We start from the raw sequence: 563,380 nt of genomic DNA, 5'->3' as shown, positions 1-563,380 counted from the left end.
GGAAAACAGCAGCGCCTCACACTGCTGTTATTAGGTAGAAATAGTGTGGTGTGGCGGTGTTGCCGCCGGAGTCGAACCACAAAGGGTTCTACCACCTTCAAAAGATGCTTAACGCTTCTATTTTTTATTTATCTATCTTCTATACATACAATAGCTAAAAATTAATTGAATAATAAACAAAGCCAAACCCGCCGAGTTGATGTTGTCAGTCGTATTTTGATCTGGTGGTGGACAGTATAAGAAAATCTGTTGTAAGTTCCAATTTTGTGCCCTCGTCGACCTATATCCGTACATTCCGAATGTCACAGAAACTATGCATACACACAACTACGTAAAATATAGATGTACGGTCAACCCAAATTAGGAGAAGAGTGCTACTAAGAACTAAGTTGGAACGCCTCAGTTTATTACAACTGTCATACCACGCCCTTTGGACTAAAGCATTGTAATTTTACAATGCTGTTATAAGACAAGAATAAAATGTTTTAATTGTGGTTGATTATACATTTCCATAGGTGGCAATAATTACTTTATATTAATTGAGCTAAATAAAATATACTAGAATCCCCTTTATCAAGTCTGCCACAAAAAGACGAAAACAGAAACGAATACCAGCCGGGGATCGAACTCAGAACCCACTGCACGTCAAAGTGGTACGGCAACCACTCTGGCACGCGGGTCGTCGTTGTTTTTTTTTTTTAATAAAAATAGCAAAGGATTTTTCAGTCAAAATAATCAGTGTCGCTTATGGATCTCTGTTATAAACCTCAGATAGTATTTTATTCCTAACTAAGGTCGGCCGCAGCTGCGTTGCTTCTACTCAAAACTAAGTTGGAATGCCGCCTGTAAGCGTCTCTCTCTTATCACATTCATATTATAACAGTGCTTAAAACTGCTGTTATTCGGCAAAAATATATGTGATCGTGCAACTGAAGTCTACGATTGTTTCTTACACTAAAATTGATACAACTAATTCATTTTGCAACTCACAACTATTTGAGACGTGAGTTTGTTAATAACGAGACAATTTGGGACATCTTAATCCACTATTTGAAATCTGAAACACTTAACAAGTTTAGCATATATGTAACATTAATTGGATAGGCCCTTTGTTTGTACGAGGAAGTTAATAATAATAGTTACAAAGTTAGCATAGGTCTGTGAGACATATTGAATAGCTAAGTTATCTCACATTGATTTATTTGAGACATATGTAGGTAGTTATTTTGGCTTAGCTTATTTGCTTTTAGAAATTCATTTTATTTATTTGTTTATTATTTATGAACATTACAAAAATGTAAAGGTACAAATTGTGAGCTACCGATTATTTAACCGAATTCTCAAAACAAAGAGCTTTTTTTATTCGCCGCTTTTTTTTAATAAGTGCTTGTACAGCATTAGTTAGCAAAATTATTTAATAATGTATGAATGTATGTATATATGTGCATATGTACATAATTAATAAATGCGCATAGTATATTAACTTAAAATGTCTATTAGTGGCTTTTAAGTGGCATGTAGTGTCGGTCCACTCCAGCTCCACTCATTCTTCCGGAAGATATAATAGAGCTAACAACACTCAATTCATGGCAGCATTGGCAGTACCTCTTTGCAAAGTTGTTTCTATTGTTGTCGTCAACACGCATAGTTAGGCGCGGTGAGTGTGACAAAAGCCCCTTTTGAATTTGTATTTTTGTTGAGACGGACCCGATATTAGAATAATCGATGTTGGACACAATTTGTCCATTGTAGATACTCATGAAACAGGAAACCTTAAGGCTATGAAAGTATAAAGCGATTTCAGTTTTAATTTTTTTATGTAACATCATCACGAATTTAATACATTTTAATTTCATTTGCCCCTTCAATTTATACCTGTACATATTTTTCGTCCATTTACCTTTATCTGCCGATAACAAACTTCGAAAATTTCTGAAGCGAAATTCTAAAACAACAAACATTATAAAAACTAAACTACAACGCTTCATTTATAATAGTTCCCATTAGTTCCATAACAAAACAGTGTACAGTGAAACTATAGGGCCGATATTAATTTATTACGTTCGTATTACCTATCAAATTTGTTGCATAAATAACAAGCTTCATTCATTGATGTTATCCTAATTCCCATTTAAATGGAGCGGAATTTACGTATCACGCAAATTTGTTTTAACTCAAATGTTATTGGCTTTGAATATGCCAATAAATAAATTTTGTTTGTAATTTCAAAGTAATTACCATTTGTATTTTATGCTCATATTGTCGTAATATGCTCATAGTGTCAACAATGCCGTAACTATACCTACAGTAAGAGACCCGTTTCAAATTCATTGCATGGGGCCCTAAGACATTTTCGCTCCCGAATACGTGCCTACCTTAGTGATTGTTTGATCCTCTTTTTTTTCGCTGATTTATACATATTTTTTTGGTCACTTAAGAGCTTGTCTCTCGGGCCGGGGGCCCCGTCAGGCTGAGGGCCCGTGGCATTTTGCCAGTCCTACTATAAGTAACTAGACCACAATATACGAGTAATTATCTTACACTCTACACTATAGGTACAAAAAGCAACAAAAGTATCTAACTGACTATTGGTCGCATATTATACAACTTAACATTGCTTTATTCTGATTCGAAGGGTATGCTGTAACAGAGATTCTCTACACGGTGATGTAAAATTACTTTCCTAATTTAAATACACACACGTCAATGGACATAATTTACTATCTAATGTTAGGTTAGGTTAGTGGATTTTCCTTCATATCATATAGAGCATCCTAACTTGGAGTAGAGTGTATAAAGGGTTTATCACTATAATAAGAATAATACATACTTTGCATAATTAATTAGATTCTACCTTAATAACCGGTGAACATTACCTTTTATGTTAAACACATTTAAACCTTTTATCTTATAGCCAAATGCAATCAAATAAAATCCAATCAGATTGAAAGGATCATTCCTTGAAGTGTATGTGTTACTTACATTGAGGTTTTCATTTTCTATTTACGTGAGTGTAATGAACTAAGGTAATGAAGGAAGGATATGTGAAAGAATTAAACTAAAGTGTAAGTATCTACATTGTTCAAACATGTTATAAGTAAGTATATAAAATCTTAGCCGGGTTTTTGAGGTTTCTTCTTTTTATGTTGTTAAAAAGATTATAATCGTTTTTTTAGAGTGACAGCAGTGTTAAGCTATGCTGTGTTCTGGTTTAAAAGCTGTGGTCTTAGTCTTAGTGGCTGACCTCAGTTAGGAAAATCTTATCTGATATTGATTACAGATGTCCATGGATGGCAGTAGCCTCTTACCATCAAGTAGCCTGCATGCCCGTCTGCTACTCCTATGTTATAAAAATTAGCGATAGCCTCGTGAAACCTTCTAAGCAAGCGCTTCTGATTTTGAAGTTTTGTGCAAATCAAAAACATTGGAAGGAAGCCAAAGTGTGCGAAATCTAGTGCACTTGTTCAGCATACCAGACTATTACCCGTGTGGATCTTCAACCAATTATTGTCCCATCGCTGGGCACGGATCTCCTCTAAGAGCGGGTATAAGTTTACCTATAGTAGGTAAACCGCGTTGGCCAAGCACGAATAGATAGACTTCACAAACGTATTAAATCTTTTTTAAACTTTCAAGTGTACACGACGTTTCCCAGCTAAGTATGTCCGTAGAATGTTATTATTCACTGTTTTAAGCAAATGATGATTCATTTCAATTTGCATATGACTTTGAAAAATCTAAAGTGATCACCGGGCTTCGAACCTCGGATGCCTAATTAAGAGGCGAATTTTCCAATAACTAAGCTATGTAATGCATATCTATTTAGTGTGTGTCACATATTATCACATACTATCACACACTCTACATGTCAATCAACAACTTCTAATCCAAAACAGTATTCAAATCATGTCACATTTTATCATAATGATTAATAATAGAACCTCGTTAACATGAAGGTTGATTTCCGAAATCTCTACATTATGCAGAAGCATAACACTGTGACGTCAAACCCTCGAATGAAAATTAGAACAGCTTATCAAACCTATCAGTGCTTATCGAATCTCGACGGCGATAAAGAACAGATAGTTCCGCATACTGGACCTTAGTCGTGATCAATAACGACGGCATGTCAATGAAATGTTGTGTAATCTCTTAAGATCAGATACAGTTAAGACTCTTGCTTTGCCTACCAAAAATTGAGTTTGACATTTCTTAGGTAATCCATTACTGTACCACTGCTGAGCACGGGTCGCCTTTCTTAATGAGAATTAGGCTACCGCGTGCCAAATGCGCATTGGTAGACTTCACATACCTTTGAGATTTTTTATATGAATCTCTCAGGATAGCAGGATTCCTCATAATGCTTTTTTCACCATTAAAGCAAGTGATAATCAATTTCTGTTAGGCATATAAATTTGAAAAATTAGAGCTTGCCTGGGATTTGAACCCCAGACCCCACGAGCGAAAGGCCAACTCTCATCCACTAGGTTATCACTGGCTTTTAACAATAGGTATAAGGTAAGATAACGTACATAACGTAGATTTTCGCCCTTGTAGATAAAAAATCTGCATCTGTATTTTTTGTAATCTATGACGCACTTTTTAAGTAAAAATGTAATCAATAATGTGAGTGCTTTTTCCTGTTCAAAAACTAATAATGTTCGTGATGATAAAGAATTATGGTATTACTAATTGTTTACGTCAAACATGCGTCAATGAACCTCAGTTAATTTGAATAAAATGATTCGAGCTGCGCCCGTGAACTGATAGTTCTGTGGACTTACACTTCAGTTTTAGTACGAACTCTTGTTCTTCCACGGACGGATGGTCTTCCATCCTGGAGGTGCTTAAAAAGCTGTGATAGCGTAGTGATTTCAATCGAGAGTACTCTCCTCAGATTTTCTAAATATTCTAAGCTATATGCGTTTTTGAAAACTTATTATCACTTAAATCCCAAAGACTTATAATAGTTTTGTTTTTGTTAATCTCTTAAACTGATTTCATGATTTCAAATAATGTAATATTACGGGGTTTACTTTTACTACTTATTTCTATTAGTAAAAAGAGTACTTACATTATAATTTTTTCCAAAAAAAAATAGTTACAAATAAATGAGTAATTATTTTTAAATATAATAAAACTGGATTAACATTGAAGCACAGTGCTTATGATAGCTCCATCTAGTGAACATATTTTGCATTTTCATTCGGCATTGCAACCATTGGTATAAATTTTATAGCGATATATTAAACAGCGCCAAAATTTGACACAGTTGTTACAATATTAATATTTACGATTGTGACGATTATTTTAAAAGAATATATTTCATTCCTGGACGAAAGCATTGTGACATCTTTCATGTAAAAAGTTTACAACTGACAATGACAGTGACGTTACGTGCCTAAAATTTAAATTGTTGGTGTGTCGTTCGCAACGGATTCGAATTTTAATTTTGTTTTCTTCTTTTATGTTACACTTAACAAGTTTACAATGAATAATCTATACCAACCAGTTTCAGATAGTTTCCCTAAATATGTTTTCGAAAAACTATCAAGTCCCAGCTATGTAGAAATGTTTACGAAAAATGATAAAGATATTGTTCTTGTGTACTTAAAGGTATTTATTAATATGGAACTTTAACTATATTTCTAAAGGAGGACGTGTAAAAAAGTTAAACTTTTTTGTTTTTAAAGAAATTCTTAGTTGTGTATTAACGTGATTGTTTTTATTACAGCCGAAACAATTGAATTCTGCGTCAGATAATTATGGAAAGAATAAAAGTAGAGAAGCAGGTAAGGTCACACTATTCTGTTCAAAATAATACTAAGTAAGTATAAACAAATTTATTAAAATGTTTTCGTCAAATGTTTATCAACCAATTATACTCTCACTACTGGGTACCACATCGCATGAGTTTCTCAAAGTTCGAGGTATGTAAAGCGAACGAAAGTGTGAACTTTGGCCTGAAATTTTCTGGCTGTTATAATAATACCCACACTCATGCATCTGGGATAATAATGAGCTTAATTTATAACTTTTAAGCCTTGCCACAGTAATTTTATTATACTATTGAAGTATCAAAGATCATGCAGTTCATCCGATAAAAATAAAGACATTCGTAATCAACCTTACATAAGATTGGTGTCCTACCTGAGGTATGCCACAGGTGCGCCGCTACCCCTAGGGACTATGTTAGAATGTCTTGATTAAGTCTCCCTTACCTTACCCTTCCTATGTGAACACCAATGCCACACTTTTTATAAACAACATTGTTTTTCTTGTATTTCAGAGGAATTGGAATTAACAGGATCTCCATTAAAACTAGATTTAAGTCTACACACAATTCTTGATGACACAATGATCCCTGATGAGCCACAAATATGGCGGAAGGAAGAGGCCTGCCATGGTCCCATACAGGTGGACAAAGCAAGGTATTTTCCTATTCCTAGCATTTCAAAATTGTAATAAAAGTCTGTAGATGCCGCTCATGTCTTATTATTATTTTTGGTTTAGAGATTTCTCACTACATTTTACATTATCAATTTTCAATATAAAATTGTAGTAAAAGATAAGGATGCATGATGATAAATAAGCTTTGCCACCCACGGGTATATTTAATGAAAACCAAATAAAATTGAATAAGGTTAGTCACAGACATACCAAAACTATGTTAATACTTTCATGTACTTATCTTCCTTACCACACCCTTCAATCTAGAACACAGCAGCAATTAACAAAAAATGAACATTAATAAAATATAAGAACTACTTAGGGTTTGTTTTAAATAAATAAGAATACAGTTTAGCTCATCGACATGAACAAATAAATATCTGATAGTCACAAATAAGATTCATATTAAGTTAGTATGTAGGTGTCTCTGCATCATTTGATATACATTACCAAGAATCACTTGACAATTTCAGGGAAATAGCGAATCTCTACAACAGAAACTTGTCCAACATTCCATCCGAGGATTCATTACCAATGTGGCTTCTATGTAACCCATCAGATGAAGGTATGCCCTTGCTTCTAACTGTGCAACCAGATGAGAAGCATTTTGCTAGAGGAATCGTCAGTTATGGAGGGTCTTCTACTTTGGAGGAAGTGGATGTAGAAAATCTGATGACAGAATATGCTGCACTGGAGAAGATTGAGGAAGATATGGTAAGATTTACTTAGATTCTTACTTACTTTATTGGTGCAGTGACTGAAAGTGAGTCTTAGCCTATGACACGAGATTTCGCAACTTGTCTCTGATTGGTGTGGTCCACCTACTGAATTCAGTTTGAATGGCTTCTAACACACCAGTAGTCAAGCATATTTGTTTTGCCTTTATAAGGCCATTTGTATTTGAGTCAGTTGTGTGATTAAAATGGTGTAGTACATGTTTTAATACAAGTAGGATTCCTGGATTAGTTGGGGCTTAGTACAGCTTTGAATAACCACTTAATATCAGGAGGCCTACATGCTTCTTTGCTGCTTCAAATATATAAAAAAAAATCGGTTGTTTGTAAAGTCGGTTTACTGACGATAGTTGAAATTGACAGCGTCCTAAGAAAATACTGCTGGAATGGTTGCATTTTTCAAAAGAAAATTTTAATTATATTATAATTTAATTTTATTTGTTCGATAGATATTTTGTATGAATATAGAGTAGGAGGTAAATACGCGGAGGCCGATTGTGCCTCTTTGTCGCTCGTTCCGCGCTCTCGCTTGCACTTCAATGTAACGCCTCAGAGCGAGGTAACGCCGCATGAGTCATGTTTTTTAGTTCGTCCAGCCGGCTCCATCGAATTATAACACATTGTCACGTCAAAAATCTGTCTTAAAGCAGAAATTATAATTAAACATTGTTCTATTATAATATAGGAATTTTTGCAAATATTGGTATCATATTCAACAGCAACAACTGCTAGTTTATGTAAAGTTTATGTTTATTTTTAGGTGGATTTATTAATAGATTGCAAATACGTCCTCTCCGGTATAACCTATGGAGCTCTAAGCACTGATGAGTTGTTAAACGCTCCGCACGGCGGCGCCACTGAGCTGCACTGCGAATGGTCCTCCAAAACGTTGATAACTCCATACATTAGCTGCAAAGTTAATTTTGTAAGTAATTTTCATTTTAGTTTTCCAGGTTGATATGGCTATTTAGTGTCCTATAGTTATTGATATTGTATTTAGAATCCTACTTGTTTAATTCTTAATAGATAAACGATAAAGAAATTTTGGCAAAATTTACAATAGAAAAATTATAAGCTTTTACCAATATTTTATAAGTTTCATTTGAGTTAAATTGGGAGATGAACTAGAATGAAAACAGATTTTTCTGATTTATCATCTAAATTAGTAGTAGTTTAGTAAATAGTTGATGTTGTAAGTAGTTACAATTCTTTATTAGTCATTGAGATTATTAATTTAGTTAATTGTGTAAATAAATATTGTTTTATAACTACCAAATAAACAATTTCCCTTCATTTATCTTCGAATATATATTATTTGTACCATCATTCTAGAGCCAAGAAGTCATCATAGGTCATCTTGCAAGTCTATGCAACCCTATCTGGAAGTCAGTGAGCTCACTCCACAACATCAATCAACTGTTAGTGGACATGACCGCGGCTGGCCATAGCTCTGTTAACTTGGGCACTGCTGTTATAAGGTAAATTTGGATTGTATATTATTTTTTATTTCATAGATAGTAGAAAGAAATTTTAAGACACATTATTAATACAGAGAATGAAAGTAATGTTATGTAGTCTATCCACACATCTAAGATCATTGGTTATCTAGATTGTACCAAAATTATAAAGATCGAGTCATTATGATAAAATTTAAATTTATCACACATTTTAATTTACCAACAAATAATTCTATGTATTTGATTACAATACTTCCCTTGTACTTTACAGAAACATTGTAACAGGCATGAAGAAACTCAATAATTCGAAGCGTCTTACGGAACTGTTGAATGAGACCGAGAACTATACGTACACAGCAGAATGTCCTGTGGGAGGGTTCCTCGCTATCACGGAAGACACAAGCACCTTGAAGCAGTGTTTGACAGGATTATGTACATCTGGATCTAGTAACGATTTCACATATAAACTGTGGGATGTTTTAAGAGGTATGTGTTGATCTTAACATGGTATTATAATATTAGTATGGTCCATGATTTTAATTCTTCCAGCAGTGTCTGTGATGTGTATTTAGTTCGTAAAATGCATCCATGTTTTTTATGCCTATCCACATATTTTTATTTTGTGCAAATGTGCCCCATGGTACCTTTATAATGGAATAGGTTTAATCCTTAAATGATAAATATTAAAATTAAATAACGTTTATTGATCATCATACCCATTTTCCATACAAGGGGTAATATGTCTGCCAACCACATAACATTTAAATCATACATGTGGTGTATATTAAAATTTGGTACATTTTAATATATGATTTCAGATTGTGAAACAGCTGAAGAACTAATCACATTATTGATTCAAGCTTTGAAATTTGTTGCAACTGGAAAAATTAGACCATTTGTAAGTACACGTAAAAAATAATAAATTTACAATAGAGAACATGAGGAAAACTTAAATATCTATCAACCTCCATTCAGCTAGTGTGATAGACTATGGCCACAGTAGAAATATTGATTGATCATAATAGCACAGTAAATGCTAAAATAGAAAAAAAAAACACTATTATTAAAAAATATTATAGTGACAACCTTATTCTTCAATGGAGTGTAGGTAATTATTTTAGCAACTAGGCTTAGTTTCCATACTGGTCCATATTTGTACTGTGCTATGCCTTTAAACCCTACTCACTCTGCACTCTAAGCGGAGACTTTACAATGGGACAAAGATGGCAAAATAATATCACATTTATATTTGGAAACAAAATTTATTTCTATATACTTACAGATTGACGTAAACAACAAAACATACCTATCAAAGTTGGTACTGAAGCTCTCTAGAGGTCACTCGCAAGCGGCGAAAGTGCTTAAGAACCTCCGCAGCAGTCCGCCACAAGCACTGTCGTTAGTAGCACAGGTAATAAAAATATCATTATATATTAAATATTATGTATTATAGTAAAAACAAGTGGAAGAAAAATAATCACTAAAGATTGAATCCTGTTACCTTTTTAAAAACATTATGAATCTCTCATTTTTGTTTCCTAACATTGCTGGTAGATGGAGTTGCTTGCATCAAATTTAAAATGTCTTACCACTGATTTACGGTGGATTTAAGATATTTAAGATTTCATTTACACAAAACATATTGATATAATTAACTTTTATCTTACAGGTGGGTGTAGAGAAATGTGTGTGGGAATACACACGTATTATGTCACTGTTGGAACATTCATTCTTCATTGCCGGTATCTGGAATACTGATGCTAGGTGAGCGTTCATACACCATTTATTTAAAAAAAAATAAAGTAGTTAATAACTTTATAAAGGACTTAGTGCTAAGTGATAACTATTATCTATCGATATTCACTGAATTATAAATCAACTTTAAATACATTTGTCTTATCCTGTTGGTCAAAGTTTTAATAAAAACTTTAAAAAAAGATATGGCCATGGCGAAGCAGGCAAACAAAGTAAAGGATAAAAAATGTTTCTTATCGTTAAAATAGCTGAAGTTAGTTATTATTTAAATCTTAATTATATTATTTTATTATCGTTTACTTTTTCTAACGCTGTCGCATGGAATATGAAAAGATATTATACAGTTAAGAAAAAGACTTTCTGACTAGGATAGTCTCCTGATAAAAAAGGGTAATACATACTCACCATTATTTTACAGGTCACACGAGTCAATAGAACAAATAAACCAGACTATCCACGACATGAGTATGGGCGGTGATTTCACTCTGAACCCTTTCGAATCGCTCTCTACCGCCGAGAATTCTATACGATTGGACACCGAATCCTTCTGTATAGAAGACCCCAATGAATTAACAGTTGATGACTTCGCGTCGTTGAAGAAACATGGTTTGGTTGCTGAGAAGAAAGATGTTAATGAGGTAGGTTTGTATTTTTGAATTGGGAGTGTCTATATCGGATGCGGTAGAGGGCGCCACTGGTAGGGTGGTCTCAGATTTTTTTTCATTCACAAAAAGGTGAATTTTTTGGGCGAAGGAAATAAAAATTCTGTTTTTTCTAAATTACGTATGAAAGGAGACAATATATTAGAAGGTGCAGATTTAGGCCCGATTGTTCAAGGTGGTTTTTAACAGTTTTTCTTTGTTTAATCTGAATATAAAATAGGTGCCATTTTGGAATCAAAAGTTAATAACTATGTTTTTATGTATAATTTAGTAAAGTTATTACGTTACTTATTATATTTACAATTTGCTACATTTTCCGCCACGTTGGTACGTAATAATTATTATTATGATATGTGATAATTTATTCATACATTTAATTTGTACAGGTACCGCTAATAGCTGATGAAATCGATATAAGCCCTTGGAAGAATCTCCTGATGAAATTCGCTCAAGTCCATGTTTGCTTAGAACATTTGTATCGTGCAGAAACTTGTTTGAGAGCTGATTTTAGTAAGTAGCAGGTTATAATTAAATACTTTTACAAAAAAAATACAAATACATAATCTTTGCTGAAATACAGTGGAACGTTGACTCTTTTTTTATTTTTGTATCTAACGATAAGGCAGGCAGGCTATCTGATAGTATGAAGTCACCTTTGCCTATGAACATACCTGGCCTATGCATTGCCGGCTTTGAATAACAACTCTTTTTGCACCTTACTTGAAGAGCCCCCAGAGATTTACAATATTACGTAATACAGAAAAACAAGTTTGTAAATAAATTTTAGTATTAGAGGAAGTAAACAGTTTTTATTTTATTTTATTTTTTAAGGCTTCACCTATTTCATCTATTTTTTATTATTACATTTGTAACATGGTTTATCATTATTGACAGCGCAACTAAAACCAATGGCCTCCCGCTTATTAGAAATTTATGTATCAGAAAAGTCGCCTATTAAAACAGTGGGGCAACTAATGAGCGATCCAGTGCAGAAAATATGTATCCCCATTGCGAACAACGTCGTCCAAGACCATTTGAAGTAAGTGGCCCGAATGAATAAGAGATGGCGCTGTATGTATATACAATGTGAGACATTTGGCGCCATCTGTTGGTGTTGAAATTTTCTATACTGTTACAAAGACCGTAGCGGGTGTTTAGAGCAAAAATTGCATACGTTGTTAGATTAGCCTTTCTAGTTTCGGCTGAGTTTGTAATTGTGTACCTGCCTACTGGGTTCAGAGGTGGCGCCACTTGTCTCTAAAAATAAACTAGTTCCTGTTTTACAGCTCTACCTGTTACGATATAAACTTTTTTACGTAGCCAAATAAGGATTTAAAAAGATATTGCACCGCAAATCGCAAATTTACCAAATTTCTAATAAAAAGACAGACAATCGATTTCAATTTACTTTCACATTGTCCACGCGGATTTTGCTTTCATTTAATGAATAAAACTTAAAAAAATTCGTGCAATTTGTGTCTCATTGTTTTTGAAAGTTGTTCTTTTTTTTACAGAAAACCCGCTTTCTGGTATCGAATGGAGTTATCGAGAAAGGAAAATGCCAAAGAAGTTGGGTTAAGGAGAGATTCCAAAGTCGTTTATGTGTTCTCGCAACAACCGGTGTTTCCACCTCCGGTTTGGCAAAACTTAGGTAAGATTAAGTTATACGAACAATACATAATATATGTGTTATCCTCCCTTTCGTTAGGTTTCTTTATAATACAGGAGTAGCAGACGAGCATGCAGTCCACCTGATGGTAAGTGGCTCCTGCCGCCCATGGACATCTGTAATCAACCCCAGATAGGATTAGATATTCCTACCTGAGGTCGGCCACCGATGCGCCGCTACCCCTGAGGACTAAGCTGGAACGCCTCGAAAAAGTATGTCTCCCTTACCACACCTTTAACACACACAGCAGCGTTTAACATTACTGTTATTAGGTAGAAATAGTTGTATCGGTGGTGCCGCGGGAGTCAAACCATATTTTCCAAGATGATAAATAAAAAGCACATTCTTCACTCATAACCATACGTTATGATTGTCGTGATACACAAATACAGATGTCTTGACTTATAAAGACAAAGACACGAACCTAGGATATAAGAAACATCTTTTAATTATTTGCCTGGTCTGGAGTAAAACCTGCAACCCGGTATTAGAGGCAATACTTACATTGTTTAATATTTTCAGAGCCGTCAACAGAAGACGTAGCCGAGGTCACTACGATTGGAGGAGTCAAATATCACACAACAATATATACATACATAAGCAATAAAATTAAAAGGAAACTAGCCATTTAATGATATAAAATTAGAGCTTATTCAAGCTCAAGAAATAATTATTTGTACCGAAAAAGCGACACTATTTTTTTAATTTAAATATTATAGTTCTTGTAATATAAAGTAATGGAAAATGTAAATAACGAATATGCTAAATATTAATCAGGTAGTGATATGGTTTCTTTTTAAAATCATACAGATATTTTATATTTTGTGTGGAGTTTTGTAATTCATTATCGCTGCTAAAATTTTATAATTAAATGTATATTAACATTAATAATGGATTTAACTGACACTTTATTTATTGAGATAACACATAATTTTTTAGATTTTGTAAAACTTATATATATGTATAAACAACATTCTAAACTAAACTATATAATTTAACCTTCGATCATTAGCTTTTATTAGTGATCGAAGAATTTAACTGCTAATTATAATTCTGCATCTGGTGAAAAAATAATAATTATAATTTTTGAACAAGTTTATTAAACATTATTTCGCATTCATTGGTAAGGTAACTTGGTTCATATTCTCCGCACCTACAAATAACCTAGACCGAATATTGATTCTGTCTCGTCAAGGTAATGACCCATAAAGACAGCTACACTGGGAATTCAAGTTCAGGAGTACTCCACCCAATCAAAGTCAAGGACTCTGCATAATTAGTGCCGAGATCAGATCTCGAATGGGCTCTAGTGCCTAGGAACCACTATTGCCAGAATGAGCCCTTATTTTATCTTGATACTGTAATGAATGATAATATGATACGGTGATGTCGTCATTCGAGAAATTGTGAATGTTTTGGTGGCCAACGTGTTTTAAGATAATGTTAAAATAAATGTTATATAGCCATTAAAACTTGATGATATTTTACTCGTAATTCAAGAAGTTATAGAAAATGTATTTTCAATTTTGATTAGTGATTTCAGTGTCAAATTACACAACTTAAGTACCCTAAGGGTGGGTTGCATCATGTAACTTTAACAATTACAGAAGCATAGTAGTTGCACCATTTTAGTTGAGGTTGAAATTACGTCATAACTAATACTTAACTTTAACCGGTCAAGTTCGATCGGTTAAAGTTACAGTATTTGTCAACTTCCTATCTGTCAATTTCGAATAAAAATTGCGGTGACAGCGACAGAAATGACGTTAATGACAAATCAATTGGTGCAACACAGAATTCTTACATTCCATCGCTACCGTCAAACTACTGTTATATTTAACTGTAACGGAAACTTTAACCGGGTTTCCGATGCAACCCACCCTAAGAATCTATCTGTCTGAAATAAATGACAACATGATATCTTCGCTTAAAAAATTGGAGAACAAAGCTATTGCAAATATCCTAAAACGATGAGTAGGTATTATTGCACGAAAACGCTGCTGATCAATTTTATTATGATTAATTCTACATCCAAAAAAGATGTATTTTCTATATATGACATGAATATTTAGTTTTCAGGCGTTTTATAACAATGACGGAGCAACCAAGCATATAGTCCAGTTCATGGTAGGTAATGCCGCCCATCGAGATCTCAAATAAGATTAGATTCCTCCCAGAGATTGGCCACAGATGCGACATTACCCCAGAGGGCTAGTTTAAACGCCTCGAATAAGTATGTCTTCCTTACACGATCCTTCAAAGCGAAATACAACAGCATTTAGCACTGCTATTAGGCAAAAATAGGTGTGATGGTGGTGCATCCAGAGCCGAATCACTAAAGATTCTACCATCTTGATGGGCTATTAGTTCAATGGATCCCCTAAAAAACAGTGAAACTATCGATTCTTGGTATACCTATTTAACAGTACACATTTTCTCTACAATTATAGACTGTTAAAAATTTCAAACGTGAACAACAACGTAAGTTTACACAATGAGATTTAAGTCAATCGGTACGCACATCATTTGAAGTTAAAACTGAATTGATATGGTGTATTAACCTCGAGATCAAAGCGGTCTCGTTCACCATTTTATTGCGTGTTTACGATCGATTCACTGTCGGTTTGGTTGTATTGGTTTATCTATATCTAAGAAGAAAAGTAGCTGCTTTAAAGGAACCATTGACCTATTAACAAACCACGTCGGGTCCAGTGCAAATTTACAAAAAAAGGTGGCGTTCAAATCTTATTAGGCATCACGATTATGTTATTTACATTCAAACATTTATATTTCAAATTTATTGCTATTAGTTATATCAATTTTGACCAATTTTTGTCTATAATCCCTAGAGGCAAATTTTTCGCATTTAGGTAGTCCCAATTTTTTGCGGTGGGAGAGACGACAGGTCACTTTTTGGTGATATTAAAAATGTAACACGGAATCACTGACAAGAGTTCCAAGTTGTCTTTTTGGGACAAACACACGGTGAAGTTTTTTGTAGGATGTGGGATTTTCACTGCAGCCTTGTAGACCTCCAATCCTATCGCACCAATTTCCAATTGCTTTTTCGCTGCCCAATTCTGTTGTCGATCGTAATGTAGACCTTTGGGTATCAATACCCTCATACACCAAAACTCCTTATAAGTAAATTCATATCAAAATCCAATTATATTTTATGTATATGTATAATGTTCTTTTGAGTTTGAAAAAGTACATACAAAAATTATTATGTACGATGGCACGTAGCTGTGCCGACACCCAATAAACTCGAGGCCAGATTTAGCCAAAGTTCTATTTATTACCTGTAGAAAACAAAATAGCTTCACTTCGTTTCCGTCAACAACTCTTCTATTTTATCTTAGCTTAACTTCCAGTACGGTTTCCTGTTCGTGTGTTCGCTAGTAGAAAAATAACATTCCGATTTCTTTGTGACGATAACAAGGAAAAGGGTTCATGTAGGTATTCGCTACGTTGCAAGTCTTAAATACCACTGCTGGGCATGGTCCTCCTCACAACTGAGAAGGCCTGCAGCACACACCACTGCTGCTCCAACACGGAATCAGAGGATTAATTTTGTCGTCACCATATTACGGTCCCACTGCTGGGCACGAACCGTCTCTCAATGTGAGATAATTTTAGGCCATGCCTATTCTAACGCGCTCTGAGAAGTGTCTGTTTTTTTTTAATCGCCCTTGTTAGATATCTCTAAACCACTCATCCAAGTTTTATAAGGGAAGTTTTTTACTGCAGCTATCCAAAGTGTTAACTTTCCAGGATCGTGAGCTTAATGTGCCTCTCCAAGTATGGAATTGCAAGAAATCTGACAACGGTGGATCGATAATAGTGGGTGAATCGATATAACTTCTGACCTAAACTAAACTGCAGATAGGTTAGGAGCTACACAAGCACACACAGGCAGTGCTTCTGCTTTTTGCTTCTATTCATAAAAAGCACTCTATCCACGACCACAGCGTAACCCAGTGGATTGTCTAAACAATCCGCGAATAGCGCAATATGATTGAGTAATAAGGGGCTAATTAGCGCACGTGGCCCCAAAGGTAAACAGTCGGGAGCGAGTGTAAACATCTGATACAGGCGAGCGCGTAAATTCTTTACGGGTTTCAGATTGTTTGGCGTTCGATTGAATTGGTCGATGCATTTCCGCATGTTTCTACTATCCAATATAGTGGTATTTTGGCTTCCTATGTTCAACTTGTGAGGTAGGGAATTGTGAAGATGGATTGGAGTTTTTACACAGCTTGACTTACGAATTAATTTCTACTGTACGTATTATAATGACTGTATTGAAAGTCAAGTGCATATAGGTAGGTACAATTAGAGCAATAAGCATATAACCATAGAACCGTGTCAGACCAGTATGATGAACATTTCCTTTAGGACTAATTTAAATTATCCCACAAATGCCTAGCTAACGGTAATTAATAAATTCCACATCGTGGCTTGGTGTGGTGGCGTGGTTTCATTTCTCTATTGTTGAGATAGGTCCATATAAGGAGATTTGGCTGTGGGACTTAAAAGTGTTGGTGCGAAATACTGTGACAATTACAAAATAATTTTAAAACTAAACAAACACCACAATTTAGTCACTAAATTTCAATCCCAACTTTATAAACTCTAGGTAAATCGAGTCTAAAATAATCCACCATTTACAACAAGTGCAAAGTGTAGACCAAAACAAAAAGAGAACGCAACGCAGCGCTTCCATTGAAAAAACAAATCCTTCAACCTCTGTGGAATTGTTCGCGGATGTAATTCTAAGCGAAAACAGCTTTTTGATTTCAAAAGCAACAGATTTAAGTTTTTTATTTGATAGTACCGGCACCCGACGCCACGGGAGTGACGCCGGGTTATGTGGGATTTTTACCGCACTAAAACCCCCTGTGACTGTCCTAGGCGTTAGGTGGAGAACACCGGGATCTCCAACGGAACACAACCGGAGTCCACCTAACGAGATGCCCTTCCATCGGGCTCTGCCCTGGGGGGCGCATTAATGCTCCTCTCACATACCCTGGGGATTACAGCGATATGCGACCAAACAAAACCGCTGTCCTTCCCGGGGTCGCTTGCTGGAGCTGGTTTGAGCTTCCACTCTTGCCGCCCGCAACCCCGGAAGCCACTTTTCGCCTCTTACGACAGGCAGGAGAATACCGTACCGGTCCCGGGACCACAGGGACAATATTAGGGCATACCTACAACATGGAAAAGGTCCTTAACAGGTCTAACAAACAGGCTGAAAATGAGACGTGCCCATCTTAATTATTATCAAAGATGTTATCCTTAGGTGTCTAATTTGTAATACCTATTATTTACTACTTTACAACGCCCTTTAAACCAGAACACAGCCCTTTTAATGGTTACTAGACATTGCATTGATTCTTGCATCGTGCTGCGAATGGGTGCAGTCACTGCGACTAACATCTTCCCGATAAGTCCATGTGATAAGCAAGCGATATCACTGGACAGGACACAACATTAAAAGTAAAATTTTGATCGATCACTTGAAAATTTTAATATTCCCCTTCATTCCACTTGTGAACAATAAAGAACACACGCCAGTGTTACATCTCACAGGTAACAACGAATAGTTATAGCGTTTTAGTAAAATAATTCACCACTAGCCACATGCTAGCGCTTAACACGGAGTTCTGCGAACAAAGTTCAGACGCGCATACAACCAGACCAGGAACAAACATTGTTTTACACATGCATATTTACATTACAGCTGCGCAGAATCAAAACGAATTTGTTTTGGCGTTCTACTGTGGCACTTTAACTACTGTGCAATGTGTCGATAGTAGAATAAAGTACACTATTTGCAACAAACAAACAGCCTGTAGTAGTATTAAATGCATGTATTAGTTTGTCATATATCATTACTTCTCAGATTTTGATCCTTATATGCGACACTATCCGATGGTGGAATAATACAAGGCGTTTTTCATTTTATCAAAATGAACTTGTTCGACCTGGCTAAGGATTTTTTTTTCAAAAATCAAAGATGCAGTTATTGTTTTTTTTTTCAAAATCGGCCTCGTAACTCCTTTCAGCATTTTTCACTACACTTGGGATAAGGGAAACACCTATCAATAGTGTTTCGCCAAAAATGGAACTTGAATGACTACGAGCACTACATCAATGTTAATTAGTAAGAATTAAAAATAAAAAGCTTTTCAAAAGTGATTTAACTTTTTTCATTCATCATTTTTTTAGCGACTGTACAATTATGATGTAAAAGCGTTCGACAGTTATTATACCTGCTCGTAACCAAAGATTGAGATTAAGAGGACGAGGGAAGCATTAACTTATTTATAAGGCCGCCTGTTGATAAATTACGCGTTTTTGCAATCTCTACCTTCAACAGTACATTAATTATGTTAGTACGTATTTGTTATGTGGAAAAGTTGTGTTCTCTCTATAAATTATCGCCTGATGATTTAAACAAGGTTGCTATGCGATGCTGCGTGGAGGAAAACAACCTACAACCTTGAGAATATTATTTAAAGCTTTAAGAAACCTAGTTTTCCTACACTACACTGTTTTCTTTCAAAGTTAAAGGAAGTGATATTTGACATTTAAAATTTTCTTGATTAAGTAACTTCCAAAAAAAGAAGAGGATCTGGAACTCGAACCAGTGGTTTCATTACCCAAGACAAAGTTTAAAGCCGAATCTTGTCATAAACCAAATGCCGACTAGTATAATATTTCAATAACTGTATCATTCGTTGCATCGTTTGGTTAACAGATTTTAATTAAAATACAATGTTTATTACTAATTGTTCTTCTTTACAACTAACTTCATAATTATATTACTCGTATTTGCCTAAAAGTATCTGACTTTCTAATTTACGTTCATACGAGTACAATATACCTACTAACGCTTAACGCTTTCTACACTCACAGCCCCACACTAGGATTCCCTGTATCGTGGGTGCTATGGACACACACAGAGACAAATACACAAACACCCAGACCCAGAAACAGAAATCTAAATTCATCATTTAGAAATTTGTCTGGCCGGGGATCGAACCCGGGACCCTCTGCGCGTCAGACCGGCATGGTGACCGCTCCGCCACGCGGGTCGTCTTACTCTCACTCTCTTACTCTTACTCTACTCTCTCTCTCTTAGTTAACCATAAGCAAGCAATAACAAAACGAGTCTAATATAAATTATACTACTTGTAATAAACTGCTACGAACGAAACTAATATGGATATAAACTGCTATATCGTTACGACTCATCCGAAGCCATACCACGGTCACGACCGGGTGACATGGCGACCTCACGATTAATCACCAGTTAGTTGATCTGGGTCGGAATTAGAAACAAATGCAATAATAGAATTAACTATATAATGAGATAAGATTAAAGTATTACGTACTGCACTGTGGATAAATGAGATTTTTTTCTATTAGGTACATAGGTACGTAATGTCCTTAGATCATAAATGTGGTAGAACTCTTCATAGTGCGGAGACGTCATCTATTGCATCACAGTCATGGCTTATAACAGCAGTGGCTCTCTTAAAGGTGTGGTTATGGAAATTTAAACGTAGGGTCTCAACTTTGATGTACCACGTGGCGACGCGGTCACCATACCCGTCTCTCGCGTATAAGGTCCTTGGTTCGATCCCCGGCCAGACATACCTAATTGATAGATTTAGATGTTTGGGTCTGGGTGTCTGTGTGTTGTGTGCCCATGGACCCCGTGCCATCATTCACGATACAGGGAATCTTCTGTAAGGTTGTGAGTGTAGTCACAAAGAGTCACTAATTTCACTAATGTTAAACGTAGCATTGTTTTTGAACTCGAAACCTACTTGGGGTTAATTAAATACGTCCATGTCTTTCAGTGCAATGAAATGAAATTATTTACTTATATTTATTTTTTTGTATAGGCCAACGGCGGCACTTACAAATTGTCAGTTCCAATATTTTCTTAAACTACTACCGGATCGGAAACGACTTGCTACGTGTTATAGAGGAGTTTTAGGCAAGTATTTTACCTTGCGATGATGTTATCCATTACCGTTGAAGCAAAATAATTTGTTATAAGCAAAATAATGTGTTGTTATTTGTTAAGTTACAAACTGATTCAAACCCATTTAATTCAAACCGCTCTTCCAGAAATTCGTACCAGTAAAAATATTTCTCATTTTATTTTATGGACAGCCCCTATTTATGTCGAAATATACTCATATCCTAACGTACACCTAAGTGTACTTTAATGTAAGGTCATAGAACAAAAACAACTATAACTTTTCGTAATGGCCCATTATCTCAAGCTGAAATTTAGACCATTTACTGCTTTCTAGTAGGTACATTATTGTTTTTTCGTTATAAAAGTAACTTTGCCAAAAGTTCTAAAGTTGCTAAAGAAAGCTATTCTATTCGACATAAAGTATAATTGTGTTACTACTCGTGAGGAAATTTTAAAATTAGGACGTCTATAGATACTATACCTATATTCAGCAAAGACAGTTTCTGACCAATCCGAAAGTTCTACGCTTCTAACTTCAAGTTTTATTTCGCACATGAAACAACTAACAAATACAGTATTTTAGCCATAAAGATTACGGTTTAACTGTCAAATAACTAACTAACGTAATAAAGTAGGTATCTTATCATTCAGCTTGAATTCCGCCAAAAATAAACGTAAACAAATGTAAACCCTGTAAGTTAACCTATATGTAAACCTTATCAAATATGACTCATGGACAAGTCTTCTTCCACCAAAAAAGATCTCCTAACCAAATGTGAAATGATATTTAGTAAATGAAACACAGGCACAGTTTAAACGATGTAGAATTTTTGAACAGCTCAAAAGTTCTCAAATGTTTAATTATGATCGCCATCAAATAAAACCTAAGAACTTCGACTGATATGATAAGGTATCCATCTTAATTAAATAAAAGCAGTCAGAATTAGAACCGTAAATTTCGTTTCCTGCAAAATTCACTACCGTCTAATTATTCATGAGTGGATAATGGCGTAATGCAATCAAGGATCGGGCGCCAGCTGACTAATCTAATGACTGTTAGTCACTGCGACGTCTCCTTATTAGAGTCCTTTCTGTCCAGTCTAAAAGATATTTATTGTGTTGTGCTAACGCCCGTTATTGATAAACAATCTATCCTTTGTTTTGCCTACCAAGTATCTATATTGGACAATTGGGTACTTTTTACCAGAAACTATAAAATTTCGATCTTTTTGTTTGGGGTATGGATTGATCATCGATAATCGGCGTATAAAGTCAATAGAATCACATTCTATCTTTCCCTCCTACCGCGGATTTTTAAAGTACCTAATTAAAGCACAACATCGAAGACATAAGTACTACAAAAACATTCCTCCCTTCTTTTGAGGAAGACTTTCATCAATCAATTGTATGGCTTTAGACCACTGTGTAATACTAAAAATTCATTCGCCTGCACCATCTAAATATATATTTAGATGGTGGTACGTGGCTATTTTACGAAGCTTCAAAAAAGCTTAAAAATCGTTCACATTTCAAAGTATCCACTTGCTAAAAATAATAAACACCCCAAAATGTCAAGAGGAAATTATCTTTAATCTTTCTAAATTAAATACAAGTGGAACGAGTCACAAGAGCGGTGAAGGCATAAAAAGATGAAATGAATTCAGCAAAAAAGATTGAATGAATTTTGTAAAAGATATTAAAAGATTGAACATGCTTTGTGGTTTTGTTTCGTTTCAACGTCAATGCAAAAAAGGAAAGGACATGTATATTTAGATACTTTTAAATAATTTCAAAATTCATGTTTTTGTTATTTAGGTACATAATGTTCAACAAAGTTGCAGAATCAATCGAGCAGGTGGTCCGTCAAATTATGAATGGTCAGTGCCACACGGATATGTGCAAGCCTAAATAATATGAGTCGTATCTGTACCTAAATCTAGCTGTGGTGATACCAGTGACACCACTGATCACTAAGTACCTATAAATGCCTTGTAATGTAAGTGTCTAGTCTATCCCTTACACTCCTAAAACCAGAAGGCAGCAACTTTTAACACTGCTATTATTTTAAATAGAAATATCAGTGACATCATGAGTGTCGCACCACGAAAACATTTCACTATCCACTTTTGTCAAACACTTGCCCTACAATGTCTTTGATGTCCACACAACCTTGACTCCGATGTTCCTTCAACCTTCCATTTCACTAATACCATGATTGACAACATTACGAAGCCGTAGAATGTAGACGCGTCTGTTAAGTAACTCGTCTACTGTAGCTTAAGTAAACCTCCTAATAACCTTTTTTACGCTCCACTGTACCTGAAAGGCACCTTTAGGTGTGAAATCCATTTATAAGTAGGTAAATAAATATTTATCTGTACCTATGTGATTTTAAATCATCTGCAATTTTGTAAGGTAATCGCTTATTTTCATAGTTTACGGACATCGAGATCCAGAACTAAGTATACAATTCATAATTTAGATAATATTGTAAGGTGGAAATTGACCAGAGCCTTACGCCGCGCAAGTCATTGCAATACTAAGTATCCTTTCGAAATAATAGCAATCATGCAGTTCATCTTATGGTAAGTGTAAATTTCTTACTAATTCTATATAGGACAGAATTTCTAACTGAAGCCAATCACAGATACGTTGCCACTCTTGATTACCAAGGTGGCCGTCTCATATGTAACTCGGCTTCCACACTCGCACACCGAAATGCAAGAATGCTGTGGAACTAAAGTATCATATCATCTTCTTTACTTTATCTTGGCCTTACCACACCCCTCAAAATAGAACACAACAGCGCTTAAATAAGTCAAAATGAGTGTCGCAAAGCCACGAAGGGTTCTACCATAATTCAGGGAAACTGTCCCTTTTTTTTTTTTTTTTTTTTTTTTTTTTCTTCTCGAGGGGGAAACCTTCAAAAGGTACCCGGTGCCGTGGGAGCGACACGGGGTTATGTGGGATTTTTACCGCACTAAAACCCCCCCGGTGGCCGTCCTCAGCGCTGCGTAGAGGACTCCGGGATCTCCAAAGGAACGCAACCGGAGTCCTCTCAGCGCACTGCCCCGTCGGGCTCCGCCCAAGTGAGATTGAATCACCCCACCGCCCGATGTACACGACGGTATGCGACCACACATACCGCCGTCCTTCCCGGGGTCGTTGGCCGGACGGTTCGAGCTCCCACTCTTACCATCCGTAACCCCGAAAGCCCCTTTTAGTCGCCTCTTACGACAAGCAGGAGATACTGTAGCCCTATTCTGGTCCCGGAACTACAGGGACAAGGGAAACTGTCCCTGGAATCTTGCCAATATTCGTCGAAAATTAATAATGTCGAAGCAAATATTGACATTAAGTTTGTAAACATTAATTCCTTCTAGCAAATCAATCTAGCAAACATTTGTGGTATCAGATTCCCTTCAGATATTCTATTACTTCACTACGAAACTTCGGCGCAAACAAACGCCAAATTGAAAAGTCCGAATTTTCCACACCAAAAGAACAAAAGACGAAATAACAATAGGCTACTCAAAATGAAAGATACTTAGGGGTACTTTCGACCGCTTTTATATTGATTCTCAAAGAATTAATGCTAAATCGGGTTTGCCCCGCTTCTGAGCACATGTCTGGCTTCTTCGCCGAACTACGAGTAATATATTCGCTTGGGAAGGGCAACGACGGGGGTGTACGGAGGTTAAGGAGAACTATAGTTACTAATTGTAGTAATATTAGATCTTCATGAAATTCTTTTAGCGATTACCACACATGAATGCTAAATAGTATTATTGTGATCATGAACTGAAGCGCCGACTCAATGAACGTAGCGTGTATGGTTGCATACATCACTGTAGCGTGGGTTCGCACAAATAATGAGTTCGCGTGAAAATGCCACGTCCCGTACGAAAAGATTGGCAACCTGGATAATTATTCTAACAACAAAAACTCCGAAATGAAAGTATACCCTATGTCACTTCCAAAATGTAGACGAAGCCAACGACACCTCATTTATTGAAATCCGCCAAGCCATTTGGGATGCAGGGCGTGTTAAAGAATGAGACCTACTTACCATACATTTCGTACCTACATACGCACGTTCGAAAAACCTCACCCTGCGCTGTTAGGTACAAAAAGGAAAGTCAGGAATAAATGGTCCTTAAAATTTCTAGGCGAAAAAATTCTGTTACTACTTTACCACCCTAATTAAATGTGCTACACTGGGCGGAGTTCAGTTTGAAAGGTCTTCCTATAGGAAATACACATAATATATATTTTTTAAGTTTTTGGCCCCCTAAAAAGTGTTACGAGAAGCAGATCGCCTGCGGCACGCTACGCTTCTGCACTGATGTCCATCATTTTCATAACTACCTATATATAATATACACCACTTTCTTATTTCCATAACAAAAGTGAGTGTCTTAATAACAAAGCACATCCACAAGTGAACCCAAGACCGCGAAGCTCATTAGTTAGTTCCTACACGTCTGAAATATTTCTTTAATAACTGAGAATTGTATGCAAATGCACGGAGTTCGAAGAAAAACGGGTAGCATCAAAAGCTTTGAGGTTCCATATCTTGTTGCACCGCATTTTATATGAAAACTAGCATCTTCACGCGGTTTCACCAACGTTTACTTCAACACTTCAATAATTTACTCAGAAACCCTAAATCTTTTCATCTCTACATCTTTTCAGTCAAAGACATTTAAGTATATTCAGGTATAAAGTAGTACCTACCTACAAGAGCGGACATAGGGAGTCATTTGATAATAAGTGGTTCTGAAATATGTCAAACGTCAGTCAATCCCAGATGGATCCAAGATGAAGTGTGAAAAAGCGTGATAGTTTTTCTTTCAAAATTTTGATTATTTAGAGGACAGTTTCACTGACCCAAGGTCCTATAAATTTGATCTATTTGTACCTTTTTTTTCGAGGGGAAACCTTTAAAAGGCGGGAGCTCAAATGTGGGAGCGACGCCGGGTTATGTGGGATTTTTACCGCACTAAAACCCCCCCGGTGGCCGTCCTCAGCGCTTGTTGGAGAACTCCGGGATCTCCGACGGAACACAGCCGGAGTCCTCCAAGCGCGATGCCCCGATCGGGTTCTGCGCTGGGGGAGCGTTCGCTCCTCCCACAACATCTGGTAACCGACTGTATGCGACCACACATACCGCCGTCCTTTCCGGGGAAATTACTGGATGGTTCGAGCTTCCACTCTTGCCGCCAGCGACCCCGGAAGCCCCCTTTTAGTCGCCTCTTACGTCAGGCAGGGGATATTGTAGCCCTATTCTAGTCCCGCAACCAGAGGTACAGATCTATTTGTACCTAGTAGAAGATTTGTATAACTCCAAATTGGTTCAGGTATGGTAATTTCGCCATTTAACATGAGATTGTATAATTATACTTTTATTCAAAATACAGACAGACACAAAAATATTACTTATATATACAGATTCCATGTTAAAGTTAAAGTTGAAAATATTCTCGCAAAGTGACTAGCAAAGAGGTTCTCGTTTTCTTCGTTTTGCAACTTTTTGCAAAAACTTGCAGCTTTGTACAGGCGACTGATTAGTACATAGTCATACTCATATTTGTACGTTAAAATTCTATGTTACTTACTTATGAACTTACTTACGGCTGAACCAACGTCAAGTTTTTCTTTTTCTATAGAAGCAAACGAATGTCCAGTCTGCCTGATGGTAAATTGCTACTGCCGTCTTTGGGCATCTTTAGTCAACTACAGACAATATTAATCTTACTAAAGGTGCTAAGTCTAACAAGATATACGTTAAAACGCTTCGGATAAGTATGTCTGCTAATTGGTGTGGCGGTAGTGCCACCAGAGACGAATCACAATGGGCTCTACCACCTTCAAGTAAGACGCGGAAGTATGGGACGCGGATGGCACCACCGCAAACAATCAAGATTTGGGCCACCAGACATACCAGTTTGATAGTAAAACATGTCCTTAGAAGTTATTTTCAAAGTAGAATCCATTTAGAAAGACTTAGCTATTATACAATGTATAGTAGATACTCGTAATTCTTCTAGATAGAGTCATAAATAAATCTCGTTAGAATCTACAATTACCTACTTACTTTCTTAAGTTATCGGTTATGATCCCATAATAATATTACCGTGTAAACAAGTGCATCTTGTAAGTAATAAGCTTTGTTGAAGATGTATCGGTTTAGTATAAGTAGGCACCTGCTTTGTTACTACTTTTATTACATAAATCTTATTTAACGAGGATACATAAATTAAAAGATAATAAATTAGTTTAAGATTTCCGAACCAACCAACGAACATGTTGCAGTAGAACAAACGCAATACTTAAGACTATTAATTCAATACTAATTCTATATAATGAATTAATTAAATTCAGGTGTGTGTATGTCCAAAAATATCCACAATGTACCGATATACAATACCTATGTATTATGTCCATAAATATCAAATGCAGAATTAGCAAACAACTGCAAATTGGAATTCAAACAATGATTCCAAAGTTTCAAATGTAGTTACGGTTTAGTATTTATAAAAAGCGTGTTAAAAATAAACAACAACAATAAAAACTAAAACTTGCAAACTGAGCGCTGCAGTCCTCTGGGACGGTGGTGGACAGACGCATTCAACTGCCGCTTAATTAAAGCTATTCAAGCTATTCAAAGTTACCACAGCAGCTATTCATAATAAATCTAGGAGTTGTGCAGCATAATTTTATAAATGAAGTTTTCCAGTTTCCAGATCCGGCCGTGGAATTCAGAAAGTATTTTACGAAGTCGTGTGAACCTTTGTGTATTAGTAATTTATGTTTTTAATACGGTAAAAAGAACCCAACCGCTTATCAAAATTTTGTCAATTGCAGCCCATACCACTCCCACAATTGAGACGAATCAATAGACACATTATATTATATTAAAATTTGCCAAGTCACCAAGCTGTAGAGCGTACCAAAGAATGAGATACACACACATAGGTACATTCAAAATCATTACCCTCTGCATACCGGTAAAAAAAACATATAATGTTTACATCCATATTAAAGTAACGGTAAAATAAAAGGATAAATGTTTGTGATTTAATACGTAACTAGCTAATAAGTACAAAAGAACGCTATAAAGACTAAATAAATACATTAAAACAAACCAAATTCTACGAACACAACACGTTTCTCTGAAATGGGTTCTTCAACTTCTATAAAAAGCTATTCAAAGCTATTCAACTATTTAATTGGAACTATTCATGGTTCGCTCTTCCGAAAACAAATGTCACGATGCGCATCCGAGGATTTATTTCTCTAACTGAAGAGGAAAACTTAGTCAGTGAGCGAAGTAATTGCAAGTTAAGGAAAGTTTCTCTTTATTTCACCGAGAAAGATTCCAACTTTATTCCAGAATTATTTTGAGTCTCATTCTGTTGGAGTTCGTTCCACATATGAGTAGCAATGCCTAAATTATCAGATGGACTACGTACTAGTTTATCAGCTCTATAATTATATGAACAGTCTTGTCGGTTTGATAGAGTTATATTTAGGTTTTTGATATCTATTTTGTTAGCATCATGGCTTATGGTGTGTTTTTAACACATACAAAACCGACCTTGAATCTTTGAGCATACAAAGCGATTGAAGGTGGTAAAATCCTTCATAGTTCGACTGTAGTGGAACCTTTTAACTTAGTTACTCGAAAATGCCAACGAATATCGATTTCAGATGAGACTCCATACCTATTTGTGGTTAATTACAATTACCTGTAAGTAAGTAATGATAGCTAAATCCGAGGCTCGTATTTCGGCTCTCACCTCTGATTTTCGGTGTTATGTGAATAATATAAATTAATTACTACTTGCTTAAACTGCGTAGAAAAACATTGCACGAAGATCGACTTGCTCGGGAAATCTTAAAAAAAGTATATAAAGGTGTGTAATATGGCCTAAATCTATCTCACTCTGAGAGGAGACCCATGGCCAGTAATGGGAGAATAAGGGGTATTGTTTTGCTACGAATTATAAAGACTTTCTCAGCGCAAAAACCTACTTCTTTTTATGCTCACGTTGGTTACGTCATAACAATGTTTAGTGGATATAACCGGAATATTCCTATTAATGTATGAGCCGGGAGGTTGTTTATGTCCTTTGTAACTTTGTCAACAGCCACAAATACCAAATTGTGACATATCGAAACGATAGCGTTTATTTAATCCTTGAGAAAAAAACGTGTACCTATTAGATGTTATGGTATTATTAAAAGAATTATCATTTTGTAAAGAAATTGTATGATTTTTTTTAAATATCCACTCCACTTTATCATTTAATCTCTGTTTTATTAATTTAATTTGTTTTAAAACTTTGTATTATAAAATCCGAGTTGCACACGAGCCCGCAGTCCACCTGCTGGTGACTGGTCAATACCGCCCATACACATCTAAATCAGGTTCTACTTGAAGAGCTGCTGCTCCTAACTCAGATGGCCTCAAATGTAAGTCAGTCACACCCTTCCATCGAAACGCAGAACTTAACACTAACATGGATGTGACGGTGTTAGGTACATCCATGGTTAAACCATTCTGGTCCATGGTCCTATCAGCATTTAAAACATGTTTTCCATAAAGGAGAGGCGTATTCCACCACGATGCTCCAATGCGCATCGGAGTATATTACACTTCATGCCATATTCCTAAAAAATATGTAAAACGAGTATAAAATAACAAAAAAAAACGTTTGTTAATATTAGAATGTATTAAGCAACTATACTAATCAAATACTTTGTTTAAAACGAAAAAATAAAAAAGTATTTCGAAAAAAAGTGTTGACGATGATCAACTCCTCGGCGGGGAATCGAACCCCGGTCTCCCGCGTGACAGGCGAGCATACTGACCACTATACTACCGAGGATACGAAAAGTGATGCAAAATTTGCAATTACTTGTTGGAGTAAAGTGTAAAACCGTATATAATAATCATTTGCTTTCATCCAGATTATGAAATGTAAAAATGTATTCTTTATTTAAATATAAATTGTAAGATTATCTGAGGATTTTTTTATTAATTTAGCGTATCCGTATGATTTTCAAAGTTAATAATTCTCCAGTTTTCGTTAAAATTAACAGCGTATAATTATTTAATGAAGCTTCAGTATTATATGCCTACTAAGCAAAACATTAAACATTAAAGCCTTACTTTTTATATATAAAGATTGCCCCAGGGATTACTTAATAATTTACCTGAAATTATTACGGAATTAATCTTTAATCTAAATCTATTTCATAATAATAATATTCACTGACTGAATAACGTGGTTTTATATTATCATTTTTACATGACTGCGGAAGGACAAAGGACATACGGTATACATACGATATGCCTTTTTTTCGAGGTGGAAAACTTAAAAAGTTACCCGGTGCCGTGGTAGCAACACGGGGATATGTCGGACTTTTACCGCACTAAATCCCCTCCGATGACCGTCCTCGGCGCTGCGTAGAGGACTCCGGGATATCCATAGGAACGCGACGGGAGTCCTCTCAGCGCACTGCCCCGTCGGACTCCGCCCAGGTGAGTTTGTATCACCACACCGTCTGGTGTATACGACGGAATGCGACCACACATACCGCCGTCCTTCCCGGGGTCACTAGCCGGGCGCTTCGAGCTCCCACTCTTGGCGCCCGCAACCCCGAAAGCCCCTTTTAGTCGCCTCTTACGACAGGCAGGGGATACCGTAGCCCATTTCTGATCCCGAAACTACAGGGACAACATACGGTATACCTATATACGGTACGGCTTGACGGATTTTAATATATGAGGCGTCATTGGATTCGTCTAAATTGTGAGAATGGCATAGGCTACATTACTTAACTTTTTATTGAATTAATTTTTTTTACGCAGTCGGGTTTTTGTTTTAATAAGCATTACTAAGTAACAAATATAATAGGCAATTGTTTGTCACATAAAAAAATAGATCCTATTGAAAAAGAAAACAAATATTATTCTTAAAAGCGAACAAAATCTAACTAATAATTAATAGATGTTGCAGCTCAAGTTTAATTAAATCTGAACCGGTCTCAGGTTGAACTGAAACGGATAGCATAAGTTAACACAAACAAGTTAGTACCCTGGTTCAAGTTGGGAGCTTGTAAGCTTGTATGTCGTTTATGTTGCGCCTTTGAGCAAGCTCTTTTTGAGTAAACGATCACGACTTATCGTGTCGTCGGTAATATATCGATACCGATTTGCAAGATTATATCTTTAATATTTTTTAATGAACGATACGGTATTCGAACTCTTTTATATTTAACGACATAACATCAATATGGATGGTAATAAAATGGATTTATCACGTATAAAATCATACTTCCCTTGCAAAATCAAACATCAAATTGAAGGCAAATTAAAAAAAAACATTGTTGCAAGTTACTGCGAAGCTGAGCGCAGAATTCTTAGACTTCATTACACTTACTTCAAAAGAGCTCCAATATTCATTTATTTGAAAATTACATTACGTTATATTTCATGTTAATATTTTACACTTCACAGTAGGCACAATCGATAAATTACTAGCCGGCTGAGCACTCAGCACTTCTCAATGATTTAACGTCAGTTAGTGTCGCACACGATGTCTTGATCGTGTCGTCTAATGAAAACAGCCCAATTTGTAAAGCGCATACTATTCCAATTTATGCTGTTTCGCCTCGAAACTATTAAATAATAGTTAAAATGAAACTAATAAACTACAGCGTATTGGGTTCATATTTGGTTCAGCCTTTGTTGTTGCCTTTGTGAGGCTCTATACGCACTACCATACAATGTATTTCATAGAAAAGGTACTATTTAATATCATACTTTGCTAGCATAAAATGTTACATTATTTATTCATGTTATGCCATGATATGAAAAAAGTAGATATTTTTTACAAAAACGGAAAACTGTTATTGGAATACTCCAAGCGCATGGGTGTTTACAGCTAAATGTTTGTTTAGTTCTAATTCAATGTAGACTGTAGAAGTATTTCTTTTCCATCATATACAATAGGGCATTACAATTATACATACAATACATTATACATTACTTTAGGGCCTAAAAGGTAAGTTTCCAAACAAATTCCCGTTTCCAAGAAGACTAAGAAGGCAAGATAAGTAAACATTTTAGGTGCATTGTGCTACGTTATACAGATCATGGCTTTTGGCACAATTGGCGTTCGCGATGGTCGAGGTTACTGGGTGACCTTCTTGACTAATTTTTAGGTCGTTGAGATAGACAATTGACTGGAAAATGTGAGAAGTGATCCAGTTGGGCAGAAAGGCTGCAAAAAGATGAAAAAAGAAAATTGTCTAGCACTGCGGCATACCATTTTTATAATATAGGAGTAGCAGACATAGTTTTCCGATGCGTTCCAACTAGTCTTCAAGGCTAGCGGCGCATTTATGGCCGACCACAGGTAGGAATATCTAATCCTATCTGGGGTTGATTACAGATGTCCATGGGCGGCAGTAGCCACTTACCATCAGGTGGACTGCGTGCTCGTCTGCTACTCCAATAAATATATACTCTTTGAAATATAATATGTACCTATGTAATATAATTTTAGTAACAATAATTATTTGACTAATCTTGCAGGTATCTGTAGGTTACTCAGACCTGTGTACTACATATAACATTTCATAATCCGTAATTACATGTGAACGTATAGATCTTATAACTGACACGTGACTGCCCTAAGTGCCCTACACGTGGGAAGCTTAGTGTAAGCAGATTAGCTTTGCTTTCAGCTGACTATTGAACCGTAATATCATAACAAAGTTATCGGGAACTATTTATGTACCTATTCTATATTTAAGCCCGTTATTAAAACTCAATCTATCCTAATTTTACGTACCAAAGATCGACATGTATCAGGTTTTTGGAGAGGCTGTTACCTGTTACCCTGGGACCTCTACAAGTGAAATAGAGAAAGAAAATCCAAATTTCGTCGGTCACCAATCTTTACGATTTTTTCAAATAGTATTTTTTAGAATTTTACTGATAATACTCGCACAATACTTATTTATACATTCTATACTACTATACATTCTTTGTTGAAATATTTTTATTTATTGTGCAATTTTAATAAGTTTTTTCCTTTCATTAAGAAAAGAATTAGGGTCCTTCTCTATTTCGTTGGCCCAGGGCCCTCAGACCTCCAAATCTGGCTCTGTTTATACTTTTTATCGTTGCAATCAGATTTTCGATACTGTGTCAACGTGGATAACCCTAAAATACAGCAAATTCCAAGACAAACATTTGTCCAAACCTTTGACATTTACATCAAATAAAGCCCAATACCGTTTAAGGTCTTGAATATCGAATTTTCACTAAGTTGGGCAAATAATTTGAGAGTAAATTGTATTAAGCTATGTTTCGCTTCGACAGTTTTCCGATACGAAGCTGTTGAAGCAGTTCAGCTGCTAGTGACGGCTAATCTTTTGCCAAGTCCACGGCAGTTGGCCTGGATTTGGCTAACGAATTAACAAATTCAACTTCGAGGGGTTTTTATTTACCTTTCAGGGCTATTATATTTTTTTTAGATACAATAACTTGGTATATTTGGAATAAAGATACACTTTATTCACTTATTTGTAAATAAATTATCAGTATGCCACGTATTATAACTCTTGTTAAGATCTGGCCATGGTTTAGGTATATGTTTCACGCAATCTAATTTTCCAAACATAACTAGAACATAACGAGTACCAAGACAAACATTTGTCCCAACCTTTGACATTTACATCAAATAAACGCCAATACCGTTTAATGCCTTGAATATCGAATTTTCACTAAGTTGGGCAAATAATTCAACGGTGAATTGTATTAAGCTAAGTTTGGCTTCGACAGTTTTCCGATACGAAGCTGTTGAAGCAGTTCAGCTGCTAGTGACGGCTGATCTCTTGCCAAATCCACGGCAGTTGGCCTGGATTTGGCTAACGTGAAATTAGGGTTTAAAGGACGGAAAGTTAACGAATTAACACGTCAACTTCAAGGGATTTTTTTTTACTTTCAGGGCTCTTATATATATTTTTTAATTTTTAGACAAAAACTTAGTATATTTGGGATGGAAAGTACCCTTACTTATTTATATAATACCAGTACCTACACTAATTCCTATAAGTCATATTTAGATATTTGACGTTTGTTAAGATAGAAAATTTCATCTAATAAAAGTTATATTATTTATTTCCTAAGGGATAATTGATACTGTACATTGATACAGATAAACGATCAAAAAACGTTCAAAATAATGTGTTACTTTCAATTGATTGGTTGCATTTGAGTACCAAGATAAAATACCACGAAAGGTTTAACATTGAAACCGCTACAGGCAAGCTTCAACAAGTTAAATATGTCTAAAAAATACGCACATATAGTTTTGTACCCGTTTAAATATAAATTGTTAAATAGAGGACCAAACAACATATGTCTACGTATCCAGTGAAGCCTTACGATTGTGTTCGCAGGAAGCTTGCAAATCGAGTTAGTAGAAGCCACATTTATGTAACAGGAGTTAGACGGAAGTGTCATGATACCATTCTGTTATTTTAGGGGTGATAGCCCTTATAACTTTGGCACGGGCGAATTGCAACCTGCTGAGTTAGGCGAAATGTTTGGGCAACGTATACAATAATAATTACATATTTTTTATAGATATATGAAGACTAAATGGCGACTTGATGGTAAGGTTACCCTTCTGCGGCTGAGGTGGTAGTCTGTCAGACACTGCTAACCAAAAAAACGTTACCGCAAACCGTTTGGGCTATGTATAGAATAATAATAACATTTTTTATAGATATTTGAAGACTAAATGGCGACTTGATAGTAAGGTTATGGACACCTGCAAACAGCTCCAAATAGCATAAAAGTACTGCCTAAATTCAGTCACAGCTCCGCTTTTACCTTTAAAGACTAGGTTAGTAAGTTTGTGACTCTTTTTCATCTTTTAAACTACAAAATCGGCTTAATACTTTTTAAATAAGTCATAAATAGGGATGTATTTCGCATACCGTTGTGCACACCAGACTGTGTGGCGAGCGCCAAGCTCACCTGGACGGAGCCCGATGAGGCAACGCGCCAAGAGGACTCCGGTTGCGTTCCGTTGGAGATCCCGGAGTCCTCCACGCAGCGCCGAGGACGGCCAGCGGGGGGGTTTTAGTGCGGTAAAAATCCCACATAATCCCGTGTGGTTCCCACGGCACCGGGTAACTTTTGAAGGTTTCCCCCTCGTAAAAAATAAAGGGATTCATTCAACATTCGGATGATGATAGCAGAAGAACAGTCATCTCAAAAAGGATTCTTCTACCTTTTAGCATACCTTGATATTTTTAAAGTATCCACAATACAAGCGATACTTCATTAAATAAACAAATAATTTGGTAATAAACATGAAAAGTTGTGAAAATACTGTAAGAAGGTCGAAATATAATTATGATAAAACCTTTATCTTTGTGCCTCTTGTCTAATAAAAGGTTACATTTATTTATTAGGGTAACTTTCCTCATGCGACGAATATATTACGAGTATATGCGAACAAGGGCGTTTATACATTTTGGAGACATCGTTGTAACATACGCTCGCAGTGAGACAATATCTAATACAATACAATTCCTTAATAGTAGACCGTCTTAGCCTTTTGCAAATGCGTGATATTTTGAATATGTAAATAGTGGTATACATTGAAGAAACGCATACATACGCGATAGTTCGGAAAGTCTAATCCGCCCGGCCTCAAGTTTGACATAGAAAATAGAATCCGCAATTCGCGCACCGTGAGAATCCACCTTAACACCCTGTCAACTACAAATGCCAATATAAATATATGAAACAACAGCGTAAAGGTTACATCTCAAATTAAAACCCGTACACATATAAGAAAATGTCAACTTAAAAGAAAATTAATGTCTCTAACATGCGATCAAAATTAATAGCTAATATTTAAGAAGTAAGAATGAATTTAGACCACGCTAGCCAACCTTTTATGGCATTTTGTTGTAAATTACTTTGTATAACAAAATGTATATAGGATTATTACTTTATTTATGAGTGCGTTAAGTACGGGTCAAATCCAGGAATACGTAGTAGATTTAATACAAGAATAAAACTGTCTTAAGGTTTACTATTAATACCTATTTGAATTACAAAAGAACCGGTTAAAATGTAAATCGAAAACATATTATTTTAAAATGACGCAAGTTATTATGATATCATTAATTATAATCTAATGAATAATAATTACCAAGTTATTATTATTAAAAAAACACTCGGATAAGCTTTAAGTTTTTTCTTTAAAATACATAAATTGGAAATAAATACTAGGTATCTTAATTGAAAACTTGGTCCAATTGAGTAATAAATTTTTATTCGAAAGGGTGGGTTTACCTCGATAATACAGTTTCACCCCTTCTACGTCGTCGTGAAAGTGAATAGTCGCTATAAGGGGTTAAGAAAATGACCAGGAAAATTCCCGTCGAACGATTTTCCGCTTTAAATTGAGATAACTTTACCTTCTTGGTAGAGGTAATAGAGACAGTATGTGTTTAAAATGCTCTAACTTTTGATATCTATATTGAGGACAGAAAGAGGCAAAAAACGCGTTTATTTGCAGCATGTGGAGTTATGAGTCTCAGTCCCTTTAATCATAACTCCCCAGTTTATTTAACCGCTTGATTGATCAATAAAATCAAAATTGGAAATCCGAATGTTTGCAAAAACAAAATAAATCCGCACGCATCGGTTCGTAATAAAATTAAGATGGACGTACGCAACGCAATTGATAAACAAATTGGTGACTTAATGAGTTTTATTCGTTGGCATTGAGGTCCAAATTCCGGTAACCCAGTTCGGAGCCCAGTTCACTCAGCCACCGTTGCGTCGGGAAGGGTACCTTGGGGTGATAATAATAGAGTGGAACGTGCAATAGCGTTGATCTTAGCTGGAAGACGTTAGCTTTGCGAATGCGAGGACGCTCGGAGGGTGCGAGGGGAGCTCGGGGTGTCGCCAGGCTCCAGGGCCGCGGCTTACATAACGAGAAAAGCGGATGTACAGCGCCGTGCGACGCCATCTCGCTCGCTCTTTGTAAAGGCACACGCACGGTTGAGGGGTTTTCTACGCAACTTTGCGTTCGCTGTTTTAAAAGGGTATTACTAGTACTGCATATAGTTGCATTTTTACCAAGCAAACCTAATAAATAAATTATTAAAACTTAATATTTAATCATTTTTGGCCACCGCGTATCATACTATATTATAATAAAATTATTATCATTGTTATAATTATTTTCTTTATTATTTATTAGAAGAAGTGAAATTATAAGTTCCATTTTATAAAAAAAAAATAAACTACTTACTTTATTATAGCTGATTTCTTTTTTCAAAATATTACAAATTTTTATAATCAACACGTCTAGTCTTTACAGTTTAATTTGATTCAGGTTTCTCAAGTGATTGTTTATAATATTAAACATGAAAATATTATTTATTATACTATCTTTAATCCTTGTCAACTTAAAGGTGGCTAGATGTCAAAATTCCATCACAGTTGTCTTTCAATGTCGCTTCTTCTGACCAGTCGTCATCTTGCGCCTAGCAAGATCTTACAAACGTTCTGTATGTGCCCTCTCCCTTTTGTTTTTGACGTGGACTAGCCGTGCTACCGTGCATTGTGAAGTGCAAAGAGACTACTCCATAGGAGGCCGTGCCTACTTTTTCGACTTCTGTGACAGTGCGGTGCGTATTATCCCTGATACCATTCCAGTCTGCAAATCGGCTTGTAAGGTAAGTTTGGTGGTTTTATCTATTCATTTGCTGGGACGAGGATTGTATTATACCTCTTACAATTCCATACATAATACTTCATATACTACTTAACCATATTTGAAACATTTATAGTTTACTAGCTGACTGGCAAACGTTGTGTTGCCATATAAATAAAAAAATGTTAAGGGTGAACAACTCTTATCACTTAGGGGTATGAAAATAGATAGTAGCCGATTCTCAGATCTATTAAATATGCATATAAAATTTGATGAAAATCGGTAAAGCCGTTTCGGAGGAGTACGGTAACTAACATTGTGACACGAGAATTTTATATATAAGATAATTAAACATATACCTACCATTTAGGGCCTAAGCACAAAAAGGGGGGAAAATATCCACACTCCAATGACCGCTAATTTAATAACAACTGCTAATTAAACAATAATTGCTGAAAACGCAGTATCCATGTATACAGACCAATGTCATTTAATTTATTATTTTTAAACACCTACTTAAGCATAAAGAAATATGCTTTGTTCGAGAATTTCGTTATATTTATTTTAGATTTGACAAAGAAAACTTAGCTCCAACTTGTCTACATTGCCTTTACTCTGTCGCACGAGCCAGTCGCAAGGAAAACCCCTCCACTGTGCCGCCGCCCTAACCCCGGCCCGCACATGTGCCTAGCGCGCTGACATTTACGTAGTGAGCACCGCAGCGCCGCGAAGACGCGCGTACCCCACGCTCGCGTCGAAACGATAAAACGAAAACTCACGTTCAAAAAACGAAAACAGTGTTTGTTCTTCAATTAACAGTGCTGGACGAAACGGAGAATATTCGTTTTTATTTATTTTTATTTTATTAATTTAAATGTGATTCGAGGGTAGCTTCCCCGGGAGTATTGCCATAGTAACGAATGACGTCAAGTTCAGGGGCGGCTAGTGCATAATAGCCACCTTTGTTTTCAGTTTTTCGCGAATTTAAGGTGAGGCTCCACATTTTTCTATTGATGATTCATTTTATGTAAGTACATAAGTTTAAACCTGTATGGTTGACGTGCTTAGTCATAAGTGATTTATTGTCGTTTGATTTGTAATTGCGTTTGCAATTATTTGTCATTAAACCTTAATTATATCTGCGATAAAATGCCTACATTTTCATATCTGAATCGAAGCTAGCGGATTTGTTTAATTTTATATTATGTTATTTCTAGAATTGTATGTTGTCATATTGTATTGTTAAAAGCTTTGTCTAATCGTATAATTATTTCTATTTATAATAAATGTTAGAACGTATTATTTGTGCCGAATATTAATTTATCTATGTATAATGACCTAATCAGACTTACTCGTAATTATCTAATTAAGGTCGATGATAAGTTGCTACTCAGCCTGTTTGGCAACCCACAGTCCACCATGCTGGTCAAGTGTGATTCAGTAGATTTAAATACCTTTGAGAGAATAAAATTGGTAATTTTTGAAGAGTATTTTCGTCACGCTATATTTATTACTATCAGGTAATATTAATAAAAACCAAATAATTATTACCTACTACTGATTTGAAAAATAATTTGATTTAATAATAAAATGCATTATTATTAATACTTATTATAAATGTGATAACAACTGTTCTAGTAATCAAATTATAATTTGTTAATACTTAAGTGTAATGTTATATATATTAAGCCGTCATAATACGGAATATTAATCCCAGATTATGGGAGCTGAAAGACACAGATTCTAATTAATATCACATACCTATGATCAGAATAATATACGCAGCAGCAGCAGAAAAGAATTATCGCTAGCTAACTATCAAGGAAAACATCGTGAGGAAACCTACATACGTGAGACAACTCTGTAACGTTCTCCAAGGTGTTTGAATTCTACTAACAAGTATTTGTTCCAAACATTTCCGTAACCAACTGTACCTTACCGTACCGTATCGAAACCCCGTAAACTTTTCGGATACTCTAAAATGAATTTGAAACACATGTGTGTACATGTTCACATGTACTTAAGAAGTAATACTTATTTGACATACTCGTAAAATGTGTACATGCGTAAGTGAAACTATTACAAAACAAAAAAAATACAAAATTATACAATACGACACGACGTATCGCATCATCGTCTCGTATTGTATCGCTACTATATCATACCTTAAAAATATGCAAAACTTTTAATACTTTCTAGCTAACTTTATAGTGTCGATATTAAATATGTATTTAAAATAATCACTTTCATCGTTTTCTCAAACGCCCAAAAAGAAAGAAAACTGCAAAAACATTAAAGTTACCTATTCTGCAGGTCGTGAGACACTCATCCGTCATGATATCGAACGGTACGCGCTATTGTATTCTCCCATCAATGTCAATATTGTTCGAGAGTTTTGTTGCGAATACAATGCAAATTAAGTTGCTCCAATCCGATTATGATAGTGGAACTACGCCATTCGGATTTCAAACATCTACACGTACGTGCATACCAATCAATGTATAAATCTCATTATATAACTCCAGTGCAATCGTAATTTAATTATATTGAAATTCTGTGAATCTTCGCGTAGTTATTTATTCGCGTAGTATTTTTCCATGAATTGTAAATGTTTTTGGAGTAAAAATATTGTATTACTCGTATGTCTGTTGTTTCGTGAAACTCGGCACGATCAGTTCGGTAATTTGTTTAATTAAAGTAATTTCCACGTATCGTACAGATCATATTAAGCGTATGATAATTAATTTTCAATAATTTCAAAAATCAGCGGTGCGTCCCTTGGATATATACCCAAGCCCACTGAAACGAGACACCGAAGTTCGTACCACTGGGCATCAACCATTTGTTATCTTACATACACATAAAAAACTAATCTCTACAATTATATTTATTACTTACTATACATTTATCCTTACTTAGTTTTCAATTAAGTATTTATTAGTATAAAGTATTGATTTTTCATTAATTATCGAGATACAATAAAATACTTATTGCGAATTGAGAAGTAATGAAAAATGAATTTTCTGAAAGCTCTATTGTTCATAAATTAGTTGCAATGGTGTTGTATAATATTGAGGAAAATATTTCCAATTTATTATTGTTTTTCCTATTCTTTATATCTCGTTTTTCCGGTTATGACTAGATGTTTTTACGGAATAATGTTTTTATGATTACGCGTTATCGTATAATATTTATTTGAATAGAGGATACATTTTTAATATAAAAATATAGTTTTATAGGTTTACCGTAATCTTTATGCATTTATTAAGTGGACATAAAAATTGTTTTATGATCACATTTTTGGCATATATTTTAGGACTAAAACATTTCAAAATTTCACGACGTTAAAATTGGTCTTAGTATTAGGACAAAAAGAATATTAATAATATGTATGTAATGTATGTAATAATGGAATGTATATTAATGTTATATTATTGTGTTCTCTGACCACAAGCGTGATTTTTTGGCTTAGTAACCTCAACCGACCGTCTATTAAATCTGTAACACGATTGGCTTATATTTCGAAGGTGGCAGTACCAATATAGGTTTACCGGGGACATACCATCGCCACACCTTTTTGAAGCGTGAAGCAGTCCTTTCGTTTCGGTGGTAGGGTGTTGGTGCCGGCTGACTTACATATGAGGCGACTACCTTCCTCAGGAACGCAACGTATCTATGACTCACTTGACAATTGACAACAAACTCTTTTCTATGTGAAGTGGGTTACATTATGTCTGGGCGGTAGTGACCACTTACTATCTGGTGAACTCCCTTACTACTCCACTACTTATAAAATATACAGGATATTTGGTGATTGGTGTCGGAGCCTTTCAATGTCCATACGCCATATATATTATACTACATATTAAAGTACAATAATAATGCTCTTCCGACAGCCTTTACCTCGAAAATATATCCGGGTAAAGAGGGTATACTCGAGACACGGATAATCTCTACACCCTATATATGCTGACTGCTATAGGATATGAAGGTGTGAGGAAAGGAAATCTTCGTTATTATCAATATTATATGCGCACTCGACTAAGTACGAATATACAAAAAAAAGATTAATATATTAATTTCTATTATGATAAATATTGTTCGCTTATTTTTGTCTCACTGTTTACATTGAATTTTCTATTAGAATGAGAGGGCCTTAAATAATCGCCTGATCACGACAGGTATGCTGATAGATAGAATTCACATAGGTCCCTGTAAATATCATAAACAGTTTGTAGTGTGTTAAGTAGAAGCCTAATTCTGCCTGACAACAGCATTCATTGTTCTGCTGTGTTTTGATCTGAAGGTTGTATTAAGGCAGTGTACTAATGTGTTCAGCTTAGTCCTTAGGGGATAGTCGTGTTGACTATAATCAATTATCAGAGACACGTTTACCCTCTGGGAATTGAACCTTGGTCCTATAATTAGCTGGTGGTCATGACAATCATACTAATACGACTAATTATGTCACAATATTGATTTTTGTGACCCAAAAACCAAAAGTTACTGGGTTCAATAAATAAGTTTGGTAATATAGCGAGGTAATGACTAGTGTCTTGGGTACACTTCCTCGGAGCAGCGATTCGGTTCATTTATTAGATTTATGGTTTTAGTTTACGTTGTAATAAGTTTGTTTTAATATCTACTTGAAGTGGAGTACTCATAGCCCAGGTTATGTAGATTTTAACCGTCTCTACAAATTTCATGTTGCATGCTTCAGAAGCTAAACTCAGCCAGATTATCACTGGAGTCATTAATATATCCGAAACGGATTGACAACTAACCGATACCTTCTTTCACCAATCCCCATTGAGCAGCTATTTACTTACCACCAGCCTTTGACAGTCTGCCACTGGACATCTGCCTCTATTTTGCGATACACTAGCCTGTCCTGCCCTCTTTCTTCTTCTAGTCATCAATCCGCCTGGTCAGGGGGCGATCAGTACTTTAACACAGACATATTTTCATTCCAGACTTTTGCTTCCCTACTGGTTATCTATCCTGCGACATAGCCTACAACTTAATCCAGACTTCCCCGTGCCTAAAGAGACAAAAAAATATTTCTCAATAAATAATAACAATCCACTAATAATATACCCTTAGGTTTCAGCCTCATTACACAATAACGGCTTGATAATTGCTTGGTCTATATTTTTAACCCATTTCATCTCTAAACTGGTATTCTTTGCGGCGCAGAGGCTGCACCCGCGACACAATACTTTGTTAACGATGTCAGTCGGCCGCCGGATAATGGGTCACACTGACTCAGACGTATCATTTATAGGGTTAGATTTGAAATGTTATTTTAATGAAATTAAAGCAAAAATCGGGCAAACAGTTCTGCCGCAATGAATCATGCTGAACACGTATGTATTTAAGGTTATTATTTTGTACTAAAATATGACCGTGCCGTGCTGTTCTATGATAATGGGTCACATTGAGCACAGACGTATAATTTATAGGGTTAGATTTGAAAAGTTATTTTAATAAAATTAAAGCAACAAAAGTGCAGTTCTACGGCAATGAATCATGCTGAACACGTATGTATTGAAGGGGTTAGATTTTAAATTATATTATTTTGCACTAAAATGTAACCGTGCCGTGCTGTCCTATGATAATGGGTTAAACTGAATACAGACGTGCCATTTAAGGGGTTAGATTTGTAATGTTATTTTACTACAATTGAATTAGCAAATAAGCATGCAGTCCTACAAAAATGAGTGACATGAAGCATAAATGTATCATTTAAAGTATTTGAAATATATGTTTAATTAAATTGACGCAGCTTGCAGTCCTGCAGTAATAAGTTACACTGAGCACAGACGTATCATTTATAGGCTTAGATTTGAAATGTTATTTTAAAGGAAGTAAGTAAAGCAGCGGGCAGCCATACGGTAATGGATCACAATGTGCATGCATGTATTTAAAGGGTTAGATTTAAAAAGATATTATTTTGCTTTAAATTGTGACCATGCTGTGCTATGATAGTGGGTCATAGCAGTGGTCTGAGCATAGATATACGAGTATCGTGTTGGGGCTAGATTTTAAACGTGTTTTTAATACAAGCAGCAAACGAAGATAAATATTTTAATAATTAAGATTTCCGCCGGTAACACGTAGCATTCCAGTCCTTAAGAAATGCAAGTAGCAAATAAGCATGCAATGCTGTCCTATTATAATGGGTCACATTAAACAGGAATAGATACAGGGTAAAATTTGAAATGTACTTTTTTAATATAATGAAAGTAGCAAATAAACATGTAGTCCTATGAAAATGGGTGACATTAAGTGTAGACTGTACACATATCATTTAAAGCGTTCAAAATGTATTTTAATTAAATTGAAGTACTTAGCGTGCAGTTGCGGTAATGGGTCATGTGTTTAAAGGATTACTTTCGAAATGTAATTTTAATCAAATTGAAATAGCAGGTGAGTTCGTATTCGTGGGGTAATGGTCATACTGAGTAATCCGTATCATTTGAAGGGTTAAGGGTTAAATTAAAAGCGCAGACGACTATGTGATGACTGTAATAGATATGTAAAATTAATCACAAATAGGATTCCGACCTATGGTCATTTTGTTTCCTCTAAGGGCTTAGTTGGAGTCCCTCGCGATTCTAGTCCTGCGTAAGGTCAGCCTTCCATGTGATTAAAACCTACCTAACTCAACCGGATTGCTACCCCTACGGACTAAGTTGGAATCCCTCCTGTTAATATCAAAATAGAAAACAACAGCATTATAATTCTGACACGACAGAGAAAAAGGTAAGATAATAGTGTTTTCGGAATTCACCAGCAACCCATACCACACACACATTCATGCGTCTATCACTTACAATCTGATACATTGTCTTATTAATATTATGCAAAAAATAATATTAAAAAGATTAAAATGATGCAAAACTTATTATGATGCAACTCTAAATTGAAAGTTAGAGGCTGCGTATTCCACGTTGACTACCAAACTAAAAAAAATAGTATCCTGCATTATACTTTCACTTTAAAATAAAATAAAAACAAAACACACTTTGAAAACGTAGGTACTCTTGACAATGAGGGTCCTTGTGTGAAAAATGGTGAAATGGTGAAAAATAGGCTTACAAATTCCATGACATTTGGCATTGTTACCCTTACAATGGATAAGTACGAAATATATTTTGCATTACTTTTGTTACATACGGTATTTAAGTGAATCAAAAACCCGAAGGTAGAATTGCCATAATTTGTCGCGATTCTTATTTCCCCTGTTTCCCCTTGCTATGCTTCTTGCTATATCATTGCTATGTTTCCCCTCACCATGGCAAATGTTAAGGTCAAGTCTTATTGATTATGACCTTTAAGAACATTAGTATTGAGTTCCATACGTACCTAATTCTCTGCCATATGCAGCAACCATAAACCTCTACACTGTTTCCTGCATTGTTGTTTTTTTGTGTGCCATAGGCCATCTCTGCCATATAAAGCAACTATATAGATATGTCTTTACACTGTTTTCTTCATTGTTGTTTTTTTCGTTTGTCATTTGTCTAATAAATAAAGGTATCCACTACTACTGACTTTTATATTATGCTAAATATTAGTATGTGAACCCGTAAGCATACAAATACATAAAAATAAACTTCTATAACAATATTTATACATATGCGATGAAGCTTGTGTACTTACAACACACGCTATGTTACTTGTTAATTCCCTATGAAGTGTCATCATACATTTCTTCTCTTAGAGATTCCACGAATTAACATATAACTACTTATATTTTTTAAATAATTTATTTAAATAGCCAAAACTTCGAAACAAACACAAAACTATAGCCAAGTAACCAACGTAACATGATTCTATAACCAAAACATAAAAATCGTTTTCTCATACAAATGAAGGATGTTGTAATGGTACTCGTATATTAACGCTAATGGTAGAGCCTAACAAAATTAGCCTTTAAACATTTGGGTGTAGAGTCTTTATTGCATAGTAGAGGCTTTAATTTGCCAAGCGAAATTAGTGTCTATGTCACAGATAATAAGAGGGGCGAATAAGTGCATTGAGATTTACGCGAGGTCTCGTTGCGTAACTAATGTTGACATCGACCTAGCCGATGGTATGAGTGGGCGTGGTCCTACCATTTGTTCTCGAAGATAAGTCACTTTTTATAAAGTATAGAACCTACTTATATTTAAGTGGAGCGTACTCTAACCTAGTTTGTAGACTATACAGATGACGACCCCAATTTATTGAGGTCGAAAATAGCGAAGAAACGATTTATGAGAGAATGTGTTTTCTTCTTTACAAAAATTCGGGCTGATGTAACAAAAAATTGAAGGGATAGAGAAGATTAAAGAAAAAAGTTAAATAATGGTATGGAAAGCGTTCGATTTATTTATTTTATTTATGAGTTACGTATTTCTTTCAAATAAATAAACATAAGTAGGTAAGATAATTTATCTAGCAATATATTCGAAATATCATCGTTTGATAAATGAGATACAATAGTAACTCTTAAATATTTGTTGACCCAAAATATGTACCTGCGAGCAATCGAAAGTGTTAGAGGCCTAAGACGCAAAAAACTTGTTTTATTTGAGTACACCTTTTGTGGATTTAGTCGCCATCTCCGGAGTTTTGGAGACGAAAAGTGGGTTTTAAGCTCATCTGGAATTTAAGTATTCTATTTATGATATGTTATGGGGTCTGATCTACTCTTAAGTGGTCGTTCATGGGATAATCAATACTAGTATAAAGGAGTCTTAGTAGTTGCTGTCCTTGAAAACTTAAGTTGCAACGCCTTCTAAAACTCTCGATCTTAACGCTACTCTACATGGTATGTTAGGACGAAACAGGTGAAAGTTTAGTTGGCACAGCTGTTTAATATGTACGAACATACTCGTAAGTATCGCTTCCGTAACTTATGAGTACGATTTCTGAGTACAACTTAATTCATTTGAATCATCATAGGTAGGTATCATCCTATTTCAAAAACACATGAAATTGTAGGGTCTTCGTCTTTCTATAATGGTATACCATTTGTCTCTATAACTGCCTATAAATGGAACAAAAGCTCTACCTAGGATTGTATATAAGTTACTACTCATGATTACTTACATTTGCTATCATTTAATAGTCAGTAAAAAAATATTTATTATTACTAAATATGCAGTGCGGGGATTAGTATGTTTAGAAATGAACTAACTATATAAAAATCATTTACATATTTAATCATTAATTACCCTGCAGTCAATCATTTAATGACCGTTACCATGACCGCGCTCAGCGAATCAATTGTAATTCGTCATAAACATAGTTAAAAAAATATTAGTTCGAACAAATATGAAAGACACTGAGTATAAATAAAAATAAGGTATGAGTGAAACTCTAAGTGGAACATTGAATTAATTGAAACTTTCATAGGTTTTAACGGTACCAAAAATGAATTGCGAAAACCTATAAACTTGTTTTTGAAAGGTTTGCCATGTCTTTTACGGGGTAATATAAAACACATCTAAAATAACTTCAAAAGTATCAGAATATTGTTCACCCCGAATATATCTAGAGTAGGTATGAAATTTGAATCAGTTGATACTCATTAAAGAACATTATACTTACTTACCTAACAAGTATTTGCCTTCACCTACACAAAATATAAAAAACAATGCAATATAACTTATTACACGCTTTTTATTAGCTTCACCTGTATGTTTGTATGTTTGTTTGTATGTTTGTAACCGACTTCTTTGGGCGCGATTTTGACCCACTTTAAACGGCCAGATTTCGTTCAAACTTTGTAGATTTATTTCACAATTATACTATTTACTGTTCCTTAATTGATTCCTAGATTCATTTAGATTTTCTACTTTTTAGTTAATTTTATCATAAAAGCGTGTTTTTTAGTTTTTTGAACTATATTTATTTATATTAAATTGTTCTTCACTATACATACTACTTGTTTGTTCTTAACTTGTATACATATATGAATACTGTATATCAAATGTATAATCTCACTAAACATCCCTTTGTTCTAAGCCCCGACAGTCACATCACTGCAATTAATAATAATGTTTAATATAGTATATTACTGCAGTTTGGTCGTGTGTTCACGCTATTCTCGACCCTGTCGTTCCTTTTATTGTTCCACAACAGGGTGTACAATCGGTTGTAGGTTCCACCAGCTGTGCTCCTGGGTTAACTCGTCACCTGCTCCACTTCGCCCACGCTCTTCCGATTGAGAGTAATTAACTACGTGTTAGTTGATTAACGTTGAAGTCTAGATACGGAGCGATGGGGAAATGAGGAAGTCTTTAGAATTGATTGGATAGTTGACTTTTTTACAGCTTTTGACTGTTACGATAGTGTGAAGAAATTGGTGGGTTTATTTTTATTTGATGCACAAAAGTTTAGAGGAAAAGAAAGCTTGAAATAAGGAAAGATGTTTGATATTATAATAAAAGGTAAGGAATGTTTGTACTTTATAGAATCCTGTTTTAGTCACAGAGGCTCTTCTACTACACCTATTTCTGTTCTGTTTCATTATGGTAGTATGTAATGCTCATATATTCAGGTTTGTAGGGTTTACTAATCAACTTAATTTGCAAAGCCACGCACTAACATTACCTAAGTAGTATTTCAATCACACCAGAGGTTAATTAGGGATGTCCATTGGCGTTTTATCAGGCATACATAAAAGTATAAAACTAAAAGTAAAGAAAAAAATTCTAATAGAGGTAGGTATATGTAATTATTTTTTTCCTAATGTGTTATTTAGGAAATTCAAATTTGATGTGAATGTCTCAACTGTCACCCTTTGTTTACAGATTCATATGAAATGTTTACTACTTATTTATAAAACCTACTCTATTAGTTACACGAATTCGATGATCATAGCGCTTATATCAGTAATAACCCTATAGGTTACAGAAACAACCAATAGTACACAATAGTATATGTAACTTTATGCTTTACAACCATTAAGATTCAGTTTCACAAGCGGTTACAGTGAAACCGCGAATCAATACTGTATCAGTTTTCAGTTTGATATGCTTGCTGAAAAATAAATGGTTTTATACAATACCTACGTACAATTTACGATGCCAACGCGATGAATTTAAAGAGCTCAGGAATCTATGAAAGACTTCAGAAAGGAACAATTATATCTAGGAACTATTGTTCTGAATAATCTATATAGTATAAAACATGTTATCGTAAGTATAATTTGTCTCCAACTCATTATTTTCACACTGTAAGGCACCGTTCTCCTCTCACATTGAGAAGGGTGGGTCAAAGTATACCGCGCTGGACAAGTGCATATTGGTGGACTTCGCGCATTTTTAACCTGAACACTATTTTTTAAAGAATTGCTTCGAGGTTTCTTTACAATGTTTCACTGCTAAAGCTAGTAAATATAAATGTTTATACGCACATAACTTCTTCCTTTCATCATTCATCATCTTCATCTTTAGTATAGAATTGCATATAGTGTACTATAGTGATACCGCCTTGTTTTTAGTTTTGTCTTGTATTTATTCATCTGCAACGAACAAGTAAAACTAGTTTTCATCTGAAATTATGGACTTAGCCACAAATATGCAACATACCTAATTAGTACGCAAAACCAAATAGGACCACGTACGCAAGAATTTGACCGCAATCATGTTAGAAGTTCTAACATGTTCTACTCGCGTTGCAATAGCCTTTATATGAAATTAAAATATCAAACGAGTATCCAGTCCACCAGATTGAAAGTAGCTCCTATCGCCCATGAATATTTTTAATCAATCCTACATAAGTTTGGTCATATATGCGTTATTACTATGACTAAGTTGGAATGTCTCACTAGTACGTATAGAGATAATTTAAGAGACAGCCACACCCTTTTAACTAGTATATTTAACTATTATAGACGACCATGGACGGCAATAGTAACTTAGGTGAACTGCATGCTCGTCTGCTACTCCTATATTATAAAAAAGCGCTTGACACTGCTTTATAAAACAAACAGCACCTGAGTGGAACCACTTGCACTTGCACTTACTAAACGTCTTAAGTATACACATCCATATGAAATATTACAGGTATTAGTAATCACCGCACATACGAGCAACCACGTACGAGTACGTTTATCAATTGCAACCGCAGGAGACTCGACCACAAATCTACTGAGGTCGAACGGTGACTCAGCGTATTAAATGACTCAATGTAATAGGTGTAAAAGTAGTAAATGGTCGGATATAATAATTAAAATGTATGCAATTAAAAGGTTCTTTAGGACAAGTTTTAAAAATTTTAATACTCCGTGTGGTCGATAGATATTTACGAGTAAACATGTACTTATTCTGTGTTATCATAGCATTGAAAATTGGTATGTTTTGTTCGTCTGTTGTTTTAAAATATTATGCTTAGTAGGAATATGAGACGTTAAACATAGCCCTTAGTAATTTCTGGTTTCTTATGAAATTTGTATCATCATCAACCCTTTACTGCCCCACTGCTGAGCACGGATCTCCTCTCAGAAAGAGAAGGATTCGGCCTAGTGCGAATTGGTAGACTTCACATACCTTTGAAAACTTTTCTTTTTAATAATTCTCAGGTATGTAGGTTTCCTCACGATGTTTTCATTCATCGTTTACGCAAGTGATAATTAACTTCTAATACGCACATACCTTTGAAAAATCAGATGTACGTGCCGGGGATTTGAACCTCGGACCTCCCGATCAAGAGGCCGCGTTTCTTAACCTCCAGGCTATCACTGCTTGAAATTAAATGAAATGAATGAAATTTGTATATAGGTATCTATCTTTAGACCTAAGCTATTCATTGACAAGACTGTTTGATAGCAGTCTTTCACTTAATTAGTTGTTTTCATGTGTTATATTTTAAATAATATAGTATTTGATATTGAATACTGCTAGAAACTTTTTAAAAAGGTTTAACTAAATTTCCATAGAACAATACCAGTAAAGATTTCTTTTTTCTTAAAAATGTCTAATTCTTACGTTTAAATTGCAGAAAATAAGCAAAAATACAGCTTTGACTCTCAGCTCACTTAAGATTCAGCACCAAGACGTTTATAACAGCTTATTCTCGTTGGAGACTAGCTGGCAAAGCATGGTAATTGGCTCCAGAGGTGTTGCTTCCTGTTTGAGGCTAGCTCCGGACGCTTTAACGCTTAGCTCTCGTCATTAGGCTCACTTGTTATTCATGTTCTGGAGTCAACTGGGCTCAACGTTTAGTCTGTGATTCCTAAACTGTACCTTTGTTAACACTGTAAGTAGTTCTACGTGGATTGACTGTGGACTGCGGAGCTCATCTCTGTTTTATAGCGGCAAGTTATGGTACGTTCTTGATCGAAGAGTCTTAAGATGGACATTTCAATTTTTTTGTCAATGACCTGTGATAACACTCTTTTATTTAACTCTGTTTCCAATCAGTTCTGAAGATAACTAAGGCCGAACTCAATTAAGGTTTCTAGTCTATTTTCTTTTTAGTTAATTCAATGGCACAGCTTATTCAGCTCGCCTCTTGACTAACACGTTTAAGACCATGATGTTTATGTTTAACCCTTCAACTTTTTACTCTTTCATCTACATTGATGAATTCTTCAAAAGTTAGGGCAAATTGACAATTTGAAGGTGGTAGAAGCTTTTGAGGTTTGATTCCGGCAGCACCACCGCCACATCTATTTCTGCTTCATAACAGCAGTTATGTGGTAAGGGAAACATACTTTTCCCAGGCGTTCCAGCTTAGTCCTCTGGTGTAGTGGCGCATCCATGATTGACCTCAGTTAGGAATATTTAATTTGGGGCTCATTACGGATGTCCATGGGTCCACATATGCTTGTCCATGTCCACTAATTGCTTACCATTAGGTACAGTACATACTCGTCTGCTACTCCTATATTATAAAAAAAAAATATTTCTCATAATCTGCCTCATCTCGCATGTTCAACTAGAAAGGTCATTGCTATTGAATATTCCCAACAAATCCCAATAGACTAGTCTACTTTTAGAGTAACTATAGTCCGATTCATAATTAGGTGTCCAAAATGTAAACAACGGTGTTGACCTATCAAGAAAATACGTTTCAAATGGTAGTTTCTTATTTTTGACGATATTAAGGTAATAAAACGATAATAAAATAATAATCGAAATACATTTAGTTCAATTCACATTTTTCAATATTTATATTACCTCAATTTCGTCCCATAACCTAATAATAATAAAAACAAGTTTTATGGTAGAAAATTAAAATTTGATAATGGTAATACAATCGGGATCCAAAACATTTTTTATGCCGCCATTTTTAAGTTTCGTTTAAGTTTTTTGTTGAGTTTGTTAAAGTTTTTATTTCTTGTTATTTTGTTTGGGTTTACATTACCTGTAATCGTATTTTGACAATGACATTTCTTTGTTTACATTTTGGACACCTAATTATGAATCAGACTATAGTATAGTATTCTAAACCAGTTGCACTGCGTCAGGTCCGTACGATTGGCAACAAGTCAAACTAGAGCGATTTATAGGTCCCAATACGACAACCTAAACCCCGAATCCATTCCACTGGTTATAAATAAGGTAGTATTCAGTTTATTGTTTCTCAGCTGTAACGAGATTAGCAATATGATTCCATTTTTACGATGCTCACACAATTCGATTTTGGTCTCTCAATCTGGAGAATTGTAGAAATCTGAGACACGTTTCTGATATTTCACAGTTATTTTAAAGAATGATATTTTTATTTTGTGTAGGCGGAGGTACTTACATATTGTCAGTTACAATATTTAATATACTACTACCGAATCGGATATTGGTTGTCAACTATACGGGTAACTGGTCAAAACTTGAACAACAAGAATTGGTTAATGTCCCACTGCTTGGTGTGGCTCTCCTCTCAGGGTTAAGTTGATTGTTTACTAATCTGTTTAAATACCCTTTTTTCCTTTAAATAATTTCTCACCATGTCTCTACCTCTAACATGCTATAAATATACTCATATCCACAATTAGAAAACATATTTACTATCGATTTTGCACCTGAATTTAAAACTCAACAGCCCTTTGACGTACGTTTTAAGCCCTTGCCAAAATTTTTATGAAACATATCATAGATAAGTATAGACATCTACATAGCGACGACTACAAGTATAGACATTAAATGAATCAAACGGCTGACAATTCTGTAAGCCATTTAATGCTGTCATGGCGTTATTTACGCAGACCAATGCCGACATGTGCGGTTATGTGGTGCAAAAACACGAAATCGAAGAAAAAGTGCGAGAAATATTGTTTCATTCGTAAATAATCTAAAAGCTACATTTTTTTTTCATATTTTTCAAACACGAAAATAGATGACAGTGACAATTTCAACTGGTGACATTTTCTTGTTAGGAGTGAGTAATCTTTACTAATCTATGAAAAATATTAAAAGCATGCCCATAAAGTTAAAAAGAATATTCTGGCATACTAGAATCAACTACTTTTATACTGTTGTTAATTCTTGTATTCCGTGACTGCGTGCTTAACTGTCATTACATAATTGCTGTAATTTGGGTGTTAATTACCATCATTGAATACTTGTAGCTAAAGAGAAGGTAGTTTACAACTTGTTGTGGCACGACATAAAATTAATGTTTGTAAGTTTATGTGACAATTTTCTAGTAATATGGAAGCAGCAAACTAGAATGCAAATTGGCCGAGTTTCTTAACCATTAGGCTATCCTAATGGTTAAGAAACTCGGCCTCTCAAACGAGGGATCCGACGTTCAAAAGTTTTTCCTAAGTTATGTGCGTATTACAAATTGATTATCACATGCTTAAAACCGTGAAGGAAAACATCGTGAGAAAACCTGCATATCTAAGAGAATTTATTAAAAAAAATCTCAAAGGTATGTGATGTATACCAACACGCACTTGGCCAGCGCGGTGGACTAATCCTTGTCATACTGAGAGGAGACCCATGTCCAGCAGTGAGACAATAATGGGTTGAAGACGAAACCAGAATATAGTGTACATAATGGTAAGATGGTATGGCTACTGCCAGCCATGATTGGTAATCAAACCTAGATATGATCGTAGTCCTTTCTGAGTTGATGAGTTCATTGCAACACGCGTCGCTATTCCTGCCTCCTTAATATAATATTTTATTTCTAAGTGTCACATAAATATAAAACATTATATTTTGAATATATAAGCTTCTGACTTTTGAAATACAAATCAAAGGAGAAATCTAAATTTATAGCAGTGAAATCCTTGCAATCTGCCAAAAAGCTCCGACATAATCCTGCCTTAAGCAAGGATCGCGAAAAGTGAAATAAGACGAAAACGTGGATATTACTGGGAACAAAGATAGAAACCATCTCCTAATGAAACTGGAAAAAATAACATCGCTGTAAATAATAAGTGTAATAACTTTAATTGTTAAAAGTTTGAGTGGCTCGTTTAATTAATTACTCTGCTGACTGCAATACTTTCTTTTGTGTATAATTGATTGCATCCCCTTTGTCTGTTTTAAATTAAAAATACGTTTACTCATTTCAAAAATAAACAATTAATAATCTTTCTATAATTATCATCAATAATTGCCCCACTGCTGGGTGCGGGTTTCTGCTTAGGATGACTGCGGATAATGATTTAAGTGTTGCCCATCTCAACGAATATGTGAAACTTGGTTTACTTTACTCGCATCTTTGAACGATACATAATTCCATTAATTATTAATAAAGGTCTAATTTGTGAAGGATAATGTTTGTTGCCATTAAATAATAGTTATCATCTTAAACATGATTACACTCAAATGTACACATTACTAAATAATTATAAAAATAGTAACATTTCATTAAAATAAATGTTATCAGCATGTGTATTTTCACACATTTCCTCCCACCGCCAAAATCGCGAGCCAAAAGGCAAATATTTTCTCAGAGAAAAAAAAACAGAATGGTAATGTAACTGGAAAGCTTGTTACAATAAAAATAAAGCAACGCTGAAACGGCCACTCTCGGTGGCTTCTTCTAAAAAATTCATGGCACATCCGAGGAAATATTTTAAATCTTGCCGCCTCCTGAGCACAGCTGCTTACTGCATACAGAATTGAGTTAAGTAGTAATCTCTGGTCTGTGCTCACGTGGTATGTGCAGTTTGATTTCCTTTTAAATTTAGACCAAATTTGAGATGACAGACCTCTACAGAATTCCACGCTTGTGCACTTAACGTTGAAATTATTTCTGAGGTAGATGTTCTAACTGAATAGGATAAGATTGCTGTTCCATCTTTACAACACGCAATCTGCATGTACGTAACAAACTAAAAAAATAAACGAAAGAACTACAATACCTTCTATCCCAAATGAAACACATTTGCGTTGCTACACCTAATGGCTAAGATGAAAAGTTTAGAAAAACTGAAAATGTCTCACCATATCCCTCAAACAAAATTACAGAAGAATTGAACTATTGGTCAGAAAAGGTGTGGCAGAAATACCGCTCTAAGATCAGTAAGATGACAACCCGCGTGGCGGAGCGGTCACTATATCGGTCTGAAGCACAGAGGGTCCCGGGCTCGAACCCCGGCCAGACAGATTTCTAAATGATGAATTTAGATTTCTGTCTCTGGGTCTTTGTGTTTGTGTATTTGTCTCTTAGTGTATCCATAGCACCCAACATACAGGAAATCCTAGTGTGGGGCAGTGGGTGTAGAAAGCGAAAGATACCATTTGCCTCATTTTATCGTGAAAAAGTTTTTTCGAAAACTCATAGGTATATCAGTACCATAAATGCTTACGTTTGGTAGTTGGAACAGAACACTTCACATCATATTCGTATATGGAACATCGAAATGCAGGCACAATTTTATCTAAAGCACTAACGTGTGTAGTCGTTAGTACTAGAACCATTTCACAGAGGAAGTTTGTTCTGATATTTCTCGAAGCATAAACTTCTCTTGATGTACCCGTACCGTTCTAATTGTTTTAAGTTTGCTACCAAAGGCACCTTTAGCAAACTATCGAACAATTTCTCAGTTAATGGACATATAGTTACATGTAACACAAGTTTCTACTTGTCTGTCTTTTTGTCGAATTTGTAACTAAAGAAAGTTGATTGTTATAGTGATCCTAATAAAACAACAGTACCCTTAGTATGAGTTTCTACGTTTTTACAAAAATTACTGTTTTTGTATTTGTTTACGTATTTCCCATAAATTTCCAATCTGTTCTGATATAGTCCGCTAGGGGCGCTGATTGGAAATGTATGGGCAAATACGTAAACAAATACAAAAACACATTTTTTTGTAAAAACTTATACTAAGGGTACCTACACAGTACCTAATTCTCGTTATTTGCAATATGTTGTCCAAAATACATAGTATGAACTGGGTTACTCGCCGTCAACCTATTCCTCCAGTGGGACCGCTTGGCATGAGCTCTCAAGGCGAGAAGGACTAGACCATAGCCCACCATACCATTAAAGCAAGTGATCATTAATCTATACGCATAAAACAGTATGAGGTTTTCACTGCTGTTGCAAGGTGGCTTCATTTATTGAAATATCTTCCCCATAAGGGCCATAATTAAAGTTTTAACATAAGCAAGCAGCGTAGTTAATTTCATAAATTGTACCTCTCCTGTTAAAATTCAAATAGATTTAATGTATTTTTTAATATTGTAAGTAGCACACAGTCCACCTGATGGTAAGTAGCAACTGCCGCCCATGGACATCTATAATCAACCCCAAATAAGACTGAATTCCTAGCTGAAGTCGGTCACAGGTACGTTGCTTCCCCAGACGACTAATTTGGAATGTCTCTAATGAGTATTTATTGCTTACCCTCCAAACCGGAACACAGTAGCGTTTAGCTCTGCTGTTATTAGGCACAAATAGATGTGGTACCAATTTTATACCTTACAATTTACAAATACATTTAAACTCACAATTAACAAATATACAATACATTACAAATTACAAATACATTTGTAAATTGTAAGCTATAAATCAAAGTGAAACGTATCAACGTCATTTAATCATCTAAATGTGATACGCGTCACTGCTCTCATCGCTTTCAACTGAAATCTATATCGGAATTTATTCACAAACAAAATTCCCTGTATTGAAAGTCATCGCAGGTTCCCTTTGACGTTCATTATGTTTAAACGCTCATTTGAATCAAAGAGAATCGACAGGATCTGTATAAAGGTCAGATTATCTTTTACTTATATTAATTAATTAATTCAAAGCTTTTAACCTATAATTTCATGTTTGCTCGGCTTAATTATTTTGTGTCAGGGAAATGGAATAATTATGTCCTTATAACGGCTTAATTAAAATAATAAATTATATTCCTTGACCACATAGTACTTTTGTTTACTATATCACTTATTTTCACTTCTACAGCTTTGTCAACATTATTAATTCTGACTAATTGTTCTTAACAATTAGCCTTCAAAGATGAGAAAAGTTAAACCTAAACTTTAATTTAGATGATGCTCTATTTTATAAAACTACAATTTATTTAAGTTAAGTTTAGAGGCTTACCTGGGAGAATCTAAAAAATCGGTTTCAAAAACTAGTATTTTATAAAGAACCAATAGCATGTGAGTCCTAAAACTGTATCAACTCAAATTTGAGCACCGTCTCCCTTCCATTAAAGAGTATTGTTCTAAAACGAAATGTTAGTAACTCCCCTGAAAAGATTGAAAGCCTTCCATAGATGGTCCAGACAGGTCTTGTTAGGCAGATAATCCTTTGTTCTGAAGTTCTGTTTTACAGTTGGGACCACGGATCTAAAAATGTACACTCTGCCTCATATTAAAATTCTTTCAAACATTTTCTCAAAACATTTAAAGATATCACTGAAATTTTATCTAATTACTAAGATATAGGTCTAGAAAATTTTATAGTGTTTTCTACTCTAAAGAGACGAGGAGGAAACAGCAATAATGTGATTTAAATAAGTACAAAACAGACAATACGGGTCTTAATTTCTGTCTCACGATATCTAAGGTACACAATTTTACCTGGTGAGTATAATGTTTTTCGACCCTATATTTTTCTTATTATTTTGTACTCCTTGCACCGTAAATGACTTGACGGATTTTAAGGGACGAGGTGAAAGTGACATAGGTGATATTTTAAGCAGTCAGTTTTTGCGTTTTTTGTAATAATTATCTAGTTATAACTTTTTCTTGGGCGTATGTTCAATTTAAATCCATGGTCGGCATACATTTCATTTCAATCATCCAGCCTTCGATGTCCTATTCTTTATTTTTTGCTTTTCACGCTCGTGAGTTGATGAAGCAACGGATTCTTTTGTTTTCGCATTCGATCAAAAAATGTTTGAAAATTTCGAAAAGTACATAGACGTTGCGACACTTTGTGTAAAGTGAGCAATGTTCTCGTATGTACTAAATTAAGACAAAGATAGGAAAAATTACTTGCTTGCATTTAATTCTAAATTGAATAGTAGGGATAAGTAATTATAGAAACCGAAAAATATTTTTTATTTAAAAAGTAATGTAAACTCAGAACGTCGACCAGACTGGAAGAGAGCTGGCGGCTACTTCGCCCAAAGACTGAGCCTTGCCGTGCAGCAAGAGAACGCCGCCAGCATTTTGGGAACCATGCCTCACACGGCCAATATAGATGGTTTGTTTTATTTATAATTATTTTTGTTTTTATTCCCCCCTTTTTTATATATGTACATAAATATAGTTTTAATCTTTTAATTATATGTATTGTAAATATGTTTTTTTATGAATAATGCAATGTATATTTATAAAACATTGAAACATGAGTTAATAAATAAAGTCATAAACTCAGCATTATATAGTAGTCAGTCGTTAATTTAAATAAAGTCCCATTTACAACTCCTTCGAGTTATACGTATAATATTGATTTAATATGTAAGCTAACAGCTATTTCGACACGCGAAACATTTCATCACACATCAACGATTACATAACAGATATACAAACAAACGTTACATTTGATTCATCACGCTATCGGAAAGTTCGAAATCAGGACGGTTTACGTTATCAAAGTAGACTTTGATGTACAAAGTAACTTTGATACTATTTATCAAAGTTATATAAATAATATTAAAGTTACCGTGATGAATAATGCTGAAGTTGTAGGAGTAGAGACGTTTGTAGCGTAGTGAATTTTATGCCAGATGAAATTAATAATACATTCTAAATTATTTTAGTCGTGATTCTTAGATCTACCCAATAGATTGTTATATACCCATAATGACCTTTTTAAGGTGGTCCCTTTGTCGTTGTCCCGTGGTCCCTTAAGAACCCTTTGTCGTTGGATTCCGGAGACACCACCACTACACCTTTCTTCTGCCTAAAGCAGCAGTGTTCAGCGCCGCTGTGTTCTGATTTGAAGAGTGTGGTAAGGGAGATATACTTGTCTGATGCATTCAACTTAATCATAGGGGTAGAGACGCATCTGTGACCGACCTGACGTAGGACTATTATCTTATCTGGGTTAGGTTACAAATGTCCATGGGCGGCAGAAACCACTTACCATCAGGCGCACTGCATGCTCTTTTGCTATTTCAATATTATAAAAAATTAACAACCAATCATGTAAACTGACCACAAATACCATGCAACACAAACCACGCACATAATATATTATGTTTCAGCATATACATAATACACCATAGCAGCCCACTTTAATTCTTCGACTCAACCCTCATCAAATCGTCATATCTATTTCCAAAATCATGGATGAAGGCTGTGACTAAAATTCATACGCGCTTCCGGGCTTTAGTTGGCATATAAAGCCGTCCCGATTACCATTTGACAGTAGTCGCTAAATCTTAACGGAGGTCTTAAGGGTGATTTGAAAGTATCCGACATGGATTTAATGGTCAGATATTTACCCGTTGCTTCCTTTAACAAACCACATTGGAACAGTATGATATGATTGCAAATTTAGCTGAAACTAAAAGATAGACAGAATAAACATAATTAAATGTACTCAAATGTGTTTTTATAATACAGGAGTAGCAGACGAGCATGCGGTCCACCTGACGGTAAGTGGTTACTGCCAGACATGGACACCTGTTATCAACCCCAGATAAGATTAGATTTTTACCTGAGATCAGAAACAAATGCGTTGCCACGCGTGAGCACTGAGCTAGAATGTCTCGGAAAAGTTTATCTTCCTTAACAGACCCTTTCAATATCAAAATAGTGAATAAAAAAACCTTATAGAAGTAGTTAATATGACAACACAATTCAATATAAACTACGTTACGCATATTTCTGTAATATAATAATAATATTATTAATTCAACGTATAATATTTACGCTTCGCCGCGAGTCACAAACATATTTTGATTGTGTTCTATGAATCAGTAAACATAAGTAGACGCCATAGTACGAAAGCGAACGTAACATCTAGGTCCGTGGTTACGTAAGAAACTAAGGTCAACTGGCCCTCGCGTTTCGCGTAACCGTAACCTAGTATTTGTTACACCCGTATTACTACGCAATAAGGTCCATTTTATGTACATTTGAGAACAAACCCACGTTTACACTATTTACGAGTTAGAGACTCGGTGGTCCCCTGTTTGTGTCAAGCTTAACAAAATGAGTGTTTTCAACAATGCCGTGTTATTGTATTGTTGTAGTCTTTTTATTTGCGAAGAATGACTTGGATTTAGTGCGACCTGGATGTAAGTGAATGGAGATAAGAGAATCCACTTAATTTTAATACAGTTCAGGGTGAACATTTTTATATTCAGGAAGAATGTCATTAATTTATCGTACGTACGTAGTTCAACTGCCAGAGTAACTCTCATATTTATTCTACGGTTACTTAATATTCTCACTCTGAATTTGTCATCTCATGACTGCTATAAATGCATACTAATAAAATACAAACACCTAGACGCGCAAAATTGATCATTTTGATGTCTAATTGTGCATAAGGACTAAGTAAATAAGAGTGGTAAGTCAACTATACTTAGTGGAAGTGTTCCAACTTAGTTCTTAGGTTTTCAAAGCATATATGAGCAGATTAACTTCAAGAAGTAACTCGGGTATAATATTTGAATTGATTACAAATGCATATGAATGGCAGTGAACATTTACCGTGAGATATACTACATTTCCTATTTCTATTTCATTACAAAAAAAATATATGTAACAGTGACTGTCTACCATAAAAATATACTTTTCCGATCTGTTGCGAAAACCGCATATCTACTGTTGTATTACATAAAATAAAGTATTTATTTATTTATTTACTCTTTATTGACCATGTTAAAAACAATGTGGTGCAAAAGACGGACTTAATGCTAAATAGTATTTTCTCCCAGTCAACCATAGGGATGTGCAGTAAAATTAAAGGCAGTACAACTAGACTAAAAAAATGTACTAAAAAAAGTAATGGCATTTCTAGAGAAATTCTTATATACAATGACCTCTGACTGTCTTGGAAATGACTTGACGAAACCCGATTAGTAATTAATTTAGGAAAGAAATCGGAGATTGATGAAATACGCACAGAACTAGTCTAGATAAGAGTGTGTAGTCATTTGATTCGCAATCAATCAATGAACTAGACTGCCAAGATCCATTTACTGTGTTATATAAAAACCAATTATATATTCATTGCTCTATTATTCCATTTGTAGAGGTCTGGCTAGTAGTTCGCTTATTGTATTTACTCGGGAAGAGCCATGTTTTTTAACGTATGTACCTATGCATATCATTCAGTGACACCTGCGGCCCAAAGTGGCCCAAACGAATTGACGGATTTTAACATAATGAGGTTTTTTAATTCTTTTTTAATTATGGAAGTAGTAGTCGAGCATGCAGTTCACCTTATAGTAAGTGGCTACTGCCGCCCATGGACATTTGTAATCAACCCCAGATAGCGCCGCTACCCCAGAGGTCTAAGCTGGAATGCCTCGGAAAAGTCGGAACACAGCAGCGCCTAACACTGCTGTTATTAGGCAGAAATACGTGTGTCGGTGGTGCCACCGGAGTCGAACCACAAAGGGTTCTACCAACTTCAATACCTTCGGTATCTTTGGCTTCATTGAAATTATGGGAGTGACTATATTTTTAAGCAGTCGGGTTTTTGTTCTTTTAACATTATTTAAATGGCAGTCTCTCCGGGAATCGGATGCCAAACCTTTTGTCAGGCGTGTCAGGCGTGTCAGGCCTATAATAACTGTTTTTAACAAACTTGTTAAAGTACTTTTATTGCCGATAAAACTAGATATTCCTCTTGTTAGTAGGAAATGCATTGTTACACATTATTACAAGTACAGTAGTATCAATCGAAATGTATTTAATAACGATGGTTTACGATGATAGTATTAAATCCTGACCGATTTAACCGCAAAATGTTTACCAAAACGAAGCGACACGTTAACAAAAACGGCTCACTAGCGCCTCATGTGGAACCTTTTTGTTCAAACTCTGATGTATCCCTGAGCCCATGTTGCTTTCAATTGTCTAATGTGTCAACTGGATTGAAAGCCAGAGCTTCAATGTGTTTGATTTTGGCTGTTTCTAAAGGTTCGTGTTAGGTGCAGTTAGTGGAAACTCTTATTCACAAAAACAAAAAAATCTGTTTTGGCGTCTTTTCGATTTTCAAAATCGGAATGCCAGATATATTTTGCGTATCAAAATTCAATAAGTATATTATTACGCCTATTAAATAATAATCTTATTCAAATAATACTTTTATTTTTACACTTCATCAGAAAATAAATAATTAAGATAAGTATTGAAAACAAAAGATTTAATTATATTATGTAACGAGCATAAATATTACCAACACACATAAATGATTATTTTACATACCATTTTTTGACGAAAAGTAAAGAACTTTGGCCGAAGAATCAGTTCTAAAAGTCAGGTTTTTTGACTCACTAATTAGTATTACGATTATAAAAGCTTTTCTAAACTCATGGCTGCTTTTATAAACTCCAAAACCAAATCTACCGTAAAAATCCTATTCAAAGAGTGGTAGTGATGCCGCACTTGTTTTTCATTGTGAGTACTTCTGACATCACATGTATGTAATTAGCGACTTGAATGTACAGTATTTTCGAAATGCAAAATAAGTTGTTTTAACTTTTGTCTCAGAATAACTTCATAAAAACAGTCCTACTACAGGATCACAGACAGATGAACAATTACAGATTCAGAATCATCGTCATACGTTTCCCAAAGTCGAAAGTCAAAATGTTTGCACCCATCTATAATACTCAAACAGTTTGACGGATTTTAATTAATAGTTAATAAATAATTTACTTAAGCAGTCGTATATTTCCTTATATAATAATTACTATTATCTTGATTATATCAAACAGAACAAGACAATTAAATACATTTACAAAGTTGCATCTCCTGCAGTACACGTTCCATAATGTGTGTATAGCTTACTACGCTTGATAGATTTCTGTTTGAAGCGTTGTTCAGAGTAACGAGATTACATTGTGCTGTTCTGTTCTGATTGATGTTAGCTTGTAGACTGTATACAACATGGAAACTTAGATTATTTTGAACTGTAATGTTATGGTTATAATGTTACCTTTACAGTTTGTAATTATTAGAGATACAAGTGGCGCCATCTAAATATATATAACTCAAAGGTGACTGACTGACGTAGTGATCTATCAACACACAGCCCAAACCACTGGACGGATCGGGCTAAAATTTGGCATGCAGATAGATGTTATGACGTAGGCATCCGCTAAGAAAGGATTTTGATCAATTCTACCCCCAAGGGGATAAAATAGGGGATGAAAGTATGTATAAATCTTCTTAGTTAATAATATTACTTCGTAACGCGAGCGAAGCCGCGGGCTCGTCTCTTATAAGGTCAATGAATTTCGAAACAATATGATTGAGATAAATTTTAAAGAAATTGTTATAAAAATATACTAATACATAAAGGTAGTACACCTTTATATAAAAATGAAATTAAACTTTTTAGGCATATGAAGTTGAAAAGTACCACCTATTTTTAAGGTCACGTTAGTTTACAAAATGCCTAAGCACAGAAATTCCATTTTCTATATTCTTCTTTAGTTTGGGAACGATGGCTGTTTAATTTTAAGGAAAGAATCATTTAGATCGATACAGATATATTTTACAAAAAAAAAACGTAGATACACATAGGCAGAGTCGCTTAAAAACGTCATTTATTATAATAGTTTTTCACACACTAAATCTTCATTCGTATCCAGTTGCAATAATCTTTTGACCGTCGTACAAATTGCACACAAACCGCTAGCCATAAATTATTGCTGAATTGAATATTTCGCATTTGATTCCCTTTAACTAATTCGGGTCATACGACAGGGGGAGCTACGGGTGCATTGAACTTGTCTCTGCTAATGCTGATATAGGTTTAATTAGTCTTTGGGCTTAATGCGAAATTCGAAATTTTAGTCGAAACGCTTAATGCGTAACAAAGTATGATAAATGTAGGAGATAAGTTTCTACAAGTTTAGTTTTACTAGAGATTTAGTAATTACCAAATGCCTGCTAGTTTCTAATGGTATGGTAATTTAAATGTGTATTTTTATAATAACGGTATAATAAATTTATGATTTTATGTAATTATTCAACACAGAAAATAGTCCTAAGCGAGCATTTTCGGAATCTTGCCCAAAATCAGCAATAATATTTTGCGTGCCTGTTCTTGTATATTTGGTAATTTTTATATACATAAATACTATACTCTAAATATGTCCAAAATTCATTCTTAACGATAAAACTGAATATTGTTGTAAATTATTCTCACTTTCATTATTATTATGGTTATAAAGTAAAACTCCTTAAAAAGTTTAATTTTTAATATTATCATGAACCAATTTGGCTAGGTTCAAATAATGTTCGTTAGCGTTTGGCGATGTCATTAAATATTTAACAAAAAAATAAGTCGTGTCAGTTTCTTTCTATATGTAACAACATAATTTTTGCTCCAGCTTTCTACGTCATGTAAAAACTCAAACTGTAGAATAGCCATACTTTGGAACTTTTAAGTTCCTCGCCTGTAAAAATGCTAAGTCAGCCGTCCTATTTGTAAGCCGTTAACCTCTTTGAAAACCTATTCCCAATTCATAGACTAAATTAAGTTCTCTTTACGCTATCAGTACCCAAGATCCATTAAAGTTAGGCCCCACAAAGTCTTCCTCAGTTTCAATCAACTCTATTAAATGAAGTTCGTCAACTTAACCTGCTGTCAAATGTAAAGCCATAAGCGACAACCTATCAACAAAAAACAACAAAATAATAAGAGAAATAGAACCGTTCGTGACTCGACTGGGAGCATAATTGCTGCATTTATTTCTGGCTTATAACAATAGAACCTAAAGCTGAAATGTGATAAGAGATTCGTAAACGAGGCGTTTCAACTATATTAGAACTACATAGACTGCTAATAACATAATAGAACTAATATAATAGAACTGATATAAATAGATTTATTACTGTTTCCATGAGCGACAAGCCTATTACCATTCGTGGACAGTATATTACTTTAACTGTTTACATTTCGTGTAATCAGATGTTTAGATAACACAAATACGTTAAAAAAACTCGCTTATCGTTACTCGCTGTCAATGTGACGCGTCACTTACGTTGAGATTAAGCTGAACTCGTTTTCATAGCAAAATTGTCTATGAAGGTTCAACATTTACCTTTTGATCCGCCGTAACTTTTACGATCAAATAAATTGACCTTAATTCTTCCCTGAGCGGTTAATGAAGCTATCATATCAGTGAGTCGTTATAGTTATATTTTATGAGTTCTGAAGTGTGATGCTGTGGTGTAATGATTTTTTTTTATAATATAGGAGTAGCAGACGAGCATGCAGTCCGCCTGATGGTAAGTGGCTACTGCCGCCCATGGACATTTGTAATCAACCCCAGATAAGATTAGGTATTCCTACCTGAGGTCGGCCACAGATGCGCCGCTACCCCTGAGGACTAAGTTGGAACGCCTCGGAAAAGTCTGTATCCCTTACCACACCCTTCAAACCGGAACACAGCAGCGCCCAACACTGCTGTTATTAGGTAGAAATAGGTGTGGCGGTGGTGCCGCCGGAGTCGAACCACAAAGGGTTCTACCACCTTAACAAAAATAACGATTAATAATGATTAGGTGAATTTATTTTGCCAACGTCATACTTTCTTTCGAATTTATTCTAAAATTTCTTTTTAAAGGCTAACCGCTAACTTTTGAAGGATCTCAATTTTATGGAACTCCAAATGAAATAGGTTCTACCAGAAACCATCGCGGATGCGTCACCACGCCTGAAGACTTAAATGTCTTATTATGTAAGTTACCTACCCACTATCCATATCTTTCCACCGAAACGCAGAACCGCTTCACGTTATAAACCTTATGAGGTTTCCATAAAACAGAAGAAAGCTGACCTGCCCAAAATAACTCTCCGTTTAAGCTTATATTGTATTTGCATACTTATTTTAATTTATAAATTTAACAGCAAAATAACTATTTTACTAATTAATTTTAAAACTCAACTTAATTTTGTACCTTATACAAAACTACCAAATGTGACCTGACTTTGATCCAAAATGTTAAAATCAACGAAGTGTAAAATATTTTTTATATTTCTGTTTTCTGAAATATCGCAATAGGCATGAACAAAAATCAGCGTGCAATCCTCACTGAAATATCAATACAAACAAAAGCTTTCAGTAGATGTTCTCATAGAACTCCATTTTCCGTAAATATAAAACCAATACTACAACTCTCTGAATTATAAAAGAGATTCCTATTTATATTTGCACCGTTGTTAAATATTTTAGCTTTGAAGAAGATGCATCTGTAATTTAACTTTGATGTAAGAAGGCGAAGAAGAATTAATCCAAAATATAATTTAAATTCTATCTTTGGCGGTGAAGCGCTGTCAAACCACAGAGATATTTTTTTTATAATAAAACGTAGCTAACGAGCATACAGTCCACCTGAAGCCTGCCGGCTGCCGCCGCCAATGGTCATCCGTAGTCAACCCTAAATAGCATTAGATTTCTACCTCAGGTCGGCCACAGATGCGCCGCTACCCCTGAGGACTAAACTGGAATGCCTCTGCAAAGTATGTCGCCCTTACCACACCCTTCAAACCAAAACACAGCTACGTTTAACACTGCTGTTATTAAGCAAAGAAATAGATATTGCGGTGGTGCCGCTGGATTTGAATCACAGCACGTTCTACATTTAAGTATAGACCGCGTAAAACTGCTAGTCCGCTCTGAATATAGAAATGAATCGCGTCGCCATAGCCCATTGTATGACTACACCTGCTCGCAACAACTTTAGAGCGGACAAGCAGTTTGGCGCGAATCCCGAATCAGTTACACTTGTTAGCACCGTAATTCAAATCAGGACTAATCGTGAACACAATCGCGCCGTATTTCACAATCGTATCATTGTTCTTAAGATTTGACGCTCAACGTCGCACTAATTACGTCCCCATAAATCATTTTTATCGCCCTCGTTAAGTCATTTAGGGAAGTTTTCGCCGGGTTATTCCGCGGAGCGCAATTTCACGCGGAATTGAACCTTTTATATGAAATTCCTAGAGATTTTTTTCGTACATTTCGTACGTAATTTTGCCAAGAACCCATAAGTATGGGTGCTTCTAAATCTTTACTGTCATTAATATACTCCTGAGTGGCGTGTTGTGAAGATCGTTACGTGATTATTAGCTACCTTCGCAATTATGTTTAAATTGAAAATGTTCATAAATTTTCGCTTGCTTCAAAAGCGAATAAGGCATTGTGATGAAACCTACAAACGCTTGAGAGTTGCATGTATTATTTACAAAGATGTGTGAAATCTACTCATTTGCACTTGGCAAGCGTGCCGAACAATGATCAGCAATGTACAACAATGTTCAGAGCAATAACGTTTTTAATCGATTTCGAAAAGAAGGGTATTCTATATTCGTCTGTATATTTTTTTAATAACATGTTTTTAAGTGAAAGGGTACCTATGTGGTCTGAGAACCCATTACCACAGTAATTTGTCTAATAACATCATTTTTACGCTGTCGCTGTGTTCCGCTTCGAAGAGTGTGCTAAGCCTTAGCACACTCTTCTTTCCTTTCATCCCTTAGCAGCTAAGCTAAGCTTCTCTTAGCAGCTAAGGGATAAAGGGAGACATATTTTATCCAAGGCTTTAACTTGGTTATCAACGTATGTAGCAACGCATCTGTAGCTTACCTCAGGTAGAACTCTAATCTTATCTGGAGTTCATTACCAATGTCCATGGACAGCAGTAGCCCCTTACCATCAATGGACATACTCGTTTGCTACTCCAATATATTGAAAATTCATAAAATAAATAAAAAAGATCGTTTTCGAGAAGGTCAGTACCACTTAACTCGATTATCCCATTGATCTCGAATGAACTGAGTTGACACTGAACTGACTCTCGTGGCTCGCATACTCTGCATGAATCAATGACAATGCTTCGTTCAAGTTCTTAACGCCCATTATTTATATCTAACTAGCAGTGCCTGTGGCTTTGCCCGCTTAAAAAAATAACATGACATACTAATAACTGTGAATTTGTACCTTTAACAATTTAAAGATAAAATAACATTAATATTTGAGTAATAAAAAAATGCCTACCAAAGATGAAAATTTGATAATAACTTATTTACAACCTACAGATAGATAAAGCATTGAAAAGATTGATTATCTACAACGAGCATTAATTTCACATTATTAGACATTCACTTGTTATACAAAGAATTAGGTATCTATCTATATTACATTATATATGTTATATTGTAGAAATATAACTATTTTCAAATTGCATTAATAGTACTGCACACTATTATTATGTGCTGTCAGAACATATCCTAAGGTTAGTCCATGTTATATTATAGATAGATAGGGAGATTCAATTTAAATAACTGTCTTAATGACATCCTAACACGCACATAGTTATTATTGTAAAACACCAATTATTAAAATTATCACCATGTAATTTTAAATCAAGTAATATATGCAAGAATTCCGCGTAAACACGAGGACAAGTATAATAATAAATATGTATACTAAGAATATATTTACATACACAAGTAAATATGTACATTTATGCCGGGATCGATCATATAGGATTATACTTATTGAGTTTGGAATAATCGACAAGACAGCGTTAAATACTGGGTAGTGAAATGAGACATTTATGAAATACCAGTTTTTACCTGCGTCTTCGCTCGCGGGCAGAGGTTTTATCTATGGTTTGGTATGATAAGGTTCCCGTATATAAGGTACCTTTTAAGGTAACGTATGTCATTTTCTGGGACCCTGATAAAGTGGGTAAAAACAGTTAAGACGTGAAATTGAAGCAAACAACCAAGCTCACATTCGCATTTATAATATAAGTGAGGATGTACTACTACCATATGTATGTGTTAGGATGTGCTATCAGCCGTTACTACGTTATATATACTACGCTACGATTTTATGACGCAATCCTCCTATTTCTACCCTAACAACAGTTACATGACGCTACAGTACTATGACGATACGATGACGTCCTTCCTGTTTTCATTACGTCTGTTACGCTACGCTACGGTGTTATGACGTAACCTTCCTATTTCTGCCTTTTATTGACTGTGGTACTTCATAACATTATGATGAAACTTTTCTTTTGAAGAACTTTTGAGTAATTATACGTTAAGATGTTAAGCCGTAACCTTTCCATATCTGCTCTCTACCAGATATGCTACGCGGCAATGCTACGACGTAACCTTTCTATTTCTGCCTCTTTTACCTTTTACATTACACTACGATGCAATAACGCACCTTCCTATTTCTGCCTTATATTCGAAAATTGGATTCGTAGATTTGAAGTTTATCGCATTCAGACAGACATAGGCGGCTGGGGACTCAATAAGTATAGATATAAAATATAGTGTGATTAATTGAACATAACTATTCAATATTTGTATTTATAATATAGCCTTTTATTCAGATCAACTTAACCTAATAATATTTGTAAAACAAGTGGCAGGAATGATGTGGAACAGAGTGGCGCAAGATAGAGTAGAATGGAAAAGGTTGGAGGAGGCCTTTGCCGATTGGCAAAAAGATTTGCAGATTACGAAGAAGCAACAAATATAAAAAACTTCTAGTCTAGAAGTTTTTTTTACAAATATTTGTATTAAAACAGTCACATTATTTCCACAATTGAAGCATTGCGACATCTACATACCTGGAATTGTTTTCGACAAGGCGAACGAATTCAAACTCGTAATCAAATTACCTGAAAGTTTGTATGTTGCGTAATTTTATATGCATATTACGTGCAAATTCTCCATGTTGAACGTTATATTTGTAACTTTTGAACAAGCCTTGTATAAATCAACGAGGGACGCTAATTTCATTATAGGGACGCAACTGTTAGGGAAATTGGGAAGAGTCAAAGTTAATTAATTGTGGATACGAGTTCCAAAGTAATTACAACGGTTTTATATGGCGCGACTTTATTTGCAAAATTTGGAAACATTGCATGATTAATATGAGTAAGACTAACTTGATGATAATTTTATGATTGGATCTAAATGTTATATTTGACTGCAAATCTTGTACACATATGACTTTAAGAAATCCTGCTCTCCTAGACTTCTAGTATCCACTTCTACTATGTTTAGTACTACACTTAAGTGATAACTACGAACATAAGTAGTAGAATATAAATATCTAAAAAGGGGCGCTTCTCGTGGTTCCTCTTAGTTGCGCGTATGTACGATCGCCAAACTAACTACACTAGCAACAAAACTCGTGTAAGTTCATGTATTGACGAGAATAAGTAGGAGAATATGGGCGTTTCTCGTGGGTCCTCTTAATTGCATGTATCACAATAAATTATATACCATGAAAGGAGTCGTGCTTTTCGAACGCACGAAAAATAATATTGTGGATTCTACCTTGTAAAATCAACAACGCGTTTTGATCCGCTATGGTACCTTCCAGTATTGAAAGCCTGTGTAAATAAGGCAATCGGCTTAACTGAAGCCTTGCATTAATATCGGCTTTTAAGTACTGCTTTATGCTGTCAAGGATCGGGATTGATGACATCGAAGGGTAAATGACCGTAGTAAAAGTGGTAGAACCCTTTGTGGTTCGACTCCGGCGGCACCACTGCTACACCTATTTCTGCCTAATAACAGCAGTGTTAGGCGCTGCTGTGTTCCGGTTTGAAGGGTGTGGTAAGGGAGACAGACTTTTCCGAGGCGTTCCAGCTTAGTCCTCAGGGGTAGCGGCGCATCTGTGGCCGACCTCAGGTTGGAATATCTAATCCTATCTGGGGTTGATTACAGATGTCCATGGGCGGAAGTAGCCACTTACCATCAGGTGGACGGCATGCTCGTCTTCTACTCTTATATTATAAAAAAAGCTCTGAAATGGTAAGCAAATTAAGTAAACTATAATATAGTCCGAAACTGTTCTGGGTGGGAGGGGCGTCTATGGTCATCATAATGTTGCTAGATCGTCAAACAACCTAAAAAGTGGGAAATTGAAATGTCTATATCCATCATTACTCAACATATAAATAGTGCCATATTTTTTTATGCATGGGGTAGTTTTGTATTAAGAGGCGAGGGATGGGGAGGGGAAGAGCTAGGAGGGGGAGTATTGGTTTCAAATTGTACCGTCCTCAAATAAACGTAGGTATATAATATATAAAATTCTGTTACTCAACATGAATACTTTTATCGGATCAGTACGACTCTTATAATAATTACTGAATGCGATTGAAAATAACTTGATATAAAAACAACCTTTTTTGCACTAAAAATAAAATGATATTATATGCTGACCCGACAAACGTTGTGTTGCCATATAAATAAAAAAAATAAGGGTGAACAACCCTTATCACTTAGAGGTATGAAAGGGAATAGATAGTAGCCGATTCCCAGACCTACTGAATATGCATATACAATTTGGTGAATATCGGTCTTTACCGTTTCGGAGGAGTACGGTAACTAACATTGTGACACGAGAATTTCATATATAAGATTTATAATTATAATACTATCGTCATAAAAAGCTTATTTTTTAAATCATTTATTCATTATACAATACATAAAATATTATGACATTTCCTATAAAAGCAACCACTGACCTTTAAAATATTCAGTAGTAACTTTTCATAGTACGCTTCGGTAGCGCTGTATGCACGATTCTCAGCTCAATAGAACCTACACGAACAAATATTAATATTGCATGCCGGTTGCATGCAGAGCTTGTTTTAGATAACTCCCATGTTCTGATTTCATTGAATAAAGAACACTTACCTTCTGCAGTTATTTTATAACATTAATAAATGTAATTAAAATCATTTCTACGATGATAACCCCAAGTAGGTATAGTATTAATATGTTGTGATTTGCTTATGGAGTACCATTGGAACTTATTAAGGTCGCTTTTCATATCGCGCGTGCTTACGCCCTCACGCGCGTCCAAGTTTTCGTTCAACTTGTATCCTATCGTGTAATATGCACACCACACATACACGGATTGCTGCATAACTTCAGTGATTCATTATGCGTGTGAGACGTGCGTGCGGACATAAACAAACGCGACAGGAAAAGCGCCCAAAAACATGAACATCTATAATTATGAAAAATCTTCATAATTATAGATGTGTCTTATACGCAGGTAGTACCAGTGTGTTATCGTCATAAATACATTTGAGTAAAGTGATTTACGACGAAAATCGGTTGTATCACCGTCATCACATCAGTTTTATGCCAAAGTTCGTCGCACAACAGTTAACAGTTGTCTATGGTTGTCAGCTACAGGTCGAATTCTTCCAAAGAAACCTTTTGCAGCTATGAGATCTATTTTGATAAAAAATACATTCCTTTGCAAATGTCTAAATAAGCGAAAGAAATTTTAAAGAGTAACTCCTTAAAAAAAATAAAAAAAAAACAACATTAACAACCTTAAAAATTATTACAACAATATTTTTAATTATTACTGCGAAAATTGCGAGTTTATAAACTAGTTTTTATAGGTCACACCAGGCACATATTAAAAAATAAGTCAGTTTTAAATTAGCTTCGTTAAGGTGAAGAGGGGAGTCAAGCTACATTTTAGCCCTAGGTTTACTATTTACGAATAAAAGACATGCGATAAGCGAAACTTAGGTTAACATTATATACAATTAACTTGATTTTACGTACCTATATATAATTCTTACAGTATTGTCAAATCTATATCAAGACCTTACGTAGTATAAACATTACTATTTTTTACTTAATTGTAAAAAATTGTCAATAAATCGACTATTACTTTAGTAAGTCATTATTTCATTGCTGTTACTAAAATAAAATAGGCGGATACAAAGCGAAAAATTTTAGCTTTTATACCTCGACTATGACGAGTCATTTAGTATTTAAATGCGTTCCTAGATTTTATTTTCAGGGAACGTGATATTAAAAAGATGCATCTTTCGTCATTTAATGCGCGTATTCAAAATTATGATTATATTGTGCACTGATTTTGGATATTTCATATACCTATAGTTATAAAATAAATTTAGCTTTGGCGAAATGCGATTTTATTCATTTTGAAATTGAAATTCGTATTTTTTCTGTCTGCCTGGCGTTCACTCAGTTTACACGAATTAAAAATGTGTCATAGCTTTTTTTCTATAAATGAATGTTTATCGCCATCATCTTCCTTATTGCCTAATTAGGCACACAGCTCAAAATAATGAGAACATTAAAGACAAATTTGTGAAAAAGTACATTATCAAAAGAAATATCGACTTCCATTATTACCAGGCGCACATAATTGCGAAGAATTTGTAAATCGCCGCAAACACGTACCGCTTGCTCTACTTACCCTGACCTGTTAGTATTCAAGGTAAAAGAAATATTTCAAGTGGGATTTTATTTGTGTACGAATTGAACTTTGAAGCGTATTTTCTTTTACTAACGGATGATTCAATTTATTGGGACGATCTAAATAATATCGCATATATTTTAATCACATAGATTGATAAGAATTATTAATCTTTGGGTGTAGCCGTGATCCATTGGTGATATCAATAATAAATTATCAAAATAAGCAGTGAAAACATACTTCAGTCAACGTATTACTAAAGATCAACTCAAGGTTGATAATAATCAATAGTATAATAAGCCCCTGACTCTATCCCGTTACAAATAAAGGTGCTAAAATACATAATGCTAAAATAATGTTAAACAATATTATATCACTTTTTACACAAAGATAATGTAATCTTAAAATATTAATTTTATTAAATATTTATCCCTTTCCTCGGTGTCTAACTGTCTATAAGAGAATTTGCGAATTGATTTCCCGAACTATGAAAAGGTAAAACGTGACAAGAATTTTACGCAGACAAAGGGATTTTTACCCTCAAAATATTCAGAATTCCAGCGAGAAAATTGAAAAAACCATACGTGGGGAGCAGCAGGGCAGACCAAAATCAAATAAAAAAGGTATCTCGAATCGGAAAGCTACTAGGCAAACATGAGTTAACAAAACAAACTTCGTTAGGACTCCAGCAGACGTTCTACTTTTAAAATCAGCATTAGACGATTTAGTTGCTTTAGTGTAACAACAAAAGGCTAACGGCGCACATGTTCGAGCACCAGTCGCAGTCTACTTCTGACGCTCGACGTAGTAACTAAATACGACGTAGTAGCAAAACACGTGATAGAGCAACATTTATGCAGCTCAAACGCACGTTTACTCGTACAATACCGCGATTAAACGCAGCAACGCCAAAACGCGATGCAGCATTAATACAATCGCCCAAACGCGAATCGCGAAACGGTTAAATATACCGTGTCTGCTACGGCCGTAAATAAGCGCTGTCCAGTTCACACTTTTCAACCTGACCCGTGTTCAAGGCGAGTTGAAAAATGTGAAATTAACATACGGGTTAAATTTTACTATTTTCCGGCTCTTTATTATGAATTACTTTCGAATGAGGTTTTTATTGGCTTTTAATAGAGACGATGAATAGTATGTTGAGTCGCGTTTATTATTCATGTTTGCTTGGTAATTAATGAATAATAATATTATGAATTATCATTATGAATAGTTGAATGCACATCCTTTGTAATTTCAGTATAAAAAGGAATATTCAAATATTATGAGTAGACACTTTATCACAAGTTAGGTGATATGAAACTCTCAAACAATTTGGTTTCCTCAATTTGTTTTCCTTTACCGTTTAAGCACGTAATATCTCATTTATATTTATAAATGTATGGAAAATATACAAGTGCTTAATCCGAAGAGAACGCAACAATACATACGATTTTACTTAAAGATACATGAGAATTGGCTAGCCGGCAATATTCATGTTGCTAGGAATCGACCTAATTTCCTTGTTCGCCGGACGCCAATATGGATTTAGTCGGAAATTCAGAATTGCCTTCAATCGAGTATTCGACGTGCTTAGTGTCGATCACGTTTGGCTACCTTCATTAAAATTCTATGCTCTAATTCTATTACGGCAACTAATGAAATTTCGATCAATGTATGCGAGGGAAATTTGTAGATAGCGGTGGTTCATTCGAAAGAGGAGGGATTACTTTAGTCAGTTCCATTTTTATGTATAACCTGTGTACGTACAAAATTGTCTATGTTGTGCAAAGACATAAGTCAGTTCATTAGACGTATATATCTAGTATACATACAAATTGTCTATGCGGTGCTCGATCACTATCGAAGATGCGGTGTTACAAATATAGCCTACGTGATTTCCATAATTTCAATGATTCCAACGACATCTCATATTTCAAAATACGCCAAACCGTTTGGGTTACAGAGAAAACCAAAGAACGAGATTGACATACATACATACTCATGCCCAAAAACGCTTTGTGAGGCGGTAAAATCCTCTGTGGATCGACCGCGATGAAACCTACATATGTAATCCAACAGCTGTAAAAAATGTATCCATTTTTCTCGATAAGTTCACATTAATCTAGAATAATTCGAACTTCTTCACTATCGCTAATATGAATATATAAATCAAATTATCTTTAAAATTATCGTAAAAATAAATCTTAAATTCTTACTTAATCCAATCTTTGACCTTAAAATTCAACAACTCATTACTTCAGCATTAAAATTTTAGGTAATCCTTTGACAATTAATAAGAAAATGTGATCTCATTATCCCAGAGAAATCTCATTTACGATTAACGAGAGATAGCTTTTCATATTTTTGAAGGTCATTATTTATGTTACTCAGTACAAATTGAAGTCTTCAGTTATTCAACATTTTTATTTCTACTAAGTACTCTTTGAAGATATATTTTTTTAATTTCACTTTTTATTTCCTACGTATTGAATTTGTCGCATCAAAACTTGTAAACATACATACGCATACATACGAACGACGTTCATCAATGCAAAATCAGTGTTCATATTTTAAATTATTAGCTAGTATTTTTCAATATATTTATCAAATATACACTTGCATACAGACAATTTTATGGTATGTGGTCAATGCAACTCTTGGACTAAAATTGAAACTAGACCTATTGCCACTGAGGACTAAGTTGTCACGCCTCAGAGCACCACTACCTTACCACATCCTTCAAAGCAATCACATCAGCGCTTTATGAAGCAATTCCATTAACATCGACTAATCTAACACCACTGACATTAACTGACAGGAAGACAGAAAGCAATACAGTTAGATACGAGTAGTTCAAATAGATTTGTAAACTGCGATAGCGTCTTATCATCATGACGGCTTTGTACAGCCGAAGACATCACAGTGATTGGCAATACAATCAAGCAGAGGAAACAATTCGATGCCGGATAAGCCATACGTATATAGTGATTTCGCAATCAATATGCAATTAGCAATCGATCTAAATAAATGTATGATAGAGTATGCTTTAAACGGCAAACATGCTCACGATTTAAACCCAACATCGTCATTTGTTTGTAAGATTAAGATGGATTTCAAATCCTTTGTCGTTATATTGTTGTTGTTGCTTAAGTACTTTAAATAAATAATTTATCTATCTCTATCTATCTTAAATAGTTTTAAAAGGTTAGGGCTGCTGTGTTCTGATTTGACGGGTTAGGTAAGCGAAACTTTTCCGAGGAATTTCAGCTTAGTCCTCAGGGGTAGCGATGCATCTGTGGTCGACCTCAAGTAGGAAACAAATTTTATCTGGGGTTGATTATGGATGTCCATTAGCGGCAGCATCTACTTACTATCAGGTGGACTACATGCTCGTCTGGTACTGCTACTATATCACATAAAAATCTCGTATATCACATAAAAAATAAACGAGCTTATTGTCCAGTCTGATGGTAAATGGTCATTGCCACCAATGCCGACGGTAAAGAGGTACTCGCAAGACATCTGTGGTAGAGACTGATCTCTACCACAGATGTCTTGCCCCTCTTGAGGTCTGATCATCGCCTCATCATTATGCAAGTTAGCTAGCATCCACATACTTCTACTACACAAGAGTAGCTTCATAACAAACCGACAACTCTTTACCAGGACTACAGAAATCAATAGGACAGTTGGAAGGGATTCGTAAATTGCGATAACGCTAGTCATCGTTACCCCTTTGTACGCCAGACAAACAATGATTGGCAATCACATCAAGCAACCATCTATTCGGCATCGGGGTATATACATCATAAGATGAGTCTACAACGTTGAATCAATTGGATATTACAAATAATAAAGTTAATGAAAATAATTTGTATTATGCAATTTAATTATCGTCTTTTAATTCATGGGTTTTCCTCTTACAAAAAGAACGGTTTAAACCATAATTATTGTGGATTGGTAAACTTCATACACTTTTGCGAACATTTTTAAGAAATGTCAGATGTGCAGAATTTGTCACAATGTATACCTTCGCCTTTTAAATAACTTTGAGGTGCGAGCTTGGAATTCGACCCAGATCCCCGATTGCGAGACCAAATATGATACTGTTGTAAGCTAATAACAGTTCTTATTATGTTAGGATGATCGCTAGTAGCTATATAATTATCATGCGCGATTCCGTGATTCAAAAGCTATCAAATGACACAAAAGGCACCACTTGTGATCAATAGATAGCAGTCGTTAAATTGTGTGTTCGCCACCCATCAACTTGCAGTAATGTGGTCCAATGTGATTGAGACATCAGTAAGTGGGAAAGATCCATTTCTAGCAATAGGACCTAAAAATTCATAAATACTGAACACATAAACCAAAACTATTAGAAAAAAGTTTAATCATCATGCCTTTGTACGCCAGGATACAAATGTAACAATTGCTTATCCAATCAAGCAACGATCTGTTCGGTAGAGGCAAAAATTCTGGATATTACGGTAAAGGGGAATTCACATAGTGATGTTATAAGCAATGTTTAATTGGTACTGCCTTTTAACGTACGACTAGGTACCCTTACACACAGAGTAGATTTTTTTTTATGTAGCATTATAAATGTTTTTACTCCGTAGAGGGTAATATTATTCAAGCTTATGTATAGTCATGTAAATGTAAAAGGGAGCAAGCGTGTTTCTTGTTTTCATAATAACATTTAGTTACACGTCTTCCAAGGATTGATGTATACTCGTATTATATAAGAATTTCTGTCCATTAGCCCCATTGATAGATAGTGATGACCCATTTTATGATAGATAGTCGACGTCATATTACAAGACTAGTCGCCAACACGTCGCCATTTTTGAAAAGTACACTTGCAGTGACATCATATACATAGGTTCTTGTTTTTGTAAATAAAGTGAAACACAAGCACTCAGTCCACCTAATGGTAGGTAGTAACTGCCGCCATTGGACATCTGCAACCATAATTAAACAGGAGTTTTAGCCGAGGCCGATCACACGTGTTGCGTGACTCCTGAAGACTAAAATGGTCGCCCTATATGTAAGTCAGCTCGCACCAGTTGATGATGGAACGATGTACCCTTCCATCGAAACTCAGAAACTCCGTCATGTCTATGCCGATATCGAAATGAGTTCGATAGTATTATCTGTTTATTTGACGCGTGATAGCCTAGTGGTTAAGAAACTCGGCCTCTTGATCGAGGGGTCCGAGGTTTTAATCCCACGAATGCACCTCTGCTTCTTCAAAATTATGTGCGTATTGGAAGTTAATTATCACTTGCTTAAACGGTGAAGGAAAACATCGTGAGGAAACTTGCATACCTTAGAATTCTTAAAAAAAAGTTTTCAAATGTATGTGAAGTCTCCCAATTCGCACTTGGCCAGCGCGGTGGACTATGGCCTAATCCTTCCTATTCTGAGAGGAGACCCGTGCCCAGCAGTAGGACATTAATGGATTGATGATGAAGACGTATTATCTATTTAGTTAAATTAAGTATACTGATTCTACCACCGCTTAAATTACTGTACATTTATAACTGTCATTATTATTAAACTGAAAGATTGTAAAATAAAGACAGTGTTATAATACACGAGACTATAATACTTAGCTCATCCTATTATCTTAAAATTATACTGAGCTTTTAATGACGGTATTAACCTGAGAACCTTTCTAGGTTAATGTTAAAAAGTAGCTTATATTAATGGAAGTCCTAAGAGTAAGTCTTAAAATGAAAATGAGAAAGTAAGGACATTTTTACTTTTAGTTTTTTACATTAAAAATGTGGGTTCGTTTATAGAGACGCTGATAAGATATTACGACAGAATTAATTGGACATACAAAAGTAACTAAGGATGGTTAGGATGAGGACGTAACCAAATGGTCGGCCCTTTTCAGATATTCACGAACCTTTACTGGAGTACCAACCTTTACACTTTTACGGATCTCCTTTCAAAGGGACGACCAAAGCCCAGCAATGAGACAATAATGGATTAACGACGATGGTGTCTTGTCTAAGAATGAGACGAAACCTGCCATAGCCACTCTACGCTGGACAAGTGGAGATTGGTAAACTTCACACATCTATGAAACCTTTGTAGATAAGTCGGGCATTATCCTTCTCGATGTCCTCAATGCTTATAGTCGTGACCCCCCTCAACGGATCACCTTATCCCTATATTGCCCCAACGGTGCCGGTTCTAAGGAACGTGGATGGCTTCAAGCAGCTGTTAAGAGTGGTATGGATTTGATCCAACCAGCGCATCAAACCACGTCCTCGCGGTCTCTTCCCCTGGACTTTGCCAGTGATCTTGGCAAACTATCTTACCAAACCAGAACCGTTTACTTCACCATTGAATCATTTGAAAACTCATTTCTTATTTATAAGCTTCATGTTTAAGGTGGTAGAACCCTTTGCGGTTCGACTGCGGCGGCACCACCACCAAACCTATTTCTACCTAATAACGGCAGTCTTAGGCGCTGTTGTATTCCGTTTCAAAGAGTATGGTAAGGGAAACATACTTTTCCGAGGCGTTCCAACTTAGTCCTCAGGGGTAGCGGTGCATCTGTGGCGGACCTCAGGTAGGAATATCTAATCCTATCTGGGGTTGATTACAGATGTCCATGGGCGGCAGTAGCCACTTACCATCAGGTGGACTGCATGCTCGTCTGTTACTCCTATATTATTAAAAAAAGCTTTAAGGTTCTTTTCCAGACCATGTAAAAGTCGTAATAAAAATCTAAATTCCAGTTTCAAGTTCCTTTCTAATTAATTGTTAATTAATATTTCTGCATTATAAATAACGTAGAAGAACTCTTCATAATTGTATTCCCTACTTTTTTAGTTGTACGGCGTCTAAAACAAAAGGTTTGTGGAATAATTTCCTGAAAGAAAATAAGCACTTAGTGTTTTTAATTACGATTCTAATTAACGATGGAGGTTTACTTTGCTAAGGTTTCGACTGGTGTGATTTTCAACAGAACTTGTATAAAGGTGTATTGAAATCAAAGTATTCTTAGCCTATTAAGTTTGATATTACTTTCAAAAGTAATATCTACACTTGATTGTTTGGTAGTCTTCAGAGGTAGCAACGCATCTGTAACCAACCTCAGGTAGGAATCTAAGATCATCTAAGATTGGCAGTAAGCGGCAGTAACCGCTTAACATCAGGTCAACTGCTCGTTTGCTGCTACTAAATTATAAAAAAAAACTCTTTCAAAACAATAGGCAGCCATACCAAATAAATATTTACGATTAAGTTTATAAATTCTTGGCTATAAAGTCACATTTTTTATTCTCTATGTACATAGTACGTTAGGTTTTTGCAATAAATTGAGCGTCTACGAACCAAGGTTACGAATGCTGCAGTATTTTAAGTTAAAGCGAACGAATTGAATAAAATCTACGATCAGATTACATTACTGTAGATTTACTACACATTAGGGGCAATTCATTGTGTTTTTTCTTCGGCACGTACAAGGTCGTACAACCAATTCCAAGTTGGTCGGGTGTTACCGTAAAGATAAAGTAGGTATACAGTATATATACCAGTACAAATGTACCAGGAGTTGTAGAGCTAACCTCTGATCCCGGTTTCGGGTTCGATCCCCGGCCAGACAGATACCTAATTAATAGAGTTATGTTTCTGGGTCTGGGTGTTTGTGTATTTTCCTATGTGTGTCCATGGTACCCACGACACGGAATCCTGTTGTGGGGGCTGTGAGTGAAGCAAAGCGTTTTATTTATTTATTTTTCTATTGGGCTATATTGCAGTGTTGCAATCACAAATTGCAGCAAGATAATGTCGTTAGCAACATTGCAGAGTTCTAAGCAAGATGAAGGTGTGTAGTCTTTATTTCATCACTTTTATCTCATTTAAATATCTCGCTAAATACCTTAAAGGAAAAATCGGATGAAACTTTTTCTAAGATTACTCGTTCAGATAGGAAAGAATATAATAAATACGACCTTGATTTTTTTTTCGCAATTATTATGTGTAAAGACACGGAATTATATTTTTCCAAGATTTTATTCAAATATGATAATGATAAATGAATTTTAATTCTAAGCAGGATTTTAGTTATTAGTATTCATGTTTTTTTTAATTTTTAATCATCAAAGTGTGTATTTTATTCAATAATTGCATTTCATTCGTTCTTTGTTATTGCAAGTTGTGTGTTAAACTGTTTTGGTTTTTAAATAACAACCTTCTATGTTTTAGCTTTATTACTTTTTTCACTACTGCTTGAAAGTTTAACTCGTTCGTTCATATTTATTCATATTTATTTTATTCCTTGTCGTTTTTATAAAAAACATGATGAAACGTAATTAAAAATAAGCAACGGTTTTAACCGGCGGCCATCTCTACTTCAAAACGTAACGAATAAACATACCTACATGTGGTTACAAATTACATATTTTTCACGAGCTCTTGAATATCTTAATTAAATTTTCCAGTTAAACTACATATGTATTTTGATGTTATGTAAATGATCTGAATGTTTTATAATATTTTTTGGGTTACAGGCCACATGACACAGTGATCGCTATATCTGTATTACACTAGAAGGTCCTGGTTTTGACCCCCGACCAGACAAATATAAAAAAATGTGATGAGTGTAGGTGTTTACGTAATCGTATTTATGTGTAACTATTGTATCCACAATACAAAGATTCTCAGTATAAGGTTACTCTATTATAATATTTTTATCGTTAGTTCATCATCATCATCATTATTTGCCCACTGCTAGACACTGCCATACGGGTCATATTATATTATTATCCGACTGTGAAACATGTTTTTGGAACATACGTATGTATCTCTCATTCTTACAAATGCCTTAGAGCCCAAACGGCTTGAAGTATTTCCTTACATACATGATGCATTGTTAGACTTATCAAAATTGGGAATTAACCTAGAATATATTTTAAGCAATTCAGTTTTTGCCTTTATCATACTCTCTAGTTTACTTTATGTATCCAATTGATAAAATTTCAACACGATTTCTTTTCTTTTCAGATAGCCAACAACATCGTATCAAAAGTGACTTGTGAATAGTGAAGTGTTACGAAATCGAATTGAAATATCAAAAGTGATTCAGTGTAAGTGTTTACGCGGCCAAGTGACCCGGATGGGGTTTTATGGGGAAGTGCACTTATATTTACAACCATGGTAAGTGTTTATTATCTGTTAACGAGTGTTACAAGTGTTACGAAATTGATGAGAGCATTATTAATTTTAGATTTAAAAATTAGAAGTCCTCGATCAATCATAATGTTGGAATCAAATATGCTGATGAGAGAATTTTACTGTCAGTTGGTCTGCAATGTGCATGCTCTTTTACCACTTATATTAATTTGATAACGGGCCAACTGAATGAATAAAGTTTGAGATGTTAAGTACTTTTTTATGTAGTGAAATCTTCCATTGATACCAATTTTTGGAGCACCATATGTTTTGCTGGCCTTCTTCTTTGAGAAATACTTGGCAACACCTTCATTATGGGAGTCGGAGGAAGGAGAGGTAAATCCTCTTCACGGATATTTGGTGCTAAAAAAATTGGACAGTAATCGTACATATTGTAACAATAACGTATGCGTTCGAATTTAGTCTTCAAGTAATTGTAAACTGTAATTCTGTATATATCTGTAGTTAACCTTAAATAGAATTCAAACTAAGTTTGCAGTTGATACAAAATTACGGGAATAGTAGCAATCACCCATCATCAGATGAACTGCATTAAAAAGAAAACATTTATATCGCGTAGCAAGCTTCGTCTATGTATGTGTATATCGTACGTAGCAACTCTGCAAGTCACTGCAGTCAAGTACAGGCCTGCTTCAACCTTGACCTAGCGCTTACTCTAACTTTGTGAAACGTGGAAACAGTCCGTGGATAGCAGTTACCACTCAACATCAGATGAACTGCATTAAAAAGAAAAAAAACTGACATCATAGCAAGCTTCGTCTATGTGTATATCGTACGTAGCAACTCTGCAAGTCACTGCAGTCAAGTACAGGCCCGCTTCAACCTTGACCTAGCGCTTACTCTACTAACTTTGTTATAGAGCGACGAAACAAAAAGTACTTTTACTTCGTAATAATTACACTAATATGAAAAAATATAATATGTATCATGTAATACATGTATGTCATCCTTTTCGAGATGTATAGACAAAAATAGTTTTTTGGTATTTCGATATTCCTAAAACTTTTTTTTAAGTTTCTGTAATAAAATAGCAAATATGCACTAGCACCGAATTGTTATTAAATCGTTTACATCCCACTGCTGGACATGGTTATTCTCTTAGCATTTAAAGGGTTGAGGTCGTTGTCTACCATCCTCACCATATGTGGATTTTTTTTAATTACAGTGACCTCTTGGGGACTTCATTGTACATTTTACGTTGAATTTTCTTCGCACTTCTAAAAATGAGCCCTCTTAACGAGTTACGATGAATAGCAAATTACTTAGCCAACTCTGCTATTATTTACGTTAAATTGGAATTTAAGGTACAAAGATCATTTATCGTTAAGTCGAAACAATATTTCATAGACGGTATTCTCAATTTATTTCCTGAAGTATCTACCTGAAATACATTCAAATGTTTCGCTGAAAGCCGCTTCTACGGTCAAGGTCGAAACGGGATAAAACAAAGGGGTGGAAGGGGGTTGCCACCCTTACACGTGCAGCTTTGCATAATGTATGCAATGCTATCTCTTCGGTTTAGCAGGTATATTTGTATTTCTGATCTTGTTTCTTTGTTCGAATTTTAGTACGTTTTTATACGTTTTGGAGGTGGTAGAACTCTCTGATTCGATTTCGATGGCACTACCATCACACCTACTTCTGCGTAACAACAGTAGTTAAGTTGCGCTTAAAGTAACTGCGATCAGATTTAAGAAGTGTGATAAGGAGATACATACATACTTAACCGAAGCGTTCCTGACCTTAGACCTGAGAGTAACAATGCATCTGTGGTGGGTGATTTCAGTACCCTTACCATAAGTTTTTAAAACATCCCACAATTTTACGTTACGTTTACTAAATCCATTATTCTGTTCCGTTTGCTTCAGTAGACTGAGTAAACGTAACAATAAGTAAGTGCTCAAGTCTTTTTGTCTGCCTCACATGTTCGCAAAAATGAGAGAGAAAACTTAAAGCACCATTTTATCAATTTAGATATTTAATGTTACGTTACTGACACTTTAGTTCTGATACAATCCGATAGGGGCGCTGGCTGGAATTTGTATGGGCAAATATGTAAACAAATATCAAAACAGCCATATTTGTCAAAACGCAAAAATCATGGTAAGGGTACAGATGTACATGAGCGTCAGTAGCCACTTACTATCAAATGGATAGCATGCTTATTTTCCACTTTAACTGATAAAAATGTGCTTACCTACATAACGCGTTTTTATCGAATTGCTCTTTTGTATGACTTTTATATGTTCTTGATCCTTCTGGGTCTGGTACATAGAAGTTTCCAAGTTCAATCTCCAACCACATAGACATCCGAGTAATGCATTTAGGTTTCTATTCTAGAAATACATGTCTATGTGTTAGTTTTTAATAAAATAGCATTAAGGCCCTAGCTGAGCCAATTATGGTTACGATAAATGTCTCGCTACCCTGAGAATTAAATTGGAATTCCCTTTTTATATATTATTTTTATTTACCACACATTTCAAACTGTTCTAGTTTGAAATAAGGGGTCCCAACACTGTTATTATTTGTCAATCGAACCATCACTGACATCACTACAATTAGGTAGAAAAAGGTGTAGCAGCGGTGGTTCCGATATCGATCCAGTAATGGCTCTACCACTTTTCTAACTAGTACCATACTATACATACAAAAGTAATTTAGGGTATATTGTAAGTAGAGGTTAAAGTGTATTGTGATAACCCAAATACTTGAGAAGTAATGATGATTACATCATAAAAACACACTTAAACGTCCGTACAATACAATCATATCCCGATGAAAAGGCGTCGAGGATTAGACGGTTCTAACTGAGAGACATAAAGTTTAATGTTTCGCCGGATGGGACGGTGGCAATAAAATGGAATAATATTAATGAAATATTAACACGGTATATTAAAATGTAACGCGTTACCCCGTACCTTTTGCATATCAAGCTATCTGTAAAATTACGCAGTGTCGGGAGTGATTGGGAATTTGATGGGTGACCGTTAGTGGCTAAATTTTACGTGTGCTGCTGTAGTAAGAAAGACATGTTAGGTTGATTAAATAAAATTATTAAAAGTACTACCTGATTTACATACCTTTTTTTTTGTTAACGAGGGGGAATCTTCAAGGTACTCGGTGCCGTGGGAGCGACACAGGGTTATGTGGGACTGTTACCGCAATAAAACCCCCCCGATGCCCGTCTTCGGCGCTGCGTAGAAGACTTCGAGATCTCAAAACGAACGCAACGGGAGTCCTCTTAGCGCGTTGTCGGGCTACGTTCCATTTGTCCTTGGCGGGGTCGCCAGCCGGGCGGTTAGAGCTCCCACACTTGTGAGGAAACCTACATGCCTAAGATAATAAGTTCTCAAGGTTGCGTGAAGTCTAAGCCACATTGCACTTCTGTCACTGTAATCAGAAACCCGTGTCCAGCAATGGGCCAATAATGTAATATAACTTGAGTATTATTGCCTGGAATTTACATTTCCGTTCATATTTAGCTAGCCCGTTATTATCTTTTAATCTTTTAACTTTGAAGATCGTGAGGATTAAGATGTTGGGAATCGTAGGCTCAGAGATCTGGGTATAAATGAGCTCGCTCGCAGATAAGTCTTTAAGACTTTTAGGAAAGAATTGTTCCAAACTGTAGCACGACTAATTTAAAATTCGAATGGCCTCAAGTTAAATTAAGTAAACAATGTCCCAACTTTCTTTATTGCCTCCGTCGTAGCTTTGACAATAAGAAGTTAAGTTGGCATACAAAGTTTTATACGATGATTCAAACAGTAAGAAATTTAAGTGCTACTGTATTTTAAGTACTTGTAAAATTTATTTGATAGGAATTCGAAAATGGTACATTACAATAAACGTTACCAATAATGGATAGAGATCTGAATTGAAATTTGATGGCGACATTCACATATTGATCTGCTGGGTCGCGGTTTGAATATTTTAAGGAATTAAAGGAAAATTATTTAAAATTATAGGCCATATTAATGCTGAATGCATTCATTAAACCATGCGTTTGTCCTTAAGAACAGCAATACATTTTCAATCTTCTAGGGTAACCTGAGTATGGTGAGTTTTCAATCGTGAACTCGATCAATCGTATCGAAAGCTCGACAGCTCGGTCGCCCACATCAATCTACATGCAGCGCCTCTGGTGGTCGTTTAGGAACTACTTGTCATTGTAACGTACGGGACTGAGCTGTTGAGCTCTCGATTCAATTGTTCGAGTCCTCGATTGAGAACTCATTCTAACATGTAACACATTTAAGACACACACGAAACCCATTTAAAGTTTCTCTCCATACAGTTTGGACTTAGTTTACAGTCTATAAATTATAGCTGAGTAAGTATCATTAGGTAAGTAAGCAGTGATAGCCTAGTGGATAAGAAACCGAGGTTCGAGTCCAAGGTTCAAATCCCAGGCACCTCTGATTTTTCGAAATTATGTGCGTATTAGAAATTAATTATCACTTGCCAAAACGGTTAAGGAAAATATCGTGAGGAAACCTGCGATAACCTGCATATCTGAGATATTTATAAAAAAAATCTCAAAAGGTATGTGAAGTCTACCAATACGCACTTGGCCAGCGCGGTGGACTATTGCCTAATGCTTTTCAATCTGAGAGGAGACCCGTGCCCAGCAGTGGGACAATAATGGGTTGATGATGATAATGATGATGAGTAGGTATTAGATAAACTGTAAGTAAATCTAATAAATAAAACAATAAAAGTAAATTAATAACTTGTAGGACAAAATAAATCCAAAATTATCGTGTTCCAGCTTGAATATAATAAAATGGCGAGCACATATAAGCTTATATGTTTCAGATTCATACCTCATATACCAGAATTACACATCCAATAATAATATCTTGAAACAAAGCGAGGCACACGCCCGCTCAAAGAGCATTATTATTGTAAAAGCGTCGGAAAACATTCTCGGAAAAATTGAAAATATTAACGAAGCTCTTATTTTATGAAATATGAAGCCGTTGGAACAGCGAGCTCAGTTTATAGGGGATTATATTTGTAGGTTGAGGTTCTTTGTGCTGTCTGTTTAGATGCTAATTTGAATGCAGAAATCTTGCCAAAATTAATTTTGATAGCAACACAGCTTTAGTCTTTTTCTCACGATTTTAAGGCCCTTTGTAAGCTTAACACTTTTATGGTACATATCAAAAATATCGTTGCAATTTATTTGGTATTTGGAATTCAAAATTGTTTTTTTTTTTAAATTTAAATGGCTATCATACTGACCGACTGATGCTAATTCGTAGCTGCCGCGGACGGACAACATGATCAACCCCAGATGATATGTATTTGTATCTTACCTGAGGGTGGCATTATAACCTAAAATGTCTCTCCCTGACCATAAGGATTTTAAAATCCATCTCTCTGATTGTTATGTTCACCTTCCGGACATTTGCTTTGCTTTGAAATTTTGATACAGACGTACGTAGTATTTTAATGGTTAAAAATTGTAAAGGTTTTTGTTGTATCAGCATTAAATTAAACTTATTTTAAATTCACAGAAGATAGCATATTATACTTTATTTTAAATATTCATTACGTTACTCGTATCACGTTTTAATACAAGTCCGATAGTAACAGTGACTAAATTAAAACATTCGCGCATAAAATGCAAAACACCTCCAAAATGCCTACCGTAATGGAATTTTTAAAGCAACAAACTGCAAAATTAAAATAAGGCCCACCATTTCATTTTAATCTAGCGGCACATATGTGACATTATTCACGGGGTCTGCTCTTTTATTCATGTTTACGACTGAAGAGCGTGACTTTGTACTCTTTCGTGGGATAAAAGTTATGTAAGAAAATGCCTCCGTGATTGTACTGTGCTAAGTAATGTAACTTGAAAACATTAACTTTTTCAATGTTAATAACTTATTCTGTTAGTGAAGGTGGTAGGAACCTTTAATCAACTCTGGAGACATCACTGCCGTATTTTTCCATATAAAAACAGCAGTGTTATTCGCTGCTGTGCTCAGTTTTGAAAGGTGTGGTAAGGGAGACATACTATTCCGAGGCGTTTCGACTTAGTCCAAATGACGCCAATCTCAGATCAGAATCTAATCTCATCAGGCATTGAATTTATAGCAGTCCGTGGGCGGTGGTAGCCACTTACCACTAAGTGGACTACATGCTTGATTACTACTTTAATATTATATTAAAAATGTAAATAATACAGCCTATATATAATCCTACATATATAATCTGCGTTGGACTGGACTGCAATAAGTAATAAAAGTATTTTATTCAGTGTAAAATGTACGAGTAAATTGTTCACTTTTGTTCACAACCAAATACTTGGCAGTGTTCGTTCTGTATTCATAAAGAGCATGGCGAAGAGTTAAGTATTGCTCACACGTAGCAGCTTGAGATAAAGTTTCATGGCCGCTGACTTCAGTACCCTTAGTATGAGTTTTTACGTTTTTATATTCAGTTCTGAAACAGCCCGCTAGGGGCGCTGATTGAAAATGGAAAAATACGGCAACAAATACAAAAACAGTCATTTTTGTAAAAACGTAAAAACCCATACTAAGGGTACAAAACAACTGCGAAATACAGTTTTCATAGAAAATCTACTTGAGTTTCAGACATACAATTTCAAAATCTTTCATAAAAGGGACCTTAGTTCTAATGTAGCTAATTTGAAGGTGAATATTTCCATAACATCGTTTACATTTTAATTGCATGCAAATAGCAAATATGCATTCTGAATTTCTGAATTCTGAATTGCATTTGCTATTCAACAAAGTTTGCTATTCAGAAAATGTTTCCTCTATTTCGAATAAATTATTAAAATTAAAAAAACAGACTATGTCCAATCACGGTTTTTGTAGGACAATAAAATTATTTTTCAATTATTTTACATACGTATGATAATTTTTTTGCATTCTATACAAACTGGATCGAGAATTTTATATTAGTAAGATATAAACTGACACGGCAACCGTTGTGTTGCCATATAAATAAAAACATGTTAAGGGTGAACAAGCCTTATAACTTAGGGGTATGAAAAATAGATAGTAGCCGATTCTCAGGCCTACTGAATATGCACATAAAATTTAGTGGAAATCGGTATAGCCGTTTCGGAGGAGTACGGTAACTAATATTGTGAAACGAGAATTTTATATATAAGATTACTATTTTATATTTTATATCTGGGCACTAAGCTCTTCATAAACTGAAATTGCTAATATTGATTGTAAATTTGAGATAAACCCTTGGCATTCGAAGTACTTAATTACTTAATGGATTATACATTAAGTGCTTACGTACAGATGATAAAGGGCATATTATCGGGAATATGAAATACCAATTTTGCCTTATAACAAGAGGCTTAAGCGCTGTTGTGTTCTGGTTTGAAGAATGTGGTACGAGAGAATCACTTATAAATATGCTAGAAGATGTAGCTTAGTTCTCAGAAAGATAATCTATGGCCGACGTTAGACAGGCCTTCAATCCTATCTGAGGTGGATGACAGATTTTTTTTAATATAGGAGTAACAGACGATCATGCAGTCGACCTGATGGTAAGTGGCTACTGCCGCCCATGGATATCTGTAATGAACCATAGATAGGATTAGACATTCCTACCTACCTGAGGTCGGCCACAGATGCGCCGCTACCCTTGAGGACTAAGCTGGAACGCCTCGGAAAAGTATGTCTCCCTTACCACACCCTTCAAAACGGAACACAGCAACGTCTAACGCTGCTGTTATTACGCCGAAATAGTTGTGGCAGTTGTGCCGCCGGAGTCAGACCACAAGGGGTTCTACCACCTTCGAACGTCACAGACGTCCATAAGCATCAATGGCAACATATTACGTGAAGTACTAGCTCTTCGCCACAATTCATTAATGATAACATATGCACGTCTGTAATAAACCGCAGGTAAGGTTAAAGTGGTATCTCAGGTTAGAAACAGATGCGATGCTACCCTTGCGGACTAATTTGGAACGCCTCGGATAAGCATACATCGCTTACTACACCTTTCACACCAAAATAAAGCAAGAATTTAACCCTAATAACAGCAATCGGGTAGAAATAGGTGTATTAGTGGTATCTCTGGAATAGAAATCACAAAAGGTTGTACCATTTTTTAAATGCCTAATATTATTTAAATAAAAATAAAATTACATTAATACCTACCTACCTTTACGAAATATAATATATAGAAATACATTTTACAACTAAGCCTCAAACAAAGCCACACTGGAGTTGGAAAACATAGTTAATTATTAATATTGAAAGCCACGAATTGGCGCTTTTAATTACGGGTATTATATATAACAAACAAATGAAGTTAAAATTAATGTAGCTCGATTTATATCAGTTAAACTGACATGATACAATTTTCATAACCACCATTGGTTTCAATAACATTGGATGTTGTTACTGAATTTTCAAAAAAATGAATAGTTAATTTTATCGGGGAATATTACAGAGTAATTTATCATTCACATATTTTTGACCGAATACTAGGCACAGACCTCCTCACAGAGTGAAAAGAATTAAGAGACTAGAGTTTCGGAGCATAGTCCACCACGCCGGCTAAGCGTGGATTTGTAGACTTCACACAACATTAAGAACTTTATAAGGAATTCTCAGTAACGTAGGTTTTTACATTTTTTTACGCTATTAAAACATATTATTACAATTATTTCTAATACGCGCATAATATTTAAACATCAAAAAGGACGTTGGATCAAACCCGGGACACCCAGAGTGAGGCCATATCCCAAACATCAATTCTTTCCAATAAAATGTCAATAATCAAGTAGTTCAAATAACTTTACGAGCAAGATCGCGGGAATCAACTGTTCAAAACGAATGCTCAAACTAAAAAGTACAAAAAAACTCATCTTTCACCGATACCAATTTTTATGTGCGCTAAGTAAACGAGAACATGTTCAAAGAAAAGTGGTAAAACATGTATCCCTCAGACCGCAAAGAGCTCGAACTTAGAAGCTCCATTTCACTATTTCCAAAGGAACGTTGCATGTATCGTATGAACTTATAACAAGTTTGTTCGAGAATTTTAAAGGCTTTGTAAGTGCATCCAAACCTACTTTGATGCTCGTATGAAGTAAGCGATTGCGGAAAATTGATACACGATAGGGATGGCGATTCTTTCAGAAAAATATCGATTGTCGAATCGACGTGAAATAAATCGACTCACAAAACATCGAGCCCCAAAGAATCAATTCTCCAAAAATCAATCTTTGATTTTTTCAGTTACAAAGGGCAAAAAAAGCGAAAAAAAGTACCAGGACCAAACAAGCACTGAAATACGTATCCGTCAGCAACAAATGTCTATAACACATTCAACCAACTTCGAAAAGATTGACTTTCGATTTTCTAGGATGAAAGATTTTTCGATATATTGATCTCAGATCGCCATCCCTAATACACGAGATATTTACGAAGCCTGAAGCGGAAACTCAATATGCTTAAGGAAGCTGCGAAGTCTTTATTAAACTTTTAGATACGAGATTGTAAGCGAACTACTTTTGTCATAAAAAAAGCGTATATTTTTGTAAATAAGATCAAATGGTACAGCTATAAACAAAAATGTTTTGGTAATCTTGTCAGTAAGATAATAAAAGTTATGTATATTATTAACAAGTTCGATTAATTTTGAGCCGTTTATGACGTAATTCCGCCAATAAATATATGTATATTTTTACCCAATAACAGCAGTGTTAAGTGCTACTGGTTTGAAGGCTGTGGTAAGGGATAATATTTCGAGGCTTAGTCCTCACGGGTAGCGGCGTATCTATGACCAACTTCAGGTAAAAAAATATCTCATCCTATCTGGGATTGATTACAGATGTCCATGGGCGGCAGCAGCCACTTACCATCAGGTGGACTGCGTGCTCGCCTGCTATTTCTGTATTATAAAAAGAAACACAAATGATATGATGTACAGAATGAAACACAAATATATTTAAATGTTCCAATTGTTTCAGAGTTTGATGGCGTTCATCAAGTTCGGGTACACCCTGGTATTCGTCACATTTCTGCTGATGATATGGGCTTCCTTATCAAGAGCAATCGAGGTCAGTAAAAAGTTGTTTATTTGGCTATAGTAATTAATATAATAGAAGTTGAAGTTCGACTGCAGAGTACTCCTTCATTTCTTTCTTCAATGTTCGCACTTCTAGAACTTCGCGGAAGGAAGTAGAAGTCGATTTACAGGTAACAAATAAAATAAGTTTGAGAAAATATTATAGCATTTACAGCTAAATTATTCAATAGATAACAGGAAAAAATCTTGCATAAACTAGATGTATGTGTGCACACGCACATGCAAACTCATTTGGTATAATATAAGTAATAAAAATGAAAATGTGCTGCTTTTTTGGCTCGACTTGGCAGGGAATAGCCGTGCCCCCAGATTGTTGTCAAAATGTGTAGAGACTGTTGCAGCTTTAATTAAATCTTAGACTTAAATTAAGCTGGCTCCAGTAAGACATTTATGTATGCAGCAATGATTAAGGCCTGGAACGAGGTGATAGTACTAATATTCCCTCTGAGCCCCTTTCATTATTGTTTTGTTTATTAATATAGGTGCAGTTGATTAAAGTATCTGTCATTGTATGAGCTTGAATATTTAGGGTAGCAATTTAACTACTGAGGCTATATAAATGTAGCAGTTCTGCCACTGGAAAGGCTGCCACTGCCACTGGCTTATAAAAGATCATCAAGCATTGTATCCTATAGCAATCCGGAGTATACTGAAATACTAAAGCACCAAGTTACTAGATTAATAAAAAAATCTATGCTAGAGTACTACAGCTCCAACCTACTCTACTTATAATGTCAGGGTTAACGCCCTCATCATTTTTATGAACAGCAAGGATTAGAGCAGGCTTCCCCTCGCTTGTGTTCCTCTTGGCATGCTTCCTATTTACTATGGAAAAACTGAAACCGTTTTCATTGTTTTATCATATGGATACAAGACAACCGTTATATCATAACGAATCGAATGTTTTAAAATAAATTACCAAAAAGAAAGTAGTGTTTATTAACCCTATATTACTTATCTAAAGGTGGTAGAACCCTTTGAGGTTCGGCTCCGGCGGCACCACCGCCACATCTATTTCTGCCTAATAACAGCAGTGTTAAGCGGTGCTGCGTTCCGTTTTGAAGAGTGTGGTAAGGGAGACATACTTTTCCGAGGCGTTCCAGCTTAGTCCTCAGGGGTAGCGGCGCATCTGTTGTCGACCTCAGGTAGGAATTTCTGGTCCTATCTGGGGTTGATTACAGATGTCCATGGGGACAGTAGCCACTTACCATCGGGCGGACTGCATGCTCGTCTTCTACTCCTATATAATAAAAAAAAAAAAAAAAAAACTTCATCCTTGTTAGACTTTTAACATTCAGTAAGGCATAGATTAGTAAAGATACTTCGCCGCCTTGAAATTGAATGAAGCCACAAACGGCTTTCTTAGTAAATTCTTTTTTGAATTCTTGACAAATAAAAACATTTTTAGAGAAAATTTGCGAATAAATAACGAATACTGCGTAATTTACATAGTAAATAAATAATTATTTCAAATATTTTAGGGACATTTTAGCACGGAGACGTGCCAAAACTTTTTTACGCAACTATTTCAATTCTCAAAACTGGGTACATTTTCTTGTTAGGAGTGAGTCATCTTTACTAATTTATGCTAACAAAAGACACGTTATAATTTATGCAAACTAGGAATTGTCCCGATATTTGTTAGGGAGCATTGGGATAGATTGTTTATAAATAACGAGTGTAAATATGACAAATGCGTTCGTCTATCGCTTACAACTGAAAGCTACTCGACATTGTCATAGCCTGCGCTAATATCGATACACGGAAACCGTTTCCCATATCGATATTCAAACAATATCTGCGTAACCGTTTTCGGTTTATTTGATCCATGTCTAGTTCCTATAATTCTGTAGGGATATAGCTTTCAATTGTTACAGCTGGAACGAGATACTTTGTTCCCCCACTGTTCCCCTTTATTACAATTGCTATATACACCATGTAGCTATCACAAAGACATAAGGTTCAAAATGGCGTGCCTCGCAGGATGTTCGGGATAATTCTGACGTACTAAATGGATGTAATAGTCTTTAGGCGGGAATTTATACGTTATTTGTGTACTTGATATTGTTGTAGCCTAAATCTACTTTTATTGAAACGGTTTATGTTAATGGGGAAATTAAATAAAGGAACGGAACCTTTAGGATAGGGTAGATCGTGTAATTAAAAATTGAAGATACTTGAAAGGATTGGTGGCAATTGTTTTTTACTGCTAGGCAAGGGCCTGGACCGTTCTCCAACATGCTGCTCCAGTATGTATAAGTGAAGAGGGTGTAGTATGGTTAGCAGTCAACATAAGGCCACCGTCGAGTATCCCTGCTGCCTGTGCTCTTCGAAGCACGGAAGTACGCAAAAAATTATACAATTAGCGGTCACCCATCCTACTTCCTACCGCATCTGATATTATATCTAACTATTATCTGTTGGTGTTGCTTATAAATGAACTGTTAAGTTGTATTTTGGACTCTTCAATGCAATTTTTCTAATATATCGATTTCAGCATGCCGACACAATAGCGGATTTTCTTTTTACCGCCTAATGAATAAAAGTGAAAGTGTAATTTGAATAGTTAAATACGAGCGGCTTTGTTAGGGATACCCTCTTCAGTGTCTGGAGCAAGGGCTCTTGCCATTGTCCTTATGTAGGTAAGGGTGTGGCCTTATAATACAACTACATTTACAAATACAAAGCCTTGGTACAAGCGACGTGTCTAACAAACTGTTAGTTAACTTGATCAAAGCGTTAATTGACGCCAAAGGGCGTGGTTGGGGTTTGAGTACTCTCAGGTTTCTATTTCCAGTAAATGTTTATGTTATTTGATTGTCAGCGTCAGTTAAGTGCAAATTTAGCTTGTATTGAGATGGACAAATTGATAGAATCATAGCTTACCATACTAAATAATAATCATAGAGCTGCATCTTAATGTGGCCAAAAGCGAATCCGGCTGCTTGTGAGTTGTCGCGCGTGTATTAGCTCACTGCAGTCGTAAATCAGCTCTGTTGAGAAATGTTGCCACCATAATAAACCGGATTTATAAGATTTTGCCTTTGCATCAAAAACGTCATGTTATGTCCTGTCTTCTTGTTGTCAAAAATGGCGGAATTAAAAATTTATGTTACTAATGAAGCTGCAGTTATTTCAAAACCCCAACAAGCTCACAACATACATATACAACATATTAAAAAATCACAGATAGTCACTTCATTTGTATTGACTTGCATAGAAATATGAGCTACTTTAATTTTATAACCACTGAATAGTCTTTAAAAATCCACTGATTTACATAGGCTTCTCTAGGGAAACTTTTAGAATTGGTTCCGATCGGGTCGACACTGTACACTAAATTAACTTATGTACATAATTCTAAGTGAGAAACATTTTTTTCCAGCTCCATGTGGACACAGGGCACCCACCATGCCTATTCCAAGCACTATGCACATGTTCGAAGCCGGCTGGCGACCTGGGCATCGTCACCTGCAACCACGTGCCGATCCTCAGGGTACCAGCGACCGTCAACAGCTCCAAGGTGTTCATGCTGCAGCTCACGGATAATAAGATCAGGGATTTGGAGCCCCAGTTCTTTCAAGCTACAGGTGAGTGAATGAATGATTCAACGACTAAATTTATGAGTGAATGAAATTAAATAAAACAACACAAAATTCGAGTATGTTTGTAACAAATGAATATTTGAATAAATGAATAGTTAAAAAGATATATGCTAATATTGAATCAGCTATGTAGTTATGGCAATTATGGAGTAGGTACAGAATTTATAAAAATACATTAATAAATTCAATTTGAAACTGATCTTCCGCTCCAAAATAATTATGTTTATTTTCTAAAAAGCGGAAGGATTTGTTTGTCAAACGATGCGTCGTTCGATCACTGTCATGGTAAATGTCAAAATATAAAAAATGGCTATGGCTTTGCGTTTAAAAATGTACGACCTTTTTTAAATGGTTGCGTTCATAGAGAAGAATATTTAACATGCATACATTTTACATTTTTATGCCAACATTATACAATGTACATTTAGATGTAGCTCTAATTTTTTTTCAAATATTACGTTAAATACTCGTAAGTAAATAATAAAAAATAAACATTAGATTTTAGTAAGAATACATGTTTAATATGGAACTTTTTTCTCGTGTGAAAATACAAAATTCCATTAAAAAATACAATCAAAACAAGTTGTTTGTGTCTTTACGGTGTACACGAATGACGCTAAACTACTCCTGTTTGAACTGTTAATTAAGCAATCTTGCGTACAAATATTTACTTTTACATTGTTCGTGCACCACCAGTTTGTTCTTACTACGGTAGTTAAAGGTTATCACGAGGTAGTTAATAGGCGGAGATTATTGTATGTTTATTATCCTGTACTATTTAGTTACTATGAAGTAAATTGGTTGACTTTGTATGATAATAATTACAAATGATTAACTGTTCAAAAAGTGTTATAATTATGGCAATTGTGAACACGTTATTTGTTGTGGAGTAGAACAACCGAACTTCAATAAATTTAATAAATATTTATTTTGAATATCTTTAATTATCAGTTATACCAGACAGAGCTGTAAATATTATTCCGACTGTAAATATCATTTCAGCACGTACGTAATATATTCCTTCATAAGATTTTTCGAATTGGAAAATTGAAATGTTGACCTATTTGGCTATTAACGTGTAATATACACTTCTATGAGTGTCAGAGAAAACTAGTTTATGAGCATCAAAAGCTATTTAAAGTTATGAAACATTTCGAACTTTACTTCTAACACTATTCGGTATCTTTTGCCTCTGTGTCTACTTACTCTTTACTGAAAAGACATAAATGTTATTCCCAGGTCTGTACAGACTAGCAATAAACCAGAATCCGCTGGAGGGTATACATGAGGAGGCGTTTTACGGCCTCGACAATACTCTGTGGGAACTGGAGCTCAGGCACGACAAACTGACGTCAGTACCGAGCAGGGCACTCAGGTATCTGCAGAAGCTACGGATGCTGGATTTGACGGGTAATATATTCTTTAATATCTAAGTGAGCTTACACACGATCGACAGAGAACTCATACAGATGAGACAGTTTACGTCGGCGATCGTCAGTTGTTGACGTGATGACTACGACTATGTTCGGTCGTTAGTCGCCGATAGGCGGCGGCGGACGGCGTAGTTTGTTGACTATTGCTGACGACTAGCGACCATTGTCAGCTGTCGGCGTGAGCTGTCGCTCGTGTATAAGCTACCTAAGATAAACTTTTATATAACATATTCTTAGTCTTGGAGGCGTTTGAGTGTAGCGATAAATCGTAAGTGTGAAATATCTGCATGAATGAATAATTTGAAACAATATTCATATATTTTTCGGAGTGGTAGTGATAAGTAGGTTCTTTTAAATCGCTACGGTAAATATTGTAATAATTTTATTTTAACGGCTAATGTTATGAATATTTGCGGGTAAAATAAGATAAAATTAGTAACAATTTAGAATAGTCGATAACTTTTACTGCGCAAAGTATTCAAGCTTATAATTTTATGAGGAAAAGCTATAATTTAGGGGGCCGTAATTTCGAAGAGGCCTTGAATGCATTTGATAAAGATTGAAGCAGGAACCAAAATAATCTTGATGAAATTTTCAACGAAGCAATTTTACCGGTATCCTTGCCGGCTAGCACGTAATATGTAATAATTACGTTACTTACCCGGCTAGGTTGAATCTTGTTAAGTATTTTAATCTGAAGTATTCAGTCTGCAGGCGACTTTGAACTTTGCTAAACAGCTTTTCATTAGACACTTATTTGTGTAAGGAACATACGAGAATTTTCAATATTTTGTAAAAAATGCTTTTAAAGTTAGGACTTAGATATTTTAATCGATGTAGAGTTATAGAGCAATGTTTACTTGTTTGTGCTGTTTTTTTTTTGTCGTTCCTATATTCTACTTCTAAGCGTGTAGTCAGGGTGATACATGCGAAGCGTTGTAACTTAGTTTTCAGTGGTAGTAAAACATCTGTGAGTCTGTGAATAAAATAATGTAATCATGGTGTGGAAGGAATCTCCTGGCTGGCGTTACGACCCGCGTGGCGGAGCGGTCACCATACCGGTCTGACGCGCAGGAGTCCCGGGTTCGATCCCTAGCCAGACAGAAATTTAAATGATGAATTTAGATTTCTGTTTCTGGGTCTGAGTGTTTGTTTGTTCTAACCGCCTGGCTAGCGACCCCGGGAAGAACGATGGTATGTGTGACCTCATACCGTCGTACGCTCCACACGGAGTGGCGTGCTTCCTTTGGAGATCCCGGAGTCCTCTACGCAGCGCTGAGGACGGTCACCGCGCTGAGGGGGTTTTACACTTTACACTATACAGGGAATCCTAGTGTGGGGCTATGAGTGTAGAAAGCGTTTGTTACACGTCCGTAGATGGCTGAAGCAACTTACCGCCAGGCTTGTTGGCGACCTGTAAATTTAGAAAAAAATGATTCTTCAAATTTATATTTGGAAACGTTTTCCAGGTAACGAAATAACCGACATATCAGGCGACAACTGGCGTGGACTGGAGAACTCGCTACAAACCCTGATACTAGCTGACAATTCTATAGCAGGCCTACCTCTGGATGCCTTTACCGGCTTACCTATGCTTGAAACCCTGGATCTACGCGGCAACCACCTCGCTGTGATCGATAGCGGAGTGTTTAGGGATGGCATGGGCAGGCTCAATAAGGTAGGACACTATTCTATTAGATGAATTTATAGGTTACCGAATGGATAAACACTTTAGATACTAACACTGCTGGCTAGTAAGAAATATTTTATATGTTCATGGAGTCATTCATGAAATATAAAAATGGTGTTGCAAATTACTGAAATCTAATTATTTGTAAGTATTGTAAGTGAGCTACACTCCAGTACCCTTACCATGAGTTTTTACGTTTTTACAAATATGACTGTTTTGGTATTTGTTTACGTATTTGCCCATACAATTTCCAATCAGCGCCCCTAGCGGATTGTTTCAGAACTTGGAAATTCTATAGGCCAATACGTAAACAAATATCAAAACAGTCATATTTGTCAAAACGTAAACTCTTGGTAAGGGTACAGCTACAATCCAAAATATTTATGAATGGTAAACCGCGTAAAAAATTTTCATAACAAATGAAGATAAATATATCTGAACGATCATGCAAATTGATTTATACCAATTCAACTAATTACAAAATTTCGTTGACTTGATTGAAAAAATACATTTACAATTTACATACACAAAGTGTGTATTTTTTTTCTCAATTAACAAATAAATATTCTCCTGTTAATCGTATTACAGTTGCTGCTCGCTGATAACCAGCTCTCATACATTCCATATGAGGAGATATCACCACTTCGTCAACTGAGAGTGCTTGATCTGTCCAATAACCTGATCAAGCAAGTCCCACCGGCACACGATTTAAACGGCGTCGTACTTTCCTTGGATAATTTGAAGTAAGTATAAATCCAAATCAAAATATTTTTATCCAAAACTTACAGGAATCTTTTTGGAAAGCTTTAAATGCCTCATCAATTTTTTTGGTTCAGCAATCTAGCTAGCTAGCTGAGTCTCTCATGGGGAAGAAATCGCGAATTAAACTCCTCACACCGTACAAGTTTTTGCATTTTACATTTGTATTTAGTGAAAATATTTGACAAAATCTTCATCGCAATGAATATTAAAAAATATACTAGAAAAAGTTGTAGAACACTTGAGGATTTTTTTAAATGTAAAATTGAAGCACCAAACCGACAGTAAGTGGTGACTGTCGCCCATGGATGCTTGTGGCCAACTCAATTTAGAACAGGACAGATCTGACCTTTTTTTAAATAGCAACTTATATTTAAAAATGTTTACGATTGATTATTTATTTAATACTAACCGGGCGTAAATATGAAACTAGAGGTTTATGAAAAACCTAAACTAGAAATATAAATTCAACGTTCCACTTTTTATAATAATTAATAAAAATATATTTAATAAAGATTTTTCTTTCTTTCTTTAAAACTATTATTATTTTATTTATTTGTTGCTTTTTATTTAAATAAATTAATTGGTTTTTCTTCATATTATATTTCAGGTTAGACAACAACATAATTCACGTCCTAATGCCGTGGTCGTTCAAGTATTTCAACGTTCTCAACCAAACGTCGTTGGATGGTAACCCGATTATTTCCTTGAGGGTAAGTTTATTATTTTAATTGTAACTTGTTAATAGTTTTTCAATTTAAACATTAAACTAGAATTCTTCCAGGTAAAAATCTCGTCCCTATAATACTGGTAAAGCCTACATTCACTTCCATCGAGATCCCTTTAAGATTAGGAAGATTTATTTGCTTTTATTACAATTGTGCAAAATGTGGTATTTCTTCTGAGGAATTTCGATATGACATGGAGCTCCTTAAAAAGGTGCAAGGAGAGCTCATCTTCAAAGCCGGCGTTGCAATGGTGATTCTTTTGGTGTTGCAAATGTCCATAGGCGACAGTGACTACTCTCCATCATGTATCTCGTGTACCTTCTCACCTTTTAAGGACCTATATATAAAAAATACTTATAACTACGGTAGAAATATTACTTGCTTATAATACTTTTACTCATACTTATTGAATTACAGCTCACTGTTATAATTAAGCTGGGTATACGAGTACGAATATGAGTCCAGAATCCAACGCTATAAATACCTCTGTTTTCATTCCCAACTAAAAGCGATATTGAAATTTACAGCCATGTTTCAAATATTTGACAGAACCTTCGCATAAACATGGAACCAAAACTAAAACACGTATTTGTTTAGAATGTTTGACAAGCATTGTGTAAATATCGACGCGTGGAAACGAAAATACTGCAGTCAACGTAGCAAGTTTCAAATAGGATTTTGGAAATGAATAAACCGGTTAACCGAAGTTTGTTAAAGTGATTGTTGGGAGTTAATTTTAGTGCTTCCGTGTTTGGTCATTTTGCATTATGTGGTCGAATAGGGGAATAATTTATAGGTACTATCCACAAATAAATTCATTTGATTGTATTTGCTTATAATACGCGATAGTGATGCTCGTTTTTGTGTTTCTTATATTATAAAAAATAATGTGAGTAAAAAACAATATTTATAATTTTGATGATCTCTCAACAAATATCAAAACAAGAATCCGTTAATTGTTGTATAATCCCCATATCGAATCTACGAAAAATGTTTAATGGTTTTTTGATAGTGACAGAATATTTTTTCTATAAGTTACATAGATTTTGGAACTGTCCCTGATAAAATAAGTATATAGGTAGGCGATATTCCTTTACAATAATTATATGATTACGGTTTGAAATCCTTTTAACGGTAGCGTGTGAATAAAAATAGATATAATCTTAGTACCGTAATTATGTTTGATTGCACAACCTTCGTGCGTGGTGTATAGTAATTTATACTGTGTCTTAATGACTTTAATGGCATCGTATTGAAACCACTATTAGTACTACGTACAATGTACCTTTAAAGTAATTGTAAGAATCCGCGCGGCGCTATTGTCACCATGCCGCAACGGACTTAAAAGCAAGGGGTTTCAGGTTCAATCCCCGGCCAAGCAAACATTTAAATTATTAATTTCATGAACTATTCTGGATCTGAGTTATGTACACGATGTTGTGAATATGAATTCTCAAGACCTGGTAAATACATGGGACCTAATAAAGAAAGCCTGTGAACAGTTAGACTCGAGTGGAATCATAGCTGTAATGTACATAGGAATAATCTACATTCACCAAAATATTTTAATTATTTTTATTAATATTGTGAATACTCTCGTTACAGGAAGATGCCTTCAGAAACGCGAAGATAAAGTCTCTCTCCCTCCGCGACTGCAGCATATCAGATCTGTCTCCAGCATCCTTCGCTGGGCTCGAGAATAGTCTTCAGAGCCTGGACTTATCTGAGAATAACCTGACTATGATCTCTAAGTTCATGCTCAATAAGTTGGACTCGTTGAGGTTTCTCAATTTGAGGGAAAATAAGGTAAATATTTTTTTCTTAACTTCTCTTACAGCCAAGTAGTTGTAGTAGAGGTTTCTTATTTATTTTGAGTTGCTTCTCTTTCATACTACCGTATCAGTTTTTTATTAATATAATATATCCATCATTCGTTTTCGACTGCAGTCATGTTTGAGTTAAAATTAAAGATCATATTATTCTTATATTCATCTTACCCTTTTCTAGACATAACTCTATTTTATAGTTACTTATTTTTCATTTAAAGTGTTGATGAAATATAAATGTAGTGTCTTTTTTATATTTTCCAGGTGGACACAAATTTGCTGAGCTCCAACATTCCATCGGAATATTCCATCACTTCATTCAACAACTTTCAGTACAAATTGTTCTATTTGGACATAAGTGGCTCTTCTTCTATGGAAATGACTCTGCAGGATATTAGAAAGTAAGTGGAAATATTTTTATTAATATATTCTTGTGACACCACCACTGATGGTCATAGGTCTCTTCGGACAACTTACGAAGGCCTAAAACCTACTCCATGGGTGACAAATCTACCAATAAGATGTTTTGATTTTCATTCAATGAACATTTGTTAAATTAAAATCAAGCAATCCAAGAATATGGATTTGGCACAAATTTACAGCTTAGCTATCAAACACATCTCTGATTTAAAGGCGCCCTATTGCGGATTAAGCTACACACTGAAACATGACCACCCACTTTTATTTTATGTAAATAGGTAATCACGTATGAAGTAAGCTATTTATTTATTTGTAATATTTCTGTATTGCAGGATGCGGTCCTTACGATTCTTGGCAGTCAGCAAATTGATAAGACGAAGTATCACCGCAGAAGATTTCCTTGAATATGGCGTTGAACTGGAAGATCTGAAGATTTTCGGTAGCACCGTATTGCGAATAGAGGCGAGTGCATTTCAACACGTAAGAACAATAAAAACATTGGATCTATCGGAAAATAACATCGAATTCATAGATCCTTTCGCTTTTGCCGAGGTATGTATAAGTACTTTTAATCGTCAAAAGCTTACCTAAATTTCCTTCTGTATAATGCTTGTAGTACTAACATAATTAATTGAAATATAAGAAAACTAAAAAAACACATTAAAAATACGTCTACGAAGTCTATGTCTATAAGTCTACGAAGATTATAAATAATTCCAATTTATAATTTTTTATGTTAATATGTCCAATCAACGTGCATTATGTTTTATTAAAAGTGCATTATTTTTTATTTCTTTTTTATTTTATTTTATTTTTATTCTGAAACATTTTTGTCCTCTACTTTCCAGTTACATAGTCTGACGACATTGAAAATGGCGAATGGTTTATCTGATGAAGTGAAGATCCTTCCTTTCGAACCACTGAAGGCATTAATAGAGCTGCAGTATTTGGATCTTAGTAATAACAAACTGAAGAACGTTCCGGATACATCTTTTCATTTCCTCTATAAGCTAAAAATATTGAATCTGCAAGACAATCGAATAGATCACTTCTCCAAAGGAACTCTACAGGTAATAAATGACTGATGACCGAATTATTAAGAAATCTTGCCATATATAGTCATTTTATCAGTAATGTAGTGCATAACAGCATCTCATGAATATAAAATAGAAAGAGTAACAACTATAAATAAAGTTAGTATACTTTAGACTAGACTTAAAACTCAGACATATGTAGTAACAAGTCTACCAGCTTTATTGGTGTAATATATATCTATACTAATTGTTATATTAGTTGGTAAATTCATTAATGCATTTGTAATAATATAACAAAATTGAGTAATAATTCAAATTTCATTGCAGGGTGATATCCACAGACAGTTAGAAACAGTTAGTTTGTCTCTAAACAAAATGAATCAAATCGTTATGCATACCTTCGTAGACTTAAGGGAGTTGCAAGAGATTTTAATCGAAGACAATTTAATACAACTGATACAAAGAAGAGCTTTCACGAGTCTTGATAATTTGAAAACGATTAAGCTTAGAGGAAACAGAATCGATGAAATCTCTGAAGAAGCATTCCAAAATCTACCAGCTCTTAAAGAGTGAGTGTTGATATTTTGTATAATTCAATAAGTCAATCAGTCTCTCTAATGTGTTTCTAAGTTCCATAGCAACGATTGGAATTTAACATTATTTTGTTATTAATGGTCTTGGTTCATTTTGTGGTTTCATTTTAGGTTGGATATATCCTTCAATCGACTGGAGACTTTTAAATTCTCTATATTCGATCAAGTGGGATCAGCTACTGCACTAAAAGTCAATGTGTCTTATAACAGAATTATAGCATTAACAGATTCAAATGCACCAAGTTTCTTTACTTCAAATTTCTATCCTCCGCCGAAAGCTCAAAGTAAGTTTTATTTTTGTTGATTTTAAAAATATGTTAAATAAAATTGTTATTGTTGTTAAAACGTTTAATTATTGTTCATATGTTTTAATATTTCTATAATTATTTATTGCTTTTCTCTTTTTTAATACCTGTTACCGCTTCTCTGTACTTTTTCATTCCTTCTTTTTCTTTTTCAAAGCTTTTTTCACTATAAGTAAGTACCTTTTATCTTTCTTCTTTTGTTTCTAAATTATAATTTAATTTATTTGTTGTTCTTTATTCTTTTAATTATATATTTTAACAATTTCTAGTGTTTCAACGTCAATATTCATCCTTTACATGAAAACCTTACTCTTTCAGGTCTTGGCACTGTTTCAGTGAATATTAGAGTTTTGGACTTCTCTCACAATAATGTTTCCTACATCGCACCGTACTATTTCAGGTAAGGTTCATATACAAGTGATATATTATGACTTTGCAAGAGATATTTTTTCCACTATGAAGTATTATTTTACTGTACATAATGTTCTTTCAGACATGCTGACCTAACTTTGTCAGAGCTCCATCTCTCACATAACCTGTTACGAAACATTACAAGGGAAGTATTTGGGTCAATGTTAATGCTGCAATATCTAGATTTATCTCACAATCAGATTTTCCACATGGAATATGATTGTTTCAAGAAAGTTAAGAATTTACAGGTGAGATTATAATGTACATTGTACGTATTTACGAATTGATCGACAGTATGACCTACATTATTTGTATTTTCTTTATCATGTGTATGTAAATCCTTAATGTTTTATGAATATTTCGATTGCAGATAATCAATTTGTCTCACAATAATCTGATCGAGCTGCCCGTTCAAGTGTTCCATGATATGCAGGCTCTCACGTTTGTTGATCTTTCACACAATCGGCTTAAAAATTTAGCTGAAAATTTGATACCGTCACCTGCTTTGGAACGGTAATATAAAATTATGTATTATTTTATTAGTATTTTTAATGAAAATGATTAATTATTATATTATCAATTTCTCCCTTGTTGTATAGAGGGATATGTTATGAAATAATCAATTACAATTTTTATTTAAAATAAATAATGCTGATTGGTAATCGATTCTGTTCTGATTTACTACCTTTAAAATGCTATGACAAAATGCATGTACCTAATATAAAATTGTATTTTTCTACAGCCTAGATCTATCTGAGAACGAACTCTCGAGGATACCAACGAATTCGCTATCTGCGGCTGCTGCAGGGAATTTGGTGGAATTTGACCTCAGTGGAAACACAATTCCTGCTATTTCTCTTTCTGATTTTGTTCAACGATTCAGGGTATGTTTTATTTTATATTACACAAAGTTTAAAAATAGTGTAAAATTTTGTAGTTTCGATACTAACAGCCTGGTTTATTCCAACTATGAAGAACATTGGTTTAAAATTAACTATTTCCTAAATTATATAAGTAAATTTCATAAATAAATATGTAAATATAAGTATGTACATTTATTGTCTAATATGTGGATCTTCTATTTATCTGTAATGTGTTGTTTGGATAAGTTTAAGGTTTACTGTTTTCTGTGCGTCTGAAACATTAAGTTATGCATTACTATTTAAATACTTAAAACTTTGTTATTTAAATGACGTTATACATACATAGTCTTTTTCATATTAGATATATTTCAAAAAGTCAGAAACTATCTTTGGATCAAAAACAATCATCATATTTTTATGAATATTAAACGTGAGGATATTAACATAAGTGCTGGATTCACAGAAAACACTAGTTCCTACAACTTTGGGAGCATCAAACCTGATTGTACTAACCAAGAATGTAGAGCTAGCGTAGTAGTTAAGCTAACTATCCCGTCCCCGCATGTTGCCAGAACCCTGAATTGGGAGAGTACTGGCCCGAGGAGCCCGACTACAGCGATGAGTACATGTACCACACCGCTAGACGAGATCACACCAGAGTATTTCACCAAAAAAAACAATACCCGCAGAATATCCTGTACAAGGTAGACCGAATCTTAGAAGTCGTAGATGATGCAAGAGGATTTTTGAAAAAATTAGATGCTACTAAAAGTTTGTTTTTTAACTCCTTGCAAAATATTACTTCATTGCATTGGGTTTAATAGGTTTTCTAACCAATTTAGACAATACTTAAACGAGAAAAGTTTAAGTAATTACTTAATATGCTTGGTTTGATTTTTAGTGATATATTTTATCTGAATGCATCATGTACATTCTGCTAAGACGCATGTGCTTTTGTATTTTTGCATATTTTGTAGATAGATTTATTTTTAACTTAATTTGACTTGTAGTTATATTTTCCAAATTTTACTACAATTGCGACATTTGTTTTTGTCAGACCTATACCATTACCAATGTATTCCGTACAGTATTTAGTTTTCTTTGCATATTTTTCATTGATTCTTTTCGAATTAGGTGCAGATTTTTATTGCTATTTAAATTAAACAAAATTAAAAATTTTGATCTTATTTTATCTCTTTCTTCAAAATTCAAAATAGATTTCGTAATTTCAGTCTCTCGCCTGGCTGGACTTATCGAATAACCACCTCGTGAGGATCGAAGGAGGATCATTCGCAGCGTTACCTAGATTACGCTGGCTGGATCTTAGTAATAATTATCCCTTCAACAATGGAGAACGAGGCAATAGCATGTTCAAGGGTTTGGAGAGAAGATTGTCACATTTGGGATTAAAGAACGTCAGCTTAAAAGCTGTAAGTAAATGAATAAAATAAAAGTTATGAATATGAATAACTTGGTGGCGATTTCCCGCAACTGACGGAAATCTCTTACCGGGCTAGGTGATCATGCCCGGAAACGGCTCAGTCAGTTTCATTTCCGAGCTTGTACAAATGCAAGATTTTCAGAAAACTTCGATAGCGTGATTTAGGTACATGTAGCGCCATCTCTTGACGAGTTTTGGAAAGGGGCCGTCACAACTTATTTAAATAATTTTATGTTTAATGGTAGGAAATGTAAATAATTATATTTTTTATTATCTATTTTGTTTTCAGCTACCATCAATGCCGTTGCCAAAACTTAAGAGTTTGGATGTTTCGTACAACAATCTTCCATCCATTTTGCCGGATACTACAAGCAATTTGACACGGCTACGAATTTTAGATCTGTCATACAACGATTTTACTAAAGTACCGGTGGTAAGTGCTATTTTTTCATTTTTATTATATCTTAGAAAACCTAAAGTGCCTGCAGAATTTTATTTATCTGCACAAACAGTATAATGGAGTTTACTCTTGATGTCCCTCCGATTAGCCGGAAAAAATCTACTAGTGAACAATATTTAATCTCACAGAATCCTATAACTACCTTAAATCACTACGATTACTTATTTTTTTCAACTTTTTCTAGGCGACACATTCTTTGAACGATCTCCGCTGGCTTTCATTATCTGGAAATCCCATCTCAGCTCTTATGAATACCAGTTTATACGGCGTATCTCCACGCTTGGAATATCTAGACGTTACTCGCCTTCGATTGAGTATATTAGAGGTAAGAATATCATTTATTTACTTATTTTGTTTTAAAGAAAATATTCTCCTTGTTATTTATTTAACGTCTTTCTATTGGCGATTCCCAAATTCATACTTAATATATTTTTTAATTTTTATTTGCAGCATGGTGTTTTCAGTAAAATGTATGGATTAAGGACACTTAAAATTACAGCCTATAGTAACGTTAGAGATTTTAGCGTACCTAAAATGCTGGCAAATAATGCAGCACTAGAAAACCTTTTGATAGAAGTCGATAATACTCAAACTGACCTCGGCAGGGAGTTAGGTGGCCCTTTGCCGTGTAAGCTGAGTAATATTACATTGACAGGAAAACCCTTGAGACATCTATCTCAATGGATACTAAGTGTAAGTATTTTTTAAACTGAAAAATAAAGAAAAATTCGAAGTCACCATCGGAAATTCAAAACGTTTTTGTTTTAGGGTGTCCAATCCAAGGTCTTAAGACTCACAATATACAATACTAGTGTCGAAGAAATACCCAGTGAAGTGTTTTGGAGACCTGGTCGTATAAAGAACCTAACACTGGATCTAAGAAATAATTATGTGACGAGAGCGCCAAATCCAGCACAGAGGGAGTGGCCAGGAGTACCGAACACATTATTCCTTCACGACATTCTGGTCGCTGGGAATCCTTTAGAATGTGACTGTGGAATTGGGTAAGACACATTACTAATACTAATTACCTACTTATAGACGACTTTAAAAGAATAATTAGTAGAATCTTTGTTCAACAAACTAAAGGGAAATATCACAAACATGCTTTTTTGTTGAAATTCACTTAGAATGTTATATTTTCTGATATTTCTCATTAATAAATTCAGGCACATAACTAATTTCAAATAAAATTTACAATACTATTGGATCTTGGTTATAAAATAACTTCATGTTACTATTGCCATATGACTCCTTCTCCCTTATTAGGTGGAGTTTAATATTTTGTTAATAAGTTTAATAATTTGTTATAAGGTGGATACAAGCTTGGGATCGTAAACGTAGACAGTATCTCTGCGAAGGCCCATCAAATTGTGTGGCAACACGTGATGACGTACGAATAGCTCGATGCCCTTCGTATGACAATAGAACCTTAAGTGATGTAAGTATATACCTATGTTCTTTTGGATGATCTTCATTCTGAAATTTATGAGTAATGTTGTTAAGTTCAGCATTATAAAGCCAATTCACATTATTTAAGTCAATGTACGAATAGTAACGGATCATGAATATGAGATTTACGACTAGAAATTTATTTCTTAATATTTTAATTTCTTCATGGCAAATGTAAATAAGGTTTAGGTGAATTATAATATTGATAGATGTTGCATTATGTATCATTTTACCAGGCCATGTTTTCTCCTACAGTGACTTAGACTAAAGGTTTGGGCAAATTGATCAAGTTCATAATTTTATAAAAATTGATTCGGAATTATCCTATGTTAGCAAATCGTCTTATTGTAACTAATATTCGTATCATTACAAACATTTTGTTCTTTCACAGGTAATAGCAAGAGATTTAGATTGCAGTTGGAGCCGAGGATTTTGGAAATCACCAAACCTGTACATAATTATAGTCATGACGATTTTGACTTACTTATACATATGAGGCTTGTTCTGGCTTCTTGGGATCTACGAGGAATTCAATCTTTTACTATCAAGATTATACCAGTTCTAAATTTGGACAGACAACTCGTTTCGTCAAAAAGATTTTTTGATATTTGAAAAGATGAAAAAATATTTATGGATGTTGAAGAATCTCATTTGAAATAGAACCAGAAATGAGTGAGATGTTTAGTGATATCTTTTCAACTCGAAGTAAACTGTACCTGTTTCTGTGGCCTACAATTAGCATCTTCTGGGTATGATCCCGAGTAGCCAAATCCTATGTAGTGTAGTCGTTAATCGAACAAGTTTTTAAATGTGATGTTAATCGATGGACAAGTGAAATTTGTTAGAGGTGACGTAAGATGACTTTAAGTAAGTGATCGCTATAAAAGTCTAGTGAAGCCTACCAAATTGTGATTTATCTTTTAAAGCCGAAGTGTGATCTCAAGGGATTGAGTCTTAAAATATTACCATGGAAATATCAATAGCTCCTTATGTTTGAAATCCTAAACTTAACCCTTTACGTGTATTTAAGTTACAGTATCTGATGTTCTACGCATTTCGTGCACTGCCTTACAGTACTCTTAGTATGAGTTTTTACGTTTTCACAAAATGACTGTTTTTTTAATTGTTAACGAAATTGCCCATACATTTCCAATCAGCACCTCTAGCGGACTGTCTCAGAACTGAATGGAAAGGTATAGAAAATACGTAAACAAATACAACAGTCATTTTTGTAAAAACGTAAAAACTCATACTAAGGGTACAGAATGAACTTTCTGTGATTATTGTCCAGATTGTATTAGTGTATTCAACGTTGATATGCGTTAGTGTTGGGAGTGTTAATTTTGTAAACACTTGTGTGGAAGTGCACTTAATGTGTGTGTAGATGTTGCATTTACGTCGAATTTAAAATTATGTACGATCCATCCATATTGGAGGTCTACACTATTCCGGATGCAAAACTCTGATATGAATGAAATAATTATGCAGATTAACTAACTTGCAAATTTCAAATCGGTACCCAAAATTGTTCTCAGAAACAGTTTAGCGAGTTACCAAATGCAATTAGAACAAAAAATAAGTAATAAATTCACATCAGATACCAATTTCGTTGTTTGAAAATCGCAAACTAAATCTCAGTTGTATATTCTAAGGATAATGAAGGATCCGTGGACTTCAGTTAATATATGACATGAAATAAGGGTTGCAGAGAACGTTAGTTTTGCATCTTGTGTGGTGTACGGACGGTCATCGGAATGGATAGTGCCTAAGACGCTTAAGATAAGTCCATATGAAGCAATGACTCGATTGCCTGAGTAGACTGCATACGCTCGAATGATGTGTTCGTCCATTGTTAAGAGGAATGATAATTATCATTTTATAGATGTATTCGTTTGTGTATTAGAGCATAGCTTTAGAATTAATCTGATCATTTATATCTTGTTCATCGGAAAATATTCTCCTTTTAGTTAGTTCTCTAAACTTTTCCATAGACGTAGCTGTTTTTAAATCGTCCTCTAATCTAATAGTTTCATTAGACTTATCTTTATACAAAGCTTTACCTGAAATTTTTATCCTAAATACCTATTTATAATATTCAGAGTAAGATCTTGCATTATATTGATTCTCTAAATTTTCAATTGTTTAGCTGTTTTCAAAGTCTATCTGGTTATCTTGTTTAATAAAAATATTTTATTACATAATTCTATATGTCGGTAGCTATTATTGTATCTACGGAGCATGCTGTAAGATATGTCATTAAAATATATTAATTAGAGTTTTATCGACTGAATTTAAAGGTTTCAAGGCTATATTGCTGGTTATATTGTTAATATAGGGGAAGGTTATTGTGTACAGTTCTTATGACGTTTAATTCGGTTTCTTTCGATAACAGGTTTATCTCCTTTCTGAAATCTCTTTATTCCAATTGATAATCACGATTTTTTGTTAAATTTAGAATGCACGCTAGTTACAGTTGCATTTCAGGAGCATTTTCCGTCTTTAATAGCTATGCATGACTAGATCTGATTAAATCTCTATGTAGGTGACGTGTGAACAATGGAATACCTCTTCAGTGGTCCATAAAGAAAGTTGTGTGAGACCTACCAGTTGACTTTTGTTTTCAATACCATTTTAATATTCTTAATTCAACAAACTTTAGAATACACTTAGGTAATCAGGTGTTTACAGACTTAAAGATAGTAGAATTAAAAGCAATGTCACGAAAATTCAAAATGAAATTAAATATAAAGTTTAATTTCTTCTTTCTGAATTTCCCACTAACTCTGTTTCTAAAAACTCAAATATCAGTATTATAAACAGGATAGTAATTAATGTAGAATTTTGTATAATAGCTCATGTAAACTTTTTTATCGACCGTAGCCAAAACAATTGTTCCTTTACCGACTTGCTTACTTGCCGACGAGTTAATAAAAAGCACTAAAAATTTAAGTCGATATTATAAAAGTTGAAGCATATAAACTTAAATATAAATATCAGTTATAACCAATACTTTGTACATAAGTTCATTGTTTCAATAAGATATAGAAAGCTGTATTAATGGTAGTTGTGATAAAACAGTAATAAGATAATTGTTTGTTTCATATAGAAATTTAATAGATAAATAACGATTCCAACACAGTAATAATTTTGAAATATTAGAAAAAAATGGAACATTTTCTTTGACGTATAAAGATTATCTTTGTTAAAAATATCAATTAAAAATACAGCTGTAAAAAGGTACTGAATAAGTACCTAAATTATTTTGTTTACTCGGTCGCGAATAAGCAAGTCCCTTAGTGATATTATTGGAATTTGTATAATGTATTCCAGCAGCTACTTTCTCTAAACTACATCTGGTATTGGAAAGAAAAGCGAAGTCGTAACAATGAATATATTTTGTGATATATATTACTCTAATCCTTCTATTTTTGATAAGCCTACGATGAATATTGCTGATCTTAACGGGAATTGTATAGCAAAATGTAATTGTATTATAAATACTTGCAGCTTATAGTGTAACTTCTTGATTGAGAATGTCAATTTTAAATATTAGGTTAATTTGTTCAATGCCTTATAATTAAAATTTAGTGTTTTAATTGTAACAATGCCTAGAATGTATATTAATTGTAATAATTTCATAAAGTTCTTAAAGTTAAATAAAATTAATAAACGTTTAAATAGATATCAGAATTTGGATTTTGGAATATATCAATAGATAATGAAGGTAGCTCGCCTATTAGTTTTTGTGTCGAGACATCATTTCTTCCTTATAGCATGTGTCATGTGGAGATGTATTCTGTGCATTATGTCTGAAAATTCTCGACTTACTATTTTACCGCCACGAAATATTACATACACTCAGTTAAAACATCTCTCAAATTCAATTTTTCAGGCAAGCATCAAACCACACCAAATCGGGTTTAGCTACTAATGCCAGTTATTTCTAGTAGGCAGAATTTGTCAATTGATTGGTGATAGATTGAATATTAATAGCCGGAGTAAGGGTCATAGACGAAACTACGATACTCTCTAGTTTAAAGGCACATGTAAGGTTCGCTTATGTAGAAATTTAATGTTCCGGGTAGGTATGGAGGCAGGTGACTATAAGCCACGGAACTTGACATAACTAGAATCGCTAAAGAAAATCAGCCGCTCTAAATGGAAAGCCTAAATACGGTTACTGTAAATTAATAGATCTAATTTAATAGATTTCTTCCGATTCGCACAACGCTTCCCTAGTAAAATCAAATTTATTCAGTAGCAAATTTTATTAAGCATTCAATTGAAACCATAAAATACTTGGTAGCAAAATAGCATCTCCTTAACATTGTAACAAGATAATAAATGTCCGTCATTAAGTTTGTGCGTTTAGGCGTAAACGAGCAAGCCATTTCCACTGAAAAGAGCCTTTATAACAATAAATTGCAGTCATTAAACATTTTGTTTTTAACTGCGGTAAGGCACTTTAAGATGGACATAGTATTTTGAGATGCTTTTATTTAAGTGATAAATGTACTTGTAAGTAGGAACATAAAACTTCTTCTTTAATTGCAATGAATCCCTGATTCAATGTTACAGTTGATTGAAAAGTTATAACAACACATAATATAAAAAAGGCTTGACATAAGGAATGGATATACTTGAATTGATATAGAGAAGTGTAATTGATAGTTGTTTTATCTGAATGTAATATAATTTTATATAACGATGTTTCCCCGCCGATACCTACGAAACTTCATTGACAGATGGACAGAGAACAGCGATACAAAAATCTAAACACCTCACTACACTCACTTCTTAGGCAACAAATAGTATTTTGATTGTAACAAACCTACAAGGTTAACTTAACTAAAATTGACATTCTTATTAATCTTGTATTCAAATGGCAATTGACCGAAATAAATATGAAATTGAATGATTTCTGCGACGGATAATAACTTAACCTGTTTTCTTAGTCTAGGCTTTAGCTATGGGATAACAAGCTAAAAATATAATAAATTATTGAGATATAAAATATAATTAAAATTATTAGAAATAATTCTATTGGACTATCAAATGATCTTTTATGTGTGCGATCGCCCTCCGATCGCAAATAACGAAATATTTTCCAAATATTATATTTTTTATCAAATATATATTATATTTTATATTCAATGAAGTATCGTATTCCATAGTAAAAAGCATTTTAAATTCTAAATACTAATATAAAATGTCTGTCTTTTGTTACGCTGTACCGTTACGTGTTCCACTTTTATGTAAACTTTTCGTATGTTTACTACTTGATATTGTGTGTGTCTGTTTTTTTGTATGGAAATCTTTAAACCTATAATTATCCGTCGCAGAAATCCTTAAGACTAGACCACAGATATATTGTAAAACCATATTGTACTGTAAATATATTGTACCGTATAAGTACAATGGGCAAAGCAAGTTTGCCTAAAAATAGACAATTGGCGTTGTGGTTGAGGTTGAGGTTAAGGAGGCGTTATTTGTTTCAAGAATAAACTAGTAGTAAAATAGTAGTACAGTAAAAAATAATGAACACTTAATATATTAAGAAATATGTTTGTTAGTTATTATTGTGTTTTAAAAGCGAGAAGAAAATTAATTGTCTATCTGTGAATGATAAAATGTAGATTGTAGCATGCCGAAATGATATTAAATTTGGAAATTGATGACCTAATAATTCAAAAATACTTCATGAGGAAATCTGTATGTATCTTTACAAATAAATTGTATAGATATCGGTCCGTACTGGGATTAAATGGACTATGGCCAAATCTCTTCACATTGTGTGGGGATTATATCTAAAAGTAGGACAGTATTGAGTTTATCATTATCAAAATTAATCAAAGCCCTTTTGGACAGTACAAAATTGTACGATCCATTTGCGTAATCAAATAAGGAGACTTTACATTATCTGTGGTCGGGTCTCATCATTCGCCTGGTATCGTCCCAACTGAACACCATTACACAATCATTGAGTTTGCGCAAACTTTGATCTTGGAAATCTGACATGTTATTTGGTTTTTGGTATCAATGTTTAAATTTACATTTAAATTTGTCGTCACGTCATCTTTTACAACTTAATCCGCTTTATGTCGTATTTACTACATATGCGTGATTGTTACTACACAATATTAATAATGACATTTTTGAATGTGGTTAAATGTAACTCTACTGTGCAAACAATGAATTTTAATCAGTTGATTCAGATCAGATTTACGAACACTTCAAACGATGAACCAGACAACGCAATCAATAAGCGTTACCAATGACGCGAGGATTATTAGGACTTGTACACAGCATATACGACAATTATTCGTACGCAGATAAGCTACACAAATATAAATACAAATATGGTATCGAATTCTAAAGGCAACGCAAGCCTTGTAAGACACAAGATACGCGCATTTTTAGGATCAAAATTCGTGCAAACCAACAAAGATTGCGCAATTGTGTACATGTGGACAATGCCTTACTATAAGTCATAAGTTTGATTTTACGTATTTGTAATTTGCTGTAAATATATTTAAAGAAGAGCAGAGAAGAATTGTTAATAAAATTATTTATAATAATATATTTTAATTAAAGTTTTGTTCGTCTGAAGTGGAGTAGGGCAAGGAATGTTACTGTCTTCACTACTTAAATGACTCTTTAAGATAGTGTGAAATAATTAATAATCAATGAATTATTAGCGTATCAATAAAATTATTGCGTAAACATTTATGACATCGTTTTATTTTTAATCACCATTTACAAAAGTATATTAATAGAAATAATTAGAATTTACTTATTTAGCGCTTAAATAATGAATTGGAAAATTTATTAATGAATATTATTTTATAAAGAAATTAAAACATAAATATAGATATAGGTACTTACTGCATCTTTATACCGAAAAAAAAATCCCTCCGCAGTCGGGTAAAAACATTTTAATTTAAAAAATCACCTTCGGGATACAATTTTATGAATGTCTATAAATATCGACTTATGTTTTGGAATACGAAAAGTCTGGAAAATGTTACAAATAGTCATATGAGGATAACATTGGCTACATGTTGACCCATCTTATTCGATATATTTTACACGCGTTATACATCACAAATGCAAATATGTCATGACGTGAATTGTCACAACTGGGTTAGTCATATAAACATGACAAAGTACGACGACAAAGAATAACATCAAAAATATACAAAACAAACGAACAAATGAGCTTCCGTCAAAAGATCCGCAGAAAATAGTGGTTTAATCAAGGAAAAGGGTTCAGATTTATGAGGACGGATGTACGAGTACATATAACTTCGGCGATTCGTACTAGCAAAAGTTATACTCGTACATTGCTTCACTTCCTTGCTAACAATTTGCCAGAGTGCTCTTAAATAACGATATGTAGATTTGCACTGCGCAAAAAATAAATATACTTATGTAAGTAATATATAATGTAAGATATTTAAGGTATTGATGGATCTGTAATAAGGCCAAAATAGGATTACTTAGTCCTACATGAAGGTGGCCCCAAATACATTTTTCGCGCTAAGGAAAAAGCTATCTCTCCTAATGTATCGGTTTATCTCGTATAACAAACCGGGTCAGGCAAACATTTCAATGAAATGCAACTTCTATTTTGGGTCTTGGCGGTTATGGAATCCTCTTTATGTCTATCCATCGCACCTATGAGTTGAAGAAGTCTTCGAATTTTGAAGGGAACCCTTTGTTATTCGACTCCGGCGGCACCACCGCCACACCTATTTCTTCCTAATAACAGCAGTGTTAGGCGCTGCTGTGCTCCGTTTTGAAGGGTGTGGTAAGGGAGACAGACTTTTCCGAGGCGTTCCAGCTTAGTCCTCAGGGAAAGCGGCGCATCTGTGGCCGACCTCAGATAGTAATATCTAATGCTATCTGGGGTTGATTACAGATTTCCATGAGCGGCAGTAGCCACTTACCATCAGGTGGACTGCATGCTCGTCTGCTACACCTATATTATAAAAAAATCTACTTAAAATGAAATGTTTAACGGGTAGAGGTTCGAACCCAGAACCCAGTGCGTTATGTTTACCATAATGACAAAGGACGCCATGTAACACAAATTGCCTTATTAAATTACATCACATTATGTTTTCGGTTCCTACAATCCAACACAATGTAAAGTGACCTTTTATCAAAGGTCAAGCTCCGCCCCACACTCGATTACAACCCGAAGTGTCGCCGCAATGACAATTCCACGATAATTGAATGAAACTCCCCGGGGGATGAATTGGACCATCCAAACATTCGTTAATCATTTCTACAACAGAGTTTAATAATACTTTTGTAAGTAGTTACCTTTTTATAAGTAAGTTACGAAAGTAACCCATTGTGGTTCCAGCGGCACCACGGTCACATCTATTTCTGCTTCATAACAGCAGTGGTAAACGCTGCTGTGTTCTGGTTTGAAGAGTGTGGTAAGGGAGACATACTTTTCATAAGCATTCCAGCTTAGTCCTCAGGAGAGCGGTACATCTGCGGGCGGCAGTAGCCACTTACCATCAGCTGGACTACATGATCTTCTGCTACTACTATATTATAAAAAAAAAAGTTTCGCGTGCCGACGCTGGTGACAACGCCAAACTTTTTCTGCGTTAAGTGATGCTTTGTATATGAATGAAAGTAGTGATAGCCTAGTGGATGAAATTGGGTGATCAGTTGATCGGATTCTGGTAGAAATTGTTCTATATGGACTTGATTACAGATGTCCATGGGCGGCAGTGACCTTCAGATGGACCGCTAGTGCGTTTGCTTATCCAATCTTATAGATATGAAACATATTTATATGGATCTATTGGTATGATAGATGTATAGATGATCAAATACATGTCATATTAATCTTCTCTAGATAATTGAATGAGACGCCCCAGAGAGCCAAATTGAATGGAAGCCATCGCACGCATGGAGTAATCATGTTTATAGCACATATACATTGTAAAAACATATCTTTAGGTGCGGTTGTAGCGGCACCGCTCACACATACTGCCTTAGTTGGAGTATTTACGCTGCTGTATTCTAGGTTGAGGGTGTGGTAACATTGACAATATCATTGTCATAGCCAAGTTAGGTACTGGTAAATTGTCGCTAAATATCTGTGATCAACCCAACCTCTGGACATTAGTCTCATCTCCGCAGATGCGCCTGAATAAGGAAATTAAATTAAATATGTACTACGCATACGCATTTTGGAATAAGTGTATAAGTTCATATTGTAATATGTTTTTCACATTCGTAAATATTTTGGTATTAAGTAACATGCCCCCAAAATATAATTATTTTGTGTTTCTATGGCTTCTCCATTTCTCTCCTTGGTTATTACCGATGGCATGGATTATGGATGAATAACATAACAAGACGAAATATGTACCTACATATTATATCATACTGCATGTATTTTTAATCCTGAAATTCTTGAAAGATCTATTTTACGTAGTAAGAATACCACATGCCAACGTACAATATCTACCTTCTTAATAAAACTAATCCTAATTGACAGCCAGCGCACTGCTTAAGCCATTGAGTATAGAAGTATGTATATTGTGAATTTGCATAAGATATTATCATATGGTTCACGTTCTAGAAAACCTAGTAGCCAATAAAGATGTATAGGACGGAAATAAGGAAAATGTATTTTGCGTTAGTTTGTATGACAGCTCATGTATGCTATTGCTTATTTAACATAAAATTAATTTCTAATACACACATCATTTTGAAGTTCGATATGTGTGTCTAGTGCAGTGATAGCCTAGTGGTTAAGAAACTCGGCCTCTCGATCTAGGGGTCCGAGGTTCAAATCCCAGGCAGCACCTCTGATTTTTCAAAGCTATGTGAGTATTAGAAATTAATTATCACTAGCTAGAACGGTGAAGGCAAACATCGTGAATAAACCTGCGTACCTTAGAAATTTATAAAAATAATCTCAAAGGTATGTGAAGTCTACCAATACGCACTTGGCCAGCGCGGTAGACTATGGCGTAATCCTTCTCATTATGAAAGGAGACCCGTGCTCAGCAGTGGGACAGTAATGGGTTGTTGATGTGATTGATGATGATAATGTGTGTCTGGGTTTTGAAACTCAAGCACCCGATTGAAAGGTCGAGTTTCAAGCACTAGGTTATCACTACTTTTTTAGACTGCATAGAGTCTGCAACGGGATAATGCATGCATGCGGGTGACACAGACACGCGGGCTTACCGCGTAACAAGAAAAAGGCCCTTCATTTCGCGTATCCTATTGTTAGCTTGCGCTGAGACTAATGCCTAATATTGGCACGAAGCCACAAGCTAGTCTCTGCAATTTGTAAATTCCTAAACACGACCGTTCAGCAGTATTTTATTACAATATTTGTTTTCGCTACAGTCATATGGCGGAAATTTTATTGCCCGAGCTCGAGCAAATAGTAACAATATTTAGTTTTATTTTCCGTTATTGGGTGCCGTAGACCAGAGATGAAAACTAGAGATTTTTTTGGAATTTGACAAAGTAAAAATATAACAAATCTGATGGCAATTGGCATCACTTTCGGGAAATAGGAAAAAATGTTGATGAGGAATATAACAATTAAAACAATGGAGAAACATGAATAAAAAACTAAAAATTGCAAACAAAAGGAAAACAACACATACGCTTGTTCAATTACAGTTTGGTTCATTTTATTTTTAAATAGCTTAGTTTTAAAGAAAAAGTATGAAAAACATACCAACTTTCACATATTACATGCTTACCTCACACGCAATTCTATTTTTACACCTCAGCGGTTTTACATTTACTGAACCAAATCCTTACGCCAATCAGTACGCCGTATGAAGCTGTCAACGCACGTAACCAATGTAGCAAGACCCCCGGAAATCTATTACGATTTACACAACCCTTCAAATAAATACGATAGGAGGAAAAACGGAAGATCCACGAAAAATGGATGTATCTTTATAGAGGATTCACGGTGAATGCAATTCAAGATAGTATTGTGTGGATTCTGTTGGACATCTGGACGAACGATTTAAAAATATATTTTCTTTTTGTGGTAAATGTTATCTGACATATTTTTGTCCGTTTTATCTATTGTATCTATTTTCTTTTATCAAACATTGTGCCCGAAATTGAACCAATAAATGTTTGTGTGTTGAACCAAAATGTTTGACAAAAAAGCAAAACGTTTTTTTAAAAACGGCTTGTGTATTTTTATACTCCAAAATATTGTGTTAAATATGATTCCTAAACATTTTGCGCTGAAAATAACTATAATACCGAAACTTATAAAAAGTTGCATTATAATATCAGAATAGAAGATTAAAAGGTTTTCTAAATCATATGTAATTACATAACTTTCTTTGATGTGGATATATTATTTAATCATCTGAATGTAGTACAGATATTTACTTAAATCTTTCTTAAGTATAGTAGGGATTGTCCCTGTAGTTCCGGGACCAGAATAGGTCTACGGTGTCCTCTGCCTGTCGTAAGAGGCGACTAAAAGGGGGCTTCCGGGGTTGCGGACGGCAAGAGTGGCAGCTCAAACCGCCCGGCCAGCGACCCTTACCGTCGTGCACACCAGACGGTGTGGCGAGCGTCAAGCTCACCTGGGCGGAGCCCGACGGGTTAATGCGCTAAGAGGACTCCAGTTGCGTTCCATTGGAGATCCCGGAGTCCTCCACGCAGCGCCGAGGACGGCCACCGAGGGGGTTTTAGTGCGGTAAGAGTCCCGCATAACCCTGTGTTGCTCCCACGGCACCGGGTACCTTTTGAAGGTTTTCCCCTCGTTAACAAAAAAAAAGTATAGTATGGATGTAAAGCTATTCTATTATTTATTCTCTTTAAATAACATTTTTTTAATAATAAACTGCAGTAGCGTCTAGCGTAACATATATTATAAACTCATTTGCTAGTTCAAACATTCGGATTCCTTCGGATTCGGAAACAAATGGATTTTAAAAGAACTTGTATTCACAATAACATAATATCTAATTACCTACTACATTTAATAATTTCTAACTGATCTACTCTTAGGTTCGACGTATAATAAAAATGTAACAGACGAAACAGTGTTATCATAGCACAATTTACATTCCACGGCCAGTGACAACCCTAAAGTGAAATTCGATAATTGTATCGCTATCAGGGGAGTTTCGCTTTGCATGTCCAGCGGGAATATACCCGGATCAAATCCAGGCGGATACGGATAATACTTTATCCTCCCAATGTGTTCCTTATCGTACGAATGATAGCCATCGCAGTGTAGCCACAGCTTCTGTTCTTTTAGCATCCACTCCTGTAAGTCCTTAGGGAGGTCTTTCGTGCTCGCATTGTAAGGTTTCGCTGACCACCTCAATTGTTTATTCAGTCTTATGATTACGCACGGTTCGTCTCCATAACCATACGGCGCTGTACCACACGGCCCTAGATCTGTCGAATTAGTCACTTGTCGCTTTCGTCTCTTCACTAAGAACTCATCGAGAACTTTCACGTATTTATTATACTCATCTGATTGGCCACTCGTGTAAGAAATGAACGGAAATATATCCAATGAAGTCGGGACCGCTGTGAGCCCTATTCCGTTCTCTGAATACGTCATAAGCTCCGATTTATCAACGACGTTGTATATCTCCATAAACTTCACCAAAGTTAGCGATGCGTAGAGGAATATCATCGTGTACGTACACAAGAATAATAAGTACATTATTGAGTATGCTGTCATATACCACCAGCTTTTGCAAGTCCTGCCACAAAACAAACCATTTTCTTTATCATATATGTAGTTCCAGCACCGTTTTCGCCATGGTATCTCGGGTTCTGCCGGTACAGCAACCTTTCCATCAGGTGATGGATTCTTGGATGATGTTGGCAAAGATGCGCGCTTTAAAGGTACCTTCGTAGACGTTGACGGTTGCTCAGTATCATTTACTCTACTTTTCGAAGCAATCTTCGGCTTGTCTTTCTGCGGCATTATTAAAATTGCAATCACATTAAATCATTTTACCATTTTTATTTCTTATGAAACACTGATTGCTGACAAATTGCTGTCAGATTAGCACATTACTATGGCCATGAGTAGTGTCATAGATTGATATTACAATAATATGTCATTAATATAAACTCAAAAATGTCGATGGATTTGTATAAATTTTAATCTGTAATAATATTTATTATTTAAAATATTATAAATACTTATGTTGATACATCCCAAAGATTTGAAATAAATATTTTTCAATAATCCCGACCTCAAACTTTTGGTTTATGAAACCATATAATTTAGTATCAAAAATATCCTCTTTCGCGAAACTCCTGAAATTCCTCCTACTCCTATTAAACAATATTTAATATTAGATTCCAAACAACTTGAAATCTGAAATATTTAATGAGGTAACCTAATAGCACCTCAATTTGTTTCAAAAACAAATTTCCATATAGAAATTTATATGATTTTAAAATCAAACACAAAATTAAGAAGATATGAATTTAAACTTCTGAGCTTCATTAAATTCGTTAAAACTTTAGTGAACTTCGGGGGTTGTAGGTTAATGGTACTCGAATGGTCTTGTTTTACAATTACACATTGTATTAGTACCTTTCTTTTCTTAACGAGGGGGAAACCTTCAAAAAGTTCCCGGGTTCTCCGACGAAACGCAACCGGGCCATCGCGCTTGGAGGACTAGCGCGATGTCCCGATCGGGCTCTGCCCTGAAGAACAGTTATCGCTCCTCCCACACCATCTGGTGTTCACGACGGTATGCGACCACACATACCGCCGTCCTTCCCGGCGTCGCTTACTGGACAGTTCGAGCTCCCACTCTTGCCACCCGCAACCCTGAAATTCTCAACCCACTCAAAATTAATAACTGAAAATGACATTGCTGATGAACCGCCGACATTAACACCTCTTCCTTCTCCAGTTCTCGCACTCTGGTATTTGCTTCAGAAAGCCGATCAGATGCTGAGCCGTAGCCTGGTCCATGGAAAAGACTGAGGACGGAGTAGTTTTAATTTATAAAATCACTGTGGATTATGCCTATTGGGGGGTACCACGTAAAAAAGAACGCGCCTCTAGACTCTACCTCGTGGGTGGTGAGGAAAAGAGTCAATAATTAATTATTATAATATTGCCAAATTAATAATTAAAAAAATATATAATAACAAAATAAAAAATAACTGATGACACATTATTAGTACAAGAGTGCTGACAAATAGTACTCACTTCAGAGCGCTGTAAATCCTTAGCTATTGACTTAATAAAAAATGATGGTCCGACATCATTTTTTCGTAAAATGATCAAAAACAAAGTTATATCGAAAAATATAATTTCTTTTCTCGAATTTCTCAACATTTTCGCTTATAACTTTTTTATTTATTGTTCTACGACAAAAAGTTACTGGGCCAAAGTTGTAGAGAATTTAATTTGCAACAAAGAATGTTTATATTTTTTTTATCTGATAAATAGTTTAAGAGATATATCGTAAAAACCATTTCAACCCCTATTTTCAAGATGGCGGCCGTGTGACAAGGGTGGCGACCCCACAAACTTGGTTTTAGCTTTACACTGACCCCCCCTACACTTCAAAAAAATAAAATTGCGTCCTCTAAAAAACGCAAGGTTAGGCCTAAAAAATGTAACATTTCAATGGACTAAATGTGAAGACAATTAAGACGAGAGCAACATCGTTAATTAAATCCATAACCGTAATCCTAGTTTGAATTACAGACCACTATTCATAGGGATTATGGGATCTACTAAGATTAAGACTTAGTTAAGACCTTAGAATCCTTAGATGAAGATTTAATTAAATTCAATGGAACATAACTATTATATGAAGGTACGAAAGGTAACTATAACATTTAAATCAATGGGTTAAGTACTGATCCCATACAAAAGCTGAGTTAAAAGGCAAAAAGATAAAGGTTTGGTCTAAAGGAAAGTGGAAGCCATCATATTTCAAGACTAAATAAAATCTACCGTCACCAAACTATCACTTATTCTGTCTTAAGTATAACGGCAGTGTTTATAGCTGCTGCATTTTGGTTTGAAAGGTATGGTGAGGAAGAATTACTGACACGTGTCTTTCCAAATTAATCTTTAAGCTAATTCATTCAACAATATTCAAGCTAAATTCGTGCTCACAGTTGTAAATTTATTATATTGTAAATAAATAAATAAATTAAATAAATATTTGAACATTAATGAAAATTACTACCTTTCATCAGGATCAATACATACTCATTTGGTACTTTATTAAAAACCTAACCTACCTTACACCATAAAATGAAAGCATTGACAAAATTTCATAGTTCTAACTTCAGTAGTTTAGTTTCACGATGATTAATCAGTGAGTCCGGATCTTTTCGCTTTTATAAAGATAGGTTGTGTATTAATTACTCGTAGTACCTACCTCAAGAGCCATTAATTATCAGTAATAGAAGCTGATTGCCCAGCCTAATTACCTACGTGTCTACTCATCGCCATTGATGTGTGCATCACGTACTAATGTAATTAATCACTTAAGGGACATTAATCTATACGTACATTGGTATAGTTAAGTGTATAGCTATGTATACTATTCGTAATGAGTTGATATGTAATCCATTAAGTACTTATGGTAAAAGAAATGGGAAATTACCGTCATGTGCAACTTTTTGTAGGCTTTTTTGAAGGTTTAAAGGTAAAAAATATCCTTGGTCAAGCATTTAAAACGTAAGTAATAAACATAACAAATTGTATCGTACCATATCGTATCGTACGTACGCATATACGTACAATTATATTTTTTACCTTGAATTTTTATAAGCCAACTTTATGGTGATTTTGATCTGTCAGTTTTTTTTAAAAATCACTCACCAGTTTTCTTAAACGCCTCCAAAAAAAGTAAAACGCTGTTATAATTAATATTATAAGGAAACTCGTCAAGAAATTAATTAAAAACAACTTTTATAAACCGAGAACATTTACTTCACTTCATCACTTAACTCTTTAAATAATCACTTTTTATATAAAATAACAGATAAACACAAATTGTATATTCCATACCAAAAATGGCAGAGTAACGGTCCTTACAGCAAGCAGAAAACAATTTTTAGTAAGCGATCTTTTGTTAATACCATCATTAAACAATTATATTTTCTATCTTCTACCTTCTTCTTATATTTTTAAGAACGGGAAACGTTTTTAAACACACGATATAAAAGAAGTATGTTGTGTACATAACGTTAACATTATATCATCAAACCTTTAGCACAGATTTTCGTAACAATAAACATCGTAACATAATTAAGTGCCAGTACTTAATCTTATTGAGTTGTTATACATTGAAACCGTTTGTTATATTCCTACATTTATAAATTCAGGTTAATTAATAATTCAGCGTTGGAATAGAAAAGTTTGTTTTTCTTTGCAGCTTCATGTAACTCGTAAACTCATCGGATCTACACTTTACTGTAGAGTGTAGTATATTTATAGCATTAACTTTTCAATATACGCTATAATTATAGAAACTCGTTCATAAATAACTTATTGTTAGTTGAGTGAGTACGCTAAATACATACATTTTGTCATTACTGTCCTATTACCGTTCTTTTTTAGGCTTTGCATGTGGCATGTGCAAGGGGCATGCGTGCGACTAGGATTTAAGTAAACGTGACTGGAAATAGTTCCTAACTCGTGAATACTACGCAAATTGACCTCATAATATGGTATTCCTCAATATTTTTTCAAGACTTTTCTTTGTTTCTTGTTCAATGAAAAATTTTCATAATGCCTTATTTCTAAGTTAAAGAAAAATAGAACAACCTTAGTACATGGCAAGATCGTGATTGCAATTAGAATAAAAACAATGATCATAAATGTCCACTTATAGTAAAGTATGTCAACTACATACATTTAAAACAATTCTTACTACATAGTTTGTTACATAGTGGAGAATATAGAGTTATTTTAAATAAGAAATACTCGTATTAGTATGGTACCGTGCGGAAATATGTACGTAGTTATTGCAAAAATTTGCTACCAACATGTAGAATGGTATACATATACACACATATGCTACCAATGGATACATAATCTTACGTATCATTTACACGTCACTTTACTATTTTTTTAAATGAAAACACTACCATAGCTCTTAACACTGATCTTATTTCTTTAAGACTGAAATAGAGGCTATATACTCTTGCAATACATACTCCTACATATTACAAACCACCATGTTTTACTTACATTTGCATACAAATATTAACCCATTTTTACGTCAAATACAACGCTAATTTTATGGGTTTCTTCACAGAACGAAGCTAAACGTCTTGATTAATGCATAGCTGAAGACAGGTAATTATTCCACGAGAATGGATCGCCTGGGGGAACATGTCGAGTTTAACCGCAGAAAACTTGCTCACTCAACTAGCAATAACTTATTTTCTATAGAACGTCTATTCAATTTGTTTGCGAACGCCTCGGGTTGACTAATTGCATAAATCGAACAGTACAAAATTTCATACACATGCAGACAGAATGCGGAAAACGGTAGAACCCTTTGTGGTTCGACTCCGGCGGCACCACCGCTACACGTATTTCTTCCTCATAACAGCAGTGTTAAACGCTGCTGTGTTTTGATTTGAATGGTGTGGTAAAGGAAACATACTTTCGCGAGGCGTTCCAGCCTAGTCGTCAGGCGTCAGGTAGCGGCGCATCTGTGACAGACCTCAGGTAGGAACATCTAATTCTATCTGGGGCTGATTACAGATGTCCATGGGCGGCAATAGCCACTCAGAAAGTTCGTCTGCTACCTCTATATTATAAAAAAATTTGGAGTACGAAAGAACTTTCTCAAGCCTGAAAGTTCTTAAAAAATTACAAAAGAGTAGACTTCACTACCTTCGCATTTAGCCAGCGTGGTAGACTATACCCTAAACCCCTTTCAGGTGGAGACCACATGGGTCTTGTCTCAGAATACATGCCACATGCATGCAGATCGCGACGAAACTAACACCTTTGAGAACCAGATGGATATTTCTTAGATAAGTTCATTTCCTCGTGTTATTTTTCTACTCTGTGAATGCTAGTGATTAAGTTCCGAACGTGTTTTCAACATATAAGATCTGGACCTCCTTAGTAGAGTTGCTGTTACTAGCTATCTGTCCTACTTTATCTTAATATAAAAGTATTCCGTCTCTTTCGCACTTTAATACTCATGAAAGCGTAGACTGCAATCTTTTTGTGCCCTAGGGCATAGCGGACATAGGACGGGATATGAGATCATATAGGAAAGTACATATTAAATTTAAAGCTTCCCTCAGGGATTCTAGTAGAATCCTTATGTATTTGAAAAGAACCATTCATTTTAATCCTATTTTTTACGAATACGAGAACTATGATGGTAGGTACATAAAGCATTATATTATAGTACACTAACTATAACAAAACACGACATAATGTATTTTTTTAAATTTTATACTATTTTAAAAGTCACTATATACTTCTTCGAGGCATTCTGACTTAGTCTTCAGGGGTAGCAACGCCTCTATATCTTAGGTCGAACTGTAATCTTATCCGGGATTGATTCAGCCGTCTATGAGCGGCGTCTATGAGTCATTACCTGTAGATAGACTGCATGCTAATTCTAACTCTATATTTAAAAAAAATACTAAAATAATTTAGAAATATTATACGAAAATATTTTTAGCATCACTTTTCGAGAAAATTTGAATGCTTTGCGATTCCATTTCACGTCACATGCACTTTGTGAGCTGTCGCTGCAGTAACTTCATTTTTATTTCAATTCCACTCAACGCTGATTTGCATTTTTATTGTGGTCGTCTGCAGCCTTTGCATATTAATCTAATTGGACAGTTGAAGCGAGTGTGGATGGTACCAAGTGGAAAAAATGTGTAAAATCTTTTTTATTTTATTTTAGTTACGTTCATACTGTCCATTTTCATTTACCCATACTGTACTATTTTTTTTGTTAACGAGTAGAAAAACCTTCAAAAGGTACCGGGTACATACGGAACGACACAGCGTTATGTGGAATTCTTACCACACTAAAACCCCCCGGTGGCCATCCTCGGTGCTGCGTAAGACACCGGGATCCCCAAAGGTACTCAACCAGGGGGATACAGGGACAATTACTGTACCACTACTAGGCATATCTTCTCTCAGAGTGAAAACGGTTTAGGTTATAGGATTTTTTGCAGGTGTTACAACCATTTACCACGATGGTAGCCACTTGCCATCAGCTGGACTGTAGGTTCGTTTGAACTTCAATATTGTAAAAAGAACTATGCCGTCAAGTACAAATATTTTGACTTAATAGTGTACATATTAACCTTTTGCAAAAACTCAGGCATACACGCATCATTACGATGTTTCCTTTACCTTTAAATCAAGTGAAAATTCATTTCTCATACGCTACAAACTAAGAGAAAGTAACGGGATCCGAACCCCGGAACTCAGTGTCAGAGGAAGAATTTCAAACCACTATTATTTCGAGCCACTGTTACCTTACGCTAAGTTACGATTAAGTTACAAAGTGTGTAGTTAGCTGTAAGAAGAGTAACAACATTTCATCTCTACCTTTGATCTCCGATAAATTCCTTGTAATTTTCCTGTTCCCTTTACAAAGGCGCGAGCTATACCTTATTGTATGAAAATCTTACACCTTTTAATAAAATAATAGCTCTTAATTTTTCCCTACTTCTTTGTATTCTAGCCTTCACAGAGCTTGTAACAGACCGTCATAAACTTATATTTTATATTTATATAGTCTTCTTAACTACGCAGCAACCTTGACGAGGATCGAACCCGGAACCCTGTCAGTGACAATTTGGTAACCATACCGCCAAGTCGTTCAATTCCGAAAAGAAGAAGCTGAATTATGGCCTGTAAAAAGACTTATCTTGTGACACAAATTATAGTTAAAGAAAAATATGCATGTGATTTATCATTATAAGAATTTCTCATGACATCAATTTATTTTATAACTTTTAATATATTTTAGGGACAACAAATCACTTTAATAAGTTTGCAGTTTTCTCAAACTTCTACCCCCGAAGTTAAACTAATTCCACAACTTTGGACCTGTTTCTCATAAATATGTCGTCTTGCTTAACGAATAAATATCGTTATATTACCATTTACTTGCGTAATCAATTTCAATTATTTTAAATAAGATATTGAACAATTTTGAATTTACAGTACTAAGAATTTAAGATTTGACGGCTTGTGGCGAAGCGGTCACCATAATGTTCTAATGCGCAATAGGTTCCGGGTTTGATCCCCGGCCAGTCAAATATCCAAATGATGAAAAATATTTCTGAGCAAGGTATTAGTTTATTTTCTTATAATATAGGTGTAGCAGACGAGCATGCAGTCCACCTGATGGTAAGTGGCTACTGCTGCTCATGGACATTTGTAATCAACCCCAGATAGGATTAGATATTCCTACCTGAGGTCGTTCACAGATGCGCCGCTACCCTTGAGGACTAAGCTGGAACACCTCAGAAAAGTCTGTCTCCCTTACCACACCCTTCAAACCGGAACACAGCAGCGCCTAAACGCTTTCTACACTCACAGCCCCACACTAGGATTCCCTGTGTCGTGGGTGCCATGGACACATAGACAAATACACAAACACCCAGACCCAGAAACAGAAATCTAAATTCATCATTTAGATATCTGTCTGGCCGGGGATCGAACCCGGGACCCTTTGCGCGTCAGACCGGTATGGTGGCCGCTCCGCCACACGGGTCGTCAAACACTGATGTTATAAGATGTTATAAGATAGAAATAGGGGTGGCGGTGGTGCTGCCGAAGTTGAACCGCAAAGGGTTCTACCACCTTCACCTTTTGTGCGTGTTCATGGCGTCCATTGCACAGGATTAATCCTAGTGTATATATGAATGTAGAAAGCGATATGGAGATGTTGAGAGAGTAAATAAAATACGGATTTGCACTCGTCCGCATACATATAATACCATCGTATGTGGGGCGAGGGAGTGCTTTAGCCAAGTTATGTTATGTGTTGATAACATTTTCCGCACTGTACAATACACAAAGCAACTTATGGGTTTTATGTTTATACCACCAAATAAGTACATAAATAAAAATATCTCTCAACCTGTGTTTCCATAAGCCCTGACAAAAATTGATTGAAATCGGTTAAGCGGATTCCGAGATAAATGTGTACGAAGTTGCATGAATAATTTACTTTATTAAATTTCAAATAAAAAAATCCCTAAAATAAAGAGGACATAACGATACCTCATACTTCAGAATAGCTTACGCTATATGATATCATAAATACACTTCATACATACCTACGACCTGTGCATACAATTCGGTTTGTTTATACACATATTCGTGTTACATATAAATCACCGAAAATCGTGATCAGGTCAATCAGAACCCGTTGAGTATTTTCTTCTTTATACACATAATTTTGAACTTATTGTTAGTACATTCAAATTAACACACCCGAGTATGGTAAACTTCCCGTTGCACAATAATGAGCGGAAATTATGAATATGTATGTAATCCGCTCCAAAGTTTTCCCTTAAACCCGCCAATCAACCAGAAGCGCTGAACAAAATTCAGTATTATTTCAGCTCTCTCAGAGAACAGACGCGTTCGCCTCATGTTAAATTGTACGAACTTTTCGATGTGGTTTTACTTTGTGATTTTCCTGTGTAAATAAATCCTAATTATCAAGGTGTTGTGTGTTTTGGTGGTGGAAACTGTGAATAATGTTTGGTGGAAAGTAATTTTTGGACCTATTTGATCAGATTAAATGCCAGGTACGTTTTGTTTTGTCTTTTTGGTGCACAGCTTTTGGGATTTAGTAATATTAAAATAATTATTATAAGATCACTCGTAACACTCGTAAGTCTATCACTGACGATTATGAAGTATTATGAACTAATGTTAACATTTCTTTATTTTATTGAATTAGTAATTGAACGAGTATAAACTCGTTTAGACTGTAAGGTAATTCCTATACTATCTGAGTCAATTGAAACAGACACCTAAAATTGCAATACAACTCATTCTTCAATCATTTTCAATAATTGAATTACAAATTCACATTTAAACCGGAAACAATACATATTTGTACTGCGATTTTTTATTGAACTATGCAACAATATTTAATGTATTTCACGTATTCATATTGCCTATATAATTTTTATTATTCAACAATAGACATAATTATAATATGTTACCATCCAAAAAGATTAACTTATAGGGATAGAGCGGACATTGTCAAGATTTTCATACAAAACTTTCATCTCTATTTACACTGACACCATCTTAGATTCTACTTGATTTACTACTATATAGTTGAAGGTGATAACCACCACCACCGCCACAACTAGTTCTGTCTCATAACAGCAAAGTTAAGCACAGCTGTGTTCTGGTTTAACGGGATGAAAGGGAGGCATATTTTTCAGAGGCATCCAGCTTAGTCCTCCGGAGTAGCGGCGCATCTATGGTCGACTTCAGGAATCTAATTTTATCTAGGTTAAGTACAGAAGCACATGGGCGGAAGTAGCCACTTACCATCAGATGGACTGCATGCTCATCTATTTATTTTCGTTAAAAATGTATAATCAAACTAATCTCTGCCAAACTGTGAAACAGTTTGTCGGCAGTTTGTCTGCTACTCCCTGCTACTTATATGCACTTTAATGTCCCTTCCTATAAGGATTCCTTTGACCGATAGTCTACAGATCTTTAATTTATTTCGCCTTTTTCGCAATATAGAAGCCTCAAAATTTATCAACTACAGTATCATAATTCACATAGTTCGTACATATTTCCGAATGAAATGAACCGTGATTTTGCTTGACGATTTGTGAAATTGTATTTGTGACCAATATTCAAACTTTCTATTCAGAGCGAAGCGAAAATTATAATATCTGTTATTAATGATGTATCTATCATAAGTTTTGATTCCCAAAGTTCAAAATTTGACCTTTGCTATCTAATATCTTATTTGACATTACTTTTATATTGTTGCATGCCGATATTGGCCAAATGTGCAGAACTTTGTCATCTATATACCATCTAATGTACCATATTTGATGCAATAAATAATAAAATAAAAATAAAATAAATATGCTACACCTATTTCTTACTAATAACAGCAGTATTACTCACAAGCAGCAAGTAGAGGGATCTGTGGTCGACCTCAGGTCGGAATCTAATCTTGTTATCTTATCAGGAGTTGGTTACAGGTGTCCATTGACGGCAGCCGTCGGGTGAATCCCAAAATTGAAAAGATTTATTTGTTAATAAATACCATAACTTTTGTAAAGTATATTTTACATATTTATGAAAATTATCTTCACATATGAAATCTCATCAAAGGCGAGCGTGCAAATGCGATTAAGTGACAGTTTTGATAAACGTGAAATGATAGTGTTTAGCAAAGACAAATGTTCTCGTGTGCAAGATCAATAATTGGTATGTGGCATATGCCACTGAATAGCATAAGTTGTACATCTACACTAATATTATAAAGAGGACAACTTTGTTTGTTTGTTTGGTTGTAATGAATAGGCTCAAAAACTACTGGACCGATTTTAAAAATTCTTTTACCATTCGAAAGCTACATTATCCACGAGTAACATAGGCTATATTTTATATAAAATTTATTTGATAAATAGATTTTGAGGCGGTACAAAGTCTGCCGGGTCAGCTAGTACCTAATATAGTAGGATGTACTTAAAGGTTTCAATGAGATGATTAGCCACGTCTTCTTACGAATTTATAGGTACCTATATCTACGTCAATCATCATTACGCTAAGCTAAGCGCTATGATAGTGGTACAACTCTTTTTCTAGAGGACTTTGACTTAAGACTGCACTTTTAATTTTAGTTCAGCTGTGGACTTTTTATATTTAAATAAAAATAAACTTATCTTCATGTGATGATAGATCGGTACAAACAATTAATACATTATACTAAAGATCCGTAAACTCATTATATAATACATACTAAAATTATGGCTCAATAGGACCATAATCTCATTGTTATACAGGTCTATAAACTCTTTATGGTACATACATGCTAGTACATTATGCTTATAAGTCCAAAGCACATTTATAGGTCCACAAAAATATCCTATAGGACAGTAAACACGGTTATATCCATTAACACATTGCACAACCTCAATAAAAACCAATATAAACTACGACAAACCCAGGATTTATTTAACCAAACGACGACAATCCGTTTTATCCCGGAAAATGAAAAGTCCCGAAGGATAAATAAAAATGTCGACACAAAGCACAATACTTCTAATAAACAATGATTTAGTAGCACTATTTTTACTGACATCGTTAACAAGGTTAATTTAAAGTTTGAAACTAGGTTTGTAGATTTCCGTTTCTATGAGGTCATCGGTGAAATGCATTCAGGTCACTAACTAACCTATGAGTAGATAGACCATGAAATTATTTTACTACATTTTTAGTGATACTACATAACAAAAGTCATAAAAAAGACATCACATTCAAAGTTAAAGTTCTAAATTGTATCTATACGTTCAAATGTGGCTAGAAAAATACATCCATTATTATTGTTTTTTTTTTAATAAAAAGAGACATGACCATGCTATCCAGATGATGATAAATGATTTTTAAGTGTCTCTCCTTTACCACACCCTCAAATTAGATGAGAACAGCGCTATAAATAGTGTTATAATATAAAGCACACAATACACAAACTCTATGGTTGTCTGGAAGAGATCGCTTTTAAGTGATAAGACCGCCTGTTGTACTTTTCATTATATGTATGTGAATATTTGTCATTTATTCGTTGGTGTACAATAAAGCATTTTTGTATTGTATTGTACATAATATGGTGGTGGTACTGATCCGGCCCGGGGGCAAGGACCCCTCCCCCTCACACCCGAGGGCCCCTGGCGGAAAACACACTTTACAAAGGGATAGACAACTCATCATTTACTAAACTTTGACTTACACTATGCACGAACATTATGAATCGCGAGGCGCGTAGACATAGGCAAAAATAAATATAAGTGGTCGGGCGCGCCATTTTTCATCTGATTGCTGATGGTGCCTCCAGCGTCGAATCACACGGAGTTCTATCTACCCTTATATCTTCAATTCTCTTGTCATCCATCTATCCGGGTAGGATAAGACTAAACTATTTTTGATGGGATTTGTAGTTCATTAATTGTAACTTTATCGAATTATAGTTTGCATGCAAAAAAATAAAAAATACCAAAACTACTAAAAATACTAAATACCAAAACTTTAAAATAAATAAAGTTTATACTGTTCCTACCTTTTTCTAACTTTTTTGTCCAACAGAATTGTACTATCCCCCTAGATATCAAGAGCTTCAAACTACATATTTAAGAACCAATCTACAATGATCTAAAGCGGAACGCAAAATTATATTGTTCCATTATAAAGTTTCACAACCGGCTTCCAAAACTCATCTTCTTCTGTATTATTCCGTAATAACTTTTCCAATTTGAGAAGTAAAATCTGTATAGAATTTAATGTGATATTTCTATCTCATTCACCGATTTGATTTAAATAAAAATAAATAAATAAGCGCTTTCTACATTCACAGCCCCACACTAGGATACTGTGTATCGTGGGTACCATGAACACACACAAAGACGAATGCACCAACACCCAGACCCAGTACATATATTTAGATTCACCATTCAGATATCTGTCTTGGCCGGGGATCGAACCTGGAACCCTTTGCGCGCCAGACCGGTATGGTGGCCGCACCGCTACGCGGGTCGTCAATTTAGTTATATATTTCAAACGGAATATGAGGAAAATGTATTTCCCTCATATTCCGTTTGAATTCTCTTTCTATGGCACGTATTGCAACCCAAACGGCATGAAGTATAATACTTTAATATATGGGCAGTCCTTAGATTCGTGTAAATATTAGGGTCCTCCTAATCCCTTTTTAGTTCATTAACATTTATTTCCAGATTTTAATAAATTATTATTAATGTAAATTTTGTTAATTAAGGCAAACAAAAATATTTATATAAACTTTTGACTACGGATACTCATGTTAAGATGACTCTTATATGAAAATCTAATTAGAAAAGGAACCTTTGTATTATAATATAAGAAATATAATCTTCTTGAAAAGATTTTTCTTCTGAAACGCACTCATGATTATTATAATCATCGTTGCTTGTTATATCAGGAATCTTACTCAGTTTCCTCCTCCTTGTTAGCAGAACTGTACCATAATACCTTGTTAGACGGTTATCCGAAGCCATTACCGTATGTGATCCTTCTAAATTGACTGTCATAGATAATACAAAAGGTATGGCATTTTTACCATTATACTTGGATTTAGGAAATATTTTTAGTCTAATAATAAATAATGACCTGGCATGCCCTTTAGGAGTATTAGGAGGAGATCAGTGTACCAGTACATATTTTTGAATTAAAATAGAATTATTACTGAATTATGAATTAAAGAAAAATATTTATAATCCTTAGCCGAAGCCATCATTAATCACGTTTCCATTAGTAAATCTGAAAAACTTTAAAATTTTAAAAATAAAAGAAATCTATTGTCACACAACTTAAATACGTTCGTCGAAGTGTGTGTTTTGCGCAAGAATTCCATATTGCATTAGCGATGTAGGATAATATATGAAAGCTTGACCTTATATATATGTATTATTGTATATCTATGTAAAAGTAACATAAGAATCTTATTGACACGGAAACGTAGCAATCTGCCCGACCCGTTAATGAGGGACTTAATGAAATCTCGACAATCGATCCACGATGAATACTGAGAGGAAATTTCCCGGTTGGTGTAACTAAACTCTCTCGTAACTTGTTGAATGTATTATTTGCTACAAACTGTGAACCTACTACTAATTAATTACACAGGCGGATATACAAATCTACACTATAGTTTATATTGTTGTCTATAGTTTCTGTTAGTGTATAATTTGATTTTACCACGCTTTTTAATCAAATCAAAGCCGGATTAATTTTTATAACCAACCATATTAAATTAAGGAAAAAAAATTGAGCAAAATTCTAAAGGTGGTAGAACCCTTTGCGGTTAGACTCCGGCGGCACCACCGCCACACCTATTTCTACCTAATAACAGCTGTGTTAGGCGCTGCTGTGTTCCGGTTTGAAGGGTGTGGTAAGGGAGACAGACTTTTCGGAGGCGTTCCAGCTTAGTCCTCAGGGGTAGCGGCGCATCTGTGGCCGACTTCAGGTAGGAATATCTAATCCTATCTGGGGTTGATTACTAATGTCCATGGGCGGCAGTAGCCACTTACCATCAGGTGGACTGCATGCTCATCTGCCACCTCCTATATTATAAAAAAAAAGAAAAACATGTTTTGAAGGTGGTAGAACCCTTTGTGGTTCGACTCCGGCGGCACCACCGCCACACCTATTTCTAACTAATAACAGCAGTGTTAGGCGCTGCTGTGTTCCGGTTTGAAGGGTGTGGTAAGGGAGACAGACTTTTCCGAGGCGTTCCAGCTTAGTCCTCAGGGGTAGCGGCGCATCTGTGGCCGACCTCAGGTGGGAATATCTAATCCTATCTGGGGTTGATTACAGATGTCCATGGGCGGCAGGAGCCACTTACCATCAGGTGGACTGCATGCTCGTCTCCTACTCTTATATTATATAAAAAAAAAAAAAAAAAAAAAAACTCGCACCCTTTGCTAATTAATTGAATGAACGATGGTTCTATTTGAAAGGATCGTGTGTGAAATGGAAACGACAGGACAATTTTATTGTGGGTCTGTCGTATTTTTGAGTTACTCGTAGGGTCGTCGACATCCTCTTTGTGGAAAAATATTTCACATGCCGGGTTTACGCATTCCTCTTTTGAATTTTATAATTTGCTGTAAGGGTTTGTTTTTGAATCTCTGTCATCACCACATAAAAAGCTGGTGATATCGGTTTTGTGAGAATGAGTAAATGTTAGCTTTATAAATTGTTTCAACTTGATATTTAAGTATAAAGTAACTTAGTAAAGGCTTTGATTCAATGTTAAAGTAAAACTAAATAATAAAATGGCATTAATAGCGATACTGACAAAGCCACTTAAAACAAATATGAGAGTCTCTTTATGTTTTTTTTTCTCTCTGTAATTCTTATCCAGTAATTAAGAATAATAATGTTGCAACAAAAATTCGTGAATGTAAGCGATAAATATAACTGCATAAACTTTTGTGTGTGTGTGTGTCGGTGAAAATTTTTTAGTGTGTCGGATTCAGTGATCAATTATTCTTCATTCAACAATATCTTGCTGTTTCCGTTACCTATTATCGCTCACTCCCCACCACATTCCTATTCAGTTCAGTCCATATTTAAACGTAAAAACTCATGGTAAGGGTACAGGAATCTTTACCACTTCAGCTTACAAACTCCGAGGACCTTGTTGGCTTTAAGAGTTAGCAAGCTGAAGGAGTAGTTCGTCTACAAATTCCGTAGTAAATTCTGTGGCGTAGCGCTTACCGTAGCTCTCTACGTAGCACCCAGCATCCTTGAATCAGTAACCTTCATAGCAAATTACAATCTTAGTTTAATATAAAAAAAAACGTGTAACTTTTTTTCATCCAATAGAAGTAGCTAAAAACAATTTCATATAAATCAGAAGTCCGAAGAAATTGATTGCAAATACTCCAGAAGACTAAGATGGAAAGCCTCGCAAAAATGAACCTGAAAATGCATCCAGAATTAGAAGCCTTAAGTTTTTACATTTTAGTGAAAAACTTGATGCTTCTAATTAAATTCTTTTTAAAGAAACTCAAAACAACAGTCATATATAATTAAGATGTAAGCAATAATTTTCATGTACTAGTAACTACATAGATCTATGTTTATTTAATGATATACATAATAAGCTAAGAAGACTATTCATATTATTACGTTTGTACTACGAGTACAATGCTACTTAAGTGTTACCAGTAAACGGAGTTATAGGAGTTTTAGAACTTCGTAACTTAGTTTACCAGTTGAACAATGCTGATCCGTAGGAGAAACAGAGATAAGAAAATATTTGGGACTCTTCCATCTTGTCTAACTGATGGAGGACTCGAAGAAACACGTTAGATAATTCACTCGTGAAACTTAAGCGAAAATTACAGTAACTAGATTTTCTACTTATCGCGCAGTTTTTCCGTTCCATTTGCTGTGTGAAACGTGGCATTAGTGATGGTATGTTTTATTTATAATATAGACCCAATTTGATGATAAATGCTTGCCATGGACATATGTGTCCATAGGTGTCCACATTCTCAGATAGGATTGGCGTCCTGCGTGACGTCTGCCGCAGATGTCACCTGAGGACTAAATATTCCAATTTAATATAGCCTAAAGTATCTTAAGGATATTTATGTAAATATCCCCTAAACCTTTCAAACTTAAATACAGCAGCACTTGAAACTGCTATTATTTGGCGGAAACAGGTGTGACTACCGAAAGCGGAAGCGTTCCACGTGGGTTGTGGTTATGATCACTATTGTACCACGTTCGGTATATCTGGTATTTCAAATTCTTGCTCTACAACACAAAATTATGCGTTGTTCTCTATAATTATTATTCTCATCTTTTTTAACTTTTTTGTAATAAATTAGCAAACGAGCATGTTAACTGCACTAGTTCATCTATTAGTATTTTTTATAATATAGGCGTAGCAGACAAGCATTCAGTCCAAATGATGGTAAGTGGCTACTGCCGCTCATGAACATATGTAATCAACTCCAGATAGGATTAGATATTCCTACCTGAGGTCGGACACAGACGCGCCGCTACTCCTGAAGACTAAGCTGGAACTCCGCGGAAAACTACCACACCCTTCAAACCAGAACACAGCAGCGCTTAACACTGCTGTTATAAGAGATAGGTGTGGCGGTGGTGCCGCCGGAGTCAAACCACAAAGGGTTCTACCACCTTTTAAGGGTTCTAATACCTACTTGATTACTTTCTTGTAATGAACGAGCAAACGAAAGTTCACGAGTTCAACTGTTAGTAATCACTGCCACCCATCGACGTGTAATCAACCCGAAACAAGATTACAGTTGTAGAACTGTCCCTACTCGTATTACCTCACGTAGATGAGGTCGGACAAATTTGTTGCTACCTCAGAACTAAGTTGAACTACGAGTGGCACTGACATTACTGAAAATGAAGAAACACACATTTCAGGACCTATCACTACATATTGTTGGAGACTAAATAACAGTATTTCTTAAAAATATGTATGTATTTTCATAAATATAAACAAATGTTCAGCACTAATTATTTTTGTATAAATTTCTTAGAATATATAAGTACAAAACATATTAAAATTTTGTTCGATCCATAAACGAAGCTTAGTATGAGTAACTAAGACCAACAATTTCAAGTTTAAAAAAAGGTAACGGTACTAAGAACGATTCGTAAGGAATATAAAGATCCTCTTTTAACATACCCTTGTATAACAAATACCATCTTTGAATTTGTAACGATACGAAAAACTTATACAAGCAACAGGTGTGCTATTACCATATTCTGTCGTGTGATACGAGTATATTTTCTCTGATAAATTGTTTTCTTTTTCGATAGATGGGTATTCAGACTTTTTCATAGAACGAATATTTTAAGTATGTTCTCGTACATTGTGCGTTTAAGGGTAGTTACAGACGAGCGACTGTAAGATAATATACGAGCGGTAAAACGTTTGTTGGCGACTGTCGCTAGCAGGCGCCAAGGAGAGATAGCGCGATAGTCGGCAGCAGTCGTCAGCGATTGCTGCAACGACTTTTTTAATAATAATATAGGAATAGCAGACGAGGATGAACTCCACCTGATGGTAAGTGGCTACTGCCGCCCATGGACATCTATAATCAACCCCAGATAGTATTAGATATTCCTACCTGAGCTCGGCCACAGATATGCCGCTTCTTCTGAGGACTAAGCTGAAACGCTTCGGAAAAGTATGTCTCTCTTACCACACCCCTCAAACCAGAACCAGAACCAGAACACAGCTACGTTTAACACTGTTGTTATGAGGCAGATATTAGTGTGATCGGTGGTGCCGCCGGAGTCGGACCACAAAGGGTTCTACCACCTTCAGTTACTTTTCTACGTTACGAATTACACCGCAATAACTACTGTCATCTGCATTCACAGAAGCTCGCGACAGTTTGCGAATGCAGGTGACGGTTGTTCTTCTAATAGCGTACTGTCGCTCATATGTTGCCTCCCTAAGTAGAAAAGTAGTATTGTTTACTATTCTTATAACTGCGAGAGTATTATACCACACTTTCATTTGATTCTCCGTATTGGTGTTTTTATGGACTGTCAATTTGACTTTGACTGACTTTGAAGATGGTAAAACCCATTGTGGTTTAACTCCAGAAGCACCATCGTCACACTTTTTTCGTTGTGTATTCTGATTAACAGCCGTGTACCGATATGGTTGCTGTGTTGCGGTTTAAAGGGTATGAAAAGGGAGACATCCGAGGCGTTCCAACTTATTCCTTAGCTTTCTAGAGTAGCAAAGCGCCTGTGAACGACCGCAAGGAAAATTCTAATCTTATCACGGATTGATTACAAATGTCCATGAGTGGCAGTAGCCACTTACACTCAGGTAGACTGCAGCGTTCATTACTATATTATATAAAGGTTATATATACAAAAAACAAATGAACAGGAAGCTACTAAAAGCGTCATCGCTATCTAATTAATTTCCGAGCGCGCTTCAGCAAACAGAATTATCGGGTGTCGATATTATCAGGGGATATTAAAATTATGTAATCGCGTTATCAATATTTGGATGTAGTGTGTTCGAGGCGAAATGGAATTGATTTTGTGTATTAATGTACATGCAATTTGCGCGACTTTTTTGTAATATAGAAGTAGAAAGCGAGCAATCCACCTGATGGTAAATAGCTACTGCCGCACATGGACATCTGTGATCAAACCCAGGTAAGATTGGATTGCTACCTGAGATTTCCACAGATAAGTTACTGCCGCTGAGGACTAAGTTGCAATGCCTCGGATAAATATGTTTCCCTTTAAAGCTACAGTAGTGCTTACTACGGATGTTATTAGGCAGAGAAAGGTGTCCCTGTAGTTTCGGGACCAGAATAGGGCTACGGTATCCCCTGCCTGTCGTAAGAGGCGACTAAAAGGGGGCTTCTGGGGTTGCGGGCGGCAAGAGTGGGAGCTCGAACCGTCCAGCAAGTAACCCCGGGAAGGACGATGGTATGTGTGGCCGCATACCGTTGTAAACACTAGGTGTGTGGGAGGAGCGTAAACTGCTCCCCCAGGGAAGAGCCCGATTGGGGCATCGCGCTCGGAGGACTCCGGTTGTGTTCCATCGGAGATCCCGGAGTTCTCCACCAAGCGCCGAGGACGGCCACCGGGGGGGTTTTAGTGCGGTAAAAATCCCACATAACCCGGCGTCGCTCCCACGTCGCCGGGTACCTTTTGAAGGTTTCCCCCTCGCAAACAAAAAAAAAAAAAGGCAGAGAAAGGTGTGGCGATGCACCAGAGTCGAACCATTTTCTACCAACTTCAACTACTAGTATAAGCTAGATGGTTGTCTCAGAGTTATATATTTATGCAAAGTTGAAATTGAATTTTAATCCAGTTAACTCCAACCAATTTAGTTGAATTTGCATTCACGTTTAATTTGGATCACAATGCATGATTAGCTTAGTGACCTCATTCTAAATCTAATATAGTGGATGCCCCAAGGTGCTAAACCAATTATTTTTTTTTGCATCTCCATGTATGGATATAAAATGAAATAATCTTTTTTATATTACGTATAATGAAAATATAGTGTTCTGAGCTAGTAGAAAGTATTCACGAAGTTTGATTTTTATGAAAATTTAAATAGCAAACTAAGATGCAGTCCTTCAGCTCATAAGTAGTCGCTACATGGTGAATTAACTGTAGATATCTGCAGTCCACTCCAGATAGTATGGGACTCCTCCTACTTGAAGTCGACTACAGATGAGTTGTTACTCCTAAAGACTTAATTTAATCCTTGTTAGTCGTTACTGGCTATACAGATGTTCCAGGATATCCAGAGCACCCTATATTCCCTTCCTATTCTGTAGTCTATAGTCCTAGGAGGACTCATATACATATGTCATAGTAAGTTCATATTTTTTCCTCTTCAACAGTATTACACGCAAAAGCAGCAATGTGGTCGCGGAAGCAGTCGGTCTGCAGTGCGGTGAGCGGGGCTTCTAAAGGCGATGACCAAGAGGCGACCTTCACCGGAGGTCTTCAACTGTACCCCTTCGCAATTGCACTAAGAGTTAGGGTCTTACAGGTAACGTCATCATCAAAAAAGCATACAATATCGCTAACTGATCCATATAGTGCAGCAACATCGGGCGGAGTTGAAAGATGGATGGGTGACCGCTAGTGTTTTTATACGGGTGTTAAAATTAATTTGTGTTATAAGTACGAGCATATCTGCGTTTCCACAAACTATAAACAAGATCTCAGCAGCACTTACCACTGCTTTTTAAAAGTTAAATATATGGGTCGTGATGGTAACTCCAGCCCAAAACCATAAAAATGTATCTATCACCATTTACATTATTATAACATAGACACATAGATAAGTATAGATTACTCACTCCTAACAAGAAAATGTACCCAGTGTTAAGAATTGAAATAGTTGCATAAAAATGTTTTGCCACGTCTCCGTGCTAAAATGTCCTAAAATATTTGAAAAAATTATTTATTTATTACTTAAATTACGCAGTATTAGTCATTTATTCGTAAATTTTCTCTAAAAATGTTTTTATTTGTCAAGAATTCAAAAAAAGAACTTACTAAAATAAGCCGTTTGTGGCTTCATTCAATTTCAAGGCGGCGAAGTATCTTTACTAATCTATGCATAGACATTTTAATTTGGATTTCGTTTCCGTCATTTTGATATGGAGCTTCTATAACAAGACTAAATCAAAACTTATTGTTCTTGTTTTATTATTGCTCTTATTGTGGTTTAGCTTTAATATCCACAGACGAAAATGTTGGCCAGTAAAAGATCTAACGTAGAATTCCTAGAAATACACAAACATTTGACGTTTGAACTGACGCCAAGACTTAAGGTCCCATTTATCATACCTCTGTAAACACTAGAACACTATTAGGGCTAATTTCGATTTACAACATCTCTGAGTTTCAACTGGGATTATTCGCACCTACTAATATAAATACGAATTTCGTCTGTATATTTGTTACTCTTTCACGGTTAAACTCCTGAACCGATTTCGATGTTTAATACAGTTATAGTCAATTCTAACTAACTAAGCTAAGATAAATGTAGTTGAAATATTTGTAAAGGTTATTTGTTTAAGAATATCGAATCGTGAAAAAAGGGCGAAATAGTCTGTTATAAGTTAAACACGAAAATTAATTTAAATACGAACGAAGTACGTCGAGTATACTTACCTAGTTTTAAAAATTATGACCATTACCCAAAATAATAAGCAAATACTTCTTCCAAACCTTATTTGAATATCTTAAGGCTACAAACATTTAAATATCTTTAGTTCAAAGTGAAACGTTTATAACCTTTATTTTATTGTCCGTCTAAAATCTGCAAACATTTTAGCGGCCCTCGTTACCCTTATGTAAATTTAATCAATTCTTTCTGAAATATTTTACTGCTTGAAATATATTTACACCGCAATTTTTACAGGCTATTAATTTTATCCTACTTTAAAAATTGGAATTTTATGAATATTGTAAATTGGTATATCGGGGACGCCAGTCACGAATTTAGATGGAAAAACTAAAAAATATTAATTCCTTCACCACTTAAAACCCAAACATATTTTTTATAAACAAATCAAGTTACTATAGTCTCTTTTAGACTCTTACTGGCGATAAAATCTTTTACAGAATAATATTTAATATTTAAATTATTCAGATTGTCTGTGGGATTGGCGGGCTGGTAGTGGGAGCAGTTGGCTGGTTGGAAGAGAGACAGAAACCCGCTTTGGGATTGGGCGTACCAGCCGGCGCTGTAACAGTTCTTGCTGCAGGTTATACTGCTTTTATTTTTATTAGATAATAAGAAGAAAACGTAATGGTACAATAAGTTTATATACTTACTTTACCCTAAGTAGGCTTAAAGTTCTACACAAGGTTGTCAAATGAATTGCTACTCCTTTGAAATAATTCAAACACTTTATGTAAGTGTCCTCTCAAAGCAGAACATAGCAATTGACACTGCTGCTATAAGGCTGAAATAGGCGTGACCGCGGTGCCACCGTTCACCCACGAAGCCTTCTTAAAGTACCGTATAGTACATTCTTTTAATTTTTCAGCAACATCAGTGTACTACAGCAGAGGGTTTGGCGGTTGGGCGTCAGCGAGATCGAGAGCCACCAGGCACTGGGGAGCTCCCTGGAGAGCCTTGGGACCTTCCCCCTGTGCTGCAATACCTCTTACCATACTCTGGACCGCAACAATCGCAGCTCATATCGCGATGCTGGCGTTTTGCACGCGCTCGTTATTAAATCTTGGGTGAGTAACAACACAAACCCATTTAAAAGTTGACCTCCACGTCATAACTCCTTTCAGCATGGAAAAATATGAAAAATTTATAACTACGCTACTGCTTTTACACGTCCTTAACAAAGATAGTTTTTTTTATAATAGGGGAGTAGCAGACGAGCATGCAGTCCACCTGATGGCTAAGTGGCTACTGCCGCCCATGGACATCTGTAATCAACCCCGATAGTATTAGATATTCCTGCCTGACGTCGGCCATAGATGCGCCGCTACCCCTGAGGACTAAGCTGGAACGCCTCGGAAAAGTTTGTCACCCTTACCACACCCTTCAAACCAGAACACAGCAACGCTTAACACTGCTGTTATAAGGCAGAAATAGGTGTGGCGGTGGTGCCGCCGGAGTTGAACCACAAAGGGGTCGTACCACCATCCATTATGTTAATTGCGAATTATTATACTCAAAGATCAATATAGTAGAAGGCAAAAATACTTTCATAATATTTACAATCTTTGCAATAATTAACGGTTACTCTTTCATCGGACATGGGTACCCACAGTCCCCACAAATAGAGAAGTCCTGAAACATATTATGCTGCTCCAATGCGTTTGGTAAAATAAGATGCGAAATTTGTCCTTAATGACTCATTAATGTGTTGTTAATAAACACGAATTATTAATTTTCTTAATGTTTATGTGGACACTTCTGTTGGCAATGCCCATATCTGCCTTTTGTTTTATGAATATCTGGTTTAGAAAGTGTTTAAATAAAAAACAGGAAATGGGTTTACATCCTCCTAGTGGAATTGTATAAACATTCATGCATTTGAAACACGGCCTTAAGCCTTCTCATTCAAACCCGTGGGGCAGTAACGGGTTAATGATAAATGGATTGTACTTATGCTGTAAACCGTTTCCCGTCTCGAAACTCACATAAATCTCATTTAGGGATCAGTACCCTTACCATGAGTTTTTACGTTTTGACAAATATGACTGTTTTGGTATTTGTTAACGTATTTGCCATACTATTTTCAATCAGCGCTCCTAGCGGATTGTATCAAAACTATAGTGTCAGTAACGTAACATTAAATGTCTAAATTGACAAAATGGCGCTTTATGTTTTGTCTCTCTTTTTTGCGAACATGTGAGGCAGACAGAAAGACTTGAGCACTTACTTATTGTTACCTTTACTCAGTCTACTGAAGCAAACGGAACAGAATATTGGATTGAGTAAACGTAACGTTAAATTGTGGGATGTTTTGAAAACTCATGGTAAGGATACAGGGATTTTTTTGTTACTTCCCTTTTTTTTGGGAAGGTTTCACTTCCAGCGGCATTAAGTTTACTGAATAATGGATTACGTTTTGAATCTGGTTGTTTGTCATTTGTTCCTTGGTGTTGTTGTTTGTGACAACAATAAACAAACGATCGCAAACGATCTTGCAGTCGATGTGATGGTCACTGCCGCTTATGGACATCTGTAAGCAGCACCATAGAACTGTAACGCCGAAATCATATGTAAGTTAGCGTGCCTCTTCACACTTTCACCAAAAAACAAATCCATTTCAATCTAGAAATAGGTGACAGTGGTACCAGGCCGAATTATTAGAGAATAGACATTTTTATGAATATACTTCAGGCCGAAATTAGTTTTCAAAAGTAATCAGAGCCCGTCTGAACTGTAAAAAAAATCATTAAAAAACCAAGTTCTCAGCCGCTTACAATTCAATTACTACAAAGAATAGAATAACTTGAGCACTTATCAAAGTTCTGAGAAAAATCTAATAATCTTAGATTAAAATAGGTTCTGACAAAGCGTACCCACTCATCAGTGCTTAACGCTATAAAAAGGAATTTTAATTATCATTCACTTACAGTAGTAAAAGAATACCTATGACATTTTACCTTTGATGATACATTTAAGCATTAGTAAAAGAAAAGCTTCGCTTGTCTAGCTCTTAATCTATCTCAAAGTTAAGCAACGTCAGGCATGTTTCGGATTTAGATGGGTGACCGCTAGTGGTGACACTAGTGCATGCTTCTGTGTTTTGAACAATTGAAGCCATTGATCTCGATATTTATTATAGCTATCGTAAAACCCTTCATGTGGCCTTAGGAGCGGTTTAAAACATCCGACAGGGACTGCTTATTGGTTCATACCTTCACCAATCCGCATTGAATTAGCACGGTGAAGAATGTTTCACACTTCCCCACGCTTTAAAGCAAGATCCGTGCTTTACAGTGAAGCATAAAAAGCAAATATTAGTATTTCGACGGATAATTGAATAAGTAAGTTTAATAGGGCAGACTTTTTCGAACAAACTTTCGAAACTCCAAGCTGTTAATTTTCTTTTATAACGCTAATCTTCTAAATCATATTTAGTGTAAATTACTTGAAACACACTCGTTTTGTCAAAATGTAGCAGCTTATAAAATAACTAAATTATAAGTTTTTATTCTTCTTTGAAATATACTAAAAAAGTCAATTGGACTTCTTTTGTCTCTGCTCGGGCTTGTCATGAAATTGTAACAGTATTTTTACGACATTTTTATGCAAAAGACTTAATTTTACTCTTATTAAGAAGTGAGGAATTACATCCCAATACTGTCCCACTATTGGGCAAAAGCTGGGTTTGGGTTCGACTTAGGTCTATGATTAATGGGTTTAAATAAATTATTTATTGCAACTGTGATTTCTAAGAAGATATATACATTTTTGGGGCTCTAAAAAATAATCAATTTTCAAAGTTGCCAGTAAAGATGTTCCGAGTTTGATCCCCAGGGAAGCATACATTTGAGAAATAAACTTAATTTTTTGGTGTGAGTGTAATTATTAATGTACTCAACGTTGTCTGTATAATAAACACACACAACACAACACGACCTAATAGTATGAAGCTATTGTAAAAAGAAAACGTCAGTTATACCTTATATAATGTCCTTATATCCTACCTGTGTTAACACCTTTGTCAGTTATAGTTATCCATGTTCACGTTTCAAGTAACAATTAAACTGATATAACATGATATACGGCGGACTACATGATATAGGCTGCGTTCGGGAAATTACGGAGTATCTTCTCGTCCAAAATTCCTCAGTGCCTGAAGTCGAAATTATTCGAGCAATGTGTGTTGCCAGTGATGACCTACGGCGCCGAAACGTGGTCCTTTACTGTAGGCCTAGTTTGAAAGCTCAGAGTCGCTCAGCGTGCTATGGAGAGGGCTATGCTTGGTATTTCGCTACGAGACATGATTCGCAATGATGAAATCCGTAGACGAACTAAGCTTACCGACATAGCTCTCAAAATTAGCAGGCTGAAGTGGCAATGGGCCGGCCACATCGCTCGGAGGACCGATAACCGGTGGGGAAGGAAGGTCCTCGAGTGGCGACCACGCGTAGGCAAAAGGAGTACAGGCCGCCCCCCGACCAGGTGGACCGACGACCTGAAGAAGACCGCGGGAAACCGCTGGCTTTAAAGGGCACGGGACCGGTTGGAGTGGCGCCAATTAGGGGAGGCCTATGTCCAGCAGTGGACCTCAAAAGGCTGATGGATGGATGGATGGGATGGAACATGATATACAACCAAAACTGCTAAAGAAATGCTAGAGGCCGTATATCGGAGCACTCAAGTCGTAAATAACGTTTCAGTAACGGCCGTGTAAATTGTTCTCGTATGTCCATTAGAACATAAACATAAGTAGAAGCCGCGTTGGAAAGATTTTTACGATTTGGTGCCGTTTCGGTATCCTATTCGTGTACTTTGAAGTCAAATACCACTTTGTTCTACTTATTGATGAGCAATGCTAATTCACATGAGAGCAGCGTATTGAAGAATTATCCACCCATCCAAGCGGGTGTGTGTGTATGTGTGTGTTTGGTAAATACCCCTTAGAGCAATCATAATGCCGGAAATCTAAATGCCGGAATAAATTGTCTTGTCTTTCCATAACATATCATCAATCTCTCTTTGATCATTCAACACGTTTTGGATAACGTGCCTTTACGATACTTTTGATTGATCCCTCTTCGTCGTATTTGATAAATAAAATGGTATCTTTAAACAAAATTTAATAGTATAGTGAGTGGAATTCATTTTATACGATTATCTACGCTTAACTTCGGCGAGGCGAAGCTCTAAGGGAATCTGGAGTCCTCGAGCTAGCTTTGTATAAGAGTTATTAAACCTTCTTTTGTAGCTTGAAAACATCCCATTTGGACTTCTCTCCTCAATCAGCCTTTGATCATCGTGGTGGAATCTGTCTTAGGCTTAGTCCTCATTAAAAGAGAAATGTGCATAATATATTGGAATATAAAACATGTGTAATGCGTAAAGTGCTAATTGTGGACTTCGAGATTTTTTTTAAAGAACTCTCACCCATGTTGGTTTCCTCGCGATATGTTCCTCTGTCACTGTAGCAAGTGACAATTAATTTTCATATACATAACTTTGAAAAATCCGATATGCCTGGATTGAAATAGCCCTCGCTTGAAGGCCTGAGTTTCAACAGCTAAGCTATCATTTTTTAAATCTATAACTGTAACTACACATGTTCACTTTTTTATGTTTTAGATGTAGCAGTAACACCTGTATCGGGGTGGCAGCAGCGCAGCTGTCGGTGTCAGTGGCCACTCTAGCAGCAGTGCTGTTCATGCTGCAGCTGGATTTGCGGTTCGACGCAGCACTGTCACCACCGAGGCGTTCCGACGCGCATATGTGTACCGCTGTATCTATGGTATGTGGTAGTTAACTTACGTATTGAATTTTTGTATTGGTTTTGCTTATGAAATAAAAGAAAATAATAATGCTGCACTTCTGATGATAAGTGGCCTATTCCGCCAGTACACCAGCGGTCACCCATTCATTCAATATCTTATAAGTTTAGCGTTGCTACACTTTGTCACATCACTTAGAAAGTATAATCAACGTACAAAGTACAAAAGTACAATAAAAATACAAAGGTTGAGAGGCTATGGCAACTTCAGAACACAATATATTATGATGTTTTGGATGAACCATGTATTCAGAAGAAATTATGATTTCTATGAAGGGTATTGTAAGATAGATAAGGTCTATTTACTCAGGAACAAATCATTAAGTCCTTAAAATGAAAAAGAACATGATCGACCTGACGACTTGTAATTTGGATGACGTTTGCTATCTTTTGAATATTCTTTTATAAAATAAGGACAGAATATCTTCGTGGTTTTATTCTTAGTAACCATTAACCCATAGCAGACAGATTCTTAATGTCCCAGATTAAGTTTCCAGAGATTCACGACCTCCATAATTCTTGAATCTCGCACTTATTTACGGAACGTGTCTGGAATTTTAACTTTCATCTTAGATATTATACTGGGAAATTTCTTTATCTCAAATTAATTAAGCACGCATGCTCACATTCAATTTTGAGGGTGAGACACTTGCTTCACTCTCAAATGGTTTCATTGGTGTATCAAGACGAACATACTATCTATGTGATATTAAGAACATTTTTCCTAGATCTCCTAGTCTCTCTCACTACCTAAAGTTAATAGAATCTTACGTGGTTTGATCATTGTGGTACCACCGTCATATATAATTGTGCTTACTAACAACTCTGTTTGGTTTTTAGAAACCTCTTCTATCCAAGCAGTTATTAAATAAAAAGAAAGGAGAAACTGAATAGGTAAATACCGAATTATCAGGTTCCGTCGACTAACCCGCTACAATGAGCGGGTCTAGTATAACCCTTTACATAAAATTGACACATAATTGTGTGAACATTAAAATCATTTATGATTTCAACCAATCCAACGTATAAATACAAAATTTTATCTTTTTTATTCATAAATCTGTACCATCTATACCAAAAACAATTATTAAAACTCATATAAAATGAAGTGCTCTTATTACAACATTAATTCTGAGGTATATTTGCAAGTCTTGCAAATAGTTTCTCCTTAACTTTGCTCAACAAGTTATTAAGTTTTCGCTTAGTACTACAAACACCATCAACAATTCTCCTTAGTACTTACCTAGTAAAGCACGTTACTAGGATTTCAAGTGGCTTAAAGTTTCAAGCACAAAGCTGAAAACTTTAAGCTTTCATAAGCCTTCAATTTCTGAAAGGAACACTGCAATAAATACAAATATGAAGAGTTTCGTGACCACGATCCGCAAAATAAATAAAATGATTTTAAATTCATGTATCGTCAAAACCCCTTGCATAATAATAAGTTCTCAAAATAAAAAGTTCTCCAAAGTGTGTGAAGTCTACCAATTTCTAATTTACCAGCGCGGTGAACTATAGCCTAAGCCTCCCTCACTTTGGGAGGAGACTCGTACCCCGCAGTGGGACAATGATGGATTGACAACAATAACAATGACGTGATAGCGGAGATACTTGTTTTCGAAAAATATAGAAAATACTTTAATTTTCTTCAAAATATCCCTAGTGAATTTAAAAGGAAAGTAGACTAATCTAACCGTTAATTACGACGGCTTAATTACTATCTTCCAGTCCGTATTACCTACGTTAATTTTTAGATTAATACGGGAACTTCATCAACGAAAATGAAGACTCCTACTGCTTCCATTTACTTGCTGTCAATGTCACTGTCTTAATACGCTTGCAAATTCCACGTGAATTTGTTAATTGCTCTGTGCTCCGTATAACTAATTTCTGTTATGCAATCCGTGGAGACTTGCTACGAATGTCAATTGGTTATTCCAATTTCAGAGATTGGTTATACTGTTGTCGGTTATGGTCTGTTAAATATTCAAAGTAGTAGAAGATTTTGTGGTTCATACCCATTTCTGATTTATAAAAGTTATGCGAGTAATTTCTATTCTGAATTCTAATTCCGTTTCAAAAGATAGGATAAACGAGATACGCTTTAAACAGGCGAGGACACACAAAACGTTCCAAGATAGTCCTCCTATCCTACATTAATCGGGTTGTTTCGTAGGATTTGTAGGACTGATTATAAATGCTTATAATGGACAATGACCACTAACATACTACACGGTTACTTGGACATTTTCATAAAAAGGTTAACTTTAACCTCACGATATTTTACCTCACAATAATAGGTATTTGATTTCACTCAACTAGCGAAATCAAATACCTATTATTTGAATTTGAAGATGACACTATATTTAGATCTAACTCCAAAACTTTCTCCCCAGGTCCCCCTAACCTCAGTGGCAATAAACAGCGGGAACAGCGGCGAAGGTCCCGAGGGAAGCCCGCTCAGCAAGGAGAAGGAGCCGCAACCCCCTCCAGAACCTCCTACCTGATGCAGCCAGAGTGCTTGAAGTGAACTGACTTCTAGTGAATAAGACTTTCTTTACTGGAAACGATATGTGGACGCTAGTCACGAATAAAGTACGAGAGATTTATCTATGATGGTGTTGTTTTATTGCTTTTGTTTGCCTTTGTTAGGTGGCGCTATCCGAATCATCCGAAAATAATCCGAAAGAAGGTAAATAGATGATATAAGTCTCATGTCCAAAAATAATGTAAGACATTTGTTGCTGATTAAAGTGGTCAAATAGATACTAACATTTACGACTATAACTGATCCCAAATACGATCGATACTGACGATCGATACTCGATTTCTGACGATTAACCCTCGTTAGTGATTTGATGTGAACCAATTTTTGCCTTCCAAAGTTTGTAATTCGACAATTATGTTCTACAAAACAGTAAAATTGGGTATAAGTTGAAATGCTTTACATTAATACGATAAATGGGCATGAAAATAATCTATATATATAAAAGCGAAATGAAATATAATAGATGTAATAGGTACATCATTATGAAGAGTATCCCGCTGAGCGTTAAAAGGAAATTGTGGTTGAGAATATCGGTTAAGTATATTTTAGTGTACCTAATAATCGTTGCACGAAACATGACCATTAGGTACTTTTACTTATGACGAACTCCAGGAAACTCAACACAATGAAAGAGATATCATTTAATCTAAATCATTTTAGCAAAGCAGAAAAAGATGGATTATAGAGGAAAATATTAAACTATTTCACAAAACGAAATTGAAATGAAGTCATTAAAATGACTTTGGCCTAAAGTCACGGATGGAAATATTACTTTATTAATTAATTCAAAGATAAAAAAATCAGAATTCAAAAAAAATATTAATTTCCTGCTATCCTGCTATTCAAGCAAACTAAATGTTCATTTTGAACTTGTATATATTTAATACCTGGAAATAGAACCGGATTTAATTCCAAAGCGCTTTTCTCATTAAAATTGCTGAACTATTTTGACTAAGTTTGTATTCAGAGCTTTGCTTCGTCATAATGAAGAGATATTTCGTTTTAGATGAAAATTGTGCACTATAGTGTACTAGTAATCAAATATACTAAAGTAATCTAGCTTTCGATTTACGTTGAATTGGATGACGTAAGAGATCCAGTCTTCTGGCAATTGAATAGTGTTAAACAATTTATATGACCTGGGGTAGACTGATATATTTGAAGTTAGTAATGTGTATAGCCGATACTGACTACATAATACCAGGTACACTGGTCCTATTCAGATGGAATTATTATATTTTAGGCATAGGTAGGTACGAGTCACTTTTGATCAAAGAAGAGACCTGTCCTGATCGAACCGCCCTATGTGTATTATGAGATCCGTCTTTACGTATACGATCCATCTTTATTTTTCTCTAGATTAAATTTATGACTACAAAATCGGTTAGTTACAAAAGCTAAGATTATCTCATCCCAAAACAATCAACAAGTAATTCGGAACTATTTTAAAGATGATACACAACTCCGCAAACAAATCACAACTCATCAAACAAGTCACAACTCGTCGAACAAGTTACAATTTGTCAATAGAGCGATGAAACAGAAAATACAGAAATTTCAAACACCTGTTACGGGGGGCTATTAAAAAAGAAAAATATAAATGCTTGGAAGCCTCGAACTTTTTCACAGAATACATTTTTAAATTAATACGTATTTTCGTATATTCGTAACTACTTTGGTGGGAGACGATTTTTTCAGTTATATTCCAAACAATGTTTGAACCCCTGTCGAAATTTCGCGCTTTCGTGCTTCGAATGGTATGTTAAGCCGCCACTTCTAGTTATTACACTGCGTAGTAGACATTCAACTTTATCACAGGCTTTATGGGCAGCTTGAGAACATCCCTGTATCTGTATAACTTATACCTTCCACTAATGTCCCTGATTGGAGTATCGTTACAGAGCATTCTATCGTTCCCCCATTTTTGGAAAGATACCAGTGAGACAATAAACGGATCTAATATAGAAGGATACAAGCCACATTTTCGATTTTATCCTATTATGTATTATGTATCCTATAATAAGGGAGACCGTATAATAAGGGAAAGTGAAATCAAAATCAAAAGTTAAAAACCCATTCTTCTATACTTACAGACTAATATTAAAAGCAGCTGAACTACCACTGATACTGAATAGCCACCAGTTTAAGCTTTCTTTTTCCAAGAACAAACAACAACAAATGATTTCGAATTCTTCTAACGTTGTGTCTCATCTCGTCAAACGAGTCAGAACTCGTGCAGAAAAAGCGAAGAAAGTTTCTCATTAATATTCCGAGAAGCACCTGTAAATATTTTGCCGTCGTGAAAAAACTTAGCAAATACGACCGTAAGCAATGCTTCGTATCTCAAATTTAAAAAAAAAATGGATGAGGTTTTAAATTAAGTAGGTAGTTCGTATTTTTAAGCCTTTAAATTAGGTAAGATTAGATTCCTACCTGAAGTTGGTTGAGGACTTATGTCTTTCCGCACCCTTCAAACCAGAATTAGGTGTATTGCTAACCCAGAAGACCTTGTCGGAACGCCTCAGACGAGTATGTCTTCCTTATCACCCTTCAAATCAGACCACAACGGCGCCCAATACTATTGTTATAGAGCAGAAATAGGTATACCGGTGGCACTTTCATAGTTGAACTACAATGGGTTCTACCACCTTCAAATATGGTATAAAATGTTCTACAATCTACATCAATCCGCATTGTAACAGCATGTGAAAATAAACCCCATCTCTCTTTCAATTGTTAGCAACCTCATGTTTGTACAAACAAACAGGTACAAACATTTGTTAAGCATTCACTTCTGCTCCAAAACTTCAACATTTCTTTGTAAATATACGCCAATTTAACGTTCTGAAAATAACTTCATTCGTTCAAAAGTAATTTCACAATAAATAATCCAAACTCCAAACCAACTTCTACTTTCTGGAAAATGGATATCCTACGGCGATATCTACGATCTAAATTGCTAAGCGAAGTCAAAGAGAAATTATAAAACTATTTAAGCGAACATGCAGCTTGGTGGTATAAATTTGTACCTTCCACACAAGAAGTTGTTTTTATGTTTTAGAGGGAATTCCACTATTAATTTTTCTGACAACTTGAAATTCTAACTAGAGTAACCTCATTAAAATTTTAAGAACATAATTAATATTTTTCTAAAGTTATAACTTTATAGTGGCTAACTAGCATGCAGTCCACCATGTTGTTCTTGGACTAATATACAAACAGTACTTGACATTACCGTTATAAAGCAGAAACAGAAGTGGCGGAAGTTCCGCGATAGCGTAACCACGAAATACTTTAAATAGAAAGAATATTTAGGAAACTAAGTATAAAATATATTAGAGGGTATTAGAAAATCTTGTGACGTCGGCCATGTTGGTCACTGTTAATTATAAATGTATTGCTATGCAAATTTTAAACTCAATTGGTAGAGGTTAACTGATTTAAAATTCAGTTTCAATATTCGACCTTTACATACAATGAAAAAAATATCAAATTGGACCACTCAAATCATTCAATTTTGTTCGTATTTAACAAACCGAACGAAACTCGGCGATGCCGAAGTTATTTCCGAAACAATTCCACCTACCGCTCAACGGTTCCAGTCAAAGCATTTCATTCGCTTGTTTCATAACACATTATAGTGTTGCTGAAATTTAATATGAAAAATATTTTATATTTTGTTCATAAAAAAAGGAACAAAAGAACCAAAATGAGCTAAAACGGCTTATGTACGAGTATACAAAGAGCGCATGAGATTTTACAGTCGCTGTATGCAATATAATAAATGAAACGAACTTGGTTTAATTAAAACGGGATATTTCAGGTATTATGATGACGTAATGAAGTTAGACATCTATGAAAGTATGTTTGTGTCTTGTGGGTGTATGCTGTATGTATAAGTGAACGTGCATGCGGGCGTGCTCCGTGCCTAGTTGAATTTATACCCAAACAATACATTCAACAACGATTGCGAAATATCAAACAAAGCATTATTTATTTATTTATTTAGAACTTTATTATACCATAAAATTTGGTATAAAAGGTGGACTTAATGCTAGAAGCCAACCTTTGGGTAAAGCACAAAATATGCAGCAGTATACGTTCAACAAAAATAAACACAAATGGAATATATTTATATTACAAGCATATTAAGAACTACGCGTTATATATTATAACTACAATCTCATTTTGACAATGAGGTTTGAGACATTCTTCAACAAAAATTGTACAAGAAATCACACAAATAGCACAAGTAATAACCATTGGACTTTAAAGTAGAATATCAGAGTACTTTTCGCGTCACTATACATTTTTGTAAAGGCACTTAACGTTATTGCACTTTCGAGCGTAGCGCTTTCATCGCCAGAGATCGGCAATGGTGTTATGCCATCAGCGATATCGTTATTACAGGATGAAAGGAAGTTTTGTACATTTTATTTTCGCTTTCAAAGCGACGTGGTGAGTGCTTTGTGGCGTGGTTCGTAGCGAAAAAATCAAGTTTATGGTTATTCATATTTTTATTTTGTAACAAGCGGCGACCCCCGGTTTTACTTAGCGTTTAAAAGTGTTAATACAATAAATGTTATGGGTTTATTTTTTGGCCGATATCCTAATTCTTTGTCTAATATAAAAGTAGTCTTAGTCACTCCTCTTAACATCAACTGCCAGTGAAGTCACGATAAAATAAATCAACCCTTTTCTGAGACCAGCCGGAACAGACAAACAGACGGACAGACAAATAGACAGAGCAAATAATTAATAGAAACAGAGCAAATAATTAATAAAAAAAAACATTTACCTAAATGTTTTTTTTTTGTTATAAGTATCTTTTATAAGTAGATAGTACTTACATATGCCAATATTGAAAAGCTGTTATTTTGGCAGTAAGTAGAGACATTCCAATTTTATTTTTTCTAAATTTTACACTCATGGTTAAAGACTACATGTATATATATTCCATTTATTGTCCATGTTATTGTCAATATCACTTTCAGAAATAGAAATCTAAGTTTAATTTAGATGTATGCTTCACCGAGGATTAAGTCCGCAATCCCAATTATGCATGGCAGACCGGACTTCAGTAAATTTTTAAAAGAAACAGATTGTAATTTAGTAGAAAAGGCAAATTCTAAATAGAAGGTTCTGATTTAAAATAAAGTTTTAACGTGTAAAAGATTAATACGTAGTCATATTTTTTTACTCTATCTTAAAGCAAGCAATAAGAATACATAAAAATAAAACTAAAACAAAGTATCAGCGAAACGTAAAAGCACTTATTAATTTAGCTGCGTTTGTAAAATCGACGTTAACTATGTATTGCGGTTTCAGACAGAAACGATTATTCGTGTCTACATTTCTACGTCTACATATTACACTTACAAGTGCACGAAACATGAAATAAGCAATGAGACAACCGACAATAAACACGTAGAATTATCTAAGATCCAATTTACAATTGTGAAATTAAATATATGTTTGAACTAAATGTATGTTTAACAGCCCAGCCAAAATAAACCGGTATGGAGTAGTCCCCTTCGTACCCCTTCGAAATTATATACAGTGTATTTTTTGGTACCTAAAACCCTCTTCCTCACCCTCCCTTAGTGCTGTGCGGAGTTGTTCACTTACAATTTAACATTTAAATATCCTAAGCCGGTTAATTATACCCGTCATTGAGAGAAGTTAATAATTTACGACATAATTGACTTGTACTATATTTATGATAGGGTTTAATCTGTTACGTGATATATTAATTGACAGTTTAATGGCCAGCTTGAACCTTTGTTATTGATACACATCAAGACCCGACGGCCGTTACTGTGAGTCGAAGGCGTCTTCTAATAGTGCCCTTCCACCAAATATGTACCTTATTTTTTGTTTCCGAGGGGGAAACCTTCAAAAGGTACCCGGTGCCGTGGGAGCGACACATGGTTATGTGGGATTCTTACCGCACTAAAACCTTCCCGGTGGCCACAGTCGGATCGCAACCGGAGTCCTCTGAACGCGTTGCCCCTTCGGGCTCCACCCAGGTGAGCTTCAGGACTCGCCACACCGTCTGGTGTTTGTACCTAAAGATCTGCTAAACAGCAGTGTTAAACACTGGTATTTTTCTGAGTTGAAGGGTACGCTACATACATTTCGCATTTTAACGCAATTTAAAGAGGTCGCTGCACAAGTGGAGCCGACCTCAGGTAGGCATCTAATCTTATCTGGAGTTAAAAACAGATGCCCATAATGCGGCAGTAGCCTTTTACCATCAGGTGGACTACATACTCGTCTGCATTTTCTATGTTACATAAAAAAGAAAAACATCAAAGTATTATTTAGTATAGACAAAATCCCACCACCTTATAATTCCGAAACGAAATGCACAGTTTTCTCCAGTTGAAAATTGTTAGTCATTTTAAACGACCTCGTCTTAGAAGCCGAGTTGTATAGTAAGGATCGTTAGGTCTCTCGAGTTCTTGACCTAAATCTGAGCGTGGTTTAGGGTAAAACAGAAAAATATTACGACGAATTAAAACTAATACATATTTATTTGACGACCTGCGCGAGGAGTGGTCGCCGTACAGGTCTGACGCGCAAATGGTTCCGGGTTCGATCCCCGGCCAGACAGATACCTGAATGAATTTAAATGTCTGTTGTGGATCTGGGTGTTTCGATGATTCGATGACGATGTTGGTGATTCGTTTTAGTGTGTGTCTGTGGCACCCACGATACAGGGAATCCTAGTGTGGGGCTGTGAGCGATTTTTATTATATTCTTTGAAATATAATGAAGCAACAAATGAGCAAGCAGTGCCTGATATTGAATTAACATGTAATAATATAATAATGGGCGACGGTGATGTTGCTGTCTATTCAAATATTGGTGAAGTTATGTTTCATTGTCGTTTCTATTGAAGAAATCCATAGCACGATATAATATAAACGAAAACTCTTGAAAACTTGTTATTGAAACAACACGGTAAAGCTACTTACTGGACTTTGAATACAGTTCTTTACTACAAATGATTGTTTCAAAACATGGGCAATAAGCGTATACTAAGGACTTGAAAGTATCGAACTTCCGCTCTTTTATCCATTGGAAGATCTTTTTGGGGTAAGAATTTATTTCGTGGAAATACTTAGTGTGTAAAATTGTTATTATGTAACATAGACACTTAAAATTTTACTATAGTAATAAACATCACAAAATATCAAACTAAATAAGGCAATACATCAGTTATAAACTTATTAGATATATTATTAGCGCTTAGGGTGTCTTCAAACGTGTCAAAAATCGGCGTTTGGTGCAGTGTTTCGTCATGAAGCATACAATGGTGGATTTGTCGCATATGGGTGTGCAAGCACAGCCGGTGTCGCAGACCGGCATCTTGGCAGGACAGACGGGCGGAGGTGCTGCCCCCTCGCACGGCGGACTACAGAACGGCACGTTGCATTTTGATGGAGGTAGAACTGTTGGTGAAATAAACAGACTTTTACAGTATTGATCTCTGCAATGTTCGTATAAATACAATAATTATGTAACAACAGTCAGTAGGTTACAACGATACAATAGTAAATTGAAAATTTTGAAACGTAGGGCCTAAGTTGGCGCAGATGCTGCAAGGATAATTTTAAAGACAAAATATGTTTTAAATAAGAACAACGACATAATACCAACTGAATTCTTCAATATTCGTATTGTCTTACTGATACTAGTTTAAGGACGTCAGCTAAAACTGGAAATCCGTCCGTTCGGCCTGAACATGCGTCAAACAATGGCGGCGCTCAATTGATTTGCAGTAGCATACGAGCGGGCGCCCGCCGCTTGCGAACGCGCCGGACGCCTGCTGCACGCCGCGCATGTAAAAACCCTTAGCACTACTATTTGTTTTACTATTTTTCAATTCAAACTTGCAAGCGTTCATCCGCCCCAGGTTTAACATTAAAAATTGGGAAACAAAGGTAAAAAAATATTGACTAACGTTCAGCTATTGCAAACTTCTCCCAATTAAAAGGGTCTGGATTTTCATCGCAATAACCTGTTGCAATACATAGTAGTAATATAACACTGAATATCAATTTTGATGCCATGGATAACATGATAATGTGAGAAATCATAATGAGACGAAAATGATAAATGACTGAATGGCAAGAATTTGACAAATGCAAGATGTTGGTAATATGATAGATTATGTAAAAGAACAGAGTACTTTAAATATTCGTGTATTAAATTTTAAATAACATTAAAAAGTTTGGAAAATCCAAAAGTGCACGACTCATAATGCTCATTTAATTATGAAATATATAAAAAAAATATAAAAAATATATAAAAAAACTTAAGTCGTTCAAAATTAATTGCCGAAAAAACAGCTGTAGTAGGAAGAAGGTACTGCACAAGCGCCCCTGGTGGAATAAATGTACATAATATCTATAGATATACACTTACAGTTCTGTAGTTTTCGTTTTTTATTAATTGCAATTAAACGACACTGAATTAATGAATCATTCGCATTCAGTGACCTACAATCGTCGATTAGAATTTTTTTAAAAAAAATTTAACTCAAATGATGGATTTTTTCACAAGTTACAGTGTTTTCAGGTTTCACACATGACGGACAGGAAAATTTTTTGATCTATTTTGGTGTTTTTTTCCAATACTATTGCAGTAAATCAATTTTTTAAAAGTATGGAATTAATCTCCATTAAATTATCTCGACAATAGTATGCAAAATATCTTGCTTCCGTGAACTATCAAGGCTATAATAATAAAAATAGCCGCCAAAATGAAGCGAAAAAATTTTTTCGATCGTAAAGCACTCTCTGATGCTTCGCATCATGAGTCGTGCAAAAAATTTATAAACACTATTGTTACATAATCGAATGCGTAAAGGGAAACATTTTGCACAAATTTAATTATTTTTAACTATACAAATACAATCATTTGCTTGCAAACTCACTCAACTACTATCTCACTGATAACTCACTTTACTTTCATAATAAAAACGATTTAAAAGTAAAATTCGATCACAAATTTTAAACTAACTCAAAAAATATTTTTTTAACCTGCATGATACGGTAATAAATTAATTCAAAAGTCATGCTTTTAAATTACAGCTTCAATTTCCTGAATAAAATTCCTCACGGTATTGTACTCAGAACTCTGTAATACTATTAGTCTATATGACTAATAAATAATATAGTTTACGCTGGGGATTTATTTACAGTCTATGTTGCAATAATTTAAAAACAAAAACATACAATAATTGAAATAATATAGAAAATGATATAATATAACAATATTTATACAGTAATATTTTAAATTAAATATAAAAAGCTAGATCCAAAATCCAAATTTACGCTTAAATATAAAAAATGTAGATTACAGAATTAGTATCCAATTTAAAGATTTATTTGAGCGGTTTAAACGCAATTTTAGTATTACCTAGTAGTAGCTATAGAAGTATAGTAGTAGTATTAATACTTTTTTTACCGACGAATCTTAAAACCTTGTTGCCAAAAAGGTGTCCGACCGCTACCCTAAACCACAAATATTTACCATCATATACAAAAGCTCAAATTTATCCAACCTGAATTATCTCAAAATTATCTTGTTAGTTCTCCACCATAATATAGCTAAGAGGCGTAAGATATGTTGTCACGATAATGGTTAGCCAAAATATGGAAGCGGGAGCGTCAAGAAAATTCATCACTTAAGATGAATGTAATTTTAATGCGACTTCGCGACGTTAATCTATAATCCTTCTCAGTTACTGCTAAGGATTCAATCTCATAATGTTTTGAAATATTTAAATATCAATTGTAAATCATATAAAGCCATAAAACATTATATTTTTGAATACTTAATCGTAATGTCGAAAAACAATGATTCATTAATTATGTTAAGTTTTTAAGAAATCTCAGTAACATTGCTCATACAGTTCATCTGATCGAAGTGGTCATTGTCGCTTATGAACAGTTCTTTAACTAACTCAAAGTAGTATTGGAGACCACACACTAAAATTCCATATGCCATGAGGATGAACACATTCAAAAATAAATACATTTATACATTTATATCCCTGAACAGGTATCTAAATCCGCAAACTTAACCCGGACCCCTTTACATGATAAATTGCAATTTATTTAACACCCCACGCTAGCCTTTTATCAATCTTCCACCATAACACATCTTAATATCAAACACAGCTGAGGAAGACAGTAAGCATACTTCTAAGTACTCCACTACAGCTTGTAAAGGGTCTTAGAGTTCTCCAATTACTGAACGGAAATTGTCTCACTAAATTTATATGTTTGATATCAAGATGTACAAAGGGGCTAACTACAATAGTCTTTTGCGAATACTTTTCTTCGACGTATAGCAAGGGGATTCTAAGGCAATATGACTTTTGTGTAAGCCTTTTAAGTACTCACGATACGCGGTTTTTAATTTTTTTATTCCCGATAATTCTTGTGTGCCTTAGTTCTTGCAGGTTCTTCGAGGATAAGATAGAGTTTTAGAAAGGAGAACGGCAAAATGTAGCATCGGTATGTAGGTTTTAAATAAGAAATACCTTTTTTATTGGAAACAATCAAATAATAAGCAAAAAGCAAGCGAATAAAAAATAGAATATGTAAGTAGAAGTCTCAATTACTACATTTTTTAATTAACTAAAGGCAGAGGTCTTAAAAACAATTTTAACAAAGTAAATTACTTTGCCCATGTAGTACCTTTGTCTCCCCAGTAATACAATTGTTACCCTTTTACTCTTTTCCTAAACAATGTAATATAATACAAAGGTCATGTGCCCTTTTGTGAGTCAGATTGAGATGAACGTCAGATTAACGAAGTTTCTGACAACCCACTGAACGAAGTACAAAGAAAATGTCTATTTGAAGTTATTTAATTGGGAAACTGGGGAAAAACTGATAGCGTAGCATAATTTTCTGATATTTCTTTACTCAACGAATTATTAAGGGTGGGTTGCACCATGTAACTTTAATGTTAACAAAAGCCTAATCAGCCGTAAAATCTGCGATTATAAAATTGATGGTTTTTTGTTACGTAGGCATTACGTAGACATTTTAGTTAAGATTTACATGTTATAACCATAGATAAGTATAGATATCTCACCGCCTTGTAATTGAAGGAAGCCATTAAATCTGATCTGATCTAGATCTGTCATCTGTCATCTTTCCTAACGGACGTGTTTTTATTAGTCTCTCGAGTTTTAACATAATTTAAAAGTTATACGCAAGTGTTTGAAATAAATGTTACACCATTGCACTCAGTGGTAATTAAGCTACAAAACTATTTAATCAGTGCGTCGGACTAACGAAGTGATTTAGTTGTGATCAGCAAAAATATATACTGACTGTTCCAGCACTTAACACAACAAAGTATAGCGAAGTGTTTGAAGTGAACGTTATACTATTACAGACAATCATAAATACGGTTGTAAAGAACTAAAATAGTGTATCGTATTCCATCGGACCTAGTGAAAATCTCCAAAAACATATATGGATTGTTACAGTGACGGTGCGGTGACAAATAATATTAAAAACTTTACCCTCACTTATACGTTATACAATTTGTTCCATCGCTGTGCTATAACTTAGTGATAAACATTTTCAATCAGACACCTCAGTGCAAGTGTAGCGTCTACTAAACAACATAGGAATTAACCTCCATAGTGATCGGAGTAGTCGCGGTTCAAATCCTGATTTCTATTTTTTTATTTTTTTTTTATTTTTTTTATTTCCTTTTCTCAATAACTTTTATGCGTAGTGACTTTATTATTATTATTATTTTTCCTCAATTTTTTTTTTTTTTTTTTTTTTAATTTTTTTTTTATTGTTTTAATTCTTGGACTCCTTGTTAAAATAAACAATGTCGTTAAATTCTATTACCTGGGGATGTTGTAACAACGGAAATGACGATGGAGACATAGTTTGTTGTTTTCAATGTGACATAACTTTTCATAAGGAATGTTTATTAGCTTCGAATTACCAAGACATAAATTTCACTAGTGGTTGGAAATGTCCTGAATGTGTCACGAAGTTTAATAAGAGTGGCAAAAATGACAACACCCCACTTCGATGTATTACTTATAATGAAACAAATATTACGAAAAGGAATACAAAAAGAGTGGCACTTTAATTCGTGATGAACTAAGCCAAATCACTACATCTATCAGAAATTCCATCTCAAATGTTCTAATGTCAGAAATGAAGGATCTCAAGAATGAAATGAAGGAAATAAAGGAATCTATGAATTTTATGAACAGCCAATACGAGGACATTTTAAAGGAACATGAGTCTAACAAGACAATCAATGAACTTCGTGTAAATAACTTTAGGATGCAATGTACACTTGACGACTTTGCCTCTCAAATCAATTCCTTAGAACAAAGAGCTCGATCTAATAATTTGGAAATACAGTGTGTACCAGAAAATAAAAGAGAAAACCTATTAGCCATTGTTTTGCAACTAAGTGAAGTTATTGGTGCTAAGATCTCAAAAGACAATATTAGCAATTGTACTCGTGTGGCAAAGTCTAATCGTATGTCCCAAAGACCACGCAATATTATCGTGCAATTTATTTCACCACGTATAAGAGATGAATTCCTAGCTTCAGTGATAAAGTTTAACAAATCCAACCAGCGTAATAAACTTAACACTGATCACCTTGGTTATGAAGGTGAAAAACAGTCAATTTACGTGTCGGAGCACCTATCTCCCACAAATAAGGCATTACACGCTGCTGCTAGGAGAAAATCAAAGGAACTTGGATACAAATATGTCTGGGTGCGCAACGGACGGGTTTTCATGCGGAAGGATGATCATTCAGACTTTAAACTTATTAACAATATTTCTACTTTAGATAAATTAACTACTTAATAACTTTGTTTGTTTTAGTTTGGATCTGTTTTGGATTATCATTATAAAATTCTCATCTCTTAATGTATGTATATTACCAAAATGTAAGAGGTCTAAAGACAAAGACTCATGAGACTTATTGTAATATCGCATTATGTAATTATGATGTAATCGTTTTTAGTGAAACCTGGTTGAACGATAATATTGTCAATAGTGAATTATTTAATGATATGTACAAAGTTTACCGAAGAGATCGAAACTCTACGAAATATCATGTAAAGTCAGATGGTGGTGGAGTCTTGGTAGCAGTTAAGAACAATATTAATTCGCAACGTATGCCCTCTTGGGAAAGCATATATGAGGATCTGTGGTTAATTATCGAAGTGCCTTTTAACAACTTTGTAAAAAAAATTGCTTTTTGTGCCGTTTACCTGCCTCCACCACTTGACAAATGCACATTAGATTCATTTTTATCAAATTGTAACAGAGTCACTGAATTGCATGACTTTAATACGTATATTATAGGAGATTTCAATTTAAGTTGTATAAATTGGTATGATAATAGAAACGATAATATAGTATGTAATAACAGTACTGCTCAACTGTTGATAGATTTTTGTCGCGTGAATAATCTCTTACAGTGCAATTATGTAAAAAATGAATCTGGCAAAATTCTTGATTTAGTATTGACCGATATTCCATCTGTATGCGCTACTAAAGCCTTAGAGGCTCTTTGTAAAATTGACCCTTTGCACCCTCCGCTTCAGCTATCCGTTTCAAGCACAACTGATAATAAATTAAAGCCTAATAATTCAAACAAATATAAATATAATTTTGCAAAAGCGAACTACAAATCAATGAACATCTTCCTTGATAGAGATTGGAAAGAAGAAATCTCAGAATTTTTAGATAAATCCGATATAGACGGTATGGTAACAAGATTTTATGACATTATACAAATTGCTATCGATAAGTTTGTTCCCCTTATGGTATCACGCAAAAATAACTGTCCACCATGGATTACTTATGCCTTACGTAAGCGTATACGCGAAAAAAACAAATTATTAAAACGTTTTTTAAAATACAATAATCCCATGGATGAAATTTCTTTACATATACTTAATAAACGATGCAAACGAATTGCTACTGAAAATTACAATAATTATATTAGAAACATTGAGAACAATCTTACAATTAACCCTAAAAAATTTTGGACTTTTATCAAGAATAAGCGAGTCAATCGAAGTAATTACCCAGCCATTATGCGTGACAGTAATGCAACAGCAGTAGGAGGAACTGAAATATGTAACCTTTTTTGTAAACATTTTACCTCTGTAACTACTGACAACGAAAATCATCTTCTTAATCAGCAATATGTGGAAAAATTTTTGTTTGATGTATTAAATTGTAGTGATAACTTTTCCTCTCTGATACTATCGAATGATAATATTGTTAAAAAATTAAAATCACTTGACAGAAATAAGGGTAAAGGTCCAGATGAAATTCCTGTATCACTCATTGTTGAATGTGCGAAAAGCTTATCCCAACCGCTACTGATTATTTTTAATGAATCTTTGCGACAAGGTATTTTTCCAGTTATGTGGAAACTAGCGAAAATTGGGTACTTGACACTAATAACAATAAAATATGAAATATGTTGGATATGATAGCTTATAAGTAAACATAAATTATGCAGTATTTCGTTTATTTTTTAATACGTTCTAAGTATTTTAATTTTTAAAAAGAAATTTTCGATTTTTTATCTGTGGATTTTAAATCCCAAAACGGCGACAGTGCTGCCTCAAATGTCATGTGACGTCACTACATCGAAACCAAACAAGACAAATAATAATTAAATCGTTTGCTGTTAGAGTTGGTTGAATTTATGTTGTGAACCGAAATGGAGCCATACTATATTAAAGCTGATAGCGTGAACCTGCTTAAAGAAGATCCATATATGCAGTGCAATAAATCAAAATGGATACAAAAACTTCCGTGAGATAACCTATGGAAATATCAAATAAACAACGTAAGTAAAACATTCTTTATATTTACATTTAATCATATCGGACAATTAAAACATTTCTTAGCCGACTTCCGATAAAAGAAAGGTTATGTTTAAGTGATTATCAAGCTTTTTTAAACTATACTTATATTGTTATGTGAACAGCTTTAAGGTTATTTATTGGCTATATTTATAATTTCAGATCCTCGCGACAGCATTATAGTGACGACGCTATAGGGTATGTGCAGTTTAAGAAGAAGGCAAGCTTGTGTTTCATGAAAAGTAAAAGTTGTCCTGAACACAAGGTACATCAAATGTCATGCACAGTGTCTATGATTGTATATGAAAAGGAAAGTATTAAATGGGATTACTGTCCTGCCACCCAAGGATGCTGCAAACATGCAGTAGCATTTTTAATGTGAAGTTGTAGAAGAAGTGAGGAACCAAAAGTTTCGAAAGTGTATAAACAGTAGTTCTTTACTTGCATAAACTACCCAAAAACATGAAGGAAGGAAAACTACCATACAGTTGCTGTTATTGGACTACAGATTTAATTATGAAAATGACAGTGATAAAAAAATATATTCAGTTGTTACAGAAAATAATTTTAGGAATTAAGAAAAGCATTAACGCAAGCAGCACACAAATTCAGCTTAGCAAGAGGTTCAATATAAACGAAGGAAATAACAGCTTCAAAATGCTTTGAGGTGATCTGTAGTAATTATTGTAACTGTAACATATGACGATAAATATATACAAAAGTTCTACTGTGTGTACTCAATAGAACCATATAAACCAAATAAACAAATAAAAGACTAATATTAGCAAATCATGTATTTTTAATTATACAGTCCTGTAAGTTAATCAGTGCACATGCACAAGCACACAGTCATGAAATATTTTAATTGTGTCCTATTAATTACAGAATGGGCTCTTAAAATAGAATTCTCATAGACGTCTTATAATTCTATTCTTATCATAGACATTTATATATTATATTAAATATATGAATACTTCCACTTGCTGTTTTGTTTTGATTACGTCCCGTTCCAATGATTTGGAATTGACGAATCACTCGAGAGTTACTAAATTTATTCCTTTTTCTCAATAATACTTCTCTTACATAAATAGTATAAAATGTCATTGCTTGCAAACAGGATTTAAACATATAAGAATCTGCAAGTTCTTTAACGTTTATGAGATTTGGGTTTAGGAACTTGTATAAGCAAATTTGTTAGGATATTTAGCGATCGTACTTGAACACATCGTCACTGCACACGCCTTGTAATTTGACATTCTTGCAATTGTACTAATAAAAGTTAAATAATTCCCAAGAAATCCCCTGAAGTATGTGTAGCGTCGAAGTTTATTTCTATATTTTCAATATGTTGACGTCACGCTACGAAATGACACTTGACCGCCTGTTTTGGCGTAACGTTCCGTTTACCGTAATAAAAATATGTTTTTTATTAATAAATAGCCCTTTTTTCGAAAAAAATATCAATGAAAGGCATATATAATACGTATATGAATTCATTAAAACAGTTTCCCAAAAAGTGTCAAGTAGCCAATTGTACCGATTCTGAAAAATGGTGATGACAGTCTTGTTGATAATTACCGGCCTATTTCTATATTATCTACATTCGCAAAAGTATTTGAATCCCTAGTATATCCCTATATTCTAAATCACTTTAAAAAATATCTCACTAACCATCAACATGGCTTTGTAGGCGGTCGGTCTACTACAACTAACATGGTTACTTTTGTTGAATCATTAACAGAATCGCTGGATGCTCATTGTCAAGTTGATGTAGTATACACAGATTTTTCCAAAGCTTTCGATCGGGTTCCTCACAATATACTTATACAAAAGCTTAAAATTTTCAAACACGAAAATAGATGACAGTGACAATTTCAATTGTCAAAACTGGTCACATTTTCTTGTTAGGAATAAGTAATCTTTACTAATCTATGGTTATAACTAACACTTAACGTTAACCGATCTCTTAAAGTTTGTGTCGTATTCTATATATGTCAGCTTCGACTAAAAATTGTGGTGACAGTGACATTAATTATGTTAATGACAAATAGCTTGTTGCACGGACATCGTTGCATTTCACCGCCGTCGTCAAAGTTATTGTAATAGTCAACCCACCCTTACGTCTTCCTTAGTTGATATTGTACTATTATTGATATACTGCATTAGTTAGAGAAATATTTGCTCGTTTCCATTTTAATATTATTTTAAATTTTAACCTATCTAAGAATCGAAAAATGCGCTAGTATTTTAACGGAGTACGAGACGCTACCGACGCAAAAAAAACATAGACGACAAGCTTATGACGTCTTTAAAAGACTTATTTCTATTTTATGATCTTACAATATTTTTAGTTCTATTTTATTTAGGTTTATTCAGTTCTTCGCAATGCTAAAATCGAGACTGGATTATTAAATAAAACGCATGAATTGTACCAGTTATTAGGATCCTGTTCGTTCGAACGAACGTAACTATATAAAAAGACACCACGTGACTGACTTGAATACGTCACGTGACACTTGTGTTTGCGAGTGTGCGTGGAATACAGATTTTATGAGAAATCCGTAATAACTTGCAGGTGGTTCTACGATTCTATATTTATGATCACCAACGCTAAAGATTACCGACTGAAAATTGAAATCTAAATGTAGTCTATACCTTAATCTGATTTACCTTAGAATCTATAGAGTTTTAGGATGTAGTTTCTTTAGATTCCTAAAATTAATCGGTGCATTCTTGCCACATCATTCAATCTAGTACAAAAACTTTATTTTTTAATGTTTTAGAAACGTTTGTGGTTCGACTCCGGCAGCACCACTGCCACACTTACCTTCTGCTTTTTTGCAACCGTGTTGTGCTGTGTGTGTGTTATTCCAAGCTTTCCAACTTAAAAAAGTAGCAATCCGTCTGTGACGGACTTCAGTTAGAGCTCTAATTCAATTTAAAGTTTATTGCAGGTGGACTGGATGCACGCTAGCTAATTCTATTTAATAAAGACGGAGCTCTAACAAAATTGCGGTAACAAAAAGCTTGGATATATCAACTAGATCATTAGGGGTATATCTACGTTCGTACAAACTGGCATTAAGCAGGCACGTGACTTGCATGTCGAGATATATAAACACAAGATACCTTTTACTATCTTTTATTACCTTTTACTCCCTTTCACGGGAGAACAGAGAAATAAACTGCAATAACAGCAACAATAAAACTTTCCTCGAAGCTACATCTTTTATATCATGTCATTAAAAATGAAGTTTTGCAACCAAATAAATGCACGCTGCTCACTATTTTATTTAGAAGCTGAGAAACATAAAACTTTGAAAATACTCTAAATGGAACTAGACGACAGAGAGACGAGACGAACTTGCATTTTGCAATAACTTTTGCTAGCAAACATACTTGTATGGTTGAATTTTTATAATATAAATGTTACGTTATAAGATGTAAATAAGTAATAGCTAAAACAAACTTTACATTGCCCCTTGAAACTATTATCTCCAATGCATCATTGTAATCAACATTTTTACAATATATTTTAAACATCAATTAAACTAAATACTTGGGCTTTTGTTTACGGTACATCGAATATGTTGTATTAGTAAGTTTCTGGTGTGAAGGATGTATCTATGTAGTATTTTGCAAAATCAATAATTATTTCATATAATTACTAGTAAAATATTTATTTAAACATTAAATTACACTCTATCATCCTTTACATTCATGTAAACTAAATAAATAAATCAACGGAAAACGAAAAACTTCATTGAAAAAATTACATTGTGACTATATATTAATACGCAAGCCGCAAATCACATTCAATTTAATTTCTATTTGAAATGAATAAATAATCTTTGTTTGCGTCCTAATTAACTTATGTCATTAAAGCACAAAACAATCACATTCTTACAGAACTATTATACCTAATGCTTAGAAGTTGATGGCTAAGTAAAACGATTATCGGGCCTGTCGAATACAAAGCAGATAAATTAACTCGATAAGGCTGAGCAGCGAAGCGCCGAAGAAGACGCCACCTACGCCACCCACATCCACTGAAATGAAACAAATAGCACTATTTATTGGTACTAGATAATAAGAATAGTAGTCCTTTCATGTCAGTACCCTTGCCATAAGTTTATACGTTTTAACAAATATGACTGTTTTGGTATTTGTTTCCGTATTGGTCCATGCAAATTCCAACCAGCGCCCCTAGCGGATTGTAGTGTAACATTAAATGTCTAAATTGACAAAATGGAGCTTTATGTTTTGTCTTTCTTTTTTGCGATCATGTGAGGCAGACAAAAAGACTCGAGCACTTACTTATTGTTACGTTTACTCAGTCTACTGAAGCAAACGGAACAGAATAATGGATTGAGTAAACGTAAAGTAAACTTGTGGGATGTTTTGAAAACTCATGGTAAGGGTACAGAAGTTGTAGCCGCCACATACCAAATACCAAACTCCATTGTCGTCATTAACAACGTCTCAAAACGCGCCCTTATGCATAATTTACTGTAAAAACCCTTAGCTTAGCTGTACATCATATAGTAGTAGAGTAGTACAAGAATGCTACTTACTGAAACTAAAGCATATGTTGTAAAATATTTAGATAATATTTATTAAATTCTCCTGGTTCTGTATTCTATTTTACATGATCCAGCTTCTCCTCCGTATCTAAAGGAAAATTTTCAGTTTCACTGTTCGTTTCACGGCAGTGGACTACGTTCGTCCAGAATTCTTAAAGTCAATATTCCACCGCATAATAGTGGTTTTTTCCAGTATTCCTTCACAGTACAGGCGATACTACTTTGGAACGCCCTGCCCGAAAACATTAGGAAAGCCACTTGTAGGAATACCTTCAAGAGAATGGTTCGGGAGCATTACTTACGTATGTCCTCCAATACTTGAGTCTTTAAACTCTCCTTAATTCACTGTGTTGTATATATTTATTTGTATATATTATATTTTTATTATATATTTATATATTATTTATATTTATTTATAATTATTATATGTAGATATTGTATGTTTTTTCCATAGTTGTATTTATTGATATTTTATTACTGCTTATGTTTATGCCTACCACATGCTATCGCCATCACCCAGGGTCGACTGGCAGAGAATGCCATTAGGCATTAAGTTTACCCTTTGTAACCCTTAGTTTAAGGTGTACAAAAATAAATAAATAAATAAATAAATGTAACAAAAAATAATGACATTATTTTCCATAACTTTTATTATTCGACAATTATTTGCAGAATTTGTGATTTTAAAATGACATTTCCGAATGGTGCAATAATACCTACAGAATGAATTTTAATATGAATGTATTGTACTACTCCGACTCCGACCTACCTACTTTAAATATCCAGACCAAACTTTATATAATTTTTAACCTTAATAAGAAAATATGGTTTTATCAGCGGAATACATTTTCATCTGCACATGACTAAGCCGTCTTCAGAACCTTTGGAAAACCAAACCTTAGCAATATCATTCTGCGTGGGGGTTAAATATTGCAGAAAAAAAATATTCACCGTTCATTTTCCATTCAAACAGGACAAGAGAAATAAACCTTTGGTATTATTCTTCCTATTCATATCAAGTCGCACTTAAAATTCCATTTCAAATGAGAATTTCAAATTACGATTCGAAAGCGATTTTATTGTGGAATTGATTACGGCTTGTATTTAAAAATCTTTGTTAGCACATTGATTGCCTTTGTTTAAATTTTAGATTGAACACGTTGTGGTTTTTATAAAAAACCTACTTCAAAAAGGAGAAAGAGATTCTACAGAGTATTTTCTTCGTCATCATATCTACTGTCCCACAGGATCATAGATTACCACGCTGGCCAATTACGGAAGATGACAAATGACTTTTGAAACATCCCAAGCTCCTAAATTTCGACATTGAAATGGGTAATCTATAATTTCAATGGGCACATAGCTTTAAACATCACTTGACTCAGATTTATAGCATGCTTAGGATTCAACCTCAGATCTTCGTACTAAAAAAATCTGTACCATAAGACTGTATCTGGTTCGACTACGAGAATTGCATGTAATTTATAGAAGAAATATTATTTTAAGTAAAATATTACGTAAAATTAAAGTTATTGATGAAAATCTCAGTTACAGGTCCAATATTTTTTTTAATAAAAAGGGACATCATTATATTCAAATAAAGGAAAGATAATAAAGGAGAAAAGAATTTGTTGTCTATAATTGCTGAGTATTTCGTTTCAATTAGTCTCAAAATTGTAAAATGTTATTTTATATTTAATGAATTGAAAGAGAGGTCACTTTATAGTTAATATAGATTAGAGTAACGTTTGTTTACTTATTTTATGTTACGGACACAACGAAAGGAACTATCCACCTGCTCCGTGGCAACTGCCGCCCAGATATGTAGGTACATACTTATGATGTACGAACCTATGCCTATATCAATGTTTGATGGAAATTGATTCTAACCATGATGTTTAAGTGTACATATAACGTTGTTTCTGAAATATGGTATCAAGAGTAGGTACAGGGGAAAGATAAGGAAGTAGGATAAGTAAGGGTATGGGACGCAAGATTTATTGGTCACTTTGGACACTTCCGCTTTTTTATACTACTCGAACTTTGTTAGTAATTAATGGTCTACCAAAATAAAATTAGTTAAATAGAATTATTATAGGGGTCTCTTAAAGGCTTATTTTTTGTCCAGTGCATTACCTATCATCAAAAAGATAACTTATGTATAGTAAAAAAACCAAATATGTATTATGAACTTGTGTAATCGATCATAATAAATGTTTAAATGAAAATTATTTTTGTTTTTTTGAAAGGCATTATAACCAGATGCCATTAAACTGTTGAATAAACGGAAAAGAAAGTTATGATTAAAGTAAACATTCCTGTAGAAATAAAAAACAACGTATGCTAAAAGAAAAAAAAGCGTGTTAATAATGTAACGTAATGATTTATAATAACATCAAAATTTAATTAAGTAATATTAATTATGAAGATATACTTTACCAACTAGCCCGAGCACATCCCTGATCGCCAGTCTTCGGACCCTGAGGGGCGGTAAGGCTGCAAGTCGCACCAGACCCCGCGACCCCCGCGCTTGCAGCTCAGCTGGAACTTTACCGCTATGACGACTACATTCAAACAACAAGAAAGGTGTTAAGTGATCAGTACAACCCAAACTCATCTTTGATCAAGTACTAGTCTAGACATATAGTCTAGAACTAGAGTTTTCTTGACCTAAAGTCGTTCAGATGGGTTAATTCTTATTATAAGAACTAGGATAGAACGCTTTGAAAATTCAAATCTGCTGTACCACACTAGCCACACCTTTCGGACCGAAATATATCTAGATAATAATTTAGATAATAAGTCCAAACTCCTAACGCATTCAAATGTCAAAGTCACCTTCTAATCACGATCTATTTCTGCCTTATAAATTGTAAATTACGTTCAAGTTAGAAGGCTGTGTGAATGAAAAGGGACGCCTCAGAGGACTCATTTGAAACGTCCCATTTGGAGTTGGATACAAGGGAAAATGGCCACTTAGCATCGACTGGAGCGCAAATATGTACGGACGTACATTGTACAATACCTCAAAATTGTGCCAGATATTCGCTTACGAAATAGACTTCTTTATAGATTAATATAGATCCAATGTGTCACAGGGTTCTAAGGTTTAATGAAATGGCAAACAGATTAATTATTAAGTTGCTTGCAAATCTTTTATCCTTCCCGCTTTTGGGTAGGGAGGTCTCCCCACAAGTGGGAGAGGCCTAGATCGTTTAACCTTACCTTACTTTATTTTATTGTATATTGGCGTATGAGGTACAGGTTAATGGGTAAACTATATTGTTGTTGTAAACGAGATTGTTGTAAACTTTATAGTTGTTTTCATACCGACCAATTGACCTCCAATGAGGCCTCCTATAACAACCGGTAGCGAGGGTTTAATACACCCTTTGAAAAACTGAAGCGCATATAAAATGTGGCCCCAAGCGATCACCCATCCAACTTCCGCCCGCGCCCGATGTTATTTAACTTTGTGGATCGGTTGAAATGTAGACCAGCCGCGGGGCTATGCACACTTCCTGTTAAGCTACTTAATGATATTAGAAAGATTAAAATTGCGTTAGAAGCTAAGGAATAAAATTCTTCGCCACTAAAATAAAATATAATTATCTGCCACCAAGTTAAGCAAAAGGCGACACGGCTCTAACATTCTTTTCTCGAAGCAAATCAGGCCATTTTCGACCCCTTTTAACTTTGTTTTAGATACAACTAGAAGCCTAAATTTTCAGGAACCAAGTAGGCATTGCATAGACACGGTATTTTTTTTTCAATTACCAATTAAGTGAACTATATTTATCTGTATAGCATTATATTCAAACTTAGTGAATACATATTAATTTTTTTCACGGCAATTCACGACAGCAATTTAAAAACTAAGTACTTACACAACAGCACAACTCACATTATCACTAAATACTAATTGGCAAAATTGGCACTTGTGTTTCTGCGTTTAACAAACGATAAAATACCCTTAAAGCTATTAGAAGATATCGCTGCACAAAAGCACCATAAACTATAAACACTTGTTCAATTACAATTCCTTTTACCACCAATAAAACATCTCTAACTGTTCACAGCAATTAATATATTCTAATAAATTAGAATCCTTGCCAGTAAATCAAAAGGAAATTGGATTTTCTTCGCCATATAACGAAGTTTTCTCTTCGATTCGCACTATTTCCTAAGCGAGCGAGTCTGTTCAACAGTTTAACTAGTATATTGGTTGGAAACTGTTCATTGATTGCCTATTAAAAACAATTTTGCTTGTTTATTAACATCGTCATTCATTTTCCTTTAAAACTTTCTGCTTATTTCTTTAGTAAGAACCTACTAGTACTTAGTAATGACGTAAATTTTCGTTAAAACGTAATAATATACCTAATGTCAGAAAGACAAAAATATGTGAGTATTAGAATCTAATTATCAATTAATTTAAAGTTGATGGAAAACATCTCGACAAAATGAACACTTTCTAAAAGTTGTAAAAATGTTCTTAAAGGTGTATGGAGTTTATCAACACATCATCGCTTGGTCAGGGTGGACTTTGGTAATAAGGGTTAGACGACACTCCCTTTAACCGTCTAGCGTATAATGCGGTATGACCATTACTTGTACCTTCGTCCATCAATCCCCATAGGAACGTGGTGGAGTATTTTCCTATGCATCCCCAGTTTTGAAAGATCTATGTCCAGGTGAAGTATGGTTTAGAACTCCCTGGAGATACGGCCAAGCAGTAGGACATAAACAAACATTGGCCAAGTGCGAGTTTAACTGTACGTCGCACATGGGATCCGTACCATGAAATTTTCAATATTATTTTTTAGTTTTTGTTAACATAGCAGATATAAAAGCATCGTGAAAGTTCAAAATGTTTATTTATTACGGTTCAATAGATAAACCGAAAACGCCGAAAAAGCCTTTAAAAAGAAATACACACCTATAAAAATCTACTGCGATTCAAGAGAAAGAGCCCTACAACAGACGGACAGACAGCGGAGGCTTAGTAATCGGGTCCCGTTTTACCCATTGGCTATGGAATTCTAAAAAGCTTGCATGCATAAACACCACGGAAAAATAAATATTTATGACGATATTTCACCGTAGTCGAACTAGAGATTATAACTTATGAAGACATATGTGTTCTACAAATATACTTACTTATAGGTACTTACTAGTAAAATACGTGTGCCATCTTGTACTGTATGTCTTCGCAGCTCATTGGGCACACGCATTTGAATGTGATCAACTTTTCTGAAAAATAAAAAGTGAAAAAGTTAAAAGTTTAATGGAATAAGAAAGTAGGTGATATTTTTTAAAGATTGGAGTATGAACGAGCTAGTAATCAACCTGATGGTCAGTGATCTTTGCTGCCCACCACCATTGTCACCTGTTGTATTTCAACTCCAGATAGCTCTGAAGCCAGTCATAGATGCGATGCTACTCATAAGAACTAAAATAATCGCCTCATATCCAAGTCACCGGCGTCCGTTATGTAATAGAAACGAAAAACTGTTTCTCGCTATAAATTGGTGGCGATGGTACTTTCCCAGTTGTATCAAAGGTTCTCTCATCTTTCAATGTATTTTATGATTCGAATTTGTGTTTCTATTTTACACAATAGCACTTTGTAGGTACAGATTACAATATGATATTCTTACATATTTACGTCACACTAAACTAAAATATTACACTCGATGATTTAATATTTAAACAGTTGTTACGCTTAAAATATAAATGGCAGCACATTTACGAGAAGTTCAACTACTTTCAAATCTAACTGCGACTATGCTGACAATAAATAAATAATTTACTTGATACCAAAGTATACTACAAACTATGTTGAGTTGAACAAATATTGAACATTATACCCCGGAGAAGAGTTTCCACGCCTTAGATCAAAAAATAAGGCATCGCCTCCAAGAACATTGCATTGACGCAAAACTTGTCCTTGTTTTGTTAGTATTTCAACACAATGGTACATTTCGTGAATATTGCGATCATTAACTTTTTAATCGACGACCTGCATAAGACGCTGAGAGTTCCGGGTTCGATCTCCGGCCATTACACCTAAATGTTCAATTCCATTCTGAGTCTGGATGTTTGCTTGTTCATCTCTGTGTGTCCATAGCACCCACGAAACATGAATTCGTAGTGCATGGCTGTGAGAGCAGAAAGCGTCCTATGTGACGTAAAATTTTATATCCACTTAACGATACATGATGGTACCGATTTTCTTATCGATATTAAGGACTTTATGACTTGTCCGAGATTTTTTATTATACTGATTACAATTGGCATGATTTGCATTGTATATCATCGCAATTCGTGTATACTAATCAAATCGGCAAATTTTTGTATACTTCAATATTTTATTTACCATACCTACGTCCATTATTATCCATCCATCAATCTATCAAATTTGTCTACTAAAGATCGATATTTGACTGTTTTTCATACACTCTGGACACTGTTAAATTTCATTGTAAAAATTGAGTAGTGTAGAAAGAGAACAGGAAATTGTTTTTATTAATAAAGGGTAGTCCTCTAATTTTAATCTAAGACCGAGAGAAACAGTATCCAGTACTAATGTTACCTCTGTTTGAGTTCAAACAAGCCAAGCCCTTCACGTCGCAAGCAGGAATGCCAACTGGAAGTAAACAAACATACGGTTATTTCTTAATGAAGAACTTTATGTCAAGTGACATTTTAATGTGTAAAGGGTACTCACAGTACGCGGTTTTGAGTACCCGTTAAATATTACAATACCTCAATTCCGCGTTATTAGTCTAAAATTATGTTAAAATTTAAATTAAGTGAGAGAACATTTTTGTTACAATACAAATGTGGCTTAGTTCATTAACCCACTTGGGATTTTTAAACAACCCGTAAAGCCTTCAACAACTTCAAGATTTCGTGATGATAACAACCGGGACCGACAACATAACTTGTTTTGCAAAACAGGAAATCCCAATTAGTTTTTTTTTGACTAGTGGTCACCCATCCGACCCTCAACCGCACCCTTCTTTGCTTTCCTTTATGGACTGCCTACAACCTACAGAAGCAGCTACACTATGCAAAATATAAATCCTCTACTTACCAATCTTAGAGAGGAAGTGATGCGTACAATTACAAAAGGTGTTCTGAGCAACCGCCTTGCAGTTTAAAATACAAGCGCTGTATGTGTACTCCTGGAAGGGCCAGACGAGGACCCTGGGTCGCTCGTACCGGAACAGGCAATCTCGGATGTCCTGCGGGATGTTCTGTACTGACAGGTCGTTTACTGTTTGTTCTGCCTGGATGAAGATAGGAAAGAGATAGATTATCCTGGAAGCCAGTAAGCAATAAAAATAAGCACTTGTTTTCTATTCACAAGTAGGACAACCACAACAACGGGATCCATAAAATTTTGACAAGCTATAGTCGGTCATTGTTGACACCACAAAGCAATATATTATGTTTTGAAGAGTATTCGGCCTCTCATACGCGGTGTCGCTTGTAGCGTTGTGGTTACGAAATGGTCAGTACTGCACACTGAGGATTTCGACCGGAGAATGTTTGTTTTAGCGAATAAAACCATGCAGTACTTGTGAATAGGCACTAAGTACAATAATAACTCATTACGTAGGTATTACTTACTCGTAAAATAATTTCGAAATCGGTAACTAGAGGTACAGTACCAAAACGACCTAATATGTTTTCTAACGCGACTGACACTCTGTCATTGGGTGAATGTATTCTTATCTGGAATTTAAACAAGAAAAAATACAAAAACATTTTGTTTATGTACAATTTGATTTTTAAAGGTATGTAAATTCGGTGACACACATTTTATAGGATAATATAATTTTGTCTGCACCGATCCGTGTCTGATACGATCAAGTCTGTAGATATCAAAGGAGCGTTGGTCAACAGTCACCTTAATCGATGCCTTAATCTTCTGCATTTAACCACATTTCCTTTACACTACATCTATGTAAAAAGTTAGGGTAAAAAAATCTTAATAGTATTATAATAAGGGGCTCTAAAATAGCTGAGTCTAATAGAAGTATCGTACAATTCAAAATCGGTAAAGTATGAACTGCTTACCCCAATCAACTCAGTGGCAGTGAATTCTAAATTTGGTAGCCCCACTTTTCTGTTTACGTTAAATATAGAACTATTGCGATATAATACGGAATTGAAAGAAAAGCATGTACCATACTCTGTTTCAATAGGACGAAACCTATATGGGAAAATACAAAAAAATATCCATTAAAGATACACACAAATGCATACGAGTATATTGGCTTATCTGAATGTGATTCACCAACGGTCTTCTAAATCGTCATAACCAAAATTGAGTTTCATACACATTATGGCCATCGCCGACTTACTATTGAGGTCATCCATACTATTTACGTTCGAACTACTCGCCTTAATGCCAGTTTAAAACATAATTGATCAATCTCATCAATAATTTTTTTTAATAGTGTGAACTATTTAAATCAATTAATTCAAATTCAATTCCATTGATTCAATATGATACCTGTCACAACATGAGAAATGTTTACCACCCCACCAGCAATCTGTAAGGAGATCGGAACATTTCAGTCGAATTTTGTTGACGGCTTTCTGAAAATCTTCCGCACAAGTATGATTCATTTTACAGTTGATACAAGTTTTGCAATATAAAATGTTCCAGAATGCTATGTCTTTGTAAAAATTGGTCATAGCAGCTGGCAGTTTGTTCCTGCGAAGAGAATTAAAAAATATAAAATATAAAAAATGATTTGCGCCGCGTTTCCAACATGTCAAAATTACGAAATAAGTATTTCATTTTATATTTTACGATGAAATATTTTATTAAATTGTAATAAACCATTCGAATAATATAGGCTGAAAGTGTCATAATGCATTTGTGTGGCGTTTCCGCCATTAAATATACAATAAGGCGGGAAAATGTCCTGCTAAAAATGGCATCAACTTTAAGTTGAACGTTATTTTATTTAGCTATTAAGTTATTTATTGAAATAAATTAATAATTTAGTTTGAATACGAAATTCTTGTGGATTTAAAACCTTAATATGATTACAATTTTAACGAGAAGAGGAGCGCTAAGGTTTGTATTTTATATCGTTCTTATATAATAAATTTACTTTATCTTAATGTTAGTATCATATATGAGTAAAGATTACTCGCTCTGAACAAGAAAATTTAACCTTTTGACAATTGTCACTATCATCTATTTTCGTGTTTAAAAATTATTAAAAAAAATAGTTTTTAAATCATTTACGAATGAAACGATATTTCTTCGCACTTTTTCTTCGATTTCGTGTCTTAACTGCGCATGTCGGCATTGTTCCGCGTAAATTACACATTTACGCGGCCATTAAACGGCTGACAGAATTGTCAGCCGTTTAAGTAATTTAATCTATGATTAAATTAAGTTACTATTCTGGGTTTGCGCGTCTTTGTGTGCATCGATGGCACCAACTACACAAGCAATTCTAGTGTGTGGTTATGAATAATTATGTGGAAAGCGTATGAGTATTATTTAGATATTGTAATTATTATGTATTAGTACGCTGAATGAACGTAGTACTGTTAAATAAAATTATCATTAGCTATATTACCACTCCAGTCCTAATAAAATACTTACGCACTAACATAGGCCCTAGCCTGACCAGTATCACTCAGCTCACACACAGTTACAGCGGGGAAGGGTGTGTTCCAATGCAAGTAATTAGTCTCCACGGAGTACGCTACAGCGCCCGCCACGTACATCCGCAGAGCTGAGTGTAGCAAGACAAATGCGCTGACGGAACAACTTGCTAGCACGAGGAACCAGAATATTCTAGAAACAAACATGGTTTATTCATATTTTCGATTGTTTTACTGGGAAATATTGCGTGCGGTGACTACAGCAAAACTCTTCTATTGAGAAAATTCCGTGTTTAATGGACTTTTAAATTTATTCCTTAATTAACATTTATTTCCTCAACTAACCTCTTATGCAAAGCAATGTGTGTCGTCGAAAAAACATAGCGAACGCCATGTAAACCGCTCATATCACCGAAAAACTGAATTTTATTTTTAAGTTTCATTAACAAATAATTCATGCTCATTTTTTATAATTTAGACTAACTTGAAAATCAAATCAAATCGCTTTCTTCAGAATTATAATTTTGAAATTTTCCACTTCGTATTCATATTTCACTCCGAAACATAATTACTCGTAAAACTGGAATTGCTGTAATTCTCGAAATTGACTTCCAGAGCTGCAATTCTCGGGGCGGAAAATCCAACTTCGAGTCAGTGTTAAAGTAATTATGACAGGAAAATGGCGTAACATATTGGTGTTACTGTTTTAGCTAATTGTTCAGATACAATGTGCCACTCGGCATTGTCTCGTTATTCAGAACATTTTAATTTGATTTAGCCGTGATAATTCTTGGGCCCCAATGCATCACTGGAAGAGGCCTGGAGTTTACCTTACCACATTACCTAGTACGGATTGGTAGAGGTTATTTCGAGTTAGTGGCTAACTCGTATCGGATGCTTCATCCCACCCGTAAAGCTTTCAGCTAGGCTTTCAATTACCCTAAACCGGGTGTAATGGGTTGCCGTGGTCTCTGAAGAATGGAGGCCTGCGTAAACAATCACCAATCTAACTACGAATCTCTAGCAATCTCTGCAAAGACATCTAGTATTGTATCATAAGCAGCATTGATTTTTTTGAGAAAATTCTTTCATATTAGAGTATAAGATTTTTCAAAATTTCCAAAATTTGTCTGATAACCTAATAAAAAATTACATACATAGTTTTCACAAGTTTCTCAATAAGAGAATTAATGAATATTACGTGTAAGTCCATAAGAGAAACCTTAAATAATATCACATTCAGTTGATCAAAGTATCGTTTAAATACGCACGAACCAACATGTTCATTAAATTCTAAATAAAGTTTAACGTTCCGATAATTAATGTGTCAATTACATATTCGTGTTCATCGTTAATGCATAATCTATGTAAAATATTTACACTTTGTGGGTGAAAATAACATGCACATTTGCACAATAATATGTTGGTTTATGATTTCAATCTTTTATCGAGATAACAGAAAATAATGTTAATAATACACTGTATTCCACAATGAATATTTTTATCCATAAGTCCTAAGTCAGTCTCCACTCTGGCACTATTTTACCAGATTCATTTAGTTATTCACAGGATGTCTTATCATCCATTCTTAAAGAAAATAATAATATAATAATAATGTATGTCATTGTATGATGCAATACACTTTATAAAATAAATATATTACAATAATACCAATCCTGAGTTACCAACCGTTAGTGATTTGTAGCGAATTAAATTAGTGAGTGCATAGAAGAAAATACTAAGTATTAATCACTTAGTATTAGCCATAGATAAGTATAGATATCTCACCGCCTTGTAATTGAAGGAAGTGATTAAATTACTTAAACGGCTGACGATTCTGTCAGCCGTTTAATGGCTGTCATGGTGTAATTTACACGGAATAATGCCGACATACGCAGTTAAGACACGAAATCGAAGAAAAAGTGCGAAGAAATATCATTTCATTCGTAAATTATCTAAAAACTACATTTTTTAAATATTTTTCAAACACGTAAATAATTGACAGTGACAATTGTCAAAAGGTTACATTTTCTTGTTAGGAGCAAGTAATCTTTACTAATCTATGGTATTAGCTTTGTATTAGCCTTCAGTCCTCACAACCAAACGTTTTAATTTATCTCTAGATATTGCGTGGTACTTGACCTTCGACCTTAGTAGCATTAAATATTCATGATTTATGAAATTACAAGCTCTGCTATCCTAGCTAACTCTCCATTAATATGTAATGGAACCCATGAATACTAAACAGAAATGGATACGTATGTTAAATTGTATCCCTTGTAATATTCTAACTAATTGAGTTGGCTATCGTTATTCTGACCTTTTTCTAGTGCGAAAAGTTTTCTTTTTCACTTCATATGCCCCGTCTTACTATAGTACACTATAATAGGCAAAATATATCGTTATAAAAATATCTTACTGGTAAAATGAGATCGTGAGAATTAATAATTACATCAGAGTAGGCTGGGCAATCACTCAGTATAATACTTTTTCTTGTGATCGCTTTACTAACATTAGTATGTCAGACCGAAAATGTATTTATTAGTGATATTAAATACAGGGCATTATGCTACTTTGGATGATATTATATGTAGCTTTCTGGTGACGGCAGAAATTAATCTCAGAATTTGCATAAACGTTACCGTTAGGTGTTTATTCTGTTCTTAGCCGTTGCACTTTTGCAAGAGGAATGGTGTTGATGTAGCACTCTTCATAGAGCAGACTAACGTGAATTGAATGCGAGAGATGACGTTGCTTGCCTCACTTGTGTTTGAAGCAAAAGCCACTATACCTATCATCCGAAGAAAAACATAGTCTGTTTATTTTAGTGTTATAGTTTTTCCCTCAATTATTCCAAATTATCATTGTCCTTCTGTTTTATCCTTGATCGACTTCAGTTACATAACTGTACCCTTACCATGAGTTTTAAAAACATCCCACGATTTTACATTACGTTTACTCAATCCAATATTCTGTTTCCGTTTGCTTCAGTAAGCTGAGTAAACGTAACAATAAGTAAGGGCTCAAGCCTTTCTGTCTGTCTCACATGTTCGCAAAAAGAGAAGACAAAACATAAAGCGCCGTTTTGTCAATTTAGACACTTAATGTTACGTTACTGACACTATAGTACTGATACAATCCGCTAGGGGCGCTGATTAGAAATTGTGTGGGCAAATACGTAAACAAATACCAAAACAATCATATTTGTCATTACGTAAAAACTCATGGCAAGGATACTGTTGTTCCTATTGATACGTTCAACGGGTGGTAATAATCACGTAGTCTAAAAATACCTACACACAGCCAAAGCGAAAGCGTCTTGGAAGCTTACTGAAGCACAAATAGGTACTTGTAAGAAGCACTTTAAAAGCCTTTAGACTTAACATGAAAGGTTTAGCATTTTTTTTTAAAGTTTACTCTGTTGTGTGATGTCAAATTATTTTTGCACGAGTAACCGCGACCGAAATTTTTTTCATGCTTTGAAAAAATGTTTCTTCTTTCAATCCTACAACGTAGCAACCCATCCGAAATTCACTTTGTAGCGAGTAATTTAGATGTTTAAGTGTGCAGAATTTAGTATTCGCAATGTTGTGTTAGAGACACTTTGTATATTCTTTTTTAGTCAGAGGCTACACAATAAATAATGCGATAAACGTTAAGATATTACGATACAATTGTTGCTATGCGTCTTTATACAATTATAACTGATAGTGATTTTGTTATATTTTTATCATTGCGATTTCGCGAGATTAATTAATTTTAAGTTTTCACAAATATTTATTTTTTCTGCATTGTATTTTATACTTACTACTCATATGTAATATGTAAATCTTATATGGGACAAAAGATAATATTTTTTGTGAATTGGAAAATTTCGTTTACTTCGAATTGTCATGAAGTTGTTTCAGTTATATTACTTTCAGAGGCACTAACACCATAACGGACTTATGCATAATCGAATAGGTTGTAAAACACCCAATCAGTCGAAATGATCAACAAACAAAAAAAATCAGAAATCAAATCGGTCAACAGGACGATGTATCACCATAAATGAAAGTGAATATCATTATTTCAATGTCGTATGTAATAATATTATTATCAGTTACACATATTATGTCCAAGTTATTCTGTTATCAAGATAACACGTCTCATATCAATAACACGCCGAATCTTTATAAACAACAGAATTATATCAGAATAGTGCTATCTCTGTCTTCAGTCGGTAGTACGATTGGGACCGTTGTACGAGACTCTCGCGCAGTATGTTTAAAAATAGAACAACCTTGAATTCAGTTCACTAAAACAATACTTTTAAAAATTAAAAAGTTCTAGAACATGTAAAAGTGATTTTGGAGTGCAGTTGTCAAAATGATTGGTTTAAATAAGGTGGGAGTGAGACAGCTGATGAGGTGGAAGGAGTGGCGCCATAGCGACCGGCTGAAGTACCACTCAGGAGTAGGAGTGTTCGGGCATCGACCGCGTAAAGTGAATGATACCGGTATGTTGATACTGATGATTTGTTGACAATCAATGAAAATACATTTCTTTTTTCCACCATCTGATCAAGGTCTACTCACGATCTGAACCTCTCTTAAAAACCACTAAGAAATCATGGCAATTAGCTGTTTGTAACAATGACAGCATTAGATGTTGTACGTCCTAAAGATACTCTTCTGATTAATTCAATTCCTTTCAGTCTTCCATGAGATCCATTCCATGGAAAAAGAGAAGAAATAACGCTATTCGAGACTAATAGCCACAGTGTAGTTCCACTGCAGAGGCGCCCCATCCACGCTTATTTCCGTCTGATAATATGTACTAGTTTAAGACTTCATTGTTTTACTTTGAACAGTGAACTAAGTCAAAAACAAGAATAATTCTGACTTAGTCCTTGGGGATAGCAACCAGTCTCAAAGATACTGCAATCCTGTTGAACCTAAATAGGTTAATTAACGCTAAAGTAACTCGTAGTGACAAACTTGTAACGTTTTACGTTACAGACGTTCCAGAAGAATTAACAGTGAAACGATTCGAGAACTGCCGCGCTCAACAACTCGTCAATGCCTATCGCACACACGGCCACCTGCGAGCTGGCATCGATAATGTTGACTATAAAAATGAAGACAGGTAATTGATAATAAAACAATCTCAACAAATAGATAGCATTACTTAATTTTAATTAAATGATAATAGAATTAATACGGTTGCGTTATTTGCTACTGAGCTATATGTAAAATAAGTATGATAAATAATGATAAAATACTTTCTACACACTATATTTTACTTTTTCTTGGGTACCACAAATACAAGCAATAAATAATACATGTAGGAACAAGCACAGGTACCCAGGATAAATATCTAAATTTCTATTATCTGCATGCGAGTTAGGCCCCTTAGGAATACATCCAATCAGTTTTGCTTACCAAAGCTTATTGATTCAATTAAGTAACTTACAATATAGAATATTAACTATAAGACCTTCAAAGAATATGTGATACGTAAACTTAATACCCTCTTGATTTATTCCTGTATGTTTACTTCTATTTCAACATCATGTGTCCTAAAAATCAATTTTCTTTCGTATTCCAAAGCCCTTTGATCCCTTTGAGCGTACATACGATATCAAAATTTAAAAGAGTATCTTATGAAGACATTACAGTGTATCAAAATATACAGCAGCTTTTTATAGCGAAGCAAAATCCAATATACATGAGCCATGTTCTTTCCATTTTATGAGAATTTATATAGTGTTCATCAAAATGAATTACGTGACTACTCTTGATAAAATGAAACCTGAATAGCTACGAATTGATTTTTGTTTATTTAATTTTAAAATTGTAGTAACTTTTGTGTTAAAAAATATTGGTTAAATAAAAAAAAGTTTATTAAGTCCGAAACGAAACTAAATACGAAAATTGGAAACCAATGTTGCGAAACTGAAATTACAAGTTATGAAAAGAATATAATTAAAATAATATCGTTCGTCAAAGTTTAAAAATCATAAATCATTCAGTTAGACCCATTTAATGTTTTATTTTATATTTCAGGAACATCAAAGAACTCCTCTTGGGAAGGTACGGTCTTTCATCTGAAGATTCAGTTGACTTGGGACTATTATACGGGTATAATGGAAAACAACCAGCAAAAAGTCTCGTGAATGAATTGGAGAAAATATACTGCGGTCCAATTTCTTATGAATTTTCCTACTTAGAGGTTTGTAATTTGTCATAGTAAATAGTATCTAGTTAAATCGATAGATGCCTAATAACATTTAATAATTTTAATAAATAAATCCTTAAATTAGCGATGAAAAATCTAATGAGCAAAGGTCATAAAACGTCGCGAATAAATAATAGTATTAGATTTAAAAGTAATTCTACAAAGTTCCGATCAAACAAAAACCGTGCAGTTTTTATAAACTTTGCACGTGTTTGATAGTCTGAAGATTTTGTCTTATTTATCTTTGCACATTTACAACTACTTTCTTATTTATATAGAAAGAGTGTGCTGATATTAGTCATGTGATCAGCAGATATACTAAAAAAATGTTTTTCCTGAAGAATAACTTCATAGCGTTGTAAACATTGGAATCTATAAATAGAATTAATACATTCTGAATAATCTATATTTCATTTCGATCATTTCATCTTAATTATGTTGAGACGGAATCGCCACATAATTTCTATGTAAACAACTATCGGATTATATAGTTGGTATAGTTCGCGTCAAACTGCTAGTCCGCTCTGAAGTTGTTGCGAGCAGGGTCATACAATTTTCTATGGCGACGCGATTTATTTCTATATTCAGAGCGGACTAGCAGTTTTACGCGGACTATACTTTGCTATCAATTTTCTACTCTTACACCATCCATTTATTGCGACAGACAGAAGCAGAACGCGAATGGTTCGCCAAGCGTATAGAAAGTGGAACGGATTCTTTGGATAAGGACCGAAGGATAGACATCTTGAAGGAGTTATTGCATTCTCAAGCATGGGACAAATTCCTATCTGTCAAATATCCCACCGTGAAGCGATATTGTGGCGAAGGCGCTGAATCCTTACTAACTATTTTCTCTACTTTATTTGGATTAACTGCCTCAGGTAAGTAGACAAAGCAGTTAAACTTTCCCCTATCATTATTAATCCTACTTTGTTAAGCTGTAACTAGAAAGTATTACGTCATATGGAGTGCTTTCTAAATTCTTATATGTAGCTTAGTTTATTAGTTTTTTTTAATATAATATATTTTTAGATATTGTATAAAACAACAGTAAAATGCATTCGGTAAAATCCACCAATACCTATGATACCCAATATAAATATTGCTATATCAAAAATAATTTTAAATTGTGTTGCTTTGTTGTATTCTGTTCCACGTATCATTTTCAGTTTTACCTATAATTCTGTTTAATTCATTTCATTCCAATAAATTCGAAATTACCTTTTTTTATACTTTCAGAAGGCGTCCAGCAAGTTATTCTGGGAATGGCTCATAGAGGCAAATTAAATGTATTGAGTGGCCTCCTAAAATGTCCGCCTGTGAAGATTTTCCACAAGTTTAACGGCAATCCTGAATTTCCGCTTGAAGCAAATGCTGCTTGTGATATCTCTACACATCTTAGTAAGTTTCCTGTTTTTCTCGTTATTAATTTTGCATCATATAAATATCCTAGAGTATATTTCCCCGAGTGTGAATTTATGAAAATCCTTTCTTAATGCTCATCTATAATAGATAAAGAAATTCTATACAAAATTTCGTACTTCAGAGTTCCGCCTTCAATTCCGGAAGGCATCATTCATCTAAACTATGAATTTTAGATTTCTGTTGTAGGTATATTCGTCTTTGTATCTTTTACTATACCATTCAGTAGTACAACTTTATCAATTAATTTCTCGAATATATATAAAGTTTGGACTTCCCAAAACAGTTTTATCCTACTATATCACATCACTAATATTATTTCAGGTGCATCAGCAGATATAACAGTAAACAATAAGACCGTCCGTTTCTCGCTGCTGAACAACCCGTCACATCTCGAGGTAAAATTGTATTCCATTCCACCCGCAATGTATCTCATATATTCGTTTAGTATTATTTATCTTTTATGTACGCGTATCCATATTCTTGACACCTACATTTATTACTTGCACATCCGATGGCATTACAAAAGTAAACTCAATTTCGTATATTTAGACATTTCTGGTGGCATGAATGTTTGCTCCATTCCTATCTCATAAAAATAGAACAAAAATACATATTTCTGCTTCCTGATAATTTCGAACATTCAGATTCCTAAGGTAACTTGTCTTTCTAAGGTTCCTAAGGTCTTGTAACTTGTCCTAATATAGGAACCACGAAATCCGTGATATCAAATAAAACTTTATTGTTTATTGATTCAGGTAGAAATCCATTAGCAGCAGTACTTTTACAGATTTACACTGTCGTTAATAAAATAAGTTTTTTATCTATTTAAGGCCGCAAATCCAGTATCAATGGGCAAGACCAGATCTAAACAATTACAACTGAAGGAAGGTGACTATTCGCCTGATGGATCTTCTAGGATGGGTGATAAAGTTATAAACTTACAAGTGAGTAAAATCATATTATGATGTTCAGATACTTGGTCTTTGTAGCAAAATAGGTGACATTTTATTGTATTAAAATTTTACAATGCAAATTTTACAAAGCAATCATAATCAATGTATTAAGTATAAATAGATTTAAAAAATGCCAAAAAATATTTTTCATGAAAACCTACATTTTTATGTTTTTTTTAATTGAATTTTGTTGACATGTTTTTAGATACACGGCGATGCAGCTTTTACCGGCCAAGGAGTGAACCAGGAAACGCTGATGTTGTCCCAAGCACCACACTTCGATGTCGGGGGCTCTTTGCACGTCGTTGTTAATAACCAAGTCAGTTATTTACATTATAACCATATGTTACTTGCATTATGAACATTGTTAAACTAGCAACATAAAGTGTAGAATATATTCTCTGATATTTACTCTGATATATAGCACTCATTATTTAAAAGAAACAGAAATGATTATGAATCTAATTGAATTTTGTTTAAATTGCACTTTAAGTTCATTTAAACTTAAAAATGTATCTTTGCGTAATATAGAATTAAAATGTATAAAATTCAGTAAGCAACCAGTTTTTTTTAGAAAATCAGTCAATAACATTTTAGAAATAAACGTACATAAATGATATAATAATAAGAATATAATAAGAAAAACTTTTTTTCGGTATCGGAAATGACTGCATTAGTACTCCGACGCTTTTTTCGAGTTAAGATGCTGCATAGTGTCCAAAAGAAACCTCTAGAAAACAAGGTTATTATATCAGGACCGAGAAACAAATAAATAAAACGACACTGTAGAAGGTATTATATTCGTAGGTAGGCTTCACGCTGCCCGCGCACCGCGGAAGGTCCTGTCGCTACGTCACCGACCTCGCCAAGTGCATCGCGGCGCCCGTCATACACGTCAACGGGGACCATCCTGAAGTACGTTACCATTGGTATACAGGTATCGTCCGCGCCAAACTGCTAGTCCGCTCTGAATTTATTGCGAGCAGATGTAGTCATACATTTGCCATGGCGACGCGATTCATTTCTATATTCAGAGCGGACTAGCAGTTTTACGCGGACTATATATAGGTAGAGTCCGCGCTAAACTTCTAGTCCACTCCGTATATAAAGTCGCGTCGCAATAGCAGATTGTAGGGACGAAGTTGCAAGAATAGCAGTTGTAATTGCCCTTACAATAATACATAGCTTGTTAGTGTGCCCTTAAGTTGCTACGGAGTATATGCTTGTAATTATGTTCGACCGGATTGGCTCGCTGGCTACACCTGCGCGCAACAACTTCAGAGCGGACTAGAACTTTGGCGCAGACTATACAATTATTAAGGATATTTCTCCAATCCATCCATTCAACTGCATTGGAACAGCGTGGTGAAGTCCTCGTCGAGCTGCGAATAGTGGGAAATAAAAAGGGTTGCACGTAGAATTAAATGTGTGACGCTCACATTTATCTCACTAAATTAAATAATTATAATGCTGGTCGAAAGTCTAAAAGTATTTTTTTGTTATAAGTCGAATAATACTCTAAAAATGTACAATACAAAACGTATTAAGTCTGTCTGTAATTTCAAAGGTATTATTACTTAATAACGTAACCGAATACCCTAATTCCCAAAAGTAATTTGTAATCGACAAAATAGGACTACATCAACTCTTATCTTTACGTCATTCATGTTATATAATTTCTTTATTGTCTCTGTATTTAAGAATTATTTATTTATTATTTAGTCAATTAGTACGGATTACTCCAATTACAGAAGAATCAAAGGTATCAACTGAACTGGAATCAACTGAACTTAAAGCCAAATACAATTGCAGTTCACTAGAAATTCTTCATTATCAGTAAATGTGATAATCCCATCGTTGGATTCTACCATTTTTTACAAATACCTATTGTGTTATTTTGCTTTCAGCTAGTAGCAAAAGCCACCAACATAGCCTTCGAATACCAAAGACAGTTCAGAAAGGACGTGTTCATCGACTACAACTGCTATCGCCGCTGGGGACATAACGAGCTGGACGATCCCACATTCACCAACCCGCTTATGTATAAAGTAATACATAACAGGAAGTAAGTGTCCGTGTCCTTTTGAAACACCTGTTGGTACCCATTTCCGTCTGGGGTGGAGGGATGAACAAACAAACGAGACCATAAATTTTCATACAAATATGTTCACCTCGGTTCACACTAACACCAACTCGGATAGGAAGTTTTGTCATATTTCAGAACAATATATTACCAATTGGCAAAAACTCGTAGATGTCACTTTTCCTGTACATGTCCAATTTAGAATTTTTATATAGTTGAATGGATTTTATTTTAATATTCCATGTACTTCTACTATAAATGCACTATAACCCCTGTCCTATTATCTTTTCTGGTACTATTGACATCTGTCATGGTCAAACTTAGGCCTTTATATTTTCATTAAATTTAACCCTTTCAGTCTATTTATAAAATAGTGATGCTGTAATCCATTAATCTGGCTTGGAGGACCAATTAATTAATTGGTGACACAGCAATTGAATATTACAGTAAGTTAAAATCATTGCACGTTTCAATATTCATAATAACACACTACATAAACGATATAGAAAACATTTGTACAACGAACCATGGAATCACAAATTAAACTAAAAGTAGACTATAATAAGACACCAAAAAGCCCATATTACGTCGAATTTTAAAAATCCTTTTTGTGTACGTAATATACGATACATCGAATCTGACAAAGGGGCATTGTTAAACTGATTTCGAACGTGTCATAGAGGTAATGGAACGAAATGTAATATGTAGAAGGAAGTAGAACTCAAAGGTACAGCGTTGACAAAAAATGTTCGGCATGTGCCTTATGTCACGAGTAAGTATCAGTGTTGAAGTTCTAACTTTAATGAAATTTAAGTGTGCGACCTACCTGATTCGGACGGTGATGAAACCAAAGTGAATAAATTTATCCTTTTTTTTAATCAAACTTTTTAGTAGGTACCGTCGTTTTTTGTGTTTTTCTCATATAACTCGTTTATTTATTTTAATGGGGTACACAAAAATAATTGTCTAATTCGAAAAAAGATCACAAAACTAATCTTGCATAGTCATCAAAACCAAACATGTACCTATGCAATATTTCTACTCCATCTTACCTTCTCGTATATAAGATCTAACAAAGCTCGAAAAATGTGACAAAATATGTATTAGGCACAAACATAACTATGTATGTTTATAATATTTCAAAATATACAAAACTTAGTAAAGGAGAAAAAATAAATCAGTAAAGAAGTTTATTACAATTCAAGAGCTTTAGAAAATACACAAGTAAATCTTGAAACGCAAACGTGAATCCCTCAACAAAATAAAGGGAATTCCTGCGCCAAATCCCTTACAAATCTCTGTACACGTCTTATTTCCCGGATCATTTACCCTTCTAACTTCTCGCGGTGTATGTGGATAATTATTTTTGAACGTGTAAGTATGGGGCAAATGATAACAGTATCTAGCGAAGCCAAGCATCAAATGGGTAATAGAAAATATATCATTACCTTTCTGGGCTAGGATAAGAAATGGTATCTGTCGAATAACTCTAGAACAATATCTACTCGCTTCCCGTGAATGATGGAAAAGTTAGGGATTTAATCGAAAAAGCTTTCACAAATGTTTGTTTTTCGGTGTCAACTTTAAGTATTCCCTAATTTAATAGTCTAGTAATGCAGTATCTATAGATTGTGTAATAAATATATCAATAATTTAATATTATTATTAAAATATTATAATAATTATTATAATTAATTTTTACATATTTCAAATATATTTATAGTATTTTCAATGTGAAAAAAGCGAGAGTGAAATAGGGGTGTCAACTACATTTAAATTTTCATGTACACTCACTAATTGACAAATTTTCAAATTCCGGTCGATCTTCATACCTATACGGAAGTATATTATAAGTATTCTTCAATTTTTTTAAACCAAAGAAAAGTACTCCCGGAAGTCGAGCATCTTCACCTGGTTTTCCCTTTATCATTCTTTACATGGTGTTGCCAACATAATGTATATGACCTCTCTAAAAGACCGCTGAATCAAGGGCTAAAGACCCTTCAAAATCTTTCAAGTACTTTTATTTCACGGTCCATTTACCCTTTGGGATTCTTCCCGAATTCGTGTATAAGTTAGTTTCCAAGAGATTCTACTTGTTTACACTATTTCATTTTCTCTTTAAAAATATAAAAGTGACTCTTATCTCGATTATTTTTTTAGTATTTGGTTTCGTATCCAATTAAAAAGTTTTGTATAATATAAAACTTCTTAGTACCGTTTATACGACTTACTCATTATTTTCAATGGTAAAAAGTATTTGCGTACTTAACTGAAATATAAAGAGTGTAGAGACCACCGGATGATGCGAGTAAGTGGTCATCGATATATTTGAATATTTGTAAACAACCTCAAATTGGATAACTACCAAATACTCGATGTGGGCCATATAGCGTTATATGTAATCATCTTTATATTCAAACTCAGCTGTACACCATTGTTATGCAAAGAAATACAATTGTTATTGTAGTGTTCTCAAAACAACGTCGGGATAGTAGTATCACTTAAACCCAATTTGGCTCGCTGACGCACTAACACGCCCGTCCTCACCGACGGTCTAGCATGACTGCCCCCACACAGTCCCCTCTCATACCGTGTCGTATGCGCTCGAGACAAACTACCCACAAGGTGATACACATACAGTTACAATTGATAATGGCATAATGGGACAAGTGTAGTTGAAGCACGAAAAGATAAACTACCTTATATTTCAATGCCACCCTTATTTCTATACATAATCCAAAACTAGATGTAACGACAATGCTCCTTATAGCCACAAAAATGTACACTACACGTAAAGTTATAAAATAGTTGAGACGTAAAATAGTTGACACGTAGAAAGGGAGACGTGGCACATTACTGTTGGTCTCATTTGAAAGTTCAAAAGTAGCGTGTTTTGCTACGAGGTGGAAGACCACTGTATTAAAAGGTATACGCCATATGTGTACACAATTATGTGTACATATGTGTACGCCACAGGACCCATTGGAGTGGCACCAATTAGGATTCCGTACAATAGTGATTCTTAAAAGGCGGATAGATGGAAAATGGTGAAGAAATCTAGATCCTTGAAGGTGGTAGTACCCTTTGTGGTTCGACTCCGGCGGCACCACCGCCACACCTATTTCAACCTAATAACAGCAGTGTTAGGCGCTGCTGTGTTCCGTGTTGAAGGGTGTGGTAAGGGAGACAGACTTTTCCGAGGCGTTCCAGCTTAGTCTTCAGGGGTAGCGGCGCATCTGTGGTCGACCTCAGGTAGGAATATCTAATCCTAACTGGGGTTGATATCAGATGTCCATGGGCGGCAGTAGCCACTTACCATCAGGTGGACTGCATGCTCGTCTGCTACTCCTATTTTATAAAAAAAAAATCCTGTGAGTAAGGATCGCGAGTAACCATCTTTATCAAGAAATCACACAGCAAAAACAATAAAACCAAAATCACAGCGTTTCGTCAAAGAACCTCCAATTGTTAGTCTCTACATATCTCCCCGTATTTCACGGTCCATTTTCCTTACAGATCAATCCCAGATCTGTACGCGGATAAGTTGATTTCTGAGGGCCTTCTTAGCGAAGAGGACGTGAGCGGCATTTCAACGGAGTATACCAAGTACTTGCAGAGTCAGTTTGAGGCTGTCAACTCTTATCAACCTGAGGTAAGCTGAAGTTATGAAAGGAATAACTTTTAAGATTGATTTTAATATTATCAAAATAGTGTCTTTCCTCCTGTAAAGAAGTTGAGAAATATTCTTATTTCTCAAGAAAAATATGTATTTAACGTTCAATCTAATAATAAATAGATATGTACATCTATGTCCTAAAGATTTTGAATTTGATATATTTGCGACAAGCTTGACTTGCAAAAGATATTGTCTTCCTTAAACATAGTATATTACTATCGCGTTTTAATTGTTTTTAAACAAAATATTTAATATTAAAAGAGTATCTCTTTGTAAAATCAACTTACAACACATAAATGAAACTCGTAACGACGGAAATTCATTTTTACGAGGATGTACTCTGTTTTCATTTAAAATATTTGTGTTCACACACGCTAAATGAAAACGTTCTCAATTGAAATGAAAAAAATGAAATGAAAACATTCATAGCTTAGTGTATTAACTTTTGCGCTTATTTTTTTAACTACGGATTATATTTTGTGTTTTTCTTTTAGGAATGTTACAAAGGCACTCGTGTTTTATCAGGAACGTTCCTGACTGATAGGACGTACCGGGTTCGATTCCGTTGATTAGACTACACACAGTATGGAATCCATATTTCTACTGTGCTACGGGTCTGGTACTGAGTATTTTATGTGCCATAATATTTATTCTTGTTTTGTTTGGAAATTATTTCGGATGTACATGACAGTGGCTACTTAACGTCAAGTTAAGTGTGTGAAGTACGTGCCAAATATGCACATAATTCGCGCATTATAATTATCTTCTAAAAATACAACAATGATTAATAAGTATTTCAAAAAAATCATTATATTCTAGTCACAGTTTTAAGTTCACTTTTAATTAAAATCTGATCTCGAAAAATAATTGCTTTAATTAATAAGACTTTATAATTCAAGCCTTGTAATTTTCGTTGTCGAACATGATTTTATTATGCAAATAAAATATATAAGATATTGTATGGGTATGTATCTACGATATATGTTGTAGTGATTTTTGACTTTTGTATGATTATTTCGAATTAGGTACTTTTGTTCTATCAACATTCTGGTCTAGAGAGGACAGGACACCAACTAAACTTGTACGGATACATTTATGATATGCGAGCACGGCTTAAATATTGTATGCAGGTTAATCCGTCGATGCGGCAATTTCCATGCTACATGTATATGTATTATACTATCACGAGCGACAATGGAATGACTATCATATGGCTACGTATAGATTTGGGGAGAGCATAGTTTCCTGTTTCCAAAGCCAGTGATAGCCTAGTGGTTAAGAAACGCGGCCTCTCGATCGAGGGGTCCGAGGTTCAAATCCCAGGGCACGCACCTCTGATTTTCAAATTAATGTGCGTATTAGAAATTAATTATCACTTGCTCAAACGGTGAAGGAAAACATCGTGAGGAAACCTGCATACCTGAGAGATTTAAAAAAAAATCTTAAGGGTATGTGAAGTCTACCAATACGCACTTGGCCAGCGCGGTGGACTAAGGCCTAATCCTTCTCATTCTGATAGGAGAGCCGTGCCCAGCAGTGGGACAATAATGGGTTGAGGATGATTGTTTCCTACCGTACTACCAGTTAGTTACGTAACCATCATAATTACGAGTATATAGGATGTCAGTTGTTATCATAGTCGGTACACGTCAGAGGCCTTATAGGCGTTTGAAAATGTCTGATAAGTCAATACGCCTTTTAAATTTAAAGTAAATTTTTAACTTCTTAGACTATTAAATTTTAAAATAAAAAATACTGATGCTGTATTTTTATATAAGTACATAGGTTTTATGAATTACATTATATGTTAGCATCAGTTTATGGTTTCAATACACTTTACAGGACACGTGATGCCAAAGTAATTAGGTCGCATGAAGATGTATAGCGAACGTGTAGTACAAAATGCGGCTTATTAAATAAGTCAACGCGGGACAGACGGAAGTGCCGTCGGTTTAACGAGCTTATTATCCTTTGATAATAAGCTCGTTAAAATATAGCACGTCATTTTTGCGTCGCATTACTTTTAATGCGACACAAAAAAGACGTGCTATTGTTACATAAAAAAGTTTTGTATAAAAAACCGTGGTGACATCTGCGCTATGTCCTTGATCGACGTCGCTTCCGCCTATACCATCAAGTTCAGATATTTTTTATATAATAAATAACCTATTTTCATATCTAGTCATATTGTATTTTCAAAACATAAAATGGTGATTAAAAAAATACCAAAATGAAATTTTATGTTTTCGATTCATGTTGTTCATTTAATTGATATTTTTTTACAACTGTTATAACATAATTATATCAGGTTTACTTTGGAATTCATCGAATTAAGTAATTTCACTAAAACACTCCAGACACGCGTAGGGATCTCATAGAAATATTTTTTCATTAAACTATTTTAATTCTTATGTCTAATAACATTATATCTATTTAAATCTACTCAGGTGACTTACTACCAAGAGCAGTGGGCCAGTGTGTCGAGTGCTCCCCGCGCTGTGGAAGTATGGAACACCGGCGTTGATACGGAGTTGTTAAAGCTTGTGGGCCGCGCTTCTGTGACAGCTCCAGGCGGATTTGTGAGTATTCAATATGAATATAGCAACATTAGGTATTATTTCTATGTCCCTGTAGTTCCGGGACTAGAATAGGGCTACGGTATCCCCTGCCTATCGTAGGAGACGACTAAAAGGGAGCTTCCGGGGTTGCGGGCGGCAAGAGTGGGAGCTCGAACCGTCCAGCAAGCGACCCCGGGAAGGACGGCGGTATGTGTGGTCGCATACCGTCGTAAACACTACGTGGTGTGGGAGGAGCGAAGACTGCTCCCCAGGGTAGAGCCCGTTGGGCATAGCGCTTGGAGGGCTCCGGTTGTGTTTCGTCGGAGATCCCGGAGTTCTCCAACAAGCGTTGAGGACGGCCACCGGGCGGGTCTTAGTGCGGTAAAAATCCCACATAACCGGGGTCGCTCCCACGTCGTCGGGTACCTTTTGAAGGTTTCCCCCTCGGGAAAAAAAAGTATTATTTCTATGTATCAATGAAACATTATTTAATTTTGAGTGATTAGTAGTTTGGCATAAAGTGACCCTTTTTACTTCCACCAGAGTCATATGGTCACCTTTTTGGAATAAAAGTACTCGTATACAAGTAATACGTGGGGCTAAGTTTTATTAATACCTACTACGGGTAATCCATGAGTATCATGACATCGACATCGTTGTAGCGACGGTCATTGTACTATCTATTCTACACTACACAGTACAGTGCCGTAAGGATTACCGCTTCACATGTCATTTATACCATTTACTTCATATTTTCAATTTCCCCTCGATTTCTCTGGTCTGCCATCATCAGACCCTGATTTCCTTATGATGGACCCTGAACCTTGCAAATATCGTTTTCCACCAAAAAAAATCATCAAAATCGGGTCATAAATAAAAAAGTTATCCCCGAACAAACATAAAAAAACATAATAATTATATACGGTCAAATTAAGAAACCTACTCCTTTTTTAAAGTCGGTTAATAACATTTCGTCTTAAGTCGTTGAGTTAAATGTACTATTTCTTATATACTTATATTTACTAATTAATCTGCATTTAATGAGTCGCTGTTAAATACACGTTCCTCAGAGAAAACTAAATAATGCTTTGGTAAATTACATTTGGTATTAAGGTCTCAGGCAATAAATTAATCCCTTACTCGATGAATGGCGTTATTACGAGTCAGAGATCGTTTATTGAAAGGTGAATGTTATTTAAGGTGTTGGTATAACGCTGTGGGGCAGATTTTATTGATTTTGATTATGTTATTTAAGTAACGTCGAATAATTATAATATGTGAATATGTCTTCCTGGAAGTAATACTCTTCTGGCGAAAATCCAGTATTGTTGGTTGGTCTACATATTGTTGGTAATCGAACGAATATAGCGAATACTTAAAAAATAGAGAAATATTTTTATCCAGCCCCGTCAGGGTGAATGAATCCATAGAAAAAGTTGATTACGTTATCCTTCGAGATTTATTCAGCAATTTATTATTATTTCAGAACGTCCACAATCACCTGGCGAAAACTCACGTTCGGAATCGTTTGCAAAAATTGGCCGAGGAAAGGGAATTGGATTGGGCAACTGCTGAAGCTTTAGCTTTTGGTAGCTTTTTACATTTTTCGAAATAACTCTTAATGACCTGTGAATGTGTCAATATTGTTACTGTTGTATTGTTATTTTTGTGTTTCAAACATTTCAAAAATGTTATTAACTCTTTGAAATATCTCTCTTTAGTGACTAATCTTAAAGAATTAAGATGGGAAATTTAAATACCTATGTTAACGCAGCCCGATCAATATCAAATTAATACTGAAGCTATTACTGAATATAAACCTGTTACTGAATTTTCATTTTAAAAATGTATTTAACGAGTACATATATGATGTAGCCAACTACAACTTACTTCACATGTTCTATTTCCAGGTTCCCTCCTGATGGAAGGGCGACACGTCCGTATCAGCGGCGAGGACGTCGGGCGCGGAACCTTCTCCCACCGACACGTGATGCTCGTCGACCAGGAAACCGAGAATATACACATACCGTTGAACCATATACATAAAGACCAAAAGGGATTCCTGGAAGTAAGTTGTAGGAGATATATTTAAAATTCCTAGACATTATTTCCTCGCATAAGAAATTATGATTATACGGATAAATCGGATTATACGGAAAATATTGTGATAGAACTTTTACAAATCAGAAACTAATATATTAGAATATATTAATTAGAATATTTATATAATTAGAATATATTTTTTACTCAGTGCATAAACTAACCTTAGTTTATGCACTGAGTAAAATATATATAAGTAAGATATTAGGTAAACGCTTTTTAACAATCTCTTATTTTTCTAAAAATCTGGTATTTAATACGATAAACTTAAAACCTATTACAAATGATACCTAAGTCATTATCTTAGCTAAAAATGTATACTTTCTGTGAATTACCTACTCCACAGCAATCTATTTATAGTCTGATTCACAATTAGGTGTCCAAAATGTAAACAAACAAATGTCACTGTCAAAATTAACAAGAAACAAAAACTTTAACAAACTCAACAAAATACGAAAACTTTACAATTATTCACAATTTAACAAACGCGCTATGAAAACGATAATACATTTGAGTTCGATTACAATCACGAAAATGAATAACATCAGCATAACGAAATTTAAAAATGACCGCACAAGAAATGTTTTGGGTTCCGATTGTGTTACCATTATCACATTTTAATTTTCTACCATAAACCTTGTTTTTTATTATTATTACTGTATGGAACGAAATTGAGGTAATATAAATATTAGAAAATGTAATGTATGTAATATTAGAGAATTGATCTTAATTTATTTAGATTATTATTTTATTATTGTTGTATTAATTTAATATTGTCAAAAATAAGAAATTACCATTTGAAATGTATTTTCTTGATAGGTCAACACCTTTGTTTACATTTTGGACCCCTAATTATAAATCAGATTAAAGATGTTCAGAATATGAAAGGCCAATAAAATAAAGTAATTTACTTTGTAACCTCCCAAGTTTTAAATTATGCCGTCCATAGCAGATTGATGGATCAGCAACTTCCAAAACTGCATTAATGTGGAAATAAGGGTTTTCTTTCAATAACTAAATTTGAATTTCATAAAGGCTCGTTAACTTTGACTTTTACGAAGGGAAATCTTATAATGAACGCTGCATTGTTGGAGTTTCAATGAGTATTGTAAACGTTTTATTTACATACATTCATTGTCCCATTTTATAAAAATTCTACTGTAAAATGGTTGCATTTGATAGGTTTTAATAACCTTTAGGATATTATGAGGTCACGCATCTTTCGTTGCAACTCCTGAGGACTAAAATGACATTTTATTCCTCACACTTAGTTTTTACGTTTTGAAAAATTTGACTGTTTTGGTATTTGTTTACGCATTTGCCCATACGATTTCCAATCAGCGCCCCTAGCGGATTTTATCAGAACTATAGTGTCAGTAAAGTAACATTAAATATCTAAATTGACAAAATGGCGCTTTATGTTTTGTCTCTCTTTTTTGTGAACATGTGACAAAAAGTTCATCGTCACTTGAGCACTTACTTATGTTTACTCAGTCTACTGAAGCAAACGTAACAGAATAATGGATTGAGTAAACGTAACGTAAAATTGTGGGATGTTTGAAAAGTAATGGTAAGAGTACAGGAGTGACAAAGCATTTTCGATCGGCGTCAGGTAGAACATTTGTACTATATCGAGTCGGGTACATATCTCGGACTGTATGTTGATTTACTACTTCATTCTCGTACTACGAATATTACATGCTTCATAAAAAAATAAACTAGAATTCAGTATATTTTCTTTAACAATATCTTATTTTAGGTAGCAAATTCAATCCTGTCAGAGGAAGCAGTACTAGGCTTCGAGTACGGAATGGCGTACGATTCGCCCGACAACTTGTGCGTTTGGGAAGCACAGTTCGGAGATTTCTACAATGGCGCTCAGATTATTGTGGATACTTATATTGCGTCTGGTGAAGGTAATTATTATTTGTAGAAATTTAATCTTAAAAGTAACAGACATAACTGATAAAGTAAGGTTTTTTTTTTTATAATATAGGAGTAGCAGACGAGCATGCAGTCCACCTGATGGTAAGTGGCTCCTGCCGCCCATGAACATCTGGAATCAACCCCAGATAGGATTACATATTCCTACCTGTGGTCGGCCACAGATGCGCTGCTACCCCTGAGGACTAAGCTGGAACGCCTCGAAAAAGTCTGTCTCCCTTACCACACCCTTCAAAACAGAACACAGCAGGGCCTAACACTGCTGTTATGAGGCAGAAATAGGTGTGGCGGTGGTGCCGCCGGAGTCAAACCAAAAAGGGTTCTACCACCTTCAAAAAATGATGATGAAGGAAGTATATCCTACCTTTAACGTCACAACACAGGTTAAGCTCTACCGATCTACATAGTACCTACTTAATTTCATATAACATTATGTTGCTCATCTAAAATGCTGAAACTTGAGTGAACACACATCGTTGAGATAACAAGCTCATGCGTTGTTAACTAACTAAACGTTAGTTAGAAATTTAGAAACTAATTTAGTTATTATTGTAACGGTAGTAAAGGCCGACGTCCATGATTAAAATGTACGTATATTCATAGTTAAACGTAAACTCTGACCCTACTTATCGTGAAAACCCTTCTCAGAAACGGCCTAAAGGGCGTTTGAAAGGCATTATCTTGACTTTACATAGATTAGTATCATTTCAAAGATATGACTATTAAAAAAAATATATCACTACTAAACTGTAAACGAAATCAATGTTAGAAAGCATGCACGCCTGAGTTCTTAAGAAAAATAATGTGTGAAGTCACCCGAAGAGAAAACCCGTATCCCATAATAAAATACAAATTTGATTATTATCGTAAGTAATAGATTTATTAAATAGGGTTTCTGAACCGAGACATATTTTGAAGAAAAAATACAGTAATTATTACTTATATCAACATCAATAACATAAATAGTTTATACCAAAGTAAAACCTATACGTACTTGAATAAATACATTTCACTATTCTTAAGTTTCCATAAATTCACAATAGTTGTTACAATCGATAAACTACAAGGTAATTTTGCTTTATTAAATACTTAGTCATTTTACTTCATAATTCCGAAGCATTTTTCATATTGAAACAGAAATCCTCAGGTAAACCTGTAAATCTTTTGCCGCCTTTTGCATCGTTCACGAGTTTTCTTTTTCCTTTTCCTGTTATCTGGTCTGGAAATAGCGAATTAATTGAAGTTTCCGTTTTAACATTTGTATTGCCTGAAGGTATTCTGTCTTATTTCTTTCTTCTGATTCAATATTTCGGGAAATAAAGAAATAAATTGTTTTTGTCTTAATTCTCTGAATCAAGAATAATTGGTATAAAGTAGGTAAAGATATTATGCTGCTCTAAATAACAGAGCGTTCCACGTGGAGATCAAATATTCAATATTCCATTTTCGGAGTGCATTACTCGGAATTTAATAGGTAGTCCGCCTTTACCTGTATAGTCCGGATTTAAATCCAGAGCTATGTCATTAGTAAGTATTAGTAGTTCTTTGTGTAAAATTGTGAACTTAATCAAAGAGGAGTTAGGGATTTACTCGTATTACAATAAGGGCCAGAAGTTTTTAAACGTAAAATACGTAGTAGGTACGCATTCTTCAAATGATTTATTATTTTCATATATATTTTTAATAATAAGGAGAAAATCTTTGATTTATTTGAACATTGAATACAATGTAAACAACAGATATGCAGCAATTTGGAAATGCAAATGGGTAATGGAAGTGCTCTCTACTCCCAAAACTCTCTACTCTCTTATTCGTATTACCCATTTATCGAGAGATAAATCAAAATTACTTGTCAAAACTATAAAAAGAAAAATAACAAAGAACCAGAGTAATAACTTATTAGGTACAATCGCAATATGTGTGTGTGTATGTGTGTAAATATTAAGTAGAAGATTACTTATTAGCGCCGAAGACCTCTTTTAAGCTTAAGACTTTTTCCAATTTTTTTGTTAACCGTTACATAATGATGTTCTGCCAGCGAAATGGGTCCGCAGCAACGGCCTAGTAATGCTGCTACCTCACGGGTATGACGGAGCAGCCTCAGAGCATTCGTCGTGTCGCCTCGAGCGGTTCCTACAACTCACGGATAGCTCAGAGACGGTTCCTGATTCTGAAGCTGTTTGCATGAACGTTGTCAACCCGACCACGCCCGCTCAATACTTCCACTTGTTGAGGAGACAGGTGAGTCTTCGTTTTTTTAAATTTAAATAGCAAACGATCTTATTTATTATTTATTTTATATTAAAGGAGTAGCAGACCACCAGATGGCATGTGGCTACGGCCGCCCACGGACATCTGAAATGAACCCCAGATAAGATTAGATTCCTGCCTGAGGTCGACCACAGGTACACCGCTACTCCTGAAGACTAAGTTGGAACGCCTCGGAAAAGTATGTCTCCCTTACCACACCCTTTAAACCAGAACACAGCAGCGCTCAACACTGCTGTTATGAGGCAGCAGAAATAGCAGTGTGGCGGTGGTACCACCAAAGTCGTACCACAAAGGGTTCTACCACCTTCAAAATCTATGTTTAATTTTTCATCACCAATTTCTTTCTAAATGACAGATGGTAAGAAACTACAGAAAACCACTTATAGTAGTAGCCCCGAAGCTTCTCCTTCGCCTCGCGGATGCTGTATCGCCGATAGCTGAGTTCGCTCCCGGCACACATTTCAAACCAGTGCTTGGTATGTACCTAATGAAATACCCTTGTCGACTTCTAGTTATATTAGCTACCACTAGTCTTGTTATTAAGTATATTCTTATATGTTCCTTTTCTAACTTAGTGGTAAACGTGTATGAACAAATCAAAAAATATTTTTTTTATTCAAAATAGGTTCTTTACAGAGCAATTTTTGAATGTCATATCTACCACCACTTCAAAAATTCCCGTTGTGGAATAAAATGGAATTGTTAAATGAATTGAAAGATAATTAGTGCTTTAACTAAAAAAGACTGTCGAGCCGTAATAAGCGCTCGAAACATTACCTTCCTTAGTTGGATAAAAAGATCGTTAGTGGCATAAAAAGAATAATACTAAGAGAAAGAATATTAAGAAATAAGTAAGCTTTCAAATGGAATTGAATATGTTATAACAAAATTTATTAAAACACTCTTAAAAGCTCATCCGCTTATTATCGAATTTTCCAGTAAAAAGTTTAAGAATAATGGATTCCACTTACGGGACATGCTCTGAAAAGAACTTTGATGATGACATTTAATATTTTAAATATTTTTTACACAACCTTTGATACCTATATATAATTCAATGTTAAGAACTATTAGTTTATGAGTATTATAGAAATAAAAACTCGATTTACCCAAATCCAATTACACCTGATGTTTATGTTGATTTCTACACAGCTGTTTGGGCAGGAGGTACCAAAGAATGAGACATACAGACGTACAAACATAAAACGCTAACGCATTTTTTAAAATTAAAAAAATTAGCTTCCGCAGTCGTATATACAAAGGCATATACAAAGAATCCTAAAATCAATTCCATACGGATCCGCATGGTCTCCGAATACCCATGTACATTGTACAGCCAGCTTCATTAGTTGATGAGCAGATACCAAATCCAAAAATACCTAAACACCCAAATGTTCATAAGTAGCTAAACACACCTAATTTCATAATTAGATGAATGCTTGGTACTTGTATAGGTAGTTTTGAAACGTTAATCTGTTCATCTACTTTTGGAGCTGACTGTACGTTCTTTCGGATATTTACATTGTACATATTCAAAAATAACATACGGATATGTACATATCCAAAAATAATATAGCATTCCCAATATTCCAACGCCAATACGACACTGAACAAACATCTCCCGTTTCAGGGGATGTAATATCAGACCCGTTGAAAGTGAGGCGAGTGATTCTTGTTAGCGGAAAACATTACTATGAGCTACATAAGGAGAGGCTAAAAGCGAAGATTGATGACGTCGCTATCGTGAGAGTGGAGTCGCTGTGTCCCTTCCCAGTACACGATCTGCAGTTGGAGCTACAGAAATATAAGAATGCTAGATGTAAGTTTGATTTGCACCAAAGTCTTAGAACAACCTTATAGGAGTAGCGTTAGCGCTACTCTCGTTTGACAGGTGTTTAAGGCATAGCCTTTCTGTCTTCAACCCTTTAATAATAAATTTTTAATAATAAATAAACCCATATGGCGGAGCGGTCACCATACGTTCTGACGCACAGAGGGTTCCGGGTTCGATCCCCGGGCATGCAGATATCTGATGAATTTTTATTTGTGTTCTGGTTCTGATCTGGGTCTCTTTGTTTGTGTATTTATCTATGTGTGTGTCCATAGCACCCACGACTCATGAAATCCTAGTGTAGTAGTAATGTCAATGTTCTATGTAGAATTGGTTCTGGATCGACAAGTATAGCGAAAACCACTTTTTGATTGATATGGTATTTACTCATGTGATATTTCTACTGCGAATTCAAATATAATATGATATATCCCGCAAACGACAAACTACATTATTTCCGGTGTTATACTCTGAAGAAGGGTTAAACTGATTGACACATCTTTATAGTTCCCCCTTTATATCTATTTCTCGTACGAAGCCTATAAGAATCTTTATCGATAAACAATATTAAACAAATACTCGAAACGTAAAAGTTTTGTTAGATGTTTGAATACATGGTTATTGTTCTTGGCAAATAAACGATATAGTTTTGCAATGTATACTAGAAAGTTCAGAGTTCGTCGCCCTTTTCAGGGTAAAGTCTACTAGAACGAGGCAGTTTTCATATATTTTTTTTTATAAAAATGTTACTTTAACGTTTATGTTGTTTCTAGTATTCATATGGAGTCAAGAAGAACACAGAAATATGGGAGCCTGGTCCTTCGTGAAGCCTCGTTTTGAAAATTTACTAGGAAGAAAGGTAAATACGACATTCGTACAACTTAGATGCCGATAAAATACTAAGTTCTAACTGTCAATGTTAAGTACGAACTTAACATTGACAGTTAAGATTTAACATTTACTAAGTTAACTTAACATTAAGTTTGACTTATCTCATTTTACTGACGAATTATTACTTCGTTTATACTAAAAATATTTGTTTTGCTAAAAAAATACTGTTCTACAAATAAATACAAAAATATGAACAAAATTCTAAAGATACGAATACGTGAATTTTTAGAATTCTCCGAGACATCCATGTAAAAACGCCCTCAGAATTAATATTCATACCAAACTTTGATTTAAAAATAAAAATCGCTTAATAACTTGAAACAGTTGTCCAGTAGGTCTACGATGAAAATAATTGCTATCAAAATAAAAGTTCATTCATTTAAGTTTTGTGATTTGAATAGATTATATTTTCTTCAATTTCACTTATAAATACAATACTTAGTTTCAACGTTTTTACGCAAAATAATACACGACAACATTAAATACAATAACAGTAGTTATGTACTTATAAAGATATATAAAACTTGGAGAAATTTACTCTTATCAGACACCTTTGCTATTCTAGTAAACGGATTTCATTATTATAAAATTGTATTGTATGTTATAAATCAATATGGGTTACACGCAAATTGAATTGCAAATCTATTACGTACCTCCACGGAAAGCTGCAAAATGTCACGTATGGAATATTTACACTATCTTTGCTGCACACATTGTAAAAACAAACCCTACATTCGTTTATATTTTCCCCATCCTGTATAAATGTTTGCACTCCACACTTCACATTTTTATTGTCGGTGGAGTTTTAGATTATTTCGATTCTCGCGTGAAATAATTTTTAAAAGTTAGTGCTGGATTGAATTGGTTTTAAAATATTCACACATCCATTGATCCATAAAAATGATGTCGTGGTTTATGAATGCTTATTTTACAAGATTGACAAGAATATTTATTTTACAAACTTGTCTTGTTTATTAGTATGTTAGTTGGAAGGACAATAATAATGATCAACATGATGATATGCGTATCAGATAAAAGAGTCTTAGAGTTCTTAGAAAAACACGGCAAACAAAATTGCATTAATTATAATTACTATCTACCACAATATACTTACATTTTAATTTCGACGTAGATAAACTCACTCATTTTCATGACTAAATCTTATGAGTATCTACATATTTACAGTTTAAGCGGCTTAAATTGCGAGTATTTTCAGAATAAATAAAAACGCACACGTGAGTTAAGCTGCTCACAAGTTCCTTTTGAAGCTTTCAGGTTAAGAGCTTCGTTCGGTTCGCTGTTTTTCCTCATATTATTTTACCGATAATATAGGTACCGATAATATTAAAACTTTTATGTCTCATAAAGGTTATGTTATGGTAACAATCGTGGTTCTACTGTAGTATTAAGCGCTTCAGTGTTCTGGTTTGATATGTATGATAAAGTAAAAAAACGAATATGAGGCCAACACCATATGTATGGTGTTTGGAATGTGTTCAATTAGAACTGTAATCCTATTTAAAATTCATTACAAATGTCTACGGACAGCAGTGACCACTTTAGTTATTGCATTACGTAGTTTCATGTTTATGTTTCATGTCTAACTATTTTAACTTAGTAAAAATAAATCTTTTGCAGCTTATTTACGCCGGGCGAAGTGAAGCTGCGACGCCAGCTGTGGGAGCAGCTACACTGCATCGAGTGGAAGTCGAACACGTCTTACGTCAACCGTTATACAATATCAAATAAACTTTATTGAAAAAATTCTAACTCTTTTTACTCAGAAATACTTAGACGAGGCATTCCATTGTAGTATTGCAACGCATATGTGACTAACGATAGATATTCAATTTTCTATTTATATTTATGATAATTTGTAAGCCAAAAGCCAATTTTTTACATAAATCTACTTATCTACTTACTGCATAAATGTCACTTTAAAAAATTAAATACGTATAATGCTGAAACTCTATGACTGAAATACGAATGATTAAAATCAAAGATATTAATATATTATGTACGTTATTAAGTTATAATTACCGAAAAATATAAACATTGAGTATAATTTTTGTTTTTCATTTCATTGCCCAAATTAAAAAATCAACTTGTCCTGTCAGGAAATTGAGCAGTACATTTTGTACAATAAAGATCTAGAAATCTAAAGTACAAGAAATCTGAAAAGATATTTTTAAAAATTTAAAGATATAACCCGGTCAAGAATACTTAAGTATGACTCAAAGTAAGATAAGAACAGTTTAATCGATACAGCATAGCAACTGTCGCGATAGAAACCTGCAGCAAAACGGCGATGGCTGGGAAAGGAAAAGGCAAAAAGAAAGACAAAAAGGATAAAGAAGATGGTGGCGACAAGAAGAAGTCTAAGAAAGGAGGTGGCAGAGCAAAGAAGGGGAAAACCAAAGGACGATGTAACGTAGACATGCTAACTGAAGCCGCGATGGACAATGTTTACTACGCGTGTCATAATGTCCAAGAATTACTACAAGCCCGTGGATTCCATCCACCGGACTTCAATAAGAAAAAGAAAAAGGGGAAACGATAAGATATAAAATATATAAAAGAAGATAATGTAATACAAAAATATAGAAAAGCGGCATAAATTTATAAAACAAGACGATAATTGACACATTTTTTAGAAAAATAAAGTGCCACCGCTAGAGTCCCGCCTAATTTAGAAGCAAAAAAGGAGAAAATATCAAAAGAAATGCTTACAATGAGAAGAAAACTTAGAAACTATAGTACAACAAGAAGTGTTTCCCACTTCATTAGTCTTCCGTGTACTTACTTAAGAAAATATATTAGTGTAGTGTTGAACTGTCGATGTAAAGTGATTTTACTCTGTTATTATGCGGTTCTAACAGTGTTAAGAAACATCGTATGAAATGTCGTGGACGTAAGAATTTGTTTAGTTTTTTTGTTTTGTCACACTCAGTAAAACAATTACTAGACGTCAAGCGTAAAAAGGAAAAGAAGATCTGAGATAATATATTAATGTAAAACTAATTGTTAATGTTTCACGCCTGTTAGTAGTAATCAATGTTAGCCAATATTTGCCTACTAAAGTTCGAAATTTGATAATTTTCCAGAGGACCATTAATTTTCTAATAATTACTTATGGACGTTCATGAAAATAGCCATAAGTCCCACTCATGAATTGTAACCAAGGTCCGAGGAATTACTACGCTACATGTGCCTTACGACATATTTCAGACTATTACAATTTTGTCGTCACGAAAACATTTTGTAAATTCTAATCCTCTAATGAGAACACACATAAGCTAATGTGAAGCAAAGCGTGTAGAAAGCTTAGTATTAATAAGGAAGGAAGTTTTCTCAAGCCACGATGCATCGTACTAACAAGTTTAAAATGTGTGTAAACTTAAAGTTAGTGACGCGCTCGCAGACCTTGTTCAGTAGTTTGCGCTTAAACTGTTTTCCGATTAGGAAATATAGCCTCTACGCGACAAAGTTGGGATTGCTGGTTTGAACCTAATTGCATACTTTAAAGTTATGTTATACATAGTTTACGCACATATCCGCATTAAATGAGTGATGTAGAGTCGTAGCATAGTCTTATCCAGCTATTGCGAAACACGAGGACATGAAAATATTGCAGCTAAATACCGAATAGCATCGATTATGCATCATGTGTAATTTTTAGGAACTTGTTTATTACTTAAGGTCAAATTTGAATATGATGAAACTCAAACAAATGGCTTAACACTGCTATTATTATAAACCAGATGTGCTTTTCAAGTCAATCCTAAAGAGTTCTTAACACATTAAAAATTAAATATAACTTATACGTTGTGATAAATTATATTTGGTTATTTGAAAAGTTTGGATGTTATGAATTCGAGTCAATCGATACTTACACTTACACAGCTGGTTACTTTCCCATAAATTATAACTTGGTTACGTATTAATTTTGTTGTTGTTTGTTTTGAAAACTTATATTATTATAATATATTTACTGTTATTATATTTCAAGAACAAAATTGTTTGTTTACTATATCGATTGATAGGTGGGTACATCGGAAATTATTGTTATGAATAAATTACTATTTATTTGTACATCTGTGCGTAAGTTTTAATCCTATTATAATTTTATTTGGGCAAATAAATGTATAGACGAAGTGCGTAGCATATCTATTTGATATACCTAAAACTAGCTGACCCGGCAAACGTTGTGTAGCCATATAAAAAAATGTTAAGGGTGAACAACTCTTATCACTTAGGGTTCGTACACAAAACTGCGATGCGACGTCGCATCGCAAAAATCTGCGAGCTCCCTCGACGCATCGCAAGAACTTGCGAATTGATTCGCATCGCACAGTGGTTGTTGTTGTTGGTCACCCTGAGAGACGCTACGCCGCACGATATCGCATCGCAGCAATTCGCATCGCAATTTTCTGCGTTGCGAATTCGCATCGCGTCGCATCGCAGTTTTGTGTTCGAGCCCTTAGGGAATGAAAAATAGATAGTAGCCGATTGTCAGACCTACTGAATATGCATATAAAATTTGGTGAAAATCGGTATAGCCTTTTCAGAGGAGTAGGTAACTAACTTGTGACACGTGAATTTTATATATAAGAAGATTTATTTTGGGATTTATCCCCAACCAGGCATGTATTTTAGTACTTTTAATATTCTGATAGTTTGATAGGTCAATAACTACTGGTGGTAAATATTATAAAATATGCATAATACGACATAAATCAAATTGAAATTGTCATTAGCAAAATTATTGGCAACGAGAAATAAAAAAGCATGACTTTATAATTATCATGTGTTTTCCAATAGGCGTATTGGTGATATTAAATTGATTTTGGTAAGTAAGTAAAACTATATAATGGATAAAATAACTTTATAAACTTTCTATCTTTCTATTCTATCTTCTTCTTTCTATTCTATTTCTTTCTATCTTTACTTTATATAAAAAAAAACTAAAGCTAAATTGCTTTTATTGTCGCAGAGGTTTCTCATTATTTCGCACTAGATCTTAAAAGATTAAAGTCTGTAGATGTCTTACACTAAATCCCATCTTTTGTGGTATATTTTTTTGTATATATGTAGGTATAGTCCGCGCGAAACTGCTAGTCAGCTCTGAATATAGTAATAAGTCGCGTCGCCATAGCAAATTCTATGACTACAACTGCTCGCAACAACTTCATAGCAGACTAGCAGTTTGGCGCGGACTATAAATAATATATAACCGTGTAAAGTATGTCCACGACCTACTTATGTTTATGTTCATAAGAGTCTCGTCGTCCAATAAAATGGTCGCACTCCGTCCTAACGGCTATCGAAAATCGATCGTACAACGAGCAAGCATTGCTTCCGTTTTTATTGGCTGTCGGATCTTATACCTTATACTCACTTATACTACATCGGTAATATTTAGGTAGTATAGCAGTGCTTGATCAGCAGCTTGTGTTTAAAGCTCTTTCTATTATATTTTTAATAACATTTTACTATCTTCCCTAGTAACGAACAAACTGTGTACTGTGTTAGACGCGTATAATAGAGTTTGTACAACCCTTTGTGATTCAACTTCTGAAACACTACCGCTACACCTATTTTTCTGCCATATAACTTTAGTGTTAAACGTTCTAGTTTGAAAGGTGTAAGAAAGGACACATACTTATCAGAGGCGAGGTAGCAAAATATTTGTGGCCGACCTCAGGTAAAAATCTACTCCTGGATTTGACTTAGACCCGAGTGAAAAAATCCTTCTCATTTTAAATCATCACTAGACTAATAATTAAAATCACAAACTTTCAAATCTCAAAATTTCAATTTAAACAATCCCGCCCTTAAGCAGCGGGTGCCCTGAAAAATCATTTTTTCTACTATAGGTACTATGAAATAGGCATTATATTGGTTTAAACCGCAAAGTTCGGTATCATTTCTACTTAAAAGTAGTTCGGTTCGTGGAAGAAATAATTAATGAAGTACAATAAAATTGGAAATTGGAAGTGCGGTTTGTCGCTTCCACGTAACGAGATGAAAGCTTTGTTAAATACAGGGATTTATAATCAATGTTACGCTGAATGACGAATTTAATTCAATAGGCTTGATATTTGATAAGGCAGCTTCGTATATATTTGGCACATATTCAACATAAGCTGTAGAGTTTAAAATTACCTGCTGGTTTTAATGCTTATAAATAGAGTAGAGCCCATTAATACACTACTGCTGGACCATAAGCCCGTGTACAGTTATATCACGAACCCGGAACTCTCTTCGTATCAGAGCGTTCTAAGACACAAGTCACAACCCTCTGAGATGCAGAGGCTGTGCATATAATTTACGTCTATGCGCGTAAAAAACGAAAGCTTTAGTATGTAATTACTTACTATATTTGTTCGTATTGGAAGTCCTACATCACAATTTATTGGTTGGTATACATTTGACAGACAGAAGACACCGGTACATTTGGTAACATATCTGCTAATTCTTCTATAAAATGCACTTTACTACTGCACTTTATTATGATTTTTTTTGTTTTTATTATATGTTAAAATGACTAATATATTTTTACTATAATTTTCGAAACGCACATGGAATTAAAAGCGCTTCATTGAACATTAATTTATATTTGTATCCGAGCGCTGTTAATTCTATAAAATCGACTAGCATTAAATTATCGAAAATTACCACGAATATAAGGGTTCAATGGTATAAAACAGTTCAATATTAAAATTAGAGTAGTTAAATAATTTTCTGAACAATCGTTATTTCTTTTAAAAGAAAATGAAATAACATTTTGATCGTCAAGAAGACACCTAAATGTGTTGAACAAATAAAAAATAAGTATTGCACGACTCATGATGCGAAGCATCAGAGAGTGCTTTACGATCGAAAAATTTTTTTCGCTTCATTTTGGCGGCTATTTTTATTATTATAGCCTTGATAGTTCACGGAATCAAGATATTTTGCATACTATTGTCGAGATAATTTAATGGAGATTAATTCCATACTTTTTAAAAATTGATTTACTGCAATAGAATTGGAAAAAAACACCAAAATAGGTCAAAAAAATTTCCTGTCCGTCATGTGTGAAACCTGAAAACACTGTAACTTGTGAAAAAATCCATCATTTGAGTTATTTTTTTTTTTTTAATTCTAATCGACGATTGTAGGTCACTGAATGCGAATGATTAATTAATTCAGTGTCGTTTAATTGCAATTAATAAAAAACGAAAGCTACAAGACTATATCTATAGATATTATGTACATTTATTCCACCAGGGGCGCTTGTGCAGTACCTTCTTCCTACTACAGCTGTTTTTTCGGCAATTAATTTTGAACGACTTAAGTTTTTTTTTTACGATCGAAAAATTTTTTTCGCTTCATTTTTTTTTTTTTTTTTTTTTTATATTTCATAATTAAATGAGCATTATGAGTCGTGCACTTTTGGATTTTCCAAACTGTGTTTATTATTTCTTCTCTACTGACATTTAAAAAAAGCATCGAGGAAACTGCGAAATAGAATCTTTTTAAAGAGTGAAAGAAAAATCCTCCTGTTTCAAAATGCACCTGATGTTTTGTAGAGTAAGCTGATATTTTTGCGCTATGTTTGAACAACGTGAGAAACAGAAATGTAGCTGTATTTTCTTTGATAATCTCATTACTTATTAGAAGTAGGCAAATAACAGATTAGAGGTAAAATTTGTTATTTACGAGTAACAGAGGATTTCGAATATGAACTAAAAAGAAACGAGTATTCAGTATTGTTTTAACTTTCAAGAAGTAGGTTGTTAACCATAAATAAGAGTAACATTAGATCATTTATTCATCAGTACTTACAGACAACCCGTGAAAAGAAGCTTTTTTTAAATTAATCTTTCTACACATCTTCGCTTCTTAGTGTAATCCAGCAAAATTGCAAATTAATTGGATGTTTCGTAGCGGATGAAATTGACTAAAATATTCAGGCCAACACACAAAATCTTTTTCAGGCTTATTTTCATGCATATTTTTACAAACTACACTTTGAAAATCCTTCTCTCCTAAGTAAACAAATATACCTATACTCGACATATTCCATATTCAAAATGAATTCCGCTTTTGTGTGTAACGCAAAATGTTACGAAACCACCGTGCCTAGTGATCACTGGTACTGCTTCTATGATGTCACATTGAAGCATAATGCAGTAGGTACAGTATAGTACAGTACAGTAGTCAGTACGGTAATATTCAATAGACGGTGCGGTCTTTCTAGGAAAAGGATTTAACGTGTACGCAAAAAGGTTTCGTGGAAATAGGGAAAGTGCTTCAGCGTCACGTTAATTTGTTTTTCCTTTGTGTAGTGGGTATGTTGTGTTTTAACTCCAAGTATTTGTAATTCTTACACGTATTATATTAATAGGAGATACTTTATGTTCTCTAATTTACATTCATAGTTCATAGTTTTCGTTAAGCTTTCCCTCTTTTCTGGGATGTAATTTTTTTCACAATCATAAGCAAAAGTATTATTACTTTCTTTTCACCTTTGTAACCTATTTTAGTCATCAAAGATTAATTTAAAGGAGTTGAACTTCGCAGCAGCACGAAGTTCACTCATCTGTTAGTATCTTCAAGTTGACAGAAATCCATTATAATTTAGCTAAGAATGAACCTATAACATATGCTGTGGACCATTTTAGAGCCGTAGATTACATTGCCGTACTGTCTAAAAATACTAAAATATTTCTAAAACACATTCATATATATTTAAATAAAATTAAATTCTGATCTTTAATAGATTAAACTATTAAGATTATTAAACAAAGATTCATTCATTCAAAAACTTTTAAATCTTGTTAAGAGAACCTTAATAAATCTCGTTCCTACTCCCGCCGTTGAATTATTAGATAGCTAACGAATGTAAATAGATAGATTCCAATAAATAACTGAAGGGCCCCTAAATTCCGCTGGAAACGTGGAATACTGATTATATTACGTATTTACACAAGAAATAAGTAACAATTATCTTCATTTTTTTCTTTATTACTTTTACGCAGGGACCGTTAAACATAACTTCATAATTAGGAAGATTAAATAAGATCATTCTTGGACCTACTTTCGTTTTTAAATAATTCCGTCAAGATACATATAGGCATAACCATTTATTTGTAATAAATTCTTAATTTGTAATAAATGCATAATAATATCAAATTTTGAATTTCATGCTTGGTCCGTTTTTTGTAAAATTGTAGTTATCAAAACTGAATTAAAAGCTTCGGCCTCGACCCTAAATAAATTTATTCATGCTGAATTAATCTACGGGCACCTGTAATCAACTCCAACAAGATAAGATCTTACCTAAAACGGATCACAAATACAAAGTAAACCTTGAGATTCTAGCTTACTTATAGGTAAGCCTCTTTGACTAGGTAAGGTATAGAGATCTTTCCACATAGAGCCAAAACATAATGGTAGTAGGTTCACGAACATTAACCTTAAAAGAAAAATACGTGCAGGGGCGGGTCTTGCGCAATAGAACTACAAAAAAATAGCACTTTAAAACTAATAAAACACCGGTATAACTTCAGAACCCAATCGTGAACAATGGGGATCCCAGCAGTGGGCATAGACCTCGGCACGACGTACTCCTGCGTGGGTGTGTTCCAGCACGGCAAGGTGGAGATCATCGCCAACGACCAGGGGAACAGGACAACTCCCTCATACGTAGCGTTCACCGACTCTGAGAGACTTATCGGTGACGCTGCTAAGAACCAGGTAAGATAAAGTTATGATATAGGTCTGCTAACACATCCACTTCCTCAAATATTATGGTTATTTTAAAACCTTTTATTACGATCGCTTACCTAGCCCATTCATATGAACTTTGATGCATAAAATTGTCTATTCTGCTTGTATTGTATAGTAAATTCATGTAGGTCAGGCCGTGTTCAACCATGCGTTATATCATTTCAGGTAGCCATGAACCCGAAAAATACTGTGTTCGATGCAAAACGTTTGATTGGACGAAAATTCGACGATCCCAAAGTCCAACAAGATTTGAAACACTGGCCATTTGAAGTTATATCTGACGGTGGTAAACCAAAGATCGTAGTGGAATACAAGGGACAAAAGAAACGATTTTCACCTGAAGAAATCTCGTCAATGGTCCTAACAAAAATGAAAGAAACTGCTGAGACATTTTTGGGAGGAACAGTAAAAGACGCTGTTATAACCGTTCCCGCATACTTTAATGATGCTCAACGTCAAGCTACGAAAGATGCAGGGGCAATAGCAGCTTTGAACGTCCTGAGAATTATTAATGAACCAACAGCTGCTGCTTTAGCTTATGGTCTCGATAAAGACTTGAAAGGCGATAAAAATGTTCTAATCTTTGACCTTGGTGGCGGAACTTTCGACGTATCAATATTACAAATAGCAGAAGGGTCTCTTTTCGAGGTGAGGTCGACATCAGGAGACACACATTTGGGTGGCGAAGACTTCGACTCGAGGATGGTTGATCATTTTTGCCAAGAGTTCGACAGAAAATATAAGAAGAATATTAAAAGTAATCCTAAAGCAGTAAGGAGACTTCGAACTGCTTGTGAAAGAGCTAAAAGAACGCTCTCTTCTAGCACGGAAGCTAGTTTGGAAATAGACGCATTATTTGAAGGTATCGATTTTTACTCCAAGATTACTAGAGCACGTTTTGAAGAATTGTGTTCGGATTTATTCAGACAGACTCTTGGGCCAGTTGAGAAAGCATTAAAAGACGCTGGTTTGAATACCAGAGAAATACACGATGTTGTCATGGTTGGTGGATCAACTAGAATACCAAAAGTTCAAAGGTTGCTACAGGTACGATAATTAATTTGCAAGTATCAACTTCGTCTTAGTCTAGACTTTCTGATTAAATCCAGCTCTTCCACAATATCCTTATTTTATCTCTATATTCCAATGGATTTTTTTATTGAATTTTGATTACCCAAGATCGTGAAGGTGGTAGAACCCTTTGTGGTTCGACTCCGGCGGCACGACCACCTTACCTATTTCTACCTCATAACAGCAGTGTTAAGCGCTGCTGTATTCTGGTTTAAAGGGTGTGGTAAGGGAGACATACTTTTCCGAAGCGTTCCAGCTTAGTCCTCAGGGGTAGCGGCGCATCTGTAGCCGTCTGTCAGGTAGGAATATCTAATCCTATCTGGGGTTAATTACAGATGTCCATGGGCGGCAGTAGCCACTGGCCAACAGGTGGACTGCATGCTCATCTGCTACTCTTATATTATAAAAAAAAACACAATTGATTTTTCAGCTTTGTTAAGGGAATCAGTAGACAAGATCCAAATAAGTTCCTTTAGGTGTTTGACAGAAGATATATGTATAAAGAATGTTTAATACGAGCAGATAATAAATTTGTTTCAACAGGATTTTTTCAGTGGCAAGACCTTGAACCTCTCCATAAACCCTGACGAAGCAGTCGCATACGGAGCAGCTGTGCAAGCAGCTATCCTTAGCGGATCAAAGGACACCCGCATTCAAGACGTTCTCTTGGTGGACATCACTCCATTGTCTCTCGGAATAGAGACAGCTGGAGGTGTGATGACAAAACTAGTCGAAAGGAACACTAGAATACCAATAGCGCAAAAGAAAATCTTTACCACCTACGCCGATAATCAACCAGCTGTTACAATTCAAGTAAATATGATAAATTATCCTGTATGTGATACATATTTCTATTGCACATCATACTTACTCGCTTTTGTAATCCATTTCCGTTAAGATAGGTCTTCTATGACATGCATTAAACGTGTTCCATTCGTAACTCATAGTAAACTTCTATATTCCTGCGTAGGTCTTCGAGGGTGAAAGAGCCATGACGAAGGATAATAATTTATTGGGAACTTTCAATCTTACCGGTATACCGCCAGCGCCGAGAGGAGTGCCGCAAATAGAAGTAGGTTAATTTACCATTATTTAATCTTGTTGACCATATGCTTTCTCATTTTGAGAGGATGATATTATAGACAGAGCAATAACATTTGCGTTGCTGCATTTTTTAAAGATGGAGCCAAATACAACCATAGTATATCCGTCGCTATCTTCTAATAATGGAGAAGCCGGCTTAGGACGTGGGAGCATGCACCTTGACACTTGATATTATCTTGCCCAACAGCTATCGTCTACCTACATCTATTCTCTTAAATTTCTCTACGCTAATCTATATGTATTCGTATTTCCAGGTCACTTTCGACATAGACGCAAACGGTATTCTAAACGTCAGCGCAGAAGACCGAAGCACAGGTCGCTCCGAACGCATAACCATATCAAACGATAAGGGGCGTCTCAACAAGAAGGACATAGAGAAGATGCTCCATGACGCTGAGAAGTTTAAAGCTGAGGATGATGTGGCCAAACAGAGGGTCGAATCTAGGAACCAGTTGGAAGCGTATCTGTTTGGATGTAAAGCGGTAAGCACTGCATTAAAATACCCTTGAAAACTCATTGTTATATTTTTGCTTTCTAAGTGATTTTCTTATTTCATCTTAATACGCTCCCAGGGACTCACGCACGTGGACAATATTATTACTGTGTATTTTATATCAGGGAGGTAGAACTCTACGCAGTATCGTAAAGCATTAACAGGTGCCATGTTAATAGCTACAAATTATCATAAAACATGTAATGCATACTGGTTTATTCGTGATGAAGTAGATAACATACAGTAATCAGTTGACATTATTGGACTGATAAAAACGAGTATTTTAAACATACACGCAAAAATCTTAATTTAATTATTCAGCAGCTCTTGCCTTATCCATCAAATCATTTTCGCTAACAATTTTTTTACACAGGCTGTTGAAAACGCCGGCAACAGGCTGACAGAACGTGAAAAAAACGAGGTAATCACGGAGTGCAACAATCAACTTCGTTGGCTCGAGTTGAACCTGGACGCTTCTAAGTCCGAGTTGGACCAGCATTTGAAGGCTGCTCAGGCGGCCTGCCAATCTGCTATGATGAAGCTACATGGTGCCGGTGGGCCCAGCTGTGGGAGGAATGATAGCGGTGGGCCAAGAGTCGAAGAAGTTGATTAAATGGATCAATTAATGAACTTAAATAGACCACAATTCGAATCTGTTGCCGCTTGAAGATGACTTCTGCGTAGAGTTCGGCAACTGTTGCTTATATTTTTATTAGTGTAGCTACTACTGTACGACTAGTTAATCTACTTTAACATTATAGCAGCTATATTTGAAAGATCACACTTATTCTGCGTTTTATCTTGTATAACCACGCATATGAATTTCAGTCAGAGCTATTGCATAAAACTTTCGCTTACAATATCCATTTGAGGAAGTGGCGACGCCACATCACACAACGAAAACATCATGCCCTTTTTATTACAGCTCATTTATTCTTAGCCAATAAAACGCATTATAAACAGCACTGAAAGTATTCATGCAGAAAAAATATATGTAAATTGTTTATGTTAATAAAAGTTAATGTTTATATTTTTCTTTTTGCTTCGTGCGTACTCTCTCATAATTAAATTTAAAAAAAATCTCACTTCTTTCACAGTGCTATATTTTTTATTAAATAACTTGTGTTTGGTAAACATTTTAACAGTACTTGATAGTTTTTAAAATTCTTACAAAAATAACTATGTGTATTGAATTAAAAATAATAACACTCAATATGGTACAAAATCATTTATTCCAAAAATATAACAACATGTCGAGCATTTAAAAATTACTTTTTGGTGTTCCTAGTCTACTCGCGTGCTATAAGGTAACGAAAATTATAAAAATATATTTTAAGATATTTGAAATTAATTCAGTTAGTCACAACGTCTACATGCCACTATACAACAAATATTTTTATTATAATACACATCTTTCACAGTCAATGTAGGTAATAGTGCATAAATTATTTCTTTAGAAATAAAAAAAATAACTTTAACTTTAAAACTAGCTTCAACTTTAACTTTAAAACTAGCGAGATGTGAACAGGTACATCACTATTGGATTATCATTTTATATGAATTCAGTATGTCCAAATAAATGTGCACACACAGACAGACAGGATTCACAGCCTATTGCTGCTCAGCTTTTTTTATTCAATATGACTTTTTTAAGTAATAAATAAAGAGTTGTAGTGATATAGGTAATACACATGTTAAAGCTTCTTCACACTAGCGTTTTTTAACATACATATTGGCTACATGCGTCGCATTGTCATAATTAACGTTTGCGCTCCGAATATGTTATATCAAACGTCTAGACACGTTAGTGTGAAGCAGTTCTTAAACATAAAAACTGGGATAACTTAGTAAATTAAAAAAATATATTGGAATGATTTCTATTGGTTAACTTGACCTATTTGAGTCAATATATTACACTTATTAGCTGAGTATTAGCACACTTTCAGTTGATAACTATTCATAAGAAACATTGTGGATAAGTTTCCCCACATACTTCCAACTGAAAATCACGACTATAGGGGGTAAATGACTTTGTTTTCGGTTGTAAGTTGCCGATAAAGCTTTTACGTTTTAAACCAAAGAAAAATATCATAATTGACTATGATATAAAAACAAATAATATACATTTATTTAATTTCGAAGCGGTTCAAGCAGATTCCTAGATGTCATTATGGGGGTATTTCTAGTCGCCAAAATATTGTGCGGAGTGCGTATGGAATATGCATACTAATATGCGTGCATTTAAAATGAATCAATCATTCCTCTAATGAGAGGTGGCGATTGAATTAACTAAGTCGGTAATACCATTCGGATAAAATAACTATGTTATGTAGTATTGAAAACTACACAATATCTACATTTTAAATCAATAAAATAAAAAAAGCACCACCGATTTATGCGAGTTATTCACAATAAGTACTTAGGTTGAATACAATGGTAGCGATTAGTAAATACACAAAAAAACAATACTTTGTCACCAATAGCTTATACCTACTAATTGATATGCGTATGTAATTACTTAACTAGCGTATCCTTCACTAAACAACATTGTTAAATGTTAGTATACAATTATACATATAACATTACAAATTGTTTCATTTTCATATTCTGCGTACTTAAATGCGACGTTAGGGCCTTTTTACTGTCACGCGGTTCTATACTCGCACGCGTGAGCCAATCGCATGCGTGACTTAATTCACTGCAATCTGTTAACGATCTCCATGCATGTGGCATTCACACGAAAAGTAGATATTTTTATTTAAAACGCGTGCAAACTGAAACCCGCGTGACACAAAAAAAGAAAATACGGCCTCCTTATATTTACCCAAATCTAGTAACAATTTATAATTATAAACATTCCAACCAACAAACCTACCTACCAACCTACCATCAAATGAACTTCGAGTCTGCTGTCAAAAATATCCGAACTAAAATGATTATGAAACTAAAAAAAAGTCCTATAATGGCGGTCCACTTTTTTGTCCAAACTTATTATTCAAAAAATTACTGCAAAAGGGAAAACTTTTATGTATTCACGTATGGACATAGCTAATTAAGAAGCCAAAGAAACAACGGTTGCGTGGCTGCAACAACATAAATATTTAGTAGCATTGTTTCGTTGCTACATTTAAAAACTTGTGAACGTTACGAATACTGAATATACCTAAAATGGTTTGCATATTCGCCTCTGTTCATCTATACTTGGCAAATATCTAAATATTTTTATCAGAAATATTTTTCGAACATTTTCTGTACCCAATGTGCATTTGTTAGTAGATCGATAACAACTGATATAAGTATCTAACTTGTGCTTATCTTTACCATAAATACTTATAATACTTCACTGCGAATTTGTGATATCTAGCGCTAGAAATGCTTTTCATATATTTGATATATGAAATAATCGTTTAATTAACTTTAATAGAACAGGGTGTTTTCTATTATTCTACAATTAGTATTAGTATAGTATCCTTTATTTAATACAAAGTTGTTCGTGATTTGTAATAATGATGAAGGAACGAATGATTTATTTTTACTTCTTACACTGTACTTAAAATGTTCTTTCTCGTGTGAGTGACTGTAAGTCTTCATGAAGAAAAATTGTTTAAACCCTGTCATCTCTAAACGTATCTAATCGCCAGGCTAAAGAACACTATGATAACTAAGTGCGGATTCGTAGATTTGACTTTTCATACTAATAATATAATTTCACACAATAATACTAATAATATGAAAGGCCATACGAGTTTTACAAAGAAAGCAATCGATCATAAGTTGCTTGGACAAAATTAAAATTTATCAAACATGTCATTAAAACCTGTAGGGCATAACGACTGTTGAATAAACATTTACATTTCATTATATTCCTTCTGTATTTCGGTCAAAGTTAATGTATTATTGTATTATTAGTAAACCTTCGCAACTAGATTTATTTTATTGTATTGCATACTGTTTATTGTAAATCTAATCGCTTTACTTCTTAGTTTTTATATAAACAATACCTTTTTTTATTTTATTTTTAACAAATTTTTATATAAAAATTACTTGGATAACATTTAATATATCACTTATCTCAAAAGCACGAAGAACACATGTGATTGTTCTTAACATACCTGATAAAATAATCAAGTCCACACTTCAATTGAACATACAACAGTCTTTCAAACTATGTGTTACATAATAAATTATTTAAGTAACAATATTGTAAAAACTGAACAATTAACTTATAACCACACCGTTCCCGAGAAACCCTAACAAGGAATGAAATTACATTTATTTATACATAAATAAATAGTAGGAAACAAACCCTGCACTAAATTAAATCTGTTTAAAATAAAAATCACAGAAGTACACCGGCGCGGTGTACCGTTAATATATTAATGTTGTATTCTCTTATTAATGTACACTAACCGTAATAAATGTTATTACTGTAAGCTTCGCAACATCTTTTCTATGAAGGCACTTTGAATCTCGTCCGCTCTGGAAGAAAATAAAATTGAACATGAGAAAATTAAACAATATACATAATGGTCATACACCAATTATTTTTTACATTAAAAAATGTATACCCAACAGAGTGCAATATGGCCACTACCCCAGTTGTAGAGACAGCATATTCAACACTCACACTACTGGCCAAGAGATGGCGCTAGAAGTATTCTGGACCACGCTATCGAAATTTTCTCAACATCTTACATTCAAGCTCCAAACTGAGACTGTCAATTGTGACTGTATGATTCACACTTGGCCAACGTGGTCGACTATAGCCTAATCCTTCTCATTCTGAGAAAAAAATCCGTATTAGAATTATTGTCTGTGGGACAGTAATGGGTTGTTGATGATTTGAAGGTAGTAGAACCCTTTGTGGTTCGACTCTTGCGTCATCACCGCCACACCTATTTCTGCCTACTAACAGCAGTGTTAGGCGCAGCTGGGTTCCGTTTTGAAGGGTGTGGTAAGGGAGACATACATTTCCGAGGCGTTCCAGCTTAGTCCTCTGGGGTAGCGGCGCATCTGTTGGCGATGAGGTCATATCTAATCCTATCTGTGGTTGATTAAAGATGTAAATGGGCGGCAGTAGCCACTTACCATCAGGTGGACAGCATGCTCGTCTGCTACTCCTATATTATAAAAAAAAACTCACTTGTTGCTAGTGACTGTGTGCATGAGGTTGACGATGTACCGCGGGCAGGCGTCCTCGTGCATGACGCGCGCGTGGAACAGCAGCCCCTGGCACACGCAGTACAGCAACTCCACAAGTGGCCACTGCTCGGGAATCATGCCCCGTTGGTAGCACCACGACATTAAGATCTGCGGGGAGACATTGTTATCTTCATTGTACACATTTTTATTAAATAAACATTTTTATTCAATCTAATACCTTTAAACGTGCTCGTTTAAAGGTATTACAATTGCTATTCTTGTATATATATCAACAATCTCGGAAACGGAATTTTGTATTCAGGGGGTTTCAGGAGTGATAAATCGATCAAGCTAGGTTTTATTTTCAGAAAATGTCGTTTTAACCGTGTTTTCATTGAATCAACAACCTCCTACAATATCATTAGAATACGAAGCTAAATTTCGCCATCATTTACGAAGTTAGAATAGCTCGGTCGGGAAATCGGGCGCCTTAAAACGCAGTAAACCCGGGTTCAAATCTCAGTCCAAAACATAAAAAAAACATATATACGATCGAATTGAGAAACTTCCTGCTTTTTTGAAGTCGGTTAAAAACACCGGGCAAATCTCGGTCATCCAGGTACTATTAAATAAAATGAAAAAAAGTCGAAAGGAGTAGACGGCCATCTTTTATTTTTAATAGAAAATTCATACCTAAAGTGGGAGTTGACAAAAATTGGATTTTTTTGGATAAACCAGGGTGACTGTCAACACTTTTTATTACATAACTGGATTGAAAATAACAAGTACGCCTGTATTATTATGATTGTAGTATGTTTATCTCTGTTAAAATAAAAAAAGAGTTAAAAATGCCAAGAATAACAACCATTTACTTACTTACCCTCCATATCAGGAAACAAATTAGCCGATCGAGCAAAAAGTGTTAAAGCTTACCTGTAGTGACGATGTAACGGGTGCTAGAGCGATGGGTGTAGAGGGCGAGGCTCGGAAGGCGGTGCCGGCGAGGAAGCCCGCGGGCAGAGCGTACAGCGCGCTGTCCTTGCCGTACGCACGACACAGCAAACACACTACTAGCTGAAATAACAACGTTCATTTACTTTTTTAATAGGAGAAGCAGACGAGCACGCATTCCACTCAGTGATAAGTGCCTACTGTCACCCATGGACATCCCCCCCAGTAACAACCCCAGGTAGGATTAGATATTCCTACCTGAGGTCGGCCAAAGACGCGTCGCCTTCCCTGACTAAGCTGGAACACCACGGAAAAGTATGCCTCCCTTACCACACCCTTCAAACCAGAACACAGCACCGCTCAACACTGCTGTTGCGGTGGCGTCGCCTTAGTCGAACCACAAAGGGTTACCACCTTTAAACCACTAACTTAACTTACTTGGCCTCTGTCCTGTGCTCAGTATGTAACAGGTTATTTACATTTTAGTTACTCGATTAGAAGAGGTGAATTACAATTTTTTAATAACCGATATAACACCTATTTTATTCTAATTTAATACAATTTTGCCATTACAGAGTAATATAATGTATTGTGAATATAATTAATTTTGCATACGTATTGTATACTAACACAGCTGTGAACCTGTAAACCATAACCCGGGAAACATTGTTTCTTTTATTGTGTGAACATGACGTCAATCGATCTAATAATTTGAAAGATTACACGATCACCGACACATAATTAAACTAAAAAATGTATACTTATAAAAATAACAAAGACTTCCACATACGTACATACAGGGTGGATACTTTCATATGACAATAAATTTAACGACATGAACCTATCCATCTCCCAAGCCTCCAAACAAATTTTCAATCAAATGTCTTTAGTACTTTAGGCACAAGTATTTTTTTTGCATTTTTCAAATTTTCTACACGCTTTGTCTAAACGCAAAAACATTATAAATCGAAACGTAAAAAAACTACAATGTTGCAAATTCGTCAAATTAAGAAAATGCATATTTTACCTTATACCTTAGACATAAGTACCTATCGCACTCGCAGATTTTACGTCATAACTCATAACACTGCGCTGTTGCCGCTCTTGTCAAAGGTGAGTGAACAGATGTTTATAAATGGCGTTCTATTTTTTACCCCATCATTTATTCTTAAGTTTGTTTGATTTTTTTTTAACATGTTCCAAGGAAGGAGTAGTACGTGTGTGTTCATTTATTGTCATCTGAAGGTATCCACCCCGTATATAAGAGGGATAGGAAAAGAAATAAAATATTTACATAAGTGCACCTCTTCTTTTCAAAATCCTACTTATATAAATACTTCATGAGTGTTATATAATACTAATCAAATATCAGAAACAGAAATAATAAAAATAAAATGTATCTTACCCTATAAATACCAATATATCCTCCGAAGAACATTCCCAATTTAAGATGTGATAACTTGATCGATCTCAACGCCTTGGTGGGAGTCAGTAATCTTGGTATAACTGCTCTCAGCATCGTCATAGCGCACCCCACACCAAACAGCTGTGCTGTACCCTGAAAAGATAAAACTATGAAGATTAATTTAATTAAAAGATTTGCCCACTGTCTCTGAAAGAAATTGTTGGCGATGCAGGCTGCTGGCTGACAATAGGAATAGGTTTTATATATTTTTATACTTTATTTTTATTTTTAAAAGAAAATATATGTCACTTCTGACTACTCATAAATAATGGAACATTGTTTTTCTCCGACTCCCTTATAACTATATAAATTTCGATAGTTCGATAAAGCCTTTGCTCTAAGCATCGCTGCGAGTCACCGGAGCCCTACAGAAGTTATCGATATGAAAAGTTCCTATTTCGCAAACGTTCTTTTAAACTTCGCGGACTACTACTAGTGTAGAGCCAGCGGATTGCCAGAGGTCCGTGGGCCATTTATTTTTTAATTGCCACAAACAAGTTCATTGAAAGCTACCTTTAAAAATTCGTTGCTACCTTTAAAGTCTTCATCAGCAGTATTATATCGTACAATTTTATTATACGAGATTTAGGTATCAAAATCAATAACTTCAATATCAGTTCTACCACCTTCGAATGTTGGCTACAATAGTGACACACCGGATATTAAGGGGTTAATAATAATATACCTCTAAAGACCTTGATGATGTACAGACGTTTTATGGCGTGTCTACGATACCATATAATTAAATGGTAATTTGAAATAATTTTGAAATAAAAATTAAAAATGATAAGCATAATTACCTGCAAGAAAATCATGATACTTTAATTAAACTTAGTATACATAAGTCACATGATTAATATGTTATTATTTTTCCTCAAACGGTTTTATTCATTTTACATTCAAAAGAACGAATTTTATTAGTGCTCCTTATTAATAATCAAGCTATCCAACTTTTAACTATGAAAGATCGAAATTTGAAAATGTCAAATGTGGATATTTTTAGGTAAAACGTTGGATCGTACGAATAGTATTATTAACGGACGCAAATTTATCTAATCGCAAATCACACTAGAATAATATCGTAAATTAATGGACTATTGAATAGCAATGCTGCTATTTGGTAATCTGGGAATCTAAAACAATGTGGCAAATAGAAAAAAAAACAATAGTGGAAATTAGTAATTCGTACTTACATACAAAGCAAAAAAGTATTTCTCATAAGAAAATCATGTTATTTGGTGTGAAAAACAAAATATGTACAAAAACAAAATATATACAATACCAAAATATGAACAAAAACATCATAAGATAATTAAATGTGTTTTTTTGAATTATATCAAAAAATGTCCTTTAGAGACAAAAATGATACACACCAAATATAACATCTTTGCTTTGGTAATTCTGTTAATAAATACATTTCCATCATCATCATCATCATCAACAACCCATTACTGTCCCACTGCTGGGCACGGGTCTCCTCTCATAATGAGAAGGATTAGGCCATAGTCCACCGCGCTGGCCAAGTGCGTATTGGTAGACTTCACATACCTTTGAGATTTTTTTTTTTATAAATCTCTCTGGTATGCAGGTTTCCTCACGATGTTTTCCTTCACCGTTTAGCAAGTGATAATTAATTTCTAATTTCCTTTCTCTAATTTACATTTCCATGATACTCCATAATATGTAACTATGCAAAAATAAAAGATGGAAATTTGACAATATCTAGTATGAAGTAATTGTCAAATGTCGATCTAAGCAAAATTCAAGACAGATTAATTATTAATAATGGACGTAAATCGCTGCACATAACGTCAAAAAAAATACACAAACAAGGCCTATATTATGTTGTTATTGAAAACTAACACAATGGTCTAAGATGATTTCACATTATTACAATGTTTTCATTGGATTTTCTGGGCTGCGGTCAAAAAGTTTCTAACGGTTAACCAACGCGATAGTTACGTGTAGATATCGTAATAATAACAATGATGTGCGTACGACGGGAAAACCATATAACGCGACGTAAATAATTAAATTATGTATTACTATGATATTTATTTCAATTTCATACTTAAATAAGACTTCCTGTTTGTCATACCTACGCTGTATACAAAAATCCACAGTCAAGTCATCTGTGTGTGCGTAAGAATCGCGTTAATAACATGTTTTGAAAATAACAAATGCAATCATTTAATTAAAATGAAAAAAAAGTTTTCAAGAAAAATTACGATGAAAATTCAAATGACCGAAAAAAATATATAATATACTTACAATCATACAATTAATTATTGATAGAATAACAAGTACAACATCATCTGAAATATTATAAGAAAATAAAAAATAATAATAAAAATGAATACAAGTTTACGACGGTTTAGGTTACGACTTACGCAACGATTTACGTCACAAACGTTAAATAATTATAATAGGACAAACATAACAGATAGTTACCTTAATTAGTCACTTCAATAGCAGGTCAAATAGTATCATTAACGTAATGCCAAAGGTCATATAATTTCGTTATGAAATAAGTTTCCTCTAAGCTACGTAAATTATTACTTTATATTATTGGCTTGGTAACATCTAGCATTGGGTTTATTATAACAACTAATAAAAGCGTGTTAATAAGTACACGAAAAAATGTTCGAAACAAGTTTTTTTGAATGTCAAATAATTAGATGTTTGAGCACCGGAACCGTTCTGTGGTATCTGGATCCTATATATTATGATTATGCTATAATCAATAAATAATTTTGATCTGAGTCTTGAATTGAATTTGTGAAACATTTCTGTATCAATTTAATTTCACTAGCCAATTAAGGCGATACATTGACGACTCCTCCTGTCGTTCCAAATGCCCATAAGCAACCCTAACTTCTTTCCACCAGGTAGACCGTCTACTTTAAAGGTAGACAAAAATTATTATCAATAAAAAACACATAAAATAATCAGCGTGTACGCACCCTTAAAATATAATTTATACATGGTCCGTTGTGCGGACACGCTGGTCCCTTATCCTGGATGCCTGTCTTCGGTTCGCCCACTTCTTTTGATACGCGAGGTGGTGTGAAGAACCTACAACAACAGTTTCATTTCATATATTAATGAGTGACTAAGATATTAGACTCCCACTTACCATATTGGCAAGGTTTGTATATATTTCCATCGATTGAAGACAGTTCTAGTACATTGTCACCGATACCACCGTCGGATTAAACAAAAATAATTGAAAATTGCTCTTCTTTGTTAAAGTATCAAACGAGTATGGTAATCATTCTGATGGTAAGTGCACACTGCAGCCCTTGGACGTCGGCTGGATGGTAGATGACTTTCTTAATATCGGAGTAGGAATGCCTCATATAAACAGAACATATTATAGCAGCGCTTACCACTGCTGTCAGGCAGAAATGAGTTTGGCGTTGGATCTACCGATATAGAACCACGAAAGTTTTACCTTCAACTACCAATACTACTCACCATATCAATGGCGTCTTTTGTTTGTTCTCTCTTTCGAGTCGCATGAGGTAGAACAGGGCGGCGCTGCCACACATAAATATAAATGTCTCTCTCCCCACCGACCGCTGCAGCCATCCTTTCATTTCTAACGTCTTCATCCAATATTCGAATACCTGTGGATAGTACAACATTTTCAGGTTTATTGTTTGCAATAAATAATCATCATCATTCATTGATTGATTGTTTGCGAGACCGGGTTATGTGGGATTTTTACCCGCTAAAATCCCTCCGATGCAATTTCTCGGAGCGCCGTATCCCGGCCGGGCTCTGTCCCAGTGAACATTTTCACTTACCGCAACCTTTGGGTGTTTACGACGATTTGTGACCACACATATCGTCGTCGTACCCTGGGTCGCTGTGTGGGCTGTTCGATCTCTTACTCTTTCCGCCCCTTACAACATGTAGAGTGTAACGTAACTCTTTTCTGATCCTGAGATTACATAGACATATCAATCACGATAAAAGGGACTGACTTTCATATTTTTAAGTTCATATTTCACGATTTTGGCATCGGGCGCGGTCGGGAGTTGGGTTCGTGACCGCTAATAGCTAAATCTCATACTCATAAATTCGATATCCGACGATAAACACGATGATAAACATTATCTGCAGCTGTTACAAAAAATATCACAAAAACTTTACATATTATTTTCTTTTAGCGATTATCCATTCAAGGGGAGATAATATTATACATGAGCGATTACATAATTATATTTTTAAGATTATTAATGTATTAAATATATGCGTTATTCACAATATGTACGAGTACTTATTGAAGTCGAATTATTGTTGTATTTGTGTTCTTCATGTTAGAAAGTAAACGATTATGCAGTCACTTGATGGTAATTCGAAGTAATGGACTTTGAAGCCACGGTTAGCCCTACTGCAAAATGAAAACATGAGTTTACGAATATGTATGCGTCATTGAACCACACCTTTTAGAGTAAACATAGCGATATCCGTCGCTATTAAACATAGCTAGCAAACAACCTACTCTTAAATTCTAATAAAACTAAATGTATTAAATTTATGCTACCAAATGTAAGGAGTACGGGGATGAATGTCGCTCTAAATGGTGAGACTTTGCAATTCGTCAATGAAACTGTTTTCTTGGGGATTACCATTGATTCTAAACTCCAGTGGGGTCCCCACATCTCTGCTTTGTCCAGCAGACTTAGTACTGCAGCTTTTGCAGTCAGAAGAATTAGACAGTTAACAGACATACCCACTGCCAGACTTGTCTATTTCAGTTACTTTCACAGCATTATGTCTTATGGCATTCTACTGTGGGGCAGTGCTGCTGACATAGACTCTATATTTACTATTCAAAAAAGAGCAATAAGGTCAATATATAGTCTGCGGCGTGGTGAGTCCCTAAGAGAACTGTTTCCCACTATTAATATATTGACGGTGCATAGTCAATACATTTATGAAAATATTATGTATGTAAGAAAACACACTGATATGTTTGAAAAAAATAGTAACCACCATAACTTTAATACCAGAAATAGAAATAAATTAGTAATTCCTAAACGTAGATTATGTAAGGTGGCTAGATCTTTCGTGGGCAACTGTATTCGCTACTACAATAAAATACCCGACCACATTTTGAATCTCACAGAAAAAAAGTTTAAACATGTCGTTAAACTAACGCTATGTAAAAAAGCGTACTATAAAGTAAGTGATTATTTGACTGACAAAACGGTGTGGTCTGAATTAGCTCCAGCTCCACATGTACCATTACGTTAAGTTAACATTGTCAAAAACATTTTTTTTAAAAGATGTGTGTTATGGAGTTTCTTTCGCCGCTTCTTCTCCATAACGAAACACCTTGTGAAGTGGTGGTAGTTGCTTTGACATTCAAAAAGTGATCTGTAAAGAACCTATTTTGAATAAAAAAATTTGATTTTGATTTTGATTTTGAGCTCAAATTTTACACAATATAGCCACACACAATCTATAAAATATTTCTAGATATCATATAAGGCACTCAATAAATCTTTATTAATGGACTAGCGGAACCCGCGGCTTCGCTCGCGTAAAAAATATGATATGACATACAAATAACTGTAATTGTAAATTTGTACCTTTAACAATTTTAACGATAAAGAAACATTAATATTTTTATTTTATTAATTAAATGATCTTAAATAGGAATACATTGTTTTCGTCACTGTGTTCCTAAATTGGTCAAGCTTTCAACAGAAACATACACTAAAACTCTAATAAGTGGACTGCAATAAAACTTCTTTAAAATACTTATATTTTCTTGTAAGATTCATGTAAGATACAATAATTATTATTTAGACTATTCCATAGGAACCGTCCATGTTATTCTCTGACCTATAAAGTACCTAACCACTATGCAAAAATCATAACGACCCATAACGTATACATGGGAACCCTATGGTAACTGTTGGGTGCCAACCGTATTCAACAACTTTTGGAGTTTAGCATAAGGTATGCGGCCTCACATACAGTGGTTCTTTCCATGGTCGCTGACTGGACGATTAGAGCTGCCATTCTTGCCGCCCGCAACCCAAGAAGTCCCCCTTTAGTCTCTTACGTTAGCAAAGGGATACTGTAGCCCTGTTCTAGCCCAAACATTTTATGCAAGGTTAATGTGTCTACCGCATCACCATCACTAATCCACACATAACCACAACCATACCCCACGGCAGGGACAAAATATCAGCAAGCAATGTATCCAAAGTGGTTGTGATGTAGTCAGTTTCTGCAGGCTGTACTTTTATCTAAACACGCCAAAAGACGTATAACTTCAATAACGGTTTTTAAGGAAACTTCCTTTACTTAGAGTACCGTAATGGGGTTGAATGTTGAGTAGCTAAAAATGATGAAACAGGTGTCTGAACAGAAAGGCATACTGCATACACCCTATTATAGCCGTCTTAAGGGTTGATCTAAAAAAACAGTGACTCAGATACTTCATTGTGTCTAATGATAATTTTCATAGTGCTTCCTTCTAAATTAACGGATTTTAAACAAAGTTCCAACCTCTATTTTCTTCAACCTTACCTCAACCTTAAGGGTTAATTTTCCCAAACCGAGAAATTATTATTATATTGTTACAACCAGAAGGCCAAAAATTTTTCCAGTCCCTGCTTCCAAATTAACGGAGTTTGAAATAAAATTCCAACCCCCATTTAACGACACTAAGAGATGATTTTCCAAAAATGATGAAATAGGTGATTAATTATTTTGTATTGAAAACCCAAATACCGATTTTCATAGAGTTTACATTAAAACTGGGGGACTTTCATACAAACTTACCACCCTTATTTAACCCACATAGGGGTTGTTTTTCCATAAACGGTAGAATTAAAGTTCTCCTATATCTAACCCTTTGGCAATGGCTAACTTTGATAGTGCTGGCTTCCAAAATGGCAAATTTTAGAATAAGCTGTTAAGGGTTGATTTTGGAAAAACTCTTGTATAAGATTTTTATTATTTTTAATCGGAAAGGTAAATATGAATTTTCAGCGAGTTTGGTTTAAAATTGACGGACTTTCATACTAACTTTCAACCCCTATTTAACCCCCTTAACGGTGGAATATAAAAAAATCCGTTCTTAGTGCGCATTTACATTATAAAATGGAACTATAGTCTAAATTTCATGATTCTAGCTTCAGTAGTTTCGGCAAAACCTTGATTAATACGTTTTGAAAGTGAGTATCTTTTCGCTTTTATATATTAAAAAAATATATTATTTTATATCGGTGTTATTTTAAAATTATAATATCTTCTAAGATGTTCATTGAAATGAAGTGATGTCAAAGACAATTTTGTTCACAATTAAATACTCTTAATCAACAACACATTTATTTGGATAAAGATTAATATTATTACGTTGATACAACTCTTAACAAATAATGCATTAATTTAGACTAAATTGGATTACCATAAAAACGGTTCTAGTGAGTTAATCTTAAAAGATAGACATATACTGTCGCGGACATTTTTTTAGATCATTTCAAGAGGAATAATTCTTTCATACATATATTTTCGGTATCTTGAACCGTTTACGCAGCGCACGCAACGGAAGCTCTCAAGGATGAATAATTTTCCCCGCTTTTTTCACGTTTTCCATTATTTCTTCGCTCCTAATAGTTGCAGCGTGATGTTATATAGCCTAAAGCCTTCCTCGATAAATGGTCTATTCAACACAAAAATAATTTTTCAATTCGAACCAGTAGTTCCTGAGATTAGCGCGTTCAAACAAACAAACTCTTCAGCTTTATAATATTAGTATAGATTACGTTCCTTAATTTAAACGGAAAATTATCAATTTTCATTTCGTTATTTTTGGATATTAATTAAACGGTTTCTACCATAGTCGTGTATAAAATTAATGACATGCTTAAGGAAATAACACGAATTTATCATATTTTTGAAAGGAAATTTGACTTATGATTTAACTTTTTGTGTGTGGTGCACTCGTGCATATAACTCACGTTGTATTAAACCATCTCTTGATGGTTATAGACAATATAGACTTTATATAAAGTCTGATTATCTACAAAGTTCATTTAATTAGGTAGAATAATTTTATCACAATACTTTTATCTGGAATTGTTCCACTGGGACATATTCCCAAAAAACTATTTTTTTCACGCGTCTTTGGAAAAGAACACAAAACAAAACCTTTCCCTATATTCAACTATTTAATATCGTTTTCTTTACCAAGTAAGTACGTCATCAACAAAGAGTATTGCTTTGTGGGTGCCAAGAGCAAAAACCCAACTACGCAAACATTCGAACCTTATAGGAAGAGATATCGAAGGTGCCACGCACGTTGTTCAAAACAAACAGGAAATCTACCGTAAGCAATAAATCCGTAGTTTCGTCCACAGATTTAAAGTTTTTATGCTCAGAAATATTTACAGATATTGTTTCGAACGACCGTATCAAAGAATGGACAAAAAGTTAAGGTTGAAGAGTTGAATTAAAAAATTACGTAAATTGAAATTCTAAACTAACTTAGCCATCCTTAATCCTTATAACACCTTCGAAAAATTGTAGTATAATTTCAACGGACTATAGTCAAAATTTTATTGACGGGTATGAAGCGGAGATATAATAATTATTGATAGATGTATACCTTGTATCACACATACGGATCTTCCTAAATCGATTATACTCACCAAATTAACGAACAGGTTGACAACCATGACCCGCCTGTGAGGCGGCTCGAAATAGACGGCGAGACCGCTCAGGGTGCAGGGCAACAGCACCGTCGTGTAATACGAGAACTGGCTGAAGAATAGCTTCCTGTATCAAGACATTATTTGTTAAAATTCTCAGGTGGTAGAACCCTTTCGCGGACAATTGCTACATCTCTCTCTGTATTATAGCAACTACTGATTTCTAATTTCCTGAGTGCCCAGTTGCCAACACAGTCTTCACGCGTAGCACTGCTCCTGTGGTCAAGTTCAGATAGAACTCCTATGGGGAGTGTAATACAGTAATACATATATCCATGCACGGCAGTGCACTTTCCATGAAGTAGATTATATGTTGGTTTGCTTTTATAAAAAAAGAATAGGTCGCAAAGGGCCAACTGTGACTACAAGTTTCAAACTAAAAAAAGGGGAAATATGCGGAAGCAAAGCTATTCAACGTCAAAGAACAAAAGAGTAAAGGAAAATATTAGTTTTACACAAAATTAATATAAAAACTTGAACTTTAGATGTTACCTCTTTTTTAAATATTACTAGTAACAAATCAATTTGTACATACAAATAAAATTTAAATGTGTGTGGGTGTTTATTTACGAAACAATTACTCATTAAGAACATACATTTAAGTGGCATGTAGTCTAATGATGTCAGGCTAAAACTGTCTTTAAATAATATAGGTGCCTTCGCTGAATTCCATAATAATGTTGCTATCCATGACATCAAAAGTAATAGTAATAGATGGTAAAGTTATCTTTCTTGCCACCTCTATCAAAATATATATATAAATATAATATCAGTATCTATCTATAAAAATATCAGTGATTTTATCCATTCGATTTTTCATTTCAATCATTTGTTATGTTCGCATGTTTCACATACATGATTTCTACTTAATAACAGTGTCATGCAATGCCTGAGGCCAACCTCAGGTAACAATATAATCTTATCTGGGGTTGATTACAGACATCCATGGGCATCAGAAGCCACTTAACGTTAAGTAGACTGCATGCTCGTTTGCTATTTCAATGGGAATGTAATAAATATATAAATTCTATGTAATGTCAATAATGAATCAATTAACCTACACTGTAAATATGCATTTTTTATTAACTTACTAGCTGACCCGGCAAACTTTGTACAGAATCTATTTATGAAATATATTTCATATTTACTCACCTTTCAAACCTTCCCTGGACTTCCATAAATTATTCTAAACTAAAATGAGCCAAATCGGTCCAGGCGTTCTGGAGTTTTAGCGAGACTAACAAACAGCAATTCATTTTTATATATATAGACTAGGAGTTTTACGTGGACTATAACTATTACTAAACACATGTAAAATAAAGTAAATTTGTTAAACACCCATACCTAGTATTGAAAGTCATACATACGCTTGTAGCTAAATTATTTAAATTTATTACCTGAATATACAATTTAATGTGACAAATGAACTTCCAACCGTGAGACCGAAGATTCCAGATTTCAAGTAGAGCTTGAATTGTTCGATTAATTCTTTCTTGCCCAATTTTTTACCACGCATTAAAATTTGTATCTGAAATACAATACATGATACTATAACACATTTTTTTATACTTTATATATAACCTTGTGTAGCACCATAGTTAGGGTCGTGAGAATTTTCTTGACACAGAAAAATCATAACTAAGTGTTTTTTTCAAAGACTATGATAATATTTATACATTGTGCCTCATTTTTGTATGTACGACAAGCTTTTTTTTAAAGATTCCTAGTTATGATAGATTTTATGCTGATTTTGTGTAATTTGTCCAGTAATAAATTATAAAAAAATGTTTACGAGAAAACATACTTTCACACAATGTGTAATAAATGATATAGCAAAAATTACTTATCTATATCATATGATTGAAAAATAATGTTGAAGGCCTTCAATAAAAACCATAAAAACCATATGGCCATTTAAGGCAGTGATAGCCTATTAATACAGCTTTAAGAAACCTTCAGTTTTTTAAGTTATTTAACATGTAAGATATTAACTATCAGTTACTGTAAGGGCCAAGGTAAACATCTTCAGGGCATGCGCATGTTCACCAAATCACACTTGGACAGGTGGTGGACTTTGACCTAATCCAGTTTTTTTCAAAGTGACATAGCCTCAGTAAATAAGAAAAATAACAATGTAAAATGAAATGAGTATTTTTAAGAAAATGTTCATCAAAGAAAATTGGCCACTCATTTTTCAACAAGTATGTCCATTTAAGTTACATAATTATGTATTGAAGTGATGCTTAATTTTAAAAATAAAAAAAATATTTTCCAGATTTCATACATGTAACATAATTAAATACAAGTTGAAACAACAGACAGTAATAACGGCTACTGAAGCATGATTTATCATTAAGATATGTATACCTTGTATTGTTTGACTTATAACATCATAGTGGGTTTAGGGTTTACAACATTACCTATAGCCCAATATTTTATGGTTAATAATACTATATTTTTTATGATTGTCGATAAGCAGATTTATATTATTTATAGGCAGCATTTCAACTGACTGAAGGATTATAGTTTTATGATAATATCTAGAAAGGTTTCATACATAAACACACAATCCCTGTAATAAACAATATACTCACAACATAAACCATGGCATAAAACTTATAAGCTCCTTTGATACAACTAAACAGCATGGTAGAGGTCGCATCGCTACACTTGTAAGTCCACGGATGGATTAGCTGGTGACACTCGGCGGTGGCGCATGTGCTCTCAAACCAATGTTTGCTTGCTTCAACCATTTTTATACAGACTTAATACAGTGCACTTGACTTTGGTTATCACAAATTTTGAAATTTCCCACGAACACAAACCGTCAATAAACAGGCCAGCCTATTTAATACGTAATACAATTTCTTCTAAATAAAATTCAAAATAATTAAAACAATTATATGTCTTCACACCGCAAATAATATCTGAAAAGTGGTGGCACGAAGAGGAAATTTGTTTCATTTATTATTTTTACTACATTATTCCGAACGACACGAAACGTTTACTAAGTTGGATAGGTTCTTTGATAATAAATGAAAAAATACTAATAGTAATATGACAAGAGGACGAAGGTCGAAGACACAAATCAATCTCGCACGTCGTCACGGATCGTCATTTCACCAACCAATCGCAATAATCCGTAACTAAATTTTGTCAGATGTCACTGTCATTAACGTCATTGCATATTCAGCGTACTAGACATGGTGAAATTTGCCAATATAGACAATGTATGAACACAATATTTGTATATATTCGGTATAAATTGACCTATTTAAAATATACAAATAGTTGCGCCGAAATTGATTCATTTAGCTAACTTTTAATAATTGTATTAAAAGTTAGCTAAATGAAGATTAATAGGTATATCGCTTAAATGAAAATGGCAGCGGCTCTCTCTACATGATCATTAAGAAATATAAGTAATCAACCATAGAATGTAAGCAAAACAACTTTTAGGCATTTCGTGAAATATTTACGATGAAGTGTTGAAACTGTAGACATGATTATAGGATTACAAACCCTCGCTGTAAACAAGTTGAATGAAAACTGTTGAAAAGTACCCATTAATTGTCGACATCAGAGGTGTAATTAAGAAAAATGACGATGCAGAATGGCACTGCAAGATGGGTCCTACAAAAAACTAGTGAATAAAATGAGAAAGGATGGAATTTGATTTTCATTGATCTGGCACTAGTATGTGTATTTGATAGAAAAAATAATAAATATTATTAAAAATAATAAAATTGTGACGAGTTATCTACTTGAATGTTGAAAACAAACAAACCTCTCTTATTCCTTGTGCGAAAAACAAACTGGCGTTGGGCGAATAATTTGGACGTGAACTGGCGCATACTGCAGGTAGAAAACACTAGTCGATCTCCGAATTTATAACAAAAGAAGGCCCGATTGTGCAAATAAAAACTAAGACAGTTTTATAACCGAAAGTAGCTTACAGAATTATGTTCCTACAAAAGCTACACATATTAAGTGTAGCTTTTAACAATATTTTTAAATAAAAATAAAAATTATATTAATAAATTATTATTATAAATAAAGATAACTACATAATGTACCTACATTTATACTTGTAATCTGCTAAGTCACAGTAGATAAGTGTCTTATTTTTGTGATTCGACTCCAGTCGCGAGACTTTTCTGCCTATAACAGCAATATTCAGAGTTGCTGCGTTTCGGTTTGAAGGGTGTGGTAATGGAGATAACTTATCCGAGACGTTCCAACTTAGTTCTCAGAGTTAGCAACGTATTTGTGGCAGACCCCAGCTAGGTCTCTTATCTTATCTGGGGCTGATTACAGATTTCCATGGGCGGCAGTAGCCACTATCCATCAAGTAAACCGTATGCCTGTTTGCTACTTCAATATTAAAAAAAGAACACCAAATATTACACTTACAAAAAAAATTCCATAAAGCGGCAGCCAAAATATTACACATCCCTTGAAACATGATTTGAGCATATCTATAAATGCTTCTATGCAACTGTTAGTCCATGGGTGAACAACATCTTTGCATGGCAACACACGAAGCACGTTACTATTCACCATATGTTTGCTTACTTCCACCATGATTAAGTTTATTTGCACAGAATCTTGCAACAAGAACGATTTGAAAATACTGTTCAAATCGAATTCTTAATATATTTAAATAGGAATGGTAAATGACTTCAAAATGAGTTCACAGGTCATGTATACAAACGTATTTGCATTCATTTAAATTTCATATATTTATTCAGCATTGCATATTGGTTCCTATTCTATTAACTCCGTGAATTTTGAATGTTATATAAAAAATAATATATCATTATTTATACACTCGATTAACATACCCTAATCTATCTGTTTATGTGTGTGGGGCAGTTTGGAGAGATAAACTAAAAAATCGTCAACACGTAATACATTTATAATTCCGTGTTTAAGGCAATCCGCGTGAGTATAACTTAACTCAGACCCGCAAAATTACTGTTAGCATCCTACGAACCTACCACTAAATAAGTATTCATTAATGTAGCCTTAATGTATAGTTACAACCCCACATACACTCTATACAAATCATTCAAACCAACCTCTCTAAGTAAAAATAGGAACTGTTGCAACTTCCCCAACATAATCCCTTGGTAAAAAACGTGATAACTTAATCGAAAACTACATACATTATCGAGGTTCTGCTGAAATCAATCAATAAATAAGTAAATGGGAGTATAAAGTATGATATCACACAGTGTAAACTCAATCTACAAGTATTTATTATTTTCAACACAGTGGCGAGGAATTTTTAAGGATATACACGAAAGGGTTACACAAATATGTAGAAATTATTTCTAATTTATGTTATTGCTATATTTACATATATATAACCAGGTGTAAAGATCTAAAATATTGTCGTGTGAGGCTTGGTTCCCAAATCGGGAGGGCCCCACCACACATAGATGTGTTGCTTACGTTTGATGGAGCCAAGGTGTCTACTGACGTCACGTTCCATACCAGGGGTCGTATAATAAAAATCGTTTATATATTACTAGCTGATCCGGCAAACTTTGTACCGCCTCAAAATCTATTTATTAAATATATTTCATATAAAATATTGCCTTAGTTACTCGTGGATAATGTAGCTTTCGAATGGTGAAAGAATTTTTAAAATCAGCCCAGTAGTTTTTGAGCCTATTCATTACAACTAAACAAACAAAGTTTTCCTCTTTATAATATTAGTGTAGATAAAATGATAACTTTTTACAAATACAAGTATTTATTGACTCTACTTAAGTTCTGCTCGTGACATATTTTCTCATTATGCATTACGTGCATTTTTTCTCATTATGAATTATCGAAATCACTTTGAAAAAAAGTATCTCACGGTTGCATTTTCCTGTTAAAAAAAAATACGATACAACATCGCTTCACAGTACGACGTCGCAGCGTGTACGACACCGTATCGTGTTTATACATATATTTGGACTTTACTTATTACGAAGTCAAATTTTGATTATGTAGTTAGGCATTAGGTGAAATCACAATGTCGGTTTAATTAATTTATAATAATAAGCATTATATTTAGCACAATTATTGTAGGGACTGTATAGATTACTATACTATTCGGCAAGTACTATTAATTATTTTCTTTGAAATAGGAAACTATGTTTTGTTTTACATTTTAATGTTAAGGCTAGGTTTGATGTAATATGTATTCTAAATCATAAAATCATTGAAATTAAATCAAAATACAAGTTAGGTTAGGTTAGGTTAGTTAGGAAACTTTGTTTTGTTTTACATTTTAATGTTAAGGCTAGGTTTGATGTAATATGTATTCTAAATCATAAAATCATTGAAATTAAATCAAAATACAAGTTAGGCATGGTTCGAAAATCTGATCCGTGCGTTTGGCAGTTTTCATCAACGTAATTTACTATGAGCTCCATCAGCGATTTTTCAATTTCCCCAAATCCAAAGTTTTTAACTTGTTCCATAATTTACTAAAATTACGCTCCATAAAACAAAACCTTATGTTATTTTGAAATGAAATAAATAATTTTTCACGTTATTATTAGAGAAAAATATGCTAAATATGATCATTAAAATTTTCCCCTTCTTAGGTAGTTTTGACAACCTAGCAACACTATGATGTTCCACTCCTGCCATATGCACAGAAAAGTTTGTCGGACAGTATGAAAACTTCGGTTTTGAAAATAAATAGGTCTCTACACATTATTTAGAGCTTTATTGTAATTCCTTCTATTATATTTGTAGTAAAGTCTTACAGATTATTCTTGTGTAGTCTGTGATAATTTCGTCTACTGTTGTTTATGGCATAATAAGCATAGACTAAAAGAAAGTTTCTAGAATTTGCCGCTAATGTCGATTGTCGCTGTAGTCGGTAAATGGACGTTTGATGTGGTGTTTGTCAAGATTGTGCTATTGTGTGTTTACGGTGATTTATTCCCCATAATTATAATCCTAATTTGAAGTAATCGGTTTTAAGGAGTAGATGAAGGTACGTATCATTTGATTACACAGTTGATGTGAGTCAATTTTTACCTTAAATGTCAATAGCGATTTGGCGCTTGTACATCGTCAACTTTGCGTCGACCCATCTCTTTCATGTCAGCTGTATACAAAGATCATACGCATTTACGTTTTTGACGTCAAAATAATGAATTAAATTGTTGTTTTTTCCCTGAAATAGCCCCTGTGTAATTGTCGAAAGCGTATTATGACGGTTATTTACCTTCAATCTTTAGGTATACCTCCCGAAAGACGGAGGTTATGGAATCCTCCTGTTGTCCCTATTTCTGCGTGGAAGATAGTCGTTTAGCAAACGAAGTCCTTGTAGCACCCCTAATGATCCCTCGCGGTGCTGGGAAGGTACACTTAGTGTTATTTACACGCGCAGTTTATCCATGTACAATAACAATGTATTATCATTGTTTTGCGTAGATAAAGTATAATATTTATACATAACTGTAATAAACCCTCATTAGTATACCGTTCGTAGTGATTTAAATGTATTGGGTTTTTTAGTGTCTATGAGTGTCAGATGAGTTCACATCCACAAACGCAATGTCATATGTTAGTCTCATTGTGACACTGGCCCCATTTCATTCAAGTGACTTAGACTGTGCAAAACATTTAAGTAAATTTTGTGTACTTTTAAAATTATGTATTATTATGTTATTGGTATGATAAGAAATCATTCTGCAAGTCTGTCAATCAATTCATTCCATTTCTGAATCATAATGTAGTTTCTTTTAGTTTATAGTCCCATTATAAGTATTTCAATAATTTATGAACATATTAAAAGGGTAGCGGCAGCAACAGGTATAACAGAATGTCTTGTACAACATCCACGACAGCTTCCTATAATTAGTAAAAAAACATATAACACTATGATTTAAATACTCCTATGATATTGGTCAATTATTTAAAACAAATGTTTTTATTGAATTTGTAATAAAAAATATGTTTAAATAAATAAGCTCTTCTGATAATAATAATAATGATATGCTCCATGCTGCATTTAACTAATATATTACTACAATGATTTTAAAACCGACTTCAATATTCTGTGAAAACTGCTTTTGGAAACTTTTATCCAAATAATATCCATAAAACTATGTAAACAATTTAATTGTTATCCTATACATAAAAGAAAAATATGTGCCATGACGTCTTGTAAAGAATGTAATTCAGTTGTATAGAATGAAATATGACAAAAGAAAAACAACCAAAAAAATATTTGTGAAAACCACAAAACATCATTCAAGTAGGCAAAAATACCTCAGAATTTCACTCAAAGCTTCAGGCTGAAGTTTAGATTGTCCATAGTAGAGAGTATTTGAGATTAGAAAGCACATATTTGTATAAAATTATACTAATATTTCTATAAAAAATAAACTCACTTTAAATGACAGCTGGAAATGAAAATAAAGTTTTGACATAGTAGTTCTACTATCCTTTTTTTTTGTTCACGGGGAAAACCTTCAAAATGTATCCAATGCTGTGGGAGCAACACAGGGTTATATGGGACTCTTACCGCACTAAATACCCCCCTGGTGGCCATCCTTGGCACTATGTAGAGGAGGAAATGTAGCCGGGCTCCTCTTAGTGTGTTGCCCCATCAGGCTCCATTCAGGTAAGCATGATGCTCGCCTCGCCATCTGGTGTACATGACGGTATGGGACCAAACATACCGCCGTACTTCCCGGGTCTGCTGTTCAAAGTTCTACTGTTCTAATGATGCACTCTAAATTACTGTTCTGGAACAGAGAGTCACTTGTCACTTGCTTCATACCAAGCCGTTTAGCAACATAAAACGTGTCTACTGAATCCTATCGGCAATGTTATGTAGATTTTTCAAACTTTGCATATTTGCACAACCAAGATTTGTCTTGTTGAACACTATGCACTAATATATTTGAAGGTGGTAAAACCCTATGTGGTTCAACTCAGGCGACACCATCGCCACACCTATTTCTACCTTAAAACATCAGTGTTTTGGTTTGAATGGTGTGGTAAGGGAGACATACTTTTCCGCTGCGTTCCAACTTAGTCCTCAGGGGTAGTGGCGCATCTGTGGCAGGCCAGGTAGGAAAATCTAATCCTATCTGGGATTGTTTACACATGTCCATGGGCGGCAATAGCCACCTACCAGGTGGACTGCATGCTCATTTGCTACTCCTATATTATAAAAAAAACCTAACTAAGGTCACCCACAGTGGCATCGCCTCATATGAGGAGATTGGAATTCAACATAATTTTTTTTTTTCTATTTTGTGCCTTTGTGAAAGTTGTAATAAGATAAAATGTATGAAGTACAAAAACTTTGTGTGCATTGCAGTTCATCAGATAGGAGGCAGTTAAAGATCCTTGTGGGTTTAGCTAATCATGTACTAGATAAATCTGCTTATTTGACTTTACTTAGTTTTTGGTATTTAAAGTAGGTATATTGTGGAAAGAAATAAAAAGAAACGCATAAATATGTGATTGAATTTTAAAATTGTGTTAATGTGCCTTTGTATTATTTGGACATATTTTTTCTATTGATCACATACAATAAGTAATATTCATTACAATGAAGAGATTAATAATTAAAAATTTTAATTAATGATCTCAAGGTATTTTTAAGTACATTTATTACACACTCTTAAAAAAGGCAGGTTTTCATGTAACAATATCTTTAACTATATTGGTTAAAATAAAAGTTTACAAAATAGTAAAAATAAGGTATGATGTCAGTTAACAATACACAAAAGGAACTAAAATCCCTAAATAAAAATGCCTTATAATAATGTTATAAAGTTACTCATGCTGTAGTGTTACTCATAGATGTAGTTTTATCTGATATATTAAATATTTTTTCTGTGTCCTTTAAATAATATAATTAATCACCCATTGAGTAAGCAATAGGTATAATTACGATGAACTTCGATTAGATGAAGGATAAATGTGCGTTCAGATAACGATCACACTTACATACACATGCATATATGTATTTTAACTATGGCTTAGGAGTAAAAGTTACCCTACGACCTTTTCTATAAAACAATGGTTTTGACACTTCTATGCACATGTAATGTCTGCCCTTTTCTCCAAGTATTCGCCACTCTTTAATGAGCTAGGCGTTTATTCGCGCTACCGTTACCGTTGACATGTAGGTGCGCGGACGAATGTGGTAACAGCCGTCAAATTCGGCTCTCGGCTTGAATGGATTAGAAACTGTCCCACTTAATGTGTAGCAGAATCATTGTTGTTTCTGATGTTGTGAAACCGCGCGCATCAAGGTTCTCTGTTGTCAACGGCAACAGCATTGTAAGACGGATTTGATATTATTTTTTTTTGTACAACCTTACATCTAGCGTACTTATTAGAAATGCAATCTTTGGACGGCGTTGCTGATTTCTAAAATAACCATATAATAACCATATAAATATTTTTAAAATAACTGTCCCTTTGTATAGAGTACTTTGGCTGCCTCAGAAAAAGTATTACAGTCAGGAATTCTTGCGATCAGTCTATAGGCTAAACGATAAGACGATTTCTGAGGTGAAGTGTGGTTACTCGTCAGAATCAAGAGTCACTTGAGAGTAATTTAACTGCAAATCGCTAAACTTTCCAAACCCAATTTTGCGACGGTTGTTTACATCTTTTTAGTACTTTTTAGGCTGTCTACTTTACTCCTTTATTTAGATAACATATTATTTCAGCGCGACTTGATACGCAGTATTTCTTAATTTTTCAAATGTAGAAGTTTTAATGTAGAAGTAGAAGTTTTTTAATGTTTGCATGAATGATGCAGATTAAATGTCTTGTTATATTAACTTGCGCTTGTTTTATTTTTTACTGGTGTTAAACAATGAACACCAAGGTTTTTTGTCGATGTCTTGGTTTTAGTTTATTAAATTTAATAGTTAAGCGTACTCCGAGGTCAATAAGTAACTGTTTATCGCTGAGTAAACTTGCAATAAATCTCGGTTATTAACTTTTTGTTTTAGTTACAGCAATGTTTTACGTCTGGTAATCTATTTTAATAGGTTTTGTGGTCTGATCTTATTAAACAACTCTTCTTATATTCGTGTATTTATTAGGAACGCAGTAGTAGTTCTTTTTAAATTACATTGGTGATCATTTAGCACTTGGTAAATACAATTTAAAACATAATAATAAGAAAGTTCTGGAGTTATATACCTATGTAAGCTACAGTGACAACTTACTAAATAAATCAACCGTTCAGATTAAATGTAATATTAGTGAATTACCGCATGTTACTAACCAGAACTCGGCAACATTAAACCTAACTATCTACACTACTATTTTTGCTGTTTTATCCGGAACGGAGTACTAAAAACGGCTTCTTCAGTCTCGTTGATGCGTGAGTCGCCAGCTAATAATTCTCCCTATGTCTGCGAAACGGTCCCTGTGTATTACAAAAAGGCACTTTCCTCCGTTGCGTGCCAAGCATTAACAGCTCATTGTCTTAAAACAATTTCTTTAATGGGTTCCCGTCGAATAGACTCCGTGTTTGTACGACTTTTTTGCTTTCTAAATTTACTTCCGACATGACATGGGGTCTGAGTGAGCGAGTCGAAATGTCGGATCCCGGATAAGATCTAAAGCTAGTTGAAAGGATTGAGACTGAGTTTTATGGGGATTGATTTGGTTATGATTAAAATAATAAATAATTAAAACTATAACTCTTAGACCGGTTCGCTTTTCGCAAGCATGTAAAATCTTATCATATTAGGGGATCAATATTACAGGAATGTTAAAATAATAATTTCGGTATTAACCAATCCCCTTTTTGTATGGAGGTTATTTAATTTTTGCCGTTTTTAGGGTTCCTTACTCTTCATCCCTAAGAGATAGAGTTAATTTTTACTGAGTGTGTATGAATATATCATATACATATAATATATCAACAAATTCTAATGAAAATAGTTAACCACAACGGAGAAGGCGGATACAAGAAATAAGATAGTGTTTTGTCTGGGGATTTCGGTTTATCTATTGAAAATAATGAAGGAACGCTGAACCCTATGCGGGTTAGACACATTGCCGTCGTTTTCCTAAACTAACAAAAACCTCTTAAATATGTATATATGTATTGGTCAAATTGAGGACTTTTTTTAAAAGATCACCTTATTTTAATTTGGGAATAATGCATACGATGTCCTTACCACCAGAATATTTTTACAACATATATTTAGCGGTAAATTAAATACGATTATTTACAGTTAGCAGACAGATTTGGATTACAAACGGTAATTGAATGTTTTTCGATCAGAAGCCTACAATTCATTTTAACCAGCTTTTGTTCCACACCGCTTTATTGACTATAGCCCAAACAAATTGGAAGCGAGCAGGGCAGCGCAACTTTGCGGATTACTTCATTTAAATGCAAATACACTCATGCTCCCCGTTGCAAAAATATTGCATAATATTCACGCCGTATAGTTTTTGTATTTGCAAATTGCTGTACGTAAACGTGAAAGTAAACGTTGTATAATATTTATACTGTAAAGGTACGAATTTTAACATCAGCGTCCTCATTTTCAAAGTAAACTTGAAGTGTTCTCCATTGGTTTCAGCTATTGTTTTGGACGCAAAATACCTATTGCGTTTTAAATACATTGGTATGTTAGCTGATGTTACTCCGTTTCGGGGTGGAACACGTGTCGATGGTATAGCGATGTATATTTATTATTTGCATGCGCACGTGTCCTATGTGGGTGGGAGGGCGGTGCATTGGAAGGTTTACAAATGTAAACCTCCGTACATGTTAGTTGTTGTTTGTTATTTTCATTTAATGAAATTATGAGCGATTGCAAGTAACTGTCGCAATAGTTAATCTTTCATTAGTAATTTTAAAGTACCTATTTTCAAGTAAATTTTGTCATTATTCACCTCCTAGGCTAAGCACACTAATTCTTCTGTAGGTCAAGAGCAACGTTGTCCCTGTAGTCCCGGGACTAGAATAGGGCTACGGTATCCCCTGCCTGTCGTAAGAGGCGACTAGAAGGGGGCTTCCGGGGTTGCGGGCGGCAAGATTGGGAGGTCGAGCCGTCCAGCAAGCAACTCCGGGAAGGACGGCGGTATGTGTGGTCGCATACCGTCGTAAACACCAGACGGTGTGGTGAGTCCTGAAGCTCACCTAGGAGGAGCCCGAAGGGGCAACGCGTTCAGAGGACTCCGGTTGCGTTCCGTAGGAGATCCCGGAGTCCTCTTGGCAACGCTGAGGACGGCCACCGGGGGGGTTTTAGTGCGGTAAGAATCCCACATAACCCCGTGTCGCTCCTACGACACTGGGTACCTTTTGAAGGTTTCCCCCTCGTAAACAAAAAAAAAAAAAAAGGTCAAGAGCAACGTGATTTATTCCTGGTCTTGACTGTGATCATGGTCAAAACTATAAAAGTTGAATTTATGCACATCGAGACTGTAAACAAAATATTAAGTAGTATTTTTATATACTTTTCTAATAAGCAAAACATAAAGTAAAAAAATTGAGTAAGTAGTACTGTAAGTATATTAAAAATTTAAAACACATTTTATTGTTAGTTGTCCCAGAGAAGTATAACTTTTATATCGCACACATACGTTCCTGTATGTGTAGGTGGCATATTAATATATCTTAAAGATATTGTATTACTCCCCTTGCGCTAAACATGTGGACTGTAGGCGCAAAATTATTTTCGTTCGCGACTTATTTTTAAAGACATTCAAAACCAACGTCGTGTTTTGTGTGGAACTGTGTACGTGAATACCTGTACACTCAGAGACCGTATGAAGTGGATTTGGACTCGTTATTTTACTGAAGGGATTAACAAGTGTCACTCAGCTCTCTCACCCAAATGAAATGGGGTTGAGGTTATTGGATTAAGGGATTTAACCAATACTTTTTATTTATAAAGTATTTTTTTCACTCGACCGTGTCCGAGCATGATTCAAGTCATATTATGAATGTAATAGCCCCATTTGTATGAACCGGTTCCTCATCCCTGATTTTTCGAAGGTTGTCCGAATTGCAAGTACACAAGTACAAGTATAAGACCTTAGCAGGCTAGTTATTTGTACCATCGGCTATTCGCGTTTTCGCTATCGTGTTAATGCTGTATCTCTTTTTAATGACGACGCATTTGGTTGTGGTATCGAAAACACGCATTTTAACGACTGCATTTAATGCATCGTGCGCCCAAACAGTGTAACGTTTGATTGCATATACCTAGTTTCCGAAGATCAGCTAAATCGTCAATCGCAGATGCTAAAAGTAGCTAACCTGCCTGGGCCCTTAATGATTGAGGAAAACTGCCATGTAGGTATACCATAATAAAATTTCTGAGATTTCCCAACAATGTTCTTAAGTCTACCAGTTTGCCTTGACTGGTATAAAAGAACTATGCATGTCTGTAAGATATTGCCATATTTCTTATGATTATGATGTTGAATTTCATGAAAACAGATAATACGAACATATTATAAATACTGTTTTTTACTCGTATATGTTTATATAAGGCATTTTTTATAAATACCTACTGTAACTCTACGCAATGAACAAATGTTCTCTCAGTAATTGTTCTATTACAATGCAATGCCATACAGTTTTTAAAATCGCTTCTCAATTGAAGCAAATATTTCGGTTCATTGCGGCCATAAACTTAACAATTCTTGTTTAGAATCGGCCGTAGCTTAGTTCACTGTTCGATTGAGTGCTCAAACGTATTATACGGCGAAATGATCCAAATTGTGTTCACGGAAAAGCGAAAATCGTGTGTATTGTGTTTTGTAAACACTGGTGACCTGTTGTGAAGTACGTTAAACGCAGGCACAATTTTGGCAAAGTGCATTGTTTCTGAGAACAAGAGTGGGTCAGATGTTCGTATTGTGTGGGTTTTGATGTTGGGCAACTCCCCGTGTTGAAGGTAGGGTGATGTGTGTCATTTAAGCGTAATTACTGTTATTGAGTTGTTGCTATGTTGTGTTTGGGCAAAATTTAGGTATAGACCTTTTTATATCAAAACGTGATTTAATGCTACTGTGTTCGGGCTTGTAGGGTGTGGTAAAGTACACATATTTTAAATTATAGTGATTTAGCAAACAACCAAGTTTATAGAAAATTACTTTTTAGTCATAGCTTAGGCAAAGTTGTAATTGATAGTAAAATGGAATACAAATGCATTTTGTTCGATATCGACAATTTTGGTAGCCTGCCCAGGTACTGTCTGGTAAATTCCCCTGTTTTCAATTTCTAAAAAATAAACTGCTTTAATTCTCTGAATAATAATTTTATGGCTCTAATCAGGACTATGGGTTTAGTAACAATACATTTCAAGATTCAAGGGGGTTCATTAATAAAATTTTACGCTGATTAACGTACTCAACTCATGTTAATCGGTTGTGTCTAAGACGTGAAGTTTTGCACAGAATATAGATAAACAGTAACAAAGATTTTCAGAATTCGTCACTGATAGAGTCTGCATAAAAATCTATAATAGAACTAACATTCAGTTCTTACACTATCGTTCCCATAGGAAAATCTAAAGTTACAAGCTACAAAACGAGATACACCACCTATCAATCCCGTTTCATATTAATGCAAACATGAATAGATTCCATTCCAAAACTTGGATATGGTGAAACCTACTTTAGATTCAGCGTTTTGCGTTTGAAAACGCTCGCATAAATAGCAGCGATAGTTCAGTGGTGTGTTTGATTGCCACGCCGGAGATTCAGGTTCGAAGTTCGGTATAGCATTTTTAAAAGTCTATAGAAATGAATTATTTATCAACGGCTATAAAGGTGATCAAAAAGATCTTGAGGAGACCAACATGCTCGAATGTATGGTTTACAACTTGGTCGTTATGATAGACGCAGTAGTGATAGATGATGACTCCTCTTATTTAAAGGTTGTTCGACACCGTGGTGGTACCACTTCCTCACCAATTTCTATTATGTAACGGCTGTTAATGTTGCTGCTGTTTTTACTTGAAGGGGTGTAAGGCCACATTTTCGACGTGTCTAGCTTATTCCTAAATGTCTTAGTGTTATATAAAAGAGGTTGCTTATAGTCAATGTGCAGCAGTCATCACTTAACAATCTTGTTTTTTTTTCTTTAATATAAAATATAAAAAGAAATTTATATATGGTTCTAATATTGTAATAAGTGAATTTAAGGGTTAATATGTACCTAATAGTGATTAAGTTAATAAGTCCGTTCCGTTAATAAGTAACCGTGACTAATAGTATAGTTGGGTTGACGATAATGTATATAACATATGGTATATAAGGTACGTAAGTTATCTACCGTGCACTTTGCAGGTGTCAGAATGTCTCGCAACAAAGACAAGCATGAGGGCGCTAGCGGGCGCACGTACCACATTATGTCGGAGTCTGAGCGGGCATCGGGCAGGCGCGGTGGTTGGACAACGCTTGAGGTATGTGTCAACACCTTTTATACTTCATTGTGGGGCTTTTACAACTGAGAGTGGTGTTATAAATCTATATAGTCTGATGGTGAGGTCTGAGGTGTTATAAAGTCTGAAGGTGGTAGAACCCTTTGTGGTTCGACTCCGCCGGCACCACCGCCACACCTATTTGTGCCTAATAACAGCAGTGTTAGGCGCTGCTGTGTTCCATTTTGAAGGGTGTGGTAAGGGAGACATACTTTTCCGAGGCGTTCCAACTTAGTCCTTCGGGGTAGCCGCGCATCTGTGACCGACTTCAGGTAGGAATATCTAATCCTATCTGGGGTTGTTTACAGATGTCCATGGGCAGCAGTAGCCACTTATCATCAGGTGGACTGCATGCTCGTCTGCTACTTCTATATTATAAAAAAAATATATATAATTATGTATGATGGTTTTGAAGGTAGGTCCTTTTGGGGTTCTATTCCGAAAACACCATCCCCACATTTATTTCAGCGTGTAGCAGGAGTGTTCAACGTTGGTCTGTTGTGGTTTGGAGGGTGTGGGGAGATATATTATTCCAACTTAGTCTCCAGGGATAGCAACGCAACTATGGCCGAACTTGCGTAGGAATTTAATCTTATCTAGTTGATTACAGGTGTCCATTTACGGCAGTGTCCACATACCATCAGATGGACCGCATGCTTGTTCGGTACATCTATATTATAAAGATTTAATTAAAGAATTTAAAAACAATATACCTAATTGTATTTGAATACGTTAATAAGATAATAGTAAAAATTAACAGTGTCTGAATAAAAAATATTTATTTCAAACAAAAAACCAAACGCCAATTAACTATTGCTAAACATATTATACTTTCTAAACTTTGGATACCATGTGTGTTTAGAAATTGTAACCACTTTCGCTTCAGCCATACAACATGACATGATAATAGTTATGATAATATGCGGTGATGCGTCGTGATGCATTTGTCACGTCATATGAATGATTTACACTGACAAACTAAAGACGTAGACTCCGTCTAGACTACACTAAGTAAATTGGTTAATGGCAATGTTATTCGTTCGTTATTTTTATTCATGAACATGTTCATGCATTGATTTGTTTAAATCATAGCCTAATTGAGAGCAAATTAGTTTTGTTGACGAAAATGACGAACCGTGTATGATTTGACGGTCAGAAGGCTCCGGGCTCAATTGCTATCAAAACAAAGTTAAATAATGAATTTACGTTCGCCTTCCGGGGTCTGGTTGTTTGTATACTCGTCTTCTTGTGTGTTTGTCCATGGAATTCTATCATATAATATGCTCTATATTGTAACACAATGTAAAGTTACGAGTGTATGAAAGCGTAATTTGATTTCTATGATTCTAATGATGTATTCACTACGCGCTATTATTCGATCAAAAATGTCACGACAAATAAAAATGCATATCTAAGCTCGAGGTACTTTTTATTTTATTGATACGAATATTCACGGAGCACGGTATTCATTTCTAACAGCAAAACATTGTCATCAACTTGAATCAGTTATGTTCGTGATACTCTTACGTGCATGATCAAAGCCCGTGCTGTTACTCAGATACCTATTTCTTTACAAAAAGTTAACGTATTGTGCTCCCTGAGAAATTCTGTGTATTGAAAGGCTGTGTTTACGCACACTTTACATTAAAGCCTCGACGCTAAATGTTTAATGGCCATAACTGTTCTTTTATATTGACACGATACGCCTGCAACATGTGACTTGGTTCGGTTTGTTGTACAAATATCGATTACTTCATTCTATTGTACGATTATAGATTTAATCGTGAATTGACATTCAATTATACAGCGGCTGCAATGGGTGTTGATTAAAGTATTAGTTCCGTTTCCTAAAAATTGCTCCGTTCCGAAATTAAGCAACTAAATTTAATTTTTGTTATGATGATAAGGATTTCTAAATGTCGTATCAGAAAGTAGCTATTGATCCGTGTGTTAATGGAAGCCTCAAAACATTCATACCCCTCCTCCATAGTAGTAGATGCATTATGGCTGATCCTATTTATATTCTTAAATGTCATCAGTTCTCCATGATAAGAGTTACACCGACATTTTTTAAAAGTTTGAAGTAACAAACGTCAAAAGCATGCAGTAACGACGAGTAAGTGGTCACTGCCGCCCATAAGCATTCGTAACCAACTTCATATAGAAAGTTCTGCCTGTTCTTGAAGACTTAGATGCTGTCTCAAATATAGTAATTGGAATGTATATTATCCGAAACGGAAAACTGCTTCACGTACGAATTAGTTGTTGCGTTGGTCGTCGGTTGAATTGCGGTGGTCGAAGATCGCTAATTCCACTACCTCTTAAATTAATAAATTCTCCGCTCTCAAAACACCCGCTCTCAAATTTCCAGGTAACAGGAGGTGTGCGCGCGTTGGCGCCTCAATTGTTCCAACTGACGCACCTCACCGCGCTGTACCTGAACGACAACTCGCTGCAGAGGATCCCGCCGGACATCAGCCAGCTCGTCAACCTGCACACGCTGGATCTGTCCAACAACAAGCTCAGGACGTTGCCCGCTGAGCTTGGGGAACTAATACAGCTCAGGTGAGTTGGAAACTGCGCGATGGAATAGATTTATCATCGTTTTCGTTTGATTTAAGAGTGAGCTTGATCGAACTACCATGTCATTTATTTTTCTTCTCTTAAAGCAGGAGTATTACTTTTGCATTCATGTTTATAAGGTGTACTAAGGTACCTTATTTATAAGAGACATTCCAACTTAATACCTAAATCTAAACTAGGACACATCGTTTATAGAACGGTACCATTAAATAGACAATGTCTTTATTTATTTTTATTTAACCTTATAACACTGACTCAAAGTAATTGAGACTAGTCAGCTGGTATAATTTGCGAATCTGGCAGGCGAATACTTAGCGTGCCGATGCCAAAATTTCAATATAAATGGTCAACTGGATTTAATACTGGTTTGTTTGATGTCAATGCCCTTTACTTCACAAATCGCCCCTATCGCACTCACCTCCCAGTCAGACCACTCTCTGTATTGTTAAAGGGCGTTGGATCTGAATAAGCTACCCCTTTGAACCGGTTACATCCTCTCCCTTTAATATTATCCGGTTTGATTACGATTGTACTTGCTCCACTATTGTCAATGACGTTCCTCTTTATTGACCTTAAATAGCACGTTTGTTTGCATCACTTGACGATTTTCCTTCCGTAATGTGCTATTGTGGATATATCACTTTACCAATACAATTTCAGATTAGGCACGCTTTTCATTCTTCTTTGTGTTTACATCCATATACGTTCAAATTTGTATACGTTGATAGAATTTCAATCGTTACTTCTAATAAAAGAAGCAGTCAAATAATGTCTTTATTGATCAATGCAGTGTCATCTCTGGGCCTATTTATAAACGTAATCACTATTGATTCGTCATATTGCGTCGTAAACATTTAAGAGCTATACGTGAAATTACATGGAAGCGTAGCAACATCTTTCTTATCGTACCGATGGGAGTCATAAACCTAGCTAGAGTCAATATTAGAGAAAAGTGGTGTTGACAAAGCTACGCACGGTCATCAACACTGGCGAATTTTCACGAGATTATCGCACTTATATCTATATGGCGTTATAGTCGATATTATCATACGTTCAACCTTTATTATGATAATTATGATAATAGATAAAGCCGTTGTATGCCTTGAACAGGTCGGAAACGACTTGTTATTATGATTCTACAACAAACCAGATGTATGATACCAAGGTCGTTGAACTTCGCGTGATAAGCGCGTAAATTGACAAAACTATTTGTAAATAAGCCATAACCTGTTGGCAATTTGATAATTTGTGTGCATTGTGGAGACATAAACAAATAATGTGAACGCTTTGTTTTAATGACGCGTGTTTTATCGCTGTATAAGGATAAATGCAAATGCATTGGATTCTAAATATAATTAAGACCTTGTTGTTGTGATAAAGGTATTGGTTGATGTAGTCACTATGTAATTTATTGTTTGTTAAAAAGAATTATCATAAAAGATGTTTGGCAAATATTTATAGATCTATTAGCGGATCCGGCAAACGTTGTGTTGCCATATAAATAAAAAAAATTAAGGTTGAACAACCCTTATCACTTAGGGATAAGAAAATTAAATAATAGCCGATTCCCAGACCTACTGATTATGCATATAAAATTTGGTGTAAAAATCGGTAAAGCCGTTTCGGAGAAGTACGGTAACTAACATTTTGACCCGAGAATTTTATATATAAGATAAACCCTGTATCGGGTAAAGACTTTCGAATTAGGTAATGCATGTACTTTGAACACATAAGACCACGTACAATCAGAACCAAATTGGTTATTGTATAAGCATTTCGAATTCGCCAAACAATAGCTTACTATAACGGAACTTGATTTACAGCCAAGAATAGTTTGCGATGATGAATACATTCTTTCGTTAAATTGTTATGTCGTGTGTGTGGAGTTAAATTAGGTAATTTACGTTCCTATTATCATACGAACTCTGTTGTGTAAGATGAGTATACCACTCTCTTTCCGTTATTTAAGTTAGTATTATATTATGTACCCACTGTTCCTTAGTTTTATCTAGTTGATGAAGGGTTTGGTACAATTAGCAAAATTCAGATTGGAAGTATTATTTCTAAATTAGTATCCCGCTGTCTCAAACGATGACTCAGTGAAACGACCATTTTGAATATAAAATCGTAAAGAATTTTGTAATGTACTTATGTGTAAATAAAATCCCTTCTAGAATGTTGGTCTATCGCAGTATTTATCTACAGTCTTGAAGTAAATAAACAATATTATCATTGTACATTAAGCGACATCTGTTGAGATACTGAGGAACTAGAATGACAAGCCATGCGCAGAATATTTTGCCGCGAAGCGCTTGACGTCTTTCGCAGGTACTAAAAGAAATCTTGAAAAAAATATTGGTATTTAAATTTAGTTTCCGCGTGAGAACACCACATTAAATATACCTTATATGATTTTTTAATAATATAATCATGATAAAAAGTTGGATGCTACTCCGCATCTTAATTAAATGTATTGAATGGAGACAAAAATAATTATATTGTTTCTTGTAGGTACTCGTTTTTGATTGAATTTGTAGGTGGAGTGATACTAATTTATTTTTGAAATAATATTTTATGCTCAGTTATTTTTAGCACATAAATTTATAAAATATTTGTGTAACAACAATTTTAATAAGTACTACGTTATGGTTTCAAGAATTTTATATTGAACATTTACACAAGTATTCCATATAGGTTTCTGGAGTAACATATACATCTGGCAATACATTAGTGGTGTATCTATGCTAAGAGTCCTGTCATATTTGGTTGAACACTGATGTCTATAATTGTCGGTAACCACTCACCATCAAGTGAAGCTTTATTTTTTACTTTTATTTAAAAATATTATAGCATTTGAGATTAACAAATCTTCGTTTGATTCCAGAGAGTTGCACCTACACAACAACTACCTGAGAGTGTTGCCCTACGACTTGGGCAAGCTCTTCCACCTGCAAATGCTGGGTTTGCAAGGGAACCCGCTCAGCAAGGAGATGCTCTCCATATACAACGACAACAACGGCACCGCGAAGCTGCTCACGTATCTTCTCGACAATATGCAAGGTATTTTGCATGATTTTTTACATATGGCTATTATGTATATGCGCTAAGAATAATATTGAAGTTTGAGTGGCGAAATCTTATAACGAGGATAACACATCAAGAATAAATTAAAACAAAAAGTTACAATGATTTTAAAAATCTCAGATGTGAATTTAATTAGCTCATTATTTGTAATAATAAATGTAATTTATTTCGGAGTGCATCACAAATTACGAGTAACAATTTACATCTAATGAAAAAACATTTCTTTTTTCATGATTTATTATTGTTAGTAATATATCATGAATGTTAACGTAATTTATTATTTTGAATAAGAAAAACGCATGTAACGTATGTATTCATTATTAAATCTATACGTAAGTATGTAATCAATGATAATATTGGCTGTTTGCAAAGCTGAGATGCTTCTTCGATTCGTTTGGGAAATAGCGCCATCTCTTGAGATATTTCGAGAACATGTACACAAGTAGCTAGGTATAGGAAAAGCGACATCTATGATCAGGAGATATTTAAATTATTGTGTTACATTACTAATAAGGTGCAGATAGTTAAAAAATCTGTTAAATTTATCTAAAATGTTAAATATATATATATCCTGGCGTCTAATTATTGAACCACGATACTTTCGTCTCGCGATGAACTCTGTAAGTTAATTATACAACTAAGTAACGATAATAAAATCAATTGTTGTACATAACGACTTCGAGATTAGACATTAATCATCGTGAGGTTAGCTGGTAAGGTTCACACGAAAATACAGATAAAAAGTTAACGATGAACATAATAAAAAATCAATTATGACCTGATTACGTGTATGTTTTAGCTGGTATACTGCGATGGTAGGAACGGAAACTATTTTTTGGTGATGTTGGTCTGACGTGAGAAGATTAATAGTAATTTTAATGAATCCAACCGCACGGGCACAGTAGAAATATGGAACAGTATAGAAACTCCCTACAAAACGTTCGAAACGGCACACACACACAAATATGCGCAACGACGAGACCCCTAAGCGGTTTTCGCAGTGCTGCAGTAGCGAGTGTCGCAATAAGACGAGTGGTCACGTTGCTATTTGCGTGCTATTTATTTCCGCGATCTTTTTAAAAATGACACGAGCGTATTGCGTGGTATTCGGCTGTTTGAATTCGGCTACATCAAAACCGAATCTATTATTTTTTATTTATTTTTATGCTTATTAATTTCATTTATTGCTTTCATTTTTATTATTCATTTGTGTGCTTCCGCCAAAACTCATATAAGGTTAAGCCGTAATTAATAACAAATTAAAGATCTACAAAAAATAAAAGTAAGCTGTATCACAAGTTGTATCAATTGTACACTGTTTTCCGTATTTAAAAGTATAATAATAATAATTATCGTATTTTGCTGGGATTAACCGACGCCGTGACATTACCTACTTACATTATTTTTAAACTGCGCAGTTATTGCAGTTCGATTGATTGATCATTATAGCATAGTAAATGCTAAAATACAAATAAATAACAATATTATTAAAAAATAATATAGTGACAACCTTATTCTTCAATGGAGTGTAGGAATTATTTTATCAACTATACTCCAGCCAAATTGGAAGAAGAATGTTTACCAACAATCGTCGCTTAGCAACCGATAACGGGCATATAACAATAACCTTTTTTCATTAGCACAATTTATTAATGTATAATATTATGTAAAATAAAAGAAAATTTCCGTTATTTTCTATCCTATTCTATACACTATACCTAATGTCTGGTTTGAATTAAATATTGTGAATAAATATTTGACCTTGAGTTTAATTAGATTTCGAGAATAATCTCGCAAGATATATTTTAAATCAGCATTTAAATGCGTATTAAGTGAATTTATACAATTTTCTTAGATATTATGCTGTGTAATATTCTATTTTAATCAGAATGAATAAAATAATGTAATTTAGAGTAATGGTAGTTTAATATCCTCCATGGCAATATGTACACGTCTCGTATTTGGACTCTAAGAGAATAAATAGACTGTAAGTTAGTAAATACTCTACTCCCAGAGTAGATTGGAAAATAAAATTGAAATTGGTTTAGTAGTAACTAAAAATAAAAATAAAAACTTGGAGTTTTGTACATATTTATTTAGCTATTATTACATGTATGAACGGGTTAAAATGATTAAATTAAATAGCACAAATTACAAGTATGTAATACATCATGTAAAAATACAAATCCTTAAGGTTTTTTGGCCGCCCATTATAGATTTTGAATAAGACTCCTGAAGAAATTTCGAAGGTTAGTCCAGTTAGTACTTTTATATATAAAGAGAATGCAGATATTAGTAAACTCCAGATTGTAATTATTATAGTTTGTAAGAGTCTTGTTCAAAATTACAGACATGTTGTTATTATTCATCAAATTTACGTCAAACGGGAATTACATCAAACGGGAAAGAATACCATCATAAATAAATTATTCATCTTCTTCATCACTGGCAGAACTTGATGGACTTGTTGAACTGTCTGTCACTCGAATAATAAAATTGTCAATTACATTATCTGAAATGCCGTCAAGTTCTGCCATTTTCTTTTCCTCTTTAATTACATGATTGACACATTGTTGCCATGCCGCAGAAGTTATAGATTTAATTGCTTCACTTAATATTTTTTTTAAATCAATTATTTTAAATGTTTTGTTTTTTTCTGCGACATGGCCTTTTACTTGGCCCCATATCAACTCGATAGGATTTAATTCGCAATGGTACGGTGGTAATCTTAATACCTCAATGTTGTGCTGCTTCGCCATTGTATCGCATACAAATGCTGAGTATTTTTCCCGTTCAGGTGTTACCAAGTCGAGTGCTTTTATCATCTCTGCTTGGAACGAGATACCTTTTTCTGTTAGCCAACTTTGTATGTCTTTTTTTAACCAATTCATAGAAGGAACTCGTTCCAAGCGTCGAGAATGATATGGGGCATTGTCCATTACAATTATGGAGTTTGGTTCTAATTTTTCCAGAGTTCTAGAGAACCACTCTTCAAACACCTTCGAGTTCATCTCTCTATGATAGTCGCCTTCACCTTTTTTACTTTCGAAAATTAAGTCTGCATTTTCCACAAATCCATCCTCGTTACCTATAAAAAAATGATAAATATTAAAATGTGAAAAGTACATGTAGCAGTCTAGTGATCATATATTGACTATATGGCATAGAAACTATACTTTTACGTTAACCTGATTAGCTATGCATGAGTTTATTTTTAAACAAAACTTTATTCAATTCCATGATAACACACATCTAAAATTATGTGATCTTAAGCTAACAATATTAGGATGATAACATACCAATGTGTACAACTATCAAGCGCTTCCCTTTTCCCGATGGAGCTTTCAAGCCAGTTGAGAGTCCCTCCTGATAGGCTTGTCGAGCAGACTCAATGGAAAGGTCTTGCCATATTTTACTTTTTGTATGTCCTGAAACCAAATAATATATTATTGCTTTAAATTATTTTAATATAAATAATTTTATACACAGTGTGTGCCAAAGATGTGATAAAATATTGATTATGACATTTAAATTCTACTTATTAATAATAATTTATATGGTTACTGTTTAAATAAAGATCAATAAGTATACAGAAATGATTGATTCTATATAAAAAATAAGTTAAAATTGTTTATGTACCTTCGTTAACCCAAGTCTCATCCAAATAATAAATTTTGCGTCTTTGTTCTCTCATCCTTAACATTTTTTGAAGATAATAGAAGCGCCATCGCACAATTTCTTCCTTTTCAATGAGAACACTTCGTCTCGACCGTTTCAAATATTTAATCTTTAGTTTATTTAAAACTTTTTGAAAGGTAGTTCTTTTAAAGCTTGGTAAGCTGTCGTCCTCGTTCACTAAATTTAAAACTTTTTCAATTGTTGGTGGATCGTTATCAAAGAATAACATGTGCACCTTCCTACGAATTCCACTCAAGGTCATATCGTCCAATTTGTCCATTATTGTCCCCTTTTTAGGAGCTGGAGTCGGTGACGAAACTCGTTTATGAGTTCGATATTCTTTTATTATTCGGTATACAGTACTCAAATGTACGCCGGCAGTTTCTGCAGTTTTTTTTGCGACATCTTTACTGTATATAAAACTATCTTTTGGCCACATTTCTTCGATAGTTTTATAAATGTTACATATAACTGTTTTCTCCGAGGAACTGAGTGAACACCTCGCTCGTTTCTTCTTTGGAGAAGAAAACTTCTGCAGGCCACTCGGACCCGGTTGGGAATCACTCATTATAACAAGAACAACAAAACAAACAAAACGAAACAAAAAAAAAAACTCAACAAAATAACAGAACAACACTATAACAGGAATATTTAACAAACAAATAACAATGGATAACAGAGATATTAACACGCACAGTACTCGTAATCGTAAGCAGCCATGTTGTAAACATCATTGTAACACGACCAAATTCGGAGAGTGCGTTTCGTTATAGCTAAGCAGTCAATGTAAACAAAATGTTTTTTTTTGTATTTGTAACAATGAACTATTATTATAAAGTTATATTTAAAATATTATACATTAGTATAAATAAAATTATTTTCAAATAATAATTTAATCATATACTACGAAAATAGTGGATAAATTAAAATGTCAGCTTACACTTCAAAAAATATTATTTGCTACTTTAAATAAAACGAAACGCAATTGTATTTTTTAAATAGTCGGATTATAAAGCAATTATTATGCAGCTAATTTAAAATGAAGCAGTAAAAGTGGGGTTGTAAAGAAATTTACGTACTCTTTTTTTTTGATGGACTGTTTCGATTTTTCAAAATCGTAACCAAAAGTTCTTATTACCTGGCATACGCTTATTTACAGGGTTTTCACTTACTTACTGATAAGGATATTTTATTCATCTTTGTCTATACGCAACAATATGAAAGTTGTGAGAGTACTTTGCATGTAATAAGGTATAGAAATAATGGATACAATTTAATTGTGAAGTTTTTTGTTGAATTAAAAATGAAAACAAGGATAATGGTAATTTTTACAGTACCAAAATTTTGATGACCCTAATATCGGTTTGTTTACATGAATTCTCTTCGCATCGTGGCGGAGGTATAGGCTTAGTTTCCATACTGTTCTATATTTGTACTGTGGCACGGGTCAGTGTGGTTCATTGATAATTTGCGGATTGTATTGTTTATTCGATATGCTTATTAACGTAGAAGGTAGCATCTTTTAATTTGCGACTAGTACGTGGCTAAATTGATTTTCTTGCAATTATTTTTTATGGTGGAAGTTAAGATGATTTAAACAAAAATAATATTGAATTTAGTAACTATTTTAACGATTTAAAATATTGATAATGATACGTGTTCATTGTGTTTTAATCTAAAAAAATATTGAAGTAAACTTTTTCGTACTTTTGTAGGAATGTTTTGTAAGCATTTGTTTTATTGTGGTGTCCATAAGCCACATAGATGGCGCTACATGTACCATTCGCATTTACTTCTGTCTGGTAACATGACTAGACAGACTTTACATTCCATCAAGAATAATTTAACTACCTTAGTGTAAAACTAAATCATTATAGATTTAGTTTTACACTAAGGTAGTTAAATTATTAAATATCACCTTAGGAATTACGATTAGATAGATTTTCCCACGTCAAATAAAGGCTTATCGCACAATGAAGTATCCAGATTTCTATTTTAGGCTTAAGTTTTTATATCTAAGTGTCTCCGTGGCGTCAACGCTTATAGAATTCAGTTTATTATCACATATTAAAAATTGATTCCATATAAAACTGTTTTCGAATTTGTTTGAGGTTGGACGGCGTTTCGCGGAGAAAAAGCGACGCAATAGGTTTATTTTATTTCATTTTATCTCACTTCATTGCTCATGTTCTGTTCAATAATCTACATTTGTATATTGAGATTGTTAAATATGAGAATTATGATGTCAGTCGACATTGTATCGTTTTCTTAATTTTGTCTAATAATTGTACTGTCGCTATGGCCGGGTCAACGTGACCTCGTCCCGAACCCGTGACACAGCTCTCACTGAATCGAAAATGAGATTCTTCATCGTCAGAGCGTTTTCAGATTATCCGATCCGATATCGGTGTCGGACGACGATAGCCGACATCCGATAGCCGACACCATGTGCTATTTTCACATATTTCCGACAAAATCGTTCCGATACGGCCATTTGCTCGATAGCTTAGTGCGGACAGGTCATCATGGCAGACTATAATAGAAAACTTTATTTACTGTATCTCTTATATTTGAGACGCAAAAAAAGATCTGTTCACAGACAGTATTGGATACATCCTATTGTGGAAGCTAGATATTCAGAGGGAGCATTTTACACTCTTTTTAGCAAGCTACAACACGCACCTAGAAAGTTCTTTAATTACTTTCGTATGAGTGAATCCACATTCAATTATTTGCTAATTCATCTCACAAACAGTATCAAAACAGCTCAAAATGGCCGCCGCGCATCGGGCTCTACGCACACAGAGACAATTTAGATACACGTAGAGCACACATACAAACATTATCGCCCGACGGCTCACGGGCGTCCGATGGTGTCGCCAGCATATCGCTGTCGGCTCCGATATCCGATATCGGAACGGACAATGTGAAAGGCAGGTACATGTTTCATACATTTTACTTACCCCGATATTGTATCGGCGTCCGATACCGATATCGGATCGGATAATGTGAAAACGCTCTCACGATCTAACGATTAGTTTCAATTTGTTTGTTCTGCTCGATTTTACTTCCTGCTGTTGTGACTTGCGGCTGGCTGATTGAGACGTTTTGTCAAATCTCTGATGGAGTTTTTATTTTTGGCAGTGGTCTGTTTTATTTCTGACTAGCTGTTGACCGTGACTTCGTACCCTTATAATTCGTGAACTGAAATATTGTAGAATATAATAAATAAATCAAATCCTATTAAGTGCTTTTGCCTATTTTCCAACTCACCTAGTTAATTATTTCAAATCAGAAAGAAATATCCTAAATTTCATGTTTGCTTTAAAATTAGCAGATTGGAACTAATTTTAAACTCCTATTTAACCCCTCTCAGGAACGAAATATAAAACAATGGCAGGCACCTTAAGAATGGGAGGGGAAATTTAGGCAAATTCTAGGAAAGTTCTATCTTTCGTAGTTGCATTACGAGTGAGTGATTCGACTGAGTGAGTGAGAATCCTTCTGTTCTGTATTTGCATAGGAACGAACCATTATAGAGTTTCTTTATGTATTTCGTTATGTTATTAGATATCAGATAATGTTTCTGTATTGTTTAAGGAACACGAATTTATACATCACGGCGTCTAGTCACGTGAATTTCTGTTTTGTAGGCTTATTTTTGATAAGAAATCTACATTATGCCTAGGTGACTTCTTTATCAAAATAAATATTTTCGTTAAGCGTCAGATCGGTTTCTAGAAATAAAATAGGATTTTAAATTACAAAAAATACAAATATACCTATATCCTACAAATTTAACATCTCTTCTGAACATTTCAACCACACTGTCAAGTAACTTTAAATCTTATTGTATGACAATATAACATTAAACTTTACCTTTTATGTGATGAACATGAAACTCGTGACCATTTTATTGCAACATTTCTTTTATCGACCCAAATCCCGAGTACGTGGAACTCTGTATGTCATTTATATCTCGAATCTGATACTTTCTTTGTCTTGTATTGTAAGAAAAAAAAAACAGTAATTTATGCGCTCGGTTTCTCCTAATATTTCATTATTAATACCTCGGTCACAGTGACGACCTATCATCTTTAACACGCTTTCTATAAGTCCTCATTGTGTTCACTGTTCCACTGAGATTGTCCCAAATGCAGCGACATGACAGACTGATTTGTATGCATTTGTCTCATGTGGGGCGGTGGGGCGGTAAGCGATATATAAAATTTATCATGAACTTGTTGTTTCTATATTCAATTCCCTTACAATTAGGTATCTCGATGAAGTCAAAAATGTGTAAATATTGGTACATAAAATGTGTTCCTTAGATGCGTGATTAAAATCCTATATAATATTTTCCCGTCAACATATTTTATATATAATAGTTGCCTATAATATCATCACCAGTTGCCGGTTCTCATCATTTGTATAATTTGTAATGTTTCATGTTCATATATTATAGAACGAGTGGAATGCAAATATAGTTAATATAATTTTGGAGTACAAATTTTATTGAATCGAATTAAATATTCACGTACAATCATTATACTCAAGTAAAATATGCACAAGTAGCTGTGACCTAAATCATTGCCTCAGTTTCTGTCTCAGTGGCTTTGCGCTCTACACTTAATATCTCTTCCAGCGATGTCAGCTCATCGTTTTACTTCGTCGATAGAACAAGTTACCTATATAGTTTTAGTGAAACATTAATCATTTAGTTTTTCGACCAAGTAGCGGTGCGGTAAACAAAGGATCAGACAACTATTGTATTTTATACAGATAATATCGATTTAATAAATGGATTTAAAAGTTCATATCGAGTTCCGTTTTGTTGTGTTGTTATATTACCGTGTTACAAAACACTAGCCTTTTAAAGTCTTCAGCTACTTTACAAGAAAAGACGACTTTGAGAAATTCTAAAGACGGGAAATCCGTATTTAACTGTATTTAAAACAGCATATTATTTTGTCTTATTAAATTATTTTTTCGTGTTGATTTCCTATAGTCGTTTATGTATGCGCCAGGCATGCGTGTAGTTCATCTGATGTTAAGGGGCTCTGCGGTGCTACATACGTGGCGTTTTTATACACAATTTATGGAATAAGTTAGAGTCTTACGACTTGTAGTGTTACTTATATAAAAACCGCAATTAATGACATATTTTTATCGTTGGTTACACGACACACCTGCAAGTCGGCGTTAGGTTTCAGGATAAATAATACCTATCGATAATATTGTAACAGGTGCGATAGGGATTTATTGATAAATTCTGATAGAATACTTATATTATCATGGTATATCATATCTCTGGTAGATTTAATGTATTAAAGCAAAATCACCAGGAGTGACAATGTTTAGGATCAACTGCGAAGAGAACTTGAACTGCTCATTTATTAATAATAGTAAATAATAAAAGCAAAATAGACAGACTGTTAGTTAAAACAACTTCGTTAGCCGGCCGTCCTGGATTCGATCACGCCCGCGAAGGTCGTGCAAACAGTAAACGAAAGCCAATACGAGATATCCCGGTTCTTCGACGAAAATAATGTCGTGATTACAACCGACCAACAAGGCGCATTACAATAAATCGGCGAGATATTATTGTCTCACTCCATTACAATAGCGTTAGAAAGTGTGGGAAGACGTCCGTCTATATAATTGATTGTTTTAGACGTCTCCGGTCCGTTACACGGAGTCAATTGGAGAAACGTCCGTGGAAATCTCTGTGACGAGCCGCTCGGTTTCTTTTATTTTTGTTCTCGATACTAAAATGGCATTGTTTCGGGCTTGCCGGCTATGAGCCTAATAAGCGCGCACAATTCGCTTTGACTCGTTAACTTGAATGGTCTAAAGCTTAGATGATATTTGCCACAAAGAGTTCGCCTTTTCTTAGTTCATTTTCACTTTGTTGCTCATTTTTGTCGGGGAACGTGTTTTTAACTATTTTTCAAACGACTGCAAGGCGAGTTTAATAGTTAGAATTTTTAAAATTATGTATAATATATATATAAATAAATTATAGTTTATGTAGATAAAATGCATTTATTACGTATTTTAAAAATAAGCTACATTACAGAATTATTAATATGTTAGGAAAACATGCTCAAAATATGCTGTTTGGTTTCAAAATTATGTAATCGTTAAAATTAAACAGCTTGCATTTATTAACATATCATATTTATGTTTTGTAAATTGTATCTATCAAATATAAAATATGTTGTTTATTAGCTCCAGCTATGCGTGTTCCGACACGCAACGCTTACAAATCATATTGCTTAAAAATTAATCTCGTATTGAAATAAATCATCAAAGATCTATTGAATTCGAAGGAAATACCTACAATTGATTTTTATTTATTTGATTTGTGTGGCAATAAAATTTTATTTTTAATCAATAAATATAAAACTTATTTCTGAATATATTTTAATTGAAATTGTTTATCGACTTTAAGCCTAAAAATAAAGAATTAACAAATTCTAGTCTTAATTTATTTTCGATTAAACCATTATTTGAACATCATTTATAATCAATCAATAATAAATCGTATCAAACCTAACATTGAAATATTAAGAATGCAGAAGGTAAACATTTTTTGTTCCAATCCATTATCGATTAAAACATTGTAATCGAATCTCGCTTACAATAACAATATATCGTATCGAGTATCGACAAACGGCGGCGCCACCTCACTGGGCCGGCCGGTGAAAGTGTTCGCGAAAGCGAAGCCGGAACCGAACGCGGTGACGTCACGATTTGCGCAAGACCACCAGACCTCCTATAGAGACGTTGCGAAATGTTATCTCGCATTGTCGGCAGCGTTACTGTTGCTATTTGCCGATTTGTTCGACGATTGAATGCGCTTTGAATTATTGAGCTTGCTTTGCTATTTTGCGCTGTGTCGGGCGATGCGGTAATCGATGTTACTCGTACGAGTAGTAACTCATAAAATCGTAGTTATTCGTACACTTTACAATTACGATGTTTATACGATAAACGAATCTAAGGATATCAAACTTGTTTTAAAAATACTTTCACTATTAAAATCCTATTCTATACACTTAATATTCTGATAAGGTTAAAACTGTATCGAATTTCAATGAGAGCGTCGTGTGTATTGAGTGCGCGTACCAATTTTCGTGAATTGACCATTGACTTTTAAATGTGGCTGATTAATGAGGTTGTTATTTGTAATCGAATCACGTTTTAAAAATCGAATGCAGAAAGTAGTTTAAACTTTTTTTTTTATTAAAATCAAGTAGAAAAAGCGCTTGTGGTAGGTCACTGTCGCTCATAGAGAATTGTAAGGATTTCTACCTGGAGGTGGTCCTACTCTAACTAAAGTAAAGTTAGTAATAACTTAAGGTCAAGTCTGAACGCTTAGTGTAAGCGTCTCCCTGTCTTACCATACTTAAAATACAACAGCGTTTAGCATTGGTATTATAAAGCAGAACTGGGTGTGGTGGTGCCACCGCCGCAGTAATGGAGTCTTCTTCCACCTTTATATCACCTAAGCACCATTCGAATGTAATCTCTGAACAAAGAATTTTATAAAAGCATGAATAAAAGAAAGGTAGTCAAATTAATGACTCCATCACCTGAATCCTCATATGTTAACAGAGCCCGTCCTTCACGGTCGGTAATAGGGTCATTACGTGGCTGTTAATATCAGTTTGTACGGTCGATTTCTGTTGCCCGGAGAGAGGGCGGGCGGTAGGTGCAAGGGCGGCGTGACCTTCCCGGCCGACGGGGCGAAGTCTGGAGGTCGCGGATGTTCCCTCGTCCCTTCCAGCTTATTGTTTGCCCTGTGGACGTGGAGAGTTCTGAAATCTGATCGCGTAAGCACTATCGGGGACTTTATTTACTTAGATAGACGATCTGGTCTGGAAATCTAGTTCGCAAAACTCGAACGGTGGCTAAGAGACAATGTGATTTGACTGTTGGGTACAAAAATGTCAAATCGTAAAAAAATGCTTCTTCTAAATGGGTACATCGTATGTGGACAAAGAATGTATTTCAAAAATCACCCCCGGGGCTTATAAGAAGGAAAATGTAATGTAAATAAAATCTTTATAAAATATTACAAGAACTATTTAATGATTTGGTCACTTATGTTCCATAGCAGACGTTATGCACAATCCAGACAAATCTGTTTGGATGGATTGTTTTATAGCCAGAATTCTCTAAGTGTCAGACCAGGCTACGGTGATCGTTGGGTTCTTTTTCAGACATGCAAAAATCTCAATAAAGTAATTTAAATAAATTTTCAGTTGTCGTCGTTGTGAGTCGATAATACGAACAACAATATAAATCTAGTCTAATCGGTTATTTATTATTTTATAGTAAATTTATTTAATTTATTTTCAAATCTTATGTATCAGCACAATTTATATACCTACCATTATCTTCAATATACACTTATCGTTAATACTATACACAGTCCGTCGTTTACGTAATACGCAATGGCTTTTAATGCGTTCGCCTTTCACTCGCATCATTAAGCCACGAAGCTCACCCCGCTTCGTTTAAGTCGTGTTCGACGCAAAATTACGACGACTGTAAAATCTGTCGGCATTTACGAGCACGAAATAATTTTAGATACAGACTATGTCCCGCTTGAATACCGTCTGAAAGCTGTGCCGCGAAATTATCTCTACGAATGCAGGACGCGTTTCAACCAGTAGTTTTATGCTCTTTTTTTATTACAGTAGCTGTAAATGCTGTGTTAATATACGTGTACAAGCTTGAAAGGAAATTTGGCGATGTTTATAGTAATATAATTGAGATACTATTTCGAGGTCTTCAAAATCAATTTTTGGACATTTCTGTTTCTTGTTAGTAATAAGTGACTCGTGAAGTATCAGTGAATGTATCAATCATTATTTATCAGTCTTAAACTTTAATATTTAAAAGTCATGGAGTTTTCGCCGCTTTTATATAAATTAAACAATTTGTAATGTAGTGGTTATCGAGGTTCAAAAATAATTCGGTATTTTAAATAAAACATTTTGATGTTCGAAGCTCAATTTGCGATTAAAATAGTGTGATAATCTTGATTAATATAGGTTGAGTGGCCCTGATATAGTTTCCATTAGTACGTGCCACCATTTTAAAGACCTCAATTTAAATGGTAGTTATTTCAGCAGTATTTTAATTCAGACGCCCAAAATCGAGGCCCTTGGGGGCGAGAATTAGTAATAAAAAAATCCTAAAAATATGCCCTCGGAGTTCTAAGTGAATCTCGTTTGTAGGAATTTAAATTGGTTCCGTGTTTTTCTTGGCAGTGGACAATAGTAGTACCGTCAATACTGAAGTGCATTAAATCCGCATTGGCAATTGCAGTGCACGGCGTCGGATTCAAAGTATTTGGCAAGTGTACCAGCGTCTATACTGTTCGTCCATTGATGGACGATATTATGCAGTGGGAAACCTGGTTTCTATCGGTTCTTAACTAAACAAACAGTACGGTTTATCTAGTCTCCGTGTATAAATTATTTTACTATTGTGTAAATATTTACGATCAATCGTAGCCTTTGTGAGACTGCTAATCCTACTACGCAATATTTGTACTACGCAATTGTATTAAACGAAATTCTTCGTGCAAGTTTGACATTTGCGTGAAATTTATGTGGGTATTATATATTGTGTCGCTTAACTATGACAGCGAAGGTTAGATTATCTGTAAAAATAAATGTCTTTGGACAGTTTCACCGTGACATTCATTGCAATGACGTTCTGTTATTGCGGCTGGTGACGCCCCGGTCAGTTGCTTAGAACGCTTCGCACGGCATAATCCACTTAGTCTAGCACGAAACGTTCACTTCTGAACAAGGGCGGGACGTCCTCTATAAACTAAAGTAATTCATCTGTTTCTTTGTTGCCTTTTCACGAACGCAATGCGACTTTTATAAAACTAAATTTTTTGAGTCATAAAAGTGAAGGCACGTTGGATGAAACGAGGATCAAAAGTACGGATCTGTGTAGTATCGCTTCTATTAACGGGTCAATTACGACTCGCTCCAGAGAAGCTGTCTGTTGCCTTTCACATTAAATACACAACGAGGGTCAAACTATTATCCTGAGACTTATGTCTTGGCTTCTGAACAAAAGTGTTCACGTCGAGAGATTCGTAAAGAGTAATGAGTTAATGACTATGAATGTATGTTTTGCTGTGGTCTGGTTTAAGAGTTTGGTAAGTATAATTTCGTGAAAGGTTCTCGACGTCAGAAGTGAGTCTGTAAAAGTTAGGCTACTATCTTGGTCCTCAGGAGTCGCAATGCTTTTGTAACTAACTTAAGGTATAGCTACAGTTCTATCTGCAGTTGGTTTAATTTGGCCGTTGTCCAGGGGCGGCATTGTTCACTAACCATCAGGTGGATTGCATATTCCTCCTTTGCTTCCTCGTTATAAAGATTTGTAATATAACCGAAAAGGGAAACATTTTATTTTATATAGACTGTTAAGACCAGAATTAGCTACTGAGTACGGGCTTTGACTAGTTACTTGCCCACATCCATCATTCGCAATCAACGAAGTACGGAAAAATACAGTGACAGTTAAATTAGAGGAAGTTTCTAATTTAACAACGAGGAAGGAATAAATCCGGCTCTATGTGGTATTTTAATTGTGAAATATGCCAGTATGTAAACCAACGAACGTTAAGATACTGGCATATAAGAATTCTACGTCTCAAATATGTACAATACTTATATTAAAAACGATGATAAAGTTAAATATGGATGCAAAACGACGTATTAGCCTTTATTATACATGTCGTTTAAAATTGATAGACATCTCTTTTATATTTCGGTCGTGGCTGTTGCTAATTCAAATCACGTACTGCCTTAAGTGCTATTAGGTATTCAAATTAGTTGTGGATAGTTTTCAGTCAGTTGTTAAGGACGCTTCTCGCGGCATAATCCATTTATCCGTGCGTGAAGGTTGCTTTGTACAAAGGGCAGGACGCCCTTACGCTGCGTCTGAAGGTCGCTCATACTTATCTCCTCTCGTTCCTTGCTTAACTTTCACAGCTTTTAATTGCCTTTCATGTGTACCTATTTACGAATCGCCTAAGGTCAGATTATTATTTATGCTAACAATCCGGTAGCTAACATTGACTGCGTCACGTATGATTTATTACAAAGATTCATGTTGTCAAGGACCATCAGTTGTGTAATTTGTAACAAAATTACTTGTAATTTTTCTTAATCGACAAAATCCGCATTTTTTCTAGTATACTGATTCTAATAATACGTTTTGAATACAAAATACTCTTTTGGATTAAGTCAGTTTTTTTGGTCTCCGTAAAAAAGCTTTAGTGCTTCATCCATGGCGTCGTTTATGTCATTAATATTCATGTGTCAACCAAATTACATAACTCGAGCCGCGCCTTTGTGGCTCGACGGCATTATGGTGTTTATCGTGTCAATGACGTGACAACTTAAGTGATTATGCTCGGACCTACCTTTTCCTATATCTATCCTTGTTATAGTGACTTGTATTCCGGTTCTGTTAACCTCGGTTGATCCGATCTGTAATACCCTCAGTGATCATAAGATTGTGGCTTAGTATTTCAAATTTGTATTATGTTTACGAACATGTATTTAAAATCATTGCTGAGTTACATGCGATGTACCTAGTATATCTAATTTAATAATATTATTATGTTTATTTACTTAGCTTAGGTTATTTTAACATGCGACAATAGATGGTATGGATGGATGAATTTTGATTTCATTTATTTTATCAAGTGTTATCATTAAATGCGCATGAAAAACTTAAGTTCTGTAAAAAATAAATTCAGTCATGTCATTAATAAACAAGTTACGTTCTATATACCTTTTAACTTAGGTATAAATGTGCTAAACTTTCTATCAAACAGAGTGATGATGATTTTCGCTTGTTTATTTACTGTTTTGTATATACTTTCACTTGAAATTGCTTCTGATCGAGAGTCTAAAGTTACTCTTCGTATTTATAATGAATATTACTTTGATTTATGTTTCATAACTAAGAAACCCTGAGAAAGTAATTGTAGTAATGATCGCTATAAACAATGATCCTTGTGTTTTATTCGTATCTTGAGTTTAATCTAGACGCACGCCCGTGCAGACTTGCAATTTTATGAATAATTTTATCTCCATCACGATTTCATCTGCTACTACAGTAAAATCTCGTCGTTTATGTTTCATATTTCGTTTTTTGAACGCTTGTTTCTTTTTATAACCTTTTTTATTCATCACGTAAAAGCTTTTGAATGTTTGCACGATTTGTGAGGCTATTTCTGTGACGTGGTTTATTAAGAGTCATATTTAAAGGTTTATTCTTTTATAGGGTTGCAATTTAACAGTATTTCAAAGTTGCCAATTGATACCAAGACATGATCTTTGTGTATCGGTATGGCAAGTAGGGTTTGTTTCGTCACATTAAATTGTACGTTTCATGTCTCCATAATATCAGAGTGTTATTGTATGTAGTTGTAGGTACCTACCTGGGGTCACACAGAAGAGATAAGTCACGCTTGTCGCATATGCCTATAATCCGGACCGCGCTCAACCCATAGATCTGTTTTTAATGACAGTTCAGGAGATAGTGTCGTATACAGCGATCTTCCGATTTATTGTCGAATGGAATACAAATGAGCAACGGGTTCTCCGATGGCTCTTAATATTGCGAACTTAGAGGCTCGACACGCTGTTGTTTATTGCCTCGTAAACTTAGCTCGTGCCGCGAACGGGAATAACTTAGTATTAAGTTACAATTTCTTTGTCACAGCCGTGCCTAGTAGTTTCTCCGTACGGGTTCCTCGTGCCACCAGTACCTGCAATGCTGATGTATGTTTGTCATAGTGTTTTATGTGTCGTGTGGAGGGTTACAGATAATTCGCTACGAGGTCGTATAAAATAATTCATGGTGTTGGCTACCCGGCAGAGAATGGCTAAAGGCTGTGGAAATGGTGTTTTTGTTGTTTATTAGTGGGAAGTAGGCAATAAATATATTCCCGTTTTCGCAAAACGGTAACAGTAATAAATTTATGGGCAAAATATCTTAAGTGCTTAGTAATTTATTTTGTTTGAGCTTTCGTGACCTATTTATCTCCTTAGGGGATGAGGTTTCAAAATACCTTTTTATTTCATTTGTTTAAGCTGGGTTTTCTCTGTCAATCAGTCATTGTTAAGTTTTTTTAAGTGGATTTATTTTATACTTTTACAATCTCAGCCTTCTATTCTGTTTGATAGTTTATCTATCGCTCATTTTAGCGCGGTTCGTATGATTAATATACAAGTGATTTATAATAAACAAATAATAATTTACTAACGTCATGCTATATAGTAACTTACACCCCCTTTCTTCACCGCAGCCGGATCTCGTGTGATTCATTATTACGAAACGCAACGTAATTTCGATTGAGGTAGGACTCTTACGCAACATCCGCTCCGATAGCTACTACTTTCACCGATTTCTACTGTGATACAGATCGCTTCACTAAGCGCCTGTATTACTAAAATACTTATTTTGTAATGTTTTGTGTGCACGTGCTAACTAACACGTATGAACACACAAATTAAAGAAGGTATCTTTGTAATTAAAACGCATACAGCCGTATGCGTATGCATTTTAGTTGGTAATAAAATAGGAAGTCCTTCTGTAACGCTTTTTGTCTTTCTTCTGGAAACGTGAACTCTAGAGGTCATATTGTTCAACGATGTTCCAACATTGGTGGTTGGTGGAGGTATATACAGGAAGGCGGCTATTCAGTGTCAGAATTTTTTGTATCAACAGGTCTCTGAAAAGCTCATTAACAGCTGTTCTGTTCTGATAAAATTACTCACGGTTTAACGGGGCATATTAAGCACAGAAGCGCGTATAAAACACTATCATCATAGGAATAGTAGTGTAATACTTTCTATGGAAAATATAATTCATCGATCACATTAAGGGTCATTACGAACACGGGTGAAAGTTTGAACAAATAAAATTTTAAGGTCGGCCCTTGAATATTTTTGCTTAAAACCAGTCTTATTGAGTGGCGTTAACGTGAACTGACACGGAGACCTCAATACAATAGTAATGATTCAAGAGAAATATCTGCTTCTGAATTACTCGTTAAGTCTACTCATTCAATTAACTTACTCTTCCAACGGTACCACGTTTTACGAAGTATTCTTTTATTCTGATTTATTCTTCGCTTTGTGAATTTGTTTCTTATTTAAGTTCTTAAATGTATTTAAGTAGGTTGAAAATATTTTTGGTTTTCTTGGTTCATACTTCATATAAAAAGTATGTTATGGGATTCAGGTGTAATATCACGGAGCTGAGGTGTATTCACACCTCCAGGTTTTCTACTAAGACCTTCACTATTATTAATATTGTTGATATGATTACCTAAAGAATAAAATACATTATGACTTGTCATCCGAAATTTCAAATTAAAAAGATTAGCGTGTATGTTTTCGCCAAATCTGTTCCCATTAGAAACACGTTTGTAACCAGTAGCACCATTGGTATAAACAAGCGTTTAGCGCACAGTGAAAGTGTCGGTTTGAGCGCCGCCGATCGAATTCGCGTTAGCTCTCCATCCGATGCCTATTGGTACTTATGATCAAGTATCTTGCAAGTAGCAATCCCATATGTTTTAAATATCCATATGCAAAAATACTAACACCATGACGATCGCAATTCTCACAAAATAAAACACTTTTAATAAATAAATTATTAAAGAAGTCTAATGTAAATTAAACTTATGAGCACTTTAGTTCATAATATATTAAAATGTTCGTTGTAACTAGTGATGCGCTGTATGTTAAGTAGTATCACAGGTTAAAAGCATAAATTGGATTCACGATATTGCCTTTGTAAAGATTTTGTTACATAATATTAAGTAAGGTTATGAAAGGTTGGATATATGATTATGATGCACTACACGAGAGTTGAAAGTGGCGCCAATCAAAATCGCGTTAGCTTTCGCTACGACGATCCTACCATAAGTAGGGACACGGCTTCGTAATAAAGATTAGGTATCCTCAAGAAACAATATTCTCTTACGGCGATTGAATTATGTAATAGGAGGCAAGATTACGCCGGTTTAGTCGCAAGATTATGATCAGCGCAGAGTAAGTCCAGTGAAAGTGAGCTGGAAGTGGCGCCGAACAAAATCGTGCTAGCTTTCAAACGACGGTCCTATCATAACTAGGGATGCAGCTTGGTAATAAAGATTGGATATTCAGAAGAAACGCGACATATTTCCTTATTCAATTATCGAATTATGTAATAGGAGGTAAGATTACCTACGCCGGTTTAGGCTTACGATTATGATCGGCGCAGTGTAAGGCCAGTGAAAGTGAGCTGGATGTGGCGCCCAATAAAATCGTGTTAGCTTTCGATATGCGGAACTCATCATAACTAAGGGTGGGATTTTGTATAACAGATTGAACATCCTGAAGGTTAATTCTCTCATTCAGTAACGGTATTTTATAATGAGGACTGAGATTACTTGGATTTAAGTACACACACGATTATGATAGGCGCAGTGTAAGATCAGTGAAAATGAGCTAGAAGTAGCTAACAAATTGGGTTTTTTACAAGCTTTTGATACAATGAACCTAACGATATGACTTTATAAAAGAAGTTGGATATACAAAAGTAACATGAAATATTTTCTCATTCGGTAATCGAATTATGTAATAAGAGACAAGATTATGTGGGTTTAGGCTTACGATTATGACCGGCGCAGTGTAAGGCCAGTGAAAGTGAGCTGGAAGTGGCGCCAATCAAAATCGCGTTAGCTTTCGATACCACGAACCTGCCGGCGATGCGCTTTGGAATACAGATTTTGAAATCCTGTAGCTATGTTTATTTCGTTCGTTGATGTTATGTAATGGAAGGTTATAATGATTTGTGTACGCATAATCTTGGAAGATTGCCTGTTCTGTGGGTAACATGGAAATAGACAAGTATACAAAAGGTCCGAATACAAATAAGAAAATAGGAAAGGAATATCTAAACTCGCCATATTGGTATGTCGTTACATATCTCGTCTCTTGGTCGGAGATTAAACCCCGAACCCAATAAGTTATTTAGGCTTAGTGACTGTTGAGCCACGCGGTTACCATTAAATATTTGCGTTTTCCTATCAGACACATTTTTTATTACATTGTAACACGCTTTTATTTATAAATAAATATAAATAATATTTAATACATCGGGTCTAAATTATTTTTAACTTTTTAGTTATTTTTTATTAACAAGCAATAAAAGCTTGTTTTTTAAAAGTTTTTTTTTCTTTTGATTTTATCATGTGGTAAAACAAATTAATCCTGCCTTCTGTCAGTGACAGGTTTAAAGGTTTGTACTAAACAAGAGTGTTACGACTACTTCGACCTTTTATAAACTGTGATGCAGTTTAAATAAATCATTTTTGTTATTGTACATAAATAATGTTTCCAGTGTATTACGCCCTACATATATCAATCACTATATATTAATTTGAAAATGTGTGAAAACATATTTTTATTAAACGATGCCGAGGCCGACACACGCAAACATTCACCGCGCGAAACGATTGTCCGTATGAGAATAACAAGAAAGTCAAAACAAACCATTGGAATAATAAACAAACACATTTGTATAGAGAAATTGCATTACTCAATGATGGTAAGTGCGATATATCGGCTGTTTCAACCCGCTTATATTGTAAGGAACCTGTTACATCGAGATCTAGGAACGAGTATCAGTATGAGCGAAGAAAGTGTTAAAAAGTGCGATAAATTGAGTACTTTGATTGTCAGATAGCATTATGAACTTGTCCAACAGAAAGCTGTTTATTTTCTCTGCCAGTTCATAATTATAATTGTGCATCTCTTGCGCTAAAAATCTATCCAATAATTTGCCTGCTAAATATTGTTATATTTCCATTTTTGATAGGTAAATTGATGAATAACGAATGTAATGGTATCGTCTTAATATTGTTTACGGTGTTCACTTTGCTTTTGAATAGAAGTTGTTATTCATATTTATAAACTTTTCACCATTTTAAAGTATAATTTCATAGAATCGTAAATACTATTAATCGCTTCTCGTTTACCCGTCTATAGTGAGCAAATCGAGAGGAATGGAAATGGAAAGTAGAGTGCGTTAACAGTGCTAATAAACATGCAAAAACGAGAAATTAGCGAGTTTCCACAGCGGTCGCAATGCTTTCCTATCGAACTTGTAAACAGGAAGGAATTTTGCATATTCGATTTCGTATAACAAGACAAACAATTGACGCGTGATAATTCCGGTTTGTGTAAATCGTAAAAAAGCAGTGATAGCCTAGTGGTTAAGAAACGCGGCCTCTTGATCGATAGGTCCGAGGTTCAAATCCCAGGCACGCACCTCTGATTTTTCAAAGTTATGTGCGTATTAGAAGTTAATTATCACTTGCTTAACAGTGAAGGAAAACATCGCGAGGAAACCTGCATACCTAAGAATTCTTAAAAAAAAGTTTTTAAAGGTATGTGTCTACCAATTCGCACTTGGCCAGCGCGGTGGACTAAGGCCTAATCCTTCTAATTCTGAGAGGAGACCCGTGCCCAGCAGTGGGACAATAATGGGTTGATGATGATGATATCGTAATTTGTGTACAAAGATGCTTTGGTGTCCCTAGTAGCCTATTATTATATGTTAGAGCGTGAGACCCGGTTATTATCATTGGATAGCAGTCGTGAAACCTCGTTAAACGTCCTGAAGCTTGTTTGGGAATCGATGAGAACCGAGTGGCGAGAACATCTCCTCAGTCGTTAGTTCTAATTAAAAGTAACGCACGCATTCTATATGGAGTTAATTATAGGCAGTAATGAACACATTCGATCAGGTTGAATGCATATTTACCACTTCATTCTTATAGAAAAATCGGTTGTCAAATGATAAATTAAAATAAACAATGGATATCAGCAAAAAACAATTTTACTAAAGTTTGCTTTTAAAGGGAAAGTTATTTAATGTAGTACAATTAACAACGTTAATAACTTAGATAGACGTAGTAAATTTTAAGTAAATTTATTTAGTCAATTTATCAAGAAGCTAAGTAAGTGTGTCCATCAGAAGTTTCTAAAACATTAACCACTAGATTACTCAAAGCCAACTTTCCATTTTGCGATCTAAGTAGCGAGGTGAATTGACACCGAGTCCACTTTATTTCAATGAGTTCTATATCCAGTGATAGAATAGAATCGAAATCGAATGCGAGATTGTCATCAATTTGATATTGCCAACTCCCGTCAACCTTTTCAGACGTATTGGATTAGGCTTTGTCCTTGCGTAACCCGCATTAACCGTCGCGTTTCGTAACTATGTCATGAAATTGGTTACATTGCTCGATTTGTGCAAAGAGGTCGTCCGCAGCCACTGAATAGCGAGCAATAACCAACGTCACTGACGAAAATCGACCGAAATGGTACACGTAAATCATTTTGCGTAACCGGCCACAGGATCTTGTAACACCTAACTCGTATTATTTTCCGTATAAGGTTTTTCGATTATCTATAAATTGATCGTAATGGAAACTGCCGTGCCGGTTCGTTATTAAGATGCTGCAACGCATCCTCGATTGCTTTATGTGTACTTAGGAGATTGTGTGCGTGTTAAATCATGCTATGCTGTTTTGCTTTTATGCAAATTGGGAGCTAAGGTTGGCAACGTGCTTAGATAGTACACAATTATTTTGCTTCGTGTATTCTGCAAATTGTCAGATCTACTGAAGTAAGATCGCTTTGTGCTATCCTTTGGGTATTAGTGTTAAAGAGTGCTAGTGTGTGAAAGTGGTACACTGTCTGTAATCCCTCCCTTTGTGTATATCTAGCATACCAATTCCGACAGTTCCTAATATTCCTTATAGCTCCGCAGTGGACAGGCTGTTGAGTTTAGGTTTGTGAAATGTCGTAAGGTTTAAACGAGTTCGAGGACTAAACACTTCTTCACAGGACTATTACATTTAATGAGAGTGATTATACAATAGGTACATGTCCACTTTATAGACCAAGAGCTAATATTACCAATATTATGCAAGCATGTTGACTACGTGTATTAAAATAAAGTAATTAATCTTGGTCTTTGATATGAATCAACTACCAAAATTAATTACTACTACACTCGAATAAGCAAAAATAAGATGTTTCATCATACATTATAACGGATGTTGAAGTTCAGACGTACTCGTACTATAAACCGGGCGCTAAAGCGTCATTGAAAGTTTTATCTGTTACGTAAACAAAGAGAAATCCCCAAGCACCGTTCATAGCAACAAGATGTATAGCCAAATTACTAAAATTGCACAACCGGAACCGATTGAGTGCTTTAATTTCAAAAAGAGTAAAAGTCTTACGTAATTTATTTCAACTCCAGTGACACCGTATTCGGTTAAAGATGATTGTTCCACTGGACTGATAACTAGTACAAAGACATCATTATTGTTTGTGAAGGTAACATAGGTTAAAAATGAAAGGCAATATTAAATAAATAATGTTAATGACTATGAATACATGTTAACTTTGACAAAGTTCTAACGAAATGTCCTCTTTCATTACTGACTACTGACATTATACTAAATGTTAATACTCTAACAACACACAGTGAAGACACATAAAGCTTTATTGACAAGTCGTATTTATTTGTTTTCGTCCGCGCCACGCACGTAACCTCCGTTCACGAAGATTAACGACGTATAACGTTGCTCACGGCTTACGCAATAGAAGGTAGCCTATAAAATATCGGGATAGTTCCCCTCGTAACTTTCACCTAACATGAATCGGTAATAATCAGTCGGCCCGTAATAACCATCATAACTCGCAATAAACTCCCGCGTCGCAACGCATCTGTGCGAGAGCGAGAGTGGATACAGAATTAATTTGGTTCGAGCACGCGACGCTTGGCAAAGGTCGACGAAACGGCTGATCACTTTCTTGTGATACGCCGTGTGATCCCACGCCAACATGCCAAGTTGTTGCAACCGTCTTAGACGCCGCTCAGACGTAAGGGTGACATTAGCCTGCGCACGCGAATGACAAATTGGGATTCAGTAAGCTACAAAGTGGCTCGGCTTGGAAATGGCAGTGAAAGCGAGAGCATTGCACTTTGCAACTGGATACGAAACCGAGCTGCCTGAATTAGTGCAGCGGTCATGGAATAAATTTTTGCCGTGTGATTCATAGTGGAATGAACTAGTGCGTAAATTTAGTTATGCTTATTTCCTTGTCGAGACCACCCAATAGTCTAAACATAACTTTGGTTGGTAAGGTTAGGGGTGCACGAACACTTTAGTCCGAAGATATATTCAACCAGGCCATGGCTAAGCAGTGCGATGAATCACGCGCTTGCGAAATAAGAGACCTTAATCATTTACATTTTCTGCGATCAGAATCGTTACATTTGCCATTAGCATATATCACTGCTCTTTTAAGATTCAAGTGAAGGTGTTAATGAATTTATAGCTGTACGCATTCAGATAATGTTAGTGTATTTTCGTTGAGTAAGGAATGCAGTTAGGTAATCTCGTCCTTCATTTCTGCTATCAAGATCAACTGCTCTTCCGACATTCATGCTCTTTATAACCTTACTATCTTCAAGGCGAGAGTTAATAGCCACTTTCTTGGCAAACGTGCTCCATCCTTGACCCGTTCTATTATACACTTTTCACGAGTACGATTTAGGTCAACCGTAAAGTCAGAAATTTCACATTTATGCTCAATTTAAATTTTAAATACGACTCCACGATCCTAATCATTGACCGAAAAGCTTATTAAAGTTGTAAATTTACTTTTAACAAAAAGTTAAATTTATGTCCTACTTGATTGAGATAAGCAAATTAAAACGGATTTGGTTTTTATTTTTCTACAGATAAATTTTGGTTAAGTGCTTTTAATTACCACATTAGTGTTATTTATTGGGATCCTCGATAATGTTTTAGTGTTCTTCGACAAATTACAATAGAAACATTCGTAACATATGTGCGTTTTAACATAAAATTACTTTTATAATTATTATAATTTATAACCATCAATAGTAAATTTTCTCTAAGAATAAAAAAACTAACCCCTTGGCTACCAATTATAACTTACAGCACGAACTACGCGTCCCCCAAAACGTAGGGAGTGATATGGTTTTAAAAATAGCTAGATGAAAGTGAAATATTTTGTGTCCTGGCTTATGCAAGCAAGAATTATAAATACTTACCTACTATTATTTAATTCTTCTATGTAAAACTCTCGAACTCTCGGCCACTTAATTATATGCGCTATAACTTTCGATATAAGCCTCTCGCGAAGAAAGTTCAATCATTCTATGACAGTTACGAGAAGTTGATTATGCATATTATTATACAAGCTAAACGAACACATGTCTGATCTCGAAACACATTAATAAATACGATAACAACTGTAGCAAAGATGTAAATTAAAGATATATTGAGGAAAACTTAAAAATATACATTTATTTCCGTGTTGCCGTTTCTATTAGGAGTAACGCCTCGAGAAACAACATCGTTAAGATAAACAACTAAAAGTAACTTTATATTTATAAAGAAAATCATTTACAAATCATTACGAGGTGTTTTACATTCGCCATCAATTGCAATTATATGTTTTAAGTAAAATTATAGAATTGAAATTATGTACTTGAACACAGCTAATATTTACTTTAATATTAAATTGATAAAATGTCACTATTTTATGGAAATTAAATATGTAATATATAGGTAACATTCGTAAGTCCAATGTGTAGAAATTACGTAAAATAAAAGTAATTTAGTGCTAATTTTGAAGTTTAGTAAAAAAAGTCTGCTAAAAATCAATATGTAATTTTGTGACCAAGATCCTACATCTTTGTTGCGCGAAAACTAAATAAATAAACAGTTTATGTCTGTCTATGTGTAATTCGAATGAATTAGTAAATAGATATGTATGTTTGTTACATTGATTAAATAGTTTCAAAGTCACTCGAAGTCGTCCGTGTACATTAGTATGTTTATACAGGCAAACGTAGCGTTTATCGAAATACTTGTGACTCATCAAAATCACTTTCACCCGACCCCGTGGGCGCCAACTGGCAAAAGGTTAAAGTCTGGCACGGAAAGGTGACAGTCAGGTTTTATTGCGTGTTAAACATGAAGATTGATTAAAAAGACCATTTTTATATGTAGGTTTGTCTGGTAACGGTAAGGGTGAGTATAATAGGCGTTCCAGTTAGGTAGACAAAGTTTTAAGGCTGTTAACAGTCTGAAAACTTTGGTTGGTAACTAATCTGTGCCCAATAATATCATCAACCTGTGACCTCTAATCCTATCCTACTTCCGTCAAGCTAAGAGCCCAGTGCTTAACAATCGAACGAAAAAAAGGTGATTTTATTTTTGGCAAACTCCATATGTATGTATATTATATTTTTATTTTTTAATGCATATTATCTTATCGAATGGATCCTTAAAATATATTTGACGTATTTCTGCCCCACGGCTTGTTTTTAATTTTAAGGAAGTTATTAAACACATTTGATCCCATGTCAAGTACCTACTTATTAAAGCGATAATATTTTTTGTAGAAGTATAACGATAAGAAATTTAAGAGAAAAGAAAAATATTCTTATAAAATAATAATTCGTCATATTTTACATTGAATAAATTAAATAAACCGGAATCTGATTATTTTTTATATGATACAATTTTATCATTGATTTTTACCTTTTTCGACATAGTTTAATATTTCCAAATTTCGATATGGAAAGATGTATGACTATTGATTTTACATGAATTATCATGATTTAATTTTGTAATAATTCAAATCTTTAATTATATTCAAATTGCGCTAATCGAAGTCATAATAATATAATCAGTTAGAAATAACTTAATCTGGGATAAAGCAAAAAGGGCAACCAAAATAGAATGCCATCTACGTCTCTTGCACATACGGTTCATATAAACATTCCATATTATATGCACGTTACATTTCACTAAAAGGGCGTACGTACGTTCATGTGGTTTCGGAAACTGTTTACGGCACCATAAATTGGTTTTTTATTGCGCCCGAACCAACTGCGATACATTTATTCAACAGCTGTTTAGGGAGCGCTTGGCTTTCCGTGTTTATTTCAAAATGTTCGTTAATCATTATATTAATGAATTGTCTATTTGTTTCAGGTAAGTTAACACATTTTTTGTCTCCAATGTGTCGTGGTAAGTCATTCAGTGACCTCTATTATATCGTTAATTACATCTTAACGCTAGCTTGTACTTGTATTGAGTGCGAACATTATAAGAACTTAACAATGTTTGCTTTCACAGAAAGTATTCTAGTATGTACATATTTACAAAAAAATACTATTTCATCATCCTTAAATTTTTGAACATCACATTTGGTTTTTACCTACTAACGCTGAACAAACAATCTTATCTGCCCGGCAACCGTGTTTTCAGTCTGGCAAGACACAGTGTAAGCGTATATTTTTTAGACTACCAGGAAAGTAAACAACGTTTTAATTGCGGAGAGATTAGGGTTGTAAAGCTTTCCGGTGCATCGACGCCGGTGATAGTCGCGTGGTGCGCCGCAGCGGCACTCCCACTCGGCAATCGCGGCCGCGGCCGGCTCGCGCTCATTCACTTCAGTCCTCTGCCGACTACCGCGGCGCACGCACGCGACCACTTCTGACGCGCCACCGATGTTAGTCTACGATTACGACATCGCGTCGCAACTCGGACTTTTACCGTGACAGTGAACGTAACTTTTTCGAATATGGGTTAAACGACTCCGTCGACGATATGAGTCCGGGCGAGCGCGCCGCCCTCGGGCGCCGCGAACCCCCTCGCCCCCAGTATGCGACCACGGCACCGGGATACCCGCCACCATATTACCCGCACTATGGTGTTCCACATCCCAATGCATGGCTCGGAGCGCCGCTCATCTCCATGGCGGGACGGACCCCGCCGCCTCGGCATACGCCGGTTTCAAAGCTGGCGATGCAAGCTCAGGGTGCTCCTCTCATCATACAGAATCGAAATGATCGGCGAAAATATACCACCGTACCAGAACAACGCAACCACCGACCCCCTGGACCTGTAGATCACGCAACGAGGGACCGATGCGAAGCACCTGAAGTCGTCAGAACGCGAAATCATCAACAACAACAAGCGCGGACGACTCGGAACGGACGGAACAACAACAACAATAATAATAACAACACGGATGCAGTTAGCGTGGCCAGCGATGAAAGTTCCGGCTCTGCGAATTCCGAAACAATGTTGCCAAGAATAATAAAGCCTCGTAAAAGGCGCAAAAAGGACAGAAAACCCAATAATATCGTCCCTCATGATTTAACTAACGCTGCACTAGATCTGGGTGATGTTGACCACTGCGCGGTTGCAAATATGGGGTCGATGTCGCGCGGTATTTACGACGAATCTTTTTGCCGGGAGATACCATTGCCATATCGTTTAGATGTGAAAGTGTTAGAGTACCCGGATCCAACGCCGGAGACTTATAGAGTGACTGCTCTGGGCGAGGCATTTGAAGCTACTCGTTTCGGATTAGCGGAAGCAGCATCGCCGTCAGAATCAGCCGTCAGTTCTTGTCAGTGTCGTTATTGTGACCCTGTGGGACAAATTTGGGATGCTGATTCGATTGCAGATTTGCTGGATGAAAATTCCAGTGGGGATTTCGCTCCTACAAAATTAGAGGATTCGATGAAAGTTGTCGGACCTCTAGGTAGACGAGGCGTCGATACGACGTTGCGACGTAGTTGGAGTGACCCTTCGTCCCGTGTTCCTCAGAGGCGCGATGTAAACGCTAGTGATACACTTTCATCCCCTAATTTGTATTCTTTATTCCCTATGAAGAGAGTGAATTCGCCGGAGCCTCGATCGCCGCTGGCTTTGGAGATATCCTCCGAAATCGTTACATCAATGAATGGTCATCGTGACCTGGAAATAAAGTTATTTTCGACCTCGCCCCCGGCTACGAACTCTGACCGCCGCTCGTTCTTCAACGATAAAAGTGAAAGTGCCGCGAACAGATGTGCAATCGCGAACTACGATTTAAAGGCAAACAGTGTAGTGAGTGGTGGTGACAGAGTTGTGTCAGGTGTTAAAAATGACAAAAAAAGTGACGAAGTGGAATCGGTGTGCTCGTCTGCGCTTAAAGCCGGCGAGAACCCGCGCAACGTTTGTGATTTAGCCTTAGTTACTGTCTAAGGCCCTTGTGATCGAATTACATTTTATGCTAATTGGATGCGTGTGTCGTCAATCAGTCCAGGGAGCTCACGCTCGCCATTTGAGCTGGACTCAAATTGTCACAGCGAGGCATGCACGGAGCGTCTCATAGCGACCCTAAAAATTGAGATCTCCGAATCGGTTTCCTGTAGATTCTATAATTAATTTATTATTAACACTAGCTTAGGAAGCTGGATGGAATGGAGCTTTGTCTGGTTGTTTTATAATTATGATTCGCCGTTTAAATCCCATATCGATTCACGCGCGATGGCCTAGAATTATATGTGTAGAGTATGAGGAGAACTGTTGTCGGCATTTAATGACTGTTGTAAAGGAATAGGCTCACGATGGTGGTAGTTAGAGTGATCCGTGCCGCGATTACCGGCGGCGTTGTATCTGCTGCCCTAACTCGTGCGCAATTAGCGTTTCACACTACTGACACGGTTCCGCGAGTGCGGCGGTGTGCACAACGTTGCGGTTTCCCGCGGTTTTCACCGCGCCGCTCGTTCCGGGTGGCGCCTCGTGCGCACCGGTTCATAGTGCTAATGACTTTTTTTTGTATTCACTCCTAATGGCTCTTGGCTCACTTTTACCTTAAACGCTTTTTTATGAACGCGAGAACACTGTCTGTTAAAGTAATTTGCACTACTGTTCTACATTACATTATGCAGAATTGAAAATTTGAAACTATTTTCACGTATTTTCTATTCATGACGTTCAAAATATTTTCCTTAACGAGTACATATTAACTTTTCAACTAACAAATCTTTACCGTTTGAATTACATCATCACTCATTATATTCGTACGAATACCCTATTAATATGGTCATTAAACATAAAAATGAACCATCTTTATCGTTAGCGTTCATTGATACTGCCATTAATTATATGTCCAGTTCTAATTCATACAGAACAGTAGCACATTTGTGTTTTATTGTTCATCAATCAATCATACTATGGTTATTTCGTATCATTGTTTGAAACATGCTGGTATTGTTCTCTTTGTTCTCTTTACACACACACTAAGCTAATGTAACGATCTATCTTCGTGATAATTTTGTACTTATTTTTTATCTCTCCAGTTTTGACAGTCGAAACCAATTCTAACCTGGTATCGATTTACATAGTTTATTACTTAGAAAGTCAACGCGTTCGTACTGCTCGATTTGTTTTTTTATTTAATGTTAATTATTAAGAGACAAATTACTTTTAATGTTTTATACTAAATCATTATTCTATCATGTCCTAGTTCCATCCATTGGTTTATAAATGTAACCCTCGGTTGAGCGTTGTGAGCTATCGTTACATAAAAGGTGCAGTGTCGATAAGAGGCCACGATAGAGGTTTTTTACGTTACCGGCTTCGTTATCTGTGTTTGTTGAACAAGCCGCGTAGGTCATTCACTTCATTAGTCGCCGCTGATGGCTCTAACCTGAATTTACATAGTTCGCATATAACATGAAGTTCCGTATAGCCTCATTTTCCCTAGAGAGAATAAAACTGTCCGGGATAATCACATAAAGCCAAAAACTGATTACTTCACCGTACACCGTTTTGTTAATTAACTTTCATGTCACACGCTTGTCATTTATTCGAGTCGCACTTTGCTTATTAAAGGTTACCGGAAATGAAAAATGCCATAAATAATTTTAAACGTGTAGCATAATTGCCACGGAAATACGGATGTGGGTATGTTCCCCGTTGACATTGTTGGTGTTGTTGTAACGCGAGTTTACCAAAATATTTAAGTCTTAGTCAGATGTATTTGTATCGTGTAGAATGAACGGCGAATCAATAATTGAATACCTTATTTTAGTTGCTTTCTTGTAATTTCCTCTTTTCTTTAAGCTGGGGTCCAAAAGTGTTGAGGGATGTCGCCAGATAAAGTTCCATAATGTAGATAATGTGAATATAACTAAGTTATTCATGGATTTGTACGTCGTTACACCCGTCGCTATCGTTGGGTTTTACACTCCATGGGCCGTTTTATTGTTCTCATATTTTTATTTTTGTGTTGTGTTTGCTTATATTGCTCGGCGCGTGCGTGGGACGGCATGATAAATTGATTCTTGCTTTATTTTTTCTCTTCGATAGGCTCGACGTAGACGAGGAGTTATTACAGCCTCTTATCTGCTTAAAATTCTGACTTTAATGCGCGTCAGTGGGACCCTGTCGATTACGTTAGCTATCGCTACCTGACAATCTCACTCCGAACGGGTCATATTTTTGGGTGTCGGCTCCCTTAATGTTAATTTATTCAATTTGAAATAATAAGAATGTGATGTCTGCGTTACGATACGCCAGATAAGGCCCTAATATATTGTCGGCTGTCAGACAACAATTCGAATACGCGCAGTCATACTTAATTCAAATTAGAGTTGGAAATGTTCGGCAGAAAGAGGTGTAGAATGTAACTTGACTAAGACCTCGGACACGCCGAGCCCTCTGTGGTGGGATTGAGAAAGGGCGGGGCTCAGTTCGCAGTTGTGAAACTCAACGATACACCTCACTATAATTGTAAACAAAATAGGCTATGTCTAACTTACTGAGTGGATGCATTTTATATGTAAAATTATATAGTTTAATATTTTGTTTGTGTACGTCGTGAGGCACGAGTTACACGCTTGCACACTATTTTTGTACAATAAAAACCATCATGTCCTGACATATTTTGTTTTATTTCGATGCCACGTTCGAGAGATTGTGGTGCATCATTACGTGCATTACCGAGCGACTTGTCGATTCATAACATAATAGCGATTGTTTTCCTCAACACTGTCCGTGATGTGGAAAATTTGAGATATTATAATTTCCTACTTAACTCATTGTTGCGTAGTTCCTAGAATTGTTATTATAGTTGATAACGTCGATGACGATGTATGTAGAAGTAATTCATTAAAAAGTATAAAAAAATATATACAGAACTGGGTTTATACAAACTGCGCAGCTATTTACGTAACCCGCGAACGCAACTTTCCATTGTGGTCGAACAGCTTTCGGTTAGTTACGTGTTGGCCATTGTGGCGATGTTTACAAAAGGAACGTCTGGGTGCAGATCACGGACGATACGCGACTAATTATACCCACAAGCCTCAATAGAGATGTTTCAATTGAACAGTTGCGATCGTTTTGTGCTAAACGTCGGCCGAAATGATCGCTTTATGTGCTTTAAAAAACCTTGAAACGTTCTAACTATGTGTTCATTGTACTGGCAGACTAATAACTGTTTAATATTGTATTTGAATTAATGATTTTAAGATATATATATTACTGATGCCATTCTCTTAATCTCCATTCATTAATAGTCCATTAACAGCTTCGATGGTATTTTACAAACTGTAGCTATAACATGCTGAAATAAGTTGTGCGAAATCCCCGCAGTGGTGCTCAGGACGTGCGCTCCCGAGTTGGCTCCCGTCTTAACGCGCCTATTCTCGCTTTCCTACACCACAGGACAAGTACCGTCTTCGTGGAAGGTTGCCCTTGTACACCCTATTCCCAAAAAGGGTGACCGCAGCGACCCGGCCAACTATAGGCCTATAGCGATAACCTCCCTGCTCTCAAAAGCTATGGAGCGTGTTGTAAACACGCAGCTCCTTAGGTACCTGGAAGAGCACCGGCTGATCAGCGATCACCAATATGGTTTTCGCAAGGGCCGATCAGCTGGTGATCTTCTTGCGTACCTCACTCACCGTTGGGCGCAGGCTGTTGAGAGCAACGGGGAGGCATTGGCCGTAAGCCTGGACATCGCTAAGGCCTTTGACCGGGTCTGGCATAGGGCCCTTCTCGCGAAGTTACCATCTTACGGTCTTCCCGAGAGGTTGTGCACATGGACAGCCAGCTTTCTGTCTGAGCGGCATATTAAGGTCGTAATTGACGGGTGCTGCTCAGACACGAAGCTCATCAACGCTGGCGTGCCCCAAGGGTCTGTATTATCTCCCACGCTTTTTATTCTGCATATCAATGATATGCTGCTAAAAATCGGTGGCATTCATTGCTATGCAGATGATAGCACGGGAGATGCTGTGTACACAGGCCGTGCGAACACCTCTCGGACATTCGTGGAAGAAAGCAGAATCCGACTTGTGTCTGAAATCGAGAACTCTCTGGAGCGGGTCTCGGAATGGGGTCGTCTTAACCTTGTTGAGTTCAACCCCTCGAAGACACAAGTCTGCGCGTTTACCGCTAAAAAAACCCCATTCGTCATAGCGCCTAAGTTCCAAAGTACCCCGCTCACCATTGGTAAAAGTGTAGGGATCCTGGGAGTCGACATCTCGTGCGACGTGCAGTATCGGAGTCATTTGGAAGTTAAAGCCAAGTTGGCTTCAAAGAAACTGGGCGTCCTAAACAGAGCCAAGCAGTACTTCACTGGGGGGCAACTCCTGCTGCTTTATAAAGCGCAAGTGAGGCCCCACATGGAGTACTGCTCGCATCTCTGGGCAGGGGCACCACAATACCAACTTAACCCACTTGACTCCGTACAGAAACGCGCGGTGCGAATCGTCGATGACCCAGTGATCTCTGATCGGTTAGAACCCTTAAGCCTTCGGAGGGACATAGGTTCCCTCTGCGTGTTCTACCGACTTTACAATGGTGAGTGTTCTGAGGAACTGTTTGATCTGGTGCCTACGTCGCCTTTCCTTCATCGCACCACTCGCCGAAGGATGAAGTTCCATCCACATCAACTGGACCCGTGGCGGTCCTCCACGGTTCGGTTTAATAGATCATTTTTGCCGCGTACGTGCAAAATGTGGAATGAACTTCCTCCTGAGGTATTCCCTCAGGACTATGACATGGGGCTCTTCAAGAGGGGTGTAAAAAGAGCTCTCCTTCAAAGCCGGCGATGCATTGGCGACTCCTCTGGTGTTGCAAATGTCCATAGGCGACGGTGACTGCTCTCCATCAGGCAGCCCGTCTGCCTTATCGTTAGGTGACATATAAAAAAAAAAAAAAAAAGTTTAATCTGAATGACATGAATTACAATACTAGTGACGATAAATTTTCTAAAATTTTAATTTAACATTGAAAAGGTTTCTTAATCTAACCTTGATTCATCGTTTAAGATTCTTCCTCATTTATTTAATAAAACGTTTTCCATTGCATTTGTTTATCTTAATTGCGTCTTTAAATCATAATACGCTTTATCAGTGAGTCAGTATCAATCGTATCAGTAGCTGGAGAGCAATCATCGATAACGAAAGATAATGTAATGCTGCATGGCTCTCACTTATGATAATTAACTTCGATTAATTCAACTTAATCACATGAGTTTTACAAATTATTTATTTGTAGAGCGAAACAACAATTACATAAACAGAAAAAATGTTTTAATTTTTATTATAATCATTATAAAAATGACAACATTTTGTATATCTTTATCATAAGATAACAAGATATATTGACAAATTCTGTTATTAGGCTATTAGCATTAATTCTATTTATCACCTAAAGGAATTCGATGTCATGGCTAGAATTTTTACATTACTATATACTTATAGTACAGGATCCCTAGTATAGTTTTCATCATTTATTAATAACAAGCTGATTTTTCGTGAGTAGCTTCGTTTCGACAAGACGCCCAACATTTTTCCTTACAGCAATGTTGGTAAATGGTAGCTTGATGGGGCAGCAAGGATAAAATATGTTGACCGGACGAATTCTAAAAATTTATTACTAACCAAATTTTTCTTTGTTAATTATCAAGATAATTATTTAAATAACGTGAAAAAATATTTGTCCTACAAAATATAAGGTTTTTATTAAGGCGTCCCCCCTCTCCAACATGTATCATAAACAAGGCCATGAAAAATAATTACTAACCAGCTGATTTTTTTTTTATTGGCTGTCTACCATTTACATAGTCTACCATGCACATTGTCCTACAAATTACATGGTATGTCATCTCGGACCTACACTTAAAAGTTGTAGTACTAATACTTAATGTAAAAATAATTAGTATCAAGCTGAGTGTTCCAGAATAGCTTCGTTTCAATGAGACGCCCAACAAATTCTCGTACGAAAGTTCTCGATTGTGGTTTATAACTAAAATAATAGGGATGAAATATGTTGATTTGACGAATCAAAAAAAAATATTACTAACCGAATTTTTTTTTATTAATTATCGAGACAATTATCTAAATAACGTGAAAAAATATTTGTCCTACAAAATATAAGGTTTTTTTTAAGGCGTCCCCCCTCTCCAACATGTATCATAAACAAGGTCATGAAAAATAATTACTAACCAGCTGATTTTTTTTTTATTAGCTGTCTAACATTTACACAGCTTACTACCCACATTGTCCTACAAATTGCGAAGTACGTTATTCCAGTCCGCCAGTTTTATAGTTTATTTATATTATATTATAGTTAAATTACAAATCTTGTAGGATTAATAAAAGTTACCCTTTTTTTTGTAGGACATTGTTTTATTTAGATAAAAATTATATTATCCTATCACGTGATACCTTTGTCCTACAGTTACTAATAAAAAAAATAATCCTGCGGAATTAACATCTTTTCAGCGTAGGTCCGAGATGACATACCATGCAATTTGTAGGACAATGTGCATGGTAGACTATGTAAATGGTAGACAGCCAATAAAAAAAAAATCAGCTGGTTAGTAATTATTTTTCATGACCTTGTTTATGATACATGTTGGAGAGGGGGGACGCCTTAATAAAAACCTTATATTTTGTAGGACAAATATTTTTTCACGTTATTTAAATAATTATCTTGATAATTAACAAAGAAAAATTTGGTTAGTAATAAATTTTTAGAATTCGTCCGGTCAACATATTTTATCCTTGCTGCCCTATCAAGCTACCATTTACCAACATTGCTGTAAGGAAAAATGTTGGGCGTCTTGTCGAAACGAAGCTACTCACGAAAAATCAGCTTGTTATTAATAAATGATGAAAACTATACTAGGGATCCTGTACCATTACGCAATGAGGTAAATAAATTTCAATGGGTAAGGTCAATTAATTAAAACGGTCAAACTTACAGACATTAGTGTTGAAAAAGACAATATCATAACATAAACTTCTTTAAACATAGAATATCATGTCAACATTTACTTTTAAGGAATTACGTAAATGAATGTACCTAAATCGCTTACACTCATACTTTATACCATCTTTGTACAATACGAAATTGTTTAAGGAACCTACTTTAATACAACTGTGTTACTTTGTTAGTGGCAAGGACATCTACTTGATCAATGTCATGATATTCAGCTTTCCGATTTTTATAGCTTCTCTTCTATAAGCATTCACGTTTACTTTGCACGTTAGGTCTTACATTTTTATGTTTGTTTACACGTTCCGTTTTATAGGCTTGTTTGCGAAAACCAGGTACTGAGAATTTCATGACCGTCTGGTGACCTTGAATTGTTTGCTCTCTCGATGCGACCTTCGAAACATTAGAAGAACAATTCAGTGGGTATCAAATTTCGATTATTAAACTTTGTCAAAACTTTACCAACGATAAGATGTCGCAAACTTATGACGCAGGGTTTCGGTTAAATTGTTTTAATAATTCTTAGTTATATTCTGTTATAGGTATTTTAGAATTTGAGCGACCGAGCTTCGCTTGACGTCTAAATTAGGTAGGTACAGTACCTATTCTAAATAGATAACATCCATGATATCTTTAAATTTTTTATGTCACATACATAGCAGGTATTGAGTGTAATGACATTTTACAACTATACTAACAGCAGCAATTTTTGTTAGGCTGCTAACATCTATGTACATATATTTTAGCTTCTATGACATAACGGAAATTAAATTATTTCGATTATTTTCTGTATCATTACATACTTGGAAAATAAACTTCATCTGAATACAAAATAGCATCCAAATTGTTAAAGCAGATTCTGAACGGATAGAACCGATAGCATCCAAATTATTAGATAGTAACGATATAAAGATACGAAAGACAAAGATAAAAGAAAACTTCAATTCATATTTACGTTAATTTGAAAGAATTTTATTACTCTCTTACGTAATGTTGTCCAGTAATTTTAAAATCTGGGTAAGATTCTTGTTCAAAGTCAGAATTAATTTTATCTGAACAATCGCGTTCTCATTATTTATGTTCTTCTAACCAAACAACGGCATTGAATAATTACAAGACACTTTGTTGTCACGAAATCAATCAAGCACCTGAGTTACTATACCCAGATAATACATAACTAATATTTTATCAAAATTTAGCTAACTCTTGCCGACGATTCACACGTGGAGCCTAAAGTTAATATAGAAATCGTATTTAGTTCTGTGTGGTTGTTGATATCGTATAACGCCTATTTTATCGTTTTCTAGTATTACATCTAAATCTGTTACACTATGATACAACTATATGCTAAAGCCATAGTAAGTTGTGTCTCCTCTACATACCAAAATGCGCACTTTAAAAGAAATACAATTAAATCCGTATGTACATTACTTGGAATGGTTTGCGTCTAAGATATTTTGTGATTGTTGATCTCAAGAAATACTCGATCTCATCTAAAGTACCAATTTACGTTCTTTCTTATTCATTCACGGGTTATTAAAATCAAATCCAAGTGTAGTTATTTTTACAGTCATTTTAAATTACCATTCCTCTAAGGAAATTCTTACAATATCTTAATAATTGCAACTCGGATAAGATTCGATATCTTGAATGATTTTTATTTATTAATCTGTGTTTGAATACATTACTTTCGATTACGGCTTCGTTTCGAGATACGGAATTGTTTAATTTAAATATAAGTACAATTTTATTGGTAAACGGAAAGTGACTATTACTTTCCTCTTAATAAACTTAAGTTATATAAATAACTGCTTTCTCCGTCGTTCGTGCTGCTGTGTTTTAGTTTGAAATGTGTAGTAAATTAAATTGTTTATACTAAATGTTTCAACTTAATTATCTGGAAAACAAACGAATTTGTGATCGTCTTCGAGGTGAAATCTTGTGTACTACATAGTTGGTTACCGATCTGATTAGTATGATCTGTAATAACTTTAACATCATCTGTTACGTAAAGAAAAGCTATGATAGTGGTAATTTTATTGTTCAAGGTAAACCTCTAAACAGCTGAAAATCACATGCATTACAATGGCACACTTTTATAGAAAGGAATAATACACGGCTTTCCACAGCGATCTCCGTTCGCATTCAGCAACTTAATTGAGTATTCTCGTGGATTGAGAACATTTTCTCAACGTTTCCTTATTTGACCTTTTACTTCCGCTCTTCAGTTCCGCTTTCATTTATCAGGATGATTGCGTTTTCTATTGAGCAGTTTACGCTAAACCTTAAGCTTTTAAGATGAAAATATAATGTTTGTGTTCTATTGATTATTTTGGACAGTCTAAAATGAACAGGGCTCCAGGCTAGATTTTCGGGCAGACAAAAATTTAAATAATGAATTATCCATTCCAACTTTCCTTATTACAAATGTCGTGTCTTTATGGCACGATACACAGAAAACTAGTAGAAGATTAAGAGCATAGAAAGGGTAATTAGAATTTAGCTAACCTATCTTATATCCGAGAGAAAATTACAACATACATGCATTATAAAGAGTACAAATTTTATTTTATATAACATGTTCCCCTGTACAATGTCCTTCAGCCTATTGATTGGGAGATGCCCTTCAAACTGAGGTCATGTTTGACATTGAAAGTACGACGGATGAAAATAATGACACAAGTGCAACGTTTCGGCCATTGTGTTTTCTTTTCAACGCGGCTGTCGACCTTTATCATGTTTGCCTTACTCTGCCTGTCACATTACACAAGGCTGTTTCATTGTGGACCTGAAACACGCCATTGTGTACTAGTCCTATTCTTCTGTACATTTTTTTCGTCGGAATTACATCAGGCCCGTAGAGTTCTGACCTTGTTGGTGTTCTGTTCCATGGGTTGGTTTGGAAGTCATTTAATGAATTGAGCTTTAAGTGCAATGACCACGACTGTTATATTTGAAATGCATATTTAATAAGAGACGATATTTTTTATTTTGTGTATACAGTTACGATATTAGTTTAGTAAATCGTATGATTGCAGCTACAGTGACAGCAAGTGGTAAATTAGATGCGATTTAGAATTTAGTTTCATGATTGAACATTGTTGAAAAGAATTTAGAATTTAGATACACAACCAATTATAAAGACGCAGGTATTTATTAATCACTGATTAATATTTTTTAACATTTTTTAATGTCAAACAAATTTTCACGAATTCCTAGAACCAAACACAGTTACGTTGATTTTTTCATTTCCCCTTACATAGTGTACGGGTCGCAATGTTATCTTGTTTGTTTACATAACCACACCTCATCGCCCGCGCCGGGTTATGACACATAATAGTTTAGTGCGCGAGTTACAGCAGTTTTATGGCTGCGGCACTTGCCGCGCGGGTGACGTTGCCGCCGGCGATATTGCGCTGTCTTGTACTGTACTATTGAAATTTAATGTGACCGCCACTAAATTTCAATTAGGATACTGTTTGTTATGATCGATTTTGTTGGTATGTTTGGTACGTGTTTTAAAATAATTAGTGTGCTGGTTCTGGTTGCTGGAATCTGGTTATTATTTAATATGTTCGTAAACGTAAACTACATTGGAGAGTTTCATGAAGTCTTGGCGATATTAAGTTCCTTGATTCAACTAAAATGTTTTTAAGTTCAAATAAGACTGATGATAAGTTGAAGATGATTTACTATACATTACGTAAAAAATAAGAAAGCTAAGTGAATAGGTAGGTACCTACATCTCAAACGTAACTGCACGTTTGAGACACATGCTTCACCACATGCTTCAGAATATAACATGGGAGCAAGGGATAGACTAATCCTAAAATCGAGATTTAGAATTTTAGAAGAGTAATAATCTTGTATGATAATTTCAAATAAAATTCTGAAAATATTATTTACTTCCCTTAAATATCACGCGAATAATTCGCGACGTAACTAGAATAATAACAAACGCAATGAGAGTACTATCGTAACTGCGTCGATAGTACGTAGCGAAGTAACGCTTATATGAATACAAAGCAATATTATTAATAATTGCGGCACTAAACACGGCACATTTATGAAACAATAGGCACTTTTGTCATAATTAGCAACACACCCGGAAAATATTCGAGAATGTTTGAACTGTAATGGCATCACCGAGATGTTTGTTAATATTATTATAATGAATATCATCTCGCAGTTGAATAACTCAATAGAATGGAATAATAAGTAAGTGTTAATGAAGTGTCTGAAGATCATTATTTATTTGTTATTCTCTGGAAACTTACCTATCTAACAATTAGAGAAGTGTTTTAAGTAAATTTTTTGATTTAAATATATAAAAATATTGCCACTGAAATAAAACTAAACCGAAAAATCGTAAGAGCCAAACAAAAAGTGTAGAAGACTATTGAATTTTTATAATAAGTAAGATAACAAGTGTGGGCTGATCATACTGTAGATGAATCAAATTATAGGTACAAAGACGAATACTACAATATTTAAAATGGAAATAGATCAACAAAACTAGGTACAAGCGGAACAGATTTCCGTCAGGCGGGAATAATGCGATAGTAAAATTTAGCCAATATATCACAAGGACGTGCCAGCGGAATGGCCTGCAGTGCCATAAACGGTGCACGTGGCGCCCGACCTTGCCGCGACCGGGTATTGAAGACGTTCCCGACAGTATAAACAAGAGCACAATAAAACAACGTTACGCTAACACCGTGAATAGCACGCTAGTATGTTCTCTGGTGGTGACGTGTGAAAATGTAGCTTCGTTTATCTATGGCTTTGGCTCGTTTTTAGCGTTTCAATTCGGGGCTCGGTGGAGGTTTAAGGGGCTGCAAAACTTCGGAAACTTTGAAATATCCTAAAGAACTTTGCCATGTATGTTATATGGCATGTTGTCATTCGTGTATGATGTCTATAATAACGTGATGCGGACTTACTGTCTTCGTATTCGATAGTAAGAGTGCATTTGTCGTACAGATCTAACTTAGATCTTCTTAGTCTTTAAATTAGTAGAACTTTTTGCCTTTGAGTGATACAACTTTGCATCGGCACCATTACGCACATGTGATCGAACTTAGTTAAGACTTTTCTCTAAGAACCGACTACAGCCTACTAATAGACTTGCATGAAGTTTGTTGTCAAACGTATCTAGCAATTTGGTGTAATATAAAAAAGACAAAGATTCATTAGTTTATTTTACACAAAGTGCACTCTGTGCTCATCTGCAAATTATCACGCACGAAATATATGACGACAGCGCAATTACTCGCGTGGGAAAGAGTGACCGATGATTGTTATTTCTTTACGTTGCACATTCCGTAACGTTGATAGAACTTCTGAAGGTGTGATCATTCGTAGAAAAATAGAGATCAAGTTACAATAACGTTTGCAAAAGTGATTTCTTGTGGGACGAAGGTTCTACGCTCTAGAATCTAGTGTCGAATACGGCACAATACCTACTAGCCGAAGACTATCTGTAAAAGATTACACGGGGTCCGGTTTGACTTCGATAGTCAGAATTTTTTAGGAGTCAATTGTAGAAGATTGCAGATGGTAACCATGCAGTTTTAATTTAGAATTTAAAATTAAAACAGCATGGGTGCATGAATTTTAAAATTAATGTTGGGAATATCTATCTAATTTTACTCGTATTATTAATATTCACAAAACATTAAAATAATATCTCATAAATTTTCATAAATAAACGGAAACATAAAACAAAGTCGCCTTTTATTTTGTCGTGAAATGTTGTTTTTATAGATCAGGGCGAATAAATTCACGCTGAGATAGTACCTGTCACACTTGAATAAATAAGAATCACACCTACAGTTACAATGAACCCAATTTGCATTTAATGTTTTAGATTTTACTATTCATTATTTTATTGCCAAGTTGTCCTTTAGATCAGTTTATTATCATATCTTTAAATTTTAGTAGTTAACGGGATGATTTCGAAATATGACACAATTTGATTACGGATTCTATCAATTAGCAATGATAAAAATTCATAGATGAACTTAAGATCTTATGTAGCCGCTATTTAAATCCGTTCCAAATGATTTGATCTCGTTAGCGGAATCCTTGACGCTTGTAAATTATCTTCATAATTGTGTGATTTATACTAATGAGATACACTACAAATGTCGTTCAGATACATTCCAGAGCACAATAATATAAATATTGACTGCTCGGAATCAAATATGCAAAACGTGGAAAAAATGTCTTAATTATTAAGTTTTCTAGATACTCTGCATTTTATGACTAGAAAATGTCACCGTCATATGCAATAAATGACAGAGAATTAAATTCAATTTCTAAAAGGAACGTGTAAATGTGTTCCTGACTTTTTTACTTCCAGCGCGGTTTTTCAAACATTGAATTTGTTGAGGGAAAATTCTTTTCACGTTAAAAGGATTAAGTTGAAGCGGTGGCCGCAAAGTGCGACCCGCGACGCAAAGCCGTCGGCGAGCCGGCCGAGGTCGACGCTCGTTCGCTCCTTCCAAGCTACTCTAAAAGCAGACGGGGTTAGTTTTCTTCAAGACAGGAGGCGGGGTAGAAAGCCGGTTCGCTTCCGTTCGGAAGTTTCACCCGCGCTTTCACTAGCACGAGAGCACACGCCACCCGAGGCGCGGCACCTCAACAACTACCAGATTAATATTATATGACCGACCGGATTACACCTCGTAGGCAAACTCTGCGCGCACCAAAACAGCAATTCGCTACTGCCACCGAAATAAAGAATACATTTTAGGTCATGTTTATTAATTTTGCACTGTTCTCAAGGTGTGGGAAACACATCTACATAGATATTTGAAGGTGATTCGCTACGTCTATTCCAATAAATGTCGTATACGATTACCATAATGAAATCGCATGTCTGAACATTCTGCTAATGTCACTCACACGACGCTCGTCTCTGTTCCACTTTCGTTCTCATCAAAACAATGCGCAATCTTCATTTGTCGCACCGAAAGCCATATTTTCGTTTAGCGGTGAGGACGTGTGACGGTCACAACAATATTCTAATTTAAAACGGCTTATCCTCTAAATGCAGCGGTTGGGTCGATGCACGGACGATGATCGTGCAAATTATTACGGCGTTGCGCTTACAGGAGACGTGAATTATTGTTTTATGTATGATTTGTATCATCCTGCAATTACTCACGCGTCAGACCGAATATTGAGGTATGATTAAGACTAACTGTTTTAATAAAAACATAACCGTTTGCAGCGATAACATTGGTAAATTATACCTTACAGTCGAATGAAGATGTAGCCTGCGCGTTGTTGCATTTTATTCTTCTTACTTTTAGCTTCTTTGACTCCTCTATTAACAGTTCTGTTTAGTCATCTAATGAAGTATTCAGAAGGATCCGGTGAGAACTCATCTCGTCTTGCCTCGCCCGATCCTGTTCAACAAATCATCGCACCTATTGTGTTCCCGATTATGCAGTCCCCCTTGCCACAGTCCGATTGCGAACCTTTTCCTAAAAAAACATTCACTGTAATTGTAGTTAGTATTTATTATGATGACTGATTAACATGAGAAAAGTTTAAATCATACTTCGAATTGCTTCACACTGACACTTAAAATTTATTGCTTCGCTTATTATAAGTTGTACATTATAATGCGAACATACGAATAAAAAATACCATTACATTATTAGATAAAACCATTTTTGATTGTAAAACATTACACATAAACTTATATGAAACGCAATTTTTTGACTCTCGTTAAACGGTCGTTCAACTTGTTTAATTTCAACATAATTTCTTGTCTTCATTCAATTTTAAATCACGAGCCAATTATTTGTGGAAGTATCTTAGGTACTTAATTTTGTAGCGACCTTCTATTGCGTATTATCGATAAACGTAGGCATTGAATAATGAAAATTAATGTTGCAATTATTGTTGGATTTTATGGCCGTTTTATAAGCATTAATAAAAGTGTTAGAAAAATTTTAGCTGTTGTCTCGTTTATTACACAATTATCTCTATCCACATATATTTATATAATATGAATCTTAGATCTACAACTCACAAATCACATATTTTTATGTTTCAATATTAGCCAGGCTAATGAAAATTACATTGGTTTATACGTGACTAACAGACATTTTATTGTTTTAATATTACTGACGCGTTAGTATGTAAATTCGAATCGCCGAGCATAGCGAGACAGGTTTTTGCGGAGTAAATTAATAAAAATAAATTAAACTACACGACACATTGACCCACACTAATATTTATTTGCAAAAAAATAATTGCTCGTAGAATTTGGAATTTGGGGTATCATCTACCTACAAAATATTTATGACACCGGATTTCATACCTATAACTGTAACAAATGTTGTGCAGATGCGTTGTGGGTTAAAAAAATAAAATTTATTGCGCGTGAGGCTTTAGGATCCACGTGCAGGTATCGAAATAATTTTTTTGAAGGTCAAATTAATGATGTGATTCGGAATCGAGAGGACCCTTGTCATGGCACTTATAAAAGCTACTATTTATGAACAGAAAGGCCGTTACGAAAATCGTGTTCAGCTGGTATTTAAGTATCTTTATTATTCTTTATATTTTACTTATGGTGAATTACAAAAGTCAAGTTAGTGATCAAATACTTTTGAATGTTCATTGATCCTAATTGTTCGTTTAAAAATTTAATGTCGTCGCTATTGACTATAATCATCATGACAAACAAAAACAACCAACCAAAAGTAGGCACACACGATACTCGATAGAGCGTTTCTTAGAAATCAGAGCGCCTAAACCTCGTAGAGAATCAGAAGTCAATATCCTGTCACTGCGTTCATTATATGAGTGACAAGATGATTGGTCGCATGTAGCATTAATAATTACCTTATTATGGATGTCATACAGAATATGGGTTAGCAGTCTGATGATGAATGAAGCGACGAAGAAGAACGTTTTCGATTTCGTTCCGAATAAACTCGGACACTTTCCTATTTGTATTGACAATGGCGACGACGACTTCATTATAGATTGATTGAGTAAGAATATTGTTTTTTAAAGCTATTGTTTATTGTATTTAAGTCCCAATGCGTAAGGCTAAATGCATTTCTCTAATTCGTTTAGGAATTAGCATGACAACGCATACAAAGTAATATCTGAATCTATGTATTGACTATGCTTTAATATATTTTAAAATTTCTTAATTGATATAATTAATCTTGTCAATATTGATCATTAAATTTTAAAAGTATTTAAAAGGTTAATGAGCACATTTTAATTGAGAAGCTACATATCACTTTAAGTCTTTTAATAAAGATAATAATCATTAAATGATCCTAATGAAAAAACTTTTCGTTGATGTCGATTGGTCTCGTGTTCTATAGTATGTATGTCATCACGATAACTTGAAAGTCTTGATTGATTGAGCTGTTTTTTATTAGTTATATTCGAGGAACAGAAGCCTATTGCCGGTATAGCCGATTTATAATAATTAAATTAATTTATTTGCGGTGTCAAATTTGTTCTTGTTGGTTGTATCTTTAGTTAGATATGTGGCTAAATTAATGTCTCATGTCATACATAGCGAATACATGCTTAACACTGTTGAAAAAATTCTGTTGAAAAATCTTATACCAAAAATCGTTATGGTTCGTTTCCAGAAGAGAAATCAGATCACATCGTCATCAAAATCGAAATGAAAATATTTTATTTAAAGTGGATCCTTCACACAATTCTTTTGAGCGTCAATAATTCTACCACTACTTCGCGAGGTGTTTCGATATGGAGACGAAGCTGTGGAAGACATTTCATAAAATCCATAATTGAAAGGGGGCTGGCCAGATGCAACAGGACGATTGCCATAAAATTCTCCAAGTTATATACCGGATGGATTAATGTCGATGGTGCGATTTCATAATTTTCACCGGGTGGTTTCTATGGGCGCGGACAGATAAAGCTGTTGCCAGTTGTAAGAGAAAGCCGAGCGTTGCGTTTCTCGATGTTCTTGCGCTGCCGCAGTGTGGGGCGAGCGATGCTCTTCAGCGATATATGTGTAATCTTTGACAATATTCAATAAGTACATGTTAACATTTATTAATATTTTACCTTATTTAGTGTTCATATTAACATTTATGTCTTTTAGTTTTTTACTACTGGACTATAAAACATACTTTACAAGCTTAAAGCGTCATCACTTGTATAGTTGATAACATTTATTTGCAGAATTCTATTAACTAAAGTTTATCATCAAGTCATAAGTTAATCTTTTTTTATTGGAATGTATAAAAGTATTTTTCGTAACATAATTTTTGGGTTATCAACATTTATCAACCTGAATCAAATACATTTTGATTGATAATATGAACCCTGGTATTGAATTGAATATTGTGTATTTTTATGGTAGTTCAAAGAGAATTTTCTAGAAACGCTCATCGTTCGCACCATACGATGTTTCCATACTCGTACGCAGCTACACCGGTCGCGCCCGTCGATACGAGAGCGGTGAGAAAGTTGCTCAGCGACTCTCGCGCCGCGATTGATTCCGATCCGATCCGGCGGCTGGCGCCTGCCGCTGCCCCGATCGCATCTCCGAACGAGTAAACAATTGACGTGTTCACGTCAATTGATGTTCGCGATCCTCGCTGGGCAGCTGTGGAGTTGTAGGTGATTTGACGTCGTTGTGGATAAGATCAACTTGGAACTATTACGATAGTTTCTTCAAGTTCTAGTCAGACTTTCTCGTTGTCGTTCCGCTGTATACTCTAAGTTCAGATTGTTGCACGTTTTCGAATGCATTACCACTTAATAATTGCCACTCTCTTTACCAATTTGCTTTATTTATTTAGCCTTTAAATTCTATTTTATCACTTAATAAAAATGTATCTGAATGTTATATTGACGTAAACTTTGAAATTCTAGTTTATAAAACTAGATTAATTTAAAGGTCAATGTTTTCGTTCCTTGCAACTTTTTGAAAGCTTGAATTAAAACAAACCGCAAAGTGCTTTCACTTCGCACTGAACTTCTAAATAATCTACGTCGCCATCAGTGTCATAACCCGCTAATGATGTGCCGACGTTTTCATCTGAAGTCGATATACCGGCGGCACGCACTGTTGAGTGCTTAACCCCATAAACTACTTGTCTAGACTAGTAGTCTTGGTCAGGCCACTTATGTTAAAAATATACGACTGATCACAAAATGGACAAAAATCGTTTTATACAAGCAGAGCTCTTCTATGTCTGTGTTTTGCCATGCCAATAAATTAAGATATTTTTGGCTTACAACTTCCAGCGACGTCAGCTGCGAAGAGACGGAGGGTGCCATACGGGAATAAACGTGCCACTTCTAATCATTAATCGAAGCCACGTGCTTTCTACCTTTGACGCGCGTGATGTAACGATCCCCACGTGATTTTGCAGTCTGCTGAGGTTCGGAAAATTCCAGTGAATTTTAATTCACCAAAGCTAACGGTGACGACGATTTGTTTATTTTTATTCTTCATTTATTCAAAACTTTAAATTTGGATTGGAGTTGAATGGATGAATAAGTGCTCTATGCATTTTAATTCAGTGATGGTTGCTTTCATGTTTATTGAACAAGTAATAATGATGCTCGTTTGTAGGCAATTGATGTTACTTCAACAGTTTATATTTATAATATTTAAAATGCGATTGTCTGTATAAAGGAACAATACAAATACAAAATACAGAATAATACATTATATGCGGCCCTTCGCAATTGTGTAGAATACGTGCCTTAATTGAATTGCCTTAGGCACGGCGTGATCGACCTAAAAAAGGTTACTTGATATTTAAGTCAAATTCGCATAGAGTATTCATATTCTTTAAGGATAACCTTTGTAATTGAATCCATCACATAACTTTACTGCATGACTTAACTATGATCGGTACTAGCACTACCTTCTACAATTATTAAATTTCATTGGACACCGGTGGAATTAAATATTAACTAGGTAAAATAAACAGTCTCATAAAAGTACAAAATATATTGTTTGGTTTGTAGAACATGACAGAAACGGAGAAGACTAAAAAAGTATTCAGTATGGAACGTGTAATAAAGGGCTATAGAGGTGGGCAGGCGGTAACAGAATCAATGGATTCTTTATTGATTCATCTTATCGATGGCACTCATTCAAGCCGACCGCTTTATTTATCTTTTGTATCTTTATTGCGTGTTCGCTTGGCTAGTGTTGCCGCGCACTATTTACGCAGAGATCGCATTTCCATCGAGTCCGACTTGTTCTCATTCATTATCTGGCTTATCCTAGCTAACTTGCATTACAGCGGTCCTACTTTTCTTCGCGTTTTTTGTTTTATAAACAATTTAAAACATTGCATGTTGCATCTGTTTTAGATTCATTGACATCGTTAATTCACTTGGCATTCGATGCCAACAAGTCAACGCTCCGTTTTATTTTGTCACTAGATTTCCGCTCACGTTTTTATCTCTTTCGCGTGAGGTTCTTGGTTCGAACGTCATAGGATATTGAATAATAATATCTAAATAATCTTATTTAAATTCATTTATCGTATCATATCATTTTATTTTTTCGATCGTAACGTGTCTATTGTACACGTACTGGCAATAGTTTTTACTTTCTACCATTTTTGTATATGCACATTCACCTTTCATAATCGTGACTAGTGTCAGTGAATATATTTTCGATGGCGCAATTAGCACCGCATCGCCAGCTTTTAGTATTCTGCTAACCACATTTCGTGAGTGGTCATGAAAGGTCACACCTCCAACACTTTCTTATTATGTTGAATCGAAAGTGTCAGCGCATATGTATGTAGTGGCCAATTACAGCGCATAACTTACTCTGAAAAATGAAACATTGAAATTATTTTTTTGATATCTACGTGAATAAATTTGGAAAGTGAAACATTTTATAAGTACGCAATTTTATATTAATCGTTTAAAGTTGTAAACTGTGTTTTAAGTTACGAGATATATATCACATATATTTATCAAGTCTTATTTAATTACTGTTTCTAATTATGTGCTAATTACATGCATAATTTATTTAAGTATGTTCATAAATAATCATATGAACAGATTTGGACGAAGTCATAAATGGATTCACCGTCATTCATCTCTCATCTTCTTTAAAATTAAGCGTACGGTTTCTTAGAATATGGACACGTGTTTCGCCTAGCTCGCTGGGAGAGAAAACAGCCGGCGAGTGAATTGTTAACTCTTTTCTATTCGGGGAAGAGAAAATTGGGAAAGTCTCTCGGGAAACGTTAGTTGTTCAAATGAATACAATGGCCTTGCCGCGTGTTCTCCGGCTCTTCAGTACAAAAACTTCATGTCACATAGCAATAAAAGATAGAATTGAACTTCGTAGCGTGAATATAGATACATTGATTGTGTGGGTAGCGGTCGTGTTGCGGGAAAGTCCAACGAAGCGTGCGAAGGTCGGATCATTTACCCTGTAACGCGATATCGAATGTGTTACATAACACAGTCTACAGTTAGATAACGGAAATTCGGACTCTGGCTGATAAAGATTTTGGTCCACATTAGATTGTATGTAAACCGCTGCCATAGTACAAACATTGGTGTTACGCATATCGTGTTGGATAATGTACTCGTATATAATGAAAGCTTTTCAATACCAATAAACCGGGTACACAACTTTGTCAGTTTATCGGCGCATGGATCCCTTCTATAAGAACTGATCTGTTTGCGTTAACAGAGCGTGGGTGCGGGCATCCAGTTGATATCAGATAGAACATACTCGCTTATGATTATGTTTATATTTGAAACATTCTATTGAATTGGTACTCAATGTCGACGACCGACAATATTATTATCGAGCCTTAATAGGATAACATTGTTGAAGTGTCAATTGCAACTGGCTTCGTACATCCTACATGTGTATCTATGAAACACGAGACATTTGTAGGTATCAGAGGTAAATGGCGATAAATTCTCAAACAGCTATGCAAAGTAATTCTGAACGGAATAAATTATGAACCTGTTCATTGCTATGACCACATAAATATTATATCTAATTGAGTGACAACAAATGTTTAAAAAAGTAATTCGTTGAATTATTTCTGTAGTGATCTGTTTATCAAATATAATGTTGATATCGCGACTATTCAAAGAAATTTCTTTGAGAACAAAGTTTGTTATAGTTTACAAATAAATAGATAAGAATAAATAGGTCAATTTACTTTTTTGTTAAATTATATTAATATATTTTTCAAAATCGTCGGTTATGTACTTTTATTATTCTTCAATCAGTAGAGGTAGGTTAATTTGGTACAGTTTTTACTATTTATGGTTAACAATTACAGAATAGCTAGTTCACACAAAGTCATAGCTTGCGCCGAGAGAAGCATACATTGCATTCATTTGCAGACGCAGTAACAGTAGATTTTAGTATTTTTGGCACCGGCTGTATGGAGTTGGAAATGCAAATCCTATATCTCTGCTGTACTTAGTTTAATCGTTTTACGAGCATGTTTTACAACTGATTCGTTTTATTTATTACGCATATTTAACCTTATATGTACACATGGGTTAAATAACCGTAAAGCCACTACTTTAAGGGTTTCAACTGTTTATCTGCATGTAAGTAATTTATCACCACAGCGTATCTGTGTTTTACATAATGTTTTATTATGGAGATTTTTATATTCGTAAGTATCGAAACAGGTAACGGGATTAATATGGGTTATACAAACAAGATGCGTCGTGGTGTCTGTTGGTATGTTGCGATGAACTCATTCGTTCAATTAGATATCGCATTTCTTCAATTTGCCAGCTAATAATTCGAAGCCCACACTGGCTCACTTTGTTTACGCCCACACGTTCTGTAAACACAATCCTCATAATAGTTTACAACCTAAGCATAACGGCACTCTTCACTGGATGTTTAGGTATCGAACAGTTTTTTTTTTATCAACGACCGGAGTAAGATCGTAAATGTCATTGCCGAACGGCATCATGGCTTGATATATATCGGCTCGACGGCATCTTTTACAAAATTTGCTTGCGATAGTACGACAGAAACGTTTTATGATCGGGCGTTTTCGTTTTAGCCAAGTACTTTAAAATCTGTTTGTCAACGCGTTGGCAAGGAGCCTTCGTCGCTTGTGTTGGGCGCCTCCGAGGCGTAAGCAATTTCTGAACGTCGTCCTTTATGTTAGCTCTCTTTTGAAATCTGAGCTCTATTCAACGTTCTGTTTGTGGGTGCGATATATTATTATCATTTCTTTATTTTATATTGCATTTTATAGAAACACCCACTTAAATTATTATCGTAAATTATGTAAATTGGGGAACGCTACTAGGTTGAAGCTATAATTTGATTATTCTAGCCTCTAGCTTTTGATCAGTAATTGTGCTCATAATAATCGTACGTGCTCCTTCACCAGAAGAGTCATGTTAGCGCAAAATATAAATAAAACGAATACGTTACACCGCAGGGCATGTAACACATGATTGCGCTAAGAACATTCATGTGAGAAGGCTTCTGATTAAAAGGTGTGTGTATATTTTTAATTAAAAATCATTTACATACATTAACACATCCGAGTAAAACGGAAGTTAACTCCGAGCGTTATCTTTATGTTTGAATAACGTACTCGTTTCTTTATTTGGCTGTAAGTAACATTTTATTTTACTACACCTTAGCAACTTGGCAACAAGAGCGTGATAACTAATTCAGGCGGTGTGTTCCGCGAATACTGAGCTTTGACTCGAAGCCGGTAGCGACGACTGATCGACCTCGCTCCAAAACTAGATTTATCGCTTGTATTATTTGTGGCGTAGAAACAAACGCTAAGCTTTGAGCGCTCGTACGATATAATGGCCACCCTTGCTCCCATACACTGTAATTTATGACTTAACAGCGCAAATATCTATTTTTGCCGCGTTCGGTTACGAGACCGCTCCGTACGTACATGCGTTCGGATATTTTTTTATTCGTATCGTCTATGTGTACGTGATTTATTTGTGGCTAGTCGTAATAACAATGAACTATGTCGAGGCCGGCGTTCTCTGGCGTGGCTGTGCCAAAACTCATACCGCTTTCATTCTACACGAGCAAGATACAAAAGTCATTTTCGGTAAGCAAGCTTTTGAGGGCAATTCAGGAAGATTATTGCGTTTCAATATTGGCAACCGGTTTTGTTCTAACTGAAAGTTATTTTTTACGTACTTTTCCGTTGAACCCGCCCATTATATCGTTTGCCAATACTTTGAGGTGGTCCGGGTTTTTGAATTATGGTGTTTGTATTCTGGATGACTACCAATTATTTTTTATTTGTATTGAAATATTTGTTGAATATGCTGTGTAGATAGGTATGCCATGATGAATGTATAAAGGTGTTCTTAGCACACATACCAATTATGCTTCTGCTGCGTTTGAACAAAGCAACATTTTCCGCATGTTATCGTATATCTCGGTCCAACACGTTTATGTCACGTTGTCATATTAAATGGACACTTCCTATTATTTCTAGTAATTATGTAAGTCGTTAAGCCGAGGCTTTGTTTTATTTAAATGTATAAATGATTATGGTAATGTTTATCTACGTATGTTTGCATATTTATTTGTGTTCGCGCTCTTTTCCTGTTTTGTCGTCACTTAAACATTAATTTACCGTTTCATATTCCGCGTGTCGTACAGTTTGTATTAACGTTTATAAGGATTTAGTGTTGCCACCTACTGTATTTCAATTATGATTTTTTTTCGGTGTCCTTAGAGCTGCCACTTGTATGCGTTTTTTGATTACCGATGCCCAATATACAATTTAATATCAGGTGGACTTTACGCTAACTAATTACCTGTATGATTTTATATCATTAAAAATACGCCTTATCGACGTCAGTCATCCAATTTGCAAACACGCATTTGCGCACGCAATAACCATAAACTGTTAAAGGGGCGTGAAAGCTTCGCAAAGTTTTTCCCATTAACAGAACATTCGCACATAATATCTTCAGATTGACTGGAAGAACGAGGAGCCATCGACTGGTATCGCGTGACTCCGCAGCCCCGTGTCTCTGTGGGCCTGGTCGGAGATATCTCCAGGTGGTAACGCACGGATCGCGCCATGTGGGGTGTATTCTCGAAGTCTTATTTAATAGAAATTGCTTCTATGTAGCATTCAGGTTGAAACTCGGTCATCAATGGAGGGATCGGAGGTTCGAATTTGAGGCACTTATTTTTGAAGTTATATGCGAATTAGAAATTCATTCACTTGTTTAATGATCATTCATAATTCTGACGAAAGTCGAATGTCTGCGAGTTTTTAAAAGCTTCAAATACCTATGCCGACAATACCGTTGATTCTGGTGCCATCTAAACGGTACTCTGAAAATCATCAAGAAAAAAAATAAAAATTGTCTTGAATAAATGTATTTTTCCGACTCTTTTCTATGACACTACGGAATACCTTCATTATATAGTAGGTTTAGCGAATCATTTAAAGAGTAAACATTCCATTTTATGTCATATTAAGACAAAAGATTAATATTGATAAGATTCACGTCGTTTGTGGCGCTTACACAAATACCATGTTGGTTAGAGTCATGAACCTCATTTGTGTTGTTGTTATCTTAATTATATTAGTCGTTAGTTGTGCGTAGAATAAATAAGCGTGGATTGCGTATGAACGGATACCGGCGTAACATTATCATGTTCATGTTTAGAATTCTTCATGTTTTTGGTGTTGTTAGAATTATGGTTATGGTTGACTTCTATCTTTTATATGTTGGATTAATAAAAAAGCTGACCATCCGTAGAGGTAGAGGTAACTGCCATATGGACGTATAGAACGGGGTGTACCTGATGCCGATTGTAGATACATTGCCACTTCTGAGACAAAGATGGTCGAATCAATAAAATCAACTGGCATCCACATTCTTCCACTAAAACGCAGAAAATGTTTCACGTTACAAGTAGGCGTGGTAACATTATCTACCAGGTCGATCTATATTGGTTCTACTATCATTTAAACCTAGTTTAGAACTATGCGCTATGTGTTTTTCCATGAAATTGAATTATCGAACAACCATGCAGTCCGTGTAACTAAATTAAAGGAGGCACAAAAATCCTTGCCTTTGGTCGTTCAGACTAGAAAACATACGACACAAAATTATAACCGCTTAATCAGGCTTGATTGTATTATAAATGATAAATAATAGGTAGGTATAGTAGAATACTAGGCTAAATTAAGATTTCCAATAAGTTCCTAGTGGTTCTTAGTATTATTAGTGGTAAAGGTCATGGCTGATATTTTTATCTGGCTTGTAGATAAACATCGCAAATGGTATTCAATTATGCATGCTTATCTTCAAAATGATATTTAAAAGAAAATAACTTAAGTGTAGCGCTAAATTTGGTTTATGCTCATGGTATTGCTCTCTAAGGACATCAATGTATTTACCTACGTAGATTTCAACATATTTCTATGAAACAAACCTGCTCACAGGCATATCAATTAAGCGTAGAAAGCCAATTCGTTACCTTTATTAAAGCGATAAACTAACTCCGTTACAAGTCTCAACAAAACGAGCGCATGTACACTTGCGCGCAAAAAATGTGAATACTTTCCGTATGCAAATGTGTATAAATGAGTCTCATCTGATCCCATTTCGCCGCTACGTGTATCTGAAATTTGGTAGTTAAGCCGTCGAGTTGTAAGGTTTACGTTGCATTGTTACAGCGAATTCAATAAACGTGAACGTCTGTTTGTTTTCGAATACGTGACCGTTTGTTAGCATTGTTGTTCGGTTCGCACTTAAATCATGCGTGATCGGATGAAAGTACGATCGCGGCGTTATCTCGCATCTTCCCACGAACGACGGACAACGTTCGCCCCATTGTGTACCTCGTACGCCGATACGCTTGACACAATAAAAAATAACAATCCTAATGAAATGGATCTAATAGACCCGATAAAGTAAGTATGCCGCATGCATCGTTAACTAATTTCTTCACGTACCTGTGTACGAGCGACTCTGCCAATTATGTCATCAATCAAAGCCGTTACTCGATTGTTACCGACATCGCTGTGTTTTATATTTTTATTTCCTCTCTCGATCGGTTTGCATTTATCTCGTTTGTTCAGCGAAATCAATTGCCACTTATTTGAGCAACAGGCGAGCCGTACTTGTAGGTATACGATTGTAGCACGTACGCTAATCTCGTTTCCATTATGTCAACGGATATCATTTTTTACAGAGCCGATCACGAAATCTTAATCTGCAATTAACAAGATACAAACCGCACTACTTTTTTAATTTATATTGACGCCTGTAACACTTTTCTACTTGACAGTATAGATGGTATTAGCAACGTAACCCGCGAACGAATTCTACAAGGAAGTGAAGTGAAAAGTAGGTTATAAGTTACGTAATGCCTGTTGCTGTGTGCTTTAGTAACCATTATGTTTTGTTATCGAGTTTTGCTTGCTCCGATGTTATGCATTTTACGCAACGAGTGATGTTACGAGATTGTGTACTATATGCGACGACATTTGTAAGATATGTATGTCACATATCTACTATGCTGAAAAAATACATAAATATTAATTTAATTACTGAGGTTATTAATTTTACTGCCACCTGTCACTTTTACTGGGCATAATTTTATTCTCAATACATCCCTTTCCCAAAAAGATCAAGTGAATGTCAAAAGCATGAAATAATAAGGGCCCGCGTATCTAGATCGTGGCCGGCTGACCGCTGCTAAACATTTTCAAATTACACGCCCTTAAACAACATCCGACTGAAATTAATTCGAAACGATAAATCGAAACAAAACCCCGCGTCGAACCGAAGCGATCGAGAAAGGCAACAAAAAATAAAATAAACCAGTATTACAATACTCGCTTCATTGAATTAATCAAGCGTCTCATAATACGCCCATCAAAATTCGACGGGCAATCCTTTGAATTCGTCGATGCGTGATGTAGTCAGTCAAGGGATTCTTTTTTTCTCTTCCCGGCGACATCTGAAGCACGGCTTCGATTAAAATTCCACGTCATATTCGACCATTCTTGTGGACGATGTAATAATTTCTCCAAATATAATAACTGCTTGCCACCGAGCAAAACAAAGATCGGGAATGTATTGGGATGGTTGGCATTGTTTGTTCTTTGTGATTCTGCTCTTACATACCATAAGGTTAGCATCTCGTACGTAATTTGAACCTTGAGCTATTTTAGTTTAATAAAAACAGAACAGAGAAAATCGAAATTCTAAATCTTGTTTACTTAGCAACATCTAATCCTACAATCGCCTAAGGCAAAATTTCGTTGTAGGCAAAAGCCTAAATAAAAATTCTTTGTAGGCACTGAAAGATCCTAATCCAAAGGTAATCTAAGTATGGATATAATTCATGTTGTAATTTTCCTTTGTTGTACTTGATTTTTTTCTGTAGAAGAGTCATGTTTTATTCTGAGAACCGTAATACCTGTTTCAGTCCAAGAATGTTTTCGGAAGAGACGATCAATTAAAACCAAAGATTGTATCGTCCACGATTTAGTCATCGTCTGAGCAGCATTTGCACCATGTCGCAACATCCCTTGCACCTCGATACGCGACGCAAACGGAAGCTCATAATGGTCGCTTTAGGTTAATAACCGACGAGACACGCGCTCCGGAAAACGTAGTACATAATGAAGTGTGCTTGTGTCCACTTAATTAACGGTCGAACCAGGTTGTCACTGGCATCTATAATTTGACATTAAATTCTTGGAGAGACAGGTAAAATCTTGAATTATACGAAGACGAGAAGGATAAAATGAAAATTAATATATACGAGTAAGAATAATGAACTAATTGGGAGAATACTCAAAAAACAAACCAATTATCTTCATGGAGATGAGTGACGTTAATGACAAAACAGATCCATTATCGCTTCATAATATTTAAAAGTGTACAAAATAGTAACACAAAACATAAAATGTTAAACGCATTATCTCGAGACTGAATAACATTTAAATTAAGCATTTCATGTCAAAAATATAGTAATGACATGAGGAGAAGACGTCTGCAATTCACCGTGATAGGTCAGTATTTTTTACTAAAGTGTTACAACATCTTATGCACTTTGTTACGAGTTTGGACGGAAGCTGGCAATAGCTTTGGGTTAATAACCGACAGGACACGCGGCCCGGAAGGCGCAGAACACAATGGGGTGGTGCCGTGTTCGCTTAATTAATTGTCAAACCCGCTAGTGTCATCGGGTACTAGAACTAGACCAGTATCGGCGCTCTATCTGTTCGTAGCTCTAACAGACGACAGTGGAACAATAGTGGTGCTTTGGAATTGCTAAAATATTACTGAACTGTGTCCAACACATTTTATTGTGGAATATCACCCATTCCAAGCATCATTCTTTAGAACTCCGCTGCTGGACTTCTTACATTTGGTTCTTGGGGTTATGCAGGTCGATTATGTGTCTACTTCCAACGATTACCTGTTGTCTTCTACAGGTTGTCTGAATGTTCACAAAAGATTTTACTTCCACGTTGGGACAGTGAAATATTACATGTGAGTTTAACATTTAAAAAGGTTACCAGGCGTCCTAAAAGTTAAAGGGTACCTTAAGATATCAGACGGAGATCTAAGATTTGCACGTAAGATATACCCAGTTATGTAATACTTGAAGTCCAGGTGGCTAAAATTACTGATAAAGCCAGTTCCTAATGGGGCAATACGTTTTGCAACTTACCCGACGTCAACTTTAGTAAATGGTGAAATAAAAGGGCTAAAAGGTCTCTAGCTAATAACAACGAGTATTATTTATTTCTTATAAGACACTTATGAATATGTATACTTTCGTCTCGCGTATAATGTTTGGATTAAAATTATTAGAAATACACAATATAAAAATTTTGGTAGAGAAAAAATATGTATACTTTTCCGTTGAGGTTATCTATATAGTTTATCCTATGCCTCGGGTCGCGTGGGGGCGTGACGTAAGAAGCGACATCGAGCCCGTATTGGTACCCGCTTGCTATCACATTGTGTGGCTTGCCCGGCAGCAGCAATTGTGGCTCGATTCCCTAACATTTGCGGCAATAACTCGCGCTCTTTTCAATTGCCCGGACGTGTTCAGAGCGCGTGCCGCCAACCACAGCCATCAACGGATCGCTTGCAATTTCGATAAAACCCTGTGTTCATCTCGTGGTCTCTTCGAACACTGCGGTCGCTTCCATGTATATTTTTAGACGCACCTAAAATGTGCGCTAAATCGATCACGATCGCCTCTTTGATCCGACACCCAACTGTGTTAGATTTCCCAACGTCTTTGACCGCGAGGGCCAATTTTGAAGCGAAACTATATACCACCCACCGGATTTCAGCTGATTGATTGCTAATGACTGTTGTTAAACTGTTACACAATCCCTCCGGGCACGCTTTCCGATCTGACATCGTACATGACAGACCGGCATTAGTTCCATATTTCTGCTTCGCGAACAATATACGGATGCGTTGGACCCCGGGGAGGCAATGCATCACTGATACCGCTCATACTCGATCCTCGGTTCGAGACCCCGTAATAAGCATTGATATGAAGTCCCCTAAAGCCATTTACGGCTATAATGACATCCCCAAGAGTGCCCCATATTTTTGCACGTATCCCGACTATGCACTCTGTAACTAAGATAACATCGCCTCTAGGTTTGATTGCTCATCCGGCGTATCTGACAGTTTGCTAAGAGCCATTTTTATTCGCATCAACAAGGTAAAAAAATAAACCGCTCTGTACGTTGCAAGTTGATTGAATACTTCAGCGTCTTCTCTCTAATGTAAGTTATTAACCCCCGTTGATGGTATACGCTAGATTGAATAAAGTGCTTTAGATATACAGAGTATGTATCCAGTTCTTAAGTTACTGTATTGAAAGTCACAGTTGATACTTATTGTAATCGTTTAGCCGTAAGGGTTTTCAATTGGCTTCGCTTTTGTTTCTCATTACTGTTTATTCCAATAATTCAATACTTTGTTTAATTCGAGAAACAGTTATTGGCGGCGCGCAATGTTGCTTGCATGGTTATGCTAAACCGAATTACAATGGGTGGACATTGAGTGCGTTGTAGTCCCGCGCGCGGCTCGTGCTGTGCGATAATCGATCCATCGCAGCCCGCTCTGCTCGCTGACCCGGTAGACTCCGATCTGAATCAGCACGCGGCCGATTCACCGAACGGTGCAACCTGACCAAGTGTAGAACGCACAACACTGTTGCTCAAAACGTTATATCTGCCTACCGACATTCCTCCGCTGGGTACGATCGCGACGCACCAACGCCTCTCGCTCCGATTATGACCTTTTACGTGACGATTGCATCTATTATGACATTGATAGAAAACCCGCCGAGGTCGGTAATATCCAGACACTCTTTGTATTTTATTTATTCGTCTACTAAAAGGGTTCTTTTTTACCGATCGATTGATACCTGTTGAAAAAGTAACATTCAATGCCCCGTCATTTGGATTCGTGGTCGATTTTGATCATTCGAATCCGATAAATGGCTTCGAGAGTAAACAAATACAGGGTCATGGCGAATAGCTCCGGGGATTTCGTTGTTTGATTTATGCGGATTCGATACCGGAGCTCTTCCGCGGTGTCCGGTGACGGTAACCGCACGGATCTCTTAGTTACGATCCTTTTGTAACTGTCGTGGGTTCGTTACACTTCGCAGGCACCTTTACAACTATCGCCTTACCATAATCATGTTGAAAGCGACCACTAGGAAGCCTAAAGCTTGTGGTTTTGTTTTACAAATAAAGTTTATTTTACAAAATCGTTTGTCACAATTGATTTCATTGGTATTCGTCTATTATCGTTTTAATTATAATTTATATAGATATATAAAAAGTACATTTATTCTATTCCAGCTCTGTAACAGTTTTCTTTAATATCTAGAACATAGCATGTTCCATATCTTTCATGGACTGAGTGACAATCTGATATCGAGCGTGGCATTCTAAGATAAGCTCTCAATCCGGTAATTATAATACAATTATGTAGTACCGGCGGGCGTATATTTACAGCAATTGATGTAATGATCGAATTCTGGTTTCTGTCCGGTTGTATGCATTATTAATACGTCGGTATCGGCGTTGTGGTCTAACGCTTATCGTGTCAGAAAATGTCGTCGCGTGAAATTGGAGCAGAGCGTTAAATGACTGAATGGTGGTGGCACTGAATTCGAACGGGTTCCGCGGCCACTGCAGGGCGCTGCGGCCCTCTCGATACATAATTTAAGTAGGCCCGAGACGGAATTAATTATACTCGAGCCAGAGTGGAAGTCGCAAACGGTTTCTCGTGTAGAACAAGACGACAGCCGCTATGGGAAAAAGGTTAACAGTGTACAAAGAATGTGCGGAGAAATGTTTTTTCTGTTGACTGACGACATCGACACTATATAAGCCTATGAATAATCAATTATTATGTTTGTTTATAGAAGAAGTTAAATATTTTATTGATTATCCGAATCCTTGTTGCATTTTTATGCTTATATTTTGTAATGCTCTACATAACTTATATATCTAATTAAATGTTAGGAAATACCACAATTTAACGTATCCATACTCTACTTATACTTTATAAACGTATTGTTCGGATACCTTATATTAACCTTACATTACGATAGGTACCTATATTAACCGATATTGCTTTCCACCACGCTACCTTAATTCCACAAATACTTCCTACTTTATGCGCTGGCCTGTTTCAATTAATAAAACAAACATAATCATAAATATGTTATTTGTCCACATCGCAGCTTTCACTCCAGCCCGCTGCGTGTTTTAAAACGCGAAGAGAAGTGAATTTTTTTCGTGTTTCATACTATGGTGCTGTGCTGGGTATAGTGGTAATTGGATACACTTATCGCGACGGCCGCGGGCGGGTCTGTCCCCGTCCGACGGTCGGATTTATCGCCGCCGCAAATCATTGCGTTCGTCTCACCGGCCCGACTTCCCCGCCAGGACTGCACTACACGAGATGTAGCTTCGACGGTAGGATTTGCTAGTTGGAGGTCTTTATGATTTAATGTCTGACTTGTACGTTATGGTGTAGTCCATGTTTATCAAACATGTCTACTGAATCTAATATCATTCTTGGATGTACCTTGTCTTCGTTACCATTTTAACTACTGATGTTATTCCAATGTTTCGTAGATGGTACACATTAAATAAATACGCTTGCACTGTATTCATAGTTGAACCGAGACGATCACGTTGACTCTAACATAAAAAATGGTAACTGTAAGTCGCTAATTCCTATTGAGCTGAGAGGTTAAAGCTCCGTAACCTATTCACTCAAAGGTCTTTGTCTAGGAACAGTGAATAGCCCGGTTTTTGCTTCGCATGCATTCTTGACATGTCCCCACACTATTTATTTTGGACCGGTTTCTACAATTCCATTGCGTCACACATCCAGCAAGTCAACCGAGCGATTAATAAAAGTTCGTTTGTAAAGCCGAGATTGCGTCACATGCCTTTAATAAATTGTTCCGTGAAAAGTCACTGTACGACGCCATCGAAATATTCAAACGCAGTCATTAAGTTCCACATTCATCGTTGCCACATAATAAAATGAATGCGAATGGCGTATATAATCGGCGGTAGTCCCCCGTCTGGATAATCTGCCTAAATTGTGACTCCTACTTTATTTCGCATCTCAATCCAATTTACCATGATACTCTGAAATCGCCTGTAATTAGGGGCTCGCCGGCAAATGATGATGGCCCATAAGTACCAATTCCGCGAAGCTTTCGACTTGACAAGAAAAATTAAACAATGGATTTATGACACTGCTTGAAAAATAGTATATAATATTCCAGTTTATACTTTAGAGATAAATTCGCTGCAAATATAATAGATAAATATTTTCTGCATTTAGTAATGTGAATGACTTAATAAGTTGGAATAGGTTGTCGGAAATCATATTAACAATTTGAATGGACTATTGATTTATTATTATAATGAGCAAAATAAGAGGTTCGTTGTAACAACGGCATAATAGCATCCTTCACCTTTGTGTATTTGGTACATTCAATTATGGTAGCCATTAACATGATTTATATTTTACATTTTTTGTTTGTTTAAGTATTTTTAAAGTGTATTGTTTAGTGTTACGAATTTATGATATTTTCGTGTGTCAAATATGGTGAAGGACCAATAAAACTTCAAATCTCTTTCCCATAGTGGAGAGCCCAACAAATGAACCACAATAAATCAAGTCCCCTTCAATGTGGCAGACATGATAGAGGCAGTATATTCTATACGGTCCCTCCGAAGTCTTTCTCTGAAGGTCTTAAGATCGCGCTCCGAACTCGTAACATTGTTAGCGTTTTATTGCCCCTCATAGAATTCGTCAAAGTCATCTCAAATTACGATGGCGTTCAATCGGCTATGCATTATCTTTTATGTGTCTCAGACGTTAAAACTGTGCGTGATAAATGAGACATGTCTTAAAGTGGTAAAATAAATCAACATTTCACTGAGCGAGACCCTCTAATGCCAGTAACGGTTGAACTCAGTTTTGAACTTTTAACGTACATTGCCGCTTTTATTCATGATCGGTATTGACAAGTCTAAAGTTTAGCACTAATGTATGTAGTTCGAAACGATGTTGTAGCCAAGAAAGTTCTACGTACGGCTATCAGGTTATAAGACGTTGCGTTGTGATTGAGGAGTTTAACGCTCAGAAGGACCACGATTTGTAAGCGTTTGACCTTTGATGGACAATGTTGCACGTCGATCGGGACCATGATAAATTTTGATATCTCTAGAAATCTGATCTACGTTTATTTTAATATGCCTCTTAAGACTTTCTCTCTATTATCTTTGTCTTTATTGCTTTTTCTGTAAGATTTGGTTATATTTTTTAAAATCAAGTAATTTAAAAATTTTGTTGCATTGATTTCTAAGAAATCTGCTTCTCTGCTTTTTACCCGACTGCCAAGGAAGGGTTATGTTTTTCGCGCGTATCTTGTATGTTTGTCTTTCTTTATTTGATCCGATCTTACAAACGGCTGGATAAATTTCGACAGTTAAGGTGTCATTATATTCGTCTCAATGACCCGAGTGTCCTTAGATAGGTGTTAGAGAAAAGAATTCAAAAGGGCGAATTTTTGGCGCGAAATAGTAACACATTTCAAAAAAAAAGTTAACCGATCCTATCGAGTGGGGTATCAAATTAAAGTAAATTAAACGTAGATTATAAAAACATATTTTTATATATATAAAACAGCAAGATGACTGACTGACTGACTAATTAAATGACTTTTTTATTTTTCAGAAATCAACGTACAGCCAAAACCGCTCATGTTAGAGTTCTAAAATTTTGCACATGGATTCGCTATATAGCGTAAATAAGTATTAAGAAAGGCCTTTGCGAAATTTCACCCCTAAGAGGGTAAAATAGGGAAAATCAGTTTTTTTGAAATCCTTTAATTTTGAAGCAACTACTTTAAAATTTAGTATTTGGCTTTCTGGGTAGGAACAAAGACACACCTCTCTATCCCCTTCCGAAAAATTAACCCCGTAGAGGGTAAAATAAGGGTTAAAAGTTCATTTGAACAACCGTCAATCTTAAAGCAAACACTATAAAATGTGTGTAATATAATCACCGGATCGATCTTTTATAGATCGTAGATGGTGTTTTTTTTTGCGAAATAGTAACATTGCATAAAAATAATGAAACGCCTATTTCACCGTTTTTGGTAATTCTACTTCAGCCTGTTTAGTGCAGTCGGGTTTTTCATTTTTTAATTAAATTACTTGTTTATTTTAGCGGTGAATTTGTTTGGGTAGGTTTTAGCCTAGCCAATATGCCTTGATAACAAACCGTTAAAGTTATCAGTCGTATAGTTATGCAAAACATATTCAAATTTGGCCATAATACCGAACCGCACAAACTACATGTTGATGAATATGTCGGCCGCTCCGCCAGTGCATCGATTCAATTTGCATGTATAATCTGTACTTAAGGCTGTAATTGAATCGAGGTGTATTATCGATTTCATATCAAAAGCTCGTATGCGTACTGCGGTGTTTGAGCGTTTAATGAAATTGAAATTTTTATCGTACCGTCGTCGTTATGTTTTACATAAATTGCAATGCAACGGCTAGTGCCCAATTTGTAATGTGATAGTTGTTTCAGTGAGATTATAAAATCGTTTTCAATTATAGGAAAGTTAATTCGTGTATAAACCTTTATGAGTAAATACTCTCATGATGTTCTCTTTCATTTCTCATTTTTTTTTAATTACAAATTGTCTTTCTATACTTATGTATATCTGTTAATGGGTGATTGAATAGAGAAATCAATGGTGTACAGTGAGACTGGATTTTTTTTTAAATTTCAGTAATTAACATAAATAAATCTATATTTTTCATACAATACCAAACAAACGTCTGGGAAAGTGTCGGGTGCATTTACACGGGATTGTAGGTTCTCCTTCGGGATTGTTTTGTGGGAAGCCCTGCAGATGTCGCCGCCTCCGGCTACGGTGTAAGCTTACGGCGACAGAAACCCGATAGACTCAATCTGTCTAAGAACCTCTAACTTTACAGAGCAAACAACAAACAAACGAATGAAAATATTTTTCCTACTTTATCCTGAGTGTAGATATACTGTATAAGGTTTTCCAAAAATCTTTTACGTGTTTTTTATATGAACATTGCCTCGTGCCTCGAACCAAATATATGGCTTATGAATAAAACATTTCAGTATAAAAGAACAACAAAATAATGTCAAAACTTGTAGCAAGTAGGTAAGTCATAAACAGGGGAAACTGGATATTTATTTTCTCCATTTATAGATTCGAATTCACAGAAGTTAACACAAACAAACAGCTATCATAAAACATATATATTTATTTGTTCCGGGAATCGCAAAAACATTAGCAGATAGTTAGCAATTTTAACAATGTCCGGTCATTAACAAGTCTGCAATATTGTCATATATTAAACAAATATAGTAAAAAATCTGGACATATACCTAATTATATGTGTGAATCGATATAAAAGTCAGGTTGTAAACAGGACGGTAAGGCTCCTATTCCATGCTTTCATTCCCATGCATCGGATTTCGTTTGCTCAATAAGTTATGTTTGCTTATTGGATGTAAGGCGCTTTCGTGGAAAATCCGATCTGATTACAAGAGTCGGTTTACTTGAAAATATGCAAACGGAAGCGAATACATTTTGCTCTCGGATATTAATTATATACTATTTACAGTGCTCCTTTGGTCACGATTTTATTTTTTATACAATTTTTTGTTATATACCTCTATACTATTTACATAAAAAGATTAAAACACATACATCGAAGTAAGAATTAAGAATGTGAGTGTAAAAGGGACATAATTTGTGCCGGCAGTGAAAAACCAATTTTAATAATGTTTATGTGTTTAAACATAGGCATACTTTTAAAAGGCTTGTAAACAAATGCTTCAAACGTCGGAAATAGAATCCATAACCCGAAGCCCAAAAAATGTAACATGATTTATGTCGAATTATATAAAATTGTTTGCGCCCATCGGAAAGTTTTGTTTTGTTAAAGGAAATTTTTGTTTCTAAATTCATTTCGCAACATCGACCTTTAACATCTCAAAGGTCTCTCAAAGTTTGCTATTAAATCTATCCACGAGTCACGTGTTACGGAGACTCCTGCGAACTCTAATTACCCCGGAGCACGCGCCTCGTGACCCGGTCGCCGGGAGCCGACAGCCCGTCCCGCGTCACCTGCTCACGTGGCGTCTGGGGCCGAAGTGTGGTAAGGTAACTCGAACGGCAACGTGATTACAGTTGTACGTTTTACGGCTCTGTTTATGATGGACGCAGTCCTTGAGTAAGGAACGGAACCTACTGACGTTTATTACCTGTAAGTGTATTGTTAGAATCACTCAGTTAATGGGTTAGCGGCCCAACGTCGCATCTTACTCAGAACCTTGTTAATAGGCATCCGTTGGAATACATATGCGATGAACGAAAGAGGAATCTTAATTGGACAATTTTACTTACGGATAAGATTGAACTTGCCGCTTTATTCTGGGGTACAGAACTCGACACTGATTGGTCCAGATTGCCTGCTGACTGACTAGGGTCACACGATTGGCTTGGACTAATGCTCTATTTTATGAGATAATTTCTAGAGAAAATTTTTCATTAGATCTAGTTGACAGTTGTTATACCAGAAAGCATCTTGCGTTAAAAGACAATTTGATTAATAGTTTCACCATTGTGAATGGTGCTGCAAAATTTGAAATTTAAAAAGTGGTTACCTGCTTGAAGCTACATCACTACAGTGACTATAGTAAACAATAACAACCTACAACAACACAACCTATAACCACACAACCTCCAACAACAAAATACACGTTATATAATATTATGTAGGAATACAGGATAGTGTTCAAAGTTTCATCTTCCAAAGCCTCGGTCTTCAACCTAGATTTAGTTTAGCTTCTGGCGTTGTGTATTGGAGGAAATTTGATGCGAGAGAGGCGAACTATCGTAAACTTGCTCGGCGTGAAATACTTTAGATTTGCATATCTGACTGAAGCTCTCTGGACGTTGAAGGCACGAATACGAAATAGGTTTCTCGTATGAGTATTGAATGTGCTCGAAATCTCCGCCATGGAATTGCTTATGGGTCGTTTATAAATAAGTGATGTACGATGTCATGTACGCTGGTATATATGATTTAGATGTATATAAAAAAATGTGAGCCGTCACGGGACGCCTGGCAGATGTGAAACATCGACATTATTTTGTAAAAGTAATATGCAGAAAAGAACATATTGTGATAGGAACTAAATATGTCATAATGATAAAATAAAATATTACGATTTTTTTCCAGATAACGATGACTATTTATTGAATTCGATTGCGCATGGCGACGCGTCGCCACACCGTACACACTACTGCATATAGACTGTATATATATACCATCGTATAGCGTGGCCACGGCATGCGTCGCCACGCCAGAAATCGGTTTTACGTGCGGCTATAGATGTTTCACATCAAAAATGGTGTCATACTTGGTTATACAAAATGAAAGAATAGCAGTTGTAGTATGTGTCGTCACTATAAGGCCGAATCATACACGCGATGATTTTATATGAACTAGTTGAAAAGGTTCATATTGCTATATCTGCCCTACAATACTAAATCAAATCAATTTAGAGCATAGCTGCATACACCATTGTCATATAATTAAAATAAGAACATAAACATTTGAAGGTGGTAGAACCCTTTGTGGTTCGACTCCGGCGGCACCACCGGCCACGCCTATTTCTGCCTAATAACAGCAGTGTTAGGCGCTGCTGTGTTCCGTTTTTAAGGGTGTGGTAAGGGAGACATACTTTTCCGAGGCGTTCCAGCTTGGTCCTCAGGGGTAGCGGCGCATCTGTGGCCGACCTCAGCTAGGAATATCTAATTCTATCTGGGGTTGATTACAGATGTCCATGGGCGGCAGTAGCCACTTATCATCAGGACTGCATGCTCGTCTGCTACTCCTATATTATAAAAAAATAATACACGTGGTTTTTCTTGAGCACTAAATTTAAACTTCTTATATCATTTACATCAAGTATTAGCTACAGAATCCAGCTTAAATAATCATTATGATACAGAAATAAATGGTGGCGCCAGTCTTGTCTTCGGTCATTGAAAGGAGAATATTCTTTAAAGTTCATCTGGCTCTGCGGTTTGGTCTGGTTCAAGTTAAGACAATCGATACTATTGCGGTTTGTACCGATATTCGTTTGAATGCGCTTAGATATTGAGACTGATCGAATTTCGTGAATGCCTTAAATCAACAAGGTCGTCGCAGCGTTTGAAAGGAAATTATGTAGTAAATATGTAAAATCAGCAATATAGTAGGAGTTGACCGAAGATTACCTGCGATAGTGCCGCTGCTGTCTTGGTCTCTGCGATCAGCTTTCCTCTACTCCTAAGATGTGTTTGTTGTGCTAATACTTTTAGTTCGTCCTTGTCTAAATTGGATAGCAGCGACACAAACATCATCATCAGCAGGGTTCAGGCGAACCGTAACTTTAAATGCTACATTTACTTGTAATATAAAAGAACGGACTAATCACTATTAACATCGGCGCTTTCTCTGCCATTTTACCCTAATAAAATCGTGTACAGGATATTCGCAGACTGTTAAAATAACACAGCATTTACATTTATTAGGCCTCGGGCGGTGCGCTAGTGGTGTTGTTAAATTGAAAATATAATTAACAACGACCGCAGAATTCATTGTAAAATTGAACTGTCTTTGAACCGCGTGCTTCATAAATTTTATTAATACCCACAATAATAACTGGTCGATTGGCACACAGCTTACGCTTTCGCGGTGCCCGATACGATCGGCGTTTTAATTTGAAATTAATTCGTTTTTAAACGAACGTGCATACATGACATTTTGAGAACGCGACCGAGCGTCTCAACTAACGCGGATAGGTCAATTTGTCTTTAAGTGAGATTGCAACGTAATTAGTACGTTGTTATTAAAATAATATCCGCTATAGATTATAACACGGGTAGTGAGTTATATGCATATTTCAAATACTAAATAAAGATTTAAATTTGCACCAATTTTAATTAGGTAAACAATTAAACATAGCGACGCCAAATTGAAACACTAATTACTCGGGTATAATTATTACCTTTCGTGAAGTATACTACGTGCATTGCCGGTATTTGGTCTCGCACTCCATGCTTATTTATTTACGATCCTTAGCTGTTTATATTTTGGGTTTTAGGTACAACAACTGTGTTAGTCTTCATTCAGGAACGTGTTTATGTTTTCTTGTACTTTTTTACGTTTCGTTCAAACTATAATAATCAAATTTAACATCAACACATTAAAATTAAAAAAAATATATAAATGGGCCCAGTACGAATCGGACTTCTTAGACGGATGATGAATTTACTCAAAAACATTTTTTGATATGCTCAGTGTGTGTCCAACTCGAACTTGGCTGTGTTTATTTCCTTTATCTAAGCGAACTAGGAAGTACATATCTGCTAGTGATGATGTTCAACCGAAATTAGTCACAGTTGTGTTTAAATGTCACTTCAGGCACACGATGCGATCGTTTGCATTGTTAGACGAGTGTGACTGCTTTGCTTAAATAATTTACAATATATTTATCGATGGATATTCGTGGTGGATATATTTCACCGCTCATTTTCATTGATAGAATTTCTCCAGCATTCTCTTGAAACAAACCACAGTATCCTGTAGAAAATACAGAAATTGGTTGCTAGATAAGCTCGTGTCTGAAGGAGAACTTTTACGCCATCTTTTATTTTTGAAAAGTGCAAAAATGTCACATTCCTATTTTTTAAATTTCCTTCGTTATTTTCGACAAGTAAATTATTTGTACATTTGTTCCGTAAGTACATTACCATCTGAACAAACCCATTTTAATATGTTTCCAATTCGTAACACATCATCGGCCATCAAAGTTACCGCTCATTTCGATTTCTTGACGGTTGTACCGATAGGAGGCGAATTAGTATCGGATTACCGTTTCGAATCTCAATAAATATTATTAAGAGTGACACCCGTAACACAATCAGATACTTATAATTTAAAGTTAACAATGGATAGGTATCTCTTTATGCATTAATATCACGTTTCAAACGATCAATATAGAAAATTTTAATAGCTTATTATTGTACTCTGATAATAGTATATTGATTCTCAGGCATAACAACGTACTCGTGTCTACCGAGTCTAGGTAGGACTCCTGTGTAGTATAGTATAGTCCGCGAAACTGCTAGTCCGTAAAACTACTAGTCCGCTCTGAATATAGAAATGAATCGCGTCGCCATAGTAAATTGTATGACTACACCTGCTCGCAACAACTTCAGAGCGGACTAGCAGTTTGGCCCGGACTACAAAGATTCGGACCACGGTTCGGTTTGCACGGACGTTCTTGTCACGAACGTGCAAGATGTGTAATTAACTTCCTCCTGAGGTATTCCCAGAGCGCTATGACATGGGGCTCTTCAAAAAAGGTGCAAAAAGAGCTCTCCTTCAAAGCCGGCGATGCATTGGCAACGTTCATAGGCGACGTTGACTACTTTCCATCAGGTTGCTACCTGATGGAAAGTAGTCAACGTCTTACAATAAAGCCTTACAATAAAGCAGACGTGCTCGTCTGCTTTATTGTAAGGCTCAAATATAAAAAAAAAAAAGATTTCCACGATTGGTGGTGATAACAAGACGGACTGCGTGTTCGTTTGCTACTTCGCATTCATAGAAAAACAAAACCCGTCACGAACGCGTAAGAATAAGTTGTCCATCAAGTTGACTGATTAGTTGATATAGGGCAGGCCTTGATAAGCGAGTCATTTAACGCCGCATAGGGTTGATGGAAGCGTTCAAGAGCGAACAAGTTTTTCTATCGGTCGAGACGAGGGCGAGGCAATCGTGAACTTTGTGCAAGGTCTGAATGTAAAGCGGTTTATCTTTATCGTAAAGTGTTAAGCACATATGAATTTAAAATTTTGTTATAAGATACCATTTGAATTTTAATCGAGTAGGTATTTACTTATAGTTGGAAAATTTAGTACGTAAAATTAAAATGTACCTATAACTGAAAATTTTATCATAATTACGGTAACTTTTAAGATCTGAAGATGTTGAACTACTTTTTTTAAGATTTCACTAGCAGTTTTTCAATTTTTAAGCAGGTGCTCTCCAAAGTTATTTGAAGTATCAACGTCGTTTGTGTAATTGGAGAGATCTTATATGTTTTTGTATGTAATTTCGAACATTTGTTCTATATAATTAACACATCGACATTTTATTTTTTATTTGTGTAGATATAATAATACAAAGATATAATAATACTGGCTTCCAAAAATTATAACGAATGGCCGCATAAAATACCGTATAATTAGGGTTGCATTATTTGGCCGCAGGTTAAACTTCATACACAACTTAATCTAAAACATATTAAACAAATCGTTCCGTGACCTTTAAAACGGAACACACTTTAGTGATCATTATAATTACGCTTATGTAAACTCTTAAACGTATTATGTTGAATGCTAGCCTTTCCGCATAATGTTTTTTTTGTACCATCGTAATAGCAAACGAGCATGCAATGTGGCTACTGCCTCCCATGCATAAGTGTAATCATCTTCAGATGAGATTAGTTTTCCACCTGTGGTCGGCCACAGATGAGCCACTACCCCTGAGGACTAAGTTGGATTGGAACGCCTCGGATAAGTATGTCTCCCTTACCACACTCTTCAAACCAGAACACTACAGCGCTTAACACTGCTATTACTTGGCAGGAATAGGTGTGGTGGTCGCGCAGTTGAACCACAGAGGGTTTTATGACCTATCACAGATGATTCTCACTTCACCATGTGTACAAAATATTTTAGGGAGCTAAAACACAAACTATAGTCGCTGAGAATATTCGACATGAACTGTCGCGCGGGTGTTACTAGTACCTCCCCTAGTGAAATAACCAAATACATCGTAAAAGTAACAGAGTCAAGCTAACTTTAATCCTATCAAAAATACTTTTAGTAAGTTTCTCTATTCGATCTTGCTATATTGAAAACGTTATTATAATATAGGTATTGTGATTTTCAAAATCCGACACCATTTCCACATTAACATAAAAAATTACGCATATGAGAAAGTTTCGTTGATATTTTATGTTATACGCTTGGATCTAATGTAGTCTTCATTACATATTAGGTACATACTCGTACATTTTTACACACAGCTAATAAATATACATACTTAAATACCTGCTGGTAATATTCTCATAGTCTTGTAAATTCTCTTCTCTCACACCATAGCCCGCAACTAAAGAGCCTTTTACCGCGAGCGAGTCATTAATTACGTCGTAAACGTGAAGTAAGTGGTTTCGGAGATAGCAGGATAAGGATGACTCAACGCTATATTCGGAGATTCCGCTGAAACATTCGGTTGTCATGCGTTGTTGCCGGTTTTGTTGTCGTTATCTAAACTTTAACCACCATCATAACGTTTCAATTTTATAAAATTAGTTATTCTTCAACCGTCAATTTCCGTGGGTTTGCTATGTAAGATCTCTTACGTTTTTCCAAGTCTTTTGAAATTGGTTGGAAGATTATCCCGATACTTACTAATATAAAGGATTTGTTGACGCGAAGAAGACAATAAAATTATTTATCATAGATTAAGAATAACGATCACTCTACATATAAATACATCCACGTTCTTAATGAATAACGAAAACCTTTAATCTAGAGACAAATCTTAAATCGTCAAACCATTAGGACCACTCACACTGTTAGCGGTTTGTTTGTTAACCTTCCCTTCTATTTTGATGATATTACAGCAATTGAATGGCACGGCACCATATCCAAGCGAATAAATGCGGTAGCTAAACTGATTTGGCCCTTACGTACAATCCGGAAGGTCGCCAAGGGCGTCGCGAATGATTCTTTTCATTGAGGTAGTGAACTATATTGATGTGGCTTTGAACTGATAGATTGTGATTGACGTGCGACCGCTGTTGCCGGTGTCGAGGCCAAGGTCGATATTTCCACCTATTGGATCCTTAATCCGAGGTGCTTTATATCGCTGTTTTGCCGTATCTAATATCTTATATTACGTAACATCCAATAATGTGATTTATTTTTGAGATGTTTTTCAGCATTCATTTCAGAACCGGCTTAATCTTAGACATTTTTGATTTGCGCGTTTACGTACGACCGAGGCTTGATCAAGAATTAGTAGATCGTTCGTAATTGCTTTAAGATAACTTGAAAATCCGTTCCATAAATTTAATAAGTCCGGTTAACATTTAGATGTGTCTTTCCACGAGATACTCTGTCTTTCACACATTGTATAGATTACACAGCCATGATCTATTTAATTTAATTTAATGTGTCCTCGATTTCACCTGTGGCAATATATTGTCCAAATAAATTTGTGTCAAATATAATCTCAATGTCAATAAATTTTACGTTTTAATAATCGTGTTTCTATGTTGCCTTCCCTTCGGCGGTCGTCTGTCGTAAGTTTACGTTCCCATCGAGGTTAGGAGGTTTACGACGTCTCTCAACACCTCTTAACAATGATAATGTTTGTTTGTTCAAATTGGAAATCGTTTTTGCTAATGCTTGTGTTATGTTAATTTAAGAATATTAGCAGCTGCTACCGGTACTGTTTGACATTTGAATTTCTGCATCTCATCAACCGATTAGTGCTGGGTATAAATTGTCTTTTATAAGACGGAAAGGGGTTTAGGTCATAATTCATCCTGCTGGCCAAGTGCGAATTGGTAGATTTCACACACCTTTGAGAACTGTTTTTATTTCCCGATAATCGATAACGTTATAAATATTGTAGATTATGATCACAGTTACTCATCCAGATATAATATCAGTCGATATCGGACCCACGCGCAATATGTCATTCGATTTACGATTTGTAAATATTTATCGGCAGTAAATATGGAATTTAATTTCCTGAACGATCGGTCCTTCATCTTGTGTTTCTGAATAGGGAGCCTATTAAATTCCTATATAAATGGAAATCGTACACTCGATCCAGTATATTCACGTTTATAGGTTGAATATCCGTCGATCGATGACACGAAAGGAGGCTGTACATAACATTACAGTATTCTTACATCAAATATTAATTCTGTAATATTACCTCTTAGTATAGTCCGCGTAAAGCTGCTAGTCCGCTCTGAATATAGAAATGAATTGCGTCGCCATGGTAAATTGTACGACTACACCTACTCGCAACAACTTCAGAGCGGACTAGTAGTTTGGCGAGGATTATAAAATTTCACTCTTCCGTGAAAAATATATGAGCTTACCATATTATTCCTTCAGATAGAATCAATGAGCGGCATGAGTCACTACCAAATGGACTGCATGCTCGCAACTTCAATCATCGAAATAAAACACGAACAGCGAAGTAATATATTGGCCGTAAACATAGTTTACGGGACGGTGATGATGTAACGTCAATAATCCACTTTTACAACAGTGCGCCCTAAACGCGTCAATTTAATGGGCACTAAACCTCCATTTACAAGTGAGCTGTTGCAAATGAAACTATAATTGTCGTTTCTGAATACATAATGACCCCATCGGCATTGACGCTGCACTCGGAGAATGGAAGGTTGTCGATGGACACACCTTGATAGATGTGCGGTAGGGTTGATACATTGTACCTTAAAATAAAAGGGTTTTGTCCTTTTTAGTCATTAGGGGTGTGTTGCACTCACCGTACTTACTGCCTGCCTGAACTACTGAAACGAGAACCATACAATTTAGAAAATTCATTCATTTTATGAACAATGGAACATTTTATTTCATCTTACAAATGGATTATACTGTTCCTTTAGTTCGCCTTAATATCCCTTATAGAATTCTTCAGATCTTCAATAGTCTACCACGGCTTCGTGTGGCTTTTTTATGTGGAGAAGAAACACCGAATTATCCTTTCAAACACATTTCCACCAAATGAAGGAACAATCTTAAATGAACAAAACAATTGTAACGTAAGCTATTCTAATTGTACAAAATACCGCTTCGCAGGTAACCCTGCACACATTTTGCACTTTGCGACCGCATACATGCCCGCCCCAAGTAATGTAGAATGCGACTTAATTAGAACGACTTAGGAATGTTCGTGGCGTTCGTATAAGCTCCCACTGCATCTACATACACGTCGAAGCTCAAATTCCATGATATCATACCGTCTGTACTTGTCCGAAATGTAAATCGAGACTTCCATAACGAGTAGAGTAATTACAAGAGCTAATGTAAATACATACATAAGAACGTATGACGGTGGTTCACGTTAATGTACGAAGGTAGCATGTAGGTGGACGTATGAAGAAAATTTTAAGACATTGTTTTCCTAAACTCCGAAATTAGTATCGTAAACTTCGGTATCTGAAGCGCATACTTACTTATAAGAACGAAATTATGGTTATACGAAGGAGTACTTACTATTTATAAATAAAAATTAACATTATATTTTTTTCTCAAAAATTAAAAGTATTCAAAATCTAAAAAAGTGCCACTCACAAAATTGTGGCGTAAGTAGAAATTAAATACATTATTTTCCCTGAAAATAGAAAGCGGACAAACATTGTATACTTTGTATTATTTTCGACAAAGGCAAGAAACATCGCCATTGAATTCCCACGAGCCCGTCCGTCAGTCGTATTTCATGTTTAACTTATTTGCATTATTAAATCGAATTACTTTGTAACGGTATTACTTAAAATGATGCCGGTGCGTGCGGACCGGAGGGCCAACACTAGTATTTATTGTCGCCCTGTTAATCTATGTGCCAAGTTTACTTGATTTAATGCGCCCACGGGAAGTGGATTTCGAGCCGTCTCAACACTACTTACGTCAAATCGATATAGTTTATCATTAGACGTGTATCGCGATTAGATTTTTCATCGGCCGTTAGAATCCAGTTGGTGTTTGTTATGTACGTATCGGATTAACGCATTCCTTCAACTGGTCTTCTTAACTGTAACTTGATGGAACATTTGTTCGGGACAACTTTGTCCGTTGACGTAATGTGACATTTGTGTACTTTGATAACGAAATACTAGGATTTATCACTAAGCCTGTCTACACATTCGACTTTTCTGTCTGTACTAGCTTTAAGTGCTATATGACTTTTCAAAAAAGTTGTTATAGACTTAAGAACCACAATGCCATAAACGTGTGTATTTTCGACGTTCTACATAGTACAACGGAATAGGAGTAGGGCTCGCTTAAAAAATTCAAAACCAAATGAAAGAAAACATAATTATATCAGTAAAAGCAAGACATATTTATTACATTGTGTCACGGATTCTTCAGTGCTTCATTGCTTTGATTGCCGGTTTCGACTTTTGAGTGCTGATGACTGGATTTTTTCAATGTAAGAGTTCTACGAATTTTATAGTGAACAATGACTAGTTAATTCGCCATAGCTGCAACGTGATAAAACTTTGAACTTTACGTGTTGCTAAAACTTTAAGTAAAATCACCGTAACAACCTTGAATCCGCGACGATATTTGTGCTCGGGCAACATAAATTCAAAGGGCAAGCTCGGTGCGCTCGTAAGCGGGCAAAGTATAAATCAGTAGGCTCAGCGGGCGACCTCTTAGGCGTTTTGTTCGCGAATTACATATTTATTGCGCCGCGCTTGAGTCTACTGCGATATACGAGCGCTACATATCGCCGCGACAATTTGTTTGATAATGAACAACGCGGTAAGAGTGTATGCATATGCGTCCTGTGCGTTTTGTTTGCGTATTACATATTTATTGCCCCGCGCTTGACTATAAGGCGATGTACGAGCGTTACGTATCGTTGCGAAAATTTGTTTGATGATGAAAAATACGGTAAGAGTGTACGCGTATCTGTCTTATGCTTTTTGTTCGCGTATTACACACTTATTGTGTCGCATTTGACTCAAAACGCCACGTATCGCCTCGATAATTAGTTAACGACGACAAATAGATAAAAACGCGGGTGAATCTCCGTGTTCTCACCTGTTCATATCGATCGAGATATTTAGTCCATCATATAGAAATATTCCATTGTTACAGGTTCTTATATAATGATCCACTTAGCATTTAGAATGTGTCGTTATTTACAATATTATCGTCGTATTACTAATTTAATAAGAAAACGTAATCCATTGCGTCATCAGGCGGCCAAAAGGTTGGCTAGTCAGTTGAGAACGTAGGCGTTATAGAAAACTAAAAGTGATTAGTTTTAGCTTGACCTGTACGTATGTATGTATTTATTTACAACGCTTTTATTGCTAGTTGCATTAGCGGCATGTATGTGAAATAATGGAAAGTGGTTGTTTGGTGTTGCGCGTAAAATATTTGCGACACCGTAGGAATTGCGAATGCGGTACCTATACTCACCTTCAAAGGAATAGAACTGCAATAAATAATGGTGGTATAGCGATAAACTAGTGGTTTGAAATTCGACTTCACGCTGGGGGTCCCGGGTCCCAGACATCCGACTTGGACTTTTGGAAATTATGAGTATGACCGTATTAGAAAATAATTGTCACTTGCTGCGATGGCGAAGGAAAATATCGTGGGAAAACTTGCATGCCTGAGAGTTGTATAAAAAATTGTTCACAATATGTACGAAGTCTAACACTGTTTGGTAGACTTCGTACACATCTCATCATCAACCCATTACTGTCCCACTGTTGGGCACAGGTCTCCTCTCAGAGTAGGAAGGATCCGGCCATAGTCCACCGCGCTGGTCAAGTGTGTATTGGTAGACTTCACATATCTTCGATTTTTTTTTTCTATAAACACATCTACCAGTTAGAAATTGGTTGATGATGAAATAATAACTATCAATTTGGCAAGCGTTTGTCGAATACTACCGCCATTGTACAATTTATTAGCCGCCATATCATTTCCATTTCACGAGGACAGGGCATTCAAAGTACATTTTATCTTAGTGTAGTATCCATAAGGATTACATAACGAGGCTTTGTGAGGTGAGATAAACAGCACCTGTATACGAAATCCGCGTGGGAATCGCCGTGAGCCCCTTGCAATTGGGTTGCGCAAGCGCATCGGTGGCGCTCCGAGCGCCGCGCAACTGAGTTTCGAAAATGAACGTGTGTGTACGTCGTTTGATGTAATACCTCCGATATGACTAATCGGCTCATTATGCTGAATGTAGTTACAAAATTTTTCAATAAGATGAGATGCTATCTTAAAAAAATGGAATACTTATTACGTATTTCTTATGTATGCATTTGCAAACTATCATTTTCTTTCTAAAGGAATCCCGTAGATACTTAATCTTTTAATAAGAGAAGATTTAAGCTAAAACAAAATACTGTATATAACTGGGGGCGTTGCCACTTCTGAGGACTGCTCTGATGGTCGCGCTTCTTTCGTAAGGCAGTCGAATACTACATCCGTCCACCGAAACAGTAAAGGTGGTGGAGGCACCACCCAGATCGAACCGTACTCTTTCTACCACCTTTTAAATTAAGATTTAAGGTAGATCTCGGTCTTCTAGAGTTGTAGTCAATTCATAACATTGGGGGTGTCACTGTAACAGTTAGTCATTTTGTATATGGCTTAAATACATTGTAAATAAAATATATGTTGATATCGAAAAAGATATAGCGGCCTACGAATAAAATGTTAATTGGAAATAACCAAGTGTCGCTTTCGGTAATTGACGAGCGATTAATACGCACCTTAATTAATGTACTTAACCGCTAGTCAATAAATCAATCTAGAAGTAATGTTGCATCGCAATAACTTTGATTAACTTATTAATTGGCTTAATAAATTAATTATTGCGGTATTTTAGGCAGTATGTTAAAACCACGGATAGGATGTGTATTGGCATTGTATTAACAAAGATACTGAGAATGTTATCGACAAAGTAAGATTTGAAGTCTTAACATAAGTAAAGGATAGGATTATTCCAGATCGAGCATCATAATATGATTTTGGTCGTGGAACCCATCGTAGATGGACTACGACGAAACACCTATTTCTGCTTTATAATAGCAGTGTTAAATGGTACACGGGAGATCTTTAGAGATAGGATGGCATCTTTACAGATGTCAATGTGTCAATGTGTCGAGATACTAATTCTATTTGAAAAAAATCTTCAAGTAGAATTCTAGTAAGATGTTTCCACTTAAGAACAGCATTATCACGTGCATAATCATGTGATAATTGACCAACGTGTAGAATCTCAACTTCAAGTCGTCAGAAGTGCAGCGCTTAAGTGACCGTCCGATGTCAGGTAAAACTGACATTTAAACATCTGCGCGCCTCGTTGACAACATAACATGAGGTGAACCGCACGCCCGTTTACAGTATTTACACTAATGTGCCTCGGAAGGGTGTCATAAACACACACCGAGAGCTATTCCACCGTCGTTCTCAGCGCGAATAAAAAACGAAACGTTGCTTAATTCGTACCAGGTGGACTTTACAATGATTTGTTTTAATAATAACATCATAAAAAACCAACATGGTATTAATAGATTTCCCAACTTTTTACATCGCAACTCCAGCCGGGCGTATGTGATAATCAAAGTGCCAACAAAAACTCGTACGAGAAATAACCACGCAATATTTTAATTAACGAACTAAAAAAGCCGATGACAGTTGTCACTCTGAAGGCGCCGAAGAAACCTACGCAAGTTACAATTGAAAAGGTTTTTATTCATAAGAGAAGACACCATTAAGTCTCGCGAGTCCCACTTGCATTACGCATCGTATGAATAGCCCACTATCCTTATTACGAACTCGTTTCGCTACCAGAACACTTGAGATGCTCGTTGGCGGCGAGAAAAAATTGTTGAGTAAATAGCACGGGCTCAATTAAGGTAAGCACACACGCACACACGTTAAGGTGGTGTCACACTTGACGTGCGATGATAATGCAAGTGTTTATTGTTATCATCGGAAAATAATTATGTCTAGTTACGGGATTAAAACGACTTTACCACAACTTCAACAGTTTAGTATGATAAAAGTCACTGCGAATTATCTGTTGCACCGATGTGACTCTTGAAGTAAAGTAATTTATAGAGATCTTGTGATTTTATTAGTTAATGCAGTTATTTTTATTGATATCCACATACAGTGTAATTTGAAGTGCGGTGGTGCTACTTAATCAGTAAAATAATATAAAGTTACATTTACAGTGGTAAGGTGATATTAATCCATAACTTTTTTAGCTAAGCCCAGTTGTGTTTCTAGCGCCAAGTTCGGCAAACGGATTACCTTTCTACTACGCCAGTGCACAGTGCTAAGATGGCATAATGTTACATTACAAGTATAACACCCAAGTCGGTTACCAACTTTACACATAGCGATAATTATTGAGGACTGAAGCGGCGATGTTTTATTTTCTGTTAGAATTCCTCAACCGAGCCCTTATCTTCAAAACGCACATAGGAATGAGTTGCATTTTCTATGTGTGGTTTCTTATAATTTTGTTTTGTGCGCGCAGTTACCGTGTTTATATACTTATATTGTTTGTGAGTTTTATGAGGAAAAAGGGTCATTGCATCCATTCTTATTGAATGTCTACTGTATTGATGTTTTATATTTTTCTATTTTAGAAATCTTTACTTACGTTCAAGTAAAAGTCGGTGCATATATAGTTTGTAAATTCCGGTTGGTTTATCTTAAAAGGAAAAAATGTAATGTTACCAAATAGAATAAATTTGTGGGATTCGCGCTTAACTACGCTTCGTGAAGTACCGAATTATGTAGATGTGACGCAATTAGGTCGTTGGAACAGGCCGACATATGGGCCTTTTTGCGTGGTAGTCTATGAATTTAAACTGGCCTTAATGTCAAAGTTCACAGCTTGTGTTATTTATACAAATTCACATTGGATTATTGTTGGGAACTAAATTGTATTTACTACTATAGTACTACTATAGTAAAACCATGTCGGAGACCTTATGAATGATTTAAAATCTACCTACAAAATTCCGTACCGTTCGCCACTCATCCACTATGAACGCAACTTGTTCTCAATAAAATCCAGTGTTAGTCAGAGTGTGGTGAATTCCGTAATCATTTATATGTATACATTATAGATATACATAAAATAGTCAAGGATGAACAATTTTATCATCTGCCAGCAATTTAAAGTGGGTCTACTTAACATCGCTTTAACAGAGTTCATACTATTAAAATCTATAATTTTATTTTGTGTAATAAATCATATTTTATAATCGTCTAACTTTACGTGAAACTGTTGTACCATATTTAATATATATTCTATCTATTCTTTCGGGTGCAATTTGTTATGTCAAATTTAGTTTGGTTCTGTAACTTCGTTGACGGATGTACAGAGTAGACCTCCGCTTTTCACCGCAACCGTACACGTTTTCAAACCGCGCGCTCTATTGTAAAAGTGAAATCTTTATGAGCGATATAAAAACGCTTAAAGGGAAAATCGTGTAAGGCCCCGTTTATGGACACGCGGAGCGTAATGCGGGATCGGTATGCGGGCACGCTCGTACGCGGCGTATGGGATCGGTCACGGAAATACGTATGCACATGTACCTACTTGTAACTTGTAATGATAAAGTAAAAATAAAGGTGGTAGAACCCTTCGTTGGTTATGACTGCGGCGATACTATCCATCCATATATTCAGTGCGGATGGCACCACAGTTGTGCCACATCCGCACGGAATCGGCTATTCTATAATCTATTTGGGGTTGATGCCACCATCATCAAAATATAGAGACAATCAGGTACAGTTGTACCAGATTATTTGCGTACAAGCAGTGTTTCACCCTTATGGCACGGCAGACAGGTTTGTGACAATGGCGCCAGCAGAATCCTTATAAACTAGCCATATGGCTAAGTGATTTTATATTTCTGTTCTAGATCTGTGTGTTCGTGTACTTATGTTAATACGTGTCCATAACAATTATAACATAGGAAATCTTGGTGTGGGACTATGAGTGTATGAAGTGACTTTCTTGTCTCTACCACCTTGAAGTGTTCCTATATAGTCACGATGATGGCCCGAAACTTACTAATTCTACATTAATTATATTCTACGACTATACTCACAGTTCTGTAAACGAGGCCTAAGGAAACTCGACGCATCTTTTTATACCACAATGGAGGTCTAATAGAGTCATTGTGTGGTTGTATAGAAATTGCGTTCGCTTTTAATGGAATATGCGGTTTTCGATAATGGTAGTGTAGGTTGTCTTTTTTTATAACACTTTATTTTATTTGTGGAAGGGCCCAACGTACATTACTTTATATACCATTAAGTTTTTTACTATCGATATTAGTAAGAAACAGCGTGATGGAAGTCCATCCAATGATTATTGGTCACTATGTAGACATCTGAAATCAACACAAAATAAAATTCAAATACTACCAGAAGCAGCCATATACCTCCTTGCCTACTTCTAGAGACTAACGCTCGTTATTAATATCTTATCTGTCCAATCTTTTGCCTACCAAAGATTGACATTTGATAATTTCCTTATACTAGAAATTGACAATTTTAAATATGGATTGATTGATTACGAATTATGGTCGTTAATTAGAATGCGTTTCTTTTATGACATACTTAAAACCACAACGTAGCAGCGCTTAACACTGCAATTATAAGGCAGAAATAAAACATTGTGAAAGATAGAAATATAGGTACATTTGACGTATGTTAGAAAATTGTAGGTAAGCAAAAAGTGCACCAGCATTGTAGTTCGCGATATAATAGAGTTTCAACAGTACCTAAATATAGGTTTGTTTTGTTCGCGTGTCAATATTTTCTGCCATGCAATTTTTCGCTAACATTTTGCAGTATATTAGCAGCCTGGGGAAATGTCACTGTACGTTTATTTTAATAACTTACTACAATTTGAATATTTGCGGTTAAATACAATTTTACACAATGGATTGTAGATACGGTACTTAATTGTATGCAACAACGATATACCAAACTTATTTAACCGAACTTGTCACAAAAGGCAAATCGGCATAGTATTTTCCATAACTATACAAGTATTTAATATATTTTTTATTGCATTACGTTCTGTATTCTATCTCTTATTACAATCAATCTAAATATACAGGGTGAATTTTTAAAACGGGCCTTCAGGGCCAAATCCGAAACTATAAGGATTAGCTAAAAATGCTGAAAGGACTTACGAGGCCGATTTTGATAAAAACTAAAACTGCATCATTACTTTTTTAAAATAACTTTTTCCCTAGCCGGGAATCGAACGAGTTCATTTTGAAAAAAAAATGCACCCTCTATATTATTCCACTATCTGATAGTGTTGCTTATAAGGATCAAAATCTGGAAAGTAATGATAAATGACAAACTAAAGGAAAAGCCTCAATTTTAAGAAAATACATATTTTTTCATATTAATTTGGCAGTTAAGTTCCCGCCATTCATCAATTTAAACATTTCGTGTATTAACATTTTGTTTGGCTCAATGTTTCTAATCATTCGAAATGGACGTTTTAATTCCCAATAATTTATATTTTTATGTCCGACTTAGCTAAGGTTATTTTTAGGACCATTAAAATAGATTTACTTTCTATGGGCGGAGTTTCGTTTAATACAGATGTAAAGTTGACAATTTGCGACAATTACTTTTTAGAGTCAAATCCGAGTGATTACTAAAAAAAGAGATATAGAAAATCATATTTAACGTTGAAACGAAGTTGTAAACAACAAACAATAATAATTTACTATTTAATCAGTTATCTATTTTCATTAAAAAATAAATACCAAAAACGGCGATAACTTATTTGCCAAACTATTACTTTCTCATACTAAGCCGTATGTCATAGTCATAACATCGAATAATTACTTGATTAACCAACAAATTCTTCAATGGTATGACTTATGTCTGTTTCTAAAGAATTATACATAATAATTTGTTATGTATAATCCTTAAGGATTCGTATGCCAATGAATGGAAAAATACGTATTTTCTTTAAAATTTTCCTTTTCCTTTAATTTGTCACATAACATTACTTCCCAGAATTTGATCCTTATAAGCGACACTATCAGATAGTGGAATAATATAGAGGTGTCATTTTTTTCAAAATGAACTCGTTCGATTCCCGGCTAAGGAAAAAAATATTTTAAAAAACTAATGATGCAGTTTTAGTTTTTATCAAAATCGGCCTCGTAACTCCTTTCAGCATTTTTCGCTAATCCTTATAGTTTCGTATTTGGCCCTGAAGGCCCGTTTTAAAAATTCACCCTGTATATAACTCAAAGGTGACTGACTGACATAGTGATCTATCAACGCACAGCCCAAACCACTGGAGGGATCGGGCTGAAATTTGGCATGCAGGTAGATGTTATGACGTAGGAATCCGCGAAGAAAGGATTTTGATCAATTCTACCCCCAAGGGGATAAAATAGGGGATGAAAATATTACTTCGTAACGCGAGCGAAGCCGCGGGCAAAAGCTCGTTTAAATATAAATTTCAATGAAACTTGCAATTAAATCATTATTTTACTATGACTAAATGGATAGTCGTAAGTCAACATTATTGTTTATTTTTGACAAACTTGTAAAAAGGTAAAAAGAAAACAAAGGAAGGATACATTGTAAGTGTAATTTTCGTTCGAATACATTCCGCGTAACATCGAAGCACGTATCACTTTATCTACAATTGCATCCAGTATCGAATACATGTATGCTTCTCAATTCCGACGCGGACATAGGACCGCAGTTAGTAGTGTCGCCTGCGCAGAGGATATTTCATTGTAATTACATACGTTTTTCTTCACTTATCTAATATCGAATTTCAGCCGGTGAGCGGTTTATTACAGATTCTAATCGATGTGAAATACGTTGTGTCTAGATTGTGTTCTTGTTTGAATCGGTTATCTTGTTATATAATTATTTAGGAATAGGTTTAGTTATAACATTACATCAATACAAGTATGTGCATTGCATATATTTTCTATATTAGTTACAATAATTTATATTTTTTAGAAGTAAGTAATGCAATGGTTATTGTATACCTACTTATAAGTTATATAACAAAACTAGTGCAAACTATATAATTTTATTACATTTTCACAATAAAATTATATTGGATATATACAGATATTTCGTTTTGTTTTTTAAAACTTTTCTAAATGTCTTTTCTGTTACCTATTGATTAATTAAAATACCTTGTATTAAAAGAGATGTTTAATTGTAATTAATAAACGTCATTCCTTGTACTATTGATGTCAGTAATTAACAAGTGTAATAAATTTTAAGTAGTTTTCATTTGATTTGTTTTTGCGTAACATACTTTGTACACGTTGCCCTTAAACAGAGGATATAACAGCTGACTCATAGCTGCACATATACATACATTTAAACACACAACAACACGAGAGCTCTACATTTGTACGGTGAAATAGGCGCTTGAGGTCAATCGTGAGGTTCGAAGACGAGAATGGTAGCTTGTTAGCTAATAACTATGCCGAGTAATTACTGTATCGATGGCGTATTACTTTACGGTAGCCGACACATTCGCTATGCGTGTTTTGAATTGTTTTGTTTTTGTTTTAACGTTTCGATTATTGTTTCGGTTGTGAACTTTGGACAAATGTTGTCTTAGTTTTTGTGTTATGTGGTAAGTGGGCGTACTGTTTACATAATGCCAATTTGTTAATGCCACTTGAAATGAAATAAAAAGTGGATTCTATGAAATACTAGTTATATCAGACGGAACTGTAAACTTTAGTCTCATTACACGCTTTATATTAGCTTCACTTGTGTGTTTGTCAGTGCGTAACTCCGTTTTTCAGTGGAAAGAGATCAACATACATCCTTATCTTAGCCTGCATGTATGAAAGAATGAAATAGAATACTTTTCTACTTTTTAGTTGATTTTATCATAAAAGCGTGTTTTTTTAGTTTTTTGAACTATATTTTTATTTTAGGAATAAGTTAGGAACTTCGTATATGTTCGACTCATTCCTTCAAATTAGAACAAGAACTGTGTCAGTTGATTATTATTCGCTGGGACTAAACTAAAATAATTATAAAAAATATGGTTGTACAAAGTTAATTAAGATTGTCAGTTTTTACACATACACTTAATTACTTAAAAGACTTGAATTAATAAATGGCACACTCATAATTAAACATGTACCATATATGAATAACAAGTATGTTATTGATAATATGCTAGTTATACTTAACAGTAATAGACTGCTATATAAATAATAGTATGCAAGTTAACAGTTGTGTCTAAATTGAGCATTCTTAAACTGGATTCGAATAAAACGGAAACGAAGCGTGTAAAATAAACGCGAACTCAAAATTACCGACGAACATAAACGTATTTTACATTCGAATAAATGTTAGAGCACTAATTGGGTTAGTCCAAACAAAAGTCATTCGGATCGTGTTAGCGGCTTTCCGAGCACAATACCGAAATACATGACAACGTGTATCGACTGCGTGTTTCCATGCGACCGAATCTATTGTTGCGCCGTGGGATAACTGTAATTACTACAATGCATACATTTTCTGCATAAATTGAAAATGTCGCATAATGTATTGTTAGCGGCAATTGTTGCGTGCTCTCGCTTTGTCCGTGTTCATACGTGGAGCACGTGTGTGCGAATACGTTTATCCCGTTCCAACGTACGACGTACCCCATCGGCGGGGAAGGGATGGAGACTGTGTCAGTGGGCGCAGGTGAACGGCCGGCATACATTCGCTTATCAGCCGCCGACCGGTAGTGACGTCCCGGCGCACCTGTCGATTTCTGTTGCAGTTTTTTTTTAACTGGTTTCCCACTTACGAGAAAGTTCCACTCAATTTAACTTCAGACGCGTCGTGCTCGAAGGCAATAGATAATCTTCGGACTGCGTTTAAATTGCATATTCTAAATTGTGAACCGTAACTCCTAACATCTCCCGTTAGGTCATCTGTCAAAGTTGCAACTACAGTATATCAAAGGAGTATTGGCTTCGTCTGACTAAGTAATCTATGAATATTTCTGACAAACTTTATATATTAACTTAGTTTGCAGCGCCGAAGCCGAATGTATATTATTCAACGCTTTTGAATTCTCGTTACTAAAATTCTGTAACTAAACTCTGTAAATTCTCGCCCCAAAGATTCAAATTTGGTTATACGGTTGAGAAATTGGCTCTACTAGAATTAAAATATGAATAAATAATTCGAGTTGCTGATTTATTACACGTTAGACATCAGCTCTATCATTCAAAGTAAGCCGTACGTTGACTTTTTCTTTGAAAATCAAAATTAGCCGATTTGTATTTGGTAGATATATAAGTAAATGTAACAAAATAGTAACAGCCAAAATATATAATATTTCTTCTTTTTTTTCAAACTCATTAGGCAAATACTTTATGTAAACATTCGATAAAACATTGCCAATGCGTGTTATTCAATTGTAAAGTATCTTTTCTTATCTCCAGTGATGATTGAACATAATTGAATCAGTCTATTCTCACGTTCCATTCAACATCTCACGAAGCGAGCCGATTCTGGTGTCGCAATACTGAAGATTAGGTATCCATTGCGCTTGGTTTATTTCACAACTGATTATGATTATCATTATTTTGTTTCTATGAGATTTGCCTATGATTTAATATCGTTTTCTATGTGATACTGTAGACTCCTAGATATAACTGTAAGTCTCAGGGCTGGATTTGGAGAAGGACAGGCGGGACTACACTTGAGAGGGGGTCCCGCGAAATACCACATTTCCATGAGCCACAAATAACGTCTTTTATTTCAAACACTACTTTTCGCATTTTTATCGACAATACTTGCCCGTTCTGTGTTGAAATAATTTTATTTGTAAGCAATATTTTTTTGAAAGATTTGACTGAAAAAAAAATTGGGAAAATAACAAGAAATTAATCGGGGCCGGTTTCAGGTAATTTCATTTACGAATAAGAGCCTCGAAAATCGACAGCTCTCTTTGTCAAGAGATCGGGTATCTATGACAGGTACCCAAACTTCAACAAAAAATCGTGGCTCTCATTACAGGTACTAATGATTTGTGGTAACCCAAATTCATGAAAAAAATCATGCGAACGAGCAACTTTCCGCGATACAATCTCGTTGCTACGCTCACAAATGGGTACCGTCCGCCTGTCGTCATTGTCTTCGCAGTCACGCTCTTTTTACACTCCGCTGCAATTGACTCGTAATCGATGCGTAATTAGCCCTCGTTTGCAACAGATAACTAAACAGGTTCTTTGTTTTGTTTCAGGTATGTTCTGTTGCTGTTCGCCCATACGCCCATACGAAAAAATAAACGTAAGTTTTAATGAATGTAAATTCGTAGGCTTCTTTTTCTATCTCTCTAGCGTGTATTGTGTTATCTTTGTTGCTAATGTTATCTTTGTACTATTGTGACTTTCGCCGATGTGAGATGTTCCTTCACCTAGAACGTAATTAATTCTAAATGCGTAATACCTTCATTCCCTCATTGAAGGTCTGTTCCTTTAGCGGTTTCTCATTATATAAGATGCAACGATAAATATTTAGTTCAAGATCGGCAATCGGCGATCGACTTTAAAAACTTAAAGTATCTTTATTTGTAGATACGTTCTGGTTGTCATGTCAAAAAGACAATCAGATTTTCATAAAATGATGAGAATCGTCTGTGGACACTAATAACCATGCAATGTGTTATGAAATAGAAGAAAATCTTAATAAGTCACTTAAAGACTACAAATACAAAATAATAATATTTTAAGGAAACCAATACCAAAATGAAAATATATAGGAAATGTAGGATGATACCTTTCATGCTACTTTCATGCCATAAAAAATAATAAAGTTCCGATAGAATAATTGCACCTTTCTCCGTCAATGATCGGATGTGATGAGTATTGCGTCCTACATGCACGGCACTGTGTCAGTGGTACTCAGCAGTGCGAGGGTAGTTAAACATGTCGGCAGCCTTAGACATTAATCACGACGTACTTAATGAACATGCTGAAAACTTTCGAGTCGCTTATATGTGATATTGGAAAAGATATTTTATTGTACCTAGTGCCTATTCGAAAGTCGGTATTGCTGTAATCACGAGATTGCGAATATGGCCCATTTGTCGAGAGTTCAAATGTTGTAGTTTTATCACGCGACCCAGGTAGGCTGGTTACCTGTGGTAAGGCAGTCATTAGAAGGTACTACTCTTTAGAATCTTCAGAGATAGTCGAGTTAACTGAAGAATTATTATCAAAAAGATGAGTTTAGACGAGTCCAACGACATTTCATATGTTAAAATCCGTCAAGCCGCTTGGGCTTTTTTATAATATAGAAGTAGCAGACGAGCATGCAGTCCACCTGATGGTCAGTAGCTACTGCCGCCCATGGACATCTGTAATCAATCCCAGATAGGATTAGATTCAACCTGAGGTTGCCCACAGACGCTTCGCTACCTCTGAGGACTAAGATGTAACGCCTCGGTAAAGTATGTCAAGTATGTGATTTACATAGCTGTTATTAGGTAGAAATACGGTGGTGCCGCCGGAGTAGAACCACAAAGAGTTCTACCACCTTCAAAGCTGCAAGGCCAAAGTGTCACTGGACTTATGTGCCAAAGAATGAGACATAAGTACATACATCCACTCGATAAACATTACCCTCCGCTGTCGGCTAAACCTAACTATAAGCATAAACATGCACTAATCATAACACGTTGTGTGCATTAACTTTTTACCCCCGACGCCTTGCATATCCGCAACACACTACTTACCGAGCAACATTACGACCGCCGAGTAAACAGTGCGTGTTCGTTGAGGAATGTAGGTTAGAAATGTCAGCATTAAAATAAGTTTTTACAGTGTCGCCTTTTATATAGATCGACGTATGAAACAGCTGACATTGTGCACAATTATATGTAGGAAACATTTTTTTGCATCGTTAAATAATATCGACGGTTACTTTTATAATACGTTATGATCATGCGATATGTAATAATTTTAATAGATCGGGAACACGATTGAATAGGCGTAACGAATAATTTTAACGTTACTTATTATGTAATAACTTATATAATTATTTTATTGTGTGACCTGAAGTTAGGTTTTGCAAAGGAATGATATAAAGCATTTTAATTATCTTAAATGAATGTTGCATTATATATGCATAATTGCCTACACATTATTGTAAAGCATGTAATTGTAACATATTAACATATTTTTAATGAAAAATAGTATCCCATGGTTAAAATTTGACGAGAGTCATAAATTCTCCGAAAGGAATAATGGATTACAGTTATTATTTCATATTATGGATTACAGCTTAATAAAAGCTTCCCCACAAAAAAGAAAAAGAAAATCTATCTGCACTTTTAACCTTTAAATTCTTGTCAACGAATACCTCTCATAAGGCAAAAAGTAGCGCCGCAAACTAACGAAATAACAATTACAAACATTGAATTATTACCACACATTCAAGAATGTCATACAATAGTGTCGTATTGCAACCAATTTCATTACTCCAAATGTGTTGCTTGTCACTGTTCCCAAGAGGCGATGCTTTGCGACATTCGTCGAGTGACGGACAGGTGACCGTGTGCCGACTGCGAGTGAAGGCACAAACAATGAACAATGTCAACCGCAGGCACGTGTCCTTGGGCGTTGTGTGTGTGTCGCAATTGTTTGCTTGTGTGGTGAAGTGAAAAATTTAAAAATTCTTTTAGGATAGAAACTGCGCTCTATGTAGATAAGCAGGGTCCGCCGGTTCATATAGGCGAACTTGGCAGCGGCCTAGGACACTTGTATCAGGGGACGGCAATTGTTTCTTGAGACTACTGCGGAGGGTAGTGTTTTTTAAGCGTTAAAGTATGTTTATCTCATTATTCGGCACGCCCTGCAACCCAGACTTGATGTATATTAACATTATTTTTTTTAATATGGGAGTAGCACACGAGCATGCAGTCCACCTGATGGTAAGTAGCTAATGCCGCCCATGGACATCTGTAATCAAACTTAACCCCAGATAGGATGAGATATTCGGCCACAGATGAACCGCTACCCCTGAGGACTAAGCTGGAACGCCACAGAAAAGTATGTCTCCCTTACCGTACCACACCCTTCAAACCAGAACACAGCAGCGTTTAACACTGCTGTTATGAGGCAGAAATGGGTGTAGCTGTGGTGCCGCCAGAGTCGAACCACATAGGGTTCTATCACCTTCAAAATAGTAGGGTTCTTCTAAATTACGCGAGGCAATATTTTTTAAGTCGTAGGGCTTTTTGTTTTTATAATAATTACCTATCTAGTTCATTTGTTTGTGTCTTAGAAAATCAGTCCATTATTTTTCACTTGTCTAACAAAATATTTTCTTTCTTTTGGCAACACCGCACGACAGGTTTTTTGGCCTTGACGCTTTCATACAACAAAAAACAATTTTCTTATAAATGTCCGCCGTTCCTGCCTTTCGCCTTGGGCATCAGGAGAGCTCGTAGAAACCATATACATATCCGCCTTTAATATAGTAAGTGTAACAGAAGGACTAAAAGCTGATATAAGGCTGTTATTGTTGTGACTTTTATTTTAACATGTGTAGGTAGAACAGGTGACTTGTAGGATGCTGCACGAATGCAAAGATTGCATCTGTTCACTCTCGCCTTCAACACTTCCAGGATATGACAAAGGAAACACAATGCTAATTAATACTCAATCACAATTAATTCTACCTCTTTATTACTTATTATTCTAAGTATTGTATTTGTTTTTCTTAGTTTAACTCATTGGTTAGTATTACGCTCATTATTCGAACTATTAAGTTCTATAATAATTTAATTTATTGATTTGCATTGATAGATTATTTTAATAAAAACACACTTTATGAACTAAATATAAAGTGATCATACATATCGATGGCATTAGGAATTCTTTAATCATCTCCCCATATCTCAGAGATGTCATGTTGCCAGTTGGCTATATTTAATTGTAATTTCGTATTATAAATGAGTACCTACATACTAACTTGTTTGTACATTTCGTATGTAAATTATTCTATTATTTATGTGATAAAGTTAAGAGCGGTTTCGCAGGTTCTCTTCTACCTATATACGACTTGTGTACAGCCAGCACCAAACATTGACGTATATTAACTTTTAAACGATTCTTATGGATATAGTGTAAATATAATTAAACCAGAAAATATGATTTTAAATAACAGTTGCAATGCTGCATCGAAAAAAACGAATTAAACAAACCATGTTGTTTTTTATTTTCAATTTTAATGTACTCGCGTTATTAAGATGAATCTAACAACACTTCATTTAGTAAGCCATCAAGCTGTTAAAGCCATACTCAATGGCAAGGTAACAGACGTACATACAAGCACACACTCATAAAACATAACCCTCCCGTCGCAGTTGGGTAAAAACGCACCGACTGTACCCAATGATTAACGCAAACACGGCCCTTATTACGTGTACATTTGCCTAGCGCCATCAGGGATCGTTTAAAAACGCGATAAACACATTTACGGTCCATCCGTAATGTACCCAGTCGCCACTAAGAGTTGTAAGTGTCGCAGTAATTTGTTGTTATCCGCACTTATAGAACGTCTAGCCAACGAGATGCTATAAAGCCGGCTAATCTTAGGCATTCCTTCCGCGTAGGTATAATTCTTCTTTAAAGCTGAATATGTTTACTATCTTCCGTATTATTGTATTTCCTTGGATTTCTAGATTTATTGTGATATTTATTTTTATATATTAAGTATTATAAACTTTATTATTATTACGTTCGCCATTTATGAGAATAGTGGAAGAGTACCTATAAATATAAAGTCATCATTGTTGTCCCACTCTTTTCCCACTGCTGGGCACGGGTCTCTTTTCAGAATGAGAAGGATTAGGCCATAGTACGCCGCGCTGTCCAAGTGCGTATTTGGGAGACTTCACATACCTTTGAGATTTTTTTTAAGTCTCTCAGGTGTGCAGGTTTCCTCACGATGTTATCCTTCACCATTAAGCAAGTGATAATTAATTACTAATACGCACAACTTTAAACTCAGACTATAAAATCAGAGGTTTTTTTCTGAACCTGGGATTTGAACCTCGGACCTCTCGTCCCAGCGGCCGACTTTCTTAAGGTATCATTAGGGTATCACTGCTTCCATGATATAAATTCATGTACTGATAATTCTATTTTTTATGAATTACCACCGTTAAACGTTTACACTGAACACGTGTTTATTGTATTGAAATTGAATGGCATGACGGCGGTAATCATGTCGCATGAAAGTGTGCACCGACTTTATAATTACGATGCGCGCCCAAGATTGCATACGTTGCTAATGTCGCGACGCCTTTGCGACTGGTTGCAGCGACGCCGATTGGAATATGTTCAATGCATACATTCATACATACATTACAGAGTACATAAAAGCTCGTAAAATGGATTAATATTTCATCATTGGTTTTTATTATGTACTTAGTGCTAATTTTACAATATATTTATAAAACCTCGATATATTACTGATACACTTTAATCGCTTGATTTAAGTGTCAAAGAAATGATGCATTTATAAACCATTAGAATTAGAATTTAGATTATATGCATAACAACCGTTAACCCTATCTGCAATATGAACACGTGTTTATTGTATTGAAATTAAATGGCATGACGGCGGTAATCATGTCGCATGAAAGTGTGCACCGACTTTATAATTACGATGCGCGCCCAAGATTGCATACGTTGCTAATGTCGCGGTGTCACGCGACGCCCTTGCGACTAGTCGCATCGACGCCGAATGGAATGTGCATAAGGAGACGAAACAATGAAATTGTATAATTGGTTTTATTTTTTAAAAGGTCTTATTACAATTATAAATTCAGGGCTTTGTTGTTAATTGGTTTGATGTCTTTAAAGATAGATAGATAAGGTCTAGGGTTGATATACGCGACTTTGATCTGGTGCATAGAAAAAACAACGTTTATTGCGTTTTTCAATTTAGTGATGTTTTGCAGAATATCCTTTCACTAAACTACAGTCTCCGCTTAATTGGATAGGCAGTTAGATACAATATACCACTTTCGAAAATGTACATCGCCTTTGGATCAGTTAAACGATTCGCTTCCTCCTTTCTACTCAACAGTACGAACTAGCTCTCCTCTGTCGGTTCGTATATCTGCAGATACAATTAGGAACAATTTAAGACAAGAAACACTCCTTCTAGGCATACGTACTTTAGATTACAATGTATCTGACTTACCATTAAGTGATATATATATAGGTATATTAAAAAGTCATTTATTTCGAATGTAAATAAACTTGATCAATTTGGTTCCCGACAACGGATCCAATTACAACATCATTTGCATATCAGTCAACGATTGAAATACCTTCGTAACCACACACACATTACTGCATACTCGAAATGTTTCTGTCTACATCGTGGACTTCAATTTCCCCGCTTTCACCCGATGTGGGAACGTATGTTAATATTCTGGAGATACGGAACTTAAGTACCGACGAACGGCGTTGGGGGTTACGTAATGGTGATTAATAAACGCCATTAGATATAAATCTATTCGGATTTTATGGACTCGAATGTTTCTTCGGTGTGTGCGACAACCGTGCCTAAATAATCTAATTGGACAAAGATAAGAATTTGAATTTAATGGGATAGAGTAGGTAAGTTGGATAATATTGTAATTAATTGTGTTAGTTTTACTCGTTAATATTTATTACTGGGAAGGTGAAAGTTCGAAAGCACACTGCCATACATATTTCTGTTTTAAGAAAGAGCTGATGTGTTATGTTATAAGTGAGAGACACTTACACGAAGCGTTCCAACTCAGTCGATGGGCGACTTCAGATACCGGACTTCAATCCTATGGAGTAGATTACAAGTGGCAATGGTGACTTACAATCTGGTGACTGGATGCTTGTTTATCACTTCTATAGTATTAAAAAAGTATCGCTTAATATCAAAATTGAATTTCGATGTAAATAGGTAATGCTACAGCACTTGTGTACATTATGTCCATGAGAATCGTTGACTACATAACATTATGTGGAAAATGGCTCAATTTGCTATTTTGATTAAACAAAAAGAAGAATCTTTTTCTAGTAACTATTATGGAAGACCTTCAAGAGGTTATTATTGTAACAATACCGGAGGGCTGTAAGGCGGGTAAGCGCAAATTAAAGGTATACATTCTTCATGCCAATCATAGCAGCCCATAGTTTTATTGTAACCGCACCTTACGCATCCAAATAAAGCTCACCGGAGCGTTATTGCAATATTATAATTATACCATAATTGAACTCGTATTCCTTTTCTTCAATCAGTTTCAATTATAATAAATTGCGTTTCAATTAAGTCCTCGGTTTTAAACGCCTCTCGATAATTAAAATGTCGCTATAAAAATCTTTCTTTAATAGGTGGGTACTAAGTTCCATGTGCAGTGGAGGGTTATTAATAGGTTTATTGCGTTATTTCTTTTTGGTTTTGTTTTATCCCATCGTAAAGTGTGGCGTACACAAATGCGACTTACTAAATGCGCTAGATTTTTTATTTTATTGATTACGTTTTATTGCATACAGTCGCTATTGTAATAGAAAATATTGTGACGCTGCCTCTCTCATTGAACGTGCGCGAAAACGTAAGTGGAAAATATTTTTTTATTTTTCTTTCAAAGTCGAGGTTATGGTTTTTTTGGCTATAAAATTTATTTTTTTATATGTTTGTTTAATTATAGGCAGGTGATTATTTATATAATTTGTATTTCAATATAGATATACACTGAAGCTCGTGTATTTTTTAAGTACCTACTATCTTATTTGCGAATTTTTATACAATGCGATGATTGAATATCTTCAACGTTTGCTTCAAAATATTTAAACTTTTTGCTTTGACTTTACGCGTAATATCTTCGAAAGGTAAATAATACAGAAATAGTGTAATATTTATAAGTTGTATGCAACATTCTCGTTGTTCGTAAGTAGGTACATTTGGATGTAATCCTTCGCTAAGTCGTAGGACTTATCACGGATCTGTGGCTGTCTACGTAAACGGTGCCGGCTCGAACCCTTCATCTCTTAAACAACGTTATCGTGTTATATGTGACTTTAACGTTTCCGCGCCTATATGTATTGCAGAGGATGTCGCTTGTATTATAGGATCTTAAAACATTGTATAAGATGTAAGTATCTATATCGTATAGTTATCAATACTTGTCGATTTTGCTCATAAGTTACAATAATTTTAAAAATAGCAAGAATATAACGGTTTTAGTTATTTTCGTTATACCTAAGTAGGCCCTCATTTTATACAAGTACTCCGTCACATTAATTTTTAAATTTTATGCAATAAGTTACACTAAACAACACACAAGACAAACAGTAGATCCCATAAAATTAACTAGAATTAAAAATGATATTGATATGTTAATAGTAGGTATTAAAAGTTACCGCGCAGTAAGCCCTACGCTCTGCCTCTACGTTATTTGCGTCATGCCTACAATACCTACTAGCCTTAAACTCCACAAGTCACTCGTTCACGTACAACAAATGATAATCCTTCAGTAAGATCTTTCGCACGGAACTTATCACAGATTCGTGATTCAACACAAATGGTGCCGGCTCTGAGCCCTTTCCCTAATAAAGAACGTTATCGTCCACAACGAGGGCCCACATCCCTTCCGGAGCGTCCGGACGACTTCCGAGGACGAGGCTCCTTTTGTGAAGGGCTCGTATGTAAGATACGGGATATATTGGGTAACTACGAATATTAGGTTTGGGTTTGGGTACGTATAATGTATTTCAGCTGATTAAGATGCATACCTATACGTATACGTGTACATAATTGACGAAACTTTTCTTTTTTCTTTTTTTACGTCGATGATGTATTATTGTTGTTGCCGCTCTTGACTAAGTTTTAACGCCTTATTAGCATCTTTCCTGTACGGCTGTCCACGTTATTAAAACATCATTGCAACTGCTTATATGAAAACAGAAATAGAGTCGACAGTGGCATGACCCCAGTCGAAATACGTCTCCAAACTTTTTTGTCTCGTCCCTTGCTGCTTTTCAGTTTTGGATACACCCCCTGCCAAGATAATATTGTGTTTTGAATATTTATCACCTTTAAAATGTTTTTATTTTGTTCAAAGTTTTTAACTAATTCCTAAGGAGTTCTTTTGGTAGTCGTTGACTCCAGGGGTTCGAAATTGACTATTCAATAAAGCTATAGTGTATTTATTAGTAACCCTTAAATAACTCTCTTGTCTTCTAAAATTATGTTAATATGCGATGTAAGAATTTGCGCCGAGATTTTTCTAATCTTACCTAAAATAAGAAAGAGCAACTAAACACTTTAACTACCGCGATCTCGTTACTAACATTCTTAATTGGTCGTAAAGCAAGACTTTTTATTAATTCTCGTGTAAAAGTAATTGCATGGCTCGTTTCCGCGATAAAAAAATCGCATGCTCTAAAATGGTAGCGTTTTCCTTGAACTCTATTGCCAGTTTCTTTAGGTTTAATGTAAGACTATGTACACGTGTATTTTAATTTGCTCTACATTCTTGAACTTTTTTGAATGCGTGTTAGGTTTTATGTTTCTGTCGCTAGGTCTCTAAATAGAAAATAACTTTTCGGAAAGTCTACATTTCGAACGACGTTGATCTTACGCTGTCATATTTTAAAGATAAGATACTAATAAGGATAACAGTTTATTTTATTAATATAACGATGAATCAACTTTGAATCAGATCTACATAATATCTTATCTTCGACAGACTGTGTATATTTAATGGTAACGATAAAAGTAGCGAGTAATTTGAGTGTATTTTATGATAGACAAACAATACGATGACTTCGTGTAGACAATCAAATGTAAGATATATATTTTATTTACCTTTGGCTAATTTCAGGCGAGTATTATTATCTGGGTTTGATTAAAGATGTATATGAACAGTGGTCGTTTACTATCGAATGAAATGTACGCTTTATGCCACCTCAATTTCATAAAAGAAATATCTTTAAAAACAATCGCACACAAATATTAAAAAGCTAAGTAAGGGGCTATATAAAAGAAAAACCAAACCTATTTAAAGTTTAACCGCGATGATTATAGCAGCTAGATGTACTTAGGTATAAATTTAGTCATAATTTTTCCGCATGAAGCCGACGGTCCCATTCCGATTATTATCTACATTTCCAACCCATATCGTGTACTCGTGCGGGCTTTATCGGGCGTCCCTCGGGAATCATATTTTATTAAAAGCGTAGGTACGAACGAATCGTACGGCACTGTGTAGTACCTAGGGCATACCTAATTCTACCCTTTACGTGATGTGAGGGTTCGTGTGTAATGGTATATTTTTAGCGCGTTTTAAACCGTTGTTTAGTTTATTATTTTATAACCGACATTTACTGGCACTGTTGGTTTAGCTTACTTTTTTAGTTTGAGTTAGGTTACCTAGAGGTAATACTTACATTTTTTTAGATAGGTGAAATGATATTAAAAAACATACATTGTAAAAAATACATCGATTGAAAGTACTTATGCATACCGCATCTTAACACAAACACAACATTGATTTCAAAGCACACATTGCTTGTTCTATAAATAATATTTGCGTTTCGACATATCTATAATTAGTTTAAATATTACTGTCGTTTGCTTTGTAATTATTTCATTGACCTTGCATTTTCGATTACGAACTTGTTTAATAAGGTTAATAGAATACTTACGCAGTATATTTATTGGTTACGTCCGATTTTATTTGGGTCAGGTCAGTATGAGGCGGCATACGTTATTTAGTGTTTATATTCAATTTTTGTACGCTTACATTATCGAAAATGTTATTAATATTAACATCATATCGCTATATGATGTTAATATTAATAACATTTTCGATAAGCGAATATTAATTTTATTGTTTCCTAACGTTTGGTAATTTTAAATGCAAGAGATCTTATTAATATTTATTTTATTGATGATTATTTATGTATAGGTTTCCGAAGATTTGCCTGTTATTAAATCATTAAAAATTGCATTAAAGAGACAAAAGGGAAAAGATGCGTTTCACTCGATCATCATCATTAAGTAAGGAGAACTAAGATTGTCGTCTCATTTGTAAGCTTTTTTTATTAAAATACTTTGCAATAAATATATTTTATCATCATCTGTGATACATGCAAGATAACATATTTTAAATAATATTAACTGTTAACCATAAAATTATGACTATTTCGTTTACTAACATAGTTTATTGTTGTACTTGAAATAGGTTAGGCGTATGTCTGTCTATATCTGTAGGTACGTCACGACTAGCGTCAAACGTCGCACAAATACCTTTAGACAACTCAAGGATAACCAGCCTCCTCTCATACGGCATACCTTAAACTATCTGATATCTATGTTATTGATAAGGTTTAGGTTAGATATCTGTTTCAGTTATATGTATGTAGGCCCTTTCTGTTCGTGAAATCTCCGTCTATATCGCGTATTGAGATATTGTCATATAGACAGACTTTACATAAAATTGTTTTTTTTTTTATTACAGGACTCAAAGTGTCTGTTTGTTTGCGATATTCACTACAAACATGTCATAATTAATGTAAATCGCAAATATATATTTAAAAACTCCTCCAGTGAGAGCTACACTAGGCTGTTCGTTTAAGTAATTTCAGTTAATGTTTCTAGCGGAGTTCGTACACAGGCCCGATTGACTCACAACAACAGTTAAAATTTTACTGCCTTCGTCAATAGAGTTATTAAGTATCTACGGGTTTAAAGGGCATACTAAGATATACATGCGACGTTCCGTTTTAATATTTATGTTTAACCAGTTATAGACTTCTGGATGATTTTAATGAGATTCATGGATTCACTCAATATATTTTGGGCTAAGAAGATGGTTCATATCTATGCCATGATCCAAAAAATTACAAAATTTTGATCAAGTACGCGCTGTGTTCAAGTTCTAATCAAATGAAATCAAAAGTATTTGGTTCAAAGTTGATTGTTTACAGAAAGTTTCTTTTTGAACGTCAATGTATCTACGACCACTTCACAAAGTGTTTCGTTTTGGAAAAGAATTAATAATCTTAAATACCAATTATGTTTTTTCAATCACAATTTAAGCACTAACATGTAGTAAAGCTACAAAATTCAAAGCGCTATCTACGAAAAAAGGACAACAACGTCTTTTCGCTTTTATGCAGTGTTCAATGAAAATAACAACTGTATATCGAATCCAATCGGGTTTGTTCTGCGCCATGTTGCATCTGAATTATCGGCATACACCAGTGGAACTATCACCGTGGCGCAGTTGGTATATCAAAGCCCGGGCTGTAATGTACTGCGCTGGGCGTGCAGCCCATGCAGTATCGACACTCGTAAACACTGCCAGGTATTATCAATGGGATATGTAGGGTTGTCAATTGCGCTACATATTTTTTAGGTTGGCACTCCGTTACATTTTTTTCGTAAGGTAACAACTAGCTTGCTGTTATCATTAAACTTAAACCACAGCACAGTTTTAAATGTAGTATAATTGTGTTGTGGTCAGCTGACATAGAAACAAGAAAACAATATTTTAAATGTTCAGCTTAAAGATAAACACACAGTATATGAAATTTAAATAATTAATATTACCATGCCATACAATTATCACACTTAGCATTTTAGTTTATTCAATGTCACTGAAATAATTATGTATCTTAATTACCGCACATTTCTATTACATCACAAGTAGGGTTTACTAACTTTGCCTTATGTAATTATACTATTATTCAATAATATAAATATTCATACTACATCATAAATATTAAAACTGAATTCTGATTTTTTAAAATGATACTCTTTAAATCTTTTATTTTTTTATAATTATTTACATCGACTCGATTACCTACTCCTTAAACGAAAGATTTAATTACGACGAATCCTATGTACAAAATTTTATTTCTTCAAATATTCAGATGTGACAGTTTCATACAATTCCATAGGTACAATAATTTACTGTCAACCCTGGCCGTAACCCGCCCGCTACAGCGAAATGTACTTAACTCGCACCCCAGTTAACCCTACCGTCGCGGCATTTAAAAATTTAAGGCCCTTTGTCCCCAATCGTCCGGGCCGGACTCGTTGGCGCACGCGACGAGAAAAACCGTCTGTGAAAACAAAAAAATGTATGTACTTATGTATGTATGTAAAGAAGATTATACATTCTTTACAATTATTTAAAATATTAATATGTTACAGATTATTGTATAAACCTTTAGTAAGTAATCAACTTCAAAGATGTCTTTACATGGTGTTGCCTTCTGAAGACTGTAAATACAGTGTTGTTTCCCTGTCACGCGAGTTTGCATCCTCGTGCGGATTTAGTCCGAGTAAATATCCCTTTCGTATATATACTTTTCTTACAGATTTACTTTTCTCGTAAAGGCCTATGCACGCGTACTGGAGTGTACCCGCGTGGTAGGTCCTTTATACCGCCTATTACTATTACTCTTAGTCTAATATTAGTCTGTACAACTTTATGTGCTTATTAATTAACAAAAGTTCACAGTATTATAATTTTCATATGCAAATGTTATTGAATTTTACATTTTATTTATACATTTAATGTGTTCTTTAAAAGCTTAATTCAATTATGTCGATCCAATACGACTTCCTGAATCGACTCGGGCTACATTTCCGTAATTTGCTGAAAATACACTGAACAGCTTCTTTAAAGACGCATAAGGAAGTAGAATTTCAAATTACCAAAAAATAGTAAAAAAATATCAAATAAATGAAATTATTTCAATTGCTGTGTTTACATTTAATCTTTGGTATGTAAAGTATGACTCAACTGTCGTATTAATTTATCATTTAATGTTTTTATAATTTAAGTCGAGTCGATAGTAAATTATATTTAATCGTCCGTCGTGTTTCTGTACTCATAGATTCAAATATTTTTTTAAATTGATTAGTGCCAATGAACTTCCACATGCATGACATAAATTATTGTCATACATTAAGATTTTTTTTTATTTCGTAACTAAAATGGCATCTACCTTTTGTCTAAAGTATATTTAAACTCAAAAATCTGTTTTATTAGTATTATTAGTAGTATATCTATGCTTCCGGCGTAATATTTGTGACTGGTAAACTTGGCCAGTCTACATAAGAAGATTTCACTTACGCTAGTATGGCGTTAGAGTATTACAACGTGTTATTTTTAATTGAAATAATTTAAAGGTTTAACATAAACAACAAGTTAACTCTTTACACGTAATCAGACGACGGGATTACTACGTTTCCTTATACGATTATTTATTTTTAATTAAAATGATCTAATTTATAATCGCAATGTTTATAGCAACGGTCAGCAACACGCAGTCTGTGGCTCTCATTGCGGCCTGCCATTACCTTATTTAGGGACCATGTGGCCCTTGTTGCCAAAAAGGTTGCCGACCACTACCGAATGAGTCAATTGCGTGCCATAGTGCTTAAATGTAAAGGACATTGTATTGAAAGTTAATGGGTTTTTGTCACCCGATATCAAAATATTTTACACTGGGACAATATTAAAGAAGTGCATAGTACAGTAGATAGGTACTATAATTTGTTTAGGAAATTTAATATAGATACAAACTCACACTAAAGCAATGATCACACCAGTATAGCGTACCCAGAGGGTTCCGGGTTCGATTCGTAGTCGAGTACATATCTAAAGTATATACTTGTAATATATCTAAAAATATACTAATATATCTAAAAATATACTTGTAACTTAATATTTCTACTCTGGATCTCTGTATGTATTAGTGTACTCGTCTTTGTATATGAAGTTATGGGTGTTTGTTTTTTTTAGATGTTTCCTTCAGTATCGTGACCGCGACCTTGAAAGTCACGTTGCGGTGTTAGAAAAGCCGGATTTCCCATTATAAATTTCCATGAGATATTAAATATTCATCATTCGTTGTCAAGATTATAGACTTTAGATAACATATCTCTCTACCTTCCTCGTTATATGTAGTTTACTTGCATTTTACGATTTATAACGGCATACGGCATAAACGAGAGTATTTTTTATAAACCTCTGTTCAATATAATAGACAAGAATAATAACTTAGTGGTTGACTTGTGTGAGATTAACAATATTGAAAAGTTCTTAAAGGTATGTGAAGTCTACCAATCCGCACTTGGCCAGCGGTGTACTCCTGATCCTCATTATGAGAGGGGTCCCGTGCCTAGTAGTGGGACAGTAAGGGATTGGCATCTGTATAGATAATATATTACAATACGTGACGCAGTTGTAACCAAAATCAAGCCAGTTGGAAAAACGAAGTATTTCGAGTTCGATTCTCAATCTGGCCATTAATGTTCTGATGAGTATATGATTTTGTTTTCGTCTATGAAACTCAGGGAACTCCAATATGTTTATTATTAGTTAAATAAATTTTGTGTGGTTTTATGTTTGGCATATTTAAATTTTAACTGGCTTGATAAATTGTTACTAATTAACTAATTTTATCATTAGTTTTATTACATTGTTATACAAATTCGATCACAGACTGCAAAATTCAAAATATTTATTGCTTGTAAAAGACTGACTTTTTTGTATCTTTCCGAACGATATTGGCTTTTATGCATATTTATTTTCCCGGTTTTGTGTAGGTTTCTTTGTAATAAAATGTCGCATTATATTGACATTATTAGTATTAATTAGATACTATAGTGGAAAGAAATGTCATACTCCGTTATACAGTTGCAACTGGTTTGATTTGATAATATAAGCGCCGAATCTATAGCTTTGACATACCTAATGTACGTTTTATCTTATCTTTATACTTTATGCTTGTACAAAAATATGAGTAGTGTTAACAGTATATGTTGATAAAACCCTGAATAATGTGATTTTGAGATCTTAAATATGTAGTTCGATAACAACTCGATACCTGTCGAATTGCTTTAATAAGTGATAATTTTACGATAATCAAATGTTAGTATGCCAGTGGAATTCATTCAACAAACGAATAAACATTGTATATCGTAGCTTACGAAGAAACATCATAGTTATAGACGCACTTCATCATGGAAATTACAAATTAAATTATCTGACTTGTCGCATGTTTTAAAAGACGAGAAACTCGTAAATAAGTTGCATACGTCGCTTTATAAACACCAAATTTATGATACCATTTTGATTTATTTTAATTTTAATGTACTCTGTGTCATCGCGCTATCAACACGAATTTAATGATATCATTTTATTTTAAATTTATTCATCTTATTTCGAGGCGTTCAAGTCACAGTCGGTGCCAAAAACTTTTCGAAAAACAAGCCCTCCTTTTGTCGCAGTCGAGTTAAAACAGTTTATTTTCGCACATACTTACAGTTTGTGCATTTTTGAACTCCTGGTTTTGGCATTCCGAGGCTGTCATGAAGGCTGACGCGGTGACAGACAAGTGACAATCTTGGGAAAGATTGTACGATAAACCCGATAACTCCATAAAGATATTTAACGTGTTACGTGTTGTTTTGTTAGTGCTGAGGAAATGTTAAACGATTTTAAGTTTATTTTTTGTGTTTGCTGTAACAAACAAACCTGACTGTTTTTTATAAATAACGTTCTGAATGGAGTGCATCCACCTTCAGTTTTTGGAGCCGAATGTAATGTTTAAAATTAAGTATACCTACCTTTTTTTTTTGTTGATGAGGGGGAAACCTTCAAAAGGTACCCGACGCCATGGGAGTGACGCCGGGTTATGTGGGATTTTTACCCCACTAAAACCCCCCCGGTGGCCGTTCTCAGCGTTTGGTGGAGAACTCCGGGATCTCCAACGGAACACAACCGGAGTCCTCTTAACGCGATGCCCTTCTACCGGGCTCTGCCCTGGGGGGAGCAATTTACGCTCCTCTCACATCCCCTTGTGATTACAGCGATATGCGACCATGCCAGATGTTTTCTAAAGTACGCAGTAAGTATACCTACCTACTGTGTACCTGCGTGTAATTGTAACGACATCTATATTTTAAATTGAAAATATAAATACTCTTACTTACACATAGTTAAAATTCTTTGGCCTTCCTTTACCAACATAGCCTTCTATATAAATTACACGGATCTATTTCTCTTCGTAAGACTGTATGGTTTAATAGGAAATAAAAATTAAAATTTTCCACTTCTACACCATAACTAATACGTCTATGAAACATTTTATTTCTTTTGATAACACGTGACCGCACCTTTTTCCTCTTATATCACATGTTACTTGTACTTATTGGCGTACAATTGCAGTAAAGTCTATATTTATGGAGATAAGAAATCTAAAGATAATCTGAAAGGGGTCAAGGAAAGAGATCAAGTACAGTTCGACTGGGGAAGAACCACCGCTACCTCTATTTCTAGCCTTCTTCCTTCCTTGCCTTCTAGACTTCTGCGTTTCAGTGGCTATGTGATTACAATGAATACTTACATCATGAGTTTTAGGAAAGGCAATGCTTTTATCAGCAACGGAGTTGGTTACAGGTGTCTATGGGTGGCAATGACCACTTCAGTTTGTTGTTATTTTGGATATCCTACCAATAAAAAACTCGCTAACCTTGGTGTGATTATAGTACAAAGTAAAGAAGAAAATTAAAAATCGGACGAGTTCTAGCTGGCATCAGCTATGCATCCGAAACTAAATAAAATTATTACTTTTACATATTTTTATTTATTTAATTTGTATTACTATCTATCTATCACAGCCTTTAAAAGTCCACTGCTGGACATAGGCCTCCTCTAATCTGCGCCACTCCGACCGGTCTTGAGCCGTAATGAATCCAGCGGTTACCCGCCGTCCGCTTCAGGTCATCAGTCCACCTGGTTGGGGGGCGTCCTGTACTCCTTTTGCCGAAACGTGTATTAGTATGGTAATACGAAACCCTCAATTGATTCATACGTTACGTGATAATCATTGTTAAGAATAATTGTGTTATTGATCGAACTCGAACAACGACTAGTCAAAATATTTATTTATCTAACGCCGTCATCTCACGATGACAAACGATTGAACAATGGTCGTATTGATTGATGCGGTTATGATCGTATTAGTGGAATCATTGTTTTCTCGTTATATCATTTTCTTGTAACAACTATTTTATATGCAACAAGACGGATACCTTAGTTATGTTCTAAGAAAATCGATGTTAACATACAATCAACGCAGCGGCGGTTATTAATGATGGGTTGTTAATACGATAGGATATTATTATTTTGCAGCAGTTGACATGGGTTAGGGCTTCTACACACTAGCGTTTTTACAGTGATAGCGTTAGTTAAACGTATAAATAGCGCAAACTCTACTACATCGCAACGCGTACATTGTCCCCTCATCGGTTTGGTGTTGTCATTAATTAAAAATATTAATTCCTATGACCTGTACTATTGTTGGCTTTGCTTATGACAAAAAAATAAATATGAGTGGACCTACGTAACGCTGCGGTAGCGAAAACGGCGTTATCGAGGCGATTACACTACGTATGTGTCTATCGAAAGTCTACGTTGAAAAAACGCTAGTATGTAGGAGCCCTTATCGGTCGCGGTCGCAACGTGATCAAAATATGCACCCACCGCGGTCACGGTTGGGAACCGTGTTTACTGCGAGAATTTTGCGTACCTACGTACCTACATATCAAAATAATGTATTGTCTCTAGATATCGCAGTAACTGAATTGGGCCGCACTCGTTACGCGCTATACTGCGTTCCGGTTGTGTCTAACTGAAAATATGATGGGGATACTGTAAGATACGCTTGTATAGTGCAAATTTATTGTAACCTAAGTACTCTAATCATTCGTAATATTAAGTATATAGGTCGTACATTGACCTACAGATAATCCTTTAAATACCTAAATACTATAAAGAATTTATCTTATCCTCTATAGATAATATCTTAATGATCAGTCCCTGGGCATCATATTTAAGATACATTTTTTCTCCCTGTACTTGGCACGTGTCTTTTATCGGAATAACAGGTTTAGTTGTCCACTAAGTTGAACTGTTTACTTTGTATTTTTATACGGTTTCGATAGGAAAATTTCTTCACAATATTTAGACTTTAATATGAACAAGACATTCCTCATATAGATCGCTTGGATAGGGATCTCGGCTCTAAGTACAGTAGAGTTATTGGACTGTAAAGCAATAAACGACGTACCTAATAATAAAACATTTCAAGCAAAACACTAACACTAATTAAATTCACGTCACATTAAGTTATGCAACAAATAACAGATTCTCCACAGTTTTCCTACAGTATAAATTGCGCGTCGTGCGCATTCAATCAAGTGATAAATACACCAGGAAACACGTAGAATAACTGTTTCTATTATTGTTAAACTATAATATATCGGTATGACAATATATGCAAATGTGTGTTTATTTATGCTATGACGTGACTGCAAAGATTGTATGATGTATATGTCTGTAGATTGACAAGCATGGTCAGGGAGTTGTAAAAAAACTATCTCTATAAATTCTCCTCCTTTATGTATGAGACTCGCTGGTTTAGAGAGTTCAAATTGGGAGTTATACTGGTGGCTTCATCATCAACCCCTTACTGTCCCACTGCTGGGCACCGGTCTCCTCTCATAATGAGAAGGATTAGGCCGTAGTCCACCGCGCTGGCCAAGTGCGTATTAGTAGACTTTACATATCTTTGAGATTTTATTTTATAAATCTCTCAGTTTTGGACCTATTCATTGCAAACAAACAATCAAACAATCAAATCTTTCCTCTTTATAATATTGGTATAGAAGTATAGATATAGATGCTAATTTGAAATGGTTACTGTCGCTTTTCATGCCTTAAAGCACCAAACACAATTATACCCACATATACATAATATATCAACAATATGTTGTGTAGTATACGTATGTTTGTTTCATGCATTGATGGAAATTAAAGATTTTTTCCTTATTTAAATATCGCCACGTAAAATCTATGTACTAGTATTTAAAATTGTACACACATGTAAAATCTTTATGCGCAACAAAATAAAATGATTATTCTTTGCTGACATCAAGTAAAATAATTTTTTTTTTTTTTTTTTTTTTTTTTTTTTTTTTTTTTATATTTAACCTAACGATAAGGCAGACGGGCTACCTGATGGAAAGCAGTCACCGTCGCCTATGGACATTTGCAACACCAGAGGAGTCGCCAATGCATCGCCGGCTTTGAAGGAAAGCTCTTTTTACACCCCTCTTGAAGAGCCCCATGTCATAGTCCTGAGGGAATACCTCAGGAGGAAGTTCATTCCACATTTTGCACGTACGCGGTAAAAATGACCGTGCAAACCGAACCGTGGAGGACCGCCACGGGTCAAGCTGATGTGGATGGAACCTCATCCTTCGGCGGGTGGTGCGATGAAGGAAGGGTGATGTAGGCACCAGATCGAACAGTTCCTCAGAACACACACCATTGTAAAGCCGGTAGAACACACAGAGGGAACCTATGTCCCTCCGCAGGCTTAAGGGTTCTAACCGATCAGAGATCACTGGGTCATTGACGATTCGCACCGCGCGTTTCTGTACGGAGTCAAGTGGGTTAAGCTGATATTGAGGCGCCCCTGCCCAGAGATGCGAGCAGTACTCCATGTGGGGCCTCACTTGTGCTTTATAAAGCAAAAGGAGTTGCCCCGCAGTGAAGTACTCCTTGGCTCTGTTCAGGACGCCCAGTTTCTTTGATGCCAACTTGGCTTTAACTTCCAAATGACTCCGATACTGCACGTCACACGAGATGTCAACTCCCAGGATCCCTACACTTTTACTAATGGTGAGCTGGGTCCTTTGGAACTTAGGCGCTATGACGAATGGGGTTTTTTTAGCGGTAAACGCGCAGACTTGTGTCTTCGTGGGGTTGAACTCAACAAGGTTAAGACGACCCCATTCCGAGACCCGCTCCAGAGAGTTCTCGATTTCAGACACAAGTCGGATTCTGCTTTCTTCCACGAGTGTCCGAGAGGTGTTCGCACGGCCTGCGTACACAGCATCTCCCGTGCTATCATCCGCATAGCAATGAATGCTACCGGTTTGTAGCAGCATATCATTGATATGCAGAATAAAAAGCGTGGGAGACAGTACAGACCCTTGGGGCACGCCAGCATTAATGGGCTTCGTGTCTGAGCAGCACCCGTCAACTACGACCTTAATATGCCGCTCAGACAGAAAGCTGGCTGTCCATGTGCATAACCTCTCGGGAAGACCGTAAGATGGTAACTTCGCGAGAAGGGCCCTATGCCAGACCCGGTCAAAGGCCTTAGCGATATCTAGGCTTACAGCCAATGCCTCCCCGTTGCTCTCAATAGCCTGTGCCCATCTGTGAGTGAGGTACACTAGAAGATCACCAGCTGACCGGCCCTTGCGAAAACCATATTGGTGATCGCTGATCAGCTGGTGCTCCTCAAGGTACCTAAGGAGCTGCGTGTTTATAACACGCTCCATAGTTAAAATATTTAAATTAAGTTTAATGTTATTAATACATTATTGCTATATTAAGGAGTTTTTTCATTAATATGTTCATTAACAATTACAATGCCAAGGTGGGTTGCACAAGTTGGGAACACATTCATATCATCAGTTTCATATGATAGACCGAACACATTTTTAGCAGGAACCATGTATATTTTGCATATAATACACCATTGTCGTGAGTACTCTACACCCCCAAATTTTCGTCGCGCCTGCATTTTTAACCAAAAGATTTACGAGACGTTAACAACACTCAAGTCATTGTTATGCCACGCAACGGTAAAACCTAACGTTTAGCTTCCACTTCAGTTTTCGTTTTAGTTTTCGACGCGAGAGCGTACCTTACCTAATATGAATGATGTAATCGCTATGTAAAAGAAAGTTAGAATGAAAGATTATTTTTGTAGAGCTGCAATACTAATGTTAAAGCAGTGATAGCCTAGTGTTTGAAAGACTCCTAAACAGACAGTCCGAGGTTCGAAACCGTGGGATATACCTCTGATTTATCAGAGTTATGTGCGTATTTGACATTAATTATCTTGCTAAAATAGAATAGGAAACCGGTGTGCGGAAACCGGTGCGGGTTTTTTAGAAAAAGTACTTCTCAAGTGTACCAATTCGAGTTTATTGACAATGAATAAAAATAGATTTAAATGTTTTAGTCTGATAATAATCATAAATACCTATTAAATTTCGAAATAAAGATATATTCGACAAAACAATCATATAAACCGAGCACAATAGAGTCATGGCCAATTGACAAAGGTTCCTAAGAGGTGTCAGCTACTCATCGGTTCCTACAATGATTAAAACGAAAAATAAGTTTTAAGCATCTACCTGAATAACGTCTTTGCTTGTCCTTTTGTATAAATAATATAATACTAGTTTACAAACTTAAGCTTGAATGAATTCTCATAGTCAAGATTTACTTTGTCCTACCTGGCTTCCTTCCAAAACCGGAATTGGTTAAAAATGGATATGATATTTTTGTTTTGTGCGCTACAAACATTTCAACGACTTAATACTTGTTTGGGATAATGATGGCCGTTCCGAACTGTCGTGCAGAGGGACCGTGTCCGAATCACAGCAAGCGATCAATTTTTATTATTTACTAGCTGTGCCCCGCGGTTTCACCCGCGTTAAAAAGGAACAGGGGCACAGCTAGTTCTAAAATATAAGTAGCCTAAGTTACTCCTTATTACATCAGCTACCTGCCAATAAAAGTCCCGTCAAAATCGGTCCAGCCATTTCAGAGATTAGCCAGAACAAACTGACAGACAAACATTGTAAAAATGTTATTATGGTATGTATAAAATGTATATTCATGCATGTAGTAAAAAGCGGGTATTTCAATATTAAAAACAGGCACTCCTATTTTGTTTATATTTATATGGATTTGCATTTAGATTTTTTGGGGGTCTGCTTAGTGGACTCACACTTTGTAAAGTACAGAACTATGTGTTTGTAAAGTGTAAAAATCTATCGTTTTTTTTTGTAATACATACATATACGGAGCGTTCCAGTTTAGTCCTCAAGACGTCTATTATGTAGAAACCCTTGTCAAAAGTCAAAGTATAGGACAAACTAAACTACATACTTACCATACGACAAAGCAAGCTTTTCTATTTCTAAGATATTTAACGTATTGTCCGTTTATTAATACCTCTTAGCATAATAAAAGATCCAATTTGGATCACACCTACTATAGGCTACAATGAGGATAATTTCGCGTTTCTACGTTTTGAGGGCGTCAATCTAAAATTCATAATAGGGTTTAATAAATTTTGTCACGTCTGTCACAGCAAAAGGTTCTCGATTCATATCCATGTACGGCGAGATCTTCTGCACGATTTCATTATACGTATTGTGTGAGGCACGGAGCTGACAAACCGCGGTTTCTTTGTACAATCAGCGACAGTACACTCGGTTGATGCGTGTGCGCAAATAAAACACTTTTCTTCATAAGCGTCTAACAGAATGCAACGGGCAATTGTGTTCAGGAATTGGAACGGAGCTCAGAGGTAAATATACACTAGCGACTTCATTTGATAAAAGCCGCGCTTTTATAAAAAAGATGATTAATTAAAATACGTTTTAAAATAGCCATTACCAACGGAATATGTTGGCAATATTTGCATTTTATAACTAAAACAGCAAGCGGCATAAAATTTAAAGCAAAAAACGGGTTTTGGATCAGTTCGGACGAATATTTTAAATGGTCGTCGCGTATTTTATACAAATGAATTGATTTTATTGAACGCTATCGGCAGCTGCGGGGATCAGAACAGAACTATGCGAGAACGCTTTCGACGCGCGGTACAATTTTGTGGTTTAATATCGCATACCGACGCGGGAACAAGGATATTATCATTCGGCTGCTAAAGGTCACTTGGTTTGAGGAGAGACCGGTCAGCCTTGGGCGGCGTAATTCACTTTCGTACTCGACTGTACACGGCCCTTCGTGTGGCCTCATTTCTCAACACTGTTTGCTTTGTTCTTAAAACCTGCTGAACGCCGATTTTCAATGTGGTCGTCGCCTACAACTTTTTTGTGCAATTACTTTGTGGAGTAGCGTGAACACAAAAGGAAAACAGTAGTGGTTTAAAGTAGGAAAGTAAATGTCATTTCGTCAATAAATTATGTAGATTTCATCGTGACTGTTGATGAATAATGAAGAATTGTATTGTGCATAATGATTTGGTACTGTAATGAACTTCTTCGGTGGCCCACGGTTTTACGCTTTAAAAAAATTATAATGTTTTTTTTATTAAAACTAATACTTGCCAGATATGTTGATGTCAATTTATAACCTCGTAAATGATATTACTCAATAAAAGATATTACCTTATCCTAAACCACTAAACCTTTTTGCCGTAATTTCTGATCAATGAACTTTGATTATAAACTAGTACTTGAAATATGTGTTCGAAGATACCAGCAACTCCAACTATTATTTGACACTGACCTAAAATAAGTGTATTGTTTAAAGTCTTTTTGACGTTTTTTGGAAGATTTTGTATATATTTTTTCAAACGTCGTTTATCTGTGTCGAAATATAACTTGGAACATAAAAAATCTGTCGTATGCAAATATCTTTACTAAATATTTTTTACCTCAAATAGTAGTCAAACAAGTAGGTAGCAGAATGTATTTACCTACTACTAGTAGTGCCCGCCGCTTCGCCCGCGTTTAAAAGAAAATAAAAACATACATATTATGATTTCCGAATTTAATAATTATTTTGAAACAATTTTATAATAAAACTTTATATAGAGTATCTGATCTGATAATAGCTGTCACTTGTCATTGGTTAAAAAATGGAAGGTAGTTGGGGCGGGAGAAAAATACATTATGGTGACTAGAATAAATATAAATAATATCTTGTGTTGAAAATGTGGAATAAAGCAAACCAGGAAAGGTTAATTAAAGACTTAAGTGACGTTGGAATTAAGGTGTCAAATAAATATATGTAATACAGGAATCTGATGTGACCATTAAATCAATATGTACTACATAGAAGATGTTTTATTACATAACTGGAAATGTATACCTTTATTGGAATGACAGTGGCGGCATCTGTCGAAAATTGGTGGTACCAACTCGAAAACCTTGGTGGGCTCATGCACAACAACTTGCTAAAGATCATCATCTAATGTAGTTAGTTGTATCTACTAATATAGTTTACGATTCTATAAAGGACATATAGACCAACATTCACTTATATATATATAGATTCAGCATCGTAATGTTCCACAGCGCGTAACACGTGTTTTACATCTGTCGTTTCTATAAATCTATTTTCCTCATACATTGTGTTGTAGTGAAAATTTATGGATTTCATGATCTTGTAGTTTATGATTTCCTGCATTCTTTCTCTGTGTTTATATTTATGAATTTATTGCTTTATGAATGCGGGACCCATAACTTTTTATCGTTACGTGAGATCTCTTACAAGTGTCACTTGTTATGTTGTATTATAATACTTTTATTGATCATGTGTTCGATAGCTGATATGATAACAAAGTAATAATATTAACAGATATGACTGTGTGTTTTAATCTGAACTTTCTATAACGGTAGCCACATGCTAAAATTCTTAAAGCTATTTGCAGGACATTTGCTTACTATCAAATATTTAGATAATTACCTGACCTGGAATCAAACCCGGAACTTTTCGCTTGGTTAACCGATGCCATATGGATCAATAGACTAAACGCTACCTACATATATGTGTTACTTACCAAACTTGTGAATTTTTCATTCTCCTATTTCAATTCAAATAAGTGTATGCCAATCGTATTTCCAATTTGTTTTGAAACAACCGGCAGCCTTCCATTTAGATATTACTAACAACTAGTCATAATCTATACGTACGTACGTTCGTATCTAAAACCCAGGTGCTCTCACGTACAAGAGATCGTTTGACTTTAATGTCGCAAGAAGCCATTCGATCGAGTTTAAATCTAAATCTTTTCTATTTTCCCGGTAATGGAAAACGTTGGTGCGTTACAGTTTTATAGGTTACCCTGGATTTGATTGCGTCGTAACGTGTACCGAGAAATACGTTACGTTCGGAAATTTGTTGAACACACGCTTAAAGGTGGTTCGCTACTGCATGCTCGTCGTGTAAGGGCTCGTACACAAAACTGCGATGCGACGCGATGCGAATTTGCAGCGCGACACGAATTGCTGCGATGCGATTTCGTGCGGCAAGGTGTCTCCCAGGGTGACCATTCCTTCGACGACCGTCAACCGTACTGAACTTATTTTGAAAACTAGATCGTGACATGAATCTTAAAAAGAAGTGTGCACTTTTTTGCTTAGGAGATACAGGAAAGATTAACAAAGAAGATTTTGAGTTCATCCATTTATCATATGTCATTTATTTTATATTGAGTTTCCCAAAGAACAGGCCGTTCCTCATTCAGTAATATGAAAAGTCAACGTCGTACTTTGTCATATTTTTACATTAAAGTATATGTCTTCCCACCCAACAAATACAGGTCTGTGCATCTTCCCCACACGCTGTCTCAGAACGAACTAAAAATGACGTCAACAAATGTGACGAAACATCGCAGGCATGCGTGATGCGAATTAATTCGCAAGTTTTTCCGATGCGTCGAGGGAGCTCGCAGATTTTTACGATGCGACGTCGCATCGCAGTTTTGTGTACGAGCCCTAAGATTGTATGTCGTCTGCAAACAAATTGGATGTTATTTGATGATTAATTCGAAGACTAACGCCCGTTACTTATTAACAATGTTAAACAATTTTGCCTACTGCAGTTCAAAATTTGATAATTTTATTAACAAACATTTAAAAAATTGTTGAACCAAATTGATTAAGGTTGATTTTTAATTAATAATAATGGACGTAAATCAATAAGAAATCTAATGGAAGTCTTACCTAATCAACGCCATTTAAAGCGGTTTTTTTCCTTAGCAACTCTTCTTATTCTCAGAACATCTTTATCTATACCTTTCTTCTCCAATCGTATATCCAGTCTTCGCCAATGATTATTTTTTTTTACCTACACTTAATATGTTTTCTACGTTCCATTTATAAAATACCGTAGCGTTTGGAAATATTTTATAATTACCTCCAAGTAGTTTCAATATAATTAGTAGTACTTACATTTTTACTACGCACCTTGCGCTCTGTAAAGACGATAGTTGGTAAATCGGATTACGTTCAACGTTTACGTTTATGTCATAGGGAACCGCATATAGTCGACTTCACGATGTGATATAAATATCAAATCGTGCCAACTTAAATGTCATACAGATCCTTTTACGGTTTACGCGAACTTATATTTATTAGATTGCTCTTTGAGATACCTGTTTCTAATAACTTTGAAGATTTGTTTGTGCATACGTTATTTGTGGTTTCAATATAAACTTAAGAAATAAATGTAGGAAGACTGATAGACATGCATTTTTGTCCGAAGACACTCGAAACTTAGTTCCCACATTTTTTCCTAGAATCGTAAATGTATTTTGATAAACTACCACTGAAGCACACAAATAGACTCTGCGCGTAATGATCGCTCTATGAAGTGTAGGTACTTTTTGTAACTACTTTTCAACGAATCGAGATGAAATATTTTCTATCGTTGCGTCTGGTGATGTTTAAATGATGTCATGTCCAATTTCGCATTGGGTGGCGTAATTTGTCGTAATTGCTTTAAATATGATTTAAGTCGATTACGACTTTGATTGTAACTTGTTACAGTTTTTATCTTAAATGTAGAGTAAAAGATGTTAGTCATATCTAAAAATACATATTTCATAAATGTTTCTTCTTTTATTTGTATCGGCTGAGCTCACATATTAGGAGATTGTGAGATTTGGTCTAGGTTGGATTTGGATTAGGTATCTTAGTCCTCAGGAGTGTCAATGGCAACACATCTGTGATTGTAAGAGCCGTGCCAATATGATGCAGTGATGTGATTGCAATGAAATGGACTGCAAGTTCGTTTGCTACTCCAATCTTATAAGAAAAGAGAAATGTATGTGTAAAACATTAAATTTATAATTTTAGCTTTAGCACAAATATTCAAACCTTTTTCGTCGTGTAATTTTGCCCTATAGATGGTGACCTAGAGGCACGACTTTATTTTCAGAGGCATAAGTGATAACCATACTTTAAGCATGACAAAAATAAAATACATTTGGTTTTTTTTCTGTTCAGAATTTTTCACCAAAGTTTTCCTTCACACTAATCATTTATATTGACCATTCAAGTTTTAAATATTCCAAACTTGACCTTAAATGCATATGTGACCTTAACTATGCCTATACAAATAAAACGCATGTCGAAGAATTATATTCTGCTTTAATTTATCGTGTATCCATATTAATATCACCGTATCAACGCTAATGTTAATGCTTATTAAAACAAAATTTGGAGTGTCGCAATCACTTAAATACTAAATCATACCGACTTGATTCATACGTCCTTGAAAAGTAAGATATAGCTGTTTTGCTAATTAGCAATTGAATTTATTAATGTGGACGAAAAAACGTGAGAATTAGTCAAATTATTGAAACGATTAATACCCTGAATCAACGTGATTTGAATTGAAATATTTCACGGTGTACGTGTTTTGAAAAAAGGAATAAATTATAATTAGTTATGTGGCGATAAGACTGAATGATAGCTCAGTGGTTTGAAACTTGGGCTTTTTGTTTGGGGTTCCGACGATCGAATCCCAGTGCACATCTGATTTTTCGAATCAGTGCGCGTGTTCGACGTTAAATAATTGCATAGCTGCAACCTGCGAGTTCTTAAAAACATCTCAAAGGTACGTGACGTCTACGCATTCGCAATTGATCAGCGTGGTGGGCTATGACATTAACTGAAAGGGGTTATCTTTGAGAGGACACAGCTTTGAGACGCCGTGTTTTGAAATTACTGCAAAAAACTTTACCGGAGAGCGTTTCAAAGTTTTGAATATGCTAAAATACGAATAAAATCTGCATTTCTGTCGATGAAACACATTAAAATAAGGCAATTTATGCAATAAAAACGAAAAGGTACTTTTGTGGGTTACAATATTATACGTAGGAGGGGTCGAAACTATACCCAAATTTGCATAATACCTACTCGTCAGCTGATGCTAACGTTATCCTCAAATGGCAATGCTGTCGTTAACTGATGTCGTTAATATTATATATAAGTTCGATTTCGCTTTTGAACTTTATAGGGCTCGACAAAAACTAACTCAAACTAAAATGGATTTTCCATGTAAGAAGAACATTATTGTTACCATTAATAAACATAATTTGAACGTGGTTGGTGGTACAAAGATTACTTAATTTCGTAGCTAAATAACGAACGTCACTTTTATTTTATAATAAGCCCGTTATACGTAATTTAAGTTACATATTATACAGATTGTCAGATTGAAAACAAATATTACTGTATTACAATGACCACTTAACTAACATCAGGAAGAATTTGTCATTTCTTTACACACAATAGGGAAATATTTAATTGTTACCCTATTTCGACACAATTTTTTTATATTAAAAAACACGAATTACGTACAAAAAACTAGAAACAAAAAATAGGAATAAAAGATAATATAATCGTTACAAACAAAGAAATGCGCCGCGCAGGCTCAATATAAATCCTCCCTTTAGTTGTTTTATTGCTTTCCATAGATTGATAAATCGATAAAGTACGTGCTCTGATTATATCCTTTTGTAGCCTCATTCTGATATGTCCTGCAATTGTGTGTTTACATCCTATTTGTGTACCTAGAACAGAATCAAATGTACGCCTCGGAATGCCGGCTACAGCGTCCCCTCCGTTCTCCGCCTATCCTTGGCCGCCTCGAACCTGCCCTACGCAGATTAGCATAACCTAAAAACATTGCGTCGATCCGAACCAAACGCCTATTGCATTTGTGAATTGAAGTACGCTTTATAAGTCTGTCCTATCAAAAAACCGGGCAAGTAACGAGTTAATTCGCAGGAAAAGGTTAAAATTTAAATTAAAGTACGTATTGTAGACCTATAGCAAAAATATATTTACCATTTATTACATACCCTTTTATTTGATAAGCTACACGATACACTTTGCAAAAGTTTTTTTTTTACATATTATATTATTAAGAAAAAAGGAATTATATTTTATATATAGGTATAATATAATATTGTTCAAAAAACTTTTTATTCGCGGCGATTAGGTTATTTTTTATCTTTGTATTATAATATACTGTTCTATGTATTAGGTATACCCCTATGGAAAAAATACAGAAAGCCTCATGTAAATAAAGGGAATACAAAAATTCTACTTTGTTCGTGTGTTTGAAATTAACTATAGTCTGATTCATAATTAGGTGTCCAAAATGTAAACAAAGGTGTTGACCTATCAAGAAAAAACGTTAGAAATGGTAGTTTCTTATTTTTTTCGATATTAAAGTAATACAACAATAATAAAATAACAATCTTAATAAATTAAGATTAATTCCCATTTTCTAATATTTATATCACCTCAATTTCGTCCCATACAGTAATAATAATAAAAACAAAGTTTATGGTAGAAAATTAAAATGTGATAATGGTAACACAATCGGAATCCAAGACATTCCTTGTGCTGTCATTTAAGTTTCGTAACTGATATTATTCATTTTCGTGATTGTGATTGAACTGGAATATTTTCTCGTTTACATAACGCGTTTGTTAAATTGTGTATATTTGTTAAATTTTCGTTTTTGTTGAGTTTGTTACAGTTTCTGTTTCTTGTTAATTTTGACAGTGACATTTCTTTGTTTACATTTTGGACACCTAATTATGAATCAGACTATACGTATATTATTTAAAACTAAGTAAAATTATTTTAAAAAATAAACAAACTATATATTTGAAGTCAATATTTATTACACATGTAACTTAATTTTAAATATTTACAAAACTATTAATACTTGATCACGGCTTAACGTGGCAATTTAACATTGCGTCTAACTTTAAAATTAAAAAAAAATGTGTGTTCACTTTTCACTTTTATTTTGTTCATTTGGAAAAGCACATTTCAGTTTATTTTATTTTATTAATTGATGTCTAAGAAGGCTTGCTTTCTATAAACTTCCGCATCGGCCTTAAATAATATTTCTAATATCTCCCGTTGTACAGCGGTAACTTGTTTATTGGTATATTTTCTCATCTTTGTTTGTACAAAATTAGCAAATGCATGTATTTCTGCTTCTCTTAGTAATTCACTCTTGGAAAGCATCTGAGGCTGTTGGCTGGGTCCTGGGACTTCCATTTGTATAGGTATATTTTCAGGTTGTGGTTCAGTCATTAAATTTCTTGGCATACTCGGTTCTTTTTCGGAATTAGCATCAACATCAAGATCTTCTACGTCTGTATCAATCTCCCTTTTTATAAAACCGTCTTCTGTGACTACGAGAGTTTCAATCTCATTGTTATCCTCGGATAGTGGTTCTCGTGGCAGCCTTTCATCGAAATCCTCTGTAGAAATTACGCTTTTTGAATTGTCTTCTGTATCGTCAGAATCATGGGACAACATCTAAAAGAAAAACCGAGTGCAATTAGTTTTTTCACAAAAAGAAGGAACTCGAAAAAAAGAGAGGAAATAAAAGAAACAATCGAACTGAGATTTGAACCCGGGTTTCCTGCGTTTTAAGGCGCCCGATTTCCCGACCGGGCTATTCTAACTTCGTAAATCATGGTGAAATTTAGCTTCGTATTCTAATGATATTGTAGGAGGTTTTTATTCAATGAAAACATGGTTGAAACGACATTTTCTGAAAATAAAACCTAGCTAGATCGATTTATCGCCCTCGAAACCCCCTAGACACAAAATTTCAAGAATATCGTTGGAGCTGTTCCCGAGATCGTTGATATATATACAATACATACAAGAATTGCTCGTTTAAAGGTATTAGGTAGATGTATTATACAAAAATATACGAACCCTGTACATTGAGTGTTCATCCTTATTGATTAGTAACAAAAATTTCAAGTGCTGGTACCCGAACCACTTGGATACGTTCATGTTTCCTGCAAGTTCAAATTTTCATAAATAAATCATTCATAAATTTGTATATTGGTCACGTACAAGCAAGCCGAACCGAAACAATTTCGTATAATAAATTTAAATATGTTATTTTTACCTACCTTTTCTAAATTTGCACTTTTGTCTTCTGAACGACGATAGCAAAATATTCATTTTATGTTTGCATTCTGTTGGCGGTCTTTGTAAAGTTTCGCCTATGGCGGTCCAAGCGGATATTTTCGCATATCTCTTGTAAAAATAAGGATCCCTTGGATCGTATAGCACGGGGTGCCGTCGATAAGCCTGTATAAGTTCAATACACATTTGTTCACTCCATGTATCTTTCTTATCGTCTGGACAAAGCGTTGGATCAACAATTGTTGTATCCATGATGCACTCCGTATCGAACACACGTCAATTCGGGTTCGCGTCAACGCCGTACTAAAGGCACGCAAGAATCACAAAATGGAGGACGACTCGTCATGGCGTACATCTGCTATGCTCGCTCTCGCATCTAACGCCCTAAGCGAGAGAGAGACGGGACGAGCGATCGATTGAACTGTTGCGCGAACTGTGCGAGCGAGCGCGATGTTACTGTAGCGCCAAGCGCGTTGATTGTGGTATAACTACGTATGAGTTGTATTCTACAAGGCCACTGGAACGATTGATGTTCCGTATTATTTCGAATATTTAAAGCGCGCGGTCAGGAAGAATTGCTCGTGGTTCAAAGTAAACTTAACGTGTAATTTAAAATTTTTGAAGGCAAATGGTGAAGTGAAGAATACAAGCAACGAATTTATGATGGACCTCAGAAATTTCAATTTATAGTACTTAGTTATAAATAAAACGTCTACCCCTGCAAAAAGAGTCCTGCTTGTCTGACTCTATTTCCGTATTTAGTTTTATCCACTTAGTAACACCTACTATTTAACTGCATTTCAATAATAATACATAAAATAAAATTTATTTCATCCCAAGCAAATACTAGATCACATTTTTATAAACAGTGAGTACTTCAATAACAGCAACGAATTTATGATGGACCTCAGAAATTTCAATTTATAGTACTTAGTTATAAATAAAACGTCTACCCCTGGAAAAAGGGTCCTGCTTGTCTGACTCTATTTCCGTATTTAGTTTTATCCACTTAGTAACACCTACTATTTAACTGCATTTCAATAATAATACATAAAATAAAATTTATTTCATCCCAAGCAAATACTAGATCACATTTTTATAAACAGTGAGTACTTCAATAACAGCTAAATGCATATAATTGTTAATACGGTCACAAATTTAATGTGTCTTCATGACTTGAAGTTATCAATTTTATCAACTTCGGGTGAAATAATAGGTATACAAATTCAGTAAGTTCTTAAGTATGTACCGAAATAGACAGGTACATAATATATCTTCATATATAATTACAAGCTGACCCGGCAAACGTTGTGTTGCCATATAAAAAAATGTTAAGGGTGAACAACCCTCATCACTTAGGGGTATGAAAAATAGATAGTAGCCGATTCTCAGTCTGAATATGCATATAAAATCTGGTGAAAATCGGTAAAGCCGTTTCGGAGGAGTAGGGTAACTAACATTGTGACACGAGAATTTTATATATAAGATTTTATTTTTACCTTATACAGATATATACATGATATTATGCAAAATAAAAAAGTTTTTTAATGAACCAAATTCTAATAGCTGTCAATACAATTCAAGGTCAAGTTTAGTTAACGATATTCAATCGATTCAACGCGTGCATAAATTGAGCCTATTATATTATGATTATAAAGGATTAATACACACAAAGATTTTATTCTCCGATTAGGTAACAGATGTTGATGAATATTTAGGAAGAACGTTTTATTCATAGAAAAATGGAAATGTTTACATTTAAAATCACAGATATGTAGCGCTTTACATAATATGGCGGGTGCTGAACACGGACTTCAAGGCTTGCTTGGCGTTATATTAACTACTATCACTTATTTAATTGTATTCAAAATATAATATGACGTCAGTCAAAAAAGACAGACACAACTTCTCGAACAGAATGAAGCACATACAACTTGAAAATAATTAAAATTCCTCAGTATATGAAAATGAAGTATAAATATAATTTATAACCACGTGACATGTTTGTATTCGCAACAGTTACAAATTACAGGTGGCGCTAACGTACACAAATACAAATTGTATTTTATTGCAATATTCTACGAGTTTCCTTTTTGTCTGAGGTTATGGTATTATTTTGTGACATTAAATAATACGTGTCCTTTTGTAGAATCGTATCTTTTTTATGTATTTAAATGTTTATTATTATTAACCTTTAGTAATATCCTGCTTATTAATATGTGCTTTTTCAATCTGAAATCCTTTTCAGAAGCTCGTTCATTAGTTCTCTCGAGCGAATGAATAGACTCGGGCTTTCATTTATGCCTTTTAGAAATACGGCATCCGCTGTATAGCTAACTTATAGTATTACATAAAGTTAGGTTTGTTCGTTGAAATAAATTCCAGAATAAGTATAAAAAATGCAATATCTACCCTGCCAGTGCGGTATTTTTTTATTAACCTTTATTTTTTGCACGATCCGATGATTATTAGCATTTCTAATTTATATAGAGATAGAATCAAAATAACAAGTCTCATACAAAATGAAGTCATAATTGACGGGGCAACTTTATTTGCAGTATTTTTTTATTGAGTCAACACAATGGTATTTTAATGTCACTAATAAAGTAGATAAATTTTGGTCGGGATGACGACAGAATTTTTTAAGCTAACCTTTATCATAATTATTATGTAACATTTAATATGTGTAATATTTAATATGTAACAAACGTATATGCCAAACGAGCGATATACATAAAAATCTTAATACAAATAAAACGCTACAGTCCTGCCGAGCAAGCTACAAACAGTCCTTACGCGTCAGTTGGCAGTGAAATTGGCGTAGGCGCGTACGAACGCACTCAAAGGGGACACGGTCCGCGGCCAGCGGAGCGCGGTTCCGCTGACACTCTCCGCCCTCTGCACGACCGACTGTGTTCGCTGTTTACACTTACCTGTAGTACACAGAAATAGTATTTGTTATGTGCCTACAGTGGATCACGTTTGACAGAGCGTATAGGTATGAACTGCAAAGGTGGTGGAACCTTTCTGATTTGAATGCGACTGCACTGATGGTATGAGCTTTGCCGTCGCTTTCTATTATGACAAAGGGAGATCTCCCGCCAGCTGGAGAAACTATCTTATATATAAATCTTATAAAGATACAACAGTAGAGTTAAGCGCTGCTGTGTTCCAATTCTTAAATGAACTTGGACATAAAGGCCGCGGTCCTCTTGAAGACTTGAATCGTCATATAGAGCCTATGATAGGTAACCTATTGTACCGTGCTCACCTATGGAGCACTAGTGACTTGATGTAGAAAACCGATAAGTTGCAAATCCTATTATAACGCGATTTCAATATTCATTGCATTACAAAACACATTCAATAATTAATGGTTACGCAGATTTTCGCGCTGCAGATAACGATACAAGTCACCACCCTCCTGCTTATCACGGTGCCAATTTGCGCCGGCGAATTAAGCTCGTTGTGTGATCGTGTGTCCGACAAATTACTTGTGCACAATTGCTTGTACACTTTGCCACTTCTCGTTTGGAGCTTGATCAATTGTGTTATACGACACTTTCAATTCTCCCCTTTTAATCTTCATTAGTACCTGATTGGATGTACAAAGGGGCGCGTATGATATGTTTGTTGCATGTAATACGTTGTGTCATTGATGTTTGCTTGTCTATTGATGATTATATTAACGTTTAAAATTTAGAATCGAACGCTTATTTAATTTTAGAAATATTTACAAAGTATATCGTTTAGGATTTAGGGACAAAAAGTGATCTTAAAGTATTTGAAGTTCCTTGTAGATTCCTACAAAACATTAACAAGTCAGCAACGAATATTTATTTCTAAGATCACAGTTCCCACGGAAATAATTTAAAATTCTTAATAAATTATGTACACCACTACTGGACTCCACGTTGAAATTTGATTTAAAATCTCATCTGAACCATCTTACATAATTTTATCTAATGGCAACTATTATTCATCCTGTTTATATCTTTCGACGCGCGCGTTTCACCATTAAGTAGGTACTTATTGTTTCCTGTTTGGATACCGGTTCATTCAAACATTTTAGAAAACTTTTAAGAAACACAGTTATGCCATTTAACCGTTGGCTTTCATAAAAGCTTTGTTATTATTGCTCATTCTTTCAGCTGATTCATGATCTTGATAGTCTTTAAATTGTTTCGGGCGAAAAATTGGTTTCTTATCTACTAGCTTATTATAAGAATAAGTGTTTTCTAAATGCGCCAGCGTTAATCATAAACATCGTGCCCATTACTTTTGTGTCGGGAAAGTTTAAAAAGGTTATCGTAAAAAATGTCTGAACCTCGGCACAAAGCCAAACGACCACTCCGGAGACCTAATTGATACTTTATTCGGAGACTAGCCAACCGCTCGCAACTTCGTCAACGTTTATGATTAAAAATATAACGAGTTTTATTGCTTCACTTCAGCAATATTAAATACAGAGCCATTGTTTATATTGGTCCGGCACTAATGTTGATCTTCAGACTTAAGTTAAATATTTCCTAAATCATTCAACAGCTGACATTTTGACTATAGAAAGTCGTAATCTCGCGTTTTGTACACATCGAGAATTCTCAGGCGTACTTTGTTTTTAAACATAAATTTGTAGATAGAAGTAGTTTCGCCTTGGTGTTTAAAACCGACTATCTTAATCTTATCGATTGAGGATACAACTTTTTGTCGATGAGGATTTACGACTGCCATATGAATTATATTTTTGAATTTGTTTGTTTTTTTGTGGGCAACCTCAAATTAATCGTGCGTCGGCGTGGGTTTTATATTTTTGGTGACTTTTGCAAGGTCAGTTATAAATACAGTTGTTGCATCCCACAACGACGTTATCGGCACAACATCTCGCACTCATAAGGTACGTTTATAAATTCTTATAAGTTTTTTTATGTAAAACGTAACTCGCTCAAAATTCAAATTAATAAGATTCACTAAACATTTAAGATATGCAAATCGAGCTTTATTTTACGTTGTTGCTATTTCTTCATAGTTGTAGTACAAATTTTGGATTGTGTGTTAACAAAATTAAGTAGGTACTACACAAATATTCTACTTGTGCCTATCAACTAAAATTAGGCATTGTGTTTATTCTCATGTATTTTTGCCTCAACTCGCTGTACAAACGCGTTGCGATATATCGTTGCCTCATTATCATTAGCCAATGTCCCACATTTCTGACATCTCGAATTTATTTTTGGAACAGTAAATTGGCTTGTGGCTTTATTTATTGAGCGATACGTCAATAGAATAATGAAAATTCAAAATTGATCATGAAAAACGTTGTAAAAATCATTCTAAAATGATTAAAAACTCAGTCACGTAAATAAAATACGTTTGCCAAAAAAATGTTTTTCCAGAAACAATAAATTAAGGCAAAATTTGTTTAAACTGAAAGACAAGAAGCGCGAACGTAGAGTAATCGCTACACAAGTCACTAAATGCCGTTGACCGTTCCGAAGTGACAGGCGACTATTTATCTTCGGGCCCTGACAAAAGCATGCATACAAATGTAGCAAGTAATAAGCTTTAGGAAGGTCGGAAACGGTACACGCCTTTGCTTGAACTTTTTCGACGATAACTCTTTCACAGATGAGAATATTAAGCTGTTATTTATTTTTTCAACGATATCTTTAAAATAATGATACAGAAAGAGTTCGGTGACGTCATTAAGCATTGTCAGCAGTTTAACATATGTGTTTTATTTTTGCTATGAATTACACTATTCACATTATTTTCCTTTTGACCATTCGCCAAAGCCAGCCCAATTTTTACCGATAATATTAACACAATTTCTGTTTTTTTGTCTAGTAGGCAGAAATTATCAACCAAAGATATTCGGTAGGCAAAAATTGGATGGATTGATTATTAATAACAGAAGTTAATTATGTCAATCTACGAAATCATATGTATAAGGTACATTATTATTATATGGGCTGTCCGTACCATCTTGCGGTTTGTAATTTAATGATCGACCAGTACTTGCGTCTTCATTGACGCATCGTCGCAATTACTGTCGCTCAGCGATGTTGTCGTGCGGACGTTCCGGGCGTGCGGGCCCGATGATGTCCACGTCAAACCTAGTCTAGCTACACGAGACAATGTTACATATAGATGGTTTTCTAGAAAACAATCGAGACTGTCGTTGTTATTAAGTAATGAGTAATTAAGAGGAATCTGTTGGTCCAGTAACATAAGCTCTGGTAAAAGTCATTCCTAAAAAAAATGTTATTTTTTATTATACATAAGCAGCTAAGAATAATCTCAGAAATTGATATAAATACTTTAATATACTTTGCTTGTGTGTGGTTAACTGATGCTTACACCTACCGTACGGACAAATAAATGTTGTTGGCGATGTCATGTGACAGCCATGCCAATTTTAGCGACAGCTTACCGTTTACTCGCTTTATTTATGGTTGAAACCCCATTTATTGACAATCAATGAAGATGGTTGATTAAAATTATTTTTCAACCGTAAAAGTATCTCCTTTAGGTGCTTGTGCGGAATATCTTTAAAGTTCCGGGATAGTGTTTATTGATTTTTCTTTCGGGTTACATTTACGAGGCAATATCATCCAGTAGAATGCTACACATAATATGATTTTCGTAATAATATTTACAAAAGTTTGAATACATTAAGCTTTTTTCAGACAATAATTTTGACAATTCCCTTACAGTGAAAGCATCGAGTCCCTTAGCAAAAACCACAAAACGGGTCTAAAGAAATCTTACTTCACTTTACCATTTAAGAGAAACCCTCTCTCCAACAAATAAAGAAACTCTTCACTTGACAGACATTCAAAAGCTTTTTAGACGAGAATTTTACTTTGTTCATTATCAAAAGCTGACAAGAATCTTTGAGTTATTTCGGCAATAAAATGAAAGATAAAACCTCGTCACCGTTTGGTGCCTCCATCAGTGTGAGGGCTCGAGAGAACGGCTCGAAGGACGAATATTATCTACCCACTTTATATTCACGCTAACAGCATTATAATCGACGATATTTCAACAAAGTATAATAATACGCTTTGCTCTCTAATAGTGTACTTGTAATTTCGAATTCGGATAATAAATTAAATTATATTTTTTTTTTTCAATTAACTTGTTGCGTTCTTTTGTATCCAAAATCATTCCACGATGTTTCGTATCATGTACGCCAATACATGACATAGGGACATGTTGTAATTGCTTTCTATCGCGACATCTAAATCAAACCATTGCGTGTGCGCATAAGATAAACACTTTAGATCACATAAAACCGAAGCGTGTAAGATTTTGAACATGACCACATCGCGACATGTTACGTTGCAGGGCGAGATTATATCAGGCGATTGTTCGCTTTCTACCATGACGTTGGCTGCCGTTTGTGTTGGAGCACCTACCTACCTTCTCTCAATCGGTTTTATCTTGTTAATTGGAGAGTAGCAATGTCGCCGCCTGCTCTACTTGTGCTTATTGTTCTCGACTCGACACTTTCTAAACTTATCTTCGCCTCGTATCTGCCTTTAATGATCCCTACGAGAATTATTAAACTCTTCAGAACCGCGCCGCTACGCTACTGCATTAATGTTTTGTTCGCATCTACGGCGCAGCTTACCTTCTCTAGTTATACGGCAATTTATACCGACAGTCGACGTTCGAAGCGATATCTATTTGTCGGAAATCTATTAGCATGTCCATAATCGCTATGGCCTCACGTTTAGTATTTTGCGTGTAATTGTAAGTTGTTTCGAAAGTCTCGCATCTATCCCGACTATTTAAAGAGATAACAATTGACCGTATCTCTTTACGGAAGAAATTAACCCACTCCACTATTCAAGTATTATCATGGCTATTTTATCGTCTACTGTTTAGAATTCTACTATGGCAATTCGATTTCGTATGTATGCATTTATAGCTCGTAAATTGGAAGCTAATGCAGCGTAACTTTATTTAACGATTATTTTATTGTCTTTCAATATTTATGTATCTTCCATTCAATTTATGTTACATTCCATTACTTGTACTGGATGTGTTTATGTATATTATTCATCTCAAAGTTCACATTTCCTCTATAAATATGAGTAGTTTTTTGTATTGTTTTATTAACACGAAGAGGAGCAGTTTCGTTCTTTCAAGTTTCGTGTGCGTAGGTAAGATTTATATTGTCGGGCGTAGGCGTATGAATCACACGAGAATGGGTCGCGTGCGCGCGTCTAGGTCCCGTCCATCAAATTAACGCCGCCCCATTCTTCGTAATTCTTTATTATTGGCCTTAATTTGAGTTTTCATTCAATTATCGCATTTCGTTGTACATTTATACGTAGCCGCCGTCCTGTGAGTGCGCATCCACGAAATATCTCTCTCATATAATTACAATCTCGACGGAGCTCTAATTCGTGAGTCACGGCCCAGTGAAATTGCACGAGGCCCATGATCGCGCCGCCTCATTCAATTACAATGCGTGATATGACTCGCAAAGTGTTGTAGCCGACTCGGGTTTGTCGTAGTGCGATACTAACATAACAGGCGTAGCTTTCACCTTCTTTGACAACGCCAACATATCATTTCGTTTCGCTGATTGATGGATGGGAATGCAGGCCTCGATGAGGTAATGATTCCCATTGTGGACGAGACGAACCCACATACGTGGTTTGACGTGTACCAATTTGAGAGAACGTCTTATGTACGGCCAACACAATCATTATATTGTCACACGAGCCGATAGGAACGGGCTAGTAACGGTTCACGTCGAAACTGGGGCACCGCATCGTACTTAATCCTATTATGAACTTGTTAACGTAATCCTACATGCTAGTCTGCATAGTGGGAGCTGACTCTTTTGGCCTGTAATCACCTTCCGTTTCCGACGGTCTGGCCTGAACGTGGCGGCATGAATCGCATAAGATTAGGGACGACGAACTGTTTTACGGTCTTTTACTTTGTTACAATGTTTTTGAATGAAAAATAACATATATGTATTTAGTAAAAGCATGTAATGATCGCTTTTTTCTTTAATGAAATAGCCTACGTAGCAGGATTAATCACGATCGAAATGAATTCAGTAAAGATCTCATCAGTCTGATTTTGAATTGATTTTGTCGTATGACTCAAAGATCCTGACTCATCGATTAATACATGGGTCTAGATTCTAGAATTAATATGAATAATGAATTGTTTATATCCAACTATTAAACAGTGAATTAGTAACATCACAGAATTACGAACAATACGTTGTTTATCTGACTAATAAACGATGATGGATCGCCCACGAAACTCCTCACTTAATTCCTCATCGCGAAGTAATGACGACAAATTATCCCATTACGTGTAGGACGTCTATTACCAAATGACCCGATGGAAAATTGGAACGGATGCCCAAACGTAATTAGGTGGATTGTCTATAGGGGCATTTGTTTTCGACCTATTAATTGCTCGTTCATTACTCCCGTGCTTCGTTACAGACCAATTAATTTAGTTCCTTTTGAAATTACGATCTAAGTAAATATTGTTCGATCGTGAGACCTGTAATTATCTATTTGCTTAACTTGAAAGGTGGTAGAGCTCTTCGTGATTCGACTGTGGTGGGACCACCGTTAACTTCATTTCAGCCTTGTTTGGTTTGAACTGTCTTGGGACATGTATGTAATGTACGGCACGGTTTATCCTAGTACATCTTTGGGGTGACAACGTGTCTGTTGTCAAATTCTGCTAGAATCACTTTGGATATGTTAGCTGTCTGGTTGGGTGGCTTGCACTGAACACATAAATCGGAGTGTATTTCCATTTATTACTTTAAATTATAAAAAATAATTCTTCTCGTATCCATCTTCTGACCGTCTTTGTTAACGATGAAATTACTTGAATGAATCACGTATTAGGTAAACGACCAAATGCTTCCGAGATTTAATATACGTGTCTCCAAAGGCCCAATTTCTGGTTCATTGTCGACGGTGCGATGGTATCTCGCGTGGGCGTTGTCACGATAAACTAAATCTCTTGGGCATTAAGACATATTTCCATGGCGAATGGAATTAAAGTTTCTTAACGGTGGTAGTATTTACTCTCGGTAGTTCGATTGCGGTTATTTATTGTGACTATATATTATGTCTTAGTTAGCAACACTGTAGCTTCGAAGAATGGGACAAATCCATATTAGAGGTGTTCTTAGTCCTAAGGAGTCTCGTCTGTTGTGTTTTAGATGGAGAATTCTAACGTATTTGATGTTAGTTTATAGTTAGCTCTAGGTTGCAGTTATAGTTTCATTTGTCATTTGTATCACCATTTTGTCACGCCATAAATACACAACGTTAACTTTGTTAATACGATAATAGTTAAAATTTATAAAAATGAAAATATTATTGTTATTTACAAGTTAAATGTTAGTCCAAAGTTCAACTGGTTCCTAAAATAAAAACTATTTTAGGACAAAAACGCCGACATAAACGCTATAGTTTTATTTTCATAAATAACTTAACTTCCAGACTTGTACCGTCAGGTACAACTATACTACATGTAGATGTACTATAATTGTATTGCATACACTCATATTATATCTGGACGTAAAGTTTTCATATGTATACGGCCCTTAATTCGTGATATTTGGGCGCGCGGCTGTCTCCGCAACAGTCACAATATAACAGATCTCCAACTTGAGATAATCGCTGCCAAAGTAAGTCGACGTGACCATTGTGACATTTAAACTACATGTACCTATCCTCAACATACGTACGGGAGACGTAATTGGCCCTAGTTATTCAGTAAATATGAGTTTTTGCGGTCTTAACTGGACGGTTTTATGGTGTTTTTTAACGGAATAATATCGCATTACCCTGCTCCCAATTAGTCGGCTTCAAATATATTTCACTGTCCGCGTGATTAAGACATTAAAAGTGGCTCGTAAAGAGATTTAGATGACCCTTCTTATAATAGCTCCTTGTTGTAAAATCTTTTTACAATCCAATTTATAGCCCTAATCTGAAGATATTTTTTTTATTCATTCTAAATCCTTAAATCTCTCATTTGTTAATTATAGTTCATGACTTTTCGAACCTTTTGAGTTGGTAATTCTACTGTAACATTTTTTTTTTGGTAAAATCTCGTAAACCAACCTATCTTTAACGCCAGTTATTAATTAATAATTAACCTACATAATTGTTGACTACCAAACATAGAAAATTTACAATTTCGTCTGTCAACTGTCAAATTTCGAAATTTTATACACAAAACATTGGACAGTGTTAATAACGAGCGTAAATGGCTGTCCGTCATTTCAGTCAGTTCAGCTGTTTGCTATCAGCCAGTACGTACAGACAGACAGATATACATATTTTTTATACGTGATTTATACGTTTTAACACCGTTCACGCTTCGGTTGCGAGCTTATTAAGAGTGTTAGCTATTTAAATCACAAACAGACACTATATTTGTTTAACCTTATAGATTGGCACCAGATGCAACATAAACAAATCGGCCACACAACATCAAACAAAACTAGATTGATTTACGTATTGCGAAGCGTAAACCGGCACCGGTGTTTATAGCCGGGGAGTCGTGTACCGAATGTAAACGTAACCTCGTTTCTCTATAAGCTCACAGCGACTCTCCATATATTGCGACACGCGCCAAGGGCGTAAAATTCTCATCTCATTAATATAGTACGGATAAGCTAGACGTAGCTAGCTAGCTACTTGTGTCTTTGAATTTCGTGAATAGGGTTTAAAAGTATTTAGGACACGGTTTCAGTAGATACCTATTTCTGGCTACTGAAGGCAATGGAACCTTTTATGTCCGACTCTGGAGGCTGATGCCACACCCATTTCTGAGTAATAACTGCAGTGTTCAGCGCTGCCGTGGTCCAGTTCGAAGTATGGTGGTTGTGTTGTAATGAAAATATACGACGAGTGCTTAATGAGCGCTGAACTTAATCTTCACTGGTAGCAAAGCGTCTTTGGCCAACCTCAGACAGGAATTTAATCTTATCTATGGACACATCCCATCAGATGGACTGCATGTTTATTCACTTCTAATACCTTAAAAGTTAATAGCAATCATACATCCAGCTCCTGATGGCGTGGAATGGGGCTCAAGGTTGTCGAATTGTTACGATCTATGTGTGTGGGTGTGTGTGTAGTTCTTTATATGCGCTCTGATATTACCAATTGAACTTATTGGTATTTTATGAGTTTCTGTTAACATTGAAAGTATTATGATAGAAGAGAACAAAAAGTGTAATAGGTAAGAAATTACTATTGAGTGTTAATGAGTAGGTATTTGTCCTAAGTACTAAGTTATACTTGTAACTCTACTGCAATTAAAGCTATCAGTTTCTTAAATTGAAGTAACTATTTTTAAATGTTTTACTTAATCAGTTTATTAATTATTAATTTGTATTATTTTAAAATGAAATCTTTGTTTTTGAGAATAGATTATTTAATTTGTCTCTATTTTGTTTCAGGTATGAACTTATGGTGTTTGATGACTTTACTACATATTGAGAGGTATTTACGTTATGTTTTAAAATTTGTGTTATAAAATGTGTAGGTATGTAGTCAATTCAGTCTAAGCCTTTTCGTATTTAGATTTTCATACCTAGCAGTAGGACAATATTTGGCTTTTTAAAAAACACCTATTTTACCGTATTTGAAAAAATCAATTCTAAAGCGATAAAAGCTCTAGGTTTAAAATTATAGTAAGTGTAATGTTATGATTTACTCGTACGAAGTCACTGGAGCTAGTTTTCTATAGGTTTATAAAGCTAAGCTTAGAATAGTGGCGGTGATAAGGGATGACCCGTTGGTAGTGTCAGTTGTCACTGTCATTACCGTCCTACTGTCTCCACAGAATGAGAAGGGTTTAGACCACAAATCAACACAAACCACTAGATAAGTGCGAATTGGTTAACTTCACATGTATTTTACGAACATTATGGAGAAGTCAAAGTTGATGTAGGACTCTAATCTTATGTGGGGTACATGCAGGGGTCTTATAAAGAGGTAGTTGAGTACTTATGTTTGATACAAAAACGATTTCTGCCGTGTTGTAGCAAATTTAAAGCTTCTGTGTTTTGGTTTGTAAGATTTTTACGGCATATGCACATTTTCTAGTTTCTTTAACTTGGTCAAGAAGTAGCAAAGCGTCTGTGATAGATTACAGGAAGGGCTCCTGTTGAATATAATATTAGTTACACATATCAAGTGGCAGTGAACAAATGGACTGCAACATCGTTTACTAATATGATATTTTATAATATACTCGTAGGAGTAGCAAACAAGCATGTAATTGACCTGATGGTAAGTGTTACTACCGCCCCCATATAACCAACTTCATATAGAACAGGAGTTCTACCTAAAGTCGATCACAGATGCGTTACCGCCTCTTCTGAAGACTAAATTGGAATTCCGCGGACAATTACGCCTCCCTTGAAATATTTGATCCACATTCAAAATAAATATTTTTTTCTTCATCGTTAAACCAAGTTATAATTAATTTCTGAGAGACCAAATGCGTTGTGAAACTATACAGCGCGCAGTTAACACTTCAGCTCCTTGAATACATACATATTACATACATACATACATACATACACACATGCCGGTGCACATCGTAACAAAATCTTAGCGGGAAGGACAATCAGAGCGTGGTTCGCCAACATTTACTCAATATTGTGACCTTGTTCGAATCAGAGCAAAAGTAATATCGGATGTCTGCACACGTCACTTTTTTTAGTTTTTTTTTTCGTTGGAATGTTTTCTGTCGACCTCGATTTGGTCTTTTTGTCAAGCAGTTAAAATGTGTGTTGTTTTAAAGGGATTCTTTATAATAAATGTTTATTGAATTGAATTGATCAAAAATCTAAATCTTTGAGTTATAATCGTAAACATTACGTTTGCGTTGCTTATATCGCTCAATAAAGCTTTATTTTGCTTTATTTACAAAACATTAGGCACATATGCACCGTCATTTTGAATCTATCACTGTTCTACATCTAAGTTTACGATTAAAATACGACTCGAAGTTCGTTGTACCTCTAATAACGCTGTAACACTGGTATAGTAATCGAAGTATGTAGTAGTATTCTAGTAGAACAATAACGCCAATGCAACATTGAAGATAATGTGGTAATAAAAATAAGAAGGAATATTAAAATTATGTGTGAAGCAACACGACCTTCTAAATGAGGTCACTAAAATAATTTGATTGTCTTAATTTGTGACGAAATCATTACTTTGGTTATCTTGTTTCTTTTTTTACATTGTTGCGACACCTTTTATTTTTGACACATATGTGTTACGACGCGAGTCTCTTTTTGGGTTTTTTTTTGCTTTGTACGTAAACTTTACTAAAAGTTTGTAGTCAGTTGTCCGTAATATTTCCAATAAAATCCTCTTTATTTCAGTGAAAGTTCCATCCAATTTAATTATTTTGTTTCCAATATTTGTATAAAAAAAGAAACAAATTAATTTATTGTATACACAGAAATATAGACAAACATTTTAAAACTATTCAAGTTTTGTTATCGTGCGAATAATAATAAAAATATGAGCTTAGATAGTGTTCATTATTTTTGAATTAAAATTTTACTTAAATATTATTCATTTAGATAATAAATAAATATTTGTTTTTTTTTGTCCTAACTCGTGGTCACGCGTGTTTTTAGTTCATGGCCGAGGTCTTTCATGTTATGATAACGCGATGACACTCATGTTTTTTACCAGCCTGCTAAGTCAATATCTTGTTTATAAAAGTTTGATATCTTAAGCAGCCACCTATGGCCAAATCAATATTATTTCTTGCTATGTATATCTTTTTTATGAACATCACAGGTACTTTTAAATCACCTGTAATCAACTATTTTAATGGGATTGGAGTTTCGACTTAGGTCACAGATATGTGACGACAAGGTTGGAACGCCTCACTTAATGTGTGTTGTATTCTTCAAAGTTGAAGTAAAGCTAAGCAGGAAAGGTATTTTAATGTAATACCTATATTACGTATGAACGTGTAAAAAAAGCAGATAATATCGAAACGAAACAAACTATTCTTGACAACAATGAATTTGACCAAATTTTGGAAGAATTGTGTTAAAACTACACATGGTAGTTTCGGTACCCATCCAGGTGCGTCGGCCGCTTCCCGGTGGGATCCCGGCTCCATTGAGGTTGCTCAACGACCCGCCCGTCAATAGGGAGAATGTGGGGAGTGGTTCCGGTTTGGGATTGTGTTGACGATGCGTGACGATTGGTTTCATGTTGTAGTTATTTGGGTTATATTACTTAATTTGTATATATTGTTAATACTCTTTTGTAAATGTTATTATGTTAACAAAACTAATTTTATATAATACGCTGAACGTGAGGTAATGTTTATATTATTGAGTGAACAAGGAGCTCCCTTGTGTTTATTCGCCTGATTTTTTTATCCGACTACGGAGGGTAATGTTTCGCAAGAGTATGTATGCAAGTAGGTACGTCTCATACTTTATCACGCTCTGCAGCCCGAACACTTAAGGGATTTAAAAATAATAATATTTGCCTTTGATTCAAATGTGGGAGTGACATAGGTTATATTTTTTATTATAATTTTCTTTATAATAATCATTTTAAATAACATGAAAGTTCATATCAACGAATGGTCATCAGATGACCGACAGAACAGTTTTGTCATGCCAAGTGAACGACAAAACAAACCGCCAGACGGCGCAGGCGATCAATCAGCCCGCTTATCTGAAGGCAATAACCTCGGCCCGATAACGTTAACATCGTAAACAAACACGCCCCGCGTACGACCGTTAAGCGTGGATAAACGCTCGCATGTTAGCTGTAACGATACTGCCTTTTGTAAGTACAAAATGACTTATGTGTAAGCAGTACGTTCGGTTGAATACGAATGATAATTATTGGGGATAAGTAGTCCTGTAGCTGTTTTAGGGTTGGCAAGTTCAAATAAAAATATGTAATATAATTTAACTTGATAAAAGTAAACTCTACATGTTCACAGCTTGGAAACTTGCACGATTAGGATAGTGATATGAAATTCGAATTCGAACCTAAAACAAAAAATTAAAGGACATGGCCAATTTATGTATGAACGTTTGCATTGTTATCGAATATATTGTACACATAATTTACAAGCATAAATTTTTCCTGCGTATTCATGAACTACAAGAAATTGTCTAAATTTTATTTTATTTTGGTATTTACTATATTAATTCTAAAAAAAGATAATATGAAAATTCATGCATGGTTGAGACAGCTTCTGACATGACATGTGTTTAGCCAGCAACCCCCCGAGGACAACATCGCAGGGACTGAATCTGACTTCAAAATGGACTGTAAATTTATTACATGTTAACATTATTTTAAAAATTTACAATGTTTTTTAGCATTTTCAATGAGTTATATGACAACCCTATGTATTATTAACATGACATGTAATTATTAAAAAGGTATAAGTGGAGTAAATTAAATATTACTAAACATTACAATTAATAAGAAGAATTACGAGAATGTAGTCCGCCGCTCATGATGTATTGCAAAAATAGAAAACGCATATGTAGTAGGCGACAAATTGCTTTGTTTTTACTCGTTATTTATGGTCTAAGATCCGAAGCTAAATCGAACTGGACCGAGCTGATAATAGAATGAAACTCATTTTATAATGAAATTAGTACATTGGGTAATACATTAAAAATGGGTTTGCTAAAAAAATCCTGGACAGGATAATTTTAATTATTTTTTGAAAAATTAAAATTTAATTGAAAATTAAATTTTGCAACATCAAGATAATAAGAAAATTCTATTCTGAGTGAATGTTAAAAACATACAGAATGTGCAGGCTTTGGGTTGCCTATTATTTACGTGGACGAACTACTGGGTTGTCAGGTATAAACAGGTATTTCGCTGGCAACTACTTTCACTCATGATGATAATAGATAAAATTTTATATCAGTAGAAGCGCTGTTTTATTGTGAACACGTTGATATAGGGTTGTCTGCAAAATGAAAATTAATTTTTCAAAAAATAATTAAAATTATCCTGTCCAGGATTTTTTTAGCAAACCCATTTTTAATGTATTGCCGATGTGCTAATTTCATTATAAAATGAGTTTCATTCTAATATCAGCTCGGTCCAGTTCGACTTAGCTTCGGATCTTCTACTATTATATTTATTATTATAATTTATATTTATTTACTGCATTTTATTTTGGTCGTCGATTGTTCCAATATTAATTAACTGTTGCTATCTTAGACAAAATAAAAAAGATCGACGATGTGCGTTGGACTTTAAGCGCGTCGTGGTAGGCTTCACGAATGGTAATAAATTGAACTTGGTGATGACGAATTATACGTACATAATATGTAGGGAGGTAACATACTTTGAATAGATTTTTTAGATTTTTTTACGCTTATAGCCCCACGCTGGAATTCTCGAGTCGTGACTCGTGGGTGCCATGAACAGACGAATATGTATATAAAAACCCAAACCCTGAACAGAACCCTAGGTTTTTCATTCAGACATCAGTCACACCAGGGATCGAACCTTTTTTTTTTTTTTTTTTTTTTCTTCTCGAGGGGGAAACCTTCAAAAGGTACCAGACGACGTGGGAGCGACGCCGGGTTATGTGGGATTTTTACCGCACTAAAACACCCGGTGGCCGTCCTCAACGCTTGTTGGAGAACTCCGGGATCTCCAACGGAACACAACCGGAGCCCTCCAAGCGCGATGCCCAACGGGCTCTACCCTGGGGGAGCACTTTTCGCTCCTCCCACACCACGTAGTGTTTACGACGGTATGCGACCACACATACCGCCGTCCTTCCGGGGGTCGCTTGCTGGACGGTTCGAGCTCCCACTCTTGCCGTCCGCAACCCCGGAAGCCCCCTTTTAGTCGCCTCCTACGACAGGCAGGGGATACCGTAGCCCTATTCTAGTCCCGGAACTACAGGGACAACCAGGGATCGAACCTAGAACCCTCTGCGCGGCAGACCATTATGGTAACCGCGCTGTCATACGGGTCGTGTGTGGCGTAGTCGTAGGCGACAGCCCTTGCTGACGGCCATCGCTGACTGTCGGTAGCAGTCGTTAACGATAAACGGCGACAGTCGGCGGCAATCACCTGCAACAGTTCGCGGCAGTCGAAACGATTGTCGGTCAGCAGGGATCTCCGGCTGACCGACAGCGAAGGTGACTGGCCTAGGCTATCGCTCACATATTATACCCAACGTCGGCATTTCAATTTTTTTCCACGTATTGATTATTAAATAATTATAGGTGTTAAATAAGTCTAATTAATTCATGTAAAGGTTGCAAAATATATAATTGTTACTTTTAACGAGGTTTGATTTGCATAATTAAATTAATATGACCCTGAAGCCTGAGGTAATTGAACTGTATTTTTAGGCTTTAGTGCCTAACTTAATGAACTGTAATGTCAGGTAATTTGTAAAAGAAACACCTACATGAACATCGTTTGCAATGTGTCTGTATGTGTGCTTAAATAATCAGAAGTGGATTCGGACACCGGACCTCCTTTGTGAAAGGAAGTCAGTCCTTAATTATTGCTAAACTTCTGCTAAGGGGTAAAAATAAATATGGTGGTGACATCATCAAAAAGTTCCGTCACCTTTGATCTTTAACTCAAACATTTAATTGTACAGTGCAATGAAACACAGCACTCAAAATGGAATCTGCAGGGGACATATAATATGAATTAATTCATTAGCAGCCACTAAATGCGTCGTCGACCTTGCGCCGGGCGGCTTCGTACGGTCGACCTACGTTGCCGTTGGTGCTTTGCTACTAAACTTGTTACTTATTTAATATAAAATCCTTTATAGGTGCGAGGAGAAGTGGAAATTTTTGATTTTTTACCCGACTGCAGAAGTTTTTTGACGTGTGTACCCATATGTTGTACGCACAGCATTGTATTTTTTTGTACCATTACCAGTATGTCATGTCACCATCTTGTCACCCGTATGTTAAATGTCATTATTTATACACTTAAACGGCTTTATGGATTTTAATATACGAGGTATCGTTGGATTCGTCTAAATTATTGTCTCGACATAGATACTTTCCAGGTAATCATTTGGAAGCAGTAGCGTTTTTGTTTTTATAATAATTGCTAGATTATATAAATAAATTTAAACATTTTTTGTTCAGAAAGTTAAAAAATGATACCAAAAAAATTAATAAAATCAGTGAAGCCGCTTAGAATAAAAAGAATTAACAACACAATCATGCATACTGTAATCCAAACATATATTAAAGATATATTAACTGTTTCACTGTATCTATGGACAGTCGTAAATGTGGTCTCTTATTCGTTTTTTGCAGCATCTGCATCCGATAACGCGCAACTGTCGTTTTAGTTGTTAACAAGTAATGTAAGTTATAAAGGGTAGGAATTACACATTTACACGTAGAATATTGTTGTAAGTGTATCAGGAGAGTATTATGATCGTATTATAGCTTCGTCAGTTTCTAATAATATATTTCTTTTATCACGAAAACGGTTTACGACTTCTATACTCATAAGAAGCTCAATTCTGGAGTCCTAAAGCGACAGAAACTTAGAATTTAATAATTTAAATAATTTAAGTTTGTGTCATATACTGGTAATCAATCTCTGAAACCTCTGTAGCATAGATCTTAATGCCATTAGTTGGTAGGTCAAAGTATGAAGCCAATCTGTGAATTAGACGTGATCGCCGGCGGTAACTACTTGTCAAACGGACCTGCATTAGCCCAGTGGCATGTGTCTTCTCATATCGGACGCCGCTCGTACGTTTCCGTCCACGTTACGTTCAGTGTTCGGACAGTGTGGAGTCGTGTCGCATCGGACGGTATCGCGCGTCCGATACGAGCGCACTTGCGCCGGCGCCCCGCCATCTGCACGCTGACAGCGCTGATAAAGCCAAAGTGAACGATTTTTCTAGACATAAGCCCTCCTCATAGTTCTCTGTGCTGGAGTTCTAATAAACTTAGAAATTTAAGTATTTGTAAGTACCGGTAAGCACAAACCTGAACTCGATTAGTTAATAGGTCAAAGTATTAAACCAATCTGTGGATTAGACTTGATCGCCGGCGGTAACTACATGTTAAATGAACCTGCATAAGCCCTGTGGCATGTGTCATCCATATCGGACGCCACTCGTATGTTTCCGGCCACGTTACGTTCAGTGTTCGGACAGTGTGTAGTCGTGTCGCATCGGACAGTATCGCGCGTCCGATACGAGCGCACTTGCGCCGGCGCCCCGCCATCTGCACGCTGAAAGCCAAAGTGAACGTTTTTTTGTTCACATAAGTACTACTCATAGTTCTGTGCTGGAGTTCTAATAAACTTAGTAATTTAAGTTCTTATAGCAACCGGTAAGCACAGACCTGAACTCGGTTAGTTAATAGGTCAAAGTATTAAACTAATCTGTGGATTAGTCGTGATCGCCGGCGGTAACTACTTGTTAAATGAACCTGCATTAGCCCAGTGGCATGTGTCTTCTTATATCGGACGTCACTCGTACGTTTCCGGCCACGTTACGTTCAGTGTTCGGACAGCGTGAGTCGTGCTCGTGTCGCATCGAACGGTATCGCGCGTCCGATACGAGCGCACTTGCGCCGGCGCCCCGCCATCTTCACGCTTACAGCGCTGATAAAACCAAAGTGACCGATTTTTTGTTCACTTAAGTACTACTCAAAGTTCTGTACTAGAGTTCTTATAAACTTAGACGTTTAAGTTATTATAGCTACTCGTAAGCACAGACCTGAATTCGATTAGTTAATAGGTCAAAGTATTAAACTAATCTGTGTATTAGACGTGATGCCCGCCGGCGGTAACTAGTTGTTCAAGCAACCTGCATTAGCCCAGTGGCTTGTGTCTTCTCATATCGGACGCCGCTCGTACGTTTCCGTCCACGTTACATTCAGTGTTCGGACAGTGTGGAGTCGTGTCGCATCGGACGGTATCGCGCGACCGATACGAGCGCACTTGCGCCGGCGCCCCGCCATCTGCACGCTGACAGCGCTGATAAAGCCAAAGTGAACGATTTTTTGTTCACCAGTACCTGATGCAAGTGAATGTCCGTAGTACTTGATAGGTTAAAGTAGGTACCTGTCTAGTGCGGTGTGTGTAGACTGTAAAATAGAAGAATATAAATCTCATACTGGTTGAGTGTTGAATTGGCCTGATGGTCGTTTGGTGCTATAGTGGAGAGAAGGTTATCAACGTTATCGTAAACGACTGTTTCGAAAACCATGGTAGAGTTTTCGGGGCTATCAATGAGACGTATAAAACTATAAAGGGGTGTCTGAAATTGTCGTTTAAGAATATGAAGTATTGCACACCGTCAATAAATATTTGTTTATGTACACGTTGAGGTAAAGATTTCGAAAAGGCAAATAGTGCAAACATTTAATCATTAAGTGTGTATATAATACGTTGCTCACTGACCCTCGGGATGTCCTCAATATGCAAATAACAATCTCGCAGAAAAATAACACTCCTAAAGAAGTTGAGTATTATTAAAATTGAAAACAGTTCAAGCTTTGCGTGACCCGCGACTGACGCAGTAATCAAAACATGAGTATATCTACAGCATACCGATCGCATTGAGCGCAAGACAACCGCCGTAGCGCACCGCGCCGCCGGCGCCCGCGCTGCCTGCACAACTGACAGCTCAGATAAAACCAAGTGTTGCGATTACCTTTTTTTACACCTCCGCCGTGTAAACATGACGGCTTGGGAAAATATGGACTGGATAACGCACCGGCTTTGTGCCTATAACCAGATCTTTGTGGTTTCGCTATTTTTAACCTTTTTAAGCTTATCAACTCTTGCTGCTTGATAGGCATCGCAGATAGTTCGTTCGCAGTACTGATTTGAACTTTTCACATAATAATCTCAACGTAACAATCGCAGAAATGTAATAAACATTCAGAAATGGTATTCTAGACTGCCCATCGTGCAGCCAGAATACGTTATAAAATAAATTCTATTTGCTCAAACACGTAGACATGTGTCAGAGATAGCTGACGTTTCCGATCCGTGAGTCGATTCAAGAATAAATCGTGAAACTAAAAAATAAACTATATCAACGCCCAACAACTGTGGAGTATGCAACGCCGGCGTCTATTGTACATATCGGCCGGAGATCTGTGTTGGACGCGTGTGAACGACAATGTATGAGCGCATCGCATTGCTAATCTGCCCCGTTTGCATTCACGGTACGAGGTGCAGCTCTGTCGATAGTGCAGATCAGACGCTGCCGCCTTGGTACGAACTCATATGTAATCGTTTCGTGACGGATTTTCTTGCTATTAAGCTGAAGTTGGTAGGATTGGAAACTCAGTGTGGAAGATACATATGCATGTTTCGTAGCAGGAGCTTCTAGCGTTGCTATTACTCCAAGGAGACAGCATGGCATTTTGAATTTTGAATCACATAATAGGGAACTACTTATTTAGTACTTCATAGTAGTTTTTAATTTCATTGACAATATCAGATTTGTTTTCTACTATCTAACGTTAAATAAAATGTATAACCATAGGTTTCTTGGTATCCCTCATAAATATACTCAATAATAATAATTAAGTCCGCCGCTCACGATGGACTGTGTGACCCAAATCTTTAATTAGGGTGTGTGATAGACACCTGTGCTTCTCAGAGCCGATGGAGAGATAAAAAAATATTCGTAGAAGAGTAGGTACACATGACCGATCGCTCACAGGAAATCCTAATTCGAAGCATTGAGCTAATTATAGAAATTAAATATTTGTAGTCTAGTGGTATGGTTCAGTCGTTTAAGAAATTAATTATCACATGTTTGAACGGTGAAGGGAATTATTGTAAAGAACAGGCAAACACACAGGCAAAGGTGTTAAGTATGCCAATACGCACTTGGCATGGTGAACTATGACCGATATCGTTCGCATTTTGCAATGGTACTCGTGCCCAGCTGTGGGTCGATAATGGGTTTATGATGATGTAACATAACGAATAGGCAATTTTACGATAGCGTGATGCAGAGTCCGCTGCGCGCGTTATTTACGACACGACAATTAATACCAACGACCGTAAATTAGACCAATGGTACTCATTTAAAACCAACACGGCTTTACATTACGATATGTCAAAACGTCGAAATATCAATTTTCTCTCGTACCATAAAATGTGAGCTCCAATTAAAACTAGCGACGTTGGTACAAAGTCGCATCTATCAATTACTCATGCAAATGCCGTCGTGGCATGAATATTCATATCTCGCTATGGATTCTATAATTTTGATTGAGACGCCGTGACACACCCCGGCCATGCACGACGCGTACTCGCCGTAAGGGCTCCAACAGACCGGCTAGTTTTAGATCGGCGATTGGAGATTAAGCTTCTTTAAGGAAGCTAGCTCAAATTCTGCGCAATTTGAATGTTCTTTGCACCTAGTATTAATCACACGATGCAACAGATGAATGCGATAAACGCGACGCAGCATTTATCCACTTGCTAAAAACACGTTTTCGATACTCGTATCGAAAGTATTTTTGCAATCACCATTCTTTTAATAGTACGGTTAGGAATTACATTTTTTACACAATAACAAAAAAATAATAAAATAAAGGCAAAAGGCGCATATTTGTTACCATTGAATCAAAATTAATAATTAATTTTAATTATAAAATGAAGAAGAATTAATACACTATCCGTTTGTGATGTATTTTAGTCAATGCAGTAGAGAAAGAAACTTGTGCAGTAAACTTGAAGAATTAACTCTTATGTAGAGCCTTACAATGCACTGGATCTAAAAGTTTTGAAACTTCTGAATTAAAATGTAACAAAACCCCACATAATTTTAGGTTTTTCGTAATACCTGATAAGTTGATAACTGTGGAATTTATTTGTATCGGCCAACGTGTATTACTTAATCTTAATCAAAAGTCTTAGCGAGCGAAGTCGTTGACACATCTAGACGTCGATAAAAACGATTAATTATCCGTAACGTGCGCAAAATTATATTTATAGAACTGAATTAGTTCACACATTATTCTCATTAATATGTATGATTTTTTTTCTGTGATAATTCCAGACACGTGGAGCGAACTTACTTTTTTTGCAAAAAATAAATTACTTGTTACAAGTTTTTAACTACGTGTTTAGATAAATCCCCCTCTCTGTCACTCCTCAACGCTTTAATTGCAACAGTTGTGATCTAAGAATTTGTTGGCAATTAAGAGGAGTGAAGTATTATTGGACTGGTAGAACTAGATGGTGCAGTTATCGCCAATTTACTTTTTTTTCCTTGAATATTCAAAGTGGACTTTTTATCGGTCGGATAATTTTACACCTTGTAACTATTAACCTTTTTTCTCTCTATTTATATAATAAGTAAAGTGAGAAATAATTTGCTCTCCATCTATAGTAGTGTTATGCGAGTGTACATGTATTATTATAATCCCGCACTGCCTTAAAGAATGCCGCGAAATACAATTGTTCATATCAAATAGCACTTCGTGACATGAACTGTGTGCTATGTTTAACAATGAGTGCAGTGTGCACGCGGGATTTTTGCCTTAGAAAATAAATGCAATATGAATAGTGAGAAAAGTTATCGAGACTTTATAGTTGGAGCGTACTTCACTAACAGTTCAGTGATTGCTAATGAGACTTGACGAATGTACCTACGAGTTAGTTTTTGAACTTATTTTTCGGACCCTCATAACAGTTCGTAACATGGGGTCCGCAACTTCAAAATTAACGGTTTCGCTGACCGCCTCAAATTTATTGTATTTGAGCTCACCAAAGAATATTAAGAACGGAATAGCAACAAGACGGGAACAGCTACCGCTGGTGCTCATTATATGTAATATTGCATTTAAAAAATCTTAAATAATTAGCCCGTATCCTATCGTTCGTTTGACGTTAAAATACCTATTGTTAGCGCAACAAAACAATAAACGCGTCTATACTAAAATTGCTACTGGATTCTCAAAATCAAAAAGTCCTCCGACCTCTCCCCCTTGTCTCGGTGAATATTTTACAAGCGTTATTTACATCCAACTCTGTAATTTGAGTGCCGTTTCGAAATTTAACACCAATAAAGATCATTGTGAGTGCGAGCAATAAAATTGACCTCTCAAGACCCTTTCGCTATCGCCGCGTCTCCTAATTGGTGGACGGTTAATATAAAGACGACATATCGTATGCCCGTTTGGGCATTTGTCTCATCGTTGAATATGAACGAGTGAAGTGCGACGAATGTTATGTCGCGTCCGCATGTCTGGCGTTTGCCGCAAACTCCATTCAATTACAAAGGTGTAGCTGGATCAAAAGCTATGCTACAAACCTAGTCAAACGCTTTACCCACAGTTTTAAATTTGTTATGGTTTGGCATGTGTGTGGAAGTGGCATGAGATACGTGTTGACAATGAGTTATGCAATGCAAAATAATGTTTTGTTTATTACACTATTACAGCGATGTATCATAACTTTTCTTGATCTTTTGAGCTAAAAGGTGGTGGTGGTGGTGGTGTGATTCGACAGTGACTAAGCTAAGTTTATAATATAACCACCTACCTTACAAGTAAATTGTCCTTCTTTGATATTGCAAATGTCTATAAGCGACGGTAACTACTTACAATCAGGTAGCCCGTCTGGTTTATCGTTACATCTAATATACGAGTATAAAATTCTCGTGTCACAGTTTTCGTTGCCATACTCCTCCGAAACGGCTTGACCGATTTTGATGATTTTTTTTGTGCTTATCCGGTATCTATGAGAATCGGCCAACATCTATTTTTCATCCCCCTAAGTGATAAGGGTTGTTCACCCTTAACATTTTTTTATTTATATGGCAACACAACGTTTGTCGGGTCAGCTAGTTTAACTATAAAAAGACACGTATGACTTAGATATTGTGTATTACGCTAGCCGGCAGTGAGGCAATCACTTTAATAGCAGCCCGCATATCTCCCGCCATACTTTATGGTCTACTACACACCCCTGTCAGGAATTTATGCACTACAAGTGGGCACTTTGTTCTTGTGTAACCGGCGAAATATTGTCCAATAATTATACGTACGGGCTCACGTTATTATCGTAGTGAGCATTTGATTATCTTATATGGCTTTGTATGGTGTGTTGTGTTGGATTCTAGTTTATGGTATATTTGGTATGTTTAGTAAATTAGCTTTTTATCTATTTTTGTTGGTAATAGTCATGATAGCTTTAAAAGAAGTTGTATAACTTGTTGATTTTGATATACTTAAGTGTTACGAATGCATTCCTAATACTATTGGAATATAATTCAATAACATTATAAGGCACTTTCTACATTAGTAGCCCTAAGTTAGGATTCGCTTTGTTGTAAGTATATTATACACGAACAAAGACAAATAGACAGACACCTCGACCCGGAACAGAATTGTAAATTCATAATTTAAGACTATCTGGCCGGGAATCGAACCCGGGTCACATACAGGTGCATAGCGCTTCCGAAAACTGATGGTCACCACATATCTACGTCTGCGCTATAATTATGAAGTATATAACACATCTATTTCAATGCCAACCGTAATCACATCAATTTGAATTCATAATCACCATCATAAACATAATGTGAACACTACCACCCTATTGTTAAGTAATGAAATAATAATTACATACAACATACGAGCCGCGAGTGACCAATGATGGAGGATACGTCACGCTAAACAGCCTTTCTAACGTTTATAGCACATGCTGCGAAAACTCTTCAACCAAAACTATATTCGGTTATGTTGAACACAGTATTGTTGCATGTTTATTGTCAGTTATAATTTATTAATTAAAATTTATTGTAAAAAAGAATCACCGGTTCACGCGTTTGTCTTTTACCACATTTCACCTAAAATATATGGAATTGCTCTTAACTTCACATACCGACAAAGAATTATTGACAATTTAAATAAATGCTTTCGCATTTTTACCGGAATGCGCGGGATAATGTTTTTTGAGAGGACCTCTGTTTGTCTCATTCAGGCATGCACTACAGCTCAAACGGCTTGACGTGTTTTAACATATCCCAAAATTTAGATGAAACGACACCTCATATGTTAAAATCGTGCTACAGAATAAGACATACATACGCTCGAAAAGTACAGCCCTTCTTGGTTAAGAGCACTGCGTAATATTAGTACATACAGAAGACCCGAGTAGAGCGCCCATCACCGTATGACAAATTGAGAACTTTAGGTTAAATCTAAGTTAAAAGTAAGTTATATTTTACGATGACATTTTTTTATAACTTTAATGATAAATTTATGTAACGGTTTGTATGTGCGTCCATGGCAGCCCACATAGTTTCACATATCTCTCGTAGATACTCCATACATACACTAATTAGGGCCGTGTCGATTGTCGCCGTCGCCATAACGTCCGTATTATTATTCCCAATAAAACTGTCGCGTGGGCCGACGTATCTTTTAACCGGAGATGGTATCACCGGCTTATACCCTAACAAGACGTAAAGAGAAATGGTCGCCCACATTGACATTCCGCTGCACTTTGTGATTGCCGGCCGAAGTGCACGGTTAAAGACTTACCGTGTACGCGATCTTTGATATGTAGTGTGATCTGTGAACTTATATAAAACTTTTTACGATTTTATAAAATAGATATCCGGAAATCATGCGCTAAAGATCGTATGTGCTAAGTAACAAAGAATTGCAGCGTCATAAGTATATATTGTTTTTAACTCGTCCGGCATTAAACTGAAGGTGGAGAGGAACTAGAACCCTTACATCACGATTTAGCAGGACTAATTTCTTCAAAATAAAAATTTCGTTGTGTAAGCCAGACTGATTTTACGCCAAGCATACAACTTACCTTAACTCTCAGGGATCAATCAACCTTACCAAAATTGGACTGCAAGGATATTCGACGATACCGACTACAGGTATAATCCAACCCAACCCTCTTTGGGTCCCCTTATATGATTTAAGACTTCCATAAAATAACCTTAGGTTTTGGATGTTTTTGGGTTTCGGTGACCGATAACAAAGTGATGATCGTTGTCCATAAAACGTTATTACACTGCTATTTTAGGCGTATTTATGTGTTGTATTAAATAATACCGGGATGTTGTTTTAAAATCTTAAAACATTATATATAAAAAAAATTATATGTCAAAATATAAAATTATAAAAAATGTTAAGTCTAGCTATTACCGTTCAAGAGATATAGCCCTGTGACAGAAAGCGTAGGCTTAGTAAATAGGCTTCCGTTTTTAGCCTTTGGGTACGAAACCCTAAAAATGAGAAATAAACTGGGTTTTATTTTAAAATATGGTCCTGTAGGCTCTTGACAAACAAGAAATTGATTAATAACATCTCTTATATTCTTAACATAGCAATTAGATGAATAAACAGAGATTACCTATAAGTAGGCAGTATCAATACTTTATTACTCATCAATGAATACAAAATGACATCCGCGGTTACGTTAAACTTATAGCTGTGGAATCGACAAACGGTTATGTATTATTTATTGACCAAGAGACAAATCATTAATCGACTGTGAATAATAAATAATTATTGGACGCAGTTCCGATCGATTTAGCGATGACTGAAGTGTACCGTGAGTCAGCTGTAACGCGGAAAGACGTGTTAATGATGGCTAATTGTTCGCCAGACCATAGTAATTGTTTCTGGTGAAGTACCCACTATCGTATACGATGATCTATATAAATCCAATTTTAGTGGGTGTAATTTAAAGATCTATGTTCATATCGGGGCGTCTCAAATTTGCATCCGAGAAATTAATTGTCACCTGTTTTAATGTTGGGGGAACACACGGTGAAGACTAAGTGAAGACCTACATACTTAAGATATCTTTAGAAATATCTCGAAGGTATGTGAACTTTACCAATTTGCACTTAGCAAACTCAGTAGCCTAATACTTCTCATTTTGAAAGGACACCCCTGCCCAGCCCAGGAGTCCGCTTAAAATGGTTAAATCCTAAAACGTATCAAATGTTATTATATTAATTTTCTTACGTGTCAATTTATAGTCTGGTTCAAATGTTTTACCTGAATTAATTTAAGCTTAAAGTAGTAACACCTGAACTATCAACACGTAAACGGGAGTACAGTCCACTTGGAATCGAGTGGGCAGCGCTCCCTACAAATGATCCTATTCCTAACCACCTCGGCGATGCACTTACCATAAATTTGAACATACTCGTAAATCGAACCGCATTAAATATTGTTTAGATAGATAACTTTTATTACACCGTATAAATGTAAATGTAGTAAAACGCGTATTTAATGACGAGGAAATACTTTCATTGCTTGTTACCATGGTACTTAGATTAAAATATATTTTAATGATTTTTTTATGAACTCAATTTTGATTAATATTTTTTTTCTTTCTTTCCAGGTAAGCGACATATTCTGCTCAAAAGACCCGGTTAATCTAAAATAATCAAGGGAATCGACAATATCGAACCCAATTAAGTTAAGTACCTATGATCCAGATTATATTATTCATTTGAATTTATCTCTGCAAACATTTTATTCGTACCGTCTTAAATATTGTCCCTGTTTGCCCGAGATATTGGAGAAAGTCCTTTTTATTTTTGGCCCTTACATATTCAAATGTAAATTAAATGCTTTTAGTAACTCGGGAAGCAGAGAAGGGAAGCTTAAACCGATTTTCAAGAAATATGACTCATATTTTATAAAAAAGGGAATACAAAGTTCGTAATAAAACAGTAATTTTACTTTAATAAACAGCGTAGAAGGCTCTCAGGATTGAAATATCTTCGTTTATAAAAGAACAAAGTCGATTATACCATTTTCATAGCGGAAAAGTTTTCTTTGAATCTTTTATTACTTTAATCTTTTTCATTTTCAATATCAGAAGACAATTTCCTTTACGTTATTAAATTTTACGACGGTGATGTAGAATTATATAAAACTATTCGCTCGCTCGTGGCATTACAGTAACAAGGTGCTAAATGAGAAATGTTTCTTGGAATTGTGAGCGCCGCCTGCAGCGTGGCTGACAACTAACTCCGCTCCACTTCCTGACTACTTGATACTTGTCTTTATTACAATTTATTATCCTCGTAGCTGTTATTGCCAACTGTGACTAATCAGCGATCATTCATTATATCATGTTAATATTTATGACTGCTTGTTCTTAGCTCGGCTTGGTCCCTTAGACTTTTGCGTATGTGTAGACAAGATAAAAAGACTTAAGTAAGGCTGAGAGTGACATAGTTAATGTTATCCAATAGCATAAGGATTATACAATAAGGCGTCATCCTAATTTCGCCAAATAAGCAGTAATCTAGTAGTAAATATCTACTACAATGAATAGTGTCAAAATAGGGAAATAGGTGGATCATTACTTTTTTCTCTTTGTATCGAATAGAAATTGATCATGCATAGTGACTATGAAATCTGAAATATTAAAATTATATATTTTATATTATATATTTACACATCACAAAAATAATCCTTCGAATTCAAATGAGATTCTAAATTGTGGCCATGTCAAATTTTATCGGAATGCTACTTTAGCTCTGTTGATTTATCGTATTAAGTTATTTATCGTACTAGCAAAGACAGAAAACTGGATAGATCCTACCCTAGCATTAGAGCGCCCAGTACTTACTTACGCCCCCTCCGGCATTACGTATGATTTGAAATTGAATAAACCGCCATTTACGCGTGCACAATTGAAACGCGTGTCTGTCAGTATTTTTCGCAAACTGCCGATAATTTGCACGCAACTAGCCCTGACAAAATGACATTTAAGTGCAGGAGATGTCTCATTTGCTGTACACACAACTTACAAATTAAAATCAACCTCATCATAACCACTTATTACAGTTTTCTTCTCTTTTTTCACGTATCCCACGGAAATATAGGCGTAGGTCTTCTTTTAGCAAATAAGCACGTATGTTTTGCTTCTTTTATTGCAGCCTCTTGCATAACCTTAATATGCGCTAGCGATAAATCTATGTTTTCATCTGTTCTCCCAGTTATTAAAATGTTAGTATGAGCTTGACTTTGAAATTAATTGTACTTCACTGCATAGTCTCTTCAATGATAATGTTGACATGTAGTACACCGCCAGTCGTCAGCCTTGTGTCACGTATATTCAGAGCTAAAAACCTCGAATACAAATAATTTAAAACAATATCCAACCTACTTATAGCGCCCCCTACCGGTAAATGTCATTTATCGTTTTTCGTGCAGCCTGTGTACATTTATGATTTTTCAAAATAAGAAATAAAATAAGTAATTTATCGTAGAAATTGTTAATTTATAACAAATATTTCAATTAATAATTTATAAAAGACGTAGGTGTGATATATTGTGCAGAAAAGTTACAATGGAAAATAAAGAATTTTGACGAAATTATTCTGAAGACTTGTACTAGGCGGCCATTACGAATGCCGTCGCAAATTGAAAATGTATTATTTTCATTTATTAAAGATAAGATGATAATCTTATATATTAATGAGGAATGACAAGGTAAATTTTTACATATATATTTTTCCAAGCAAAGGATTTTTAGATTACCATATTGTTCTGTAGCAAGGAATTTGACGTCTTATGTTCATTAACTAAGCTTGTCACCTATTTAGGTGATCTCGCTTATTTAAATCCTTATATAAATCTCGCTTATATAAAGCTATGAACATACAAATAGGGTGCTATTTAGCCCCGTGCAGGGGTACTAACCCGTTTATACTGAGTATTTACTCACATAAAAGAATCTACTATTGAGTAGAATATACCTAATGGGTACTCACCCGTTCAAATAAGGTTATGACCCTTACATATTGGATATTTACCTACATTACAAGAAATAGGGTGCTATTTAGCCCCGTTCATGGGTACTAACCTGTTTATATTGTATATTTACTCACATAAAATAATCTACTATTGAGTAGAATATACCTAATGGATATTCATCCGTTCAAATAAGGGACCCTTACATATTGGATATTTACCTATATAACAGCTATAACAAGATACTACTATTAAGTAGACGGATACAACGGATATTCACCCATTCTAATAGGGTATTATGTCCTTCACATTAGGTAAATAACCTATATAACAAAATACTAATAATCAGTAGATAGACACAACTATTACCATCGAGTGGGTGTAATGATTTCAATGAATGAACATTTTATTGAAGAATCATTCAGATTAATAATGTACAAGATACAGGATATAGAGATGACAATTTATATCCTTTTGTAATACTCTAGAAGAACCTAAATTTGGTTTAACCATTCATAAGAATTTGGTATCTAGGTAGATCAGCATATTAAAGAGTAATTTACTAAAGGAACTATCTATCTATCTAGATGGTGATAAATAGACTAAAGGAAAAAATAGTTTAAAGGAAGAACTGGACCTCTAGGAACCTCTAGGAAACTGTGGGACGGATAACACATGATTAGACTTTAAAAGTTGCACAAGTCGCAGTTACTATTGTAGCTGTAAAGAGTCAAAAGCCATGCCACATCAGGCGAATGCTTACTGCTCTCGAGCATTTGACATGATTGTTTCTTAATAATTTTAAATTATTTGCCTTTATAAAGATAATTTGCTATCAATTATCTTATTACTGGTGCTGGTCATTTATTATGTATAATAAATAATAAGAAGAAATTTCATAGTACAAGTACTGGAACAAATGATCGGCAAAATGGTTTAAGAAACAATGATTGTTCAATTCATATATAAATAGTACAATATTTTATAATAACAAATATAACGAAGATATTTACACTTCATCCTATGATAAATTTCATCCAAAAGTTTGAGATACTCATACCAAATAGGGTCATTATTTGACTTACAACAAGCCTCATGCACAAATACCTGTGTCACAGAAAGGCTTGATCGAAGTTTCCTTTGGAATAAATCTTCAATCACAACAGATTTTTAGGTGAGTGGTTAATAATGTGGTCGATTATAATTATAATTTTAAAGACCAGTTGTAACAAATAACTATTGAACCAAGCTTTGCAAGTGGTTAACTTTAAGAGTCTAATTGTATAAACACTTAAACTCATTATTCTCAAGGAATGAAGATTTTTTTCAAAATATACTCGGTATGTGTGTAGAAAGACTTCTCACATCAGTGGTAACATATTGTTTACTCTTAACCAATTTTTTACAATATTTTTACTTTACCAACACCTGATGATGGTGATGTTGGTTTATATTGAATATCTTGGTCTTAATCTTGAGCTTTAAATAAAGCCTGGCATTCCACTCACTACTTACTATTGTTTTCAAGAATGCATATTTGGATACTAATTCATGATTACCTTAAATAGTGTTTATATGTCTATGGTTAAATGGAAATTCTATGCAATTCAAGTTCTTTCCTTTGGTTTGAGCAGAACACTATATTTATGTTTTTACTCACCTTTTACAAGATACAAGACCATACATAACTGATTAAGATCTAGGGACATTGTGTCAGTTATATATTTATATAACATAGTTCCTATTTGAAATGTCATAATGATGGACAAGGAACAATAACGACACTTAGTAATTTAGGATCATAGACATAATAAGCTATATCATTCTTTAGGATTTATTGGTTACTTAAAAGATAGTTTGATAATTGGAAATAATACAACTGTTAAGGTCGTTCATTGTATTATACAAGCAATGAATAAATAAAAAATCAAATTGCTTTACCATTAGATAAAAGATTAAAAATCAACACAAGGGTGAAATAAGAAAAAAAAAATATATATAATAATAATATTAAAAAATAAAAATTATAATAAATGCAAAGATATGTATATATATATAACAATTTTAATAATGTTTATCAAAATACTATCCCTCTTACAGATAGATATAATTACAGGTGGTAGTTGTCATATTATTTTTATTATCGGGACACAATCAGTTATGTAACATATGGTCATTATTCTCGGTATTTTTGTTTTTTGATTTAAATAACAAATCCGATCAACTATTTAAAGTTAAATGCAGCGTTACTTGTGCTTAAAGATATTTTTTCAATAATCATCTTCAACACGGTGAAACCCTAATACGTGTAGGCAACTCCACAGTTATTTCATATAGAAACAGCATGGTGTTTAATACCCACATTTAACCGTAATATCAAGGCACATATTGGATTTATTGAATACCCAAGAAATGTTTTTATTTCCCTAATACATTCAATAATTTCAGAATGAATTTGCTATCACTAAATCAAGATTATACATTGAGAATTAACACTTTGAAGGTTTTTTAAATAGATTTATTTACTAGGAAACCTACAAGAAGTATGACTTACATGTCATGACTAAGGTTATACTATTTAAATGGAAATATTCATTTTATTTCTAATAAAATAATTGTTGTTAAAGATTATCTCTGAACGGTTGGGGAGTTTGTGGTAGTACCAGACTGGTCCAGACAGTCCTAAAAAAAATAGTATTAAAAAAAAAAAAAAAAAATTAATAAATAAATAAACCTTTCATTTTGGAAGGGTTGCATTTTGGGTCTCATGTGAATTTAAAAAAAAAAAAAAAAAGATCTAAATCCATTTGTTTTTCGTCAACGCTTTACCCTGTATGTTACTCGCTTCCTCGAGGAGCGTTTCGTTTCTATACACGAATCTCAAGATTTTGTTGCTCTACAAGCAATGTTAGACGCAATAATGAAAACGTGATGCTGGTGCTTATAATATTTTGGCCTAAACAGTGTAAATAACTAGATCTATCTGTAGACTGGTTACAATATTCTTTTCATATTTTCATATTTTCATATAAGATCTTTTCATATCAAATTTATTTTGATATATATATATCTAGAATTATTTTTGTTCTTAAAATGCATATTTAGGTTTTCTATCCTCCATATCCCAAGTATGCTATTACTTGGGATAGTTACATCTGATGTATAAATATTTTTAGCGAGTTAAGTGTAAAATATTTTATATTATTTAATGGAGGTGAAGAAAAAATACTATTTACTTTTTTTTGGTTATTGTAATTACTCATATAGTAAAGAGAAAAAAAAAAAAAAAAAAACAATAATAATATATAAGTAATATATATATAAGTAATATATAAAAACAATAGATATCGTATATTTTATGACGTTCACTTGGTGTAAGCCCGTGAATGCCATTATTACTACCGATTCGCCTACATCTGAGTCGAGACTTCTAAAAAGTATACATAAACATAATAATAACATTATTGTATATTAACCAAATTGCTTGTCGGAAGATATTGTATATTAAATTGCCACATCAATTTAAACCTTACTATAACCAGTGTTCAAACAATCTAGTATTACCATTATTTCATAGTAATCATAGTATTTGTCCAGCACATCCTTAATAAAATTACCTAGATAGGCCTAGTAACACTTGAGAGTTACAAGAATAAGTTTATTTCTTTTATGTAATCTTATAATACAGTGACCTCCCAGACGACAGTTTCTAGATTTTATCAACCACGGAGGATGATGGCATTGATATATCATTTTTTACAATACATACCATTAGAGAGCACGCATTACCACGCTGCTACGCTGACGTCTAAACATATGAGTGTCAGTTAAGACCCTCTTAGAAGGATAGCTGAATGGATCAGATCTAAGTTCAATTTTGTAGTAGAGACGTTACATCAAACGTATACTTGATAACTGTAATTAATATTTATTATATAGATATATTAAATTAGGAATTTTAAAAATAATAGGATTTAAATGTTTTTGTATTTTGTTTAATAGGCTCGTTATTTTACAAATCTCTAAACATCTACATGTCAACATTATCATTGAAGAGACTATGCAGTGAAGTACAATTAGAAATTAAACGAACTTACCTAAGTGAAGTTCCAATTTCAATTGTACGAACTGCATAGTCTCGAAATGATATTATAACCCACCCACCCATACTTATATACGATAAGTATTACCCATAATATCATCTATGTTGTAAAATAATCGAGCTAATGAACTTACATCTTGACCCCAGGATCTCTAAACTTAATGACATTTACCGGTAGGGGGCGCTATAAGTAGGTTGGATATTGTTTTAAATTATTTGAATTCGAGGTTTTTAGCTCTGAATATACGTGACACAAGGCTGACGACTGGCGGTGTACTACATGTCAACATTATCATTTCGAGACTATGCAGTTCGTACAATTGAAATTGGAACTTCACTTAGGTAAGTTCGTTTAATTTCTAATTATACCCAACAGTAAAAGTTAAATTATTTTTAATGAATAAACATTAAATATTATTGTGTTTATAAACTCAGCCGAAGTCGCATGGGTTCGCTTGTAGGTAGAATAAATAGAAACTTGTCTCGGTTCAGTACTAAAGCAATATAAAACCGCTTTTATATTCTCTTTGTTAATCCGCAATGGAAAATCAATTTCCCAAGGTTCGCGGTTAGCTGCTAAGTTACCGCTTTCTACCTCGATGTAGTTTATAATTCTATTATTAACTTTCTCACAATTTTCTTCATTTGAATAAGATCTCGTGAATTGTAAATTGTTCTGTTGTAGCTTGAGACGGTATTGTAGAAGTTATTTTTATGGTAAATGTTACAGTCATTTATATTTCCTATGCCACCATTAGCAATACTCTAGGAGAATTAAAGGATGAAGCAGGAGTAATTTTAAAGTAATATTGTTACTTTAATCTTAAGCTATATTAAGCACTTCCGTATATTCGTGTCTCTAAAGAATACCTTAAATATGTCGAGTCAAATTAATATTTCTTTAATCTATAATGATGCTGATGGAATTTGCCTTCGCTTCGTCTAATAAATTGAATATCATCGTCGATCGGCGCGTCCTTATCGAGATTCGAGAGAGAAAGAGGCCATCGGGAGCGGCGTGGCCATTTGAATCCTTTCCGATATCTCGTTCAGTATTTTATTTATCAGTTACCTCTGATCACACATCTGTCCTTTTCGATGATCCTGCCCGTTCGTTTTTTATTTCTTACCTTCGAATTCATCGCGGTCTTTACCTGCGCGTATCGAATGTTTAATGTTATCTCGATCTCGATGTGAAACTGTCGCCCCTCATCCATTAACGCATTTTGAAAATACTAGTTTTGTTTAAAGGGACTTCAACAGTCCTTTATGCGTTTTGACTATTTGTTTCTTATGTAATAGTTCTAAAATACGCTTTGAATTAAAAGTTTAATGATAAAAATTATAAGTTTAGTGTGTGCGAGACAGAATTTCGAATAATTAATCAAAATGTTAATTAAGCCTGTGTCAACCAATTTACGTTTTCCAATTCTTTTCACATTAATTCACGCACTTCAGCAATAGAGTTTATTGCATATCGATCTTTAGTTCCTTCCCATTAGTCACTATTATTTTTCTTATGACTGACATAGATTTAGTTATTCGCTGCATTTGATCTTAATCATGTTTTTTTCTACAATTACTCTGTTAACACGTCCATACTTTTATTCACATTTTAATTGGATAACTTATAACGAAGTAAAAAACTGTAGACCGCACTTACACGTCTCGGTCATTGCACAATTTTCGAAAAGCCGAGGACAGAGGATGTAGAAAAAACAGGCTCGAAAGGGCCCACTGACTTTCTCTTGTAGGAAACTCGTGGGAGGTGAAAGTCTGTCGTCGTGTCCTTGAGGCCCTGTAAATATGAAGCGGTTAGCGGATGGTTCAAGTTACACATGTACTTTTACTTCGTATATTTATTATGAATGATTTTGTATTGGAATTTTCGTAATATCCTCCTGTTCATATATTTATAATTAATTAGGTAATTAGTAACATTAGTAGTCAAAGCAAGAGTATGAAATATTTCTGAATATTTTAGTGCCTTATGTAAGTAACTTTTATTCAAATAGATGTCTGCCGTTTCTTCTTTAAATTGATTGTCCATTGAGATGACACCACAGAAATATTTATTACTAATTCATTATAATATGGATATGTTTAATATAATTACTGTGGAAATAATAGGTATTAAAAGAGTTTAACAATACGTTTCAAACGGTTAACTGATTTGTTACCCATAAAATATTTTTTGTTGTTGTATTTCATTGTTCCACAGCGATTTTATCACGCTTTTAAGTAAATTAGTGGGTTTCAAAAATTCTTTAACAAATAAACACACACTGATGCACTTAACAAATAAACAATTTCGAGTTGTCTTAGAACAATTAATTACTTTTATTTCTTGTAATTGTTAGAAATTAAGAAAGAAAACTGGTATTTCCGAAACTGCTTTTTACACCGAGTTATCATCGATTCGTTACATGGTATATTGATTGAGAGTGTCTCGTCTTTTATCGGCTCAAAATCGGATTTATTTATAAAATCATACCATCCCAAAACGTTCAATCGACCTATCGGTAAGCCGGTATCGTATTTTAAAGTCAAATGTAACGAAAATCTCTAAAGTGTTATTATATTTTTTTTACCTGAATTTTACATTGAGTGAATATAATATCTCATTATTATTAATTTCAAATAGAAGACAATTGAGTTTCGTGTCTTATAAGTCCCTTAAAAATCTTAAATCCGATTTCTTGCCGTTAAATGAGGGGACTCCCTGACTATCGGCACATTGAAATCCAAGAAAGTATACTTAAACGCTTTGTCTATTAGCGTGCCTGCAACCAGATTGCCAATCTATTGCGGTTGTTAAAATTTAGTAACACTTATTTTGTCCTTGACTTGATCGGAATATTAGAATTAAATTATTAAAATCTTAATCTCAAAATTTTCATTGTCAATTCTTCGAAATGCTTTGTGAAATTGTGGACTAACTTTAAACAAAGAGTCCATTAGTTCCACACTTTGCTCACCACTCTCACCTTTAATTGTCGTAAATTTTAAAAGAATACTGTTTTTTTTTTAAATATATGTAATAACTTTTTTACTTTATAAAAGCGTTGAGAATGAAATATGTCTCCGACGTAAAAGATAATGAATAAAAAGAATAATTACGACATTTGTGATAAATGTTATACGATTGTTATCGTATGCAATTAATGGTTTTATAAAAAACCTCAGCGTGTCCGAAATTCGACTAGACGCTTCAAAATTGTTATCACGAAATTTTTTACTTATCTCGTTAATAAGATCAATGTTATTTTTCAAAGAGATTGTTTATGCTTAATGAACCTAATTTTCTATAGGAGGACAGGTTTCAAATCTGGCGAATAGTAACGTCATGACGTCGACCTATGACGTCACTATTCGCCACTATTTTTAGTCGTATATACAACTTTAAGTACTTTTTCTTTTTTTATTTAGAGAATTCTCTAGCTTGTTTTCTTTCAACGTTATAGCTAGTGACAATTAATCTCTATGTACTCATTCTATACTGTTATACTTGTACATAGTTATATTCTAGACTATATTTCATTCGATCGTTTCAACAAATTTCGTAACAAAAGCGCCGCATGCATCGGTCATGTTTGGGATCGGATATTTTTTGTGGTCGCCAAAGGTCAGCCCGTTAACAGATTCATGAATGCATGCAATGAAATGAAGCGTTTTCTCGAACAAAGGTTGATCTTTACGGCACGGGACAACGAGAATATTGTCTGAATGGATTTTCAAAACCAAATAGGTGTTAATAATGGTTAAGCCGTCTGTTATTATAATTGTTGATATGAATAAGTCTAGACAATTTAAACTCAAATATAGTAGTCCCGAATGTAATAGAACTCAGATGAATTCAATTATAGTTTTCTATTTGTTATGGGAGCTGTACGATTGTATGTACTATACAGTATTTTCCTTATTGTTCGAATATAATTTTTACTGTTTTTTTAATAATAACAACAGTTGAAAAATAATGTAAGGTTACTCGTATGATCAAAATTTTAAATCACCTCACTACATCAATGCGGATTGATGCAGGGTACGGGTTAGTGACCAACCCGTGTCGGACTTTTTTCAACCTTCCTTCCGATAAAAATGGCTTCCAATAAAGATTATAATGTAGGCTTTCTATATAACCATCCCATGAGCATCTAAAACCAATCTCATATATGTATCTATAAGAAGGTACAGAGATGCTTCAGTGGTTTGTCACACCAGTTCAATTCTATTCTCTGATCGCCAGCTATAACTGTACTCATAATTCAAAATAAGGAAAATTCTTTAGAAACCCAAGTACAGTTCCTCTATAAATATTGTTCAGATTACATAAGCGTTAATTAGTTAGGTACTAGCAATTGTACTGCGCACGACAATAACATTTTAGTTATATAAACCTCGTCGATGCTATAAATTAACTCCACGATGTGTCATTATCACGGGTACGTAATAAGTAATAAAGTCTGCGATGGTAGGTGACACCTTAATTGTCCTAATTATAATTTTATTGTACGGTACGGTTATCAAGACGATTTGTGTTACTTAGGTATCCCTTAGACTGAGTTTTTTATTCACACGTAATGTGTATTTGTTTTATAGATATAGATGGGCGTGTTAGTTATCGTGTTATGAAAGCGGTTTAACGCTCTTCTGTTTTATTGGATTTAGAACGATGACGACGAGAGCAGGCGATTAGTTTTAAAATAGATTTGATTGGAAGGTCCAAAATAAATAAATAATTAACATTTGAGTGTCAAAATAAGAACACGAGAAATTAAAAATTTGTATAATATTATTTAATATGGAGAGAAAATATAATTGTATATGTATCCTATCGTATAAAAGAAATAAATTGATGGATACAACAGAAAGGCAAGCGATCCAATTTTATATTTTTCTCTCCCTCCGCGAATTGCGGAATCTAGTTTTAGACTACGAACTTCCAGACAGACTAAAATTTGTTACTTAAGTTTATTCAGACACACTATTGGGTAACGATATTTAGGATTCACTGTGTAAGAAAATAAGCTTGTGATAAATCTGATTATCTGGCATCCAAAACTAATGAGTATCGTATGTCACTTCAACGGAATAATGATAAAATTCAAGGTTGTTCACACGGACCCAGCCCTTTGGAATATTAATTTGTCAGATAAAGTTACACCATGGTTTTTACATATTTTTTGGTTTTTATCACTTGTTTCCCCACAACATGCGCCTGATGTTAATTTTGAAGTAATTAATTTTGATCGCCTCGTTGAACAATAAGTAGTCAGGGAGAATTTAATTATTACTTATTTTAAGCAGGAAAACTTTGTAGAACTTTCGAAGGTGGTACGAGTAGAACCCTTCGTAGTTCGACTCCGGAGTTCCTACGACCTTCGTATTTTTGCCTAATAACAGCAGTCTTCAACGCTGCTATGCTCCGGTAAAGACGTAGGGATACATATTTATGCGAGGCGTTCCAAGTTAGTCTTTAGCAGTGGCAACACATCTGTGATCGACCTCAGATTACAGATGGCCATGAGCGGCAGTAGCCACTTGCCATTAAGTGGTGTATTCCAAGTTAAATTTCTTGATACGTTACAGCAATGTTTTGTGCACCTGATCTTCCCAGTTTTAAACATAAAAAAATTGCGGCCATAGCCAACGTTATCTTTATTTAAAAAAGAAATTATTTTTTTATGTTCCTTTGAATTATATCACCTTTCAAGGAAACTACGACCGTTTACTTTTGCGCATTGAGTAAAGTAATCCTTATAGGGTACGGGCGACCTGTGGAGATAGCGGTCGTATTTTAGGTGCTTTTTACGGTCCTTGTAGATTTTTCATGAAATTCCACTTCGTTGTCGTCGACCCGTTGCTGTCCCAATGCTCTTCTCGGGTGTGAGGGGTTTGACTAAAGTCTACTGCGCTGGCCTAATGCAAATCGCTATTGCTATTAGTATATCTGTGGTATGCATTTTCATTTCTCACGTAGAAGGTCCAGTGTTCGATTAGCAAGCGAAACACTCTAGAGTTTCAAAATTAAGCGCGTATAAGAAATTTATAATTACATATTTAATAGTAGGATATTATCCTTCTTATTCTGAGAGTTCTTGCTTGTACCTAGCAATAGCTCGATCGATCGATTAGTATTTGATCGATTATAATAATGACCATTATTTCTATTAAGTGTTCGATTTACCTTAATTAACAATTTCCACTAAAACCCCGCTTACAACAAAAACATTACGTAATTCTAATTTATCCGTTCCAAATAAAACTCAGCATGTAGGAAATAGGAAACCGTTCACGTTTCTCTCAATTCCGACTGACACGTATCTTGTACGTAGGGTTACCACCCAAATTGTACTAGAATATGGAGTTGTATTATATTTTTGTTAATTGTAATATAAATTATAGAAAAAAAATAAAGTAGGACAAGCCCTACAAAATAATGTAGTACGATGAAAATATTTTATGAATAATTCCGATGTCGTGGGCTCTCCCTTGCTGATATTGCTTCTCCTCTATGAGTGTTTCCAATATTTAGAAATAAGTCGGTGAAAAAAGGTCCTTAGAAAAAATAATTCTGTGTATTTATTATAGTGTGTTCAATCGTCGATATGTTTTGTTTTAGAAATATGTATACTATGTACTATAGTATGTACTTTATAGTACATAGTATAGCGTATGTAGGAAAGATATACTTTCCTACATACGCTATTTATGTAATATATGTTTCTGTAAGAAAGCAATACTTTTTTAATAAAGGTGGTGACAACCCTACCCGTACGTCCGTCGTTTCGGCCGTCCCTCCCCGAACCCACCTGGAGGGTAAACGACCACGTGACCCATATACGAGCGACTTTCACCGGCCGACGGCCGTTCACCCGGGAACCGACGACGCTCCAGTTCCAAATTGGTACCGCTCAAGGGAACCACCCGACGCCCAGTTCCATTCCGTTTCGTCCATTAATTGGGACGCATTCCAATTAAGCCCTCGTTACGTACGCCTCTTACGCAATTATCGCCGGACGGCTAAGTCGTTCACGCGGACGTTTTGTGTATACGATAACGATATGTACATGTATGTAATGTACTACGAGCACTACGACGTGCATAAATCAAATATGTTAAATATATAGGGCAATAGCGTGGACATTGTCGAGATTTTCATAGACTGACTTTAATTTAACTACATAGTAATCCATAATGGATTTATTTACCGATTACATATATTTCCTTTCGACCTTACTACACACGACACTGCCAATTAGGTCCAGGGTGACACTTTTCCTCTATATGTCACATATAGTTGAATCTCGTTGATCTATATAGGCCAATATTCAATAGACTGCAAAAAGTTTCAATTTTTTTTCTACGTTTGACAATTTTACTCCGTACCTAAGTTCAATACACCCGTGAGCCTTAAATATAAATGAATAAAGTTATAGTATTGTCACGACACGACACGCGACCCACCGTTGTCGTAGCGTATGAAGCATCGTTTTAAAACGAAGTCGTACGTTCTATTTGTGTGAAGGGAACATCTTTGTGATGTTTGTCGCTCGGGGTTGTTGCACGATTAATCAGTTACGATTACGTTGAGTTCACGTCGCTAGTTACGAGAAATGTTTTGAACTCGTTGTGGAGTTAAGTGTGTGTACTACAAAATAGTACTTGTTATCTAAGGAAAATATGTAGATAAAAATGTAGATGTATATATAGGATACGTTTTCATATGGCTATAAATAATTTATGATAAAGTTTATGAATATATACTTTTTGCTTTGATGTGATTCGATTAGTAGCAGTAGCACAGTATTGGATTCTGATCAATATCTATTTTTTTGTGAAATGATAATAAAAATAATAAAGCAATTAATTATGAGTACAATTCATGTCTCATTCAAGTTTCAGTTGTTTTGGATTATAAAGTTAAATAGATTAAAAGGTTAAAATATTATAGTTTTGCATTTCAATTTTTCTCAGGAAATTTATAGTTTATAATCAATTATGAACAATGACAAAAGATAACTTATTTTTGAAGTTTTAAAATTTAAGTTTTCATTTTGATGCCTTATAAGAATTGATAAGTAATCCGTAGTTAAATGATCCAAAATGCTTTCTCCCAATCCATACATACAGGTAGATTATTAAGTGGAAAGCGTAATAAACCGACGTTATTCAAAAGTCCATAAAAGTCGATTACCAATATCTGTCGCGTGATTCATCGTGTGTAAATAAATACGCGAATTATACGATACATAAATAACGTACCGTTTTATGAGAACTTCACTGAATTAAATCGTACTAATTCCATTTCGGAAACTAAATATCGTCAACATAAAGCTACGTCCACATCAGCATCTGTATGCAACAGACCCATAGATAGCGTAGTAGAAACAGCACAGATGCAAGTTTTTACACAACTGTACTTTGGCACGTCCTGCAGCCTAAATGGCTCTACGGATTTTAGGTTATGAGGTATTGCTGGATTCTTGATTGGGGAGGTGACATCGGATATGGCTTTAAACGGTAGTTTTTTTATGATAATTATTTTAATAATAATAACGCATGTATTAACAGGCAGTCGACTGACAGTTACAGATAGTCGACAGACATTATGCAGCACATGGGCGTCTTTCAATTGGCAACAGACACCTAAAGACACGCGCCAGTACAAACTCAACCCTAAAAGTGTTTCCTGTCACGCAAGTCTACACACGCGCGCGTGTCCTTGAATTGTCTCCGGATTCCCCTAACCCACATGCAATGGGTAGTGCAGGAAAAGTATCTATGATGCGATACTCATCCGGACACAAACCCGAGTGATAGGAAAGAAGGTCTTTATTGAGAATGTTGGTCGATGGGATACGCTCTGTTTACTTACGCTAGATGTTAATACGTCCATAAATAAAGAATGTAATAATATTTAATTGTCTGTCACATAACAATGTGTCCGCTACTTACCGTGTCTGCCAATGTGAATAGAGCTTTAGACATCAATTTAACCGATAGAGTCAAACACTAACAGTACTTTATCAGAATGTAAATATCTCTCTAAAGTAACTCGCGTAAGTGTCTCGTGAGTAACTTTCCCATTTTTATGGACTCGTTTTAAAGTCATAACAATATATTTTCAATAAAACAGTTACGAAGCAATCAAATATTTATTTTGGACCGCCCGCGGCCCTTGATGCTTTATGAGGGGGCGTCTTTATCTCACTTTGATATGATGTACTCGCTGTTAACTACCGTAAAGGTAAGAAAAAAGGAAACGTTAAAACTTCTATTTACCAATGACAACGATAGAAAACTGACCTACTAATGAATATAAATTCTATCAATGTAGCTACATCGAAAATTGATACCCTGTCGTCTGTACAGCAATTGCAACGTAAGCTTAAAGTTTCATATTTGTTAATTCGAATCAAATGTATAATGTTTATTTATTTTCATATAATTACATGTAACTTTTTTATGTAAAACATTATGTATGTAACGCATAAAAACAAACACAATTCATTGTTAATTGGTATAATCCTTATCTCACCTAGCGCTACTCACCTCAGCGCTACTAGGCCGATGTAGAGCTGGCCCGAACTCAGCCTTCCACACGCAGACGACAGTCTGACGTCGGCATTTATGTTTAAGTCGATCATAACACCTATGATCATTGAGATAAAGATTTATACTTCAACCGCGCGTAAAGGTGACACGACACGTGTTCTTTTTTCTCGTATCGCGTCAAACGAAACATTTATCTTGCGATTGAGGCTGCGAGAATTATGTTTACCCCGATCGTATGTCTTCTTAATTCAAAATTATCGGGACTTATTTGCCAATTTAACGCGTAATTGGCTTATATGGCTGTCATTTATCTGGGTCCTCCGCGACACAAGGGGGTCTCAGAAAGATTGGACTGTTATAATTAAAATAGTTAACCAATTTAATTAAAGAAGTTTGTAAACCTTTGTTTTCTGATGCAAATAAGCAGCACACACAACTTAAGGTGAAAGGTATTGAAGTATTTACGATACGTGATCCGCTTGAGGCAGCGCCACTGCCACACCTATTCCTACCTTAAAACAGTAGATATTTATTTCCAACAAAACGCCACAAACGTGCAAATGGAAGTCGAAAATTATTCCACGGCAACACGCAAATGTAATGTAACATGAATAATATAATTCGTACATTACATATTAAACATGGGTTATTATCCTGGAATGCCCTGGATACGAGAGCGGCCAACGTAATTTTAGACACGAATAGCAACCACCCTAACAAATTCCCGGCTGGCACGCAAATATTAGTCCCGGCTAGGAATTAAACACGGAATACCTAGAGGAGGAAGCATGCGTGCTTCGAGCTTAATTAAAATATGAAAATCTAAACCCTACACTATATATCAGCTTATATCTAGATATAACAATTTATTGCTTATGTGTTTAGGTCAATTGCGAAATAGAACTACGGAAGGGAATTGGCAGAAAGCAATTATTATTTGCAACGTAATGATTTATTGATCAAAAGCATTTTATTAACGTGCATGTGTATCCTGTAAATCATTTTTGCTTACGTAGAGTAATTTTTTTTGAGCGCGGTGATCTCTATGACCAAGTCAATCCTTCAATTCTCAACATAAATATAGTCTAGAAAAGATCACAGCGATATGCCCTTAAATCTTTTAACATGATAATTTGCCACATCCCGTTTTATACTTCAGTATTATTATATTTATTTTTTATTAATTAAACGGGTTTAAAAGGCTTTCCCATAATATTTGTGGGAACGTGGATCATAGTCAAAATGAAAGCAACGCACGGACTACTTTAGAAATCGAATTAAATTTTATGGAACAATATGTTTACATTTTATTTATTTATTTATTTAAAATTTATTGCATCACCTCTTAAAAGAAATGCACAAAAGGGCAAACATAATGCCTGATGGCATTCTCTACCAGTCAACCCTGAGCTGATATAGAGAATTTGCAGCAGGTGTGTACAAAGTAATAAAAAGCGACAAACAATAAAAAAACAGCAGATATATAATTAAATAAATATATATTATATTATGATATATATATATATAATAATGATATAATAATATATATATATATATATATATATATATACATACATAAATACCATTTATCATATATATAAATAAATAAATAAACACAAATAGTAACAACAGTCGATTAAGAGTTTGATGAGGAGTTCAGATAATGTTCACGGACAAGCTTTTTGAACACAGCTTTACTGGGGGCTTTCCGGATATGCACGGGCAAGGCGTTCCAAAGCAGTACCGCCTGAACAGAAAATGAGAAATGATAAAAACCGCTAGAATGCAGTGGAATATCAGCTCTTGTTCAGATAATGTTCACGGACAAGCTTTTTGAACACAGCTTTACTGGGGGCTTTCCGGATATGCACGGGCAAGGCGTTCCAAAGCAGTACCGCCTGAACAGAAAATGAGAAATGATAAAAACCGCTAGAATGCAGTGGAATATCAGCTCTTAAATTATTAGACGACCGAAGCGTCTTGTCATGCGTTGAAAACCTATATTGGAAGTGATCCTTAAGATAAGGAGGAGTATTCGTATCATTCAAAATCGAGTAAAGCATAAAGAGAATCCTAGAATTACGCCTCTGACGAATAGAAAGCCACTTGAGTTGACTGCGAAACTGCGAAATGTGGTCATATTTGCGAAGGCCAAATATGAACCTGATAGAATTGTTGAGAAGGCGTTCTAGTTTATTCAGAAGGGCTTCGGTCAGATCTGGGTAGCACACATCTGCATAATCTATGATAGGCAAAATAAGGGTGTTCACAAGCATTAGTTTGGTCTTAACGGGAAGGAAGTGCTTTAGGCGATATAAAGATCGCAAGGTAACATTGACCTTACGAGACACCTCTGTAACTTGTGTAGTCCATCCCAAGGAGCTGTCAATGTATATGCCAAGATTCTTCACCGACTCCGATATTGGAATTTGCGTACCGTCATAAATGACCGCTGGTAGAGAATTCCGGTCAATCCTAGCCAACAGTCTTGAGCTTCCTACGATGATAGCTTGACACTTGGCAGGGTTGACTGATACCCCATAGCGCATAGACCAACTCCGGAGAGCACTCAAATTAGCGTTTATTTCACCTATTGCACTGTGGAGATTATCAACATCGGCTTGAGCATACAGTTGTAAATCATCAGCATACAGATGATACGAACAGTTGATAAAAGGAGTGATGGAGTCAATAAATAGAGAAAATAATAAAGGAGAGAGAATACCGCCTTGCGGGACGCCAGCACCTAAATAAGCCCAGTCCGAGGAGGCATTACCCATACGGATGGACTGCTGGCGCCCGCGAAGATATGAAGAGAACCAATTCAGGGCAGAGGGCGAGAACTGTAAGTGAGTAAGAATAGCTAGGAGAATATCATGGTCGACTGTGTTAAAAGCGTTAGAAAAATCAACAAGCGCCATCACCGTCAGTTTACGATCGTCCATCCCTTTTCTGACGTCGTCACACACTCTGACTAAAGCGGTGGAGGTGCTGTGACCGGAGCGGAACCCAGACTGATATATACTCAGCAGGTTATATTTCGATATATGAATAGAGACTTGCTTATGTACACAGGCTTCCAGAATTTTAGAGAAGAACGGGAGAATAGATATAGGCCGGAAATGGTTAGGGAGCGCAGGATGGGATACTTTGGGAAGTGGACGTACAAAGGCTTTCTTCCAGATAGAGGGATACTGACCGGAGGACAAGGAAAAATTAATGACATGGGTAATAGCTGGAAGAAAGTTATCAAGGACATTGGAAATCATAGTCCTACTCACTTCATCACATCCTACAGCCTTGGATTGGATACTAAAGACAACCTTTTTGACCTCTTCCTGATTAATAGAAGAGAACTCAAAGGTAGGGACAAAAGGAGATTGCATTGAAGCAATGGAAGCTATAGTGTGGGACCGGATTGTATTGTTCATGGGAGACGTGGAAGTAAAATGACGATTTAAGTCATCCAAAGAGAGAGAGGAACAACAATCCAGCGAAGAAGGTTTTCCCACACCAAGTGACCTCAGAAATTTCCACATATCAGCGGCTGACGAGAGAGATATATTAGAATGGATATATCGGCGTTTAGCTATTCGTATCATCTGATTGCATCGATTCCGCACAGCTTTAAATGCAACCCAATTGGTTTCAGTGCGCTCCTTCTTATATTTGCGGAAAGCACGATCCCGTCTGGCCATTGCTACGCGAATATCGTTAGTGAACCAGGGAGCAGGAGGACGCCTCAATTTCACCTCATGCAACGGAGCGTGAGCGTCATAAAGCGAAAGAATGGCGTTGTTGAGAAAATAGACTTTATCATCCACCGTTGACGCATCAGTTAAGGGTGAAAAATTGATCGACGAGGCATCTCTCTTGAGCTTGCCCACATCCATTCTTGCGAAATTTCGCATTTGCAATACGGTGGGAATTTGTTTGGGAGACTTAATTTTGTAGGATGTGTAGACAAGATCATGTCGGGAAAAGCCAGGGGCAGAAAGTTGACCATAAGTCACAATGCACTCCGGAGACGCGACGATGATAAGATCAATCCATGAGTCATCAGTGTTGATATTGTGATGAGTAGCTGATAAGGCAAGAGTTGAGAAATTGACCGACTCGATTAAGGATTTAAGTTTTAGGGAACGAGGAGTGCACTTAGACATGTCAGTATTAAAGTCTCCCATTATTAAGCAGTGTGTGTACTCAGATCCCAGGGTCTCTAAAACTGACTCTAGAGTGACAGATAGTTCGACGGATGGAGGACAGTATACTACACCCAGAATCGCCTTAGTACCCATGACATCCAGTTCTATGAACAGATACTCTGGGGAAGCAGTGTAGCAAGACGGCGAAGACGCAATAAGTTTGTACTTAAAAGAGGATCTTAAGTAAATCGCTACACCGCCACCCCCTTTCTCTGTGCGGTCGTTGCGAATCAGAATAAAGCCCGGAAGTGAGAATGTGGATGAGTGCAACGAGGGTTTTAGCCATGTTTCCGAAATCAAAATGGCATGTAAATTATTTACGTTAAAAGTAGCCTCAAGTTCGGAATAATGACTAGGAATACTCTGCGCATTAATGTGGCAGACATTTAAATAGTTGTGTTTAGAAGAAAATACTCTAGTTAAATTACAGTTTAAGCTTACGTCCGAAGAACTAGAACAAGTGTCAAAAGTGTCCGAAGAGTCACTGAGTGACTGATAGTTATCTTCATCATTATCAACAACTCCTGACATAATAATATAAAGTAATAAAAAAATAAATAATAATAGTATATAAAATTAAAACAAACAAGCTAAATAATAAAAAAAAATAATAATAAAAAAACTCAATTTAGTCTAAATTAACCAAAAAAATAAAAAATTGAAATTCCATAAACCCACACCAAACCCACAGTTGACTGTTTACATCAAAGATAATATAACCACTGCGTTTTAGTTTACATCACATGATTGAGAATACTGTGAAGATTAAGTTACACTTCAGGTAAATAACATAAACAATAACAAACAAAAAAAATGACAAATAAAGGTAATTATATCAAGTATTAGTCAATAGACAATTAAAAGGTTAAAATAAAAAATATATATATTAGGCTGTGCCAAAGAGTGTAGTAGCCTGTGCTAAGATAAAAATTACAATAAAATAATAAAATTGTCTATGACAATAGTATAGAGAACGGAACTCTTGGATTAATTTAGTAGACAAACCTAATTATGAGATAAATAGTGCCACAAGTAATATTGCTTAAACAAAAATAAAAACTAAAATATAAAAAACAATAACATTATAAATGCATGTAAAACCAATACAACTTTTATAGTCCCTTATGATAAAACAAAAAAAAAAAAAAAAAAAAAAAAACAGAAACTAAAACGGAACATTTATAAGTCACGCGACAGGTGACAAGTGACGTCTGACAGATGACATGCAAAGGACAGGCTGTTTGTAATTCTGAAATTGACAATTAGTTTGACATGAAATCATAATATTATTGTTTTGAATTTCAACTGAGAAGAATATTACAATCATGACGGTAAATCGAGTTACAAATTTTATAGTACACCCACAGAGTGACAAAATAAAAGAAAAGTTGTTTACGTACTACGGGAGACAAACTCACTTCTTAGGGGCCGCACGTCTACTGCGCTTGAGGTCATCGCCAGACCCGGCAAGAGGCAATTTACGCCGGGCGTCCTGGACGCGATTTGAAGTCTGCAAGGGGGCACGACAACTTGCCTTTTCACTCCCAGAACCCCCAGACCTTGATTCCGAAGTTGGAGAAGTGTCAGTCAATGGAAATTTGGTAATGACTGAATGCAGTTCTTCGTCCGTAGCAATCCTCTCCCGACCACCGCCAGGAACTTTAATATGGATTGTCCCATCAAGTGACCAAACATTCCTAATGCCAAAATGCTTCCGAGCCCTTGTATGAATCGAATGTCTGATGCGGGTCAAAAATTCTGACATAGTGAAATTGGTTCCTTTGAGCTTGCTCTTGGACTTCCACACTTCAGATTTGGAGTGATGGTCTCGAAAATGCACCAAGACAGCACGAACACGGTCACTACCCGGAACTCCCAGCCGATGACACCGCTTTAGAGAAGTTTCCGAGATATGAGGAAGGCCTAGTTTGTCACGGAAAATCTTCAACACTTCACTCTGGACATTCAGCTCTTGGTCTTCAGGAATGCCTTTGACAAGCAACAATTTCTGACGCTGCATTCGCTACATTCGAATTTTATTTATAGGTTGTAACGTTAAACGGCCCTTCGATATCTATACGTGTGCCGCACAACAATAAACCGCATTAAAGATGATTAACGCGTGACTCACATCGGCGCACGCTTTGCTCTACGTATCCATAACAGGAGGTCTACTCTGAACGCATGATATCCGAAGTTTCGAGGATTAACTACTTCAGTTCAGTTGTTTTAAACAAATTTCGCAAAAAGTTATATAAGAAAGTCATATCTTAGTCGTTGGCCGACTCAGCAATAAACCTGTGGTTTCCTAAGCCTTTAGGACCTTCACAGAGTTGTTACATTTGATAGTAATGTTAAATTATTTTTAAAATGAACAGAAAGTTGACATAGACATACATTGTAACATAGACGTCATTTTTTCCTATCGAGTAGTTCGAAGTAGTTCATAGCGAGTACCGCATATTAAAGTATATTTCTTAATGATTCCAAGTATAGAGAATATTCCGATGCTGTTTTCAACACAATGTGTTTGTTGACAGTTCCGCGAACTCTTTACAATTTATTTTAATTTAACTGTTTTTTCCCTTCGATAGTAACGTCATTAGCATTGCTTTCGGACGGATCCGAATCTTCGTTACCGTTGCCAGAATAGACCTCCAAGGGCGGGTTATTGTTTTCCCGTTACAAAGAGATCATTCCGTTGCCGGATTCGGCACAATGCGTTTATTCGACAGCCCACCGCCATTGTTCCGGCATCGGTGGCAACAAAAGAGGTGTTTGCATAATATTACTATCCGCCAACGACGTATTAAGGTATCAAGGTATCAATGGCTTATAAATCGTCGTTCGGATCCCCGACGACGTTATTGAGATATTCGTCGGTTCCCTTCCCTTATTGAGATGCTCGTGTTGAATATTAAAGCGACTGCACGAAGCTGATTGTTTGCGGTTTTGATATTCTGTTTAAAGAAAAAATGGAGTTATCTTTAAATTGTTTAAATCGAAATTCAATTTACCTGTTTATTATCATCCGTCCTAAATGTTTACGGAAAATAAAAGTGTTTCCTTAAATATTGTTGACCCAAATTGGGAAATTTTTAATCATAGTGGTCCTAAGTATGTTATACAGTAACTTCTAAAATTAAATTTAGATATAAGCTTCTACCTGCAATTTTGTTATTTGGTGGACTTTAAATTGTGACTCAGTCACAATCAGTTAAAGTAAAATGAACTGCATAAAAGCTTTTTCGATCGCACATATGTACCTACTGTTTGATTATAACAATCTCGTATATATCCATACCTATGTCTTTAAAATATCACCCATTTTTATATGCTCACATTAAAGAAAACAACGTCATAAACAAAGCATTCCAAAAAAAGATCAACTCCCACGATATTGTCGCGGATTTCTTTCCGCCATTTTTGTTCGTGTTTGACGAAAGTGACAAATCGTTTTGAGTATCGGTGGTGTTCAAGAGTGAAAGTTGCACTTCAAAAACAAAACCAATGGCAGTCAGTGGTGAACATTCGTCGTTTTGGCTAACTACACGATTAGCGGTGATTACGACTTAACTGTACTGAAAACATTCGGCGATAAAATACGCTTTTTAGCGACTTCGCTGAGTGCTGGCCTAAATCTGTTTAGGAAATTATGTTACATGTACATCACATTTCTTTAAACACTCTTGTCTATTAGTTCGTATATGCGTTTATGATTCGATAACTAGTGGTTCAATTAACAGGATTTATTCTCTATGGATATAAATAGTAGCTTTCAATTATAAATATTAAATTTTAGAACACTTTTACGTCTAAGATATTGTCTAAATACCTATTTCATTTTGCAAAAGAGTCGCGGCGCGTTATTTCTCGATTACTACTGATGTCTCATTTTGTTCTACACTTTTTTAATTCTTTGTTCAAAGCGGTGATAACTCTTTGTTACTATTCTTTCTTTTAGTTTGAAATAGGTAAATAACAAAACTATCGGTACAAAGCAATTGAAAGTTAAAACCGATTCAGATGCAACGAAAGCGATTTCAATGCGTAACGCCAGCTTAGATAATGTAGCGATATACTTTCTAAGGCCTTTCTCGGTTTGAACTACATTCATAGTCTTTAATACATGTAGGTATCTGCAAAGAGAAAGGGCTTAGGTATTCTAGATGTTGTTACGGTGCATGACCAAAAGGATTGGATATATTATGGTTTGAAATGTATGGCAATCTAAAAGCATGCACATATATGGATTAGAGTTGACTGTGCAACGTGTGTGACTAGATAATGCCAGGTTCAATTTTGCTTCTAAAATTGCTGTTACTTATCAATTTACTTTATCACTTCTATGAGTACATTTTTTTACCTAGACCTTGTCACGCGAGTTGCATATTAACGCTCTCATTATTCCACGTTCAGTGCTATTCGTAAGAAAAAAATACATCTGTCGGTCGGCACTATTAATTCTCACACGATGCCAAAGAAAAAATCGAGATCGTACACGCTCGTTGGAACTGTCTCAACAGTAACCTCATCTCACCTTGAAACAAGTCGGGCGCTCTTCCTCATAGCACTTGTCTTTTTTGTACGGCCATATGTATGTAAGTGCACTCTGGAACTTGTAAGTTTGGAGGCGAACCGGTGCGTTTGCACCTAAGGGACACGAGGGCCTTGAATTAACACGATTCGACCGCATACGTGATGCGGTGGAATAAATTCAAGCCTCACATGCCTGAGGTGACCTGACTCACGCCGTATGACAGTTCGCTCGATCAAATTCATCGATTTATCATTTTTATTTAACGTTTAATATGAAATGTGGCTTTTTGGGCTGCGGTATTGATGTCGATCGCCTTACATCTGTATCGCAAGACTGGAACACTTCACACAAATAAATCAGGTTAATCATTTTATTCATAACTTGAAAAAACGCATCAACGGGAATGCTTCATCCTAGAATGTCACCATTACCATAGAATGCATGAGAATATGAGTAATATTTACTATGGTCGTTCATTTTACGTCCACTTCATAAAAATTTTAAGCGGATTCTGTTTCCATACTATTTTTCAAACAAAAACCACTTAATTGGCTTAAACAAGACGTTCACCGCTCGGTAGTTATGTATGCTGAAAGTAACTGGGCTAAATATAATCACGCTATGTCATCAAGAGGGGCACAGTAATTAAGCACGCTATTTTGCAACCCGTATACGTATTTAAAGTCCGCTTTTGAAAATACTGACTCCTTTAATTTTACTTAAGGCTATTGTGCCGCTAGCGACGCTCGGGCTATTATGTGGACATCGTGTCATTGTGTGCTTCTTTATTTTTGCATTCGTCCCTTTGTGCCATATAAATGTTGATTTTAATTGGACTCCAATGCGACTAATTTTACAACATAATTATATCTCACTGGGATCCTTCGCTTTGTGTTTACTGAAAAGGATTCATATTATATTCAATTGTATCTCCCTATTCGTGCTTCAATTTGTTCTTAGTCGTTGTTTTATTTTACCGTTGATTGGTCGATAGTTTCGCCACGGATGCATTGTCCGGCCGTCGCTCGCAGTCGATGTCATCTTCTTTGTTTTTCAGAAATCCCAATTCATATCGCGGCCATCACGCGCGTACCGTGTACTGTTATAAACATTAAACTCGTAACGATTCACAATTCGGTCGCGTACGTTTCAGCTTTGCAACCACTTTAGTGCCTATCTCAAACGATTCACTTCGCTCGTCCTATTAAATCTTTATTATTCATCTGCTTGTGGTTAAAGACTGTCTGGCTTGTTTATTGTGTTTTGCATGTACTTGCAACACAATATTTATTGCTTATTTTAAATGTGTCACGGATCGGGACCGTTGGGTGTTTTCTAACAACGATAGTATTAGCGCGACGCGAGTCGATGACGTGTGTGTTGGGTAATCAGTTTTGCAACATCGGTGGCATTGTTGCGGCGAGACGCGGGCGCTGCACGGGGCGATGAACCAGTGAAAGTGTGAAAGTGAGACGAATGCGTTCGCGCACCACGACCGTCCGCTAACCGTACGTGTTGCGGCCTATTCAGATCCGTCGTCACATCGATAAACTTCGCACTTCGCTCTCAGTTATCGTTATTAACCTTGCATCTCTCATAATCGTCGTGATTTCAGATTATTTTCGCTCTCAGCTGCACAATGCCTCGTCTCTCGTGATCCTTTGTTCTTCTTTGTGATGCACTCTGCCGATGTTGTCTATTGTTGTTGTTCGCAGGCAACAGACAGATCATCTGATGAAAGGACTTTTGACTGCTAATACCGAGCCAGTCTGTGCGGTAGGTATCACGAGCGGTACAATTTTGCGACCCGTAAGCACGTTTCTCCAGTCTAATATCTAAACCACGTCATGTTCCACTTTCCTGACCGTAACATGCGTACCCCGTATTATAATAATTTTGCAATTTAATCCATAAAAGTGACTCACTCGGGTGCTACGTTAGGACACACTATTTGTCAATGTCGTGAAATGTGTGTTTCTGTGGCAAATGACAAGTATCTTTGTTGCGTCGTGTATATTTTTAGAAAGATTTTGACACTAACAAAGGTTTATTTATTATTTGAAAATATAATTATGCAAATTATAAATTACTCTAAGGGACGTATCCTTAAAAGCTTGTAGTTTATGACATAAGTATTTTTATCACGTCTTACATTTTTTTTATTTAATCTCAAGAGTTTTTAAAAAGTTTTCCCTGAAGTTGTAAGGATGGGAATATAATAGCGTAATAAAAGTCTACTAACATTTTTTATTACACCAAATATTCTTGAGCAAAAAAATTGCACGTTCATTCATACAAGTCACGTTTTGACAACACTCCAACAGACAAGAGGAAAATAATAAAAGTAAATAGTGTTCAGTAAGAACTATCTCAGTCTAAGAGCGAGTTCCTATTCATGTCATTCAGACAGATGTTAGATGCATAAAAATTTGCGTCGATGCACTATCTCCTTACGTGTCAGCTGTGAAAAGACAGCCGATAAGGGGATACAGATGACTTTTTGAAAACTATTTTGAATCTTTTTTTCCTGTTTGTAATTCATAAAGCATAGTAACGTAAAGGTGCACCCTTGTGACTCTACTTGGAGGACAAAACAGAAAGAAAAAACCTATTTATACTCCCTAATATCAGTTGTAAGTGCGCTGTACCTACTCTAAATTAAAGGATGTGGGTAAGGGTAAGATCCGAATTGCAATACATTTATGACTGACTTCAAGAACGACTTCAATCCTAATATTAATAGATGTCCGTAGACGGTAGAGACTTCTTTCTAAAAAGTTAACTGCATTCTCGTCGGCTATTTCAATTTTGCAAAAAACATGTTCACTTATAAAAATAGCGACTCCTTTCACTAGAGAATGAGTGTCTTAAGGAAAATTCTCCACTATAGATAAATATCGTCGTAACATTTTAGTACTGCTAATATTGATACATCCGCGCCACGAATGCCCATTTATAGAACATCGCATTCCGCACGGCCACGACACGACACAAGTGTACCGCACACGATAGTAATGACGCTAAATTATCGCTTCGGCAAGTCATGTAATTGCAACAATCGAGACGTACTCGTATCGGGACACGACCCCGGCGACACCGAAACATCGTTCGCAGATTTGTTCCTTTTGTGTTGTTAGAAGCGGCTGGATGCAACCGATGTTAAGTGGCAAGTGTCATTCGTGGATGGATTCGACCGCCGATAGGAACGGGGTCTTGACCGAGTTGAATCTGAATAAATATGTGTTGCTACCCTTAAGAGTAATTGGAAATCCCCTTATATTGACGTGTTATAGGTAATATCCTTTGTACAGCAGCTTAAGAGGTACAAATACGTCTCCTAGATACGTAGAGCAGTGAAATGACGAAGACATTTATTAATAGTCAAAGTAGGAATAGTAGAAACTTAGTCTCATATATGTAAGAATACGATACCAACTAGTTTCCTTTCCTCACCCTAATAGACGAACTCTTTCAATAACTTGTTCTGTCAGCTATTATTCAAAAGTCTATAAAAGAGTCTACAAGGTTCTTTTATGACTCGTATGGATGAGACGAAATGTTTAGAGGTGACTTATGCGTTTAATCTCCGAAAATAGTGCAGTTTGTATGACGTTGTTTCGTCTGAGATCATTATTCACGCCGTCTGCGTTATAAATGAGTTCTGCTAAATGAGTTCTACATTGTTTTCTCTTTATTCAATATTTAGTTTTAAACACTGTATATTCTTTAATGACTAATAATGAATGGTTATTTTTATCGATACCCTAAACTCATACCACATAATTTTAGTTCGGATACGGTCTATGGGGCCATTGTATGAGCGAAGACGTAAACGGTGACCGTTTTCGAACAAAAGTAAAAACCATAGTAAGAGTACAGAAATTTGTTTAATATTTACATATTCATACATTTATTGACATTTCATTCGCAACTCTTAATCTAGGCACATACTAGTGATTACTTTTTTGCGATGTATTTCGTATCGTGACATGAAATAGTTATAATGTAATATTGATGATACATGAAGATTGTTTGAACAGATGTGTGCAATTTTAGCCAAGGACAGATTCGACGCAACATGTGATGTCATGGCGTATAATATTTACATGCATTTTGTTTAACGTGTGTTAAGTAACATATGCCACTTATTGAGTGGATTTAGTAACGTTAATCTTTGATCGGTAATAAAAATCTTGATCTCATTTCATAATTTCTCACGTAATTTATCGAACGAAATCCTCGTGATACGCTTGCGAAGACACTACCGCTATATTTATTTCTTAATCGCGTTAAGCATTGCTGTATTCTAGTTTAAATGGATTAGTTAGTCTAATCTGATCAGATCAGTCTAGTCAGATCAAGACAATCTTTATAGAAGGTGGTAGAACCCTTTGTGGTTCAACTCCGGCGGCACCACCGCCACACCTATTTCTACCTAATAACAGCGGTGTTAGGCGCTGCTGTGTTCCGGTTTGAAGGGTGTCGTAAGGGAGACAGACTTTTCCGAGGCGTTCCAGCTTAGTCCTCAGGGGTAGCGGCGCATCTGTGGACGACCTTAGGTAGGAATATCTAATCCTATCTGGGGTTGATTACAGATGTCCATGGGCGGCAGTAGCCACTTACCATCAGGTGGACTGCATGCTCGTCTGCTACTCCTATATTATAAAAAAAATCTAGTTTAAGAGGTAATAATATATCTACATATTATTACACGCCTTGTTTTCATTTAACTTAGTCCTCACTGGTAGCAATAGGTCTGTCAACCTCAAGTACTTAGTCTACTTAGAGTTCTATCACTGCCGCCTATGGGTCGATTACGGTCAATAAGCGGCAGTGACTATTTACGACGTCGTATACATGTTCAATTGCTCCTGTCACTTTATAAACTGTTAATGTTATTCATTAGTATTTTGATACATCAACCAACTAAAGTCCATAGTCCAAAAAATGCTTCCACAAACGTTTTTGTCCTGCATCCAAAGCGTTTCATGTCTCCCGTCACATCAACATCGGGCGAGATCGTTACGGGACGCATGCAACCATGATTAGTAATGCATGATGCCCGCATCGGCCCGCTCTCTCCATTGTGTCTCGCATGACGTTTCACAATCTTTTGTATCGCGGAACTCATCATTGTCAGATCTTTCTTTTTCATAATCCTACGTTTTCTCTCGCTGTCGCGTCCCTTTATTGACGAGTTTCATGCACTGATAGTAGTGTTGTAGCTAGACAATATCCGTTTAAGTCGTTTAAAAGTTAATTAATGCTTCAGACAAATAACGGCATATGCAAAAACACTATGCGTGAAAATGCATCATTCTACTTTGATACGTGGCAAGTGGCATTTGTCCACAGAGCATACATCCAAAGATCTCCCAAAATTTTCGGTGCAAGCATATATGTGAGTCTCTGTTTAATTTCTAAAATGTGAACGTTATTTTAATGTGGGTAAATGTTTCGAAAAGCGTACTGCTCGATTCCCCTTAGTAAGAACCTGTTGCTAACTTTATCAATAGAACATTAAGTATACGAAGATTAAAAGTGCCTTGTACGTAGTATTTTATAATAATTTACTAAACATATTGTTCTTGTAACATTCCTTAATACTGAATGTTTTATGATTTGAATGGTCACCATATGGTCACCGCATTGAATGGTCTGTCCCGTAGAAGACTCCAGCTGCAAGTCTTCGAAAGGCTAACATCTAAAATCTAAATTATTATTTTACAGTTCTTCTATGTTGTTTGAGAAATGAACACTCTTTTATGTGTGTCCACGACTCAGGAAATCCTAATGAGGCTACAAGCGTGGAAAGCGTAATTTACATCACAATAAATTGCACCAGTTATCCTGGCGCAGGTAAGCTTCCTGCATCATTATAAAAAAATGTCAGGAATGGGTCGTTCGTTAGCGTTATTGTAGCACCCACGTTCACCTGCCCGCAGCCTCCACTAGCTCTAATGGGCCACTGACAGGATTAAACACGGACCGTTGAATCGACCGCTTCCCTGAATTAACTGGAACTGAACTACTGATTTATACACTGTTAAGCAACAGCCGTTCGAGCGTGTGAACCCGTGAACAGGTTAATGGTAGGTTATGGGCTTCCAGGCTCCCCGGTCGTGATTCACAGTTCGTAACTCACGGCGGCGCGCTGTGGCGTGGGTGTGCGACGCTCGCACACCTCATACGCTCGGACACTTTGAACTTAACGTGATAAATGTGGTAATATAGTAATAATTCGATTATTGGCTTATCTGTACTAGGGATTGTAGATATACATATAGTAATTGGCTTTCTTTGTTTCTGACGGGAGACTTATGCCCAACACGAGTTATAAGCTAGCGATAAGCTTAGTTTTCTCATTTACACTTGTCTAGACCGATTGATTGATTAAAATTTAAACGGTTTGTCTCTAGCCTCGTGGTTACTTTTTCTTGTAAATTACAGTAGATATTGATAAGCGGAGGAAGTTTGACAAGGCAAACCAAATTGATACTACTGTTACAAATACTTTAAAATGTAGTATATAAACAGCGTAAAAATAATCATTGACTTAGTACTAAGTACATTGACTTATAATTTAATTGTACCCTGTAGTACCTATAATAATCCTCTATACGTTTTATAAGTAAAATGCATTAAATCGTACACAATATTCGTTCGACGTTCCTAAGGAGTACGATATTCAAATAAGGCGAGGTAACTCAATACGCCATTCACACGTCAATCCTCTAATGAACATTTATCGCGTTATATTTTTTGCTGGAGCCAGCAGTGGAATATAAAATTACGTCTTCAGATCAAATGATGTTTTGACAGTGAACGATTTATAAACCTATACTTTATAACAACATCCTTAGATGAGTATTCTTGGTAATCCCAAAGCGAAGTTCTAAATGTGTTTGATCTTTTCATATGGGTACTAAAGAGTCTTATTTTTTACTCAAAGCCAATATACGAGTAGGTATTTACTATGTTTATGATTAAATCCTGACTCGATTCGAAGTCCTGTATAATTTCGATTCAAAAAGTAATAACTATTAATATAATAATGTCGTAAATATATTTCGCAGATTACCAGTATCAAGTCGATAACGGCGAAGTGTCGCCATTTGTAAGGATTATTTTGCAGTAAAAAGCCGACCGTACGTTGTCAACAGTTATTGAATCGTAAATCATCTCGATTCGCGCTACAATTCCCCATTCTAATGCATAGCGGACGGGGTAATCCGATTTGTTGTAAAATAGGATGTCCAGTCAACACGACACTAATATTTTCTACATTATAAATAAAGTTTAGACGTATGCTTGTAATTCTAGAATAAGTAGGTGCTATTTTCTAAGTTGGTATACTTGCAACTTTTTAAACAATTTTATTCGCGTGTACATTTTTGTATGCTAATTAGGAAATTACAGAAGCAATTTGTATGAAACTTTCGTTTGCTGTTAAAGAGATAATTCACACGAAGTAATTAAGCTAGTTTTTACACAGTAAATATCAAGCGTTGTTACTTTAAAAGTTAAAATCGAGTGCTTCTAAGAATCCGAAGAAAAAATAAGGAGTACAGTACCAACACTTGCGTGTGTCAAAATGATTCTTATTTTATGGCGATAGCCGTATGACAGATATGATAGAGTAATTTTAATTGGTGGTTAACATTAGCTACCAATATAATTATGTCAAATAGTAGTACACTAAAAACTTAAATCATATCAAATAGAAATACTTCGTGACCAGGGAGATTACGCATACCCATAACGAGTAGAACGGTATATCGTCTGGGGACCGCGGTAAAATGGCAGTATCAATGGCGGACGTGTTGCATCGGGGACGGCTACGTGGTATCGAGAGGACCGGTGATATGTTACGAAGTGACACTCGTGACGAACCGAAAATAACCGTAGAGAGCGTGCGAACGGCGCACATCTGAATACACGGGCAAGAAGCGGCGCGAGATACCATAGATCCGCGGTCTCACGCGCAATAGATCCTATCGGACAACGCCGGCCTACTGTCTGCATTTAATTACTCGTCCGTGGTGGGTTGTGTCGTAATGGAATACGTTTGTGTTGATAAAGGAGCAGCCTAAGTGTTTATTGCGGTATTCAATGGGACAGGCAATTAAATCGATGTGTAGAATACCTGTACAAGCGTACCTGTTAACTGCTATGTCCAAATAAATGAATGAATCACTTTTTTCCTATTAAGTCACTGTAGTTTTCCTTATTCCTCGCTTAAGATATAAGGATGATAAGAAAAGTATTACGTTGAAAACACGATTACTTTTCGGCTTAAAATTTAACGGTTTTTTCTAAGAATATGTTTTGCATGTTGCCATTTTCGTAGTTACAAAAGCATATAGAGCATGCCTCACTTCACCGCCGATGAATCGCTCTCACTCTCCAAATTCGAATGCGAAATCGTTGTCATTGTCTTGTCCGCGCTCTCGCGAGCACGTTATCTAATACGATCCTCACAATGGATCGGACGGAGTGTGCCGGCACAATGCTTCCGTAGACATCGGTTCCGCTCTCGTGAACTGGGTAAATGGTGCATTTGACGAAACCAACAAACTTCACTTTTTCACTGACCCACTTTTGGGGCCTTCAATATTTGCGATGTCGTTTGGTTTGTTGATTTGTCGGCGATTATTGCCGCGTCCGGGCGTAAAGGTGTGATTTTCACGGCATCTCGCGGAGTACATTAGAGAGCTGAGCACAATTCGCCACGCGGACTCACGCGAGCCGTTCACACGGCAATCGGGAGCGAGACGATGCAACTGGAGCGGGTAATATTCAAATGGACCAGTTTTGTTATCGTTCTTCTGTCTGTCTAACGTTCGGAGGCTGTTTGCACGTGGTCGCTACTGGTTTCCTTGTTAAATTGTGAAATAACCTTGACTTAAGCTTCAATTACTCTAAATACACACTAATAATTGTTTGGATCTTAGATGTAGTTTTACATAAGTTTTTCCGTTTCTTAGAGTTGCAGCGTTGAATTCAATCTAAATTTGTTAATGTAAATATTAGCATAAACTATGCTACTGCTTTTATGAGATTGCCGTTTATATTATATTGTTGCCAAATTAAAACTGCATAATTTCATGCGCGAGGTTTCTACTTCCTACCGTTGCAATATTTGCATAGCTGTTAGAAATACGAGCCGATTCGACTCGCCGCTACACTTTCGCTCGCAATATGCAAATCAGAGCATGAGCTTTGCATTTGACATCGTCGCCATCCATGACATACCGTCTCTAATAAGGCCCAGCCAGCTCGCTTTACAAATCGACTGCATTTGCCGGTCGCCTCATTACTCCGCCGTCATTACAGGCATTATAGGGTAAACATTGTGAATCATCTACTGGAGATGTGTCAGAGCTTTCACCTCGATCTAGACAATTTGCCCCGACGTCTCTGCGTTTCTGAATCTCTGCTATTGCGATATGGTCGCAACGCTCACCCAGTAATGTGTGGGAAACGGGCGTTCCGAGTTCTTTTTTAATTGCCTCGTGTCGGCTCCGGCGTGTGTTATTATTGCGGGGCGTAATGCAACACGGGCCACAGAAGTAAGACGCCTAGCTGTCTCCGGCCAATTTTGTTGTTAATTATCTTCCGTCGGGTGGCTTCGCTGTGCGCTAGTCGGCACGTCTGGCCCGGTAACTGAAGCTTCGAAAGTAGGCAACCAACCCGCGTGTGGTGGATGCAGTTGGGTTATTCTTGGATGCTGTTATTTTTCGATTCACAGCTGTTGCGGGTTCGACGAACTCGCCGCGGAATCGTCCGGCGCTCTTGTTTTTGTTTATATGAGCGAGCGTTATAATGAAACGATTGATTTCAGGTCCACAGGTCAATAAATGTGCGCGCCAGTTGACTGAAGATGTTTTGTTTGTTTGCTGTGTAGCTGTCTTTGTGCGATGGAAGATCATGACTGTTATTATCGTGGAAAAGGTTATATCTAAGGTCAAAGGTTCGGATTAAATTTCAACTATAATTTTATCTGAAATGTTTGTTGTAATTCGAACTGAGTTTTAATTTGCAACGGTATCTGTCTGCTAACGAAGGTCTGTAGTGTTTTTGTTCAAGTATTCTCATCGGGAAAGTTTAATTTTATTCAATCGTTGTAACTTTTTTTTCATCAAAGAAATTCCAATTAAGCGGAGACAGGCAGCCTTACTTTCTCGCCATCGTTGGCCACCCATTAAATACTTTTTTAGCGGATATAAGAAATTCTATACATACAAGAAGTTGATCCGATGGATGCGGTTGTCGAAAATGACGTTAAGCATAAAAAACAATATAATGGCTGGTCTCTGGAGTGACAATGATGACCCAGTGGCGAGCGAGCTCCGTAATCCGCCGTGAAGCCGTCCCTTCAGCCTCAATTACCTCTCGGATTTAACTCAACATACCATTTGACACAGTCACTAATCAACACCGAGGTCACCTACTCCACTGGCTTTTTTTCTCCAAGTTCCATTTCCTTATAGATCGAGGTCGATCGAGTGCGAATAGCAAACGGCAATTTTATATCGCATTTACATAGATGTGGTACGGTAGGTATGTTTTTTGCTCTGACGCCAACGTAATCCCACTGTACACACAATGCGTTTTACGTAACTTATAAGTAACATTATGTTACATAAGACTTGAAGTGATTACTTGTATGTCAATTTAATTGCATTGTACATTTTTTCTGGTCTCGGTGGCGTATTTACTAAATGTAAATTCTCTTCTCTGACTTTCCTTTGTAGTAAATATAGGTAAGTAGTAAACAGTAATTTAAAACTTACTTATACCGACTTCAAACTCTTCTACGCAAAACACAACAGCGTTTAACATTTACATTATTAGGCAGCAATAGGTGTTGCGGTATCCCTCCGGAGTCTAGCCCGAAGTAAATGTAACGGTCCATGCTCAATTGGCATATACATATTTAATTTAACATAATATAGACAGAAGCATCAACACAAGTGATTGAATGTAAATGCAATAAGAAAAATTGGATTCTGATACAACTGTTATTTCTCAACTGTCCGTGCAAGACGTTCACTTCGCACACGCTCGCCACGCTTCTTGCTGCGTTATGAGTTTTTTTGCGCAATGCATGTGTTAGATACATATGTTATAAACAATGTGTTAAAGCTGCCAAGGAATATTATATGACTTACCTAAGGCGCTTATCTTAGTTCTCAGGAGTAGTTACGCATCTGTGATCGGCTTTAGGTAGAACCCCAATTCTCTATGGAATTGATTGCAGATGTTTATAGACGGAATAGTGCACACTCTTTAGCATAAATAAATATAGATAAAAAACTAAAAATCACGCTAAAATCGTTACCCTGACGATCCTGATGAGGAGAATGGGACAAAATTATTAAAATTATGTCTTTTCATCGCTTCTTGATAAGTGTTCAAAAGCGTTCGAAGATTCCGTTACATACTTACATACAGGTCAAGTTAAAACATCGTGGTAAAAATATGTTTATTAGAATCAAAGACGTTACTTGTCAATCCTAGTGTAAATTTATAATTAAAGCATCATCAGAGTTATCATCAACAGCCCACTCTGGGCATAGACCTCTCCCAAGGCACGCCACTGAGCCTCTTCTTTGGCTCTCCGCATCCACCGAGTTCCCACCGCTCGGATGGAAAGCCACTGAAGCTACTGAAATTAAAATAGTACATGACGAAATTGACATCGAAATGTATGGTTCACATTGATGACATGACCATGAGAATTGACTGACACAATATATACACCACACTTTGGTACTCGACAAGTGTGTCAGCTACTTAAGGGTGAAAGTACTAATAACTAATAACTATCTAATTGTCTTCCATATCGACCGCGGAGCTTTAAATTACAAGCAATCCAACGAGTAATTTGATACGTAGCGATAAATTATTAAGAAAGCTATTCATCATGTTGTATGCAGCGTGAAGTATAGCAACAATGTTAGGCTAGGTACAGATGTGCGACTTTACGACATTAAATTTTATGGTGAGTGGCGTTGTCTGGTTAACTGAGATTTTGTTGTATGTATGATTAGTTAGTCTATTATCGATTTACGAGCCACCTGCATCAACGCGAAGTGGTAATTTATAATAACGATACAAGAAAGTACTTGTTGATTGTGATGTACTCGTGGAAGTACTTAATATAATTATTTTATTGGCGTTAGATTAATGATATTATTGTATTGTTTAGGTTTGAGTGATAGACACACTATTTACGAATTTATGTCATGCGGCAGTGAAAAGATTCTGTACTGATTGTTTTGAAGCTTGAATACTCTCGCAGAAGACCGATGAAAATTGCGTAAGTACCTTATAAAAACTTTTTCTTCTCTTCGCATTCACGACTGTGTACGGTCGTACCGTCTGAAACGAACCTACGACACCTCTCGACTCTCGCTATAATAAGCTCGCACGATGTCTTCATTGCAGTGCATTAAGGCTGCATAAATGTGTATTTATTTGCGTATTTAGATTTTCCCCGCCATTTCTGTACGATACAACGAGGCGGTTGCCGGTAAAGTAGATTAGGTTCTGTTGCACACCGTGATACCGCTTTGTCGACTGATGATCTTTTAAACGTTAAAATCATATAGCTAGGAACAGCGCCATCTATTGGTAAAGTAAAGACATAGTAAGAACCTTTTTTTTTCTCTTAGAGATAGGTAGAGGATCTTAATAATAGAGGGAATTAAAAAAATCCCGAAACATCTAATATTTGAGTAAAATTTGTGAAAAGATTGGAGGCATATGAGCGGTTTGAATGGTTACTGAATGCAAAGTCGAGTATGCTTCTGGCTCATGCTTTGGGGAAACCATTGTCCAACAGTGGGACAAAATAACATAGCCACAAGTTGAAACTGACGGTGCTACAATTATAAGTTTTTTTTTATTAAGCTGAATTGATTCATGATTTTACAATGTTCACTCAGGTATTTTTGGCTTTAGATAGAGATTTAATGTATTGGTTTCTGGTTGTCAATCTAGTCTTCATGTCACTGCAATTGGATACTGTGCCAGAAGCTAGTCTTCCCGGAGTACGAGAATAAACAAAATAATACCATGGGAAAAAATATAGAACTAGAATACAATTATAAATGGGTGTTTGTACCCGTTGAATAAATGGCGTAAGAATAATCGTTTCAATTATGAACTATCTTCAATTGTCAACTATCTATGGCGTACGCAACTCATTGTTGTTGTGTTAATGTCACGCCACTAATAACGACATAACACAAATGGTATAATTATAGAACGTTTAATGAAATTGTAACGATAAAAAGTTGACCGGCAACATTTTATTATATTCGCGGCTACACCTCATTGTTATGCAAGCGATTAATTGATATAAGTAGGTAAGTGGACTACTAATGTGTTATTTGCAAACAATTCCTTATATGTACCTACTCGTGATCTCCGACTTTTTTGCCTTAACTTAGAAAGAGCTATAAAGTAGATATAGTTGATATATTTTATAATTTCAAGGGTATATTTTAATAGTTTTAATACATATAAATAAAATTACTATGCGACAACCGATAAGTTGAATTGTTCATGTATATTGTAGAAAACATGTCATATATTGTGAACTCATGACTTTTCTCCTAGTAAACTCTATTCAGATTTTGACAAAACTGTGACAAATGTTGAAAATAAATAAATACTCGTAAATATAAGAAACTTTATTTTCGAATTAAATCGTATGCCCTTTTAATAATAATAAAACGCTGTTTAATACAAATAAGTTACTATTATAATTGTTGTTCAGAGCCCATTGTATAAGATAGGGAATAAACATGAACGAAGCGGAAAATGAAACGTAGGTACAATTCTGGCCTTCGTGTGCCGGCCGATATCAATTTAATAGGTCGCTTTGTTCCCATGGGTCAATACGTTCCGTGCCTACGAGTAAATCTATTTGTACTTGTACGTAACCAATTATAAGTGTGTATCCGTCTTCTAAGCAGTGATAGCCTAGTGATTAAGAAACTCAGCCTCTCGATCGAGTGGTCCGAGGTTCAAATCCCAGGCATGCACCTCTGACTGACCAAAATTATGTGCGTATTAGAAATTAATTATCACTTGCAAAACGGTGAAGAAAAACCTGCATACCTTAGAGATCTATAAAAAAATCTCAAAGGTATGTGAAGTCTACCAATACGCACTTGGCCAGCGGGGTGGACTATCGCCTAATCCTTCTCATTATGAGAGGAGACCCGTGCCTAGCAGTGGGACAGTAATGGGGTGATGATGATTCGTCTTCTAGGTTGTATATTAAAACAGTTTATAGATGTGTAGGTATGAGCTTTACCGATCGGTCCGTTAGGAGGAGTGGTCACAATCCAGCAAAGGGCTCTGGGTTAGAACCCCGACCAAACTATCATCTGTTTGAGAAGAACAGGTGGTTAAGGTTGTAGAACCCTTTGTGGTTCGACTCCGGCGGCACCACCGCCACACCTATTTCTGCTTAATAACAGCAGTGTTAGGCGCTGCAGTGTTCCGGTTTGAAGGGTGTGGTAATGGAGACAGACTTTTCCGAGGCGTTCCAGCTTAGTCCTCAGGGGTAGCGGCGCATCTGTGGCCGACCTCAGGTAGGAATACCTAATCCTATCTGGGGTTGATTACAGATGTCCATGGGTGGCAGTAGCCACTTACCCCATCAGGTGGACTGCATGCTCGTCTGTTACTCTTATATTATAAAAAAGAGACCTATGCCCAGCGGTGGAATGATGATAATTATGAAACAAACGGAATCAAACGTGGGTCTTTGAATCAAGGCGTATCAGCTAAAGTTCGTCGATTACAGCCTACTTGTAAATACCTGCGATGAGTCACCTCCACGCCTCTAATAACGATGTAATCGTGACGTGGACCGTGTAATTTTACCGTGGATTTATATGATGATTCCATGACGATAAATGTCCAAATTATAGTGTTCTTAAGTGCGGTTGACGATATGAAGAGGTACGAGTGTGAGTGTGTATGATGATGGTTAGATCTCTGGCAATGTGTGCAATGCCTAGGTTTAGTTATACTTGAGTAACAGTAATGGACTTACGACTTTTGTCCTCCAATATATTCGAATAGTTGGATTTCGATTCCTCATGAATATGTTTTTAGTTAAGTTGCATATTAAGCGATTTATTAAATGAGTGAATTAATTTTTGCCCTGTAAACAAAATAATTTTAATAGTAGGGGTACTATTCTCTTCTTTTTGTGAAAGGTTACAACCGTTTTTTTATAATTTCCTATTCTGCCATCCTCTTTTTTTGAAACGAAGAAATTTTCATGGATTCTATCCTACCTGAGAGCAGAAGGGGTGTGACTCTTACTCCTGTGGGACTTACTCTTATTCCTGTGGAAGCTTGGTGCCGGGTCACGAAACGCGGTAGCAATATTTTCGCCAAGCAACCTGTCGTAACTTATAAATTTCAAATGAAATTTGCATTTGCTTAAGTTTGCTGTTTCTCATGAGTTAATGACATCAAATTATGCATATGTAACTTTTATGTAATCCATTTTTTAACCTCGCTAACGCTAAATGAGTGTGTGACGCATTCGTCCGCGGGTCTGATCGAGCTTACGCCGGTCCATCACAAAGTATACATTACGCTAACGAGCTTAATTTTTCATTTAATCTATTCACTTCCTGTACAGTCGGTGGGTACTCGTTTCGAGCAAGATATTAAAACTTTTTTACTGAACATTTTATCTTAGCACAAGAAATAGTGGACGTTTCTTAAGTGGTTGATAAGCTCGTATAAGATTTATTGAAGTATCAGTTCTAGTATATGTATTTAAATGTTGCTACAAATGAAATAATTTGCAGAACAACATAATTTAGACCATTACGCCTGGGCTCTACTAATTATTTATCTGCCTGTATATTAGGTATTTCGTGTTTACATATTTATTTAATTTCAGTAATTATTTTAATAAAATTAAAAGAAACAGTATTTTTGACAGACTGGAACAATGCATACATTTCTTTCCTTTTTTAACTACTAATTAGATGCTTTAAAAAGTATGTGTGAACGCCAATAACGTCCAAAGCGAGGAAATTATAAATATAATAGAAAAACTTTAAAACCACTTACCGGTTTAATCCGTTAAAAGTTAACCATAGAATTTACCGTTAATCTGAAAATGTAGTTAGCGAGATTGATAAAGATAGTTTATGTATTTTTTGGACTACTGTTTGTTTATTTTTTGTCCACGGCATGCCAAATTAGGTTTTTGATGTTATTTCTTTAGTTTATCAGTCTTTTGAAGGCAGTTAAAGATTAAGTGGCTATGATAATAGCGTTAAATTTTATGAGAAAAAACTACACCTCGTTAATGGGGCCAAGACTCATCTTTATATCTGGAAGCAATTTTATAATACCAATGAATGAATGAATCGTTGGTATGTTGGAATTATTTTGAAGATGTGTTTCGATACAGGTATTTTTATCTACCACGTGCCTCACACGGTCACTTCTCGTCTATCTGAGATCAGTCATATAATATTCCTTAATCAATATCAAATAATTTACATGAGACCCATCAGTAAGTAAATAGATAGGTGCACTCCTAGTATGGCTATCTTTTATGCCTGTAATCAAAATTGTAATTGTTTTTATTTGTTTATATCATTAATTTCCACTAGAGTATCGTGGTAGACTAAACGCCAGGCAGAGAATGGAATGAGACCTTGTCCAAACTTAACTCAAACCCGTTAGCAGTCATTTTAGGCACGAAGACTGCAAACGCTAGTTTGTGATCATTTAAGGAGATTGACCGGCATTACTCTAAATGTGATGGTCGGATGCCGCCTTTGCGATGTATTTATTACGCACACCGCTCTTAGACGAAACGTCTTATTAGCGTGACTATCACCGTAACCTCTAATTACATATATTTAAGAGTAACTTATTTAACAAAGTATAAGCATAGTGTTTCGGATTGTGCTCGCGTGTATATAACGTGTTCCTTAGCCCGGAGTTAACTGCACCGGTAGTTTATACAAATTAATGTCCATCTAAATATAGTGATAATTTCGTACGAAATATCATAATTAAGCACCACACACATAGACATAAGACGTCTTCATCGACGCTCAGTTTTTTTATAGAAATAAGTAACCCTACGATCAAACAGACGTGTAATTTCTATCCAATCATAACATCACTGAAGTCCGTCTTACTTTTTGCGCGTACAAACAAAAACACAGCCAAGTGGCCGCACTCGCCCGCAACGAAATTATTTAATCATAAGCTTTCAAATCGCCTCTCAATTTGAATTAGCCCGGGCGATTTTGCATGTCGAGACTTTTTGCGCCAATCTATTACCGTTTTGTTCTAAGGCGGATTTTTTTCTACGATTCACCACACAATGGATGGAGGGACGGTGCGTTGACATCTTTATCGCGGTTGATGAATGTCACGTTCGAGTGGAAACTAAAAAGTCTGTTTTCGATGAACAAAGATTGAACAAGTACAAGACTGTAACTTCTTTATTTAATGAAGTTGAACATTAGAAGGTAGTGAGATTCCTTTGTTGAAAAAGCTAAGGTCTTCGCGGGTGCAATGTTTTCATGATAGTGCTTAGATTGGACTTTTGATCTATTTGGTAAGTTACACATTTCTGTGTTGTTTTAACATCCCAACACAACGTCTTAGAAAAATCTTCTAAAAATAATAAGTAATAATTTTATCACATATCTACATTGCAGTATGATAGTTAAGAATAATATGATATCTTTACGCGAAAGTAATTATGAAGCGAGATATTCTTTCAGCGAAAGTTGTTGACATCTGAGTAGGTATCATAGGAAGGAAAGGCACAATTTCATTGAGATTTCATATCAACACGAAATAAATAATCATATGAATTAAATTCAAAACGCGTATTATTTTCTTCTGAATATTGTATAAAAAAAGCTTTTAGAAAAGTATTTATTTTTGTTAATACTTTCATTAATTAAAACAGATGATCTCTTTTGAACTTATTGAGTCATAATATTAATTTCAGTCTCTATAATTATTTTAATTTATTATTTTTCTTCACACTTTCTGATCTTACGGTCATAAAATTAAAGATATTGTTAGAATAATAAAATGAAACAATTAATGAAATTACTTCTATTTCTAATTACGTTAGAGAGCAGTTGAATCCTAATATTATAAATGTGAATGTGAGTTTGTTTGTTTGTTTGGTCCCTAATTACATAACCGAGTGTTGTCAAGGGTTCAGAAAAAGGCATAGCGTGCCTGTATATCCAGAAGAAAAATAAATTCCCAAGGGATAGGTAAAAACCGTCCTGACCGCGAGCAAAACCACGGGTAAAAGCTAATGTTTTATAAAGTATAAACCATCTCCGTATTATCTTAACAAAACTATAAACGTTAGTCACGGTGAGGGGATTTCAAAAGAATATTAGCATAAATATTAATGTGGTAAAAAATCACGGCAAGAAGATAATGTTATCTTAATTGGACAAGGCTTCTTTGAACGTACCCAATTTAGATTTTAAGGAATATTTGAACACCCGCTTTTCTCCTAAATCATTTCTGTGAAATTTTTCATTGACATCGGCTAAGATTTTTTTTATTTAATATTTTAGTACGTTAATCAAAGGTAACACCACCAACAAAAAAATATGGCTAATTTAAAAGGGCACCTATGTTATTGAGGTACGAGTACGTACGACCTTCATCAGACAGAAAATAAGGTAATTTTAACAAAACTTTCTAGAAACCTGCGAAACAGCATAACGACTAATCAAATTAAATTAGAAGTGATGTTAGTGTTACTTTTTTATCTTTGTACTATAATAGCTTAAGTTAATAGGTACGTATATAGTAGTCGGTAAATATTTTTCGTCGTAATTTTATCGTAACTCGTCGTAATTTTGTTTGTTTATTTAACTCTACGTAATACTGTGCGTCCTTATTGTCACCTTGTTTTTTGGACATTTGCATATTTTGCAAAAAAAAAATATAAAATTACGAACTGTGTTTCTGCAAAAAAATGTACACATTTGTTTTTAATCATTAATTAATTCACGAGTACTTAGTAGTTATTTATCTTCGTTTTGGCCATCTTAGTTTTTATAGTAATAATAGGAATGAATGATATTTAAAACAAAACATAATTAAAAAAATATTTTTAATTATGTTAATTGATAAGTGTGACAGCTGAGTTAACGTTGAAAATATAGCATCTTTAGTACTATATTATTTTTCTATATAAGGTAAGTATATAGTATTATTGTTTAAAGTATATGAATGCATCCTACAGAATGAATCCTACAGTATACAACTGTAGGATTGGTAGCAACCCTAAACGTACGTGTTTGCGTAGCACGTTTCCGGTCCCGAACATCCCCTAGCAGTGTTGATTGGCGGTTTTGCGGTCGGCCGCGCAACCCCCGTCCGGTTGCACGGCGACATCCCCTGCCCACACTAGCGACGTCTTTACTACCCTGACCATGTAGTATGTTAAAATTATGTAGCTAAGCCAGTAGTACTTGTAAAGTTTCAAACAAGTCTGGCGTGCCTATGAGTTTAATTGGTAACTTCTTTTAACTAAATGAAAAAGTATTGCAGTAAATAAAACGTTTGTAAAGCGCTACACTATTACTGAATATAATCTACTGTAAATAATTCTGCCAGCGGCAATATTTACTTTGCATGCTTTCCAATTTTTTTTATTTCTCTGAGGCGTTGTTTGCAAAAGTTGTTCAGTTTTACGAGCGCTATCGATCATATTTTGGAGAATAAAACGAGACATAATTCATAATGCATTTCCATTTGTGTTGTTAGCCTTACATGTATAGTATTCAGCGATTCTCAATACAGTCAATCGATATATGTTAAATGTATGTAGGTTTAGTATACACAAAGTGTACTTCCGCATCCAAATACGATGTTGATTGGCGGTTTTGCGGGTGCACAACAGACTCTCGTATACACCTAAATACTGCATGTGTCATGTACGTAGTAACACTGGGAGTAAAGAGACATTATAGTTTTTACTACTTATCTATTTGAAACAAGTCACATTCTAGTAAAGATCTTGTATCTTGTATCTGTTGTTATTGGGATTCTTATCTTACTTCTTACTAATATTACATACAGGAAAGTTTGTTTGTATGGTGTGTGAATGATTGTTACTCTTTCACGCAGATTTCTTATCGAATTTGGATGAAATTTGACAAATGAATATTTTACGACCTGTACAACACTACTAATACTTACGATACTTATGTAAAAACAAGGAGCCATTAGAAAGTATTTTTAACGATACCTCTCATTTACTAAAGGTGGTAATGTTGCGAAACGAAAAGCGAATACCATTAGAAGCGTCTAACAAATTTGGACGTCTAACAAAAGATGCGGTGCGACTGCAATTCATAGCATCAGTAACATTCTGTGATCACCATGCCATCAGACAAGCTTAAGCACACTCCTATGTCCTGCAACATAATCCTAAGGAGATAACGGAGAGATACGTACAGTGGCCATTCGAATCCATCACGCTTTGTTACTAGTAATAACTAAGAAATAAAATATGATGCTGTAAATTTCCGCACCTACATAGCCCATCACGTTGTTGATAGCCAACCCGCGGTCGAGCGACGAACCCTCGTCGTTTATGGCCCATACCGACGTCTTTACTGCCCCGATTCTAACGAAACTCACTGTAATTGAGTTGAGAAGATACCTAAAATTATTATTCTTTTGTAAATGGTGATAAAGATTTTGGTGTAATTTGTCTTGGAGATAAAGGATTTCAAAAACAAGGAGAGATTGGTAGTTGAATGACGATAACATGACGGAAACATAGTGATGACACTGATAATATAATAGATGAATTATTCATACCAATTAGTTCTGTGTGAAGTTCTATTAATCATCATATTTTCACTGATTATTTTTATTTCTTAAGTAGTACTTAGCTACCTGCAATAGCCATTTCGATATGAATTAAATAGTTACAGAATACATATTTCTCTTTGTTGTTAGGATTCCTAACCAATCGTGGTTAGGAGTTTAATTGCTGAAGTCCATTTCGTCGATAACCTGAGGATTAAGTTACAATACCTGGTCATCTTTTTCGCCACTTCCTTCGCGATAAATAAGCGCTGTTTTTAGACTTAAATATACTATTATGCGGCTTGTATTAAGTTACACTTGGTTGAACAATGAACAAAAACACCGTACCAAAATTCATATCAGAAAATTCTTCTTAACTGACCAATCAAGATATAATGCTTAATATCTTATTCTAAAACCTCGTGACCAGCAGTCATGGATAATGTTATTTAAACGGTTATCAGATAAATATTACATTTAAATTCAAAAAACCCACACCCTCCATATAAAACAGCTCACAGAACGATTACGGGCACAAAATCGAACCGAATTTATCGTCAATATTTGACAACGAGGTACGAGCAGTTATTAACTCAAACGTAATATGATTCTATAGACTCGGCGATACGCAAACTCAATCTGCTCGTGTAAATTGCTGCTGTACATACAACGTACATACGTATTACGTGTACACATGTAAATGTTGTATACGCACACAGAAATCAAACATGTGATAGTTTGTCGGCGCTATTACATGTACTATTGAATATATCGATTGATTTCAATGGAAGTGTCTTTCGTTTCTTTTGCATTGAAACTATACTATTCGATTAAGATCCAAAATTTTATTTCATGGATCATTAGCGATTTATTTTCAGCTATGTGATCCATCGTAAGATCCACACCAGAAAGTGCCAAGTGACAGTTGTGTCTATTCATTAATGTGTTAAAGTCATTATCTTATTATTTATCTTATTATTTATGTGCAAAAAACGTATAAATTATTTTGTTGTTAAATGATTAGCGGAGTTTTAATTGCTTTTAAGGGTTAATTAGAATAGACATGACGACAGTGTTGAAGAATCATAGAATAAATTACTTAAGTGGATAAAAAAAGATTGAATAAAATGGCCTAGCTTTTAATAAAAACTTTATTAAGAATGATGTTTTTAATAAAATAACCGTATAAAATACTGCATTCGGTCATGTTGCATGAAAGGCTAATCGGAGTGAATGACGTCATGCGTTAAATCTTAATTAGTAAATTTTGGCAATAGCCAAAATGACAAAATACATGATAGAAGGGTATTTCAAAATCTGTCATCATTCCCATTGTCCTTTGCACAACTCCTTTATACCGTACACATTACACATCGACTATACATAGCGTAATTGCTGTGTATGGTATTATAACATCCGACAACAGAGGATTCACGCGTAATTAAGAAATAACTATACCTCCCAAATATGGTTAATGTCATGTTGGTTCAGTTATTAGCGTGTATGATTGTGTAATACTACGTTTTAATGTTCTGTGTTCTATTTCGACATGTATTATTTAACTGGTAATTGTGTAATTTGGTTTACGTTAAGAAAATATTATTTTGGGAAATGTTTGTTATTAAAAATAATATGAAGGTGGTAGAACCCTTTGTGGTTCGACTCCGGCGGCACCATCGCCACACCTATTTCTACCTAATAACAGCAGTGTTAGGCGCTGCTGTGTTCCGTTTTGAAGGTGTGGTAAGGGAGACAGACTTTTCCGAGGCGTTCCAGCTTAGTCCTCAGGGGTATCGGCGCATTTGTGGCTGATCTCAGGTAGGAATATCTAATCCTATCTGGGGTTGATTATAGATGTCCATTGGCGGCAGTAGCCACTTACCATCAGGTGGACTGCATGCTCGTCTGCTACTCCTATATTATAAAAAAATGAGAGGTCTCGTAAAGTAACATTTACATCTATTAGCCTTCGGATTTCGACTATTAGATGTGTCTCTTTCCTCGTTAATGCCAGTAGCCGATCTGTGTACGCTGTCATTTGCCGCAGCAAGTTTTCAGCGATTGCCGCTGTCTTCTTTAGATCTACAATCTACACTACGAACCGTTTTTCGATATCACTTATTATATTTCGTATGATATACTTATAGAATACACTTATAGAACTAAAATAGGACAAATTCTATATCAATTCTAAACAACAACATAACTAAGTCATACAAATACCGTATATATTTTTTCAGAATGTTTTTTTAATATTTTGTTATTTGTTTTACGTTTGTCGCATATTATTTTAATTTCATAGTAACAGTAGCTTCATGCTACGACCGCGTAGACAATGATTACGTAACTCTACGACAAAAGAAACTCAAAACAAAATATATATTTTAATTATTTCTTTCCATAATTGTATTGTTAATTTATTCTATGATTTAATACGTTGTTTATTTGGAATTCTAAACTCCGTGGATTCACAGTTTTGCTCAAAGTCAAGGTCGAAAAGGTTAATTTTATGTTGTCTTATTTCGTTACGTAGGTATATTTTTTGCTTTTAAATTTATTTGAATAAATGTAGGGACTATTTATTATGTGTCGGGTTTTATTCATAATTATCTTGGTGTGTAATCATTTCTCGTGTATATTTCAGATTTTGTAATAATTAAGCGTAAAGACATAACATTTAAAAGGTCGGATATATATATATATATATATGAATTTAATTAATTGCGCACTGAACCTTTTTTTTAAATACAAAATTATACTGCATTTTTTTTGTGGTTAAAAGAATGAACTTTTAGCGTGCAGTGAACCTGATATTCGTTGTATTCCATATCTTTGCAAGCCATATCTACAATTTCAAATAAGATTTAAGGCTAAAGTGAGGTCAATTATATGGGTTGTTTAAACAATTCTTGAGTCTTGCATTCTTTTCGGCAAAAGATGAGGACGCTTGCTGACTTATAACGCGATCTTAGTCCTCAGTAATGGAAACGCATCGATATTTGACTTCAGGTAGAACACCCGTTGTATAAAGAATTGCTTTCAGGTATCATTTACTATGGAATACTATACAGGTGGAATACTATACTATACAGGAGGGAAACATGCTCGTTTGCTTCTTAAGTATTAAAAAATGATCTTGTTTGAGCCGATCACGAAATAATACAATTCATCTGGTTTCGCTGCACATGTGCGACTTTATACTGAGTGGGCATGTCTTACATACCCGTTGCTATCAAACTACTCGGCCGTAGTCGCTTGCCCTTTGTACTTTGAGCGGTTCTTAAATATCCTGGCAGTGAGTGAGATGTGACGTGACGCTCCCAACTGGCACAGAGCGGCGGGGTGAACGACCCCGTGTTATCTTTGTTACTGCACAAACTATATTAGACGTGTGACATCACCGCTCACTGTGACAGGGTTATAAGCGCGGTGCGTATCTCCCTACTGTTTACCTTGTGCGCTATGACTGTTCTCTATGTAACAATTTTCCTGGTGTAGTACTTAAAATTTTATGTCTTAAGTCGCCACAGACACACAGGTAAACTATGTGAATAGTATCTATATGCTCATCAGAATATTGTTTTAATCAAATGAGATTTTTTAAAAACTAATTCTGTTCGCTTCACAATATTTCTTTCACGGGGAAGAAGCAACGGAAGAAGTGGTTGGTCCCGTACTTGCAAGGTTATGGAGTTTCATAAGTAGGAAAATTCTCGCACTTATTTTCGTTCATCATTGATATTTCGCTAGTAAAGTGATATTAAGTAATTTTAATAATCATACACTTCGTAATAAAGACTTTTCAACAGTATAAGTATACTACGAATGCTGTATAAGTATACTATGAATTAATATAGGTGCTGCATGTATGCTTACCTAAAAGCCGAATACCTGGAGTATACTTTACTGAGCTGCTCCAATACTAATTGATTGATGGAGACAATTAGGGTTTAGTGGCCAACTCAAATTCGAACATGTGGAATGATGAAACTCATGTACATGTAATACATACACATGACGTATGTACGAAGTTAACTGAATCGCTCTCGTGCATGCAAAAGTTACGTAAATGGTATGTGGTAGCTATTTCCGTCGATGTAGTATTTGGGTTGATTGCTGTTTGTGCCATGTCAAAGGCAAACGAATATATTTTCCTTGCCAACGTTAACAACTGCACTTTGAACTGAAACGTTATTGGAAAATTTACGTATTTTGTTTACTATTAATACTATTAATTTTACTATACTATTAATTTTTTGTTTTTATAATTACTTATGTTTCAAATTAAAGTTTTAGAATGGTTCGTTAAGCACATTCATTGCATGACTACTTCGGTGAAACTTGTTTTATTTGAAACATTATTGTTTTATATGCATGAACGCACTGGTCAGTTGGTACGCACAAGGCTCCGGGATCGATTCTCGCAAGGCAAACGCTTAAATGATGAATTTGGAATACTATTTATAGACAGTGGATTTTTGTAAAATCGTTTATTGTATGTCTCTAGGAATCACGGATAGGGCTGTTTTCGACAGTGTTAGGTGTTAATAATGGTGACGGTGAGGTATTGTATTACGAAGGATTTTACATACATTTTTCCTAAATAATGTAGGAGCTTCGTTTAATCTGGGAGGTACCACTGCCACATCTATTGCTAACGTGAAGCAGGTCTTGCGTTTCGCTGCCAGAGCATGGATGCCGGCCGACTTACTCGTCAGGAGAGCGGCAACGTGTCTGTGGATTGATTTCGGGTAGAACTCCTGTTCTATATACATTTGAGTATAACCGTCCATTAACTGTAGGGACCACGTAACGTCTGATACACTACATGTTCGTTTGCTACTTCACTCATACAAAAAATAACCTTTAGAGAGCTGAAGCCAAGCCAACGCACGATCAGTTATGCAATGTAACAGGATATAATCGTTTTTGCTTGTGCTTTAACTATTTTTCTTGCTACCATAAAGGAGGGCCTCCGGTGATTTATATGCCGATCGGTTATCTAATTAAGTGTAATTGCAACGTTAAACATAGATAAGTAAGTATTGTAATTGTGCTCCACTTGTGGACGAGATCATGTCGGTATTCCGGAGTTATATGTCGCCAGATGATTGGCTATTTGTTGTACACCACTAACATATGGCTGAGGTACAAAAGGAAAAATTCTTTACCAGTCAACTCTGGGTGGATGGAGAAAATTTGGGGCAGGTGTTAAAAAGGAAGAGAACAATTAATAATAGAATAAATTGATATAAAAATAAAACTAATAAATATTTATGCAACATTATAAACTTACTTTGATTGTATCCTGTGTTACTCGTAGGTATGACAAGACATATGTAAAGATAAATGGAACGACACCTCATATATTAAAATTTGTCAAGCCACTTAGGGTGTAAAGCGTGCCAAAGAATTAGACACACATACAATACATACGCTCGAAAATATAGCCCTTCTGGCACAGTCAGATAATAATTCAACTTTTACAGTGAAAAAATATAAACGAAAATTGTTTTGTACGCACGCTTAATAACCCTTTTATCATGTCGTCATCACACAAATCAAACGTTGATGATGACAGTCCGCGCAACGTTCACCAAGTGAAAAATTAATTGAGATGTTTGTCATGCGCACTACGCCCGAGGTGGCTGAAGGTGACCCATAATGCGAAATGGTTGGGTACACACGTCATTTTTTATTTAAATTTATGATATGTTTGTAGTGATATTTTCCTTCCTTGGATTTTTGAAGGTTATGCGCGGTGGTGATGATGTGTGAAAACGCTATTGTGGATTGTCTACTTCTATTTTTCTATCCAATTATCCTAAGTTTTTTCGTTTTGGTTGTTTCAACCCGGTTTAAAAAACGAAAATAAATTGTAAGGCCAATTTGATAATGTTCCTGTAGACTGTAGGATATACCTACGAGTACCTCCGAAAAAAATCATTATAGTCTATATACGAAAAAAATGGTTAATTTCAATATCAGCCTAATTTTAAGTATATTTAACATTAAAATTGCATTCAGTTAAGTATTTAAACGATCACGGTGTTTACTTTAAGTTATTATCCCAGTATTTAATAGTTTGCTTCGATACAGGCCTTTCTAAAGTTGCGACCACATGCGAGCGATAAAATCTACTCACTATCGAATTGTAATGTATGTATTGAAATATGAATTAACAACCTATTGTACTTTCGATAGGTATTGATTACTCGAATAGATCGACTAAATTTCCTTATTTTAACATCTATGTTGTATGTTTATGTTTGGTCTTAAATAGCATTAAAAATTATAATTAGTACTATTTGCTTAAATGAGCAGAGCAGTTAAATGGTATACTATCTTGAAACACGAAGAGTAAACAATACAAGAAGAAGCATGGTATGAAGTATGTGAAACCAACGTCTCTTAAAAAAAATCTTATTGATAAACAATCTATAATGAATGAAAATTGTGATTTCGATACCGATATTTCATTACTTAATTATATCGATAGTCGTCGATTATATTAGTATGAAAGCATCCTATCCTCTGCTTTCTCATACACATTGGACGTAGGTGGACGTTTTCTAAATATTTCACGCCGCCACGCTGGCGTCGGCATAATTAATGATCGGTAATTTACGATCGCTAGGTTAAGAGTATCGGCTTCGAGTGTGAAGATTGAAGCGGGTCGGGAACGAGCGGTATGATACGACCCTTTCAAAATAGGGTCTGTATAAATCGTGAGGCAAGCTCCTTGTCCCGAGTTAATAAGGTATATGCAAACAATATTTGTTTCCTATTTGTATTAAAACTGGTCTAATTAATTTAATATTAAATGTAATAATATATCAGGTATTCTGAAGTTCAGTGGTATAAATTGCGGCTCCCCAGTATATAGGTCCCAGGTACGTTCCAAATTTTTCATCACTTTAAACCAGTGAAGGAATAAGTATTAAAGCAACATTAACGCCTTAATCTTTATACCCTACTGAAATTTGGCAGGCATTTGTACCATTTAAGATTCAATCGCTTTCAGCTCAATCCTTAAATCTCTCAAGTTATCATCGTCGGCAAATTTTACGCATCGTAAATATACACGGGTTTCTATCACGTCTTGTTATATTCAGATTCGTGTCGGCACAAATCGTACTCAATTAACATTAAACATTTTGAATATTTGCTACAATGTACATGTCTTGTTTATAATAAATATTTTTTAGGGGTCTGTACCGAAATGTTACAAACGGAACTATTAGTAAGCCTCCGCTATCTGTCACAGGGCTCTATCTCTTGAACGTGTCTATTGCTGTGGCCGCTATAACATAAAATAAATATTGAACCGTAATAAGAACATATTTAATTCTCCCTTTGGATCTACTTCGGCAGTTGTAATGATTACTAGCAAAATTAACAAATACTAAAATTACAACTTTTGCTGCTACGGAAATTTTTCGTATAAAAGTTCGATTCGTACTTTACAATTATTTTAACTACAAATTTATCTTAATATTTTAATATCTAAATATTGTATATCTTACGTTTTATTCTTCGAAACTTAATTAAATTTCAAGGATGATTACCGTTATAAATAAAATGTCATAAAAGTTGACCTATCAAAGTTTATTAAGCTTCCACTAATTAATAATTGTCACATGCCAATAAAAATATATTTTTTAATTCTTTAACTTCACCTTTTGCCGGGTATTAGTAAGACATCGTAAATCATAATATGTCCGTAAACGTAGATTTTTATGGTATAAAAATAGTAAACGAGGATGAAGCCTATATGATTTCAAGGATCTACTGCCGATCAAAGACATCTGTGATGTACCGAAGATAGGACCAGAATCCTACGATCCACCATATATGCGTTTAGAAACCTACGAGGAATATTTTGGAATATATATTATAGATTTATAGGTAAGAGTCTGTACCTTACTACACCTTTCGAATCAGAACACAGCAGCGCTTAATAATGCATATCTAATCACGCACAGATAGGACTTCTAACACTAAGGTCAGTCATGCATGCGTGTTGTTATATGTGGACAAAGTTGTACGCGCCATATCGTCACTGGATAGGCTAAAGGTCTATCCTTCCTATCCCTCCCTCACTATCCTATATCTAGTATCTCCCTTACTACACTCTTCAGCATTTAACACTGTTGTTAAAAGACAGAAAAACGTGTGGCAGTAGTGCCTCTATCATCTTCAAGTTCACCTCCAATCTGTTAGAGTTGAAAATAGAAACAATTTATTCAGCCGTAGAAAAACTATAAGTGTTGCTTCATTTGAATGACAATAGAGACGAACTCGAGCCGCCTTTGGAAAACATACGAGTATTGCCATTTAGGGTTGTCACTCGTCGTCTATACATTGTAAATAATCTACTAAGAATCTATGAAGGAGCTTTAATAGTTCAGTAGTAGCGTTCAAGGTTCGGAGTCCAATTCTTGCGTATGATTCAGTCTTTCAAGTAATGTTGGTATTAAATGAATGAAATGTGAATTTAGACAAAATGAATTCATAAACGACTATATTGGTGAAGTTGGGTTAATTAATGTAAATTTGGTTTTATAAGTATATTGAAAATATTATAATTACAATGTATAACTCAGTACAGTAATTATTGTAATACAATATATGACATTTCTCCATACCGCAAACATGTGAAAGCTCCCATTGTGCATATCCAATCACATATTATATATTGAAACACGTTCTACATACTTAATAATTTATTGCACCATTTTTTAACATTTCTATGAGAGTGACAGCCCTAACGTTAACAAAACTCGTCGTTTCAACTTGACCCCGGATTTGTTGAAAAGCTCACCGTATTTGCAGTCGCCTCACGATCCTCACTTTCACTGGCTCACCATCAATCTCCACTGTCACGCTTAGGAAAATACATTAAGATACATTAGTGCTTGAGTTTATTTTTAGGGTTCCGTACCCAAAGGGTAAGAACTGAACCCTATTACTAAGACTGTCTGTCCATCTGTCACAAGGATCTATCGCTTGAACTGTAGTAGATAGACACTTGAAATTGAAATTTACAGAATATGTATATCGATGGCCACAATAATAACAAATATCAATTTTTAAAAAGTCTGATAATAAATAGGGTTCGCCATATTATTAATCGCTATTCGCTCTATTCGCGCTTCATTGTCCGTAAAAGATAGACAGTTGAAATTTTTACAACGCATTTAGTTCTGCAGCTGCTATGATAACAAATATTAAAAATAAGAATACATGAAAATTTGGTGGTACGGAACCCTCCGTTTTCAAGTTCGACTCGCACTTGGCCATTTTTTTGTTTTGCGCACCGTAGATGAAGTATCGGAATCGGAAGGTCAGTGGCACTGCAAGACGCTGTGTGCTCTTTCACTTAGTGTATGTTATCGTACTAATATTAGACTTAGACGGCTAGACTTTGTTTACGTGGTAAAAGTTATATAGGAAAATATTGGATTGATGATGCACTCCTACTGTTTGTTTTTGGTATGTAATATTGCTTATTGCGATGTAGAATTTGATATCTTTAACTTATAAGTGAAAATAACATTTCAATCGCTGCTACGTTCTGAGTTTATTTGTCTATCTAAGGAAAGATACACTTATGCGAAGCTTTTCTACTTAATTCTCAGGGCTAGCAACGCGCGTGTGCACGACCTACAGTAGGACTCTATTTCTTTGTGAGGTACATTCTAGCAGTCCACGGGCAGCAGTTGTTACTTACCATCACGTGAACCGCGCCCTTAGTATGAGTTTTTACGTTACAAAAATTACTGTTTTTGTATATGTTTACGTAATTGCCAATCAGCGCCCCTAGCGGACTGTATCAGAACTTATTGCAAAGGTATGGGAAATGCGTAAACAAAAACAAAAAGTCATTTTAAGAAAAAAGTAAAAACTTATAAAAAGGTACTGTATGCAATTCGCAATTTCTACAATATAAGAAAAATCAATAAAAATTCTATTAATGAAAGAAAGTAATTAATGGAAATGTTCTAGCGGCATCGGTAAAAGACATCTTATTGCGTCAAGATGCCGTCCCGCGTCATAGCAATGGCGTTACGTGATTTCCTCTCCAATACATTCCGCTGCTTATTTGCAGTAATTAGAACATTCCCGCAATATCAAACAGTCCTATGCGTACAGTATAGTACGTGATACAAATTAAATGAATCTATTTTGTGTTACTCAGCTGATGCAATAGATGTATATATGCAACGATTTAGTAGGATTAAAATATGACAATTGTATATTGGTAGATTCGTTTGTAGTACTAGTAGTAGTGATTTTGGATGTAATTACAGAAAAAACGAGGGGTCCATCTGACAGTACATAGTCCTTGCCACCTATGGATAAACTTTAAAAGGAATTTAAATTCTGCCTGAGATTTTCCACGACACGGATACTACCGCTGAAGACTAAACTGGAATGTCTCTTGTAAATGTCCTGTTCCTTACTTCTCTTCAAACCAGAACACATTCAGATGTGTTCTGTTCGGTTTTCTGGCAGCGTTTAACATTCGTTATAACTTATAAGGTAAATAGTGTAGCGGTAAAGCCGTTTGTATGAAATACGAAAGATCACACAATTACTAATTTTAATATTTTCTGACTTTTATATTCATTATCCTTAAATTAATTCTAATTTTACGAGCATAATTTTCATAATTATTTCGCTGTTACTAAAGTTAAACGTATCATAACGCCATTTGGCACAGGTGTCGAATGGGGGACTAAACGCCGGCTCCCCTAAAACTCGATTCGATAATACGCGCTTAGCTGTTTGTAGGTTCAACCCTTCGAAGTAAATGTAATTAAACGCGAGGGACGCATACAAAACGGATACTAGGGCTAATGTAGCATGTGTTGACAGTGACCAGGCCTTTTGGTTTATTTGGACATACTTGGCTTTTTACGGATTCTATTTGTTTTTGTTCCGGCTATATACTTGAACATACGGCCTTTACAATTTCATGGATTTTATTATTGATTACGTTTAGCTTCAAGTCAAAGTTTCAAATGAAAACTTTAAAGGTTAGCTCAAGCTTATCTGATACCGTTTAATTAATAGACAAAAATAAATAATCTTTCTTTCCGGACGAGGACATTCTGCAATTGTTTTCTAAGGGCTGATGATTTTAGTATTTACTACTTTACAACCAATTGTCGTGGTTTTCAACGCCGAGCTTGGCCTTACCATTTTTCGATATGTTGGCTACCCTGTGTATTGAATGTTGAACAAAGATGTACCTGTATACATATTTGAAATTGAGTGGACCATTTTAACATCAATTTTACTGAATTAGCTATTAGACTTATCCATTTAATTAATTACTGTTTTAGTAAAATATTTATACTAATCTTTATAATAATTATATTTTATAACATTGAGATAGTAACAGTTAGTTGATATTGTTAGTTTTATTACAGTAAACATTCATTTTTAATAAATCACTGATAAATTAATAACAATTGAAGTACAAGCAACACGTAATAGAATCGGTCAAGTTTGAGTCTGGCTAAGGATACAGAAAAGAATGAACGAGCCAACATTTCTTTTGTTAATACGTAATACATGACCCATGGGAATGTCTCGTAGCTCAGTTCTAATTGCCCTAGCAGGGCAATTGCTATCTATAAATATGTCTGTAATGTGCTACATCGAGCCAATTAAATAGTCGCTTGTATGTTACAGTAAAAACTCTGTAAACACAAGGAGGTCAACTAAATGCGTAGTTGCGTACGCGATCCCGCTGCGCCGGCGACGCTGCTGATGCAACGTCGGTTGCGAGGCGAAAGCGCGATGAACTTTCCCAGGACTCGCTCTTGCGGAATCGAAGCTGAATGGTACACGAGCGAAGCGTTGGGCAACGTTGCCGGTGTGACACGGTGGCGATGTAGCGCTGTTGTGTTCCGATTTTAAGGGGTGATGAGACAGATGACAGTCACATAGATGATTTTAATGTCGTCCTTTGCCAAATAAAAGATATGTACATCAACGGAACTTTTGGCTTAACATTGCTGCTTTTTAGAAGCAATCTCGCCCTATTGAGTATCGGTGTACGATGTGGTGCGGTAAATGTAGTTGGTTATTTGAAAGTAACGAATACCAAAAAAGACTAAATAATAAACAAAAAGTACAAAAAGTAAATTTTATCAAAACGTTATTATTGTTCAAGTGTTTCGCTCTCGTGTTGCGAAATGGAACTAACTAAGCTATATTATTATTAAAGGTATCTCAATTACCTCCTGGAACCTTAATTTGTAACCGCACTTTCCAATCCATCCCACAATGCTGACGTAACATTGATTACACATAGCGAAAGTAGTCGTATTTTCCCGGCACTTAGTCATTGGCGGAATATATATAAAACAATAAGCAAGCAACATTTTCGTAAACTTTACTTCTGTAGAAGTTTATTTGGAACTAGTAAGTGATATTTTTTATGCTTAATACATATTTGTCGAATGTAAATCATCAATCAAATCATTGCTTTAGAAAGACTAGTAGACAATCAGTCAGATTTTTAATTTTATCTGCCTGGCTGATAGATCGAACCTTCAAGTTAACTTAAGTGCCGGCACTTAATCATTGAGAACTACATTACTAGAGTAACGCAATGTAGATTGTGAATTTGAAATTTCTGAGAGCCTTATAATTATCGTAACTTACCTTTTGCCAAAACTCATAGTAATCTTCAACTCATCAGCAAAAAGCACCGATGACGAGATAAGCGAAAGTCGCTGATCTTTCCCAGGACCCAGGGGTCCAACGGTGGCTGGTGAGAGGTCTCGGGGTTGAGCAATCGGCGTACCGCGGGTCGTGAACTCGACGCTGCTGCGCGAAAGTGAATCGGGTTCAAAGTGTATTACTCGAAGGTTAAAGAGACTACGTGAAAACTCAGATCGGATGTGCGGAGTCTGTGGGGGTGCGTAAAGATTCTGTAGTTGCGAAAGAGACATTTCCAGAAAGAGATGTAGAGAAAAAGAAACGTTTTGAGAAATAAATATTATAACATAGCGAAAGAAATTTTTACAATCAGACAAATGCTATTTTTTGAAAGTGATATTATGCCACTAAACAGTTTATATGAAAGTTGTAATTGTGATTTCGTTATAAAGTTTGTTTTGTACAACTAAACCTAGTCAGGCTTACGGGCTTCCTATTCGAAATGAGTCACCGTTGGCTACTCACTTTTGCAAACCCAGATATGTCGACAATACATCGCTTCCTGAAAGAAAATCACTTCAAGGGACTTTATGCTTATATTGAAAGATTGTGAATACCCTGTCAATATAAGTTAATCATTTTCCAAGATTAACCAACACCGACAGAAAAAATAACCCGCTTCTACGTATAACATCCCGCAAATGGTATTTACTTTTAAATGACAGACACTTAATCGTATTTTTTTGTGGCTTTTGTTTAATAGAGACGTCCAAAGCTTGAATGGTAAAGTCAATGATCCGCCTTCGCTCAGGGCACGGGGACAGTTAAGTCATTACGGAACCAATAACTGTTATTTCGTACCACGGACATTTGATGCTTTACTATTCGGTGAAGTGTAGGTTTAGCTTAAAGTACCCGTAATCTTTGGTGGAGTCAAAGTCTTTGCTGGGGCGGTGGAACCATTGACAGCAAAATATGGATGACACGTAGTAGGTACTGGTTAATATAAATAATTGCTGTAGAAAACGTTAGTCTAAGTAGAGATTGCGTAGCAATGTGACCTTATTAGATATGTCATAGCTATTAAACATATTTTTTTAAAGCGGTGTTTTTTCATGCTGAAAGGAGTTACGAGGCCGATTTTGATAAAAACTAAAACTGCACCATTACTTTTTTAAAATAACTTTTTCCCTAGCCGGGAATCGAACGAGCTCATTTTGAAAAAAAATACACCCTCTATATTATTCCACTATCTGATAGTGTCGCTTATAAGGATGAAATTCTGGAAAGTAATGATAAATGACAAACTAAAGGAAATGCCTCAATTTTAAGAAAATACATATTTTTTATTGCCCTGAAGGCCTATTTGAAAAATTCACCCTGTATATTGACAATCTAATAAAATTAAATTTAAAATTCAAGAAAAATTCAGATATTTCTTGGCGAAGAATCGAATCTGGAACTATTTATGTGGTAAACCAATATAGTGACCGCTATGCGGCTTAGCCCATGCCACACAAGTCTTCTTGTACACAAAGCGCGAAAAAACTTATTGTTAACGGATGATGGTGCCAAATTGCGAATTGTTATCGACAATCTAAATCAAACCTAATTCTGTTTACAAATTGAAAATTGTTTTCTTATTTATTTCAAATATTTACATTGTAAACGTGTTTGTAGCTAACGGGGCCTACAATGGTGTCCTAATCTAAATTTACCGCCATATCGCCAATCTACTCATCTTCTCGGTAACTGTAAATGTAGTGGTAATGCATGAATAAAGGGTTTTTCTAATGGTCTATTTGTCCGTTTCTTGGTATTGCCTCGCCGGCCCACTGGTAAAAACTCACAAGTACTATAAATGAAAATACAGATATTTTGTATTTTATTTTTTTAATTATTAACAATATTCACGATTTATTAGGTGATCGCTAAAATATAAAGTCTACAATTTATATTTTATGTATTCATTATTATTTGATGATTATTTCAAAACGTCTCATAAGCGGTTTTGCGCTCGGGACGTCAGTTCCGCTGTAACCATGAATCGAGCAGTGATTAGGGCACACTACGTACGTATACTATACTTGCGTGTTAGCTTAAATATGAACTCGTGTCGTATCATTTCGTTATTATTTTATCTGATTATTTCCAAATGTCACTTACGCGGTTTTGCGCACGGCCCGTCAGTCCCGCTGTAGCCACGAGCAGTGATTACGGCACACGCGACCACCGCCGCCCGATTGTCCGAGCCCGCTAAAAGCTTAATATCTCTATTACAGCCATTACTCACACAAGGATGTCAGTCAATGTCATAATAATATTTTGAACTGTATGGAACGAAGTCTACGAGTCGTATTTTTATCGTGAAGTCTACGAATTAATATTTCATTTGATATACGTAGTGGAGCTATAAAAATCCGTAATCAACCAAATCGAATAGGAATTGGAGTCCTACCTGACCGGAAGTGGGCCATAGATTCGTTACTACCCTCGAGGACTAATTCGAAATGCCTCGTGGAAGTGACCTTACTACACCTTTCAAACTGGAACACAGTAATGCTTAGCATTGTTGTTATAAGGATGTAGATGTGGCGGTGGCGCCATCGTAATTGAATCACACAGGGTTCTGCCTTCTTTAAAGCAATATTCTTCAATTAATTTAAAACACCCATTACTGTCTCTCTGCTACGAACGGTTCTCCTCTCAGAATGAGACTGTTTCTAGACGATACTCCGCCGCTCTGAACAAATGCGATTGGTAAAATTCACACATCCTTGAGAGCTTTGTTAGAACTTACAGTAGTGCAGGTTAACTAACGATGTTTTAAGTCACCGTTTAAGCAAGTGATAATTAATTTCTAAACTTGAAAAATCAGATAAAATTCTGAGAGGTCACCCTGATTGAGAGGCCAAGTTTTAACGGCTATAACTCATTTTTTTAAATGAATTTATATTACCGGCCGACACTTTAAAAATTAGTCAAATTTTGACAGCCCTGCTTACGGTTGTGATTTGTTCGCGTGGATTCCTAGTAAATGTCAGCGTAAGAATGGTGGTGCGTATTTTAACCTGCGTTTATTTGTAACAGGTCGAGTGTTCTCGCGAAATATAGCCGACGGTCGTACGTTGTGTTGCTTAAGAGAGTCATTATCCAATATGTTACAAATCGTAGCACAAATTGTTGGTTTGTAGGACTGAGTTTTCCGAAATGCCGCAACGCCCATGACATTTAAGTGCAAACCACGCTGTTATTCTCTAAAGTCAGTGTTATGGCGTAATATAATGATATAAATAATAGCTTGATCTTTGTAATCCAGATTGATCCACACGGAATACTTATATAATTTGAAAAGACAAAAACAGTAAAAAATCGGAAAAAAATAACTGAACATACTCGATTTGGAAAGTGAAATACACAATATGAAATTATCTTCTGGATCTGGATTTAAAATATAAACTGACTATTTTGAGATTAGGACCAATCTAACGCCGCATACTCCAGTGTCCGTCTTAACGTTTAATGTAGCCAAAGGTACGTTAAGACACAAGGCGAGTAAACTATATATACTCGTATACCTTCCCCCGAAAAACATTACATTTCTTCGACTTATGGGTTTACAGTTAAGAATTTAATAAGGTTTTTAATCTATGCCACATAAACTTTAGTCATTAATACATCTGAAACATTTGTCAATTCTATTAACCTTTAATATGAAAGGTTAGCTTATTAATTTTACAACTGGCGTTACCACCTTATATGGAAAAATGCAACATCTAATAACTGTACAGTATTTATAAAATAACTGAATGGCAATAATAAACTATAAAATTGGAGGTAAATGTCGCGGATACAATTTATTATTTTTCTAATAATGACATTTTTTTTAATTAGAATTCTGAAATTATTATAACGCCCGTAATTCATAATCAAGCTATTACAGATCAATTTTATGTCAATAATAGATCGTCATTTGACAATTTCTTCATCCATTGTAAAATTTCGGTCTTTGGTAAACAAAAATCGGATAGATTGAATTTTAATAACGCATACGTATTTGGTATATTAGCAACACAAAGAGAAAGTACATAAAAATCTATAATGTGCATTATTAACTCGTGTACGAGTATGGGTTATTTTATTTTCAAACATACATTTAGAGAAATGTATGCATTAGAATTCTACTTTCGTCTAATCCGATTTCACCATATTCGCTAATGCAATGTGTAAGTGGGTAGGTATCTATCTAATTTCGATTTGTATTTCGTAGGACCGATATGTCAAGCGTGAAGCGCTTTCCTATGCGTCCAGCATAAGATTTAGAATTGATCGAAATAGTATTTTACGCTAATGTAGTTATCTTTACAACCGCTACACTTTCTATTCATGCTCATAGTGATAGTTGGGCCTATTCGCCATTTTCATTTATTTCTTTTTTTGTAAATCAAGCCTATGAGATTGCTTCGGGTAAAAGTAAATTATGCTAATGTCGTGTCGTTACTTTCTTATCTGTACGAATGAATATTGCTTCGATTTTGGTTTGGAGGTCGTATCGGTAGTAAAGAGCACGTGACGCGTATATCGTGCCCAATTACGTGGACGCGAGGCGCCTCATTGTGTGGATGTGGTTTCGATGTTTTCTCTCCAATTACAAGACGAACAAGACTTTTCCATTCGATGTCGACTGTTTTGGCAATATTCATATCTATAGTTCGTTTATGGTCATATTGAGATAAAGGTGATTTACTTTTGTCGCCCAGTTTCGACAAAAGTTCAAAAGGAAACGTTATGTTTCTATAATTTTTCATCAAGATATGTCTCCTGGTATGCTACATTTAGAATAACCGTTAGTTCTTATAAATCCAGTGGAAATATTTGTTTGAAAGCTTAATGTTATCCTCCGCAGACTCTGTACGTGTGCGAGGAAACTTAATGATATTTGAACACAACAAAGTACATTCAGACGATAATAACAGTGAAAAGGTCACGGAAGTTGTATTTCGAGAACGCTTTCAACACTACGCAACTCGGCTCAATAAGGTCACACTGGATATATCAGTAACCGCCCGCGGTTCCCTGTGTCGCCGGCACGCCCTCCTGTGGCTTACAGCTGGTTTTCCATGTTATTCTTCTCATTCTCATTATTCTTAAGGTTTCAGACCATAACTAATGTAAAGGTTAAGATGTTATTAAATCAATAAACGGTTCACACTTATATGTATTGAAGCTTTTTGGACATAAAAGTTTTTGCAAAATGGTAAGTTTTCTTGAAAATTACAAGTGTCCCGATTTATAGACTTACTTACCTAACTAGGCAAAATCAAACCCTAACCTAATCTTTGTGTAATCAAATCACCCTCTATGTACTCAACCAACATGTTGACCGTTATTCCACGAGCATTGTACAAGTTGTCTGTTTCAAATTTAAATTCCTTGTTCTTACGTCATTTTACAGAACAAATACTAACTAGAAAATTTCTAACATGTAAACACTACCATTGAGGAAGTTTAATAGAATAAATATAGTTCAAAAAACTAAAAAACACGCTTTTATGATAAAATTAACTAAAAAGTAGAAAATCTAAATGAATCTAGGAATCAATTAAGGAACAGTAAATAGTATAATTGTGAAATAAATCTACAAAGTTTGAACGAAATCTGGCCGTTAAAAGTGGGTCAAAATCGCGCCCAAAGAAGTCGGTTACAAACATACAAACAAACATACAAACATACAGGTGAAGCTAATAAAAAGCGTGTAAAAATCACCTTCACTGTAATTCTTTGTGTGTCCAATTAGGTATGCTATTATCTAAACTCTTTGTGTGTGCAATAGCTTCATGTAAGATTCTAAAAATCAACATCCTTATTTCTAATCAAATTAAACTAGCAAAGCCCGTTTCCACTAATCTTATGATTTTGTTTACTTTTTAGTTTTAACGGAACAAGGTGAGGAAACAGTTCTCGTTTTAACCAAATGGATTGTATTAAGGTAAACCTACGTCAGATGTCTTTGTATGACTACCAACCAACCTTACCGCCCACCACGTTTATGAGTTTACAACTGTATTCATTTGTAGTTACAACTTTATATGTATCCTGGAACGTGTACTGTGTTATTGTAAACATTACAACTTTCATATCCGTTTTCTGGGAAATATTAAATATTCAACATATTTATGTATTTTTTAAATTTCATCTTTGCTTTTTGTGTAGGCAGTTACTTTCTTGTTACTTCTAGTTCTAGTAATAAATAATGATGAAGCCTACTTAATTGTAACTGGCTACTGTCGCTCATGGACATCTAATCAAATCCAAATAGATCTCATCAAATCCAAATAGAATTGTAGTTTTAAATAATGTAATTCAGAAGTTTTTTGATACCGATGAGGAGTCTGAGGACTAAATTGTAACATATTACGCGGGTATTCCTTCCATGCTACAGCCTTCAGACTAAAAATAATAACTCGTTCTATCGCTGTTATAAGGTATAAAGCAGTCGATCTTCGAAACGGTCTAGCATCGGTACAAGATACAAGGACTAACAGCAACATATCATAATGGACAATAACAATCCTGTGTATTTAAGACATCATTAAAACAAACATTGCCTCGCAATTGGCGAGCCTGCTCACGCGACCAGGAAAACGAAAGACGTAGGGTTAAGTGCGATCATAACTCTTGCGGTTTTATGAAACGACCCCACGGACATCGGACCTCGGGTATTTAAAATGAGATACGCAAGTGCGGTCGCCGGCGAGCGTGGCGTGTACGATAGCGATCTACGCAGGGCCAATTGCCTTGTTTGTTGTGCGGGACGGGCGATAGGCAGCTCCCAACGGCCCTAGATAGGCCGCTGGAGGAGGTAAGGCCAAACAAAAGTTCACGTTTGACGTTGACATTACGCTGCGATGATATCTGGCCTTCAGTTTGACAATCAATTAAATGTGAACGTTTGTGGTTTTGGCATAAAAGATAACGTCGTAATGCAAACATAATTCTCGCAATTGGTTGTGGACAGGAAGATACGATCGTGTTATAAGATAATTTGCGTTTTATAACCTGTCGGACTACAGAATCAGTGTCATTCGGTATCATTTTTATCTGCTTAAACATTTGTTTTCTTTATGCATTTAAATGTTAAATAAATTAATACAACTATCTAAGCATGCTTCATTAATTATACGTCCGTTCTCAACTCCATGTATTCGCGGTGCCTAGTTGCGTACTGACGCGAGTCGTCGGAGAGACATGACTGAGTCGTTTTCGACATGCCCGCTCCTCCGCGGATACACCGACGTCGCCATTTGTGACATTTGATGGTAGATTGTACTGTTTACATGCGTGCGTACCTCTATAGACCCCTCCGGCTACGTGCGTTATGAATGTGCCTTATCCTATGCGTACATCTGATACTGTCAGTTTGTTCCCCATGAACATTGTTTACTCCACGAATACGCGGAACTTAAACGGACCAGATATGATGCGTGGAGTTCAAGGCTAATGTAATCGCTGCAATCCTTTTTATGTCCTGTTGTTCCGCACGGTTCACTCTCGACAACGGGAGGCTTGGAACACATTCCACAACTCTGCTCCAACACGTGTTTGTATAGAAGTACACGGATTTCAAACCGTCCATAAGGTTTTCAATAAGGTTTAAAGACTGCTATCCAATTACAGGGATCAATGGTTTACCATGGTCTCTGAAGTGTGGATGCGCGCTTGTAATTTTGCCACTAGCGGTCAAATTTTGTAGATCGGCTGAGATGTAATCGATTCGCGGGGCTACTTACACGCCTATGTGATAAAACTGAGCATATCTACTTTTTACTCTGAACAAACTGTCACAAAACGTATCGTGCCATCAATCAGCTCTGTTTACCTATCGCACCGGTTCGTTCACCCCGACATCAAGGTTTTGTGTCGAGCGTTATTTTTGCGTGCAACGCAACCCACACATGCGCGATGATGCACATTTCCAAGTACGATGCACTAGCTTGGAGGAATGAGAGCGCGTGATCCGAATACGACAACGGCTATTTGTTGAGTGTAGATATTATCTAAACTTAAAACCGTCGTAGAATCAACCACTCCCTCACTTGCGAACAAATTGAATTCTCCCACACGGCAGGACCGTGTAATCACTCGTGTAACAAGTATAAACTGCCGATAGGACTTTAATAACTGATATCGCCCGCCTATGTCGATCGCTGCCTACATTCCGCCACCGCGTCTACTGATGTCTTACCCGATTGGAAGTTTGTAACGATAACGACGTATTAATTAAATGCGGCTTTGTTTTCAGCGAAGTGCCTGCCGAGATAATGGACGGCCGTGTTCAATTTACTTGACAATTTGTTCTTTTTGAACTCGCATCGCCGTCTCGTCTAGTCGCAAGAGTCCATTAGCGAAAAAGAGGTATCGCTTTGATTTACGACGGGCATCGCCCGGCTTGATGGCTCCTTGTATCGTTGAACCGAACTATCCGGAGTCGTCCACCGCAATCAGCGCGAATTATCTTAACATTTACGATGTTGGACGACAGCGTCGGGCAATTTAGCCGCCGTTGTTATTGCTATGCGCGACAAAAACCGGTGTCACGCAATACTTTTCATTCGTACGATAGGGTTCGTTTGTCGGTGGCGTTGTAATTTTCCGAGCCATTAAATCATGTCAGAGGCTCGTAAAGACTCCCCACGTGTTGATGCGCGCGCGCTCGTTTTTTGTTCGGTAGCACATCGTTCATCATTACGACGCGTTTATTATCTCCGTGGCCTTGGCCGTGAACGGTCGCGCGGGAGGACGCGCGCGTGGGCGACGTGATGATTACATGCAAACTACGCCCGGACGCATCGGACGCGTTAAAAAAAACTACATTGTACTCCGAAACACCATCGACCGATGATGAGTTTTTGTGTACACACACAAAAAAGCCCATTAATATCAAATATTAATTTTTATATATCAATCTGCGCAATGAACAATTAATAATACTAGCGTATTTCGCGAGCCATAATAAAGTGAGCAAGCATTGAAAACATTTTTACTAACAGGTAGATAAATAAAAGATATTTTCGAGCAAAAGATCCGGTTAGCAATTATAAACAAAAACTTCAGATTTCGTGGATTATAGTATCTGGTATAAATTAAACTGGACGTTTTATTGCAAACTTTTTCTCTGGCAGCAAAACAGAAAAAAGCGAAGAGCAAAAATAAGAAAGTCAAAATATAAAATACGTCAGTTAACATTTGCGAAAGACTGATCCTTAAGCCATGAAAATAAATTTAATTTAACAGTCCATTATTCCGTAGGTAATTTTATTTCGGGTAGGCGAACTTGTTCCACGTGCCACGCATACGGGAAAATTTGGGCACCCGGTGACGAATATCAAAGTTTGAAAATTAACCCCCCGCTGCGTTCGCTGGTGCGGAGCGACCGGCGACGACGAAAATAGCGCTGCGTCGAACTCATAATGTAATCGTGACGTCATTCCCGTCAGTAATTATAGTAAAAGTTCGTGACTGTGGCACGCTTCGCCGACTAATGCATATTTGAGCGGAGTAATGAAATTGACGTACCTATTCCGCGTTGTATAATTCTGCTCCGGCGACGATGTTGGTTCTCGGAACTGTAATCCGTTTTATGTTGAAATTTGCCGAAACGTTGAACTGTAAAATACAATTTATAGTCGCAATAGTTATTTTATATATTCTGAAATGATTGTAGCTTCTTATGGCGCTGAATTTATATTTTACAAGATTAGGATGCTTATAGGCATTTTTCGAGCTTCACCAATACATTTTACACTTCTAAGAGATGTTTCTACATAATAATGTACAAGGTTCGTAACCAAGGTTGTTATTAAAGGTTCGTACTGCCCATTACCGGTTTATTTCTCATTCTAATCCCCGTGTCCATTTGGGTCAATTGCATCAATCGGCAGGTCGTTAGGACCGCCTACTGGCGGCCGGTTTGCAGGCTCTCGGATGCGTTAAAGACCCACCGTCTCTTTCGCAGCAACGAGTTATGAGCAAGACGGTGTAATTGTTAACACCAGGCTTGTTCGAGTCCCTTGGAATCACCTGAACATTGGACTAATATGCACCTTCGCTACTCGTACTAACGAAGTGGAAGTGGGATAGCGATATTGATGAAAAATCGATTTCGATTCCCAATCGTTTATTGCGTACCCATTTGCCGTCTCGTAAACATTTTCGATTATGCAAGTGACGACGGGTTCCCACAATCTGCTCGTGTACGTGGTTAAGATTAGTGGATCGTTTAGTATCGTTATTGTAATTGAACGATGCTAAATAGATCTCGAATGTTCCTAGAGTAATGTTCTAGTAGTCATTGGAATTATGGATACAAGGCCTGTCAACTACATAGGCAATCAAGACAGCTAGAGCGGATAGGATGAGGAATATTGAAAACTTATACAATAAAATGACTTATGAGGACCTGTGTCCAGAAGGTAAGAGGAATGGACGGAAAATTATGATTTCTCGGCTTTTTAAACTGATTGAACATCTTCCATTAGAACGATAAAACACCACTCCGGGATATCAAGCTTCTCAATGAACGATCACGATAATGCACCGCAATTGTAATGATTTACGCTTAGCGAGATAAAAATCTCACATAAATGCCGCGCTTACAAATAAATACCTATAGTATATTATATTATACGAAAGTATTAAAATAATTCTCACAGCCGATGTACGTAATGGCCATCACGTAATGATAGGCTTCTAATACCATTACGTATACCCTCGCCATTGATCGCATTAACCGATACGAGATAAAAGATCTCTCAATGGCACGCGAGCTTACCTTCGCGAATCGTTGAAAGCACCATTGTAGAACGGTCGCGGGCTGGACATTATCAAAGAGCCGTGGACGTGATTCGAGATGATCTCGCAGCGAAGTCTTAGTAATGTTTTAGAATATTTCATGCCATACAGATGCGAGCGTCATTTGAGATGTCATAAGCGATCCGCGATAAAAATTGCTCTGTTGTGCGTAGGGTTGCCATCTCGCTGTGATTTTTTATAGTATGAAATGTAGTAAATTTGTATAGGTAAATCAGATGTAAAAAGATATAAAAAGTATAAATAGTTGCAGTCTATGTTACAGTTAGTCGGCTTAGTCTCTTAAATAAATCATTGTAGCGCACCACATTATCCTCATTCCTGTACTCATATCATTTAATTCACCATCATCATCGTCAACCCATTAACGTCCCACTGCTGGGCACGGGTCTCATAATGAGAAGGATTAGGTCATAGTCCACCGCACGGGCCAAGTGCGTATTGGTAGACTTCACATACTTTTGAGATATTTTTTTTATAAATCTCTCAGGTCTACAGCTTTCCTCACGATGTTTTCCTTCATCGTTTAGCAAGTGATAATTATTTTTTAATAAGCACATAACTTTGAAAAATTAGTGATGCGTGCCAGGGATTTCAACCTCGGACCCCTCGATCGAGAGGACGAGTTTCTTAACCACTAGGTTATCACTGCCTTTATTTGCTATATCATTTAATTGCATGCACAAATTTGCATGCAAAAATCCACGTACTTAAGTATCAGTAGGTGTTGTTACAAAGTTCCGCCAAGCTTTGTTTTTTTTTTGGTCTGAGGTATAAAAATCTTGTATAGCAAACTATGATCATGATCATAGATATCTAGATAATTAGGTATACAAAGAGACAAACAATAAATCTTCTAAAAAACCTAGGTATAAAGAGGACTTTTTTGCGATTTTATCACATGTAATAGATTAACAACTTTTTCTAAAGCTTCATGCGCTGATAGTTTAATTAAATTTAAAGTTTTTTCTCAGCCTTTTTTTACAATTTAATTCATATTTGACAAGCAGCTTAATATTCGAGTTAGTGCTATATTCATGTTTGTTAAAGTGATTAAAATGTTGACGGCAAAAAGAATAGCAGGTATACTTTTTACATATTGTTGAACACTGATTATTGTTACATCTTAACCATCTTTATAACATTTGAACTTTTCTGATATCCATAATCGTGACAAAAAATCGAAAGGTGTAAAGCCAGTATGATTTGGCTAAGTAGGTACCACCGCTACACCCATTTCCAACGTAAAGCAGTTCTGCATTTCGTTGGAAGGGTATGGATGCCAGTTGGCTTACATATGAGGCGGCCATCTTAGTCCGCAAGAGAAGTAATGCATCTGTAATCGCCTTCAGGGAGAATCCGTTCTACATGGAATTGCTCATAGATGCCTATGGGCGGCAATTCCCACTTATCATCAGGTGTTTGGATACCAATCTTACGCATAATAATATTTTTATATTAGTAAACTACATCGACCTTAAAGACTAGACTCATTTTCTACTTCTAGCAAACATAAACATAAAATAAGTTAACCCTGCAAGCAGTTTCTACTTACGTCTGACAGTTTCATGCTTCATTAACACCCAACAATGATTGCGTATAGATGTCGTAATTACATTAGCTGCTTCGCTAATGCTTGGTCGTTTAAAATGAACAATTACAACAACTTATGCCTAATATAACCAGTTAAGTGCTGCTGTGTTCTGATATGAAGGGTGCGGTAAGCGAGACGTATATTCGAGGCGTTCCTATATAGTCTTCGGAGATGGTGACGTATTTGTGACCGACCTCAGTTCGTAATTTTATGTGGTTATAAAATAGATGTCCATGGGCGGCTGTAACCACTTATTAGGAGGTGGATATCAATTTTATATAATTGAAAAATGCACTACTATACAGTACATAGGAGTTTTACGTTTCTTATTACGGTAGAGAATCCTTTTATGTATCTATTTTATATTTTTATTGTTAATTAGAACGATAAATGAATCACTTACAATAATTAACGCTACAAATTCTTAATCAAATTTCAAATAAATGTCTAATTTCAGTTAACATGCAAATGAGTGCCAAATTACGAGAAATAAATGTGATTTGACTGAGAGGGATCTGGAGTGTAGAGAATGACCCTCACTCTCGTTATAGAAATTAGCGAGGGCACTTGAACAATGCTTTTCAAGACGATCAAATTTTATGATTGAATTTGTGAATAAAATTTGACACCTTGATATTATTTATGAGGATAATATTTTTTTATGATTATTTAAATTTGCCCTTGTGAAAATTGGCGATTTTACTATGTATATAGGTACATTTAAAACATTTATTGTTATATTTGTTTTAGTTACTAAGAGTAGATAGTAGAATGTTAAGTTAGATTTCAATAAAATTGAAATTTAATTTTATGGACAACTTTGATAGTGTTCTATGAAAGCTACAATGTATTCAATATTTTCGTTATGTCTTGGTGAAACAATCTAAATACATATATCTTAAAGGATATCTTAAGAAATTCTTCAAAAATGAAAAACAGTAAAAACATGAACGTAACCCAGACGTAACATAATAATCCCATGCCTTAAAGCTCGAAATCTCCAATCTGCCCTTGCTCTTCCGCCTCCAAGACAAACTCGTCGGCAATAAAGTTTTATGTTATCGCTACGCCCAAAGCGATCGTAAAGTTACATCATGCCGTTTTCATTCGCGAAAATTACTCTAACGATGTTGTCCTCTCAGAGATACCGTCGCCGCTCGGGTCATTGTCCACAATACGATATTATGATAATTTGTCATTTATGAAAGACCGACCGAGACCCCTCTTAAAGGATTGATAGCCATAATTATTTAAAGAACTTTTCGACTGTTCGATCATTAGCACGCAGTATGTGTTCGAAATTAAAGATAAGAAAGAATATTTCGTGAAATATCGTTCCGTCAGATATTCGTTTAATAAACATAATTATTAATAACTGAATCGTTATACGTGCGCATTCAAAACGGTTCCGATAGTCCTCGATCTGTAAACTAATAACGGCCTGAGTAGTTAACGTCGTCATAATGTAAACAATTTACGTTCCTGTTAAATTCGCTCGACAATTTTCTCGGCAGGTTTAGTGTCGCTTATGTACAACTAGTTCCATAAAGAAGTCGACTTTAATCAGTTCAAAAATCCGCGTTCTGCACCTAGAGAGGAGACGAGGACGCTAATACTCGGCTACGTGCCACCCTCGGTAACGACGATACCGAACACAATAAAATGTAATGTTGACGACCAAAGTGATACGTGACGAACTGCCTGTCGTAAGCATCTACATTATCCCTTCGGCATCGGCGTACCACTCGATACGAGAGCGTGCCATTGTTTGAGATCCGACACCCCACAGTTTGAGAAACGCTGATCGGGCTAGACTTTGGCTAAAAAATTAGGTGTGCACGGTCACTGACACCTTAAGCAGTAGGTAATAATATCGCCTCTACGTCAATACGCTCCGTTCATAATTTGAATATGTGGGTTTTTATTTAGCACATCAGAATAGCACGGCTCTTAAAGAAACGGGCGAGGCATTAGTGGTGTTTGTTTGTTATAAGCCGGTGTGAAAAAAACGCGGACCGGGGATAACGAGCGGCTAACCGCGGGTTTTTGTCGCGATATTATCCAAGCTTCGCGTAAATAAGCGACTTTTAATTTTTAGCGTAACCAGCACCATCCGGTTCGGGCGAAGCTCGTCTGCGATTGTAAAAAAAGAGATTCCCGCGCGATTTTTTTTTAATGAATTGTAATGAAGTTGAAGTAGCAAATGTGCACATAGTTCATTTGATTGTAAAATGGTACAACTCTAGCGCTATTGTAGCTTAGGACTCTAACAAATACGTTAAGGTTAAGAATTTAATTGAAATAGTGTAACTGTCTTATTACACATATTAACACTAGAATTAGTGTTTACTTCTAGTTTACATGTTAATTGGAATAAGGCAGGAATATGTATGTAGATGCGGTGGTGCGGCTCTACAATCAAATAACGATAGAAATCACCCGTATTTGGTATTAACATGCCAAAAAACAATTGTACGCTACTATTATTTCTTAAACTAACTCCGCCTGCAAGGGTTTCTGCGCAAATGTTTAATCGTTGTTTAAGAAACAACAATCAGTTCTTAGGTATTTTCTTAGGTTCGTAGATATTTAAAATTCCTTTATTTATATACTTCTTCATCTTTGTATAAAAATCTTGCTTAAATCGATTGAGTAGGTTCTAAAATTAACCCAACTAGACGGATAGGTGGTATTATGCACGGAAGCACATATCTTTTTTTTTAATATTTAACCTAACGATAAGGCAGACGGGCTACCTGAATGGCTACCTACATATCTATATGTATATTTTAAAATAAATGACACTTATGTTAAGATAGAAGACAGACAGGCATTTTCAATTTATTTTTATTGTTCGAAGCGTTCGATATTTACTGAATTAAATAACATAATAAAAAAGTCAATTTTAAAAGGCACTAAAATGGGAAACATGTCGGTGTCGTTGTTATTCAGTGCGCGCGTATTGAATAATATACGAAAATGGAAATCAATCCGATGTCTTCATAAAAATGATCGGACGGTCATTGTTAGTACCGTGAGTCAGTGTTGCCAACTATACTGTTTTAACAGTCGATTTAGTGTATTTTCTGTTTTAATTCCCTTGACTGTTTTATCGTGTCATCTAGGTACTATTACACCATAAAAAATTATTTGTTATATTATATAATACGTTGACGACCTTTTTTTTTGCCAACAAATACTCATTTGAGAGATGGATTAGTCCTGACAATCTTTTATTTCTTTCGCCCACATATACGCATTTCACACGTTGTTTGGTTCTGACGACCTTTGTATTTTTTCGTGACTATTTAATCCTTTACATACATTCACTTCAATTTTCTGAAGTTTCCTTTTTTTTTAAAAGACGATCTACTGCTTTTTATTACCAAAATGTTAGCAACACTGTCGTGTGTTGAGAAGTCGACGCACGCGAAGCGATGCGAATGCGAATACTATACGAACGACGTATTTTAGCCCCTAAATGGCGAGGGACAATGGCATATAGTTGTAAACGATCCGATCACGTATACACACGTTGGTAGTTAGGTACACACTTGAAAGTTTCTTTTATTCAGTATGTACACGACTTGTCGAAAATAGCACTCGCCATGATTATATGTATAAAATAATATAATATATATAATATAATAATATATAGGCACATGTAGGCATACAACTCAATGGTACTATACCATGTGCCTCTGTCTAAATGATTACACAAGCAACACGTTTACAAATCCGTACCCACGCTTGTTTAATTTATACACAGTTTACACATTTAATACTTGATTAAGGTAAAACTATGTAGTTGAGTATAATTAATTCGTTGCTTCGAAGCCACAAAAGGTCATGCCCGACTGGTTGGCATAAGCCTGAAAAAACTGTCATACATAAGTATACAAAAACATAGCAGACACTCATAAACTTGAAAAGATGTTCCGACGACAAACGAGTTTTAACAGATGTTCTGATTTGATCGGCATTCTGTCTCAATGATATTCGCCATTCATCTTGCTGTCAGATTGTTTGCAGTTTCTATGATATGTTCATAATAAATTGCCCACCGGATACGTATTGCAGATAGAAAATTAGCAGTCAGTTAAATGAGTAACGGCGTTTCCTTATATCTGGATATGTATTTCAGGACTCAACCGTAAACCAGATTAAATTAATTACCATTACGCAATATAGCAAGAAATAAAACTAAAGATGTTTTTAGTTCTTAAGAATTTACATCTTAATAGGATCCGCTAAATGTTAGTCATTCTTTGAGCTTATCGGATACGCCAATTATGATCAGTATTTTTATACTCTATCATTGTATGCGCATAACGGTGCTCATCTCCATAGTTTCAGCTGCGCAGAAACAGGCTTGTATAGTTTTTGCTCTAGAATATGCTGCCACATCGCTCTTACCGGTTCTCGGCCGATCGGCTCCCCGACGTCTGGCGAGGATGCGATAGTCAATGGACTAAAAATGTTTGCATGGAATTGATTAACCCCGCTGACTCGCCGTTTCGTGTTTATCATATTGTTATGGCACGGCTTCGTACGAAAATTTACATTTATTCATAACTATTTTGCTCTAAAATTTCATTCCCCTTTTATGCTCCAATCTCATTATGCCACAGTCAAAGGTACAGAAATAGCTGCGAAGTGCTCTGCGATATGAAATTCCTCTTTCAAATGAGCTTGAATGAACGAGGAGTTGTTTGTGCAGATTGCATCTCGGATAAAGAGGCCTCTGTTTAACGAACGTCGAGTCATATCATACGATACGTTCTCACGGTAGCTCTCGAGAGACGAGCGGAGAAAGCCTTATCTCGTGTAGCGGAGCGCGAACAATGTGAAGAGCGTGCCGATGTTTATCAACTTCGGCCGATCTAGTGCTCATTCGACTTTCACTCGACACGCCGAGTGTGTTGCTTCTAATGCCACCACCGTCGCCACCTCTTGTTAGCGCTGTCGGAAGCCGCCGTGGCCGATAGGTCGACTCATCAAGGCAAAAGTGGATTCCGTAAACTGGTATCATATTCAGCGCTCTAACAATGTTCGAAGTCCTTGTCCCAATTTATGTATGCTTCACCTTTACGACTTTGTCTCTTCGGTTCGTTCGATTTATTGCTGAACAATGGCTGTAAATCTCCCGGGTAGTGTGAACGTACGGTTCAGTGCATTGTTTGGAAATATGTAAAGGAGATCCATCCAGCGTCAGACGGTGCTTTTTTAACGTTTTAATATTCAATAACACATCCATAAACGGGTATTGTGTTGTGGTTTATGCCTGTTCGGGAGACGCCGCCGGTCGCGCATGTTAAGCTTGTCGTGATTTAGTGCAGGGCCGTAGCTCGGCCCACGGCCCTAATTACAAAGTGTAATGAGGTGACGCCCGCGCCGCCTCGCCGCCGCGCCAGCTTAGTGATGGGCTTAACAAGTCTTCATTTTGCTGTACTGAACCGTACTGTATTTTGTCTTTGCCGAGATCAAAAGGTAGGGTTTAATCTAAATTACTTAGGATAATATGCTAGATATATTTCGAATCGTTTTCATATTTATTTTTATCTTAGCTACGTTTAATGTTTCGCAAGACTTACAAATAATTAATCAATAGGACTAAAGCGCAGATGTCCTGATCTAATGTAAATTGGGTTGATTATTTACTTATACTTAGGTCATTCCACTCTAATTTACATACTTTCTTCTAATTGCTGAAATCGTATATCCCTACTAAACTCCCCAAGGACAGATCCTACTGTGCCCACTAGTGTGACACGTGGAGACTTTAGATGCGAATATTTACGTTAATAAATTAATTAAAAAAATAAAAAGTCAAATTAGCTTTTGTTGTTCTAAAATATTACTTCCCATCACTAACATCAACGCCTTTACACGTCAAGAGCGAACAAACTATAGTGCAATTTCATTTTATTGTTTCACACCTAAGCCTTGTACCTATTCATCTCGATGCCGCAGCCTGATCATCATCAATTTCATTCGATTAATTAGCTACACGGCATCTGACAATACAGCGAGTGCTGAAAGATCGTGCTCACAGTGCTCAGTCTTTGAGCTTATCAAGATGAATCCTATCAGATGTCTCTACCTCCCTCGTCTCTGTAACAATAACATTGCTCTTATTAGGCTCTCAGTTTATTTAGACTATTACAACTTCAATTCAAAATACTTAAATCAGATTTTATCAGAGTTCTCCAACAAGTTAAAGGCTCTTTTAATTTATAACTCGATTTGCATTTTTCTTGAGCCAGCGACGACTACAAAGGTATAACCGATGACTTTTAAAGTCAAATCTACGCATTTGCATCGCGATAAAAATCTAAGTAGTCGCATTTGAATATTCAATTAAACCGTACATAAAAACCATTTGCCGAATTGCTGAACGTTTGAGAATTGTTGCAGATATATTATTAATAGGAGTAACATTTTCGTTTTATTGTCAGCCGAGGTCTAGATTTTAAAGCTACAATGTGTATTTAAATTTGCATACGTCTAGTCATTGAACTTGACTCGCTAGATGTGTTCGTATTTACTTGGTGATGTTAATATTTTATGTGTAGTAGGTAATAAAAGTCTGAAGCGAAAATGTCGGAAATAAAATAGTAAACACAATCACACGAGCAGGCAAAGCAGTCTTATGTGTTCAGCATGCAAATGTAACTCGTACAAATATTAAGATGACATGATGCGGAGCACACCCAGCGTAGCCCGTAGCCAGTCGACTGTATAAAATGAAACGTGCCGAGTAGGGACCACACCACGGATTTTTATGCAATATCTTATCTCCCATCGGATCTCGGATTTTTTGTTTGTTGCTACTCGAGTAATAGCAGAGCGACGAGCTGTGTTATAATAACGTTATAATCACAGACGAAATGAACGTTCATATTTTGATACACGCACGAGTGAGCGTCGTTTGTCCGGCAGTCTACCTCGAATAAATATACTAGTAAATTGGATAACCGTGATTTGAAAAGAATAAACATGTTTTTTAATGAAAATATTCTTAGCGACTATAAGGCATAACGTCCTCGTTGAAAATTACCCTGCTATTAGGTATTTCTTTCATTTCCTAATGGCTCCATTCTATTGTTTCTTCAAGAATATTCAAGCCTCGCGGGAATTGCCACAGCTGAAACAGATGGATCGATATCATAATTTTCCCAAGACATCTAACTGTGTCTAGCTTCGACTATACTAAGTGACAATAATTTAGGATCTGATTACCTCTGCAATGCCGACACTTGAGCGTCTAAATAAACAACACCAAAAATAAAGAATATCTTACTACATGTTCTGTGATCATGATCTATGGTCTAAGATCCGAAGCTAAATCGAACTGGACCGAGCTGATAATAGAATGAAACTCATTTTATAATGAAATTAGTACATTGGGTAATACATTAAAAATGGGTTTGCTAAAAAAATCCTGGACAGGATAATTTTAATTATTTTTTGAAAAATTAAAATTTAATTGAAAATTAAATTTTGCAACATCAAGATAATAAGAAAATTCTATTCTGAGTGAATGTTAAAAACATACAGAATGTGCAGGCTTTGGGTTGCCTATTATTTACGTGGACGAACTACTGGGTTGTCAGGTATAAACAGGTATTTCGCTGGCAACTACTTTCACTCATGATGATAATAGATAAAATTTTATATCAGTAGAAGCGCTGTTTTATTGTGAACACGTTGATATAGGGTTGTCTGCAAAATGAAAATTAATTTTTCAAAAAATAATTAAAATTATCCTGTCCAGGATTTTTTTAGCAAACCCATTTTTAATGTATTACCCAATGTACTAATTTCGTTATAAAATGAGTTTCATTCTATTATCAGCTCGGTCCAGTTCGATTTAGCTTCGGATCTTCTACTACTACTTTTTTGTTGATGATAAGGTCATTCTCTAAATAATTTTCTTGTTATAAAAAGTTACTTCCGTGATCAAAAGCGTGTGTGAAATAATCATATGTTCAATCGTCGATCGTAAATGTAGATTACAGATTTTTTACGATAATTTATTGGCAATTATAAAAACTGTTTCGCGACCCATAATTCAGGTATAAAATTAACATACGTTCAAGTGTCGATAGAATATGTTGATAACTGATAAACTGAATTATGTAGAGATGGTACGTCAGTATCGTCTGTGTCGCTCGGACAAATATCTCATCTATTAAGCTCCATTGAACTGTATGAAAAATTACGGCCATCCATTAGAGGCACGACACGCTCCGTTCGTTGATTAATTTACTCTAACAATGCTAGTGTGTTGATGAACTGACTCCTTTGGGTTGCCGATTTTTTCTCGACGTTTTTATATTTGTCATGGCCACGCTGACAGTTTGAGTTCTTATGACAAGTGGTAATAAGATGCGGTCCAGATATGTTTCCTCGTTACAGATTTTTTCTTAGCATCCTTCCACGACATCGTTCTTATTTGATATTTTTGTTGGATTATATTTCTGTCTGCAGTCTATTTTTGATAAATTTTGAATCTGAAATCGAATAGCTTACAGTCAATTGGCCGTATTATAAAATTATGTTATTTGATATGAATGTACGTATATAATTATGAGCTGTTTTCTCATTGACACCTTCATTAAAACTTCAACATATAGAAAATATATATCTATATGATGCAATATTGACACTTACAAATTTTTATTATAATAATACTCGACCCCGATTTTATTTGGATTGGAGTTGAATTTTTTTTTTGTTTTCATTAATTGAAAGATCTATCACATTCATTATTTTTTTCTCCGCAAGTTAATCATAAACAAGCTGTTTTTATATTCCATAGTATTAGGAATTTATACCACTGAATACCTGATGTTTTTTTCGCCCGACTGAACAGATTACGGATCAAACAGAACAGAACAACATGAATGGTTTCTTGGAATATTTCATTCGACCCAGAATTATGATTGAAAATTTCTAATATAAAGCAGTATGGAAAATGAAGTGAGAAATTGTTATCGGTATTCAAATATTGGGATTCTGACTTATTGTGAAGATTTCGATTGCGAATTTCCCTATCTCTGAATACACATGCACGATTGGCGATTACAACAGTAACGGTCGCTTTTTGCTGCGACTCGCAAATTACTTTTTTACCCGCTGACGTCCAAAAGCAATGCCGTTTAAGGCAACAGACCGAATTGTTCCTGTATTTCGACTGAGTTTTCACAGCCGATTTGCGATTTCAGCAAAAAGTAATCAACTGTAATTTTAATGAGGGCACGTACATTAAAGTTACTTGATCCATCATTCATTTCGAACAGGCCTCTGTCCGGACCTTGCTTTTGATTTTTTTGTAATCTCCTTTTTTATTACTATTTGAGCATTAACTCGATGATTTCCTTTTTTTGATGAGTTAAAAGTACGGTACTCCAAAAAAAGATATGATTCGAACTTTTCCAATTTTAAAAAGCAAATTACGCATTTTACTGATGACAACATCTTCATGTTAAATTAAAATAATCCTTTTTTGTTTCAGTTACTGCCACACTACCACCACAGAGGCCTTGGATACCCTTGACGAGACCAAATAGGTCTCGACCGACATGTAAGTATTCGATCATCCCATCTTGCGGACGACCTCCGTTATCTGTGCCAATGTTGAATTTTGTATTAAGCAAAAAATTCTTATCAGAAATTGTCTCGAACTTATCATAATTAAATCGTTGGTATCATTGCTAATAGCTATAGTACTTGTTTAACTAAACTTGTTCTTTTTATAGCACTGCTTAAATGATATTTTAAGAAGCTATAATTTTCTGATGTTAATGATTTCAAATGATTTTTTTTTTATATATTTGTGACAATCTAATTGTCCATATTTATGTCTATCAATTTATATATGTATTGTAATGTACACTCGACTACAATAGTCATTTCATTAACAATAAAACAGTAATAAAGAATATTGCACTATCTACATTTTGCAAGTCATAACTTATTATGCACTTCGTCTGACAATTTTAATGCTGTCGATGAAGAATACCGGTGGCCGAAAATGTGACCGCGTATTATTTATATTATAAAATATAACCTCCTTGACATGTTTCGTCATTAATAACATCATAACATGTCGCTGCGGTGCGTTGGGCGCGGCGCACGGCTCATAAATAACCAACGCGAGACCGCCCCGCGCTCGTTGCGATAATGTCGCGTGCATCTGCATGCGCGTTGATTGTGGGTGCTGCTAAACGCACCGGGTCTTGTATGTCGTTCTAGTATTTTATGCTAAGTAGGTCATTGACTAACTTCGCGAGCTTAGCGTAGGGTGTTGAGCTGTTGTTGCCTTGGAATTTTTAAGTGTAGGTTCAATCCGCGTCGTAGGTATTATAAGTTTTACATCTGAATGTCGTTTTACCATCCTTTTTCATTTTCATACATGACTCGGCATGAATTTCGGTTCGAAGTGAAAATATTATATCCTGACTATCTTGTCTTACTAAAATTACTCCGTAATGTTTATTTAAAACGTAAGATTGGTTATTACTAGACGACATGTTCCCGAGATGAAGTAACGGTGTTTAATGTCCTGATATTGAACGCCAAGTTAGAAACGATCTATTTAAATAACATAATATTGACTAAATTATTTTTCCTTTGTTTTATTGATTTACAACTCGTTTGATTTCCACTAAAAAAAAGGTTTGTGTCGATATTTTACTATATTTAATAATATTGTGTATTTTCCTCACTCAGATTTACAAGTTCTTTACTCATTATTTTGCCTTACACCAATCCATCAGTCCATACGAAAATAATACTCAATCTATCTATTGATGATACATTGGACGTGTAGGCGCCTAGACGCTAATTACGACAGGAACATACGCTCTCCTCTACACCGTTACAGTTTGAATAATTCGAAAGGGCGTAGCTTCCCCTGCCCCATCATTACTGAACCTGATCTCTTGGCCGAGCCCTGCCTGTTGTTTTGTTGTGGTTAGCTTTGTCAGATTCCTGTTAACAAAGCCTCTGTATTTTGACTGCACTCCAATAGTTACCTAGCTGATTTGTATTGAGTGATTCCCCATTGCCACTGGAGAGTCATGATCAATATATTCCTCAAAGAGGGTCGAAACTTTGACGCATACAGCATCACGGATAAAATTCATGAATTTTCAATTATAGTGTGATTATTAGAGTATAGATTTATTTAGGTATAAATTGACAGTAGTTTTTATTTACTTCATTTACAATGAATATTTTTTATAAGTATTTTTTATTTTATTTACTAAACTAACGGTGTGAAAAATATTAAATTAAGTGTCAAAATCTTAATTAAGACAGAAAGTACGTTAAATATTTTTTTTCGAAGGCACATAAAATAATTTAATATAAGGTCCGAAAGCGCGATAAGCAATTATTGCCCGCAGAATTGAATACTGCGAAGAAGTAACTTCTAATAGATTGTCTGCCCCGATAATGATAATAAATTAAAAACGTAGCAAATAGAAATCGTGACTGGACTAACATCAACTTCGGCTAAAACAATATCGTATATTATAGAAACCATTACAGCTCTTGAAGTGTCTACTGCTGTAACAATACGATGTGCCACCGGCGCATGCTATGGATTCGTTTATTTCCACAATTTTCTTTGTTAATCAATTTTTCTTGGATAATGTGCTGAATATAAACAGTAAATGCTGAGAAATTTAATAATATTGGGAAGAAATTTAATACTTGTAATTGTACTTGTAATTGAAAAAATAATCCATGATACGAAATTAAAAAAAATCTTGAAGTAGTGTGAAAAAATGAATAAGATTTGAACTAAAGTTTAATAGTATTAATTGAAAAGAGACACAAAAGGACAACAAACAGACAGAAGCTTTCAAAACTTATGAAATAATGACTTGGTGCGTTCACGAAGAATTACAGGGGGTGTGTCTGCTACGTTGAAAAGGTGTTGAGAAGTTATTAATCTCGAACGCAAAAAAATAATGGAAAAGTCGGCGTAGTAGGAGTGAATACTATAAATTATACAGTATTAAAGATCAACGCTATAACGCAATGTTCGAATTAAAAAGCTCATGCCGAGCGATGACGCAGTAGCCTCAAGTATGACGGGCTTGCAGGCAGTGGCCAGTTTATGAACGTCAAAAGTGAGTTAAAAGGCGGTTTAGTCTTCACGAGATACCATGACTTAAACGGCTCTACTCTTAGTGATTAATGTTTAAACGTAGTTTGCGTTTTGTCTGTTTGTTTTGTTTGCATTTGGCTTGATTGGCACTGCTGTATTATTGTTTATTTTTACTGGTGTTGAAAGATTAAAAAATAAAAAGCTTTTTCAGTTTTTTTTCGCATAATGTTTGTGTTATTACGTATTGATTTAGTCGGTTTGGTGGTATATTAAGTTTAGTCAATAAAATTATATGATTAGTTTTTTATTTATTTCATCCATTTAAGTATTTTTGTCTATTTAAGGTTTCATCTACACACTAATAACAAAACGCAAATAAAATAGTAAATAATACTAAAATAGCGTACTATGCATAATGAAATTATTTTCATACTTCCAATGCTCAAAGTTATATATGAGTCCGAGGAAACAGAACTTAATCTGTAAAACAAACAAATAAATCTTCGTAATTTAACTAACTAACAAATGAACCGAGTCCGTGGAACGGCCAGAATGAATAAATCACAACTTTCAGCAAACTATCTCTTGGCCGGACGCCTGGAGAATTTGCATGTTAATCGCTTTGGTTCAACGCTTTGATGGGGTCTCCACTTTGCGTAATTTGTTTGAAAAACTAATCTTAAGAGGATAGTTTTATGATAATAACTTTGGTTTCCTGCTTATATTAAAGGTATTTACCGTCTGATGATTAAAAATTGTTTCGCACTTCTACGTACGTTGTGTTATGGTTGCAAAAATCAACGTTGTACATACTGTGTATGCTATACTCTTTTTAGGTTAATTTTACATTTTACGTTAATAAGAATTATATCTTTTTTTCTTACATACACTATGTACTCAAATTAATAATTCAATAAATATTTCATTTTGCTTGCGGATGTATCATACCAAATATGTCTTGTTCATCCATTATTTTCGTACATTCGCTATCTTCAAAATTTTTAAAGTGATCGATTTCTTAATTTTTACTCAAAATGTAATTTCATGTATTTCCCCTAATTGAGGAGATAAGTAAAACTTAAATTGATCACTTGTCAATTAAGAGGCACATACCGACCGTTCCGCTCTGTCGATCATTTTGTTATTCAAACACTTGCACGGTGTACGGTCGTTTGTCACGTTCAATACTCATTTGTATTTGTTACGTGATAGTTTCGATTTGTTTCAATTTGTCTTTTGGTTTCGTCTCTTTTTAATTTGCCGACTTATCCTTTTCAATTTGGATACCATTACATGAAGCTAGTTTTGAATTTAAAGTAGAGTCTGAATCAAAATTGCATTGGAGCACTAGATTGTAATTTAAATTTATAGCCGTAGTGTACGATACGATTTAACTTTTTTTCGGATCACATTACTTGATAAATCTTTTAAACGCAATGTGAAACTAAACGAACGGTGAACTTATAGTATTTGCTTCTTCTTTTTTTCTTGTATTTCTAATTCTTATTTAATGCCTTATAGAATGCCTACTGCCTATTAGTGTGTAAAATTATTATTATCAATATGTGTGTTGTTAGAATACTAACTTATTAGGTTTTTATTTACACTTCCATCTTAAGTTATCCAACATTGCTCTCCAATCAGTTCCTTACATATTGTATGACTGTCGATAAATTTATCTGTGTGTTAATTAACAAATATTCGCATTAAATAGGAGGCAAAAATCTTAAATAAATTAATCGTAATGGTAATCGTACTGATTGATCAATCTTACTCGTTAAATATATACATAAGTTTGTATATTTGTTAAATAGATACATAATTTTGGATTGAATCAGACAGAATTTCTTCATTTATAGTATCGATTTCCAAAGTAGTGTTGTGTCTTGAGCTGTGAATACTGAAGTACCCATTGTCTGGGATTTCGGGAGGAAAATCGATGCTATAAATTCTCTTGCCTGAATTAATCAATGGGAATTTAGTATTTGCCTTTGCGAAGTTAAACTTCTATTGATTTTACTCATAAACCACTCCCAATTTAAATATTCACAAAATTTCGCCAATCGTCCATTAGCATGCCGCTTCAAGTTTGTTATGTATAGTGGGATGAAAAGAATGGAAATTAATAAAAATAAAAGTAAATAATAGTAAAAAATACGTATCTAAATAACAGGCTCCTAGTATTTGAAGATGTTAAAAAGGCTATATCTGCCCAAGTATAAAGGCCATACTTAATAACTGTTGGAGGTATAGAAAATATTGCAAACCTGGCAACAATGATCGAGGATACACGTTCGTGGGCTCAGTGAAAACGCGGTTCAGCCATCCGTTGGACCGATCGTTCACGGTCAGATGGCACGGGAAGAGAGGAAGTGCCCTTCGCGTGGCCATTCGCGGTCGAACAATACACAATGCGAATTAGAGACATTGGCTCCGACCTCACCGCATCCGTGAACCGGGCTATCTGTTCTCTGTATGATTATATATTGACCGTGTTACTATATTACTTTTAGACCGTTAGTATTTATTAGTTTTTGTTTTTTTTTTACGGATCTGCAGCAAGTTTCATCAAAGGCACAATTTACAATGAGATATGTATCACTACGTATATGACACCTTTCCTGTATATTTCTTTCGTTGAAAAAGTTTCTTTGAATAATTCCAAAATTGAATCTTTGAATAATCAACATCGCTCTCCGAATTTAAACAAAACGCAGCTACCTACCATAACTAGTAGCAGTTGTATTCTACGAAGAAAAAAAATATTCACCAAAACATACAATCAAAATATGAGATGTATGATAAAATATTCACGTCGTCTACATTACATAACAAGATACGGGTCGGACGTGACTTCTAGACGATTGTTGGATTGTTAAAAATACACAGGACACAAAGGACAAACAAAATACACGCGACGGATTTCGTAGAATATGTTCTATTCTGGAATTGAACCGTGCGGCTGGCGTACGAGTGGAATTGTTATGTTGTTTTTCTATCACTCGCTCTATAAGTATTAGAACTATGATTATTTCGTTGAATTCCTCTTTTGAAACTATGAAAGTAACTGTAGTCTCAAATATAGTAAAGAGAAGTCTAATTCATTGCAAGTAGACAAAGGACTCTTCTTCACTCTCAAAAAATCTTTGCACGAAATAGGAACCTTCACAATTTTATTTGCAATTTTATAATTTTATGTTTCTATGTACATGTGCTTTATGCACAATCCTCATAACTCTAGAAATCTAAAATATGAAGCAATCAATTAACAATTAAAACAAGTTTGAACCAATTACTTAACGCCGGAGAAGGTATTGAAGGTTTCGTCAAAAAAAGGTATATCTTGAATATTAGAAAATTTCGAGATTTCCCCAAGTTGCGATAGCTCAGATTTAGAGCGAGATTCGAGTTCGTAAGGAAATTACGACCTATCAAAGTTCCAGATGTGTTACTATAGTATTGCTTGAAAGTTCTAAAAAAAGGAGAAAGGTAGTCTTTTAATTGCGGTACGGGCCGATTTCACAGAATACAGTAAAATGTAAAAACAAATCAAAACACCAAGTATAAAAAGAACCTCTTAAACTAAAAACACACAAAATAAAAGAATAACGGAGAGTGCTGCACTCCGTGAAAGCCACCGCAAGGATTTTCAGCCGGCTTCCTGCTTCACTACAATCGAATTTGGCGTTCAATAAATAAATCAGTTTGGGTACGTCTAAACTACAAAGTTTCATATAACATACGTGTACATATGCATGTACTGAACACAATTATAATATGAATACCTAATGTTCTTGTAGCGTATGTGGTAAATGATGTTGTAAGTAATAAGGATTTAATATCTAACAATATCATTTCTCCTTGATTCAGGTTCAGGTTAACGATTGTTTGTTCTTTGTGAGATAAAACAGAAATGTTGTTACAACTTTTTGAAATCCACGAACCGTTACTATTAATATCTACAATATCAAGTTACATTACTTAATTTGTAATATCACAGTCATGGATTTCGTTATCGTATGGGAAAATATCATCTTCACATAAATCACTAACCTGTTGTTCCACATGGTCGATAGTCTCACAATCTGCGATAGAAAAAACGCCGTGAATGCCATCGCCTCTATGGGTAAAACAAACCATACGAGCAGAACTAATGCTCTCATCGGATCGCGCATTACACACCCGAGTTCACTCCCATATGTGTCTCTATAAAAAGTGTAGTGGCTCCCCCTGCCGGTTATCGGATGACACGCCCGGTTACGCTAGTTCGTGTAGTTCGTCTCTTCAACACTTTTCACTCAATCTTGTGGGTTATTGCTGTTATTGATAGTATGAGTTTGGAAATTTCAATAGTAGTAACGTAAATGATATTTAAAGAGAACGTTAAACCAAAGTCTACCAATAAGTATTTTTTATTCGTTCTCATTCTGAGAGGAGGCCCGTGCCCAGCTGTGGTACAGTAATGGGAAAGGAAAGGAAAGATGAGGGCGCTTTGTAATCAATTCCGGATGAGATTAGTCTTCCACCTTAGGTCGACTACCATTCGGTACTATTTCTGAGAACTCAGTAGCAACGCCGGGATTAAATATATTTCCCTTATCACACTAGTCAAACCGGAACGCAGCGGCGGTTAATACTGCTGTTATTAGGCAAAAATTGATGTAACGGTGGTGCCGCCGTAGTCTAGTCTCAAAAGCTTTTCTATCACTATTCGCTGAAAAAAGTGTCAGTCTACTTTCTTAATACTATATGTGCGTGTTTATCCAAAATAAGCAGGCCATTTTACCAGTTAAGTGCGGATTGTAGACTTCAGATACCTTTGAATTGTGCATGCATGCATTTCCTGACAATGTTTGCCTTTGCTTGACTTTCACGGTAAACGTTGACAGACATTCAAAGATTGTGTGTGCTATTTATTTTCCATCTAGTAAGTGGTAGTAATAACTCAATAACAACAGTCCTGAGATTCTAACTGGGTTCGATTTCTGGCTAGGCAGAATCTAAATAACGATTTACAAGAAATCTTACTTTGGGTGTAAAAAGTGTAAAAACCTTACATTTAAGTAAAAACGACAACCAACTCGGCCGGTGTTCAATCCGCCTTAGTTCAACACGTGTTATCCTTGACCTCATATAGTGCAATTCTATTTAAAAGCCTGACAAAATATATAATAGTTATATCAGTCGATCACTTGGGAGTTATTTTGCTGAAATTGAATTTTCAAGGTCAGTCGGTAGCCGAGCATCGGACCTCAATGAAAAAACCGACAAAGCCTAAAGTTTTTATGTGTCCAGATTTCTACCGCATTCCCTGCTGCGAGGCAAATTCTTAAAATAGAAAAACAGGTCACAGGCCCCATGCGGATTTCGCGGTTTTTTCCTCAATCAATGTATTAAAAACGTGATATCTAAATCTATATATAGGTAATAATCTGTATTCGTTTACTTTCAGTGGTAACTTTTTCCTCCTTTATTTCATAGGCTTCCTTTACAGTGGAATACAATGTCGTATTTTCTGACTGTAGCTTAATAATAATATTTTCTTGAGAAGCACTATAAGTTGTGCCGCTTGTGTAAGTCTCAACCAATTTATAAAGTTAGGCTTAGGCGACGTTGGGCACGGTCGGGAGTCGGATGGGTAACCGCTACTGGTGGTATTACATCGCGCTATCGTGTTTTGAAGGAGTACTTTTGTTAATGCGGTTCCAACAATTACTTTTAGTTATTTTGACAGTCGCCAGAGCTTATTGAAGACCTTAATATGTACTAACCCGTAGCCTCCTTCACTGATCCGTATTGGACAGCATAGTGGCGTACGCTCCATTCCTCTCCCGGTTTTATCAGAAAAAATCTTTGCTCAACCATACAGATATGTGTTGTAACTATTAGCATCGTTGCAACCATCTATTGAGCGTCTAATCTCAAACATCGTTTGGCACGAACGCATCGTAAAATGCAATCAACATTCAGTACAGTCGAGAGCTTAATTCTAGTACAACACAACGCCTGTCGTACAGAGAGCCCACGTAATGGCATCGCCAATAAACAGTCGACCGCGCCCTCCATTATATTCAGATGAGACAAGATAGCACCCGAGTGTTTGTATTTATTTTTTAGCGTCCCACTCGCGAGAGTGAGCTGTTTCGATCGCCCATCTCTATTATAATAACAACAACGTTTGTTGTTCAAAGAAAAAGTTACATTCAGTACATACAATGTAAACTTAATTGTAAGTTATTTGAAAGGCAAAGGTGATAGAGTCCTTTATGGTTCGACTTCAAAGTCAACCCAGATTGTACTACATTTAACAGGAAATAAATAAAAATGAATGTGAACCACCATATCTATTTCAGCCTTTTAAAATCAGTATTAAACGCCGCTATGTTTTGATTTGAAGGATAAACGATGTGGTAATGGAAGAAATCTCAAAGGAAATATTTCAATTTAGCCCGCAGGGGTAGCCGAACTAAGGTAGGACTCCAATCCCATCTTCCATTCATCACAGATATACTTGAGCATGGGCGTCAGTAGCTACCCATCATCAGAAAGACTACACACTCGTGTGCTACTTCTGTACTACAATAATAATCAAACTCCTTCCAGTAAATATTATTTGCTTTATTTTTTTTACTCTTTGCGAGTGCAATAAATATTTTATTGATATTGCGTCTGGTCCTTTGATATTGAACTCCTTCAACGATAATATCAATTGGCGAATTTCCAAGTGATGCTTAGGGCTAGATAGTTTTTTCTGTACTTTTTGCAATATTTCTTTTTGAAATTTCTCTTTTGGCAAAGCCAAAGATTCGTTTAACAATTCTTAGTAATATTATTAGATATATTTTTATACCAAATTGCTGGAGTCAATTAATGTCTAACAAAGAAAATTCAAATGAAAACGTTTATCGTACATTATTATAATAAATCTGTCCTGATTGGACAGGCTATAGAATCATTTGTAAACAAGTACATCCAATCCAATTATACATACTCGTATAATGGTAATAATGGACACGGGAAGGAAAATTGTCAATCACGCCTTATTAAGAATTGGTAACAGCTACTCATCTTTGAAGAACTTTGGGTCCACTCAAAGACTTCAAATAGGGTTTAAGTCGTTTCTCACACGTTTATGATAAAAAGGTATATTAGACGAATGTTTCATTCACGCATCTCTCAGTGATACGAGTGTTTTATTTACTTTATATATCCCATTCGCAGGAGTAAACCGTTTCCATCAGAATTCTCGTGTGTATGGCGAATAAATATTTTATTGATATTGCTCTTAGTCCTATTGAACTCGTTTTTAGTTGCCACGTGTGCAGCGCGCCTTTCCGCTGGCAAATGTCCAAGTTAAAAGTTAAGGACACTTTTGGGGTCCGATACTGGATTTTCACAAGCCAGGGCTTGTAGTTTTTTAAAATAATTCTAGTGGACCGAATCCAAAAAGATATGAAAATACATAAGCAACGATTTCAAAATATTTTATCTAAGTAGATTTATTTGCAATATGATATAAGCTAAAATATAAATGCTTTATTTATGGATGGGCCTTTTTAAATACTCCGGCAAAATAGCTTATTTTTTTTTATAATGTAGAAAAGGAAACCAGAGTGCAGTAAAGCTGATTCTCCTACGTGAGGTCAAACACAGTTGCGTCGCTACCATCCAGAACTAAGAAGGAACGCCTCGGATTATGTCTCTTGCCACATCTTTCGAGCGAGAACACAGCAACGTTTAACATTCTTGTTACCAGACAGAATAAGTTGTGGCGGTAGTGTCACCGAAGTGAAACCACAAAGTTTCTGCGCAACTAAAAAAGCCAAGTGTCATTTTCAAAAAAATACATAAACCTATCTCTTAACGTTTTGCACCTTAAATTTTCATTCTTAACTCTATCCTCTATCCTCTGTAGTCCCGGGACTAGAATAGGGCTATGGTATCCTCTGCCTGTCGTAAGAGGTGAATAAAAGGGGGCTTCCGGGGTTGCGCGCGGCAAGATTGGGAGGTCGACCCGTCCAGCAAGCAACTCCGTGAAGGGCGGCGGTATGTGTGGTCGCATACCGTCGTAAACACCAGACGGTGTGGTGAGTCCTGAAGCTCACCTAGGAGGAGCCCGAAGGGGCAAGGCGTTCAGAAGGCTCCGGTTGCGTTCCGTAGGAGAACCCGGAGTCCTCTTGGCAACGCTGACGACGGCCACCGGGGGGGTTTAGCGCGGTAAGAATCCCACATAACCCTGTGTTGCTCCTACGTCACCGGGTACCTTTTGAAGGTTTCCCCCTCGTAAACAAAAAAAAAGGTTAAAACGGTACACGTCCCGTACACTTCCATTAAACGTATACATTGAAATGTCAATGAGTGTATAGTTGACATGAGTCACCGTCGCGGCGCCAATGTAGATCGATTACGTCGCGGTCGGTTGTTGTGTCGACTTCGACGATTAGAGTCACGTGGTAATTTAAATCCACGGGCAGTGCTTCCCTTGACGATACCACTTTTGTAGGGCGTTACCGGGGGATTAATGGTTCCATTTAGAAAATTAAGTTTGAAACAAACCAGCTCCAGAAAAGAATCATCGGCGTATTTGATACATTACATGTTTATGAGCGTTACAAACTCCTGTGTTCTGTTTGGAAGAGTGCTGTTATTCAGTGACGTTCCAAATAAGTATTTAGGCCAGTCTGTCATCTCAGCATCTCATCGACATCAAGTATGAGTCTTGTATTATATGTAGATTATAAATGTTCCTAAATTAAGTGATTACTTAGCCTACGTCACTCCTACAATTTACAATATCCAATCTTATATATCCAACGACAACTCATATTTTGAAATACCTCAAACCCTTTAGGCTGTAGGCCGTAGGACGTCCTAGAGAATAAGAAATACATTACCCTCCGCAGTCGGGTAAAAACAAACATGTTATGTTTATACCCGTGATATTTCACTCATTTCGCTACTAACTTGAAACTGTGTTAGTTATAAACCAATTACGTAGCGTGAGAGGCTCGTCCCTACTTCAGCAATTTCCGTCAGAAAGGTCATTCCGTGCGATTCGATCCCGAAATCGAATTTCCCCATCAATAACACGGACGTGAATTGCGATGCAACGTCTATTAATACTGCCGATCTTCAACATTAATTGCATTCACCCATTGATATAAACTAAAGATGAGTTACTAGCGGGCAAGACTTGAAACATAAAAAATACACCAATTGGTGTATGTCGACTTCAGTCACTTTTGCGCGGTGTAGTAATTGACACGTATGTCACTGTACACGTTAAACGTCATTATTTTAGTCTTCTAAGCCTCAAAATGTCTTCTTGTGCAATGCGTAAATGTATAAATTATGCAAAAAAATAAACAACCGTCATGGAATAACATATCACAAGTAAATGAGGAGAAATTATTAAATTTTGATTATTTTTCGTGTTTGGTCCGCCATTATTACGTAATTGACAACAAAGAGACAACTTATTCATTTACGTCGATATTTACGTATGAATGATACTTGAAACGCATATTTATCATATTGTTCCAATAGCTCTGTACCTTATAGAATATTTGTCTATTTAATGATATGTAAGTAAAATGGAAAATGGGCATGTGTGTCAATTTTTTCGAGTTGTTTAATGGGCATGTAACCCATCTATAGTTTAAAATATCATTGCATTTACTAATGCCTCTGATTAATGCGCGCCCGTGGTTCGTGCGAACACGTTGAACACTTTCCGCATACGTCAGTATATTTCAAAGAGAGTAACTGCCTTTCGGATTGCATTTGATACATACGATGCCGACCAACAAATGGACCCACTCGCAATATCTCATCCGGTACCAGTTTAAACACCGATGGTCAACGTTATTTTGAATAATCGTCGTCTTGCAGTTCGTTTGTGTTTTTCAGGGTTCTGTACCCAATGGGTAATAACCGCCAAGTGCGAGTCGAACTCGCACACTGAAGGTTTTGTACCAACTAATTTTCATTTGTTTTTTATTTTTAATAGTTGCTGTTATGTCGGCCACCTTTAAGTTACATACTCTGTAATGTATTTCAAGTGTCTATCTATTAGGGTTCAAGAGATTGAGCCCTGTGACAAATGGACAGACAGCGGAGGCTTAAGGTTCCATTTTTACCCATCGGGTACGGAACCCTGAAATCGGACCCGCACTGGCAATTTTTTTTTTTCAATTTCTCCCTGAACAAAACCTTTGCGTAATTGCAGAGACGGTTGCAAAAAGCCATCTCCAGAAAAGGAGATGCCTCATTAATTCTTGCCGTTTTGTTTTTGTTTCGTTTATTCGGAAATGAGAATTTTAATTGTTCATAAAATGTAAAAGTATGTACGTGTGTAACTATGTACTTTAATACTTTTCAGCTCATTGTACGGAACCGTGGGTATAATTTGCATAAGATACGAGACACTTAAATGGGTACTTTTTAATACAGGCTTATTAATTTTATAAGCTTCAACTAAAGATACCTGGAAAGAAATAATTGAATTAGCAATAGTAGGTAGGAGTTTGAAGCCGCTTATTATGGAAATGCATGGTAGGTAATTGGTTCGATTTCTAGAAACTCCAGCCTTCTAACAAATGTTGCGGCTCCCATGAAGCCGGCGTCATGTGGCCGCTAGTCCCATGACAATTGTGTATCGATCGGCTCGATTCACTGTAATTACGAGTTTTCATATGCAAATTACTTTGCGGACTTCCATTGAAGTACCAATGAATATATTATTACGCTGAATTATTTTTAAGTTGATATAATGTTTTGCGGCTACGACCTTCCAGTAACATTGTTTTTTGTTAGCTAAAAATATCGTCGAACGCGACAAAAACGTAGTTCTGTTCAAGTGGAATTATGATATTACGTGGACGACGTCTCAATTAGCCGCTGATATTATTACGGTTACGTTGGCTGAAGGTGAAACAAATTCAGTAGTCAACCGGTACTGTCCTACTTCTTGGCACTCGTTTCCTCACAAATTCTATCCACCATGTCTTCCACCACAGTCCACGGCATTGGCCAAGTGCGAATTGGTAGACTTCACACACTTGAAATTTTTTTTATTTTTTTCGAACTCGCAGTCGTACCGGTTTCCTAACGGCGTTTTCCCTCGTCGTTTTAGGCAATGATATAATAATATTTTTTTTATACGCATATAATAAAAAATTAGAGGAGACTGCCAAGGATTTCAACCTCTGACTCCCAGCGTGAGAGGCCGAGTTTCTTAACCACTAGGCTATCACTGCTAACAACGAACGAAACAAATTCAGTAGCAGTCAGCAACAGAGCCGTTCATTGTTCCAAACTTAACACCTTTTCAGATATCTTACGTCATATCTATCAGTCATACCGACCGGTCTATGACCGAACATGATCTAATGAGCTTACGTTGCCGATCCGATCGAAATCTTCTTACGCTTAAATCGCTTTTAATGAAATACGTTTACTTCACAAAAAAACCTGTCTCGAACGCTCACGAATTGTATTGATATTATAAATCATTACACAAGCATGACTAACAACTCTAACGGTACGGATACATTGTCTATAAAATATTTGGGACTTAACATTTTCGAATTGCACGAATATAAATTTGAACAGTAAATGCGCCGACATTACGTAGGACGAGATAAATGTGGTACGAAACTGGCAAGATGCGATTGCTACTAGAAAATATTTATTCTGTAGTCAATCTTGACACGCTCTACTTGCCGCTAAACATCCGCCGCCACGCTTCCTTACATATTACTTTGCAACGAATTCCGTGTGCTATATATCTGTGACATAACATTGATCCGTGTCCACACGAAGATCCGCTTCGAACGCAACAATGCTATAACCGTACACGGCGAATGTCACCTTCCCTCATTGTTTGCCGGGCGTACACGTACAATTTCATCATCGCCTTTAGATATATTTGAAAAGAAGACACGCGTCCACATGTTCGACAACATTACCATTTATTATTGTGTCGGCGCGGAGCTTTCGTTTCGCCCGTTCGTAGTGCCTTAAACAACGAGCGATTATCGATGCGCGCATTGTTTCGCGACGTTTGGCATGTGCGCCTCGTCGCCACGCGACGCATCGGGCATATAATGGACGCAGTTAAAGCACGTGCTGCGGCCGTATTGATCGTAGCCGTTCGACGCCAGGTGACGTTGACTCCGCGGCGATTAGCATGAGTGCGAGCGCGCCCCGCGATCTTTATCAATTTGTCCCGACTCCGGCTCGCGGCTCGATCTCGGCATTGTCTTGTCCTTCCACCGGCCCCGGCCGCTTTGTCTCACGACGTCCACCCCCTTCTTTGTCAACTGATTGACTGTGATCGAGCCAGATTAAATTCCGATAATTGCATCGCCAAGGACTTCCACGAAGTCGGCATTTAGACGAGCGGCCTCGTCCTCCCGCGAGCCTTTTGATCCGGATAATAAGACGGGTGCGAGCGCGGCGTCCGCATAAATCTGCGATAATGGTGTGGAGCGTGAGAGAGCACAGTCGTGCCACGTTAGTTTACGTAATAAGTGGATACGGCGGAATGAGTCCGTCGCGGCAGCCTGGGATGTTCATAATGCCCAATTCATACCCCGCAACCACTTTGAGCCATTTACACTCCGCACCCAATACACACCGACGGGCAAGGTGTATGACTCTATTTAGCGATTGCATAATATGAAGGCTAGTCGTCGATCCGTCCACACTCGTACTGGTAAACGATCGAGCTATTTCCTCGTCATCAACGTTGATCCTAATGCACTCCACACGACTCGCTCGGGGGTGCTTAACACGACTGTTAGATCGGCTACTAAACGGCTCATTTTCATTCTCTACAGATAAGGATAGGAGCGTGGAGTCGCAGTGATTACGGCGAGATGAAACGTGGAGTTACCATATCAGCGTGTATGCAGCTGACATTATAAAAACAAAAGCTATTGTGTCGCGTGCCGGCAAAACGCGAACGCGCGTACGCGACGCATGTAGAGCGTAATATGAGTCTCTTTTTAATTGGAACAAGTTTTATCTGTCACGCGACAGGTCCCGAGCCACTGTAACAAAGCTTCAGCGATAGTTAATTGGCATCTCGTCTGATGTCCGCTTGACATGTGATTGCGAATTGAATGGGGACGATTGTGTAGAAATAGAAACTGCCTACTCTTCACTCTCGCTCGTTATCCGTTTACGTAACATAGGAAACTTGTATATCCAACGACTTAGCCGTGCTTATTACATGTATCCTTAAAAGGGGACAATTTATTGTTTCAGGTATTTTCACGGTGATGTGCTACAACGTGCTCTGTGACAAATACGCGACAAGACAGATGTACGGTTACTGCCCCAGTTGGGCGCTGGAGTGGGACTACAGGAAGAAGGGTATTTTGGACGAAATCAGACACTACTCAGCTGACATCATAAGCTTACAGGTACTCTTCCCTTTAGTTACATTTAATAAGTATTAAACTTTATTATTGTATGCTAATTTTATTTCTTTTATTCTGTGCAAAACCAGCTATTGTAACACATAAATATACTATCGTAATTGTGTTATAGGCGAACATCAAGGGCAAAGCCTGACATAAATGCACAATGCAATTTACGATTACGTAAACATTTTAGTGCTATTATAAATTTTGTGTATAAGATTAGAGATAAATAAAAAACCGCATAGATTTCGTGTTTAATTCTCGATAAGATTTGAGAAAGTACGTGATGACATATCCTGAATCGTAAATATTCCTCGCAGCTACCTCCGAGCTGTGTATTCCACATGCGATCCACGCGTTCATCATTGTTAAAACTTGGTCTATCGTCTATTCCAAATAATTGCGCGTAGGTGGTCGCGTGCTTCGATTCGAACCAATAGACTATTGCAATTTGGCCGCCTCGGTTGTAATTGTGTAGGGAATTCATATGAGACCTTACTATATTTACTTACCATTTCTATACATATTAAATTTGCTTTATGTAACTTAAAAAAACATTTGAGATAATAAAGCAATATAAATTTACGACAGTCGAACATTCTGTGTATTTTGATGACACATACAGGACACATACAGGTTATAACTTATAACAAAAGCGCTGAGAAACAGAATAAATTTAATTTGTGATTTTGACATTGTTAAATCGAAGTTCGAGCCCGAAACAATTCTACGTCTCATATTCTTCTACACGAAGAAATATAATTATATGTACAAAAACAATATACCAATCGATAAGAATTTCCAAAATATTTAATCAAAACATTTGCGAGTAGATAATGGATCGTAACGTTCAAGTGACTGTTTGAAAATCGAAATCGATGTTTATCACGACTGTGCGTGTGAGGTCCTGAGCCGAAGATGTATTTGCGCCTAACTGACCATTACGTATCCAGTAAACACTCCATTAATCTAAAAGATTGACCATCTAGAGCGCCGTACACCACAATCGCATCCCATTAAATAATCTGTCAATGTCGGTCCGCCGGCGCGGTGTGATGCGCCCCGGAGGTGTATGCGAGATGTTCAGTTGAATGGCGCCTCGGATGTGCCATCGATCACTCGGGTTCCTCCAGACTAGTCGGAAGACCTTTGTGTAAACGCCGTCGTTAGTATTCCTTGTTTTATCGCATGTTGCTCCACCGACGGCGCATGTTTCGATAGATGTGTTTAAAGCGGTGCTGTGTTTAACGACTTCCTCCATTTATTTCGATGGAGCGGATCTTCTGCCAAATTAACAGTAATCGTAGCTCAAATTCTCAAATTTTCAGCAATTAAGAATTTAATTTAAGTTGGTAGAGTTAATAAGTAGTGTACGAGTATGCGGGTTTTATTAAGGTTAAGTTAGTGAGGGTTATAACTTATTTATCATATCTAAGCACTTAACATTGACAAATCACAGATTCGTGATTTTAAACTCGTACCTCCAACGTAGTAGTCCCATACTGAACATGTTGAGTTATTGGCCAATCATTACTCTCTCATCTGAAAAATTACATACGATAAATATCAGGTATGAGAAAAAAATATTTTATAAAATTATTCCTCTTTCTTTTCCAGGAAGTAGAAACGGACCAGTTTTATAATTTTTTCTTGCCGGAGTTAAAACAGGATGGATACGACGGCATATTCTCACCGAAATCGCGCGCCAAAACCATGTCCGAATCTGAACGGAAATACGTGGATGGATGCGCTATCTTCTTTAGATCTGCCAAGTAAGATTTTTAATTAGACCTTTGAAGTCTGCTAACCGAGTAACACCTGGAATCTTCCGCGGGGACTTTAGGTATATATTACGACACGAATAAAAACAAAAAAGACGAATCTATTTACATTAATGAATCACCAAAAGCGTTATATTTATGAAAATACATTGTGTTAATAATTCCTCGATGAGGTCAAATGTCGATAGATAAAGTAATGAATATTTTTTTGAATAAACAAATAATACCGATTAAGTTCAGTCAGTAATAAAAATGTAAAGCGTTTCACAAGGAAAGTTTAATAGGGAGTTTTACAAGGCGTTCCATTTTCGCCAAATTATATCTATTACTAAACCCAACATACGGTTGACTGTGGCATGTAATCCTTTTATATCAGTTGAGGAACAACGTAATTATTATATGTACGAGTAACTTACGTAATTTTTATGTACGACTTATTTGACCTAAGAAACGAGTCGTGATTTATTTCGAAATGGATGCATATATTTCTATTCCTGTCTTATAAATCACGAAAGCATTGTTAACTGCTACTATTTTATTTTCTGAGAGGTGAGTAAGGCAGTACACTAACGTGATTTAATCGTAGTCCTCAGGGGTATGGTTTGTATGGCAAGGCAGAAACATAAAGCCTTCATACTTAGCAATTAAAGGATAGCAAAACATCTGTAGCCTATTTAAATTAGTTAGACTTTTCTAAATGCATAGCCCCACATTAGGATTATCTGCAACATGGGTGCTAAAGACATATAAACACACAAACTTTCTGATACAGAATAGAAATACAAATTCATCATTTAGATGACTGGCCAGGGATCGAACCCGAAGCCCTCGTGTCAGATCGGTCTGCCACGCGGGTCGTCAATCCGATTGAAGTTCCACATAAGCGCGGGTTGCTTATATACATGTCCGTGGGATAATGACGAGTGTTCATCAGGCGATAGGAAGCTACGACCATTTCAAAAATCAACAAAATTTTAGGTTCTCACTAGTAAAGGAACACCTAATAGAATTCAACCAGCTCGCTATGGCGAACAGCGAAGGCTCCGACAACATGCTGAACCGCGTCATGCCTAAAGACAACATCGGACTAGCAGCCCTCTTGAAGACTAAGGAGGCAGCGTGGGAGAACGGTAAGTCAGGTGAACATCTTTTTATACTACTATTTTTGACATTTCCGCTTAACTGTATGTAGGCAGTGTTCGTTATCGTTCTATGTGATACATTTAGTGTAGAGTAGTTGATTTTTTTTTTTATTTTTGTTGCAACATAAGAGTATACTGTTGTAGAAGATATATTTAATTTTTGTTTTCGTTTTACGTTATTTTGCATATTTCACGCTTAGTATACCGCACAATATTTTTTAGAAGTAGTTTTCGGTTTTTATTAGCGATAAAAGGCTCAACAACGTAGTTATTAACACTACAATAATAAAAGGCGTAAGATACGATAACATGAAATGTCTTCGTTATGCTCATTATTCACGTATTGTTAGCTTGTGTAGTTTTTTTCTTAAATTGATTCGTATAGTTTTTATTTATTATTATAATTAGTTGAAAGTAAGTATACAACAGTATTTTAAACTTTACAAATTAGAAAATGACAAAGATTTGTCTTCACTTAATGACTTCGTTAGTACCTACACTCCTGAATATATAAAGTGCAATGTAAACATATATACTTAAATAAATATATACTTAAAAGATATGAAACTAATATGAGGATATCAATTCAAAACCCGATATTATTGAAGTTTGTAGCTCTTATTAAAACAAACAAAATTAAAAGTGGACAAAATTCCGATAACACAACATTCAATAGTAAGACACGAAGCACAAACCTATATCTCAAACAATCCATTGCAGGCTTACCAACTGAAACGACTCAGCTCTCTCAGCCGATACTCGTGTGCACCGCCCACATACACTGGGACCCGGAGTTCTGCGACGTGAAGCTGATCCAGACGATGATGCTCAGTAATGAGCTGCGGTCGATACTGGACGACTCTGCGCGTACGTTGCGACTCACTGGACAACGGGATAACGTGCAGCTACTGCTGTGCGGGGATTTCAATTCTCTACCTGATAGTGGTAAGAACAATATGCATAACACTTGAAATCGACGTGTAGCTCATTCAGACGATGATGTTCAGTGATGAGCTGCGGTCGATACTGGACGACTCGGCGCGCACGTTGCGGCTCAGTGGACAACGGAATAACGTGCAACTGCTGCTGTGTGGGGATTTCAACTCGCTGCCTAATAGTGGCGAATGCTATATCAATGGTGAGCGGGAAGGTGGACGTGTAGCTCGTCTAGACTTTGATATTGACGACAAAAGTCGTTCAAGGAGTAGGGTTTTAAGAGTTAACCCCCTTTCCTTGAAATCTTAAGTACCGTCATTCTTATAGCCGTAGCCAGGGAAGGAGTTTTGTATGTACTATTAGATTAAAGGAAAAAATATCATCTGTAAATGAGTCGCGATAGTATATAAGTCTCAAGGTATTTAAAAAATAAGTCGACAAGATTTTTTAAGAAACTATTTTTTATACTGTGGTTATAGCAGATAGCAGGGAGAGCAATACGAGCATGCAATCCACCTGATGGTTAATGGTTATTGCCGATTATGGACATTTGTTATCAACCCCAGACAGGATTCAATTCCTACCTGAGGTAGGCCACAGACGCGCCGCTACCCCTAAGGACTACGCTAAAACGCCTGTTTCCTTACCACAGCCTATAAACCAGAACACAGCAGCGCGTAATACTGTTAAAAGAGATGAGGTGGTTCACAAAGTTTTAAATGTTTCACATAATTATGTGTTACACTCCAGGCGTGATCGAGTTCCTGTCCGCCGGGCGGGTGTCGTCCGAACACCGCGACTTCAAGGAGCTCGGCTATGCGACCTCGCTGCGCCGGATGCCGAGCTCCGAGCACGAGTTCACGCACAACTTCAAACTCGCGTCCGCGTACAGCGAGGATATCATGCCGTACACTAACTATACGTGAGTCTTTTACTATTATTGTCTTTTTTTGTATACTAGGGGGAAACCTTCAAAAGGTACCTGGTGCCGTGGGAGCGGCGTAGAGTCGGATTTGCGGATTCTTACTGCATTAAAACCCCACCCGGTGGCCGTCCTATTATCTACAAGATTTATTTACTCGTAAATTGTCTTGTTTTTTGGTTCGTATGTATGTGAGGTTTTGTTTAAAACCACACATACATATATGTTTGATTGTATGTATGTGAGAGAATTTTTGCGGTTTACCCCGATTGTCTGAGCTGAAATTTTTACATATAAATTTGGTTTGCTGATAATGCATGATGATTAAATGGCGTCATTCTTATTCCAATAAGATGGACGAAATAATTATTTTTTATGTATTATGGGTATTTGAAAATTAAACGTTTTCAATAGAAAAAAATAACAAAATGATATTAATCAAAAGTTCTTTAATATACATTCATTTATTATTACAATGACCTGTCATAATTTATTATAATGTTTCTAACGAGCTTTATTTAACCAATAGCCATTACCCCGTACCTTTCCTTATCAACCCTCATTTGAATTACTGCTCCAGATTTTATCTATAGTGTGTGGAGATTACCGATTGTAAAAATTATAGGAGCCAACCAAGTTTCAAATGTAACATTTGATGATTCCAGTTTCGACTTCAAGGGCATCATCGACTACATATTCTACAGCAAGCAGACGATGACGCCGCTCGGCCTCCTCGGGCCTCTCTCACAGGACTGGTTTAGGGAACACAAGGTCGTTGGGTGCCCTCACCCTCACATACCTTCAGGTATTCATGTTTTATGTTAATTTTTTTATGTGTAAATTAATGTAGTAATTGAATAATAATTTCATTTATACTTGTTATTACTATTAATAATCAATCTTTCATCCGTTTTGTCCATCAAATATCTATTTTGTAAATTTTTAGTAGGCAGTAATTTACAAGAATTGGTTATTATTGTTGAGATATAAGGTGGAATGTTTTAGTGTTGTGTGCCTGCTTCTAAGGGGCATTTTTTATATCCACATATAGGATAGGACACGCAAAGACTAGTTCACAAACATGTACGGCCAGAACTTAACCTTAAATTCATCATTTATTTAATTAACTTTTATCCATCTGAGTATCGGCTCGTAATCCTCTGCGTCACGTCACGTAGTTTGTCAAACGATCTATATTTTTTACTTCTGTATAATAAATGCTATTGTACCATCCCCGCAGATCACTTCCCGCTGCTAGTAGAGCTGGAGATGTGCCCCCAGCAGAACAGTAACTCCAACGGGCTCATCGGGCGCAGGTAGCACCGCAGCCGCGCCCGCCCCGCCGCCCGCGCCGCCCGCCGTGACGTCACCGGCGACACTGGCGCCCCCAGCGGCGCCGCTGCGGCGACTGGCGCCACCCGCGCAACTGTAGAAGCCAGTCGTGACGTCACTAGCGCCGCTCGCGCGACTGCAGGCGCTAGCCGTGACGTCACGAGCGCCGCCCGCGCTACTATACACGCTAGCCGTGACGTCACTAGCACCGTCCGCGCAACAACAGGCGTCAGTCGTGACGTCACTGGCGTCTCCAGCGGCGTCGCTGCGATAACTAGCGCCACCCTTGCAACAATAAGTGTAACTAGCGCCTTTAATGTCAACTGTGCGTTAACTAGAGTCACCCGCAACGCCACTACCCACAACACGAGTGTTTGTAACGCTACTAGCGCCATCAGTGCAACAATAAGTGTTACTCGTAATTCAAATACCGTCACATCAAGCGTTTGTCGTAACGCTACTACCGTCAACTGTGCAACAATAAGTGTTAATCGTAACTCGACTAACGTCAACTGTGCAACAACTAGTGTTTCTCGTAACGCCACTAGCGCCACCTGTGCAACAAGTGTTAGTGGTAACGCAAATACCGACACCTGTGCAACAATAAGTGTTACTCGTAATTCAAATATCGTCGTATCAAGCATTAGTCATAACGCAAATACCGTCAACCCAAGCGTTTGTCGTAACGCTACTGCAGTCAACTGTACTACATCAAGTGTTAATCATAAAGCAAGTGACGCATTATGTGCAACAAGTAGCAATAATCTACTAAAAACCATCTCCAGTGCAACTAGTTTTATCTGTGCGGGAAATACCAACATAAGTGCAGCATCAAGTGTTAATCGTTATCCAAATACTGACACATCCACAAGCGTTTATCGTAACGCCACTAGCGCCACCTGTACAACTAGTGGTGTACGTACAACAAGTAGCAACAACCAAAATGCAACTAAACGTTACGCTACTAGCGCTAAATTTCCAACAAATCGATGTAACCGTAACGCAACTTTCAAATGGATGCCACCTGTAGCCGTTGTTACGACAACTAGCGCCACCTGTACAATAACTGCTGCTACTTGCATAAGTAGCTCCCTCTATATGTCAACAAATACCAACGCATCGACTACGACAACTTGAGAATTTATTTGTAGATAGAAAAGAAAAAACTATAGATTGAAATAACACAATTGACTGGTGAATGGAGCGAGCCATAAAAGATTGCAACAAAATATCGATTGAGTCAGTAAAAAAATAACATCTGATTTACTAAGTAAAGATATATAAAAAAAAAGTATAACCAAACCTAGAGACGTTATCGAAAGGTATATTATTGCTAAACCATGAACATGCAACATAATAGTACTCGAAACGAAAATATTGTTTGACAAAACCAAAACTGGTTCGCGTAACAACAATGAGCGTCGAAATAGTTCAACAGATCAAATCAAAGAACAAAATCAAATTGTAAGACTAGAATCATATCCAAAGACAGAATTGTGGTGTAACTGAACAACATACGGCGGAAGTTTTCGAGTTAGAATCTATGTTGAATATCGGAACACTGAAGACCAAAAGGATATTAGAAGACTGAACAACAATCAAGAATGTTTTGTACTAACGCATAGGAGATCTAAGTTAATGTGGAGTCTGAAGAACTAGAATTATTGACGGGAAGATGTTTTGGGCTATGGAAAACTGTCACTACTAATATTAACTCATCGAAATTGATTTAGTTTTTGATTAAGTACAGCAATTGAATTTGTATTCAATAACCAACTTTTATAGCAAACAAAGTAAGAATTATTAAACGTCATTAAACCTAAAAATCATACAATTAAAATAAAACACTGTGCAAATTAATAGTTAAATTACTTAGTAACTCAAAATAAAATTAATCAAAAATAATATTATAAATGTCATAATAAATGCCAAGAAACGGTGAAAATACTTTTTTGCTGTTATCGGAGAAAAGTGAACTGAATGAAATAATTGAATATACTAAATGGATATTTTTTTTATTTACACTTAAACAAAACGGTCCATTTATTAATGTCTAATAATCTGGATAATAATTAAATTGTTTCATTAGATGTTCATAAAAGTTGGTTGTTGCGTGTTAAGAAAAATTGGCCTCGCAACTATCTTTAGGCTGTTTTATACAAGCTTTTACGCATAACATAATAATGTCTCGCTCCTCAATCAATTGCAATATGTACTGTGTGTTTCACTGGATTCTAGTGTATTGTTTTTGGTATTGACATGTTGTAGTTTTAGATTATAGACTGTAATAATTGTTGACTGTAAAACTATTTTACTTTGTTGTAACTCGTGACACGTAGTATATTATTCATTTTTAAGCAATAATGAAATGATGACTTGATTGATAATTGATGTGTGTTTATGACAATTAGGAAGATGTGTAGATAAATTTAAATTTCTGATGGATTTGTATTAGGTATACCGTTATTATAATCCGTTCGATGATGGAGGGAATATAATGACCATTATCGCATATATTTTCCATAATCATAGTTTCCGCTTAGAAATAAACCTTTCCCATGTAGTGATCCCACTGTACCTATACTTGATGTTTAGATTCAGTCTGGTTAGATCCAGTTATATGTGGTTGAATAAACAATTTTGCGTATACATAAAACTAGTGATTGTATATATGTATGTAAACTGCTCATACTAATGTCGCTCACACATTACCGCTGGGGCAATTATATTATCGAAAATTTACGGTTTCGTGTTAGTTTAGGATGTGGCGTCTGTGCAATCCTGTCGTTTCCTTTATTCGCGCGAATAAAACACTTGAAAACACCATGTTGAATAGTTAGATGTAATTATTACGACGCGTTACGGCGGTCGAACATTTCGGATGTAACATTCGGACCTACGCTTATTGTGTCAATGATGAGTATATAAATTAATTGTAAAATAATGATAATAAAAATAAAGATGAATATTTTTTTCAATAGTTCTTACTAGTTGATCGGGAGTTTTACGCTTAGTTTATCAATTTACATTATAATATGTACAGTTGAGGAATTACGATGACGTGTTTTGTCTCGGCTGGGAATCGACGGCGGATTAGATGAATAATGTATTATAATAATAAATATAATTATTATAAAAATACATTATTAATCAATTATACGAGTAGTAATAGCAAGGGATTCGGTGTCTGTCCGTTCGTTCCTTGCCGGGTTGTGAATGAAAGAAAAAAAGAAGATATTTTTAAATATATATAAATTCAAATTATGAATGTTAACGGTGTCCTCGCGTGTTGAGTGTGACAAACGTCCATTTACCAATTAGTGTTTGATATTCCTCCACTGTATAATATTTAGACGATATTTTTTATTCTGGGCATATTTTGCGACGTGCGTGTTGTGTAGGTGCCATTGGATCGGTGGCATAAACGGTTGATGTTGTTACATTATGCCAACGGTTCAATCCCGCGCTTTATGTGTGGATCAGTGAGACTTATAAGTAAACGTTTGTGTATTTCCTTATCATCGATATTCTTAAGCATTCGTGCCAATACTGTTACTTCTCATCGGAAACTTTAACTTCGCAATTTTTTTTCTGCATAGTGATTAGTGGACTGTTATTTCGATGTAGTGGATAAAAGTTGAGTTTTGTTTTTAAGGTGCTGTCAGATTTTTACCGAGCGACATAGCATATGTTATCTTTATGATCTACCGTGTAGATGGCTAAAGGTTCTTTTATCTTTATATGTAATATAATTCTTCATAGTTTGATCGCAGAGTCACCACTGTCTTTGTCAACCTTATAACAGCAGTCTTAAGCATTGCTCAGAACACAGCAAGTCTCAAGGGGCAAGGGAGATATACTTATAAGTTCTAAATTAGTCCTCAGGGCTATCAATGCATCTAAAACAGACCTGATATAGTCCAATCTATTAAAACTATTGGTGTCCAATTCTATTTAAAGTTGATTACGGATATCTAGGGGCAGTGTTGTCTTACCATCAGGACTACATGCATGTTTGTTAATTTTATTTTTCTATATAATGTTTTGTATTTTCCCCATTTATGTTGTGTTAGGTAGGTAGAGAATAAAGATGAAAACATTTTAAAATAAAGTGTAAAAATTATACTTTATTCGAGGCTCAAACACAAGTACTTAATATCGGTTTAAGCTCTGTCGGCATCTTATTATATTCGCTGTTATGTTACCACATCCTCTACTTTCATAGCAATAAGATCTATTATAGAAAAGAAAACTTCCGCGCCATTCTAAAAGGCTACAACCTAAATCTCTAAGTAATATTGTATTTTAATTATTTTTGATACTAAATTCGTATTTCGAAATTTATAATAAATGTAATTGTACGTTCACTGCCCACTGTGGCATTATTCGAGCAATACTTCAGTATTAACTTTTGTGGGGATGTTTTTTTGGGAAATTTTGTGCAACGGCCAAGTCTAGGTATCATACACTATACTAGTACTCTAAGCATAGTTTTTTTTGTTCACTGAGGGCAATATTCCAATGTTTTAAAGTATCGTGCAATAATATACTTTATTTATTAGTCACTCCGTATGACTATAACTTTTTTTTTTTAATATAATCCATAATGGTTATATTTTTTTCATTTTAAACGCTTCGTTAACTTTGAACTGTATATCTTACTTAAAATGATTTCCAATCATTTTTTCTTACAATTTAGTACTGATTAATTAATATTTTTTAATATTAAATGAAACTCCAATTAAATAACTTCCAAATATTTTCTTGAACAATAAACAACTGTCTTTCTAATAATAGATAATTATATTTTTAAGTAGCCTATTTATATTTAAAAGTAACTTTCTTAAAGTGCCTGCAATATTTATATTTAAAATATATCATTAAATCAATTATTATGTCTCACTGATCGGTAAGTGTTGTGCGAACATATTTGTCTTTGTAATGGTACGATGGACGAGTATTTGACAATTTGGTAAGGGTCTCGTCCCATATTTGAACCCATAGCATATTTGCGTGACTATATTTAATATGCTAGGTGCATATGAAAATCAAAATATGAGAACATACATGACTACGTATACATTATTTACATCAGAATACGACGGAAAGAGAATTATTTTCTGACCTAGAACAATCACGTGACAAATGTCAAAGTATGACAAGACCAATTTTTTACTGTTCATATAACTATAATGGGTAAGATCCTATTGCCACCTGTGTATCGTTTTTGAGTCATATTTACAAAATGACTAGTTAAAATAATGTTTGTTATAAACATCGTACCGTTTCAAAGCCAAGTAGTTTTGGTTGTTTAGGCGTATCGGGTACGGCGTAGTTGCGTGTTAGTCGGTGACGTTCGTTCGGTGACGGCGTAGAACAAATGGCGGATCTTAGGTTAATGTCGCATCGTGTACCAACAAACTTCTCAGCGAGATATCAAACCCTCCCCCTGTCCTGCAAATCCCTCTCCCCCGCTTCCCCCGCCTCCGTGTGTCCTTAACTCGTCCCATTTGTCCTTAACGCTCTTGTAAAGTCGGTACGGAAAGCTTAGTGTATGTGTAAGTTTTATTATTTGTTTACAGTCTCCCACGCGGCCAGCCGCCGTCTACCATCTCCCAACTTAGTTGTAAGTAGGTTTTATACGATGACATTAGTTCGTTTCCCTGCGAAAGTAAAGGCAATTCACAAACAATTTCCCTTTAGTTAAGATCACTTTCTGATTGTGATTTGATGTAGCAGTATTCGCGTCGCTCTACCGACTGGTCTGAATTGAAATTACTATATGGGGTTGCGTGCATTTGTTTTATTTCTAATCTTTTGCCTTTTTAGATTTAGTTTTTTTTGTTTTATTTTGATATCGGGAGTTGGTCGACGGTGAGTCGCTGTTCGTTCAATAGCGGGTAGCATACTGGCGTAGTACAAATGTATGTGTGTGTTAGTCGTGCGCGTCACGTGGTACGGGACTCTCCGATTGGTCGGTTCGAACTGTTCGCCGTTAGGGCGACGGTTTTATCGCTTTGTGTGGAGCATTCAAATATATAAATGTTATATTTTGTTATAGTTGACTACTCTACATTTTTGGTAAACAATATAAAATAACTTTGCATCTTCACGTGAAGCAAATCTTCAGGTGAATTATTTAGGATGCAATTTCTGGTGACCACTTACCATTCCTCTTTCAGCAGCCCTTATTATTGTGGTCTAACTTAGTCTTATTTTATTTGGAACCAGTTCATATAAAAATTAAAAATCAATTATATTTAAAGTTGTTTATAGATGTTTAAATACTAAATCTAAATTGGGCTCATGTCGTTTCACTTTTTCCATGTTAATATCATTTTAATTTCAAATATTTTAGATGTGAAATACAGGTATTTTGAGTGCTCCATATTAACGCGATAGATAGTGTTAATGTTATATCGACGAAGCCATTTTTTATATTACATTTTACAACTTTTGACTATAACATTTCTGACAACGTACATATTAACATATTTTATATTCCACACTTTATTTTTTAATACAAGCACTCGTTGGTCTCGTGTCGATATAAAATTAATAAAATCGGAGAGCTGTGGTTATTACCTAGTCAGAGGAGGAGATTAGTTGGTCTTTGCTCAGGGCAGTATTGTTACATTAAATTTATAGTATATTATGGTATTGATCTGACCGATTTATTTTTTTCGCTTTTAAAATTTGATTTTTTTTCCTCGCAACATTTACTTTGCTGTTAACGTATAAAATTTCGGCTTTTTTTTATTTAATGTGGTAATTATTTTTAGTAAATATCGCATGAATTTTGTTTGCAAAGTATTGCTTAATATTTTCAAGTTCCCGAGCAAAGACTTCTAAGACTCATTAGTACCAAGTCCTCGTTGTGAAGCGTTAGTTGCCTCATCGGAATACGAAAAAATTAAGTGATATTTACTACTTTTGTAATGTTACATTAACAAAAAAAAAAAAATTTTTGGACCACTGCATAGTTGTATCTACGCTTATTTTTTGTCCTCAACATCGGAATTACTTATATATTATTACTATTATTTTGAATATTTTTATTCATCGTATATTTAATTATGTATATCAAACGATAGGTGCTGTTGTATTTAATTTTTAATGTTACTAACGCAATTGTGATAGGGATACGCGTCTCTCGTATATCTAAAGGATGAATTGTGAGTTGATGAATGAAAAAAAAAAGTATATAATTATGAGCCAAATCATGAAAAAGGGTATCTATATTGAATATTACTTTTAGGATAAAAAAAATAATGGGGTTTAAAATCAAATTTGATACGATACAAATTTTACTACTGACACTGTATAATTTTTTTCTAAGTACAGATAGATTTTTAATATCATATCATGGTGACCTTGTTCTGTGACTTTTGTAAATTTAATCGTAGGATTATAAGTGACACGGCGGCCGGCGGCGGGTAGGTCCGCGCGTGCAAACCGCGAGCACAAACTTGTATATCGTTAGCTAATTGATTATTATTAATTATACATGTTATTAATTGCAATCGCGGACCTCCCCGTCGCCGCACCGCCCTCTTGCCTTCTCTGCGGTCTGTTATTTATCTTATACTTATCACGTCTACATTATTTACGTCAAATATTTACGCGCTACTCATTCATTGTATTCAAATTCTACCAATTACTACTATACTATTATATTGATTCTCGAAAATAGTGAGTACTTTTTGCATTTATCATGCCTACCTATTGTGAAGCATAATAAGTATATTATTATTATTATTATTACGTATGTATGTGCGTACGGTCACAACCCTATGAAAAATGGCCTTAAAGTTAACTCAGCAATAGTCAAATGTACAACTGATAAATTATAAATTATTTTGCTGTAACGCAAATTTATTTCTTCTAAAAATATATTATATTCCGTGTTGTTATATAAGTATATTACTCGTAATACAGATGTAAAGGTGCTTCCACATGATGTGTATCGTTCAAGTTATTGTATTTATTTATCATTAATTAGAAATTCTAAAAAATATTTTTATAAAATATATTTTATCTATTGAAATGTACACGTCTTTTCATAATTTCTTTTATGGCAAAACATGGTTCTGATTATTCTTTTTTAATGTTTTATTAGGGTTTCAGTATGCTATTGAATATTATCGAGAAAATGTTGCATGCATATAATGTGTACATATCATGGGGAATCACTTTGAATTTATTGGACAATTTATCATCATTAATGCCTTGTATCATTACAAAATATAGTTTAAAAGAATTATTCGCAGTATTTAGAGAAACCAATAGATATGTTACGATGCGTGTATCGCATGTGAATAACGAGAGCTTTACTGTATCAAGTTTATCTTATTCGTAGTAGGACATGTGATCTCTTTATTTTTAATACAATTTTGATGGACAATTTTACTTAAATAGCTCTAGCAGTGTGTAGTGTTGGCATAGGAGTCTTGTTTTTTTTAATTACTATCGCACATAACATTTTGTTTATTCACTGTATGTACTTCATTTTCAATTGGTAACATCCAAAGTTGAATCGGTTTTTTTTGTTCGCCGTCGTTGAAACTTCCTCCACGTTGCCTTCGCGGCAGTGAATGTGTATTTGTACATATTTGTAATATATTAACGTTTGCCCGCTTTATATCTCTGTAAATATTTAAAGATTTGTTTATGTTAATTGTTTGCTACATAATTAGTGTTGTAGATGGTCGTCATCTAGAATGTCATTGTTACCTAATTTTTATATGCGTATCAGTTGAATGATACGTACGTTGTCGTTTAATAGATCATAGAATCCAATAGAATGGTATTATGTAATACATAATCAATTTTAAGTAGTCGTAAAGTTCATTTCTCACGGTATGACGTCACAGCTCGACGGGAAGTTTCAATGAGGCACGATCAGTTTTGGATAGTCGTTCGAATTTAACACGAGAAGCCTTCATGTTATCCGTACATTTAAGTTGTAAATATGTAATTTCGATATCAATTAATGCTAAAACAACGAGCGAGCCGTCGCATAATGTCAGCCGTTTAGACTTCTGCGCACACTGACGTGACAACCGAGGGGGGACGTACGCTAGGACCGGGGGAGCGATTTGTATGCAGCGTGAGCGATTCACTCCACAGAAAATCACAGATTAATTATCTTATTAGGACAATGTTGTTTTTTCCATATTGTAAGAATATCTTTGCTGAAACTGTTCTCAAATTTAATTAAAAATAATGTCTAGGGACTGTTGTCGTAAATACCCCGTTTACTTTTTTGTAATTCAAGTAGGCCTTTTCTTTGAACACTGAACATTTTTATTATGACATCACATTTTAAATGTTTTTTAACATTTTAAAATTAACTTGGCTATTACAATGTTATATCACTGGTATTCCTTTAGTAATACATTATTATGTAAGTAATTGTATCTACAAACTTTTTGATATTTTCTTAAATACGACAAATAAAATATAATAATTTTGGCGAATCGCTCACGCAGCATAACCATCGAGTGTGGATGCGGCCTTATTGTAAGTCTCGAATATTATAAGGTATATATCTTGGATAGACATCAGACATTCCACAGGCCCTATCGAATTAGCTCAAAAACAAAAAAAGACTGTGAGTGAGAATTTAAAGAGAATAATATCATAATAATGAAGAAGAAAAAATTAAATAAAAAAGTATTTTCTGAATCAACTTGACGACTTTACAAAATGTGTTTTATGGTGATTTAATGATAAGATCGCAATGTTTAACTCACTAGTATGTAAGGACAAATGCTTTATGACACTGTGATAAGACAATATACCTGAGAGATACACCATAGGCATTTATGAGAAGTTTAGAGAAAAATATTGTCTTATGAAAGCGGAATGTTGTTACATTATGTACCTAACTCTCAGTTTTGTTAATGTCGCTGCTTCGTATCGTTTGTTATTTTTTTATTATAATTTCACTAATTTCTGAAATATATTTTCTCTGTATTGTTATAATAATGTATGTAAAAACAGCAATTATAATTTGATACAGATCCACAAAATAACGGATTAGAATTTAAAATAACAGAAAGCATATTTTTTCTCAAAATTAAGTCTGTTTAAATAAAATAAAAAGCGATATGAAGCGGTAAACATTTTTACTTTTTATGTTTTTTTTTAACAAAAAAAAGAAAGTACAAAGCGTATGTGCAGAAGTTTCGCGGCTCGATACTGTGTTCGAGCGGTCAGACGCGCGTGTGTGTGTGCGTGCGTGCCGACGCGGTGTGTGTATGTGTGTGTGTGCGGCCCGCGTCTCGCTGTTCAGTTTGTTGACACATTGTGTATATTTGAATGAATCAAATTATAAGAGAATATGAATTTTATATGCCTGTGTTTTATTTTGTCCTACTGAAAATTAATTTACAAAATACTTTCTTTCTTCATTCATAGACCCATAGTAGGATTTCTTGTGGCTTAGGTGCTATGAAAAGACAAAGACCCAGATCCAGAACAGATATCTAAATTCATCATTCTGGTATCTGTCTGGTTAGGAATCGAACCCAGAACCACTCCACCACGCCAGTCGTCAAAATAAAATAAATCCTTTTGCTTTTTTTTTCAAAAATACTAATGCTACATATTTTAAAATTAATAACATCTTTATTACATAATTATTCAGATAATATTGAAATGCAAATGCTTGTAATAAAAATCATGAACAGTTTTTTCTACTATGATTTATTAACTACTATATACAAACATAAACATTACTACTACATTAAGCACACTAAATATATTTGAACACAACATCTTCAAACTTGTCAACAGTCTGCAGTTCCAATGTAACTGGGCACTGGATCCAGTTAGACAGCATCTCCTCTGTATAGCCTAGAAGGAAGTACATCTTGGTTGGAGTCACTGCTCTCTTGATGATGGCTGCTACTCTTATGTGGTTGAACTGACGTTTGATTATGATCTGCAAAGGGTTATTTTAATAGAAATTAGTTGAATATTCTTATAATATACCTACCTATAATAGCAGGTTCTTTTTTTAGATTTGAGAGAGAGAATGTAAGTCGTTTTCTGCTTCATGGGTTCTAATTCAAGAAACTATGTAGTCCTCTCTTCTATCCTGAATATGTAACTGAACTGTCCAGCCAATTGGGGTATACCCCTCTTGACTACTTGACTTAAAACTTAGTTTGAACAAATAGTCACATACTCTCAAATCTGTTACATAACTTTAGAAGTTGTCAGTTAATTTTGATCAATGTCCAGTTCTCTTCTATACATAACTACAGGAGCTAACAGATTTCCACATACGAAAAAGTATGTTTTATTATGATCAGATTGCATAATTTGATTCACATCTACAATTAAAGTTAATTACAACTAGTTCTGTTATGTGTATTTATATAGGTATAATCAAAATTGTTTTATGACAAATCAAGAATAATACTTAAAAAAATGAATATATTTAATTTTTGTACTAATAGTTCTATTACTATTTTATAAGGAAGATCACTCAATAATATGTCTATGGTTCAAAAAATTCTAATTTGTGATAATAACATATATATGGCCAATAATTTGTACACTTACTTCACTACACACAAGTCCATGCCAAGTGCCATTCATGAATCTCCTGATCAATTCATCTTCGAGAACAGTCTCTGATCGGCGCAGACCATCCTTTAAGCTCGCTGAGAAGATAAGTGCCACTTACATTACATCTGACATTATCAGGGTATAAGAAGAGGGGAAGATTCTGTGTATTTCTTTGAAGATGTTATTAAAGTATAATTTAGTTTTAGTATTTACTGAAGCTATCTAAAGTCCTCCCTAAAACCAAGAACAATTGTCTTGCTATTTATAAGTATCTAGGCCTTAAATAAATTACTTCCAAAACACACACAACTAGAAAATAAATATGATTTTATGAACATCAAAGAAGTGAGGAATAAAATAAATACAATACAATAATTATATTTATGATAAGTTTTAATGCTGCTAGAGAAATCTTTTAGATAACTTTCAGGTGGAAAACAAAAACTGCATATCTTGAAAGCAGTTAAATACTTTGTAGTTTGATTCTGCCACAACTATTTTTGCCTAATAACAGCAGTGTTAAGCGCTGCTGTTTAGGTAAAAATAAGTGCTTGTGTTAAGGGTATCCTTACGGTGTTCAAAGACGTTTTGATTACTTAGTCACCTGAGAACTTCCTAAGGTTAGGAATGTAAAGTGCTATAGAGCCGGCCTCGAGTATCAGGTGAACGGTCTTTGCAACTTACTATTATGCAGTGAGCTCGATTTATATATGTCCAGCTCCATACTTACAAGCATTCCAAGAGTTCCACGTTTTACGATGAGCAATGTAATGCGGGGGGTTTGCCATTTCATACGTTAGGGGTCTGTCTCTCTTCTTGGTAATTCTGTATTTACCCGACACCACTCTGCACAGCGGCGCTGACGTGTGTAGCTGTGAAGCAAGAGCTGACGTCCATTGTACTGAGAGACCCAAAGTACCAAGCCTGGCCTGGAAATAGAAACCAAGTGATTTATTTTGAAGTAGTTTTAGGTTAACACTTATTTACGATATAAAACTGTTTTCTACCCACCTGAGCCAATTTTATTAAAGAAGAACTCATTTTTCTAGTTTCGTCTTATACGGAAAGTATTTTAGTATGTTTAAAATGATTTATTGAGATTGTTTCTATTAAACGCTATTAATTCTGCCTGAAATCGTAACCAAAATATTTCAAAAATGTATAATCTTAATCTGACAGTGACACTGACAGTATGACCATAGTTTAATTGCATAATATTCGTAATAGAAAGGCAAAGAGTCGTACAATAATAACTACGTTCACAATGAATAAATCCTTTTATTTTACTTTCTATATAACAGTCTATAATATATGTTAAAAATAATAAATACCAATTTAAAAATCAAGCAAAAATATTAAAAATCTTAGAAATTAAAAAAAATGCTCATCTTGTTTTATTCGTGTCAATAAAATTATTGTGATGACTGATGACTGAGCATTATTCAGTAATAGGGTTCGTACACAAAACTGCGATGCGACGTCGCATCGCAAAAATCTGCGAGCTCCCTCGACGCATCGCAAGAACTTGCGAATTGATTCGCATCGCACAGTGGTTGTTTTTGTTGGTCACCCTGAGAGACGCTACGCCGCACGATATCGCATCGCAGCAATTCGCATCGCAATTTTCTGCGTTGCGAATTCGCATCGCGTCGCATCGCAGTTTTGTGTTCGAGCCCTTACTTAACTTTGGGAAATATAAATGATTTGATCTCAGAACAATTAACTAGCATGTTATTCTGAGGATTTGATACCACCAATATTTCCAATAGTACAAAAGCTTTGTTTCCTTTTTGTCTTTACGCGGCTGTTCCCTCATACTACTAAATTTTATTTACATAGGAAAATACGCAGTTAATTGTGAAACAGTCGTTTTATTGTTTATATTTTTAAATGCATATTTACGCGATTTAATTAAAAACAATTATGAAGTAATGAAAAGTTTATTAGTTATAGCCACAAATGTAATTACAAGTTTAGATCGTATAATTTCAGATTATAAAATAAATGCAAAATTCAATGCAAACATTTAACTAATATGCACTTTTATCATCGTTGTATTCCTATTTTGGTTTTATTTTACCAATGTATAGGTGAGTTAATAAATTAATAATATTTTTTACTGAAGTATACCTGATTTATGTTTTAATAAAAAATATACAAATAATGTTTTTTAAGCACAAGATGTAAAAGATCATGTAACGGGTAAAACACCAAATAGCGCGGTACAAGATATACTAATGAAAATTCATAAAATATCGGAGCAAACCTTTTCGAATGCAACTTACAATGATAAATTAGAAATGTTAAGAAAAGTAGAGGAAAAATTATCAAAAGCAGCAAAGTCTTTGGGTAAGAAAGGAGAAAGGTATGTGAAGCTTATTATGAAAGGCATTAAAGCGAGAGCTTTCGAAGATATTAACAGTAAAATTGAACCTGACACCCAAGCAGATATTCCGGCGCAAGCTGACTCAAATGACAATATTCGTAAATTCGAAGAGAATGGTACTATTTTTGACGATCAGCTTTTCATGGAAGTAGCAATGAAAACAGCCAATGATACTGAAATTAATTTAGACCGAGATAGCCGAATTCTACATCATGCCGAAGAATTAAAAGGCTATAATGAGAACCTTAATAAACAAGTCAATGTTGAATCAAAAAATCAGTTGAGGCGTACGAATGTCAATATTGAGGGAAGTAATGCAATTCATAATTCTAACAATATAAGTCAGGAAATGACCACAGAAGGGATAATACAGAGCTTTACGCCAAGCTATGAATGTGAAAGTCATTTAGATCGTACTTGTAGGAACACGAAACAAATGAGACTATTGAAATGTCATTTTAGCGACACAGAAATTCCTATTGAAAAATTATGTGATGGTGCCGTAGATTGCTTAGATAGAACGGATGAAAAATTCTGTACATCACAAGGTTACTTGACTGCTTTACTATAAATCTCTTAACACCCGTATTTTACAGTAATTACAACGATTGATAATTATTTTTATTAACCTTAACTTTTGCAGTAACTGAAAGAGTTCACAACGCGATTCAAGTTATATCTGAAGCTGAAAAATCTTTTGCAATGGGTTGTTTCCCGAATAATATGAGTAAATCAGTAATTACAACTGAAATTATAACTTTTCAAGCTGTATTAAAAGCGCAACATGAGTTTGTGGAAAAATACAAACATTTAAACTTTTCTTTGCTACCAAACAGCGAGTCTTTTAAGGGAGAGGGCTCTGTAAAAAGGACGGTTAATGAAATATCATTAGTCATAAGTGCTCTTGCATTCGCTTTAGATACTTCATTATGCATTCCACGTCTTAAATCAGAGGATATATTGAATGCCCGTAAATTCAATGACTTGTTTGAGGAGAATTTAGACGAAACTATTAAAGAAGTTGAGTGGCCTCCTAAATCATGTGGCTGTATTAGAGGACGCTGCGAAAATAACACATGCACTGAAAGTTGTAAGCGTGTTTGTTATCAAAAATATAGCTTAACCCGATGGGGATGCGAGTCAATAAACAGAACGGAAAATGTGCCAATGAATGTGTTATGTGATGGCAAATTCGATTGTTTTGATCAGAGCGATGAAAAGGATTGTGTTACCGGTAAGGTTAAAATTACCACATTTTGTTATATAATGTGTCAAGTAAAGATGAATTAATGTTATTTTATTATTTCCAGTGACGAGTTTTGCTAAGTTTGAAGCGAATGAACTGTTTAAGGAAATTCTAGTCTCGTTATCAGCAAAAATAGCATCAAATGAATACTCACATATTCGAAGCATGCTCCTAGCTCTGCGTAATTCTATTGAAAATTTGCAAAAAATCTGCATGAGTACTAAACCTCACTTAAAAATGATAAGCAAATTGAGAAACAAATGTTTTTCTGCTTTAAGTTCTATTTATTCAGAAACACTTGCTAAATCATCGTTTCTCTACGAAACAGAAGAAATTTACTATTTCCTCTTAACGTTGAACGAAAATATTGTGAATGCTCTTAAACGTTCCCACACTGGAAATACAAGAATAATTTCAAATGTTGCGTGTTTCTGTAAAAATGAACAATGTTCCATGCCAGTTTGCTCTAGAAAATGTATTAGAGCATGTATTGCTGAACCGAAGATTACTAGATACTATTGTGAAAATTCTCCCAATACGTCTGTATCTATAGATTATATTTGTAATGGTGAGCCAAATTGCCCTAAAGAAGATGATGAGATCAATTGTAAGAAAGGTAGAAAATATGTTTTTGACACAATTAATATATTTTTTTAAAGAATATTATTTCTGTTTCCTAATAACTGCTACACACATTGTTGTAGATGTATGTCGACGGCATCACTTGAGTATGCTACGTCGCAGCCTGGAAAGGATTGGAAAGAATCGAGAAGGGACCTCTATGGGTGAATTGCTTTCAGCCTGGAAAATGAAGGTATTTTTAACCAAAGATATAGGCGGCTTATTCTAATTGTTTATCCGTAAACCGGCCTAGGGCAATCAAAAATATTGGAATGTATAAGTCTGGCTACAGCCGTAAATATTACACAATTATCTCATACTTCTATGTAAAATGTATGAAAGTAGTATTTGTTGCAATTACAGTGAACATTTAACAATTTGGGTTATTTTCGGTGCTTGTTTCTTTACAGGTATCGTCCACATTGTTAATAAATGAGAATAATGGCCGACCAAATCCGAAGATTATGAAGAAAATAGTTAAAGAAATACTCAGTGATCTAGTGGATACGTACGGTGCTGTCGAAGATTATAGAAGGAATAACGATTATGCTTTAAATGAATTTATTAACATCGCCAGACATGTTATGAAGTCATTAAAATCATGCGGTATTTGATACAGGATTAATAGATAAACCTTAAGAAGGAAAAAATATTATTAAAACCATTTTAAATTACTGAGATATTTTTGTCAATATTAGTAATCTGTAACGCGCATAAAATTTTGTCGGATGATTGTTAACATTTATTTACAAACAGTATGAAAACATCATGTCGTTTCATTTATTATTTACAAATATTTGATTTTCATCGACAAAATAAACAAAAAAATTCAAGTACTTATAATAAAGGAATGTAATGCTTAATATCCATTCTTTGGCGTAAGCGGGGGTACGGAGTCTTATTGAAGAATGGATCTTTTTGTTATAGCGTACGTATTTAAGTTGAGTGACTCACAATATGTTTTATTGTAAAATACAACTAATTTAAAATTTCGCTTTCAGACGCGAGTATTTAATAGTTATTTATTTTATCACAGTATTGGCTAAAAAGAAACCAGTTCCCGTTTTAGATCTAGAACTCGATACAAATCGTACAGATACAGAAAAAGTCAACAATAATTCGCATCTGTTTGAATGGTTGGAATTTGATAACCGATTTGATTGCATTGTTGGTATAACAGTAGATGATAAACCCGTAGGTATAGGAATTTTAATTTATGAAGATTTTATAATAACATCAGCGAATCCTTTGGAACAGTATCTAGAAAAAAAGGACAACAATGAATATACTGATCCAAAGAATAAAGTTAAGATTCATGCCATTCATGATGCGTTTAATAAAAGTAAAGTATTGAATGTGGGTGTTATTACCGGTAATATAGCAAAAAGAAACGACGTATGGATCAGGATGGGTTTCAACAAAACACACTCACCAATACACGATTTGATGTTAATTAAAATACCGGAAGGACAAGTCAAGAAGCCGCCCGCTACAAACCAAAGAGAAGCCTTCTATCTTACTCCTGATTTCGACTCTTACTTTACAAGTGGTTGGACATTCGCGGGATTTGGATATTCGGATAATTATCACATTGCTGAAAATATAGCGTTAGAGAACACTTTGTATGAAGATTCTGACGTAGCGGATTGTGATGAATGGATACCCAGAGCGTGGGGGCGATTTGTTTGTTTGTCGAATGTCGAAAATCTTGAAGGGGTTCAATCTGGAGCACCGTTATTTCACGAAGGTGGACTTCGAGGTGTTGGCAGCTTCGCACTCCGAAAAGGAAAAGAAAGCATATTAGTATTCACTGATTATCATCTTTATACATTATTTAGTGTCCATAAGAGTAGCTTAAGTGATACATTAGATATGGAGAATAATACATTAGATATGGAAACATAAACGAATGTACTTATTTCTATTTCGCTTTGCAGTTCGATTCATACAGGGACACGAGGAGTTATTCCATTGCTAAGCATTGGATTCTTCTCAGAAGTAAAAGCCAGAAGTAATCCACTACACCGATAAAACACTCGATATTTGACTACCGTGATAGTTGACTACTTTGAGAATTATGAGCAACTCTGGATTTTTTGTGTAATGTGCCGCTTGACCATTAACGCAAATGAAATTTGTTAATACGTCCAAAACTTTAAAATTTCTATATGCATTATATTCCTACTCTATAGTATTCGAATTTCGGACTTGACAAATCTGTCCAAAGACGGCAGAATGCGAAAAAAAAAACTGTGAATTGATTGACTCTCTAATTAACTAGAAACTGTAAGTCTCGTTTACTAATTACTTTTATATTTAGAAATAAATTAGTTTTAGTATAAGTATTCAGGTTTACTCTAATAGATCTAGTTTGGCTTTGAATTTTAGTTAAAAATCATTAAGTTCTAGACATCGGACTTCTAACTAAATAATTACTTTATGGAAACAACTAAATAATGCAACCCAAACTAAAATTTTCACTGTTTTTTACGGACTTTTGCAGCTAGCCTTTACAGGATAAAAGCGTGTTCCATTGCTCTCCCTGACGACTACGCCTGTTATTAACAATCAATCTATCCAATTACCCTATCAAATAACCCATTTGACAATGTTTAGTCTGAAGAAATTGACTCAAACGTAATACGATTCACATTTCCAAAAACTCAAATTTAGTCTATCATGTAAATATAACAGTTAATCATTTTCGATGTGGTTTTTGTTATCACTAACGATCTATGAATCACCTGTTACTTATATATATATCACGGTGTGTACTGTTGACAGTTAGTACGAAGACACCACAGCGGCAACATGGCAGGTAAGTGCTGATAATAATAAGGTTGATAAAGAATTTAGTGAAAGAACTAGAACATTATAGACGTTTTCTTGTAAAGCAATGGCCGTATTCGTTTTATTTGGACCGAAATGTTTGTTGTCTACTGAGAAATTACTTTTTAAAGAGTTTTGGATGGAACACATTTTCAAATTTTCGTATCTGTGGAAATTAGTTCAAATTAATTAAGCAGGTACTTTATCTATAAGGATATTGCGATGATAACGGTGTAAATTACATATGGAAGTGAGTAATGAATAATTTATTGTAATATAACCATTATAAATAAAAGTAATACTTACGTATGTGAACTTGATGATAACCTAATTAAATTTTAATTAAAACTTCCTTACATTTTTAGTTAAAGTAGAAGTCAGGTTGAATATTACTTGATCGACACGAGTATTTCAAATTGTGTCGATATTTTCTACTGATATTAGATGAAATTGCTGTGTCGGGATTTTTATTATTGTACCTATTTGAAGTAGACTCGATATTAACTACGGAAAACAGTATGAACTTCTCATGTCTTAAGGGCATTTTAATCAACGATCCATTTTCATGTAAAAGACTAACAGCATTGTACCGCCGGTCATTCTCATGTAAATCGACTAACATGGTAATTGTATCACATATGAAAAGTGAGATATATGCAACTTTCTCTTCTATGTGTAGACAATACCGCACACATTAGCATGCATGTACTATATAGATAAATAAGTAGTATTGACGTGGCTACACTCATGCTGGCTCAAGGTATTATGCTATTAACACACAATGAGCTGGTGCCTAAGTCTTAGAATAATAGCCTAGTTCTAGAATAATAGATAGAAATAACTCTGATATTGAAATTACTCATTGTAGACTCGCGTGACTTAAGTTCGAAAAGCAAACAGTGTAATAAAACTAGGTTTTATTTGTATTTGTGGGTAGATTGCAATTATTTATTTATTGAAGAATTAGGAAATAAACAAAAGAAAAATAATGCATAAGAAACTCTACAATCCTTATCGAGTACCATAACTAATCCGAGAATTAGTACCATAACTAATACGAGAGTTTTATAAATACAAAAACTATTTAAAATGTTATCGATAAATATTTTGTATTATTTAAGTTATTAATCTGTAATAAAACTGATTCGACTTTTATAAAGTTACAAGTTAAAATTTATGAAACGTATATCCAATTATTAATAATTGTACAAAATATGAAATCTGCTTCGATTCGAGTTAATCAAGTGTTATCTGCTGATAGATAATGCTAATCTATCTGAAACCTATCTAACTATCTGACGCGAGGTGACTGTACTGCAGGAGTGCTTCGCAAATATTTTGATTCATATCCTTTATTTTAGTCATGTGATATAATGGTGAGAGCTAACAATGATATGTTATCATTTTAGTTGAACATAAGTACCTATAGGTTTCAAATAATTTTATGAAATTTAAAAGAAAGCAAATCCTTTTACTGGTAGTGACAAAAAGCCTAATACAGTCGATTTCTTTGGCCGACTGGTGACGCCAAACAGTAGAAAATCGATATAAATAATCTACTATTTTTATATTAATACTTTTTTCTTATGAACTTACTAAATATCATCATTATAACTAACTTTATAAACAATGATCACAGACCAAACATCAAAATGTTATTAAAACTAAACTTACTAAAATTATGAATGATAGTATCTTCTCATTTCACGTAGTGCCAATTCATTTAATTAGCATGAGGTGGTTTGACATAGTTATTGGAATATTATTAACTATTTAACAAAATCAAAAAGAACTAAATGACGTTCTTTAAAATATTGTTTCCTGCCAATTAACTAGCTCACCATCATCTATTTAATATTAGTCTCATCATGTATTTACAAAAATAAAATATAATGTGATAATATGTAGCTATATTGAGGTGTGCTCTATCTATTGTAGTAGAACGTGTTCGGTGTTTGTCCTATCTTATCTTAAATAACGTATCACCGACGCAAACGTTTATATCGGTAATTGAAATATTATTTAGAAAGTTATATTTTTAAAGAAGGTGTTAAAAGTTATTTCATTCAAAGTTCTGTTTATTTCTTCTCCTTTGTTTGTCGATATCAATCAAATGTTTATTTTTTATTATTGGAGGTATTTGAGATTTAATAGAAATAGGCTTTGCGCTATCACAATTTTAAGATTTCCATTACAAATACAAATTATTGTCCAGGAAAATATTACGGTTTCGGCGCGCCCCCGCCTCCACCCCATGGCTACCCCCCGGGTCCGCCTGGCCATCCCCCCCACATGTACCCCGGTCCCGGTGTCGTTTTCTACCCAGTCCATCCAGCCTACTTCTATCCATACCCCCAACAACCCGCAAACCCAGTCGAAATTGTCGACTTCAACCCCGAAGATGCCGAGCCAGAATTACCAGGGGAGACAGTCGAGTTACCTTGGAGTAAGTTGAAAACGCAATAGCTGATGCATTCGATTATTCTGTATTCATTGCTGGTTCTGCTAATAATACTCTTAATTTGAACGGAACTGTTATTGCAATGTATACAGAAATATTCAATGATGTAGAAGCACTAAGGGATAGGCTGTTGCATAGGTTGGGTTTAGTGAGAGATAACACCTTGAATTTAAGATTCATTATTTTAACTAAGTACATAGACCAATATAGAAATAATAAAATGGATAATAATAAAGCTGCATAATCATAAATAACACTATCAGTTATAAAATCCATTCTATGAAGGTAAACAAGGAGGTATCAAAAAATATTTTTAAGTTATCTATCCATATTTATCTAATCTCTAAAATATTGTATCATCAATCAACGGATATTGATATCTAATTCCACACAGGCGTTTTTCCACGAAAAAATTGTAGTTGCGTATGCATAGGTATTGCTAATTTCTGTTTTTATTGATATTCTATCAAAATTTTAAAAATAAACTTGTTAGATTAATATATTTTTGCAATCACGAGACCAAAAAATCTTGCAAGATTTCAATACCTATAACAGATTAGTAAACAAACGTAAAATTATAAGTAACCTTAACATTGTTCAAAGAATCTTTGTATAAATTTTACGTTTTAAAAATAGTTAAGGTTAATAAAGCCTATAGATATTTGTACGCTAAGTTAAAAATTCTAGTTCTTAATGTTAGGGATAAAGGTGTTATCTCTTCCAGCTTGTCGTGTTTTGTTAGCCATTGTCGGGCCAATCCTCTCTATGGTTCCTACTCCTCTCACCTCTTCCTACTTCCTTTATATTTTAACAAAATTCTTATTTTATATGTAGACAACAAGCATCTACTGAATTATTAAGTTTTATTTTGAAACTCCATATAGAGTTTTGGCCATTGCTTTCTGTGTCGTCACTTAAGTTATTAATATCATTTACGACTTTAGTTTCATAAGAATGTTTTCGTACATGCATATTATTCAACCGCTTTTATATTATATTACATCTAAAATCGTAAATAACATTACAATTTCTTGGTATTTATACACATTAAATGTTACAATTTATTAATACTAATTATAACTGAAAATTATGGCCATTCTAATAAACTTAACATTAATTTCTCATTCATCGTCATTAACCGATTACTATTCCAGTTTTACACATGGGTTCATTTCAAAATTATAAAGTTTGAGGTTCTTCTTGTACTACGCTGGCCATAAATTAGTTGATAGATTTCACAAATAATTGAAAGTAATAATTTAATTAATTTTAATTTTATAATATTTATTATAAGTAAAATAATTTATAATAATTTCTGACTCTAACATATTTACACAATATATTTACGTGTTATTTATTTATATTATGCAATCTTTATTTTTATATGCTGTATTTAGCTTTTGTTAATTGCATCTATAATAGAGTTAACGTTATCATGATTTCTTGTATTAATGTCTTAGTTAAAATTATTTTACCGTTGACGTTGAACAAAAAATAATTTGCAGTGTCTAATAAATAACTCCAATTTTCAGGCACATACCGTTGGGTCCCAGCTTGTTTGAGCCAGAGGAGCATTCCTCCTGGTGCCCTCCGCGTGGGCACCGATGCGGACGGGGAGGAGATCTACGCTGGCCGTGCTCCTCATGAGGGCGACATCCTCCCCGCTAAGGTCATCCCCTCCAAGAACGCGTGCTACGTCGCACACAATGGAGAGGAGATCTTGAAGGATCAGTTTGAGGTATATCGAAATGATAAATAATTGCACTATTTTTATAAATATGAACCTAGATCCACCCGTGGTTGTAATAAAAAAATATGGTTTTTTATTAAACTCGCGGTCGTTCTTTATGTGTGACCGGAAATAATTCAAAATCCGCCATTTTAAAACAACCTTTATTGAACCAAACTACACCTATATTGGTTACGTATAAAAAGGAAGTTAAATATTCTGCCAGATTGGAAATAACTTGTTGGGAATAGGCCACAGGAGAACGAGAAAATAAACTATGAAATATAATAAAATAAAATTCCCTCCAAAAAGATACTTTTTATTATATCGAATCATTGACAGAATGACAAATTAGAAGAAGTAAAAATATATGTTTTTCAGCTGCCAGCTTTATCATATATAACCTACTTGAATATTATACATTATAAGAGGCTTGAGTTTTTGCTATATTCCAACAGCCTCCCTCAAAAATTCAAGTATAAAACAATTTATAAATACGTTCTTTGCAGAACACTTCTTGAATGTCATTACATCTACCACCACTTCACTAGGTGTTTCGTTATGGAGAAGAAGCGGCGAAAGAAACTCCATAACACACATCTTTTTACAATAAATATAAATGTTTTTACAATGGCAAACTTAACCATGGCACATGTGGAGCTGAAGATACTTCAGACCACATCGATTTATCAGTCAAATATACAAAGAAAACTTCAAACAAAACCTTATACTCGTACTCTGCTTTAGCTGATGAGACTGCGACAGTGTCTACATTGTTTTCGTGTGTTTCACGAAATTATGCAGTTTTAATTACTTTGAACAAATAGTTTCTAATACTATGTTTGTGCGTCTCGTCGCGTTCTCAGTTTCTCAGTCAGAGTCCACATAAGCAATAATTAACTACTTATAATTACAGCTTTCATTGATTAGGTTTAACTATTTATATCTTTTATATAACATTAAAAGATGTGTTAAATATTTACACATTTAAGACAAAAAAAAATCTGGATGCGTAAGTACATTTACTTTTACATTTCTATACAATACTACTTTAATTTAACTCTACAATGTGCACCATGGTATAAGTCAGTATTTAATACTGAATAATTTATAAGGAAAGTGATTAGGATAAATTACACTTATAGAATATTTTTAACACATTTTGCACATTAGTAGACTGATTAAGTGATATTGTATTTGCTATTCTTTCAACATCTATATCAAGAAATTATGTTATTTATTTTGTATTTGTAATATAAATTATTTGCATTAAAATGTTTTTGCAAATTTATAATGCTTATTTTGTTGAAATTATTAAACCATATACATACGTGTGGGACTATACATATATCTTATTCTATACATATATTCTTATCCGTATTAATTTATCTTATATAGGTATATTTAAACATTTATCTACATGCATCTGCATGAGAATGTACCTTTAAGAGTTTTTAAACCCTATATTTAAGTATAACATGAAGACGTTCAAACCAAAGCCGAGATGTCTGCTTTAAGCCGTTAAAGCTTTTATTTAATTTACTTACTTTATTATCTTTAGGCAACCTTCTTTATCTTTAGCAACCTTTACCTTCTGGTACTACCATATAAATATTCTCTGTATGAAAACCATTATAATATATTTTTCTAATTATATCAAATGAAATTTACAAAGGTAGTATTTTCGTCCATATGGTGTACATTTAAATCTATCTAAATGTAGTAAAACTGGCTATTGGTGCGAACGTTACATCTTAATCCTGTAAAATTTCTTACTGAAACTGAATTTCTTAGTGAAACTTCGAGGAACTAAACGAGCTTTGTTATTTTTTCTGATTTACCTACTTAGTTCATTATTATTTGTGGTAAATACCCACTTGCAACTAATAATGTTAACATATTTAGGTCTGTAAACAAAATATCAGATTTGATTGCTCCTTTGTGGCTTAATTTCACTTTGTACTGCTTTTCACCATTTAATAGGCACCTTAAAATACCTTTAAATTATTTAGGTAATTATTGCAAAGTACTTAATAAAGATCAGCTTTCAGGATTGTGCATCCGTATATAATAATTCAGGGATTGATCAAGTATTTATTAGTTATTGTTGACGCATTATCATTTAAGGAATGTTGTTGTTAGCTTTCAATTAGTTTCGCCGAATCAGAGTCAGGCTTTCTAAATTTTATATTGATATGTAATGCTCAATGTTTGTTGTCATTATTTTCAATATTTAATTCATCAACTACATGATCTGCTTAGCAGCTATGGACATTTCATTACTTTTAATATTTAATAATGTATATCCATTAAAATCTTTACCAACTAGGCTGGATCTAAAATATTTTTACACGCTTTTTATTAGCTTCACCTGTATGTTTGTTTGTATGTTTGTAACCGACTTCTTTGGGCGCGATTTTGACCCACTTTAAACGGCCAGATTTCGTTCAAACTTTGTAGATTTATTTCACAATTATACTATTTACTGTTCCTTAATTGATTCCTAGATTCATTTAGATTTTCTACTTTTTAGTTAATTTTATCATAAAAGCGTGTTTTTTAGTTTTTTGAACTATATTTATTTATTATCTTTAATCTTGCTAACTGTGTTACGAACGTAGCAGTAGCACCAAAACATTTTCATATGATCGATTTTGTTTTTACCTTGCCACAATTTACATGGTGTTTTATTTATTTATTATCAGAGCTTTAGTGGGGAATATGTATATTTTTATAAATATAAGTAGGTATATGACTGTTGTAACAGCTTCACCCCAAAAGCTTTATTTAATTTCGCATTTACAACCATTTCGGTTAATATACGATTCATTTGCTCTGTTTCACCATTTTATTGTGTTTTATAAGGTAAATTTTAATGATACATAATTATCTTGCCAACAAAAATTCCTTTAGTTCATTATTTCAGAAATATATTCTCGATCATTATCATAGTGTAAATGAATAATGTTACTATAGGATACATTTTCACTTTTAGACTTTTAAAATGATACTTATTTCCCATTTAAATACATGTAACATAAAGACAATTTTTGTCATCAAAGGAAGTCGACGTTATCGAATCGCAAACATCACAGTGAATAATAAAAAAAAATGTTTTTTTTTTTACCATTAGCTGGTCAGTCTTGACTTTCAGAAATTCAAGATCACAGATTACATATAAGTATTCAAGATTGTCACATGACGGTCAATAATAAAATCTTTAAAAATATTCAAATTTCATCAACCCATTTATTGTCCCACTGCTGGGCATGAGTCTCCTATCAGAATGAGAAGGTTTAGGTCATAATCCATCGCGTTAACCAAGTGAGTATTGGTAGACTCACATACCTTTCAGATTTTTTATTATATAAATCTTTCAGGTGTAGAAGATTTCTTCACGATGTTTTCCTTTACCTTTTAAGCAAGTAATAATTAATTTCTAATACACACATAACTTTGAAAAAACATTCAGAGGTGATTGCCTGGGATTTGAACCTCGGACCCTTCGTTAGACAGGTCGAGTTTCTTAACCATTAGGCTATCACTGCTATTCAAATTTAATTTCTGTTTATTCAAATGACCGTTTGTGCCATAACTAATACGATTTCTAACTTTGAATTAAGTTTATTTTATACTGTGATCTATCATTTTATGAAAAATAATGATACTATCATCCTTTATACTACATATTAGACATTTACTATTTTTATAAATATGCCCTTCATTTTTTAATAACCGGCACATACCTTTTATTATTCAATTCGATTTACTAAGAAGCTGCATAGGTACAGCTTAAGTTCCATAGAACTAAAGTTCCACAGAACTTTTGGTGAACAGTATAGAATTTTAAATTCTTTGTTTTTGACCTTTACCAAATCTTTAGCTCCTCCAATTTTAAACGTAGTCTGTCATTTGACACATATTAATCCTTTGTATTTTCAAAGTGATCAGAGTTTTCAAATCTAAAAGAAAAACAAGTGTCAGGGTTAGAATTGGAACAAAAATCAAATAAATTTCATTTTTAAGACATAAAAACGAAACTGTCCTTATTTTTATTTGCAGTGTCCTATGCATTTACAGTTATATAGCTACTACTGTCTCCATTTTGTTTCAATTAGGTACTTGATATAATGACAGTTAGCATCAGTAATAGCGACGGTTTCACATCGCAAAAATGATAATTTTTACACCAACAGTTTCCATGATAAAAATTCATATTAGCTTGTGTATCTGCATGATGTAGTAAGTATTCTTGTAATAGTTTACACATTTTTCTATATTAAAATTTATATTTTTACAAGCGTGTGATATTTGAAGTTCAGTTGTTTCAGGTCTCAATTTTACTTTGAATATTTTGAATGTATTCATTGAATCTAAAAGATGAGACATTGAATTATATGCATTCCGTCGATTCGTTTCATCCTTTGATCCATAATCCGTCGATCCATTTCATCCATTGATCCATTTAATCAAGTTTAGCACCAAGTTAGTGATCATATTACTCAATCATTAAAATAAGTTGTATCAGCGTTTGATATCTGGTCGCAATTCCAAATTAAGTTGTTTCTTACGCAGTCAAAATAATTGTGTAGCCAAAAAAATTCTCCATTCGTAATTTTATTTAAGTCATCCATTATTGTTTTCGCCGTAGACGGTATTGGTTTAGACACTTATATATATTATTGTTTGCCATCGCCGTTCGCCATCAAACATTTTTCATGTGTCTTTTTCTTCCGCGACTCCATGTTTGAAATATTACATAAATTTTATACTTAATAGATGACTATATTTTTCAATATTTTACGATAGCGTAGCCTGGGCCCATAACCTGTTGGGAATAGGCCACAGGAGAACGAGAAAATAAACTATGAAATATAATAAAATAAAATTCACTCCAAAAAGATACTTTTTACTATATCGAATCATTGACAGAATGACAAATTAGAAGAAGTAAAAATATATGTTTTTCAGCTGCCAGCTTTATCATATATAACCTACTTGAATATTATACATTATAAGAGGCTTGAGTTTTTGCTATATTCCAACATAACTGATACAAATAAGGCATGAAAAATATAAACTGACAATTTTCAAACGTTTGGTAATAATAAATTTGGAAATTCTTCGTTACCCAGTTGAAATTATTTTAAAGAAAAGGTGGTAATGGTTGATACATTACTAAGATCACGGTGGTAACTAAGCTTGTTTCTTTCCAGGTGCTGGTTCCAGCTATGTTCTCGTGGCAGTTCTCCACAGGTGGCGCGGTACCCCCCGGCGCCGTGGAGGCGGGAGTCACCGCTGATGGTGAGAAACTGTACTACGGAAGGGTCAACCACGACGGTTGCACCACTCCTGGCAAGGTTTGTAAAAAATCAATTTATTTCAGTCAATATTTATACTTTTAATCTTTTATATTGTTCTTTGGACACATTTGTTATAGAAAAAGTTAACAAGCATACAGTCCAGTTGACAGAGCTGGATTAACCTTGTATGGGCCTGTAGGCAATACAATTTTCGGGCCCCTTTTCTTTACCTACTATGACTGACTAAATAATATTTTTTTTTTGCCTTCTACCCACATTCCTGAATACAATTCCCGATATAGGCATGGATGACGTCCTAAGGGCGGGTTCGGACATACGCAGGCTCTAAGCGTGCTCAACGCGGGTTGGCTGCGTGTTAGTACGGGGTCTGCAGTGGGCCCCTGTCGATCCTGGGCTCCTAGGCAGTTGCCTACTCTGCCTTAAGGTTAATCCGGCTCTGCCAGTTGATGTTAAGATGTTAAACACTGCATTAACTTCTGTAATCATACTGAAAACAGTCAGATACCTACCTCTGTAAGCAACCCCAAATAAAATCTTTGCATGTGTATCCTTTACTACCACTAAACCAGAACACTGTCCTTAATACTGATATTACAAGCCTATGGTATCTATGGTGGTTCCAAAGTTGAAACCCATGGGTTCCACAACTTTATTTAAAGTTATTTTTATACTATTACAGATCCACCCCAGCCACGGCACTTGCTACTACCCATTCGACGGAGAAGAGAGGAGTTCTAACGAGTACGAATGCCTCGTGCTTATGTAAAACCATTCATAATTATATTGCCATACAAATAACAGATACAAGGTGCTAGAGTTACAATTAGCTAAGAAAAGACTTAGAAATGTATGATCATCAGAATTTATTGTTGTTTTCATTTACGTAATGTTATATTTATTGTGACTTATGTCAAGTTTTGATTAAAGTTTTTATCAAAGATTGTTTGTTACTTTTTTATTTTATAATAATATTGAAGAGTGTAATCATATAAATAGGTAAATTATCTACAATGGCTTGATTCCTGGTCAGGCTAAATGAGGAATAACCTAAAATTTTAGTTGTCCTTAGGGATAAGCATCAGTCACCTCAAGAACAGTCAATCAAATTCTGATTAAAAAAAGTAAAAATAAAGGAACCGCATAAAAATAAATATGGCTATCATGATGAAAGGGAACTCTAGGGTGTGTCTAGACTAAACTACTCGACCTCTAGTGCGAGGCACGTGTCCTCCCTATCTGTGATAGTGGCCGATCTTCACCCACGTGATCGTGTTACAGTTACCTTGATATCGCTACACTTGATACCATATCTCGTTTCACAATCTGTAGACTGCTTTCGGTACTGTACCCAGGACTAGTTCAAAACAATATTTTACAATAACATTTACATTGAAATAGGTGCCTATAAATAAATATAAATAATTTGATTCTGATTTCGTAAAACTTGCTATTGACTAAAAACTGTTAGAGCTACGATGCAATTACCTGTAAAAAAATATACTCAGTCTCACTGAAGTTTACAGTTCTAAAAACAAATTGATAATGCATATAATAATTATTTAAAAATTCATTACAAAACTTAAAATCTAAAATAATCGAATGCTTAATCGGATATCGAACCTGGATCCCTAACGTAGCGGATCAGTAAGGCAACAAAAATTTTCACGGATATTTTAGCATTAAGACTACGAAAAATATTTCGAAAATAAATATTTTTCGTAAACTTATCTTTAGCCTGTTTACCTTATGTGTAATATTGCATCCTCACGTTTATGTACCAAATTGTGCCAAGCAAATTAAGCCAAACATTTACAGGTGTAAAATGTGTTTGCGACAAGTGCCGAGCGTTGGCAAATCCAATAAATGAAAACTGTCATAATCATTATTTGAATATGCCTTAATAAATAACTGAAAATAATAGGAATGAAATAAAGTCTAGAGACAAGGTAAGTGTAAGTTCTCATAGTTCGAAAACTAATGAAAATTTATTTTTCTTTTGCATCATGCACAAACTTAGGTATACTTTTTCATCAGACTGTTAGTACGAATCATTTGTATATGTAGCAAAATCTTCTAATCAGAAATCCGATTTAGATCCCAGGAGATTTGTATGCGCGTAAGCAACTAAATACAAACAATCACTTGAAATTGAAGTTGAATCCGTCATTGCGTCGCGGACCCTCGTACAAACAACACGTTTATCAACATTAACATTTTGTTAAGCATCGTAAATAGTTTCTGTGTTTCTGTGAATCGTTGTGAACCGGAACCATGAAGGCTGTCGGCATTGTAATGTTAAGTGAGTTTTGTTTTTCTTAATAAAATAATAATTGATTGTTACGCATGATTTGGTAGATGCATTTCCTATTGAGGTAGAGTTCTAGATATATATAATTGTAAACATTAACATGGTTTTGTTATAGACGTTTCTAAGTACTTTTACGTTTAATGTTATTAAATATTTAATGGTTCCTACAAATAATTACTTTAGCTGGCTCGTATAAATATAGTACCTACTGTCTTTTGCCCGCTCTGTGGCCTAAGAGGCTTGATATTTCAGACTTTGTTTGGCTTATAATCGTAGACTTACATATATTCTTATCAGAAATGTCATAGGCTATATTTAACTAAACTTTCTTAAGCAATTCACATACTAGTATATCTTTTCAGTTTTACGTAGCCTAGTTTTTTTTTAATTAGAGATTCTGTGAAAATACTACAATTCAAATACCTGTTTGTCTCTAATTTCGATATAATTAATAATTAGTAATTAGTATTTAACTTTCATAGCACATATACGCTTAGAGTAATAAATTGATCTCAGATAGTTCTAAGATTTCCGTAAGATGAGATACGTTTGGGAAGTCGTTATTTTTTTTGATAATTTCAATTAAATAACCATTAAATTGTATTCCTGAAATCCTGGAGGGTAGGTACCAGTACCTACTGTCTTCACAAAACTCAAACATAAATAGGTACATGATATGAGTATCATTGTAATCATAATTAGAACATACAAATACTGTTAATTCTAATTTCTTTACAAATGGCCTGAATAAATAATGTTAGACATAACATATGATTGGATTATATACATACCTATGTAATAAAAAATATTTTTCTGCTCCGCGATAAACTTAATCCGTGAGGTTATTAATGATAACCTGACCTAATGGACATAACCGTTACATCAAACGGAAATCACCGACATTCACTACTGTAGCACTTGACAATATGAAAATTTAGTGGACAGTTTTTTTTTATTTTGGAGCTTGCTATGCACCTGATGGTAGATGGATGGGTATCCTGCCACCGAAATGAGAACAGTTTCACGCTAGAAGTATGTGTCAACATAATATATTTGATAAATTAATATAAAGTGCTAGTTAAATGCCTATCAAATATACGTAATCATCATTATTACTGTGTATACAACTCTGTTGAAAGTTAATTCACTGCTACAATTTTTCGAGAAGTTTTGTATGGAAAAAAGCGTAACATATCCATAAAAAATAAATAAATCCATTAATGTATTGTGCATTTGCATCTTACATTTCCATCTGTTATTAGGCTTCCATCTGTTTCCTTACCCAAAGGGTATAATCGGAAATCTATTACTAAGCCTCCGCTGTCTGTCCATCTGTCGGAGGGCTCTATCTATGAAACCGTAATAGATAGACACTTCATTTTTTTTACAGAATATAACGGGGGCCGCTATAACAAATACTAATAATAAAAATAAAACTTAAAAAAAGTGGAGGTCAACATACAAAAAAACGCAATTTTTCGGCGTTTTTCTAATAAAATAAAATAACTGAAAATCTGTTGGCACGGAAACCCTCCGTGTACGTTCACTTGGCGAATTATTTATGTTAAGTCATGTTAAGTGGTCGCTATAATCCATATACATACATCTGCTTACAGAATTAAATAGAAATGGATATGGCATGGCGCGCGACCTCTGCATGATTACAAAAACCAATAAAACATGTCGAGATAAGTCCAGCATGTCTAACAGGTCACGAAAGAGATTGTGAAGCAATTTTCACGTCAGTCTATAATAAACGGTTCCATAGCCCTGGGTTATGTAAATTAAACGATTCAAACGATTAAGATAATTACTTGTAGGTATAATACTAGTTTACGCATGCGGCTACACCCGAATACATCCATGAATGTGTTTTTAATTAAATAAAAAGGAGGTTCCTATTTTTTCGCGAAGAGTTATAGTATTTTTCAACCCGCTAAACCAGATTTTTTCAAGTTAAATAAACTCTTGAATATAGGCGTAAAAGGATATGAAAAAAATAATTATTGTTAGTTGTATATTTCGATCATTTCGATGTCACCATTTCAATAAAAAGACATTTTGAAATCTTATATTATTTTGTTACACTACAAACTATATTACAAACATATTTATTTATGTATATTTACACGGTATGTACATTCACGCATTATATATTGTACGGTTACGGTGTAATTGAATAAACGCGATAATTTTATTACAACCGTAAGCAAATAGTGAAATTAATTAATGCGTGATCGATGTATACTTGATTGAGTGACCTCCGTGCTTCTAAAGACCTATAATTGTGGGATCCGAATGCTGCAACATTTTGTAATAATTTTTGAATTAAGTATACTCTTCAGGTTTAAATATATACAGTAAATTATATGAGTACATCCTATTACCACATAAACTGACACATGATTATCTATAAAATCTATATTTTAATTTCATTTTACTACAATACACAGGTACATTTATACATACAATTTAATTAACATAATTTATGCATATATATACCATGAATAATTTTCATTTGTATTTTTTTCGACTTTTGTTTAAGTTTAACTTTTTTATTTCTTGTGTATATTGTATATGTATATATCAATAGTTATGATTTGTACCTTTAATTTCATTTACCTTCTATTTGCAGTGTTTGGTACAGTAATGGCCGACCTAGCCGGCGAGTGCGACATGGTGGGCTTCTACCAAGAGCTTGGCTGCACGGCGCTACCTAACGTGGACAACAGCACTACCTGTCCTGAGGCCTTCAGCTGTCCTGATCTCCACCCAGACCCAGCTGTTTGTTACTTCAAGTTAGATACTTTAAATATATTAACTTATTTATATTTGATGTGGTAAGGGAGACATGTGTTGCAACTTGGTCCTGAAGGCCTGTCTGTGAAGGGATCTGTTAGCAAGGCAAAGTCCACAGTAAAATAGGTACCCGTAAAGGTAGCAACGATATGTAGCCACTCTCAGGTAAGAATCTAATCTTATAGGATTGATTATAAAAATGCACATAAATAATTTTTGGACTGGATCTAAAATATCTGGTCTTTAATTTTGGAACCAAAATTATACACAAAATCCCATTGAAACCGATTTAGCCTTACTTAAAAATCATTTTAATTAATACCTATTTTATTGTGGACGGTGCCTGGCTACGTCATAACATAAAATAACTTGCCTATCAAGGTATATAAGTAGTTGTTTTTAACTTTAATCCTTCGATCAACAATACCGTAATAATTCGTATTCTTGATCTAAGCTTTAATCAGAGCGAGGTTACTTAGAAAACTATACGCTAGGACAACTACGCACTCGTAACTAGAAACAGGTAGATGACATACGTAAGACATGCTCTGAATAGAATCAAGTAAGGTCCTAACGCTTTCTACACTCATATGTCCACAATAGAGTTCTCCATGTTGTACATATGTGTGCCTAAAAACCAAGGAATCATAAACAAAAACAGAAATCCTAATTCATAATTTTGATATCTGCTTAGCCGGGGATCGAACCCGGCAACATGTAGATGTTGACATGTAGGTGTCAGATATATACGATGGTCAGAATGATTACAAAAAAAACTCGTTACTATGACTAATATTCGCAACTTCGATACATAAAGTTATTAACAGAACATTGACCTCAAAAATCGCACTTACCAATAATTGGATAAATAAACATTTAACCAAAAACAATGAAGTTATACCATTGATTAACATAACTCTCTACTTTACATAACCGCATTTTCGTCAAGGCTTTTGTCAATATTGAGTTCACAAAAAGTGGGCGGAATAACCTTATTTAAGACAATATCTTAACCTTGCTGACTTTTTGCATGACCAGTCCTCTATCAGATGTATTATTGGAAATTAGTCATGCGTACATCTATTAATAGTCGGCGATTATCATCATTATCATTATCCGTTTTGGGAGACGTCAATTGAAAAGATCGGAAGTTGCGATTACAAGCGATTAGAGGACAAAGCACGTTACCTTGCAGTTATATCGAATTCTGCTAAACGTGTGTACGAGTGTTAAGAGTAATAGATAGACAAGGTTTTAGAAACAATTATTTTAACTTACACGAAGCATTCAAACTTTCTCAAGGATAACATGATAATCGCTGCTCTTAGGGACTCAAAACGGTAAAATCCAGTGTGTAACATTGATTTGATCTCTGAAGGCAATGGCAGCTGCCTTCTTTGGCCTTTCATAAACAATAAGTACTCTTCATATACATTCTCATTCTCATAGTTCACACAGTTTTGCACAGTCAAGGAGCTTCAGGATAAAAATATAGTATGTTATATAGAAATACAACTTTGTGATAATATTTTAAATCAACCCATAGTTTACTTACAAGTAACTTGTTTACACACAAACACGAAGCAAATGTAATAAAACAATAATCTAGACACGCGGTATCGTGTCATACAAGTTCTCACATATTAACACCAGTTAATACTTACCCTACTTTTTGATAAATTTCCGATATATTTTACAAAAACTAAAATTCATATCTACCCTCATTCCAGAGGCGCCCGCTACTCGGACCGCTCGCTGATCCCGCAGTCGCTCATCAACAACCCGTGCTCGCAGGCGTGCTCGTGCAGCGTGACGTCACTCGGGCCGCAGTTCGATTGCGCGGCCGTCGACTGCGTGGAGGTCTTCGACACAGATATACAGCAGCAATGTACTTACACCTATGAATTGGACTCGTGTTGCAGTACTGGCACTGTTTGTGGTAGGTGGAGTTGTTTTTACACGTCTTTACGTAATGGGATTGGTACACACAGTTAAGTAGTTAGTTCCGCTCATGGTTGCCTGTAATCAACTCCAATTAAAATTGGAGTCCTATTAGATGTCAACTCCAAAGACTCATTATGAATACCTTCTCATAATGCCCTGTTCAATATATAGGTAATACACCTGGGGGCCTACTGCCACCTCTTAAATCAATATTAGTTTAATCATACATAATATCTTTTAAATAACCCAAACATCCTGATAATCGAAACACAATTGGTTTAATCACCCCATTAGATGTCATGAGTGTGATTAGTGGGAAACAATGGATCATTGGCACCGTTTTCCGGTCAGATCGTTACTTGGTATTCTTAAGGAACTGGGCTATTGTTTAGTTATGGATGCTATCGTGTGATCGATGATATCATCCGCTTGGGGATTAATTTCGAAAGGTGTTTTGATGCAACAGACTGTAATACAATTTTAATAATACTTTTTGTACCATAATAGCTACGTAATTGTGTAAAAGTGGTCGTATTCCATCTGGTACTAAATGGTTACTTCAATTTATTTTTGGTTTTAAGGCGTCGGTGTCTGATTTATTTTAATATAATAGTAGCAAACGAGCAGTCCACCTGACGATAAGTGGCCGCTGCTGTCCTTGGAAAACTCTAATCCTAGATAAGAAAGCCCTACTTGCAGTCGGCCCCAGATAACAGCTGAGGACTAAGTTGTAACGCCTGAGATAAGTGTGTCTTCCCTACCACACCCTTATTTTACCACCTTTCCCTTACCCACTTAGAAAAGGATGTGGGCAGTAAAGCCTTCGGAGTCGAACCACGAAGAGTTGTAGCACCTTGAACTGGCCTCACAACTCAATTTGGTGGTAATGACTTCCATGAACATCAAAGATGACTCACAATCAAGTTAACTGCATACTCGATATCTACCTAAATTTTATAAAAAAAAAGACAAAAGATACTGTTTTAAAATTGATATTACAAACTGTTTTGTTCAGGTAAGGACGCGATAGCCAAGCTACAAACCTGCGAAGTGGACGGCAAAGCTTACAAAGAGGGTGAATCCTTCGAACCCAAGAATACGCGGAAGACGTGCGTCTGTACCGCCCAGTGGAACGGCTCCATCGACGACCCGAGCTACTGCAGGGACATCAACTGCGGCATCGAGATCCACTTCCAGAACAAGATCTGGCAGAACTGCGCCCCTGTCTTCGCTGGGAACAGACGCAGTTGCCCCATCGCTTTCAATTGCCGTAAGTAATAAAGATGAAGTTAATTGTTACTTGCTTTAACGCTGAAAGTAGTTATCCTGAAGCAATCGTTTGTATATTTGAGACTTTTGAAGAAAGATATTAAGGGTGCTTAAAGTCTACCGACGCGGACTTGGCCCAGGCAGTGGACTATGACTTAAGCTCCTCCTACTCTGTAGGGTGCCTACACGCCAATGGATCGATCAATGTTATCTGTAATTTAATGGTCGATTCTGACATCGACTGATCATGTTGATCTACAATAGATCAAAGAGCGTTCGTGATAACATCGTAAAACATTTTAACTTATTGTTCATATAGCCTGTATTTTTCATCAGACCTAAACATTGTTCTGTAGTTCCCACTTAAGTAGTGCCCCCTGCTTAGTAATAGCAACGCGGGCTGTAACTTAATATTAAAATTAATTAATTCAAGTACCTATGTAATTGTTATGTATTGTTACAGCTTCCAGTAAGACAAAAATCATCCGAGGCCTGAACCTACGTACCGTGAACGCACAGTGCCAGTTCGGCAACGCGACGCTTGCTGTTGGAGACGAGGTCACGGTGGAGGAACAGTGCACCAAGTGTACTTGTGATGTACCGCCTTTCGTGTCCTGCACCAAGAAGAACAGCTGTGATGATCAGTGAGAACAATGAACAAGAACAACTTGGTAAATGAGAAAAAAGAACAACAACAACAGAAAAAGCTAGTTGATTTACAAACTTGGTAAAGACGTGTTTTGGCAAAAGAATGAGTATGAAGCACTCCCAAGGGGTAATAAAAATATAGCTACGAAAATTTAAGCGTAAAAGAGTGTAATTATATCGTGAATTTTAAAAGTAATTTTTAAATTATGAAAATTTTGCATATAGTTCGTATGTTGTAAAGTTTTTCATATGAGACTGGATTATTGTTTGGTAGTGTCAAATATAATGTATTAATCTATATAAATAAGTACATACATCAAAAGTTAATAGAACTAAATAAATTAGATACTGGTGCCGCAATTCTTACACCAGCATTTTATAATGTAGCATTGCTGTGTTATTAAAAAGCCGTGGATAAGTCAAATTTGCTTTTATGGGAGTCTTTTCATACAGTTTTAACATTTCTGTGAATGACTTCAGGCAGGATTCCTGGCTAAAAGAGTTCATGTGTAATAGTGACCACTTAACATCAGGTGCACAGGTATTTTAAGTAGTATCGAGCGTACAATGACATTCAAATATATTAAGAATTATTATAACATTTGAGTTCAATGCGTTTGAAGCAAATGTAAGGACAAATAAAACACAAAATACACAAAATATATTTATTGAGATTACAAATGGAAATAAAATTGTAAATATTTTAACATTTAAGAAGTTTACTGATATTTAAGTAACTACTACAGATAAGTACTTATTTTATAAGTGAGACCTACTCCTTAAGATTTTAAGGATCCTAATATTACGTATGGCATCTACATATTTACAATTATGTACAAAACACAGCCTTAAGAGGACCTTTGGTAAATACAATAAATTAACGTTGTGACGACTTAGCCTACGTATATAACTACAAGTTTAAGTACTTATGTTAGTAATAAAGTATAGTTAAGTATTATACGTTTAAGTAAAATAAATTTTATTTAACTAAAGCTGTTTGTCATATATTAACCTTGTATGTTAATTAATACTGCACTAAATCTATTTTTTGGCATCGAACACTAAATCTAATTACTTAGACATTTTAGAACTAAATTCTTTATTGGCTAGCAGGCTAGCTGGCTGCTTTAAAAATAGAAAATAAATGTAAAAAAAATATAAAATTTCTTATAAACTAAGTAGGATATATGTTTTATAAGTACTACAGGTTTATATAATCTTAAGTAAATAGGTAACTTGTTCAAAGTACTAACATAATATTTTTTATATTGCACTTAAGTATATCACAAATTAACTTTTGGGCAGTAAATTAATACTTTTACAATCACTGGAATTGTTAAAGTTTGAAGTATAAACTAATACAAGGATATGCAATTGTTGTATTCTTTCAATATAAAAAGATAGTTGACAATGTAAAAACAAACCTCAAAGATCAAAACTAAATAATGAATTTGATATCCTGGGTGTGCGCCCTTGGCTCCTTTAATACGAATGAGAACAGAAAAGGTCTTTCCATTATAAATCCATATTGCATTTGGTGATATTGCAAACATGAGTTTACAAAGTATGACAATTTTAGCACAAAAAAATTAATGATCCACATAACAGAAAATTCGATCGATCGTTCGTACGATTAAATGGATTTCGATCAATTGAAGATAAGTGAAGAAGCAAAATAAAACCCAACACAAAATATGCATCGATCGATATCGGTCAAACGTTTCGTAGTTTTTTAAGTTGTGTGTGATTTGATTGGATTTTAAGCTTTAGCGAAAGCATGCCAATCCCACTTCAATTTTGAACATCTGGTTGGGTCTTCCGATGTCCCTCACAGATACATCCAGCAGAGGCAATCTTCCAGATTTGTCAGTCTCGTACTGAATTATTGTCTTGGCCCATTCCTGTTTCTTGTACTGTAAAACATACATATTTATCATATTAAAAGAAGATATACGATATATTATGTTGAACTGACCAATATATTTCATGCCAGAATTTGAATACTTAAATTGTATTATTTTCCAAAAATGAGATGTAAGTACTTAAATAAATTATTTTGTTGCTTCACACCTTTACCAATTTATAGTATGAGATGCAAAGGTTTAACAATAATTTATTCATGGTTAACAGGTTAACAGGGATACTGAAAATTTTGAGAATTTGGAAAAATAAAGAGTTTATATAAATAAGGTAAATACTGTATGACTTACTACGGTTATATTGATAACTCACCTGACACTCATCCAACAAAGCCTTGTATCTCAGTCTGTTGTTAGCCTTCGGTAAGATCTCAGCGTCGTTGTATGCCAACAGTTTCAACCCGTGTCGGTAGTTACGGGAGGCGGGGTCGTAGTAGCCGACCGTGTTGCGGCAGTGCAGGGTTATGTTCTGCACCGCTTTGACGGAGAGGAGTTGAAGGTATGTGAGCTGGGTGTGGTCCGCTTTGTACGAGATCTGGAAGGAAATTGGCAGTAACTGGTAAGTAAGGTTTTTGAATAGAAATAGCTAACGATTAAGTATATCGTTCATCTAATTTACAACAGACACCGTTACCATCAGATCAATCAACTCCAAAATGAAATAGAGTAATATGTGAAAGCGCCACATAGCTGTCTTTGAAGACTACGTTTGAAAATCTCATATACGTGTAACTTATTTGGCTAATAAACCCTTTAAAACAAAACCTCCTCCTTTTCAAAGTCAGTTAATAAGAATACTGTTCCTGTAATATGATAGAAAATATTTTGATAGTCATAAAAAAACCTAAATCGCAGAATGTTCCAGCCACACCAAATAAACTACGAGTAGTACTCTTGGCTAGTCCAATAATATTCCAATCATTTAATGTAAAGGATCTGAACTCACCGAAAAACCGTTATCCATTTCACTCAACCAAGCTTCGCTATCTTTGCCGTTGTACGAAATTTCCTGTGATTCCATTGGCTTGGGAAACACGCAGCTTGCCCCAGTCGTCATGTCGCAGTGGACCAGGATGGCGTCGTTCATGTCACCACCGTTCGGATCTATCCAGTACTGGCCTGGAAATGTCAGCAACATGTTAGAGGACAACAATGAACCGATACACTTAGAAGCAATAATTCTATTAAAACTAATTGGGTAAATCTATATCCTGCTATGGACATCCGAAGATTTATGAATTGAGGAATATTAGGTAACCACAAAAATTGTATTTTAACGATTGTATAAAAAATGCTACCAGGTAAACCATTTCATGACGAAAAGAGACCTTCATCTGACAAATGTTCATAAAAGGGCATAACTAAAAGTAATGTGTATAAGTAAGTATTGCACTCGTATTGTTCCTTAAAACGTTGTGGAGGCAACTGATCTTGGACACGAAGAAGATTGAATTTTGCGTTGATCTCATAAATACTCTCTGTATATATATTTTAATATCTATTAAAGATTAGATTTATTGAATAAATTAAAATCTTTAGGTTCTCTGAGTGTACGAGTATTTCCATCAAGTAACAACATACCGCTTGTAAAATCTGGATGGTGATACTGAATATCCCCACAGGTTTTGGCTGGAGCTTCCTTAGAGCCATCTGGTTTGAGGAATTTGTCCAGAGACACTTTGAGTCGTTCGTACGCCTTCATCACGATTTCCTTCCTCTCGGCGGCTGACATGTCTTCCTTGAAGAATCTAGGAGGCATTATGCTAGGGTCATCGCCCATAGGATCGGGGCCTTTCACTGAACCTAAAATTAAATTAAATATTATTTATACAGTGTCTAGCTTTCTTTTTATTTTATCTTTGGAATTCCGGAATCTGTCAAATTGCGTTTAATGTTAATGTTAATGTAATAATTAATCATTGACAAGGGCAAATATACCTAGGCAGTAGAATATGAGAGAATAGGCAGTAGAATCACATTCATCAATTTTTAACTTAATAAGTAGGTAGATAAATATATTTCTTGTTTTACCTTGTTGTAACATAGCAGCGATAGCAGCAGCGTCATATGCGAGACCTTCTCCCGGTGGTCCTGGAGGGCCAGGAGGTCCAGCGGGGCCTGGAGTGCCGTGTCTGCCAGCGTCCCCTGGTGGGCCCCGACCACCGGGCGGCCCTATTGGACCTTGCGGACCAGGACTTCCGTCACGGCCAGGTGAACCTGATGGAAAGTATAGAATAAGATTTAACCCAGAAAATGAAGGAATAACCCATAAAAATAATCAATCCTATATAAAAGGTCTTTTAGCGAAACTTAAGAATCGTTGAATTTCGTTAATTTTTTTGTCGATTTTTTGTATATTTAAATGATTAATAGAAAATAAAGGTATCCAATTTTCTTAATAAATAGCAACAATAGAAGTAAAAAATGTTCCCATTTTACCTCTCGGTCCAGCATCCCCATCTTTGCCTGGCGGTCCCATGGGTCCAGGCAGTCCTCTCTCTCCTAATCGGCCAGGCGCACCGACCATACCAGGTAACCCTGGCAACCCAGCGTGACCTTTAGCCCCATCAGCTCCTGCTTCACCACGTTCTCCCTTCGCACCGTCCAATCCGGGAGGCCCTTGCTTCCCTGATGGCCCTTGAGGTCCATCCACTCCGGGAGGTCCAGACTCTCCTCTAGGTCCTCTTTCTCCAGCAGGTCCAGGTGGACCCGCTGAGCCTGGCTGACCCTGTTACAATTAAATTATATTAAAATTAGGTTAACATTTTATTTTTTAAAGATAGATGAGACAAAATGATTTGATGGCTGCTATAATAATAGGTATAATTAACATACATAAAAAATAAATAGGACGGACAATATTTAACGTCTGTCTCCCACAACTAGATTAGGTGGTCTCTTTTTCCCTTTTTTTTCATAATTATACCTAATGATAAGGCAGACGGGCTACTTGGTGGAAAGCAGTCAACGTCGCCTATGGCCATTTGCTATACCAGAGGAGTCGCCAATGCATCGCCGGCTTTAAAGGAGAGCTCTTCTTGCACCCCTCTTGAAGAGCCCCATATCATAGCGCTTAGGGAATACCTCAGGAGGAAGTTAATTCCACATTTTACGATACATTTTTTCAACTCATCCCCTTTCATTAAAAGTAAAATAAATATGTATATCTTAAACCTACTTGTAATCCAGGTGGACCAGAGGGCCCTGAAACTCCTGGCTGGCCAATAGGTCCCTTGTCGCCTTGCCGTCCAGGTATCCCGGGTTGTCCAAGTTTTCCCGGACGACCCTCAGGCCCTGGCTCTCCCATCGGTCCTGGAGGTCCTTGCAGTCCTGGACTTCCTATAGGTCCAGGGGCCCCATCAGCACCAGGCTTACCGGGAGTTCCGCTCTCACCCTTAAAATATACATAATATGAATCTCTATATTAAACTCACTAAGGTTTTAATGTAAACTTACTTATCCCTAAAATATTGTTGTAACCAGAATAAAAACATTTGCTATTGGTAATTTATATAGTTCTACTCATTTTTTTTTTCTAAAATATCAAAACTATTTATTTTAAACATTTATAATTATGATATAAGACTTCATTTAATTACCTGTGGTCCCCGAGGTCCTTGTGGTCCAGATGGTCCTACTAAGCCCGGCATTCCACTTGGCCCCCTTTCTCCAGCGGGTCCTGTTGGACCAACGGACCCTTGGGGTCCAACTTCACCCTCACTGCCCCTCTCGCCTTTAGGTCCTTCCGGCCCAGGTGCCCCACTAAGACCCTGAGGGCCGGCCGGGCCAGGTCTGCCCGTATCGCCAGTTGCACCTTTAGCACCATGGATGCCTGGTGTTCCCGCTACTCCCGGGCTTCCTTGAGGTCCCTAAAACAGTTAAAATATGAAAGTTTCAAATTGCCTTTTATTTACCGGGATAGCAATAGACATTTAACTTGAGAAAAGCAATTTTTCTTTATGTTATTTCCTCAATAATATAGTTGAGAATATATAGTTGAGAATGACTTCATCTATTTTTTATTATTTTTTACAGTTATAGATACAAACGATATACTGGTAAGTATTGTGAGTATATATATGTATGTATACGAGTATTCGATTAGTGGTAATTTATTCAGATTTTTTATATCTTTATTACAATACCATTTCCACACTATACCTCTTTTATGAAAATAACTTACCTGTGGTCCCATCTCCCCTGGCCGTCCAGGTAAGCCAGCGTGTCCGATATCGCCCTTAGCCCCATGTTCTCCTCGAGCACCCTTGGCGCCTATAGCGCCAGGCAAGCCGCGTAGTCCCATCTCACCAGGCTTGCCTTTAACATTACACCAGACGTACTTTTCATTTGTCATATCGTTATGATTACTACTATAGATGAAATTGTTTTCGTTACGCCACTATACTTACCTATGATCACTTAATCATTGCTGGACATGGATCACTTTGCAATAATAATCTATAGCCTACCAAGATAACCAGATGCGTCCCATTTTTACATAGAAAAATTATTATGTATCATAATAATTTATAAATTACCTGGGCTTCCAGGTGATCCCTGCTGTCCTTTGGCTCCAATATATCCTCTATCTCCCTTCAGCCCAGGCATGCCAGCAACTCCAGGTGGCCCCGGAAGGCCAGGGGAACCTTGCAGGCCCGGCTGACCACGTTCTCCAGTAGATCCTGGAGCACCCGCCTCTCCAGGTACTCCGGGTATACCAGGTTCTCCCCTCTCCGCTGGCTCTCCTGGGGGACCTGTTGGTCCTACAGGACCCTGTGGACCTTGTTCGCCTTGCCGACCTGGAATAAACAGTTTATCAAATTATAAAAATTTACTTTATATCACGGCGTGCGTAAATTGACGTTTTACGCACGCTTCGCGTGCGCAAAACCCCCATTTCCGACCCCGTAATATAAAATTTTATACAACACGCGGACGAAAAATGTTTTTCTGACTCGTGTGATTGCAGTCCTCGCCTGCGGCTCGGCCTGCAAACTCACACTTGTCAGAAAAAAATTTTTCGTCCTCGTATTGTAATGTACTATTAGTTACTTCTCTACATCATATTTTGCACGGTACGGAATCCTTGTTATATGATTTATTATCTAATCAGGTCATAAAACGGATCTTTTATAATAATATTTTTTTATTACTTTTGTATTAAATTATTTTAGAATATTTCCTTTAAAATCTATCTGACAATAAAAAAAATATGGACAAACAAATTTCACCTATAAAAGTATACTTTGGTCTCACCTGGTGGTCCGTCATTGCCCTGAGGCCCTGATGCACCCCTTTCGCCTTTTTCTCCCGGCAACCCGGAAATGCCACGCGGCCCAGGTAAACCCATAGCACCAAGAGGACCAGGGTGACCCTTAACGCCTCTAGGACCTTCTGGACCCTGAATTTTATTACAAATAGTGGTTCACAAATCTCCTTAACGGGAATTTACTAGAATTTATTACCTGAAGCGTAGCCAAATTACTATAAGCATGGACGAAGGAAACATCATGAAAAATGTACGTATTTTAAATCTACATAGTCTTAACTTTTTTATAATATCAAGGCCTATTTTTTCTTTTGTTTTATGTTTTATGTATTTCCCCTTCTGTTATTTCATTTATGTTTCAGTTATCCGAATAAGTAAAATGTTCCTTTCTTTCTTTATTTATTGGGTTGTTAGCTGGAAAATGCTCACCGGAGGGCCGTCAGCTCCTTGAGTGCCAGCTTCGCCTTTCTCTCCAGGTGTTCCTGTCAACCCTGGTAGCCCACGTTCACCAGTGAATCCTCTTTCGCCTCGAGGTCCCGATGGTCCTGGCGGGCCAGCTGGACCAGTAAGGCCTGGTTCACCTTCTTTACCCTGCGAGCCAGGAAGACCTGCTGCTCCTGGCATACCCTATAAACAAGTATTATATTTAAAAAAAAAAGCAGTAATTTGTGTTCAAAGCCATAAAAGTACAAGGCTTTTGCTTTTTGTAAACTTTCACGGTCATAGTTTCCTATTGATACTGTTTTTCCTTCCTGTTAATACTTTGCACAATTATGTATTTGTGATTGTTACAAAACTGCACTTACTGGAAAACCAGTCGGTCCAGGTGGCCCTTGAGGTCCTCTTTCGCCAGCAGGTCCAACGGAGCCTTGTACTCCTTGAATTCCAGGACTTCCATCCCTACCAGCATCCCCTTTGGGTCCAGATGGACCAGGCTGCCCAACTTCGCCATCTTTGCCTGGCTCGCCCTTAAAAGATTTACAATATAAATATGCAAAATTTTATATCCTACTGCAGAAGGGAAATGTTTTTCAAATGATTTCTCATTCTTTGACACGCTCTGCAACCCAAACAGCTTGACGGGTGGATTCATGAGGTGTCGTTGGACTTGTCTAAATTGTGGGAGTGACAATATAGGCTATAATTTTTCTAATAAATTTTATACTTAAAACGTCAGTCATCTGTTCGTAGTAGTACATATATTACGGCTTAAAACTTAATTCTCGAGTATTGTGATACATCGGCAAACATTAAGGTAGGACTTACTCTACTTATTCTATTTGAAGTCAAGTGAAATAAATATATAAAATGTACCTGTAATCCTCTTTCGCCTGGACTACCCATAAGTCCAGGTGTTCCTTGTAAGCCTTGAGGTCCCTGCTCGCCAGGCCTACCATCTGCCCCAGGTATACCTCTCTCGCCGGGCGGCCCAGATTTGCCACTAATACCTGGTCTTCCCACAATACCTCTTTGTCCAGGCAATCCTTGAGGACCAGGTCTACCAGGGTCTCCATAACTTCCTTTAGGACCAGGTAATCCAACACTTCCTCTTTCACCAGGTTGTCCTTTTATACCCATAGGTCCATCAGCACCAGGCATGCCCCTGATTCCTTGCAATCCTCTTTCACCTTGAGGACCCACGTTACCAGCCGGGCCCCTCAATCCTCGTTTACCACGTTTACCCTCCGGACCAACAGTCCCCGGTAGACCTCGTGGGCCTGGGGCCCCTGTTTCACCTCTGATTCCCGCATCGCCTTTAAGTCCTCTTTCACCTGGTTGTCCCTAAAACATTGTAATAGTCATCATAGAAAATATTGATGAATTTATATACTGATACATTTAGGCAACCAGTTAAGGTAAAAACAGATACTCCGATAACATTTTTTAAGAAAAGAAATGAATACTTACAGGCATTCCTTTAATTCCCGGTAATCCAGACTCTCCAGCAACACCAGGCGTGCCTCTAGGACCTGGAAAACCCTGAGGACCAGCAGCACCCGGTTGACCAGCGACTCCCTTATCCCCGGGAATACCATCCCGTCCTGCTAACCCAGGTGCTCCTACATCTCCTGGTTGGCCCGGTCGGCCAGCCTCGCCCCTCGGTCCTTGCATTCCCTGACTGCCTTTAGGCCCCTGTCCTCCTTGTTCGCCTTTGATTCCTGGAGATCCAGGAAAACCAGGTGCACCTGTCTTGCCAACGTTTCCCTGCAAAAATGCAATCAAAAAAAATTTTAGTCCGTAGTACGAGTATGTATGTATTTCAAAACTATGTACGTCATAATAATGTCCTTTTAAAAAAAGCTTTACTAAATTCAAGTTATCTTGTTTCTTGGTACTTTAAGGCGATTTTACAAACATACCATCAATCCTGGTGGTCCAGGAGCTCCATCCACTCCTCGTATTCCTTGTGGCCCTGGAGGACCTTCCCGCCCTCTTTCGCCTCTAGGTCCAAGAGGTCCCTGAAAAAAGTATTAAGTTTTATCATTCAAATGATATCAATTAAGTAATACTTAGACCTTTGAAAAAATACATAAAATTAGTTATAATAACTTCAGTTTTCTGAATATTAAATACATGATCTTATTGTGATGGTATACATATGTATACCGAATATACGATATCTTTCTTTTTGTCATTCAAGTAGCATAATTAACTTACAATAGGTCCTGTAGGTCCCATTGGTCCAGGTAAGCCAGTAGGTCCCTTTTCACCCGGTAAGCCTTGTTCGCCTTTAGCGCCGTCCTTCCCATCAAATCCTCGATGGCCCTTCAACCCTTGAATTCCCGGAATTCCAGGCGTTCCTCGAGGTCCTGGTTGACCAACGGCACCTGCTGGCCCCGGTTCGCCATCTTCTCCTGGAGCACCCTAATTTAAAAATTAAATTAATGCATTTTATGCTTTTGTCTAATATTATAAGTTAGCATGCAACCAACCTGATAGTACAAAAGAAATGCAATTATCCAAGAATAAATAAAATTTTACCCCTGTTTTTAAAACGGAAAAAAAACGTAAAAATATTTTAACAGAATACTGTGAGAAGCTTACAGATTATGACTGATGCTATCAATCATTCATCAAATAATTATAGTTCAGAGTGCTAACAAATGATGTGAACTATTTGGACCTCATCTTTCTAATTGTTTATATTGTAATTCTCTACTCATTTTTGCATCGTCTGTGCTCCACATTTTTCATTGATTTCATGTCACAAATTGAACATTACATCTTTTCCTGGTAATCCTTGTGGTCCTCGTTCCCCTGGTGGTCCAAGAGGACCAGGCATGCCGGGTTCACCGGGCTCTCCCCGCGGTCCTTGGAATCCTTGTGGTCCGGGTGGGCCTTGGGGTCCTAAAATCAGTTTCATCATCAACTCATTATAGTCGCACTGCTGGGAACGGGTCTCCTCTCAGAACCAGAAGGATTAGGCCATAGTCGACCGCGCCGGCCAAGTGCATATTGGTAGACTTTACATAACCCTGATTTTTTTTTATAAATCTCTCAGGTATGCAGGTTTCCTCACGACGCACATAATTTCGAAAAATAAGAGGTGCGTGCCTGGTATTTTAACCTCGGAACCCTCGATCGAGAGGCCGAGTTTCTTAATCACAAGGCAAAATCAGTTTAATTACAATAAATATCTAAAGAAAGTTTAGCGGATTTATAGCTAGTTGGGTACTTAAAAAAACTTTTCTTCAGTTAAGAACTTAAGTAATATAGTACCTGGAATTCCTCGTATCCCTGGCGCCCCGACGGACGCTTGCATGTAATGGTACGGGTCAAACGCTGGACCTTTGTCACCAGCAGATGTCGCAGCTATTTGAGCCAGATATGCATTTACCTAAACAAATTGTCATTGTTAAAATAAATTCAATTTAAAGTAAAACTTCAAGTCAGAGACTTTTTCGCTACACTAGCCGAATTACATAGGTATATTTTCTTTTTATTCAAAAATTAAGAAACACATTATTTAGTTTTTATCAATATAACATTCATTCAATGTAATACCTAATCTATGAAGATTATGTAATTATAAAAATATATCTTGAATTCTTCAAATAACATATTAGCGTTTTTTTGGCATTATAGCATAATATTTTTGTTTAGGTAGTCATGCTTATTAAACGATATTAGGCACAGATAGACTTGAATAAAATCTTAAGATAAATTATTTTTCTTACATCAGGCATGGGTCCAACAGGGCCAGGTATGCCCGGTGCCCCGGGCACGCCGTTGACTCCCGGAATCCCGGGTGGGCCGGATGGGCCATCGTCCCCTGGGGGTCCTTGGACACCCCTAACTGGAGTCGACAGTTGCACTCCTACAGAGTATGGGCGACCGGTGCTTGGATCTATAAAAAAGAAAAATAAAGTGCTTAAATATAATTACATACAACTAAATTTTTATGCGGCTTTTACTCTTTCGGAAAAACATTACCATTTTCGAAAAGCTTTCGTTAACTATGTACAAAAGTGGGTATGGCATGTTTTATGGCATTGTTACTATATTTTTACTTCAATGTTAAAGCAAGCAATAATTGAATTTGATTGAGAGACTGAATTTAGAACCACTGTACTTACTGAAAAGACACATAGGCAGCACGGAGCAGTTGACGCGGCCATTGGAACACTGACATAGGGTACAGTTGTCCCGTTTCCACGTGTCTCCGTCAGACCAGGAACGTCCAATATCGACGCATTTTATTGTAGGTGGTGCTATTACAAATAAACATATTTATGAATGACTTATAAAATTATGTGACGCTTACAAACTTAATATAATTTAATTTACATGTACCGATAACGATAATTGTTTCGTCAGCTTTGAAGAAGAGCTCTTTTCACATCTTTTTTAAAGGCCCCATGTCATAGCGCTCAGGTAATATAGTCAATTAGAATGGTGTGTTAAAATGTTAAATATTTTAACTTAATACATGTTAGGAGTTAAAGAGGTAACGTATTTAAATACCTCGGCTGACTTGCTGAGCAGGTCTTCGATAAACAGGGGGATCTGAAGGGGAAGATTTTTTAAAAAAATACTTTTGTTAATCACTTGCACTCTATTCTACTAAGAAAAGTATTACAGATATCACTAAAATATATTATGTATGTTTTCCGGTCATCACAACCCATGATGACTCGAAGAGGGCAGGTGCCCTCGTTGGCGGCGCCACACTGTAGATATCGAATGTATAAGATTTGTATCTTTATTCCTTATTCTATTATTTTTTGGGAGAGGCTATGTCTTTTTATACCTCCCTCGTTGACAACGCCCTTAATAAATCAGCTAAGCTTAATAAATGATAGTTCAGCCATAAACAATAATCTTCAAATTTGTCAACTCATGTTGCACTTCCATGTCAATAGACAGTACCTATTACTATTCAGAATTTAAAAACCAAGTACTTATAAAATAGAAACTTACTTATAGTTGATCCTCGGAAGTCTCTCTCCGCTATAACAGCTAGAAAGTTTCAAACAAAACACAAAGTTAAACATTTATAAATGGTAACCTATGAAAAATCCAATCGGGATACATTTGATGGAGATCGCTGGCTATTAACTATTAAGAATACTGTCTGCTACTTTGTTTTTTATGTCACCGATCGCTTTGAGATTTTTATAATAAAACTTACGAAATGAAATAAAATATATTTGCGGTAATAGTGGCTACAATAAAATATTCACAATAGTTGCTAGGAATCTCACAATCAGTCATGTCATGGCATGCAAATTGTTATGGTAAGTTATATCAAACAAATATTTAACTTAAATCAATCAGCTATTTGGTTATAAGGGTGACGTTAACAGTGATTCTTACCATTCTCATCCTCCCCAAAGGGATTATAGTCATCATAGTTAACAAGGTCGGGTTCCTGAGCCTGAGGCAGCTGGTCAATCTCCCTGACCGCTTCCGCCAGGTCCTTGCTGGCGGCTGGCAGCACCAGCAGCAGACAGGTGGCTAGGAGACGCCACATGCTGCCTGATGATAAAGAATTATGTGAATGTTTTTTTTTTTTTTTTTTTTTTTTTTTTTTATAATATAGGAGTAGCAGACGAGCATGCAGTCCACCTGATGGTAAGTGGCTACTGCCGCCCATGGACATCTGTGATCAACCCCAGATAGGATTAGATATTCCTACCTGAGGTCGGCCACAGATGCGCCGCTACCCCTGAGGACTAAGCTGGAACGCCTCGGAAAAGTATGTCTCCCTTACCACACCCTTCAAACCGGAACACAGCAGCGCCTAACACTGCTGTTATTAGGTAGAAATAGGTGTGGCGGTGGTGCCGCCGGAGTCGAACCACAAAGGGTTCTACCACCTTTAATCATAAACCTTTAATCACCTTTAATCCTTTTTTTTGTCTTATGATTTCAAGAGCACTAGCATGTAAGTACGAAATTATGTCTGACCAGGTTGTACTTAATATAAATTTGATTGTGATAGATGATGTACAGTATGTAATATCACAGTAGGCTTTTTAAATTATTAATATAATTAAAAAATTTAGAAAGAACTAAATGAACTAAACGGACTAACTAATGAACTTAATTTTACATGAACTACATTTGTAATAACGAGGTACATTTGCAACGCGGAGCGATGATACTAGGTAGTGGTGGCAATGCAGGTGGCGAGGTACTGGTAGAGTAGGGCGCAGAAGATGGAGGAAAATTTGCAATGGGTACCTAGCCCACGCGAGCCGAGCTGCGACCAAGGCTAATTTAAATCAATACGTAGGAAACTTAAATCAATGATGATTATTAAATGTACTTGTTATTCTGGTCTCTTTCTTCCCCTTCGAAAGGTATATAGGATATTCCAACTTAATTCCAGAGTATCAAATGCACAACTCAAGATAGTTTTGAAGTAGACCTGTATTTATATTTAGTCAAAATGCTACACCATTCCACATCAAAATGCACTTGATTGCCTATTTGATACAATCGCATAAAAACATCAATGGAATGCATAGCCTATTTTCAACGTCATTGGAGACCTACTTTCTGAGTGCCTATAAAGAAATTGGGGCACTCCCGTCAGATGTATCACGGCTCAATTACATACGTAGCTGACTCTTCGTCCTAGTAACCTTTGTGCGGCCAACAGCCACATCTATCTGCATAGAGATGACAGCGACAATTGTCGTTAAAATTAGTTTTAGCAACGAATCTATCTGTTTGTTAGACAATTGCTTCTATGAGGTCGGTAGCCACTTTCGTTCATTGGAATTTCGGTTCTCGTATGGTCGTTACTTTCAATTGATTTGAATACGTGTTTTATTGCATACGTTTATTACCGTGACAACTATTATTTATGTGCCGTTTCTACTAGATATCTACTTTATACATGCATTATTGAATTTTATATTTGTAATGTTTCTTTGTGTGGTTAGTTGAGCTCAATAGCGAGTTGATTAGTGCCTCGTAGAATCGCGAATGCATACGGTTACGGTCAAATCTTCCCGATAAGTCTATTTATTTTGACTAAACTACAGTTTTTTCTGACGGGCTTTAATATTCTAAGCTGTCAAATCACTAAGATTTGTTTCTTCATAAGCAAACCGAAATACTGCCACGAGGCAGTAATAGCCGCCTAGTGGTTAAGAAACTCGGCCTCTCGATCGAGGGGTCCGAGGTTCAAATCCCAGGCACGCACATCTGATTTTTCGAAATTATGTGCGTATTAGAAATTAATTATCACTTGCTAAAACGGTAAAGGAAAACATCGTGAGGAAACCTGCGTATTTGAGAGATTATTAAAACGAAAAAAAGAAAATCTCAAAGGTATGTGAAATCTACCAATGCGCACTTGACCAGCGCGGTGGACTATGGTCTAATCCTTCTCATTCTGAAAGGAGACCCGTGCCCAGCAGTGGGGCAATAACGGGTTGATGAACCCGAAATATCCGAATAATACATCCGTAAACAAACCGGAATAAATTCGTAATTAAATACATACCGAAAAACACTTATGCCACGAGGACATTCTAAAGAAGTTGTGGACTCTAGTTATTTCTAATACTGTAACATAAAACAAGTACAAGTTCAGGTTGACAGCTTGATTGATAGAACAATGCAACGCAATCAAATCTCGTTAATATTGATTGTTGTAGCAAATCCTAGCGATCCCATTACGGTTCCTATTAACTGTGCAGCCCTTGACACGGTATTAACTAGTCGATAGGCAATCAAGATCATGGACCATCCTAGATTCTTGAACTATAGCCCGTGGAACAGATATTGATTATACATCTATGTTTGTTTATAATATAGGAGTAGCAGACGAGCATGCACTCCACCTGACGGTAAGTGGCCTCCCATGGACATCTGTAATCAATCCCAGACCGGATTACGTATTCCTACCTGAGGTCGGCCACAGATGCGCCGCTACTCCTGAGGACTAAGCTGGAACACCTCGGAAAAGTATGTCTCCCTTGCCACACCCTTCAAACCAGTACACAGCAGCGCTTATCTCTGCTATTATGCGGCAGAAAGAGGTGTGGTGATGGTGCCGCCGGAGTCGAAACACAAAGGTTCTACCACCTTCATAATCTATCTATTCCTCCAATTATCTCAACTTTTTTGTGAGCTTTAAAACTGTTGAGAAAAGTCCGACGCCTTAAAAGATGGGATAAGTTTTCACTTCGGTATTGAAGTTTTTGAAGAACTTTGCATTTTACTCTGAAAAGCTTTCAGAAACAATCCTTTAATGATGTTTTCCTTCACCATTTAGCAAGTGATAATTAATTTCTAATACGCACATACCTTTTGAAAAATCAGAGGTCCGTGCCTGGGGTTTGAACCTCGGACCCCTCGATCGAGAGGCCGAGTTTGTTAACCACTAGGCTATCGCACAGGGCCCAAGCATTGTTTACTAACTGAGACCTACATTGCTGAATGAAAAATTGATACAAAATGAACTGATTCATTAAAGTTTCAGAACGTCAAGCCTCCTCCGCTACAAAAAGCGTTTCACTAATGAAAGGCGAAATATAACTAAAGCATTCTTCTATAAAGCAAATTGGAATAATTAATATTTTTCTTTTAGATGCATACAATATTTTTTTAAGAAATACTTTAGAAAATAACAAGAATCTC

The 563,380-nt window shown here is 35.5% G+C and overlaps 18 protein-coding genes, 2 long non-coding RNA genes and 1 other non-coding gene across 26 annotated transcripts; 13 read left to right on the top strand and 8 right to left on the bottom strand.

Moving 5' to 3' along the window:
- Positions 1-5,391: 5,391 nt before the first annotated feature.
- Zwilch (zwilch kinetochore protein) lies at positions 5,392-13,663 on the top strand. Its single transcript, XM_073093876.1, has 15 exons — positions 5,392-5,616; positions 5,735-5,792; positions 6,290-6,431; positions 6,924-7,164; positions 7,945-8,109; positions 8,517-8,662; positions 8,913-9,127; positions 9,460-9,539; positions 9,924-10,052; positions 10,311-10,405; positions 10,815-11,034; positions 11,445-11,568; positions 11,953-12,097; positions 12,573-12,709; positions 13,250-13,663. The coding sequence occupies exons 1-15, from the start codon at positions 5,491-5,493 to the stop codon at positions 13,357-13,359; spliced, it is 2,133 nt and encodes a 710-aa protein (XP_072949977.1). The 5' UTR covers positions 5,392-5,490; the 3' UTR covers positions 13,360-13,663.
- A 15,885-nt stretch (positions 13,664-29,548) lies between these two features.
- On the bottom strand, positions 29,549-29,620 carry TRNAD-GUC (transfer RNA aspartic acid (anticodon GUC)). The gene has a single exon. It is a non-coding gene; the product is annotated as a tRNA-Asp (tRNA).
- An 8,598-nt stretch (positions 29,621-38,218) lies between these two features.
- chp (leucine rich repeat containing G protein-coupled receptor chaoptin) lies at positions 38,219-112,873 on the top strand. Of its 3 annotated transcripts, none has more exons than XM_073093874.1 (26): positions 38,219-38,484; positions 82,377-82,529; positions 92,554-92,643; positions 96,058-96,262; positions 97,517-97,687; positions 99,180-99,388; positions 99,989-100,143; positions 100,770-100,872; positions 102,493-102,693; positions 102,978-103,114; positions 103,466-103,685; positions 103,982-104,203; positions 104,495-104,736; positions 104,872-105,044; positions 105,402-105,465; positions 105,559-105,724; positions 105,847-105,989; positions 106,219-106,360; positions 106,912-107,043; positions 107,572-107,769; positions 108,070-108,213; positions 108,425-108,565; positions 108,691-108,933; positions 109,009-109,244; positions 109,555-109,681; positions 110,084-112,873. In XM_073093874.1, the coding sequence occupies exons 2-26, from the start codon at positions 82,527-82,529 to the stop codon at positions 110,186-110,188; spliced, it is 3,972 nt and encodes a 1,323-aa protein (XP_072949975.1). In that variant the 5' UTR covers positions 38,219-38,484; positions 82,377-82,526; the 3' UTR covers positions 110,189-112,873. The 3 variants fall into 3 exon arrangements, with proteins under 3 accessions (XP_072949975.1, XP_072949974.1, XP_072949976.1); XM_073093873.1 differs by having other exon boundaries at positions 105,384-105,465; XM_073093875.1 differs by lacking the exon at positions 106,912-107,043 and having other exon boundaries at positions 105,384-105,465.
- An 8,532-nt stretch (positions 112,874-121,405) lies between these two features.
- LOC140757746 (sodium/potassium-transporting ATPase subunit beta-1) lies at positions 121,406-122,752 on the bottom strand. The gene has a single exon (XM_073093623.1). It carries the CDS (start codon positions 122,663-122,665, stop codon positions 121,700-121,702), a length of 966 nt encoding a protein of 321 aa, XP_072949724.1. The 5' UTR covers positions 122,666-122,752; the 3' UTR covers positions 121,406-121,699.
- Positions 122,753-131,298: 8,546 nt separating this feature from the next.
- On the top strand, positions 131,299-152,607 carry LOC140757745 (uncharacterized). 2 transcript variants are annotated; one of them, XM_073093622.1, is made up of 7 exons: positions 131,299-131,493; positions 140,864-140,949; positions 142,870-143,021; positions 144,636-144,750; positions 145,036-145,234; positions 149,790-149,952; positions 152,388-152,607. In XM_073093622.1, exons 3-7 carry the CDS (start codon positions 142,890-142,892, stop codon positions 152,496-152,498), a joined length of 720 nt encoding a protein of 239 aa, XP_072949723.1. In that variant the 5' UTR covers positions 131,299-131,493; positions 140,864-140,949; positions 142,870-142,889; the 3' UTR covers positions 152,499-152,607. The 2 variants fall into 2 exon arrangements, with proteins under 2 accessions (XP_072949723.1, XP_072949722.1); XM_073093621.1 differs by lacking the exon at positions 140,864-140,949.
- Positions 152,608-167,011: 14,404 nt separating this feature from the next.
- LOC140757954 (uncharacterized) lies at positions 167,012-168,429 on the top strand. Its single transcript, XR_012104041.1, has 2 exons — positions 167,012-167,431; positions 167,610-168,429. It is a non-coding gene; the product is annotated as an uncharacterized LOC140757954 (long non-coding RNA).
- A 2,733-nt stretch (positions 168,430-171,162) lies between these two features.
- LOC140757830 (sodium channel protein Nach) lies at positions 171,163-182,130 on the bottom strand. Its single transcript, XM_073093700.1, has 10 exons — positions 182,018-182,130; positions 181,671-181,865; positions 180,558-180,761; positions 180,119-180,254; positions 179,669-179,773; positions 179,130-179,325; positions 178,626-178,679; positions 177,205-177,283; positions 174,470-174,594; positions 171,163-171,496 (listed from the first exon to the last, which is right to left on the bottom strand). Exons 1-10 carry the CDS (start codon positions 182,128-182,130, stop codon positions 171,402-171,404), a joined length of 1,302 nt encoding a protein of 433 aa, XP_072949801.1. The 3' UTR covers positions 171,163-171,401.
- Positions 182,131-185,896: 3,766 nt separating this feature from the next.
- LOC140757950 (probable 2-oxoadipate dehydrogenase complex component E1 homolog) lies at positions 185,897-209,691 on the top strand. Its single transcript, XM_073093868.1, has 20 exons — positions 185,897-186,170; positions 186,673-186,799; positions 187,720-187,885; positions 188,556-188,772; positions 189,131-189,292; positions 189,638-189,711; positions 190,147-190,260; positions 190,475-190,588; positions 191,077-191,184; positions 192,177-192,334; positions 195,872-196,007; positions 198,479-198,610; positions 200,076-200,178; positions 200,500-200,657; positions 202,449-202,605; positions 204,672-204,874; positions 205,260-205,380; positions 206,535-206,723; positions 207,509-207,594; positions 209,265-209,691. Exons 1-20 carry the CDS (start codon positions 186,041-186,043, stop codon positions 209,373-209,375), a joined length of 2,766 nt encoding a protein of 921 aa, XP_072949969.1. The 5' UTR covers positions 185,897-186,040; the 3' UTR covers positions 209,376-209,691.
- A 6,132-nt stretch (positions 209,692-215,823) lies between these two features.
- LOC140757951 (heat shock protein 68) lies at positions 215,824-221,114 on the top strand. Its single transcript, XM_073093869.1, has 7 exons — positions 215,824-215,962; positions 217,184-217,370; positions 217,569-218,450; positions 219,018-219,287; positions 219,445-219,546; positions 219,833-220,060; positions 220,445-221,114. Exons 2-7 carry the CDS (start codon positions 217,200-217,202, stop codon positions 220,682-220,684), a joined length of 1,893 nt encoding a protein of 630 aa, XP_072949970.1. The 5' UTR covers positions 215,824-215,962; positions 217,184-217,199; the 3' UTR covers positions 220,685-221,114.
- Positions 221,115-222,339: 1,225 nt separating this feature from the next.
- Positions 222,340-239,493, bottom strand: LOC140757949 (transmembrane protein 135). The gene is made up of 9 exons (XM_073093867.1): positions 238,962-239,493; positions 237,765-237,895; positions 236,308-236,434; positions 231,107-231,258; positions 230,593-230,704; positions 227,570-227,722; positions 226,147-226,287; positions 225,215-225,381; positions 222,340-224,550 (listed from the first exon to the last, which is right to left on the bottom strand). The coding sequence occupies exons 1-9, from the start codon at positions 239,118-239,120 to the stop codon at positions 224,496-224,498; spliced, it is 1,197 nt and encodes a 398-aa protein (XP_072949968.1). The 5' UTR covers positions 239,121-239,493; the 3' UTR covers positions 222,340-224,495.
- A 3,746-nt stretch (positions 239,494-243,239) lies between these two features.
- On the top strand, positions 243,240-512,144 carry twin (CCR4-NOT transcription complex subunit 6-like twin). 2 transcript variants are annotated; one of them, XM_073093871.1, is made up of 12 exons: positions 243,240-243,370; positions 252,685-252,800; positions 255,190-255,383; positions 258,286-258,461; positions 487,803-487,871; positions 503,679-503,836; positions 505,454-505,608; positions 506,596-506,747; positions 507,480-507,704; positions 508,446-508,617; positions 509,283-509,422; positions 509,858-512,144. In XM_073093871.1, the coding sequence occupies exons 2-12, from the start codon at positions 252,693-252,695 to the stop codon at positions 509,935-509,937; spliced, it is 1,629 nt and encodes a 542-aa protein (XP_072949972.1). In that variant the 5' UTR covers positions 243,240-243,370; positions 252,685-252,692; the 3' UTR covers positions 509,938-512,144. The 2 variants fall into 2 exon arrangements, with proteins under 2 accessions (XP_072949972.1, XP_072949971.1); XM_073093870.1 differs by having other exon boundaries at positions 506,596-506,756.
- LOC140757948 (uncharacterized) lies at positions 260,560-263,021 on the bottom strand. Its single transcript, XM_073093866.1, has 3 exons — positions 262,125-263,021; positions 261,785-261,913; positions 260,560-261,573 (listed from the first exon to the last, which is right to left on the bottom strand). Exons 1-3 carry the CDS (start codon positions 262,729-262,731, stop codon positions 260,912-260,914), a joined length of 1,398 nt encoding a protein of 465 aa, XP_072949967.1. The 5' UTR covers positions 262,732-263,021; the 3' UTR covers positions 260,560-260,911.
- On the top strand, positions 285,779-290,056 carry LOC140757953 (uncharacterized). Its single transcript, XM_073093872.1, has one exon. It carries the CDS (start codon positions 285,946-285,948, stop codon positions 287,371-287,373), a length of 1,428 nt encoding a protein of 475 aa, XP_072949973.1. The 5' UTR covers positions 285,779-285,945; the 3' UTR covers positions 287,374-290,056.
- Positions 325,116-325,430, top strand: LOC140757744 (uncharacterized). Its single transcript, XR_012104019.1, has 2 exons — positions 325,116-325,178; positions 325,260-325,430. It is a non-coding gene; the product is annotated as an uncharacterized LOC140757744 (long non-coding RNA).
- Positions 376,778-378,434, bottom strand: LOC140757947 (uncharacterized). Its single transcript, XM_073093864.1, has 3 exons — positions 378,058-378,434; positions 377,855-377,940; positions 376,778-377,446 (listed from the first exon to the last, which is right to left on the bottom strand). The coding sequence occupies exons 1-3, from the start codon at positions 378,323-378,325 to the stop codon at positions 376,967-376,969; spliced, it is 834 nt and encodes a 277-aa protein (XP_072949965.1). The 5' UTR covers positions 378,326-378,434; the 3' UTR covers positions 376,778-376,966.
- An 8,496-nt stretch (positions 512,145-520,640) lies between the features above and the next one.
- mRpS24 (mitochondrial ribosomal protein S24) lies at positions 520,641-522,696 on the bottom strand. The gene is made up of 4 exons (XM_073093863.1): positions 522,541-522,696; positions 522,260-522,458; positions 521,524-521,624; positions 520,641-520,897 (listed from the first exon to the last, which is right to left on the bottom strand). The coding sequence occupies exons 1-4, from the start codon at positions 522,568-522,570 to the stop codon at positions 520,709-520,711; spliced, it is 519 nt and encodes a 172-aa protein (XP_072949964.1). The 5' UTR covers positions 522,571-522,696; the 3' UTR covers positions 520,641-520,708.
- Positions 522,697-523,599: 903 nt separating this feature from the next.
- Positions 523,600-526,426, top strand: LOC140757829 (uncharacterized). Its single transcript, XM_073093699.1, has 5 exons — positions 523,600-524,463; positions 524,559-525,149; positions 525,226-525,777; positions 525,866-525,975; positions 526,193-526,426. Exons 1-5 carry the CDS (start codon positions 523,767-523,769, stop codon positions 526,394-526,396), a joined length of 2,154 nt encoding a protein of 717 aa, XP_072949800.1. The 5' UTR covers positions 523,600-523,766; the 3' UTR covers positions 526,397-526,426.
- Positions 526,427-526,690: 264 nt separating this feature from the next.
- On the top strand, positions 526,691-528,571 carry LOC140757943 (uncharacterized). Its single transcript, XM_073093861.1, has 2 exons — positions 526,691-526,710; positions 526,784-528,571. Exons 1-2 carry the CDS (start codon positions 526,691-526,693, stop codon positions 527,685-527,687), a joined length of 924 nt encoding a protein of 307 aa, XP_072949962.1. The 3' UTR covers positions 527,688-528,571.
- LOC140757945 (natterin-4) lies at positions 528,568-539,065 on the top strand. The gene is made up of 5 exons (XM_073093862.1): positions 528,568-528,600; positions 530,827-531,057; positions 532,605-532,810; positions 538,018-538,161; positions 538,805-539,065. Exons 1-5 carry the CDS (start codon positions 528,594-528,596, stop codon positions 538,889-538,891), a joined length of 675 nt encoding a protein of 224 aa, XP_072949963.1. The 5' UTR covers positions 528,568-528,593; the 3' UTR covers positions 538,892-539,065.
- Positions 539,066-540,297: 1,232 nt separating this feature from the next.
- Positions 540,298-547,481, top strand: LOC140757743 (uncharacterized). Its single transcript, XM_073093620.1, has 5 exons — positions 540,298-540,424; positions 543,069-543,231; positions 544,963-545,171; positions 546,192-546,446; positions 546,909-547,481. The coding sequence occupies exons 1-5, from the start codon at positions 540,397-540,399 to the stop codon at positions 547,091-547,093; spliced, it is 840 nt and encodes a 279-aa protein (XP_072949721.1). The 5' UTR covers positions 540,298-540,396; the 3' UTR covers positions 547,094-547,481.
- Positions 547,482-547,744: 263 nt separating this feature from the next.
- Positions 547,745-559,736, bottom strand: LOC140757942 (uncharacterized). Of its 2 annotated transcripts, none has more exons than XM_073093859.1 (22): positions 559,703-559,736; positions 558,859-558,993; positions 558,460-558,629; positions 558,002-558,119; positions 557,505-557,629; positions 556,940-557,146; positions 556,642-556,740; positions 556,190-556,486; positions 555,596-556,063; positions 555,088-555,249; positions 554,711-554,908; positions 554,269-554,413; positions 553,551-553,811; positions 553,196-553,329; positions 552,612-552,881; positions 552,191-552,406; positions 551,452-551,740; positions 551,044-551,229; positions 550,594-550,815; positions 549,959-550,131; positions 549,326-549,547; positions 547,745-549,006 (listed from the first exon to the last, which is right to left on the bottom strand). In XM_073093859.1, exons 2-22 carry the CDS (start codon positions 558,869-558,871, stop codon positions 548,860-548,862), a joined length of 4,122 nt encoding a protein of 1,373 aa, XP_072949960.1. In that variant the 5' UTR covers positions 558,872-558,993; positions 559,703-559,736; the 3' UTR covers positions 547,745-548,859. The 2 variants fall into 2 exon arrangements, with proteins under 2 accessions (XP_072949960.1, XP_072949961.1); XM_073093860.1 differs by lacking the exon at positions 559,703-559,736 and adding an exon at positions 559,247-559,282.
- Positions 559,737-563,380: the final 3,644 nt, after the last annotated feature.

Source organism: Epargyreus clarus, unplaced genomic scaffold (assembly GCF_041222505.1).
Source record: "Epargyreus clarus isolate Ecla_fem2 unplaced genomic scaffold, WU_Ecla_fem_2.2 ptg000005l, whole genome shotgun sequence".
Lineage (NCBI taxonomy): Eukaryota > Metazoa > Arthropoda > Insecta > Lepidoptera > Hesperiidae > Epargyreus > Epargyreus clarus.
This window is presented reverse-complemented; position numbering and strand designations above follow the sequence as displayed.

Excerpts from the sequence above, each read along its gene's own strand:
- Zwilch (XM_073093876.1), top strand. The coding sequence starts at position 5,491 with ATGAATAATCTATACCAACCAGTTTCAGATAGTTTCCCTAAATATGTT. Across the intron at positions 9,540-9,923 it reads CTGGAAAAATTAGACCATTT|ATTGACGTAAACAACAAAAC; the intron begins GTAAGTACACGT and ends ATATACTTACAG. Across the intron at positions 11,035-11,444 it reads AGAAGAAAGATGTTAATGAG|GTACCGCTAATAGCTGATGA; the intron begins GTAGGTTTGTAT and ends TAATTTGTACAG.
- chp (XM_073093873.1), top strand. Across the intron at positions 99,389-99,988 it reads GCATGGGCAGGCTCAATAAG|TTGCTGCTCGCTGATAACCA; the intron begins GTAGGACACTAT and ends ATCGTATTACAG. Across the intron at positions 108,566-108,690 it reads TTCGATTGAGTATATTAGAG|CATGGTGTTTTCAGTAAAAT; the intron begins GTAAGAATATCA and ends TTTTATTTGCAG.
- LOC140757746 (XM_073093623.1), bottom strand. The coding sequence starts at position 122,665 with ATGCCGCAGAAAGACAAGCCGAAGATTGCTTCGAAAAGTAGAGTAAAT.
- LOC140757745 (XM_073093621.1), top strand. Across the intron at positions 143,022-144,635 it reads TAAGAGTTAGGGTCTTACAG|ATTGTCTGTGGGATTGGCGG; the intron begins GTAACGTCATCA and ends TAAATTATTCAG. Across the intron at positions 149,953-152,387 it reads TGTGTACCGCTGTATCTATG|GTCCCCCTAACCTCAGTGGC; the intron begins GTATGTGGTAGT and ends CTTTCTCCCCAG.
- LOC140757830 (XM_073093700.1), bottom strand. The coding sequence starts at position 182,130 with ATGAATTATTTGTTAATGAAACTTAAAAATAAAATTCAGTTTTTCGGT. Across the intron at positions 179,774-180,118 it reads CTGCCACTGAGTTGATTGGG|ATAAGAATACATTCACCCAA; the intron begins GTAAGCAGTTCA and ends TTTAAATTCCAG. Across the intron at positions 177,284-178,625 it reads TTGTTTGAACTCAAACAGAG|AAAAGTTGATCACATTCAAA; the intron begins GTAACATTAGTA and ends TTTATTTTTCAG.
- LOC140757950 (XM_073093868.1), top strand. The coding sequence starts at position 186,041 with ATGATTGGTTTAAATAAGGTGGGAGTGAGACAGCTGATGAGGTGGAAG. Across the intron at positions 187,886-188,555 it reads ATGAATTTTCCTACTTAGAG|ACAGAAGCAGAACGCGAATG; the intron begins GTTTGTAATTTG and ends TTATTGCGACAG. Across the intron at positions 207,595-209,264 it reads AAAATTTACTAGGAAGAAAG|CTTATTTACGCCGGGCGAAG; the intron begins GTAAATACGACA and ends AATCTTTTGCAG.
- LOC140757951 (XM_073093869.1), top strand. The coding sequence starts at position 217,200 with ATGGGGATCCCAGCAGTGGGCATAGACCTCGGCACGACGTACTCCTGC. Across the intron at positions 217,371-217,568 it reads GTGACGCTGCTAAGAACCAG|GTAGCCATGAACCCGAAAAA; the intron begins GTAAGATAAAGT and ends ATATCATTTCAG. Across the intron at positions 218,451-219,017 it reads AAGTTCAAAGGTTGCTACAG|GATTTTTTCAGTGGCAAGAC; the intron begins GTACGATAATTA and ends TTGTTTCAACAG.
- LOC140757949 (XM_073093867.1), bottom strand. The coding sequence starts at position 239,120 with ATGGTTGAAGCAAGCAAACATTGGTTTGAGAGCACATGCGCCACCGCC. Across the intron at positions 231,259-236,307 it reads TCAACCTGTTCGTTAATTTG|GTATTCGAATATTGGATGAA; the intron begins GTGAGTATAATC and ends TACTATCCACAG. Across the intron at positions 224,551-225,214 it reads CACACAGTCACTAGCAACAA|AGCGGACGAGATTCAAAGTG; the intron begins GTGAGTTTTTTT and ends ATTTTCTTCCAG.
- twin (XM_073093870.1), top strand. The coding sequence starts at position 252,693 with ATGTCTCGCAACAAAGACAAGCATGAGGGCGCTAGCGGGCGCACGTAC. Across the intron at positions 252,801-255,189 it reads GTGGTTGGACAACGCTTGAG|GTAACAGGAGGTGTGCGCGC; the intron begins GTATGTGTCAAC and ends TCAAATTTCCAG. Across the intron at positions 255,384-258,285 it reads GGGGAACTAATACAGCTCAG|AGAGTTGCACCTACACAACA; the intron begins GTGAGTTGGAAA and ends GTTTGATTCCAG.
- LOC140757948 (XM_073093866.1), bottom strand. The coding sequence starts at position 262,731 with ATGAGTGATTCCCAACCGGGTCCGAGTGGCCTGCAGAAGTTTTCTTCT. Across the intron at positions 261,914-262,124 it reads TGAGACTTGGGTTAACGAAG|GACATACAAAAAGTAAAATA; the intron begins GTACATAAACAA and ends ATTTGGTTTCAG. Across the intron at positions 261,574-261,784 it reads CTTGATAGTTGTACACATTG|GTAACGAGGATGGATTTGTG; the intron begins GTATGTTATCAT and ends ATTTTTTTATAG.
- LOC140757953 (XM_073093872.1), top strand. The coding sequence starts at position 285,946 with ATGAGTCCGGGCGAGCGCGCCGCCCTCGGGCGCCGCGAACCCCCTCGC.
- LOC140757947 (XM_073093864.1), bottom strand. The coding sequence starts at position 378,325 with ATGGATACAACAATTGTTGATCCAACGCTTTGTCCAGACGATAAGAAA. Across the intron at positions 377,941-378,057 it reads AAAGTGCAAATTTAGAAAAG|GAAACATGAACGTATCCAAG; the intron begins GTAGGTAAAAAT and ends TTGAACTTGCAG. Across the intron at positions 377,447-377,854 it reads ATGAACACTCAATGTACAGG|ATGTTGTCCCATGATTCTGA; the intron begins GTTCGTATATTT and ends TTTTTCTTTTAG.
- mRpS24 (XM_073093863.1), bottom strand. The coding sequence starts at position 522,570 with ATGAGTTCTTCTTTAATAAAATTGGCTCAG. Across the intron at positions 522,459-522,540 it reads CTTTAATAAAATTGGCTCAG|GCCAGGCTTGGTACTTTGGG; the intron begins GTGGGTAGAAAA and ends TTCTATTTCCAG. Across the intron at positions 521,625-522,259 it reads GTGGAACTCTTGGAATGCTT|CGAGCTTAAAGGATGGTCTG; the intron begins GTAAGTATGGAG and ends TTATCTTCTCAG.
- LOC140757829 (XM_073093699.1), top strand. The coding sequence starts at position 523,767 with ATGAAAATTCATAAAATATCGGAGCAAACCTTTTCGAATGCAACTTAC. Across the intron at positions 525,778-525,865 it reads TGAGATCAATTGTAAGAAAG|ATGTATGTCGACGGCATCAC; the intron begins GTAGAAAATATG and ends ACATTGTTGTAG. Across the intron at positions 525,976-526,192 it reads TTTCAGCCTGGAAAATGAAG|GTATCGTCCACATTGTTAAT; the intron begins GTATTTTTAACC and ends GTTTCTTTACAG.
- LOC140757943 (XM_073093861.1), top strand. The coding sequence starts at position 526,691 with ATGGATCTTTTTGTTATAGC. Across the intron at positions 526,711-526,783 it reads ATGGATCTTTTTGTTATAGC|ACGCGAGTATTTAATAGTTA; the intron begins GTACGTATTTAA and ends TTTCGCTTTCAG.
- LOC140757945 (XM_073093862.1), top strand. Across the intron at positions 531,058-532,604 it reads GACAGTCGAGTTACCTTGGA|GCACATACCGTTGGGTCCCA; the intron begins GTAAGTTGAAAA and ends TCCAATTTTCAG. Across the intron at positions 538,162-538,804 it reads GTTGCACCACTCCTGGCAAG|ATCCACCCCAGCCACGGCAC; the intron begins GTTTGTAAAAAA and ends ATACTATTACAG.
- LOC140757743 (XM_073093620.1), top strand. The coding sequence starts at position 540,397 with ATGAAGGCTGTCGGCATTGTAATGTTAA. Across the intron at positions 540,425-543,068 it reads TGTCGGCATTGTAATGTTAA|TGTTTGGTACAGTAATGGCC; the intron begins GTGAGTTTTGTT and ends TTCTATTTGCAG. Across the intron at positions 545,172-546,191 it reads CAGTACTGGCACTGTTTGTG|GTAAGGACGCGATAGCCAAG; the intron begins GTAGGTGGAGTT and ends TGTTTTGTTCAG.
- LOC140757942 (XM_073093859.1), bottom strand. Across the intron at positions 549,548-549,958 it reads AAATGGATAACGGTTTTTCG|ATCTCGTACAAAGCGGACCA; the intron begins GTGAGTTCAGAT and ends ATTTCCTTCCAG. Across the intron at positions 549,007-549,325 it reads CTTTGTTGGATGAGTGTCAG|TACAAGAAACAGGAATGGGC; the intron begins GTGAGTTATCAA and ends TATGTTTTACAG.